This window comes from Mustela nivalis, assembly GCF_964662115.1.
Source record: "Mustela nivalis genome assembly, chromosome: 4".
NCBI lineage: Eukaryota > Metazoa > Chordata > Mammalia > Carnivora > Mustelidae > Mustela > Mustela nivalis.
In genome coordinates, this window is record NC_139023.1 from 101,486,228 (window position 1) to 102,009,172 (window position 522,945).

General features: G+C 37.9%; 4 protein-coding genes and 1 long non-coding RNA gene across 25 annotated transcripts; 2 read left to right on the forward strand and 3 right to left on the reverse strand.

Annotated features, from left to right (window-relative positions):
• Positions 1-23,167: 23,167 nt before the first annotated feature.
• NPNT (nephronectin) lies at positions 23,168-103,413 on the reverse strand. Of its 5 annotated transcripts, XM_082729190.1 has the most exons (15): positions 103,121-103,413; positions 100,618-100,718; positions 85,737-85,787; positions 70,068-70,160; positions 65,512-65,604; positions 61,099-61,218; positions 59,765-59,884; positions 57,790-57,924; positions 57,395-57,517; positions 54,814-55,197; positions 35,921-36,007; positions 35,322-35,420; positions 27,313-27,569; positions 25,891-25,981; positions 23,168-24,515 (listed from the first exon to the last, which is right to left on the reverse strand). In XM_082729190.1, the coding sequence occupies exons 1-15, from the start codon at positions 103,189-103,191 to the stop codon at positions 24,271-24,273; spliced, it is 2,070 nt and encodes a 689-aa protein (XP_082585316.1). In that variant the 5' UTR covers positions 103,192-103,413; the 3' UTR covers positions 23,168-24,270. The 5 variants fall into 5 exon arrangements, with proteins under 5 accessions (XP_082585316.1, XP_082585312.1, XP_082585313.1 ...); XM_082729186.1 differs by having other exon boundaries at positions 23,168-25,981; XM_082729187.1 differs by lacking the exon at positions 85,737-85,787 and having other exon boundaries at positions 23,168-25,981.
• Positions 101,475-152,579, forward strand: LOC309863939. 2 transcript variants are annotated; one of them, XR_014311306.1, is made up of 6 exons: positions 103,534-103,666; positions 126,500-126,714; positions 144,519-144,665; positions 145,703-145,804; positions 147,311-148,407; positions 152,463-152,579. It is a non-coding gene; the product is annotated as an uncharacterized lncRNA (long non-coding RNA). The 2 variants fall into 2 exon arrangements; XR_014311305.1 differs by lacking the exons at positions 103,534-103,666; positions 152,463-152,579 and adding an exon at positions 101,475-101,842 and having other exon boundaries at positions 147,311-147,782.
• Positions 142,254-304,441, reverse strand: GSTCD (glutathione S-transferase C-terminal domain containing). Of its 12 annotated transcripts, none has more exons than XM_082729180.1 (13): positions 275,414-275,565; positions 264,405-264,570; positions 258,602-259,039; positions 257,321-257,788; positions 248,554-248,805; positions 244,722-244,815; positions 168,625-168,740; positions 168,418-168,462; positions 167,019-167,147; positions 152,851-152,984; positions 150,931-150,961; positions 147,592-147,661; positions 142,254-144,816 (listed from the first exon to the last, which is right to left on the reverse strand). In XM_082729180.1, the coding sequence occupies exons 3-13, from the start codon at positions 259,016-259,018 to the stop codon at positions 144,680-144,682; spliced, it is 1,893 nt and encodes a 630-aa protein (XP_082585306.1). In that variant the 5' UTR covers positions 259,019-259,039; positions 264,405-264,570; positions 275,414-275,565; the 3' UTR covers positions 142,254-144,679. The 12 variants fall into 12 exon arrangements, with proteins under 12 accessions (XP_082585306.1, XP_082585305.1, XP_082585308.1 ...); XM_082729179.1 differs by having other exon boundaries at positions 264,405-264,600; positions 275,339-275,565; XM_082729182.1 differs by having other exon boundaries at positions 264,405-264,600; positions 275,466-275,550.
• Positions 275,629-299,158, forward strand: INTS12 (integrator complex subunit 12). Of its 2 annotated transcripts, none has more exons than XM_082729191.1 (7): positions 275,629-275,715; positions 281,137-281,301; positions 285,365-285,517; positions 287,494-287,681; positions 289,151-289,310; positions 293,888-294,034; positions 297,654-299,158. In XM_082729191.1, exons 2-7 carry the CDS (start codon positions 281,146-281,148, stop codon positions 298,236-298,238), a joined length of 1,389 nt encoding a protein of 462 aa, XP_082585317.1. In that variant the 5' UTR covers positions 275,629-275,715; positions 281,137-281,145; the 3' UTR covers positions 298,239-299,158. The 2 variants fall into 2 exon arrangements, with proteins under 2 accessions (XP_082585317.1, XP_082585318.1); XM_082729192.1 differs by having other exon boundaries at positions 275,692-275,781.
• On the reverse strand, positions 302,003-453,316 carry ARHGEF38 (Rho guanine nucleotide exchange factor 38). Of its 4 annotated transcripts, XR_014311302.1 has the most exons (15): positions 452,960-453,298; positions 417,904-418,088; positions 384,708-384,831; positions 365,458-365,605; positions 352,151-352,168; positions 341,469-341,668; positions 338,634-338,767; positions 333,440-333,544; positions 325,380-325,502; positions 320,900-321,211; positions 317,463-317,606; positions 316,275-316,473; positions 315,866-316,125; positions 304,368-304,830; positions 302,003-302,522 (listed from the first exon to the last, which is right to left on the reverse strand). XR_014311302.1 is itself a non-coding variant. In XM_082729173.1 (14 exons), the coding sequence occupies exons 1-14, from the start codon at positions 453,153-453,155 to the stop codon at positions 304,645-304,647; spliced, it is 2,334 nt and encodes a 777-aa protein (XP_082585299.1). In that variant the 5' UTR covers positions 453,156-453,316; the 3' UTR covers positions 302,003-304,644. The 4 variants fall into 4 exon arrangements, 3 of the variants coding, with proteins under 3 accessions (XP_082585299.1, XP_082585297.1, XP_082585298.1); XM_082729173.1 differs by having other exon boundaries at positions 302,003-304,830; positions 452,960-453,316; XM_082729171.1 differs by lacking the exon at positions 352,151-352,168 and having other exon boundaries at positions 302,003-304,830.
• Positions 453,317-522,945: the final 69,629 nt, after the last annotated feature.

Sequence of the window (522,945 nt, forward strand, 5' to 3'; positions counted from 1 at the left end):
TCCTCTGGAAAAAAGAAGTAAGAGCCCTTATTGTTGGTATAGAACCTTGCTGCATCTTGGTTTGCTCCCAGGGAGACAAATGAGCCCACATTTAGACACAGCGATGAATCTCCCAGGGCATAGAAGAGAGGGGGTGATCTGTCTGCAGAAGGGCTAGACCCTGGGCAGCGAGTGTGGATAATGGAATCTCCACAGGGGGGCAGATGCAGAGGCAAACCCCAGCTTCTAAGTCCCCTGCTCAGGGGAGCGGGCAGGTCCACTCCTCCAGTGAGGACAGGGCAGGGCCACAGCGGGCTGTGGGCCAACCGCGTGGGATCCAGGGCTGATGGGCTAAAACGAGGGGATCTCCTTACTCTTATTGGAAGATTTCCCCTCCATGACTAGCCACTGTTCCCACTCCAAGAGTTTGAAAGTCAGAGGCATCAGCTTCTGTGTGAAGTGAAAACCCGTCAGGAAATTTTTCAAATAATTACTAGGGGAAATGCTCCCAGCTTCTGAGTATTTCCCCTGTAGGAAGGTCTTGCCCTGCCGAGGAGCATACCGGCCCCTTGGCCCCTTCCGCATGAAGTCCCGTGTCTGGCCAGGGCTGGAGAAGCCACGGTTTGGGTGTGATTTCAAGTTCCTCCCCTCCCTGTGACTTTAAGCAAGATATTGAGACACTCCCTGAGGGTCGATTTGTTTCCTCTTCTGCAGAAGAGGGAGTGGGCCGCGATCCCTGGCAAGGTGGTTGTGGGGTTGAGTTCCATGGAAAGTCCTTCACTTCCTTCCTGGCACATAGCGTCAGGGGCGGGGCTGGGCTTGCAGGTGCTATGAGAGGTGAGCTCTTTAAATGAAAATGTTTCAGACAGAATCATTGCTATCTTTTGGAATTCGGGCTCTGAAAACTATACTATCTTTTAAATAAGAAAGTTATTTAGACTGAGAAGTAGGACACCTGGGTGGCTCAGAAGGTTGGGCATCTGCCTTCTGATGGAGTCATGATCTCCAGGTCCTGGGATTGAGTCCCTCATCGGACTCCCAGCTCAGTGGCCCATCTGCTTCTCCCTTCCCTCTGCATCTCCCCCTGCTTGTGTGCTCTCTCCTTTTCTCTCTCAAAAGAATAAATAACATCTTTAAAAATAGATAGATAGATAGATAGACAGATAAAATAAACTGAGAAGTATTTAGTGTTCCTGTTGCTTTAACTGTATCAACTTGTCAAAAAGCCCAGGTATTATTTTTGAAACATGGCTGAGGCATTGGTGGTCAACAAGACATACATGCTAATGAAATCATGGTTCAAGGGACCCATCACAGGATTTCTAACAGGGGAGAATCCCAGGGAGTCATTTGAATGCCTTGTCCACGTGCCTTCCCCCACCCCCATTCGCTAGCCCCTCGATGACAGCTTTTAAGTGGCTTCATATGTACAACTGACTAGAACAGTCATGGCTCTGATGAAATAAATAGCAAAGCAGCTTGTGGTTTATTTAAAAAATGTGAACTTCAGAGCCCTAGCGCCACTCACTGCTCTTGCACTTACACTTACTTGCAACTCTAGACCAGTTGTTTAAATTCTCTGGGCCTCAATCGCTTCTCGGCCTTTTGGCTAAGATCAAGTGAAATTCTCTGGGCCTCAATTTTTTTCATCTATAGAATCAGAATAATAATATTTCCTTAAAGATTATTATGAAGGTTAAAACGATATATTTCAGCAGCTTCGGCCATAGTGAGATTCAGTAATCAGTTAATATTCTTTTTTGTGTTCTGGGGGCTTCCTAATTTTTCTCTGGCTCTTTGCCAGCCTTGGTTGCATTTGCTTTGTCCCTACATTACCTTTTCTAGATTCATACGACATGAAAAATGTGTAACTCATCTCTAACACTGTGTCTTGACTTATAAGTTAATTAATGATTTTAGTTAGTTCGGATGCCAAAGGTTTATACTCTTTAAGAATCTGAGCCTGTCATCTCAGATGGGGTTTGAATTCCCCATGCCTTTTGACTCATGGGTATTTTAAGATGACTGAGTATTCCAAGGTAAACAGTCACGGTCTCATAACTACCAGTCAGTGAGTTTCCTTGCCCTAGATCCATTTCCTGAAGAGAATGTGTACAGTGCTGTTTTCACTTACATTACTTTGTCCATCTTGAAGGATCCCAAATCCTTTGCTGGGCTGATGAATACCTCAGTTAGAGATACTGAACAGGTCTGTCAGGAGCTGAATTGTGTTCCCTGAAAAGCATATGGTTAGGAAGCCTTAACCCTCTGGTGTGATGGTATTGGAGGTAATGACGTTTAGAGGAAGTCATGAGGGTGGGGCCCTTGTGATGGGATTTGTGCCCTTATAAGAAGAGACATCAGGGAGCTTTGCCCTGTGAGGACACAGTGAGACGGTAGCCATCCACCAGCCAGGAATGGGCCCTCATCAGGAAACCCAAATGACTGGCTCCTTGATCTCAGACTTCCCAGTCTGCAGAACTGCAAGAAATAAATTCCAATTGTTTAAGCTACACAGTCTAGTGTTTTGTTATAGCAACATGATCAGACTGAGACAGTGGTCATATTTCTCCCAAGCCAATTATATGATGAAAATGAGGAACTGAAACCAAAATATGGCTCTTTTATCCCAAAATTAGCTATGGGAATAAAAGTTGATTGTATATTGGTCCTGTTGCCCTCAAATAATAGACATGTTTTATACTTAAAATGCATTTGTTATGCCTCATAAAGCAAGTGCTAGACATTCAAGGATCTAAGTGTTTGGAATCAGAAACTGCTGTATGTGTGTGCGCGCGCGCATGTGTGTGTGTGTTATATAACAAAAATATCAACATTCGACAATCTACATAAGCCACCAGCAATAATAACAAAAATAGTTCCAATGATAATAATGATAATAATAGTTACAATAGCTCCTATTTATGGAATGTCTCTTGTGGCCAGATGCTGTGTTAAGTGCTACAAATATTATACTGTTCAAATTAATCTGTGCATAAATCCTGAAGGAAGTACTATGTCTCTCTCTTTCTTTCTTTTTTGTTTTTAAAGATTTTATTTATTTGACAAAGATCACAAGTAGGCAGAGAGGCAGGCAGAGAGAGAGAGGAAAGGAAGCAGGCTCCCCGCTGAGCAGAGAGCCTGATGTGGGGGCTTGATCCCAGCATCCTAAGATCATGATCTGAGCCGAAGGCAGAGGCTTTAATCCACTGAGCCACCCAGGCACCCCACTGTGTCTCTTATTTTAAGACAAGGCAATTGAGGATCAGAGAGGCTGACTAATTTGCCCAAGGTCACACAGCTGGTAATAGGCAGCCATGGGCATTACTAGGTTATGAAAAAGACTGTGACACTGATGATAATGAGAAGCCACCTGGGCCCATGAGCAAGGAGGACATGGGCAGCGGGATGAGGATGAAGCCCCATCTGGTACAGGAGAATGAGCACAAGACTAATGCCAGTGGGGACAGCCGCCTCTGTAGCCACTTCTCCCTGGTTCCATCCACCCTCCACTTCCCAAGGCAAGTGCACACCCACTGGAGAAAGGACAAGGCTGCAGAGAGAGAGTTGAAAATGTCTGTTTTTTGTATGTGCACCTCTTGCCCATGGCCACATCCTGGAAAGAAAGAGAAGATTTTTACGTTCCAGGGCTCAAAAGAGGTCCTAGTGAAAGGACCCAGAGACTCTGCCATTACTCTGGGAGCTGACTGAGGTCTCTTGAAAGCACTCAGGGGCAGACACTTTGCTTCCTTTGTCCTGAGGGCATCTCATTCAATAAACTTGTTCTGTCACCAAAGAGGGAATAACATAGGTGCCTTCTCTTTCTTTATCTGCCCCAGAAACCTAGCTTTGCCAACCCCACAGCCAATGACAACAGCGGGTTGGAGGGGAGTTCTTTTTGAGGCACACTTTGGATGCAGCGGGACATTTCAGATTCTATGTTCTCTACATCCTGTCATTGGCCATACCACTTTCCTCTTCTGTTTTATGGAATCTGTGAGGTCCCATAAAGAAATATGGCCACCTTATTGAAGTCTGAGTTGGCCGAAGTCATGATTCTTCATTTGAGGATAGCAATCTGGGGACATATTGTTCCTCTGGACTCAAATAGGCTGGAAATCACCATACAGACACTGAGTCAGCACTGCTCCCCTCAGAGGCCACGGCCGGCCATCCTTTTCTGTCAGCATGACTCACGGAGGATGTCCATCTTTTGGGTGTCTTCGGCTGTGCCCTGGGCACTTGCCAGGCATGTTTTTAGCAGGTTTGAGGAGCCTGGCTTCCTGCCCAGTGTTGCCACTGAAACTTTGGCTTACATTCTATGAGTTGGCTGGAATCAGGAAGAACTAAACTTGGCGTGGTGGCCCGCATCCCAAGTGCCCTCATTTCACAGGACATCCGGCTTTTTGTCTGCCTTCCTGACCAGGCCCTGTGAAGTAGCTCATGAGCTCTATTGCCCAAAAAACTCTCATTCCCTTCCCTCCAGTCTCTCTCACTAGGAGCTAAAGGAGAGGGCAGAGGCAGGTTTAGACCACTTTACTGGTAGGTAAAAGCCTCCCTCTCTCCTCTACATGAGGAAGAAACTAACGAGACCCAGTTATCAGATAGAGACCAAAACACTCGTCGTATCACTGCTAAAGTGATGTTCTTAGCCAGAGCAGTTGAGGGATTACAGGGCAACATCCCTCTCCCCCTCCCAGAGGCAAGGTGTTCCCTGAGAGTCTTACACGGTGGAGAAGGACTTGAGGGAGGCAAAAGAGGGACAGAGGGCAGCCCCTTGAACCTCCTCTACCAGGCAATCATGGACAAGGTATCTGGCCTGACATGAGTCACTGCTCCTGGGGAGAGAGGGAAGGGAGAAGTAAGAAGAGAGAATGCAGTGACTTCCTTTCCACTTTGGAGAACATGGAAGCTCCTACATGGGTGGGCTGTTGGGAACCTGGGGAAGGGGTAACAGCAAACACCAAGAAACATTTACCTCCTCCCACACCTCCAAGACTTGTGGTGGACGAGCAGTGAAAAGGAAGTGTAAGAACAGAAGGAAATATTAGAAATATGAAACATCCTGGGAAACAATTCAAAGATCCAAATAGCTGCTATCTTGTGGATAGTCTTTAAATTACTGAACATTAGGCATCATAACCTAAACACACTAAATTTACCGAGTAAGCAGGCAAGGGGAAGAATGGTCAACCTGCTCAAGAACCAAACTCTACTCAGAACTACACCTTTCGTGAATTTTGCTGAGGCTGGAATATTTTCTTTTAATGACCAATACTTTTCTATGACAGCAGGTAACATTCTCATGGAATGTAAACTAAGGTCATATTTTCACTATTCAAGTAGCCTAGGATTTTAAAAATTGCTAAAATAATGAGAGTCACTACCACCACCCCCCCACCCCCCCGCCATATGGCACTTTTGATTTCCTTTGAAAATGCTAGGAGTTGGAAGTGGCATTGTCAGGTCAAAGGGAAATCTTACTCCTTGAACAAAATAGCCAGTGATCTCACATCAGGAGCTGCCAACCACTCCCACCAATGAGAGGATTTCCGTCACGGCCAAGGAAATCACAGATTTTGTATAGCAGGAGAACAGGAGAGTGGGAATGGAGACAGTCTTCAACAGTGTGTGCTCGCAGGCCTTCTCAGAGCTTTTCTAATAAGGCCACACAACTCAGGAGCTAAAAACTCATTTAGAACAGCTGGCTAATCTTCATGGATTAATCAGGTTGGAACCAACTTGAAAAGATGGAGACTTGTTAAGAACAGCAGTGCACACTTGAGGCAGAATCGCCTATGAATACTATTTTTAAAAATACCTAGAGACTTAACAATTTTTATAAAAATATCCTGGTATTCTTTGCATTCAAGTGTGATCCATTAAAGGAGAAATTTATGGCAGCTCAGTTCTGCAGTGATCTCATAAAAATATGAATAGAGAGACAGTTGCTTTTGAATATAGAGTAAAAGCTAGCATGTCAGACTAGAAACTCTTTGCAAAGTTTTCCTCCCAGAATTAGCACAGCACTTTGAAAATGTGTCATAGGCCGGGGGACTCTCTTACGATCTTAGAGACTACTGGGACGGAGGAAGAATTCAAGGTTTTGACTCCAGTTCAGATGCCACGGACACAAAGTACATTTCAGCACATTAAAAGGACAGTGCTTAGGAGACTCTGCGTGGGTTACAAAGTAGATGTGTTCAAAGGGACCTCTGGGTGATTGCATGTCCGTGATTACATTGCATTTTATTTTAGTACTCATCTTGCTGGCTCTCTCTGTCGCCCACTTTGAGGAAGCGAGCAGTCATGGAGGGGGGAGCCCCCTGCAGCGAGGAACGGTGGGAGGCCTCCAAGAGCTGAGGCCGGCATCCAGGCAGCAGGAACATGAGGTGGATTCAAGGAGTTGCGTTCTGCCAACAGCTACATGGGGTTGGAGGTAGCTCCTTCCGCAGTGGAGTCTTGGGTGAGAGCACAACTCTGGTTGACATTTGCCACCTTGTGAAGCCGGCTGTTCCGTGCCTCTCCTCCCAACTCACAGAAACTGTGACGATAAACGGGAGCTCTTTCGGGCTGCCAAGTTTGTGGAAATGCTGTTGGATGGCAAGAAAAAACTGATATAATCTACTTCTTCTTATGGTGGAGTAACTGTCAGTCATGGGTGTCAGAGGAAGTCCATGAAAAGTCAAATGAGCAGACAGGAGCACAGATACCTCAAGTCGCAGAATGAGGGTCTAACTCAGACCAGGACCTATTCCGTGCGGAGACATCAGAAGGTCTGGAGCTACAGAGCATTCACGCCCTCAGACACCAGACAATACTCATCACTATGTTCTCAGCATGCTTTGAGACGACATTGGAAGAAGTCCATTTCCCACATAGTTCTTATTAGACCAAAAAGATACCTTTAAAAATTAACCATCATGCAAATGTAGGAAGCGTTGGTACATCTTTCTCATTCCTTGCAACAAAAGACAGAGGGAAAACAGAGGTTCAAAGTCATTATTTATCTTTGTTAGCGGCATTATGTGATGTGGGGAATTGAAAGTTAAGAGGGAAGAGAAAATTACTTAAAGCGAGTTCTTTTCACGCTATTTTGTTTTCTGCCTCTGGAGCATGAATGCTCCAGGTTCATGGTGCTGCCAGGAGCAAGGGGTCCTTTGGAGCAACCCAATATAGCTTGAAGGGGCTCTCAACAGCCACCAGCAACAAGGAGAGAGGGGGTGGAGGCCGAGAGAGCCCTGACCCAGATCGCCTTCGGTCAGAAGCAGTGCTGAAGGTCGGGAGGAGCCCTGCTAGCTCTTTGGGAGAGGCACATGACCATTTGGAGCCTCGTTTGGAAACCAAAGTACAGCCTCTCACTCTAGGTCTCCATGTTTCATGGCAGCTTGAACTGACTGGAAAGGATGGCCTGAGTGGGGAGTAGAGACTCATCGTAAAGTTGAATCTGCTAAGGCAGAATCCACTGGGTTGGAAGAGTGATCTGGGGGTGGGGGTTGGGGTGGCCCCCGTGCTTGGAGTCCAAGGGCTCCGCGAGCCAGGGGCGCGAAGCTATCCTACGTGTCCAAGGACACACAAGGACCGCTCACTCAAGTCACCCCAGGGAGGGTCCACACCACCTCCTAAATGATTTTAACCTCTGCTGAAAACCCTTCTTTTATTCAATGAACACCAGCCCGGCTAAAAAGTGACAGCTTTCCAAGCATAGTAAGGCAAATGTTTTGGGGTTTGTTTTGCTCGTTTTATTTTCACATATTACCCACAAGTCCCGGACATTTTTGGTATTTTATGGAGAATTCTCTCAGCATTTAATTCTAAACAACATAATGTTCACTAACATTTAGCAGCTTTAAGGAGTGGCTGGAATGAAACACCATTTTAAAGCAAACCCAAAGTACTGCACTTTGGTTATCAGAAGGGCTGCACACAGTCATTTCGAGATACAGTCGCAAGTTCTTTTTTCCAACACTGACATTGGTCTGGCCACAAATTTACCTGATTTTCCACCTCTTATATGGCCCATAGGCATTTTGCCTTCTGAGGTAAGCTTTCAGAATAAAGCTTACTTATCTACAAGGGCATCTGAATGTCTCCTTTAACTTCATCGTGATAATACTTTACTGAAAACTTAGAAGAGAGGAACTGGAGTCTGAAATGAACTGAGTCCCCCAGATCTATGACTTCTGTTAATGCCCACTGCTAATTACCCTTCAGGTGGTCCCAGAACAACCGGGAGGAAGCACCAAATTTGTTGCCGGGTTGGGATCGAAAAAGAAAGGTTCCTATTGGCCTGGGCTTCCCTCTATATATTTCTGAAAGACTACCAACTACTCAGGTCTGGCTTTTCTGAGAACCCAACCTCGTGCATTATTACACCCCAGGCCTCCAGGGAATGTTTCCACGGTTCAGTGGAGCAAGTGAAAGAAAGGAAAGAGGCCAGCAATTACAAACGGATCGTGAATCATTTCCTGCAGCATAATAAGACTTCTGGAGTCCCCAGAGGGCCTCTCTAGAGAGGCAGTCCAAAGTCCCAGAGAAACAACTCAGTGTTTCTGGTTTATCCCTTCCATAGAATATTATGAAGAAGGTAGTAGGAGCGTGTTCAACTTCAGGGAAAGCTATTCATTAAGCGATGCTAATTATAGGCCTTTACCTATAGGTTTGGATAGCAAAGGTACAAATAAAACCAAAAGTCCTAGAGGATGCATACCAAAGTAGTAGCAATGGTTATTTCCAGATTGAGATAGGCGTCTTCTTCTTTCTCTTCCTCCCTTCCTCCTTCGTTTCTTTCTCCTCTCTTTTGGAATTTTCTCAATATTCCACAATCAGCAGTTACAATTTTTGGCAATGCCAAAAATGTTCAATGAGTTCTCTGAGTGCAACTAAGTGAGTGTTCAGACCTTGAAAGCCTCTTCCTGCTCCCCGGTTGGATGACAGACAGCACGGCCTCTGTGACTTGCCACTCTACCGCTCTGCTATAGAGAAGAGAACGTTAAAGATCAGTCCTGGCGTTGAGTCATGGTGCCTGTATCTATTATCCAAGTGACTTTCGGAAATGTGGTTACTCAAGGACCCTCCGATTCCCTGTTTATAATTTTACTTATGCTCAAGCGCTGTGGTCAAACGAGGGAATCATCGGCTAGGCGGCCAAGTAGGCTAGCAAATGCCAAAGAATGTGGCAACTATCAACGCTGTCCCATTGTGACCTCTTATCCTCCTCTCCTCGCTGTCCTCACAGGAATACAAGAGGACCCAAGCTATATAGCAGGATGAATCCTTACGAGTGGGTTCAGGGCATGGGGAGGTGTTAGTCATTCATTTGGACATTCGGTTGAGCCTCCGGCTCTTGGTGTTGGCTCAGGTCGTGATCTTGGGGTGGTGGGATCGAGCCCTTGCACGGGCTCTGTGCTCAGCAGAGTCTGCTTGTCCCTCTCCTTCCCCCCTAGCCATCCCCCAGCTCATATGCACTCTCTCTCTCAAATAAATAGATAAAAATCTTGAAAAATAAATAAATTCTCCTAGTTGTCTTCAACAACGTCTCTTTCCCAAGCCCGCATTAAATCAAACAGGCTTTCAGAAACACTATCTGTGAAACATGAGCGAAGTGGTGCGGAAAGGGAAGACTGTCTCTGAGATACCCGAGATGTAGCCAAATGTAGCCACTGGCTCCAGTGATTGAGAATAACAACATCAGGCGCCAAGCAGCTCATCAAAAGCCAGGTTCTCTGAAAATCCCCAGGACGTCCCTGTATGAAACTGGTCCTCTGCCTGGGGTTAGGCAGGACACAACCATATTAATAAAAATTGCAACCCAGAATCGCCCTTTGACAGTGTAGGAGTGACCCCAATAAAGAATATTAACATAAATGAATAAGCTTCACTGTGAAAGGGAAAAAAACATAGATGCATCTTGCTTGTTCTTCCTATGTCCATTCCGTGCTTTCTCCCAATGCAGAGACAAGTTCTTTTATACTTAGAAGCTATTGACAGAAGCCCTGAAAACGTGTTCAAGGACAGGTAAGAAGTATAGTGTCCACCTACTTGACCACACAGACAAATGTTGGCAGCCCTGAGGATTTTATGTTTTTTAAAGAAAAATTACAGAAACTGAGCAATAAAAACTCCTACATCCTTCACCTAGATGCACCGGATGTCAACATTTGGCCTCATTTGCTTTCTCACTCTATGCTTTCATATATTTACTGTGACTGAACCATTAGAGCAGAAGTTGTGAATCTTATTGTTTATGAGTTCTCCTTCATTAACCTGAAATTGGTTCCCCAAAAGACTAAAAAAAAAAAAAAAACCATTGTTGCCGGCAGTAATTATATCTATATCCTTGGGTTGCAATGAGGATTCAGTCAAACAGCACGGAAAATGCTTTATAAACTGTATGTTTTCTATGTGAGCCCGAATATTATTATTCATAGTACCAATGGAATAACACTAACTCAGGTTCTCCTAATTCGGAATTAGACCTAAAGCCATATTGAACCTCTTTAGGGATTTGGTGGTGCCCGCAGCAGTACAAGGGTCGGTAGATGCTCAATAAACCATTAGTGAAGGCAGGGAGCCTCTGTGCATCGCCCTCAGCCTGAGCCCCCATCTCCAAAGCGGTGGTTCTCACTCAGGAGTCGGCATCCAAATCCCTTGGGGCCGTCCAAATCCAGATTTCGGGGCCCCACCTCCGGCATTTGACTCAGTAGATCTGGAGCAGGCCTGGGAATCTGCCTTCCTAACAAGTTCCCTGGTGATGCTGAAGCTGCTGGTTCCCGGAACTTTGAGAACCCCAGGCTGCAAATGGCGTGGCAAAACTGGGCAGAGGAGTTCCCAGGGCTTTGCATGTGGCTGAAAGCAACGCTCTAAATAAAAAAGCTTGGTTCTCTCCAGTCGTGCTTCAAAACACTAAACGAATACACAAACCACTCAGGGATTCTTGTGACATGTGGATTTTGCTTCATTAGGTTTGGGGTGGGCTCATGATTCTGTTCCTGAAAGCACACAGGTGAAGCTTTTGCAGCCGGTCTGCTGACTAAGCTTTGAGCAACAAGGCTGACAAGCACAGCTCATGGCTATGCATTTGATTGCTACTAACGAAAAAGGCTGTTCCCTATTTATTCCTAAATATCCCAAACTTCCTGCTTCCAGCCAGTGTTCAGATTACTTGGATGGTGAGTTCAACCCTGCAAGAACCGAGGTATATTTAGTTGTTCTAATTACATTACTTGATAATTAGATTTAAATGGGCTTACAAAAGTACATATGATGCAAAAAGGGGAAAAGTTTCTGCTCTGCATTAGTGGCTCTTGCCAACCCAAGGGAAAAAACGCCTTCATAAGAGGAGTACTATTGGCCCATCATTTACAATGCCTGCTGAATTAAATCATCACCCTCTCTCTTAACTTTACATTAAAAAAAAAGTAATCCCTCAAATTTTGCATTTTTTGAGAGTTCATGAACATTTTATAATACTTTCTATTTGGGCATACACCATTTTTTAATGCATTTATTGACTGGTTACTAATATGAACTCAAACAAGTATGCAGTTGCCTTTATACCGCAGCCAGTCAGGATTTAAGACACAGTTGCCATCCTCAAGTCTTAACCTTCAGAGAACAATGCCTCCAGGAGGTTGGTCTGAAGACACTCAGATTCCACCAGTCTTCAGGTGTTCCATAGTTATGCAGGAGAGGCAATGCAGTCACTTTCAAGTTTTTTCTGAAGTCATTACATGACTCTTTCCAAAAAGGTTTTTCTCCTCGTTCTCAGTAAATGAACACACATCCTTCACGAACCTGCTTCAGCCTCTCTTGTACAACTGGTTCAGCCTGCCCATGGTCCAGGGACTAGCTCTAATTTCTAGCATGGAAATGGTCTCGCCTTGTGCGACCCCACAACCCAGCTGAATCCCCCAAAGCCAGTCACACTCACCTACTCCTAGCGGGCCTTTGGGAGGCTGCACCGTGCACCGTGCACCATGGGCGGGGTCCCCCCAAATTTTGCATTTTTTGGTTGGTGAGGGATGGAGGCAGAAGAGTTATTTCAGAGGTAGAGCTATTAAAGTTTGTCAATGATGTAGATACATCAAAGTAAGTTTAGGGACATGGCAGACTTTAAGGATGAATGGCCTTGGTAAGATATTGTTTCCATTCAGAGAAGAGGTGATTAGCAATGGGGAGCAGGTTTGGGGAGGATTAATAATGAACACCTAATACAGTTTGGACTTGGTAAATTTGGGGCTCCTTGGACTTTTCCAGTAGTAGATTGCAAATATGGGAGTGTGGCTCATGGAAGCCAAGGGAGAAGACTTCCAGGAAGTGGGTGCAGCAGTAACCATTGCCACGTGCTTCCTGGTGTAATGATACGTGTGGATTGAGTGATGGAATATATATGTGGATTAAGTGATGTTCTAAAGAACAGTGATGTTAAAAGTCAGAGTTAAGGAGATGGTAGTGGGAGTAAGGCACTGGATGACTGGAAAGCACTTTTCTCCTGGAAAGCACTCTTTCTAGAAGAGTCGAAAATGGAAAAGAGTAAGGAAGTTTAATCTCAAGACGACACACCCCAGAATCACCTGGAGAGTTTGTTATTAACTTAGATTTCTGGGCTCCCCCCCCCCACCACCACCACCAGAGCTCCTGAATCTTGGTTCAGATATGGAGTCTGAGAATCTGTGATTCTAATATGTTCCCAGTACTGATGCTGCTAGGTCCGTGGGGACTGCTGTTTGGAAATCATTGATTTAGAATTATTGATTTAGTTCAGGCTTTTGCAACTTTGCACAGTTGACATTTTAGGCCAGATAATTCTTTGTCGTGTGGAGCTGTCCTATGCTTTCTAGGGTATTTAACAATTTGTGACAACTAAAATGTTTCCAGGCACTACCAAATTATACCCATAGGGTCAAATTTGCCCCCAGTTGGGGACCACTGCTTTAGAGAATTCAACACATCTGAAAGACACTGTCTGTGGGTAAATCCAGAATATCTGAGGTAGTTTGATCTGGGAAATAAAGATAGGCATGAGACAATCGAACAGAGCTTCTGGTGTAGTAATCTGTGCTCTTTGAAATTAAATTCCAGATTATGAGCGAGGGCTCAATTATCAGCTTTTGGTGAATTAACCCCAGAAAATCAACTTGGAACTAATCTCCACTCTAATTCCAAGTTGTTTTCAGGTTTCTGCCTCCTGGAGCCCTGAAAATCCTATCTAGTAAATCATCCTCAATTCATGAATGTGGCTTTGTCTTCTAAAATATAGGCTTCCTGGATCCCTGCCTCAACTTTATTTAAGTGCACTCAGTTATGACTTCCTTATTCTGAAGGCCCTACCATTTGTTCGACAGACCAATATTCTGCACCAGGTTAGCAAATTTAAATATTCCATGCCCAGAAATGTTTTCTTTTGTTTCTTATTTGTGTCATATGGGCAACATATGATTTATTCTTGTGTTTTTATCCAGTCAATCTCTTCCTTTTGACTGGGGTGTTTACACTATTTATATATAATAAGATTATTTTTAGAGGTTGGTTAAATTTACCAACTTGCTCTTTCCTCTCCATTTGTCTCTTCTGTTTGTTGTTCTTTCTCCCTTTTTCTGCTACAGTATTTGAAAATTAAAACAAATATTAAAATGAAGCATACCTGGTGTAAAATTACCCGTTTTGAAGTGAGCAATTCAGTTGCATTTACTACACACACAGTGTTTTACAGTCACTACCTCTGTGTAGTTCCAAAACATTCTAATAATCCCAAATAAATCCTTTACCCATTAAGTGGTTATTCTCCATTTCCCCTCTGTCAACCTCCAATTTACTGTCTGTTTCCATTGATTTACCTATTCTGGACAGTTCATATTAAGTGGAATAATAGAATATGTGAACTTTTGTATCTGACTCCTTTCACTTCACATGATGTTTTTGAGTTTCATCAACACTGTAGCATTCCATTTAATGACTGAATAACATTCTATACATGGATGCACCCTAATTTGCTTATCTTTTGTGAGTGAACATTGTGGCTCTTTTTATCTTTTAGCCTATTAATGAATATGAAAATTTGTGTAAAGTATTTGTTTAAATATCTGTTTTCGATACTTTGAGTATATATGCAGAAGTGGAATTTCTGGGTCACAGAATGATTCTGTCTTTAACTTTCTGAGGACCTGCCAAACTGTTTTCCACAGTGGTTGTACCATTTACATTTGCACCAGCAATATCCAGTTTCTCTGTATCTTCATCAACATGTAACTTTCCATTTTCTTGATTACCCCTATTTAGTGAGTGGGAAATGATACCACACTGTGGCTTTAATGTGCATTTTCTGAATAACTAATTGGGATACTGTGATTTATAATATATTTTGGTCCTCCTTCTGTTCTGGCACAGAGCTCCTAAAATACTTGAAAATTCTTAATGAGAGCGTTAAAGGTGTCTTTTGTCATGTTACTGAGATGACTTTTGGATCACATCTGAGGATAGGGGCTGGTTGCCAGGAGAACCAACAGTGTGATTAGAGGGTTGGAATATTCCTTCGGTCTCATCCCCCTGATCTCCAAGGAGGGGAGAAGGGTGGAGGTTGAAGCAATCACCAATGGCCAATGATTTAATCAAGTTCCCCATGTAATGAAGCCTTATAAAAACCCTAGAGTACTGAATCTGGAGAGCTTCCAGTTTGGCAACCATATGGAGGTGTTGGGAGGGTGGCAAGCCTGGAGAGGGGGGGCAAAGAAGCTTCATATCCTTTCCCTAGACTCTCCCCAGGCATTTCTTCCATCGAGTTGTTTTTAAGTTATGTCCTTTTATAATGAACTGGTGAACCTATAAGTAAAATGTTTCTGAGTTTTTTGAGTTGCTGCAGAAAATTAATCAAAGCCCAGGAGGGGATTAAGAGAACCTCTGATTTATAGCCAGTTGGTCAGAAGCGCAGGTAACGGCCTAGGCTTGCAACTTGTGTCTGGCACAAGGTTGGGAGGGGAATCTTGAAAGCTGAACACTTAACCTGTGTAATCTGACGTTTTCTCCAGATAGATAGGGTCAGAATGAAGTTGAATTCTTGGACACCCTGCTGGTCTCCTAGAATTGTTTGTTGCTGTGGGGAGCACTTCCCCCCTACCCCCTGCCACACACACATTGGAAATTAAGTCTCAGAAGACCAAAAGACTAAATATGCTGAGCACTTTCTCATGTGCTTATTGGTATTCATATGGATCTTTTTTTTAGAAATGCTTATTAAAATCCATTACCCATTTCCCATTTATTAAAATCCATTACCCAATTGGGTTGTTTGTCTTGGTGAGTTATAAAAGTTCTTTATGTATTCAGGATACTAGACCCTTTAAACAATTAGCAAATATTTTTTCCATTCTGTGAGTTGTTTTTTCACTCTCTTGATTCTATCATTTAAGGTATAAAATGTTTTAATAATCATGAAGTCCATTTAATCTATTTTTCTTTTATTATTCATGATTTTGGTGTCATAGCTAAGAATTTATTGCTTCATATGAAGATCATGAAAATTTACTTATATATTTTGAGTTTTATGGTTTTTTCTCTCTCATTTAGGTAATCATGTTTTAGTTAATTTTTGTAATGGTGTGAGTTATGAATCTAACTTCATTCTTTCTCATGTCCTACCATTTATTGAAAAGACTATTCCTTCCCCATTGAATGGTCTTAGAACCCTGGTCAAAAAGTAGTTGACCATAGCTATGGATTCACTTCTGAACTCTGTTGTTCCAGTCCATATGATTGTCCTTATGCTAGTACCATGCTGTTTTGATTACTGTGGCTCTGTAATAACTTTTGAAAATGGGAAGTGTGAGTCTTCCAACTTTGTTTTCATATTCAAGATCATTTTGCCTATTCAGGATTCCTTTAAATTTTTTATCACTTTGAGCATTGGTATTCCAATTTCTCCAGAAAAAGTCACTGGAATTGTGATCGGGATTTTACTGAACATACAGATCACTTTTGGTAGTACTGCCATCTTAAAAATATTGTTTTTTAAATCCATAAACGTAAGATGTCTTTTTATTTATTTAGGTCTTATATTCTTTCAGCAATGTTTTGTAATTTCCTGTATACAACTCTCTTACCTCCTTGGTTAAACTTATTCTAAGCTATTTTATTCTTTTGGATGTTATTATAAATAAATTTTTTTAAAGTTTTCTTTTCATCTTGTTCATAGCTGATGCTTCAAATATCAACTGAGTTTTCAGTGTTACTCTTGTGGCCTGAAAATTTGCTGAATTTGTTTACCAGCTTTAGTGGTCTTCCTATAGATTCATAGGGTTTTCTATTTAGAGGATCATATCCTCTACAAATACAGGTAGTTTTACATCTTGCTTTTCAATACTTTTTATTTCCGGTCTATTTGCTTTAGCTAGAACATCCAGGAAAGTGTTGAATGTTTGATTTACTTATTTTCAATCACCTTTGCATTCCCAACATAAATCCCTGTCATGATGTATAATTGAATAATCTTTTTAATGTGTTGTTGGATTTGATTTACTAGTATTTTGTTGAGAATACTTGCAGCTATATGGGATATGGGATGTTGGTCTATATTTTCTTGTGATGTCTTTATCTAGTTTTCATATCAGAGCATTATTGGCCTTATAGAATGAGTTAGGAAGTGTTCCTCAATCTTCTATTTCTTGGAAGAGTTTGAGAAGATTTCATGTCAATTCTTTAAATTTGGATAGATTTCACCAGTGAAGACATTTGCTACTGAACTTTTCTTTGCTAGGAGGTTTTGATTATTACTTCAGTCTCTTTACTTGTCGTAAGTCTGAGATTTTCTTTCTTTTCTTGAATTCTTTTTGGTAATTTGTTTGTTTGTAGAAATGGGTCCATTTCATCTAGGTTATCTGACTTGTTGTCATACAATTGTTTATAGTATTCTCCTATCATCTTTTTTATTTCTGTAAGGTTGGTATAATATCCCACTTTCATTCCTGACTTCAGTTGTGTCTTATCTCTCTCTCTCTCGTTTTTTTTTTTTTTTTTTTTGTTAGTCTAGCTAACTGTTCTTAAATTTGGGTTTTTTAAAAATATTTTTTGTTGATACTGTGTGTTGTTTTTATTTTGTATTTCATTTATCTTCGCTTGAATCTTTATTTTCCTTATGTTAGTTTTTGAGTTTAATTTGCACTTGTTTTTCTAGTTTCTTCATGTAAATTGATTTGAGATGTTCTCTTTTAGTATTTACTGGTGTATACTGCAATAAGTCCCTCTGAATGTTGCCTTAGTTTGTGTCTAAGACTCTGCATATGATCTTGGTTATCTTATTTTTTGGTATAAAATAGTTCAGAGTATTCTCTTCTAATCCTTTCTACTTCTGTAAGGTCAGTGATATGTCCCCTCTTTCATTTTGATTCTATTAAGTCTTTTTTTCTTGTTCAGTCTAGGTAAGTGTTCATAAATTCTGTTCATCTTATGAAAGAACCAACTTTTACTTTCATTGATTTTCTATATTGTTTTTCTGTTCATTTTTGTCTACTCAAATCTTTATTTTCTTTCTTCTGTTTATTGTGATTTAATTTGCTCTTCTAATTTTATAAGGTTGCAGTTTATATTATTGATTTGACATCATATTTTTAATATATTTAATATGTTTAATATTTTATAATAACATATTATATATTATATGATTGTATTATATATTTATATATTTATTATATCATATAAATTTATATTGTGTTATAATATACTATAATAAAATAAATTTTTTAATATATTGAATATGAAAGAAAATATTCTATTTACAAATAAAAATGTCCCTATATGCAGTGCTTTAGCTGTAACCCATAAGTTTGGGCATATTTTGTTTTCATTTTTATCAGTCTCAAAATACTAATTTTTCCATGGTTTCTTCTTTCATCCATTGATTATGATCATGTTGTTTAATTTTCATATATTTGTAAATTTCCCTGTTAATGATTTGTAATTTCATTTCATTGTCATTGAATAACATATTTTGTATAATTTCACTATTTTTACATTTATTGATATTGTTTTATAGCCTAACTTATGGTTTGCCAACATCTCTGTGCACTTGAGATAAATGTATATTCTTGTTATTGGGCAGAGTGTTCTACAGATGTATGTTAGGTCTGGAAACTTCTAGTTCCTTGTTGGTCTTAAGTCTAGCTGTTTTATCCTTATTGAAGCTTTATCCTTCTGTTCCTCAGACTGGATGATTACAACTGACCCCTTTTCAATCTGATTCTTCTCCCAGCTCAGATCTGCTGTTGAATATCTTAGTGAATTTTTCATTTTAGTAATAGTACTAACTATATTCAGAATATCTGTTCTTTTAAAATATGTGTCTATTTATTGATATTCTCTATTTTTAAGACCCAAATATTTTTTGAAAGAAAAAATGTTCTTAGTAAATTTTTGTGAATGTAGATCTTGCAACCATGGGACTTTAGTCCTTCTAATGGTGAATGTCGACAGAGATAGAGGCCCTGTGCTCCTCCATATAAGAGCATTAAGCCCCTTTACTCAAAGTGGGCCCCCAAACTTGGTGGGCATCACCTGGGAGCTGGTTAGAAATACAGAATCTCAAGTCCCACTCCGGATACACTGAATCAGAAGCTGAATTTTAACAAGACCTTTAAGTGATTCCCATGCACATCAGAGTTTGAATATCTTGGAACCCACCATGCTTTCAGAACCTTTGAGGTACCACATTCTATTTTTCAGAATGGTAATTTAGCATTTATTTTCTATAACTGGATAAATGTCCATCTTCCTCTCTAGATTGCAACCCCACAAAGGGAAGTCAGCTTACCATTGTATACAAGAGTCATGCCCATAGTTAAGTGCTATAAAATCTGTTAAGGAAATCAGTGAACTGGACCCTGGAATCTCATACTTATCTGCTTCTTCCAACCCCCAATCTCAAGTCGGTTTCAAAAGAGGTTTATCTTCTTAGTTAACATACTCAGAAAACCTGAGTTTTCTTGGATCTCCTAAGGATCATTCAGAAACATCTCTGAGATAAGGACACCAGTTCTGCTTTACCTTTTGCTTTAAGTATTCATTTAGCTAAAATTTGAGATTCCCAGCTGATGAGTGTTCTCTATTAGAAAGAAGCCACTGAGCATATTTTTTATAATTCTGTAGGAGAACAATTTTTTTTTGCTAATATTTTATAGAAGCATAGTTGAAACACAATGTGATACTAGTTTCAGGTGTACAACAGAATTGTTGTCAAAAATTGTGATTTTTGACAATTCTCTATTATGCTCATCACAAGTGTACCTACCATATGTCACCATACAACATTATTACAATACCATTGACTATATTCCCTATGTTATAACTTTCACCCTCATAATTTATTCATTCTGTAACTGCCCTTACCTTTCCTCTGGCAACCATCATTTCTCTGTATTTATGGGTCTGGTCCTGCATTTTGTTTATTCACTTGTTTTTCAGAGTCCACATATAAGTGAAATCACTGTATTTGTCTGTCTCTTATTTCACTTACCATAATACCCTCTAGGTTCATGCATGTTGTTTTAAATGATAAGATCTCGTTATGGCTCAGCAGTATTCCACTATACATATGTATGTATATGTATACACACAACACATCTTTATCCATTCATCTATTTATGGACACTTGGGTTACTTGCACATCTTGGCTATTATAAATAATGTTGCAGTAAGCATAGGGGTGCACTTATCTGCCACCCTATTTCTTCTTTATTGGAACATTTTGACCATTTACATTTAAAGTAATTATTTATAGGTATTATAGCAATTCTGTTCGTTGTTTTCTGGTTGTTTCTATAGTTCTCCTCTTTTCCTTTCTTCTCTATTCTTTCTCGTGATCGAGTTTCTGTAGTGTTATGCTTGGCTTTTTTTCTACTTTTGTGTATCTATGATAGGTGCTGGGTTTGTGGTTACCATGCTGTTCATATATAGATAAATAGCATCCCAAGTATATTGCAGTCTATATTCAGTTGGTTACTTAAATTCAAACACATTCCCCCAATTTTTTCTATTCCCTCCTCCATGTTTTATATGCATATGTCATATATCTTTTTTATTCATAATTTTCTTACATCTATTTATGGCCTTTTCCACGTAAAGAGCTCCCTTTATTTCTTGTAAGGTCAGCTTAGTGGTGATGAACTTCTTAAACTTTTATTTTTCTAGGAAACTCTTTCTCTCTCCTTCAATTCTTTATGGTAACCAAGAATATTCTTGGTTATCGGTTTTTTCCTCTCAGCGCTTGAGTATATCATACCACTTCCTTTTGGCCCACAAAGTTTCTGCTGAAAAATCAGCTGATAGCCTCATGGCATTTCCCTTGTAACTTTTTGCTTCTCTCTTGCTACTTTTGAAACTTTCTATTATCTTGGATATTTTAATTATTATGTATTGTGGTGTGGACCTCTTTAGTTTCATCTTTGTTGGAACTCTGTACTTTCTGAAATGGGATGTCCATTTCCTTCCCTAGGTTAAGGAAGTTTTCAGATGTTATTTCTTCAAATAAGTTTCTGGCCCTTCTCGTCTGTCTCTTCTTCTGGGAACCCTCCAATGCAAATGTTCACTCTCCTTATATGGTCCAGGAGATCCCTTAAACTTATCCTTATTTTAAAAATTCATTTTTCAAAAAAAGAAAAAAAATCTTTCTTTTTGCTGTTCAGCTTGGTTGCTTTCCATTACCCTATATCCCAGAACACTGTTCTGCATTTGCTAATCTACTGTTGATTCCCTCTAGTGTATTTTTTCATTCAATTATTGTATTGTTCAACTTCAGTTTTTTACATTTTGTATGTTTGTTGAAATTCTCACTGAGTTCCTCCACTCCTTAGTCCAGTGAGCATCTTTATGATCATTACACTCTTTATCTGGTATATGGCTTATCTCCATTTCATTTACTTTTGGGGGGGGGTTGTCTTGTTTTTTCATTTGAACCATATTCCTCTGTCTCCACATTTTGCTTGACTTTCTGTGTTTATTTCTATAAATTGGGCAGAACAGCTACTTCTAAACTTGAAGGATTGATTTGTGTACGGTCATCCCATGTGTAGACTATGTATGCTTGATAAGTTAGGTTTGCTAGAACAGTGGCTGGCATGGGCTGGGAGGTCCCAGGGCATTCTCTGCTGGAACTCCCCAAGGGGGATGGCCAGAGCTGAAGTGGGCATGCATTTGGGATGTCCCAGGGTTCTCCACCCAGAGGACATGTTGGCAGGACAGCAGAAGCTGAAGTGGATGCAAGCCAGTGTGGTTTGAGGCTTTCTGCAGAGAGAGCTCCCTGCATGGCAGCTGAAGCTGAGGTGCAGTGTGGGCCATGGGGTCCTGGGATGCTCCACACATGGGACACCCTAGCAAGTTAACTGGAGCTGAAGTGGTATAGGCATGGAGTGTGCTGGGATACATTTTACCTGTTACTTTGGTGAGACAGCTAGAGGTATACTGAATGCTGACTAGGGATGTCCTATTGAATGCTGTGCTGTGCTGGGGCTGCCTTGGTGTGGAGCTGCGGGGGCTGGTGTAGGCTAGGGGCCCAGGGCTCCTGATGTGGGAAGCTGGCTTGTGCACCTGAACTGTTTTCATCCATTCTACCAAGGTGGATTGGGATTGTAAGCCATGGCACTCACTAGCCCCTCCGACCAGTGGAAAGTTCCAACCACTCTCCTATCAGTTGGCAGCATTCTAAGGCTGGATCTTTTGTTCTTTTTGTTTTTATTTAAATTCCAGTTAACATACAGCGTAATACCAGTTTCAGGTGTAAAATTTAGGGATTCAACACTTACATGAAACACGTGGTACTCATCACGAGTGCACTCCTTAATCCCCCTCAGCTATTGCACCCATCCTCCTACCCACCTCCCCTCTGGTTACGATCAGCTTGTTCTTTATAGTTAAGGGTCTGTTTTTTAGTTTTCCTCTTTCTTCCCCCCATGATCATGTTTCTTACATTCCATGTATGAGTGAAATCATATGGTATTTGTCTTCTTCTGACTTATTTCGTTATGCGTAATACTCTTTGGCTCCATCCCTGTCGTTGCAACTGGCAAGATTTCATTCTTTTTGATGGCTAATATTCCTGTGTGTGTATGTGTTACCTCTTCTTTATTCATTAGTCAATGGACACTTGGGCTGTTTCCATGACTTGGCTATTGTAGATAATGCTGCTGTAAACATCAGTGTGCATGTATCCCTTCAAATTGGTATTTTTGTATTCTTTGGGTAAATCTGTAGTAGTGGAATTACTGGATCATAAGATTGTCCTATTTTTAACTTTTTGAGGGACCTCCATACTGTTCTACAGAGTGGCTGCACCAGTTTGCATTTGCACCAACACTATAAGAGGGTTCCCCCTTCTCTGCATCCTCGGCTAGGGCTGGATCATTTGTATACTGGTTGCTTTTTTTTAAGATTTTATTTATTTGACAGAGAGAGACACAACGAAAGAGGGAACACAAGCAGTCAGAGTGGGAGAGGGAGAAACAGGCCTCCCGGTGAGCAGAGAGCGGATGCAGGGTTCAGTCCCAGGACCCTGGAATCATGACCTGAGCTGAAGGCACATGCTTAATGACTGAGCCACCCCCATGCCCCTACTAGTTGCTCTTTTAAACTAGTGTGTCTTCTGTGTCTTGGGACAGGAAAATTTGTTCAGGGTCCCTAGTTCTAACCCTCTCCACTGCAGTTTGCAGTGCCAGAATGGGGAGTTCCTCTCATTTTGTCAGGACGACTCACTTTTAATCCTGCACGATTTCATTAGGTTCGTTTCCTTATAGTTGTTTTCTCCATCAGGAAAGGTTCCTGGAATATGAGTGAACTACTATAAGTTAACAAAACCAACACTAGTAAAAGACTTTTTGCTTAGAATTCATATATATTTATTCAGCTGATCCTGACTTCCCATGAAAGGCTAATGTTTAAGACTAATGTTTACAACTAAGTGAGATACAAGAAAACAAAGCAATTTGCCAAGGTATGACCTGTTGCTATAGTGATCCTCAGACCCCTTTCTCTGGGCATGCTGATAAAAAGGTCTCCCCTATTTCATAGCCTAGAAAACATCCTGGTGTGGGCAGCAGTTTTGCTCCCAGTTTTCCAAAAAGTAAAAGATGACGTTTGTGAAACTTCAAGCTACTCTAATATTCTCCCAATCAAAAACAAAACAAAATGCCAAACAATAACTGACAATAGGTATCATTAACAGTGCTTTTATTTACAAAGAATTATTTTTATTTGGCTATTTGGAAAACCACTAACATTTTTCACTTTAGAAAACATTAAATAATAAACAAGATGTTATACAGTACTTTGGATAACTTCTGTCAACTTAGTGCAATGTCGTTATTGGCACCTAAAAGTGACATTTTCCATGATTTCCCCCTTTCCTCTTCAGTTGTGCAGTTATAGGACCACAAAGGCAATGAATCATTAAAAATGGATCTAAAGCCCTGTTGCCTGGCCCCTACTTGAAAGCTCACTGCTTTACATCCTGCTCCGGTCCTGCCGACCAAGTTAAATGACAAAAGATATTCTGTTATAACTACTTCTCAAGCCCCCTCCCCCCACCAAAAAAAAAAAACATTTTGCGTAACTTGGGAGATTCCAATTGACAAGAGAAAGTGAATTACAGTGATTCAGTGAAGCAAGGATCCGGACAGTGACATGGAGCAGAGGGCTCTTTCCCAGGGGCCAGGTTAAGTAGTCACACACATTGCAGAGAGAATGCATCAGATAAAAACCTCTAAATCTCTGTTCTTTACTACGGTCTCTTTGAAAACTTGAAATATCCTCCACTGAGCAAGTGAAAGGGTTATACCTTTACCATGGAAAAAAAAAAAAAAAACTGAATCCTACTGCATGAGGATATTATTAAGATACTAAAATAATGTCCATCATACTCTATTAAGAATACAAGTTTGTTGTGTTTTTGTTTTTCCTGTTTGGATCCTGCTAGGTTTGCCATAGTGAGATCTTGAGTGAGCTCTGCACTTGGTGGGCTTTTCCCGTTTTGGTTCTCCTCCATTAGGGGCCAAGAGGTAAATGCCTAAATTAGACCCTGGCCTCGCCCAAATGACTCAGAAGATTTTCCTTACAGGGTAATAGGATCAAAACATCCTTTGGAAGATTCTGTAATCTGTTACTCTGCCTTGACAAAATAACATCTTTAGCCTTCTTAAATAGATTCTTATCTGATCTTTTTAAAAAGCCTCAAAAAGAGAGAAAGAGAAGAGAAAGAGGGAGAGAGAGAGAGACAGTCACTTTTTTTTTTTTTTCCCTTAAACAAAGGATTCTCATTTAACAATTGTCCCTGCCAGGAAATGCCCCCTTGCACTCCAGTCTAGGCCTGTTTCCTCTCGTTCCATTCTTAGCACATCTGGAGAACAGCTGGTCACCATCCTCTCTGTACCAACCATTCATACACTGGAAAACCAGCAATGGTTTGCCCTTCAGTCTCCTCTTCTCCATGCTGGATAATCCCAGTTCCTTTAATTTTTCATCATAGATCTTTTTTTCCAACCCTTTAATCATCTTTGTGATTCCTGGCAAAAACAGCAGAAAATATTTTGATTACCTCATCAGAAATGGAAGAAAAGGTTCAGGAGTAAGTTGCCCTAGAAAAGTTGTATATTTTAAAATATTTTTTAACATGAAGGTAAAATATCCAGGGAGGAAATGGAGGGGGGGGGTTCCTAGATCCTAGAGTTCCAATCTTGTTCGCTTGCTCTGACATGTGTGTGAATCCCCACAAAATGCCTCCAAGCACAGGACTTGCCTCCAATCCCATTCTGACAAGACAGCATGTAAGTCATAATTCAAGACCTAAATATATATGGACTTAAAAATTAGTATGAAAATCTGTTCCAACAGAGCTTTCCCCATGCTTCCCCTCAGCCTTCCAGAAACAGAATCTTTTTTTTGAAACAACCAGAACTTTTACAGAGCTTTTTACAAATTACCAAAGAGAGCCATGTTATTGTGAAAACTGTTGGTTTTAAAGCATAACCTGAAACAGTGAGGGTTTTATATGGTAACTGCAGTTTCCTGTCTACCTGAATGGTTCACTATCCTTTACAGTGATTAGACTCAAGGCCATGAAAACTTCATCCCTCCACTACCACACTTGACATCTCTTCTGATTTTCTCTTGCTGCCCAAATAAGGTCATGGAACTGGATGACATTTCACTGGGTAGTTTTTAATTCAAGAGATCACAAGCTGCCTTTCCCCTTGCAACTAGAGTCTGTAAATATTAAGAACACCTAACTACTTAATATCAATAGCACATTTACACAAAACACAATACTAACGAGGGATTACGTGCCCACTCTACATAACTGTCTTTAAAAAAAAATACAGATAACGAGAATAAATGCATCTTGAGAGGTTACACACCCTTCTTTTATAAAGTGAATGGCAGTAGAAGTCAGAGTTCAGGTCAGGCCAGAGCTAACAAGGGAAGGGGAGAAACCAACTTCACAAGCACTTTGTACAACATAGCTTAAAGGAAGTCAATACTACTCATGGTACAACACTGAACAGATAACAGAGCGGCCATTTGCACGGATTTCTTTTGAAAACGTCTCCCATCATTTGCTACTACTGCAAATGCCTCCTAACTAGGACGGAAGATAGCGCGCGCGCCAAAGGCCTTCCTAAAAGAGCCTCAGGCTGGAAGGTAACACCCAAGCTGGCTTGGATGCGTCTGCAGGGGCCCCGCGTATTTCAAGGGGGGTGTCACCGTTTGCTGGAACTGCACAAAAGCAGGCCACGGGTGTGGGTCCCCCATCAGACTTTCTCCTGACCCACTGGCCCGTTCTTCTCCCAGGCCTGACAAGAGGGAGGAGAGGACAGGAGGTGAAGACCGGAAACAGAGAAGAGCAACAGGGAATTCATTGCTAGTTTGGAAGCCGCTGGCGTTCTTCAGAGCAGTGGCCTTTTCTCAGGCTCACATCATCCAATCCGATCTCCCCCGTGTGGCCACGCCTTTTCTCCCCTCTGAAGATGACCTGGGGAGAGAACGCACACCCGTCAAGCTTCCTCTGCCCCTTCCCGACCAACGTCACAGAATAAAGGCAACCCTCCCCACAAACCGAGGGGTGCACTTACTCAACAGAAGGAAAAGACTAGAACATGACCCGTGTCACCTGAGGCTTGCCTTTTGGTAGAAACTCCAGTCATCAGTCAACTGGTCATCAGACCACATCATTCAGAAGCGGTTACTCTTTTAAAAAAGCCATCCTGGGTGACAGGCTGCTTCCTTCCATTTAGGAATGCTTACGAAGGAATGCTTACACCATGCCAAAGATGACCAAGGTTAGGAGTAAAAAAATGAGATGGACTCTAGAGGTGTAGGAATCAGAGCCGCAGACCTGGGAGACAGTAATTGCGCAGCCCATCCTAGGCGACCGCTCTTCCCTCCGTGGGTTGAGCCAGCTTTGCTGCCTAAAATGAAGTCGAACTGAACGCCACAATCCAATCAAAGCGCTGTTTTGCTTATATAAACCACAAACACTTTCTTGTATTTTATTTTCTGTAGCGCATCTTCGCTCTTTTGGAAACAGAAACCTTTCTATGCTGTAATTTGAAATGGCTTTATTTTTCCAAACAGTATTTTTTTTCAAAGAGCAAAGCAAATCCAAGACAGATGAAAGCTGTATCCCCTTTAATGCAGTTTCTAGAAACCATACCTAGAGTCATAGCTGCAGAATCTCCTAATAGCAAGTTTTATGAATATGTATGAGCATAAAGATGCTTTTCCCAAAACATTATTTCATTGCTACCTGTGACTTGATTACTTAAGATGAAATTTATATATGCAATCAAAGCTTTTCCCACATCCTGTCCGAATAGAATAGAACTTCCCAAGCATATTGTTCTCGGTTTCCACCCAAGGCTGCTTAACTATGATCTGTGAGGCAAAATTAGACTTTAAAGAAATATTTCAAAAAAAAGAAATAACCAAAAAAAAGACAAAACCCTTTAGAGTGACTCTGAAAAGTAAAGGCATTGCAGAAAAAGGAAAAGCAGGTACAGTTAAGCTCACCACCCATTCGAGTTAACTGTTTTTAATTCCTGAATTTTTTTTCATGAAAAATGGGGCTTTCACTGGGGGCGGGGAGGGGGTGGTGGTGGTGGTATCGCAGGCGGCAATGAAGAAGGGAAGCGCAGTGGCAAGGAGGGATTATAGGAAGAGAAGGGAAATGGAGTTCTCCTTCCCAGAAAAACACAAACCTTTGTGCCCCAATGAGGAGAACGAGGCTTCTTCAGATGCAGATCCTAGAGTTCTCCTATGAAAGAAAAACCTCCCAGGCTCTGCCTCCTTTTCGGTTCTACTTACGCTCTTGACGTCAGCCCCTCGCAAGGTGATGTGTGTGTGCCTCCAGCCACGGCCACCATTCCTGCCCCACAAGGCCGCTCCGTGGGCACCGTGTTTTCTCACAAACACCTGGAGCGCGCCGGAGTGCAGCCCCGTCACCTTGTGCCTGAACGACAGGCAAAGGTCCCCTGAATGCATGAGGTGGCCAAGAGGTAGCACCAAGCGAGCGGCTTTTCCCCCTGGGCCTTTGGCTCCCGACACTGTCAGATACTGTCCACCTGGAATGGGAAAAGCAGGGCTGTGTGTGTACGTGCCGACATCCCTTTCTAGCACCGACAGCATCAAGGCAGGTTTACTTGGAATAAACTGCAAACTGAGATCGTCATTTGTACAGAATTCCAGATTTTTTAAGAGAAGTTAGGATTTAGGTCTAGGCCTCCCTCAAACTCTATGCATTGTGTTTACAGAAAATATTTGGCTCAGGGAGAGTGCAAATTATGTCCAGGACACCATGATCAGGAATCCTAACACGAGGACTACTTCCTGTTGGGATATGAGCAGATATACAAAGGCAGACACAAGCTCACCATCTCTCAATCCTCACCAATGTAGGTTTCTGCTGTCAAGCTGGCTGGCCGGTTGACTCTTAGTTACCAGGGAAAATTTTCTATGGGGATAATTAACCTCTAAGCAGTAGAACAGAAGTAAATCTAAACGGGCACTAGATATGTTTGTTCTTTCTTCTTCTCTCTCTTTTTAAAAAAATCTCTAAAGCAAGAAGTTCTCCTTTGAAAAGGTCTATTTGCTATGCTTCTCACACTGGAGAGTACACCTAGCCCCAAGAAGATGCAGAGGTGTTCTGGAAACCTCTACATCTTCCTGGAGCATTAACTTTATTGTGGGTAACTAGTTTAAGACACTTTTACATCAAAACAAATTTATAACATTACATATAATATAAATATTTTTTTACATATGCACGTACCCAAAATATGAAGAACAACTTTCATTTTGGACAAGTCACTTTGACGATGTCCTCAGATCCCTATGGCTGCAGAGTCTGTGTCCCCCTATTGTTAGATTAACCACCACTGCAGTGTGGGGGAGGGGGCAGAGGGTTGTTTAAGCAGCAGTGAGGTCGGGGATACTGCTTCTCAAGAGAGGGAAAGTAGGGAGTGGTATTTTGAAACTCCGTCCATGTGTACATGACCTTCCCCCCAGCTGTTTTATTAGAGCTAACTGGAAAACAAGGTTCCAGCACTGAGTTATCCCTAAGAAATATGTACTTGGAATGTTAAACACCTGTACCTGTTTTGGTAGAAATGCTACTTATTTCTCAGTTAACAGATACACCATCCTTTCTTTCTTAGGCTTTGTATAAAACATGATAATTTGGGGGAGGACTTATTCTTCAAGTGACTTCTCTAATGAGTCCCCTTTGAGCATTCAAAGGACCAAAGAGGTAATCTGTGTGTACTCTGCCTGCACCAGGCTCGTTAGCCTTTCTACCGTGAGCACTGTTGGCCCTGCTAACGAGTCTTGAGAGGAACACTCATTTGGCTTGTTTTGCCTCTGCAGAAGCTAAGGCTTGGGGAGGTGAAGGCACCCAAGGTGTCACCCTGCCAGTGAGGGGCAGGGTCATGGTTTGAGCTCAGAACTGCCTGACCCCCTAATTCAGCCCTTGTTGCTCTCAGACTGGAATCACTGGTTTACAGGTTTCTGTCCCCCAGGAGACTGTGAACTCGTTGAGGTCAGAATGGAACAGTACATCAAAAACTAATGGTATCAACTGTATGGTGACTAATGTAACAACAACAAAAAAGAAAACCTCAGCTTTCCCCCCAAACCACCCCATTTTATATCCTAGCACATGGTAGGGCTTTGATGTCATTTGCTGAATAAATAAGGTTCTAAGAATATAGAAAAAAACTGCAGGGCAATAGGTCTTTGAGGCATGTACTTGACTCACTGAATACACAAAGAATTTCTTCCTCCCCCACCCTGTGCCCCATTGAACTAATCCAAACAATATTTTGGGCCAAAACATTTAGATGGGGCTTAAATGTCTCCCTGTAAGTCAGCTTTGAATCATCACAGGTATTTAGGTTAAGACTAAGATATAAGGTATTACAGTTAACCTGAAAGTTTTAAGAAAACAAGGATTACCTTAAGACCCTGCAGAATGTATACTCATACCACTATGGCAGACATGCCTGCAAACAACCTAATAAACCAAGGCATCCTAATAGCCAAATAGTCCTTTTGTATAGATACTTAAAACTAAAATGTAAATCATGATAAATGAGGCTATAACAGCTCTTTCTCTGTGGGCACCAGGTTTTAGTCTTACCATAAAGAATTTTCTCCCTTTTTAATAAAAGAAAATGTTACAAGGATGGAATAGTAGCTAAGGGAAAAACTGACCTAGCACCCCGAATAAGTTACCTATTAAATAAAAAATTTAACTTCCGTTCCAAAATACTGGTTTAAATATAGAATTATATTAACTATTTTCATGGTTTCAGTTTAAAGCATCGCAATATCTAAAGTTTGTTTTTGTAGCATTTATTATTTAACAAAACAAAACAAGACTTGCCAGAAAGTTAGGTGATAAAATTTAACTCTGTACTGGCTGGTGCCCTTACAATTTCAACTTACAAAGAGAACAACATAATGTCTATTACTTTACATGTTAACTGTGTGGTCATAAAAAGGAGGGGGAGTTTTGCAGTGATTTTTTCTTATATTTTTGGCCTAGATGAGAAACCAGCCCAGGTAGAACTAAGATCATTATGGTTTGCTGGTATTTATATCTCAAATGCAAAGACCTTATTTTTTTGTTTTTTATGAGATATAATACAGCAATGCTCACTGCAGGAAAAGATAAATAGAAAAGCATAAAGAAAATTTAAATATGCATGATCCCAAAAGCCAGAGATAATTACTAATGTTAACATTTGAACTTCTCCTATGTATATCCATGAATACGAACACACATGAGTATAAACATTTTTTTCAGGGTAATAACTTGTTTTCATTAAATGTATCTGTCATTTTTCGGTGTGAGACATTTTTCATAGCTCCAAGTATGCCATTAATAATTTAGCCAATTTCTTATTGAAGTCTCCAAATTGTTACTTTTTAATTTTATTTTTCTTTTGTAACTTCAAGTTTTTATTTAAATTCCAGTTAGGTAACATATAGCATAGTATTACTTCCAGGAGTAGAGTTCAGTGATTCATCACTTACATGTAACACCCAGTGCTCATCCCAAGTGCCCTCCAAATTTTTACTTTAAGATAAAAGTACCGGGCGCCTGGGTGGCTCAGTGGGTTAAAGCCTCTGCCTTCGGCTCAGGTCATGATCCCAGGGTCCTGGGATTGAGCGCCGAATCGGGCTCTCTGCTCAGCAGGGAGCCTGCTTCCTCCTCTCTCTCTCTGCCTGCCTCTTCTCTGCCTACTTGTGATCTCTCTCTGTCAAATAAATAAATAAAATCTTTAAAAAAAATCATTAAAAAAAGATAAAAGTACCATTAAACAATAAGAAAAGCCAAAAAAAAAGTTGCAAAACACAAAAGGGACTAAGTTCTCTTTTTATATAAAGAACTTAACAAATCAATAAGAACACACAAAATAAAGGGCACCACAGGAGAAGAGTAATTATATGAAAAGATGGTCAACTTTTCACAGTAAGAGAAAATCAAACTAAAATCAAAAGGAGACACCTTTTCACCTATAAGCTTGGCAAGGATAAAAAACAGTTTAATAAGATTTATTGGGGATGGCTCTTAAATATTACTGGTGGGAGCACAAATTGCTGTAACTGTTATGAAGGACAACTGAGAAAACTATCAAAATTCAAAACACAAATTCCGTTTGACCTAGCAATTCCAGATTTAGGAATATCCCACAGATAGATTCAAGCATATATGGAATGAGACATGTACAAGGCTATTCACTGCAGCACGGTTCTCCTGAAATACAGGGTGGTACATCTGAGAAGGAATGGAGAAACTACCATAAAGAAGAATGAAGGTGCTCTTAAGTACCAACACAGGACAATGGCTAATACTATTTTAATGCTAACTGTGGCCAGGCATTGCTTTAAAAGCCTCCCATACGTTTTCTAGACACTATTATCTCCATTTCAATAACTTGCTCAAGGTCAAAGCTACTGCATGCTGGCACTAGCTTCCAGCCCAAGCCTTCTGGCTGCAAAGTCCACATGTGTTAACTCTTAGAAGATATGATCTTTAAGTGACAAAAGCAAGGTACAGAGCAGGGGCAGAAAAATATATCTCTGGAAAGATAACCAAGAAACTGATTGCATCTGGGAAGGGTGACGAGGAGCCAGGGCTGGGGGCTGAAGCTTTTATTTTTTCACAGTTGGTTTACTTTTCCATTTGTGTATTTCAAAATAATGTTTAATGCTGCAACAGACATACTTGCATGTACAAACCAGCCTGCTTGCTACATATTCTAAAGTGAATAACTTGTAGCTGTCAGTAGCAGACACAGCACTGAGTCAGTTTCCTTTAACCCTGATCCCCAGAGATCAGGGTTTCAGGAAAAGGGCCCCCAGGGTCCAGCCTTGACATTTACAGAAGGGTGTGTCTTCAGGGCGTCACCACATCTGTCAGCAGCGCAATCTGCCGCCCCTTAGAGGCATGTATTAATTTCACTATCTCACCATGAAGTTCAAGACCATGCACATTAAAAATCAGTCACAATTGTGAAAATCCAAACATATGTTCCCTTACAAATGGCACAGTCTAGATAGAAAAAATGTTAGCTTGGTAATTAGATAATACACAGAAATAATTTATTAAACTGGTTATTGTCTTCTCTGGTCTTAGCGTGTGATATACACACACTCAGATCCCTAAACTTCCTAGAAGGAAAACTGGCATTTTTCATGATAAGCCTTATTAGTACTTTTCCAACAGTATCTGGTTAGATTTCCCCAACACATTCTCAAAAGCTCCTTCCCAGTTCCAGCCTGACGCATGCCATGTCCTCCCCTCTGCCATCCTTTTGTCTTCCCATCCTTTCCCCTAACTAGAGCCTGGCTGCTCCGCAATCTCTTTGGAAAGACGTGGGGGCATTCCATTCTGACTCAGGCTCTCAAAGGTGGTGTAGCAGATTTTCTAATCCAACACTTACCCAGTGCTCAAAACAACATCTTGCTACAAGTCACCCAAAAATCTCTCCACCAAAGGAGAGCTCCCTATCGCCCTGTCATCCTGTTCTCTTTTTAGACAGCTCTGATGACGGGCAAGTTCTTTCTGGGAGTGAACCAGAACGGATCTCCCTTTAGCTTTTACCTGCTGATCTGACTTCTCATCCCCTTGAGGTTCCAGAATAGCTGTGAAAGACGTTGTTCGTCAAATATTTGGAAATCAGTCTTGCTCCATTATTTCTTCTCCAAGCTGAACATTCTGGTTTCTTCGTTTTCCCACAGGCTTTGGAATACCTTTCCAACTAGGTCGTGTTCTTAGAAGTGACCTACAATTATCTCTGTTCTTCTCATATAGAAAGAACCCACCAAGTAGATTTGTCATTCTGGGAAAAATATTCTATTTCTATGGAAATGACCCAACTCTTTAGCAGTGATGACAGAGGTTTCCCTCATACTGTTTTAATAATTACTTGCTAAAACAATAAAAGCTTTCACCCCTCTTATTTGAGTAACTTCCCCTTGCATCTTAACTATCAGCAGAAGGGAAGAGGGGAAGGGACGAAACAGAAAGAATGGCCCCCTTCCAGGGGCCAGAGACAATAATCAAGAGTTACCGAGTCACAAAAATGGCCACCGATCCTTTCAATGCATTCTTTGCTACCATTGCCAAATGACTGCTTCCATTTTTTTTCTTTTTCTTTTTTCTTTTTTTTTTTATTTTGGTCTACCATTCTATTTCTAACCCTCTCTTTTTAGCAGAGGGCAAGTGGAATTTGGGTCACCACAAATTTAAATATTTACATATATAATGAAAAATAAAAAGTGTTAAAATGCAAAACTTGTTCTAAAATAGAGTATGGAAATTGTAAAAATCAAGAACTTCACACGGATTTTCTACACTGGATGCTTCCATGGAAGTATAACGAATTCCTCTGAGTTTAGCATGAATAACTCACCAGGGTACCTTACTCGAAGGGGTTATTGACTATAACCATGAGCAACGTTCACCATTCTATCCAATATGACTGTCAAAGACGCTCCATTCTGTAGCAAACGACCCCAGGTCAGGGGTCAGTCAAATCTATAGTCCTGAGATCTGCAAAGCAGATAGTGTCCACTACCGAAGGGGGGAAACCACATGAAGTCCAGGGAGGCCTCGATATGAAGTCCACTCTTCAGCTCTGTGGCTTTAGGAAATGTGTACAACCTCTGGGTCTCAGTGTTTCCTTTGTGAAACATAAGCAGAATTACCTGCCCCAAAGGGCAGGTGAGAGGATTAAACTGAACCACTGAGATGATGGAGCTGGGATTACAGTAGGTATTAAATAAATGGTTTCTCTCTTACCCACAGATATCTGTGACCGTAATAATAATGTCCTGCTCAGAGTCAACCTTAAATGAGAGGAATGTCACTGTATTGGGGGGGGGGGGGTGTTCCACTAAAATCTCTTTTATAGGTAAGAGAAATCTAAAACCCCATGTGAATTTATTGAATATTCATATTTTTAAAAGCTTACCTCAAAATTTCATTTTACTTTTTTTCAAAGATTTATTTCAGAGAGAGGGAAAGCAAGAGAGCACATGCATGTGCATGAGTGGGGGAATGAGCAGAGGGAGAGGGAGATAAGCAGACTCCCCTCTGAGTGGGGAGTCCAGCTTGCGATCCCAGGAACCTGAGACCACAAATGAGCCAAAATCCAGAGTCAGTCACTGAACAAGCTGAGCTACCCATGTGCCCTCGATTTTTCATTTTAAAAAATCTATTCCATTTCCACCTTAGGGGGAATCTAATGAATATATTTTGAGCTAATTTTTTAAAAAACTTTCTACTCACAATCTACAACAAGGAGTAATGCCATAGATATCCACAAGAAGCATGTTAGAAATGCAACAAAATATACATCTTAACAAGGCCCCTAACTGATCTGTATGCACACTGAAGTTTAAGAACTGGTTTAACAGAGCATATCTTCTCTCAAGTTAACTTTTATGTGTTTTGTGCTCTACCTATATACCTGCAATGCTATTCAAGAACTAGGCTTTTAAGACAAAAACCTTCATTCCTAAGTCTAGAACCACTCGTGTAAAGGGAAGAAAAGAAACTTAACTCCTCACCCTCCCATTAAATTGGCCCCACCCACAAAAGATTTAATTCCTGAGGGGAGGGGAAAAAAACAACAAAAATATGTAAGTAACTTTGCTTTCTGAAACAAGAAGACATTTTGTCTTGTAAGCACTGAAATGTTGTATCAGTAGGAAGCATGCAATTTAAAAGTTTGTTAGTTTTCCAAGGAACTACATCTAAATCTATCTCTCTAGTAACATTCTTTTGTGGAATAAATGGTGGTAATTTGTAACTAATTTCTCCAGCATCTAAATTAGATTTTTTCCAGAGAAATATTCACAACTTCACAGAATCTTCTAGTGTCTTTTTGCTATGTGTCACATCTTTTTAAAAAAAGGACATAATTAAAAAAACAACTGTGGATGACCACCAGAACTGATGTACTGTTACATTATTTCTCTCATGCCTAGGAATGGGGCACTACAAGTAACTTGAAAATTGTATTTTTCAAGTTTTTATTTTATTTTATTTTAGAATGAGTCTAAAGGTTTTACTTACCAAGCTCTTTGAGAGAAACTAGTTGGCCCTTTAATGTACTACTTGTCTTCCCATAATATAATTCTAGTTTATTGCTAATTAGTTCACTTAAAAAATGAAATAAGAAATGTTGGAAGAGATCTTTCTTTACTCAATAAAGAGGGTAAACAGAGATGTGTAACAGTATTCTTGATTGTTAGAACCAGGGTCCCCAGATAGGCTCAAACAGATACAGATTAACTGCTTTTACCTGTTGGATCTCTCACTGGTTCCCAGTGCAAGTCACTATCTTTTTCCCGGATCCATCCACAAAGCCCATGGTCAAAGTTACAACTGTGTATCAGAACACCTACAAAAAAATAACCAGAACAATGAGTAGTCCACAACGGCACAATTTGTAAAAACAAACTTGTGAACTAGGAGTATCGATCTGCATAAGTGTTCTCTTCTAGCCACACTTAACTATCTGACCAGAACTTCTCTCCATGAGATCAAAGGAAGATTACATGAATCCTTTCTTAGAACAATTGTGCATGTGTGTTCAGCTATAAAAATAGAACACAAGAATGTTGCCAAATTATGACCTTGTTACACCATCACTTACAAAACAGGATTTCCTCTTCACAAGTTAAGTGTGCTTTATTATTTTTTTAAAAAGATAATGATGACATATAATTATTTTCAATCAACAACTATATTACAAAGGAAACCAAGTTGTTTAAAAAAACAAAAAAAAAAGTACACTTTTCCCAGATGTAACTGAACAATCTACAGTTTAAAATTCACTTTCAGGAAATGGAAGGAAACAATAAAATATCATCATCACATAGTAAAAATGTAAGTATCTACCTGGATCATCCTTTGCTTCATCATCTGCACTGACTCCCCTTTCAATTTCAAATATTTCAAACAAGTCGTTTGAAGGCTGCCGTGGAACTGCAAAAGAGGGAGGTTTGGTTTGAGTGAGTATTGATAAAGACACCTGCCTTAACCAGGGCACAGTGGGAGAACACCTATGTATTTCACACATCTGGAAGAATCCAAAATATTTCATTACATGTCACATTAAGATTCATGATGTTTGTTCTATAGGTACTTATACTATCTGAGTACAAATTTTAAACATGTTTTCCAAAGGTTTCTAAAATTCAATATAAAAATATATTAATAAGTCTTTACCAGGAAAATACATCTTAAAAGAGCTACCAATTTCTAGCAAAATATTCACCTTTGTCAAAATCTAGAATTTGTTTCTCTGAAAGATACACTATGACCTCTAAATGAAAGTGGTTTAACAGAAAATGCCTGCAGCTACAGTGAATGGTTTGGCTTTCTAACCACAGCATCAACTCCCCACACAATGAAGGCTGCCCACTGCTACATCCATCTATAAATCTTACCTCAGCAGGGTTCCCTGGCTCCTTAAAGATCAAATCTAAACTTCCTGGTGCAGCATTTACAACCCACTCTCCAGAACATACACACACACTGTCCACACCATGCCATTCATTTTCTCTGACCCCATCCCCAGCGTGGGATCCTCTTGTTCCTACTAATTAACTTCCCAAACTTCCCTTCTTCATGCAAGACCCCAATGTAAACATCATGCCTGGCTGAAAACTTTGACACCCCTTGTAGGTGTCAAGGTGAATTAAATCCTTCTCCCTCGCACTCTCCAAAGGCTCATGGGCACACCTCTCTTACACTCTTCTGTGGAGAATTGCAGTTATTCACATACATGTGTGTGTGTGTCCCTCTGCTAGCTTCTGAGGTCCTGGAGGGCATCAACCATGCCTTATTCATGTGGCATTTCCAACGTTTGACCTGGTGACAGGCCCTTAAGGTGTGTACTGCACAGAGGTGAAAATCTTATTTTGTCAACCCTTTTCCTCACATGAGCCAACTGAAACAGAGGTTAAGAATCTACGTTTTTAAAAAATGGAGTCACTTAAAGCATAGTTATTCAATGTATATTTGCCCTCCCCTCCCATGCCAAGTACCACGGCAGTCCAGGGAGACAGGTAAAGGGGGGAACAAGACCAAGAAGGACCCGACCCTCCAGAGCTTGAAGTCTAATCACACAGGCAAACATTAAACCACGCTAAACATAAATCCACACTACAACTCTAAATGCCGATGAGGGCTGAGAAGGAAAAACACCAGAGGATGTCCTGAAGAGGACCTGGGTTGGAGGCTGGGGGGTCTGTGGGAATGTCAGTGAAGGGGAATTCCTGGCCAAACACCAGGGCTACTCCCTTTTCTTTGCCAGAATCTCATTAACTGTATTTTTTTTATAAGGCAGGGAGTAAAAGATGTCAAATGCCAAGGAACAGATATCAGTCAGAAGGGTTCTTTTTCAATACTATTTCTATTTTTGCAAGAATTTTTTAAAATTAACAATCCCATAATATTTGCACTAATTTTTTTTTTCTAGCTTCCCGCTTTTAAAATTTTTTCTTTTGTTTCCAAAGTCCAAACAGTGAAGACCCATCCCCTCCCCATACAGACACTCACATATACCCAGCCTGAAAGGGATAGAAGAGAAGCCGGTCAACAGATAAGTTCTGGGGACACGCTGCTGACACAGGTGTCCTGGGGTGAGGTAACTGGCCACCTCCTTGTACACCCAAATGACTGACAGGAGAGACATCCATTTATAGCTTTCCTGGCTTCCCATAAGACTCTAAGAGGGAGTCTGCCTCTTATTTGCTAGAAATATTATAAAGTTGTAGGCAAACATGATTCGTTTCTCACGATACAGAGAAAGTTCAAAAAATTCTATAGAACAATCATTTTTTGTTCTATTGTAACTTATACAAATTATCTCTCGATTGGAATATGGCTCAAATCTTACGGTACCATACGGTGGCGCTACCTTATGGCAGCTGGTCAGCCCCCGTTTTTCTAGCTGACTGTTAAATGGTAAACAGGTGCCTGGTGTAGAGGGGGAGGACTGTACAAAGGTCTCCTGGCACAAAGGGCCTGTTTTTTGTTTGTTGTTGTTCTTAGAAGCATCCTTATTACCGGGGATCTTAACACTGTAATACAGGTATTACAACATGGGGATAACTTCCAGTCACTGAAATAACACTTGTCACAGAAAGTTTGTAAGTAGCCGTCTTAGAAACATCTATGGTACAAGTGATCTCATCACCTCATTCTTTTTAGAACGAGAGTCCCATGCAGTCAGTGCAGCTTGCATGCACATAACACTGTGCCCTATGGTACTTGTAAGATGTGTTCTTAGAAACCTCTGTACTACAAATACACTTAAATACTTCATGCTTATTTAGGGGGTATCACTTCCATCATCAATATAACACTGTGTGAACACAGCTTGCAAATATCCTTCTTAAGGAACACAAGTGTTCTTCAAAAAATTCATTGCATGCATTATACAATGAGGGTGACTTCCGCTCACGATAATAAACTGGTCATAAAGGAAGATCAAGGGGAACCTCTCTACAGAAGCACCATGTAGACCAAGGGGAAAGAATGGGAAAACTTCAAAGCAAAACAAAAAAAAGTGTTGGGAGGGGGGAAGAAGGAATGTTTCAGGTAGCCATTACAAAGAAGGTGCTCAGAACATTTAGAGAAAGGCTTGCATGAATCATGGAGGAAGGATGCTGAGAAATGGGGAAAGCGATATGGGATGAGGTTAGAGAGAAAGGAAGGGAGGAGACCACACGCTTGGAAAACAGCAATTCAAAGAATGTGTCATCTAACAACTTGCAAAGTGCCAGATGTTTCATTAATAGTTCTTAGAAACCAAGTACCTAAAACACTAACTTCAGCAGGAGCTGATCAAGCACACCTTCACTGCAGTTCATTGGGAAACATTCCAAGGAATTTAGAGACCTGACGTGCTCAGCAGCTATTAGTGCTTAAAATTCTGTGTCCTCTACTCTGTAACCCTGCCAAATTGTTCAACTATTTCTCCTTTCTCACACATACCGCTATGGATTGCTAAGACTGTTCCACCTCAGTGTCAAGAGAAGGTTCACCACCCCACTCTCTGGTATATTTTATGTTTTATGTGAAAATACTAAGTGAAATAAGTAGTGGGAAAAAGTCATTCAAGCAGTATGATCTCAACTATGTACAAGAAAAATAAGCAAACAAAACAACGGACTAGAAACAAGAGTGGCAAAAACAACACGACCCCCCAAGCATATACGGTCAATTAACTTACAACAAAAAAGCCAAGAACATGCAATGGGGAAAAGGCAGTCTCTTCAAGAAATGTTGAGATGGGGGGTTAAGAGGGTAGGAGAAGAACAAATGAAACAAGATGGGAGTGGGAGGGAGACAAACCATAAGTGACTCTTAATTTCACAAAACAAACCGAGGGTTGCGGGGAGGTTGGGGGGGGGTTTGGACATTGGGGAGGGTATGTGCTATGGTGAGTGCTGTGAAGTGTGTAAACCTGGCGATTCACAGACCTGTACCCTGGAGATATAAATATATGTTTATAATAAATTAATTAATTAATTAATTAAAAATGTTGAGGAAACTGGAAGGCCACAGGCAAAAAAAAAAAAAAAAAGAAACGACCACTATCTTACATAACACACAAAAATGAACTCAAAATGGATTAAAGAGTTGAATGTAAGATCTGAAATCATAAAACCGCTAGAAGAAAATACAGGCAGTAAGCTCTTTCACACTGGTCTTGACAGTCATTTTTTTGGATCTGATTCCAAAAGCAAAAATAAACTAGTAGGACAACATCAAACTAAAAATCACAGCAAAGGAAACCATCACCAAAATGAAAAGGCCAGCTACTAATTAGAAAATAACTGCAAATCATATCTGCTAAGAGGTTACTATCCAAAATATAAAAAGAACTCCTACTATTTAATAGCAAAGAAAAAAAAAAAAAAAGGCAGACCAAATCAATGTATTTCCAAAGAAGACGTACAGAGGCCAACGGGTACATGAAAAGGTGCTCAAGATCACCAGCCATCAGGGAAATGCAAATCAAAACACTGATGAAGTATCACCTCACACCTGTTAGGACAGCTGCAATCAAAAAGACCAATAGCAAGCATTGGCAAGGATGTGGAGAAACCCTGGTGCATTGTTAATGTGAATGCAAATTGGTGCAGTCGCTATAGAAAACAGTATGGAAGTTCCTCAAAAAAATTAAAACTAGAACTGCCAGATGATCCAGCAATTCCACTCCTGGGTATTTATCTGAAGAAAATTAAACACGAATTCAAAAAGATATCAGCACTCTCATATTCACGGCGGCATCTTCCCCACAGCCCAGACCTGGAAACAGCCTAAGTGTCCACTGACAAATGAATGGATAAAGAAGATGTGGTCTGTATATGCATAGAGGAATATCATTTCTCTATAAAAAGAGATGAAATCTCACCTCTTGTGACCACAGTGGAAGGACCTTGAAGGCATGATGGTAAGTGAAACGAGCCAGAGTAAAGTACCACAAGATCTGGCTCACATGTGAAATCTTAAAAACGGAAACAAGGTCATAGATACAGAGAACAGACTGGTGGTTGTCAGAGGCAGGAGGTGAAGGGTGGGCAAGTGGGACTCAGAAGTTACAAACTCAGTTATCAAGTAAGTAAGTTAGAGGGATATAATGTAGAGCATCGTGACTATAGCTAGTAATACTTCATTGCATATTCGAAAGTTGCTAACAGGATAAACCTTAAAAGTTCTCAACACAAGAGACGATTTTGTAACAAAGTATGATAGATGTTAACTGGAGTTATGGTAGTTATCATTTCAACATGCATACAAACATTAAATCATTGTGTTGTACACCTGAAACTAATATAATGTAGTAGGTCAATAACTACTCAGTTAAAAATATATATATATACCACTATGGTACTAATGGTGGTCTGAGTATTGGAAATGAAAGTGATATTTTCCCATTCATTTGGTTTGCCTTGTCTTTTATAATTGTAAACTTTTAGAACAGTGTATATAAAAAAAAATTCTGTTGTGGACAAAAAATTACCTAAAACATCAAAAGAAAAGGGTTCTGTGAGAACACATATATAGACTCCCTACCCCATAGCAACTATGTATCTGTTAATTGTATTTCGATTGCTCATAGAGAACTTTTTTTTTTTTTTTTTTGAGAGAGAGAGAGAGTGAGAGAGGATGAATGGGAAAATGGGATAGAGGGAGAGGAAGAAGCAGATTCCTTGCAGAGCAGGGAGCCCAACGTGGGGCTTGATCCCAGGACCCCAGGACTATGACCTGAGCCTATGACAGATGCCCAACCAACTGAGCCACTCAGGCCCCTCAAGGAGAACTCTGAATAGTGTCTTGATACCTGTTGTTAAATGTGAGGCTATGAAATTGAAATATATTAGTGAATTTGGACATATTCTTTGGTTCAAGAGAACTATTTTAATCAATGTAGAAAATGTTAATTAAAATAAATGACTAGTGGGGACACCTGGGTGGCTCACTCAGTTATTCGTCTGCCTTTGGCTCAGGTCATGATCTCAGGTTCCTGGGATGGAGTCCCACACTGGGCTCCCTGCTCAGAGGGGAGCCTGCTTCTCCCTCTGCCTGTCACCCTCCCTGCTTGTGCTCTCTCTCTGACAAATAAATAAAAATCTTTTAGAAATAATAATAATAAAATAAAATAAATAAAGTAAAATACGAGTCTTGCCTAAATAACCAGGATAAACACTTGTACATGATTTTTGTCATTATTTTCCCTGATTTGTATTTCAGCTAATAGTCACTTTAAATATGCAATATATATATATATATTTTATAAAAACAAACATATCTGATACTGTGTAGTAATTGGACCATTAATTCTTCGAGTGGTATAGTGATTTAAAAAAGAATAGGAGATACAAACGTAGTGATCTGAAGGTGCATGTGTACCCAAATGCTTATAGCAGCAATGTCCACAACAGCCAAACTATGGAAAGAACCTAGATGTCCATCAACAGATGAATGGATAAGGAAGATGTGGTATATATACACAATGGAATATTATGCAGCCATCAAAAGAAATGAAATCTTGCCATTTGCGACAACATGGATGGAACTAGAGCGTATCATGTTTAGCAAAATAAGTCAATCAGAGAAAGACAACTGTCATATGATCTCCCTGATATGAGGAAGTGGTGATGCAACATGGGGGCTTAAGGGGGTAGGAGAAGAATAAATGAAACAAGATGGGAGTGGGAGGGAGACAAACCGTAAGTGACTCTTAATCTCACAAAACAAACTGAGGGTTGCTGGGGGGAGGGGGTTTGGGAGAAGGGGGTGGGATTATGGACATTGGGGAGGGTATGTGCTTTGGTGAGTGCTGTGAAGTGTGTAAACCTGGCGATTCACACACCTGTACCCCTGGGGATAAAAATATATGTTTATAAAAAATAAAAAAATAAAAATTAAAAAAAAATAGTAATAGAACTTGATTATTTTTATTTAATGAAGTTGGGACTTGTTTAGCTTTTTCAAAAACCCAAGATAAATAAGTGGTGCTGAAATACTGAATATCCATATGCAAAATAATAATAATTATACCTTCATACCATAAAAAATATTAACTTAGTGTTTTCAAAATCTGCTGTTAAGATAATGAAAAAGCCATTCATTGCTTCAAAGAGAATAATAAATAATATATATAATAAAGTTTGTTTAATTAGGGAAAAAAAAAAAGAATAGGAGAGGGGCACCTGGGTGGCTCAGTGGGTTAAAACCTCTGCCTTCGGCTCAGGTCATGATCCCAGGGTCCTAGGATCGAGCCTCACATCAGGCTCTCTGCTCGTCCGGGAGCCCGTTTCCTCCTCTCTCTGCCTGCTTCTCTGCCTACTTGTGATCTCTGTCTGTCAAATGAATAAATAAAATCTTAAAAAAAAAAAAAAGGATAGGAGAAATGCTAACAATAGAATTCCTCTTCTGTCTGTCTATCTATTCTCCCTCTATTCTATCCACTTTTTAATGCAGTCAAGAAACAGAATCCACTGGGTAGAAGGCACTGGGCTAAGAACTTACGAAGAAATGTGATTACTCTTGCCTCATAGGGTCTAGTTTCCAGAGGCAAAGGCAGACTTCTAACAATTTCTCCAGGTAATGAATGTTTTAAAGACAAGTAGAGGAGGCTGTGTGAGCATGGGGGTGGGGCCTGGGGGCTGACTAAGCTAGCCTGGGGAGGACAGATGCATGAAGATCTCTCACAGCACCAAAGGAAGGATGCCTTAAGGCGAGCTAGTGCCCTGGAGAATGAAAGGGTGTGGAAATCAAAGATCCTTCTAGCTCTAGAGCTCATGGTGGGGGTGGGGGGGTTCAGGAGGAAGGGCACCAAGTGAAGCCAGAGACAGATGTGAACAGATTAAAGCCCTGTAGAGATTTGGGGCTTTATACTGGTAGAAGCTGGAAGCCTTTACAAGATCTCAGGTCAGGTGCAACATTCTGGCTGTAGCGTGGAGAATGAATAGGAGGGAGGTGAAAGTGAAGGTCAGAGAGCCATTATGACCAAATGAGCATAAACTAAAGAATGGTCATATAGTCTTAGAAGATTCATTTCCTACATTTTTTCCTCCCATTGGCCAGTGTTTTACCTACCAAAACACATCACTTATCCAGGGCTTCCTACAGCCTTCTGCATGAACTAAAACAAAGGAAAGGTGTAGGCATGAAGTGTGCAGACAGCTGGGTAAAAATGGGGTTGGACTGTGCTTAGGGACCTGGTACTTTTCCCCTGTGGCTGGAGGGCCCTGGAGCCCGTGAGAAGAACTGGCCACATGAATAAGCAGGAAATCTCTTGAAAAAGACCCTTTGGCTTAGCATTTTCTATTAAATATATTTTCCCCAGGAACATAATATTAATATATAGCTTGTGTTCATAATGAGGTTTCCCAAATAATCAACAATACTTTTACCCAAAAAGCATTAAGAGTAAGCACAGTGAAGTAAAAGTAAATATTATCATACACCCCTCCGATCACCAGACTTCTTCTGAAGAGTTAACTGTAGCAAAATGTAAGCACTGTTTATTAAAGGTAGCTTTGCAAATTCTCTTTGTGTTCCAGGGTGGCTACCTTGACATTACCCAGGCTAGTTCTGGCATTTGTTGTGAGACTAAAAGATTAAAGATAACACTGTCCTAAGTTGTTTCTATGGTTAGGGCTTTGGTTCAGTGGAAGAGAATGGTGCATATGTAACTCTCAATAGTCCAAAGGCTCTTTCTGAAAGCAAAACCTAGGGGATTTTTAAAGACTACAGAGTGGGGATGAATTACTGGGGTTTTATGAGACAGTCTCCTGCCTCTCTCTCTCTCTATACCCCCAGCCCTCTCTTTCCCTCTCCAGATGAAGAACATATGCCTTATAGCTTTAAATGACCAGAGAGAAGCAAATAAAAGGATTGGAAAGGAGTTTCTGAAATTTTCTTAACCACATTAGAGAAAATTCTTAGCCATATACTGATTACTAGTAAAAAGAAAAGGGTTTCTGGGCTCCACAGATATAAGCCCTTGTCTGCCAAAGCTTTCATCCCATAGGAAGAATCTAAAATGTTCAATTTGGGCTAAAGAGCAGAGCTGGAAAAAATTAAATCTCTGGTGAAAGGTGGAACATAGACACTGCTTCAGTACTCAGTAAGGAGCCCCATTTACATGGCTCACCTATTTCTCCTTTAATAAAATTTCAGAACAACTTACTGCCTAGGACAAACTATCTAAAAGAGATTCTTTTTTAAGTATGACCATAAGGGTGAGAACACAACTTTTCCAGAGCCAAAGAATGCCTGACAAGTTCTATTCTCTTTCACTCTTCCAAAGCCAAAGAAACTGGAGGGTAACCCTGCCAGGAGCCAGGTGAGGTGGGGAGAGGCGAGCAAACCCACCTACTGTGTGGGACACTGTCAATGCCCTAAGACCAAAGAAATCACTTTAAAGGAAAAACAGCTATTATTTTTGGTATTTATCAAACACAGCCTGTAACATGTTTCCCACCTAGATAGACTCAATCTCTCAAAAGGCTGTTGTCACCATGTGCATAGCACAGAAGTTGAAGGGATCCTATCTCTTCTAAAACCACAACTGTTCACCTAGTAACTATGAACATCTAAATAAAGCATGATATTCCAGTTATTTCGTAAAAATTAAAGGGCATGTGAAGTAGCTAGGTTTCCATTTTTATTTTCTCTGTTCACCCAACAGCTCACACTAGTAAATCGATTGGGTCCAAAAGGATCTGTTTAGCCAATAATAATATTAAAATATAATAAACCATAATAAAAAACACCATAAAAACGTAGATTTGGAACCGAACATAAAATGGGGCTATATTTTTATGAGTTAAGTAGGAAATGGTAACATTACTCGATAATTTAATTCAACAACAGCAACAGAAGTGGTAATGGCTACTGTGTACTGAGTTCTTCCTACATGGTAAGAGTTTCATGTGCAACCACAACAGCTCAGTGAAGTAGATACTGTTACTATCCCCACTTACAGATGAGGAACCAAAGGTATAGGAAGATTCCGTAACAGGCCCCAAGTCGGGGCACCTGGGTGGCTCAGTTTAAGCCTCTGCCTTCGGCTCAGGTCATGATCTCAGGGTCCTGGGATTGGGCCCCGCATTATGCCTCGCATCGGGCTCTCTGCTCAGTGGGGAGCCTGCTTCCCCTCTCTCTCTGCCTCCCTCTCTGCCTACTTGTGATCTCTGTCTGTCATATAAATAAATAACATCTTTAAAAAAAACACAACAACAACAACAAAAAAAGCAGGCCCTAAGTCACAGTGTGGCTACAAGCGCGATATTTTTCCTTACAACATTATCAACAAATGTGCATTCAACTTAAAAAATTTTTGTTTTCTGACTTTGGTCACGTTCACCAAGAATTCAATTTGTACCTTCCGGAGAGAGCTATTTTTTCTCTTACCAGCCACCATCAAATCAAATTAAATATAAATCCAAAATCTTGAAAGCTTTCAGGATTCACTGTGCCAGATCCTGACCTGTAAGCAGTGACAACTCACTCCTCCAAAATGCTAGCAGAAATGTAATCTACAGGCATCTTCTCGAGGTCTCTCTGGGCCTTGATGTATACGAGAAAACAAACTAGTTTGAAGACCTTTTCACCCCTCAGCAGAAACAATCTTTTTACTCATTACCACACAGCATCAGAAAAGAGGTCCTGTTTTCATGACTAAGAACAATGTGATCACACCAGCCACAGACTATAAACTCCACAGAAGGAAGACAAGACATGGAAACCATACACAGCCCAGCAGTGCAACGATCAATAAAATGGAAAGTTTTCTTTTGACTGCCTGATACTTGGAATTTCAACACATTCTCAGGATCTAGAATAACAAAGCAGCAGGGAGTCTGGTTCTCTGATAAGGCTACTCCTAAGAGCACCTGACAGACGTTACATTATATTCTGTAATCTTTATTTGGCAACACTTTCCTTCCTTATGTGACCCAAATGCTTCATACCACATTTTAGGCACAACTGCTACATCTGAAACACTCCACAGCTGGCCAGTTCTGTCTCCATTCGAGACACTCTTCTACAGACTGGAACTACCATTAGGGCTTAGTGTGGAATAAGCCTGCTATTCAGTGCAGTCTGCAGATCAACAGCACTACCCAGGAGCTTGTCAGAAATGCAGAATCTCAGGTCCTATCCTAGACCCACTGAGTCAAAACTTTCACTTTAACACATTTCCATGTGACCTGTATACACACCAAGACAAAGAAGTACTTCCTTAGCAGGTCTGATTTAGTAAATGTGCGGTACAGATTAGGAATCTACATCTTAAATAAGCACCCGAGGTTATGCTGGTTCAAACAAGTTGAACTGCTGACAAGTTGGAAAAAAATCTCCTTCCTCGTCCAAGTGGTATTACAGTCCTTGCAGTAATCTGAGCTTCCTAGCTCAAACTGGACATGTCTGACACTCGACTGTAAAGACCATTTGAAAAGCTAAAAATAGAAGTTAATAAAATCTTTAATGCATTTTTAAAAGCCAGTATATTCTAAATAATATTAATATGATTGAGAATCACAATTCCATGGGGTACTTTTTCAAAACACACAGCTCACTCTCTTCCTGGGGAGAGTGGGATTCTATGAGCACTGACGGTCTCTCCTAAGGAATCACTCCTAGAGTGAATTAGTGGCCAACAGCAGTGGGAATGAGAATAGTAAACCTCACTGAGTGAGGACAATGAAAGGACAAGGAAAATCACCCCAAATATCATCAACTGGATATAGATTCACAAGCACTAATCTGCTCTTTTTTTCTTCCAAACATCCATATTCACCCAGACATATGGAGACATGTATTTTGGTATATACAAATGGTCTATACAGTTCTCTACTTTCTTTTTACTTACCCTTTTTATAACATCAGTGTTTTCCCAAGACATTAAATATTTTTCAGAAAACACGGCTGCATACTATTTCCTCATATTGCTAGACTAGAAATGCATTTCCCCCTAAATTCCTTTACTTCAGGTTCTACATAAAGCTTTTCTTATGTTCTTTGCTTTGGGATAACTCCTACATGCTCTGATCCCAGATTTTTGTCTGTGGTGCTCAGTCTCTGACTTTTTTAGCAATTCCCTGCAGCCTATCTCTGGTGTACAAATAGGCATCCTACCAATTAAATCTGCTTTTCTTGCCCTAAGTCTGCCCGGTGTCTTTCTGCTCTGAGCCCCCTCCACCAGGTTCTTCCAGAGTCCAAGATCAGCTCTCTGGTCTCAGAAACCACGCAGATGAGAGCTAATGCACAGAATTTGTCCAAAGTCATGTATCGCATAAATAACAGAGGTGAGGGTCAAAACTGGATCTTCTGGTTCAATGTTTTCTCTCCTTAGCAGGAGTTAAAAACTCCTCAGTTTCATATGCCTCAACGCTATTTCCCTAAATCATGCTCAAAATTTAGAGGTATATGAGAGTTTTCTAGAGAAACTTTGTTTTCAGTGACTATATTAAGCTGTACTGGGGTAAGAAATAGCTAAAATAACTTTGATCATTTGGGGACAAACTATCAGAATCAACAAGTTAAATATAGCAAGTTCAAGCATTCAAAGAATAACTTAGATTGAGAAAAAGTTGATTCCAACATAAAATTTTATTTCCTTCTACTCAATAAATATTTTTGAGTGCCTACTATGTGCCAGCCATTGTTTGTTTATTTTTTAAAGGTTTTATTTACTTGTCGGAGAGACAGAGAGGGCACAAGCAGGGGGAGGGGTAAGGCAGAAGGAGAAGCAGGCTCCCCGCTGAGCAGGGAACCCAATGTGGGACTCCATCCCAGGACCCTGGGATCATGACCTGAGCTGAATGAAGGCAGACGCTTAACTGACTGAGCCACCCAGGTATCCCTGTACCAGCCACTATGTGACTATTTCAGGGGAAAATACCTGGGGAATTAATGGCTGCCCACAAATCTGCACTATAATATAGTTGGAAACAGAGGGAAATGATTTAGATTAGAAAAACATATTTAAAGAAATTCTGCTTACAGTCAATATTGGGTCAGATGTGCCTGTTACCTATCTTTGGACCCTATCATTTGAGACAGATCTGAAAAATGAAGGATGTACAAAGGCAACCCCAAAAGATTGCTAAGTGGTTGAAAAACAGTCTTCCTTTCTTTGAAAAACAGTCTTTCTAAGAAAAGGTTTAGGAAACAGAAATTACTGAGCCCAAATAAGAGACAATTAAGTAATTTCTAGAGAGTGTTCTTTGAATACATGGAATGTAGATAGGGTCTGAAAACACTGAGCAGCTGTGTCCATCAGCCACAATTACCTGACAGTACTGCACTGGTATAAACTATCATTTCAAGAATTTAGATTAAATACAAGAAAAGAATATCTCAACAGTAAGATGTGTTATTGTGAGGGACTTTAGTCTCCCTTAGTGATTTGAGATATAACTGGAATCACATCTTTAAAACCTTGTGTGCCTGGGTGTCTCAGTGGGTTAAGCCTCTGCCTTTGGCTCAGGTCATGATCTCAGGGTCCTGGGATTGAGTCCCGCATCAGGCCCTCTGCTAAGCAGGGGGCCTGCTTTCCTCTCTCTCTCTTTGCCTACTTGTGATCTCTGTCAAATAAATAAGTAAAATATTAAAAAACAACAAAAAAAACAACCTCATATGGACATCACACTTGGGTAATTAATTGATGATGGTTTAGATGAAAGTTTTTAGCCCCAAATTACAATGTAAAAAGGCTGCATTATAATCATTCCATCTGGATTGCTTATTTGAAGTTTGATTTTTGTTTTTTTTTTGGTGTTCTGAAACCCTTTCTTTTGTAGTAGTAAAAGGACAAAAATTCCAGCTTCAATGGCATTTTGTTTATACCTACAAGAAATGTTGTTTTAAGGGGCTGTTTCTTAAACCTTTCCACATTAAAAAATGAAAGGTGCATAACTTCTTACAAGCCAACTTTCAAATAAAAAAAGTATAAAGCAAGAATTATTATATTACACTAGTTTTGTATGGAAAATCTGATTAAATGGTAATTTATTTTCAAATGCTATGAGTGATTTATTCATTCCTTTGTTCCACAAATGATGTTTAAGTGCCAATTATGGGCCAGGCATTACTCTAGGTCCTTGAGACACACCAGTGAACAAACCAAAGATCCTGTCCTCAAAATATTGTATTCCAGTAGTGGATACAATGGACACAATAAGTAAGTACATAACACAGTACACTAGAAGGTGATAAATGGTATCAAAAAGAGAAAAGCAGTGGAGAGTATACCGGTGGCAGCTGGTAGGGGTCACAGTATGGAATACGAGCCTCAGGGTGGTCTCCCTGGTAAGCTGACATTTGTGTAGAGAGGTGAGAGAGGGAGCCAAGCTGAGAGTGGGAGGAAGAGTGTTCCCGGGAGAGGGAATGGTTAGAGCAAGAGTCCTAAGACAGGAGTGGTGAGGATGAGGTGAGGAGTCACCGAGGGCACAGCGTGAGATGAGATCCTGTAGGATTCTGTGAGACACCAGGCGGGCTTACATCCATATGGAACCAAGCACATGCTGAGGAACAGCTGTGAAAGCTGACATCTCATTTCTGTTCTAAAAGATCCCTCAGGTCACTGGATTGAGAGGGGACCATGGAGGGGCCAGAGTGGAAGCCGGGAGACCTGCTAAAGGCTCCTGTGCTGCAGGTCCGTGGTTCCTCCCTCGTAATGCCGAAACCCAAAAGCTCATTCTGTAACTCAACCAAATTGTCTTTGGTAGCCAGATGAGCATAAATAGTCGTATGTTTCACTGTAGAAACATTAATCTGTTTCAGTATACAGATGTACCTTACTACTTTCCTAAACTCTGAAAAATTCTATATCCCACAACTCATGCGGATAAAGGAATTTGGACCTGTCCTCCCCGGGAAGAATGGCTTGGGTCAGGGAAGCAGCACAGGAGATGGGGAAAGGTGCTCCCACTTGAGACAGAACTTGAAGGTAAGGCTAACACCATTTCCATACAGATTACACAAAGAGTAGTTGGAGAGGACTCCAAGTTCTTTGGCCTTAGCAACTGGTAGAAAAGAGGTGACATCTCCTAGGGTAGGAAAAGCTGCAGGTAGAATGTATTTGAGCTGACAATCAGAGTCTATCAGAAATGTGGAATCTGATACATATATTTGCATCTCACTGGAAAGGTTAGACAGGCAGGGGGTTATCTAAGTCTAGAGTTTGGGGAGAAGTCTAGGTTAGAGATGTATTTGTGTTATAATTTTTTTCTTGATTTCCTTTTCCTTGATTTTCCTGATTTCCTAAAATACCTTTAGTCCTTCCTCAGGGGGACAATACATAATTACACATATAACACACACATTATAAAGAAAAGTTCTATTTTACAACCTCTTCCATTAAACAAATATATATCTTTCAATTCTTTCCCAGGGCATGTCTTTAAGATCACACTCTCTTAGAATGAGAGCTCTCAAACATCGTAGGAACTCCATGTTTCCCCAGCCTTATCCTGCTCAATTCTATTGTTAAACTTTAATGTGACTTTTAATTCACATGTGTTGATATGCCGAGGAATGATGGAAAGAAAGACATACTTTTTTTTTTTTTTTTTTAAGAGAGATAGCGAATGCCAGCCAAGTGGGGAGGAGCAGAGGGAGAGAGAATCCCAAGCAAACTCCATGCCCAACACAGAGTCTGACCCAGAGCTCCATCTCACAACCCTGAGATCATGACCTGAGCCAAAATCAGGAGTGGGGTGCTTAACCTACGGAGCCACCCAGGTGCCCCCAAAAGGACATACTTTTTACAAAAGAAAAAATATTAAAAGACTCAGAAACATGTTGATATCTCTGTCACAGTGTGTTTTTATATTAAGTGGCCAAGTTTTTATGAGCCTACCTTAAGGCAACAGAATAATATAATTACTTGCCATACTTAAGCACTCGGGAACAGACATGATAAAGAGATGAAAACAAAACAAAGCAGAGGAGTAAGAAAGAAAGAGGCACTGCAGAGACAGAGAGCAAAGGAAAAGAAGGGAGGGTGGGGGAAAGGCAAAGAGAAGAAAGATTTAAAAATATCATTCTCAGGGCGCCTGGGTGGCTCAACTGTTTAAGCGTCTGCTTTCGGCTCAGGTCATGATCCCAGGGTCCTTGGGTTGAGCCCTGCTTCAGTCTCCCTGCTCAGTGGGGAGCCTGCTTCTCTCTATCCCTTTGCCTGCCACTCCCTCTGCTTGTGCTCACTTGCCTGCTCTCAGTCGTTCAAATAAATAAATAAAATCTTGAAAAAATACATTTTCTTTTTTTTAAAGATTTTATTTATTTATTTGACAGAGATGACAAGCAGGCAGAGAGGCAGGCAGAGAGAGAGGAGGAAGCAGGCTCCCTGCTGAGCAGAGAGCCCGATGCGGGGCTCGATCCCAGGACCCTGGGATCATGACCTGAGCCGAAGACAGCGGCTTAACCCACTGAGCCACCCAGGCGCCCTGAAAAAATACATTTTCAAATAAAACATATGTACATATGAAACATACTACTGGATCTACCATTGGAATCCTCTAAAAATTACATTTATTGCCTAAAGCATAAACAATTACAACTACATCAGAATTACAGAACTTCACTCTCTCTTTAAATGGACAAGAACCTAGAATCAATGAAACAAGATGGGATTGGGAGGGAGACAAACCATAAGTGACTCTTAATCTCACAAAACAAACTGAGGGTTGCTGGGGGGAGGGGTTTTGGGAGAAGGGGGTGGGATTATGGACATTGGGGAGGGTATGTGCTTTGGTGAGTGCTGTGAAGTGCGTAAACCTGGTGATTCACAGACCTGTACCCCTGGGGATAAAAATATATGTTTATAAAAAATAAAAAATTAGAATAAATAAAAGTAAATGGACAATAACCTAGAAGAGAAATTTGAGTCACATACAAGCAAAGAGAAGCTTCTTGTCTTTTAAAAATTCACAATATCAGTGTTCTTTTTACCTGTTAAAAAAAAAAAAAAATTTGCACAAGAATTCAATATAAAGGAGCGAAGTTTGTTTCCATCAGGGAGCAGTGGGCAAAGAAGAAGAGGAGACAGGAGGAGTGAACGCAAAGGTGGCTAACAGCCAGCATGGTGACATGCGACAGGTAAATAAAGGGAGAGTTTGCAAATTATAAAATTACACATTTTGGTCCGCTAATAAGGAAATGACCTCTTCCTCCTTCAAAACTTGCTGCTTTACCTCTAGCCTCTATTTCTATGGGCGATACAATCCTTTACCCAGTCACCCACTGAAAATCTGGGGGTCTCTGATCTGATCTAGCTCTAGTCCTCTAGATCCAACCACTGGACACAGCAAACACAAGGGAGAGGTTTACCAGCAGGTTGCTGCCTATGTGAGCCTGCTTCCTCCTTCTGTGTCTTTGGTGTCCCTATGAACTCTAGTACCTAGTTTTCCTCAAGCTCTTTGCCCCTGCCCACCCCAAAACTTCCTTCCCCAAGCCTGACTGGGTGCTCTAATCTCTCTCATTAACACAGTATCCCAGTTATCTTCTGGGTGACTCTCTTTCCCACATTATACTTTACCTGTTTTATCTTTGTAAATCCAATGCCTACTACAAGGCCTGGAATTCTAAAACACATTCGAAAGTATTTAGTGATTAAATTTAGTTAAATTAAATTAGAAGTTAAATGGGATGCGATATAGTTAGGTTTCCTATCTCTGAGAGTTGCTGAATAAATCTAAATTTGTTAGGAGAAGTCTCACACTGGATAGGAAATGAGATCTACCATATGACTTCGTGATACTCCTTCCATTTCTACACACTGTGATCTGCCCAGCTGACTTCCTTTTACAGTTCTTTATAATATTTAACAATAAAGACATAGGACTTACACTTTGTACAGCTAATTCTTTTTGTGTTTCATTCTTATTCCAGGCATGGCCCATTATGGAAATGCCATTGTAAAGAGCTTATTAAAAACATGACAACACAAAAGACCTTCAGTAACCAAAGCAATCCTGAGAAAAAGAACAAAGCAAGAAGCACCATGCTTCCTGATTTCAAGCTATACTATAAAGCTATAGTCATCAAAACAATATGGTGTTCGCATAAAAACAGGTGCACAAACCAGTGGAACAAAATCAACAGTACAGAAGTAAACCCAAGCATATAAGGTCAACTAGTATTTGACAGGGGAGCCAAGAATACTCCACGGAAAAAAGACAGTCTTTTCAGTAAATGGTTCTGGGACAATTGGATAGTCACATGTAAAGTATGAAAGTAGACCCTTATTTTATATAACATAAATATATTAACTCAAAGTTGATTAAAGACTTGACCATAAGACCTTAAACCATGAAACTCCTAAAAGAAAATATAGGAAAAAACTCCTTGCTGTGGGACTTGCAATGAATTTTTGGACATGACACCTAAAGCACAAGCAATAAAATAAAAAACAAGTGGGACTGCAACAAACAGAAAAGCTTCTGCATGGCAAAAGGAACCATCAACAAAATGAGAGGACAACAAAATGAGAGGAATGGAAAAAAATATTTAAAGACAATATATCTGATATGGGGCTAATATCTAAAATACACAGGGAATTCATACAACTCAATAGCAAAAAACCCCAACTAATCTGATTATAAATGGGCAGAGGACCATTTTCCAAAGAGGACACAGAAGGGTAACAGACGCATGAAAAGAGGCTCAACATCACAAGTAAGGAAATAAGGCCACAATGAGATACCAATTTGTGCCTGTTAGAATGGCCATGATCAAAAAGACAAGAGATAACAAATGCCGTCAAGGAGGTGGAGAAAAGCGAACTTTTATGCCCTGTCAGGAGGAATGTAAATTAGTGCAGCCACCATGGAAAATTGGAGGTTCCTCAAGAAATTAAAGCTGGAACTACCACATGATCCAGCAATTCCACTTCTAGGTATTTATCCAAAGGAAATGAAAATATGTCAAAGAGATAGTCCCACGGTCACTGCAGTATTATTTACAAAAGCCATAACATGGAAACAACCTAAGTGTCCACCAACAGATGAGTGGATAAAGAATGTCTAGTATAAATACACAAAGGGATATATACACAATTTAGCCTTAAAAAAGAAAATCCTGCTATCTGAGACAATGTGGATACACCTGAGGCATGATGCTAAGTGGAGTAAGTCAGAGAAAGACAAATACTATATGATCTCACATATTATATGTAAAATTTAAAAAAAAACAACCTTACAGAAAATGGTCAGAGTTTGATTACCAAGGGTGGTGCTAACATTTCTAGGACTTACTGAACACGTCTCCTCTGGGTTTCTGAGGATCTGTCTGTATCCTGTTGTCAACTGTGATCCATCGCGGAGAGGTGGTGACCACAGGCACTACGGGTGTCAGCTGGGTGCCTGTGCTTTCCGGGCTTGTTGCAGGTGGTGAAGTTCCGAGTTCTGGGAATGGGGGTGGGGTTGGCTCTGGCGTGGGCCTGGGTGCAGGTCTTGTTGTTGGCTTTGAAGTGGGCCTGTTGGTAATAACAGGAGGAATATATGGTGTCTTCGGAGGCCACCTAGTACCTCCAACATCAGGAATCCAGTTACTATGTCCTCCATCACCCTTTGAAATGGTACCGTTTCCCTTTGGTACATGAATTGGACCTGAAGGTTCAATCATGACTTTTGGAATATCTGAAAGAGTCAAAAGATTTAAATTAGTGTATAACCGTCTCCCTCTAAAAGTCTGTGGCATCAAATTGTGAAAAACACATTCGAGTACCTCATGCCAACAAGGCTTACTTTTCACATTTAGAATATTCCTCTATCATAAGGCATTCTCTTTTCCAAATAACAACTATGTGTGTGTATGTATGGTATATATATACCCAAATACACACATATCCATCCTGCAGATATATGCAAAAATTATGTTGGTATTTCTGTAATGGATATGTATTATTTACAACACAAAGAATTTCAAGTGTAATATGAAAAAAGACAACAATCCTTGAGATTTTTAAAATGTAGAAACATTCTACGGATTTTAAAATATGAGAAATGTTTGTTCAGAATCTTTATTAAGTGTCCGCAGGGCACACATATATTATAAAATCATGTTTTGAATAATCTAAAGACTAATACTTTTCTCTTCCATACTCTATATAAATTCAACTCATGCAAAATATGTTCATTAAGTGTTCCATATATTTTTTTTAAGACTTTTTTAAAAGATTTTATTTATTTCACAGAGAAAGCAAGTAGGCAGAGAGGCAGGCGGGTAAGGGTGGAGGGAGCAGGCTCCCCACTGAGCAGAGCGCCTGATGTGGGCCTCAATCCCAGGACCCTGAGATCATAACTTGAGCCAAAGGCAGAGGCTTAACCCACTGAGTGACCCAGGCACCCAAAATGTTTTTCTTTTTTTTTTTTTTTAGATTTTGTTTATCTGAGATAGAGAGAGAGAGGGTGAGCAAGAAAAAGAGAGCATTGTTGGGGGCAGGGTGGCAGAGGGCGGAACAGGCTCCCCGCAGGGAGTCCAATGAGGGACTCAATCCCAGGACCCTGGGATCATGACCTGAAATGAAGGCAGACCATTAACTGACTGGGCCACCCAGGAGCCCCTGTATTTTTTAAGATTTTACTTATTTATTTGAGAGAGAGAGTAAGAGAGCACGAGCAGGAGGGGCAAAGGGAGAGAGAGAAAGAATCCCAGCCAAACTCGATGCTGACCGTGGAGCCAGACAAAGGGCTTGATCTAATGACCCCAGGATCATGACATGAGCAGAAACCAAGAGTCAGACACTTAACCGACTGTGCCACCCAGGTACCCTAACTGCTCTGTATATTTTTTAAGTTTCTTTGCTTTCTCCCTTACTAATTTATACAACTGCTTAAAAAAAAACTTCAGAGGTGGGAGCCTGGGTGGCTCAGTGGGTTAAGCCACTGCCTTCGGCTCAGGTCATGATCTCACGGTACTGGGAACAAGTCCCACATCGGGTCTCTGCTCCGCGGGGAGCCTGCTTCCCTCTCTCTCTCTCTGCCTGCCTCTCTGCCTACTTGTGATCTCTGCCTGTCAAATAAATAAATAAAATCTTAAAAAAAAAAAAAAAAAACAACACTTCAGAGGTTATCATGATTTTCTGTGGAAACTTTTTCTGTGGTCATCTTCCCCAAAAGGAATTAACATTTAATTTCCTGGAATGATACACTCCAGGCCTGGAATATGACTACATGACCCTTCAAAAATCCTTTAAATTCTATGATTCTAAGGCTCATGATTTTCAGTAAATATTTTACTCGAAAACTTTAAAAATTATCTATTGTCATATGAAATGCATGCTAAATTATGGCCTTTAATCTGTACAACTTTCAGCTTGGAGGTTATTTTTTTCATGTTTATCTACTAACATAGCCATATTCCAAACAGGGCTGGTAAGGATTTAAAAAGCAAAACTGTCCTAAATTCAGAGAAAATAAATATCAGAATGATTTTTTAATAAAACTAGGACACACAAAACAGAGGAACAAAAAACTGGTATATATCCAAATTTTCCCCTCTGTCTTAATGTAATGCTAATGACAAACATTTACTTCTGATTATAACAAAATCAAATTCTCAGGAAGAGCTCCATCATTTCTTGCCAGCCATATTGAGAGGTTTCAGCAAAGGAACTGAACGCTTTTAAGATTAAATGTATTACTGAGTCTTTAACTTTTTTAAAATACCTGAGCAAATGAGTTGCTTGTGTGCAGAAAATAAAGACTAACATTATTAGCTATAAAAAGTACTTTTTGGATAGTTTATCTTGTTCTTCATCTTTCCCTGTAATGGCCTTCCTGTAATCCTGTATTTCCTGCTAGAAATCAGAGCCAGGAGAAAACCATTACTCACACACACAATTCAGTCCATCACCCTCGTATCCATCTTTACATTTACACTTGTAGGACCCATGTACGTTGTAACATCGAGCAAAGCGGCTGCACTGATACTGACCAAGGGAGCATTCATCTATATCTGCAACAGGAAATGGAAAAGAAGTTTATTTGCGAGAGCAGTATGATGACATCAAAGATATACAGAATTTAAAAAAAAATTTTTTTTGGAAGGTCCACGTAAAACCAGCAGATGAACGAAAGAAACAAAGTACACGTGCATCCAGAACTACCAAAAACGGTCGCATGGGTTTCTGTTCAGTGCATGGCCAGCAGCCTCCTGCCACCGACTTCCCAGTCACCATCCCAGTACCCCAGGAAGAAACAAAACAAGTGATGCCTAAGGTTCGTTACCATGACATTGGTATTTGCCTCCAATGTACATGAGGTCGAAGCCTTTATGACACTTGCAGACGTAGCTCCCAAAAGTGTTGACACACTGCCTAAATCGAGGGCAGGAGGCTCTTCCGGTAACGCATTCATCAACATCTAGAAGCAGAAATCAATTGCGTCTTAGAAAGAACAGCAGCATGTTCAGGTGGATAGGATTTTAAAACACACGTCGACAAATGGCTGCCTGGCACAGAGTGGCGCATCCTAAATGCTATCCAGCTGGCTGCCCCGACGGGCTACGTAAATTCCCCATCTCCAAATTTCAACGCTTCCTCCTAACCGGAGCTATCGTGTTCCTGCACCACCTCTCTGCCCAGCCACACCTGTATCCACTGGTTGCTCTGACTGGAAACATGAGGCATCCTTAACAATAGCCTTAACATCCTTAACAATTCCTATAACCCCAAATCATCAGGCCCAGTTAATCAGGCATCATCTTCTCTTCACCCACTGCCACTACCCGACCTGCCATCTTCCAGGTTAGACTGTGACAAGGGCCTCTGCACTGGTCTCTTCCCTACCAATCTCACCACCTCCAGAGGATTTCCAATCAACTGTCAAAATGATTTATTGCAACCTAAGATTGGAATATTAAAACTCCTCAACCGTTCTACTTGCTTTTTAAATTAAATCCTCATTCCTCACGATATCCATGAATGCCCGGCACTAACTATGTCATCCTTACTTAACCTACCAGTTATATGTCAAGGCCCCGCCCCTCCTACTCAGTGTGCACGAGGCCACACGGGCCTGCTTTTCTTCCTACCCTCACACAGACCAGCCCCTGGTCTCTCTTACTGAGGTTCCCACGCTGTTTCCACCTGCTTGGTGATTCTTCACATGGCCAGTGGTCCAGGTTTACTGCAGGGCTTTCCATGACCATTACTTTCTAAAAAACACCCTTTGTGTTTCCCTCTTAGTACCTCCTATTAACATTGAGTATTGTTTTGTAATTTTATTGGATATTTCTTTTCCCTCTTCCCTATTAGAGCAACAGCTTTGTGAGAATCAAAATCTTGTCAGCCTCATCCACTACTATATATCCTAGCAGTTGTCACAGTGCCTGAAATACAGAAAGTACTAAATAAGTCTCTCTTGAATCACTGACTGCCTCTATTCATTGAGTACGTACTACATGCTACGTACTCTGCTCAGCTCTTTGCAGACATAATGCATACAATGGTTGTATGTGGCATTACTCCCATTTTTTAAAAAGATTTTTTAAATTTATTTATTTATTTATTTATGTGCCAGGGAGAGAGACAGAGCACAAGCAGGGGGAGCAGCAGAGGGAGAGGGAGAAGCAGGCTCTCCGCTGAGCAGGGAATCTGATGCGGGGCTCCATCCCAGGATCCTAGGATCATGATCTGAGCCAAAGGCGGACATTTAGCTGACTAAGCCACCGAGGTACCCCGCATTACTTCCACTAAAGATGAAGAGACTCAAGCTCAAAGAAAGGAAGTCTCTTGCTTAAGGTTACCTATCAAGGACTTGGCAGCACTAGGTTTGAAATCAAAGCCCAGATTTAATCACAATTCTATACTGTCTCCCTAAATTAGAGGAAAACAAACCAACTCTTTTGTGCAGTACGTACCATCTAGCCCTACCTATTCAGCTTCATCACTCACTGCTTCCTAACATTCTAGAACTACCGAGCTCTTCCGCTTTCCCTGAATACTGTGCTCTTTTAAACTTCAGAGCCTTTGCACATGAGGTTTCCTCTGACTGAAGCTTCCTCCTGTCCCTCATTTTTAGGGAAACAAGGTTCTCATTATCCATTCACAGAGAGGTCCTCTCCTGAGACACGTGCTGTCTCCTAAGGACAGTCAACTGTCTGATGTAGGTAACTGCATCTCTTCCTTACTCCCATCACCTTTCACTTTCTCTTCTTATCCTGCAGGGGCTGCTGACAGAGATGCTTGAGTTTACAACTCACCCACACAGGTCCTCCCATCAGGAGCCAGCTGTAGGCCGGGAGAGGGGCACTGGCACCGTATCTGTCCTTTGACAACATCACAGCCATATTGACAGTTTGCCATGGAGCACGTCAGGGCACCTGGAAAGAGCGTGACTGGCTGACACAGAGAGGCAGTGGACAAATTCTATAACCAAAATAACGGTTTTTTTTTTTTTAAACAATGAAGACAAAAAGGCCTCAGTTATCCAACAGTCGATATTCTTCATTTGGGGAAGACCTTTAATGCATTTAAAAGATGAAAAGACAAATATAAAACTTTATCTCTTATAAATTATCTAGAAATTTTTCTAGGAGTTAGGAAAGTGAAGGATTGAGGTAATTTTCCAGATTATTCATGTTAAATTCTGGTCTTCTAACTTTCTCAATCTCCCACTACATTTTTCTAGGGTCAACAGTTGACTCCCTACCAGATCATACAACATTAGAGGATTCTAACATCACTAATAAATGGTCTTAAACATGCACTCACCTAATTCTAAAGGTTCCATGTTAAATATGCAATGCTAAATAAGATTAACTGAACTTACCAATAAAATACAACCCAGTTAGACAGAGATAACTGAAAATTAACTAATTGATAACTCACTTAACAGATAACTCAGTGAAAAAAAAAAAAAATCAAGTCCTCGATTGTCAGAGATCATAGAAACACAAACTCAATTCAGTGTTCAGCCTATAGAAAATTTCAGGGCATTGGCCATCTAATAAACACATCCAAACGATAATAGGAAAACACAATACATTTCTTCCTCACAAAGACACATGAAATCTAATGTTATTGAAATCATTTTTCATTTGATGTAAATTTCTTTTTTTTAGAAAAGTACTATCTTAGCCCATTAGAAAGAACTGTAAAAGTGAAGTGAGAAGGCGCTTATGAATGAATGGTTTACGCTCAGTCAGCAGACTGGATGGACTCCCCACTGGCTACCAGGGCAGTGTCTATGCTCGTGAACAGCACCAGTCCTCACACAGGCACTAACCTTCTTCTTTTAGCTGGTACAGGACTTTGCCCAGATAGAAGACAGACAAAAATGTGTTAGGAAAAACACTAGAAAATACATTTAGTTTTACGATGCTTAAGTACCACTTCCAAATCCATTTAACACTGGTGCCCGTGGTAAAATAATGCTAGACATGTCCAATGGGCAGCTAGTATTTTGACTTTCCATTCCTGAGGCACACATAAATACGGGCTCACATCCTGGTTCGGAGGGCTGGAAGGCTATTTTCACACACCGTATCAGAGCGCAACGTGAGCACTTATCAAACAGTTAAGATTCTTGACATACTAGAGCAGGACCCATCCGGCATGAGCATGTATCCGTTGAGACAGTAGCACTTGTAGCTGCCGTAAGTGTTCATGCACCTGTGCTTGCACGGCCGCGGCTTCAGGCCACACTCATTTAGATCTGCAAAGAGCAGGGGTTGATGCAGCAGAATGAGAAAGCTTCGACACTGATGCAAAACCATTTAAAAATACTTCACTATATTGAAGAATGAACGAGAAAAGCAGGAGGAGCTGCGGCCACCAGTCAGTAACAGAAGAGAGAGAGCCCGTTTATACCATTTTAACTCCATGCTGGTTACACGAGGGGTGACCAAGAGCCTTCTTCTATCAAAAATGACCAAATGCCTCCTAACAATGAGAGGGCTGTGTGAATTTCTGGAGCTCAGATTACGTAGTACCTGTGGTCTCTGTCTGCAAAGAAAAGTTGGAAAGTCTCCTCAAAGACACGATCTCCCTTACCATCCCTACCCTCCTCCTCACGGGTGGAGGTCCTCAGTTATTTACCTGACTGACTCCAATATCCTCTAAATGTCGGAGTTGACTACTGGCTTCACTCCTGACTATGTGACCTTCCTCTTTCAATTTCCTTCTGTCTCTGTTTTAGGACAATTCTCTGTGAGCCATTCTTAGTTTATAGGAAGTATTTTAAAACATTCGACTGCTCTGACCTTTCCAAAGGAGAGCTTTATTTTCAGAGGTAAGAGCTACATGAATTACAGTGATCACTATTGTGGTTTCTCTTGTTCAATCTTACAGAGTCTGTACTGATCTCAGATTAAAGGAGAAATTTCAGTTTCCTGCTTTCCTGATGTATTCAAGTCACAAAATTAAAAAACCACCCTAAAACCTACCCTCCAACATACTTTCATTCACTTGGCAGTTAAGAAAGGCACATGGAAATACTAAGGGATGATACACGACAGACTATTATTACGTATTTTAGGGTTTGTTGGTTTAAATATCAACATAAATTAATCAACTCCACATAAAAATTTTCTAACCCAAGTTGAATACTGCTTCAAGTGAACATAAAACTCATAATGGAAAACACTAAAATAGTAAGGCCCCAAATGCAGATTTCATTAAAAAGAAATAAGACCACATGTTTATTTCATCTGGAACTGCCAGCGTAAGCACCTGATTATTAATCTATGTCACCAAATCAGATATATTGATATATCTAGGGGCAAAGATGTTTTCATCTAATCAAATTTAAATCTGACCTGCCCACTTATTGGAAATCTATGTATTTCACTTAATTAAACCACCAGATTTTACTGTTTTAAAACCACCTAATAATTACTATGTTTATAAATGTTTTCATATTTTACTGACTTTCCAACTTGGTCTTTTTTCTAACCTTAATAGAACCGTGAGCAGGTTCCCAGCTGGGTGAAGCCTAGGAAGGTTAACTAAGTGAAACAGAAACCTTCGCCTCATTTGCTTTCTTCAGTTTCTACTTTATTGTCTAGAGCCCAGTCATGGGCATTCAAAACAGAATCACATTTTTAAATACATTTTTAAAAAATTTTCTCCAAGAAAATACTTTGCTGATTATGTTATCAACACAAATTTGACTTCTCCCTCTGTTAAATGAAGTAAAAATTTTAAATCAAGGAAGGAAGAGAAATTTACCCTATGTCTTGTATTCTTCTACCTTGTATTTCAATATTTACTAAAAATTAGAGTCAGGGAATCTTTTGTCATGCTGTAAGAAAAGTTTATTATTATTCCTAATACATGCATAGACCCCTGCAGATTCACGCCTGGCTTTGGTAAGTCCCTGACTGATATTAAATGGTATTTAAATCTGAGTACCTTATTAGAGAAATGCTTTGTTTTAAATATCTTTTGCATAAAACAGAACATACAACAAAGCCGTGGAGTGAGACTGAATTCTGTATCTCAAGAGAAGGATACTAATGGACAGAAAATGTGTCAATTAAGAACCGTTAGGCTTCTTTATAAAGAGCCACAGAAACTGGTCAGAGGTTTGTAGCTCTAAGCGGCTCATATGGAAGGGATACTTATGCTGATTGAAATTTCTTTATTCATCCTGTCCATGAACTAGAGCTGAAGCCAAGCTGAGGCAGCTCTAGTCTTGACCAATAAAGAACCCCTCAAGGTTGTCGGGAGAAGTTTTCATGATCCAGACTGGGGCTCCCGGTGGTCTTCAGTCCAGATTTACCCTTCCCTTCCCATGAGAAAAAGCACTTTGGGGTTAAGAATCATGAAACTGAAAGGAAGTGAAACACAATGTCGTAATTCAAAAACAAACAAGCAAAAACAAGCCCCCATCTGGGAATCACTCTATGAAATAATATGGAAGAGGAAATAACAGGAAGCCTTCGATGGGTAAATGTAGAGACATTTGTTGCCTATTTTACTGTTACTAATTTGACACATAAATATCCAAAGACATTGAAAGCCATGTGAGAAAGCCGTCTGTACTCTTAACAGCTGGTGACGGGGTGGCTGACACTCCCGGACAGCTGTCTCCAGTGACAGCCATAACTGCCCATCTGCTACAGGCATGTGTGTCCTAAAAACTCCACACTGACACTTACAAAAACCACTGCAAAAATTATGAAATAGGATTCCACAATAATCCACGTTATCAATATTTACTAAATATCAGACTTCTGCTAGAGCAGGGAGCTTCAAAAGATTAAAAGCATCTGGTGTCCTGGTGATGAACTTCTTTTTCTCAATTTTCTTCAGGGCTTCTAGTCTATTATTATCATAACTTCATTTTCTTATTGACCTAATGCCTTATAAAATTGACTTAATATGTACTGCTTCCAAAATCTCGTAGACTAACTGACCTAGTAATGCTTGTGTTATTATCAAATCAGAAATTCAAAAACACTTCCAATTTATAGTACATTCTCCTAGAATAACACGCAGAACAATATAAAGAACAAGTTCCTTGACCACACTTTCTCAAACCAATCTTAAAAGCTGACAAAAAGAACCCAGGAAAGAAAACTTTAGGCATTTACTTAAATTCACTTTAATCTTGCTCTTTAACATAAATTATAAGGAAAATCTAGAATAAAAAATAATGAATTCTGTCAAGTGTCCATCTTATCACATCAAAAGACATCACTTTTCAATTAAACCACTTACATTTCAAATGCTTTAATTACCAAGTATACATTCTTAAAGAACATTTATTACAGCGAGGAGTATATTTAAGCAGGCTGATGGATTCAGGAGCTTGGAGAGGTGGGATGGAGGGTGGGGTGAGGGGAGTAAAAAGAGAGCTAGTTCAGAACAAAAATGCAAGCTGCACAGCATTATAATTACATTTTAGGAAATAAAGAATCAGAAATTTTATTAGCATGCAGACACTGAAAAGTAGATTGAAAAATCTAGAATAGACTCCTTCAATAAGCTAACCCAATAGATTTTTAAGGAAAATAATCTTTCATTCATTTAATGTATTTGGACTTTTTTCTCTTTTGATCCTTAAACTGGGCAATGTCTCAAAGTTAACCTTTTACACTTTATATGACTAAAGTGGAGGTCACAGGCAAACAGACGTCAGTATGTCGACTGCCATAACCTTTATTCTTGAAACTATCACTGTTGAAATTCATCTTATTGCCCTAATTCTTTATGCAGAAGATACGCAAGTTGCATTAAGTTTCCTATCAGTGGAGAGACAATAATTAACAATTTCAATGGTTTCAATTCAGTCATTCTGAAATACCAAACCTATGGATGAAGGATACCGTCTTTTTAGAACAAAAACTGTAAAATCATCTGCCATCTAACTTTTGTACAAGACTTTCCATCGCAATGAAAACACAGATATTTTTGGTGTTCCTGTTCCCACACCAGCCCTGCAGGTGAACAGGGCAGGAAGTATTCTCCCCCTGTAACTAACTGGTTGGCTAAGACTCAGACCATTAAATGACTTGCTCATAATCACAGAGCTACTTAAAGGCTATACTTAACCAGAACTTAGGCTTTCCAATGTTACAAAATGCACACCAAAAGCAGGAAGTTAATGTATGGTTTGATTTCCAGGTAACCTAAAACTCTCCAAATGTGGCAGTGGGGAAGAGGACTTCATCACTTCTGAAATCCACGTAGCCCGAGCCATCAAATCCCCCATCTCCTTTGCTCTGGAATTCCTGACTTCACCTATGAAAATCAAAGTTATTTTGCCATCTGGCTTTTAGAAAACATTCTGAACCCAGAAAAGGAAAAGAGAAGCAATATTTGAGGCAGTGAAAAGGACAGTGGAGGCTCAGCAGGGGGTACTCCTGCCGCTGGCTTTACATGCTCAGGATGCTGAAGGCTGGGTACTCCTGGGGCAGGTCTTGAGAACATTTGCAAGAAGTGACAAAACTGCAGGAAGCTGCGTGGGTGGGAGTGCAGCCCACCTGAGAGAAGGCACGCTCACCCCTTGAAGGCAAACTTGTGGCTTGATGATCCAGGGGTTGGAAAAGAGGCTGTTCACTGCCTTGGTCAAGAGGAGTTGGGTAGAGGTGTTCATCTTCACACCAGGAAGAAGGTAATAAGAGTCAACTTTGAACTGATGTCATTTTAACCCTAAAAATCTTTATAAGTATATATTAAACAATTACATCAAGTTGGTGGAGTTCACAAAGATGTTGTACATGCTTTTTAAAACAGGTTTCTAGTTTGTCCAGTTTCTCTTTTTTAAATTTGATTTTTTTTTCCTTAAAATTTATCCCTCCCATCTTGCTTCCCCAAAATCACACATACGTTTTGCACACATGCACATACATCATTCTCACACCACTCTTTATAGAAACCACCAAAGAAGAGATGGTCATTTTTTAAAGCATTATTTTAGTCATCAACAAAGAGAGAAAACTCAGAAAGCAGATTACACAAGTATTAATTACAATCAACCTGCTCTGTTTAGTGACACTAAGGTCTTAAAAGTCCAACTTAAGACTTTTTTCCTCTATTATGTTGTCCAATAATTTAAAATACCCCCAAATTATGTGCAAATTTAGGATTTGCAGAAAGAGCTTTTTAAAATAAATAGCATGGAACTTCATCAATGTTTTCATTCAAATGTAAGAACTTATGTTATGTTTAGGTCCCATTTAGTAGGAATATACAATAAACTTCCTACTATTGCCATTATTACCTTATCAAAATGATATAAGATGGGTAAGACTCACAAGTGGACTCAAAAAGGCAATTACCTCCTGTTTTAAGACTTTCATAGTATTAACAGCCAGTTAAACTTTCAAATTAAATGAACACTGGTTTCTGGGTTGAAACTATCCATCTTTCAAAAAGTAAGGCTGTCAGAAATTACCTTAATATTAGGAGTAATAGGGGTCCTGAGTGGCTCAGTGGGTTAAGCCGCTGCCTTCGGCTCAGGTCATGATCTCAGGGTCCTGAAATCGAGTCCCACATTGGGCTCTCTGCTCAGCAGGGAGCCTGCTTCCCTCTCTCTCTCTCTTTGCCTGCCTCTCTGCCTACTTGTGATCTCTTTCTGTCAAATAAATAAATAAATCTTTAAAAAAAATATTAGGAGTAATAAAGGCAATCAATTTTCAGATTTACATAAGCCACTAAAGTTTACTGTATAGTTCTGGGCTACAAGTTACTGGTTCTTTTCTTGGGGTGAGGAATTCAACATATGAAACATAAACTTTGTCAAAACATTAGGATCTGATATTTATAAATTGTTTCTTCGGAAATCATTATAAAGCACATCGTGCATTCAAAAACCTAAGTCTTTTATTTCTGAAAATATGCAATGATAGGACATTTTATGTGATAAAAATCATTCCCTAATGGGAAAGTTATAAAAATGTTATTATCTATAACAGTATCCCTTTTTGGCTGAAGGGAAAGAGAATTTGTGTGGGTACAGAGACTCAAAGAGGAAAGACCTGAAGGAAAAAAATTCCCAGAGAAATGAGGTGGGGAAAAAGAAAGCAAATCTTGCCAGAGTCCAAGTTAGAGTTTCATTATTGTGAGAGGCGCCATGTGCCGTATAGGACAGGCTAATGATCAGCCCAAGCCTATGATTTTATATGTGATCTAGCTACGGGAAATCTAGAAATGACTCCGAGGGAAAAGAAAGCCCACAACAGCAGACTCACCCTCTTGCGACAAGGCTATTAAATTTAGCCAGTTCGCATGTGGGCTTGCCCTGCTCTCTGGGAGGCTCCCCAGGCAGTTCTGAGAGGGCACTGGTTAAATGCTGGCCATTTACACAAGCTATTTACTCCACCAATCGTTTCCAGGAGATTATTTCTCACAGTACACCACTTGCAACAATTTTTTTAGCAAGTATTTGCCTTACTCAGAAACCTACTTTTTTTTTTTTTGCTCTTTTCATTTATCATTCTGTTCAATTATCCAGCATATAGAAACCTACTTTTACTCAGAAGCTAATTGCCAGTTCTGTGAAAGAACTATATAGTTCTGTATAGAACTGTATAGGAATAGTTTAATTATACCTCTTCTTAACGTTTCTCTCCTCAAGAAAAAAGAAACCTGTTTGAGTTCTCATATTTCTGAGATGTATTTACCAGATTCTTAAGATGTATGGTCCAGATAAAAAACAGGCTCCATTGATTTGCGTGTATCTGATAGAGACTACTTGCTCTAGTCACGTTTCTTGGTGTCTCTCAACAGTTGTCGCCTTCACCAGGCCTTTGCAGCCGCCCCTCACCCTGACCAGTGTTCTCAGGCCACAGATTCAGAGGCTGCCTAAGGTGTTGTGCCGGACAGCTCTGGGGAACCCTTTACAAGTGTTCAGGACCAAGAACCATTACATGAAACTATCATTCACTGAGCAAATAGTTGACGTGCCCTTGCCATGTGCAAGTCATTTTAGTAATAGTTTTCAGGGACCCAGAAATCAGAGACCATAAAGGGTCTAAAAGAGCATAAACCACATGCCATCGGGAACTCAACCACATTGCTTTTTTGTTATGGGAGACAGAGAAAAAGATGATCAAAACACATAGTTCTACTGTAAGATGTAGTCTTATATTCAAGATTGGGCTTGAAATTACATTTTCAGTGTCAGCACTAGTTTTTGCAGGTGTAAAATCCCACGTTGCTACTAATGAAATCCTCTTTCCCCTAAGGAATATAGTTTTAGGAGGCAAGACATAAACTCAGTACATTTCCATTTTTCTTCAGAGAAACAGGTATGTATTACAGTAAAATGTACATGATAAACTGGTTTTCTGAAAACAGGAGATACCCAGAGATAGATCCTTGTTACAATAATAGTTTCAGTGTCCTTGAAGCATATTAAAGTTGATGTAGCTCCTGCAAATAAATTTAAATGGATTTCTCTGCAATCTCAACAGTGGCTTCTTATAATAACCTTCTTTGTATAACTCCTGGCATCGGGACAACAAAGTTTTATGGTACTGACATATTAATGAAACCTCTGATGGTTTATTTTCTCCACTTTAAAAAGGGAAGCATGCTGGAAGTCTCAGATGCACACCGATAACTCAATAATCAGAACCGGACATGTCACTACTTGTAAACTTAGACAGGGGAAGGAAAGTCAAAAGGATTTTTAAAAGAAGTAAACTGAGATAACAAAAACTCTATTTACTTCTAAAAGACTTTCCTGGTATGTTTGGTAACTTCCAAGTTAAAATATATTATAAAAACAGCATTGGAAAAAAATCAGTTAATCAAATAACAGATAATACAGAATACACTTGACAATGACAGTTTCTCCTACCATTGGACATGTCACATTTCATTAGCATAGATGTCATCTTATAGTTCAGGAACAATTCCTTATACTTTTTCAAACACCAGTGCTCTGGTTCTTGAAATTATGCCCATAAATCCTGAGTTTACACGAGACATATCAAGAAGTATCAGATATTGAAGAACAGGAGTGCTTCAACAATATCACCTCCATATCTGATGAGGTCAAGTAATTATCTATGAGACAGTCAGGTCGCATGTAACTGTTTCATTCAACACTGGAAAGGACAGAAAGGGTCACTTCAATTTAAGAAATAAATGAAAAATGGACTCTTTTATCCTTGTATCTTTCTGGTGAAATCTAACCCCAGCTTTTATTTATGGGGTTTTTTTTACTCCTAATAATAGAACATTTGGGATAGAAATTAACTAAAAAGACAAGCTTTGTCAGATTTGTTAGCCCAAGTCAGAAGTTCACATTTGCAATAATATTTTCTCATCTGAAACAAAACTAACAGAGAAAATATGAATTATATGGACAACAGTTCTAAGTAGACATACTAGGTCTTTTACCAAATAATTCTATGAACTTCGACCAGACACTTAATATCCCTGATATCTTTTCCAATGAGAAATAAAAATTCTTTATCACTTAATTATCATGAATAACATTCTACCTCCTGACACTGTAATAATGAAAATAAACAATATATATAAAATACCTGGGGCACTGTGCTAAGTGAATATCTGCTTTTATAAGCAACTTTAAACAAAAATAAGTCTGTTAAAATCTTTATTTCTCAGAGAAACTTTGTAAACTGGTAACAGCTGAAGGGAATTTAATCTCAAAGATCAAAGGGCCCAGAGTTTGAAGGGACCTCAAAATTTCGAGTCAGACTTCCAACCTGACTTGAGCACTGAAGGGGTTCCATCTCACTGGGGTGGGTCCAAGGAGGCCCACAATTTTCCAGGGCTTCTCCACTAATCTCCTGGGAGAACGAGTACTAGCAGATTATTAGGTTTCTACATGACTGATGCTGTGATTCTCTTATTTAAAATACATTTTAATTAGAATCTGTGAATAGGAATAAGAGGATGAAATCTGATGAAATGTATTTTAAGGTTTACCGTTATATTTTTATCTTTCAGAAAATGGCAGATCACATGTTTTAGAAACAAAAGCCATGGAAAAATGGTTTGGCCTGAGAACCTAAAACTTTTACATGAGGCAGAAACAGAGGGGGCTTATGATTGTTAATCTGTGTCAAACTGGTTTCCTACCTTGATTGCAGGTCTTTCCAGCATATCCGGGATGACATTTGCACTTGTCGGGTCCAATACATTCACCATGTTTGCACTGTGGCTGGCAGACAGCTGTGAAAAGAGGACATCGTGCATTATTTCTAGGTCAGCAGAACATCAACCAGACAGCATCTATGTCATGTAGTAGTTTGATAATCAAAGAGAAGACTAGGAACTTACATCAGAGTAGCAGAAATATGAAAATCACTATGTCTTGGAGTGGTAAGGACTCTTTAGACTTAGTAGTCTCACATACATTGAGGTGTGTGTGTGTGTGTGTGTGTGTGTGTGTGTGTGTTCATGTGTGTGAATCACTTTGAAAATTGGCTAAGCCTAAGTGCAATGTTAAAATAGTGAAAAAAATAGTGAAAAAAAATGTTTAAATAGGTAAACTATGAATAAACACAACTGATGTTTGTCAATAGTTACAATTTTATAATAACCTGTATCACAAATTTCAAATGTGTTCCCCCAAATATGCTTCAAAAGTAGTTCTCAGTCCAAAGATATGGGCATATGTGAACTTCAGATAAACTTCCCACTAAATAATACTTATTTTACTAGAAATGTTACTTCTAGTATGAAATGGTTCTAAATGAAATAAAACCCAAAACTCAGTATTTTTGGAACTTCCCCTTAAGAATACTTCTGTCATTCCGATCATTCTTAACCCTGGCGTAGTACAACTGCCGTAACCCTTGCCATGACCTATCATAGCAAACAGGAAGTTCTATTTTATGTTTATTATCTTCTACCAACCGAGTTTGTCTTTCCTCAGGATGGCAAAATGCTATAAAACATCACTCCAAGCTTTCAGTCTTCCATTCCTGCCAAGACACTGGTCAGAATTTTTTGTTTACTCTATACCAGGGGCTCTCCACTGAGCCATCTTTGTCCCCTCTGGAACATTTGATAAAAACAAAGTCATTTTGGGTTGTCACCCAGGGGAGAGGGTACTGCTGGCATCTGGCAGGCAGAATACAGGGATGCTCTAAAGTCCTACAAACAGATTACCCAGCCAAAGTGTGATGGCGCCAGACTGAGAGAGCTTGCTGTACACTGAATTGGTGCACGGTGCTATGCCAGATGTGAAAATAGGAGAAAATTCATTGTATAGCACTAGTCTCAAAGAGCTTACGACATAGATGAAGAGACAAAATAATCACTTTTCATTTAGCACAACATATGTTAACGAGCAAAATGGGCAGCACATATGAAATTTGTGAAGCCATCATCCCATAAGCATATTCACAGATTTGTACAGAAAGCTTCAGAAAAGACTTGAGTTGGTTCTTCACACATGGGAAGACAGAGAAGGGGAAGATTCTCCAAGGTAAGGAGAGTTATATAGCAAAACACTATCATTTACTCACAGGGCACCGAGGCAGAATCAAGTGAAAGAGATAGCTTAATGTCAGTGGAAAAATGAGACATAGACAATCATAGGTAAGTGGTGTCAAATGATGATGTTCCCTAAATTTCAGGCTAAGGAATATATACTTTATAGGAAATGGGAAGTTTCTGCAAGTTTATCATCATCATCATGAGAATGACCTGACAAAAATAAAATTCTAGGGATATTAACTTGGTGGTGATATGAGGGATAGACTAGAAAAAGTCTAGGTGACATGAGAAAGGCATGATCTGTTTGCTACAGAAAAGATGGGCTTCAGGAAGCACTGAGTGAGAGTCGACACATCTTGAAGCCCAAAGGGAGTGGAGTTGACAATGACTCTGAGTTCTAAGGTCCCAGACTTGACTTCCGGTATCAGCCAAGGCTGTATTCATTCTGGGATGTGCTCCTAGTTTCCTCTATATGTTCTAAGGTCCCAGACTTGACTTCCGGTATCAGCCAAGGCTGTATTCATTCTGGGATGTGCTCCTAGTTTCCTCTATCACAATTCTCAAGCTTCGTTTCCTTCAAAACTCAAATACTCCTGTAAAACTGATGGGCAAGTTATTTCTGGTGTTTTCTACATTTCCTCACTTAACCCTCGCTGACCTTTCCCTCACCTGGCACTCTATGGGGCTTATTTGCCAATCTTACTTCAAGCCTTTCCTGCTTGTTTGTCAGCCCACCTGGACCCTATCACTACTAACCCTTAGACAGTGCTGCTTGGAAGTATTAAAAAGCTTGCAGAAAGAAGGGATGAGCAGAGTAGAAAGTGCAAATGATAAGAGAAATGCAAATTTCCCTTGGAAAACTCTTAAAATCTCATTTTAGATATGGCATGAAATTAAAAAGAAAGCTATTTTGTTCATATCTGTGAGAAGACATAATCTATATAGAAGGGCCTTCCAAAATTATTCGTCAGCCAACTGCACATGAGTAGATGGTTTAGATGCAGTTTTTAAAGTAAGTCCCAGAAACAAACCAGTCTTTATGTAATTTCCAGGCCCCATAACCAAGAAATACAAGTTAAAGTTTTTTAAATCTTAAAAAAAGATTTGCCATAATTTTTAACATTTATATATGAACACAACCTGAATGAATCAATTATCACTGAAGCACCCAGAGGGTCATAATTTAACAAAAATAAAATCTCAAAATCAGTAAGTATGAGTTGAATTAATAATCCCCCCACATAGCTGGAATTTGAAAATATCTCTAAAAACATGAAAAAGTAGTTTAGGAAGTACCACTTAAGAACATGAAAAGTTGGGGCACCTGGGTGGCTCAGTGGGTTAAAGCCTCTGCCTTCGGCTCAGGTCATGAACCCAGAGCCCTGGGATTGAGCCCCGCATTGGGCTCTGCTCAGTAGGGAGCCTGCTTCCTCCTCTCTCTGCCTGCCTCTCTGCCTACTTGTGATCTCTGTCTGTCAAATAAATAAATGAAATCTTTAAAAAAAAAGAAAAGAAAAGAAAAGTTTATTGAGAAGAGGACAGGTGATGAAACAAACTCCAGGTGTAGGCTGTTTTGCCTTCTGACCCCTTGACTAGCTTGATGACCATCCATTTATCGTCCTTCCAGGTGCTGTAGAGGAACAAAGTTTTTATTGCCCCCACCCTTTCTTGTTGTTTGTTTTCAGCGCCCTAATCTTGGGCACATCAAATGCACACATTCCAAGAGGCCAAGACAGTTAATGTTTCTTACATGCTTAGAGTGTAATTCTCAAACAAACTGCTATCTGTACTTCTACCCAACAGACTGTTCACTGAAGTGACCAAGGACCTATATATTAGCCAACAGCTACTAATGGGATAGGATATTCAAAAAGTTGGGATCACCAATTTTTTTTTCTTACAAAAAGAAAACATTCAGAAAAATGTTGCATAAAAGAACTTCTTCCTATTATCTTGCTGGCATTGGGTCTGCGATGGATTCAATAAACATACGTTGAACATTTGTTACCTATATGTATTACAGTAGGCAAGTGTCGAGGAGTGGGGATGAGAGAGTCACTGAGGATATGAAACATTAGCTGTGCAGCTAGAATGCATTGGCCCAAACTGACCAAGAACTCAGAGAAAGGAGATAAAGAAGAAAGGGGAGAGGGGCAGGAGGGTCATTATAAAGTATAATCATAACAACTATGACTACGGTCCTCCCCTAGAAAATTGTCATTTGAGCAATGCCCTAGAGGTTAAGAGGTTGAGATAGTTGGGTAGCAAGACAAAAGCCTTTCAGAATATGCACAGAGGGTAGGGGAAGGGGGGGGAACGTTTTCTCAGTGAGTGCCAAGTGTTTGGGCTGAGCTACACTGTAAAGTGCTTACAACAGCAGAGGAGATCAAAAAAAAGATTAGGACAAATCATAAAAGGCACTGGTGGCAGCAATTGCTGGGTGCTTACCGGTATCTATTTTTCCCTTTTTTTTTTTTTTTTTAAATTAGGATGGCATTTCTGTTTGCTTGTTTTGGGAGTGGGGAATGAGGTAACAATGGAAAACTACATTCCCTATCTTCCCTGATAGATCTAGGTAGCCATGTGACTAAATTCTGCTGATTGTAGATAAACAGAAGTTATTGGGTGGGGTTTTTGGAATGCTACTTTAAAAGGGGGCTGACCAGTCACTGAACTACAGTGACCACTTTATGATCCTGAGAAGGAGAGCAAGAAGTCATAACAGTTACCCTAACGTAGCATCCAAGCAATTTAGGGTACTGTTTCTTGTGTCACTGTTACTTGCAGCTAAATATAATTCCTAATGGACTACCCTGAACACAAAGTCATGGAACCTGACTTCATCTGTGTTTATTATCAAGCTTGCAAATGTTTTCTTTGGTACACATTTAGGATAGAAATATTAGGAGTAGATCCTAGGAACAAAATACAACTTGTCAAATTTATTTTACATCTATGATACCGTATAATCATAGAAGTACGGGGCACCTGGGTGGCTCAGTGGGTTAAAGCCTCTGCCTTTGGCTCCGGTCATGATCTCAGGGTCCTGGGATCAAGGCCTGCATCGGGCTCTCTGCTCAACGGGGAGCTGCTTCCCTTCCTCTCTCTCTGCCTGCCTCTCTGCCTACTTGTGATCTCTGTCTGTCAAATAAATAAATAAAATCTTTTAAAAACCATCATAGAAATATCTAAAGAATTTCATTTCTAAATCTCAAGAACTAGATTAAAAGATACATATTCATCTTGAAATGAGAGAAACACTCTTCCAACTTCTGTTAAACTGGTCCCCCTCTTGGTCATCCTCTCCACTGTGTAACATGAGCTTTTGGCAATAGCATATACCAACACTTACAACCCACTGAGGATGGCAGGTCAGGGGCATAAAAAAACCCAAGTCAAAAGATTAAGTGGTTTAATACATGTATACACTGTCCACTTTAGAGTGGTCGTCTAAAAACATCAAAGACAGGTGATACACTCGATTTAAAGAAAATCACGTGTCTCTTGGTGCTAAAGGTTAATGGGAAAAAGAAGTGTTGTTCCTCTAACCTTCACATGGATCGGAGAGAACTTTGGGTCGTCCGTTCTTGGTGGCCCACTTTCCTCTTTTATCACATATGGTTTAGCAGCTCAGTAAATAAAAGTCAGGTGAGGATCACACAGCCAATAATGATAAATTTTCCCCAAAAAATTGGATGCCAAAATTAAGCCCAAATGGGCAAACCACACTCAAAATTTACTAACATTCTTACAGCATCATCTCCAAAGCATCCTTAAAATAACCTGTCACTTTTTGAACTAGAAAAAGAAACACGTCTCAACTGGCAAAGCAGACATAGCTCTTCCACATCTCTTCTGTGGGACTGCAATCTACAATCTTACCCTCGGAAATTCATCCTGATGTAACGGGGGTTCTGAGAGACCCATGAAATGAGTTTTCAAATAAGTTAGGGGACAGTAAAACTCCCACCTCAGTTCTATATAATATTTCTCACGTAAACCAATTATGGTGGGTGTCCAGTACCAACATTTGAAGAAATCAGGACATGCTGAGATGCCCAAGCAGGCGATGGCTCTGGAGAGTGACAAGGGAAAAGCCAATTCAACCACAGGTGTCCTTAGGAACTTCAGAAGGGCTTTCTAATGTAAATAAGATTGTCTTTAGAGTCCCAAGCATCACTTGTGATTTTTGCCATCTACATCAAGCTGCTCCTCAGATACAGCAGAACAAGAATCCTTGTCCTCCAGGGTGTGTGATTGAGAAACAAAGGGGATATAGAAGTAGGCAAGGGCAGGCAGGAAAATGAACAGATACAAAACTGGGAGAGTTCAGAGAGCTCTCATCACATCGCACAAGCTTCGGAGAACCCAGCTGTGGAAGAACTCATTATGAGGGAATAAGAACATATGAGGAGGATTAGCTTTTTCACGGGGCATTTGGCCTTGGAAGAGACACAGTTGTTGAAAGAAACAGGAAACAGCTCAGCGCTGTACTCATGGGGCCGAAGGACGGGAAACAGAATTCCATAGCGCTCCAGTGGAAAGGGCCTTCACCTACCCCATGGCATCGGTACGACCAAATCTAGAGGAAAAAATCCTATGGATTTTAAGATCTCCAGGGGAAAACAACTCTGCAGCCTTCGCAATATTCTGTACTCTGGTGTCCATTATCCTATTTTCAAATCTAAATTCCTGCTGTGGTTAAAAACTGAAATAAAAGTGCCTCTGATTGTTATCACGACAAAATACTATGTGTTAAATGCTCTCAGTGATACAGAACACATTTTCTGTGACTGGCTTCATTCCCACAGTATTCATAAAAGGCAGGAGAGAGACAGGCCTTATACTCAGTTAACCGGCAGAGAAATGAAAGCACAGAAAGTTAACTGACTTGCTCAATTTCAGAAAAAAATGCATATCCCCATCTCATGATCAGTCTCCTAGTTCTTCTTGTGTTAGGAACAAGGCCAGAAAGCTTAGCATTTTGAGTGGCTTTGAGGTGACAGGAGAGGAAAACCCCTAGCAAGACAGGATGAGAGGGGGAGAGGCTAAAGTGATCAGAGGCATAAAGGTATTTAAGTTACCTGTATAGGAAATGAAAGTTGCAGTTGAGAACAAAAATCTGTAATTTGAGAAAATTAAAGTAGATTTGCCAGAATATGGATATCAAGTGATCTCTACCCCACTGCTTATTCTGTAACAGATTCCTGAAGTCTGTAACTGCTATCTCTTCTAAAGTACTGCTACAGCTATCAGGGTTTTTTGATCTCACACATTGTGCCCAACATTATCTTTTACTAAGGCCTTAGTCATGATCTACAGTCAAATATTAGGTCAATCAATCAACTGATCATCGAGAGCATGAAGTTAAAATAGCCAAGGGCTTCTGGTCTATATAAGGTCATCTTCCAAGAGTAGTGTGACAACAACTTTATTTTTGTCTTTGGGAACATCTAATTCAGAGTCATTGACCAATTACCTATTTCAGCACTCACTAACTTTTTTTTTTTTTTTTTAAGATTTTATTTATTTATTTGACAGAAAAAGAGAGAGACAGATGGACAGACAAGCAGGGGGAGCTGCAGGCAGAGGGAGAAGGAAAGCAGACTCCCACAACCAGTGCAGGGAACCAGATGTGGGGCTCGATCCTAGGACCCTGGAATCATGACCTGAGCCGAAGGCAGACACTTAACCAACTGAGCCACCCAGGCGCCCCTCACTACCTTACTCTTCATTCTTGAAGTTGACCAAAGAAAATAAGTGCCTGCATCTGCACCTTCGTATTTCATACCAACTTCTGTTTAACATAATTAAGCACTATCTCTTTCCACTTAGAAAACCTTCTAGAAAGTGCTATCATTTTGAGTTTATTTGCAATTTTAATGTTTCTGCTTCTAATGGGATACAAAGGCAGAATTTAGATTAATGCCAAATGAGACTTTATGAACACATAAGAAATGGTTACTATTTATTTGGAAGTGTGAAGTAGGTTTTGTTTTTTGTTTTTTAAGTAGGTTAAGAGCAAAAATAAGCATACCTAGCCCCAGATTTTTTTTTTTTTCTAAATACCTACCATAATAAAAGGAATCAGGGCTGAGTCAGGGAGGCTGGAATATTTTGCTGTGACAAAAAGCAGGGATGAATTCAAAGAGTGATGGAAACGTGTGAAAAGGATACAGGAGCTTGGCTGGGATGTTCCCACTGGCCAAATTTGGGATGATTTGAGCACCAGGGAAAATAAGGACAGTATTTGGTAACAATTAAATAACAAAAGAACCCATACATCCAAAGAGATTCTAAAACAGGACAGAGTTCCTCTTTACAGAAGAATGACACCTAACACGTAAAAGGAATGACAGACCTTGAAAAAGGCGACTTTACAACCACCATTGAATTAATTAGTTTGAGCAAAAATTCTCCACAGATCTTAAAACTTTCATTGGTTAGAAGTTTGTTGGGAAACAGGATATTCAAACAGCTTCAATGTATCATCTGACAGCTTCCTCATTATAAAAAGAAGGTGACTTTCAGTGGAAAAATCTAAGGGACAGAACATTAATCAAGTGATCAAATTTAGCATCACCAAAAACAGAACTACATCATGTGGAAAGAGAGTATCATAATACATGATCATCTTTGTAATATTCTTGCAAAAAAAAATTTAGCCTGAATCAACTGTGAAACATTCTACCAAGCAACTGATGTAGACTCTTCAAAAAATGTCATTGTCGAGAAGCAAAAAAAATAAAAATAAAAAAAGAGAGAGAGAGAGAAAAAGTAAAGGAAAGTGGCAGAATTGTTCCAAATCAAAGGAGACCAAGAAGGAATGACAACTAGATGTACTAAGTGATCTTTGATTGGCTCTGGATACAAAAGAAAAAAATCCATAAAAATTATTATTGGGATAGTCGGGAAAATCTATATATAGATTGTTTATTACATGATATCATTGTATCTATGTTTAAATTTTTATGTATGATAATTATATTGTGGTATGTAGGTGAATGTCCTTGCTCTCAGGACATGCATGGTGAAATACTTAGCATTATGTGCCATTATGTCTCTAAGTTACTTTTAAGTGGTTCAGTGAAAGAGAGAGAAAAAAAATGTACAATGTATTAATAGTCATACATAGAGAGTATATGGGTGTTTACTGTTCCTATAGTTTCAACTTTTCTGTGGATTTGAAAATTTTCAAATACAAAAATGGGAAAAAGTTATAAAAACACCAGTAGAATAATATGCACACCTTGATAAATATTATTACTTAACTTGTGAGCCACTGTTCACTTATCAATGCACTCTGGAGAGGGGCTTAAGAATACAGGTGCTGAGACCCATGGGGTCACAGCTCTACTACTTAGGAAACATGTGACCTATGCAGATTACCCAGCTTCTCTCTGCTCTAAAATGCATACCATAGGTTAAGCCAGAGAAAGTAGCCAGAATTTTTTTTTTTTTTTTACTAAAGAAATAGTAAACCCACAGGGTGCATATAGAACTTAGCCATAGAGTTGTTGGGAATGTCAACAGAGAAAAATCCAAATAAAGTACTTAGGACAGGACCCATCTCACAGTAAGGGCTCAATACAATGCTAGCTATAATGAGCGTTATAAGGACGACAAAGAGGAAAAAGTAGCAGTGTCTAAGACACTGTTTTAAGAACTGAGGGAATAAAAATCAGTAAGATGCCAAGTCCTCATCCTCAAGAGGGTAAGTCTAGTAAGGAAACAGAAGTAAGCAAAGATGTCTTCATAACAGACACATGTAAAGGATACAGAAGAGGAAATGATCAATTACATAGTTTAAGAGACTCAGAAAAGGTTTCAGAAAGGAGCAAAAAAATCTACAAGACATCTGACATTGTAATGTAGGAATTCATTAGAATATAATGAAGAATATTTGTTTTTGTTAAAAATTATTTTTATTTATTTTAGCTGAGGAGATGATGCTGTAATTTTGAGGCTTACTGAGCAATCATCACAGAAGGCCAGCAAAATTTAATGTAACTATTCTCACCAGCAATCAAAATCCTTAAGTTTAAAAGAGCCACTGATATTTATAATGAGTTGAGCCATGTATTTACTATTAAAAAAATGGAATCACTTTTGTGATTATGACTATGTGACTATGCAGAGATTTACAGGATATGAGGTATTTGTCAGTTTGGCCTCCTGGGTTTTTGTTTTGTTTTTTAAGAAAACATTAGTTCATTAATTGTTCTTAAATTTATTAATGAAGAAGCGTAAGCAAAAATTTAGTAACCACCTAAATGACCATCGATCAAGGATTGGCTAAGTAAGTAATGGCGTGGTGGCCTCCCAGCCTCCAGTACTATGGACTGCAACCAGTCCTGATCTACGATTAGAGGGACCTCACAAACCGGTGACTTGACTATGCACTCTCCTCCTTACTCTCACTCAGTCACTGACTCCTCGCATAGGCATGTTTACTTAGCTCATCTTAGTGACTCAAACTCTGACACCACAGCTCTGAATTGATGCCTGCTGATCCCACCAGCCTCCTCTGCAATCACATCCACATATATACCAACCAATTGCAATCCCCAGAAAACAACGTATTCTGATACTTCCATGCTTTTCCATGGGATGTCCTTCCTTCCATTGTCGGCTGGACTAATACTCATTCAGGCTTCAGTACTACTCAGATTAAATGTTACCATCTCAGAGATTTGCTTTAGACCCTCATTCTGAGTTTGAAGCCCTTCTTAGTGCTTTCTATAAGCCTCTCAGTGCTTTTATAAGCATACTTCTATCATAAGTTACTTATATATGTTTATATACATATATGTACATAAATATATACACATCATGCTATATGATCATTATTACATAGTTATTTTCCTTATCTAGTTCCATTACACTTTGAGCTCTTTATTTATCTTTTAAGATTTATTTATTTTACAGAACCGGGCAAGCAGAGGGAGAGGGAGAGAATCTCAAGCAGACTTCCCGCTGAGCTCAGAGCCCAGTGCAGGGCTCGATCTCAGGACACCCAGATCATGACTTGAACTGAAATCAAGAGTCAGATGCTCAATCGACTGAGCCACCCAGGCGCCCCAACTTTGAGCTCTTTAAAACACTGTACCTGCTCTGAAACAGCAGACAGTCTCTTGGCAAAGATAGACATGACAGGCATACAAAGTATTAAGAGAATAGAGAAGGAATTTCTCTGCAAAGACGTAAGGATAGGGAAAAAACGTCAGGAAAGGCTTATAGGAGGAAATGTGAACTGAATCTTAATTGATGAGGAGCAATTCACCATGTGGATGGGTGAAGTGCCTTACATTCGAGAACCAGCGACATAGGCAAATCCAGAGACACAGCAGCAGAAGGTCTAGAAATACAAGGGAAGTCCACTGTGACAGGGTCTAGATAACCGAAAATAGTCCTTCATAGTGAAGGCAGTGTCAGCCTGGAGGTCGTTGGCCTCAAAGAATCAGGAGTCTATCCATCACTGTGAACAATCAATGGACTGTTGGTAGCAGATGCCACAGATTATATGCATCTTCAAGCATGTAAATTGGCTTCTTTTGGGAACCTGAATCAAGAGTTAAGATCTATGAACTATAACATAGGTCATAAGATAGGCAAATTAAATATATTCATTTTCCCAGTAAATTGTCCTTTCTGAAAACCACAATCTGATTATTAAGATTACATCCTATTTATCCTTTTTGTCCCTTGTATGTAGAAGTGTCTGGTCCTTACACCTTCAAAAGTGTGCTGAGCTGAACTGAACCGGACAGGGTGCAGAGGAAGCTACTGCCCTGGGTACAAAGATGCAGAAGACACAGTGAACAGCTTCATGGAACAACCAGTCTGGGAGAAAACCAAAAACATAGATCCATAAGTCACCACAGTGTAGGGCAGCACGAGACAGGCTCTATGCAAATGTTGTAACTCAGTGTAGAGCAAGGAAAGGAAACCTCTCCCTGCTGAAGTAAGGAAGGCAGAGAAGAGAAGGTAGCATCTAAGCCAGGACTTGAGGCAGGGTTGGTGTTCAGTGTATTCAGTTAAGAAAGAATACAAACTTCCAAAATAAGTGTAGTCACTTATTCCTGACAATGATTCACTTTTAGTTGAATATTTGCTTAGAATTAGAAGTCATAGTGATGCAACCAAAAGGGGGAAAATAGGACGTATCATTCATACAGGGTGATTTTCTCCCAGGCAAAATGGTAAACTGGAAAGGATTTTTTTTTTTTTTCAAAACTTAAATGAGTAGGTAACACTTCAGCCAATATGTAACATAGTATTTTTACCTCTCCCCCATTCTTCATACACGTCTAAAGTTGATCCTCTATAACACAGTAGCGATGCTTATCAATGCTGACTGAAGAAGCTGGGGAGGGAACCCTTGTGTAGGAGGACAGTGCTGGAGAGATCATCAAATCACTGCCTCGGCCCCGCTCAGATTTCACCCCCGAGCTCCAGACCCAGAATCCAACCACTACCACACCCTCCACAGCAAAGTCTCACGAGCCCTCAGAACATACCACATCCAATGTGGAAGTCATCATCTGCAGTTTCTTCTATGTTCTCTAGGTCACTGAGTAACACACCAGGAACCTGGACACCAACCTTGATTCTATCTTCGTCATTTCCCACAACCACCATCATCACCAAAAGCCACCATTTTACTGAATGTGAACTAACATGGAGCCAATTACTGAGCCAAGTGCTCTCTCATCTGATCCTCATAAAAACCCTATGAGGTGGGGCTCTTAGCTCTATTTTCCCAAAAAGAAGCTATTGTTCAGAAAGATGAAGTCAGTTTCTCAAAAACACATTTCTGAGTGGCAGCGGCTGCCACACCAGCGGCGGCTGTCTGCAAAGCCCAAGCTCCCCACCACTGTCCTGATGCTGCCTGCTTCTCTCTCCCTCCTTTTTAATTTTCTTTTATATATATATATGTATATATACATATATATATATATTTTTTTAATTTATTTGACAGAGAGACCCAGCAAGAGAGGGAACACAAGCAGGGGGAGCGGGAGAGGGAGAAGCAAGCTTCCCACTGAGCAGGGAGCCTGATGTGGGCCCAAAACCCTGGGATCATGACCTGAGCTGAAGGCAGAAGCTCAAGGACTGAGCCACCCAGGTGACCCGCCTCCCTTTTTAAAAGTATCTTTGAATCCCTATCCTTTTCTCTGTTCTTACCTCTACTACTTACGATAAAACCTAACTTGTCAGGTTTATTGTAATAGCCTCAAGCCTCAAAAAGCTATTCTCTAAATTGCCAATCAGGAGAACTTTCGGAAATTAGCCCTATAACCTTCAGTGCCTACAGGTTCCAGGCATTTGCCCTGAAGAAGTGAGCCCCATGGCAATGACCTACGTGCTTTTTCCAAACGAGACAGCTGCTAAGCCCCTCCAGTCCACTGATTCCTTGCAGTAATGCAGGATTACTGATTTTTCAGCAAACCCTGATATCCATGTTTCCTGTGAAATATTGGCAACTATTTCAAGAAATGTTAAAATCTCTGTGAATGAGACTAAATTCACCTGTATGCTAGATATGACCTATTAGCCCAGCTTACAACCTCTGAAATATAAATTTGATTATGTAATTTCCTTGTTTAACATCATTACAATGTTCCTCTGCAACTTTGGGACAAAGGCTGATCTAGTTAAGATGACATCAAAGGCCTTCCATGAGTCAGCCCATTGCTACTTCTTCCACTGCATCTCTTATCTGATGCCCTTCAAACACATACCCCATACCAGAGTAGGGTGCTTACACTTCCTAGAATGTACCCCCTGACTCTGGCTTCTAACATTTCAATGCACTTTTCTGTCTGGCCAGGGTGCCCTTCACCTGACTGACTTATCCCTCAGGATTTAGTTGGACCACTACTCCATCACTCCTGGGCTGGGATCCTGCTCCCTAAGATATGGTTTTGCAGTATCCGAGATCAAAACACACCTCTTAGCAAGTATTGTCCTAATATGTGGGCCTTCAACACTGACAGTGAACAACATGGATGCCTAGAGCTTCATCTTACAGGGATGATATCTGCAAGTGGTTATCTGTAGTTCAGAGATACCATGAAGGTAATAGCACTCAGTGTGTGTATACATACACACACACACACACACACACACACACACACTGTCAATGAAGGACTCAACTGAACACCACCAAGTCCATAAAATCTTTGATCCTCTCCAGCAAGAAGGGTCTTTTCCTCTGAGCAACCTCAACTCTTTGCCACTTTTTCCTACTTTAGAATCCTGGAAGGAATAAGAGACAATCATCTTACCAAATTAGCTCCTCACAGAGTCTATGGATCTCTTTGTACCTCTCTAGCACCTAACTTATCTCTTTGCTTCTAGTAAGCTCTCAAATGTTTGTGGAATAAACCACAGCAACTCTAAATGTTCTACTTCCTTCCAGTTCCTTTTCCTTTGGTTAGCCAATCAAAACCAGACTCTACTCTGAGGTTTGCAAATGGATATTATTAGAGAAGTGAGAAAGGAATGGTTCAGAAACATAGATAGCTATTCAATGAAAGTTTAATTTTAGAAATGAATAATGTGGGAAATCTCCTACTTCCAATTGATTACTTTCAAAAGATGGTCATATAGGGGCTCCTGGATGGTACAGTCAGGTAGGTGTCCAACTCTTGACTTTGGCTCAGGTCATGATCTCAGAGTTGTGGGATAGAGCCCAAAGTTGGGCTTCATGCTCAGAGCAGAGCATGCTTGAGATTCTCTCTTCTTCTCCCTCTGCACCCCCCCACCCCCACACTCTTCCACTAAAATCTAAAAAAATAAATATTTTTTTAGAAAAAAAGATGGGCATATAAACAAATGTTTTTAAAAACGTGCTATACCGTGAGTATTAGGATGGAATCTAATTAAACACTAGGGTGGTATTCAAAGTATTCTATATATTTTTATATATTGTTCTCTCTATATATTCTATATATTGACCACATGCTAATAATAGCAAACGTTTATCAAGAACTGTTCTGCATGAGGCACTCATGTCCAGTTGGTAAGTCCCAGGAAGAGGTTCTCAACCTGGATCTGTTGGTGAGAAAGCCCACATTCTACAGCTGACTCTTGAACAACATGGGGATTAGGGGTGCCAACCCGCCTACAGTTAAAAATCTGTGTGTAACTCTTGATTCCCCCAAAACTTAACTTCGAATAGCCTATTGTTGATTGAAAGCCTTACTGATAACATAAACAGTTTTATGCTATATGTGTCATATACTGTGTATTATACATATATGTGCATATGCTATATGTATTATATATTATATGTTATACACTATATACGGTTTTCTTACAATAAAACAAGTTAGAGAAAATGCTACTGGGAAAATTATAAGGAAAATACATTTATAGTACTATACTGTATTTTTTTTTTTAATCCATGCGTAAGAGTACTCGTGCAAACCTCTCTTGTTCGAGTCAATTGTACTTTTCTTTGGCATTGCCTCCTTAACCTCAGCCCTATCTCTTCTCATTAATCCTGTGACTCTTAACAGTTTATGAGATACATACACTGAGATTTTTTTAAGTGTCTCTGAACAAAGAAATTCCTTAACTTTTATTTCTAGCACTACCAATTTTTTCCCCAAATGTTTTTATTGAAATCCTCTCTTAAGATCATGTGATAGTATCTTTCACCTATCAGTTTAAAGTACATTGTCTTCTCGGCCCCCATTCCATCAAAAAGAATTTCATGTATTTCACCAAAATTTTCCACTAAAACGCCATAAGGGTGATTCATTAAGTGACATTATTCACTTTCAAAAATATTTTTAAAAAGGAATCTTCTATGTACCAAGACAATATAACATAAAAACTCATAGGTCTGACTATAAGATCTTATATATTTCATACAATAAAAATATTTCTTACCTGAATTTTTCCAAGAATTAGTGAATATGAGATACAATTCCCTCAGGTTAATGATAGGCTGGTGTTAGTAATTTCTTTTTTTTAATTTCCTTCCTTAAGTATTAAAAATATAAACTGTCCTTTAGGTTAGAATGGAGGTCAATTTATTAGATTCATAAGACAGGAGAAAGGAATTATAAACTGAAAGGGAAAAGTTTAATGTAATAACTGAAATGAAATGAACTTGTATAATTATGAACAGAATAAACACATCTCCAAAAAACATAGTTTTCCCCAAAATTGGCAACTCAAAAACACAACTAACATTGTTTTATTGATAGCTCTGTAAAGTTATTATCTAGAGGTTATGCCTTTCAAGACATAGATTAGCCAAAATTATTTCAAGAAATATGTTCATCTAACCTTTGAGCTGGCACCTTATCCTGGCTAGTCTCTGTCTTAAGACGTAGAAAGCTGCAAAACAAATGTCCAAAAAAAGAAATTCCAGATCTTTTCTCTGTAAGGAGGCTGGACTTGGGTATTTAGCAACTTGTTACATTCCCGGAGACTTACACATATTCAACGCTCAGTGCTTTTCTGAAATAAAAAAAAAAATCTAGGACATGTTTAAAATAGTAATATTTTAGTCACCATTTTGTCATTCAAAAACATTCTGTAACAAAAATATTGACCAATAATTGAAGTTGTGCTATTCTTTCATAGTCCAAATTCTAAATCAGAGTATTTCGGACCTCTTGCAGCACTGTACCTTCCAATCCAATTTTTCATTTTCAGAATATTAATTTTGGTTCCAAGAGACAGTATCCTTTTATTTAAATGAGTGTTGGACAAAATATCTGAAAAAAATTAAAACTTTGGATCAATTAATAACCAAGGATGGTAGTTTTTTAATTGATAGATCTTTACTTACCTGTTTCTTACATACTTTGTGTTCCCTTTTCTCTCCAACTTTGGGGAGGAAATGTTAAGATTTGTTTTTTCTTTCCTTCCACGGCATTTTCTTCTTGCATGGCTGCTTTGGTTGTCAATAGCAACAAGAATTACCGTGAAAGCTCAGCCATTTCACTTGAAGATACATAAATAACCCAGTTTAATGAAAGTAAATGGAAGAATCTTGAAACAATACTAATCGTGGCTAGGGTTTGACCAGCTTAGAGGTCCTAGAGGTAAGGGAAGAGATGATTTATTACTTCTCTGTGAATTAACACCTTCCCTCTTTAAAGCATAAAATATTCACTTTTATTTTTGATTTGTGCTTTTATTTGCATAAATCAAAGTTAGGTGAATGAAGCCTTCTTTGGGATAATAGCAGAAGAGAAATAGTCCAAGACCAAATTGATTCAATTAAAGTAATAATTTAACTATTGATCCAGAATGATTGTTCTGTATTTTTCAAGGCCCACATATTGTTATATATACATATATATCTGTTTGTTAGAGGTTTTTTTTTTCCACATTGATTAGGTTCATAACAAATTAGTGTTTTGTATCTATTGTTATTTATGTTGTTAATTTTAAAAGAACTCACCATACCTTGATGTTAACACATTTCTTAAAATAGAATAATGAAATATATCAAGTACAATCTTAGCAAAAAGCTGAAAGTAAATCAAAGCATAAATTGCAAATGACATTCTGGATCACGTATTAAGAAAAACTGGTTATGGTTAGGTATTAAAAGGGAAAATATAAAAGGATACCGTTTCTTTAATACTTTTTAGTTGCCAATTTTGAATAATCTAATTTATCAAGAAAAATACATTAAATGGTTTTAAATAAAGGTAAACAATAAAGAATAGCAAACATCATTATTTTCTAACTAGTTACATTAATACTAAGCAGCCAAACAGTTCTGTATAGTTTATTTTTGTCTTATAATATCTTAAAGTTGGGTCACACTTCTCCTACTTAATATAAATCAGCCTTGACACACACAGATTTAGTAAATTTTATGGTATCAATATGTGCGTCCATTAAATAAGATTTCTAGCATGAAATTTTAGCCCATGTCGCCTATTTTTAAATTTGCATTTTAAAACTATACAAAACTGCATTTTAAATCAAAGCAATGTTAAACCCAGAGTTGATTATTTCCAAGAAGGTTTTGAGGTCTATTTTCTATTGATGCATAAGGAAATTTTCAAAGGCAGTGGTCACCATAATTTTTGTGAAAGCTGCTCCAAATAAATACCCTACATGTATTTTTTATGGTATAAACTCCATTGTAAGAAGTGCTAAAATAGGATTCATTAGTAGCAAATAATGTAGAAAAATCTGTCCCATCATCTCCTGATACAGTTTCTCATAGCCACTGTAAACAGCCACAGTAGTAAACATATGCGACTCTGACAGCAAAGCCACTCATAGTTTAGGAGTTTAGACCTCTCTCCTGTGACCTGCCCCGAACCACTATTTCAGTTCATCTGAATGTTGATACCACGCACTTTGCTGAGGGCTCTAACCAATAACAGGCATGGTTAAAAATAACAAGCACTCTGATGCTTTTATGAAATTGTGAGAAACTAAGTCTAATAATTCAATTAAATCTATCTAAGTAAATCTGGTGAAACTAAACCATTTGGAGATTAGTTTTCCTAGCCTGCAAAACACGGGTTTTTAGAATTGAAATTGGACATTTAAAAAAATGAGGGCTAAGAAAGCCCTAAGGAACTGGCCCCATCTATTATCCACAAGTATGCCTATCTGCTAGAATACAGTTTACTGTAAATTTAATTATAAAATGCCCAAATGTTAGGCCAAGCACAACCTTTGAAAAGGAAATAATGAAATACCCCAGACTAATAGGACAGATAAAATTACCACATGCTCCAGATAGGAGTCACACATGCCTCTTAAGCAAAGAGCACAGCCTGACATATGCACATTTTCACAGGAGACAAACGCCAGGTACATGCATGAAAGGGAAAGGTCCTGCCTGACCCTGTCCTCCTACCTCCCAACCATAATCTGCAGCTAGGAAAAGTAGTAGCTCTAAAAATTTCTCTACACCCCAACCTTAAATTTCACGCTGTATTTCTCATTGTCAAAAAATTTATACTAGCCCAGGAAACTCTATTCATAGACAACTACCCCATGCCAGATATTTAAGACACCAAGATCCAGGACAAGAGATCCCATGAATAGCATTTTAAGTATTTTGGATAATCCTAACTTTCAGACCACTACTTTTTAAGTATTAGAGCTATAGAATTCATCAGAATCCAAAAGAAGATTAGAGAACAGAACATATCTACAAATCATTTCTTTATAGTTTTCCCCCAATTCCCCAAATAGTTTCCAAAAAAAATAATTCTGCATTAGTTGGGAATGTCTTAATTCCTGCCCATAGATACCAAGATATGATGAACCTTTTAATTCACTGATGATTTTAAAACTCAATCCAGAAATAAATAAGTAAAAATAAAAATCCAAGGGACAAAGGACTTTGAACCACCATTATCTATGTGAAACACCATGAAGTATTTATGTAATCATACGGATATGGGACAATTTATCCAGTAGAAACTATTACCATAGTAAATGTGTATGATATAAAATCAGCTATAAATACCCATGCATGTTAATATATATATATATATATATAGCTAAGTGTGAACTGCAATTTGTGTTTCTTCTATTTGCTATTTGTTGGCATGCAAACATTTGACAGGTAATTATTAAGCACTTACAAATCTTAATGTTGAAATGAAAGAGTACCAAAGACTTTAGAAAAATATTTTGGGTGGCAGGAAGCTTATATTTGGATAGTCTATCTGTGGAACTAGTTTCTGTAAATGTCGCAACACATACCTTTGACCATTTAGGGATCTCTCCTAGAAACTGAGTTTGAGAACCCTAATGTATGAAAATAAGGGAAATATTTTTGAAAAACAACATAATTTTTGACAAGGTAAGCATAAATCGAGAAATTTCCAATTGTTTCTTCCTTTGTGTATACCAGTGTAAATTTAATCCATGATGACATATTTCCTAAAATCTGACCATAAATCAATACTATCTATAAAAGGCAACCCCAACCTTGTGATAGGATGATGTTACAATAGGAAAACGTGTCAGCTCTGGAGAATTTATTATCAGTAATCTACAGAATGGTTAAAAAGATACTGACCAAATGAAGTGTTCCATTTTAAACTTAATTGACTCTAGGTTATCCACATGCAAATAACTGATGGCAAATCCTTAGTCTCAAACTGCCTCTCTCCGTACATCTAGTACATAAGCAAGGATGTCTCTCTAGCCTTTAGTCAGGGTATGGTGAAAAATGAGGGTCTCTAATAAATTATAAATTTTTAAATTTATAATGAATATATAAATAAAAAAGGTTTTTTTTCTTCAAAGTCTACTGTATTCTAAAGCCAAGAAATTGCCTTGCCTATTCATATCTTTTTCCTTGCATAATGACAATAACAAGTTCACTTCACATTGTTTATTATTAAGACTAAGTTAGAAGTAAAATTATTGAGAGAATCTATGAAAGAATATGGAATGAACACATAGATATCTGGCACTATTTTACTACACATAACATTTTATCCGATTAAGGCTTTAATGTATTCCTTTATGCTGGCTTTATTAGTAATTTTATTAGAAAATTCTATTATGACCACAATTATATCTTTAATTATGCACTACTATTAATTAAATGATGATATCAGAAAGCTGAAAACCTTTATAGCATTAAAACATAAAATTTATGGGGCACCTGGGTGGCTCAGTGGGTTAAGCCTCTGCCTTCGGCTCAGGTCATGATCTCAGGGTCCTGGGATCGAGCCCCACATCAGGCTCTCTGCTCAGCGGGGAGCCTGCTTCCCCCTCTCTCTCTCTCTGCCTGCCTCTCTACTTGTGATCTCTCTTTAAGAAAAAAAAAAAAAACATAAAATTTATTTAATTTGGTATTATTTAACTGAACTCTATACTTTGTAACACATCAATTTTTAGTAACTGGGTGTACATTTTGCAACTAATTTGTACTGGTAGACTTCCAAGAATGCACTGTGAATCACAATAGGCTATGCTACTAACGTTTTTCTATGGTTGTAGTGACTGATATCATTTTGAAATTTTTTCAAGCCAAATTATTTTGACTGTATTCTATTATCTTTGATAACGGATTATGTATTTGCTCCCATGACAGAATAGAAGGTTTTGGCTCTAAAATGTAAACTCCTTAGCTCCCTTCGAGGTTGACTGACACAGGATAACAATTCTCAAACCGGTTCGATTCCTGGGTGGTACAGATCTCTGAGAAGAGGCATTTAAAGCCTCTGCTTTCTTTCTCTGCTTCTCTCAAGGAAATGGGGAACCTCCTGGATTAGTGTCCTCTCAAGACACACACTGAGCTATCTTGCTTTGAAAGACAGGCTCTCTAAGGACATGTGTCTATCAGTGTTTCAGGTTCCATTGACCCTGGGGCTTCATGACTGCAGGAGAACCAGTGCTTCCTCACACCCCAGCGAAAAGGAGCTAAATTTGAGGCTGGTTAGGAACATGAAGAATACCTACCACAGATTCTGCTTTGAGTCTATTCAGGCCTAAGAGGCTTATTTAAAGCAGTCCTTCATGAGATCGAGGGAAACTGGGATAACAACTAAGGGTCATTTGGGCTCCTCTGCATATCTGTAACAATCCAGAGCTTTGGGGGAAATGAGCACTGATCAAGGAGTTTGTTGTTTTGGGGTTCACTGGCCCTATTTCATGGAACAGCTCAAGTAGGATAAATGATGCCTAGAGGCAATCTTTATGCCTTATCTCTTATTCCAAGCCATAATTTGCTTAGAGATGAATAAGACCATAGCAAAATTGTGATGAACTTTTATACTGATACCAATGAATACAAAAGTTAACTCATACAAGATCGATATTTAAAAATTCTCCCACTGATTTATTGACAGAACCTCCTTATACTGGATCACAGGAGATATCTATCTACACTCCAATCACGACAACTCTGGATACACACTGTACCAAGTGTTGACTGATGTTTAAAATACATGAAAGGAAGGAAATATAAAGCGTGTGGCGGGGGGGAGGTATGGGCTAGACTTTAATAATACAGCAAACTTCAGGATGTTGTTAGGGATCTTAACTTAAAACTGCCTTTTCTAACCTGGAATTGTCCATTAAGCCCTAAAGAATTCATGAATCACAGCTATTCTGAGCTGGATTGAGCAGAGATATCAGAAAGCTAATGTGTTGATAATGCTTCTTAAACTTCCATGAACTGCACTGTTAGAGTAGGGGGGCCTCATCTTAGATCAGAGCATCTTTAGGAAACAGCTTTGTACAACCACCACTGGATTCATGACAAATGTTGCTATGGCCCCTTCCCCTCCACCATTCAATCCCACTCTGTTAAGGACCACGTGAAAGTCTTCTTTCAGAACTACATGTGGGAAAAGCCATAATTTCCCCCAAATAACTGGTCTGATTTTCCCCTAACAAACATCGTGAATTATATGAGCAGTAACACTTTTCTTTTTCTGTTGGCTACCAGAAGTTAAGAGCGACATTATAAGACATAGTTAGGATCCTATGCCTAACATATCCACATGTCAATAACTCTCCTCCTGCCAGCTTACCTTTTATTGTCTCCTTATTTTTCCCCTCCCCCAGCCCTCGTTAAATTCTGTTTTCCTATTTTATTGCATGCATTCCTGACAGCCACTTCATATCCTCCCCCAAACAAAGTAGAATATAAACAAAAAGAAACAAAGGAACAAATTCTATTTCTCTTTTAAACTATCTTTTCAGGGAATCAAAAATAAAATGTGGCTGAACAGAAGGTTTCCACTGTGTAATATTATCCATGATTTAATCTCCTTTAAGTGACATATTTTATAGAAGATGATTTATAAAAATAAAATGAGTTCTTCAATTACTGTACTTCCATAAAAATAGAATGTCCCTATAAATCTCCCACATCCAAATGTATATAACAGTGATGATGAATATGCAAAGATATTGACTATATCACATTTCATAAAACCAAAATGCTGAAAATCACCTAAATATGCACAAATAAGAATTTTTAAATTAATTAGGTATTTACATCTGGTGAGGTATTATACAGCCATTTAAAAGAATGAGTCAGGGGCGCCTGGGTGGCTCAGTGGGTTAAGCCTCAGCCTTTGGCTCAGGCCCTGGTCTCAGGGTCCTGGGATCAAGTCCCGCATCAGGGTCTCTGCTCAGCAAGGAGCCTGCTTCCCCCCGCCCCTCTCTCTCTCTGCCTGCCTCTCTGCCTGCTTGTGATCTCTGTCAAATAAATAAAATCTTTAAAAAAAATAATAAAAGAATGAGTCAGGTTTACATGAACTGATAAGGACTGATATCTAAAATGTGATACATGAAAAAAGAAAACACCGAATAGTTCTTACTTTATGCTATCAACTTATAAACAAGAATAAGTTGCAAATGCTTACAAATCTCCGCAAAAAGCAGTAAGAAACCGTTCCAGGGATTGGAATTAGGTGTCAGGGAAACGGAAGTTAGAAAGACTTACCTTCACTACCTTCTCTCTCTCTCTTCAAGTCTTTTAATTTTTCACTTAGTCATGCATTTATTTTGTTAAGCAAAATGACTTTAAGACATAATTAAGATAAAGATTAGAATCACTAATGGAAATGTTATGCCTTGATTGTCTTAAAGTCATTTTATTAAAGTATTTTGACACAACAATATTTTAATGTTTCCTGAAAATCTTTTTATAACAGGTCTCCCAAAAAACTTTATTCAGACACCAAAATTCTACATAATCCTCCCTAATAATAAAAAAGAAAATCCTCTATACAAAGTGATAAAAATTATGACTGACCTATAAATAAAAGGTCAATGAATTAAGCAATTCTTTAAAGAATGTATAAATCCTTCTTACAAGTAAAAAGGACCTCACATCCATAAAAAAAAATACACAGCCAATTGTCAGGATGCCAGGTAGAAATCCTGGCAAATGGACAAACCACATTCCATCTTCCCAGTATGAGCCAGCTGCCTCTGTTCCCAGAGGAAACAGAAGAAAAAGGAGGACAAAGGTCCTTCACTGACCTACCAGAGAGGCTTTTGGGAGAAGCAGGAGGGATCAGAGTATCCTAGAATTAAGCAACAGATCAGATTCTGGATATGGAATTGCCAGAGCTTTAAGTCAGCACTCCAGTCCAGTCTTTTCCATAACTATTCACTACCAAATAAGAAACCACTTGGCCAGTTGGTCAAAACCACAAACGTATATGCCATTTGATCACACATAAAAAGTTACCTTGTAGAAATACTAGCACACATTCAAAACAATATTTCTCCATTGTATATTTCAAGGTTACTTATTTTAGAATTGTTTGTATTAGTAAAAGATTAGGATCAACACAAATGTCCATCAATAAGAAACTGATTAATAAATTATGATATAGCCATGCAATGGAATACTATACATCCATTAAAAAAGCAGGCTCCTCATGTGCTGATGATAAATAAAGCTTTCCAAGACACACTGTTAAGGAAAAGGAGCAATTACAGAACAATGTATACAGTATACTTTCATTTTTGTAAAAGAGATGGGGTAGAGAAGAGAGAGAAATTTGCCCATAAATATATAAAACCTTTCTGAAAGGTACAAAAAAAGCTGATAATGTTCATTGTTCTGAAGAGGGATACTTGAGGAAATAAATGCATTTTTTCTCACAAAGTAAGTATTTTTAAAGGATTGATGGGAAAAAAATTTTAAACCTGCATCAAGTTGGTGGGAAAGGGCTGAAACTATGTGTGTGGTGCTGAGGAAGGAGGGGGAGCACCGAGGATGAGGCCATGAGAACCCTCCTCTCCTTCCCTTTCATCTCCCACACGATGAGTATCTTCCATTACTCACTAAGAGATGCTGCATGCAATCATTCAGCATCACCGGACGATTGCTTTAAAAGCATGCAGTTGAGTAAAATAGACTCAAAATGCATATAACCTGAACTCTACAGATAAAAAGCACTCTTCAAAAATGCTGTCTATTACCTTTGCTATAACAGAGACTAAAGGAGGAAAAACACACCCATGTATTTTGAAGCTTATGGGAAAGTTTTCAAGTAGAAATACAATGTTGCTTCTGGGGCCAGAAGTGCCTGCTTGGTAGCAGTGAGTACGCCTGTATTCCTTCACTTTCTATGGCAGACATCTCTGAGGCCAGGATCTGAAGTCAGATGTAGCAGCAGACCTTGCAGCAACTCGAGTTGTTTCCCTTTCCGTGACCTAACCTCCCAGCTTAGGAAGTACCAACGTTTCTAATCCATAAGGGCTAAGAACCCCCCCCCCCCGATTAATATTAAGAGACGATGGTAGAAAAGGAGTATATCTTAAGAGCATTACATAAATAAAGATAAATTCCAATAGGAGAAAAGAAGAAGGAACTAAGTAATTTCTGTGAAACTTAACTTTCAACACTACACATACTCAAAACTATCTGTTTGAAAAGGTCAAACTTCTTCGACACCGATTTTAGTTTGGAATCTACATTCCAAGACCACTTGAAGTTACCGAAAGTACATGGTGTTCTTAAATAAGCTTTTCACAGAAAGAGGTAGTTGAATAATCTTAATCAAAAACTTCACTTCCTCAGGACTTGGAGCAGGTAGTGCTAAAAGTAGTTATAGGAGTGCTAAAAGTAGTTATAGGAGTGCCCACTGCCTTGCTTTTATTCCTACCTGGGGAAAAAACAAACAAAGAAAAAAAAAAAAAACCCAGAATCTGCATTACCACCACTCAAAATAGAGAAGGAAGCTAAAATGACATTAAGGCAGTGAACTGTGCTCAGCCCCATTAAGGTGACCCCAGGACCTGCTGGCCTTCTACAACATGGCTCTGGGCAGTACAGCCTACCTGAGACCCCCAGTTATTCCTGGACTAGGTATGTATGGGTCTAAGGGAGATTAATTATAAAATGCAAAACCACATTCAATGGAGGTCATCATAGTTGCTGCCTCAAAATGGAAAGGCATTTACTAGGTATAATCTCTCTGTGAGGGAAACCCTATGGTCTTCAAAGCCAATTCCAATATTTTTCATTTACTCTAGATTATTTTAAAGAAAGTGTTCAAAATTTAAATAATTAAAGAAAGGTACAATTTATACAATTTTGTGACTAGGGACAGGAAACCAGTATAGGGAGCAAAAATTAATAAATCACGTTCCATTTTCACTATTTTTTGGACCCAGATACAAGTAATGAATAAAACGTGAAATTTAAATGTTTCATTTACAAAATCAAAATCTCTGCTTAAACTAATAATCTTTTCATTTGAAATACAGAAATTTAACAATTTGCTCTGTCTTTCAAAGGTCCACATTCCTGAGCCAGTATTATATATTATCCAGCAAAATTATTTAACGACTTTAAAACAGTTTCAGAATAAATTACTGCTTCTCCGTCCCCTGTTGCACTAACCTATACATTTATTTAACATTGATAAGAATTCAAAAGTTTCACTTTCCCTGACAGTTGTACAGTTATAGCCTTTACTAACCTCAGGGACGGGGTAAGAGGTTTAGAACTAATAAAGCAAAGTCAAACTCCAGATACAGGTTTTACATCTTTCCAAATTTTTCAGAAAAATATACCAGAACATCTGCATTTTGCCTGGTTTTAAGGAAAAATGATACAAAATCACCCTAATTCACATATTTCCTTCAGAAACCACAAACTGCTGGGACGCCTGGGTGGCTCAGTTGGTTAAGCGACTGCCTTCTGCTCAGGTCATGATCCCAGCATCCTTGCTCGGCAGGGAGCCTGCTTCTCCCTCTGCCTCTAGCCTGCCTCTCCGTCTGCCTGTGCTTGCGCTCTGTATCTCTCTCTCTCTAACAGATAAATAAAAATCTTAAAAAAAAAGAAACCACAAACTGCTTACTGATAGTCAAAGAACTCAGAAAATAGCTTTGTTAAAACCTGGAACTTGTATTTTTAATTTTTCTTCACACCTCTAAATAGTGCCTTCCACAGAAACACTACTGTCATAGCCACATACACAGCCAAATCTGTAAGTCAAGTAAACAGAAAAATAACCATATAGAAATACAATATATAGATCCTCTATACTCCTTCTATATTAGGGAAGCTCTTTAAATAGTTAACAGGTATAAACATTAATGATACTCACGTGTCCCAAACTATCTAATGCTTTTAGTTAAGAGTTCCACAGCATACACAGTTGTTTTTTAAAATAAAATACACAAACCTTGAGAAATCGTTTTTTACAGAGATCTCCACTTGGTAGGAGAAATTGTTAAAATCATTAAAGTGAAATGTATCATTAATATAACGGGAAAGTGAAGGAATAGAATAATTACAGAACAAGAAACAAGTATTTTGTGACAATCTGAGTAATTAAGATGCAGTGTGTTGTAAATCTGTAACTATCAGTGTTTGTGCTTAAGAAAATCTCACTTTACCACAAAGAGCCACATCAATAGTTGATAAAGATAAAGCTCAAGACAACTGGAAAATCAAGTTTTGAATTCTCAATGCATAGGGACCTATTTATGGGTCAGAATGAAGGTGGGTGGGGGGATGGGTGAAATAGGGAATGGAGAGTTAGGAGGACACTTGTGAAAAGTACCAGGTGATGTATGTAAGTGCTGAATCATTATACTGTATACCTGAAACTAACATTACACCGTATGTTAACTAACCGGAATCTAAATAAAAACTTAAAAAAAAAAAGAATATAAAACAAAGAATCAAAGGATAGAAAGAAGGTAAGGGTATGACCTCTAAAAACTATGAAAACACAACCTGACTAGGTCCTGCTTTTTGCAACCGGGGAGGAACGTTGGGATAGAATGTCAGGTGGCACAGGCAGGAAGCAGAAGATAGCTCCTATGCATGTCTGGGTAGCATCCTTCCTTCCTCAGTCCCAGAGGGAAGGATGAGAAGTCCGGCTGAATGCGGCTTGTGGCTGGACACCGTGACCAAGAGTGGGGGCTGAGCAATCTGAGCTGTATGCAAAGTCAAGTGACCCCAAACAAGGCCATGGAAAGGGGAGTAGCAAGCATGTTCTATGTCAATACATCTGCTTGTCTCACAGCAAGAGAGTCAAAACATCTTATATATGCTCGGCCAAATGGATTAAACACCAAAGGGTCATGGCACTAGGATATGAGATATAATAAAAGTATATATATAATGAGGGTATGGCCTCCCCCACTTACACATCTTCTAAGGGATAAAGTGGGAGCTTCTGTGTCTAGGTGGAGATAGCTTACTTTTGCTTTGCTGAGCTAGTCTGAAGGAAAATTCCTAAGTGAATCATTGGGAAATAACAAGAACCAAACCTTTGCTGAGGAAAGGAGAATGCTCCTCATGGGTAAGAACTCTGAAATGATCTGAGGGTCGGAAAGACAAAAACAATTTTCACCTTAAATTTCCCAGAAGCTCTTTGGAATCTTTGTAGGTAGTCCATTACCAGGTATAAGAGTTAATGAACAGCGAGCATTTTTTCCTTGAATAAATGGAGGGACAGAAGTTTCAATTTCATAAAAGCTTCCTTTAAAAACTAATCAGGAGCTTTCTGTTTGTCCCCAGCAAGCCTCTGTTTGGTGTTCTTCCTACTTTGAGCTGACCTCTGGCCCCTACATTCCTCTACCTGTTTATAGCAAAACAAAGACAGGGGAGCTCTAAGCTGATGGGAGACATTTGGACCATCTGAGATTCTGGAAAAAACAAAAACAAAAAAACACAAGTAAACATCCATCTTTGAACTTGTTTTTACAACTCTGCCATTTATAATATTAATGGTAATGATCCACCTGGCTTTTACTAATTTAAAAGCATTTTATTTTATTGTACATGGAGAGTCTTGGAATCATTGTTTTTATTTTGGCGGTAAAATACAAAAATACATTTATCATGCCTAGAAAACAAAGAATCTGATAGCATGGGTATGTCCCATTCCAGAGCACTCTTTCAAAAGCAGTATTTCTTTATATTTCTTTACTTTCATCACACATATACATAACATTTACTCTGTGCCAGGAACAGCATTAAGTGCTTTATGAATAACCCATTTACACCTCATTTACGGTTCTGTGAGGTATTATACTGTTTTATATCCATTTCAGAGATGAGGAAAATAAAAGGGGTAGAACTGAAATTTAAACCCAGGCAGTGTAGCTAAAGTCCACTTTCCCCTCCATTACGTTGCCTCTCAAACTTTTCACCAAATCTAAGTTGAGATAAACTCTGATTTATGCAAGATCATCTTAGACGTTTTTATAACATCACCAATCAATGACTTGTCATTGTTATAGCTTCCTCAGATTCTCAAGGAATACAAAGGAATACAAAGAAAGAAAAGATAAATACAATCAAATATTACACTTCACCACTTTGCATTCTGTTAGAAGCAAAGCAAAGATATAGAAAATAATAAAACAGTGTCTCATCTTTGCTGGGAAAGCTAGTTTGCTAGGAACTTACTTGGATATTTCAATTCAGTAAGCCACTGTAACTTGGAAAGATCTTTACACTCATTCAAATTCAGAATCACCCAGCTGGTGTATACCAGAGAAAATTTAATTACATGTAAAAAGACAGAACAGCTCAGAGAGGTTGTTTCTGGGGAATTCCACAGTTGATGAACCTCTCAGAGACAGAGGAATTTTCTCCTTGGCATTCTTAGAGTGCATCTGGCAGAGTGTGTACATACTCCTACACCCCTGCACCCCTGCCCCTGCCGAATGCTCTGGCACTCTGCCTCCAGAGAAGGTGTGCTCCAACTGTGCTCAGGGCCTTCTGCCAAAACAGCTTTGTCCTAGGTAGGCCTAGGACACCCCAAAGCACTCCAACCTTCATTTTGGGAGTGCCCTGCCAATTAAGGCAGCAAAAGAGGAAATTATCTCCATTCCTGCAAAGAAACTACTCATTTGTTTAAATGTGGGAACAGTGTGTGTATGTGTGTTGGGCCAAGAGAAGGGTCCTCTCTTCACCCTTTGATTGTCAAAGCCTGATTGCTCTTCAATACCCCTCCCTACCCTGGTGGCCTCCAGCTGTGTGAATACTTCCAACACCCTGTATAATGGGCAGAAGACAACTCCACCAGGTACCGTTCTTCTTTTGGACCATCTTCCCTTAAAAACAATTAACCAGTAGGGCACAGCCGCTTTGCCTAATTCTTTTGTTTTACTGGAAACTAGAGTTACCATCATCTCCCCTTATAAAAAGGGTCAATGGCCCAACCGTGCAAAAGTCTGGCCCAGTGGCTTGCAGGTAACAGACAAACATTAATCCGCTTTCCTGTTCCGTATCCAATGAGGGATGTCAACCCATGACCATTACTCTCCCTCCTCCTCAAAGGAGGGATAGACGTGCACAATTCTCAAAGATGAAACCAGCTGTGGGAATTCTTAGCTTTCCTAAACTTAAATCTACCCAGTTGCTCCCACCTTTAACATGTCTCTAAGGCAAGCTCTGCCCTGTCCAGCTCCAGCCTTCTTCAACCCACCTTTCTACTTTTCTATTACTCTAAGCTCCTTTCTCACGAACAATGAAACACTGGGATCTAAGGAATCCAACTTCGTTCCCATCATCTCACCAAACACACCAACCTAGCACAATGCCCCAGAAATTCACTCGATAATTGCAGATTTTCTCATAGGGGAAGTGGAATATAGTTTTGAGATCCAGATAAAGTTGCAAAGAACAAATTTCTCAAACTTCCATGTTGTGGCTCTGATTTCTACCATTAAAATATCCATGGAAAAGGTAAATATCAGTGTTCTGATTTGGCCCTTATTACATGATTACTTCTAGAACTTAAAAATAATGCTTTTTCACAGGTGTTACTTATTATGGTGGGTGGTCCATTTAGAACACAGTCAATACAATCTGACTTCAAAAAAATAAAATAAAAAGGTTTACAAATAGGCCACTTTCCACAACAGGTATGGTAAGGATTTTATTAGTGCTATAAGGTTCAGAGTCTGTTTAGTGTAAATACAGTCTAGACTAATTATCTCACCCCCATCTCAGAGTCTGGAGCACAGAAAAGGTCTGATGAGAAAAGAGGAGCTGGAAGTACTGGGGACAAATGCTACAATAAGCATCATAGGTGGTTCTCTGAATAACAAGGCAGGCAATTTAGGACTGTTGCCTCAGGTTGAGAAGGGGCAAGAAATGTGGGAACCACACCACCAAGTCTTGCTCAGTAATGAGCCCAGTGATGTGCAGAGTGAAGCCATGTATGATGGTGGAAAGCCGCACCTCTCAGGTAGAAAGTCCCTGGGGGATGATACTCACGCTGACACTGTCCCCAGGACCGGCGGGCCCAGCCCCAGCAGCAGTCAATTCTCCCACCATAACGACATAGGCCAACTGAAGACACTATTTGCCTGGGCCACCTACCAAACAAAAAGATTCAAAATAAATAAAGACACCTTTGAAATTAAAAAATATTTTCCTGTTATTATTTTTTTTAATTAAAGTCACACCCCACAATTTTTGATGAACTCCTTCATGCCTGCAGAAATTTAAGGATAAAACATATTCACGAAAATAGTTCTGCTGTGATCTAATTCCAAATTTCAGAAAGTTAAACACACACACTACACACAGGAGTAGGGGGAAAGGGAGCGGAAGACCCTTTCTTAAGTGGAAAAAGCACCAGCTAAAACCAAGAATTCTCAAGGCTGACACTCACAGGGTGGCTTCTGAAGCTTGAAATAAAACAGATTCCTCAAAGACCCACACCTGTTACTTGGGGGAAAACCAGTTCTGACTGATTTATCATAAACTGAAAAGTATTAAATAATAGGACATGTCAAAGCCAAAAGAAAAAAAAATTCTGCCTTTTATTTCTGCCTTAGAAAAGGGCAGAAAGATGGGAGCGTCCTCAAAATCAAATGACTCAGACCTCTCTGCAAGACTCTTGGGTAGAAAATGTTCCCAGAAAAAATAAAACAGTATAAATAAAACCAAGAAGAGTTTAAAGGGTAGCTAACATCTCAAGTGTCCTTGGGGTTTGAAACTTTTCTGCATCAACAATTCATGTTAATAAGGGCTAAAAGTATTCAATTTCAGTATATAACCAATTTATCCACCAGAATCCACTTTCACACCTTATTTGGTGAATCTTTTCTTTGTTTATATTCACACCTGACTTTCTGCCCCCAGAGGGTCAATGTTTTAATTGGCTGTTTTAAAATTAAAGCTACCTTAAAATCTTGTGCATAACCATGTGATATATTTCCTATTGCAAATGCGTGTGCCAGAAATGCACAACATACCCGACTCTGAGCAAAGAATCGCTTTAATAAAATAAACCAGCCTCTGGCCGCTCCCCACATTTTCTCAAAACACTCCTAATCTTTCCAATTCCTGGTTCTTTTCTCTCCTCCTATGCCCTCAAGCCCAAAGTACAAAATAACCCCGAACTCTGGATTTCCTCCGACCAGGTAGTAAACAAGCGATTGCGCTTTTCCTCCTCAACGCTCCGCTGGCTCCCCCGGTTCCAGTTCGCCTCCAGGTACAAGAAAGCTAATCAATCGCGGAACTGATTCGTTCCACGATTACAAGTGAAACAGGTGCGGCTGTCTTTAGGGAGGCGCAGAGGGATACGTGGCGGGGTCAGAGCGGGGGTGGGGGGTTCTCTGAAAGAGGAAGACTGGATGGCGGCGTGACCCCGGTTAAAATCTCCCCCGGCTGCTCCAGCCTGGTTCCGCGCGAGCAGCAGCGATCGGCGCTGGGGGCGGGTCTGGTGCGAGCACGCCCTCCTGACACACACACACACACACACACACACACACACACACACACACACACACACACACACACACACACACACACACACACACACACACACACACACACACACACACACACACACACACACACACACACACACACACACACACACACACACACACACACACACACACACACACACACACACACACACACACACACACACACACACACACACACACACACACACACACACACACACACACACACACACACACACACACACACACACACACACACACACACACACACACACACACACACACACACACACACACACACACACACACACACACACACACACACACACACACACACACACACACACACACACACACACACACACACACACACACACACACACACCGGCGACGGAGCCCGGGTTGTTGGAACCTGTCAGAGCACGCCGCAGCCAGGCTCGCCCCAGGTCCCGGAGCTGTGTGTGCGTGCGTAGCCGTACACAAACACACACGGGGCGCTCCTCACCCCGCCCCAGTCCTTATTTTAAGTCCTCTTCCCTCAAGAAAACCAAGTGCGGAGGCAGACGAGTCCTCCCGGGAAGCCCCATCGTCCCTACGCCCCCGCCCTTTGTGTGAGCAGCCCCGACAGCGTCCAGCGCGGCTTTGGCCCCGCCACCTGAAGTTGCGCCGCTCAAAGAGCCGTCTACATCCCACGCGAGAGCTTCCCGGCCGGCGGGGTCCTGGGCATCACCTGGGCTTACGAGGCTAGCCCGCGCCCTCCCAGCCGAGGTGCGGGGCTCCAGGAGCCTTCCCACTCCTCCCCTGGCCCCAGTCCCCGAGCCGGAGGCGCAGCTGGGCTCCCGGACTCTCAGGGGGGCGCCCTCCCCAGCCTGGGACGGCCGCAGGTTGCGAGAGCAGTTCGACGGCTCTCCTCCCGCCGACGGCCAGATGGCCGCGCAACCCGGCGGGAAGAGGGGAGCCCAGCACCGCGAGCGCGAAATTAGCGCTAGAAGAAGAGGGCGCCCCGTGGCCCCACTCACCTCACGTCGAACTCGGCGGCCGCCTGCAGGTAGAGCGAGGAGCCGAGCACCAGCGCCAGGAGGAAATCCATGTCGGGCGGCGAATCGCGGGCGGCAGCGCCACGGCGCGCGGGGAACAGGTTGGGGGTGCTGGGCGCGGAGGAGAGAGGCGCTCGTCTCCTGGGCTCCGGGAGGAGTGCGGGCGCCGCCGCGACTGCAGCTGCTGTCGGAAGAGAGCGGCGCGGCGCGCAGCCGGGGCAGGTCTGCGGCGCGACGCCGGGAGCCCCCTCTGGCTCCCTCCCCTCGAGGGGAGGTGCTGCAGGGGGAGCTGCGCCGCCCGCGGGGAGGGGCGCAGGGGGCGGGGGGCGCGCGTGCGCCTGCCTTGCCGCCCTCGCAGCGCGGGGCCGCGGGTGAGGCCGCTTGGCCCCTCGGCGGGAAGCTCGGGAGCCGGAGCGCCGAGGGAAGCGGCGTCTCTTGAGGGCCAGCCAAGTGGGGCGAGCGCCAGGCTGCGAGGAAAGTTGCAAGCCCGGCCTGGGCGAGGGAACGCAGGGCGCTCAGCAGGAAAGGGTGAGCCGAGGAGGGAAGGGGCCCGGGGCGTAGGTGCGCGCTCCGCGGGTTCCGCCCGAACAGGTGGTGACCGCAGGGGCGAGCCGTGGCTTCCACGGGAGGGCGGAGAAGCCGGAGATGGGAGATGTTTCTGGGGCAGGAGCTGAGCAGTGTCTACAGGGAGTGAAACCACAGCACGACTGACGACTTGGACAAATTAGCGGAGGCAAACTCCGGGAGTTTGCTTCTCCCGCAGAGTTGGCAAAGGCTTGTTTTTTATTTTGTAACCAACCGAAAGAAATGTTTGGCTCCCCAGTCGAGTTTTGTAGAAGGAACGTGCAGACTGTTTCTATCTCTGCCAGCTCAACTTCGAGCATTTAGAAGAATAGCAACGGCTGCCCCTCCAGGGGCACGTGCAGGCCAGAGAGGGCGGGCTGTAACTACTTAGCAGTCTGTGGTGTCTGATCCTGGGGAGAACATTTAGAAACCATTTTAAACAATCATTCTGTTATTGCAGAGTAAATAATAATAATAATAATAATGTACTACGACTGTTCAAATGAAAATACACAACGATCATCCTAAAATGCATATTAAAATATTATCCATTGAGTCACCCCTCTTCTCAAACCCTGTCCCAGTGACTTCCTGGTGCAGAGATGTGCCATCACTCATATCTCTCAGACCTTGTCTCCTGTTCTCACGCTTCCCCTAGCCCATGACCTCCTTGCCTTTCTCACAGCCTCCAGGTATGCATGCCCCTGCCTTTGAGCCATTGACTGGCTGATACTTCTGCCTGGGCCCAGATATCTGCGTTGGTTCACATTCTCACTTCTTCAGGCTTTGCTCAAATGTCACCTCTTTGAGGAATCCAACCATGACCACCCAAATTTAAAGTTGTCCCCTCAGGATGCCCCATGATTTGGTCTACTTTGTCTTTGCTCCATACCCCTGGTCTTCCAGCATCCTGTATAATTTGTTTCCTGATTGTATGTCTTCTTTCTGCTAGAATGCAAACTCTTCCAGGGGTCTAGTTAGTGCCTAGTTAGTGCCTCTTTGTTAGTGCCTAGAACAGTGCCTAGCACGTAGTAGGTGCTCATAAATATTTGTTGAATGAGTTTGTTACATTACAAACCTTTTTTCTATCTTTGTTTTCTTTTTAGGAGTTCTCCAACTTCAGATTTTTAATGGAAAGTTCTGTGGCAGGGTGATCTCACTATCCAGATTTCTTGGTGTGTATAAAAACAGGAATTTTATGCAAGAAAAGGAAAAATAATGGTTTCAACTTAAACGACTCTTTGATTTCCAAGTTGTTTTCTGTTAGCAAAACAAGTTTCTATTTTAATCTCAGGAAATATCCATGCCAATTCAGGCTTGGGACATTATTTTAGGCAAACAGCTTGGTGTCATCTATTTCAGATCTTTCTAATGAAGTCCAAAAATGTAGGAGTCAAAATATTTTTTCTGCAGAAAATCAAATTTTTGTAAGTGTAATGTAGGCTTGGTTCCAGGCTCCAGCGGCTACTCCTTAGCCATTTTTTTTTGTTTATTGATTCCTGGATTGGATTTGCAAAGACGCTCTAGCAGAGCAATGGATGAGTATCAAGAAGGGGCTAACCTATAGGCTAAAAGCTGGAGATAGAAGGAAAGGAGGATAGGTGACAGGTGAAAACAGGATGGTATCTGAAGCACAATGTAATGCCTCATCAGCAGGCCTTTTAACATTTTTTCCCATGTCTTTTTCTTTGGCTTAGAAAACACTCCATTCATCTGCCTTCTTCATTTAGACGATCCACTTGCCCTTTGGATCCAAGTTTGGCTGACATTTACCCAGGAAGCCTTTTCTGAGTCTTTTGCTAGGCTGAGACTCTTGTGGGATAATTACAACACTAGGCATCCCATACTATCACTTCAAAAGCAGTGTGTGTTTCATGCATTGCTCCGCTACCACTCTGAGTTCTCTGAGACAGTGACCAATAGGAAGGCACAAGTCCCGGCACAAGGTTTAAATTCAGTAAATATTAAATGTTGAATTGGATTGAATTAATTCTTCTTGGTGAACTTTAACTTCTCCCCTGAGTCCGCAGAAGCTGATTAGATCAGTCTCTGTTGAATCGTGGCATGAGGAGATGCTAAAGGATTTCCAAGGTCTACCTGGTTGGTATGCTGCAGCTCTGGCCCCCATTCCTGAAACGAGGTGAAGCCCCCATGGGAGTGACAGTCCTGAACAGTCTTGAACACAACCAGCTCAAAACAGTTTGCCTTTCACCATATCTGTACGTTTCCAAGGTTTCCCACCGGATAATGCCTCCTTGCAAGTACTAATTGCAGTGTTCTCACTCACAGATAATTATCACTAATCACAATGTGATACAGATAAATAACAAAATAGGATCACCCAAGCACAACTTCAGACACTTGGACGTTTAGAGACTCTCCACTGTTTTGTCTTTATTTTTTTTTTCAACAAATATTTATTGAGAGCATACAGTGTATTGGCCATTTCTTGGTACTGGGACTTCCGCTGGGAAAAAGACAAGCTTGTGCCCTGAGAGCATTTACACTGGAGTGGGATGGGGGGTGTCGAGGAATAAAGTGCTGTGAAGAGAGGATAAAGGTATGAAGAGAGGGTAGAGGAAGGATAAGCTGATAGGAGATGGGGTGGGATTTTAGGTAGAGTGATTTGGTCCCCTCTGGAGAGGTGACATTTATGGAGAGACTGAATAAGGTGATGGTGTGTTGTGAGATGGTGTCCGGGCAGGAGGCAGAGAAAATGTGTGTCTTCTATCAAGTTCTCATAGTGGCTCTCAGCAAGCTCTTTCTCCCCCTATCCCACATACAGTGGTGGCATAAGGACAGGATACCTGCTTTAAGAACTCCTATTAAGAAAAGGGAAGAGGGACGCCTGGGTGGCTCAGTGGGTTAAGCCACTGCCTTCAGCTCAGATCATGATCCCAGGATCCTGGGATCGAGTCCCATGTGGGGTTCCTTGCTCAGCAGGGAGCCTCCTTCTCTCTCTGCCTCTGCCTGCTTGTACTTTCCCTCCCTCTCTCTCTCTCTCTGACAAATAAATAAATACATAAAATCTTTAAAAAAAAAAAAGAAAAGAAAAGAAAAGAGAAGAATGAGGAGCATGCAACTGCCTGTTCACTGCAGTTTTGACCCCAAGCTGAGCAAGAATTATGGTGATTCTCTGCTCCAACAGCAGAAGAAATGCCTTGGTCAGACAGGTCACCTCTGTTTCTCCAACTGTGTTCATTCGTCTTCCGTGGCCACACCAGGAGGGACTGTTGGAACATGTGTCTTCTTTCTAGGCTATCCATCAATCACAGCTCTTTGTCTACTGGTACAAACTTAAGGGTCTGAGTGTTGCTTTGAGGGGCTAACAGAGACAGACAGATATTTGCAGACCAGACTCATGGTTTCCTTGGCTACCAGATTTCTTTAAAACCCCAATAGGCATCTGATCTAATTGTTTCCAGTCAGTTCCTTGTACCAACACCCATAACCAAAATCTTTTCGACTCCTAGTTCTGAAACCTGCTTTAATTCTTTGCTTCCCTGTGTCCATACCTTACTCTCTCCTCTTAATGGAGGCCACCTTGAAGCAAGCTGAAATAAGAGGGTTGTTTGGAAGGGCAACACTCTGACTATGATCCTTGCCACAAAGCTTAGAACCCTAAATTGATATTAATGTTTGGGGCATCAAAGCTGTTGTCTTTTTCAATCCTAGGAGGCCCTTAATTTCTGGACATTCTCATTTTCTTTGCATTCCTGCTTGCAGAGAAACCAGTTTTTGGCCGAGCTCATCTCTTTCTTAAAGTGCCTTGTCAGAGCAACAAGGAGCTGAAATACACTAACATTTTCATTTTTTACAAAGGTATTCCCTAATGTTATGTCTTTCACGTAATCATCAGTAATGATTTTATGAAATAGTGTGTCTAGGGCCTTTCCAGCCCACACAGGGCCGTTCAAGTTATACCACAGAGCACATCATCCCTTTAAAGAGTAAATAATTCCAATACTCCTTAAACTCTTAAATATCTAAAGAAGAGTGCTTATAATTATTCCTAAGGAGTCATTGATAATTAATTCTGAAAAAAAAATAGCTTTCCCACACAAATATACAGCTCATCTCTGATATAAATATAAATGCAAAAAGCCCTGAAAAAAGGATTACAAGTATAATCTATTAACATACAAAAAAATCCATTATAATCAAGTTCACGGAAAATGTCCGTGTGGGTAAAGGGTTAACAAAATCCTAGCCCCTGCCGTATGAGAATTTGACCTTATGTTAACTTTCTAGCTCCGTTCCCCTGGCAACCTGATAAGGTGGTTTGTGAAGGATGTTGCTCTGTTGCTGGTAAAAATGGACCCCTGATTGATCAACTGCATGTAGACAGGACAAAATATACCCGGTAGCAAACCACAGCACTGGATGAACCTGAGTTCAGGAACTCTTCTAACTGGATGTGTCCCTTGCAGAGCACTTGGACACTATGCGGAGGAGAGACTGGCTCCAGAGGGGCGTGAGTCTGTTGAGCCCCAGCAGTTTCCCATCTGGATAAAGTGTTTGTCATCATGCCCCTGGGCTGTTCCACTGTGTGAGGAGCTACACTGAGGAGAAGCCCTTGATCCCGCTGTGCAGGCAAACCCTGGTCCCTGTCCCTTACCCAGAATACGTAAATGCCAACCGGGACCATTAGTCTTGGGAGCCTAAATGTTCAGAATCTTTTCTTAAACCTAAGAAGACCTGAGGTGACTGCGGACTCCATGATCAGCGCTATTGATTCCTGATTTTAAAAAATAAATAGACTACTAATAATAACTAAATAATGTAGAATGTGAATACTTGGGAAATTCTTATTCATGTCAGGAATGAGATGCAAATGCCCATATCACCACTTTCATAATGTCCCAGAAGTAGGATTTGATGCAGTCCGACAAGGAAAAAGGTGAATTATTGAAAGCAAGAAACAAAGTTCTCATTCAGATGATATGATTAGGCAACTCAAATGGCCAAATAGTCTTAAGAAATTTTATTGGAAAAAAATAAGACTGTTTGGTAAGATGGTGATTTAAATATATAAACACACACCTATGTGAAAAGTTGATATGTAATTTAAAAATTATCAACTTAAAAGATTAAACCCCAAAATTTTATGCCAGCCTTCTTTTTACAAACTGAAGGCACTGGTGTTTCATCTAATATAACACACATGAGCAACCAGCAAGCATCAGGCACAACTATTACTGTCAGTGTTTCTCATCTACCTTCAAATAATTCTGCCAAAGACAACAGAAGATTTTACTTGATAGGCCTTTCATTCTATTTTAATATCACTGGAAGAACTGAAATGGACACAAATGGCTGACAAAATTAAAAAGCAGTGTTTTGTTTTTTAAGATTTTATTTATTTATTTGACACAGAGATCCCAAGTAGGCAGAGCAGCAGGCAGAGAGAGAGAGGGAAGCAGGCTCCCTGCTGAGCAGCGAACCCAGTGTAGGGCTTGATTCCAGGACACTGAGATTACCACCCAAGCCAAAGGCAGAGGATCAACGCACTGAGCCACCCAGGAGCCCCTAGAAAGCAGTTCTAATAGTTAGAATCATGCTTTAGTCTTCTACTTTTCAGCCTTTTGGAATTATATCTTAGTGATCTGATGCAAATGGTAAAGCAATTTGGATTCACAGGTCTTTTTTAAAGATTTTATTTATTTATTTATTTGACAGAGAGAGAGAGAGAGATCACAAGTAGGCAGACAGAGAGAGAGGGGGAAGCTGGCTCCCGGCTGAGCAGAGAGCCCAATGCAAGGCTCAATCCCAGGACCCTGAGATCATGACCAGGCCAAAGGCAGAGGCTTAACCCACTGAGCCACCCACGTACCCCAGGATTTATATTTTCATATAGAAAAATGGATAAGTTGGGGCACCTGGGTGGTGCAATGGGTTAGTGTCATCTAAGGTCATGAACTCAGGGTCATGAGCTTAGAGTCATGAGATCGAGACTCATATGGGGCTCTGTGCTCAGCGCTGTCTGCTTAAGATTCTCTCATCCTCTACCTCTCCCCATCTCTGCTCGCTCTCTCCCTCTAAGATAAATGAATATATTTTAAAAATGGAAAGGCTCTTTTATGTTGACAATGAATTTTTAGGATCCATTAACCAGGAATGGAACACTTCTCTAGCATATCACCTCCAGTATCTTCGGCTTGACACAATAATTGTTCCTCTAAATACTGTACAATTTAATGCAGGTTGGACAGTCTCCTAAGCATTCCTTTACAAGTGGCTATTCAGGGATCAGAGCTCCTTTCTTCCTGTGGTCTTCCTAGAGTTCTCCTCACCTAGCCACACAGATAGCCACACAGATAATGGGGAAAGAGTGCAAGCAAACATACTTGGGGACATGTGGCATTCCGTTGACCGCTACCTTATCACACCGCTCCCAACGTAGCTGCAAGAAAAATTGGAAAATGTGTTTTTTCCAGTATGCCAAGGAGGAAAATGAAAATTTTAAATTGAATACCTAACCTTGTCTTTGTCCTGGCCTCAAGTAGCTAGTGAACTTGGCATTTAATTGCTGCCGGAAAGAAAGCTTAACGTTAATTATAACAATACTAAAAAAAAAAAAAAAAAAAAATCATTGTCTTTGAAAATCATTCTCTGAAATTCATTTAATCAATGATTTTCATCATACAACAAGTCACTGTATTTGGGATCCTGAACATATAATTCACCCGATTTAACTAGGTAAATTGTATAAAGTACTCCATCCAGCACATGGTGTAAGTAGTACAAGCTCGATAGGGGTTGATTACCTCTAAGAAATGTCTTACGGCTGGCAATGAAAAACTTCACTATAAGACTTTTCTATGTCCAAGGCAGGCAACTGGAGACAGTCACATTAACATTTTCCATGCCTAAACCCACTCTGACATGCTGTATTGTGAATATCTCATCCCAACTGAGCTTTTATCAAAGTATTTGAGCAATTCAAAGTTGCCAAATCCTCTTGCATCCCACTACCACATGGGGGAAGTACTAGTTAAGTTTTTCACCTTTCATAAAAATTGATCAATCTTCTGGTCTCTAAACATGGATCTGTGTGTTCTGGAACAACACAGGAGGCCAGTTCTTTAGGTAAAATTTTCATGCTTATAAAAGTCCTTGTTAAAATAAGTGATATTTCTGGAAGGCAGTCTAGATAGGGGACGTGCTATACACAACTGTGCATTTTTCAAATAGCAACCTTGGATCAAGTTAGACTCTTGGAACTTAACTTAGAACTTGGAAGACTTTTCTCTTACTGAGTTAGACTTTCAGCTTTTAGGTGTTTATTTCAAAATATAATTAAGTTCTGCACCTATACTTTCTGGAAGACTGTTGCAGATATCTCGATCCCATAAGGTAACTAGTTTCTTATGGAATTTAGAGCCAAGAAAAAATGTTGTCTCTTCTGGGAAAATGTTATGTCTTTTATCTTCAGATGAAAACTTACTATATCAGGTTTCCCTTTTAAAAATGGTCGCCAGAAAACTATGGAGACTGTAAAAAATAATAATAATAATAAATCAGTCATTGCCAGGGGTTAGTGAGAAGAGACAGATGAATGGGCAGAGCACAGATTTTTAGGGCAAGGAAATTATTCTGTAAGATACTATAAAGCTGGGTGCATGTCATTATATGTTGTAAAAACCTATAGAATATACAAGGCTAAGAGTGAACCCTGGTGTTAGACTATAGTCCCTGGGTGATTACAGTATGTCAACATATGTGCATTAGTTGTAACAAATGAACCCCTCTGGTGGGAGATGTTGGTAATTGGGAGAACCTCTTCGTGTGTGAGGGCAGGTAGTATATGAGAAATCTTTGTAACTTCCACTCAGTTTTGCTGTAAACCTAAAACTACTCTAAAAAATAGTCTATTAACATTTTTAAAGAAGAAAGTATATATATTTTGCCATGAATTTCCCCAGTAATTTACAGTTTATATGATAGTTGTGTTTAATGTTTTTACTTAAAATTGTAGGCAACAATTAAAATTCTCACATAAACTTGGAAGAACACATACAAAAACTAATTAAATATATATATTTAGTGTGTGTATAATTAAATATATATATTTAGTGTATGCACACACCACACACACACATACACATATCTGTGGGGGTCTACTCTAAAATATATACTGTGTATATATAATCAAATGTATATATATACACATACAAACTTGTAGCTGGTGTCTGAAAGGGAGAAGTATTGGGACATAGATATATATATTATCACCTCCCAGGAAGCCCAGAGTTAAAATTCTACTACAAGAGTCATTTTAACTCTTAAGTTGGGTTAGCACGTATGGTCTCCTGCTTTCACTGACCATCACTTTCCCTTTCTGTTTTATCATATGAGCCGTTATGATAGAAGAACTAAGTATGTGGTCTTCATCCTGGTTTCTGGCACAGAGCTCCTAAAAACCCCTGGGCTTTCCTGAATGACAAGGGTGAGAGGATCTTCTTTTGTTATTCCTAATAAGCCCCCTTTAGACCATAGCTGAGTTAAAGTTAAAAGCTGACTCTTAGGGTGCCTGGGCAGCTCAGTGGGTTAAGCCTCTGCCTTCAGCTCAGGTCATGATCTCAGGGTCCTGGGATTGAGCCCCGCATCGAGCTCTCTGCTCAGCAGGGAGCCTGCTTCCCCCTCTCTCTCTGCCTGCCTCTCTGCTGGCTTGTGATCTCTCTCTGTCAAATAAATAAATAACATCTTAAAAAAAAAAAAAAAAAAAGCTGATTCTGCTGTTGCCCAGAAACTTTCAGGCCCAATCCTAGACACCTGAGGAAGGGTCAAGGGTAGGAGATTGAGTACACACACCAGTGATCCATCTGATTAATCATGTCCACGTGAGGCAGCCTCCATGAAAACAGTCTCTGTTGGTGAGCAGATCCTCCTGCCAGGTAGGTGGCAGCCTGGAGAGGGCGCCCCTTCCTACATGTTTCCCTTTGCAACGCAGCCATCTGGTCTTTCCTGAATTGTATACCTCATAAATTGGTAAGAATGTTTCCTTGAGTCCTGTGAGCCATTCTAGGGAAGCACTGAACCCGAGAAGAGAGTTATGGGAACCCCTGATTTATGGCTGGTCAGTCACAGGTACCAGTGACAACCTGCAACCTGTGACTGGTGTCTGGAGGGGGAACGGTCTTGTGACTGAGCACTGAGCCTGTGCGGTCTACCCTCATTCCGGGTAGCTGCTGTCATAATTAAATTGCAGGATACCCAGCCGGTGTCTACAGAGAATTAGAGAATTACTTGATATGGAAACCCCACACATTTGGTATCAGAAGTGTTATAAGAAGAAAGAAACAGAATTTTCTTTTATTACCCTTATTTTATGCTGTGATTTCTTGAGACTTTTCTCTGAGTCCATTTTGGAAAGAAGCAGGATTAAAATTTTAATAAGTAAAAAGATAAAAATATAGTCTCCCAACTATTAACATTTAGGCTTGATCTAAAAGCTGTTGCTTATTTATTTGTTTGTTGTTCTAGTATTTCCCATAAAAGTTTTTTTTTCTGCTTCTGACACTGAGTTCTGCTCTCTAGACAACCTTTAAATTTCTAATTGTACTATATTCCCTACAAAGGGGTCGTTCACCTTCTTTAAATCCCCTTTTCCCCCTCTGTTTAAACAATAAAATCTGTCTCCCATAGAAGAGATTTTTTTTTCCCCTAAATGGAGATGCAAAATGCAGTTCCAAGACCTCACAACTCTTGGCTGAAAGCTCCTTATGTGTAATTTTTTACTTTTTCTGTTCCAGGTAGAAAAAAGGAAACATCATACCATATACATCTCAAGCTATATGCTTTACTGAATGAGCAAGGCCTTACTCTCCAGCCCAAATAAGATGAAATGTAAAATTCACTGAAATCAAATAGTTGGAGGATACTGGTAGATGAATGTTTTTAATTACAGAGTGTCTCCAACTCCGGTAAATGTGCACGTTAACTACAGTTCATCTGCAAAATTATCCACCAAAGAAATCAAAGCATTTTAATGGTATTGTCTCATTTTTCTTAATGGATGTCTAGGAATAATGTTATGAGTTGGAAAAACTTTAATTAAGGAAAAATTAATGCAAGATAACACTTAGGGTCAGTCTTCAGATTTAATTCCACTCTGACAACTACTAGTTGAGCTCTGACTGTAACTTCTGAACCTCAGTTTCTTTCTATTATGCAGGAATACTAATGTATTGGGTATATATAATTTTCTGTATATTTTATTGTTTTGACATCATGGGAAACTATTCGGGCTGGAGAGAAACTACTCTTCCCCTAGCTAATTCTCACAGATGGCCAAAGGCCCTCCCAATCCCCCCCCCCATCCTCTTCCCCTCCACTCCCCCCACCCCAGCACGACTTTGATATGCAAACTAACCATCTAGAAGCATCCCTCTGCTACTGGCCTATGTATGCCAGAACTAATATTACTCTGCCTTATCTCAGGACCAGGTGCCAGGGGACCAGGGACCAGCCCTATAGACCAAAACCCACCAAAATTATTCAAGCTAGTTAATCCTAAATTCATTACCTTGTCCTTCCTTGCCTTTCCCACAGAAATCCTAGTGACGGGTGTTCCTTCCTACTCCTATCCTCTGCCTGCTGACCTCCCTGGTGTTTTCCATGTGGCCCCACATTGCATCCTCCTGTCTCTAGGACACTAGAGTTCTGTTCTCTAGAAAATCTTTAAACTCTTGAGTAAACTTCTGTTTTTGCCTGACCCTCTCTTCTGTATCCTCTTGTGGCCATACTGGACTGACCTTCTTATAAAGAATATAAATGAGCCAACATGTGTCTTGCAGTTACTGTGAAAATACAATGCCATCATTACAGTTCTTGCTACAGATAAAACAGTCAAGTAATGGTAGTTGTTAGGAACAGTAAGTCTAACATAAGATGCATAACCCCAACATCGATGATCTGGTCACACTCCATGCTCTGGTGTATCTGAATATAAAGCTGTGGAGCACCTGTACCTCTTTTTTATTATTATATTTTTATTAGGTTCCATTAACCACTGTATAGTATATCATTAATGTCTGCACCTCTGTCTCCTTCCACAGTATCTACATAGAAAGGAATGCTGGACCATTTCTGCATTTTTATGAGCTAGTTTTTGTTTTCTTCCCCCCCCCCCCACAGTGATTTCCTATTTCTTACTGTGATTGAGGTGGGAAACAGAGGCTCCTGTCTTTCAACAACAGGTATGAGTTCTGCCAACAGAATAGCCAATTTAAGCCTCCAGAGAGGGAGGGATTCACCTGGACTAGAGACATAAAGAATTTGTTATTTTTAATAGAATAAAGATGAAAGTGATACATACCAACTCAGAGGAAGGAACAGAAAGCCCTGACCAGACTTTATATCCAGGTTCAGTTTCTAGGAGTTGTGCCAAACCCTCCCTGCCAGGCAGGAGATGTCCCCTTGCCTCATGTCAACCCTTGGTGCGATCAGCTCAAATTTCTTTATAGACAAGAAGAGAGATTAATTTTGTCTAATAAATAATTTAACAGGTTATCTATTGCACAATTCTTATGTGCATTGCACTGTATTACACCTAAGTCCTATCCAACCTCGCTGGCTTCATCCCTGTGGTCATTATTTTGGTTTTGTTTTTCTAAAAACAACAGCAGCAACAGATAAGATTAGTTGTTGTCACCAGGCAGTTGCCATATTTATGATAATGAATACATTGTTTTTTTAACTCATCAAGAGTAACCCTGGAATTATAGGCTAGAAGAAAGGACTTTAAAACCTAGAAGGTCAGGAATAAGGGGTCCCAAGAACTTGAGGAACATCCTGGAAACTGAAGGAGATCCCAGAGGGCATTCCTCAAGGTGTTGGTGATGTGATTTATAACATAAAATAACATATATAATCATCATTGAATTTACCATCTGTGGTGAAGATCTGGATCTCCTTAAGGATGTTTCCAGTTTTTCCCATTGACCTACCCATGTCTTTAAAACCCATCTTCTCCATTAAGCTCTGTTTGGGCAGTCTGTTTCGAACTCTAGCACTTGTTTTCTAAGAAATCTACCTGCTGCTTGAAATCTGAAGAGTGAAGTCATCTGATATATAATAAAAACATAGGCAAGAGTTCTGTTCCAGGGCTCCTGGGTGGCTCAGTGGGTTAAGCCTCTGCCTTCGTCTCAGGTCATGATCTCAGGGTCCCAGGAGCAAGCCCCACATTGGGCTCTCTGCTTGGCAGGGAGCCTGTTTCCCCCTCCCTCTCTCTGCCTGCCTCTACCTACTTGTGATCTCTTTCTGTCATATAAGTAAATAAAATTAAAAAAAAAAAAAAAGAGTTCTGTTCCTAACGATAGTGGACTAGGATGTTTTGAACCAACCTTCTGTTTGAGAACTAGAAAAGCTATCTAGGTGGTTAGGAACTGAGTTTGTGGGGTTGGATATGGGAACACAGGGAAGCCCAAAGACATGAGCCTGAACTTGCACTGCTCTTCTTCCTCAGGTGACGGCCAGTTCTTAAAGTGGGAGCTGAAGGTGAGATACTGAGCAGAATTTCAATGGATGCCTGGTCAGCAGAGGGGAAGAAAAATTAGAATTCAGAGCTTGCCAGGAGGGCTAGGACCTGGTAAACCATCTGGGTGTTTAGCTGGAATCCTGAAGGGGTGTACCCCAGGAATGCGAGGACAGGGGATACACAGTAGTGCTGTCAAAGAGCAGAGTCGCATTGATTAGATGATCTAAGTCAGCTAGTGTCCCAACCTGGCTGCTTGCCAGAGGCCAAACAAACCCTCTGTGGAGGAAGATAACATCACCTATGGCCACAAACTATCGCTGAATGTTCTATATCAATGTCTGACAATCAATTAAAAAGTATCAAGCACATAAGATGAGACAGAAAGAAAAACAGAGGACAATAGAAACAGATTCATAGGGTAATAGAGATTTTGTTATTATTCAGTAGAATTTTTAAAAATTATGAATACATATAAGAAATTTTAAAAAATGAGATTGAGAATTTTGGCAAAGAAGAGGAAATGAAAATATAATTATAAAAATAGGGGTGCCTGCGTGGCTCAGTCGGTTCAGTATCTGCCTTCAGCTCAGGTCATGATCCCCAGGTCCTGGGATCGAGCCCCACATTGGATGCTCTCTTCAGCGGGGAGTCTGCTTCTCTCTTTCCATCTGCCCCTCCCCCTGGCTGTGCTCTCTCTCAAATAAATAAAATCCCTAAGAAAAAAAAACAAAAAGAAATTAAAAAATAAAAAGAAATAAAAAAGAAATTTGAGGAACTTCTGGAATTCTGAAAACACAATAACTGATGTTAAGAATTGAATGAATGGGTTTAATAACAGATTTGGCTCCACTGGAAAAGAATCCAGTAAGTCAGAGAAAATATTTAGATTGACTCACAGATCAAGGGTGAAAAATATACAGAAGAGTAAGAGGTATATGGAATAGGGGAAAACATCAAATATATATGTAATTGTAATTCTAGAAGAAAAAAAAGATTAGGACAGAGAGAACAGGACAGAGTAAACATATGAACAGATACTGGCTGAGAATTTTCCAAAATTCTTGAAAAGTATCAAGCCACAGATTTAAAAAGCATTATGAACCCCAAGTAGGACATATATAAAGAAAACCATACCCGAACAATACTGGAAAAACCAAAGACAGGAATCTTAAGGCAGGCAAAAGAAAAAAGACAAAAAATTCATTGACTATTTCCTTTCCTTAAGTGTGCTTTCAGAGAACAGCTTTGTGTGAGAGCCTGTGTGAGACATAGGCAAGTGCACTTGAGTTTGCTGTACTCTGTGTTTCTGTCTATTGTCAGTTACTTTGGGGAAATGGAGGCAGCAGTTATCATTTTCAAAATCCTTATAGCATTGACTTGATGATGGTACATAGTCATTGGTACTTAAAGCGTGCTCTGTATTATATATGTAAAAAACTTGGAGCACTTGTGATGTAGTAAGCCCTATTATTAGACCCAATTTTAGATAAGCAAACCATGGCCTACAGAAGTTAAGTAATTTTGCTAAGGTCATGAGGTTAGTAAGAAGTAAAACCTAACTTTATCGTCCTTCCTCCTAACCCCCTGGCTTATGTCATCCAGTGGAGATAGTAAACTCTGCCATGGGAGAGTCATGGCTCAACTTCCTGTGACCCCTCCCACTGCCTTGCCTTAAAAGGCCTCAGAGTCAATGACTAGCTCAAATAACACTAATAACAGCAAAGCTAACAATAACAAAGGCCTTTATTGAGCACGTACATTATACCAGGACTCATTTACTTCTCACATCCTTCTCCTAATACTAGGTAGGTACTAGTATTATCGCATTTTACATACTAAAACACCAAGGCCAGAGAGGTTAAGTAACTTACAAGGTCACACAGCTATTAAGCAGCACAACTGGAATCTAAAACTAGACAGTCTGGCTTCAGGGTGATTTTGTAATCATCACGCTTATCACTCTTGCTATACTATCATTCATTGACAAGAGCAGCAGAGGGAGAGAGAGAGATCTGCGCCCACCAGGACAAGACTGGAAGCATCCTAATTATGACTGTCAAAACAGCACACATTTTGTTCTTGAAAGACTATATTTGTAAAAGATGCCAAGAAAAGGCAAATGATCCGTAGGAAGTTTCGAGCTATCCACTTGGCTGAAGGACAGTCTTTAGAACCTGTGCAGTCATGTGCATTTTCCCCACAGAATGAATTCCTTTTTTTCTTGTAATATTTTATTTATTTATTTGAGAGAGTGTGTGCATGAGCTGGGGGAAGGGCAGAGGGAGAGGGAGAGAGAGAATCTCAAGCAGACTCCATCTGAGCACGGAGCCCAAGGCAGGGCTAGATCTTAAGGCCCTGACCTGAGTCAAAATCCAGAGTCAGACTCATCTCCTTACCACAATTATTTTTATTACATATTTTTTATTCTCCTAATTTTTTTTTCAATCTTCCCAACTTCATTTTACTTTGACCCTATCCCTTAGGTTAAAGAGTAAGTGAACGGACTTCCTATCAGAATTTTTTTTTTGCTGGGTCCCAAATAACTTGAGACTCAACACAATTGCTAAAGCCACCCAGAGCTTGTTTAGCAATGTTTAAAAACTGAAAATCACGGAGAAGAGAATGGACTGACTGCTTGGGGAAGACAGTGAATGTTAACAGATGTCAGGAAGAAGGCAGAGCTGTTCAATGGCTACCCTTCTTTTTTATCCAGGAAGATGAAACACCTCCACGTTGAAAAGAATGGGAGCAAAAGGAAAGTGCATCATAAATTTTACAACTCACTCTCTGCAAAGGAATTGTATGATGAAATATGATGGTCTGACTTGCTTTGAGGCCGTTTTTTTTTTTTCTGATTCAGTAGTGTAATTAACATTGAGTGTGAATGTCGGTTGTTTCAAAAGAATAAATCCATGGATCTTGGGAAGAAGTATTTCAAGGAAGATGTCATTATCAAATACTCCGTTGCTATGAATGGAGTGAGACGTTGAGAATTCCTACACGAAATTCCTCATTCTGCCTCGGGCTCATTTGGTTGCAGGGAACAGAAACGCAGTCTAGCGACTTCAAGAAAAGAGGCTTTATTATCCAGCAGCTCCTCTTGGAATTCAAAGGAGGAAGGACAGCCGAGCCCCGGGGGGAGTTAGACTTGGACACTGGAAAGTCTTCAGGAGCCGTGCAGCTTTTCTTCTCTCACCCCCCAGGCTTTCCTGTCCCCCTGCCCCACGACTGTCCAGCCCTGCCCCACAGACTGGCTCTGGGCGATCTCCTCACATACCTGGCTTGGCCCTCAGTCGTGGCCTTCGGTCTCTCATTCAACAGGACCCTGCAGCTCCTGTGACCATCACCACCTGACTCTCGGCCTGTGTCTCAGTTCAAATTGTCAAGAGAAAATTCTTCAAACTGGTATGGTTCATGAGTCAGATGTCACCTTTTCTCTAGGAGGGCTGGGTTTCTTTGGTATAAACATGGGAAGACAGGCTTCCAACTGGTGCTCCAGCGGGGCAAGGGAAAAGGCTGATGAAATCTCAAAAGGGGTCTCTAATCTCTGTGATCCCATCCAGTGCTTCGGTGTCCTGGAATCTTCAGTGTCTGAGATAATCACCAAGAATAAGTCCAGGGGCGCCTGGGTGGCTCAGTGGGTAAAAGCCTCTGCCTTCGGCTCAGGTCATGATCTCAGGGTCCTGGGATCGAGCCCCACATCGGGCTCTCTGCTCAACCGGGAGCCTGCTTCCCCCTTTTCTCTCTGCCTGCCTCTCTGCCTACTTGTGATCTCTGTCTGTCAAATAAATAAATAAAATCTTTAAAAAAAAAAAATAAGAGTAAGTCCAAATATGGGGATAGGCTTTGGGACAATGCCATTAGGAGGGAAGAATGGACATTTATATAGATGTCAATTATACTCCACTGAATGAGGTTTAAGTGCCCTCTTCATCCATGAAATGTAGTTCTAAAATTGAAATAAAAATTTAGTGATATATTTGAACATTAAGCACTTTTTAGGGCAAATACCAATGAAGCTGTATATCGAAGATCAACATACTGTAGATACATTAGGCAGACATATTCAATTCAGGTGCAGACAATAATTATCAATACACAATCTGGAAGCAAATTTCCTCTTTCTTGTGCTGTAGCTTGACTGGGACAATGGGAAAAATTTCAGGAAAGTCAGTAGAGAGTACCACTTCCAGCTGTCATCTTACACCTTCACCTAACCAGTTACAGTTAGCTTCTAAATCAGAGCAGGGCCCAGATCAAGACATTCCTGGAGAGATGGCTTCTGTTGCCACCATCTCCTCAAACAGGATCAAAGCTCAGAGTCAAAGCCTAGCCCCACCCAGACTTGGGGGCTAGACATCAGGAACCTTAAGGGATGTAATTGCCCGATTTGACTTTCAACTTTTCATCTTTTCAGGATGAGAATTTATCTCTGGCAGTAGAATAGTTTAATGGCACAACATTCTTATATTTATAAAATACTGAATTATTCCTTTTTTTTTAAAGATTTTATCTATTTATTTGACCAAGATAGACATGGCGAGAGAGGGAACACAAGCAAGGGGAGTGGGAGAGAAAGAAGCAGGCTTCCCATCAAGCAGGAAGCCCAATGTGGGCCTGATCCCAGGACCCTGGAATCATGACCTGAGCCAAAGACAGACACTTAACAACTGAGCCATCCAGATGCCCCTAAAATACTGAATTGTTCTTTTTTAAAAAATATTTTATTTATTTATTTGACAGATAGAGAACCCAAGTAGGTGGAGAGGCAGGCAGAGAGAGAGGGAAGCAGGCTCCCTGTTGAGCAGAGAGCCCCATGTGGGGCTCGATCCCAGGACACTGGGATCATGACCTGAGCTGAAGGCAGAGGCTTTAATCCAGTGAGCCACCCAGGTGCCCCAAAATACTGAATTATTCTTAACAGCTAATTTTTCAATGAAAATGTAGGATATGCAACCTTTTAAATATTAAAATGTTTACCTCTGTTTTTAAAAATAAATGGTTGTTTATTTTATTGAAGCAAAATAATTATTTGTCTGACACTATAGTTGCAAACATTTTTGGAGGGTTTCAAAATTTGGGTTTTTTTTCAATTTTTCAGATATTAAAAATGAAAACTTAATTTTTGCCTATCATTTTGATTTTGTATTCTGTTTGAAGCATGCATTATTGATTATTTTTCTTTTGAAATCCAATTTCTGTGTTACTTGGTCACTGCATTGTTTTAAGTTCAAGTCTTCTAGTATTAAACTTTTGTGTATAACTGATGGTTACATTTTCAGCCTAAAGCTAAAAAAAAAATTCCAATCTTTTCTATGGTTTGAACACTTCAAGAACTCTTTATTTTAAATCCAACTACAGTTTCTAGTGTTTTCCCAGAGGAGAAAGTAAATGCATGTGTAATTGATTAGACATTAACACTTGGTGAACACCTAATCCTTGACCTTCATTTGCGGAGAGGTAAAGGAAGATGGACAGCTAAGCAGAATTTTTCAGTTGCTTTTCCAGGAAAAACAACAGCTCTGATAGGTCAGGATTATTCCTGGTTTTCAGATAAGAAATCTGAGAGCTAGAGAGGTTAAGTACCTCACCAAAGGTCACACAGCTAGTAAGTGGCAGAGTCTGGTTTCTAATTCAGGGATGTCTGATTCCCAAACCGTGTTCTGTCTGTTGCATTCTTGGACCTGATGGTTTCACAAGACTGGATTCACAGTGGCACGTACTGTTAGGGCGGAAGAAATGTATGTTTGAATTAGTTATAGTGCAATTCGGTTTAAAAATTTCATTTTGAGAGTTTGTGCATGTGGCGGCATGCTGGGGTGGTAGGAAAGTGATTATCTCACCTCATCACTACAGAATTACACTCTATGCCCTTATGACAACCCTGCCTTCCCCCATAAAAGAGAAGAAAGTAGGTGATAATATATTGGCTATAGAGTCTAGTGCAGGAAACTCTCATTAGGTTTGAATTACAGCTAAAGTCGACCCACAGACACTGTAGCGTGATTACATGAAAACAGCAACAGAAAAGCTATTCTACTTCTGAGTGTTCTAAGGTTGATGGTGTTAAAGTTACAGTTAAAGGAACATTGCTTTACATTTTGAGATTCTGAAGATTATCTTACCAGGAAAAGACCTCATAGTTATTTCCCCTTTGCCAAGTGGGTACAGACTAAGGGCTGAAAGAAATAGGTTCCAGCATCTTCTGGAAGTTAAAGAGTCATGGATGGAACTAGTTAGAATGAGGACATTGTTATTAGCTCTCAAACAAAATGAAACAGACTTGACAATTAATCAGCCCAGGGGCTGGTGCCAGGAAGGGCTTTACTCAGAATACTGCCTACAGAGGGTCTCACGCTAGGGACTCGGGTTCTTCTTCCGGATCTCCTGTCAGGGCTTAGCTCTCAGATCCTCTGTTCTCCTCCTCCTCTGAAGTGAATCCCCCAGAGGGAGAGCATGTGCATGTCCGCCTTTATTAGACGGCAAAGGGTAGAGACAACACTGACACTGATGTAGAAGGCGCGTGAAGTTCAAATCATTTTTTGCCTTCCATGTTGAAAAATATTTTAAGTTTATCTGTAATTTTACATTTGTGATTTTCAGTCCTGTGGGTATCTAAGTGAATTAATGAAGCAAATGTTGTAAATAGATTCATGGTTATTCTATCTATATCCCAGAAGTCAATATGTACAAGTGGGACAAAAAGGTGAGAGAAGGAATATCTCATGGCAAAAATGGAGATCCCATCGTTTATCACCAAATCATTGATTTTTGGATCTCTCCATTTGTCCAAATGTTTGCTTCTATTTCTCAGTAAATCTGAAATAGGGAAATATGATGACAAGGGTCTTCGAGAAAGATTAATCTAATACTCTATAGACATGCCCTGGAGAAGTAAAGATCCAGAAAGGAGGATATTATAGTTATGAGAGTATAAGGAAGTGACAAAGAATTGAGATTTTCAAGAACTTCAAAGAAAATTCAATAGGTCTTGGCATTATAAACACATGAAGTAAATTTGATCCTGAACTGAAGGACCGTTACGTGGGAAAGTTCATAGTAGTGGCAATATTCAGCCTTCACTCTACTTCTCTTGATCCCAATTCCTCACCCTGTATCCACCTGAGCATTGCTGATGAGGTCAGGGATGCCAGCTTGACCTCATTGCTGATGAGGTCAGGGATGACAGTAGTTTGTCATTTCTCCAAGCAATCGTGTTTGAGTTTCAACTTCTGTCCCATTCCTGTAAGCTCACTTTGCTGACACGAGAAGCCTGAGATGTGAGAGCCTTGAGGAGACATGGAAAGGAAGAAATGGAGCCCCTGGAAAGTCAGTCCCAGAAATCTTGCACAAGCACATTCCAGAAGGGGAGTATAACATTTCTCATAGACCAGTAGTGGTTAAATTGATGGGAACATCAATTAGGTTGGACAAAAACAAAGGTCCTTTCTTGGAGAAACTCTGGTGAGCATGTTGGCTGACCTTCCCTGATGCTTCAGCCCTTCTTCCTCCACCTGGCATAAATATCGGCTGGCTTGTTTTGGCCCCAGCTAGCGGATGTCACTCTTCATTCGCACTCTTACCTCAGAAAGATACCACTGGGGCCTGAGGTAAATCACAAGAGGCACACAAACTTACGCTAGTGAGATTCCTCTTACACTGAGTTTGGGAGATATACACAGGCTTACAAAGCATTTGGGGAGAGGAAAAATTTGATGGTAAAATTCAGATTAGCTCAAATATTCCAAGTGAGGATATACATGCTTCATGTTGGTGCAGAGAGCACCCGTGCATAAACTGTGAGCTAAGGAGTAAAGGTGCTGTGTGGAACATTATGACTCTCAGTTTTCCCTAGATTAACGTACCAGTCGTTTAGAAATGCAAATGAAAAATATTTACTTGGTTGCTTTATAGTTTTCAAAGTATTGCCTGGGTGGCTCAGACGGTTAAGTGGTCAACTCTTGATTTCAGCTCAGGTCACTCCCAGTGTCCTGGGATCGAGACCCATGTTGGGCTTAGTGCTCAGCAGAAAGTCTGCATGAGATTCTCATTCTCCCTCTCCCTCCACTCCTCCCCCTGCTCTCTCTCTCTCAAATAAATAAATAAATTTTGACAGAAATTAAAATGAAAGTATTGTCCACACATGGTAAAACAAATTAAAGCAACAGAAGATATGCAATAAACAGTAAGCCTCTGCTTTCCCTATCCCACTTCCCAGGAGCTGTTCTATCAGTAAATACACCACGGATGCTTGGACTCTGAGTCACAAAATCCCCTGCTAACCCTGGCTAAGGTACAGGAAATTCAGAGGTAGGCGTCTCAGGGTTGGCTCTGTAATACCTGACACAATCAAGGAGCTACCCTTCATTCACAGTATCAGACCTCATTGTCACAGCTCTAGGCTGCATCTTGTCAAAAGAAAGCCTCCTGAGCAGGAAGGAAAGGGGTACAAGCAGAAAGACCTTTCTCCTCAGGCACATCTTTGTTTTCTGAGAAGGAAAATTCTTCCAAAAGTCCTAAGTAGACTTGCACTTCTCTCTCCTTTTCAGGGAAGACCTGAGTCACTTGCCTATCCCCAGGCCACCAGAAGCAAAAGAAAATGAGATTGCCGTGGCTGGTTTAGGTCAGTCAAGACTCACCCCCTGGGACCAGGCACAAGGCTTCCTGAGCAAAATCAGCTAGCTTGCTTGCTTGCTTGCTTGCTTTTTTTTTTTTTTTAAAGATTTTATTTATTTATTTGATAGACAGAGATCACAAGCAGGCAGAGAAGCAGGCAGAGAAGCAGTCAGAGTGAGAGAAGGAAGCAGGCTCCCTGCTGAACAGAGAGCCTGATGTGAGGCTCCATCCCAGGACCCTGGGATCCTGACCTGAGCCGAAGGCAGAGGCTTTAACCTATTGAGCCACCCAGATGCCCCCCAAATCAGTTTTCTGTTGGTAAGAAAGAGAAGGAATGAGGACTGGGTACTGGGTAGGCTCCCACTAGTGACCACAAAAATGAAAATGCTTAACTATGTCTTAATATCTGCCCAGAGATATTGCTTCTCTATATGTTTAAGTATGTGTTTAAGTAAATTTTTTTTTATTTATTTGAGAGAGAAAGGGCAAGAGAGCACAAGCAGAAGGGAGAGGGGAGCTTCTCCCCCACTGAACAGGGAGCCCTATGTGGGGGTCAGTCCCAAGGTCCTCGGATCATGACCTATGTGGAAAGCAGAAGCTTAACTGACTGAGCCACCCAGGTGCCTGTAACTAATTTTTTTTTTTTTTTTTTTAAGTAGATGTGCTAGGGCGCCTGGATGGCCTAGTCATTGATCGTCTGTGTTTAGCCCAGGTCATGATCCCAGGGTCCTGGGATCAAGCCCTGCATCAGGCTCCCTGTTTAGTGGAAAGCCTGTTTCTCCCTCTCCCACTCCCCCTGCTTGTGATCCCTCTCTTGCTGTCTCTTTCTCTGCCCAATAAAAAAAAAAATCTTAAAATATATATATAAATAAGCTGAGAGAACTTCAAGTTCTTTCTTTTAAAAAAGGTAGATATGCCATATATATGCTCATGTATATGTATATATGCATATATACAAATATTCAAACATTATACTTCCCTAAGTATCTTATAATTTTTTTAGATAAATGAAGTACTCTATGTGTGGTGCTTAACACCTAACTAGTACACAGTAAGTGCCTTAATCAGTGCTGATGACCATTATTACTTTATCATTATTACTTATAATCTTTGAGACAATATACACCCCCTTTTAAAAAAAGAATGAGGGTTGGGACACCTGGGTGGCTCAGTTGGTTAAGCAGCTGCCTTCGGCTCGGGTCATGATCCCAGCGTCCTGGGATCAAGTCCCACATCGGGCTCCTTGGGAGCCTGCTTCTCCCTCTGCCTCTGCCTGCCATTCTACCTGCCTGTGCTTGCTCTCTCCCGCCCCACTCTCTGATAAATAAATAAAATCTTAAAAAAAAAAAAAAAAGAATGAGGGTCATTTTCTAGCAGATACTAAAATTTACTTTCCTTATTTTTTTTGGCCAGCATTTTTATTTTGGGATATTGAATACTTCTAAGATATTAGCTGCATAGCTCCTTTAAAGAGAGATAAGAGTTACTGTGGTTAGCCATGAATTCCATTTAAACATAGTGAAATAATTTTGTGAATAACAGCTAGGTGACTAAATGTTGACTTTCCGATGACTATCTAGCCACAAATATTTTCTAATCATGTTAATATGCAGGCAAAAGTAAAAAGGTTGGGTATTAAACATTTTTTGTGTATTTGCACAAAATATCATGTTAGCAAGTGAATTTTACATTATTGACAGATTTTCTGGAAGGAAGAGTGACTTCACTACTATTTGCCTAATTCATGATGCATGAAGATGAGAGTTATTTGAGAAATTCTTATGGAGGAAGCCAACAGAGACAGCGCAAGTATTTGACATAACTGGTTGGAAGCCTGTGGAGAGAAGGGGAGCAGAGCAGGGAAATCTCCCTGACAGAGTTATCCCTGACAGAGCGTCCTGACCAAGGATCTAAGGTAAGCATGCACCATAGTAAGTCCAGCCTCAGGATACCCTCCAGCCCATAGAAGCTGACCTCTCATAATCCTTAAGACCAACTTGCCAAATGACTTGTATTTAAGGTAAAAACTATCGGTAAGTCCCATTTTCTCTTGTTTCATCATTTTTCCTAAAATGTGTGGATACGTATGAAAATATTATGAATCCATATGACAAGTTATAGGATCTCTCAGACTTCATGTTCTTCCAATTCCAGAACAAGTGAGTTAAATCAGATGATGACTAAGACCACCTTCAGGTCTGGAATTCTAAGTTAAAAACCAGTGTTTTTGGAAGCAATTGATCATCAGAATCACCTGGGGCAGTTCTCAAAGTACAGATTCCTAAACCCTATCTTCAGACATTCTGGTTCATTCATTCCACACATGATTATGGAAGTTTTATGTTACATTCTAGGGTACACAATGACAAATACGACAGACATATTACCATTATGCCCTAGTTGCTACAGAAACTGAGATTCAACCCACTAATCTGTTTTAAAAATGCTCTCCAGGGGGCGCCTGGGTGGCTCAGTGGGTTAACCCTCTGCCTTTGGCTTGGGTCATAATCTCAGGGTCCTAGGATAGAGCCCCACATCAGGCTCTCTGCTCAGCAGGGAGTCTGCTTCCCCCCTCTCTCTGCCTGCTGCTCTGCCTACTTCTGATCTCTCTCTGTCAAATAAATAAGATCTTAAAAAAAAAAAAATGCTCTCCAGGGGGGTACCTGGGTGGCTCAGTCATTGTCTGCCTTCGGCTCAGGTCAGGATCCCAGGTCATTAAGTGTCTGCCTTCAGCTCAAGTCAGGATCCCAGGGTCCTGGGATCGAGCCCCACATCGGGCTCCCTGCCTTGCAGGAAGCCTGTTTCTCCCTCTCCCACTCCCCCTGCTTGTGTTCCCTCTCTCACTGTGTCTCTCTCTGTCAAATAAATAAATAAAATCTTAAAAAAAAAAGGCTCTCCAGGCAATTCTGATAACTAGACTGTTTAGAGAAGCAATATTTGAGACCAAATGCAAAGAAGAGACATTTCTGAGGGACCATTTTATTTTATTTGGGATGGACTCAACTTTAAACTCTGAGAAATATTTCCATTTAAAATTTTAAAAATTTAAATACCTTCTCTAAAACACACACACATATGTATATGAACATAGATTGAAATGTAAATGTAAACAAGAAGATATAGTTACCAGTATGCTGATATTAGGTGTGGATATAATAAATTAACATTGATGCTTGATACATTAACTGTAGACATCTGGACAAGTGAAAAGAAAATAGTATTTGAGTTGAAAAGTTGAGAGTCCAAGTTCAGATTGCTTATGCAAATATGCAAGTTATTTATTTTGAATTCTTTTATTTACTTTGATATGCTCTTTGAAGAATTTTTAAACCTCACCAACTTTAGTGTATAACAGTTTGAAACTTGAAGTGTTTGACTTTATGACCTATGAATGCTGAGATTTACAAGCAGATATTCGATGCTTGCTAAGGTTATACAACTCCATTTTCCTTTAAATAGTACCAGACAGAGAATTTACCAAACAAAATAAATGAAAGAATCCCTGCTTCCATGCCACCAAATTATAAATACAGACCATGAGGATAAAGGTTAACCGAAGGGCTATGAATAGCTAACCCATAATTGTTAAAATTTGTAAATCAGATCCTTTATCACAAGTTTCTCCCCTGTCAACACCTACATCCCAATGTGTAATTTTCCAATGAAAAATAAAAAGATACCAATCAAAGCAGTCCGCCTCTATTCATTTCTAGTCTCGGTGTCACAGAGAGGTCCCACAGGTGATTCAAATGAAGAGATTTGACTGCAGGAACCACGACACGTGTAGGCTGGGTGAAGGGAAAAAAAGAAGGAGCACAAGATTCTAAGAGAACAGGAAAAAGTGGGAAGCAGATAAACAGTTTCTAGTGAAAGGGACAAAGAGCGGGAAACCAAAGCCCAGACTGAAACCATGAGGAAGAGCAAAGGTCCCTGGGAAGGAGCTATATAGACTTTAAGGCGCAGGGAGTACCAGAAACCCCTTCTCTGAAGCAGAGGGTAGAGAGTAATACCATTCCCTTCTACCTTCCGCGTTTCTGTGCATGCTTCCCCAGCGTCAGTTTCCTGCAGGCACCCGCTGGTGGGAAGGTGGATGGGGATGGATGTGGGAACAGTTTAAGGAAAACCCCACAGACTCTCTAAACTGGCAGACTCTCTAAAAACACTATTTATAGTAGGTGTTTAAAACTATTTTGTTGTAGTTTTGTTTTGTTTTGTTTTGTTTGTAGGCTTCCCTGCAGCCTGGAGCCCAACACAGGGCTTCAACTCACAACCCTGAAATCACCTGAGCTGAGATTAGGATATAGATGCTTCACGGACTGAACCACCCAGGGGTCCTATTCTTTATACACAGACTATTCGCATTGTGGATCTATGACTTTTTTTAAATCTAAACCCTGTTTTGGGTTGCAAATGAGTTTTTATTTTCTAGGTCTTAAATGAGTTCTAGCTGCAAGAATGAACATGCTTTTGTGTTACCTACTCTAATCAGTTATTATATTAGTAGTAGTAAATTGTAAGGAAGGAGCTAAATCTAATACCAAAGCATATATATATTTATATATATTTTTAAATATATAAATATATATATATATATATATATATATATATATATATATATCTCACATCCAGCTGGCCAGAAAGCTCTCTTCTGGCTATATATAGATAATATATCTATTATATGAAATAATTATATCTCATATAATAGATATATAATTAATTATCTCATATAGAGATATGATTATCTCTCATAGTTATCTCATATATAATATATATAATACAATCTCATGAGATATAATTACCTAATATGATATATATAAATATAGGTATTAGATTATATATATTTTATATATAAATAAATATGAAATAAAATATAAATATAAATTTTATATATACATACACATATAAATTGTATATATGTATGTATATATGTGCGTACACACACACACATATTTTAGATTAGCTGTAAATTGCTCCTCTGGTTTAGTAAGAATAATCCAGAATTTTACTTTGGTGATTAAAATAATAGGATTAAAAAACCATTTCGGGGTATGTGCTGAACATTCCCTTATTATGGGGAGTTGGCTGCATCCTTACAGGACCTCCATCATCAGTGTGGGTGTAGGCCTGAGTCAACACTCCCACAAAGCTTGTCTTCTTGAATACTTGGGTAATTGAAAATGCCAAGACACATGTTATAAATTCAGCAAGAAAAGAGTCGTATCGTTAATGCTGCTGAAAACCTGGGTGAGTAATTGGCTTTGAGATTGTGCGATGAAACAGCAGCAGCTCAAATGTCATTGCCTAAAGGAGGACGACCAGTGTTAGGCCAGCTGCCGTTCATGTGATTTCACAAAAGGTTACGCAGAAGGGATGTAACCCACTTCAGGAAGCACAGATGTCGTTGCCAGGACCTTACGTTCTCCGAGCACAGTGATAGAAAAAGACCAAAGGCAATTTAATCCGGTATGATAGATTGAACATCATACGAATGATTTGTACATCCAGGAAGCAGAATGCCTTTCCCAGGAAATAACTTGAAAAAGGTAGCATTGGAACACTCGTATCGCAAAGACTAGTTACTAGTTTTCAAAGGGTGATTTAATGCAGTAGGGATTTATAGTGCAAAAGTGTTTTCCAATTTTCATTTATTCTTCTCATGTGCAAAAGTCACTAAAGGTGTAAGGCAGGGGATGGGCAGTAGGAAAGCCCATTCAATTCCATTCTATTTGCAAGTTACAACGTTAGATAACTGGTGGCTATTTATGTATTTGCAATTATTTTCAAGTTACCTAAGTAAACTTGATTTCATCATAATTTCAGCTTTCACCATAGATAAAAAATTTGGGTACTTTGAAGATTTAGAAGAAACTGTTGATTGAAACGGAGTGAAAAATATGCTTTCCCTGTTAGGTTCCTCCTTTGCCTTTATAATCCCTGGTGCCCAATAAAATCCTCAACGAGTCTAAATCTGGATATTCATTACCTAATCCGTTTTACCAGTCATTGTTTATCTGCTTTAGCCCATCTATTCCAGCCAATAGTAGCGAGATCTCTGGAAGCACCAGGACCTGCTTCTTGTGAGCTAGTTTATATTGTTGTGAGAAGGCCAAATCTTGATTCTAAGTTTATAGCAAATGTGTAAGTTTCCTATTTCTTAAAGCAATGCGTCCACCCATCACTTCCCTCCACAAAGAACTGAATGGCTTCTCACTGCCAATAAGACTATCATAAGATAATGTGTTTAAAAATTCATTTGTGGTTTGATTCTCTTCACCCCACCTCCCACACACAGAATGAGCAAGATTGTATTTTTTGTTTCTTATACAAGGGTCTGTTCAGTGTCTAAACCAGAAGCAACTTGAATAAAACTATCATTTTTGCAAGTCTGTATTCATTGCTAAGGCAAAACTATGTATCAAGGACAAAGAGAGGAGAGAAAAGGATGACTCTGAGGAAGACCACAGGCAAGAGAAAAATTTTCCCCAGACTGTGGAAAGTCAGTGAGTTCTTTGATCTGAGTTCAGGGGGAAGAGCTGTATAAGGGGTCCAGTGGGAATGGACCTCAAGTCCTGGGGCTCCCGGGGAGCAACAATTGAAGATTTTTCCCCATTTAAAACTGGCATCAAATTCCTTAATTACATGTCATAGACAATTCTGATAATATATGAATCTTTGGTGGACAGGGTGTGTGATGAACAGTGCTGAGAATCATACTCCATTTCACATCTTTACCATTACTAGCTGCTGTTTAAAATAAATTATGTATTCTCAAAGAGCTCAAGTCCATGCATCTGTAAAACAAGAGATGAATACCCCTCCGGAAAGGTTGTGAAAATAAGACATGATGAACAATAGGTGGCATGCAGTCGATAAAAATAAATGACTTAGAGGTAACTCTAGAGAGTTATAAAAATTTTTTCACATGCACACACAAAATTCCCTGAGCTAACATTATTTACTTTCCCATCCTTTCAAAAAAACAAAAAACAAAACAAAAAAAAAAACCCGGTCAGGTTTTTTTCTTGTGATAAGAATGCTTGTTATAAAATCTACCCTTTAATGAATTTTTAGTACATGACACAGTATTGTTAGCTATAGACATACATTGTAGAGCAGATCTCTAGAACTCATACATCTGGCATAACTGAAACTCTGTACCTGTTGAACAGCGCCACCGCATTTCCCTCTCCGCCCCCCAGCCCCTAACCACCGCCATTCCGTTCTTTTTCTGTGAGTATGACTATTTTGGATAACTCATCTGTGTGGAATCATTCAGTGTTTGTCCTCTTGTGACTGGCTTGTTTCCACTTATTTCCAGCATGCTCAGGTCCCTCCATGTCATCACACAGTTTTCCTTCATTTTAAGAGAAATAATACTCCACAGTATACATAAATATCACATTTTCTTTATCCATTCATCCGCTGATGGACATCTAGGTTGTTTACACATCTTGGCTGCTGAGATTATTGCTACAAGGAACATGGATGCTCAAACATTTCTCTGAGACTCTGATTTCATTTCCTTCAGGTATATACCCAGAAGTAAGATTGTTGGATTGTATGAGGGCTCTATTTTAATTTTTTGAGGAACCTCCATCCTGTTTTCCATAGGGATTGAATCGTTTCACATTCCCACCAGTAGGATACAGGTGTTCCAATTTCTCCACATCCTCAACATCCTTCTCTTTAACCTTTTTGATGCTGGCCATCCTAATAGGGGCAAAGTGGTATCTCCTTATGTTGGGCCAGTTTTAGGAAATGCTTTCATCTTCTAGCCCATTCCACAAGGCTTCCAAAGAACAAATAAACAATATTCACCTAAAATATTCATTTTTAATACATTTTGGGTCACAAGACCCCTTGGAGAATCTGACGAAAGACTTGGGACCCCCTAGCCAGTAGAATGCACATGTACAATAAATAATACAAATTGTTTCTTGGAATGATGGACCCCTGATGCCTCTTTTTAGACTCCAGTTTAAGATCACTTGCCCTAGATTAAGCTATTCTCTGGCTTTCTCGAAATCTAAAGATTTAATTCAGTGATTGGCAAGTTTTTCCTTTAAAGAGTTAGAGTACATGTTTTTGACTTTGGAGGCCAGTCTCATTTGAAACTATTCAACTCAGGATTTGTAGTACAAAAACAGCTATAGAAAATACAAAAATGGGGGGCCTGGGAGGCTCAGCCAGTTGTGTCCTACTCTCGGTTTCAGTTCGGGTCACAATCTCAGTGTCGTGAGATCAAGCTCCATGTTAGCCTCCGTGCTCGGCAGGGTGTCTGCTTGAGATTCTCTCTCTCCCTTTGCCCCTCATCCCATTCTTTGTGTCTCTCTCATAAATGAATAAATAAAGTCTTTAAGAAAATACATAAACAAGTCTGTATTCCAATAAAACTTCCTTCATAATAACAGGCAAAGGCCTGGTTTTGGCCTTTGGATACAGGGCCATGAATGGCAATCCATGAATTAATCCTTTCAAATAAGTTGGGTGGATTACAGTAGTTGTGAATTGGGAAACTTTTGAACACATTCCCATACACACGCTACAAAAGCCATACAAACCCACTGTAAAGGAGCGGCAGCTGTTGTATCTCTCTTCCTCTGCAATGCCTAGGATGGGATAAACAACCGGAGATGATCCTTCTCTCTTACCATTTTTGATAATAATCTTTTCATTTGCTTCTGATGGCAACTGGTGTCTTCTTTCAGTTGTTTTAGACCAACATCAGAGCCATCCATTAGTGCTTCTTACCAGTGACATAAATTTCTAGTATGCTTTCATTTATGATTGGGGAGATAGGAACACACTCAGGATTTTGTCTGCATCTCTCTCTACCTACATTTCTCTCTACCTACACGCCACATGTCTTCTTAAGGACAACAGGCATTTTTTTTTTTTTAAGATTTTATTTTTTTGACAGAGAGAGACACAGTGAGAGAGGGACCACAAGCAGGGGGAGTCGGAGAGGGAGAAACGGGCTTCCCACCGAGCAGGGAGCCTGATGCGGGGTTTGATCCCAGGATCCTGGGATCATGACCCCAGCCAAAGGCAGACACTTAATGACTGGCTCATCCAGGCATCCTGTCAACAGGCCTCTTTAAGGAACCTGTCCAAGATTCCGTCCTATGATCTATTTTTTATTACTGTGTTTCTAAAATGTGTTTTTAAAAAGCACTCTTGATGATCTTCACAGTAAAGACCTCCCAAAACTTTAACAATGTGAGTATAAATTCTACACAGTAAGCACACATTTTTAAAAATTACTGAAAGAAAAAACTTGCCATCACCGTGCTGATAGCTGCCAGCAAGTCGTCATGAAGAATAAATACTGTCAGACTAACCTGATCTATTAGGATAAAAGTCCCAGGTAGATAAAAAAAGAGAGAGAGAGAGAGAGAGAGAGTTCTAATTTATCTTGGCTCTAGGAAGGTTAGGTGATTCAGTTGCATGAGGCAATAAATTTAGAAAACATGGTCTGGACAGCGTAACTGTTAGGTGAGAATACAAATTGCTAGAGGGTCAAAAAATAATACAAGGTGTTTTTCAAAGTCAGTTAGGAGCCTAGATTTTTTTTTTTTAAAGTTTTCATCACCAGCCTAGCTAAAGAAATGAAGGGAGCCAACCCAGACAATATCTTCAAAAAATACACCTTGGAAAAGCAGTTCAAGAAGAAATGGAAAATATGAATATATCACTAATTGTCAAAGAAATGTAATGAGCATCTCCTCCTTTTGTTCTGTCCCCAAATAGACTATCTGGTTATAAGTCAATGAGACAAGCATTCAAAAAAGACAATCCCAATTTTATAAAAATAGTTCTAGAGAACATAAAAAATATTTTTCATAATCAGTCAGTGGTGTTAGAGAAGTCTTGATCTTCCTACCCAAACCAGATCAGGATAACATCAGAAAATGGCAATAGCACTTATGGAAAAAGATGATAAAATTAAAAATAAAACCTTAGTGACTGGAAAGATACTTATCTTGAGCAATTAAAATTTTTCCCTTTAACATTAGAAAATATATTAATGGATTAGCCCCATTAACATATGAGGGAAAAAAACAGATGGTCATCTCAGTAGTTAAGCGAAAAAGCATTTGCTAAAATCAGCAATCTGTATATGATAAAGCTGTATATGAATTGAAGGTAACTACCTTGTTCATGTGCAGCACTATGTTCAGGAATAAGAAACTAGATGTTGTTAAGATGTTAATTATTCGCTAAGCAATCTCGAAATTCAGTGCAGTTCCAAAAAGGCTTTTTCATGGATCTCGACAAGCAGATCTTAAAGTTTAGATACTAGTGCAAAAGGGCAGGACAGCCAGGGCTATTTAAGGAAGAACAACAAAGCAAGGCCTTCCTCCATCAGACATCAAGACTTAGAAAGCTTTAGGTAATTGAGGGAGTAGTAATTGGCATGCATTACTCTGTTCTGATCACCTACTTCTTTCTATAATGCATCCAAGATTTATACCAATGGAGGAGGTGGAAACTGGACTAGATTTGGAAGGGAGGCTAGAAATATTGAAAGAGTTAGGAAATAAGACTCAAAAGTTAAAATCAGGACTGCTCAGTCTGATGATAATTCTGGTAATGGTATACAAACAATAATAAAGAAAATGTTGGTTAAAAGTCATACTTTTGAAGTATATTCAAATTCAAAAAAGGAAAGTTAGTTTATTGTTATTCCTTTCCACTTATGCAAGCACCCAAGATGCATTTTCAATGTAGCATGAAGAGTTTGGCTAAAATGGAGTTTCCTTGAGATGAGATAGGGAAAATATACTAAAGATTTACTGAAAGAGGAGGTAAGATCTCTTGTTCTGGATATCTTTAAAAAACAAAATCAGATTGACTTTAATCTGTCAGGAAATTTGGAAGTTTAATTTATTAAAGATTTTGAAATTCATAATTTGGCTACATAAATTATTTCTAGTACGATTCTAGAAATAAGGTGCAGACACTCTCTTACGGCGAGACTAGGGGGACATCGGGCTATCTTAATTTACATGCATTGTTTTCTCTCTCCCCACAGCCTCCTTTCACTTCTCCAGATACACACAGATGCTTTCCCAAAGTAACTACTCTTAATTCAGCAGCAAACACACCTTCCAGTAATCAGTTAGACATCTACTCAGAGTCTCATTGTCATCCTTCTGCATTGAGGCTGTTCTACACTCAAAATGTAACAAAGAAAGAACAGTTGCCATTTAGCCAGGAATGTACTATGTATTTTTACTCTTATTAAATTTGAAGTAAACTGTAGATGATTTATGAAGGATTGAGTATGAATAGTAGATAGGATTAAATCAAAGAAATAAACAAGAGGACTTTAAAATTTGCAGTGGAATAAATTTGATTATGTATAAAATTCACCTTAATCAGCTCCTATTTGATTAAGTACATAAACCACAGTTTTAACTATCCATGGTACATTTTTATCCCTATGCTGGATTTCCTTTCCTAGCCAAGAAGTTCTGGCTTCCTTCTCCTAATTACTGAGAACTTCTTATGGGACATGGTTGTTGTTCTCAACGAGATATGTGCTGCATTCCAAAATTATACTGGGCTGTATCTATTATTCTCAGATAATTGAGTGAGCTGTTCTATACTAAGCAGTAAGCATCATAGAGGAAAAATCATCTGTGGGACTCCAAGGCTTTGCATACACTCCCCTTTTCACTGAAATATAAGCAGATGGTGAGAAATGATTTGTGACTGAGCCCAGTTGTCAGATGTGTGAGGAGCAAACTTCTCTTTTCTCATTGAAACAGCCCGAGTGACAGAGAAATGACATCTCTCTATAGATCGTACATTCCGCTGTTTTAGTTTTCTACGGTCACTCAGTGTCACTTACAGAAACTTACTACGTGCCTCGTTTGAGTCATGCTCTATGCTGGGACAGGTCTGTCATGGACAATACCAAACTAACATTTGTTGAGCACTTTATCTCCTCCAGGATATTCCCTTTTGCCATTTGTGCCATGGATAGGGAAATAACTTACCAGGATCTTTTTCATAAAAAATATTCAGATGGGGGGCGCCTGGGTGGCTCAGTTGGTTAAAGCCTCTGCCTTCAGCTCAGGTCCTGGGATCGAGCCCTGCATCGGGCTCTCTGCTCAGCAGGGAGCCTGCTTCCTCCTCTCTCTCTGCCTGCCTCAGCCTACTTGTGATCTCTGTCTGTCAAATAAATAAAATCTTAAAAAAAAAAAAAAGTTCATTAAAAAAAATATTCAGATGGGGGCGGCTGGGTGGCTCAGTGGGTCTCTGCCTTCTGCTCAGGTCATGATCTTGGGGTCCTGGGATCAAGCCCTATGTCAGGCTTTCTGCTCAGCGGGGAACCTGCCCCCCCCCCCCAGCCTCTCTGCCTACTTGTGATCTCTGTCTGTAAATAAATAAATAAATAAATGAATCTTTAAAAAAACACAGCTATTCAGATGACACAGGCAGTAACTGTCACTTCTTGGTCTTCCGTAACACTGGCTTTGCCAAACATATCTTAAAATACTAAACAACACAAAGACAATACAAAGCAAAACAATACAAAAGTCCCACATGCCTGATGCCCAGACATATGTCTACAGAGGGGAAAGGGAAACTTCATATGTATTTTTACCCCATGTGGAAGGTGTTAAAATATATTCGTTCTATAAATATTTACTGAGTTCTTACTATGTGCCTGATGCTGGATTAATACTGAAAGGATAACTGGAGCAAAAAAGCCTACTTGGGGCTTAGATTCTACTGAGGAACACATAATTAACACCCACAAATGTCTCGTGGGGAGACAGAGGAACTGGAAGAGGCCAATTCAGATTAGTTGGGCAGAAAGCCTTTTTCTAGGAGGTGCCACACCTTACACAATATTCGACTCACGTTGTATAAATTCTCAGGACCCTTTGGATCAGACATCCAGTAAATAAGTCTTCTCTGTTTGTTGCTGAATTTTGCATTTTCTTACTTGACTATAAACTGTTCTTACTCGGGTCATATAAACTAGACCTAAAAGCAAACAAACACAAACGAACAAAACCTGGCTTCTTTAGAGAACTATGAAAAAGCAAATAGCGATTCTTTTATTGTAATTATTGGGAAAAAAAAGATTCTAATGTTTGGCTAATTCTTCAGTGCAGAACATTGAATTCTGTTACATTTTCATGTCTTTTAGATCAGTGATACCTAATGTTATTTGTGGTCATGGATCTTTTTGAGAATCTAATTAAATCTATGTTCCCCCTTGTAAGGATTTATTTATTTATTTTTTTTTTTTTAAGATTTTATTTATTTAAAGGATTTATTTTATATTTTTATTTTAGCCAGAGGCTTCCATTGAGGTTAAACTATAACTTTGTTGTTTAACCCTTAAACTGTCCCTGCTCCCCTTCCCCCAGGGACTTAAAAACAAGTCCTGGAAACCAGCTCCAGGTAACAAAGCCCAGATACAAGGGTGGGTCAGGCCAGGTGGAGACATCCGATCAGTGGAGGGTTGCATACCGTCTCCCTAGCTACCAAGGAGTATGCCCCCCCCACCCTTTGGGAGCCTTTTTGGCACCAATCCTAATGAAGGTGTAATAGACTGGTTCAAATGTCTACTAGGGTAAATTGTAATTCAATTGGTCACCTAGCATCACTGTGGAGTTTCCTGTGTGTGTTACAATCTCATTGGCCACCTGTGCGTGGCCAGGCCCAACCACATGGCATTTGCTCTATAAAAGTTAGTCTGGAAACTAGATGTAAGGGGTGGCCCTGACCCGTCTGTTTGATGGTCGGTCTGATTCTTGATGCTTGGCGCGAAATAAAGCTTTGCTTGACCTTGGCTTTGTATCAGTCTCGCTCCTTTAATCATGGACCCATTATTAGGGTCCCCTCTTTAAGAAAATACTTGTCTGTTTTGAACTACAGGCCATAATTTTAGAAGTTCACAACCTTCTCTGTCTCAGATCACAAACCCTTTCCATGACCACCCAAAACAAAATTTACCCTGTTACATGTTAAAATGTATTATAAAGCTGTAACAATTTAGTGAGTATGATTCTGGTACAAGAATTCAATAGAAGGTAATACAAGTGAAATAAGTCCCAAATATACTTAGTTTACTAAAGGCATCGCAAATCAATGGAAAAGTTGGATTTGTATAATGGTATGTGAAAGTAACTAATGTGAAAATAAATACTAGATTTCTACCTCAAACCACCCACAAAAAGAAACACTTGCTGGGTTACAGATTTCAGTATAAAAACTAAAACTACTAAAGAATTAGAATGCTAAAAATATAGGTGGATTTTTTTTTTTTAAATCATTGGTGGGAAAAAATCTTCCTAAGCAGAAATCACAAGGAAAAGAGTGACATATGTGACCAGTTGTGTATTTTTAACTTTATAATAGCAAAACAAAAACACTTTCCTCCAAAAAAACCAAGTTAAAAAATTATAATGCAATAAACCTTTCCTAATCTTTATAGGAAAGATGAAAGTACTGAAAAATGAGTAAGAAAATTAGAAATAATACTTGGCCTCAAAGCAAGAGCTCAATACATGTGTTGATTAAATTAATAAATGGATGAATAGGCAATTCACAAAATATAAATGGTCAATAACCATGGGAAAAGTAGGCAATCACATGAATAATTTCAAGAATGAACATCAAAACAAAATAAAAAACAAAATAGCAATTTTGCCCATCAAATTGTCCAAGATTTAAAACAATTGATAATGCCTGTGTTGGTTAAGGGTATAAGAAAATGAATAATTATATATTCCTAGTAGTAAAAACTCATACCTTCCTAAAGGAATATTTGGCATTTAGAGATCAAGCACTTTAATATATGAGGCAGAATATATTTGTAGGTCTGAAACTCCAGTTAATAGAAGTTTCTCCAGTCTTGTATAATAATAAAAAACAACTCCTTTCGGTTTTTTTTCTGGAAAATTCCTTTCCAATGGTAAGTGTGAAAGGTCCAGAGAGCAATGACAGGAAATGCTTATGGCACATGCCTTCCCTCTTTGATTGATACAGTATAATTCCCTACTCCAAGTCGGTTGCATTCAGAATCTCCATTTTAATACTGGAAGATGCAATGGCCTTTTCTTTCTGTTCTCTTCCCCCTTCTTCTCCCCCTCCTCCTCTTCTCTTCCTCTTTTCAACTACATTGTTGATGGTACATTACATTGCTGTTTGCAATTATCTGCAACCTCCCTCCACCAAGGTTGTACTTCCCCACTATGTTCAACTCAGGACAGGCTACATGGTTTGCTTTAGTCAACAAAATGAAGGAAGTGAAGTATATCACATCGGAGCAGAATCTTCAGGAGCTGGCTGAGAGTTTACCATGTATATTTCCTTTTCTATGAGACCAGCTATCTTCCCAGAAGAAGCTTCTTGGTCAGGTGTGAGGATAATGAGATAATGTAGAGTCCTAGCTGACTTGGATGGGTATGTAGTATGAGTGAAAAAAAAAATACATCTTTCTTGTGTAGAACTTCAAAAGGCAGAGAGATTTTGTTACTATAGCAAATCTCAGCCAATCCCGATAGGATTGCTAGGGAGCCTGAAATAGAATATAAGCTCTGCCAACTACCAGCTGAGTTCAGATCTGGGTCTGCTCTTACTATGAAACATTGGCCCTAGTTTCTATAAAATGAGATGGCTAATGGGATCTAGCTCTTAGGGTCATTATGAGGACCGAAAATGAGTTCTTATTTACAAAGGACTTAGAAGAGTGCCTAGCAAATATTAAATACAGTATTAGTGTTTGTTAAATAAATCTCTCTCTCTGTGTGTGCCTGTGTGTGCATAGAACAAAGTCTAGGAAGATATAAAACAAAGTATTAATAGTTATTTAAAATTCTTTTTCCTTTTTATTTATCCACGTCTTCTAGTTTTCTTCATCAGACATGTATTTTTGGCGTGTAAAAAAAAAAAATCTATTGAAATGTCCAACTACTTTGCATTGAGAACCTGTTTTTTAAAAATTATAACTTAAAAAAAGCATTGCTCTCTCTTAATGATTTAATTATATCACTTCCCCAGGAACATACCTCTAATTTTATTATGAAAGCATATAGAAAAACAGGTACATGTGGAAGTTCTATTAATGGCAATTTTCTTGAACCATGAAGTGGATAACACCTGTAGCCAACATCTTGAGAATGAGTAAATGTTTAGTTACTGTTATTCACATAGTACATCACGTGTGTGCTCTGAAAATATTTTGATTTCTAATATGACTGAAATGTCTCCGTAAATAAGATAAAATTGTTTAGTCATTAATAATTATACCTATCTCTGAGCCAGGCTTGCAAATTAATGAAAGATGATCTTTGGCTTCTAATCTGGGGGAAAGAGATCCCTGAGGAGCAGCTTTGCTTTTGACGGACAAGTGGAGGAGGTGAAACCTGGGCACTTGCTGGGATTGTTGTCATTGTAACAACCTTCCTGCTGCTTGCATCTAACCTCTTTTACTTGCCCTAGCTGAGAAGGAGCCTTGGAAAGGATTTACAAAGAAAAATCTAGTATCCTGGGGGCAATCATTAACACCAATTATCTATGACTAGCCACAGCCATCACAGCTGGAGGATTCCTTGGGGAAAACAGTGGAGTCACTTCCTTTTGTATTCCGGATACTTATCATAGGGGCTATTGTAGTGGGGTGCTTTGAGTCCAGGGGTGGATGGAGAACACTCCTCTGATGGTGCACACCCTATAACATGTACTCCAGGGAAGTTAAGAAAGGCTTTCCTCAGGCAGTCAGGTCTAAGGGCGTGACTAAGGATGAATGACCTTAACTTTAAGTGAATGGGAGAGTAAAAGGAGGCTATTCTGGGTAGTGGGAACAACATGTAAAAAACTTAAGGTAACAGCAGCAAACCTATCAAATAATAGATAAAACAAAATATCTATATTGGAAATCAGAAAATACTACTGAGAGTAATTAAAGAAGACCTAAATATGTAGAAAGATGTATTATGTTTATGGATTATAAGACTCAATATTACTAATATGTTCATTTCCCTAAATTGGTCTAAAGATTCCAGACAATACCAAATATCCCAGCAGGCTATTTTTTTAAAAATTGATAAGTCAATTACAAAATTTATATGGAAATACAATGGATTTAGAACTGTTAAAACAATCTGGAAAGTGAGAAATAAAATGGAAAGATCATCTAATTTCAAGACTTCCTGTAAAGCTAGAGTAATCAAACAAATTAATGGAACAGTCTAGAGACCTCATAGACTCATACACATATATCAGTTAGTTTTCAACTGAAGTGCCAAGTCAATTCAATGGTAAGAGAAAAGGTTTTTAAATAAATGATGCCAAAACAAACATGTATTTTTCAAAAGCTATCTACCTTTATGTGAATATTGATTTGAGATGGATCACAGACCTAAAATATAAAAAGCTAAAACCATAAAGTTTCTATAGGAAAACATAAGAAAAATCTTCACAACGTCAGGGAGGGGAAAGATTTATTACAGAGGACACAGAAAATATTAGCCAGCAAAAACAGATAAATTAGGCTTCCTGAAAATTAAAGCATTCATTATGAAAATGAGTAGGTAAGCCACAGACTGGGAAAAATATTCTCAATACATATATCTGACAAAGAACTCTTAACCAAAATATATAAAGAACTCTCATAAACCAACAATAAAAAAAACTACAGACAACCTAATTTTAAAAATGAGTAAAAGACTTGAACATTGACTTTACAAATGATGCTGAGTATCACCAGTCATCTGAGAAATGAAAATGAAAATCCCAGGGAGGTACCATTTCATGTCTACCAGAATGGTTAAAATAAAAAAGACTGACTATATCAAATGTTGTGAGGGTAGTATGGAGAACTAGAACTTTTATACATTGCTGGTGGGAATATAAAATTCTACAACCACTTTGGAAAAACTGTTTGGCAACTGACATTCATTTATTCGATGACCCAGCAATTCTACTGCTAGGTATTTATCTAAGAGAAATGAAAACCTATGTCCAAGAATATTTATAGGCGTTATTTGTAATATCCTTAAAGTTGAAATAATCTAAATAAATACCAATTAGAGAGTGAATAAATACATTTTGATAAATTTATATAATAGAATGTTACTTAAGAATAAGAATAAACTATTGATACGTATGACAATGTGGATATTTCTCAAAAAATACTATCTCGGGCAAAAGGAGCCAGACACAAAAGACCATCTACTAAATGACTTCATTTATATGAAGGACAAAAATAGGCAGAAAAAATGGAGGGTGGTATAAATCAGAGAGACTTCTGCCTTTGGGGTAGGTGAAGTTGAACAGAAAGGGACATAAGAGAACTTTCTGTGCTGGTAGAGATATTCTATATCTTATTTCTGGTGGCAGTTGTATGGAGATACATACATATATATATATATATATATATATATATATATATATATATATTTTTTTTTTTTTTTTTCAAAACTTTCAAACTCAAAACTTAAAATTTATTCTCTGTAAATTATACCTCCATTTAAAAAAGAAAGCCCAGGATAAAAGAGCATGGTATATCTATAGGTAAAAACGACTAAAAAACTCAGGGCTGATGGTTAATTCTTAAATTTTACTTCAGAAAACAAGAATTCAAGCCCCCTTCCCCTGAATAAATTATTCCTGCATTTTAAGTCATGATGATGGAAGAGTTGTTTATATTAAAGTCCTTTTTCCTCATGATATGTGTCATATAGGGGTTGAAAACATCACAATCAATGAAATAAATCTCATCTTAAATGGTATAACCTAGGCCACATAGAAGTTAAATAATTAGCAGCACGTGAGAAAGGCATGTCATCTGTGTTTAAAAAGTCTGGCTGCTGGGCTGAGGAGAAGTGTGAGAAGGGAGAAATATTCAAATATTCCAAACTCTGTACTTCTCTTAACTCTAATCTACATTCAGTAATTTTTACCAAAGTAATGTAACTAAAAAATATGATTCGTATCTGGAAAATAAATCCAGTGACCATACATTATATTATGACAAGGAACTAATTCATCAATTTTTCTTTTACATGATTTATTCCATAGGCAAGGCATCATGTCTCTTGCAACTCATCTTTGTATCCTTAGAAGATTCTAGGCCAGGGTCTTGAAAATAATGGATCCTCAATAATTATTTATAAACTGGAATTAATTAATCAATGTATATACTGATTAGTTGGAATTTATGTCCAAATTATATATCCCCACAATGGGAAATTTTCTGCAATTATTTTATGTCTTCATATAAAATGTCTGACCCAGTGATGATCTCATTTGGTAATTTATGGGAAACATGTTTAAAGAAGTATATGAAATGAAACACAAGTCCAACTCATCCCGGCTTAAAAATTTAACCATATAGGCGCTGCCTGAGTAGTTATTTTTTAAAAATTATAGAAAAAGCACAATTGTTAAAAATATAACCAACCCACCAACCAACCCCACTGAGTCTAGTTTTGGTCTCCATTTGAATATCTAAACAATCATATAGGCTGCAATGATTACAAAGGCTTCGATTCACTGTTTGGAATTAAACGTCAAATTGGCAAGAGCAGAAAAGCTGTGAACGGAGAAGGAAATTGTTATTCCAGTGATGGAAGCTTCACTGGTGAGAGTTATTCTGTTGGCAGCTGAGACTTCAGGGGATTGATTCTCACTATGAAAACCAGCGGTCCTTTAATCATACATTATAAGAGCATTTGTGATGCTTTGCAGGCAGTCTTTGTTCCTGTGATTTTCCTGCTGCTTTCCTTCCTGAGCACAATAAGTTCAAGATGGCTAATGCTGTTGTCTGGTTATGCCAAGAACTTCCTAAGTGCCACTGGGCTTTCATCATGAAGACGGATGGCAAAACCATCAAAGGTGAATATCTCCTTCTAAATGGGGACTCCCACGATCATGTTATTTTTGGGAGAGCAGCTCTCTGGCTCCATGGATATTACTTGAACGCAGTAACCACGTTCTTCTGCAGCTCTTGCTCGATCCAGATCCACTAGGCACATGCACTGTTTTCCTGAAATACAGTAAAACAGTACCATGAGACACTGTACAAGGAACAGTGCGATTTCCAGTTGTCTAAGGGACTCTACACGGTGACAAACCCTACAAGTATATGGAACATGCTGTTTGCCCCCAAGTCCTGTTTTGTCTGTCTACCTATTTCTTGATCAGTATGGACAAAAGACAATCACATACAACATTTCACAGATTTGCTTTTGCTGACAATTTAAGAATGTTAACTTTTAAAAAATGTATTTACAAGTAGATCTCAAATACAGACTACAGATCTATTTCCCACTTTGGTTAAAAATACATTTAAAGACCTTGTGCCTGCATCCTCTATGGAAATGTATTACCTGTCATATTGTGAAAAAAATAAAATCTATCTTTCATAATATTTAAAGTATCATGCTAACAAAAAGACATCTGAAAGACGTGCTACAGTTGAACCTGGAATTTTTAGGACAAGGAGAAATGAGAAATGGAAGATATCTGAGAAAATTCTTAATTGTGCTTTGGTTATTTTAGGTGGATGTGTACACTGAGTGTAATATAATCAATTTTCAGAACTCCTGCAAGCCTATAAAATAGTGATACTCAATTTTTCTTGTAATCTTTGGAAAACAAAAGAGAAGACCTGACTGGCAAGCAAAGCAGCTAATTTGTGTTCCTTTGGCAAATGCAGATTTCTATGTTAAAGGTAGCTCTGGAAATAAAAATGATTTGGGGTTGAGTATATTCAAAGCTATGGTTCACTTTTATACGTTCAGTTTCTTTAAATTCAGTATACAAACTTCATTCTCCAAAAGGCTACTGACTATGCAGAACTTCATTCCATTTTCCCTAATTAAAATAATGACTAAACAGTATTTTTCAGTAATTTATTTGAATGCCCACAGAAGCTGCTAAAATTGAACAGCTGTAGAAGTGAAGGCAGATAACTGAAACAGAGAAGTTCTGTGGAAGGCAGAAGACTCAGAGACAGACTGAACGTGAAATCGGTAGGTAAGAATTGGCAATGAGACATTCAGATTTAAAATGTTTACTTTATACTTTTTCCTTAAAAGTCTCCATGCCCAAAAGAATGAACTGTGTTAGAAATGATATAAAAAGGAGATGTCTTGAATTCCACTTAGGTGAGATCACCGCCCCCCACCCATCCAGTCCCTCCCCGTTCATCTACAGTTGTGCAGCTGACATTCTTTTTTCTCCCTTAAAGTACTGTTCATCTTTTAAGACATCTGTAAAGGCTCCCCCCACCCCAAACCCCTCCTCAGTTTAAAATGAAACATTCTCTGTCAAAATAGACGCCCTGCATTCCTTCAGTACCCACCCTGGGTTTACACTGAGGCTCATTTACCCTTGGCTTCCATCCCAGTCCAGTTAACTTCTCCTTTTCTATTATGTAAAAGAATCACATGTTTTCACATGTCGAAGAAGTATCTTTACAGCTGAAACTCAGTTGTTAGTAAGTCTACTACCTTCTGGGCCCTCGGAAGCTTCCTAAAATGTTCACAGGAAAAAAGCATGACCCATGCAAAGTACAGACATTGACATTTGACAGGGTCTGTGACTTGGAATATGACATTCCCTCCCCTCCTGGCAGTGATCATGCCAAGTGCTTCCCCTCCTCTTCAACTCCAGCAACTTCCCTTCTAGCGCTCCCTGAACATTCAAATGTACAGACAACTAGCTCAGAGTGTTGGGAAGGGGAAGGGAGGTGGAAGAGAAAAAGAGTGGGAAAGAGAGAGAGGTTGCATGTAAGAGAGAAAGAGCTTCATATGTTTATGCTCTGGAGTGTGAGAGAGGAGGAAATCACTTCTTTGTTTAGCCTCAGGTCTCAGATGTGCCTCTATGTGTATCTTGATCTGCTGGCTTTGACTTTAGGGTTTGAAGATAACTACTTTTCATACAACACAGTCCCTGGATGCAAGCTAATTAACACATCTGGTGCTCAGCCAAAGAAACAGTAATCTGTTTTCCGATATACTATGGTGGCCTCCAATGTGGGGCCAATTATTTTCTAAATAATTTTTAAGATTATTTTTGACTCCACTCAATTTTCACAAGCCCTAATTTTGGAACCTAGCCTTCGTATGGGTTCATAGCATGGCTCCATCATCTACCAGGTAAAAGATCCTGGAGAAGGTTTTGTCCCACTCCTAAATAATATTTTCATTAGAATTTGCTGAGATAATGGTAAGGGCATTTAGCTCAGCACTTAAATGTGCACTAACTTTTAGCTGCTATTGTCCTTCGAAATGTTATTTCTTTTTCTGAAGCAAAGTCTTGGATAAATGCATTACTTAGACTTAAAATGCTACTGCAGGTCTTCCAATTAAGGTAATATTTACTATTACAGATGCTGAATAAATTGGTCTATGATTAATTATATACAAGTATGCTTTTTTCCAAGAAAAAAATGCTTATACATATTTTAACAAATTAATGTTGGCATGCGAAGTTGATTTTTCCATCTTTATATTTTCTTCTGTGGCTTTTGACAGATCCCTCGGTTTGTTCATAACAATGAGAAAGAGATTTCACATAATTCTGCTCAACATAAAAATACTGAAGATGAACGTAAAAGTATTAACATTAACAAAAATGGGATAAAATACTCTTATACCTACAAAGCCCTTTTCAACATGGATTGCCTTTTCTGGGAAAAACAGACTTGAGGGTCTTGTGGATAAATGGACCAGTTTTCTCCATTTACAGTCAGTCCATTCATTCCTAGGCATAGTGTGTGTAATCTACTCACCAGCTGCTCTGTGAAAACACATACCTACGAGTCTTCGTTGGGGCGGAAGCTGCCCAGCTGTCTGATCTGCAAATCTGCACAGAATCATGTGTTCCTAAAAGAAAAAGCAATAGAATGTGGGTCTATTTTAATCTTCTGTTTCGAAACTGTAAAAATTATTAAAACTACTTTTCTGGAGATCTACAGTTTAACTGAATAAAGTACTGCACAAGTAATACGTCTTAAAGAAACACACTTTCAGGAAGTGGTACTCAGTAACATTGCCCCCTTTCAAGGAGACTGTTCTCCTGACCCAGTTCTTAAGAATGGATGCAAGGAAAAGTCTCTGGCCACCTAGCCAGTTTCTTTGAGCAAAAATAAGGTTACAGTGTGTGATTATCACATGTTAAATGAAAAGACCAAAAAGTCACTTCTATTTTTCCTTTAATAAAACTTAAATCTCAGGAACATGGTTCCAAGAAGACAGTTGAAGTGGCTTTTCTTCCTCCTGCCACGGGAAAAGGAAGTACTGGGGAAGATCATCACTACGTGTGGGTTTTATGGTTCTGTGGTTCTCTGGGATACCCAGCCAAGTGCTGGCTGCTCGGACACTTTTCTGGCCTCTTCCCTTATCCCTCCAGAGGAGAGGAAGCTGGCTCACTCACTCAAAATGGCTGCTGGAGGGGCATCTACTTCTACTTTAAGGGCAACCATAAGAATAACCTGAGCGAGTGGGAGGAAAATTATTGTTCAGCTTGACCATTTTAGGAAAGACTGCTTTCATGTAAAAAGAACAAGCCTTCATAGGGGCAGAGAGCTGATGAGTCCACACAGGGCTCTGAAATCTGTGAGCAGCCAAAGGTGAGTGCTCAAGCGGAGTGGGGGTACTGCCATACTCCCATGACGGCTGTTCACTTGGAACAGATGCAGGGTCCCTGTGTGTAAATGATCTCACCTGGAAGCTTAGCCAAAGGCTTGAACTCTGATTGCTCATTTGTCCCCTTTAGTCTTTTGTACATTCAACTTGAGGCTTCCATTTTTTAAAAGAAGGTAATTGAGGTGACTATGTGATCTTGGTTCTTTTGTGAAGGGTTACTTCTGTCTCAACTTTTATGCATTAAAACAACAATATTGTAATGCTCACTATAAAATTTAGCGGCCAATGGATAGGACACTAATAAATGGTTCAAATGAGAAACTTGTATTAAGCAGCCATGAACTGGCATCAACAAAAGGGCAGAGGAAAGATTTAGAATTATAGAATTTGAAGAAAAGGCCAGAAAAAGCATGCCCTTTGTCTTCACTGTGTTTGAAAGTCAAGATCTCTTAACGTTGAGGCAATCACCTTTGGTGTCTTCCCCACATTTTACTGGAATTATTTGTGGATGTGTTCTCCCCACTAGAAGTTAAATTCTGGAAAGGGAAGGCACAGAGCAACAAGTCAGTTCAAGGTTTTCTGGCTAAACTGAACTGTGGAGAAAAACACTTCCAGTGTAACTCTCAAGATATTTGGACACTGCGTCCGTTTAGTTCTGCCTGGCAGCCCACCTATCATGGTTCAGTTAAGAAGTATCTTGCCACAGTATCCAGGAAGTTCAGACCTCTCTCTGGTGCCTTAATACCTGTGACCCTCAAAAGGGTTGAAGGCCAAGCAGCTTTTGGGGGTGTGGGAGAAGGAGTAGACAAAGGTGAACTGGGTACCAGTGAGTTTTCTGCTCTCTGGAAGAGCCTGGGTGCCCTGTTGCTACTCTTTAGAAATGTTATACTCTTTTCTAGCCCATGAGACGGTGGCACCCGACCTCTTCACTGACCTACGTTTTTTCCATGCACCTTCTCAGTTTGTTTTTAGCTAGCATCACTCAAAGAAGCATTAAAAACAGGGGCCTAGTTTTTGTTTATTTTCCAACTCATTGTCTACTTTATTGGCAGGGTCTTATAAAAGAAAGGTAAGGTGTTTTCAATCTTAGAAGATAAAGTTCCCCGGGTCCTGATTTTCCAAAAATCCTTAGAGTTCCTTAAGACATACAAACTTTAAAATCCAGTAGGCAAAGACCAGGAAAGTCTGGTTCTGGATGAAGGCATCAGCATTCTTCCTCTGTAGGTTTTTGTGTATGGTCAGAGCAGGAGAAGGGGTGGGGGTGGGGAATGGAGGGTGGGAAATAGAGTTGGAGGTACCTGTTTAGGGGTTATAAAGTAGAGGTGAAGGAGATATATGTGCCAAGGTGGTAGAAATGAACATTTTTAGGTCACTGTCCCCCACTACTTAACTGTTGGATGAGGAAAGGAAAAATCTTGAAAGGTGGGGCTGGCATGTAAAATGAGACTATATATTTTTAGTGTGTCTGTGTAAGAAGTGAACTAAGGATCTGATTTATCAAGTTTTAATGGTATTATTCATATATTTCTGGCAAATATCATTTATCATTTTCTAGACTGCATTATGTCATGTTATTGACGAATTAGTTGGTGATATTCGGGAAACTGGAAACTAGTTTGCTCAGACTGATGCCCCGAAACTATGAATGTTCTGACTACTGCTGAGAAACAGTTCTTGTGTTTCTTCATGCCTTATGAGTAGAGGCACTACTTTTGTTCCAAGACCAGGGCTTGGCAAACTCCAGCCTATAAGCCAAATCCAGTCTATGACCTCTTTCTCTATGGCTCTGAAGTTAAAAACAGTCTTTACATTTTTAAAGGACTGTACACCACCACCACCAAAAGCAACAAGAATGGCAAGGACAAAGTAGAATAGTGGGGAGGTTTTTAAGTGCCTGACAAAACCTAAAATTTTTACCATCTGACCTTTTACAGAAAAGTGTGCCTGTGTTCTAGAGTATCTTCTCAAAGATGTTTATATAGTGAGCAACTTTGGAAAATACATACTGTCTCGCTCTGGAGCAAAGGGCAGGAATGCTTGCTTAAAGATTAAATCTTAAGACATCTGGCTTTCCTAAGCTCAGTTTCCCTCTCCTGTAATGCAATTCACTGTGCATGTAGCGGTCGTGTGGCCCTTTTTGTGCTGCCCTGTGGGAACTGGGTCTCGGGAAGTCAGGACAAAAATGAGAATAGCCTGGGTGCTCCTGCCAGGTGTCTGACTCAGAAGTCTCCCATCTGCCGGCATCCATGAAACGGTGGGAGGCTAGCATGGGAGCTTACAGGCTAAACTCTCAGACCCCTCACAAATCTTGCCACCTACTTGAACTTGAATCTTGATTTACAAAACAAAACAAGACATAAAAAAATACCCACTCCCAATATTACATGTTGATGAGTAATTCCAAGATAACTATAGATTATATATCCCATTAGAAATTTGGGAGGGGAAAAATACAAAGAAGGAATAAAAAGTATATTAGAAATATGTCTAGAATTTTTTAAGTTTACCTTATATGATAAAGTTTTCTTGAATTGTTCACTGAAATAGAAAAGAAAAAAAAAACACCAAAGATTAGGAATCCAGATAACAAAGATTAGGAGCAGAAATACTCTATTTCTATAATATTATAGAAATACAGAAGCAACTATAAACAAAAGTAGGTATTTTATCTGAGGAGTATATAACATGATCTTAAACTAAAAGCTATGCCAGTTTGAAATGTCTCTATTAAAAGTAAAAAACATACTCTCAATATGCTATTGATTTTGAAAAAATTTTCAAAGACTGTTTACACTATTAGAGATGCACAACCATTTTTTTTTTTTTCTCTTCCCCACATGGGTGCACACAGATCCAGGGGTTTTAAAATGTAGGTTTTACTACTATTTAGGTATGGTGAGGCTAACAGATCAGGAGATGTTTGCCATTGAAAAGATAGTTTTTTTCTCAACAATTCCCAAGAGGAGAGGGCATGCCATGCCACAGAGGGCCACATGGGAAGCACCAGGGCTGTAGGAGACAGAGGGAGTGGGATACAGTGTAGGCAAGAGTCTTTATTAGGGATTCCATAGGAAGAGATGATAAGACAGAATGAGCAAGCTTAGGACTGGGTAGTTTGGATAATGCCAGTGGTTTGGGGGATAGGGGCTGTCCCTAGTTGTCTAGCACCTGACACTGGGGTGCTAAAGGCAGGGGGATAATGGACTGGGAGTGTCTTCCAATGACAAAAGGAGAACATGGCAATAAACCTACAGAGATATGAAAAAGTTGACAGACACTAAAGTAAGATTTTAAAATCAACGAAATGAAGCGAGAGGCTAAACAACTCAAATTAACATTCTTAAAAATCTTTATAGTGCTAGACTTACAGATTTATTGCTGGTCTGTATCTGTACAGATTCAGAGCAGAGTGAAATTTTAGCTATTGAATAAACCTTAAGTTATGCTTATTTGCTTTTCCAAAGCTCCTTTGGTTTTCTCTCAACTAGTTGCAAATTGTGGTAAAGAACAAAACCATGAAAATAAAGAAAAAAACCAAAGACAAAGAAAAAGAAGGCTATTATTTATACTTTATTACTTTACTCAGATGCCTTCAAATATAAATTCTGATGGGAATTTGCTAAGATTTCTTAAAAGTAATCATGCAAATGGCCAGAGTCTTTTTTTATGATACATAATACAATTTTAAAACAAAATATTTAATCTATTCTATAATTAAAATGATCAGCATGATTCTCAATAACTATGGTTCAGAGAGATGTCATAAACACCGTGACACTATCCCTCCAATAGGTCAGGTCAAAGGGGTGAGAAGTAAAATGTCTCCCTCTTGGAGGTGGGATAAGCAGGACTGTAGAAACGGCTGTCCGGCTTGCAGATTCATCAGCTCTCATGGGCAGTATTTAAAAATGCTGTACCTGGCAACAGCTCACATTTTATTGAATGTTTACTCTATGCTGCTTCTAGGTGCTTTACATAGATATCATTCAATTCTCACAAACACCTTGAGTTGGTTCCTATTATAACCTTCATTTTGTAGATGAGAAAATGTAGGCAAAAAGAGCTGAAGTTAATTGCCTGAGGTGACACGACTTAAAAAAGTCAGAGGAGGTCCTAAGCGCTTAACCACAGCATGCACTGCCTCTCATAGGTGATGAGAAAGGCCGAACTAGAAATTCAGATTTCTAGTCAGCTCACTCTCAGACAGACTCGCTTCTAAAGTTGAGGAGCTAGATGCAGGAGAAAATTCAAGGAGCAGCCGGAGAGGAGAGCTTCCCTTCCTTACATAACTCCTAAACAGTACCTGCCTTTGTGGAAAGAGGAAGTGAGTTCAAACTGAAATCTCACTGCAACTTTGTTATCAAAGGAGTTTCGTGCTTTAGTTCTGTTCCCCACATTGGGGCCTTAGGGCGAACACGACATTTCACCTTTTGGGAAAATGAAACTTTGAGGTGTTCTGAATGAAACCGTAACAGCAAGGGCAGGTGACAAAGGAAGCCCGCGTTTTGATGCAGTGCTCAATCACCATGTCTGTGGCCACTCCGCAAGCATGCAGTGCCACCTGGAAAACAAAACCAGACGTCAGCATTGAGTTCCTGCCTCACCAGCACTCCTGCTTCTGTGCCTTCTTCTTTCTTTCTTTCCTTTTTTTTTTTTTTTAACTCTTTGTGAGCATGTGAGGACTGATCCCCTGGAGGTTTCAAGTTACCAGAACATTATTCCATAATAGTTTAGATAGTTCCCATCTGGACATACCAAAGGGCTAGTCAGCTATTCATATTAATTAAGAAAGCTAAGCAAGGCTGAGAGATTACAAATGGAACGCTGCAAAGGAAGCATAAGATTTATTCAATGGAAAATCTGACATGATGTTAAATATGGAAAATTCAATATGTATGCATGTCTAAGCTGGTGCTCTTAGTGATTATTAATTTAGTTCAGTTGTAGCATTGTGGCAAGAACATGAGATTGAAATCTGAATGTCTAGTTTCAAACTGTAGTAGCCTATGAGATCCTGGGCCATGTAAAATTTAACTTCCTTGGGCCTCGGTCTGCCTAACTATAAACTATAGTTAACAGTACTGACATATAACAATGATGTTGCAAAAATTAAATAAATGCATATTCAAAAACATTCTTTCAAATACTATATGAATACAATCTAAACAATGTTCTAGGAAAACTGATCAAATCATATTTATGGATCCCCTTTTCATATTCATATAACAGGTCATATAATTCATAAAATAATAATTTATACATAATTCATATTTATGAATTCAATAATTCATAAAAAATCCCTGAAAATGATCTTAAGATATGTTTTCAAAACAAATTTCTTAAATATACCTATATTGTGACACCATCTAAAGTAGACAATTATGAAAACTATTAGGCTAAATAAAGCAAAACAGGACCCTATGAAAAAAAAAATCTGATATGGGGATCTTAAAAAAATATAGTATTTTGTCAGAAATATGCTCAGATCTCTGACAACTTCAAGGTAGAGAGGGTCTTTCAGAGTGAAGAGGAGATTTTCTGGAAATTTCTGAATGTGAGTATCATAAGTTAGATTCCCTTCTTAAACCGGAAACCAAAAGCTATGCTGTATTGGGAAGAGGAAAGCATGATTTCCGCTCTCAATCCTTCTTCTGAATTTCCCCTCCTGTTAGGCTTATATTGATTTAGAAGTCAACCGTCCCTGTGGTTGTTGTCAGTCCTCTTTCACTCTGAAAATCGAGCCTGGGAAGGTTGCCATTCGGTGGAGGCAGCCACTACTGGGTAACTGCAAGTAAAGAACTTTGATTTCTCATCTGTCCCTTTTATTTAATCAGCTTTGCAGGGTAAAAATCAGGCTAGTTCTTATTTTCATGAGTAGCTAGAGAAAACCTCACCATTAAAGTTGTAGATGCATATTCCCCTGGAGGGGAAGAAAAGAGAACTAACACTCCCTGAGTGCCCTTTATGTGGGGACACTAGGATGGGTGAAGGCATGCAGATCTTTCTATGCCTACAAGGGCCCTGAAAGATTTTTATCTCTGTTTTAGAAGTAAGAAAACTAAGGCTCAGAGAAATTAAGAACATGCCCACAACAAAGCAGATTCTGAGCGGCAGGATCCTGACCCCAGAGCCTGAACCCATACGTTAATTACATCAGGCTGCTTCTCTGCAAAACTCTTTTAAGAATCTTAAAAGTATGGACAATTTACTTTTATAAATCTCTCTTCACTTAGGTTCACACTTCCTTTGCTACATGCAAAATAATGAGTTTATTTCCCTCACTTAAACAAAACAACTAAATCTAAGAACTGTTTACCCAATGGATTTTAGTCCTAAAAGGTTTTATTGCTTCATATGCTCCTAATTTCCATTGTTACCAAATGCAGATCAGAAAGAACAGGCAAATAACGAAGAGAGATATAGATCAATAGAACAATCTGAATATGAACATTGAGCATAAAACAAATGTGGCATTTCAAACCACTGGGAAAAAGACGTACTTTTAATTCATTTTTTTAAAGATTTTATTTTAAAGTAATCTCTATTCCCAACATGAGGCTCAAACTTACAACCCTGAGATCAAAAGTTGCATGCTCTACCAACTAAGTCATCTAGGTGCCCCGAAGATGGGCTTTTTAATAAGTGATGTTCAGTTAACTTGACAGCCATATGAAAAATAAAATGAGACCTTTTCCTCTCACCACACATAGTATATTTCAAATGGATTAGAGATTTTAAAGCACAAAACAACAACCACCACCAATAATGAATTCCTCTATAACCTAGGGGAGTGGAAATACTTAACTATGTCTGAAATTCTATATACAATAAAGAGAAAGTTAATACATTTGACAAAAATGAAAAAAAATTAGATGGCAAAGAAACAAAAACCATACATAAAAAGACAAATGACAAAGTGAGAAAAAAATTGGCAACTTAAAACATTAACAAAAAGTTAATATCCCTAATACATATCAAGTTTCTGAAAATAAAGAGAAGTATATAATCTGATAGTAAAATGGACAAAAGATTTGGAAAATCCAGAAACAAAAATATGTGAATATTATCTTAAACCAAAGTTGTTCAATATTGTTCAAAATAAGATAACTATTACATTAAGATACTACTTATCACCCATTAAAGTGGCAAAATTCTAAAATTTGATGACAATCTATGGGCCAGGGTATGGGGAAACAGATAATGTCATACATTGCTGGTGGGAATATAAAAACATCACAGCCCCATGAAGGAGGAATTTAGCAATATCCAGCAAAATTACATTAGTAATTTGCGAACTCACTTCTAAAAATCTGTTCAAGGGAGACACTGGCCAAAACATAAAAAGATTTATTCATTGAAGTAATATCTGAAATAACAACAAGATGGAAACAAGCCAATTTTCCATTGAAAGAGGACTCGCGGCTTGCTCTGAAGTTCTAAAAAGGAATGAGGAACATTTCTCTACAGGGCCATGGTAGAGATTATTAAGTGAAAAATAATGTTAAAACAGTTCTCAAACTATTTTCAGTAACCATCACTGGTGTCTGTATTTTTGTTTTAAGACTCAAATGTGTATATTGTGAGATAAAGCAAATAAAAAATACGCTAATGGTGCCATTAGGAAACAGAGCTTTTTTAATTTTTTTTTTAAAGCATAGGAGAAAGAAGAAAGAGATATGAGATAGCTAAGTGAGGCTAAGTTAAAATCCCATAGTTCTCGGGGCACCTGGGTGGCTCAGTGGGTTAAAGCCTCTGCCTTCTGCTCAGGTCATGTTCCCGGTTCTTCTCATTGGGCTCTCTGCTCAGCAGGGAGCCTGCTTCCCTTCCTCTTTCTGCCTACTTGTGATCCCTGTCTGTCAAATAAATAAATAAATAAATAATCTTAAAAAAAAAAAATCCCACAGTCCTGAATTTAAATTGGAAGTGTCAGTATTTACCCACGATGATTAAAAAAAAAAAAAAAATTTGCCTTGCTCAGACCACAGGAAATCCTGGAAGACCAAACCAGTGGCAACAACTAACCCCAGTACCTAAATTGTGGTAATCGAAATAGCATTTTCATTTAAAAACAATTTAGAGGGGCGCCTGGGTGGCTCAGTGGGTTAAGCTGCTGCCTTCGGCTCGGGTCATGATCTCAGGGTCCTGGGATCGAATTCTGCATCGGACTCTCTGCTTAGCAGGGAGCCTGCTTCCTCCTCTCTCTCTGCCTGCCTCTCTGCCTACTTGTGATCTCTCTCTGTCAAATAAATAAATAAATAATCTTAAAAAAAAAAAAAACAATTTAGAGCTGCATGAAGGAATAGCCACTGCCAGGTAGGAGGCAGGAAATGCGTAAGATGAGCTGGAGCATCGTGTTATACGGAAAGCACGGAGATAGGAAATACTACTGAAGTCCTATCGATAGGACTCAGGAGCTAACCTCAAGAGACTCCCACTGAACAAACATCTGAGCATCAGCAAGAATAAGAAGTGCAATACAGTAATACTAAGCATTTCAAACATTAAACTGGGGGAAAAAAAAAACCAACTCACTTTAAAAACCAGAAAATACAGGGGAAGAATCAAATTTTATCCAGTCTTTCCTAATGTACTGACTGTACCTCTGCATAACGGAACAGTTAATAAAGAAAAGTAAACGAAGATGGAATGATAAGATAAGAATATCACCCTTGTGCAATCCTTGCTGAAGTAATGGAGCTAAGGTCAATGACCTCAAATGTTGCTAAGGTTGCACAAGAGACAACCAGATGGAAGTGCCTACTGACAGAACACACCACCACCTATGATACAGTCTTACCCCAAAGTAAACCTGATCTGATTATGTTTCTACAATGTAGATCTAAGCACCCACTTCTAAGCAATCTTGGGAACAGGGTAATATGTGATACAACACCAGGGGGATCTGACCAGCAAAATCCAAATTGAGGGAATTTCTACAGGGGAAACGACATGGTCATGTAAACAAACTTTAAGGGAAAAAAAAGAGACTGGGAAGGTATAGGAGGAGGAATGCATCTACGTGCCCATACCTGAAACCTGTCAACATGGCAAAGGATTTTTTTTTCAGATGTTATTAAAGATTAAGAACATGAAAATACCAAGATTATTCTGGATTTACATGGGTGGGTTCAATCGAATCACATGAGGCCTTCAAAGTAGAGAACTTTCTCAGACCAGAAGCAAGATAAATGAAGCCCAAGGAAAAGTCAGAGATTCGAGGCAAGAGAATGACTTGAACCACCATTGCTGGCTTTCATGGGTAGCTCTAGGAAGTGGAGAATGAATCCTGGCTGAGCCAGCAAAGGAGCTGGAACCTGAATCCTACAATGTATGGAATTAAATTCTCCCGACAACCGGAATCATCCCGAAGTGGATCTCCCTCAGAGCCTTTAGATAAGAGCCACACCAAAGCAGCAGCTGACTTGGACCTAATGACACCTGGAGCAGAGAAGCTAGCTGAGCCCATCTGGATTTCTCATCTATAGAACTGTGAGATAACAAATTGGTGTTATTTTAAGCTGCTAAATTTGTGGTCATTTTTTTGACAAGAGAAATAGAAAACTAAAGCAGGTGAAAACCTATATATTTTCAGCTTTAAGAGTCATATTAACCATTGCAATTTTTGTGTCTTATTTCAATCCTTATTAAAAGAAATACACTGTAAAAAAATCATGAGACAACTGATGTAGAGAGCTTCTACAGCAACATAAAGGTGATTCTGCTCAGTAATTTGCTATTGTCTTGTATTAATCATTAAAGGCCTATAATTACTCCTTACAGTCCAAGAAATTGCAGAATTTATTCATTCAGTCATCATTCACTCATTCAACCATCACCGGGCATTTTGTCTGGTGGTGACTAGGAATGCAAAAGTCAGAAATATAATCCCCGTTGTATGTTCTGTCATAGTAACAACGGAATCCAAACTACTTAATGCATTTATCGACTCAACCTGGGAATCATATATGTTGAAACAACTCATAAAGTTCATAAAATATCGTGTCTCTCATGTGTGTGATTTACCGGGGATACAAAGAAGAGGAAAACACTACACATACAACGAGACACAAACAGTACACAAACTTGTCTAATACAAGACAGAATACTCTAAGTGCCACTGAAAAAATACAAACAAAAACATCAAAAGAGGGATAGGGCATATTCAGATGGGGAGAATTCAGGCAGGGATTCCTGGAGTAGGTGGCATTTGAGCGCCTTGTAGAGTAGAAAAGAGTTTAGAAAGCAAAGAAGTAACAAGCACACAGGCAAAAGAACAGATGGCATTTTCATGAAATACAGTGATACTAATATTAGTAATAATATAAAATTTAATATTTATTGAGTAAGGCATTAAGTGCTTTCCATGTATTTGCTCATTTAACACAATAACCCTACAAAATGAAGTACAACTTTTTTAGTTTACCTTTTTATTGTGGTAAAAATATATACAAGATTTGCCATCTTAACATTTTTTAAAAAGATTTTATTTATTTATTTGACAGACAGAGACACAAGTAGGCAGAGAGAAGGGGAAGCAGGCTCCCCGCTGAGCAGGGAGCCCGATGCGGGGCTCGATCCCAGGACCATGAGATCATGACCCGAGCCGAAGGCAGAGGCTTTAACCCACTGAGCCACCCAGGCGCCCCACATCTTAACAATTTTTAAGTGTTCACACTGTTGCGAACTTTTTCATCTTGCAAAACTGAAACTCCAGAGGCGCCTGGGTGGCTCAACTGGTTAAACGACTGCCTTTGGCTCAGGTCATGATCCTGGAGTCCTGGGATCAAGTCCCACATCGAAATTCCTGCTCAGCAGGGAGTCTGCTTCTCCCTCTGACCCTCTCCCCTCTCATGCTCTCTCTCTCATAAATAAAGTCTTTTAAAAAAACAAAAAACAAAAAACAAAAAACTGCAACTCCATACCAACTGAACAGCAACTTCCCTTTCCTGCTTCCCCTCAGCTCCTGGAAACCATCATTCTGCTCTCTGTTTCCATGCATGGAACTACCTTAGATACCTCATAGAAGAGGAACCTTACAGTATTTGTCTTTTTGTAACTGGCTCATTTCACTTAGCATCCTCAAGTTTCATCCAGGTTGTAGCATTATAAGATCTCCTTTTTTTCAAAGGCTAAATTTTATATATATATATATATATATATATATATATATGTATATATATAATATAAATTATATGTATATATAAATTATATATCACATTTTGTGTGTATATGTGTATATATACATATATATCACATTTTATATATATGTATATGTATACATGTACATATATGTATATATATCACAATTTGTTTATCTATTCATCAGTCCATGGAAATTTGAGTTTCTTCCATCCCTTGGCTATTGGGAATAGTGCTGCTGTGAACAGAGGTGTGCAAATATCTAAGTAGATACTACTTTAAGATAAGGAAATTGAGGCCCAGAGAGGGTAAGTAACCTGTTCCAGGTCACAGAGCAAATCAAAGACCGTTACTCAGACATTTTGGGGCCTCCATCCTAGATAACTACTCTTTACAAATACATCCCCTCTCTTTTATTCATTTCATTGGTCCTACTATGTTCTGAAATTACAAGAAGATAGGGAACTAGCATGTATTCAGTATCTGCTAGATGTCAAAATCTTTACATTGGGGGGCGCCTGGGTGGCTCAGTGGGTTAAGCCTCTGCCTTCGGCTCGGGTCATGATCTTGGGGTCCTGGGATCAAGCCCCGCAACAGGCTCTCTGCTCAGCGGTGAGCCTGGCTCCCCCATCTCTTCCTCTCTGCCTACTTGTGATCTTTGTCAAGTAAATAAATAAAATCTTTAAAAAAAAATCTTTACATTGATTTTTTTATTTGATCAATTATTATTTTAGTTTAATATGTCAAGTAGCTCTTATTATCTCCGTTTGCAATAACATGTCTAAAGTCACCCAGCCAGCAAGACCTGGTCTGAGGTCACAAGTGACGAAGCCAAGATTTAAACTCAAACTGCCTGATAACAAACTTGGCTCTAGTTCTCCATGTTCTCATTTGCTCCTTTCTGAGATGTAGGAATTGAACAGGAAGTCATCGACTGGACTCCAGGCCCAGCTCTCTCACTAACTTGCTTTGCTTCTATGTAGATACAGATAGCTTCAACTGCTCCATCTGTAAAATGAGAAGGATGAACTGGATGATCTCTAAATCTGCCCAGCCCAATTAGGCTCTGAACCTTTGCTTCTCAAAGAAGGATTCTTAATCAAATATCTTAGACAGAAGTAGGTGTGGTCCTAACTGTGCATTCATGTTCTCTCCCCAATCCCTTTGAAAACTTTTGTGCAATTATATGACAGATAATTGGCTTTACAGTAATAACAAAGAGTCCTTTGTTTTGTACACTCTTCCACCCCTAGAACATCTGGCAACCAAAGCCAATGCTTTTCAACTCACTGGTTTTCTTTCCTGAAATCTAGCACTTCCTTGATATAAGTGCAGATTGTTATCCCTTGATTTATAAATATTAGACATTATCTATTGATTTTCCATTATGGAAGACGAAGTTTTATTTGATGAAGTGGGTTTTTTTTTAATACTTACATCCTTTTCCCTTTTACCATGCTCTTAATATTACCTCCAACTTTATTTATGTAATGTCTTTATTATTGTTGCTTTACATATATACTGTTCACTGCTGAGCTAAGCGTGTTATACAGTTTTTTTAAAACACTCAAGCCTCTCCCTACTCAAAGCTTTGTAAAATGCCCTATTGTATAACTTTCTACTGTATAAAAACTACTAAGTAATCAGTCTCATTTTTCTTTCCTGAAAATCTTTCCTGGGCTTTCTGACCTTTAACTAAATGACTCAAAGCTTTCTAGGCCTTTTGCTTAGCTATGGTCCTGAGATTTCCTTTGCCATCATACTGAGAATTTTCTTCACCTCCTTTTGTGTTATATTCCACTTATTCCTTTTTCTTATTACTCTCTTGTGTCAGTGAAACACATCTTCTAGGAGTTTCCTGAAGTACCTTTCTTGAGATATTAACATTTTCTTTATTACTTTCACACTTTAAAATAAAATGTTTTATTTCAGGTTCTATTTCTCTTTTTGTTCTATTTTTACAGGTGATGTCATACTTCATTTTTTAGATTTTCTACTTGTTTTTTTTTTTTTCAATTTTGGTTAACATATTTTTAATTTCCAAGAAGTTCCTTCTTGTTCTCTGTTAGTTCACTTTTGTTCCTCCCCCATCCCATCTTTTCATTCTGTCCTTGTTTCCTTCATGTAATATCTTCTCTGATCTCTCCATGGATGAGATCCTTTGTTATGTATGCTTTTGGTCTCTATCTTCTGTTTCAGAAGTTTTCCACATTTGATATTCCTTGGCTGTCAGTTCACATTAAAGAACGAATCACTAAGAAGTTGACTGGAAGTACTGAATGGTGGGCTTCTGTTGGGCTTCCCTAGTGACTGAGTGATCAGGTGGCTAGCTGCCTTTTTTTTTTTTTAATTACAGCTATGTATTTATAGTCATTTTCTCTAGGGACAGCTCTGATTCTAAAGACAAACATTTTTTTATCTCTTTGATTGAGAACATGATTCCAGCTTCTGAAGTTCTGGAAGTAAAGTCAACTGGCGGGTGAGGAGGAAGAGATCCAGCATTCAGTTCGCAGATTCTCACTGAGTCCTTGTTTTCAGTATGGTACATCACCCTTGCCCTCCTCTGTGCCCAATATCCCTGTATCTTGAGCATCTCTGGACTCAGTTTCTTCATAGAATAACCTTCTAGTTCCTTGCAGGAGTCATGGAGTGTACACAAGATTGAGATAATATCTGGGTCTCTAAATATTTTTTTAAAATTTTTGATTAACATATAATGTAGTATTAGTCCCAGGGGTACAGGTCTGTGAATTGCCATCTAAAAATTTTAAGTAAACATGATTTCAGCTCTTCCTTATCCCCTTCCCCTGAGGTTTCTGTGTCCTGAATTCTTGATACTGTCTGGGATTCTATGAGCAAAGTGACTTGTTTCCTGACAGTCACTCCTTCCCCTCATGCATTTAAGTTTCTCTTTTTCTACTCAATAGTTTACCATTTCTCTTCAATGTGCTTTCTGCCTTCATATATTATGGTTCAAATTACAGAATCTTGAATGTAGTTTCATCAAAGATGGAGTATGATTCTTCTGGGTTTTATTCTCCTTGTTATTTGGGGATCTGATCTTTCTTGGAGAGGAGGAGGTTGAAATGCCTCTATCTGCTGTCTTCATGTGGAAGTCCTCTATTTTGCCTCAATGTCTTTTCAAAACTATGTCTGCAGACTACATACTTCAAGTTCCTTTTCTTTTAAAATAAGGATTATATAAATTATTTATCAAAGGTATTACTGAATTACATTGTATAATTGCATATTTATTATACTGTATACAATTACACTGTATAATTGTATATTAACATACATAACTTGAAATGAGCTTGTAATTAAGCACTCAGCACTGATAAACTACAATCATATAAAAACTTATTATGGATAAGATAGAAAAACATAAATACATAACTCAAAAATAAACCATTTTGAGATTTTGATATATATTGACAATATAGAAAATATTCACCATTCCTGTTAAAAATCAATACCTTATCACCTAGTTCAGAAGATTCTGTTACTGTTGGAATTATCCAGCAAAAAAAATTTGCTGGGCAAGCTGTTTAGCATTGATAGTTTTTGTTTTTCAATACAGTGTGTTTTTCCTTTCTGTAATATTGTTTGAGTCCATGTGCATTAATATACACTGTAAGTTAGGTCTTAAAAAGCATAATCTTGTAAAGTAAGTTTTCAGTAATGAAGAGTATTTGTCTTGCATTAGAGGAAGCATTAATAGACCCCCCCCCTTTTTTTTTAAGCCTTAAAAATCCATTTGTGAAGCAGTTTTTTATGTTTCCCTTTAGGGTTGTTAATCAATACATACTGTCTTAGTTTGAGCAGTTATTTAAAAAAAAAAACCAAAACCCATACAATGGGTGGGTTAAACAGCAAACATTTATTTGTCACAGCTCTGGAGGGTGAGAAGCCCAAGATCAGGGTGCTGGCAGATCTAATGTCTAGTGAGGAACCCCTTCCTGATTTGCAGAGAGACAGGAGAGGAAGCAGGCTCTCTCTTCTTACAAGGGCACCAATTACATTTCAGGAGGGCTCTACCTTCATGACCTAATTACCTCCCAAGGGCCCCACCTCCTAATTCTGTGACATTAAGGGTTGGAAAGTCAACATAGGAATTTTTTGAAAGAGGATGCTAACATTCAACCCATAACATATACGTAATTCAGGACCATATAGCTACATGTGTTGAAACTGGGATGTTTCTTCTTCTTGGATGTTTCTTACTTTTGGAAAGTATTTTCCTCAAGACACTAATAGTCATTATAATCAAAATCACAAAATAACAAGGTATTTCCATAAATAATCACTTGTTTTGAAAGAAAAAAATATTTTATATGTTCAGAATTATCTTAGATACCTTGTAATAATCCTTAGGAACCTATTAGCCTTTCTTGGCTAAGGAAGCAATCTATTATCTATCTATCTCTATCTATGAAATATTATTCTATCTTTATTGCTTACCTTATCACGAATACAAAAGTAATATTTTAAATTTGAGGTATTTTGAAAGTATGGAAAATAATAAAAAAATTTATTACACAGTGTATAGAGAAAGCTACCTTTAAAAAAATCCATATTAGCATATTCCTCCCACCCTTTTTAAATGCAGAGATCACACTGACAACAGTAAAAGGCGACCCAATTTACTGAGTACTTCCTGAAGGACACACGACCTCCTAAGTGCTTCCTCCTAAATGCTTCACATATGTTGTATCACTATCCTATGAGCCAGGTATTTTATGCCTAATCTACACATGGAAAAACTGAGGATTAGTGATTTAAATAAATTGCCCAAAGTCATACAGCCAGTAATTGGTCAAGCTGAGATTTTGGCGCAAGGTTGCCCAGTGTTAAAGTCCATACTCTTTACCAATATGTTTATTTTCTTTGTTTACCATCATAACTAATTTTTCATGTCATTAATAAATCACTGTAAATATCATGTAAAGTAAAGTAAAAATGTAAAATTTCTGTATGATTAGGCTTGTCTCAGGGAAGTGCTGCAGTCAACGAGCAATAATATACTTTTTAAATTTTGGCAAAATTTAAGAGCAAAAATGGAATATCATTTTTAAAGTTAAAATGTCTAGAGACTCTGAATGTTTTTATGAGCATATTAGGCATTTGTACTTCTAAAGACATATATTTCTCAAATAAGTACAATGTAAACCAGAAACTACAAGATGACTTTTTGGAACAAACAGTATTACCACCTCACTGATTCTGGTTATATTGGGAGGGTATAGTAGGTGGACATGTTGGAAGACCTAATTAAAAGATCAGAAAGTAGGGGTACCCGAGTGGCTCAGTGGGTTAAAGCCTCTGCCTTCGGCTCGGGTCATGATCCCAGGGTCCTGGGATTGAGCCCCACATCAGGCTCTCTGCTCATCCAGGAGCCTGCTTCCCCCTCTCTCTTTGCCTGCTTCTCTGCCTACTTGTGATCTCTGTCTGTCAAATAAATAAATAAAATCTTAAAAAAAAATTTGAAAATATTTAGATTTATTCTCTTTCATTATTTGAGATCAAACTAGTTTAACAACATTAGAAAATCTATTCATTTTTGCCTGCTATGGGTTGTTGTATTAATGGAGGTAAGACTAATAATTAGTATTTTAATTCTTATGTATAAATGATTTGCTTAAAGTTCTAAAGAGAGTTGATTCTAAGACTTTAAAATTCTCTCCTTAAAATCTGGTTTACATCATTATTTTCATATCTAAAGAAAAAAAGTAAAAGAAAAAGGTACTTACTAAGGAAAGATAAATGTTAACTAAGCCCTTATCGAAATACTACAAAATCACAAAACTATAAAATTATAAAATAACCCCTACTTGAAATATCATAAAATCATGAATTAATGCAGTTTTAATGCATTTCCAATTCTGATTTCCTCTCTAGCTACACTATTTTCACTGTAATCTATTTAACACAAGAGTTGGAGCCACTGATGCGTTCAGTTTGATTTATCTAGTGACAATACCTCAATTATCCTCCTAGGGAAAATTATTTTCTTGAGAGTAAATCTAATTTTAGTTTAATCCTCCAAGTAATTTTAATTCACTTTCTATATATCTTGACAAAAGTAATTATGGAAGAAAAAAGCCACTATGAACATACTATTATGAAATGTAGAGAAAATATCACATCAAAAAAGATATACACATTTTCAGTTGGTATTAGTGAATTATGACCTTGGGAGTTACAAGACTATATCAGAATGATTTAGCACCTATAAACCACAGAAGGGTAAAGAGATGTATGGCTGATAAGATGGGAATTTTGTGATTTGAGAGGTAAGTAAAGGGGCAGCAATATTTTGCCATCTTAAATACTCTGCCTGGTGTACTGGTAACATGGGCATTGGCTTAATATCTCATTTCCTGGGAGAAGCTTTAAACTTTATGTCAATATTTATGTAAAATTTAGGTTGTACATAAATATATAGTTAATTTGAATTTGCTGTTTCAGATGTCTGCATTTTCTGAATTTTCTTATTAACAGTTTACTTCTCTTCCTATAGGCTTGGCCTGAGATAACCAATCTAGATTATGTCTACAAAGGAAACAAATTGCATACATTTTCACTGTAAAAGATAACAATAAATCTCACAAATTTTCAGTAGTTGATATTTAGGAAATGAACATCACTGGACAAAAATCATAAGAACTATGAAAGTGTGAGATTCTGAGACTGAAGAAGATTTCCAGCTAGACCAGCCTATCATGTATGTTTTGTAAACACAACCTTCCTTGAAAGTGATTTGGCAAATATATCAAAATCTTAAAAAAGCATCATAGTAATAATTATACATTATAACATGATTAATGAGTTGGGGAAAGATTTATGACAGTGTTCCATTAAAGTAAGATCTATGTAGTATGATTTCAACATACGTGTAAATATGTATTTGTATGTGTGTATAAGTATATGAAGACCAAAGCTTTTTGACACTATTCATTTCTCAGTAGTGGAAATATTGGTGATTCTTCTTTGTATCATTATGTATTTTTCTATATTGAGCATTTGGTCCTTTAAAAATAAAAAAATATATATTTAAAACAAATATAAGAAATAACAGCAATATTTCTTTGTTTTTCTTTTCATTATCCTTTAAAAATGTAAAATTGACCAAGGGAGGTCATCGTTACTAGAATTCACTTGTTCATTCAATTAAGAACTGTTTTTAAGCACTTTCTATATGTCAAACATTGTTTCAGGCACTGGGCATTCTGCAGTGAAGAAGAAAAAGCTCTCTGGGAGAAAAACAAATGTTACCTCCATCACATAATGGTGAAGTGCTATGAATGAAATAATATTCATTAATGTGCTATACTGTAGAGATAGAAAACAATGGTTATAAACTTATTTAGCAAGGAATATAAAAATATCTCCTTTGACTAGTCTAAGGCATATAATTTTTCTTATTTAAAGAAATAGAAATTGCTTGATTACTTACCCCAATATTAAACATCCCTGTAAAATACTCCATATTTGCTTGAATGAACCAAATGTTGCTTAAACCTAGTTCATCACTTCTCTTCTTAGCACGAATTAATGATAATTCCTTGTTTTCTATTAATGTAACCTAGATTTCACACAGGAAACAATAATACATTCAGTAACATAATTTAGACATTAGGGCAAAGTATTATTACTGTGTCTCTAAGTGTCCAGACTGTTGGGAAGGGAGAAAAAGAAACCATATATCCCTGATTCTGTTTCTCCACTGTTCTACTTTATGACCTTCTTCCTCTAATTCCAAACACCAAGTTGTTACTTTCCTTTATAACAAAACAGACACCTATCAGTCCCCCTACCCCCAGATTCCTTGTTTATTTTGTCCTTTATTTTCGAAAAAAGGAAAAGAATAATACCCTCTTACCCACCCTCTCTCCCCCAGCATTCTGTTACATGTCATTCTGGCCAGTCTAGGAGTTCCTCCTCATCTTTTTCTTCTGTGAGGAATTACTGTAATTATTTTGCACCTTCCAGAGAGTTCACAAACAAAGAATCTGCCTCATTCATTTTGTATTTTTTTAAAAAGTCATCAAATTCTAGACTTTAGGCTAAAAGATGGTCACTGCAAGGAAATGATTTCACATGGCAGAAGACTAAAAAATAAGAAACTTCTAACAAATGGTGGCAATGACTGCATAAATTACGGTACATTTCCTTAAAAACATACTATGCAGTTACATTTGGGTGACATTTTAATAATGATATTTACAACTATTTGCAATAGGGAAAAACATTTATGCTACAATACTGAGTTAAAGCTGGTGACTAAAATTATATTTTCATTTTTAGCATTTGCAGCAATAAGCATCCTCATGGACAATGACTTGATAAGAACACGGGGAGAAAAGCATTTGATGGACGAGTGTGGTAAATTTGGAATTTATTTTTTTCTTTAACAAATTTTGTTATTGTTGTCACAATTTTGGTACAATGGATAAAAATCAAGATACCAGAAGAATATGCTCAACAAGTTTCAGAAGATAGTATTTCTGGTATAAAATTATGTCGACAATTAAACTGGTGTCACCACTAATTATCTTATTTAACAACAGAATGGTTATTTCTTCTAACATGTGTTTTAAAATATAATACTTTTATAGAAATTGGAAAAGGTATTGTGATCCTACTCTATATATTTTTTAAGATTCTTAGAAGTTTAGTTCAAAGGAAAAAAAACCCAAACAACTATCTGTGCCACATAATGTGACCTGAGTGAATGCTTATGAATTCAAAGAGCAGGGGTCAGACAGACTCAGCTAACTGAACTGGCTATATATTTTTTTTCCTTTGTTTCCTTCCTTTCCAATGTTTCCTTTCATGGGTTATTTAGATTTTACCTGGCATGATGGCAGCATGTGAGCAAGGACAATCCCAACATGGCCCTGGAAAAGGCAGAAAAAGAAACAAGTTAATTTCGGCCCCTAAGGCTTTTTTCTCACTCTGAGACCACAGTCTTGCCAAACGAAAACATGACTTTGAATGTACTACAGCAAAGTTACATAGTCAGGAAAAGAGTAAAGGGAACAAAAGGAGAGACGTGGTACCCCGCCGCTGCAGAAATCCACAATTCTGTCACCAGGTTTGGCCTGATTTGTCACGATGTAAACAAGGTTGTTTAACTGCTGCTGCTTTCTCAGAGCTCGATCGCTGGACATTTTACCTGGGGAAGACAAGAGATGAAGACAATGAAATGTTAGGCATCGTGGAGGAGTGAGAAGGCACTCAAGACTGCTGGCATCCGGGGGGGGGGGGGTGATAAATGTATAAATGAGTTACAAATTCCGCATCATCCACCATGAGAGGACCAGAGGAGCAGAGAACTGAAACCCAGAAATGGACTTCTATGCATGTTTTTACTTTTATTCATGTCCAACTTCTCTGTCAAGAGCCACTGAAAAAGCGTATTCTAGAGAGGAAACAATAAGTGAAATATTAATGGCAGAGTCAGAAAGTGTTCAATAAATGTTTACTAGATGAAAAAAAATTAACAGTGATAGTCTCTTGCCTCTATTTTTATCAGAGAGAGATTACAAAGATTACCTAATTCTAGTGCATTGTTTAAATCTCTGGACAAAAGAGATCCACAATAAATAAAAACATTTTTCTTATTTAACTGGCACTTTCTTGAACTCTTAGCTTTTTTGGTTAGGAACGTTGGAACATAGGTGTCACATTGTCTGAAATATATCAATAGTTGGTGTATTTAGAGAGAAATTAGATTTTACCATTTCGGCTTTGAAGCTTCTTTTTCTCATGAGTCAGACACAGAAATCTAATGCAATTAGAGATTAAAGATAGGGCATTTCCAAGTATGAAATGCCTTGGGCCTAGCAGCATGAAAACATCTTAACTTTCCTTCAAAGCCACTAGTTAAGTCCACTTCAGAAGATAACTTCAGAAGAATGAATGAAATTATTTGTTTTTACATATTTTACATGCACTTTTTGTAAGAGCAAGATTAAGAAAATATAAGAGAGCAGATTTCATTGATATAGTTAAAAATCAAACCCAGATAATCTTTTGGCTTGATCAAAAATTATGTACAGTTACAAACATTTCCCTGCTCCATTTTCACAGAAAAATAGCCTGGCTTTTTTCTTTTCTTCTGTTTTCTGTTTTCCTTCTTTCTTAGGTTACAAAAAATAAAACACTGGAAACCCTTTATTTTTGGAAAAAATGGAAAATATGAATAAAAAATTCTATAGGAGAGAAAAAGATCCATAATCAAGTAATTCAGAGCTGATATCTTTGTATCTATGTACTTCCAGCTATATCCATAAATTCATAGTATTCTAGATGCTTATAAAATACTATATATATAAGATTGATATATATGTCAATGCATGTTTCTATGCTATAAGTTTTAATGGCTGCACAGTATTCCATTGATTACATCTACCAAACTTATGTAACCAAACTCTTATTGTAATAATGTGGTCGCTGTCATACAGCTAAATCATTATACACATTCTTAATTATTTAGCATGGCCTAATGTGAATGTCAAACATGAAGGGCATTTAAATCAGTAGCTGGTGACTTTATTTATGAAGACAGTTTCATGTAGCTTTCTTTTCATTTTCCTCTAGTAATACAATTGTAAAAAAATTAAACAAAATAAGTGAAAGCCCCTGACACCCTACCCCTCCTGGATTACCATTTCTAAGAAATTATGATAATTTTCAACACAGCAAAGTTCAAAGAATCTTACAGTGAATGCCTCTAAAACCTCCACTTAGATTCTACCATTAACTACTTACCATGCTTGGTTTAATCACACTGCTATTCATCTATCCATCCATTCATAAATCTGCCTTATTTTCTATGGCAATGCAGTTCTGATTTGGAAGAGGAAGAGTAACAACAGGAGGGGGAGGAGAGTGGCAAAAATAGAAAAGTATTTTTGAGCTCTGTGGGAAAGCTAGAATCACAAATGCTGCTGTTTAATGGAGCCACCAAGAAGCAAGAAATGAACACAAACATTTCAGTCTTCATTTTGTGGATTTCTTAACATTTCTTAGCCAAAGGATTTTCATAAAGTCAAAAGGAATTACCTTTTGTTAAGAGTAAGGAGAAAAGGGGCACCTGGGTGGCTCAGTGGGTTAAGCCTCTGCCTTGGGCTCAGGTCATGATTCCAGAGTCCTGGGATTGAGCCCCACATCGGGCTCTCTGCTTATCCGGGAGCCTGCTTCCCCCTCTCTCTTTGCCTGCTTCTCTGCCTACTTGCGATCTCTGTCTGTCAAATAAATAAATAAAATCTTAAAACAAAAAAAGAGTAAGGAGAAAAGAAAATGTATTTAATGGAACAACTAACAGGAAGTTGGGTACCATATTTTTATTTGACATTTAGAATTATCTAATTTCTTAGGTTTCCTTCAAAAGCAAATGTTGATGAAGATCTGTTTTTCTTGCTCAGTTTGCATCTTTGCATATAAAGAATTCATGCTGATATGAAGGTTGAAGGCAAAGAGGTAATTTTCAGGGTTGTACTTAAATAGACACTATTAGGCTGCATGTAATATTCACAAATTGAGCTAAAAATTTAGTAGCATGATGCTCAGATGCTTTATAGAAAAGCCACCTCTAATAAAGCATTCCTCCTACCCATTCCAGTTTTATAAATATTATGAAGCTCCTGGAAACATGATCAGGATCTTAAATACACTGGACAAGGTAAAAAAGTGGTATTTTGAAATATGGTATTAATTTAAATATCCAGTCCTCTCTATTTATATCCAACATTCTTGTACCTAACACACCACTTATAAGCATAAATTTATAATCTATTTTTAGTTTGACTGAAAATGCTGGTTATAGAAAAAGAAATCCAAGAATCAAATGGTCAGATGTTTTAATACAAATGATCTCATTTGTATTAAATGATCTCATTTGTATTACATCTCTGTGATGTAATTCTCCCACAGTGAAGACTTTCCCTTGTCTAATTCAAGTTAGGAGGAACCTGGTTATTTAGACAACTTCTGTATTGTTTGCAATGTCCTAAAGAAAAATACAAAGGTAAAGGAATAAATTTTTAAGCAATGGAAGAGCAATATTAGAACACTGGGCTCACTTATGTTCTACAGGGCAATAGACAATGAAAGGCAGGTCTCATCCCCAGGGTACCTATAGTTTTCAGGCTTGGAATATCACTTGGGCACCTATGCTAAGTATCTATCTATATGCTGAGGATACATCTCAAAGTGAATAAAACATGGTCCTGGTCCTTAGGGAGCTAAAAGAGGATCTAGAGGGAGTTCCAGGTGTTCATTATGTGCAAATGTATGTGCGCTGAAAATGAAGGACTAACTGAGACATCACTGAGGGCTTTACAGAGGCTTGAGGCATTTCAGCCGAGTCTTTAAGGAGGAACAGAAACTTGCCAAATAGAATGGCAAGGGAAAGTTTGCTAAGAACAATATGACCTATTTAGGGGAAAACAGCAATTAGCTCATGTGCTTATGAATGAGGATTGATGAAGAAGTGGTAGAACATAAGAGAGATCTGAAAATATAGGCACGACCAGATGGGACAGAGCATTGCTCGTTATTTTGCCTCTCTTGCTATAGAGAAAACAGGGCCTCATTTTAATATTTAAGGTGCTTAGAGCTCCTTAGAGACAAGTTTTACTTGAATAGACAGCATGGTTATTTTTATATTATTACATATTAAAGATGTTCTCTTATAATGCTTGTCTGCATTATTTTTATTCAGGATAGAGTATAGCCTCAAATCAAATCAGATTATGAATAGATTTCTTTGGAGGATTCAACCTCAACCAATTCTAATTATCATTACATCATTTAATTAAGAAAATGAGATAGAATCAACTCATTGGAACTCATTAATTCATTTTGAACCCTGGTGTTTTAGATCAAGAAAGCCCTTGGACTCCTTATTGGATATTCCTTCTCACTCTCTTTCCCAGGCTCTCTTCCCTTGGTATAGCTCCGAAATGCTATGCCCACTAGGTCCTGTCTTTTGTGCCATAGCTTGTCATTGAGCATGCTCTTCCTGTGTATGTAACGAAAGTCCCTTCCACATCCACCCATTAAAACATCTCTTCTTTGCTTAAAATACCTTCAAAGGTATCTCTCTGCCTTAAGAAAACAATGTTTACTTCTTGGCAAGAAAACAAGTCCTCTATTGATCTGAACCCTGCTACTTTGGCAAACTCAACTTCTGGAACTTTCCTATATATCCTCTATATTCCAGCCTTTCTGAACAATGGATAGTTCCTTCAATTCATTAAAAGGCAGTGAGGTGGTGCCTCACTTTTCCTCTGCTTGAAACCAATTTTCTTGCTTTAGAACCTCAGAAACCCTATCAGCTTTCCATGCTCCCGACTGCATTTACCTTTAGTATTTTATAATAAATTTTTCAAAAAGACAAAGAAAAAGTTACTTTTTGGTACTTTGGTACTACTTGAAAGAACTCATCTTTTATACTATAAAACAGTAGTATTGTTAAGTAGTGAAAAATTTTCTTGTTATACACTTTTGGGTATCTTTCTGAAGAAAATGAAAACACTAACTCAAAAAGATGTCTGCACCTCTGTGTTCGTTGCAGCTTTATTTACAATAGTCAAGATATGGAGACCATCTAAGTGTCCATTGATGCATGATGGATAAAATGTGGTATACAGATTACAACTGAATATTATTCAGCTATACAAAAGAATGAAGACATTTGAGACAACCTAGATGGAGCTTGAGGGTATTTGCTAAATGAAATAAGTCAGACGAATAACATATGATCTCATCATGTACATGTGGAATCTAAGAGAATAGCTTGATTATTGCCAGGTGGGCAGGGGGAGTGGGCAAAACGTGTGAAGGGAGTCAAAAGGTACAAACTAGCTATAAAATAAGTAACGAGGATGTAATGTATAGCATGGCAACTATAGTTAAAAATACTGTATTGCATATTTGGAAGTTGCTAGTAGAGTGGCTCCGAAGAGTTGTCATCACAAGAAAAGAATTCTATAACTATGTGTGGCTATGGATGTTAGTTAATTAGACTTATTGTGGTGGTCATTTTACAACATATACAAATATCAAATCATTATGCTGTACACCTGGAACTAAAATACTGTATGTCAATTATACCTCAAAAATTTTTTTAAATGATATGTAGGCACAATTAATTATATTAACTACCAAAAAACTCAAAAGCTAAAATTGTTTCTGTTTCCCTGAAAGAGATACAGATGATTTTTCCTGACCAATAAACTTGGGTCCAGTTAAATGGAAAGAGTGTTATAAGATGGACAGGCACATAACATGTGCTTTGTAAAAGTTTAATGAATATATTTTCTCTGTAGTTAGGACAATCTGGATTTTAAGGCCACACACTTACTTCTGCAGGTACTAAACATAAAAATAAGTTAGCTGTCAATGCTATGCCTATATTTGTTGAAATAGTTAAAGAAGTCAACTACGAAACTTTTATATGGGAATGTGAGTTTCTAAGAACTTCGGTGAGGGAATAAGAAAACACCTATTTAAAGCCATATCAAAAGCTAGACAAAAAAAATTCAAAATGAATTAAAGAACTAAATGTGAGACAGGAAACCATTAAAATCATAGAGAAGAACACAGACAGCAACCTCTTTGACCTCAGCCATAGCAACTTCTCACTAGATAACTCTCCTAAGGTAAGGGAAACAAAAGCAAATGTAATATCCTGGGACTTTATCAAAATAAAAAGCTTCTGCACAGCAAAGGAAACGTCAACAAAACTAAAAGGCAACCTATGGAATGAGAGAAATTATTTGCAAAATACATATCTGATAAACGGTTAGTATCCAAAATATATAAAGATCTTATCAAACCCAACACCCAAGAAACAAATAATCTAATTAAGAAATGGGCAGAAGACATGAGTAGACATTTTTCCAAAGAAATGCCTATAGACTCATGAAAAGCTCAACATCACTCATTAATCAAGGAGGTACATATCAAACCTACAGCAAGATATCAGCTCAATCCTGTCAGAATAGCTAAAATCAACAACACAAGAAATAGGTGTTAGTGAGGATGTGGAAAATGGGAAACCCTCTTACACTGTTGGTGGGAATGCAAGCTGGTGTAGCCACTCTGGAAAACATTATGGAGGTTTTCAAAAAATTTAAAATAGAACTACCCTATGACACAGCAATTGCACTACTAGGTATTTATACAAAGAATCCAAAAATACCAATTCAAAGGGATATATGCATCCTGACGTTTATATGGCATATACACACACACAGGGGAATATTACTCAGCCATCAAAAGAATGAAATCTTGCCATTTCCAACAATGTGGATGGAACTAGAGAGTAAATGCTAAGTGAACTAAGTCAGAGAAAGACAAATCACATGATTTCACTCATGTGGAATTTAAGAAACAACTGAGAATAGGGGAAAATAAAAAAAATAGAGGCAAAACGAGAAATAGACTCTTGACAATAGAGAGCATACTAAGGGTTACCAGAGGGAGATGGGTGGGGGGATGGGTTAAACAGGTGATGGGGATTAAGGAGGGCACTTGTTGGGATGAACACCCTGTGTGGTAGGTAAGTGTTGAATCACTAAATTGTACACCTTAAACTAATATTACATTGTATTTTTTTTCAAGATTTTATTTATTTATTTGACAGACAGAGATCACAAGTAGGCAGAGAGGCAGGCAGAGAGAGAGGGGGGAAGGAGGCTCCCAGCTGAGCAGAGAGCCCAATTCGGTGCTCAACCCAGGACACTGGGATTACGACCTGAGCCGAAGGCAGAGGCTTTAACCCACTGAGCCACCCAGGCGCCCCTATTACATTGTATGTTAACTAACTGTAGTTTAAATAAAATCTTAAAAAAAAAAAAAGCTAGAAAGGCAGGAATGAAATTCCTAAAGAAATTCCTGAGTCAATGTGTAAAACTAAGCAGCAACATAAACTTTACACTTTAGGTTAGTGCAATTTTGTTTTGAATTTTGGACATGACTTGTTAGAAATACTAAACATTTATAATAGTCCTTTGGATTTACATTTTTCAAAATTAGTTGCAGGCCAGCATCACTAATCCTCTTAGCCATACCAACCTCACAGTGACAATTTTCTTGCAACAATGGATACTAATCATCTGACAGCCTTTTTTCCTCTTTCCCCAACTTGTTCACAGATCCCACAGTGCAGTCTATGAAATCAACAACTGTGCAATGTTGTGATGGTTATTTTCTCTCTGATAATTTTGTTACTCACAGTATCAGAGCATTCAATAAATATTAATTAGAAATTCAAAATGTTAAAAAGAGGTCAATCTATTCCTCTCTAAATTGAGGAATAATGACCTCACAAATACCTTAATCAATTATTTGACCAATGAAACAACCAATGAACTTGACCTACATAGAACTGTTCTAGACAATGTTAGGGACACAAAGATATACAACACTTGGTCTCTGTCCTTCATAGAGTTATGTCTAATTTAATTAGTATAAAACATTTTATTTGAGCTTAGAAAATATACTGTATTAGCTACATTGTACAATATAGTTTTAATGAAATTTTAATGGCTACAACTTACAACAATCCATATACACTTCATCAAAGTTTCTAAAATGGTTGATAACGCTTTCTGTTTATACGATGCTTTGCAATTTATAAAGCACTTGCATAGCTGCTATATAATCTAACCTCAAAATTCTGTCAGGTTGTCAGAGTGGATGGCATTTTTCTTATTATACAGATGAGGACACTGAGCACAAATGAGGTTGCTCTAACTTAGCATTTGCTCAGAGATACACACCTGGTAAACAGTAAAGTTGGGACTCTAACCAAAAATTTCTGTATGTCAGGTTGAGTGTTCTTCCCACTATTACTTCTTGCTCTCTCTTAAATAGATCATTTTGATTAATTGTGATATCAGAATTTTCAGTGTGTCAGAGTTCAAAGAAATGAAGAGTTTTATAGCATGTAAATGAGGGATTTTGTTAATAACTGTAACTTGGGGGAAAAATATTGTCCTTCAGAATCAGCTATAAAAGGCAGTTTATTTTAGCTTTTCCTCTATGTAAAATTTCTAAGAGCAGGCTTACCAGTAAAAAAGTTCAATTTAAGTTTTGGATTCAACGTTTTGGAAATATATCACCAAGGCATTATTTGGAGGTCTCATAAGTCACTCTGTTTAATGAATTGACCTTTGAGAGTCACCTTTCCCAGAAAGAGACTATTTCCTCACCTTGGGACTAAAGCAACCTTTTTGATTTTATAGAAAAGTGACATGGGGAGGTTGAGCAATCAATTTGTTGCAGAATCGGATTATCCAGGAGGAAAGAAATGAAAATAGATTGGGAAGATCTTTCCTGCTACAGTACTGCAGATGCTGCCTAAATATAGCATCACCTTTACCCTTCTGTATCCAGTTCCAGAGCGTCTTCAAAAACAAAACAAAACAAAACAAAACAAAAAAAACTGATCACTAAAGAATATTTAGTAAGATGCTGGTTTGAGGGACAAAGTTGGAGAAAATACAGTCACATTATTTGTCAAATCAAAACTTCTGCTTTGTTTATAGAAGGGCCTAAAATCAGCAAACAGTGGAAATTTTAAAACCTTCTTTTAAAACCTGCTATTTTTTTCTCTAAGATGAATAAAACATTCTGACTTCAGAATACCAGATCCCTGAGTTAACTGAACACATATATTTTCATTCCATTTAAATGTTATTTACCTCACACAAAATAAACATTACTTTGCCCTGGAATGTAGTTAAAAAAAAAAAAAAAAAAAGTCACAATATCTTCCAAGTTGCCCCAAAGACCAAGTTCAAATGCTTTAGAACAAAAAAACATTAACTCTAGAAAGTAGTTTAGGTATTTATTTCTTCTCCCTCTTTCAGAGGCTTATGTTATCAACAGTAAGGTATTTTAATAGCTTCATTAATTTCTTGAGATCATTCAAATAATCCTCAATTTGGCTTCAAATGTAGTATGTTTCACAGCATTTAGGTTAATGATAGTCTAGTAGCTCAAAATGGTGAGTGCTTACTTTGACAGAGTCAAGCAATTTCAAAAAACAGTTCCTTTTTGTGCATAGTATTCTAATTTCTACTATGATCTGATCTACAGATTTTTGTTTTATTTTTTTAATTTAAAAAATGAAAATAGTGAGTATTTAAGGTGACATGATCCCAAATTCTTTGATAATATTAATGTTATAGTATAGTGTTCCCGTCAAGAGATAGTTCCTATCTTTGTTTCCCTGAATCTGAGCTCTATGATTGCTTGACCAGTGTAACACAGAAGCCAACACTGTGTCCATTTCTGTCCATTCTGTCTTTTGAATCATTTGCTCTTGGAACACAGCACCATGCTTTAAGAAACCAAGGCTCCCCAGCTGATGCTGTGTAAACAGATAAGCTTTCTCAACCAAGCCCTACCGAGTTATAGATTTGTGGATAAAATCAATAACTGTTATTCAAAGGCTCTTAGCTTTGCAGTGATTATTTATACAGCAATAGATGACCAGAATGACGTGTTAACACTGGGCCTTAATGGATGATCAACATTGAATAGTATTATGAAGGCACCTACCTTATACATGAAATGGTGCTTTCCATGACAATAACCAAAATAAGGAACAGTTATTGCACCTAAATGTGAACACTCCACGGCAGTGGTATTCATTACATTACATTGGGACCATATAAACTCAAAGTCAGTCTTAAATTTCAATTCTACTATTCCTTTTCTTTTTCAAATAGTCTCAAACCTTGACAGCCTAACTTACAAGAATAGAACATTAAAGAATGTTGGAACTTCAACAGCAAGGGATGGTAGGGACACTGTGGGAACTAACACAGCAAAAGGCATAGATAGGGATGGGGACAGTGATCCAGATTAGTATTCAAAAAGAACTCAATCTGGACAAGTACTGATATTCACATAGGTCTAGCAACAGTAGTCTTTAGCAGTGGTCCAGCCAGTAGGGTAGAAGAAAAGGGAGAAATACAAAGGGTTAGGAAGAGGACAGTTATACCATCGGGGACATGTAGGTGGTCAGACCCTATCCCAAGTCACAAGAGATGACAAATCTAAAAGAGCTAAGCTACTTGGAAACTGAGTCATTCAGGAGATCTGAATTTACCGATATATTAGTTCAGGGCCTGAGTAGGGCAGTGGTAGGCAGGAACTGACATTTTTTTCCTAAACTGGAATTTTGAATTTCCCTCCTTTTCTCTGATTTTTCCATTATAACCTCTATAGAGTAGTTTATTAATTTAGCACATATTTTTAAAGCATTTACTAAGGAGCTAGGACACAATGGAGAACAAGGGAGAGTCTCATGCTCCAGTGAAAGGAGTCTGACAACAAAAAAATAAATCAAGTGATAAATGATACGGAGAAAATTAAAACAAGATTTAGTTGAAATTAACTCGGTGAATATTTTAGATTAGTGAGGAAAAGCCTCACTGAGCAGGTAACAAAACTGAGATCTGAATGACTAGAAGCAGCCATGAGAAACAAGAGAAAAAGGACTCCATACAAAGGGAACTGTTACAGGAGTCTTCAGGTAGAGAGTAGCGAGGGATGGTTGAGGAAGACGATTACAATTATATGTATTTACTCTCATCATGTATATGTGCATAGATATGTGTGTGTATATATGGATATTCCTATTTACTGATATTAGGCCTACTGAAATGACTACAATGTGCTAAGCATGTTTTTTTTTTAAATTTTTATTTATTTATTTGACAGTCAGAGTTCACAAGTAGGCAGAGAGGCAGGCAGAGAGAGAGAGAGAGGAGGAAGCAGGCTCCCCGTTGAGCAGAGAGCCTGATGCGGGGCTCGATCCCAGGACCCTGGAATCATAACCCGAGCTGAAGGCAGAGGCTTTAACCCACTGAGCCACTCAGGCGCCCCAGTGCAAACATGTTTTATTTATTATTTCAGTCCTTTGTTATGAGGTTGGTACTGTTCCTGCAATGTCAGATGAATAAATGTGAACTAAAATAATAAATTAACTAGCTTTGGTCACATAGTTACTCCATAGTGCAGCCAGTTTGAATTTTGCCAGTTCACTCCAGAGTCTGGGTTTCTATTTACTACCCCAGAAATCACAAATCCTTATCAGTAAAATACTTTTGAATGGGACCCATGTATATACAGGAGTATCAATTTGTCTGTTAAATAGTAATAAAGTTTATTGTCTGTTTTAGAAAAAAATAGAAACTTTTTCTATTTCAGTGTACACTATGCTGCCTCCCTTGTGTGGTACAGATATGTTTCATCTGTATTTCTGACACCAGAGAAATTTCCATCATTATTGAATATTGTTCTTTTATATTTTGGTAGTATACTTAATTCTTATCTCGAAATCAGTATAAAAGACATGCTAAAGTCAAATTTTCAGAAAAATACCAACTAGGAGTCCTAGACTTAAAGCAATATGTATATAAATGGCTTAAAAACAACAACAAAAAAAGTTGTTCAGGGCTTATCTTGGTGGTTTTTGTATATTCAGGGTAAGTGCTCCATGGGAGAGAAAGAGAGATGCATCTTTACAAAAAGAAAGTTTACCCACCCCAATTACTTCAAATTTACTTCCAGGTTCTTCTGATCTGAGTTTCTGAAATTCTTTTTAATGACTGTCTGAATCTAAGAAGCATTCCTTGAACAAGTAAACGTCAAGAGTGCTGTGATTATTTTGGCGTTTTGGTTGGTTGGTGTTTAGTTTTGTGTATGTACACTTGTGCATACTCAAGCACTGTAGTTCTTAATCAGCTGTTGACCAGTACGTTTGCACCTAAAAGTCCGAGCTGGAAGACAAAGAAGTACTAGCATGTATTAAACTTTGGTTGTGGAACACTGGTCCCTCAAGATATTAAGAGATATTGGAAGGGAGATAAAGTGGCTTCCACCATCAGGTAGTCTTGAGAAATTTGTATTTATCCAGGTTTTTGGGAAAATCACAGTGCCCATTGGTATAATTAAAGCTCCCAGGAATCACAGTGTAGAAACACAGTGTTTCCACAAATCCTCTGACAACTGAATGTTTTTACTATCTAATTCTATTTAGAACTATTTCAGGAAATCTTGCTTTATCCAACCTCTTTGCTTAAAAATTACTCCTTCAAATTCAATTCCAGTGAACAGAGCGAGTCAACAAAGACTCAAGCCAGATTCTTCAGACTACAAACCTTTCACGTTAGGACAACTGTATCTCCTAGGAACCTCCAGAAATTACACAGAATTAATACAAAACCCAGACACATGCTAGCTAGACTCAAGAGACTGAGTCCTCAATTAAAAGGAACCAAAGGCACCAGAAACATTTTTCTTGAGAGAGTAATAAAAGCTATGCTTGAAAGTTTGAAGACATTAGCCATCATAAATTTCTTCTTGAATATTAATTTAGGAAAGAAAGTGATATATTTAATGTAAACTTCTGAAATAGTCTGAGAACAAAGAGTCATAGTGTTCAACACAGGTAAATAGGTGTCTTATTTAATTGTACACACTGAAATAGCTAAGTGCGTATTAGAACTCTTGAGAGTAATGCATAAAATTAAACATTTCTAGATACCCAATTAAATACACAATATAAACATCTAAATATCCTCCCTAGTGAATAGCAGTAAAATCTACCCTCTGATGTTCAAGATACAGACATGGTAGCATAAGGGCATTTATGAGGAACACATACATATCTGTGTACACACAAAACAGCCATGGCAATTTCTTTACTCTTTAAAACAGGATGCATATCTTGGTCACTTCCAAGAACTGCTAAAATCAGATTTGAAGTCTTATATATTTTCCCCCATTATTTAAATATCACTTCTAGGATATGCAGAAAACCAAACATACAGAACAAAAAACACTAGAAGAAGATAGTGGTTGGCCCAAACATTTCCATCAATTTCCATTAGTTTACCCTAATCTTATAACATGTGATTAGTTTTTACTTCTAAGTTAATAAAAGTAGCCAGAACTTTTCCTTCCATAATCTAATAGAAATCAGGTAGACTTCCTAGAGAACTATGTAGAATATTAAAATAAACACTGTTGTATACACTGATGGGCGTTAAAATTCATAAATGAATGATCTCGTAAAAGACTTTGTACTCCCACTTATAACAAAAAACAAATATTCATAGGCTAACATATGAGAATTTTAGTTGCCCTTTAAAGAATCATAGCCAAACACTGAGGAAAAACATATTGCAATTAGTAATTACAAATAACAAGACTATAAATAACCCATTAATTCATACAATTCACAAAAGCATAATTTCTTTGCTAAGGTATAGTTTGGAACATTGTATTCACTATTTCAAGAGGGAAAAGGAGCAGTTATAAACTAAACTTTTCACTAAAAGTAGGGGAAAATCCATTATCTTTCTATTAATAATAGAAAAGTAAAAGGAATTCCAACAGTCAATTAAGAAACATTTATTAGGTACCTATATGTGCTAAGGACTGCTCTAAGGACTGGGTATATTAGCAGTCCCTGCTGTCACCAGAAACACATTCCAGTAGGGGGTACAGATGCTACACACAAAGCAAATAAACCTATACTACACCAGGGGCTAAGAAGAATGTAAATGGAGGGGGGGGGTGCAAAGAGTAAGGAAGAGACTTATTCTAGATGGAAAAATCTCAAAGGACTTCCCTGATAAGGTGATATTTGGGATCTGAATGAAGCATTTGGATTATCTGGGGAAGAGTTTTCCAGACAAGGGGCATAACAAACAAGAGACTGGCAGAGGAGAGCAAAGTAGCCGCCAAGGGCCAGGGTAGGCAAGGCCTTAAAATCGATGTAAGAACTTTGGGTTTATTTTGCATTAGGTGGACTTTGTGACATTATTTGACTTTTAAAAAGGACTTCTACAGGCAAGCAAGGGTAGAAGCGGGGAGTTTGACTAGGATACAACTGCAAAAATAGTTAAGGCCAGACACGATAGTTGTTCAGACTAAGGAAAGAGCAATGGACAAGGAGAGAAATGATTAGGTTAGGTATATATTTGAATAACAGAGCTGACAGAGTTTGCTAATGAATTGGATATAGAAGGTAAAAGAAGAAGAGCCAAATTGATTCCAGAATTTTGAGCCTAAGCAGCTAGAAGAATCACTACCACATATTGAGTTGTAGTAGAGGTATGAAGACAAAATCCTGAGCGCCCCCCTCCCCATGTCTAAAGGTTTAGAAGCTAAAAAAGAGCCAGAAAAGATTGATAAGGAGTCCTTCTATTGGTTCCTCAGAGGCCACCTAAAGAAAGTATTTCTAGGAGAAGGGAATGATTAATTTTGTCCAATGCACTTGATATTTTATGGAAAATAAGGACTGAGGCTTTTCCTTTAGATCTAGTAAATGAAAAGTCCTTGGTGACCTGGACAATAGCAGTTTTGTTGGCGTGGTGGGGCAGAAGACTGATCTTTGTGGATTCAAAAGAGGACAGTGTATAAAGCATAATGGAAATTGAAAATCACAATTTTGTGATAATTGATTGGGGTAAGAATCACCAAGTTGCTAAAACCACTGGTGAAAAACTATTAGGGAATAAGACAGCTTAAAGTGGCTCCCCAGTATCTTTATAATGGAGAAATCTGACAGAAACCATCTTGACCAAGTGACAGAATTTCTAAATAATGTGTCAAACTGATAGGTGCTTGCTGTTGTGGTGCATTTGGAGGGACATAACGTCAACTTTGTAGAATGCTTGCCAAAAATGTTTAGGAGCTATTTTATTGTAGATTTGCCAATGGTTTAGCCTCCATCCAAAAGAGGAAATAGATAAATGCAAATTGGGGATATTCTGCAATATAATTGGCTTAGGTTCTTAAAAAAGAAAAAACTCAATGTTATAAAAAACAAAAATAATTTTAAAGGCCAGTGTACTAGATTAAAGAAGACTAAAAAGGGGTGCCTGGGTGGCTCAGTCGTTAAGCGTCTGCCTTTGGCTCAGGTCATGATCCCAGGGTCTGGGATCTAGCCCTGTCGGGCTCCCTGCTCAGCAGAAAGTCTGCTTCTCCCTCTCTTACTCTCCCTGCTTGTGCTCCCTCTCTCTCTGTCTGTCTCTCTCAAATAAATAAAATCTTTAAAAAATAAAGAAAGAAAGAAGACTAAAGATATATGACAACTGAAAGCAATGTATAATCCTTGATTAGATATTAAAGAAGGTAAGAGAATTATTGAACAATTGCGACTATTTGAATATTGTCAGTAAGTTTGCTAATAGTATTGTATTAATGTTATATTTTCTGTGTGTAGGGGTACCTGGGTGGCTCAGTTGTTAAGCATCTGCCTTCAGGTCATGTTCCCAGGGTCCTGGGCTGGAGTGCCACATCAAGCTCCCAGCTCAGTGAGGAGTCTGCTTATCCCTCTCCCTCTCCACCACCACCTCCCCTCGCCCCCACTCATGCTTTCTCTCTAATAAATAAATAAAATCTTTAAAAAAAATTTCCCATGTGTGATTACTGGATTGAGATTATATAGGAGGGTGCTCTGTTCTTAGGAGCTACAGGAGAAAATATTTAGGGGTGAAATGTCACAATGTATATAAGGGATTCTCAAATGATTCAGGAAAAATGAATATATTAAAGAGATAAAGTAAGACAAAATAGCACAAAATAGCCTTCATTTAAAAATATGAATGGTAGGGTGCCTGGGTGGCTCAGCGGGTTAAGCCGCTGCCTTCGGCTCAAGTCATGATCTCAGGGTCCTGGGATCAAGCCCCGCATCGGGCTCTCTGCTCAGCAGGGAGCCTGCTTCCTCCTCTCTCTCTCTCTCTGGCTGCCTCTCTGCCTACTTGTGATCTCTCTCTGTCAAATAAATAAATAAAATCTTAAAAAAAAACTATGAAGGCTATATGGGTATTCAGTCCTGGGTATCTTTGTGTAGCTTTTAAAAAACAGGTTAGCAATTTTGTGGACTGGGAAGGGAGTGGGGGAAGAGAGGAGGAAAGCACAGCCGGTCAGAAGGGCGGTAGCTGCAGGGCTAAGGAGGGTGTGAGGGATGTAGACAACTGGAAGGTCATTCAGCAGTTCTGATATCTGGTGAGCAGGGTCCAGGAGAATGAACAGACAAACAAACTATGGAGGGTGTAAGACGAGGAGATACGGTGCACAGGGCACGGCTCAGGCAGAAAGGAGAATCCCACAGGAGGACCTGCTGTGGATGGCTTCGAAGCTGGTATGTTGGTACAGTTGCTGGGCACAGCATGTAGAAACTCTTCTGGTGGCTTTTATTTCTAACTTGTGAATTAAGAGGAAAGGCGGAGAAGTACTGCAGGTTTGGAGAGAGAAGATGGTACAAAATAGTGATATGTACCAAGTGGAATTGGAAAATCTTCTATAAGGATTATATGTAAGGACCCAGTTCCCTCAACAAAGACCTGTGTGATTATAAAGACAGAAGAAACCTTAGAACGCATCATCTAATCCAGTCATTTTCTAGGCCAGGAAATGGAGACTTGGAGAAAAACATAATGGAGAGATAGCGAACACGGTTAACTGGCCAAAGAAAACAATCGCACTAAGCATATTAAAGCACTTACAGGAGTCCTCCTATATGGCAGTACCATGCTAAGAACCTTCCATCTGTTAACTCCTATATTGAAAACTACTTCTATAGAACTACTACTACTACTTATATAGAAAGAACTACTACTTACATAGAAAGAACTTATAAAAAAAGAACTACTACTTATATAGAAAATATATGTATAAAAAGGCATATATTTTAACTTCTGTATTCCATGTGAAACAAAGAGGTTCAAAATGTTTAAGGACGACGCCCCCGAGCGGCACAGCTGTCTTCACAAATGGACGGAATTTCCATTTGTGCTGCAGTTATCACCACCCTGTTTTAAGGGATTCTCCAGTTCTTCTCTGGTACCCTGCTCTGCACGGACTCTGTACCTCCTTGTACCTAGTAAGTTTTCAAATGGGTTTATTGACTCAAACACTTCAGTAACCTGAAGCCTGTTAAGAGCCCTCAGAAGGGTCAGGGCATAGTGTTGATCATCAGATATTCAGGGCAAGGAGGGCAGTGAAGAACCGAGCCACATACAGCAGAAACAGAGAAAATGAATAGTATTCAAAATCAATCTAAAATTTCATCGTTGATTAAATGCACAGATGAAGCACACCGGACTCAGCGCTGACTGGTATTAAGAGAATTTCTAACAAATGCAATGGGAAAATTTCCGAGAAACAGTGTTTCACACGTACATGAACAATAAGGGGTTCCATACTGAGGGACAAGGAAGATGAGGCAGAGGAAGGGGGTTTGAATTAACTAGTCATTTATGAATTCTCACATAACAAGGGGGAGCTTAAAGAGTAAAACTTCCATAGCAGTGCCAGTCTTTTAATCCCTTCCTGACCTATTTTTATTCAGCACTGAAAAGGGTACATTGTTTGATTTGGGTATTAGCTTTTAAGGAGATTAGTTTCCAGGAAAAGCAAAGCATTTTGCATATAAAGAGGGACCCTCTTAATACAAGGAATCATAGTGTGCTCTGTTCCCAAACCAAAACAAAATTAAAAAGAAATAAAAAACAAAACAAAATTCAATATTCATTCCCTCCCAAAATTATACAGGAAATTAAAAACCATTTTGTGTAAAAAATATTTCTCAATGAAAAATGTTTTTTTCAAAATACATATGGGCCTTTTAAAATTTTAACCAGAGGGAAGTTGAATACTTTAATCATAAGCAAGGGGTGAAAATTAATAGGTTTTTCTTTTTAATCAAGAATGTCAATCTGCATTAGACTATTAATTATGAATTGTAATACAATGAAAATATAAACACCATGTGCAAATACAAAAAGCTTCCTAAATCTTCATATAATTTCATTTTATCTTGTGTAATTCTGGCTTGATCTTAACCCTTCAGACAAGTTTGTCCATATACTCCAAGTGGGCACAGATTATTTTTTTCTCAGACCTAATAGTTTTGATACCCCTTCCATAACTCATATTTTGTAATATTCCCCTTAACTATGTTGAAATGAAATTCAAATATAGCTTACGTAATGTAAATAAAAATAATCATTTAGTTATAATATTAAGAAGTAAAATATACTGTTTTATAATAGAAAAGTATCGAACCATGTAGACATTCAGTCATGATTACTAGAGGACTAAAATGCCCCCATGAACTTCTAAAATACCTTCTGGCCTTCACATTAAATATTATGACATGTAAATGCTCTGAATGAGGTGACAGTCTCTCTAGAATTTAATTCAATGTTTTGTTACTGGAATTGTGCTCTGAATTAAGTCAAAGCAACTATAAATATGAGAAGACAGAAGACAACATAGTTTAGGGGATATGACTTTTATTTTAAGAATTCCCTTAAAAACTGCCTTATGTACACTAGTACCAAACATTCCAATATAAAAAAAGTTTCTTTAAATAAATAAACAAATATTGTTTTTTAAATAAGCTCCCTGATATACCATCTGCCTATTTTTGTGTTGTTGTTTTTTTTTTGTAACAGTAACAATAATGAATCATCTATCTGATATCTTTGGAAATAGTTCTCATAACAAAAAATTTCCAGATAACTAAAATATAACCGTAGGAACAACAATTTGTTGTTAATAAACTTTTTGTACATACGAATGTATGTTACACATACACAAATTATAAATAATAGCACTGATGATAAATGAATACTATGATATCCAGTACCCAGCTTAAGAAATAGGACATTACTGGGGTGCCCGGGTGGCTCAGTTGGTTAAATGTCTGCCTTCACCTCAGGTCGTGACCCCAGGGTCCTAGGATCTAGCCTCTCACAGGCTCCCTACTCAGTGGGAAGCCTGCTTTTCCCTCTCCCCCCTTTCCCTCTGCCTTTTCCCCCACCTGGCTTGTGCTCTTTCTCTCTGTCAAATAAATAAATAAAATCTTAAAAAAAAAAAAAAAAAGAAGTAGGACATTACTTACATTTTAAGACCTATGTATATGTCTCTACCCAACTGTACCTCCCTTTAACTATCCTGAATTTGTGGTTACCATTAAATTGGATTTCTTTTTAGTTTTGCCACATAAAAATAAACCCCTAATACTATATTATTTAGTTTTGAATATTTCTAAACTTAGAAATAAGTGAAAGTAAGATAAGTGATAATTTCAGATAAGTGAAATTATATTATATACCTTTTTTTGCATGTTGCATTTTTACTATAACTTCATTTATGTAGATACATGAATCTGTATTTTCACTATTCTAAGTATTCCACTGTAGAGCCATAATATAACTTATCTTTTTTCCTGTTGATAGTCATTTGGAATGTTTCCTTTTTTTTTTCCAATTATAAACAACTAAAAACATTTCTATGATTTTGAAATTTCTTAAGATGCTACATATTTGTTAGTCTATTTCTAAAAACTTGAACACAATTTAATCTTTCCTTAATGAATCCCAGACATGTTTATGAATAGCAGTTACATACACTATAGCATTGTAATGTTCTCAGAGGTTATAGATGTATATTCTAGTTTTTACTAGAATTAGTAAATTTAGTTTGCTTTTCATGGTTCTTTCTCACTCTCTAGTTATTGCCAAGAAACTTCTCACTGCTACAATGTTTATTCTAACATTCTCTATTTTCAATTTCCTCCCTGTAGACCTGGAGCCCAGCCAATGAAATTCAAATATAATGCCAACAAAAAGAAAAAACAGATTATGACTGAAAGACCAAATGCGAGCTCTTCTAGGGGAAATGTGTCCCACCATGAGATAAAATGGTATTATGGGAGGAATAAAGGTTTCGGTATTTCAAGTATGGCTTACGCATTTATTAGCTGTCTGACCTTGTCAAGTTATCAAATCTGAGTATTTGCTTTCTCATCTGTAAAATGTACCTATCAATCCTATCTAATAGGACTATTGTGAGAAATAAATAGCACCAAAGCACAGTCCCAGGGAAGCCCTGGGCCTTCAGTAAATGTAGGCTGCTTCTCCTCCACATCAGAGGGTAGTGACCAACTAACTACCTCAAGAGACCAGGGACTGTCTGGCTTACCTCCTGGTTCACAGATGTATTCTCTATGGTTCCAGATAAATGACCGTAATGGAGGTATTATGATTGCTTCAAAAATCACAGCAGGTACCTCATTATAAATGTTAAGAAGCAGAATTTCTACTGCAGAAAAACTGGACTACAACAACAAAAAAAGCTTCTCAAAGGAAAACAAGAAGGGCAAAGAAAAAGAGTTACAGAGATAAGAGAAATGAAATGTGGTGAAGAAATAATAAGAAGTCAGCTTATGGATAACCAGTGCTCCTATAAAGGAAATCAGAATAGATGGAATGAAAACTTTATTCAATGAAATATTTTCTTGAGGGAAAGAAATTTCCCTAGACAAAAAATAGACATGAATTCTATCTGGAAAAAGACTCACCTGCTACGGCAAAATTAATGAAAAGACACTGCTTTCTCTGAGGAAAAATTATAAAACTTAAGTAGACAGAATATAATCAGATGAAATACCTTTAAGTATTAAAGCATACAGGCAAGGTAACTGGTTATCTACTTATAGAGAAAAGACAGGCTGGCCTCAGATTTCTTGACAGCATTACATGCCACATAACGGAACAACATTTAGAGTTTTGACAAAAGACAGTTGTAGCTTAAGAAATCTTTACGCAGCTACATTTATCTATGAAAGCAACAGAACCATCTTCTCTAATATGCAAGTGTTTAAAGAGAATGCTCATCCTCTGGGGGAAATAAAGAAACAAAGCAAACAATATCATTATATGCCAGGTATGAGTTAAATAGTTTTTATAGACTATATGGTTTTTATTTCATCCTCATAACATGACCTTTATTTTACACTGAGGATAATCATATCCCTCATGATTCTTGTTTTACAATCAGGGATATCCTTCCTTATCCCCATTTTTACAGTACAGGAAATAGTATATTCAGAAAAGGTTATTAACTTGCCCCAAGTCACATAATAAATAAGTACAAAAAAGAGGGACCAGAAGTCATGTCTGTCAGACTCCATAAATTTGACCTCATAGTATCTTTTTTTTTTAAGATTTTATTTATTTATTTGACAGGCAGAGATCACAAGTAGACAGAAGCAGGCAGAGAGAGAGGGGAAGCAGGCTCCCTGCTGAGCAGAGAGCCTGATGTGGGGCTCAATCCCAGGACTCAGGGATCATGATCTGAGCCAAAGGCAGAGGCTTTAACCCACTGAGCCACCCAGGCGCCCCCAGCCTCATAGCATCTATGCAATGCCTCTTGAAAGAAAAAAATTTAAAAAGAGGAAGATAGAAAAGTAAACACAAATTATTACAAGAAAGTAACAGGTGGGTTTTTTGTGGTCTTGGTAATAAAAGCCTTTCTCAATCAGATATCAGAAGCTTACTTCTAATTTTATTTACTTTAAATTTTTGTTCTTACATAATTACCCATTGTTCTCTTTGTTTAAAAAATCAAAATATTGCAGGTTCACTATAGCACAAAGATAAATCAAGTAATATATGGATGAACTTTATACAGAAATCCTTTTACCCATAATAGATAACTATTTACATATTTAATTCAATTTTATAAAATTAGATCAGAATTTGAAATTGTCATTTTAGGTCATTTTATTACATTAAATAAAATTCCAAGGTGAAAAAAACACTTTTTATCCTAACAGAATTCACTTAACAAGGTTTACACTCATTCATCTTGACACCCCAAGACCTAGAACAGAATGAAAACAAATACAGTCAATCGCCATTGTTCACAGGTTCTTTATTTGTGAATTTGTTTACTCACTAAAATTTATTTGTAGGGGCGCCTGGGTGGCTCAGTGGGTTAAGCTGCTGCCTTCGGCTCGGGTCATGATCTCAGGGTGCTGGGATCGAGTCCCGCATCGGGCTCTCTGCTCAGCAGGGAGCCCGCTTCCCTATATAAGGTGTTTTTGTAGTCATTTACAGACATGCACAGAGCAGCATTTGAGTGGCCGAAGACACATGTTCTCAGCTGAGATTGAACAAGGCAACACCCTGCCTTCTTGTTTCAGGTCTCATACGGTAAATAAGCATCCTTTTCATAGGCTAGTTAGTGCCAAATTTTTTCACATGTTGGGGTTTTTTTTTTTTTGGCGGGGGGTGGGGGGTGATTTTGCTGTTTAAAACAGCCCCCCAAGCATAGTGCTACTAAGTTCAAGAAGATTGTAATGTGCCTTACAGAGAAAACGTGTCATATAAGCTTTGTCAGTGACACAGTATAGTGCTCTTGGCTGGGAATTCAATGTTGGTGAATCAACAATGTATATTAAGTAAGGTGTCTTTAAACAGAAACACACAGAAAGTTATACATGGATTTGTTGATGAAAATGTGGCCAGATTACTTCCTTAGAAGCAATGGTTCTGTATTTTCTACTTCAATGTTCCCAATGATTTCATAGAACATAACTACCATGGAACAATGAAATTGATCATGTTTATTGGGCAGCTATTATACATCAATAGCAACAGACATCATTTTTTAATATTCCCTTCCACACTTTGCCTCTATGTAGAATAATTTAAAATATTTTAGCATTTCATGCCACGTGAATTTATAAAAATCATTGATACTTCTCACTTTTTCTTCATGTCCATACTTGGAAAAAATTCAGATTAATGATTCTTAGACCCTGGAAAAGTCCCCCAAGAAATCACAGTGACATCTGGCAAAACAGCCTAAGCGGTATTTGTAAATTTTTATATAAGTTCAAAAAAAATGGACTGTACAACTTTCTATCAAACCAATTTCAATAGTTAATATCTTACTTATAATTTAAATGTATTCCATGAGTTTTCACTTTATTTCTACCATGGGCCAGGTGCTATGCTATATCCTAGAGGTCGTAAAGATGAATATGATACAATCACTATACTGAGGGATCTCAAAGTGTAGGGAAGGCAGCATATAGGAATAGATAGGTAAACAGATCATTGCAAAACACTGTAAAGAGTCCTAAAACATAGCAACACAATGAGTGCTGTGAAGCCTACCTGAGAAGTACCCTCCTCTGTGTGTGTGTATTGTGGGTGGGGCTACAAGGGATGAGAGAAAAGGCTGGAAATCTTGGACTTAAACCTAATGTGATAGCTAGACAGAAAAGTGGTAGAAGGAAGAGCAAAAAGATGAAGAATTTGAGAAATATTTAGAAAGCAAAAGGGTTAAATAAGAATGAGGAAGAGGGAAGAACTGAAGAGGACTTCCATGTTGCTAACTTGGGAAATTAGGGAGATGTTAACACTGTAATCTCCATTAAGATAACAGGGAAACACTGGGTGATGGGCATTAAGAGGACACATGATGCAATGAGCACTAGGTATTATATAAGACTGATGAATCACTGACTTCTACCTCCGAAACCAACAATGTTTTATTATCCTAGTTAATTGAATTTAAATTTTAAAAAGGATAAAATAATAAATACTAAACCTAAAAAGAAGAAAAAGAGAGAAAAGAACAGATGGCACAAATAGAACACAACCAGCAGGATGGAATTTTACATCTATCAACGATTTCCATTAAATTCAAAAGGTCTAAACATCAAAATCAAAAGATAAGATTTTTTTAACAGGATAAAAAAGCAAGACCCAACTGTCTGCTATCTAACAGAAATTCCACTTTAAATATAAAACCATAATCATTTTATATATTTATATTTCTATATATGCTTATGTATTACATATATATATAAGCATGATATGTATGCATATATATACATATATAAGCATAAGCATATATAATCAAATATACTTTAAACAAACCATTATGCCAAATCAAAAATAAGAAAAATAAAAGATGTTATTTTTACCTCCAAAAGCAAAGTATCAAAGGGAAACCGTTTTGAGAGAGACAGAACACAGGAATGGAACTGACCATTTGGGGATAGGGAAGGATGGGTTCAGTTTTGGGGTTCAGTTTGGGCATGTCCCATTTTTGGTACAATGGGACCTCTGGCTAGAGAGACTAAAACACTCTTGAAAATACAGTTCAGGAACTTAGGGGAGACATGAATTTGGGAGTTACCAGCACATATGGGTGACTAAAGCCATGCAAGTAAGATGAAGTGACCCAAGGAGAATGTCGGTTTTAGAAGAGAAGAGTAGAAGATAGACCCTGGGGAATCTCAATGTATTTTTTAAATATTTATTTATTTATTTGTGAGAAAGAGAGAAAGAGAGTGTCAGCACCTACATATGGTGGGGAGGGATAGAGGGGTAGAGAATCCCAAGCAGACTCCTTGCTGAGCAGAGCCTAACATGGGGCTCAATCCCATAACCTATGAGATCCCGACCAGAGCCAAAATCACAAGTCAGGCACTTAACTGACTAACAGTTAACAGCCACCCAGGTGCCCCAGGGAATATCAATATTTAAAGAGCAGGGAGAAGAAGAGAAGTCAGCAAAGGAAACTAAGGTAAAGCCACAAACAGGAGGGAATGCTAATAGAGATGTAAGAGCTGGTGCTGGGACTGCTTCCCAGGAGCGGCTGAACAGCCCGATAACCGTAGCTTAATGAGCAAAGGACGGAAACAAGGTCAGTGAACTTGACAGAGGGAAGGTCGTCTCCAGGCAGGTGACTCCAGGCAGCCTAGTTTCAGTAAAGTGATGCAGACAGCAGGCACACTGCAGAGGGTTAACAGTAAACGAGGCATGAGGAAATAGAGACCCAGAGTAGACCCCACTGTCAAACAGCTAAACTTTGAAGTGAAAGGGGAGATGCGGGAGAGAAGAGGTTTGTTGGTAAGACACCTAGGAAATGATAGGGATGCATCCTAAGCTAACTTGATAGGATTAGCTTACTTGATAGGACAGAAGACACTGTTTTTGAGCTAGGATGACAGGCAGGTGAGGAAGTTCCCGTTTTTCTTTTCTTTCCTTTCTTTCTTTTTTTCTTTTTCTTTTTTTTCTAAGATTGTATTTACTTGTTTAAGAGATAGAGAGAGAGAAAGAGAGAGCATGAGTAGGGAAAGGGGCAGACAGAGAGGGAGAAGCCGACTCCCCACTGAGCAGGGAGCCCAGTGTGTGTTGGGGGGGGGGGACGACTTTGATCCCAGGACTCCCAAAATTAGGACCTGAGCCTAAGGCAGACACTTAACACTTAACCACCTGACTGAGCCACCCGGGCGCCCTGGGAGTTCCTGTTATTCAACATGTTAATCTCATGCTCTGCACTCTTAGCAAACTTTCTTTATAATCTCATTCCTTTCTAAAGTACAGTATGTTAAAACAATTATCCTCAGGTGCTATTACCCCAATTATTTATTTATGTACTCCAAAGTAGGGGAAAGGTAGGAAAGTAAGAAAAAAAAGTCCAAATAGTGGGAAAGAACATGACAGGTACAGTCTTTTTTTTCTCTTTCTTTCCTTTTTTCTTTTTAAAATATTTTATTTATTTGACAGAGAGAGAGAGAGAGAACAAAAGCAGGGGGAGCAGCAGGCAGAGGGAGAGGGAAAAGCAGGTTCCCCTGCAGAACAAGGAGCCCAATGTGCGGCTGGATCCCAGGGTTCTACGATCTTGACCTGAGCTGACCTGAGCTCAGCCAAATGAGCCACCCAGGCAGCCCTCTTTTTTCTTTTCTTTTCTTTTTTTTTTTTTAAGATTTTATTTATTTATTTGAGAGAGAGAGAGAGAGTGAGAGTGCCTGAAAGGGAGAAGTAGGCTCCCCACTGAGCAGAGCCTGATTCAGAACTCCATCCCAGGACCCTGGGATCATGACCTGAACTTAAGGCAGACGCTTAACCAACAGAGCCACCCAGGCACCGAGGAATTACATTCTCTAACAAACTCAGAGTACCAAACTCCTGACAGATGTGTTGTTGTTACCTGTCAACCTCTACTGACAAACTAGGCCTCCTTTGCTCAATTTCAAACACACACACACACACACACACACACACACACACACACACACACACACACACCCCTTACCACCCCTTACCACCCCCTTCTCTTCCTCCTAACCCCAACCGATCTTTTTGAAGAACTGTACACTTTTTTGCCTAGAAAGGAATGGAGTCAGCCCAGTGGGCTGTAGGAACTTCTTGGAAGCCAAGCCTCCACCGGAATGGCTGGCAAGAGCTCAACTTACACAGAAGGGAACATAAGCCACATAAATATAGCCCCCAATCCAAACTAAATGTATATTCAACCCAACCTTCTCTCAGCCAGTTCCAAAAAATATCCATACACAAATAATTTTTTAAAAGTTGGCAAGTATTTTTTATAAAAAATGTTTAAGCAGTGTGTAGGCTAAGCAATATAAGTGTGCTGTTGTGTGTCCTAAGGGCCACCAGTCTGTGGCCTTTACACAAGCCAAATGTGATCAAACTATCAAAATTAGAAAAATGGAAGACCAAACAAAATAAGAAACCATGAGGAATAAAAGAAAAAGACAGAAAGCCTAAGTAAGATCAAACATGATAAATGTTTTATTTGGCTACTATAAGATATGAGTGCTCCAAATCAATAATTATAAAAGAGACAACTCAACTAAAATAAATTGATAGGGGAAAAAAATAGGAATGAAGCAGTAAGTAACAATATCCCAGGTAAAAAGCTAGCAAAAAGTTGCAACACTAATGTCTAATAAGAGAACTCAGCACCGAAACAATCAACCAGCACACTCATGAAGGGCAGATTCCACCAGGATGCAGCAGTTGTGAGTTTTTAATGTATGGAATAATGAAGTATTGAAATGTATCAGATAATTTATAAAGAAAGAAAACTTTGACAAGCTATTATCAAAGTGGAAACTAGAATACACATTTGACAATTCGATCAACAAAATGTAAGGGGACTGAGAGTTTAAACAATGAACAAGGAGAACTACTTATAGATTGTTAATATGTTCGTGTACATATACAGTCAATTAGCTAGAGCCCAGGAGCTAACGGCTCCCTAGCTAACGTCTGCGGGCAGGTTTCTTGCACAGCCGCAACCAAGGTTTCAGGCCTAATGATTCCAAATGTTTCAAAAGAATCTTAATATATTTTATTTATATAACATATAAATATATATATATATATAACATATAAATATATATATATAACATATACATGCACACAAACTCTGTGTCTAGCATAGAGTGAATACACATTTTTAAATGAATATTTTACAAAAGCGGTCATGCACTGGATTAGAAATTCTGATCAAAATGCAACAAAAACTGTCATAAAGCCAACAAAATAAGCACAACAAATAAGCACTAAGCACCTAGAAATTTTAAATAATCCATAAGTAACTCTAGAATGAAAATATTACTCAAAACTGAACCACATCCTATTAAGAAGAGAATAATGGTGGGGTGCCTGGGTGGCTCAGTGTCCTGGGATCAGGCCCAGGGTCCGGGGATGAAGCTCCGCATTGGCTCTCTGCTCAGCGGGGAGCCTGCTTCCCTCTCTCTCTGCCTGCCTCTCTGCCTACTTGTGATCTCTGTCTGTCAAATAAATAAATAAAATCTTAAAAAAAAAAAAAAAGAAATGAATAACAGTGAGAACGCTATATATCAAAACTTATGAATACAGCTAAAGCAGGTCTCAGAAAGAAGTCTAGAGCCTTTATTTGAACTAAATTTCTTGAAAAATAAGAAGGATAGAAAAATAAATGACTAAGCGTTTGATCCAAGAAATCAAGTAAAAAACAACCACAATATATAAGGAAGAAATTAATAAGACAAAAGGAGAAAAAAGTAACCTCGGGGGGGAAAAAAAGTAACCATTGTGAAATAAAAAGAAAAATCCAATTCGAATTTTCTGGAAATGTGAAATATTCCCATAAAACATTTCCATAGATGAATATACTTTGCTGATGTGGCCATATTTAACAATAGAGTATATTCTATAGATCACAGAGTTGTTAAACATTTGGACAATTTAGGGAAAAAAACACACTAAAGATAGTAAAATAAGTATTTTTTATAGGCTCTGTTTTTTAGAGTAGTTTTAGGTTCACAGCAAAATTGAGCAGAAACTACCCAGTTCCCATATATCCTCTGCCCCTCTGCACACATGACATCCTCAACTATCAACATCCCACCAGAGGGCACATGTTACAACTAATGAGCCTACACTGACACATATTATCATCCAAAGTCCCTAGGTTAGGGTTCACTCTTAGTGTTGTACAATCTATGGGTTTTGGCAAATGTATAATGACATGGATCCACCCTTGTAGGGACACAAACACTAGTTTTACACCCTCTAAAAGTCCTCTGTGTTCTACCTATTGATTCCCTCCCCCCGTTCCCACCTCTTAGTAAACACAGATCTCTTTATTAACTCTACAGTTTTGCCTTTTCAAGAGTGACACAATTTTTAATGTCTTATTCCAAGAACATGAAGAAGAAAACACTGTTTTATAGACTAATAAGGATTAAAATACCTTCTGAGACGCTAATTTTCTGTATATTCCTCAAATCCCCAGAATCCAAACAAACATATCTTTTTTTGGACATAGAGGGGAAAGCAGCTCATCTCTTTTCATACCAAATTAACCCACACACACAGTTCTACAAGAACATAACATATGTTCTTGAATTCTTTCATAGTAGAGCTAATCCTATTAAAACCCCAAATATCGACAGTATGTGTTTCCAGGATTCAAGCTTTACAACATTATAATTTAACGGGCACACCCAGCTTAGTGAGCCCTTAATCCAACTTCAAAAAGAGCACAGCATAGTTCTGTCAGGGTGGGCTTCATGCTACTCACATAATTTATACAGATAAGAAATATCCAGAAACCCATTAATCCCTTTTACTGGCTTGTGGAAAAGAGGCAGATTCTGCCTGGGCTGTTGGCATGGGGAGGCTGAGAAACAAGACTATGTAGTGTGCTTAGATTGAAGATAGAAGAAGCGCATTGCAAAGTGTCACCTCTAGGCATGTAAAAATAAGAGATATAGGATCAGGTAGAGTAAATGTGAAATTGAAGTTGAATTTAAGGTCAAGGCAAAATTTATTTGCGACGCAATTCAAATCAATAACATCAAAACAGTGCATGTGTTAGAACGACTGTTGTTTTTTCCCTTCCGTCCTCCTCTCCCTCCTTGACTTTCCTCTCCCGTATTTATTAAGCTCCTAACCAATAAGACAGACACTGTCCCAGATCAGAGTGCTTACAGTCTTGGAGAGGGTAAAGCACTGACAAGTAAACATATCATTTAAATGTATAATACTTAGAACTATGGTAACAAAATTACCAAGAAAAAAGGGAGCTTCTAGGACAATCAAACCCAAGCATAGGGTGAAGGGGGAGAAAGAATGTTTCAGGCACTGGAGCTGAAAACAGCACATTATAAAGAACAGAGAGTGTTAGGGAATGGTGAGAGAGTTGGACAGGGAAGATACACAGAAGCCAGGAAGGAAATAGGTCTTTATCTAAAGGCAGTGGAAAGGTATTGAAGAATCTTAAAGTGGAAGAAAGATCTATATTTGTGTTTTTAAGAAGCATTCTAGATGCAAAGTAGAGAAAGGTCTACAGGCAGAGAAACCTGTTTTCAGCCTGTTGCAATAATCCATATGAAACACAATGGTGGCCTTTAACAAGGTAGTGACAGGGGACCTGGGATGTGAAAGGATATGAGAGGTAGAATTCAAAAACCAACAAAACCATAAGATTTAGTGAAGAATTGGCTAGGAACAAAATGAAATGAGGGGAAAAGGGAAATCCAGTCTAACATTTACCACTTCTCTAGTATTCATCATATGCTAAGGGCTGTGTTCTATGTACATTATCTCAAGTACACCTCACAGCAATCTGAGGTAGCTGGGATTGTCTCATTTTTTATAGGTTCATATCTCGTCCAGGATCAAACATCTTAAGAGCTGAGACAAAACTGAACCTGGGTTTGACAGGTTCCCAAGCTTGTGCCCTGATCACTAGGATTCTGGTATGGCTCAGGAGGAAGAGCAATTTATAGAGTCGGGGGTCACAGATGAGCGGTTCCAGTAGAGGATCAGTGAGAAATTCCATGTGGCAACTGGATATATTAGTTCAGAGTTCAAAGATCTAGTTGAAAATATAGATTTGAGAGATTCATGAATTGAAGCTATGAAGTGAAAAGAGAGAGAGAGAAAGAAAGAGAGAAAGCAGGATTAGAAGCAAAGGGGACCAAGGACAGCACCCTTTAGGGAAGGGGCCAGTAAGAGACATCTAGAAGGAACTACCAAGAAGCAGTAGAACCATCAGGAAAATGTGGCCCCACCAGAGCAAAAGGATACCACCAATTTAATGAGTCATTATGTTTTTGAAATGTCAGGTATAATAATTACTTCTTTTGGTTTTGGTGAGAACAATTTTGGTTCAAATTCTAATTTTCAGGTGAAAGGTCTATTACAGAGAAAGGAAAGAAAAACGTATATACGGTATCCTTGGATATAAGTAGTTATGTTTTGGCATCTTTATGTGCAACCCAATTCTCATGAGACTTGTTTTAATGTTACAGGTTATTTCAGAGTGGGGCTCATATATAAACTTGAGGTGTGGCCAACTATGCAATAGACAGAATTCTTTTCTAAGGTTTAGCAATAGTTTATTTAGTTTAGTTTAGAATAGTTTATTCAGTTTATTTAGAAATTGTAATCAAGAGAAAACAATCTATGTCTTTGAAACCATAAGTGGGGTGGCGAAGGGAGCTGTAGCCATCATGTGTCTGAGCCAACTGAGAATCAAAAAGACAAATAATTTTGTCTTTAATTTTTCCTACTATAATTCCTACTTCTTTTGAAACTTCTTTGGCAGTGATCACTACTTAAATATTTTTAGTGGCTCAGCAGGGTTCTTCTTAAAATTACAAATAAGTAATGCTCTAAAGATGACATGGGTAGCGGTCTTCAACATAAAAAGGCAAGCGGCTGCCTTTGTGGAGAATTTACCTCCTTACCCAGAGCTTACCGAGGCAAATCTCAAATGTGGATCACTGAATGGTGAATCACACCACTGGTTTCAGTGAGACCTCTGGGTAAGCAAGCCATTTGAATCACGTCATATATTCAAGAGGGGTTTCTCTCATGTGAGAGTACGGGAATGAAAACTTTCTCACTGTAGATCAGACTAAGCAGTGAACACATCAAAGCACAAGACTTGGTGCATAAAATGGAGACCAATCCCACTGATTTTGCTGCCTTCCTCTTCTTCCTCTTCTTCTTCTTTTTGTTTTTTGTTCTTCCCGCTGTGTTGCTCTTGCTAATGAACATACCCACTTTATTTTCTTTTTAAGATTTTATTGATTTATTTGACAGAGAGAGAGAGATCACAAGTAGGCAGAGAGGCAGGCAGAGAGAGAGAGGGGGAAGCAGGCTCCCCGCCGAGCAGAGAGTCCAATGCGGGACTCAGTCCCAGGACCCTGGGATCATGACCTGAGCTGAAGGCAGAGGCTTTAACCCACTGAGCTACCCAGGCGCCCCTGAACATACCTACTTTAAGCAAATATATTTTTTATGAATTGGGTATCAGACTTAGTCCACATAAAATATATTTCAGGGCTCTAAGAAACCAATAGACAATTATTCCTTAAGGCCCAAAGCATAATCAGGACTTCTGAGAATGTCTGTTACTATATTCATGAACAGAAGATGCTTTTCAAAGTCTGAGAGATTACAAAGGATTTAAGAATTAAATACAGAAGATGCCAATTAATTAACTTTATGTGCAAAAAATCAGGCCATGTATTCCATCTGTATGACTGCATCATACGCAAATAAAAAGACTGAAAAGAGTGAAACACAAATGATACCAGTCATTGGCTTTGTATACTATGTCTCTTTTCAAAAGCTTTCTGGTATATTATTATGTCACTTTCATAATTTTAAAATAAATCCTGAAATACACTCTTTATTTTATTTTATTTTTTTAGAAAAGGATATATTTCCTTTGGAAGGAACGGAAAATATCAGCTAGGCTTAATTTTTGAGTTGACCAAAGAAGACCTTGGGTAATATCTTCCATAGTATTTTTTTACCATGTGTTTACAGTTTTCCTGCATATGAAATTAGCCCCTTCATGAGAATTTTCTCCCTTGAAAATAGTTACATTTGGTTCTGGTCAGTGATACTTTGTACAATTTAATTCCCTTTCATCATGCATTCCCATCTGTTCTTGCTTTTCTCTCTGCATGTTAACTGTAATTTTGTCTATTCTTTATTTTATTCTGTTTTATCCATATTAAACTTGAAGATTAAAAGATTACACATAGAGATAGTTTTTGAAAATTGACTTATTAGATAGGAGGATATTTGCATACAGAGTTGATAGTCAGGATTTTGATTCTGCTCCCTACCAAGAATTACAGGGCTGATAAAGGAAAACTAGACATTTTCCACAACAGAATGCTATAGAAAATCTGAGGCAAGATTCTTTAACTCTGAAACCATCCAGTGGCATAATTAACTTTGCAACTGATAATCACCAACAATCATGATCAATATTTTGCTGGGAGAAAATGGCTAACGTTGTTTCTCTCTTGATTTTTTAAAAAATTTAATATGGGAATTTAAAAAAATATGCAAAAGTAGAGAGAATAGTATAATGAAATTCTATGTTACTTATCATCCAGATTCAGTAAATAGCATTATTTTGCAAATCTTGTTCCATCTATCCCATATCTCAATATTTCCCCTGAAGTAATCTTAAAGAAAACCCCAAACAGTCCTATTACTTCACCTCTAAATATTTCAGTATGTATTTCTAACAGATAAAGGCTTTTTTTTTTCTAACATAATCATATCACACCCAACAAAATTAGTAATAATTTCTTAATATCACCTAATATCAGTTTGTGTGCAAATTCCTCAGCTGTCTCAAAAACATTCTTTTGTAATAGATTTACTTGAGTTAAGATTGAAACGAGTTCTTTATACTGATTGTCAATATATCTCTTATATCTTTTGTTCTTTAACAGTTACCCCTTCTCCTAATCTACTTTTTTCTCAAATGAGTGGCTAACTTTTACTACTCATTTTCCTTAGAGACATTTTTGACATATTTTAAGTCAAAGTAAATTATTTACTTTTCCCATAACTCAGCAGTTACTCTTCCAAGTAGTTCAGTAATCACTTGGCATCCAACTGATTTATCATTTGAGAAGAAATCAAGGCAACATTTCAAACGAAGTATTATTATATTCTCTAACCTTTTATTTGTTTTCCAGAGGATGACAATGGAGGTACCATTCAGAAATTTTCTTAAAAGACAGTGGGATTGAGAATAAGGGCTCTGAATTCCCAAGTATAAAAAGATACATAAAGGAAAACTGCTACATTTCAACCTCTCTCCATCTTTTATTGCCCTATTTTGCCAAGCTACCAGGTGGCTAAAAAAAATAATGCTCAAGGACCCAGGTGAAAAAACCATTCAAAATCTATTTGCTCATTGAATACATTTTGGTCAGAGATAGCACTTACTCAAGAGCTTAGAGAATATAAGCAGCCCTTACTAAGGTCATGCTAAAATTACAGCAGCCTAGTGTCAGTGCATACTCCATATACTAGTGAGAGCCCGATTATTATAGGTTGTTAGAGTTTAGGGATGTTTCACCCCTAGTTAATGTGTAGTGACTGATTAGAGGAGGGTTAACAGATGATTCTAAAGCCTCACATATGGTGAGAATTTAATACATATCAGTCAGCAATGCTCTTAAGCTGTTACAAAAAAATATTCATCAGAAGCTTAGCTATTTTAACAAATTCTAATTTAGATTTATATATATCAAGACTACATATTTTATGACACCATTGATCTCAATATTAAAAAGCTTTATGCCATGAAAACTGTAGGCTTTTCTTATTCACAAAAACAAGCTTTTTCAGTTTCACATTAAACTGGCTGCTGGACCGAGCATCATTAAAGATAGAATAATGTAGAGGACATTTAAGGAGATGATTTCTAAGTTTCCTTCCAACAGTAAAAGTTCATAAGTCTAAAAATAGAGCTATTTTATGTAGGTCATTTTACAAGAGATTTACAAGGGATCTTATATGTCATCTGACCCATTTTCAACTTGAGGAAATCCTGCTTGACATGGTAATAATACTTTTTACTTAAGACTATAGTTTTCCTTATTCATGTTAGGCTGCTCTTGTACAGTTTACAGGTTATTATTCTCAACTATTATTCCCTATAGTTCTATGAGAATAGCATTAGCCAGTCCATTTTATAGATATGAAACTGAGGTTCTGTGAGATAATGGGGCTAGCTTGAATTACAAAGTAAGTGGAAAAGAATGTTATTTCTCAAATGCTTCTCAAAGCATATTTTATGTCATTTATACAACACAGTGGAAACTTTAAAAAAATATTAAGATAATCCCATAAAAGTAGGAAAACTGCCCTCAACTTTTACAAATGAGAAAAATTATGCAAGTTTACAGTCATGCCCAAGGTTATGCCACTAATAAGCAGCAGAGCTGAGCTGGGACATGGGTTTTCTGTCTTCTACAACACTTCTTCTACCACTCTAGTGTGCATCTGTCTGAGAATTGTAATTTTGGAAGTTCTTTTTTCCCTAGCAAAATATATTTATAACTTGACTCTGGGAAAGAGTTAAAATTACTTCACTTGTCCTGACTCAATGCAGTTGAATCTTTCAAATACTACATATTTATGAGTCATATTTTATTCTTAGGAAGTTAAGATATACATTAAGTTAATATAGATAAATTAATATAATCATTAAGATATATAATAATGTATTATATTAATACATATATAAAATTATATATTATATTATATACAATTAAAATATTAATATGATTATATTAATATTATATATTATTATCATATTAATATAATTATTAAAATAGATACTAAAATAGATACTAATATACTAAAATAGATACTAATATACCATAAAGATACTTCAACAATTAAACTGTTAGAAGGGAAAGAAATGAAACTATTAATAACTTAAAGTGCTTTAAGTACAAAGCTGAATATTGGACATTTTATTAAAACCCGAAAATTGAATAGAGGCAAAAAATGTCTTGAAAAGCTCTTGGTGTTACAGAGTGCTAAGAATTATAAGCTATCTAATTCTTATGATTTGTAAGCAGTTTCAATCTATCTTAATTCTCACCCCCAAAGCAAGGTCCTGTGTAGAACCAGCAGGTGCTGAACCATCTGGGATGAAATATCCATAAAGAGTTAGAGAAGAGAAGACCCAAGAGGAGATGAAGTGAGAGACACTCCTCACACTCCTCAGCCACTGGGGCGGGGGGGGGGGGGGGAGGAGCTCAGAGTGTCTTTGTTGCACTTACTGATTTTACTCTAGTATTTTAAAATATGTCCTGATTCCAACTTCTCAAATATTTACTTTGATTGATTCCTCCAGGTCGATGCTTCTGACCCCGATCTGCTAACAATTCTGATGCTGGACTGCTTCCTATACCCCATGACTTCATCAAAGAGATTGAGCCTCTTCCCTGAACATCTGGGCTTTCAATTTATGGCATTAAAAACATAATAAATCATTTAAGATTACAGTTCCCCAGGAAGCTATAGCAAACTCACAGGGGTGCCGTATCATATTTTAAATTTCGGAAGAAAACACAGCTGTATGAACATCTATGGATACCACACAGACTACTAGATAAGATAGTTCATAGGTTTCAACAGTAAATCCTGCCACATTCATTTCATTGGTCTAGGGGTCCTATAAAAAACAATGTACAGACACACTAAGGTTAAAAGTTTTCAAGGCTCTGACATCTAGATGCTTCTGCTGTACGTATTTGGGACAGTTACTTATTCATTTGACAAATATTAACTACTATGTTTCAGGAACTTGAAAGTTCTAGAAATCCAGTAGTATGAGAGAAAGAAAAAGTACCTCTTCTCATGGTGTGTATATTCTCACGGGGAGAGAGGAAAGATAATACACAATTTAAAAAATAGTTTGGCCAAGAAAAATTATCCAGGATACCTGACAATGACAGTTGTAGGGGCAGGAGCCAGATTAGACAAGGTGGTCTGGGAATGGCCTTCAGGGGAAAAGTAAGTAACTTTTGCACCGAGGCATTTCAATGACAACAGGGAGAACAGGGAGCCATTCAACAGCATTTTTTTTTTTTTTAAAGATGTTCTACTCATCAACAACCAAATAGTTCTACATCTTAACATTACTTGTTCTTTTTTTTCTTAGCACACTTCATAGTCTGTATCAGAGAAATGGCTGTCTTCTAGTTTTGTCATGGACTGTTTTTTTAGGCCATTAGAAAGAGCACCTCACTTTACCCAAATGAGAAAATGGAACCTGAGTAGAGACATAACAAATCATTCTTGGTCGGGTGCATATTAGGGAGCCACGCTTTGGGTTTATAGTGATAAAACAATAAGAATGTTATTGTTATTGATATTGATTCTTAGTACTTCTTTTAGAACTAACCAGTGCTCTAAAGACATAAAATTAAGAAGGCAGTGATAATACAATAAGCGATGTAACAATATAATGATAAAAAATAAGAATGACTGGATATTGATTCTTAGAATTTCTTTTAGAACTAACCAGTGCTAACCACTGCTCTAAGGACATAAAATTAAGAAGGCAGTGATAATTCGTGTTGCTTATTTCCTTGTACTTTCTTTTTCCAAAGCATTTGGGTGTTTCTTTTCTTGTTCTCCAGCCCCTACCACTCTAGAACATTTATTCCCCAGTATGTGACGGCAACAGCACTAGTGGGTCCAAGTACAGTGTTACTGATGTCTTTCGCATTTTAAAATCATATTAACACCTCCACTTTGCATCGACATATATTATTTGTACCATAATGTAATTTATGGAAGGACTTATACAGCACACTAATGTTCATATCTATCATTTTCTTTTGAAATGTAAGTGTATTACAGACACACCCAACTAAGAAATCCAGGTATGGTGTTTTGAAGGTTTAGTTGGGAGAGCTCTAAGTTCTCCTTCACAAATCTGCTTCTATGTTTGGCACAGATTTCTACTAAGTAGGAAAGCAAAATCACTAATGATAGTATGCTATGCCTTCCCTCTCTTCATCTTTCTTTTATTACAGTATTATACATAATCTCAGGGGTTAGAAGGAATTAAAAGCAGTTTCTCCTCTCAAAGAGAAAGGGTTATCATGTCATCAGTTCCTTTTTCATGATGAAAACACAAAAGCAGAGTGTGCTGAGAAATGAGGTATCAGACAGCTGACCCTCCTTTGCCACTAATAAATGTATGTATGACTTTGGGTACTTCAGCTCTCTGTCTATGGGCTGGGCAGCTTCCACGATGGTGCTCAATGATTCCCTCTTTCTGGTATTCACACCTCTGTGTAATCTCCTCTCATGGACTGTGGGCTGAAACTAAGGACTCACTTTCAGTGCAATGATTGAAATGAATACAATGCAGTGAAGGTGATGGGATATTATTTCAAAGTTTAAGTTATGGAGAGACTGATTTCCTTCTTTATCTTGCTTTCTTTCTGGCTCAGTCTGAGGGAAACCAGCTGCCACACTGTGAGTTGCCCAATGAAGAGGCCTATGAGAACTAATGGTTCCAGCCCAGAGCCAGTGAGGATTGAAGACCCTCATTCTAACAGTTCTTGAGAAATGAATCTTGCCAAAAGACATGCAAATAGGCTTGGAAGAGAAACCTCTCCAAATGGAGCTTGAGGTGAGACCACAGTCTAGCTGACACAGTAACTGCAGGCCTGTGAGAGGCTCTGAGCCAGAGGACCCAACTAAGTTTTGCCAGGATTCCTGAACCACAGAAACTGAGATAATAAATGTTAGTTGTTTTAAGCCAGTTAAGTTTGGCGGGGGGTGGGGGGGGTGGGGGGGGTGGGACAGCCATAAATAACTAGTGGTACATTCTATTTTCTTCTCTGTTAAAAAAAGTTTAGATTAAATGATGTTTTGAGTTCCTTTCTAGAATCTCTAAGTTTCAAAGAGAATATTAATGTTGGTAGTAAATGCATAAAAAGAAAAAATCACACAGACCTACAAACTCCAGTTTCATGTTCTTATGGTAAAATTCACAGTCCAAGAATTCCTAGTAGTTCTGAAGTAAGATTTAACATTTGTTCATTTACCCCTTGATATGCTATGGCCCCAAGTCTGCTTTATTAGCAATATTAATTAAGAAGAAAAACTTAAAAAACATTTTCCTTATAAAGTATATATTGTTAGTGGGGAAGGCTAATTAAATCAAAATTCACCTTTGTCCACTTCAGAAATCTGACATATTTGGGAATACAACAGGTTTGGTAGCCTTTGCATTAAAAAAAAAAAAAAAAATCAGTCATTACATAAGCAATATATTTATTTTATTATAAATGTCAACAAGTACAAAATGCTAAGCCAACAAGATACATTTTATTCAAATTATGTTATGTGCCTGAATTTATTTTACTCCAAAGCACTTTCTAAAAATAGTATTTGCAGGTAGACTATGGTGAACTAAAGATGTATATGATGTATATTTTAAATCTTGGGGAAATTATTAACATTTTTTTAAAGATTTCATTTATTTAGTTGCGAGAGCGAGCACGGAAAGAGGAAGAGAGCACACATGAGTGAGGGGGGCAAGGGACAGAGGGAGAGGGAGAAGCAGACTCCTCGCTGATCAGGGAGCCCTGTCATGGCGCTTGATCCCAATCCCAGGGGCTCAATCCCAGGATGGTGGGATCATGACCTGAGCCAAGGTAGATGCTTAACCGACTAAGCCACTCAGGCACCCCACTATTAACATTTTTTAAGAGGTAGGATATAACCATCAAGTCAATAGTGGAGATAAAAATGGAATCATAAAAAAAATAAATACTCAGAATATCCAAAAACAGGTAGAGAAAAAAAAAGTGGGGGGGGAGATCAGATTGGACAGATGGAAAATAACTAGCAAAGTGATAGATTTAAATCTAACTCTTTTTCTAGTCAACTTTAAGGTACTAATGAAAATAGTACAACACTTCTTTAATTAGCAGAATAGAAGTGAAAAGGGGTTTTAGCCCTCTCTTTACCACTTGTTAATTTTGTGACTTTGGGAAAGTCAGTTTAATTCTCTCTAAAATGGGGAAGTTGAAATCAACTTTGGCAAATTCAACTTAGGATATTCTATGGAATCTGATGAAAATGTAGGAACTGTTACTCCTAAATATCTAAAAATATGAAATAAATGGTGATACAACTATAATCCAATAGCTATGCTTATAAAAATTCATAAAGCCACAGGAAATTAATTTATGACAAATAAATAATTCAGGAGGAAAAGGAAATAAAAGTGCATATACAGTTTCATCAGTAATACAGAGTAAAGAAACCTAGAAATCAGTAACAATACAACTCTGCCTTAAAAAACAAAAACAAATAAACAAACCCTGTCAAGAAATTCAGAAGTTTTACAGAAGTTTTATAGGGAGACCAGAGATGAATATTTATCCTCCTTGATTTTGCCAATGTTTTAGCCAATAGATGCATGTGAAAACTGTGATGTCCTAATGAAAAAGAGACTGTTTTAAATGTTAGTTTTTAATATGTAATAATGGTACCAAAAAAGGACACTTTCCATAATATCAATAGTCCTGAAAATGTGCTTGCAAGCAAAACTGAAGTCTGAGTCCAGCTCCCAAATATTTCTATTTTTGGATGCATCTTACTCATTCATGTTTCTTTCAATGTCTTTTAAGAGAAAATCTTAAGAGAATTCCCAGATTGGGAGGGTATCTGAAAAAAAGTTTCCTAGTTCCCCCAAGGGACAATGCTCTTCCTCCCTGCCTGACACACACATCCCTTCAATCTACTTTGTGAGCCCCAGAGCGTGTTCTCACAAAGTGATGGTCCTCAGGCCTGCTCGGTCAGAATCACCTGAGGTCACTGTCAGGTAACATGTACAGCCAATCCCTGTACTGATTCTTAATGTCTAGGGATGTGTCTGGAAAACAAGTACTTCAACAAGCTTCCTCGGTAAGCTTCACCATAACAGAAGACCACAAAGAAGTGCTCAGAGCAGGCCCCTGCACCAGCAGCACTGGTCCCTGGAAATTGGTCAGATAACACTTTCAGGTCCCATCCTAGGCCTACTGAACTAGAAACTCCGATGTTGGGGTCCAGAAATCTGCGCTTTAACAAACATCCTTGTTGAATCTGGTGCATGCAAAATTATAAGAACCACTGCTCTAGGGGCGCCTGGGTAGCTCAGTGGGTTAAAGCTTCTGCCTTCAGCTCAGGTCATGATAAGCCCCGCATCGGGCTCTCTGCTCAGCAGGGAGCCTGCTTCCTCCTCTCTCTCTCTCTCTGCCTGCCTCTCTGCCTACTTATAATCTCTGCCTGTCAAATAAATAAATAAAATCTTTAAAAAAGAAGAAAAAAAAAAGAACCACTGCTCTAAGGTCATGCTCTCCAAACCTTCCTGAATACTTAATCCCTTACCAGTAAAAAAATATTTTGAGCAAGTTCCCGGTTGTCTATATATATAAGTAACATAAATATATTATTGTAACCCATATATCACATATCACACACACATGAACATTCACTGTATAAGTTTTCATATGGTTACATGTTTTCATTTCCCTTGGACATATATGTAAGAGTGGAATTGCTAGGTCTTAGGATCGTGTTTACCCTTTCAAGGAACCATCAAATTGCTTACCAGAGTAGCTGCACCATTTACATTCCCAATAGCAGTGTAGGAGGACACCAGTTTCTCTACGAACAGTTGACCCTTGAACAACATGAGTTTGAACTGCACAGACGCACTTATATGGAAATTTTTTTTTAAATAAATGTAGCAGTATGATAAATATATTATTCTTCAAAATAACTTGCCTGTACTCTTAAAAAATGTCTCTTCAAAAAAATATCAAGGTCATAAATGACAAAGAAAATCCCAGTAATCATTCCAGATTAAAGAAAACTAAAGAGACATGAAAACTAAATACAATATGATCCTGAACTTCATTCCTGAATCAGATAAAAAAAATATAAAAGACATTATTGGAAAAACTGATGAAATTTTAATACAGGTTATGGAGATAGTAGTATAGTATCAATGTAAAAATTCCTGATTTTGATCACTATATTGTAGTTATATAAAAGAACATAATGGTTAAATAAACAAAACATCTACAATGAGTCTTTAGCTGGTTCAAGAAAAACAGCATACACACACACACACACACACACACACACACACACACACAGATACAGAGAGGGAGAGAAAAAGAGAGGGAAAGTAAGCCTGAATAAGAAAGCAAATGAGGCAAAATGTAAAACCTTGGTGAATTTGAGTTTCTGTGCTAGTTTTGCAATTTCCATTAAGTCTGACTTATACTAAAGAAAGAAAGGTTTTAAAGCATACATATACACAACAAAACCCACTGAATTTTATCAAGAACATACCAGGAAATTTAGTCTCAGAAAATGTATACATCATCTTGCTAAAGCAATAGGAAACTATTTTTTTTCAGTAAAACCAGAAGATTCTTTGCAACAAAGTTTAAAAAAAAAGAAACAAAAAAAACTAACACTGTCCCTAACATATTCATTTCTGAAAGTTGTTTGTTCTAAAGGGTAAAAAAAAAAGTTCAATTTCCTGAAGATGTAATCTAGTATTATCCACACCAGGTGCAATATCCAATCTTATCCAAATAAATCAGTCCAAACTTATGCCTCTACCAGCCAGAAAGGTCAAAATTCGAACAAACTGTCCATCTCAAACAGAAGGAAAGAATGCAAAAAGTGCTCTGTACAAATAAGGTGAATTTATGTTCTGGCATGGTTGCTATTAACGACAAGATGACTTTGACATTTAAAAAAAAACAAAACTACTTGAGGTATGCCAAATTGGTAGGGCCCTTTTTTTATAGGTAAGATACACACAAACACACAGTAATTCTTTCCATATAACTTGAAATGAGAAATCTGAAATAAATTCTTTGTATATTTATTAAAACAAAAGATCAGAGGTGATTATTAAGAATTCTGAAGCAACCATAATTCCCATGTATTAAGAAGCCACAAGTGCCTTTTTTTGTCTGTTTCCTTTTTCTTTCTTTCCCTTTCCTTATATTCTCCTCTTCCTTTCTTTTTCTTTCAACTATTCTGCTTGTGCAGGCTATAACCACTGCTTAATGTTGCTGGGGGCAATCAGAGTTAGAGAGGTTGCTGACCTTGTACAAGGCCTGTACGAGAAGTGGCACATTTATTCTGACAGGGCATTTAAATGAAGCAAAAACATCTTTCAAAAGCACCTCGCTGGAAAAAAATTTCTGCTGGGAAGCATCTCCTGGCTTCAGAATGTGAACTGCCCCCCCACTGAGATTCTGCACACCTTTCTCTAAGGCAATCCCTGGCAGCTGTGTGAAAGGCTCATTTTTGACTTAGAGCTGCTTCTCCTACAACTGTATTATCTTTGTCAAAGCAAAACATAAATAGTTTTAGAAGCTAAGAGTCAGGGTTACAAATGACAAAAAAAATTGGAAAATTTAATTTCATTTTTCAATATGTTACCAAATATGTTTATGTTTTAATTTTTCCTTCCCTCCCCTATAGAAATAATCTTCACCTTTCCCTGTTTGCCTGTTCAACTTGTCTTCTGCTGCAGAATATTCCCTACAAATGCAAATCAATCCACAGAGCCATTTTTGTTTCAAGAGAAAGAAAAATTAAATTTCAGAAGTTCAAAGAAAAACAAAATCTCATGATAAAATAAAATACCAGGTACTGCTAACATTTCTTTTCCATCCTCAGTGTCTCAACAGAAATATCACAGTACTGGGTGAGAGAAGAAAGTAAAGCCACGCACTGTGCAAGATAGTTTATCTATTACTTTTTTAACGATGGGAGATAAATAAATATAATTCTCTCAGCTGAGAAATCTAAGGCTTGGAGAGATTTGCATGGGATTGTACAGCTGAAAGATGGTTTTATATTCAGGCCTGCTTAAAACCTAAGTTTGTATTTGCATGCCTCTGTCCTGCCTCCCTGGAATTTTTCTACTAATAATACAGGAACAGAAGAATATCTTAACTTTTCAAACAAACCATAAGGAAAATAATTCTAGAAATAAAATTTCTGAAATGAATTTTAACAATATAATATATACCGTACTTTCAGACTCTGTGCCAAATTTATCTATGTGTAATTTGACTAATTGACCAGTTCCATAAGTTAGTAAAAATTACAAATTAATCCTTCTCAAACTGTTCAGACTTGTGTTAACTGAATCACTAACAAACTAATTTGTAAAAGCTTTGAAAAGAGGGTTGGAGGTAGTAACAGTACATTCTCTCCTTTGATCTTTGTTGGTCTCTCATAATGCTATGCTCTCTCACAATGACCCACGCAAATATTTCATTCATTTGTCTACATCCAATCAGTTTTTATAAGGCTCAGACTTCCTGTTACCAGCTGGGGAACAGAACCTAGTAAAATTTCCTAGAAGCTTGATCCTAGCAATCTGGTTGCCAGCCAGATACAGTAGCACATATGTTAACTTAGCCAGGAAAAATTTTCCAGAGCATCATGAAGTGAGGCCTTAGGGAAACCAGTGAGCCAATGAACACAGCAACTAAATATTGTTAAGACAGCCTGGAAAGCTCAGATCAAATTCCCAGTGGGGCTCATCAATTTCACACTTCATCATCTAGAGCAGGTTGCTGTTAATAAGCCATGGGCCAGCAGTGTGGTAAGGACACCATCTTTGAAGCACCCCTGAGTCTATCCATCATGGGAAATGGCAGAAACACATTTTGCGCTGCTCTTGTTAAGCGAGGTTGATTATTCATTATTATTAACATGTATTTGTTGGCAAGGAACAATATGAAACATGTAATTAGATACAACATCTGTGCAGCAGGTTTTGTATTTAGGCAGTACTTTTCTTCCTCTGCAGAAGAGAAAATAAGTAAAAAAGAAAGATCAGGTTTAAAGTCCGAGTATTATGTATTTATCTATACAATAAGTGCCACTGATTTAAAATTGATTCGGGTCTAACAGAAAACAACACCCATTCAATGTCTGAAAAGCTAACCAATACTAAATTCATATTAATAGAAAACGCCTCAATTCTTTTTCTTTTTCAGTGGTCCCAGACTTTGGTGGCAAAATTTGGCAAAAGTAAATCTCTCAAACCAATTACTTACTTCAAGCTCCTTGTTTATAGCCATCAAATACAAAGAAAAAAAGTGCTATAATACTCTGTTTCATATCAAACCCATGTCATCATTTACTGGCACAAATACTAAATTTCTTACTAAAGAGTCTCTTTCTGTATTTATCTTCATTTAACAATAAATATACTGGCAAACTGAAATGATTTGACAGAGAACACTGCAGAGAAAATGCTTTCTTCACTGACTATTTTATCAATAGGCTGAAAAGTGAAAAACATAAGATAAAAATAAAAGATCTCAGAAATAGAAATTGGCAAATATTCTAAAGAATTATAATAGTGTCTCTTTTCCAAACTAATACTCATCTGTTAAGATTTTAGTTATCCTCTTGACATAATGCCCTGAGAATAGTATCACTTCTGTAATATTCCTGCTCAAAGTATATTGCCTGAATCTAATCATTAAAAAACATCAGACAAATCCAAATTGAGAGACATTCTTCAAAGTAACTGGCCTATGTTTTTAAAAAATGTCAAGGTCAAGAAAGACAAAGACTGAGGAGAAATAGAGAGATATAGCAACTAAGTGCAGTCCATAATATGGGATTTTTCTCTTGCTATCAAGGTCATTATTGGGACAAATGGCAAAATCTGAATAAGGCCTCTAGTATTGTATCAATGTTAATAATGGTAATGGACATCATGTCTGCAACAATCTCAAACAGTCTAGAGAAAATGAGAGAGGGAAGAGGAAGAGGGTGAGCAGGAGGAAATAAAGTAAATATGGTAACATGTTAACACTGGATTAAAAGGTATACGAAATTTCTTACCACTATTTTTACAAGTTTTCTAAGTCTGGAAAGTATACCAAAATAAAAAGGTTAAAGAGATTATCACACACACACAAATCTTAGTTATGTTGCTATAGAAAATACTATAATTCAAGACTTGTATTTAATTTTGAAAAGTGACTGTGGACTTCATATAATACATATCCTTTGATTGTTTTACATATCAAGCAGTTGCAGCTGTTGTAAGCTGTCACTTGAATCGTTTTCTCTCGAATTTAGCTCAACCCATGAGAAACAATGGCATGATAATCCCTAACAGCTGATAATTTGAAAACCATTTGCTAAGTACTGTCTCACTAATTCAAACAAACAGGAAGAATAATATGTAGTTGAAATAAACAGTATTTTTAAATAAATGCTATCTTTGTACTTTCTACCAGGTATTGCAAACATTAAAAAAATGTTGCCATACAGAGGTCCTTTCAAGCTGACACAGAAGAATGTATCTCACAGGTGGGTGCACGTGCATGCGCACACACGAGTTTTTCTTGTTATTTAACCAGTATTATGTGTATGAGATGTTACAACTAATGTTTATAGTATTCTTACTACGTCAGTACTTTTTTTCTTTTTAAAGATTTTATTTATTTATTTAACAGATTGAGAGAGAGAGAGAGATCACAAGTAGGCAGAGCAGAAGGAAGAGAGGAAGGAAAGCAGGCTCCCCACTGAGCAGAGAGCCCGACACAGAGCTCGATCCTAGGACCCTGAGACCATGACCCGAGCTGAAGGCAGAGGCTTAACCCTCTGAACCACCCAGGCGCCCCTGTCAGTACTTTTAAATAAAAGAAAAATGAAAACAAAAACCCCTGTGAAGTAGGTTCTATTATTAATATTTAGCTAAGACCTTCTTTCTCTCTGAAATTACAGGCTATTTTCTTGGTTTTAAATGCCCCTCCCTGCTCATTTCTACCTTTCAAAATCATACCTCAGATGTGAAAATTCAAATGCCAACTAGAACCAAGTCTTCCTCAATCCCATGATCAGAATTAATCATGCCCTCTTTTGAGTTTCTATAATCCTTTATTCAACATCTATTATATTTTTTCTAAAAATATGTAAGTTATTTGCAAAAAGTTACATGTTAGAAGGAGAGATTATTAATAAAATTTTAATTATATAATAAAACAATGTTATTAAGAATGCATGAATTTACTGGACACTAATTAACGTGCCAAGCAAGGTCTAAATACTTCATAAACATTACCTCATTTAAGTTTTAAGGTCACCATCTAAAGAAGTCATTATTAAAATCCTCCTTTGGCAGATAAGGAAACTACACTGTAGCAAAAACAGGTAACTTTGTCTAAGTAGTCATAACCGGTAAATGGTAGTGTGCGGTCCACCTGACTCTAAAGCCTAGGCTTTTAAACTACTTCCTAACTTCAAGAGTGACAGTCTAATGGAGGAGAACATATGTACTTAAATATATTATAGTACAAGGTGGAAAAGTAATTTGCCAAACAAAGTGAAGGAGAGAGTTGAGTAAAAATTTTTAGGTAACAGCTGAGTACTGAAAGATAAACAGATATGTGAGGAGGGGAGGAAAGCCACTGCAAACTGGCAGTGATAGAGAAGTATTGGGAATTCTGGGAATGAACATGAGAAATAAAAACCAGTTCTGCTTGGAAGACCCACATTCTGCACATTCTGCAGGGAAATTAACATTAGAAGACACATGAACCTGTATTAGCTAAGAAGGTGAAATACAAAATTATAGGATTTGCATTTTCCCACCAGTGTGAGATGCGTAAATCTGGAATCAATCCAGCATCTCTAGTTCTAAGAATGTACCAAACATTCTTTGCTTAACAAGTATTTAGTAGGCTTTTAATAAGTGATCATCCACAATAACCTCAATGCATGAAGAAAGCTACCAACATTTAGTATTTCCCATTCCAGAAGAGGTTAGATTCGATCACTTATGCATCATGAAGATTAATCTGGTAACAATTTTAGAGTGGGCTGGAGGAAAGTAGAGAATGGAAATCAGAAAGCAGTTATAAAAGCAATATCCTAAATCATACTATAGTATATCAGAGATGGATGGCCCCACAAAGATCCAACAAAACTTCTTTATCCTTGAGATGAAGAAAATGAAACAAGATAAATAAAATTAGAATTTTAACATTAGCAGTGGCAGATGGTTAATTTTTGTCAAGCAAAATTAACCTCAAGGTACTAGGTACAGAAATGCTAAAGTAGGATATATTCAGCATAAAGGCTGTGTACAAGAAAAATAAAAGAAATAGCACAAGAAATAACAGATATATATGCACCAAACTTTTTTTTTTAAATTTTATTTATTTATTTGACAGAGAGAGATCACAAGTAGGCAGAGAGGCAGGCGGGGGGCAGGGGGGAAGAAGGCTCCCTGTTGAGCAGAGCCTGGATCCCAGGACCCTGGGGTCATGACCTGAGCTGAAGGCAGAGGCTTTAACCCACTGAGCCACCCAGGCACTCTCATGCACCAAACTTTTAAGACCTGCCTGAGCTTCATATTCTACTCAATTTGCTACTCTGAGGTTAAGTTAAAATGCACTTCTTATAAGTTTTTCCCTTCTGGAGATCTCTACTCTGCACTGTGAAGATATAGATGACGGCTATAAACAAACAAAATCTGTCTTCTGATTGTAAATGTTACATATATAAATCAATGAAAGAAAATCTGAAAACCAGCCCACCAAACAAACAATGAAGGAATCAACTATAAAATTCACCAAAGATAGCAACTATTAAAAATGTGGCATGAAGAACTGATAACAATTCTGGGGGTTCTAGGAAGATAAAGCAGCAGCCACAAAGGCACAGTGGCAAAAAATCATATGGGACCTTCAAGGATCTGAAAATAGCAATTCAAAATACAACCTGGAGAAGAAAGGAGATGGTGGAAGACAGGGCTGCAACAGATCACAAACTGCACCTTCCGGTTGTGGATTTGTAAAATGTGGTCAGGAAGGGCTTGTTAAGTTCACTCATACATCCCCAGCTGCTTCCTTCATCATCAAAGGACCACCCTCTCTGTGGACCTGGACCTATGAGAGCTCTCGGTCCGCATGGCAGGCAGTGACAATTGCTATGTACAGTGGTACTTTAAAAAACAATTCCTTATTTCTTAAATTAAATAGGAAAGATTGATACGGAACGGTGTTTAATATTTAAACAAACTGGTTTTTAATTAGTTGGTGTAAGTCGTCTCCAAATGTACTTAGTACATGTAAAATAACTTCCTCACTTTAAACTAAAACATTTTAGAAAATATGTGGATATTTATCCTTTGCGCTTTTTGCTCTATACTTGTTTTATGGAATAGATTATACAAGGGCAATATAAATCCTTAATTTTCTCAACAGGAGGACAAGTCATAAGTAGTGCTTCATGACAGCCAATAGTAGGAAATAAATCTTAACCATGTTAACATTTAGATAAAAATCAGCACATCCTTAGCTAGCCACATTATATATCTTATGAGGTCTAATTAAATAATTATTGTGAATTTAAAGTGTGGTGTCTAATGCTTTCAAAGGGAAGAAATTAAAACATGTACAAAGAGATCAATTAAGCCTCTTATTGTTGTAAGCTCTGAGTATAAGAAAATTTTTTTTTTTAACTCCAAAGATATTTTCCCATGTTAACGAATGTATGAAGAGTAAAAGTAGGGGTGATGATTTCTAAGATCCTTCCTAAATCTAAAAGAAAACTTGAATACCTACAGAATGCAAAGAATTAACTTTCAAAACCACAATAAATCAAGAGCCAATACTACATATAAAAATATACAGATATAGATTTAAGCATATAAAAACTATCATGCTATTTCCTGTCAAAACACTTGTTTTCATTTTTTAATAAATGTTTTAAAATTAAGAGAAAAAGGTAAAGAAATATAAAATGCTCTCATAAAAAGAAAAGGAAAACTTTGATCATTTTCTCTGAGTTTAGTAATGTGTTCAAGTGTTTATAAAACAGAAGACCACACTTTAAACAATTAACTGCGTGGTATTTGAAAGAGGGACCACTCTCCAATCCCCAGTCCTAAGGATAAAGAAAAGACACCAAAGAGGCTATAATTGTGAACTGCAGTGGGAACGAGTCAGGCTGGATACTTTAGGAAAGAGTCTTTAAAGGACCTTCCAGAATGTTTTATTCGAGTCCACCACCAAGACTATGCAACACAGGGATGGAAACAAGGCTTGTGGCTTTTGTTTTGTTTTGTTTTCTTCATGTTAAATTGTTTTCTGGCTTCTTCACTCCTAGTCTAAGAATGCTTATTAGAAGAATATGGAAGAATAAGTGCATCTAGTTAATAAACATGTGAAAAGTATATTCAACATCCTAATGATTGAAGTGTCAACAACTGAAACCCAGTGCCACTAATCACCAACTAAATTGGGCAACAAGATTTTTTAATGACACTATTCCAGTGTAGACAAGTCACTAAAATCGGTTCTCTTGTATATTGATGCTAATACATTGGAACAATGCTGTAGAAAAGCAAACTGGTAATAAATAAGAGCCATAAATCTGTTCATGCTTTTGGCACACAAATCTGTCTTCTGGGTAAATAACTTTTAAAATAATAGTTAAAACAATATGGAAGGAAGGGCACATGCATGAGCATAGTCACTGCAGAGTAATTTATAGTAGCAAAATATCAAAGTAGCAAATATCTTGTTTATTCAACAAGAAAAAAACAGTTAAATAAATCAAGGCACATTTATTCAATGAGAACATGAGAAAGGTAGGTGGTATTCTCAACACCTAAAATTCAATCTATGAATCTGTAGGCATGAATGTGATTTACAACAGTGAATTGTTACATGGGCATCAGGAATAAAATGAAATCAATCAAATACAAATAAACAGATGAGTCTTAGTATCTGTGCCAATCATTTGCTTATTTTGCCTGAGATCAATTCTCACTCTCTTGGCTCTGATCTGTATGGCAGGGAACTAAATTTTGTTTCACTTCCTCTCTGGCTTCCAGCAATTTTAACCTACGAATGGCATTTGCGGAAGACTGGATGGTATGAAGAAGAGAGAAGCCTGAATATTTCTCTTCTCCCTTCTCTGCTTTTTGGTAGTATCTCTAGCAACAGTAGAGGCTCTGGGGCTTTAACTCACCCAGACAATCCTTCTCTCTCTATGGTTCCAGTTTTTGCCAGGTGACCCCAGCGCCTGGATTCCAGTAACACAGCCTCTTCCCAGCAACTTCCTGCTGTTGCTGTTCTCTGGGACAAGTCACCACTCCATTGTTTGGCTTCTAGAGCTTTTACCACTGTGCAACGAACACCTTGAGTTAAATTATTCCTGTATAAAATACTTGGAATAGTTTCTATTTTCTGAAAAGACCTTGAATAAAACAGTATCTCCAATTAATGTAAAAGGGATACAGATGGTAGATGACATGAGTATATCAAGATATTTGTTAAATGGCTTGTGTCACTGTGCATTTACATCTGATCCTTAACAGATTCTGGCTTACAAGGGGGCCAACATCACCAATGTAGCAAACTTCTGGATCTCTTATTTGATGTGTTTCAAGTTTTGGAAGAAACTGGGTTACCCTCTAAATGAAAGGTTGTACTTTCTAGTGAATTCCTCTAGCTACCCAGTACTTGGGAGTGATCAACAACTGCACAGCCAAACTCTCTTTTAAAAACATACTATGTAGTTCCATGCTAAGTAAGTTATCAGGAATGCACATGCAACAACATCCACTATTTGAGAGAATACCAGTCACACAAGAGTTTTTACTTCTTAAATAGTTTTTCAAATTGTTCACAGCAACCCATTAAGTCAATTTAGGGGGACTGAACAATTGAGTGGGTCATGACCACTATTTTAAAAAAAATATAAATGAGAGAGCAGAATATAAAGATGGAAAAGAATAGAAAGGAGCAGGGTGCACTTTTTATAAGAGGGTGAGATTTGCAACACACTCTTGTTTCGGTCATACAATACATGTATATATGTCATTGCATGTGAATTGGTTTGTGCTCGGCAATCTTTTTTTTTTTAGGGTTTTATTTATTTATTTGAGAGAGAGTGAGTGAGAGGGAGTGGTAGAGAGAGTCTGAAGCAGATTCCCCACTGAGAACAGAGCCCAATGTGGGGCTCAGCGTCAAAACCATGAGATCATGATCTGAGCTGAAACCAAGTGTTGGACTTTTAACCAACTGAGCCACCCAGGTGCCCTCCAGGCAGTCTATTTCTTTATGTAGGTTAAGTTTAAAATTTTTTAAAATTACCACAATAGTATACCCCCTTCCCTAAAACTAAAAGATGTGAAGTGATTACAAAACACCTCACAATTTCAATGAGCTAAGTTAATGAAGAATATGTTAAAATGAAGAAATATGACTAGAAGAACCTAGCAGTGTACCCATCCTACTGATGCTACATGTTTTGAATTGTGTCCTCTCAAAATTCATACACTGAAGGCTTTACCCCCATGTGACTGTACTTGGAGATAGTGCCTTTAAGTAGTAATTAAGTTTCAGTACAGTCATGAAGTGGGGCTCTAATCTGATGGGACCAGTGTCCATATCAGAAGAGGAAGAGACACTAGAAGTATAAAAACAGAGGAAGGGCTGTGTGACAACACAGTGAGGAGGCTTCAGGAAGTGAAGCCTCACTAGTAACCAAGCCTTCTGGAACCTTGATCCTGGACTTCTAGCCTCCAGAAATGTGAGAATATAAATGTTATTAAAGCCACCCAGTCTGTGGTATTTTGTTCTGGCAGCTTAAGGATACTTATAACACTAATTATAAACACATCTTTCTCTAACCCTTGTTATAACTACTCACAAATGAACTTAAAATTGCACAGTTTAAAAATAAGAATTATCAACTGGAGAGATGTTCTATAGTATAAATTAGCAGTTGCACAAAATTACATTTAGCACATCTGAGCTGGATACACAACAGCAGCATAAGTCTTTTAAATATATGAAATTTGGGGGCACTTGGGTTGCTCAAAGGGTTGGGATCAAGTCCCACATCTGGCTCTCTGCTCACAGGGAGCTTGCTGCCCCCTCTCTATCTCTGCCTGCCTCTCTGCCTGCTTGTGATCTCTCTCTGTCAGACAAATAAGTAAAATCTTTAAAAAAAAGATTAAAAATATTTTTTCCTTTCTGAAATATCAATAGCCTGTTTTTCTATAAAACTGGATGTACTTTTTCATTGCTAATAAACACATGTATAAGTAAGTACTTTATAAATATAATAAATACATTGACTGATTAAGATTATATGTATAATTTAGAGTCACATTGTTATACTCTTGTTGGGAGTTCCCATCCTAGTTTTGTTTTCATTATAACCCACCCCTTTTAATTGTTATCATTTCTAAAGAAAAAGTTTTTTGAGTGATGAGATACTACGAAGTACAAGTAAAAAAGAAAGGAGCCAAATATAAACAAAAACTGTAAATAAGTGAAAACTTCGTTTTTTGGCCAATAATGATTCTAAGAAGTCTTTATCAGTAACCCCTGGAAGTGAGAGGGTCACAACTAGCTCTAAGGAAAAATCAAATTATTACTAAACAAATATTTTTGATTCGATACAAAAACTTTTGAATGGTTGAAAATGGGTGAAACGTGGTCAGAAAACTCAGAAAAGTGCAACTTCTGTTCTAAACTTTAATGCTATGTGTAATTCTCTGGTACATCTCAGATGTGTCCTTTGTATTTCTAATAATACCAAAATGACTGTGTTATGTTTATAATAGTGCCTTTGGTAAAGCATAAGAAAATGCATGTTACAGGAGAACACTGAAAAATGGTATGCAGTCTCTTACTCACAAGCACAGAGGAGCAGCAGGACAGTCTCGCTCCAGAGGCCATGCTTCAAATCACAATCTGGCTTCAAATCCCAGCTCTGCATTTTACTAGCTGTGATGCCTTTGCAAATAATCTAATTTCTTTGTATCTCAATTTCTTCTTCTGTATATTGGGCATAAGAATACATCATTGAGTTGTTATGTGGTTTATACGAGATAATATGAAGATAGTGTCTTGCACACAGAGTATTTTATAAATGTTTTTAAAAAGTATATATAAATGCTGAGAAGAAAAATGTTCAACTCAAATTCTTAAATATAATTACATCCTTTTCCTTGTTTCGCTTCATCTTTATAGGGATGTGTTTTATGGTGACTAACAACGAAGGGCTTCATATAAAACAGATTTTTAGGAGAAATCTTAGTATCCACTGTCCTCTTATGTGAAGTTTGCAAGTTCTTCTACAATAAAAGAAATTGTGACAGGCTTGATAAGGTACCCACATACTGAACTTGGTCCCTATGTTTATCTTATTCATTACGTAACACAGAAGTTGACACAATATTCAGCAAATAGTTATTCTTAAACTTGCCTAACTTTATAATTTTTTTTTTAAGATTTTATTTACTTGACAGAGAGAGAGATCACAAGTAGGCAGAGAGGCAGGCAGAGAGAGGGGGAAGCAGGCTCTCTGTTGAGCAGAGAGCTGGATGTGGGGCTCAATCCCAGGACCCTGGGATCATGACCTTAGCTGAAGGCAGAGGCTTTAACCCACTGAGCCACCCAGGTGCCCCTATAATATTTTTTTTAATAAAAGAGATTGTATTTCTCTGGGATGAATTAAGCCTATTCTTAACTGAAAACAGATCAACTGACTAATGGATCTTGCAAAATGTAAGATTTCTTTTTACTTAGTAAAATGCAGAGAAGAGTGAAATGAAAGTATTCCTCAATAGATATTACCCTCAAAAATAAAGATATCCGGGCAAATTCAAATAATCTCATCTGAAGTAAAGGTGTGAATCAATTTAAAACTGAGAATCAATTTTTAAAAGCTTTATGTGGGTCTGTAAGTAAAAAAAAGCAAAAAGTTCATCAATAGAAACCGGTCACTGTAAATGGCAACCTGGAACTCCGAAATGTCAATTTCACACTGCACTAAGCATATCCTACCAAACATGACCACACTGATGTCTGGGAAAATATCAACACCTGCTACTACATTCCTTGAAGTAATAGGTCGGACATATTAGCCAGGTCAGGTCCGAAACTGCATCCACTTGGACCTACCCAGTCAGGAATCATTTTCCATCTGCGTCAGTGTTGATCACTTTATATCAAATGTGTTAAGTGCCCTAGAAAAAGCAGCCAACTCCAAATAAACTAGAGTTTGTCACAGTTGTAAGTAAATGCTAAGAATAGCCTTAAAATGCAGGTGGGGAGAACCTAATTGAGTTAGAACACATTTATCAGGGATCTCAGCTTGACAGCCGAAATACAGAACCTATTGCTATGAGCTGCCACTCATATGCCCCTTTCAGTCAGCTGCCCACCCTAGTGCTGAGAGTATCAATCTGAATCATTTATTAGGTGATAAAATTATTCAGGGGAGGACTGACTATTTTCCATATGAGAAGTTCCTTTGGGAAAACACCTGAAATCTGGCCTCAGGGACTGAAGGCAAAGACATTTCCAATCTGACAACAAAGCAATAGAAAGTGTTGCTGTCTTACTCAGAAACTCTGGGGAATTTTCTCCCTCGGGGAGAGTGGGGCTAGGGGTACCCAGCACTACCCAGGCCCTCCCTGACATGAGTAAATGAAGTCTGTCAGTAATGTGCAAATAAAGAGCAATTCCAGAAATAGAATTTTCAAATTCCACCAGGTATAATTGAGGTTGATAAAGCACACAGGCACAAAAGGTGACTTAGATTTAGGTCACGCAAAGGGCTAATGAACCCTCGACAAAAGTAGCAGGTGGAATTTTCTCCATGTGCTTTTCATTGTTTTTTTCCATAGCCCACATTGCTATATTCCAGAAGCGAATGACAAAATAAACCAGCTAGCAGTAAACTGTACCAAAATGCCAGGTTTTTGTTATATTCTAACAAAACGATGGCCAAGAAAAAGTCCATAAAAAAGGCTGCAGCCCTTTGGTGAAAAATAACAAGCAGAATCAAATAAAAGTCTGCAGAATCAAGAAGTCAGACAAACACTGCTTTATATTCAATAAATACAGCACACTTACTATAGTCTTCTCTCAAGGAAAGGTGATCTATTCTGTTATTTTAATAGAGAAGCACTTGCTGGTTTCTGTTACTCATATTCTAGAGTGGCTCTTAGGGGCAGAAAATTAATAGATTGTATCAGTACCAATGTCTTTGTTCTCTCCAGAAAGTTCATTTTTTTAGGAAAGAACATATAAATGTATAAAGCTATATATAAAATTGTTAGTTGTCATCTGTCCTTATGAAGAGTTCTGAAACAATGGAAAATGTTTTTGAAATCAAAAGAAAACCATATTCTAACACCTCCGCCCCTGCCACACTCACAAAAACCCCTACAGAACTCGGTCTTCGTTAATAGAAAAACAAAAAAGCACAGATTATGACATTAAAGGTTCTCAATGCGTTGATCCCACCTTACCAATTAATCCACAGCTGGCATTACTTCATACAACTAGTTATCTGATATTCACTCGAAATCCCTTTTCCACACCTATCCCCCTAGTCTTGTTAATGCTGTTTACTCTGACTAAAATCCTTTACATTCTTCTTTTAATCTAAAGTTTACTGTTTCAAGGCCAAATTCAAGATCTGCTTATTGCTTGAAATCTATTCCAACCAAAAAATCAATATTCTTCCTTTCTAGTCTTTTACAATACCTACTGCTTCAGTCTTTCCAATTCAGTAATCCTTTAACCACCACAGAAATTATGTTTCTAAAATGTAATATAGTTGGCAAAACCTAGCTGGTAAGATCAAAGTCTCATAGAAAATAAGGGATTAAGAAAAAAATGCTTTTGAATGTGGTTTCCTTAAAAAGAAAGTTCTAGAAGGCATTTTTTACAGAACAATATAGATTTATTTATTGGGGTTATCTTCTCTTATGGGCTTCTAAATAGGAAACCCTGCTGCTGAAGCAGATTCTCCAAGTTTAATAATAGGAGGCTATTATCTTTTGAGGCAGCCCTCACTAACTTAGAATTCACTGTAATTTTGTACCTGAATTCTCCTTTGTTTCTTTTTTCTTCTTTTATTTATTTTTATTTTTATTTTTTTTCAAATGTAACAAAATGCTTATGCTATCTTAACTAAGTTACTAGGTTGCATAACACAGTCTGCTGAATCAGTCTCCTTCATACTGTGAAGACAGAGAACACATAGGTTTCTTGTCTCAGCACTGGTCCAGGCCCAGTGAGATGGCCTACTGAGGATGTACAAAAACTATCATGCTCTGTCAGCTGGGGACACATCTGTAAGACTGAGTTATCGTAAAACACTGGTTTTGATGAATTAATTTCATTTCACTAATCATTCCATTAAAAAAATGAGTAATAGTGAAAAAAAAAAAACACTCCATTTCTGTAGAGTCCAGATAAATGTATGCAGACATCGTTGTCAGTTTCAGTAACATTTTAAAAAATCAGATCTTAGAATTTTAATTTATCATTTTCTTCCTCTGAGGACACTCAGATTCAGTACTATATTTTCAAGTCCAACTGGCTCTCATACTATTTCTTCCCCCACAACTCATTATTTCACTCAAGTATTCCTTGCATCTCTGTCTTCTTTGTGCTGCTGAGTCAGCTAGGCATTGAGAGTTACAAACAGGAATACCTGCCCTGTGACCTCAAGGAGCTCAGTCTATTTGAGGGAGACAGCAGCTGGCAAGGGACTCTCCTCCTTTACTCAAACTAAAAACAACTACTATAGATTAGCCCTCCTGGAGGAAGAGACGACCGGCCCCTCCAACTTCACCTTGCAACTGGGGTTCACTTGAATTACCACCACCACCTTCAGGTTGTCTTCCAGGGGTATTATTCTCTCTCAATAAACAAATATACAAAACTAAAACTTACTTGGGTTACCATTACCACAAGGGAGACAGGTTGGCATTTAAAAAAGACTCTGCTAGAAACACCTGGGTGGCTCAGTCAGTTAAGCCTCTGCCTTCCGCTCAGGTCATGATCCTAGGGTCCTGAGATCCAGTTCCGAATCGAGCTCCTGGCTCTGCAGGAAGCCTGCTTCTCTCTCTGCCTCTGTCTGCCACTCTGCCTGCTTGTGCTCTCTCTCTCTCTGACAAATAAATAAATAAATAAAATCTTTAAGAATGAAAAAAGAAGGACACCTCGGTGGCTCAGTGGTTTAACCTCTGATTTCAGTTCAGGTCCTGATCTCGGGGTCCTGGGATCCAGCCGCGCATCAGGCTCACTGCTCCCCACCTCCCTTGACTGCCTCTCTGCCTACTTGTGATCTCTGTCAGTAAATAAATAAATAAAATCTTAAAAAAAAAAAAAAAAAGACTGCTAAATAAAGTAGAACAAATTAAGAAATTAATAAAATAACTTGCAACTTAAAAAAATGTTAGATTTCTGGTCTCATATTGCTAGGTGACTTCTGGAGCTCACAGGTTCTAAGCTATTGTCTAATCTGAGACTGTCCCACTCATAAGAACCTACAGGAACTGACCACTTCTACTGTAGCATTCTGTATACAAAATGGAACTAAAACACAAAACCTGTGGTATTTCTCAGCTTTAAGAAAAACATCTTGCTAATTAAAATTAAAAGGACAAACACTACCCTTAGAGAAATATCTTTTGTAAATAAAGATCGGATTAATATACTTATTTTATTTATTGAAGAACTCATTCAGGTTGACAAGAAAATTGACAACAGGTATTAAACAAAATAAATGCATACATTCAACTTAATTATGCTAAAATAACACAAAATGAAACAAAAATAACACAAAATGATAACAAGTTATCCCTATCAGCCTGTAAAAATTACGAAAAAGAAATTGATGAACTAATGCCAGTGAAGGTGGGAATGAGCCAGGGACTCCTGAACATTGCTGATGGTTAACATAAACTAGTTAAAACCCTTTTGAAATCTATTAACAAGACATATCATAAGCAACAAAAATGTTCACATCCTTTGATTCTATCAGCTCACTTCTGGTAAATGATTCAAATAATAGGAAAAGCAAAATGTAGGATGTTTTCGTTGTAGTGCTATCTGTAGTGGGATAGTTAAGAGCAACTTAATATTCAACTGCAGATAATCAAACAAAATATATTCAGTGTACTTCATGTACTATTATAGAATCATTAAAAATTAGCAGTTATCTTAGTGGATGGTTGTATCATGCTTCAAATTTTTAAAATTCATTTTCTAACAGCAAACACAAAATAGCTGAATTCTGTAACATATTTTGACAAGTGAAAGGTTTTATCACACTGCCTGATAAAAGGAAAGTATGAACAGAAACATTGAAAGAGGGTACCTGGGTGGCTTAGTTGGTTAAGGGCCTCCCTTGGGCTCAAGAGATTATCCCAGGGTCCTTGGATCAAGATCCCTGTTGGGCTGCCTGCTCACTAGCAGGTCTGCTTCTTCTCTCTCTGCCTCTGCATCTGACCATCCCACCCTGCTCATGCTCTCTCTTAAATAAATAACATCTTTAAAAAAAATTAAAAATAATAAATAGAAATGTTGAAAGAGTCAGTAAAAGTATTATAAAGCTAAAAAATATTTTATTTATTTATTTGACAAAGAGATAGAAAGCACAAGTAGGCAGAGCAGCAGGCAGAGGGAGAGGGAGAAGCACGTTCCCAGCCAAGCAGGGAAGGCTGATGCAGGGCTGAATCCCAGGACTCTGGGATTGTGAACTGAGCCAAAGGCAGCTTCTCTACCAACTGAGCCACCCAGGTACTCCATAGAATATTCTTTCACTAATTATAGTTTGTTTTCTAATAAGAGAAAATATTGCATTTATATTTAAAGTCTTTTTTTTTTACTAGAACTTTTTTTTTTTTCTATAGGCATTGAAACCTAACAAGGACCTCTCACTAGCACAAAATCAAGGAAATGTATTTCTTTGTGAAGTAGGTTGGGTACATGAAGTATTTATAATTAAATATTATATTTATATTAAATATTATAATCACAGATGCATGCAGCAGAAAAGCTCAGCTGATATTAACCATTTATATCATTATAACCAAGGAGTATAACCATTTATACTCCTTGATACAGATATAAAAGGCCTACATTTATGTAATGTAACTTTTTGGTTTAAGAGTTTTAAAGAGTGCTAAGCACTCAAGCTCTGTGAGGAAGGAGGAAGAGACCCGGAATGCAAGGAGACCATTTGCCTGAGACATGCGCAAAGCTTACTGTTCATGAGCAAGATCTTTAATTTCAGAATGAGCACTGCGATCAAGCATTTCCAGAATGTGAGCAGAGCTTGAAGAGATGCTCCATAACCTCTAACCCTTACACCTGGTATAACACAAGTGCATTCGACAAGTGGGAAATTACTTGGTATAACAGGACCAGATGGTGTTAAAAAGACTAGTGAAAAGAATAAGGTAAGAAAACAGCTAAAAATGTTAAAAGTAACCATATTCCAACAATGAAGAGTAAATTCATCTTGGGAATGAAAATTCTTAATATTTTAAGAGATTTATTCCTTCTAATTTTAATCAAATGAGTTCCAATTTTAAGCCTCTTAAGCAAAGACTCCAATATCAGAGAGTTATTATAATTCCTCTTTTTACCCTACCCTCACAACTTAGGATTTAAGACAAATCACATTAAACAATTTTCTATAACACATTTGGCCCTTGAAAGTAATTTTCAGAAAAAAAAGTAATTTTCAGTAAATTACAATATGGACTAAAATAAGTTTTGTGGGCTGAAATAGAATGCTTCTTCTAGTATGGGCATACCCCACCCCCCAAATGTTAATAAATTTCAAATCTTATTAATTTTGCTATGATAACAATACAAACTAGTACAACTTCACACATTCTCTAAGAGGTGACTGCAGCATAATCACAAAGCAAAGTGGATGTAGGGCTGGAGTTGTGGACTTAGCTGACAGCCAATGTGTCATGATTGTGGTTTTGTGTCAAACAATGTATGTTGCTTAATCCCTCCCTGAAGCTCAAATGTTTTCATTCTAGATGATCTCTAGTGTCTCTCTAGTGAATTTTCGTAATCACTCTGCCAGATACCTTAGGTTTGCCCCTCCCAGTTCAACAAGATCTTTGCCCTGGAGGTTGACCTGAGTGGGCTACATCAACAGACTCCCTTGCCCTCTTGACATCTGGATGGGTTTGGTCAGTAGAAGCCATCCAGATCAGATGGATGGTAATGATAAAGGAGAAAAAGAGCAGGCTATTTTCCTTGGGCTCTCACCACTGCAGTTATCTGAGGCTGCTTCTGTCTCTTGCCTGAAGGTTATTGCCCCTCTCCAAGCAGCTTGCTGTATGGGAACTTTTCTCCTCTGCTTCCTCTCCAGGCCTAGAGGTGGAAACAGCTCTGTAGCTTCTAACCCAGGGTTTCTGCACTTTCTCTTTATGGTCCAGGATACCCTACCTATAACACGGTAATTCATCTCTCTACATAGAAATTCTCCCTAAATGATCCCAATTTGAATGTGCCACCTTTGCCTATTGGGGATCTGACTCATACAACAGCTTTTTAAAAAGTGTGATCAAGGTGGGCACCTGGGTGGCTCAGCTGGTTTAGCATTTGACTCTTGATTTTGGTTGGCTCAGATCACCACCTCAGGGTCATGAGCTCAAGCTCCTGTCCAAGCCCAGCCTTACAATTCTGTCTCCTTCTGTTCCTCCCTCATTCATTCTCTCTTAAAAAAAGAAAAAAGAAAACAGGCAAAAAAAAAAAAAAAAGAGGTGTGATCAAGGTTGTTAACCAGAATCTAATAACTAATGAAAAGTAGCTGTGTAAATTTGAACATTACTTTTAATGAGTTTTAAGGTCACTTTAAACTTATCAAAAGCACTTATTTTATAAACAAAGAAAATAATTTAAAACATCTTTCTGCTTAGATCATAGTCCGATTAATCCAACAATTACCCAATTTTACAGTAAACCATCTAGATTAGATGAAAGCAATTTCTAGAAAACAATTTTCTAAGTCATTTTCTTTAATACTGCCTTTGGCAGCTTGGTTTTCTTTTCTTTCCCTGTTTTGCTGAAAGAAATTAAGTGTGAATATGTCCCCAAGGGGATGGAAGTATTTAGTCAATAACATTGTTTAAAAAAAGAAGAAGACAACTTGGCTCTATCTAATCTTTCCCCCTCAAAAAACCCCACAAAGAGTTTCTCATGTCTAGTTTGCTAAATGCGCATATTGCCACAGAAATAGTTTTCTCACTGCAGTAGACAAGTCAGAGTAAAACCATCATATAAAATAATTTGTTTTTAAGATAAGGAGTGGTCCAGGGGCGCCTGCATGGCGCAGTCAGTTAAGCATCTGACTCTTGGTTTCAGAGCAAGTCCTGATCTCAAGGTCCTGAGATCCAGCCCTGTCAGTCTCTGTGCTCAGTGAGGAGTCTGCCTGAGTTTCTCTTTCCCTCTGCTCTCTCTGTCTCAAATAAATAAACAAGTCTTAAAAAAAAAAAGAGAGAGAGAGAGAGAGAAGTTGTCCTGGGAAGCGACTTTACCCTAGTTTTATAAAATAGTGATATGTAATCATATATAAAAATTCCTACATATTTTTTGCTTTAGGAAGCATAAAAGTTTGCACTTACTTGTATAGAATACAGCCAAATTGCTAACATAGTCAGTCACTGGTTTCCCATATAAAATCTAATTTAATAATTTGCCACAAATAAGTATATAAAATTCACATCTAGGAACATTACACTATTGGTTACTAACACTACATACTGATGCCATTTAAATAATGGTAGTTTTCTATTTACAACCACACTTTTGTCCTTTAGTTAAGGATAATTTTTTAAAATTCTTCTGATGATTCAATCTTGAATAATTAAATTATTGCAAAGCCTGTGAGCTATTGTGATTGCATAGCTATTAGGGAAATCGCCTTGCTTCAGGTATCTCTCCAATGTGAGTTCGGCCTAATTAAATAAAAATAATGAATGAGTTTGAATGCTGAGATGATTTGGTTCAAAGTACAGAAAAAAATAGTTCATTATGTTGTCGAGCTGATTTTAATCATAAATGTCTGGGGCTAGCACAGAGAATGCCAATTAAAGCTGAAAGAAAGAATACTAATTAATTTCCATCAGCAGAAAAATAAGGACCCACATCATTAGTTTTTCCCTCTCTCATATGAGATTCTAAACACTTTTAAAATGTAATTCTTGAAAGAAGCAATATTAAGAATTTTTAAGCTTATTTATTTATTTATTTATATTTTATGTTTTATGTTTATATTTTAAAATATTTTTATATTAATATTTATATAAATAAAAACATATTGCTTATATTTAATATTTATATTTTATATTAATTTTTATTTATTTATGTATGACTTATTTAGTGTGAAATATTCAAATGAAGACTGGAAAGGCAATCGAGGAGCGAAGTTTTACATGGTAATACCTTTCTGCAAATGTACATAGTAGTATTCATACAGAGCTAATTTTGCATTAATTATAAACAGAAGTTGTCAGTGCTTTCAGAGTAGTTATAGTTTACATATGACTGCAAATAACTGCAAGTATTTTGTGTTACTTATTCATTTGTTTTCATTAGAAATGATGTAAAACAGTGAAACAAAATATTTGTTGTATTTGTTTTATGGCAAAGATTCTTCCCTATTCCTCATTGCTTCTGGATGATACCAACAATATAGTTTTGCCCCACTTATGATGGGTACTTATTGAAAATCCACGCATTAATAACTAATGCAAAATTTCTGCAAAACTGCATCCAAATCTGCCTTGTTCTAAAATACCAAAGCCTGTCATTACAGTATCCATTATCAGTGATCATTGGAAAAACTCTAAAAAGCTGAAGGAAATTCTTAGGAAAAGTCTTCTTTTGAAGTGGGCACATATCTCCAGCCCAAGATAAGTCAGTTGCTATTGGAAACACAGTAGGGCTAGGACAGTGTTCCAGATCTATTAACCAGAAAGCTCTTCCTGAATTATGGGGGTTCTTCTCTAACTACATTTCAACCATAAACTGAAGAGATTAGAACCCTTGTTGGGTACTGGTTTCCAGAAATAAGTATTTCATTTTTCACATAAATCCTATTTCAACCTTTTGAAGTAATTAAATATCTGAAACATACTAATTCATAACTATTCACTTAAATAGATAATTTGAGGTTTCTGATCAGTGAATTTATAATATTCCTAAAACAAGCCACGATAACTTTCGAACTTGCCTAGTGCTATTATAAATGACTTAGTGGAGTCAGGAATGGACACAAATCTTAATTGTTCAATAAATTCTCAATTTGTTCATTTGTATACAGACAGAAAAGTTTTGAAGTGATTTTTATATTCTATATACAACCTAATCAAGTTAAATTCAGAAAATTTATTTCATCACACAGATACTTCATGTCAAATACTTTTATTTTAAAAAGCAACACTCTTAAAATATTCTGTGTAGTCGACCCTGGATAAACTGGCCATTAAAACCTTTCTTGGTAATCAGTCATCATGGGGTCTGCTTGCAAAGCACTTAAAAACATGATCTATAAATAGGGTTCTTGGAGCCTAACTCTAGAGAATAGAACAAAGCATAACATAATACTGGGAAGAATTACAGCAAATCTAATTCCAAGAGAAAAAAAAACTTTTTAACTTTTTAACACATGTCACAGTTAAGTACACTGTGGGGGAAAAAAGGCATTATATTTTCCTAAGAAGGCAATCTGGTTTTATGGCTTAAAAACATAAAAAGAAAAAAAGAGATTAAAACAAAAACAAATACAAAAAAACAAAACCAAAAACACTCAACACAGTGAGTTGGATATTATGTGGAATGAAGGTACCAAGGCTATGAACATATTTTTATCACTGTTACCCTAGCTAAAGGATCGCTACCTCTATGGTAGGTACTGGCCCTGTACTTATTTTTGTTGAGGATGTAAAAGTCGTAACACTTGAATTTATCCTGCTACTCTTTTTCAGGCCTTGTTTATACAAAGTGGTTCCAGACGATTTAGTTGGTAGTACAATGTTATACAACTGTGTCATTTCCACACGTGACTAAACTGATCTAAAGTCAAAATAAACTTACTCACTCAACCATTTTGACAGTCAAAACAAACTACTCAGTCTCATTTTCAGTACTTTGAAATGCAAATGTAGAACTGAGAGTGGACACTACTAAGCTTTCAGTAAAAGAACTTTCTCTACTTCTCATGAAGGTGACATCCATATCATTATAACATGTGTGACAAAAAGACATCCTCAAGGAACCATGAAGTTTCTGCTGGCAGGGCAGGAGTCCAAGTGCAAACTCAGTCAGGATTAATATGTGAGCTAATCCTAGGCTGTACTCATCACTGTTTTGAAGCAATATTGATATAAAGAAATTCATATTATGCTATGTCATTTTGGCTTTCTCCATTTTCCTGGGAGCTTGAGAATAACAACCTGTAAAATGGACTGTCAAAGTAAAAGTCAATGTTTAGCTGTGTATATTAGCATTGCATTGCTATTCATATAAAGGAAATACATCTCGATGTCTTTGTAGTTTGAGCCTTTTATCAAACTATCATTTGATTCATAAATGATCCCCAGAGTTTTTCTGATATTTTTGAAAAAAGATGAGCTGTGAAATATTTCACTATTCTTTACTTCTTGACCTTTTCCAGTATTTTTACTTAAGTTATATTTTTAACTTTTTATTTTAAAATTATAGACTCACAGGAAGTTGCAAAATAGTGCAGAGCCCTGTGACCATCTCACTCAGCTTCCCCAAAGGTGACATCTTATGTAACCGTAGTATATCAAAAGTAGAAAATTATTGCTATTACAATACTGTTAACTACAGACCTCGCTCAGTTTTCACTTGCATTCATTTGTGTGCGTACAGTCTGATGAAATTTGATTCAATGTATACATTGATATAACCACCTTATCATAAGGGAACTCCCTTTAGAGGCAGCAGCACTATGCCATACCAATCCCTGTTCCCTACCAACCACTGATCTGTTCTTCATCTCCCCAAGTTTATCATGTTGAGAACGTTAAATAAGAGCCTTGGAAACCAGCTTTTTCATTAGTCATAATGTCCTTAAGATTCATCCAGGTTGTTACAGGTATTGATAGTACCTCCCCTTCTATTGCTGAGTAATATTCTATTGCATGGACTCATTGGAATTTGTTTAAAAATCATCCACCCACTGAAGAACACTTGGACTGTTTCCAGTTTGGGGCTATTAAGAATATTCATAGGTAGGTTTTTGTATGAATACAAGTTTTCATTTCTTTGGGATAGATGCCCAACAGTGTAATTGCTGAGTTTTGTGGTATATGTATGTGCAGTTTTATAAGAAAATGCCAAATTATTTTCCAGAGGGGTTGTACCATTTTACATTCTTCCCAGCAATGCTTGGGTGATTGTTTCTCTACTCCCTCCTCAACATACGGTGCTGTTATTTTTATCTTAGCCATTCTGATAGGTGTATAATGATATCTCAAGTGCGTTATGTGCCAACTGCACGTTCTCTTAATAAAATGTCTGTTCATCTCTTTTGCCTATTTTCTAATTTTCTAAAAAAATAATTTTTTGTTTTTTATTGTCAAGTTTTGAGAGTTCTTTATGTATTCCAGATCCAAGTTCTGTGTCAGATTTGTTTTTTTTTTTTTTTAAGATTTTATTTATTTATTTGACAGACACAGAGGAGTACAAGCCAGGGGAGAAGCAGGGAGAGGGAGAAGCAGGCTCCCACCAAGCAGAGAGCGCAATGCGGGGCCCTATCCCAGGACCCCGGGATCATGACCCAAGCTGAAGGCAGACACAGAACCAACTGAGCCACCCAGGCACCCCTCATATTTGTTTATATTTGTAATTTGCAAATATTTTCTTCTAGTTTTCGGCTTGTTTTATTATGCTTTTAACAGTCTGGCAGAGCAAATATTTTTAATTTTAATGAAGTCCGATTTATCAGAAAATTTTTTTATGCATCATGCTTTTGGTGTCATGTGTAAGAGCTCTTTTTCCATCCCCAGTCTCAAAGCTCTAAAAATAGTCTCTTACATTTTCCTTGAAAGTTTTATAGTTTAAAATTTTAAATTTGAACCCATGATGCATTGTGAATTGACTTTGTACGAGTTGTGCAATTTAGATATTCTTTTTCTTTGCCTATGGATGTCCAACTGATCTAGCAACATTTATTGAAAGACTATCCTCCCTCCATTGAGTTGCTTTTATGTCTTTTTGTAGGTTTTCCATTTTTTTCTATTAATCTATATGTATATATCTCTAATTACTATAGCCATACAGAAAGTCTCAACATCAAGTAGAGTGGTATTCTCTACTATTTTTCAAATCCTCTTTTCCATATAAAATTTAGAATAAGTTTGTCTACATCTACAAAGGAATCTTGTTGGGATTTCAATAAAAATTATGTTAAATCTGTAGATAAATATGAGGAGAATTTTAATTAAGTTATTTTAAGTGCTACTTCATGTGAAATTTTAAAAGGTTTAATTTTTTAAAGGTTCAAATAAAAAAGATTTAAATAAATAAAACTCAATGTATTATTACTATATAATTTAAAAAATTGTGTATTATATATGGTTTTTTTAACTTTTAACATTTCCATGAAGAAACTTTAAGCCATTCGAAATCTCACATGAAGAAAGTAACACTGAAAAATAAAGATAACTTTCTACTAATTTTCTATTACTTTTTTTTTTTTAAGTAGGCTCCATGGCCAGCATGGAGCCCACTGTGGAGCTTGAACTCATGACCCTGAGATCAAGACCTGAACTGAGATCAAGAGTTAGAGGCTTAACCAACTGAGCCACTCAGGTGCCCCTAGTTCTCTATTTCATGTTGTCTTCCTCTCCATAATGACATAGTACAGTTCCTTTTTTTCATTAAAAAAATTCATGTTTACTCATTAAGACCTATACAAAAATATTTCTACCATCAGTACTACTTCTTATGATTACCAAGTATATTTACTATTCCTATAAAAGATTAACATTTTTATATAAGAAATGTTTAATGCTATTAATAATTGGAAGAATTTGCCTCCTATTTTACCCACCTCTCCCACTCTAATTACTTCTGCTCCTACTCTAGCTAACTTCTATAATGGGGGCAACTGGATGGCTCAGTTGGTTAGGCATCAAACTTGGTTTCCGCTGAGGTCATGATCTCAGGGTTGTGAGATCAAGCACTGCATGGAGCTCTATTCTCAGTGAGGAGTCTGGTTCAGTCTCTCCCTCTCTCTCTCCCCCCCATAATAAATAAATCTTTAGAAAACAAAAAAAGAAAAGAAAAGGAGATGAATTCAACACATGGTTTGCTCTATACCATTCATGTTTATACAATGTAACTTATAATACATATGTGATTTATATCTCTATCTCAATCTCTACACCAGTATATTAGTGTTTGGTACTCATTCAAAAAAGTACTACTAAGCAAATTACAAACTTGTTCTTTGCAATCTTGTTATATTTTGAACTACTTAATATAAATTCTGTTTATATTTATATATACTATCTTTTAGAGGTTAAATTGCAGTTTAAATAAAAGCCATTATTACTTTTGGTAAAGTACCAAAATGCGTGTTGAGAACCTTAACCTTGAAAGAAGAGAAAATAGTTATAAATTTGTATGGTTCTGAGTCAAATATGGTTAGGTTTTGGATTTCACAGCTAAGTATAACTTAGGAAAATGAAAAATATTTATGTTGGGATACTTTTTTTCCCAGAAGAAGAAAAAAACTCAAACCTTTGATCTCATTCTCTTGGTGTGCTTTTAGTACTTTAAATGCCAAAAAGTTCAAAATGTGATAGACTTATAATCTAAAACTGTTCAATATAAACAAAAAATGTTTGGAGAAATATATTCTTATATTGTCTTCCTGGAGAGTAATTTTTTTTTTTTTGTCAGAAAACAATATGCCAATTATGTATTATCTAGTATGGTGAAGTGGAAAACAGGAAAATGTAAGATTAGTATTTCAGAAAAAAATTTCTTAAGACGGTTATTTTTGTGTACCTTATAAGATACTTCTACTTTCACTTAGATTTGCTACTATGATTTAGTATACTTGACTTAAAGTAGAAGATTTCATAGTTACCAAATGGTTCAGAGGTCTGTACAAGCTCTTATATTTGACATAATACATGCAAAAAGCAGTAAAGTAATTTTTTAATTTGTGAGGAAAAATTTTAGAAAGCTTAACCTTGTCATTCATCTCATTTTGGTGGCAAACACTGAAATCAAAGCAGCCAATACATGTACTAAATCAGTTACCTATGGTAATTACTTCACAGTGTGATCCCCAAAGCAACAGAAGCAGCATTAGTAGGATGCATGTCAGAAAGGCAAATTCTAGAGCCCCATCTGAGATCTGAATGAGAAACCGTGGGTTAGGGCCCAGGAACCTCTTTTAATAAGCAGGATGTCCTAGTTTGAAAAGCAATGGCTTAAGGACAATGAAGTTTTTTTATAAACCTTGCCCAGAGGCCCCAAAACAAGCTTTTACGTTTAAATTTCCCGAAGAAGGGCATTACTTATGCCGTGTGTGTGAGACAATTCTTCGTTATGATAAACTTCGTGCTTCCCTGGCCATCTGGCAAAAACAGCAATAAATAATACTATTTACCATGTCCCCTGGGGTTAAGAATCACTGATGGGGCAAAAGCTGTTTAGTCCTTCCTTTCTCTAACTTGGCCCCAACCCTCTCCAAAGACCCTGACTTCCCTTGCTTACCCAAATCACTTCCACTGGAAGAATAAAGGAAAGGTGATCCTGTTGGCCTATAGAAGCATACATAAAAGGTGGGTGGTGATAGCACAGACTACACTGAGGCCAATTTTTACTAGTTATATCACATATCACTACCTCATTTTATATTTTTTCTTAATGTCAAGGATCAATTCATTCATTTTCAACCCCAAATATTTTACAGAAATTAAGTGGGGGAAAAACTGGATATTTATATAAAATTGGATAGCATCATAAAATTTAAAATCATAGTCATCTATATTTATAAATATACACTTATATTTATATTATATAATTATAAAATATTATCATCGGTTTTAGGATGTACTATTAAATTATGTTGTGTATTATGCATCTATTACATATATAAGTATATAAACATAATACATTAAACATGTAAATATATTACTATATAATACTATATATACTATACACTATATATGCTATATATAATAGTATATATATGCTATATATACTGTTTATATGCTATATAAAAATATAATTACATAATAAATATGTATATAATATAAAATATATAAATATATTTAAATATACACATAATATATATTATATATATGAATGTTAATAGAACTATCTTGGTAATAAGACAGATCCACTAGGATTGAAAAATTATATATTCTCTTAAAACCATAAATTTAATCAATGATTTATATATAGGAGCTAAAATATACCAGTTTATAATTCATAAATGTCTATCCCAAGCAAATAAAATCTACAGGGTTTAAAGCCCTCTAGAAAGATGAGAACTTAACGATATCCTTCCAGTAAAACTCTGCCATTTTTTTCTTTTATCTCAAACTAAGTGTATACTCTAAACTGAGTGGTGGGAGATGGGAAGGTGAATGAGTGGTAATGTTGAGGGTTTTTATGCACTACCTCCACATCAGTCTTCCTTGGGGATGATGCTCTCATGCAGCTCAACAGCAAAACCAAGGTCTTCGGTATATCTAATTGGTCCATATTTCTAAGACAGTGTAATTTTGAATATAAGAATGAAAGAGACTGTAACTGAAACAACTATCTTCTTGTTGCCTTATCTTTATAAGGTCATACTTCTGAGGCTCCTCCCCTCTTATGATATGGTTACTCTAGGCTATGAGCAATTCTCATTATAGGAACCTCACCTACAAACTACCAGAGAATAAAGATGGCTACAGAGAAATATTACATGGAGTGGCTTACGGCAGCCCTATTCTAAATCTTATATCATTCTCTCTTTCATGCTCAGAGGGCAAAAAGTCAGAAGGCAAGAACAGAAGTGTCCCTGGACTTAACAAAAGGACTTGTCAGACTCACAAGTATCTATCCTAGTTCATTGAAGTAGAAAATCACAGTTATTTGAAGTCAAAAGTAATAATTAATAGTATTATATAAATATAATATATAAAATAGTACATTTTTTATATATATAATACAGTAGGAGCTGTTGTTTGAATATTTCTATCAGGGCACATGATTAATACTAACCTAAATCTTTCTTTCCTTACTTTTGTTAATATATGTATGTGTGTGTGTGTGTGTGTGTGTGTGTGTGTATGTGTATCATGTATGATATATAATATATATAATGCAGTAGGAAACTAGACCGTTGGTTGAAGATTTTCTATCAGGGCATATGATTAATACTAACTGAAACCTTTCATTCTTTACTTTGGTATAATTCATCTTCTAAAGAACCATTTAATCATAACTATCTGTATAAGAACTTTGACTATATGCATGCAAAAATGAAAATAAACTATCTGAAATTCAACTTAGTAAGTATATTCTTCACAGAGATAGGGATATAACAATTCTCAAATAACTGTTTACTTATACACAAATTTGCTCATTACCAAATGAGCAAATAAATAGATGATATTGGGAGCTATCATTTTTACTGTTGAGAAAGGTTGATATAGACATTGAATTTGGAAAAACTAAGAAGAATTTTACAGATTTGGATTGGAATTAGAGATAGTAGTATAATCTCAACAATTTTTTTTAAAGAACATTGGTTTTTTTTAAATTTATTTTTTAAAGATTGTATTTATTTACTTGAGAGAGAGAGCACAGAGGGAGAGGGAGAAGCAGACCCTCCTGAGCAGACAGTCCAGTGCAGGGCTTGATCCAGGACCCTGGAATCATGATCTGAGATGAAGAGAAATGCTTAACTGACTGAACACCCTGGCACCCATCTCACCATTTTTTAATACAGATAGATAACACAAATATACAAACAGAACAGTAGGCAGCAACGTGTTTATGTACGTGTATGTGTGTATGTACATCTTTTTCCTCATAGATCTATCTATACGTGCATCTCACTGCTGAGAGGACCTAGAAGCAATAACACTCCATTAGCAATTAGCAAACCTCGTGCCCAAATTTTAGTTTCTAAATGCTGTTCTCTACTAAAGGGAACCAGAGCTCCTTGGAGACGCAGCGGTCTCTAAGACTGAGGCAGGGAAAAGATAAAATTAACCTGTGATATTTTGTTTCTCTAAAATTTAAGGAAATGGTCATAGAAAGATAAGGTCAGTTCCAAGGGATCAGGAGCCAGTTTGAAGAGACTCACAACTTGGGATGACCTGAGTACTGAAATAAATAACAACAGTGATGGATTACAACTTACTTAATAAAATAAGTCCTGAATCAATACTGATAATAGATACATAGATGATAGATGGGAAAAACGTTCTTACAGTGGTGTGGCAACTAATACATATAGAAGAATGATAGAGCTGAAAAATCCCCATTCTATAACTAACACAGGCAAGAAGTATCAAATAAATATAGACTAGTCAGTGACATTTTGAAAACAAGACATTATGTAGTCTCAAATAGCTCCCCATAAAATACTTATTAATTCTATAGAGCAAAACACTAACATTACAGTAGAAACACGTGGCAGATACCACCTTAACCAAATGATGAAAGTTAACATCACTGGGCCCAAACTGGTGTAAGGTGCCGTCTCTTATCATGCACTGAGAAGGCAACAACTTCATCTCGGTGGTGTTTCTGCCAAAATGCGTAACTTGAATCTAAGCAAGTCCAGGAAACCAGTAAAATATGGTTGACCAGTCCCTGATAACAGAGCCCAAATACAAGGATGGGTCAGGTGAAGTGGAGATAACAGAGCCCGAATGCAAGTATGAGTCAGGCCAGGTGGAGACATCCAATCTCTAACTCCCTAAAGAATGTGGGCCCCGCCTTTTGGGCGCCAATTCTGACCAAGGCAATACGCTAGTTCAAATAGCTACTAAAGGGTGAATTGTAATTCAATTGGCCACCCGTGTGTGACCTAGCATGACTGTGCAACTTTCTCTGTGTGTTGCAATCTCATTGGCCACCTGTGTGAACCAGGCTCAACCACACGGCCTTTGCTCTATAAAAATTAGTCTGTGAGGCTGGGAGGGGTCGCTTTCTCTGTAAGAGGCAGCCCTGACCGGTCAGTTTGATTCTCAATACTTGGTGTGAAATAAAGCTTTGCTTGACCTTCGCTTTGTGTCAGTCTTGCTCCTTTGATCACGGACCCTAACAGCTCTACAAAAAACTGGCCTGAAATCTTCCAAACAGTCCATCTTGAAAGACAAAGGCTAAGAAATCATTTCACGTGAAAGGAGACTAAAGTGACATGACAATTAAATGTACTACAATCAACTGGACTGTGGATTAGATAATAGTACATACTGAATTGCATAGCTTGTTTGGATAATTGTACTATGGCTGTGAGAAAAGGACTAAGAAAAGGTCTTTGTCCATAAAGCAGACAGTTTATTCTTGGAGGTAAAGTAGCATAAGGAGGCATAATGTTTGCAACTTATTCTTTAACAGTCCATAAACTAGAATAACAGTAGTAATAGTAGTAATAGTAGTAGTAGTAGTAATGACAATAGTAATAATGATTATGTAAGTTAAATCTATAGAGACAAAAGAATTCAAAGTTGCCTGGTTTAACTAGAAATTTGAGAAGTTAACTAAAAGGAACTATAGTTTCATTTTGAATGAATTCTTTTTAAAGGTTTTATTTATTTGAGAGAGAGAGAATGAGAGAAAATGAGAAAGAGCATGAGAGGAAGAGTATCAGAGGGAGAAGCAGACTCCCTGCTGAGCAGGGAGGCCAATACAGGCCTCAATCCTGGGACTCCAGGATCATGACCTGAACTAAAGGCAGTTGCCCCTCAATTCAAATTAATTTAATAAAAAATTATTGAGTACCTAATTCTATAATCAAAGAGCTCACGGTCCACTAGAGAAGAAAAACATGCATATATATAATTATAGTGTAAGCATATCATAAGTCCCAAAAATGAAGTATAAGAAAGTACTAAGAAATGTTGAGAGGGAGTGACTAATTCTGCTTGATACATTGTACTAAGTACTTGATACATTAATTCATTGAATATACCAACAATCTCATTAAGGTATATACTATTTTATCCCCATTTTACAGATGAGGCAATTGAGGCCCAGAGAAATTGAGAATCTGGACATAGACTTTCTAGCAGTTAGGTTAGTATAGTAGTAGTCCAGGTAAGCAACTCGAGCAGGCTGACTCCAAGGCACATGCAGAAGGCTTAATGAAGAAGCAGCAATTGAACTGATCCTTAAAAGATGAGTATAAATTCAATAGGATGGGAAGTAGAAAGAATAATATTTAAGGCTGGAGGAAAATAAAAGTGAAGAATAGAAATAATAGATATAGGTCACATGAAGGGACCTGAAAAGTTCAAAGAATAGTATGTAGGATGTGGGGAGAGAAATGGGTAATAACAGAGGTTGGGAGATTAGACAAGCTTAAGAAATAAGCGTCCATCTTTGTTAGTAAAGAGAATGATTCGTATTTTATTTACCATAATCTTGATGTAACTCAATGGATTCCACATAAGGAGTCAGCCTTTGTGATATCCAAATGAACCTAGTACTAATAAAATCTTATTACAATTCTCTCTCTTCTAAAATTACCAGAACACAAATCATGAGAACACTTTCACAATGACCTCCACACCTGTATGTATAATAATTTCATTTCATAGCAAACCTATTACTGTGCAATATTGAAATTGCCGGAACTGAAAACAAAATCTACAAGCAAAAATTCTACCTTAGTTTATCACAGACTATATATAAACCTTTTAAGAACAGAGAATGAAACGTAAATAAATCATGTAGCTCTGCTGTTATAGCTCCTTGTTTGTCATAATATTTATGAAAACTAGGTGATCCAATTAAAGGGATATAATGAATAATATATTCCATGAACTCTGTTAGATATGCAGTTCTAACCAGTAAAACGACCAGTCATGAATGCTTAATGTTAGATCTCTGAGTTGGTAGCAGATGTAATTGATTACTCAATTAATAACTGAAAATATTATTTTGACTTCATAGTAAATTAATTATGAGTAAAGCAAAACATGTGGTTCTTACAAATCGCTGTATTCATTTCTAGTAAATATAAATATTAATGAAAATCTGATTTTCATTTACTATAGTTTTAACCTGTCTAAAATCTACCATAACCAGAGTCTTGCAAGGACAATAAAAACAAACATTTAAAATCTTTAAAATGTCAGAAAATATATAAAATTAAAACATTAACAAATTCATTAATGACTATGTTTGATATATTTAACAAATACCAAAAAATGAATTTAATTGTTATAAAACATCTTTGAGGCAGAGTTCTTAATTGTCTAATAAAAATCTTACTCCATTCTGGAAAAATCCTAACTTATTTGCTTGATTGACATACTAAATTGATGAGTGAGACAGAGACAATACTTAGGAAGCATCACAGAGGAGAAGAACATCAAAAAGGCAGGCAAACAATTTCAAAGAGCATTTGGAAATCAAAAGTTTTATTTGGCTTGGTATAAAATCAAAGAATAACCAAACAATTAAACAAGTAGAACATTGAGTAATAAAAATGCTCTCCACCTAAAAACACTTAAAATGCTATATAAAACTCAACAATCATTTTTTGCCTACCTAAATGGATTTCCAAGAGTAAGGAAAACCCATTCGGCCTTAACAAAGGGGAAAGGAACTAAAAAGTCGTGTAATAATCTTGAACTGACACCAGCTGCCAGGAGGGTATTTTGCTAACAGGGATCTGAGCTTTAATGGCAAGACAAAGAAGAGAGGCTAGTCCTGGATCCCTATCATTGTGGAGTGCTGGAACTATTATCACTACATGAAAGTAGAAACCTTGAAAAGCTATATTCCCCATGAAAAGATGCATTAAAAAAAAAGTCATACTCAATAGCAAAGGGAGATGACAAAAGGTAACTTTTCTGTTTAAACCTCAGCCCCAAATGAAAAGGTTAAAGAAATCTAAAGCTGAAAACATAATGCTAACAGGTCTTAAATTCTAGTACCTTGAGATGCCTAGCATAAGCAAATATAAATCCTTACTAAAGAAATTTATTCCTAACCCAGGCCTCACAAGATTCCCACAGATTTAATTAGCCCTTAAATGAATTCACAATATATAATTACTAAATAAGACACCAAGAATGAAGTCAACAGAAAAAACAAACAGCAAAATTAGGTCTCTGTGGACATCAGCTATTATGTAACAGATATAGAAAATAAAATAACTATGCTTAAAAAATTATGAAAAGAGGAAATTATAAACATGGGCAAGGAAAAAGTCATTATTAAAACAAACAACCCAAATAAAATTTCTAGCAATAAAAACATAATTATTTAACTAAAAACCTAATTATAAAGATATCTTTTTCAAACAATACTTTAAACAGGGGAAAATGATTATGTACTGCTTATTAAAGGATCAAGGAATTTTTGTTAATTTTTATTAGGTGTGATAATGACATGGCAATTATTTAGAATGGTTGTATTTCTTAGATGTACATACTATAGTATGGCATGTTGTCTGGAATTTCCTTCAAAATACTTTGAAAGAAATAAAAAGGAATAGATTAAACAATTGTAGGAAAATGTGAGAAATGTTGAATCTGAGCAATGTGTATATGTGAACTTTTTATAATAAAAATGTAAGGAAAACTTCACAGGAAATTAAAGAAACAAAACAAACAAGCAAAAGGGAAAAATAAGAGAAAGAGAGAGAGACAAATCAAGAAAAATATTCTTAATTATAGAGAACTGATGGTTACCAGAGGGGAGGAGAGTTGGGGGATGGGTTAAATAGGTGATGGGGACTAAGGAGTACACTTGTAGTGATGAGCACAGGGTGATGTATGGAATTGTTGAATCACTAAATTGTACACCTGAAACTAACATAGCACTACATGTTAACCAGCTGATATTAAAACAAAAACTTAAAAAGAAAGAAATAATTAGGGGAGAAAAAGAAAACTCAGTGGATAGTACAATCAAAATATTAGATAAAGTCAAAGAGAGAATTAGAGAATTGAAAGATGGATCTGAAGAGGGTATTGGAACTAAGATTAAAACTTGAAGGAAGGAAAAAAACAAAAACAAAAACAAAAAACCACACAACAACAAAAAACTCACCTTCCTTTGGGCTCACTGCTGCAGGAAGACTACTCCAATCAAGGGTCCAAGTAGGGCAAGGGTGGGGGGAAAACATCACTTCAATGCCTTTTTCCTAGAAATAGTAAATAGGAAATAGACTCTTTAAAATTAATGAATTAATAAAATCCTGTTATATTTTAGAAGGCCAAATTTCTCTTTTCTATAGTGGCAAGAAGGAAATAAATATTAACAATCATTAGATGTTCCTCAAAATATTAAGTTACATAAGAAATACAATGTGTTTTTAGACAGAACAATTACTTTCCTGGTTTTTTTATACCAAGATAACAAAAAATGCTATTTTTAAATTATTGCCTAAAACTACATGGAAATAAATATACCTACACTTCAAAATAAATTGGGAGTCAAAAAGAAAAGTCAATCTGAAGATAAAAATTTTATCAAAAAATTCCACACAGGGATAATAAAAAACCGATTCCATATATCCATCAAGATCTGTCTTTACATATATGAAATAGTTAACAGCCTAGGAGTTACATTTATAGGATGAAAAGCCCCATTTCAACATAACACCCCAAAACATCATTCATACTTAGAGAGGCTTGTAATGCCTCTAAAAATGGATTCCTCTGTTCTAACCAAATGGTTCCCAACATTTTAAGAAATGAGGACCACTTTTCAATGTATAAAAAAAACTCAAGCTCCTTCCCTATGTCAAAAGTTGTGTATTTATTTAACTGCAGACATACTGCATTTATGTACTGTAGACAGTGTGTGGCATACATACAGATTCCCAGACCCCTTGCAATCACATTCTGGGTACATAGCTCACAGATAGATATCCATAGTTCAGGTTTTTTATCTTTAGAAATATCCTATCTGAAAGAAAAATCTCCAAGAATCGATCACTAATTTGAATCAATAAGTTCATGAGATTACTTTAAAAATTATGAAAAGGAAGTAGTATAAAGTTTTTTGTTGAGGTAGAGATATCTTTATGTCTAGAGGTCTAGAGCACTTACTTGCTTCCAGAAAAATACACATCTCTCTGACATCATCTACCGCTATTCTATTCTATTCCCCCTTATTCTAGCCTAGCCATACTAAACTTGCTCTCCCTCATTTCACCAAATTTAATCCTACCTTAGGGTCTTTTCAAAAAATACTATATATCACTCCCACACCATTACATTTAAAGCATACAATTCAAAAGTTTTTATATTCACAGTTGTGCCACAATGAACGCTAATTTGAAAATATTTTCATCATCTCAAAAAGAAGTCCTGTATCCATTAGTAAATATACTCTCTATTTCCCCCTCTCAGCTCCTGGCCCTAGGTAACTACTAATCTACCCTCTGTCTCTACAGATTTGCTCAGGTTTTATTCACTCACTGGACCCTCTGCCTAGAATACTTCCTCCAAATCTTCAGTTTATTTAGGTCATTTGCTCAATGTCTTCACCTAGTCAGATAAGCCTCCCTGCCACCCACATAACCTCCACCCCTTATCCCATATTACTTTTTGTTGCACTTATCATTACTTAATGTGTTAACACATTCATGTTTTTTATTTACCTCCCCCACCAGAATATAAGGCCCATGAAGGTAGTCCAATTTGTTCTTCAGATATCCCGCATTCAAAACAATGACTAAACATACATTTTTTGACTAACTGAATAAATAAATCTAAAACCTTTGGAGAATAAGGGAAATTTTAGGGGCAAGTGTATGCCAAAGAAAACAAAAGGGAGAAAAAAAGTGAGATGTGAATGATCCTAATACTTTACTATTTGATACTTCCACTTGGCACCAATTTCATTTGTCCTTATGTAATTGGCACAAAATACTGTGACTACACAAAAATTAATAGTTACTGTTACCTTCACATAATTTATTATTTTGATATAATACTTACTAATTTTCTAAACAAATGTCAATAATTCACTAATAAGTAGCAAAAATAATGTCCTGCTAAAAAGAAACATTTATTGTATCTAATATGTACTTTCAAGTTAGAATTAAAAATAGAAATTTTAACTTATTTTCAGATTTGAGCCTTTTTAAAAAATTGTTAATGTAATGTCCCATTTTTTATATAATCATGAGATTTAAAATCAGAAAAGGATCGTACAAAATATCTACTATATTCTCCTAATTTATAAATTGAGAAATGAAGACCCTTTGGTTAAACAACATACTGAAGGTCACAGTGTTTGCTTAGCTACAAAGCTGGGAATAAAATCCAAGTCACCTGGACCCTAGCAGTCTTCCTATGGGCTGCTCCCAAGCAAATGCCTGAGAGTGGCTGAGATACCATGGCAGGCCTATTCCTGAGAAACATGGAACCCTCTGACAGAGGATTTAGACTCAAGGATTCCCCACTGGCTTGCCAAAACTTTCTTAGACCTGCAATGATGTCTAAAACTTTTCTAACCCTATCATCCTTCCTTCCCTGTCTCATGCACAGGGGTCAAACCTGCATCATAGACTGAAGGCTCTCTCAGCTGCCTCTGTTTCCCTCCCGACTTTACCTCACATATTTCCCTCAGTAAACCTCTTGCATATCCAACCCCATCTTGGTTCTGTTTGAGGGACCTGAACTAACACATCCCCTGTAATTAAAAATTCAGGACATTTTATTTTTTATGTTATTACAAGACAGGTTATTTTTTATAATTGTTAACTTTTCCTGAATTCAAATTTGTTATTGATTTCTCATTGTATATAAATATTTTTAATATGTATTAAATACACGTTTTTCCTAATGTCATTTTATTGCTAGAAAAACAGCTAGAAAAATCTGAATCACTAATTTTCTTTTAAGATGGTTTAAGTATGAATTAAAAGCAGATTTTTAGTTGAAATTTTGAAAATTAGTATTTTAATGCAAAGCAAATTATTCTATTGATTATTATTTATCTAGAAAAATTCAAGAGGTAAAACTGAGGTCCCTACAGAGTATAGTCATCTGATCAAGATTTGGACATGCCTTGGTACCTTCTTCTAAAATCAACTATAAAATCCTATTTCATTGTTTCATCACTAGACTAACAAAGCTTAAATGATGAGATAAGGGGCTGATATCACTACAAAAATCTTGCGCTTTTCTAATTCACCAAACTTCCTGTTAACCACAGAACTCAAATACTTCCTAACTCAAGTGGGAAAATATAATGAATATTTTTCCAATATGACTACTCAGATGAATAGCTCAAATTACTTCCTGATTTTTCCTCTATTTAAATAAATCTTTAAGTAGCTGAAGTTAAAACATTTTTGTAAATTGTTTAGAATCATAGAGAAAATAAAGCCTATTGGGAAAATTTCTACAATTAGTATTATCAGAAACAAATCTTGCTGCAAAGAGAGAGAAAAAAAATCCTATGTGTTACATAAAAAGGCATTAAAATAAGAAAGTAAAAACAAAATTCAAAGAACTAAAAATCTTAAATTTAGACAAAACCTTGGCAAGTAAATTGAGATATTCATTTTCATAATCTTTAACTTCAAATCATCATCTCAAAACTTAAAAACTGAGACCAAAACCTTGCAACAAAAAAAGCAGGTTAAAACAATTTGACCAAATATATGACCTTAGCCAATGTCTTGAATATTAAGAAAAAAAAGTTTTGACTCCAAAGACTAATAAAAATCTTCAATTTACTATACCTCATTTATATGCAAAACACATAGAAATATTAATTGGGTAAGAGTGATATAAAAGAGTTAACAAATAAAATTTAAAACAAAAATAATGTGCATAAATGATTACAAGTTGGGGTAGAACGCTCAACAACATTATCACATGAAATTTTTCAAAGAAAATTTTCAGAAAAACATTTTAAGTACCATTAACTTGGTCATAGTGGGCCTTGGTCCTCCTATAAATGAAGCATCATTTTGCTCCTCTACACCTGGGACCTCACTTAAGTTTGAATCGTGTTCATTTGAGGCGGTCAGCAACTCTGGTAAATGGAGAAATTGGATTCCACACTGAGAAGCTGCTGTTTTTACTCTTGGCACTTCCTGAATCCTCTGGTACCAAGCAGCCAACAGTGGAAATTCTATCAGCTTTTCAGAAAGTTTCTTGCAGATAATTACCTAGGCAGGCAAAGAACAAAACATACTATTACATACTGTCTTTTGTAATAGCCACTGAGGTACCTTCACATACCATAAAATTCACACATTTTAATTGTACGGTTCAGTGAGTTTTAGCAGATTCATATGGTTATGTAACTACCACCACAATCCAGTATTAGAACACTTATATCACATCAAAAGCTTCCATTGTGACGACCTGCAGTCAATCTCTGCTTCCTCAGTTAGTTGCAAGCAACCACTGATTTGGTTTCCATGTGATTTGCCTTCTCTAGTATTTCATATAAGTGGAATCATAAAATCATAAAATCTGTCTTTTTTCACTCAGCATTAAGTTTCTGAGGTTCATCATGTAGTTGCATTTATCAGTAGTTTGTTTTTTTTAAGATTTTTTAAATTTATTTGACAGAAATCGCCAGTAGGCAGAGAGGTAGGCAGAGAGAGAGGTGGGGGGAAGCAGGCTCCCCGTGGAGCAGAGAGCCTGGATGTGGGGCTTGATCCCAGGACCCTGAGATCATGATCTGAGCTAAAGGCAGAGGCTTAATGCTCTGAGCCACCCATGCGCCCCGTAGTTTGTTTCTTTTCATTGTAAGTAGTAGTCATTGTGTGGAATAATATATTTTGCTTATCCATTTAGTAGTTGATGGACATTTGCATTGTTTTCAGTTTTTGATCATTATAAATGATATTGCTTTATGAACTCATGCATCAGTATTTGTGTATGAATGTTTTTCATTTCTTAGGAACCAAGTTGCTAGGTTGTATGGAAATGGTATGCTTCGGTTTTAAAGAAACTGCCTAACTCCTCTCTCTGATGGTTGTACCATTTTAAAGATTTTATTTATTTAATTGACAGAGAGAGAGAGAGAGAGATCACAAGTAGGCAGAGAGGCAGGCAGAGAGAGAGGAGGAAGCAGACTCCCTGCTGAGCAGAGAGCCCGATGTGGGGCTTGATCCCAGGACCCTGAGATCATGACCTGAGCCGAAGGCAGAGGCTTAACCCACTGAGCCACCCAGGCACCCCAGTTGTACCATTTTATAACCCCACTAGAAATGTCCCAGTTTCTCCAAATCTTGCCAATGACTGGTATTGTCAGTCTTTTTTATTAGAACTATTCTACTGGATGTGTGGTAGTATCTCACTATGATTTTGGTTTGCATTTCCCTGTGACTAATGATGTTTAGCATCATGTACTGATTTGCCATTCAAATATCTTCTTTAGTGAAATGTTTCCTATACTTTTAGTATTGATTTCACAATATATAAATTGGGGCAACTCAACAAGAAAACAAGCAACCAATTAAAAAGATGGGCAAAAGATCTGAAAAGACACCTCAGAATTATGTAGTTGGCCAGTTATATATATGACAACAAAGATACATAGTTGGCAAATAAATGTATGAGAAAACGTTCATCACCTTATATCATTAAAGAATTGCAAGTTACAACAAGGAGACACCATTGTACACCTAATCAGAAGGGTGAAAATGCAAAACCCCAACAACAGCAAAAGCTGGCAAGGATGTGGAGCAATGGGAACTCTCATTCACTTCTCGTGGGAATGCAAAATGGGACAGCCACTTTGAAAGACAGTTTGGCAATTCCTTACAAAGCTAAACAACTCTCACCATATGATTCAGTAATTGAACTACAAATGAGTTGAGCACTTATGCCCCTGTAAAAAGCAGCACATGGATGTCTATAGCAGTTTTATTCATTACTGCCCAAACTTGGAAGCAACCAAGATGTTCTTCAATAGATGAACGGATAAATATCCAAACCTTAAAATACTATTCAACACTAAAAAGAAATGAACTCATCAAGCTATGAAAAGACATAGAGGAACATTAAAAGCATATTACTAAGTGAAAGAAGCCAATATGAGGGATACATACTGTATAATTCCAAATATATGACATTCTGGAAAAGGTAAAACTATGAAGACAACAAAAGGATCAGTGGTTGTCAGGGTTAGGACAGAGGGTTGAATAGGTGGAGCCCAGATTTTTAGGGAAGTAAAGCAATTCTGTAGGATACAATAATGATGGATGCATATCATCGATATGTCAAAACTCCCAGAATGCATAGCCCAAAGAGTCAACCCTAATATAAACTATGGTTTGGGCTATAGTAATGTGTTAATGGAAGTTGATGAGTTGTAATAAATGTACCAGTCTGGTGCAGGGTGTTGATGGTAGAGGAAACTGGATAGGTGGGGACAGGGGGTATCTGGGAACTTTCTGTACTTTCTGCTCAACTTTACTATAAACCTAGAATTATTGTAAACAAGTCTATCTTTTAAAGAAATTTTGAAAATCAACAGATACTACTGAAATAAGACTGACAAGGGACTAATGTCTTAGCAATAATCAAGGCCCAAAAGGTATTTGTGAATTATTTGAAGAATAATAAATATTATATATGCACAAACTAAGAATGTACTCACATACTGACTATACTACAAGCCCCTCAATATATATTAGTATATAAAATATTTTATATTATATATTTATATATAATTTTATTATTTTTTATTTATATATTATCTTATTATATATTTTATATATGTTTATATGTATTTATATATTTATATATATATATCTAAAATGGAAAAGAATAATATTTAGAGGAAAAGGGCAAAAAATATGAATAGATTATTCTAAGATAACAGAAATAAGATGACTATATATCCTATAATTGAAAATCATTTTTGAAAATTTTATACCTTGCATTCCAGTTTCTATCATCTTTCATTGTTAGTATATTTTTATGCCCCTCTAAAAATTCTTCCTTAGTCAACTTCCTTCAAATCTAGAAACCCCTTCATCAATAACTCATGGGCAGGGCACCTGGGTGGCTCAGTGGGTTAAGCCTCTGCCTTCAGCTCAGGTCATGATCTCAGGGTCCTGGGTGAGAGCCCCACATTGGGCTCTCTGCTTGATGGGGAGCCTACTTCCCCCTCTCTCTCTGCCTGCCTTTCTGCCTACTTGTGATCTCTCTCTGTCAAATAAATAAAATCCTAAAAAAAACAAACAAAAACTCATGGGCAAGAATACATTCCACTGTCCCTGACCGTCATTATATTTCAAAAGTTCTCAACACACTGAATATAGAGAACAAATGGGTCAATGGAGAGTAAATGGACACTGCTCAGTCAAAAACCTCAAATACTCAATATGTACTTATTTATGAACATGAGTTTAAGTGGTTAATGGGGAAAGAATTGAAATAAGTTGAAGGGTTGATTTCCTCAAAGTATGTTATGTGGTATTTTTAAATGATTATAATTTGATATCTATATAGAGTCTATAGTCACTGGTATATTTTGAGGAATCTCAATGGAAGTTATATACTCACTAGGGACATGTGGGAAAGAGAGAAATGGAGAGGCTGTACTCTTATTTTAATAGTGATCTGAAAAAATCTTTTTTTTCCGTTTGTGAAGCCTTCTTCCCTGAATGTATGAAATCTAACACAGAATCAAATCAGTATTAGCTAAAAGCAATGTAAGAAACACTCTCAGAACCATATTTTTAAAATAGGCTTGATGGAGTAAGGAGAAGATTTCACTGAAGTAAAATAGTAAAAAGATAAAAGATACAATTATAGATATTTAGAAGTGAAAGATAACTAGAGTCAGTTAGAGGGAATTTTTTATAACACAGCACTTAAAGGAAGGCTTTTTATTCAAATTAGAAAATGTGAAGCCATTACTCCTGATTTAAATTATCTTTTTGTTTTCTCTTGGCCAGATACTTTCTCCCTACCATCACCACCAAATTTAAATTTCTTTAAAAATTAGAATGTTCTTGCCTCTTTTTGAGGCACTGAATGTTGTTTCCATAGAGACAGTAATAATGTTGCCAACAAATTATGATGGTGATTATGAACAAATAAATACAAAGGTCAAATCAAGAAAATATTGATAAATATATCTAATAATAATCAGTACCAAAGCAGAAGCCAGAAAAGACAGAAAATTATTGAAAAATAAACATGCATATATATTTTAGTCTATTTTAACAGGCCTTTAAATAAGCACAAGTAATTGTAAGAGCAAGATTTATGTCTAACTGTTCTTACATACAGCAAGCACTTAAAACACCACCTTACAAATAATATTCTGTTGAGTGAACAAATGATCAAGGAACTATTTATTAGCTTCAAAGAATAATCTCAATTAGTGTTTTTCAAACACGGTTAATGAATTGTGAGAAAGTTGTGAAATCAACATAGTTTCAAAAATGGCATAAAATAGAAAAATATCAGTGTATGCAGCATGTAGTAAGGTGGGTTGCTTTATAATACACTTAATATTTGTGTAAGTATGCTCAATCACCTGTAAGATGCATTATTTACTGTGAATTAAAAAAAGAGTTTGAAATATACTGTCTAAATGGTACTCTGGGAATCAGTTTATAATTCTCACCAAAATTCATTAATTCATCCTCCCTCCCTCCCTCCCTTCCTTCTTTCCTTCTTTACTGAGACAGAGAGAGAGAATCTTAAGCAGTCTCCGTGCCCAGCATGAACCCAAGCCAGGGCTTGATCTTATGACCCTGACATTGTGACCTGAGCTAAAATCACAAGTCTGACGCTTAAAGGGCCACCCAGGCATCCCCTTCCCAAAATTCCTAATTGCCTGGAAATATCTTATGTGATCAGGGAACTGAGCTTAAGTAGTGATAAATTAATCAAATAAGAAATATTCTAATTTCTTCACCTTTCTTTTCCTCCCCTTGGTAGTGCTTTAGTTTTATTTGTTAAAGGCATATGGCATCTTTCCTTCTACTGGAAAAGAAGTTCTGATTGAGTAACAATAATTCATGTTTAAGAGAAATCAGGGAGTTTTACACCGCATGACAGGTCATCCCATTTAATCAACATGCCAGGCTGCTCTGCTAATATCCAGATAGCTCAGGAAGTACTGAACCACATTCATTACACTCAAGAAGATAAATTCAAGGAAGTGGCTAATGAAAAATGGGTGAGATGCAAATTATGTTTGCTCCTAAGAAATGATTTTTTAAAAAGTTGTCTGCCTGATAAGATCAAAATCATTATAAATATCACAGTTACTTACAGACAAGAAAATAAGATTATTTATTCTTAAACAATCATTAAAAAAACTGCTTCTACCAAGAGCATAAAATGAAACCCTAATGGTTTTGTAGTTAATTGTAATAAAGGTCAGCAAAACTTGCCTGGAGAGAAGCAAGATGTTACATTTATCCAAAATATCTCCTCCTCTGCATCACCTTCTAATCATTTATTATATAAAATGTTTTGTATTTACTTTATGTCACTTCCTTAGTCATGTTTACTCTTTTGAAAATAGGTCATAACTAAAAGATGTTAAGGTGAGCAGTGTAAGCAGTCAACTGGATGGAAATATAATCCCAATTTTTCATTTTTTACTTATAGATTAGAGCTGGCGGGTTAAAACTGAAAACTCTTGAGCACCTAAGGCATAGGAGAGGATATGGAATATACAAATTAATGACTAAATACGTGGCATCCATAGTTTGTGCCAGGCAATAGTGAGATTCCCATTTTATTCCTAATTTTACAACAACAGGGAAAGTGAAACAGATATTTAACATAGGTAGTTTTGCTTAAAAATCAATTTCTACAATAATTTTACTTAAGCAATAAATGTGTCATACTTTTCAAAAACGCAATTCAAGGCATTAGAAGTTAACATGTAAAAAGTTAAATCCTAAGAGTTCAAATTACAAAAATATTTTATAAAATGGCAAGTTTTGTCTTAAGGGAGTAGACAATTTTTTAAATAGTCTTATCAAAGTATACTTGCCTACTAGTAGCAACTTAACAATAACTATACAATTTTCTGGTATCAGGGAACATCAGGATTGTGCCTGAGTACAGCTATTCATTGCTGTTTCTCCCATATGCTTGCTATAATAACTACTAGAGGATGCTTGCAAATGACTTAAAATGGGACTCATAAGAGGTGTGCATTTTTAATCTATTCTTTTTAAAGTCTGTTACTAAAACTTTCCAGGGAGGGTTTTGTCAGACACATTCCATGCATGCTCTTGGGTTAACTTTGCAAATTAATATCCACTGAAAAGGAAGAAAAGCATGAAGCAAGTTTAGACACAGTACCTTGGCTATTTTATCTACTATTGTTTTGGCATCTTTGGCTTTCTTCTGTTTAGCAGAACTGTATATTTTCTCTAACTCTTCTAATTTTGACTTCTGGTATTCCAAACCTTGACTTTGCAAAATTGACTGTCCTTTTATATTATTGGCCTTATTCCTGTAGCCAAATATCCTTGCTCTAGGTTCGGCTCTATGTTTCTGATCCCAACCTAGTAGTAACCTGAATTTCCTTCCTGATCATGAACTTGGTCCTAAGTGTGACCATTTGGATCACCACTCCAACACCTCAATGTGTTAATTAATGCAAGCATAAATGCTCTGCATCATAGTCACTACCTGAGCTTAAACAATGGCTTCATAACCAAGATGAATTAAAGGAGCAAAATAAACATAACAGAAATAATATCAACAATATCTTACTTTGGCAAAGAAAGATTAATTCCTGAAAGAAAATATGAAGATCCAAGAAAAATACAAACAAAGGAAAATACTGTAAGAATTAGTTTACCATAAATGTCAAAGAGGAAAAATTAATCATAGAATACATGTAATAATAAAGGCTGAATATACAAGTTTTCCCCTATTTTAAACTAAGAACAAGGTTTTTCAGTGAGTATTAGGTAAATTTATGTAGTAGTAGTTAGTAGATGCCCCACCTGATTGAAGAGAAAAAAAATCCCTCCCAATTAAAATACTTCAGCCTCAAGTGATCCTAATTAGGTGAATACTATTTAAATTAAGCTAAAATCAAATGCAAACTACCTGGAAATGGATGTTTGGATAATCATCTAAAAGCAACTACATAGATTCATGCAAAGTTAAACAAATAGCCCAGCACTTCGTTATGGAAGGTGCCTGACAAAACCCATTTGATTTACATTGGTAAATCCAATTTTATATTTGTTTCGTTGCTTTTGCAAGGAGATACTCATTTTCTCTAACAGTTTTACTTTTTTTGTACCACTTGCTATTATGTAAATACATATTATTTACTTGTTTACTTTTTCATTTCAACCCCCCCCACTAGAATATTAACCCCATGAGGGCTGGGACCTTATTTGTTTTGTTCATCACTCTATTTCCAGGGCCTACAAGAGTACCTGCTATATACAGTAGACTTTCAACAACTTTCTCAAATGAATCAATTAGTGGATGTGCCACTTTGATTCAATTCTTACAAAATTAAAAACAAACACAGTTATCCAAAAAGACTAAGAAGCCAGGAACACCAACAGAATTTCATAATACGTATCGAATAACTGCTGTAATGACTGAAGTTGGTAATAAAGGGGAAAGTCAGGAGTAAGAGAATTTACAAGCACTGGACTAGGGAAAAAAAAAAAGTTGATGTCTTCTCCCCATCCAGCTCTGTGGATTCTCTACATACAACATTTAAAATACTAATCAACATCTAAACAATTCCCAAATCTTTTTCATATCCTTTAATTCTGAAGTTATTTTAGTTCCTAATCTTATTTTGTTTCTATTTTGGGAAAAAAAATTAAAAAAAGAAATCCTCTTTAAGAAAATGCCAATTGATTAATACCACCTAACTTACTAGTGAACCACCAGCTTCCAAGTAGATTTTCATTAGAAATCATTTCTCATTTTGTCAGTAGAGATACCTGAAGTGTTAGTGATACATGAGAATGAAATCTGTTACCTGATGCCTTTTTAGGAGAAAGGGTGAAACGCTTCAAGCAAGAAAAATGCAGCTCTTGAAAACCAATTGGAAAGCTGCAGAGAGCTATGGCTTCCCACATTCACTCTAGTATTATTTTTACCTTGTTCTTCTGTGGAGGCACAGAGAGGAAAAATACACACACATACAAACACACACTCACAGTAAGAAAGAAAAGGTTCCATTTATATTCTCCCACAACACTGACTAGCATAGCCAGCTACAGAATGTAATCTTATAAGGAACAGAGATGCACAGACACGATGATAAAATATTTCTGATTTAATAAGACCTAACATAATGTAATTAGTATTTTAAGTGTCTACTTAATTATAAAACACAGCTGGCAAGAATTTTTTAGTGTTTTAATACTAGAGCCTCTAATACTTGAAGGTAATTGCAAGAGTAATTTGAAATTAATAATCATAACTGCCAAAATTTTAGCATTTCAAAATTAAAAGTTATAATAATGACTAAGATTTATTAAGAACTTACTGTTCATACTTCACACAAAATGTCATTTCTTCATCACAGTGATCCTGTGAGATAGATACTATGATCTCTTTCTTACAGATAGGAAAAACGAGATAGGAAATCCTTACTTGCCCGGGAGCATAATGATAGTAAGAAGTGGAATAGGGATGCAAACGTAGGCGATTTCACAGACGGAAACTTCTAGTAACGTATCTGTTCCCGATAAACCTTACCAAAAAATGATGGATACAGGGCAAGAGTACGATATCTGCCAAAGTGAAGTAGAGGCCCTCCGCAAACACATGCTCCAGAGGTGGGAGGTCAGAGGCTTTTGCTTTTCTGATGTGAGGAGGCTCCCTGTGGGTGGCAGCTGGTTCTTCCTGTACTGCGAGCTTCGAGAATGCAACGTTCAGTTCCAGGTTCTCAGATGTAGAGTCCAGCTCTTGAGACGTTTCTTGTCTATGCACCTTGCCCATTGCTTTTTCCTTAGCGAGGGAAGGCCCGACCCCAGCAGCCTTCTGTTGCTTCAGCTTCTGCCTACGGAGTTTGTCGTCATTATGCACTCTAACGGGCTCGCTAAGCTTCTTCTCTAACTGTAGTATTTCTGCGGGGATAGCTGGGTGCTGGTCAGAAGATTCTCTGAGAAAATTCTCAATAGCTAAAGGGATGGTAAGTTCGCATAGCCTGGTCCACTGACTGACCTGAAAAACAAAATACCAGAAGAAATCGAGTCTTTACTTTCAATGTAGCTTGAAGAAAACTTTCTATCGGGAGAGAAGACTGGTTTTGATGACTGAAGCCAAGCCATCCCTGGGCAAGGTTTTTATGCTCTATCAAGGGACATATTACAGTGCTTTAAACATAACACTAAACAACGGTTTAGCAATCCTATACCTGGAATACATGCTATCCTCTTGCATCCTCTTACTGAATAAATCCTTCCTTCCCAAAGCCTTTGAAGTACATGCACCCCTAAAAATATACGGTTTCAAAGCACTGCTACTTGAGCTCCCATTCATGTGTAAAATTTCCTTTTTTAAAGTCCTCACTTAAGGGATGCCTGGGTGGCTCAGTGGGTTAATGGTCTGCCTTCACCTCAGGTCAAGATCTCAGGGTCCTGGGATCAAGCCCCACATCTAGGGTCCTTGCTCAGAGGGGAACCTGCTTCTCCCTGCGCCTGCTGCTCCCCCTGCTTGTTCTCTCTCCCTCTCTGACAAATAAATAATTAAAATCTTTAAAAAAAAGTTCTCAATTAAAACAAAAGATAAAAAAAAAAAAAGTCATTCTCTAAAAATAGTGTCTCCAAACCTCACAAAATAAATCTTGAGTTCTTATTTTTCGACGCTGTACCTGAAGTATTGGCATACATGAGGGACTACTTTATTTCATTGCTTACTAGAGATTTTTTAAGTAAGCAGGATTTAATTCCTCTCCCACAGAAGGTTAAAATAAATGTTGAAATAAATGTGTTATCCTTTTATGGCTTTAAGTAACAGAAGAGCCATCATACTTACTTCAGCACAGGCTTTCAAGCAAGTCTTCTTAAAACCCAAAAGTTCCAAAATTTCCTTCTTGGAGGGGTCAGCTTCATATGATCTCTGGATTATGTGTCTCAGTACAACAGCAAGTCCTGCTCTACAGAAATTGTCTGGTTTTTCTACTATTGCAGGTAAACAGCAATTCTGGACTATTGGAGGAAGCTCTTGCCTTGAAATAATTTGTACTTCAACATCCTGGGGCACTACATTTTTTAATGAAATATCTGTACTTTCTCCAGTGGGGACTAAGCAAACTTTAAAGATTTTGCAGTCACAGTATGATAACAGAAACAAAGTTACAGATGTATGAAGAGGAAAGACGCATCCTTCTATTTGGTGAGAAAAATCCAAGTATAGGTATTCTTCTGTAAGACTTTTCTTAATGCCTTTCATTTTCTTCTTTCATTGGGTCACCTGCAGCATAAATTGAAGTGGTTATAGACTTAGAATACAGTAACTTAGAAGCTGAAATGAAAGATGAATATTCAAATACTTTTTCTAGAAATCAGTGAAGACTTGCGATAGATATGATTCTGCAAGAATTTGTTCCTGGACTGAATAAATGGCTTCCAAAAGAAAGATTTCCACTTGGTGCAATTAACTAGTCTTGGGGTGATTTTTACCCAGCTCCTTTAAAATAAGCATACTTTGGGGCACCTGGGTGGCTCAGTGGTTAAAGCCTCTGCCTTCGGCTCGGGTCATGATCTAAGGGTACTGGGATTGAGCCCCACATCGGTCTCCCTGCTTGGCAAGGAGCCTGCTTCCCCACCACCCCCCTCTCTCTGCCTGTCTCTCTGCCTACTTTTGATCTTTGTCTGTCAAATAAATAAATAAAAACTTTAAAAAAATAAATAAAATAAGCACACTTTAGGTGCTTAGCAATAGAACCCTTTTAGACAAGTATTTTGAGGTCTCACTACAGGTAAGAACAAGAGATGAATAAAATGGGAAATAAGTAACCAAAAATACTAGGAGTTGCCTGGAGAAGCTTTGGCCATGCTGGTCCTCCCACACTGCTTCTCTTTTATGACTCTATAACACAATAACCGTGGGGAGAGGATATATTCATTCCCTCGTGAGAAATGGATTCTCCTAAGGTGAGTGGGTTTTGATATGATGAACTATTGCATGCTAAATCACAACAGAAAAATATCTGAAGTTCCCCATAAATTAGATGTTGATAACCGAGATATCTCCAAGTTAACATATCCAGAATCACTTACCCCCACACCCCAAACCTGCCTCCTCATTTATCCTCCCCACTTCAGTGAATGGAGCCTTGTCTTCTAGCTGCTCAGGCCAAAAATCTCAAGTTATTCTTAGTTACTCTTACCTTTCACATCTCCATAACCAATCCATTAAAAACTTATTTTGTCTCTTCAATATATATCCAAAATGCTTATTTCACACCACCTTCATTGCTCCCACCGTGATCCAAGCCTCTATCGCCTATCTCTGAATTACAGCAATTATCTTCTGCTTGCTGTCCTATCTCCCACTCTGGTCTATTCTCAACATAGAATTTAAAGTGATCCTGTTAAAAATGGAATAAAATCATGTCACTACTCAAATATCTTCCCTTTCTATTCAGAGAAAAGACAAAGCTCCTACAGTGGCCTAAAGATCTCCTTGGTCTCATCACTCACAACTTTAGCCAAAGAGGCTTGCTATTGCTTTAAAATACTAGGTACCGGGGCACCGGGTGACTCAATTGTTAAGCGTCTTGTCTTCAGCTCAGGTCATGATCTCAGGGTCCTGGGATCCAGTCCCACAACGGGCTCCCTGTCCAGCAGGAAGCCTGCCTCTCCCTATCCCACTCCCCCTGCTTGTGTTCCCCCTCTCAATGTGTCTCTCTCTGTCAAATAAATAAAATCTTTAAAAAAAATTAAATTAAAATAAAATAAAATACTAGGTACATTCCAACCACAGAGCTTTTGCAGTTGTTTCCAGTGCCCGGAACACACCCTCACCTCTTTCAGGTATTTATTTAAATAACAACTTCTTGCTGAGATGATCGGGGCCTACTGTATTTAAATTGAAAACCCCACCTCTACCCACCCTAAAAACACTATTCTAGGCTTTTCTTCTCACTTACCACTGTGGTAACACACAAATAGAATGTTCTATGAGAATAGTTTACTGCTATGCCTAAAACATAGCCATATATATATATATATATATATATATATATATATGTAATCTGTATATATATACAGATATATATGTATGTGTATATATGAACTATGTATCTTATATATATAAACATTACAACATTAATATACATATAGAACATTGTATATAAACATGGCCTGAGACATGTATTTTATATATATATATGTTATATATACATATATTTTATATATAATATAAAATAGTTTACTGCTATGCCTAAAACATAGCCCAATATATATATGTAATCTGTATATATACACAGATATAAATGTATGTATATATATATGAATTATGTATATTTTATATATAAACATTACAACATTAATATTATACATATATAACATTGTATATAAACATGGCCTGAGACATGTATTTTATATATATATTATATATATATATATAAAATTAAGAATTATTTGTTGAATGAATGCATGAACACGCACACGGCTATTTTAAAGATGCAAACATATACAATCTTGAGGTGAAACTGATGGGTGTTTTCAACTCCTATTCCTTAAGAATTTTGTTAACTATTATAGCTGTCTGATTTCTACATATCCTGGGTCTAAAATTCCCCATGTTCTAATCCATGAATCGCAATTCCAAAGTTAACACTAGATGGCACTCTTTAAAAGCATTCACCATGGAAACCTGTGCTAGGAAGATTTAAAAAGTATACCTGCAACTTTCTTTTAAGTGTATTTGAAATATTAGTGTACTCTGAAATTTAGGAAACTGTCAACATATTAAATTTCCTTTATATTCTAACTTCCTCAGTTTTTTTTAAATCAAAAGCAAAAGTCAGTTAAGAATGACTTGGTTCTCAGCTTTTTTGTTAAAAAGCTAGTAATTCATCATAACAAAAGGATATATAGTTAGTAAAATATGAACTTCTTGAGAATGCAAGTAATCACTACTGTTTTATATTTCTTTTATTGAAACATAACAGATCTGCATGGTTTATTACTTCTTTAAAAGGTTATCTAGAGGAAAATTATTTCATGTGATTTAAAAGCAACAACTTTTTAACCCATGGAAACCATTTTCTTCCTAGTTTATCTTTTTTTAGTTTTTAATTTTTTTTGCCCCTATAGTTTACTTTAAAACAAAATATTAAATGGTGCTTATTAAAGCTCACAGGCAAAAAAAAAAAAAAAAAAAATTTTCCAGGAAATTAATAATTTCTTTGAGGAGTTTGCTCCTGTAAATAATTTATTGCTGATAATTTACTGATCCTCTTAACTCCTTCTGCTGATGGTGGGATATGATACAGAAGATCCCTAAATACTTCAAGAAGATTTGCAAGAAAAACATGACTGATTTCCTCATTTGCCCAGCAGTCTAGGAAATAGTGATTATGAGACTAATCCTGCTAACTCTTTAAAAAAACAAAACAAAACAAAAAAAAATGGAAATAATGCCATTCTATTTTACAGCCTGTGATTTAGGATGCACAGACATATTATAAAAATTAGAGTATATGTGTATTTGCCACTTTTCAAGGCATATAGGAACCTTGAGAATAGACCTTTACGTATTCTATAAACTTTTGTCACTATGAGCACTTAATAAATGCTAAATGTCAACAAAATAGAATAGCAATAATCTGCCCATGGAGATATCTAAAAATTAATGAGATGCCGGAGAGAAAATGCAAAGTACTGTTGATTCTTAACATAATTTATTTTTCCAATATAGATGTTGGTATTTGTTGTTGTTGGTTTTTTTTTCCCCTGGGAGATTAAAAATGTTACTTAATGATCTTGGAGTTAAAAAAAATGACTCTCCCTGGGCCATTTCTTCCTATTAAATACTAATGTAATTTCTAAAATAAATATTAAATATTAGAAAACCTGTACAAATCTGAAATATGTTTTTGACTTGTACTATGTGTTTAATTTTTCAAGAAAGTAGAACATAGGTTTTACTTTAAGTTTGCAAACATCATAGGCAAAAGAAACCCCTCTTCTTTTTTTCTTCTCCATTTCTACCTAGAGTCCTTACATCATTATTCTTCTGTCATGAACTTTACAAAGGTAGGTACTGTAGAATCATATCCTGGGTCTCCAGGGTTTCTGGGGCACCTCCTGTTACTCCATATTACATTCCTGCCACACACAGAAGTAGGGTCATCTGCTCAGCTTTGACAGGTGCCACACTGCAACTACTCCTGAGATAGAGTGAGAAAGCAGCATATAAAACTACAGACGTAGGAGCTGAACAGAGCTGTTGGAATATACATCTCTTCCCAGGACACACCAGTATGTTTGGAAATGTTGCAGAGGGAGTATAGAGGTAAGAAAGAAAATATTCAAAACTGGTTTCATTACTTGTGAATCTTCAAAGACATATATATATATATATATTTTATGTAGGCTCCACACTGGGCTTGAACTCATGAACCTGAGATCAAGATCTGAGCTAAAAAACTGGACACTTAACCAAATGAGTCATGCAGATGCCCCTTCAAAGGTATTTTTAAATATAACTGAAGCACTCATGGGCTTAACATTTTGGCATTTACACCTTTTATTTTTGTATTCTCATCCTAATTAATATATCCTGGTATTGATAAATTGAAATATTTCACAGATGAAAGAGTGAGTCTCATAGCGTTTTAAAAATCTAAACCCATTTTACTACTTCACTTCTTGCATATGTATATAGAAAGAGAGACAAAGAAAAAACATAGTAAAGATACTGGAAATAAGCATCTTTGGGGGCGACTGGGTGGCACAGTCGCCTAAGCGACCGACTCTTGGTTTCAGCTCAGGTCATGATTTCAGGGTTGTAAAATCTAGCTTTGTGTCTGTTCCACACTCAGCGAGGAATCTGTTCAGTTTCTCTCCATCTTCCTCTGCCCCTCTCCCATTCATATCCATGCACCCTCTCACTCGCTTTCCCTTAAATAAATGAATCTTTAAAAAAAAAAATTAGAAAGAAAGAAAAGAAAGAAAGAAAGAAAAGAAATAAGCATACTTGTTTAGAAGCTGAGAAAACTTTTGACAATTTTGTGCTCAAAATTAAAGTCTGGATCTAGGGCAACTAAATATTACATAACAGATAAATAGCTAAGTTATATATTACCTAGTAAAGACCAAAAAGTGCACCACTGCAACAAAATATTGTTTATCAGAGGAGGAGTCAAGATGGCGGAGAAGTAGCAGGCTGAGACTACTTCAGCTGGCAGGAGATCAGCTAGATAGCTTATCTAAAGATTGCAAACACCTGCAAATCCATCGGCAGATCGAAAAGAAGAAGAACAGCAAGTCTGGAAACAGAAAAACAACCACTTTCTGAAAGGTAGGACTGGTGGAGAAGTGAATCCAAAGCGACGGGAAGATAGACCCCGGGGGGAGGGGCCGGCTCCCGGCAAGCGGCGGAGCAACCGCGCACAAAATCAGGACTTTTAAAAGTCTGTTCCGCTGAGGGACATCGCTCCAAAGGCTAAACCGGGGCGAAGCCCACGCGGGGTCACCGTGGCCCCAGGTCCCACAGGGTCACAGAAGGATCAGGGGTGTCTGAGTGTCGCAGAGCTTGCGGGTATTGGAACCGGAAAGCCGGCTACAGAGACAGAGCCGACAGTAAGCTCACAGCTCAGTGTTACCTTGAACCGGTCGCAGGCTCGGTGAGCTCGGAGCGCAGCCCGTCAGGCAGACGGGAGTGACTGGGCGCTGTTCTCTGAGGACACATTGAGGAGCGGGGCCCCGGGCTCTCAGCTCCTCGGGCCAGACACCAGGAGGCCGCCATTTGTATTCCCGTCCTCCGGAACCCTATGGAAAGTGCTCAAAGAACAAAAGCTCCTGAAAGCAAACCCCAGCAGATTACTCAGCCCGGCCCCTGATAAGGGCGGTGCAATTCCGCCTGGGGCAAAGACGCTTGAGAATCACTACACCAGGCCTCTCCCCCGGAAGATCAACAAAAAATCCAGCCAAGAACAAGTTCACCTACCAAGGAGTGCGGTTTCAATACCAAGGAGAGCAGCGGAATTCCAGAGGAGGAGAAAGCAAAGCACGGAACTCATGGCTTTCTCCCTGTGATATTTTTAGTCTTGCAGTTAATTTATTTTTTTATTTTTTTTTCTCTTCTTCTGCTAAATTTTTTTTAACTTTTACCCTTTTCTTTTTTAACGTTTAACTAGTTTATCTAATATATATTTTTTCTTTTTTATATTTTTCTTTATTCCTTTTCTTTTTTTTTTAATTATTTTTTTTCCCTTTCTTTCTTTTTGAACCTCTTTTTATCCCCTTTCTCCCACCTCATGATTTGGGATCTCTTCTGATTTGGTTAAAGCATATTTTCCTGGGGTTGTTGCCACCCTTTTAGTATTTTACTTGCTCCTTCATATACTCTTATCTGGACAAAATGACAAGGCGGAAAAATTCACCAAAAAAAAAGAACAAGAGGCAGTACCGAAGGCTAGGGACCTAATCAATACAGACATTGGTAATATGTCAGATCTAGAGTTCAGAATGACAATTCTCAAGGTTCTATCCGGGTTCAAAAAAGGCATGGAGGATATTAGAGAAACTCTCTCAGGAGATATAAAAGCCCTTTCTGAAGAAATAAAAGAACTAAAATCTAACCAAGTTGAAATAAAAAAAGCTATTAATGAAGTGCAATCAAAACTGGAGGCTCTCACTGCTAGGATAAATGAGGCAGAAGAAAGAATTAGCGATATAGAAGACCAAATGACAGAGAATAAAGAAACTGAGCAAAAGAGGGACAAACAGCTACTGGACCACAGGGGGAGAATTCGAGAAATAAGTGACACCATAAGATGAAACAACATTAGAATAATTGGGATTCCAGAAGAAGAAGAAAGCGAGAGGGGAACAGAAGGTATACTGGAGAGAATTATTGGGGAGAATTTCCCCAATATGGCAAAGGGAACGAGCATCAAAATTCAGGAGGTTCAGAGAACGCCCCTCAAAATCAATAAGAATAGGCACACACCCCGTCACCTAATAGTAAAATTTACACGTCTCAGTGACAAAGAGAAAATCCTGAGAGCAGCCCGGGAAAAGAAGTCTGTAACATACAATGGTAAAAATATTAGATTGGCAGTTGACTTATCCACAGAGACCTGGCAGGCCAGAAAGAGCTGGCATGATATTTTCAGAGCACTAAACGAGAAAAACATGCAGCCAAGAATACTATATCCAGCTAGGCTATCATTGAAAATAGAAGGAGAGATTAAAAGCTTCCAGGACAAACAAAAACTGAAAGAATTTGCAAACACCAGACCAGCTCTACAGGAAATATTGAAAGGGGTCCTCTAAGCAAAGAGAGAGCCTACAAGTGGTAGATCAGAAAGGAACAGAGACCATATACAGTAACAGTCACCTTACAGGCAATACAATGGCACTAAATTCATATCTCTCAATAGTTACCCTGAATTTGAATGGGCTAAATGCCCCTGTCAAAAGACACAGGCTATCAGAATGGATAAAAAAACAAAACCCATCTATATGTTGCCTCCAAGAAACTCATTTTAAGCCCGAAGACACCTCCAGATTTAAAATGAGGGGGTGGAAAAGAATTTACCATGCTAATGGACATCAGAAGAAGCAGGAGTGGAAATCCTTATATCAGATCAATTAGATTTTAAGCCAAAGACTATAATAAGAGATGAGGAAGGACACTATATCATACTCAAAGGGTCTGTCCAACAAGTAGATCTAACAATTTTAAATATCTATGCCCCCAACGTGGGAGCAGCCAACTATATAAACCAATTAATAACAAAATCAAAGAAACACATCAACAATAATACAATAATAGTAGGGGACTTTAACACTCCCCTCACTGAAATGGACAGATCATCCAAGCAAAAGATCAGCAAGGAAATAAAGGCCTTAAACGACACACTGGACCAGATGGACATCACAGATATATTCAGAACATTTCATCCCAAAGCAACAGAATACACATTCTTCTCTAGTGCACATGGAACATTCTCCAGAATAGATCACACCCTCGGTCCTAAATCAGGACTCAACCAGTATCAAAACATTGGGATCATTCCCTGCATATTTTCAGACATATTTTCACAATGCTCTGAAGCTAGAACTCAACCACAAGAGGAAGTTTGGAAAGAACCCAAATACATGGAGACTAAACAGCATCCTTCTAAAGAATGAATGGGTCAACCGGGAAATTAAAGAAGAATTGAAAAAAATCATGGAAACAAATGATAATGAAAATACAACGGTTCAAAATCTATGGGACACAACAAAGGCAGTCCTGAGAGGAAAATATATAGTAGTACAAGCCTTTCTCAAGAAACAAGAAAGATCTCAGGTACACAACGTAACCCTACACCTAAAGGAGCTGGAGAAAGAACAAGAAAGAAACCCTAAGCCCAGCAGGAGAAGAGAAATCATCAAGATCAGAGCAGAAATCAATGAAATAGAAACCAAAAAACAATAGAGTAAATCAACGAAACTAGGAGTTGGTTCTTTGAAAGAATTAATAAAATTGATAAACCCCTGGCCAGACTTATCAAAAAGAAAAGAGAAACAATCCAAATAAATAAAATCATGAATGAAAGAGGAGAGATCACAACTAACACCAAAGAAATACAAACTATTATAAGAACATACTATGAGCAACTCTATGCCAACAAATTTGACAATCTGGAAGAAACGGATGCATTCCTAGAAACATATAAACTGCCACAAGTGAACCACGAAGAAATAGAAAGCCTGAACAGACCCATAACCAGTAAGGAGATTGAAACAGTCATTAAAAATTTCCAAACAAACAAAACCCCAGGGCCAGACGGCTTCCCGGGGGAATTCTACCAAACATTTAAAGAAGAACTAATTCCTATTCTCCTGAAACAGTTCCAAAAAATAGCAATGGAAGGAAAACTTCCAAACTCACTTTATAAGGCCAGCATCACCTTGATCCCAAAACCAGACAAGGATCCCATCAAAAAAGAGAGCTATAGACCAATATCATTGATGAACACAGATGCGAAAATTCTCACCAAAATACTAGCCAATAGGATTCAACCAACAGTACATTAAAAGGATTATTCACCACGACTAAGTGGGATTTATTCCAGGGCTGCAAGGTTGGTTCAACATCCACAAATCAGTCAATGTGATACAACACATCAATAAAAGAAAGAACAAGAACCATATGATACTCTCAATAGATGCTGAAAAAGCATTTGACAAAGTACAGCATCACTTCCTGATCAAAACTCTTCAAAGTGTAGGGATAGAGGGCACATACCTCAAGATCATCAAAGCCATCTATGAAAAACCCACCACAAATATCATTCTCAATGGAGAAAAACTGAAAGCTTTTCCGCTAAGGTCAGGAACACGGCAGGGATGTCCATTATCACCACTGCTATTCAACATAGTACTAGAGGTCTTAGCCTCAGCAATCAGACAACAAAAGGAAATTAAAGGCATCCAAATCGGCAAAGAAGAAGTCAAATTATCACTCTTCGCAGATGATATGATACTATATGTGGAAAACCCAAAAGACTCCACTTCAAAACTTCTAGAACTTGTACAGGAATTCAGTAAAGTATCAGGATATAAAATCAATGCCCAGAAATCAGTTGCATTTCTCTACACCAACAACAAGACAGAAGAAAGAGAAATTAAGGAGTCCATCCCATTTACAATTGCACCCGAAACCATAAGATACCTAGGAATAAACCTAACCAAAGAGGCACAGAATCTATACTCAAAAAAACTATAAAGTACTCATGAAAGAAATTGAGGAAGAAACAAAGAAATGGAAAAATGTTCCATGCTCCTGAATTGGAAGAATAAATATTGTGAAAATGTCTATGCTACCCAAAGCAATCTACACATTTAATGCAATTCCTATCAAAGTACCATCCATCTTTTTAAAAGAAATGAAACAAATAATTCTAAAATTTATATGGAACCAGAAAAGACCTCAAATAGCCAAAGGGATATTGAAAAAGAAAGCCAACGTTGGTGGCATCACAATTCCGGACTTCAAGCTCTATTACAAAGCTGTCATCATCAAGACAGCATGGTACTGGCACAAAAACAGACACATAGATCACTGGAACAGAATAGAGAGCCCAGAAATAGACCCCCAACTCTATGGTCAACTAATCTTCGACAAAGCAGGAAAGAATGTCCAATGGAAAAAAGACAGCCTCTTCAATAAATGGTGCTGGGAAAATTGGACAGCCACATGCAGAAAAATGAAATTGGACCATTTCCTTACACCACACACAAAAATAGACTCAAAATGGATGAAGGACCTCAATGTGCGAAAGGAATCCATCAAAATCCTTGAGGAGAACACAGGCAGCAACCTCTTCCACCTCAGTCGCAGCAACATCTTCCTAGGAACATCGCCAAAGGCAAGGGAAGCAAGGGCAAAAATGAACTATTGGGATTTCATCAAGATTAAAAGCTTTTGCACAGCAAAGGAAACAGTTAACAAAATCAAAAGACAACTGACAGAATGGGAGAAGATATTTGCAAACGACATATCAGATAAAGGACTAGTGTCCAAAATCTATAAAGAACTTAGCAAACTCAACACCCAAAGAATAAATAATCCAATCAAGAAATGGGCAGAGGACATGAACAGACATTTCTGCAAAGAAGACATCCAGATGGCCAACAGACACATGAAAAAGTGCTCCATATCACTCGGCATCAGGGAAATACAAATCAAAACCACAATGAGATATCACCTCACACCAGTCAGAATGGCTAAAATCAACAAGTCAGGAAATGACAGATGCTGGCGAGGATGTGGAGAAAGGAGAACCCTCCTACACTGTTGGTAGGAATGCAAGCTGGTGCAGCCACTCTGGAAAACAGCATGGAGGTTCCTCAAAATGTTGAAAATAGAACTGCCCTATGACCCAGCAATTGCACTACTGGGTATTTACCCTAAAGATACAAACGTAGTGTTCCAAAGGGGCACGTGCACCCGAATGTTTATAGAAGCAATGTCCACAATAGCCAAACTATGGAAAGAACCTAGATGTCCATCAACAGATGAATGGATCAAGAAGGTGTGGTATATATACACAATGGAATACTATGCAGCCATCAAAAGAAATTAAATCTTGCCATTTGCGACAACATGGATGGAACTAGAGCGTATCATGCTTAGCGAAATAAGTCAAGCAGAGAAAGACAACTATCATATGATCTCCCTGATATGAGGAAGTGGTGATGCAACATGGGGGCTTAAGTGGGTAGGAGAAGAATCAATGAAACAAGATGGGATTGGGAGGAAGACAAACCATAAGTGACTCTTAATCTCACAAAACAAACTGAGGGTTGCTGGGGGGAGGGGGATTGGGAGAAGGGGGTGGGGTTGTGGACGTTCGGGAGGGTATGTACTTTGGTGAGTGCTGTGAAGTGTTTAAACCTGGCGATTCACAGACCTGTACCCCTGGGGATAAAAATATGTTTATAAAATAAGAAATTATCACTATGCCTGGGATATAACAGGAGCTTAGTAAATGTTAAATTACTGAACAAAGACTACAATTCTAATAATATCACATACACTTTATTGTCCACCAACTATGTGCTAAGCACACACAACTTTTATACATTACTTCTAATCCTCACAATCCTTACAAGTACATTTTAATTCCATTACACGGATAAAGACTGTCCATCAATACAAAAGCATTAATAGAAACTGTAAAGGGATCTTATCTGAAAACATTTAGGAATAGCTATTTTTCTAATATAAATACCACTACTTTATAAATTTAAAATTTCAGAAAGTGAAGCATATTGCAATTTTATTACAGCAACAATTTCACAAAAGTGAAACATCAGAAATTACATTATTCTAAGCAATTGTGCTGGTCTCAGTAATCCTTGATAAAAACCTCTGTTCTAAAAGCTATCATCTGACAATGAAAGTTTTTGGTAGATCCTTCCTGATTCCCTTTATTGGATCTTCCACAGACCTCTCAGCAATCTGTGGCTCAGTGCTTTGCCTTGTTCTCAACACTCACTCCTTTGATTACTGGTATTCAACTTTTTCATCATGCCATACAATAAGACTTTTATAATGCAATTCATTATACTGAATAAAAAGGATCACAAATAAAGCGAAAACAAAAGAATCACGAAGAAATAGCCTACTACATGGTATATAGCTGATATTTTTTTATTCTGTGCTTTTCTTCCTTCCCTTTCTCCTCCTTTTCTCCTTTTTTTAATGCTGGTTAGGGGGCGCCTGGGTGACTCAGTTGGTTTAAGGGTCTGGTTCTTGAATCTGGCTAAGGTCATGATCTCATGGGTCATGAGATCCAGGAGATCGAGCCCCGCCTCGGGATCCCCACTCAGTGAGGAGTCTCCTTGAAATTCCCTCTCTCCCCCATCCTCCTCCCCCTGTGGGGCTGGCCTTCCCACCATAGGCATGCTCCAGAGCACTTTATCTATCTAAAATAAATAAATAAATGCTGGTTAGTACTTACTAAATTGATTTCACGACCCATTAATGGGCCACAACTAACAAAATAACAGTACTATGCTAGGTGATCTCCATTTCTACAGGTTTAACTATCATCTAGGACTCCTATTTTTATCTCAATCACGTCCTTTCCCTTGAACTTCATATTCCTATAATGCTACTTGACATCTTCCCTTGGACATTTTTCCAAACCTGTTCCCCCTCCCTTAGTACTCCCCTTATTGATAAAATGACACCACCATTCACCCACATGAATGGGGTCAGGCCCTTAATTCTGAAGTCTCACTTTTTTTTTCTCTCATAAGCTACTCTTTCTACCTTTGAAATATATGTTAAATACAACTTCTTAGCACCTCTACCACTATCAACCTAAGTCATATAAACTGTTTATAGAGACTACTACAAACATCTATTAACAGTTTTCCTCCACTCTCCAATAATCAGGGTGATCTTTTAAACAAATTTGTCAGTTCACACCCCCTGCTCACAACCATCCAATGGCTCCCCAAAACAGTTTAAAAAAAATCCAAATATCCTATTATGGCCTACGGCTGCCATGACCCTACCTATCCTTTTCTGACCTGATCCCCTACTTCTGCTCCCTCGTGCTCACTCCTCTCCAGCTAGTTCTCCTTGTTCTTGGAAGAAGCCAGGAATGTTCCCAGTTGAGAATTTTTTCTACTTGCTGTTCCTTATACCTAGCTTGCTCCTTCATTTCATTGAGGTCTCTGAATAATAACTCAAAGCAGCCTTCCCTGACAACCTGAACTGAAAAAGCACTTCCATCACCTTCTAGTCTTTTATCTGTTTTTTTTTTTTTTTCTTTATAGGTGTTACTACCCAACCTTTTATCTCCAATGCTTATGAGGACTCAAATTTTAGTTCAAGAAGTGAATGAATGTACAAAATATCAGTAATCGTAATGACAATACTATTGAAAACTTAATTCTTGGTACACCAGCCTCATTCTTCTTGACACTATTCTTCGATTTATTTTAAGAACCAACTCCTTATAAATTGAAATGAAGAAAGTGGATCACCGTTGTGAGTGGAATTGGGAAAAATGTAACTTGAATCTAACTTGTAAAGAAAGTACAGTTTTTGTACATACAGAAATTGAGCCAAGAGAAGTAGGAACCTAACTAGATTTTATACAGTAGAATATTTATACACCAAGAAAAATAAAGTAATGGCTAAGTGCATAGACTCTGGAGCTGACTGGGATTAAATCCCGGTTCTGATATTTAATAGCAGTATAGAACTTTCCTGTACCTCAGCTTCCTCATTTTCAAAATGGGGACAATCAGATTTACCATAGTGTGCTGTGAGAATCTAACAATGCTTATCACATTAGTAAGCCTGTAAATAAATATTGATTCATTTGTAATTTATCTCAAAATTCCTTATCAATTAACACTATTAAACAAACTTTGATTGGGAAGTCACAAATGATGCTTTTTGTTTCCAAACTTTTAGGAAAGATAAGGGATTCATGTCAAAATGAAAAGCTCCCCACCCCCACCAAGTACTAAAACACCCGGTTTGTTACTGTGACAGGAAGTCACAAAATGATAGAATATATGATACCCTAAGTCTAGTTGCATATTAACTGCTTATTTTGTACAAAATAAATAGTTCAACAGTTTACAGGTATGAATCACATTTTTTCTGAAAGATTAAAATTTAAACTCATTTAAATTCCTTACCATATCCAATGTTCTATATTATGAATATTGGAACTTGGATTGTGTTTTATACATTTCACAAAATAACACAATTTGGTTGCAAATCTCACCCTATTTTCTTACTATCTGTATTTTATATATATAAAAGCTTGCCTCTACAGTTAGAAAGCAGCTAATTTCCTTAGATATTAAAGGTTAAAAAGAAAAGAAAAAAAGTTGAGCTGCTTCAGTGCCCATCATATTATGTAATGTGCGGATGCATATAGTTAAGTCCTAGAGAACAAAGTTCAGTAATTAAAATTAGCTGTTTTATTATCTGGGCAAAAGTGGGTTTAAAAGCAAAAAAGCGGGCGCCTGGGTGGCTCAGTGGGTTGAGTCGCTGCCTTCGGCTCGGGTCGTGATCTCGGGGTCCTGGGATCCAGTCCCGCATCGGGCTCTCTGCTGATCAGGGAGCCTGCTTCCTCCTCTCTCTCTCTCTCTCCCTGCCTACTTGTGATCTCTCTCTGTCAAATAAATAAAAATTAAAAAAAAAAAAAAAGCAAAAAAGCTTACTGTAACTTTAGCCATTAGGGAAGTGTGTCATCTCTCTGGTAAATCAGGAAATGATCTGCTGCCACAGAATCATAATGCTTGCAGCTAAGCCTGACCTCATAATTAAGAGGGATCACAGCATAAAATGCTAACATGCTAGAAATGTTAGCAAGTGTGAAATAAAATTACTGAATTCCCATAGCAAACAATACCTAGGCTTGTTATGATCAAAATCGTTTAAATCCTTGTATTCTAATTACTAATCCTAACAGAAATCAGTGGGCTACTTTTAATACTTTAAGATAAAAACAACTTCTATTAGGGAACAGTATATACTACAGGTGTTTTAGTTGACTGGCCTACAGAATTTGTTAAGTTTCAAAGCCTGCTTGATTGTTGCAATTAGAAAGGCTAATTGGATACTCAGTATTCTTATTTCAAATCACAGGTGATACCAAAGCTACAAAATAAACACAGGTTGGTGGTGGTGTTTTTAAACCTGATGGACCCAGTATTAAGTTTAAGTTTGAGCTTTGCTTAAAGCAGGCAAACATATAAAGGTAAGAAAAATAGTAATAATGAAATAGAAACGTTAATATAAACAATTCTCAAATCTCACTGATCTCATTACAGACTTGTTTTTAAAATTAGACCTCGGGGCACCTGGGTGGCTCAGTGGGTTAAGCCTCTACCTTTGGGGCTCTCTGCTCTGCGGGGAGCCTGCTTCCCTCCCTCCCCCTCTCTCTGCCTACTTGTGATCTCTGTCTGTCAAATAAATAAAATTTTGAAAAAAAAATAAATAAAATTAGACCTCTTAAAACAATGTCTTCAGGTGTAACTCAAACATAATTTCACACAGCAAGTATGCATGCCCTAAGGCAATCCGCTTAGTAGTGTATACTCCCCCACCGGGCCATTAAAAAAAAAAAAAAACTCACATAGCTTAAAGTTTGATTTATTAAATATGACAGCAAATCATTCAGTTGCATTTATAACAAAAAATTTATTTTCACAATATTTAAATGACTATGTTTACAATTGCCACACCACTAATCCTGGCCAGCTTTTTCATTTTCTCTAATACTTTTTCTACAGATAAACTTGGAAAAAGCAGTAGTCTATTAAATCAATAATTTAACACAAGATAGATGATCAAATGCTGGCATTTCCTTGATATTCAAGAATTTGTGACAAGAAATGGGATCTCGGGCTTAAGAATAAAGGGGGAGAAAACAAGCCACCTAATCCCAAACCAGGTCGAGCTGGGACGGGAGGTACGGGTGTCAGTAAATGTTTCAGAAGCCAAAGCAATTTTCATGCAAGTTAAACTCAAACTTTCTACACAGAAGTTTAAAACCGACCTGAAACACTGCTTCGATAGAAACGAATGGCCCCAAACAAAGCAAGTCCTTTGGAGCAACTGTTCATGTGCGTACAAGTGCACACAAAGTGCTTTCTCCAACCAGGAAAGCGTGGAATGAAAAACTAAGTGCCAAAGAAAAAAAGTTCAAGCGTGCCAGAAGGTCTTAAAACTACACTTAGCAGCAAACGGGAAACGACCCCACAGACTCCTGCAACGAGAAGCTGCTCCACTCCCCCAGGAGCAGAGGAAGCCACGGGGACTGGCCGGGGGGACCCTGAGAAAGCGCCCAGAGCCCTCCACCCGTTCCCTCATTAACTGTGACTGTCTGAAGAGACTGAGGGGCCCCCAAACCGGAGATCGGTCGGGCCGCTAATTCCAGGCGCTTGCCCTTCCCGCCCCGCTCCTCCCCACCCCGCAGCGTCAGCCAGTCTCCTCGGGAGGCAAGGAGTACTCAGGGGGGTCGGGGGACGGCGGAGCCGGCGGCCCGAGCGCCCTCTTTACCTGGTCGCAGAGGCGCGGCCAGGCAGGGAGGGTGCATAAGCGTGTCAGCGACACAAGCCGCCCGCGCCTACCCACCCCGCTCGAGCCAGGTTTCCGAGGCAGCTTCTGCGAGTCTTCGCCCACCGACCTCTGGCTGCCAGAAAGGCCGGGAAAGAAACACCAAGGCACGGTCTCTTGGAAACAGCGGCGTCGGCCGTCATTCATAATCCGGCGGACCGGAAACTGGCGATTACGTCACGTCCTATCGTGGCACAACCAAAAAGTTCCCCTCTTCGCGCCGCTGCAGGAACCTTTGTTTCCTCGTCCTCGGAGAGGGCTAGTTCCGGGAGCGGTTCGGAAGGGGCCTCCGGGAACGGACGAAGCTGCGGGGCGGAGCGGTGAGTTGTGACGAGCTCGCCGGCTCCCAGCCGCCTCTGGGAGGCTCGAGACCTCCGCGAGGCGAGGTGGGAGAGTAGTTGCGTGGGGTCTGAGTTTCCTCGCTCCTCAGGGGAAAACCTCGTAATTTGCGGGGGGTCGCGCGCCCCAGGCTGACCGCTCTCTCCCTTCAGCGAGGGTTGTGCTTCCCCGTCGGGTGTTTCTGGCTAGGGCTCGTCGGCTGAGGCGCGGCCCCAGGGACTAGGCTCCTGGAAGTCTGTCCCGGACCCTTCTCGGAAGGTTTTGGCGACGTGCCCATGCAGCTCCCTCTTTCCGCCTCTTACCTTCTCTCGGGGTCCCTCCTTAGAGACCTTACCCCGTGCTAGGCCTTCGGGGTCATGTTTTGATCAAAGGATCGGAATTCCTTTTCTGAACGACTGCTGCCCCTTTTCAGCTTCTCTGTCCCTTGGTTGACTGGATAGTCTTCTGCTTGCTCTGCGTTTCCAGACGAGTCCCTTAAGATTTCGGTGTAACCCGGGGCCAAGAAGAATTCCGGAGAGGATGGAAATGCGCAGCATCTTTGAAAGGATTTTTGTTAGAAGGGGTCGCAAGAGCGTCCAAAGACAGAGAGGGCAAAGCTTTCTAGAGCCGTTATGAGATGGCAACCCTAACAGTGCATTCAGTGTGAATAGGTTCAGTTTCCTTTATCTTGAGTGTGCACATGCAGATGATCAGCTTTGGACTTTTTCTAAGATGGGCGTGTAGGGTGAGAAGTGGGATCTAGGGCTAAGCATTGGGAATATCCAGTTTCGGTTGGAGACATTGCAGATGCTGCCGAAAGTGATACTTGGAAAAAAAAAAAAAACAAAAAAAACCTAGTTCATTCATTCAGTATTTTTGAGAGCCTCAATTTTAAACAGTAGATTTATAACTAAATAAAACAAGCCCTTGCCGTCATGGAGCTACTGTCGAGTGGGATTAATTTAAGCCAAGTAAAGGACTGGGAAGAGAGTATTGCAGATAGGAACATGGTACAGGTCTCTAGTATTGGAAGAGGGGGTTTTTGTTTATATTGCTTTTCCTGTTGCTTTTTCCATGTTTGGGGGGGGGTGGGGAGATGCAGGGAAGTTGGGTTTGACTTTTGTTCTTATTGCTCTTTGCAAAGGGACTTTGTCAGTGGTTAGAATTATGTAGAAGGAGGAGAAAAATCATTATACTTTACTTTGAACCCTAATAATTATGTAGCCATTATTCTATGGTCCTTTGCAAGGTAGCAAAGTGATAGTCAAAAAGATAAATACAGACTTCCTCCCTTCCTTAAGGTACTCAGAGTACTTTGAAAGGATTTTTGTTAGAAGGGGTCGCAAGAGCATCCAAAGACAGAGCACCTTCCTTAAGGTACTCAGGGAATTTAACACTTAGGGAGAAAAAAAAAAGTATGGTTCAAGGTAGAAAGTCCTAGTACCACAAGAAAGCACTATATGAGATATCCTAGGAGGGAGAGATTATTAGTAGTATTTGGGGTGGAGAAGGACACACTATTGGTGAATAGAATCCTCATGAGAAATAATATTTGAACATAGAATTTGGATATCTAAAAATGGGTAAAAAGCCTCCCAGAGAGAAAAATAAGTAGAAGTGTCAAAGCCAGCTAATGGCTCTGCTGTAAGGAAGATCTGTATATGAAGAATTAAAATTTTTGTGCCAGTTAAGGAGTCTTTTTAAATGGTTGGTAAAGAAATTCGGCTTTATTTCAAAGACAGTAGAAAGTTTTTTTGAGCAAGAAAATGAAAAAAGAAAGAAAAATGTGTTTGGGGAATATTAATATGACAACAGTGTTGAAGTCAAAGAGAATAACTAGGTTATTGCTATAATACAAAATTTATAAAGACATGAATTTGAGTAGTAGCAGTGGAAGTGAAAAATGGAACAAATGTGACAAATGTTGCAGAGTCAGAATCCATAGGGAAAGCCTGCTGATTGTTTAGTAATAAGGAATAAGAGCCGCCTCCCTGAGGGGAAGATGTAGGCCCCAGACTGGATCAGTGGAGCGTGTCAGTCATTGAAAAGGGGACCTCGACCTCTCTTTATCTATACACATAAAAACACCAAGGACTTTGTTTTTTGGAATCCTCCATAAGAATGATATGGCTCTTTTCCAGTCTATTTTGATCATGGGTTTTAGAATATACAGGGAAGGATTGTACAAAAGTAACATAATTTGGTGTAATTCCAGGAAAATATTTTTGGAAGTAATAAAGGAGGTAAATTGATAAATTAGTTGCTGACCTCTTTGAGGACATAAATAGATGAAAAATAAATTTTATTATGTTTGCATTTGCCAGTAAGGAGAATAGAAACCAGAGGAGGCAATGGAAAATTAGTAAAGAAAAGTAAGATAGAAAACTAAAATATAAAGGGCAAAACATAACTATGAGTGTTTTATGTTAGGCCTGTCTACTTCGATGAGGGAGAAGAGTTGGAACAAGGAGATGCCAATATGGAGAAAGCAGAGGGAACAAGGAATTGGAGGCGTCTATAAATTTAAAGTGCAGGTGGAACTGAAGGAAAGAAATGGGGCAAAAACCAAGCAGAAAACCCAAAAGGAAGGTTGACCGGGTACCCTGAAGATATTTCTGGGTCAAAACAGTGGAATAGATAGAATCATGGGATATTATAGTCAAAAAGTAGAATAGTTATGGCTAGTTTCAAGCTTCAGTGGCTGAAGATGAAGTTCCTTAGGTTGAAGATTTAAGTAAAAGTGCAGGAAGCTGGAGATCATCGATACAGATGCAATTTTAGCATCGCCGAAGATGAAGGTGTGGAGGAGGAGAAAGAAAATGTGGTTCCATACTTTAGCAACCTTGAAGGTACAGGTGTGGATTTCAAGAGAAGATGCTGATGAGTGGTGGTCATGGAATGTTTTTTCAAAAGCAACAATATGGAATTAGATCTCCATAGACCTCTTTGCTGTATGAATAGGAAGTGAAGGGAGCACCACATGGGAGATGGTGGTAAAAAGGCAGTGTCATGGGGGAAGTAGATATACAAGGAGTGCTTAAGAAAAAAAGTAGAAAACATAGGGAAATATATTGGTAATGAGTGGGGGCTAGAAGACAATGGGTAACTAGCAATGAAGTTAGTGTGGAAAGAGAAGGTCTGAGCTGAAAAAGTACTGGAAGGTTTTTCAAGGGAAAGGTAATTTGTACTTAAAGCAGCCTTGATGTATGCATAATAAAGAAAGGTAAACTAGAAGTTGCTAGATAGCCTAAAGCGGTGGCCTCCAGATTTGTCTCATTATTCATGAGTGTAAAATTGAGCATACTTCCATATATGTTATCAATTATATGCATACACTGCTATCATTCTGTATATTAATAGCTATTTTTTAATAAAAAAAGAAATTCTTACATTTTTCCCCCTATATTCTGCTATGAAGACCACCGGGCTAGAGGGACATGTTAGTAATTTAGGGTGTGGGTACAAAGCCTATTCAGTTTTATAATTGCAGGATAGTATAAGAACTGAGTCCCAAGGTTCCAGTTGGAATGTTGGTATTGATAACATGACTTCCCTGGTCTTAGAATCTAGGTGTTGATTCTTGTCACCTAATCTGTAATGCAGACTTTTTATTGGTGATTATGGAATTACATAACAGTAAATAATTTGCTTCTGATTTTCAGCATAGAAATTTCAAGTAATGGTTTTTCTAGTATATTAAAAGGATTCTTTTCAATATTAACCCTTTGGTCAGTCTCATAAGAACAGATGGTTTTGGATAAGTAAACACTCTGCTGTTTAGCTATAGAAAGTTACATCAATAAAACAATACGCCGTATTCCCCTTGTGCAGTCAGTACAATTCAATTCAATTATTGTGGACATTTCAATGAGGAACTGTTTTCTCCTGAGAATATGTGTAGTGACCAGCCATGAGTGAATTTGAGTGACCATGAGTAAATTTGACCTTTCTGTACATTATCATCTATATAGATGATGTATGGAATAATACCATCTTAGAAAGTGACAGGTTGCTTCTCAATTTTCATTAAATTACTAATCCAACTGTTTGAGGTAGGTTATTTTCCTATTAGTACTGGCTTTTGGATTCACGAGTGATTCAGATATTTTAGTAGAGTGCAGAATTTGACAATAATTCTGAGGCTGTCAGATAAGTATCTAATATTGTCTTGAAAACTTAAAAAAATATGGCCTAAGGGTGTGTGTGTGTGTGTGTGTGTGTGTGTGTGTATTTCCTGTCAAAGTTGGAGAAGGATTGGGGAGAAGTAGAAAAGTAGATGGGTAAGGAACAAACAAAATTCATTTCAGTCTGAACTTTCATATGCCAAGATTCAACCTACAGCAAGTTTTAATGATTTTATAAACCCCTGAAAATGAGAGATTACTGTGGAATTGCTGACAGATCCTTAACTCTAACAGTGCAAGTGTGTTGCATTATTACAATATTAACCTCAAGGGTAGAAGACAACTTCAAGCCCTACAATATTGATCAAAGGATTGAACACAAAGTATACACTTTTATTTTAATAATACCTTGCCTGGAGAAGAATTTGAAAAAGTGACACAAGAAGTAGAACCACATGATAGGATTGGTATTAGCTGAAAACAAAACTTTTTAATGTTTGGAATTTCATAAGCCTTTGATGTACATCTATATTTTAAGCTCCTAATGACACAGAGCATTCTCATAGGCCCTTTGGGAGATACAAATATAGATAGATCAATCTATCTATCTATCTATCTATCTATATATATATTTTTTTTTTATAGTAACTGTGGCACCATTCCTTAGAGACCTTGCTTTTTAAAAATAAGTTAATGCATGAGATACCACAATCTAAATGTGATTCAATAAGATTATCATTAGTATGTTTTCTGAGGCATTCAAGATTGGAGCTGAGGACTAAGGAGATAAAAAGAAAATATAATTGAGGTAAAAGCTGCAGCATCAAAAGCTGCCAACACCTTTATAGCTCATCACTTAATGCTTCCTTTAAACATCGCCCTCCTGTAACACATACCCCCCAAATCTTTTTCTTTGGTACTGGAAATAAGGCTCGAGAGAAGAAATTTTGATATATAGTAAACCTGAGCTAAACACATCAAATTCCTATACACTGAACTCTTAATGTATATTTTAAAACAGAGTTAGGAAGGGGCTCTGTGGCAAGGAGGAGCTTATCTGGATTTAAAATTTAGCCGTGGATATAGATACATACAAAACTGATAATGTTTTGCTTCAGGTGAAAAGAATTTGGTAAGGAAAACAAATTTACTTTATCTTGTAATAAACTTTTAGACATTTCAGATTTTGTATCATGGGCAAAATATTACCTATTATAAACAAAAGAATTAAAAAAATAAACTTTAACATAGATAACTGTTCATTGTCTCTAAGTTAACACCCCCTTCTTTTTTCTTTAGGTGTTTGCAATGGCAGCTACTGTGAACTTGGAACTTGATCCCATTTTTTTGAAAGCACTAGGCTTCTTACATTCAAAGAGTAAGGATTCTGCAGAAAAGCTAAAGGCACTACTTGATGAATCTTTGGCTCGGGGCATTGATTCAAGTTACCGTCCATCTCAGAAGGTACCTGTGTGAATAAAAAGCTTGGGGGACAGAGTTTTGTAAGGCCTGTAGTAGAACAGTGTTAATATTTAGACCATCTCAAAACAGTCTCTCAGCCATAATAATCTTTCCTTGAGGCTTGAAGAAATTATATTTTTTGTGTTCTTTTCTTCCATCATGCTTTCAAAGAATTGTTATATTACATAGAAAAGTTAGCTGGATGGGAGGGATATTCTACTACTTTATTTGTAGAGAAACCCACTTATATATGATTTAATTTCTAATTCTTTATGAGCAAAATATTTTTTAAGCTTCTGGATGAAACCATAATTCGTAATTATTCTCTAATGTTTTATGGGCCCAAAATCATAAAGTAAAAGGACAGATTTTGCAGTGAAGTAAATTGAATATGGGTAGAATAATTTAATGGAAAAAGGAGGTGTGAATGAACTATGAGAACTGTGTGGCTCCAACTTTGATAATAATAAAGCAGCCAAACGACTTTATGTGAAAAGAATATATATTTTGGAACCAAACCTGCTTTAAATCCCAGCTTGCCTCTTATTAATTGTGTGGTAATAAATATTATATCCTGAACATTTATTGTGTTTAAGGTACTTTTCTACATGATATATGTGTATAGTTAGTTTTAATTGTCATAATGGCCCTTTGAAAGAGGTATTATTTATTTTCATTTAAAAATAAGGAAACTGCTAGGCCCCCTGGTGGCTTCATTGATTAAGCATCTGACTGGCTCAGGTCATGATCTGAGGGTTCTGAGATCAAGCCCAGCACAGGGTTCCCCAGGCTCAGCTAGGAGTCTGCTTATCCCTCTGCCCCTCCCCCTGCTCGTTCTCTCTCTCTCTCAATAAATAAATAAAATCTTAAAAAAAAAAATAAGGAAAATGAGGTGCATAGTAACTTCATTTCAGTCAGCCTCTATTTCTTTATTAGTAAAAGTAAAATTAGTATAATAAAAATTACCTTGCACAACTGTGATAATTAACCAAAAATAAGGTATGTAAGTTATCTAATGTAGTATCTACCTAGTACATAGTAGGCTTTTCATGAGTGGCAACTCTTGCTATATTTTGTAATGGCTGATAACATTCTTTTAAATCTTTCTAAGTCTCTAGAGCAATGAAACTCCAAGTCACCCAGCTCTTTGAACCCAGACACCAAACTAAAGGAAGATAGAACTATATCACTCACTCAGTGTAATCCACACTCTCAAACTCAAGTCAGGCCCAAATGCCAGACTCAGCAGCCAAGTCCCAGATCCAGTGCTTAAGTAAACAGTGGTATTTTGCCCCCCATCTTCTTTCAATACAAACTCTCATATTCTCAAGCCATTTTACTGTGTTTTGAATAGTAGGGGCAGAGTGTCCTTGTTTCTTCTACCATCCTCATTCTGGTAGGTTTGGTGAGTTCAACCTGATCAAATTATACAACTCTACAGAATACACTATTAAGTTTATTCTGCTCTGACTATTGATATTATCCTAATAGGAAAAACCTGTTATTACTGAAGAAGCAGTACTGTATTTTGAAATTTTAAAATAGAAGGAAGTTCATCTATTAAAGTACATGAAAAAATTGTTTCAATTAAAAAGCCTCCTGCCCTTAGATTTCTAACTGGAGTTACTTCTTTTGGTCAACCTAGAGAATATACTCTGTTAGGTATATAAAAAGTATGGATTCACTTAATTGTAGCCTTTAGCTGTTCCTTTCCATCTCTAGAATAAATCACCTGGAGGCAGTGGTATACTTATAAACATTAACAACTGGCTCTCTAAATGTAGTATCAACATAAAAATTGATTGATACTTCATTTACATCATTAAATAAGTCAAATGTGAAATAATGAACTTAGGGGTGCATGGGTGACTCAGTCAGTTAAGCGTTGATCAAGATCAGCTCTTGATCTCAGCTCAGTTCTTGATCTCAGGGTCATGAGTTCAAGCCTTGTATTGGACTCCATACTGGGCATGTAGTCTGCTTATTTAAAAAAATAAAAAAAGGGAAGAGAAGAAAAAGAAATAATGAACTTAGAACTTAACTCATTCTTCAATGACTTGTAACTCTAGTTGACTTAGATAATAGTTTTCAAATGCTGCAAGATTACGTTTTTTAGTTTTTTATGTTAGAGAAATAGTACACTTCTAAGTTTAATCACCATTACCAACATTTTTTCCATCACTTTCCCAAGGCTATACCAGTGGTCACCAAACTTTCTGTAAAGTATCAAATAGTAAATGTTTCGGGGTTTTGGGGGCCACATTGTCTGTCACAATGATCTAATTCTGCCATGATAGCATGAAAGCGCTGTAGGTTATACATAAATGAGAGAGTATTGCTGTCTTCTAATGTAACTTTATTTAAAAAACAGGCAATAGAGGCACCTGGGTGGCTCAGTGGGTTAAGCCTCTGCCTTCGGCTCGGGTCATGGTCCCAGGGTCCTGGGATCGAGCCCCACATCAGGCTCTCTGCTCAGCAGGGAGCCTGCTTCCTCCTCTCTCTCTGCCTGCCTCTCTGCCTACCTATGATCTCTGTCAAATAAATAAATAGAATCTTGAAAAAAAAAAAAAGCTCTAAAATATACATTAAAAAAAAAAAAAAAAAACGGGCAATAGGCCGGATTTGGCCTCTAGATCTAGACAGGTGGCACAATAAATCAAGTGTAGCTACCAATAAGTCTAAAGCCCCTTTCTTTATCCCTTCCCCATTTCTTCCTCCTCAGAGGTTACCACTGTTCTGAAGCTAATGTATATCATTCTTTCTTGTATTTTTATACATTTACAAAAAAGTAGTCTGCACTCAGATGTTCTAGTTTATTTAGAATGGAAGGAAATTCTCTTCTTTTTTGCAGGGTGATTCCAAGGAGGTATTGTATACATAAATTTTTTATACTATTAGCAATAGATAGCAAGTGTAAATATCAGCAAAGTGGTAATATAAGAAAGACAAGGAGGAAAAGACGAGCCAGAGACTAAAATATTTGCAAATCAAGTATCTGATATTGTATCCAGAATCTGTGAAGAATCCAGAATCTGACTTGTATCCAGAATCTGTGAAGAACTTTCTAGACTTAGTAATAAAATGAACAACTCCATTTTTTAAAAAAAGGGCAAAAAATTTTAAGGAACACTTTACCAAAGAAGATATATATATGGCAGATAAGCATTTGAAAAACTGTTCAACAGTGTTAGACATTAGGAAAATGGAAATTGAATCCACAGTGATATAACACTATATACCTATTACAATGTCTAAAATTTAAAAGATCAACAATACCAATGTTGATGAGGATGTGAAGGAGCTGGGACTCTCATATACTCCTTGTGGAAATGTAAAATGGTATACTACTTTGGAAAATGGTTTGGTAGTTTCTTAAAACGTTGAACATACACCTGCCATATGTGATCCAGCCATTTTATTCCTAAACATTAGTTCTAGAGAAATGAAAGTAAATGTCCACACAAAGAGTTGTGCATTAAGGGTCATAATAGCTTTATTTGGAATAGCCCCAAACTCTAAACAAATATCTACTAATAGATAAATGAATAAACAATGGTATATCCATTCAATAGAATATTACTCAGCAGTATAAGGAATGAACTGTTGATATACTCAGCCTGAGTAAATTTCATAATAAATAGACTGAGTGAAAGAAGGTAGAAAAAGAGTACATACCATATGATTTTGTTCATATAAATTTCTAGGAAATGTAAACTAATAGTTATAGAAAGCAGGTCAGTTGTTGCCTGATGATGGTGGGGGACATAGTTACTCTAGGATGTATACCTCTAAGATAATTACAGTGGGCCACAGGGAAACTTTGGGGGATGATGGATATGTACTTCATATTGATTATAGTGATGGTTTCATGTGAGAATTACCAGTTTTACACTTTAATAGATACAGTTTTTATATCAATTGTTTCTCAATAAATCTTTTTAAAGAAATGGATTTTACATTGGTCAAGACATACCTTAATTTTTAACTAAAATTTGTTTACACTTGTGATCTACTTTTTACAGTTTGTTAGAACATTTAATTAGTATCTTTTTATTTTATCTTTTAGGATGTGGAGCCACCCAAAATTTCAAGCACAAAAACTATTTCTGTTAAGCAAGAGCCCAAAACATCATCCAGTCTTCCTTCTGCCAATAGTAATGGCAAGGCCCTCACAACTGAAAAAGTAAAGAAGGAAGCTGAAAAGAGACCAGCTGATAAAGTAAGAATTAATTTAATCGTCATTTAAAAAGAATAAATCAGTTGTGCTTTTAGGCGGGAACAATGTTTCTTTCTGTGCTCACTTTTACATAATAGTAGGTAAAGTACATAATTTCTCCGTAAACATATTTTGATAATTATAGATGCTGAGGTTGATTTTTTTTTTTTAAGTGAGTAAAATTTACATTTTTTTAACCATTTACTGAAGTCATTATCAATACATATTTGAACCCTAGGGGATGTACTAATTTCAGGTATAAACTTTAATCCATAACTTAAATATTCTAGATGGAAAAATTGTTGAGAAGATGAGACAGGAGAGAATAAAGATGTAAGTGACTAAACATGAAATTTGTTATAGGATGGTATGTAACTTAACAGATCTACAGATAATTCTTGGATTGCCTATTTTGAATGATATTTGCACATAGTTAATTATTAAGATTTTAGCACTTAGTAAAAAATACATTTAAAAAACCTTTAGTAATTCCTGTCCTCAAGATGGAGTATTTTAGTCTCATGTCTTTTCATACTTTCTCTAAATATTGGCTATTCTTAAAATATGTAGTATTTTCTGTACTTTTAAGTTTCTATAAATGGTATCACACTGTACACGTATATCTTTTGGCAACATACTTTTTCATCTCTCAAGAAATGTGCTTTTGAAATTCACCTGCATTGATAACAAAGATGGAACATTGCTTTGCTTTGAATACCACATAATAGTTACTCAGTAAATAAGTCAGTTTATCCATTCCCCTACTGGTGAGCAATTAGCTTATTTCTTCTTTTTTCTATTACAATGGAGCTTTAGCAAGCAGCTTCAAAGGTAAATTTGTGCACATGATGATAGTTTCTATAGGAGGTATATCTATAAATATATATAATAGGATAGGCACATCTTCAATATTACTAGACATTGGCAAATTACTGTCCAAAGTGCATATATTGAATTTGTACTCTCGCCAATAAAGTATAAGAATTGAAAATCCTCCGTGTCTTATCAGACTTTTTAATTGTTGCCAATTTGACAGTATGTCTGTAACACATACTTTAAAGAGAGGAGCCAGAATTTGCTTTGAAGCAAATATGGCAGTGTCTGGATGACTGGGAAATGGTTACTTACTTATTTTCTTTTCTTTTTCTTTTTTTTTTTTTTTTAAGATTTTATTTATTTATTTGACTGAGAGAGATCACAAGTAGACAGAGAGGCAGGCGGAGAGAGAGAGAGAGAAGCAGGCTCCCTGCTGAGCAGAGAGCCCGATGCGGGGCTCGATCCCAGGACTGTGAGATCATGACCTGAGCTGAAGGCAGCGGCTTAATCCACTGAGCCACCCAGGCACCCCTACTTACTTATTTTCAATATATTTCAAATATCAGTAGTTTAAGATTTTATTTATCAGAGAGAAAGAGCGGAAAAAACACAAGTGCATGGGAGGGGCTGAGGCAAGAGGGAGAGGCAGAATCCCCATTGAGCAAGGAGCCTCATGTCAATTTGATCCCAGAAGCCGGGATCATGACCTGAGCCAAAGGTAGATGCTAAACCAACTGAGCCACCCAGGCACCCTAAATAACAGTGGTTTATAATTTAAAATATTTAAGATAAAAAGTAGCCTTAAAAATAGCCTTTTTATTGCTGTGGCTTCTCATTTCACGGCATCTGATTGGGAAACAAAAGGCCAAAAAAAAAAAAAGTAAGTGCATTGAATCAGAATTCTTTAATGGATAAAAGAATACAAGGACAGATACCAGATACATGCAAAAATGTTCTAATTTTTTTTATTTCTACCTTGCTATTTTCTTGTATTGATTATGAATTTATTATAAATCTACAGATCTTTAGTGTTTGTAACTGTCCCTAAAATGACAAAATATCTGTCAGGTGGACTTGGTCTTTGCAAGTGTCCATCATATCCATCTCTCCATGATTTAAGGTTTATTCTGACATGTTACTTTCTGATTGTCTGCTTTTTATAGATGAAATCAGACATCGCAGAAGGAGTTGATATTCCAAAGAAACCTAGATTGGAGAAACCAGAGACACGGTCCTCTCCCATTACTGTCCAAACTAGCAAGGATTTAGCCATGACTGACCTTTCCAGTTTTGAGGAGACTAGTGCTGATGATTTTGCCATGGAGATGGGGTTGGCCTGTGTTGTTTGTAGGTAAGTTGTACCTTTCTGTGGAAAGATTCTTTTGTTCTTGTAAAGAGAGCAAACAAAAGGAAAAAAAAAAACAGACCAATTTTGGGGTGTTTATATTTTGTTTTCATAATTTGGAAGTGGGTGGGAGATAAGTAGACTGTTCTCTATGAGATACCCATATAACAATTTAGCATCTTGAAAATTGTCTAATATTTTATCTTCCTCACTATGGCATCTTTAATCTGTTATGTCATAGTACTGCTTTCTGGGTTCTAGAGGAAAACTCATTGCTTTATTCTTTAGTGAAGAAGAACATGTTCAGATTAATTTGGTTCTTTTTAAGAAGTCTGTGTTGCTTTTTTTTTCCTTTGAATTGTTGATAATACTTATAAAGTAGAATGTTATACATAATTTTCTAAACACCCTTACATCTTTTCCTACAAATAATGGAGAAGAAATCAAAGGATTGTGTAGGTTATTCTGAGTGTTGTTTTGATATGTGGATACATAATTATAAAACATGGATAATTTTGCTTATTAGAAGATACATTATAAAAATAAAAGAAAACTGAATTTTAGACTGCTTGATGCAAGGGGCTAAATTTTTTTTTTTTTTAATTGTTTATGACTTGTACTGCCTAGCGCAACAGAAAAGATTACCATCTTTGTTGCTGTTTTCTTTATGGAAATGTTAGATTCTGGTGCGTTAGGACTGATTAACTAAGCTTTTGGGAACTTTACAGAGAATGAATTAATATACTTCTGAATAGGATCATTTGTTACAGCTTCACTGTTTTCACATATATTTATTTCAGCCTTTATCTACCATGAAGTTTATAATTTTTAAATAAGAAATAATGGTAAAGTAATAATGGAGAGAGAACTAGTAACTTTAACCTTCCATTTGGAGACGTAGGATAGTCTAAGGCTGTGGTGATTGCTTTTTGAATTTATGTTTTCTTGATATACAATTTGCTACATTCTATTCAGTTGATAAACACATGTATTTATTGAACACCCTTATCTGGACAGTAATATGCTAAACATTGTAGATAATTAGGTCCTGTTTCTACCTTCATGCATAAGTCAATTTAAATATACAGGCAACTTATTTTAATGAACTTATATATTAATGAAGACAATAACATGTAGGTAATGCATATAAAGGAATTTAATAGAAGTATAGAGAAAATGTTATGAGACTGTTGGAACTAAGGGAGCCAGAATCCCCCTTCTTGGGAGAAAGAAAAAAATTAGCATGAGAAGTGGCTAGGAGAATATAGCCAAATTCAGTGACTACGGTACCTTACATTCATTTGTGTTTGAGCGTGGAATGCTCGTGCAGGCTGCATGCTTCATTTGGTTATTTTGCTGTTTGGTTGTTTGAGATGTTTCCCTCTTTTATAAATCACACTTACCAAAACAACCCTAAAGTGGCTTTAAATTGTTGCATTCAAATAAGTGCAATGTTTAATGGTATTTTTCCTTAGGCAAATGACGGTGGCATCCGGTAATCAATTAGTAGAATGTCAGGAGTGCCATAATCTCTACCACCAAGATTGCCATAAGCCCCAGGTGACAGACAAGGAAGTGAATGACCCTCGTCTGGTGTGGTATTGTGCTCGATGTACCAGACAAATGAAAAGAATGGTAGGAATCTTTTTTTTTTCCTCTATTTTTAAACAGTCTCTCTCATTTTTTTGTTGTTGTTGATAGGTGCTTTTCAAAATAAAATTTGAATATTTAAGTTATTGAAAAAATACATACACTGATTATTAAAAATGTTTGTATTTATAATGTACATGTATGATTTATGTATGTATGCCTAAAGAAAGGACCATACTATATCCATTTTTCTCTGTTGAGCTTTTAGCTTATTCTAATATAGATAAACAGGATTAGAGACTCACAAAACATGAACATTCCTGAAATATAGTATGTCACTGTATTTACAAACATTTAGAAATACTATAAAATACTGTAGGAAATGGTGAGATACAAAGCCCTAGTCTTTGGTGAGTCTGGTAAGGACACACTGAAAATGTCCATTCCTGGGTGGGCTTAAACCATTAAACTCACAAACCATGTACAGAAGCCTTATTTGCATATGCATGTATGTCTTTCCATCTGTGTTTTTCAGTTCATCAGTCTGTCCTTCTCATTGTCTTCAAGTGACCATTAATCTCATTTTCCTAATGTACTTTTTCTGTTTACGGCTTGCTAATATAACTGCCTTTAACATCATACTGAAATGTGTTTTCACTTGTTATATTGGATAGTTTTGTAATTTCTATTTATTTAAAAGGCAGATAAATAAACTTTATCATTTTCCTTTGAAGGAATCAAGAAATTGTGATTTACTTTAGTGACTTACCTGCTTGTGACTTCTCCTCTCCTTCCTCCCCTGCCTTAGATAAGAGTCTTCACATCTGTTAACCAAATAAATTTCTACATAGACTTTCCTGGCCAAATATATCTTTTTAAAGGCAGAGGTACATAGTTAAAAGTAAAAATTCAAGGTACCTATTTTACTTCTCAATCAGTTAAATCAGAAATAGGAAATGTTTTTATACTTTGAAAATTAGTGAAATTTCAATAGTATGTATATTTTCAGTTTGTAACAGGGAATTTCTGTGATAAGATATAATTTTTTCTGCTTAGTTTGGTTTTTATTTAGTTTCTTATTTAAACTAGTCTTCCAGGACCTCAATCAAATGATTATGGGTAAGCAGTATAGTACATTCCAGGGCATTAATAGAAGTAGTCACTAAGAATTGATAATAATAAAAATAAGTTATTTGTGACCACAATCTTTCTTTAGTATATCTTCAAAGATTTTTTTATTGCTATTTTATTAAGTCTCAATAAAGTAAGCACTGTTCTCTTTGAAATGTTTTCTCCTCCTTTTTTTATGACAGTGTATACCAAATCTGTTTGTAGTTCTAGCCCTCTTTCAGGAATGAACTTTGGCAGCTGGCCAAATATCTTACAGTAACTTTAAGTTCAATATCTTTAAAATTAAAATTTTCTTCTCCACTCAGTTTTTCGCCCAGTTGTCTGAACTAGAAAACATTATCCTTGATGCCTCTCTTAATTCTATATCACTTTGTTGACCAAATTTGCTAGTTGTGCCTCTTCTTCATTTCTTAAATCTGTTCATTTTGCCCTTACTACCCTGTCCCACTAATTGTCGATTGCTTTAGCCCCTTAAGAATTCCCCTTGTTTCTGGGGTGCCTGGGTGGTTCAGTTGTTTAAACATCCAACTCTTGACTTTAGCTCAAGTCTTGATTTCAGGATTGTGAGTTTAAGCCCCATGTTGGGCTCTAAAACTATTACCCCCCCCAAAAAAAAAGTTGTCTTCTTGCTTCCTTTCAGTGCACCTTACTCACTTCAATAAAAACAATTAGAATTGTTCTTTTCAATTTTTTATCTAATGTTATCTGCCTTAATATGCCCAGTGGCTCTCCATTACTTATATAATGAGGTTATACTCATTACGGTGAATATATGGACCTTCTCTCTTGATCCAAGTCTGTCTTTGTATTCATGTCTCTCACCACTTTACCATATACTCTGGCCATGTTAGGCTAGATGTATCATTTCCTGAATATGTGATGAAGTTTGCTGTTCCCATATGTCCTGCTTCTCAGCTTTCCTTCATCTGCGGTACCTTTTCTTCATCTGCTTTACAAATTAAATGTGTAATTCATTTATCAGTAAGACCATGTCTCATTGATTGGCATAGCACTAGAGCAGAGCTCAGAATTGGACATGTCCTACTTTCTATTGTTTTCTGTAATGTAATATGGAGGAAATGTGGATTAGTACCAAAAATAGTCAATAAGTTCAGTTTATATGTCTAAGAATAGAAAGTACTGAATGGAGAGCCTTGATTAATGTTAAAACATGAGTAGAATTCGCCAAGACTAGATTCAGAGAAATACCAAAAGGCGAGATCTGAAGTGAGCCTAAAGATCAGGATCCAATAAACACAAAGTTTAATGAGAGAAAGGAATTTGGAAGTGGTATGGGTACAACTACAGTTGCTTTCAGTGTATATGCATTGGTTATTGCTCCAAGGTATCTCAGAGATATTATAAATAGCATCTTTTATCCCCATTCTCCTCACACTAATTTGTCTAAGAAGGGCAGATTCTACAGTACACATATTATATATTATTTTAGGAAGACCTTGTTAAGAATGTGGTGATAGTGTGTGGCAGGCTCCAGGATCATTCTTCAGTTCTATAATGTTCTCTTTACCAGGTAATGGGTTTTGCCCCAGACCTATGTCAGAGACTTCTATAACTTATTGCAGTGGTTTTCAATCTAAGGTAATAACATACCTACTCAGCAGCATTTAGAAATATGTGGTATTTTTTGATCGCTATCATACTGGCAATTACTGCCCTGAGTGGGAGATTTCTTACATTCTTCAGTGTGTGAAGCACTCACCCAGTGAAAAATTATATACCTTTGTTGGGCAGCACCAAGTCAGGGTTAATATCCTAGTTCCCAAAACTAGTATTACCAGCAAAAGACCAAGGGCTCTTGGTATTTCTCACTCAACTCGTAAGATGGCTAGGTGATGTAGAAGCAACAAAACATCCAAATGTGATCTTCTAGGCAAAGGCCCTTTCTTGGCTTTGTTGTAAGGAATGCCATCTAAGTTAAACCAGTCTTCAGAGTCTAACCTCTGAAATAGATGTAGGTTGAAGGAAGTATAAGATTGAAAGCCATGGTTATGGAACCGTATATTTCTGATTTACTATGAGGGCTGCATTCTCATATCCTGGTTTTGCAATAGAGAATAAGATGGTCCTCCTTCCCTTCTGGTAAGAGATATTTTACCAAGGGTAGTCTTGTAGCAGCCTTAATAATATTCTTGATCTGAATGTCTCTTTATAAGTAATGTTTGGAAGTAGGTATACTTTCATACAGAAAACATGTAATATAAAAAATGCATTGAATTGAAACATAAGTACCAACATTATATAGTACAGCAAACCATAGCACAGGAAGTGTACACAAGAAAGTCCAGACAAAAAGACTGCATTGAAATTTAATGGGAACAGATTATTAATAAATTTCCTGATAAAGTCCTGCATGGTCTTACTAAGACTGTCAGACAGTGTACTGGCTGGGAGTGTCTTTCCCCATCCAGTATGCATGGATTCTTCCAGATTCAGTTTTCATATCCTATATAAATGATGATGAATAAATAAAAACTATTACTGTCCACACTCACATGTGCCAGACACCGTGTTAGACATTTAGGTAGTCATAGTTCATCCTCGTAACCCACCTTAGAAACAGGTGGTCTTATCCTCATTTTGCAGGTGAAGAGAATGATGATTTTAGAGATTTCCATATTTTACCTGTGGTAACATAGCTAAGGAAGAAGCTGAGCTGGGTTTTAATCCTATTTCTGTTTGACTCTAAAAACTGTGCTTTCAAACACAGCACTGTACTGTTTATATAGTTATGATTATTTACCTGGAAAACACTAATAATCTGAAAAATGATTAGAGTTCAAAAGAGAATGCAAAGTTATAAAATAAAAAAAAAATCTCACTTATTGGTCAAAATAAAACAAAATGCTTATAAAGGAACAGTGGATACAGATTCCTCTTTAATAATATAGAAAATTGTATTTGTGGACTTTCTTCAAAGAGTTTAGCATGCCTGCTTCTTCAGTGTGAAAAAAACCTCAAGAAGATACATCATTTGTCATCAACAGTTTTTTAGCCACATTTGGTATTTGAGATCATGTAATTGATCTGAACTACTGTTAAACTCACCCTCAGTTACTTAGAGATTTGTACTTGAACATCAAGGAAAAAACTCTTTTAAGTCTTTAGCCATAATAAATAAATGGACTCATTACAAGTGAAGCTAACTGGTTACAAGTAATTTGTGATTTTTTTTTTTTTTAAAGAAATAGTTTGGTTTGTCTTATTAAAATGGTATTATCAAACTAATCTGCATGATTTCTAAAGCTTAATATCTTTACTGTTTAGAAATGAATAAAATCTGTAAAGCCATTCATAGAATGATGATAAAAATAATTTGTTCAAGAATCTATATTTTCAGTGTTACCACAATATTTTTTAAATGTTTAACTGTATTTCAATTCAATGAAGAGTCCTGTGACAGATTTTTTTATTGTCTTTTTTTATTCATCCTTTAAGATTTTGTGTCTAATTTAATTCTCTGATTTTTACAGGCTCAAAAAACTCAGAAACCACCACAGAAACCAGCCCCCACAGTTGTTTCTGTAGCTCCAGCTGTCAAAGATCCATTGGTTAAGAAACCAGAAACTAAACTCAAACAAGAGACAACTTTTCTAGCATTTAAGAGAACAGAGGTCAAGGTACAGTACATTCCATTTTTATCTAAGCTTGGATTTTAATTTAGTTGATTCAAAAATACTTCCTTGAAAAAAATATTGATGAGTAACTTTATATACTAAATGGCAATATGTTGGAAAAAGACTGCATTACTATTAGGTAGAAAGGGAACATTTATATAATTATTTAATATCTAACTCTGTTTCTTTTTTTATCACCATTAGGAAAGATCTATAAGCATTCCAAAGTGGTATTCTTTACCATTTCTGTGTAGTCAGGCATTTATCTCTAATCAGGAATTTTGTTTAAATTCTAAATACTTCTGCCCTCAGTTACAGCAATTTTGCTCCTCACATTACTTGTGCAGAGTGACCTTGTAGCATTTTTTTTCTGCCTCCTTATTGGCTATTGAAGAAATTTTCTTTTGTCTTATTTTTTTCCCATCATTATCATGAACTTTCAAGGTACCTACTCCTTATACAAAGGGACCAGATTATTTAGTGAAAGTGTCACCTTTCTCATTCTTAGGTTTGCATCCTTGAAATCACACTACATTATTATTAATATTTGGCATTTTGATATCATGGAATAAAATATTTTTATAACCTTATTTTATAACAAAAACAATATTTTTACTGAGTTATGCATTCCAGTTTTAAGCAGAGTACTAAAGATGGTAGAAAAATATTAGTCCCAAATTCTCAAAGGTTGATCCCAGAAAATTCCAAATATTACACTGTCCTAGTGACTCTAAGTAGCTAAGTTCAAGAACCTTGGTGTGATGATTAAGAATATGAATGTAAAGGAGTGCCTGGGTGGCCTAGTTAGTTAAGGATCTTACTTTTGGTTTTGATTCAGGTCCTGATCTCAGGGCCATGGGAATTGAGTCCTGCATCAGGCTCCATGCTCAGTGGGGATGTGATCAATATTCCCTCTCTCCCCCCTCCCTCTGCATCTCCCCTGCTCTCTCTCTCTCCAATAAATAAGTCTTTTTTTTAAAAAAAGTTATGAATGTAAAGTACTCTGAGAAAGATACTAATAATCTTATTCACAGATCAATTTTTAAACTTAATTTTCCAGGGAAGAGTTAATATCCAAAGGATATCCATATTTGCCATGTCAAAACTTAGTGAGTTGGAATAGAGTGAAGAATAATTTATTGAAAGTAATTAGAGTTGCTGTATTTTATACTTAAATCACTTTTAAGTAGATATTTATACCAACTTGTTACTACTAAAGGTTAATTTTAAGAAATCCAACATGTAACCATTGTAAGGAAAATAAGGCCTTGGCTGTCATGTTTATTCTGATTTAGAGGCTTTGATGTTTATTATGATGAAAGTTGAATACATTTCTACTATGAAAAATATTTGTTTCCTTTTACGTATAGAAAAGCAAATGGCTTTCTAGTTAGGATAATGGGCAAGAAAATATTAATAGTTAAAAATTAAGAAGTAGGGCGCCTGGGTGGCTCAGTGGGTTAAGCATCTGCCTTCAGCTCAGGTCATTATCTCAGGGTCCTGGGATTGAGCCCCGCATCTGGCTCTCTGCTTAGCGGGGAACCTGCTTCCCCTGCTCTCTCTGCCTGTCTTTCTGCCTACTTGTGATCTCTCTCTCTGTCAAATAAATAAATAATTTTTTTTTAAATTTGAGAAATAGCTGAGAAACTTATTATCTATACTAAAGTACTGAGAGATTACTTGGATCTCCATTGTTTGTGTTATTTTACTTTTTCGTGTCCTAATAGTATTATAAGCCATATGTAATTTTGTTGAAAAGCAATACCAGTAACAGGAAGCCATTAAACTAAAATGCTATACACACAGAACTGTTTGTACTTCTTAAGTCGTGGTCTTTTTAATTACTTCAGATGGGTTTTTGTTTGTGAAGTTTGTTGAAAGATCATTTAGCCATATGGCAGACAGTTTTATGTTTAATAGAAAAGGAAAAAAATTACATCTTTCATAACTAATACAAGTTGACTGCACTTCTGTCCTTTTGCTTCCTTTAACTTTTTCTCATTACCTATGTGCATTCCTCCAGGAATGTATAATTTATCTGTAGTTTATCTTCTCTGGATATCCTTATAAGAGAGTTACTAAATGATGTTACTATTAAAAAAATTCTTTTTTTCAGAGTATGTGAACAAAAATTTGGACTTTTCCTCTTATGAAATAAGTATCTCAGCACTCTATTCTGATTACTTTTCACACTGGTTAAAGATGTTTACACACAGGGGCACCTGGGTGGCTCAGTTGGTAAAGTTGCAGACTCTTGATTTCAGCTCTGGTCAATCTGACTGATATCAGGGTCCTGAGATCAAGCCCTGCCTTGGGCTCCACACTTAACAGGGAGTCTGCTTAAAGTTTCTCCCTCTTTTTCTGCCCCTCCCCCTTTCTTTCTCTTTCTCTCTCTCTCAAATAAATAAATAGAGGCACCTGGGTGGTTAGTTCGTTAAGCGTCTGCCTTCAGCTCAGGTCATGATCTCAGGGTCCTGGCACAAGCCAAGCCCCACATCAGGCTCTCTGCTGAGTGGCGAGTCTGCTTCTTCCTCTTCATTTCCCTCTGTGATCACGCTCACTCTTACTCTCTCAAATAAATAAATGCAATATTTTAAAAATAAATAAGATAAATAAATTTTTTAAATGTTTACATGCAGACAGTATTGAAGGCTACTTTGTAAGAACTAACAACTCTCCAAGAGTTCAGGTCTGAAGTATAACTGTATGTGTTTTAGGCATGGTAATTACCATATTTTTAAGTAAAATACTATTTGTAAGACTTAATCTTTTACCTATAGGTAAATTTAACACTTTCGTGAATCTTAAGAATATAAAGGTAGAAAGAGTGCTGGTAGGAAGTTCAGTTTATAATTCATTGTAATAAAACACAATTTTACCTAATGTGAAAGTAAAAAAAAATTGTTCTCATGTGAATAAGGGCAGTACAATGATGTTGGTGTCACTGTTATATATCACCAGAGCTGTACAATTCCAAATAGTTAACATTGCACATTTGTATATATTTTGCAGTTCAGGAGCTATTTGCTCAAAATTGGGGTTAGAACATGTTTATTTTAAAAAAATGGACTCAGGATCTGACACATTAATTCACTCAATAAATAATAACCAAATGAATCTGTTTATCTCAGACATCTTCTAAATGTCCTGGGTTTAAGCATTTTTGTTCAATAAGAGTGGATTCTATTTTTAAATGATCCACAAGCCATTTGGAGCAAGGTATAAACAATTAGGTACTTCACTGAACTAGATAATACCTTTTTTGGGTGAAAAACAAGTTAAAGTATTAAATCTGATTTTCTAAGAGTGCTTATAACTGAATCTAAAAGCAATTCCCAAAAACAAATTTCATACATTTCTTTTTTGGAATCATTAGAACAAGAATATGACATCTCAGAATTTCTGCTCTGGAAATAGTAGCATCAGTTAGCTATGGATAAGTGTTATTGTTTGTGTTTTTTCAGATTAGTTTCTTAAGAACTTAATTTTGTTGGTATGATTTAAATTTCCCAAGTCATTACTTTTGTATAAAAAATCCAACAATTCAACTTGTTATATATTTAAGATATTAAATTGTTAATTACATTTAGCTCTAAAACAATGCTTATTTTATTTTTTTTAGACATCCACGGCTATTTCAGGAAATTCTTCTAGTACCAGCGTTTCCTCTTCGGTAACTAGTGGCCTAACTGGATGGGCAGCTTTTGCAGCTAAAACTTCCTCTGCTGGCCCATCAACAGCAAAACTGAATTCAACAACCCAAAATAATAGTGGGAAGCCTGCTACCTCATCAACTAACCAGAAGCCTGTGGGTTTAACTGGTCTGGCGACATCATCTAAAGGTGGAATAGGTTCCAAAATAGGTTCCAGTAACAGCACTGCACCCACTGTACCACTGAAACCACCTCCACCTCTAACTTTGGGCAAAACTGGCCTTAGTCGCTCCATTAGTTGTGACAATGTTAGCAAAGTGGGTCTTCCTAGTCCAAGTAGTTTAGTTCCAGGAAGCACCAGCCAACTCATTGGGAATGGAAATAGTGGGACATCAGGGCCTAGTGGAAGTACCACTAGCAAAACCACTTCAGAATCAAGCAGCTCTCCCTCAGCATCCCTTAAAGGTCCAACTTCACAAGAATCACAGCTCAATGCCATGAAGCGATTACAAATGGTCAAGAAGAAAGCTGCCCAGAAGAAACTCAAGAAGTAATGTGGCCAAGTAGGTTTTTATATCACATTACCCTAAAATCTTATTATTAGGACATAAACTGTAATATACTATAATTTAATAAAAATCTTCACAATGAAATTTCTATTATTTCTTACCTTCAAATGCTAAATGTTTTTAAGCAAAATTTGGAAATCTATTTTAAGTCTGTTTAACATTATTTTAACAGTTTCCTTAGCATGTGAAAACAATGATTAAAATGATTAATTCTTGATGAGAACTTCTGGAATCCCAAGAGACTGGTAGCATACATGAATTTTTAAAAAAAGAAATAGTTCATCTTCTAGCAAAGCACCAAGAATTAATCCTGCTGAATAAGGTGCCTTACAAGGTGGCAGGAATGACCCAATATAAAGTTTCCTACTTTCCCCCCAATATTCCAGATAGTCCGTGTTAGTCCCCGGCCTCATTTCAATTGATTCTCTCTCTCCCCCACAAATATTTCATCTCCCCATTTTCAAAATGGATTTTATATAATTGATTTTTCATATTTCTGTATTATATCTTTACTTTTATTTTTATCACTTTGTATCAGTTATTTAGGGATCTCTCTCTTCCAATAGATTATGAACTCCCATAATGCAGTACTTTTCTCCCATTGCATGCTTTTCCTCATATTGCCAGTCTAATATACGCACATTGTATGTACCAATAAATGTTGAATTTTGATTTATTCTGATTATCTATATTCCTGAGAATTCTTGAACAAACTAACCCTTCCAAGAATTTTTGTGGATGGATAATTTCTGAGTTGTTTACATACAGATACCTTCTGCTATATCATGGAAAGGAAAAAGGGGCTGCTTTATTTTTACTGCCCAAAAGTGTTACAGTTTTAATTTTAGTTAACTTTGTATAAAAGAAGCTCCAATATCATGATTAAATCTTGAAATTGTTCTGAAGTATGTGTGTGTGCATTGTTAAATCACAAAATGTGAGGGTTCTGAGTCATAGCCTTATTTGTAAGTTAACAAACTAGCCTACTGTTTTTACATACAGTTTTTGACAGAAGATATGTAGCTTTTTGGACCAGAGAAACAATTTAGTACTCACAAGCAAAATGGAACAGCCATTTTGTGCTTCATAAATACCTCATTTCATCCAGAAACTAGAAGCCCCCAAAATTCTTATATTCATTGGATAATGGGCAGCAGCCTTATTCCTTCAACTTTGATGTGTGCTACTGAATCTTTATAAATCTCTAATCTCAAACTCTTTCCCTTAATCCCTAAATTTTTCTAACATCTTCTAAAATACATTGGTAAAAGATTTCTGTGAAGATAAAGCTTTTTAAATAAACTTGCTCTTTTTCTAAGAAAAGATAGTATTTTAAACTACCCTTAAACAATGATACTAAATTACTCATAGTAAAGTAGAATGCAGGATCGAGATAATCCCACTACTTGCATGTGGGGTAAACATCTATTTACATGTTTAAAATCTGCCTACAGATGTTTCTGTTTTGAGAAACAAAGATTTCTGTTGATTAAACATCATTTGGCATGAACATCAAATCCCCTTTAGGGTCAAAAGACCAAAACAACCCATAAAATCATCATTATTTGTTTATAGTTCAGGACCAGTTTGGACTAAACTGGATAGAATGATCTGATACAAACTCAGCTCAAGAACTAACAGTTCATGTGACCTCAGAACCTATGAAAAATTAAAGCAGTAATGCACAGTCATCCCATCACTGTCAGAACATATGTGCTGGATAGAGTTGGGAAGAGAAGCAATTTTTAATTTCTACGGTACTTCAGAGAGGATGTTAGAAGACTTTTTAGGAAGTTATCTTTCATTGAGTATGGCTGTTTGTATAGATTATATGTGTGCATAAGCACATATTTGGAATCCATACATGTGAAAGTATGCATCTATCTAGTAATGTATATAATTCAGTTTGGTATTTTATACAGGTACTTTTGTATTAGACTTTATTTTCAGGTACATCTTAAACCTCGATTTTTCCATAATTATAATAAGTGAACTACAAAGCTTTTTAACTGAACATGTGATGAAAGTAGTATTAATAGTAGTTATCACTTAATTTATTTTGTTATGCATAGTTTTTTTTTCCTCACTAGAATTTACGTTGTATGAGGGCAGGGATCTTGTTTGGTTTGCACACCATTGTGTTACCACTGTAGCTCTCAATAAATGTTTTATTATGCCATTGAACGAATAGATAATTAGGTGAGCCAAGATAGGCTTTTAGGATTGTAAGCTCAAATCCTACATTAGTAGAAATTTGGTCAATATCATCTTTTGTATATTGTGCTTTCTGTTGGATTTTAGTGACTTAAAAAGAACAACACTAAAGGAACATTGGCTTAAAGTCAGAAGACCTGTTTTTGAATCCCAGTCTCTCTATTTATGAGCTGTGTGATCTTTGGTTTCCTCCTCTATAAAACATAGACGATAATTAATGAGATAAAATGGAAGGTATCTGATACTCCAGGATTAGGTTTCTAATTCTGATGCTTAACAAGGATGTGGTAGTATTGTTTATTATTAACTGCAGTAAATTATATATGATGATCATAGGTTAAATGGAAAATGCATCATTTTATAAAAATTTGTATTAATGCAATAATTACAAAATTATATAAGCAATTAGAAAAAGCCATAAATACATTTATATACCATAGTATTGTTTTCTTTTAAAGAAAAGCTTTGCTAAGAATACACCCCTTAGATTTTTGAACAGGAACATCTCATTCTAGTCTATGCTAAAGTGTGACTCTTTTTTCTAAAAACCTGAGGCAAATCTTGCCTATGTTGAGAGCGTAATATCAGGCAAGCAGTAGCTGGCCTACAGAGACTCAACTGGAATTGGAGTAGTCCTGGAATGAAGATGCATTATGTTGAATAATTTTGTAAATTGCAGATAATTTAATTTAATGACAGGTATATATATATATATATATATATATATATATATATATATATATAGTAGTGTGTATAGGAAGAGGGTGCTAACAAAGAGTTAGACTTTAAAAATAGTGACATTCTACAAATTGAAGTATTTCTCCAGAGAATGTAAAGTCTAGTGTCCTTCCAATCAATGAAATTTTAATTACTTCTTCACCAACTGTAATTAAATTTATATGTCTAATTTGGCTTGAATGTTGTGAGGGCTAGATGTATTCAGTATTGAATACATTGAGTACCTTAAGAAGCCAGTTATGACAATTAGGATCCCAATAAAGTAGTTTTCTTGCTATCTTAGAATATAAATATTTCATCTCTATTCACAAGGCTCTGAGAAGCTTTTGCAATAGACAAAAAAATCTAAGAAACTTATGGGGAAAGTGAAGAGTTTTCAATTTCATGTTTCAGTAATAAAAATACTAATTTTTGTGAATCATTTGAACTGTTCAATCACAAATAGTGACAGGCACTTAATAACCATCTCTAAAAGTCCAAATTTTATTTTAGGTAAAATATGGACTATATCAGCACTGAGAGTATTTCATGCAATGCTGCATTTATATGATTAACAATGCACATTATATCTCTTCAGCACAGCTCAATCTTCATAGAATTATTTTATACTAATGAATACTAAATGAAAATATTGTTCTCAAATACAAAGAATGTTCATATAGTAGCTTTGTGACTTTTTCACATGATTTAAGAACCCATGGTAATTTTGCATTACTGAATTTTTTATAATTTCCAAATAGTATTATGTATAATATTAGATTAGAGCATCTGTATTTAAAAATAAATACTAAATGAAATGTGTACATACACTTGTTTATTTGTTTTACAAAAAAAAATAAAAGCCACAAAAATTTCTCCTTCTTGGCAAAAATACCCATTTCAGAGAATTCTATGCTGTACAGTAGCATTTAAATTTTAAAATATAAAGAAAGAACTTTTTCTTAATGCCTTAATTATAATGATGTCACCAATAAGTTTTATCTTTGTAAACTTCTTAAGGAGTTACATACATCATAATTATCTTTGAATTATATTTCCCCTGGGAAATACAACAAAATAACCCCAACCTCAAAATTACAATTACTTGATTTTAAACAAAATACTAAGAAAATGACGGTATTGCAAAATGTTAAAAAAATAAAAGTCTAGGTGGCATATGAAAAATGTAGGTGTATTTTTAAAATAGCAACAACATAGTTTAATAGTAATATAAGAGGGTGCAGTAGGTGGCTTCATTACAACACTTGCTCAGCAGCCAACTGTACCTATGACTTCAGTGGTGTGGCTTCTAAAAAGGTCAGACAAGAAGCATCAATCCTAGGACCACACAAGTAGACAAAGCTTCTCATATACATCGTCACGTATTTCAGCCAGAAAAGTAGATATGTACTACCTCAACAATTTTTCATTTTGAAGAAAGCATTAAGGTCACAGCTAATTTGAATATATATATATATATATATATTTGATATATACTGTTATATATAAAACTATTACATACATATGTACAGTAATATATACTAAATATATATTAAATTCATATTTAATATACATTAAGTATATATATAATTTCCCCACTAGTTTGTTTGTTGGGAATATTCATAGTTACCACAAGTAGCAAGTTTGGATTTTCTTTTGCTTTACCCTAGACAAGCTGGAATTTACTTATATTTCATCATTGGGTACAAAGCACTATTTAAAAGATGTAAGAAGTCCCCATATATCCAAAAAAGAGAATCCTCTTTTGGTTTCCAAACTCAAAACAAGAAAATGTTAGGTAAAAGAAACTTGCTATTAGAACCTCATAAAATCATCTTTAGATTAAGTATTTCAGGAACAATATTATAAAATCAAATTTTTTGTCATGTAGATGTCTTATAAATTTCTGGGGTTGTATATGTCATATACATACATTAAACAGCCATCTGAAAAGCAGCACTCTTCATTTTGTTATTTATAATCCTCAGTAATACATGTAACGATACATTACAGAGATGAAATCTCTCAAAGTAACAAATCTTACAATCTCATGTCATATCAGCATATTCTGTGTGAGCAATGTAACTCCACCTTATCTTGGTATAAAGGAAACCATTAAGTCAAATTTAATCTTTTTACTGTTCTAAAGAAGCATCTACAGGTCAATAAAATGTCTTGACAAAATATGCCTGACATCTTAGGGGACAGTTTTGAGGTATTCCCAAATTGAAGTCGGTGTCCCAGGACATTGTGTTTCAGCAAATGTTATCCTTAATGCCTGCCATATCTAAGTACAAATCAGCAACTAAAAATATTTACATCTTGGCTCAGAACATGGAACACACATTCCTCATTCATTATCCAAATGATTGAGTGATCCAAAAATATTTCCATTCAAGTAACATTAGCAATCATGCAGGATCATTTTTTAAGCAATTATACTTTAAAAAATGTTTAAACAACAACAACAAAAAATAAAAATAATAAACCTAGATACTTCATTTTCTCTAGATTAACATCATGGAAGTTCTTGTAACCCTTGATTTTGAAAAACTTCTCAATACTTAAATATGGACCTGAGACAATTATAATGGTCCTTATCAATATCATTAGTTTCTTTGCTGATAGCAAATGTGTACATCCCCGAGGGTTAGTACAGCATATTGTTTAAGAGTATGCACCCCAGAACTAGACTTAGGTTTGAGTCCAGCCCTACCACTTACTAACAGTGTTACATGGGCTAAATTACTTCACCTCTCTGGGCCACAGTCTCATCATAATGTTGTGAGTATCAAATAAGCTACCACATATAAAGCATTTAGAAAAATTTCTGGCATGTAGCATACATTCAGTAAGTGTTAGATCTTATGTGACTTGATTTTGTTTTCATTCAAAACTTATATGATAGAGATGTTCCACCTCAAAGACTTTTAGTTGGCTGTTAATTCCTATACTTAAGTGTATTTATATATTTCCTTATGCATAAATGTGTATAATCTATATGATATACATATATATATGTATAAACCATATAGTGAATATGATTATAGGTATAGAGTATATATGTGCACACATATGCAAAAGAGAATAAGAATCAAAAAATTTGAGGCAAAATACACAATAAAATAAATTGAAAAAAATCTTATCCTTAGGTCCAACCTTTCATGTTGATAAGACATTTACCTTTTCAAAGATCTCCACTTTTACGTAGTTGATACTTGGAGCTTGAGCGGTCTGTTTCTTGAGCTTGAGTTATTTGTTCTGCTGTTTGTGATTGTTAAATGTTTCCTTCAATATGTATTCTTCAACATACATTTTGAAATAATCTTGTTAGGAAGCACAGTCTTCCTTAAAACTTGATACAGGATCGGTTCATGTAGTTGGGTGGTTTCTTAACTTCTAGACCAACATTTTGTAATGTAAGTTTTATGAGGTAGTCCATAACTTGAGGCTTCTTTTCTTAAGCATAAGTCATCTTCCCAAGGTAGTTAGCTGGCACATATCCTTTCTGCCCCTGAGCTTCAGCTAACCACCACTCTTTATTGCCACTTAGGTCACAAAATCTAAGGATATGTACTCTTTGATATTCCTGAAGACTGAGTTCATGGTCACTTCGTGCTTGAAAGGCATGAACTGCATAGAAAATCTAGACCCAAAAAAAAAAAATGACATTATTGGAAGCAGGACCTAAATATTTAGACAAACATAATAAAGATATCTAAGCTTTTAGAAAGAAAGCTAAGTTTTTGTTTTTTCAGTCACCTTCCCCAGTTCCTTCTGTTAGATTTATTTTGTTTGCTAAAACATGACCCAGATGAGAATACAGTTCAATAGGCATTCTTACTGTTCTGTGGGAAGGAGTCTAAACTGCCCATGCTTGAAGGCAATCTGACAGTTTCTATTAAAAGATTGATTGGGAGCATCTGGGTGGCTCAGTGGCTTGGGTCATGATCCCAGGGTCCTAGAATCGAGCCCCACACGGGCTCTCTGCACAGGAGGGAGCCTGCTTCCTCCTCCTCTCTCTCTCTCTGCCTGCCTCTCTGCCTCCTTGTGATCTCTATCTGTCAAATAACTAAATAAAATCTTTTAAAAAAAGATTGATTGATTGATTTTTATGTAGGCTCTACACCCAATGTGGGGCTTGAACTCATGACCCTGAGAACAAGAGTTGCATGCTCTACTGACTGACCTAGCCAGGTGCCCCTAAAAGACTTTAAAATGTCAGGTTTTTGTTTTTGTTTTTTTTCAGTAATAGTTTTTGAAGAATCTCTCCTACAGGGGCTCAGTGGGTGGCTCAGTCAGTTAGGTGTCTGCCTTCGGCTTAGGTCATAATCCCAGGACCGTGGGATGGAGCCCCAAGTCGGGCTCCCTGCTCAGTGGGGAGCCTACTTCTCCCTCTCCCCCTTGCTCGTACTCTCTCTCACTCTCTCTCTCTGTCATATAAATAAAATCCTTAAAAAAAAAACCTCTCTTACAGAAATAGAAACATTGGCAGAGATTTTTATATAATAAAAATATTGCAATATCCATTCATAAGGTGAAAAGTGAGAGGGAAATAGGAGTAACACTAAGTGTTCAGTAAGAGAATAGTTAAAATCTATTCTAGACCTTTACACTAAGGAAATTCTTAGTCATTAAAAATGCCATTTTCTGAAACTAAAAGCATGGGCAAATGTTTATGATGAAATGCTAAGCCAAAAACAAGAAAGAAAAGGTTCTCAAATCAGATATACAGTGTAAGTCTGATAGTGTTAATTTCTTTGGTAGAATTAGAGATGATTTTCATTTTTACTTATTTTTTTAACCTATTTTATAATGACAGGGCATTAAATTTATAATCTTTAAATTATTTAAGAGGCCTGGAAGAAATTAATAAAACATGCTTCAGTCAAAAGAATTTTTCTTTAATCTCAAAAAAATACTTCAGAATTATTAGATGCATAAGAAACCCCTAAGTGTTTATAGTCCCTCTTCCACTAAAATTGTAAGATTGATAACAGAACTGTTTAGTTATATCATAAAATTAAGCAACTAACAATATTTTATTCATTTATTCATTTAATCAAAATTTATTAAGTACCTGTCAAGTGCCAGATATTATCAAAGAACTTACAGCCCTGCTAGGGAGAAAATGTGCTCCCAAAAATGTACACACACACACACACCCCAAAAAACACACCACTCACATAAGTGATCTATGTGAGCTGGGTTTTGAAAGAGGTAACCTTGCTTAGATGACAAAATTGATAAACAAGGTGGATATGTCATATTCTAAGACACATAGAATGAAATAATATATGAGAAAGGCAAGCAGATTAATTTTCTCAAAATTGAAGGTCAATGTTAAAAGGAAATGGTAACAAATAGGATGACTTATTGAGTAGGAAAAGAGACTGGAGAATGTGGGGGGAGCACCATATACTTAGCTTAAGTTGTTCTGTAGATGTTGAACTGTTATTTAAATTTAGGTAAAATTTTGATATCATTGATTTTATATCACCTTAACAACTCTAGCACGAGCTCCACCTCAAAGACAGGAGCATTTATGGGGTGCCTGGTTGACTTAGTCAATAGAGCATGTGACTCTTGATCTTAAGGTCATGAGTTCAAGCTCCAGGTCAGGTGTCAAGCTTATCTTAAAAAAAAAAAAAAGAGGAACATTTAAACTTTTCTCCACTGACCACATGATGGTACACAGTATAAAAAATAAAAAATTATATTAAAAAAAAAAAAGAAAAAAAAAAGAAAAAGAAATTCAGATATATGTTGATTCAACTTAAAAGTTGGGCCATGGGGCACCTGGGTGGCACAGTGGGTTAAAGCCTCTGCCTTCAGCTCAGGTCATGGTCTCAGGGTCCTGGGATCGAGCCCTACATCGGGCTCTCTGCTCAGTGGGGAACCTGCTTCCTCCTCTCTCTCTCCCTGCCTCTCTGAAACTTGTGATCTGTCTGTCAAATAAATAAATAAAAATCTTAAAAAAAAAAAAAAAGAAAGAAAGAAAGAAAAAAAGGCCAAAAGTCTCGGCTATTACACAAGAACATAAAAGAGATAATGTTGCATCATACAAGATACACACAAGACAGATTGTTGGGCATGGATTATTTTGTAATATAAAAATTAAAAAAGAGAGGCGCCTGGGTGGCTCAGTTGGTTATGTATCTGCCTTCGGCTCAGGTCATGATCTCAGGGACCTGGGATCAAGTCTTGCATTGACCTCCCTGCTTAGCAGGGAGTCTGCTTAAGGATTTTCTCTCTCCCCCTCTGCCCCTCTCCCCTACTCATGTTCACTCTCTCTCTCAAATAAACAAATAAAATATTTTTAAAAAATTTTTAAAATAAAAAGCAAGAAAACAGGAAGATGTTATAAATTCTTAAGTGGGGGTGGCGGCAATAATAACCATCTTTTCTATGTTCATGACAGTTTACATGTCCAATGTGTTTTATCCTCAACAACCCTGTGAGTTGTGACTTAGAAAAGTAATATGCATTAGTCATAAACTTTGTGCTGCTATGACTGTATCTTCTAACTCCAAATTCTGTGCTTGGTTCATTTCTCATACTACTTTAGGAAGCAAACTCTTGTTCAAGAAAGGATGTGCAGAGTATACTCTTGTGGAAAGGGACTGAGGTCTCTGATATGCTGCTGCTGATCTTTTTGTTGTTGATTAGGAAATGAAGACATAGATTAGAGTCACAAGAGCAGAATGGAGCATCCGGTGGGCAAAAGCTTTCAGGAATACAATGCGCCATAATATAGTTTCTGATTATCTGTAAGAGCCCATGTTAGCAATTGCTAGCCAACTTTTGTAATTATAATACACAGCATCTAGGCATTGCCAACGTACCTATAGATGGTTTAGCAGGTTGAATTACCTACTAATATAAGATTTCTAAATATTTGTGGTGGTCTTTCACTTTGGCAATGTTCTCTCAAAGGGAATATAAAATCTTCCACTTAAATCTATTTCGTATGAGGAGTGTCTGGGTGGCTCAGTTAGTTAAGCATCTGACTCTGACTGAGGCACAGGTCATGATCTCAGCATCATGGGCTTGAGCTCCGTGGCTGGCTCCATGAGGTTCTCTCTCTCCATCTCCCACTGCCCTCCCACCACTCACTCTCCCCCCACCATCAAATAAATAAATACGTCTTTTTAAAAAATCTATTTTGGGGTGCCTAGGTGGCTCAGTTGGTTGAGCAAATTCCTTTAACTCAGGTCATGATCCCGGACTTCCAGGATCGAGTCCTGCATCGGGCTCTCAGCTCCTTGGGGAGTCTGCTTCTCCCTCTGACCTTCTCCTCTCTCATGCTCTCTCTCACTCATTCTCTCTCAAATAAATAAATAAAATCTTTAAAAAAAATAATGTATGTAGTATGAAAAATAAAATAAAAAATTTAATATGTAGTATGAAACTATAGCAGAGCGCATATTTTAAACAATAAATACTCATCAAAGTGTAATTTTAAAGTACAAAATCATATATTTTAAATACTGTAAGTGATCATGGCCCAAAATAAATTTAGGATGAGCATATTTCAGTTTTATATGTTTATACCTCCTATTTAACATAAGATAGATTGTCAAAGTGGAACTAAGTCCACTTTAAACAGACAGCAGTTGATAACATTGGACCATAAGTTAGAAGTTTTCAGCCTATTACACATAAAAGCTGAAGAATTTCTCATTTTTTGGAATACTTTAATTGTTCTAAGCTGTATCTTTCTAACCTTTAATATTAATGTTTTGCTCCAGATACATTAATTGTTATTAACTTAAGCCATAAACATCTGATCCTTCTCCCTTTTCCTTCAGCGATTATTAAAATACATTTTATTGGTTGCTTCTTTGCACTTTGGCTCATTTTATGTACAAGAGTCTATGAATACAACCCGGTTCTCTATGACATTACCTTTTTTTTAAATAACATTCTATTGTATTATTGACTCCTACTAAATTTATTACCCACTGTTTATTTTTTTTTAAAGATTTTATTTATTTATTTAACAGAGATCACAAGTAGGCAGAGAGGCAGGCAGAGAGAGAGAGAGAGAGAGAGAGAGAGGAGGAAGCAGGCTCACTGCTGAGCAGTGAGCCCAAGGCGGGGCTCAATCCCAGGACCCTGAGATCATGACCCAAGCCAAAGGCAGAGGCTTTAACCCACTGAGCCACCCAGGTGCCCCTTACCTACTGTTTATGACCACCAGATCCCTCCCTGCAGCAGCATTGCCAGTTCAGTATTTCCTTGTTCTATATTTGTGCACTTAGTTACTCCTCCCTTTGGGAGCCATTTTAGCTATTTTTACTGAATCTCATTTTACCGATTTCATCTCAGTTCTTCAATCAACAATAAAAATAATACTATATTTTAATCTTCCAAAACTAAAAATTTGGCTACAAAACCTGTATTTACCATATTACATTATATGTAGTTCAGAAAGCCAAGATAGTCATATTGCATGAAAAATGTTCTTTCTTCTCTTCATCCCTCCAGAAGCAAGCTTTCACACTCTTCAGTGATCAGTTATGTATTGTTATTATGCACGTAATTTTTAATAAAGAAATGATTTTAAATAAAGGTAATAAGAAATCACCCAACTGCTATTAATACCTATATTTCTTCCCTTCTTTCCCTTGTCCTTCTCTTCTTCCTTTTTTTCCTTCTAACTACACCTGAAGTGACAATAAACACGAAATTATAGTATACATAATTTTTGCAGCCTGCTTTTTACTTTAAAATATATTTGACAATCTTTTCAAGTCAATAAGCAGCTCTCTAAAGCATCATTTTAATGACTACTTAAATATATTACATTACATCCTGCTGGCTTTTGAAGCACTTTCTAAACAATGACATATTAAACATGTAGCATTATCATCAAAAGTAGCTGAAACATGTAAAGGTGAAGGACCAGACAGTGAATTTAGGATTAGTGCCAAAACAACCTTTCAGAAGTTCAAATTTCAAAAATTATGGGGCGTCTCTGTGGCTCAGTGGGTTAAAGCCTCTGGCTTTGGCATCTGGACTGTAGCAATGTGACTCACCAAGCCAAGCACCCAGATAAGCTGTGCCTGGACTTCTGACCCCAGAAATGGAGAGATAGTACATTTATGTTCTTTTTAGCCACATAGTTTGTGAGGATTTTTTACGCGGCAGTGAAAACGAATACTAATCAGGTCATTACTCTTTGGCGGACAAAAGGGAGAATACATTAGAAAGGAAGGCATATTGGTTTTTTTTGTTGTTGATGTTATATTTTTTGATAGATCATAAAGTAGTGAGTAAAGAAATTAAAGATTAAGTCCTTTAATACATATCAGTACCACCAGGTTGCAAATATCCATTACCTCCTCCCCATTATTCTCCAAGGGCTCTGGGTCATCATTTAGGGAGATTCTAAAACATTCAGAGAAAGTCCATGCTTTCTGCGTGGGATGTGAATGGAGGAATCTGAATGGATTGGTTCTTAGGCACCAAAGAGTAGAGTGACCATACTTCCCCATTATACCTGCCACAGTTATCCAGTAAACACTCCCTTTCATTAACAAAAGTGCCCCATTATAGATAATACGTTACATTTTCACCTGACCCATAAGATACCTGATCCACTAGAACCATTGTAGAAAATGCGGGAGGCTCTTAATCCAACAATTTTTTTTCCTTGAGTGGGTGGGAGAATGGATAAGCAAGTTAAGTCTCTAGAGCAGTGGTTTCTAATCTATTTAAATAGAATTTCCCTTTGAAAATCTTTGGAAAGCTATGTACTTCTTTTACCATAGTTATGCACATAATCACATAATGCACAAAATGTCCGACATATTTGAAGGGATTTATAAATCCTTCCAAAGTCCATTCATAGATCCCTTTTATTCTTGGAGTCCACATTAAAAACTCAACGAGTATAAAAATCACAGAGCCGCTAGTCTGAAGTCAGTCTGAACTTGCCTATTTATTTCTGATTTTTAGGACCCCAGTGATGCCTCCTGAATATCAGGTATAGGCCAAAGCTAGCCATCTACCTCTCCTTCTTGTCAGGGTCCACTAAAACCATCTGTAAAAATAGATTCCAGCCCACAACACCATTGGCAATATGCTACTTCAGTTCTGGAAGAAAGAAGAAAAAATATTACTGCCACAGTAGGAAAGGATAGGGAAGAAATGGTGACTCAAAGTGTTATCCACTTAAACCAATACAGGTCTGAGTTGATGTTCCTGATGACAAAAATAAAATAAAGAACAAAAGTTTAAATAGCCACACAGAAAATTGCTTTGTAGTGTGCCTCACATATGCATATTACAATATATACTGTATTCTCACTATTCACAAAAAAGATACAATTTATTCCCACTTTTCAATCACCTAATAGGGACTTCTATAATGCGTTCATTGCTCAGTTAGATTGTCACACCATAAGTGTGGGGGTTAACCATTTTCTACTCCACACCTTGTAGGAGTCAACAGAATGAAACATCAGCCTTCTGGTAAAAATTAGGAAGATCACACAAGGTTTTCCTCCTATTTCCAAGGGCTGAACAGTAGTTGCATAATTGGAAAAGCCTGAAAACCACTAGCCCAGTTACCTCTGTTGACTGGAATTAAAACATTAAGGGAAATATTCCTTTGTGGTCTTCTGTCTAGTACTGGGGTTTCTAACAGGTGCATTGTCTTCAACTCAATAAATTTACTGGGACAGACTTTGTTCATACACAGGAGAAGCCTGCACTATGGACTCAATTATTTTAACACAGAGGAAAGTATTCAGGGATCCCATGTGGCCACTGATCCATGCTGGATTTTCTAATCCAGTTTTGTTAGGAATAACACTTATATGTCCATCCCTGACACCAAGGTCTATTTTGAATTGGTTCCAAACTCAAAGGAAAAGAACAGATAGTGCTCTATGAAGAGATACTCTCAATATACTTCGTTTTGAGCAAAGGAAAATTATCTCATTTTTTTCCCTTTCTTGGTAAAGGAAACTTTTAACAGACCTAATTTGCTTGAAACATATTGATAGGATTACTCAAAGAGAATTACTACATGGTAGTAGCTATTAGGAAATAGATTACAAATCCCATGCCAAAAGAGCCTTAGTGAGACACTCCAAAAGTCTCTGTATAGCCATTAGTAACTAGGGCTCCACATCAAGCCAGCTTCAGGCTGCCTTGACAAACTTGGCTCCAATTTCCGTCCTTCCAGGTTACTGGGATAAGTCAAAGTCTACTAGGATATTTAATCCTAGCTACAGATTTTACTGATAACATTTCAGTAATCTATTGGTATTATAATATTATTGTGTTTTCTAGAAACTTGGAATAAACTAAGTAAGTGAACCAGTTGTAGAAAAAACAGTGCTTTGAAACTTCAAGATGGAAGAGTGATAGAAACATATAGTAATGTCCAGATGAGTTTAGAATCAGTCACAACCGGGAGAAATTATTTACACATTGTATCTGGTAGAGACCTTGTATCCAAAGTATACAAAGAACTCTTCACAACTGGATAATAAGAAGGAAAGTGACCAAATTTGTAAAATGGTCAAATATTTGAATAGACATTTCCCCAGAGAAAATGCATGAATGGCTGATAAGTACATGAAAGATACTCAACAGCATTAGTCAAATGCAAATTAAAACCACAATGAGCCCACCCGTTAGAGTGACTATCCTAATAACAAAAAAGGCAAGAAGGTGAGGATGTGAAGAAACTGCAGCCTACAACCCCATGCATGGCTGGTGGGTATGTAAAACGTGCAGCCCCTTTGAAAAACAGTGTGGCAGTTTCTTTAAAAAGTTAAACATAAATACACCTTATCAACAAGCAATTCTACTCCTAGGTAGCTACTCAAAAGAAATGAAATCCTCACAAAGACTTGTATGTGAATGTTTATAGCAGCCTTATTCATAACAGAAATGACCCGAAATGTCTATCAAATGGAGAATGGATAAACGAAATATGCTATACCCATAGAATGCAATACTACTGGGTGATAAGAAGAAACAAAGTACAAACATATACCGCAACATGGACGACTCTCAGAAACATTCTGCTAAATGAGAGAAGCCGGCTGTAAGACTCCACGTAGTATATGATTCCATGAATACAAAATACACCAGAAGTCAAATATATGGAGAAAGAAAGTAAATTCATAATTTCCTGGGGCTGGGGCAGGCAGGTGAAGGGAGTGCTCTAAAATCGGACTGGGGCGATAGTTGCACAGCTCTGTAAATATACTAAGAGTCACTGAACACATGAAAAAGTGCTCCATATCACTCGGCATCAGGGAAATACAAATCAAAACCACAATGAGATATCACCTCACACCAGTCAGAATGGCTAAAATCAACAAGTCAGGAAATGACAGATGCTGGCGAGGATGTGGAGAAAGGGGAACCCTCCTACACTGTTGGTGGGAATGCAAGCTGGTGCAGCCACTCTGGAAAACAGCATGGAGGTTCCTCAAAATGTTGAAAATAGAACTGCCCTATGACCCAGCAATTGCACTATTGGGTATTTACCCTAAAGATACAAATGTAGTGATCCAAAGGGGCACATGCACCCGAATGTTTATAGCAGCAATGTCCACAATAGCCAAACTATGGAAAGAACCTAGATGTCCATCAACAGATGAATGGATCAAGAAGGTGTGGTATATATACACAATGGAATACTATGCAGCCATCAAAAGAAATGAAATCTTGCCATTTGCAACAACATGGATGGAACTAGAGCGTATCATGCTTAGCGAAATAAGTCAAGCAGAGAAAGACAACTATCATATGATCTCCCTGATATGAGGAAGTGGTGATGCAACATGGAGGCTTAAGTGGGTAGGAGAAGAATCAATGAAACAAGATGGGATTGGGAGGGAGACAAACCATAAGTGACTCTTAATCTCACAAAACAAACTGAGGGTTGCTGGGGGGAGGGGGTTTGGGAGAAGGGGGTGGGATTATGGACATTGGGGAGGGTATGTGCTTTGGTGAGTGCTGTGAAGTGTGTAAACCTGGTGATTCACAGACCTGTACCCCTGGGGATAAAAATATATGTTTATAAAAAATAAAAAAATTAAAAAAAAAAAGAGTCACTGAATTATACACTTAAAATGGATGAATTTTATGGCATGTAAATAAGTCCTTCATAAAGATTTTTTAAAAAGTAACCATGATTCAGACAATAATCCATGTGTCATGATTCGGACAATAATCCATGTGTCATTATAAAAAAGACTACTGAGGGCAGTATGGCAGTGTCTGTCAAGACTTTAGATATATATACCCTTTGATCCTCCAACATTATTAAGCATTTGTCCTATGTATATACTCATATAAGTGCACAAAAGCAGATGAACAAGGATCTTGCCTGAAATAATTTGAAATCTTAAAAATCCCCCAAATATTCTGAATGTCTTTTATTAGGGTAATAGTGACATGAACTAAGACCTATCCACAAAATAAATTGTTATTCAGAATTTTTTAAGGACTAAAGTAGATATTTAGGTGCTATTGTGTCTAAGATACATTGTTAAGTAGGAAAAAAAAGCAAATTATGTAACATATACATATTTCCAATGGAATAAATATATGTGTTTGTACCTGCACAGATAATTGTCTGAAAAGATAAACCCTAATATGTCCATGAAGGTAAGGTAGGTGAGAAGGGAATAAAGAACTTCACTTTTAATTTATGTGTCTTTTTTTGTTTTTTAAGATTTTATTTATTTATTTGACAGAGAGAGATCACAAGTAGGCAGAGAGAGGGAAGCAGGCTCCCCGCTGAGCAGAGAGCCCGACTCAGGACTCGATCCCAGGACCCCGAGATCATGACCCGAGCCAAAGGCAGTGGCCTAACCCACTGAGCCTCCAAGGTGCCCCTAATTTACGTATATCTTTACACCATTTTAACTTCTCACAAATAACATGTATTACTCTTAGAAAAAACAAATTTAAATTAATGAAGAAAAAGCCACTAACAGAAAAAGCAAGTTAAAAAAGAGAAGCAGTTAGTTGGTCACCACTTGAAAGATTAACAGTTAAGTACACTAAAGCTTTCTGAGGTAGTAAAAAGGAAGCCTACATTATAGTTAACTTTTTTTGTAAAAGAGTGATCCTCTTAGTCTCTGCTTTGGTGAACACAGGAAAGGTAGCTCTTAAGGATTTTAGTATATAGTATATGGAATTATACGAGCGATCAAAAATGGCTGATTATATAGATAGTTCAATGAAGATACCACTCTTAGAGGAATCATGGACAATTTTCTACCTGCTCCTTATAGTGGCAATCTGTTCAGTATTGAACTGTTTTTCTCGGATGTAGGAGTATAAAAAGACTGTCTTTGCTTCACTCTGAGTACATGACAGCAGGGTAGTAATGGTAACAATTACTATTTACTGAGTGTCTACTGTGGGCTGGCTACTTTACATGTACACATTTTCCCTAATCCCTGCATCAAGCCTGCAACATAGCAATTATGGTCCTCTTTCCCTCATTTGGTGAGACCAGGCTCAGAGAATGCAATTCTTTGCAAGAAGGGGCGCAGAGAAGAAGTGTTCATAGAGTGAGGTCTCCTTGCTGTCAAAGCTGACATTATTCCATCAACCCTTACAGTAACATAGAACGCTATTAGAACACCTTTCATGATTTGAAGAGCCAAGCAGGGTCACATCAAGGTACACATTCTTACCTGTTCATCTACCTCTTGAGAACTGTCAACATCCGTGCCGTTTGTTTCAAACTTCCCACATGTGCCACTAAGAGATGAGCTGCTATCACTTATGCTACTTTCCGGGGTGCCTGTGACACTGTCAGTAGCTGGCCGCGAGGACACGAAGAGGCTGATGTTATCAAAATCGTCATCACCTAACCTGTTCTCAGTGTCCACCTTCTGTACTTTCGCTGGATTGTAGGGTTTTAAGAAGGAGGAATACACATACCCTTTTATAACTGGATAAGAATAAAAAGAAAGAAGAAACAAGGTCATTTGTATGGACCCTCACCAAACATTCGGGTTTAGACAAGCCCAGAGAGGCCCCTGGGAAAATCTCAACTTGAAAAAAGATGGTAGTTCTGCACGTTTTAGGCCAAAAACTTACTTCCTGTATCAACAAGCCACCTGCTTGTACTCCCCAGCGGATCCTTCTGTTCCACCACAGCCACCAATTCCCCTTCCAGAAGATTGATGTCATATTCTTGGGTAGCGTTACACTTGCGTTTCGCTTGGTAGAGTTCTTCTTTACCGTATGTGGATAGTAGTTTGGAGCGGTGAATGTCAGTTTGACGGGGCACTTCTGGCTGGGAGAAGGAAGGAGAAATTTGGATTTAGATAGATGTATAATAGAATTCTCACTGAGTTCAAAGATTTCGTTTTTGGAGATTTTTTTTTAATGTGGAAGCCATACATTGATTTGGGATGATTTCATTGTTGACGCGTTGATGGAGTTATTATTGTGAAGCAACTGTTTGAGTTATGCAGTGAAAAATTCTCTAGTTAGCACAGGAGGGCAGTGTTGCAGAGAAAAAAGAAAATTCAACTGAGTGTAAGAAGGCAGAGGTTCTAATCCCTCTTGGATGGAATAATTTTTAATTTTGGCCATCCTGTACACAATCCCTTGATAAATAATATTTAATTAAGTTGTACATTTGCATGTCTTCTGGGAAAAAATATCGGTAAATTAGTCAGACGGCAAGAGGTCTAGACCCCTCCCAGGTCTGCCTCCAGTGATTTTGAAAAAGTCACTTCATCTCTGGAACTGAGGGTTCCTTATCTAGAAAAAGGAAAGAGTGGGGGGTGCCTGGGTGGCTCAGTGGGTTGAGCCTCTGCCTTCAGCTCAGGTCATGATCCCAGGGTCCTGGGATCGAGCCCTGCATCAGGCTCTCTGCTCAGTGGGGAGCCTGCTTCCTCTCTTTCTTTGCCTGCTTCTCTGCCTACTTGTGATCTCTGTCTGTCCAATGGATAAATAAAATATTAAAAAAAAAGGAAAGAGTGGAACTACTGCAATTTTGCTCTATAAAATTCCCTTCATTCATTCAACAGATATTTATATCTGTTGTCAGGCACCATTTTAACAGCTTGGAATATATCACATACAGAACAGATAAAAAAAGTTATGACCTTACAGAACTCATAATATAAAAGGTAGAAATAAACAAGAAATCCTACATATAATTGGTTGGTAAATTACAGGTTATTAAAATGAGATAAGTGATTTAGAAAATAATATACCATGATTTGAGCAAGGAAAAGAGGCGAGACTCCTTGTCACAAATACTATCAAACTCACCAGAATTTGCACAGACTTCTTCTTTTCAAAACTAAGTTTCCTCTCAATAAAAGTGGCACTGTTGTCCTTCACAAAATTAAGATTTTGAACCTCTTCTAGTACTCGATTCTGAATTTCAGAGATTCTTGAGTCTAACTGTGGTACCTATAGGGAGAAAGGGTAGGGCATTGTTCTCAAACTATTCAACCATATTAGGTATTAAATTTAGTAGAGTTGTGACAAACAGAGAAAGCATAAGATGGCACCACCCCCCCCAAAAAAATAGGGCAATGTTAGAACTTTCAGATAAAAACGGTCTGATTTCCTGTCTCCAGAAACCTCATTAAAATGATAGGATAATTGTTTTTAAAGACTCAAGCTTAGGGGTGCCTGGGTGGCTCCGTCAGTTAAGTGTCTGCCTTCGGCTCAGGTCACGGTCTCTGGATCCTGGGATTGAGCCCCACGTCAGGCTCTCTGCTCAATGGGGGAGTCTGCTTCACCCTCTCCCTCTGCCTGACTTCCATCCCCCACCCGCAGCTTGTGCTCTCTCTCTCTTTCAAATAAATAAATCTTTAAATAAAATAATAAAAGTACACACCTAAATAAAAGAATAGAAGAGAAATAAAAAGCAAAGGAATTTTGGAAGAAGGGCTTAGGAATCAATGGCAGTAGGGTCCTCCAAAGTGGTAGAGTGGGACAAGGGAAGGAGAAAGAAACAAACAGAAAGTATTGGTGAAGAGGCTGTGGTGGTTTTTTAAAAAAATCAGCAAATTCTTTGACATGTCTCTCATCAAGAGGGGGAGTCCATATCCTCTCTCTTTAAAAGTGATTGGGTTTTTAGAATTGTCTCCCTGAATAGACTATGGAAATGATCAGAAGTGATGCTATCTGACTTTAAAGATTAGGCTAAAAGAGACTACTCAGTTTCTGTTGGTTTCTCTTGGGACACTCACTTTGACAGACTTGAATGGCCATGGAGGAAGTCCAGTTGCACTGTGCCCACCATAACAAAAAACCATGTTGAAAGGTCAGGTGGGGAGAGGCCTATGGAGCCCCAGTTGTCCTGGTCCCCAACTATTTGAGTCTTCTATCATCATCCCATCTCCCTCCCCAAACATGGGCTTGAGGAAATCTTTGAGATGACTCTAGCCCCAGCTATTATGAGACTGCAACCTCACAGAGACCCTGAGAATGACTGCCCTGAGCCCAGGGAACCTTCAGAACCACCGCAGTAATAAGTAACCATTGGTTGCTACATGTTACCATGTTTGATATAATTTGTTATGCAGTGGTAGAGAATTGGAATCATCCAAATGACCATCAAAAGGAATAGGTTGATACATAAAACCCTACATACTGTATGATTCCGTTTTGGGGAGATACAAACCAGGCATAGCAGTCTGAAAAACCTGAAAACTGGTTACCTTTGAGGGGCGGGAGCCCAAGAATGGTCATGAGCGGCTGCTATGGAAAGAGCTAATATCTAGATATCCCCTGAAAAGAACTAATATCTAGATCTGGATGGTGGTTACACAGATGTATTTATTTGCAAATACGCACTCAGATGTACACTTTAGATGGATGCACTTTACTGTATATAAGCTATACTTCAGTTTAAAAAGTTTAAGATAGGAGGATGATCAAAGAACTGCAAATCAAAACCATAATGAGATATCACTTCACACCCACTGGGATGGCTATAAAACAGAAGACAGAGAGGTATAAGGAAATGGAAACTCAGTCAACACTGTTGAGAATGTAAAATAGTACAGCCACTTGGGAAAAAGTCTGGCAGCTTTTGAAAGGTACACAGTTAGCATATGATCCAGCAATTCTACTCCTAGAATTGTACCCAAGAGAAATGAAAACAAACTTCCACCAAGACCTTGAATGTTTCTAGCTGCAGTATTCATAGTAGCCAGAAAGTAGAAATTTAACCCAGTTGTTCATCCACTGATGACAGATAAATAAAATGTGGCATATCTATACAATGAAATATTATTTGGAAATAAAATAATTAAGTTCTGAAACACACTACAACATGGATGAACCTTGAAAACATTACGTTAAGTGAAAGAAGCACGTCACAAAGAACCACACATTATATAACTCTATTTATATGAAATGTCCAGAATAGGCAAATCTACAAAGATAGAAAATAGATTGGGGTTTCTTAGGGCTGGGGGTTTGGGGAAAATGTGGATTCACTGCTAATAGTACTGGGTTTCTTTTGGGGTGATAACAATGTTCTAAAATTGATTGTGGTGATGGTTTCACAACTCTTGTGAAAATACTAAAACCCACAGAATTGTGTACTTTAAATGGGTGGAATATATGGTATGTGAATTATATCTCAACAAAGTTGTTATCCAAAAGACAAGGGGCTGGTTATACCCTATTGTACAGCAACACAGTTGACTAGCATAAAGCTATCAAAGGGATGAGAAAGCTATCTGTGCTGATCTGGTGCACCCCAAAGAGATTAAAAGGTGAATTGCAGGATGGTGCCATAATATCCTGGTTTTCTACAGGAAAAATATATACATATTTTCATTTACTTCTAATGGCATGAAGAAACCCTAACCGGCTAAACTAGTAACAATGGCGGTGGTGGTAGGGGATGGGTGGTTAGGGAACAGGAGTCCGTGTGAGACTGCTTATATGTTTTTATGTAGTTTTGTCTTTTGAACCAGGTAAATGTAGCACCTACTTTTTCAACTTAATTTAATTCAAAGGATAAGTTAAAAGTTAATTAAATGCACAGTAAAAAATAAAGTCAGGACAATTAATTTTCCTCCAAATGTTGTCCATTAAATATCTAACCAGCTGAAAAACAACTAATTGAAACAAAGGGCAAAGAAACCACACTGATTCTTTTAAGTTGATAGTAGCTTATAAATATCATTCTTCTTCTTCAGGAAAATAGTCATAAAATCATATCTTAACGGAGAGCTAAGTTACACACAAACACACACACACACCCTAGACTTTTTTCCATAGAGGAAAACAAAAGCAAAAAAAAAAAAAAAAAAAAAAAAAAGACTTGCTTGACAGTTTTCCTGCTTCTGTCTTTACACTGAGATGACCTTCTTTTTGGATCCATGTCTTAAGTAGTCATGGTTAGCATTCAAGAACCGTTGAATAGGAAGAGAATACAAAATACAAATTGATAAGCTTCAGCAAAGCATCATGCAGTTTGGAGCTAAAAGGTGTTTGGCATTTGAAAAGAAACCTCCAAGAACTAAGGTGTGGAAATCACAATAAACACGAACCAAGAAACTTTCCTGAGGAGAAAAGAGAAAGAAATGGAAAGACTGTGCGACTAGCTTCAGTTCAGTGCCTACCACGCGTGCACACGCAGCGCGCATGTGCACACTGTGAGCAAGGCCGTTTCACAGGGCTGTGGCTTCTCGCAGGTGCTGCTGGCCTCGACAGCCAGGTGCTGGTGCGGAGCTTACCCGCGCCACGGTGGAATAAACCTGCTGAGCCGCAAGGGTCAGGTCTCTGAGGAGAGCCATGAAACTGCACAGACAGTTCCACAGGATCTTTCGAGCAGCCTGGTTGAACACCTGGAGCTCCTCCACGAGCTGGGCATTGAGGGCCTCGTACTCCTTTTTGGCCAGGTCTGTCTCATCTCCGGCTACCCGTGGCAGGGAGCTGTTGCAGTCCAGCAGTTTGTCATAGCGTTTCTGGATGAGCTTCTGCGGCCCCGTGAATAAGGACAGCAGGGCCGACAGGGGCATCAGGACAAGCCTCTGTAAATGGGCTGCCTGTCGAAAGAAAAGCAATCCTGTGACAGAGTAAGGAGCAACCAGTACAGGTCCTGCGCTATCGCCAGTAGGCTTACTTCCTCCCTGCAGGAGCTCAGAGGACCACGGGAAATTCTGTAGCCAAGTGAAGAGACCTTGTGATCTGACGCGCATGCTGGTTCAGATGGTTAAGCATATGCCTTCTGTTCGGGTCATGATCTCTCCGGGTCCTGGGATCAAGACCCATACTAGGGTCCCTGCTTAGCAGGAAGTCTTTCTCCCTCACCCTCTCCCCTCTGCTCCTGTTCTCTCTCTCAAATGAATAAATAAAATCTTAAAAACAAGAGAGAATGTGATTTATTTATTTTTTTGTCTAGCTAAATCTGCTCGAAGACTTAAAACAATGACTCTAGAGTCTAAAACTGAAAGTAAAGAGTAAGCAAGAAGAGGAATACAAAACCTAAAGTCTGCACACCCAAAATGCACTCCATCTTTCTCTCTACAGCCATTGGGTTTTGTCACTGGGGTCATCTTCAACACTTTGCCCTTCCCCTTCTTTCTAATCGCTGAGTCAAGTGGAGTTACTTCAGTCCATGGAGTGGAAGGCAAACTCCGGTCTCTGACCACTAAGACTGGGCAAATGACTCACCATATTATTCCCTTCCTTTGCTGACAATGAAGGTAGTCTTAGAAAAGACTGTATCCTAGTCCTCCCACATCTGCTCAATTACCCGGCTACCCTGCTGGCTCATTTTGGATAGTGGAACTTCATATCCTATACAGATAAGTACCTCCTTAATCAGGTGTTTTGCTCCTGTGATAGAAACGACAACAGAAGGCACCTGGGTGGCTCAGGCAGTTAAGCATCTGCCTTCAGTTTAGGTCATGATCCTGGGGTCCTGGGATCTAGAGCCACATCAGGCTCTCTGCTCAGTGGGGAGTCTGTTTCTCTCTGCCCCACCCCCTGGTCATGTGCTCCCTTTCCTCTGCGCTCTTTATTTCTCAAATAAATAGTGGTTTCTTTTTTTTTTTTTTTTAAGATTTTTATTTATTTGACAGAGTCACAGTGAGAGAAGGAGCACAAGCAGGGGGAGTGGGAGAGGGAGAAGCAGGCCTCCTGCCAAGCAAGGAGCCCAGTGTAAGCTCATTCCCCAGGACCCGGGGATCATGACCTGAGCCCAAGGCAGACACTTAATGCCTGAGCCACCCAGGCACTCCCAAATAAATAGTCTTAAAAAAAAAAAAAAAAGGAATGACAACAGAGTTCCTGCTTTCTCTTTAAACACATTGAAGGACTAAGCTGATGCTGATTTCTTAAATTGTTCCATTTTTAGGTTTGAGACATTGAAAATAAACTTCATATTAACCTCCAACCTCATGCCAGCACCTGAACATCCTAGATTTACTTTCTTCTTTTATAATTTTTATTTTTTATAAACATATATTTTTATCCCCTAGATTTACTTTCTTCTATTTCTCTTTCCTCCCCCTCTATTCCGAAGCACCCTAGTATCCTATGTTTGCTGACTGCCGACTTTATGCTTTGTCATATACGCATGCGTTACGTGATTATATTACAGCAATTTAGAAGCAAGTTTTTCTTTTGTACCCTGAAAGATGTCCTAAGGAATCAGCATCTGAACAGCAGGTTTTATTAGTTAAACAACCTGTGGTAACTTTGTCTGAACTGACAGGAAATCCACAAGAGAGAGGAAGCCGATCTCTGACTGGCGCTAGCAATAGACTACACAGATTAAATTTGATGTCTAGCTTATAAAATAATCAATATATAGTTTCAGACTGTTTAATGACTCCTTTGACTAAGCAAAGAATCTGTTTACCGTTCTGATAAATTACTATATTGTAACTTGGCTGGATTCTACAGGTAATTATATTACAACATAATTACTATATACATAATTACTATATCTATATATATACACACATATGTGTGTGTGTGTGTGTATATATCCTGTGACCATAGACATAAACCAATTCCAATCCACCTGGGTATAGGAATTATGATTGGAACAAATAAGAATCAGATTTTCTTTTAATATTTTTCCTGTTCAAAACATGTAAACAAGTACTTTTCAAGGTAGATAAATATTTTTCAAGGTTAGATAAAAACACTGCTCTGCCTTTAGATAGATTTTTGAATTCCTATTAACATTTGATTTTTTAAAAGATTTTATTTATTTATTTGACAGAGATTACAAGTAGGCAGAGAGGCAGAGAGGGAGAGGGGGAAGCAGACTCCCCACTGAGCAGAGAGCCCGACGTGGGGCTTGATCCCAGGACCCTGGGATCGTGACCTGAGCTGAAGGCAGAGGCTTTGCTTTAACCCACCTAGCCAGTCAGACGCCCCAACATTTGATTTTTTTCCCCCAACATTTGATTTTTAAAAAGGAGTTTCATATACTTTATTCGTAAGTTAAAACAAAGTCACTTTTATATTGATCATTCTGATAATTATTTTAATTTAGCTTAATTTATCATCTTGTGGTTTCATGCAAGAAGGGGAAGAACACCGCTCTATTCCCACCAAATTCTGGACATGCTTGCTGAGGGGAAGCTGTATACCATGCTGTTATATGGTGCCCAATAAATACTTACTGACTTAATACATTGGGATTAAGCTAAAGAACAAACTCTTAAGGACTTTTCTGAAATGGGCAGTCTGTAATTAAGCCCAGAAAATGTATCAAGAACTAGCCACATTGTTTCCATTTAACATACTTTGTAAAAACGCCTCTCTCTCTCTCTTGCTCTCTCACTCTCATTTATCTAATTGATCATCTTAGTTCAGATGTAATCCTGACTGGTACCACATTCCCTGGTACCACAAAATAAGAAGCTTCTGAATGTTTTCTACTAGGGGGTGGGGTTGGATGACTTCCTAGGATTTGGAAATATGTGGGGCTATTCACTGGATGTCACAACTTGAAACTGGGGAGACATTACTGAGATTTAGATCCTGGTATGCCAGGAATGCTAAACACCCTCTAACACAAGGGCCTCTCAAGGAAGAACTGTCTGACCCAAAATGCCAATAATGTCAACACAAAACTGCCACTTTCAAGGATCTTCAAGATGATGAAGGAGTCTATTATAGCTTCTATATAACATAGTACTATGGTATTATAATACTTATGGAACACAAGATACTAAATTAAAATTAGTACCACTCAAACTAATTTACCAGCCAAGTATTTCTAGGTTCAAGAATATTTTAAGGATTCCCAAGCTATGTTTTATAATTCTGTATATTTTATACAACTCCTAGAAAACAAATATTTTACCACAGAACAGAAGACTTATGACTCATAGGTAAAGACTGGTTCTCGATAAAAAGGCTTTACTGTCCAGTATATACTGTGTTGATAAAAGTCATGTCTTCAGAGAGTATCTTCACTCTACCTATAAGGACTCTGGACTTTTCCAGAGACTCCTTTAGGAAAATCACAGCTTTCCAACTTAATAAAGCTATCATCTATCACATGCAGACTTAAACTAAATGTTGATTTTATTTTTTTAATTTTTTTAAAGATTTTATTTATTTATTTGAGAGAGAGAGACAGAACAAGAGAGAAAGAGAGAGCACGAGGGAGGTAAGGGTCAGAGGGAGAAGCAGGTTTCCCACTGATCAAGAAGCCCAATGTGGGCCTCAATACCAGAACTCTGGGACCAAGACCTGGGCTGAAGGCAGACACCCAACTGACTGAGCCACCCAGACACCTCCAAAATGTTTCTAATAGCTACTCAGGGGTGCCTGGTCATGATCCGCCTTCAGCTCAGGTCATGATCCCGGGGTTGTAGGACCAAGCCCCTTGTTGGGCTCCCTGCTTCTCCCTCTGCCTGCCACTCTCCCTGCTTGTGCTCTCCCTCTCTGTCAAATAAATAATAAAACCTTTAAAAATTAATAAAATAAAAGCTACACAGAACTGACTGCTCCTAGAAACACAATGTAGAATCCTCTTAAATTTTGATTGTAGTAAAAAATTCTTCACTAATTCACTTTAAAATAGTTAATAATGAAAAAAAAAATCTGCTCCTATTCAAATCTACTGATACTGACATTCGTATTTGCTTTAGTACATGTTTTATTTCTAACGCCAGAAAAACAAATAAAAATCAGCTTTCCTTTTAACCCCGCTTTCTAACTTATCTGTGAATATAAATAACTTACAAAGTCACTGCAGGGATTGGGGGCATTACTTGGGGTCTCCGAATGGCTCCTCTCCTCCTTATCTTTGTTGCATGAGATCTCCTGGAGCGCCATCACACTCTGCAGCGCTAAGGGCATGGCATCCTGAAACCCAAGAACATAGTCACAAAATGGGCCAAGTTCTGAAGTTCTATACCATTAAATGTATCCCATGTGTATACTTCATCATCATAACCCTCCATTACCACTGAGAGATCAATACCAAAAAAAAAAAAAAAAGGAAAAACATATCATGAGTACTCTGTACAATGATTTACTCGTGACAATCTATTTTCTTACTTTCCCCCTGTGACTTTCTCCTACTATTCTGTATGACACCTTTTTTATTAAGTGGACTCCACCTTAAGTTCCCTCATTGGCCATTCTTCAGTATTCAATTCTTACTGAATCCCTTATTTTATGGTTCAGTCATTTAGGATCTGCCTTTGGCTCAGGTCATGGTCCCAGGGTCCTGGGATCAAGCCGCATGCACTGCTCAGCAGCACTCAGCAGGAAGCCTGCTTCTCCCCTCTCACTCCCCCTGCTTGTGTTCCCTCTCTTTCTCTCTCTCTCTGTCAAATAAAATAAATAAAAATTTAAAAAAAGAAATCACTCCTTTTTGATTTATGTCTTCAGTTTTCCTTAGTGAATTTATTGCCCTTTTTAAAAGAAGATGCTCATGTTTTTGTTGAATGGGTTAGTGGAAATAGAAGACTTTCCTGTCGATGTTCCCAAGATGCATTCACTTCATGAAATGTATATGAAGGACACGGTTCCCACTGCTGTCTGGCTGTTATAACTAAGTTTTGGTTTTCTTTTCACAGAAAGCAGAGCTTTAGGAAGAGGTTAGCAAAGGTAATTATAAAATCAGGCTTTGCATCAGTTAATAAATGAGAAAGGAATGTAGCTTGTTGGTTACATAACATGGAACTTTTTCTCAAAATCATCATGCCTGTTAACCTAATCCTCTGTTGGTATGATAATTTCGTATGCAAGTAAACATCTGCTTCCAAAAATTGATATCCAAGATAAAAACTGGAAAATGGGAAGGGGGCATTTGTTAACGGAGTTACATAGAATTTATGTCTATGTCTCCCAGTCATGCCCATTATCAAGATGTTGCTGGGGACACTATGTCTTCTTTAAGAGAGCCATTCTGTCTCTACTGAATATAATTATACTGCACTTCCATCAGTTTGGTTATGTCTACTGAGTCTCAACAAGGGCAGGAAAACTTGCTAGGGGGTTGGAAATCCAGTGCGGGTGCTTTTTTCTTCTACTGTGGTTGTGTGGGAATATTTGCATATTGGAGTTCTTATTATTTTTTAGAATTTATTTTCCTTTACATTGATTTTCTTTTATGTAGACCTACCTACCTAAGTTTGAACTACCTGTGAATTTCATTCAGAACTCTAAAGGGGTCATGATGAAACATTGGTTACAAAATAAATAGAGGTGATCTGTTCATCTAGGGTGTGTGATCGTATGTCCTTTTTTAAGTTGGCTTCTCAGAGACTTAGAGCTAAATTTGAGATCCACACGTGGCTTTCTGCAGTTTTTTTACGGCCTTTATGTTATATTATTTTTTTTAATTTTTTATTTTTTTTTAATTTTTTATTTTTTATAAACATATATTTTTATCCCCAGAGGTACAGGTCTGTGAATCACGAGGTTTACACACTTCACAGCACTCACCAAAGCACATACCCTCCCCAATGTCCATAATCCCACCCCCTTCTCCCAAAAATCCTCCCCCCAGCAACCCTCAGTTTTTTTTGTGAGATCAAGAGTCACTTATGGTTTGTTTCCCTCCCAATCCCATCTTGTTTCATTGATTCTTCTCCTACCCACTTAAGCCCCCATGTTGCATCACCACTTCCTCATATCAGGGAGATCATATGATAGTTGTCTTTCTCTGCTTGACTTATTTTGCTAAGCATGATACGCTCTAGTTCTATCCATGTTGTCGCAAATGGCAAGATTTCATTTCTTTTGATGGCTGCATAGTATTCCATTGTGTATATATACCACATCTTCTTGATCCATTCATCTGTTGATGGACATCTAGGTTCTTTCCATAGTTTGGCTATTGTGGACATTGCTTCTATAAACATTCGGGTGCACGTGCCCCTTTGGATCACTACGTTTGTATCTTTAGGGTAAATACCCAATAGTGCAATTGCTGGGTCATAGGGCAGTTCTATTTTCAACATTTTGAGGAACCTCCATGCTGTTTTCCAGAGTGGCTGCACCAGCTTGCATTCGCACCAACAGTGTAGGAGGGTTCCCCTTTCTCCATATCCTCGCCAGCATCTGTCATTTCCTGACTTGTTGATTTTAGCCATTCTGACTGGTGTGAGGTGATATCTCATTGTGGTTTTGATTTGTATTTCCCTGATGCCGAGTGATGTGGAGCACTTTTTCATGTGTCTGTTGGCCATCTGGATGTCTTCTTTGCAGAAATGTCTGTTCATGTCCTCTGCCCATTTCTTGATTGGATTATTTGTTCTTTGGGTGTTGAGTTTGCTAAATTCTTTATAGATTCTGGACACTAGTCCTTTATCTGATATGTTGTTTGCAAATATCTTTTCCCATTCTGTCAGTTGTCTTTTGATTTTGTTAACTGTTTCCTTTGCTGTGCAAAAGCTTTTGATCTTGATGAAATCCCAATAGTTCATTTTTGCCCTTGCTTCCCTTGCCTTTGGTGTTGTTCCTAGGAAGATGTTGCTGCGGCAGAGGTCGAAGAGGTTGCTGCCTGTGTTCTCCTCAAGGATTTTGATGGATTCCTTTCGCACATTGAGGTCCTTCATCCATTTTGAGTCTATTTTTGTGTGTGGTGTAAGGAAATGGTCCAATTTCATTTTTCTGCATGTGGCTGTCCAATTTTCCCAGCACCATTTATTGAAGAGGCTGTCTTTTTTCCATTGGACATTCTTTCCTGCTTTGTCGAAGATTAGTTGACCATAGAGTTGAGGGTCTATTTCTGGGTTCTGTATTCTGTTCCATTGATATATGTGTCTGTTTTTGTGCCAGTACCATGCTGTCTTGATGATGACAGCTTTGTAATAGACCTTGAAGTCCAGAATTGTGATGCCACCAACGTTGGCTTTCTTTTTCTATATCCCTTTGGCTATTCAAGGTCTTTTCTGGTTCCATATAAATTTTAGAATTATTTGTTTCATTTCTTTTAAAAAGATGGATGGTACTTTGATAGGAATTGCATTAAATGTGTAGATTGCTTTAGGTAGCATAGACATTTTCACAATATTTATTCTTCCAATCCAGGAGCATGGAACATTTTTCCATTTCTTTGTTTCTTCCTCAATTTCTTTCATGAGTACTTTATAGTTTTCTGAGTATAGATTCGGTGTCTCTTTGGTTAGGTTTAGTCCTAGGTATCTTATGGTTTTGGGTGCAATTGTAAATGGGATTGACTCCTTAATTTCTCTTTCTTCTGTCTTGCTGTTGGTGTAGAGAAATGCAACTGATTTCTGTGCATTGATTTTATATCCTGACACTTTACTGAATTCCTGTATAAGTTCTAGCAGTTTTGGAGTGGAGTCTTTTGGGTTTTCCACATATAGTATCATATCATCTGCGAAGAGTGATAATTTGACTTCTTCTTTGCCGATTTGGATGCCTTTAATTTCCTTTTGTTGTCTGATTGCTGAGGCTAGGACCTCTAGTACTATGTTGAATAGCAGTGGTGATAATGGACATCCCTGCCGTGTTCCTGACCTTAGCGGAAAAGCTTTCAGTTTTTCTCCATTGAGAATGATATTTGCGGTGGGTTTTTCATAGATGGCTTTGATGATATTGAGGTATGTGCCCTCTATCCCTACACTTTGAAGAGTTTGATCAAGAAGGGATGCTGTACTTTGTTTGGAGATTTTTAATGACTGTTTCAATCTCCTTACTGGTTATGGGTCTGTTCAGGCTTTCTTGGTTCAGTTGTGGTAGTTTATATGTTTCTAGGAATGCATCCATTTCTTCCAGATTGTCAAATTTGTTGGCGTAGAGTTGCTCATAGTATGTTCTTATAATAGTTTGTATTTCTTTGGTGTTAGTTGTGATCTCTCCTCTTTCATTCATGATTTTATTTATTTGGGTCCTTTCTCTTTTATTTTTGATAAGTCGGGCCAGGGGTTTATCAATTTTATTAATTCTTTCAAAGAACCAGCTCCTAGTTTCGTTGATTTGTTCTATTGTTTTTTTTGGTTTCTATTTCATTGATTTCTGCTCTGATCCTTATGATTTCTCTTCTCCTGCTGGGCTTAGGGTTTCTTTCTTGTTCTTTCTCCAGCTCCTTTAGGTGTAGGGTTAGATTGTGTACCTGAGACCTTTCTTGTTTCTTGAGAAAGGCTTGAACCGCTATATATTTTCCTCTCAGGACTGCCTTTGTTGTGTCCCACAGATTTTGAACCGTTGTATTTTCATTATCATTTGTTTCCATGATTTTTTTCAATTCTTCTTTAATTTCCCGGTTAACCCATTCATTCTTTAGAAGGATGCTGTTTAGTCTCCATGTATTTGGGTTCTAATCAAACTTCCTTTTGTGGTTGAGTTCTAGCTTTAGAGCATTGTGGTCTGAAAAGATGCAGGGAATGATCCCAATCTTTTGATACCGGTTGAGTCCTGATTTAGGACCGAGGATGTGATCTATTCTGGAGAATGTTCCATGTGCACTAGAGAAGAATGTGTATTCTGTTGCTTTGGGATGAAATGTTCTGAATATATCTGTGATGTCCATCTGGTCCAGTGTGTCGTTTAAGGCCTTTATTTCCTTGCTGATCTTTTGCTTGGATGATCTGTCCATTTCAGTGAGGGGAGTGTTAAAGTCCCCTACTATTATTGTATTATTGTTGATGTGTTTCTTTGATTTTGTTATTAATTGGTTTATATAGTTGGCTGCTCCCACATTGGGGGCATAGATAGTTAAAATTGTTAAATCTTCTTGTTGGACAGACCCTTTGAGAATGATATAGTGTCCTTCCTCATCTCTTATTATAGTCTTTGGCTTAAAATCTAATTGATCTGATATAAGGATTGCCACTCCTGCTTTCTTCTGATGTCCATTAGCATGGTAAATTCTTTTCCACCCCCTCACTTTAAATCTGGAGGTGTCTCGGGCTTAAAATGAGTTTCTTGGAGGCAACATATAGATGGGTTTTGTTTTTTTATCCATTCTGATAGCCTGTGTCTTTTGACGGGGGCATTTAGCTCATTCACATTCAGGGTAACTATTGAGAGATATGAATTTAGTGCCATTGTATTGCCTGTAAGGTGATTGTTACTGTATATGGTCTCTGTTCCTTCCTGTCTACCACTTGTAGTCTCTCTCTTTGCTTAGAGAACCCCTTTCAAGATTTCCTGTAGAGCTGGTTTGGTGTTTGCAAATTCTTTCAGTTTTTGTTTGTCCTGGAAGCTTTTAATCTCTCCTTCTATTTTCAATGATAGCCTAGCTGGATATAGTATTCTTGGCTGCATGTTTTTCTCGTTTAGTGCTCTGAAAATATCATGCCAGCTCTTTCTGGCCTGCCAGGTCTCTGTGGATAAGTCAGCTGCCAATCTAATATTTTTACCATTGTATGTTACAGACTTCTTTTCCTGGGCTGCTTTCAGGATTTTCTCTTTGTCACTGAGACTTGTAAATTTTACTATTAGGTGACGGGGTGTGGGCCTATTCTTATTGATTTTGAGGGGTGTTCTCTGAACCTCCTGAATTTTGATGCTCGTTCCCTTTGCCATATTAGGGAAATTCTCCCCAATAATTCTCTCCAGTATACCTTCTGCTCCCCTCTTGCTTTCTTCTTCTTCTGGAATCCCAATTATTCTAATGTTGTTTCGTCTTATGGTGTCACTTATCTCTCGAATTCTCCCCTCGTGGTCCAGTAGCTGTTTGTCCCCCTTTTGCTCAGCTTCTTTATTCTCTGTCATTTGGTCTTCTATATCACTAATTCTTTCTTCTGCCTCATTTATCCTAGCAGTGAGAGCCTCCATTTTTTATTGTACCTCATTAATAGCTTTTTTGATTTCAACGTGGTTAGATTTTAGTTCTTTTATTTCTCCAGAAAGGACTTTTATATCTCTCAAGAGGGTTTCTCTAATATCTTCCATGCCTTTTTCGAGCCCGGCTAGAACCTTGAGAATTGTCATTCTGAACTCTAGATCTGACATATTACCAATGTCTATATTGATTAGGTCCCTAGCCTTTGGTACTGCCTCTTGTTCTTTTTTGTGTGTTGAATTTTTCCGTCTTGTCATTTTGTCCAGATAAGAGTATATGAAGGGGCAAGTAAAATACTAAAAGGGTGGCAACAACCCCAGGAAAATATGCTTTAACCAAATTAGCTGAGATCCCAAATCGTGAGGGGGGAGAAAGGGGATAAAAAGAGGTTCAAAAAGGAAGAAAGAAAAAAAAAAGGAAAAAAAAAAAGAAAAGAAAAGAATTAAAAAAAGAAAACACCTAAGAAAAATATAAAAAAGAAAAAATATATATATTAGATAAACTAGTAAAAAATCGTTAAAAAAGAAAAAGGTAACAGTTAAAAAAAAATTTACCTGAAGGCGAGAAAAAACAAACAAAAAATGAAAAAGAAAAAAATTAAATTAACTGTAAGACTAAAAAAAATCACAGAGAAAAAGCCATGAGTTCCGTGCTTGGCTTTCTCCTCCTCTGGAATTCTGCTGCTCTCCTTGGTATTGAAACCGCACTCCTTGGTAGGTGAACTTGGTCTCGGCTGGATTTCTTGTTGATCTTCTGGGGGAGGGGCCTGTTGTAGTGATTCTCAAGTGTCTTTGCCCCAGGCGGAATTGCACCGCCCTTAGCAGGAGCCGGGGTTAGTAATCCGCTTGGGTTTGCTTTCGGGTGCTTTTGTTCCCTGAGCGCTTTCCGTAGAGTTCCAGAGGACGGGAATACAAATGGCTGCCTCCTGGTCTCCGGCCTGGAGGAGCCGAGAGCCCAGGGCCGCACTCCTCAGTGCACCCTCAGAGAACAGCGCCCAGTGACTCCCGTCTGCCTGACCTCCGGCCGCGCTCCGAGCTCACCGAGCCTGCTACCGGTTCAAGGTCACCCCGAGCTGCGAGCTTACTGTCGGCTCTGTCTCTGTATCCAGCTTTCCCGTCCAATACCCGCAAGCTCTGTGACACTCAGACACCCCCGATCCTTCTGTGACCCTGCGGGACCTGAGGCCACGCTGACCCCGTGTGGGCTTTACCCTGGGTAGCCTCTGGAGTGATATCCCTCAGCGGAACAGACTTTTAAAAGTCCTGATATTGTGTGCCATTGCTCAGCCGCTTGCCGGGAGCCGGCCCCCCCCCCCCCCCGGGTCTATCTTCCGTCGCTTTGGATTCACTTCTCCGCCGGTCCTACCTTTCAGAAAGTGGTTGTTTTTCTGTTTCCAGAATTGCTGTTCTTCTCTTCGATCTGCTGATGGATTTGCAGGTGTTTGCAATCTTTAGATAAGCTATCTAGCTGATCTCCGGCTCGCTGAAGTAGTCTCAGCCTGCTACTTCTCCGCCATCTTGACTCCTCCCTTTATGTTATATTCTTTTGGGTTTTTAGTTCTTCTCCAATTTCATTTTATGTCCCCCTTTGATTTTATCTTTTCTTTCAGTCCCACTTTTAAATTTGCAAATATGTGTTTTAGGTACTAGAAAGGGATATACAAGTATAATCCAACAAAAAAAGAAAATTTCTGCCAAATCAATTTTGCACTAATGAACTCATCCCCATTAAAAGGAAAGTGTGCTGATGGTCCACCCCACAGGGCAATCATGTGAGCTAATGCCCCACAACATGGCCACTTCAGTTGGGAGCAGGACGGGGCAGATAAGCTAATGAAGAACGGAACCTGCATCTCTCTCCTGTCTTTCCTCACTGGCAGTTTGCAGCCTCCAAAATCTGATGTGGTATCAGTGAATTTTATTGTATAAATTCGATCACAAAAATGCATGAACATGCACATTTACTCTTCGGAATAACCATGGAAACCAATACCTTTTCATAGAAACACTGAAAACGGTTGTTGTGTCTTACTTACCTGGATGTGTTGATGACAGAGTGTAATGTTCTTCATACAGTGCCTCACCGTCTTTTCTAAAGATCTGAACAGCTTTTCTTCTCTATTGAAGGTATTGTCTTTCACCTATAATGCAGATTAAATTATTTATTTTTATAAATCAAACAAATCTGGGTTTTTTTAAAGATTTTATTTATTTATTTGACAGAGAGAGAGATCACAAGTAGGCAGAGAAGCAGGCAGAGAGGTGGGGGGGAAGCAGGCTCCCCGCTGAGCAGAGAGCCCAATGCAGGGCTCCATCCCAGGACTTCTGGGATCATGACCTGAGCTGAAGGCAGAGGCTTTAACCCACTGAGCCACCCAGGTGCCCCACAAATCTGGTGTTTTAAAGAAATGTCACAAGCTGTATGAGCCCAGCACATGGTGAAGAGATTCCTTGCTGAGATGAAAACCTTCCAAGTCGTGCTGACTGCCTTGGCACAGTACGTGCTGTGTACAAGCGTGCCGCACAACTTCAGTTAGTGTAGAGAAGCCACCCGCTGCCGGTTAATCATGGAACTTCGTCTGTATGATGGTAGCTCGGGGAGGTAAAACTTTTCTCTGCAGTTTATAATGGCATATATGACATATGTACTCTGAAATTATGCCCCTTTTGTGGGTTCATAAAATAATTAGTATAATAAAAAATCAAAATTAAAGTAAGACAAATATTTCATCTTTTGACTGGAACTGTTTTGTGGTCATGACTCATCCTAATTAATTTCACAGTGGTTATTTAGAAAGGATTCTTAGCTTCTTGGCTAAAGAAATGCGGTAATTCTTTACCAACTCAAATTTGAAAAGTTGAATGTGATCTTGGCCAAAAGAGCCCTTCTGTGGGGAAAACGCAGCAGAGTTAAAATAATAGTCACATGTGTTCAGTTATTTTTAGATATTTTATTTTATTTTATTGATAAGACCATAAGTGTTATTATTATTAATGGTAAGAAGTATTTCTTGGCTATCCCAATATTGACAAAAGAACAGAACCAGCTTCATGCCGGCAAAATCTGTGTGAACATGCAAATGATTTGTGGTACATGGTGGGTACTCATCAATTTGGTACTGGGTAGTAACCATAGCTGTTCTCTGTTCATAGGTTTGATAATTTAAAATCATGGACCTTGGCGGGGTCCAGGGGAGACGGTTGACCTTAGAGCCGAGTGCACAGAAAATGGTGCTATTTTATCTTATTTTTAAACCCCTTAATATTGTCCATCTAAAAAGCTTTTGGTTAAATAGGTAGCATAGTCCCTTGTAATTCACACAACATTCAAGACTGTCTGCCTTAGGACCTCTCTCCTCTAATCTAGTTTGATGTATGGAACAATATGCTGGGGCAGATTATTTTAAATGCGCGTTTCAAGGACCCATCACCAGCTATTTTATTTTGTGTATCTTGGCAGGGATCCAGATGATTCTAAAATAAGACATTCAAGGATCACAGTATGAGAAATATTGTCCAGTTCTACGTTCCTACAGCAAAGCCCTTCTCATGCTGCTTTATTTTGCTGGAATACACTGCTGTCCCTTTCTCTACCTTGCAAAATTCTGTTTCATTTTTTAAAGGACTCAACTGTCACCCCTTCTGTGAAACCTCCGTTGAATCCCTCTTCTTTTCACTGTAGAAAATTAATTGCTCCCCCATGTGCTCTTCACAACACCAGTTAATTATTTAAGTGATTCTCTCCACTGATAAATGGCAAGCATTGGAGATTAAGTATTTTTTGTCTTAATAATAATAATAGCTAACATATATTAAGCACTAACTATATTCCAGGCACTGTGCTAAGACCTGCTTTCCATTTTCTCATTTTAATTCTTACAAAGCTCTATGGCATACGTGCCACAATGAATCCCATTTCAGAGATAAAGAAACGGAAGCTTGGGAGCTGTGGCAAAATAGTGAGTGTTCCCCTGACATCCTTTTACTGGCAGGATTTGCACCTCTAGTTTAAGTTGGACATGTGGATGCCCTGCTAGAAACTACCCTTTCCAGTCTCCCCTGCAGCTGGTTCTGCCCTCGTAACTGGTTTGGGTAAATAGATGTTAGCTAAGGTATGTATTTCACTTCTGAATTTTGGCCTTACAACCTTGCTTTTGGGAAAAGACTGAAGACACAGCAGTGACCCAACTTCAGCCAAGCAGATGGAGACAGCATGTTTGGGGGACAGCACAGCACAAAATTGGAGACAGCTGGGTTCCTAAAGAATTCTGAGCAGCAGATCCCATCTGGAGTCACATCTTAGGACTATTACAAGAAAGAGATATAAATGACTTCCCAGCTTACGCTACTTTGTTTTAGAATCTCCTTGTGAAAGGAGCTTGGCCTTTACCCTACATAATACAGGACATTAAAGAAATTTATCCACGTTAATACGTAGAACCAGGATTCAAACCCAAGGAGTCTGAATTCAGAATTTCTTTGTATACCCGATCTCTAACACAGTGTCTGGTATAGTGAGTTCAATACATGTGTGATGAATTGAATAGAATCTTCCTCTTGGGTAATAGTTTTATACCCTAACTCCACCAAATATTTCACTTGAGCTGCTGACAAGTGCAAAATTGACTGATTTGAGATTTATCTCTTCTGCAGTTCAGCCTATGCAGCTGATTTTCTGATTAACAGTGAAATGCTTCATTGCTGACAGGACATCTTCTCAAAAGATTAAGGGGAAAATCTAATTAATATCCCTTCAGGCCACTTTACCTACAACTCACTTTTAGTTCACAATTGGAAAGTATCAGAAGCTGATGATAAATATGTTAAAGAATGTAACAGCTTCTACAAAACCTGCTCAGAATTCAGACCTGCCTATTAGTTCCTCAATAGAATTGTCTTAAGTCAGAAGTAACAACCTAAAGAGTAGGGGAGAATTGTGTGCATGACATTTACACATACCTATGAAGGCTACAGTCTCTTCTACAAGTGAATTCCCAACCCCATTTTAGTACTGTTGCTTTTAGCTCAAATGACTTGATTTTCCTCTCCCTGATCTATGGCCATACAACCCTAATGTCCCAAAGTTCTCACATTATAGTTTAGCATTGGACCCAATGGATGCAATGGACCCAATGAGCCTCTAGAAGAACATAAAGGATGATACATACCACAGAATCCAAGAACGTCCATATTGGATATGGAGTAATAAAGTAGGTACAGCCACAGGAGAAAACAGAAACAAGGCTTGGAAGAAGTTGATTATAGTGACAAGTCCTAAAGAGGAGGTCACTGCATGCCATATAGGGCCACAGGGCAATCACCAGGTTTTGGTCAGGTGGCAGAAAGGAGCAGGGGGAAAGTCAAGGCCAGAGCCTCTATTGTGTTTTTTGTTGGCAACCCTATAGAAATACCTGGATCAGGATAAACAGTTTAGGATTGGCCAGTTTGAGTAATTCCCATGGGCTTTGGGCTTTTGTGGTGGTCTCCACTTGCCTGGTACCTGGCCCTAGGATGACTTAAGGCAGAGGAACCCCTTTTGGTGTGTGAGAGATAGATGAGAAAGTGTTTGGGGCTACAGACATAGGATTGCTTGGTTCTCCTATGAAAGAAACGATTGCAGCTGAGCTCTTTGGTTTCTCTAAGAATGGATTAGCCCTGGGAGGAGCATCTCTCAGTGCCAGCCACTTTTTCAAGATGTCAAAACAGCATAAAATACAGAAAGTAAAAGACCTGACTAATACACCATGCATAAAGGAGTTTATATCTAAGTGAGAAGTAAGAAGTCTGGATGTTAAAAGCTAGTAAACAGTAATAGACTGTTCAGCGATATGAAATGCTGCTGCTGCTGCTAATGGTGATGGTGATGAAGGTGATGACGATAGCCATGGGTACTGAGTGCTTACCCACCGTGTTAGGCACTTTCTACATATGCATCACCTCATTTCATCCTCACCAACCCTCCGCGTGGAAGGTCCTAGTATAACCTCGATGACTCCCTTGGATTTAAGCTATGTGCCCAAAGGCAAATATTAATTAAGTGGCAGAAGTGACATTCTAATCCAGATCTGGATGACTTCAAAGATTCTGTCCTTACGTTCTGCCTTGTGCTGACTCCGGCAAATGTCCACAGGGCCAAGAGTGGGAAACACTCCTTGTCAAGCATTCAGAAGAGGAAGAGGCCACTACTATTTTAGGGTTCGAAAGCTGCAAAGGCTCAATAGAAAAAAGGAAAAAGACCATGGTAGCTGAAGAGTGAAATTCAACCAGTGCTGAACAACCATACAGTTGCCTCTAGTTCAAATTAAAACCTTAGAGATGTTAACATAGTAAGGGATAAAATCAGGAAAATGAGAAGAAAAAGAAGTACTATATAGTATCTTAAGAACTATCCTGCTTGATTTCAATTAGAAGCCCTCTGAATTCCATCTTCAGACCATGAACTTTCTATCTTGTGATTCTCAAAGTGTATTCCTTTGGTCACTTACTCCAAGATCATTTAGCTTCAAAACACCTGGAGTTTTGTAAATCTACAGATTGCTAGCTTGCACCCTTGAACCAGGAGAAGCCCTGGGAATCTTTTGGCAAGCTCCTCAGGTAATTGTTCCACACATTAAAGTTTAAGAGCCTTCATTAATCCATCCATTATTTATTGGAGGTTGAGATGAAAGTGGTTCAAATCAGGCCAAACAGGTGATGCAGAACAATTATCCAGTAACATAATGTACATTGGCAGTGGGGAGAGAGGAAGATAATAATGGTAGGAAAAAAATCACACCAAGGTATGCACCTAATGACCCCCCTTTTTTTATAGATAAAATAAGTTAAGATGAACATGAAGGGAACCTGAAAGGAAAGTGAGGTTTTAAAAACAAAACAAAACAAAACAAAATAAACAGAGGTAAGATAGGGATGAAAGGAGGACATTGCCTTGGATGAGATTATGTGCTGGTTGACTGTGAGTCAGGACTTCTGGGGTGTCCCATGCTGACCCCTGTCCTCATGTCCTTTTCTCTCCTTTGCTTCCTGAGAGGAAGCACCACAGCTAAAATAGTGTCAAAACCACCCGCATTTGATTTCCCCCCCCAAAATGGAGAAAGGATCAACATCAGACAATGACCTTGATTCTCATTGTTCTAGAAACAGCTCTGATAACAACCAACAGAACCCTCACAAAACTATCAGCACTCGTATGTCCCAGGAGGACATAAATGGCTAAAGAAGAAAAATTACCTGTGGCTCTCCTCTGGTCAGAATCTTTAGGTGATTTGTCACTCGTTTTGATTTCTTGCTAATTGAATGAATGTTTAGTTTAGACAATTTATCTTTAAGCGATTCTTCCTCATCATTCCTCTTGTATTTTAGAACTGCAATGGAAGAATGCATCACATATTTGAACACATACAACATAGAAAGTTGCATCCAAAGAATTCAAGATCCATATTTAAGACAGAAATCTAGGTGATTTTTTGACCTTCTGATGCAGATACAATATGCTCTGGTCCCACTGCCCAGGCTTAAGTCCAGCTGCCCAACCCACTGACCAGAAACTCAGATGTCTAGGGCCTTGAGCGCCTCAAAGCTCAAGGGCCATTTACCTTCCACATTAAAGAAATCTCTGACACCGGAGAAAAACTTTCTCCCTTTTCGGATAGTACATTTGTTATCTTCAGTCTCTAGAATGAAGCATCAAGACCTCGCTAAGGAAACTGTACCCAGCATAAGGAGACTTGAGACTCTAGAGGGACTCTCCACTAGCTGAGACATTGGGGATAAGTTGAGTCTTCTCTAAGAGCTTTACTTTTTTATCTTTAAGATTGTTTTCGCCTCTCATATTGTTCAAAATGTTAAATATTTCTAACATTCAGTTTTGGTAAGGGTGCTGGGAGATGGGCAATCTTACACATTGTCGGTGAGGATTCAACCCACACAGCTTTTGTGGAGAACAATTGGTCAGAATCTTCTAAATGTATCTTCTGTGACCAGGAAGTCTGTGCAGAGAATATGCTTTCCATAATTAAGCACACAAAGTTTTGTTTGCTACAGTTTTTTTTTTTTTTTCCAATAGCACAATACTGGGAACAATCAGAAAGTTTATCCATAGAGGAAGAGTTAACTAAAGTAGAACACACTCAGAAATAGAATAGCAGGGAACCATGAAAAAGAAGGCCAATATTAACTGGAAGAATGTTCATGACGTGTCATTGAGTTTAAAAAACAGGCCCAGCACACTGCAGTGCCATAAATGTTCAAGAAAGATGGAAAGAAGTAGAAGAGAAAGAAGAAAGAAAATAGGAAAAAAAAAAGACATAGAAAGTCTGAAGAAAACTTAGGACATGTCAGCTGTGCAAACAGTGATCATGGGAATGGAAAAATCTTTCCACTTTAAAACACTGTGAACGAGTATGAGCAGACAGAAAAGTAAAAAGAACAATATAACAATTTTCTTTCAGCTTTGACATATCTTAACATTTCATCTTGCTTATCTTCATAAAAATGATCAGCTGAAGTTTCTCTGATCTTCATCTTTGATCCCTTAAAGGGAATTATGATCCTAAAGAATGGGGTTGACTGTACTTATATCTATTTTTATACATGGATTTGTATAATACATAGTATCATTTTGAATATTTTTGGTGTTTATAAAAATGGCACCATATTGCACAGATATATTTTTCTGTCACTTGTAATTTACTTTTTAGAAAACTCAACATTGTGTTTTTCAGATTTATTCAATTGACGCATGCATTTTAATTTTTATGTTCTCATGGTATCATAGTGTCCAATACATGGTTTGTCCATTATCTGGATAAATATGTAAGCTATTCTCCTCTTGATTTTATGAACAATACTAGTTACTAGTATACCTATCTGTGAGCATAGGGAAAAGGGTTTCTCAAATATCCAGATATTGATTTTCTGAATCTCAGGTGTGTGCATCTTTAACTTTACTAGATATTGTCAAGTTATTCTCTATAGTGGTGATTCCCACTACATTGTTGCCTGCAGCACTTAACATTATCCCTTAAAAATCTTTTTGCCAATCTGATAATGGGAATGGTATGTCATTGTGATTTTTAATTTGCATTTCTCTCATTACAAATGAAGCTTAACCTTTTTTTTTTTGTATTAGAATGGTTTTATTATTGATTTAATAACAGTAATTATATATTCTAGATAGTAATCCTTTGCCTATGGACTATCTTTTAATTTATTATGGTGTCTCTTCCTCTACAACTTTTTTATTCTAGACCCTTCTTTATAATTTTAATTTATTAACACAAATACAGATTTTTTTCAATTAAAAATTTAGAAAACAAAAACAACAAAAATAAATGAAACTGTTGGAGCAGTTAGCTGCAATGTCCTACCATTGTTTTAATGTTAGAAGTACAAAGCCAAGTACTTATGGACACAGATCACACTGACAGAGGACCCACACAGTCTATCCCAATGCGTTACTACATTGCAGATGATAGAAACCGTGCAATTGTGCCTCCTGTTTTGAAATCTCTATTTCCTTCCAGACATGAATTTTACATCTCAGCTAACAAATGCCTCACAATAATTCTATAATTTGAGAAAGAAATACACTTGCTCCCTTCAATGGAGCAATTATGGCTACAAAATCTCTATTCTTTATGTGTTAGAACCAGATGAGCTGTATTAGCTGGGCCTGTTTCACCATCGATGTGGCTGGAGCTTCTCACTACTCCAGCTTTCTGGCCGTGCCATGTCTCCTTCTTCCCACACATATCACCAGTGACAGGAAGACTACATGCTATGATATCATCAGCCCACAGTATGTCACCAGGCAAGCAGTCATCAATGGAGGTTGAGTAAAGGGCAGCTTGATTTTTTTAAAAATTGTCTTTTTTTTTTGTGCCTCATGACCTCGAGTCCAGCTGGCCAGGCAAAACTACACTCTGCCCCTTAGCCTCTAAGTCTAGATATCGAATGATCATGGTCACAGCAACTGCTATAAGTACTTAGATATTCTGATTCTCAGAAGTATAGGCAGAACACTCCAATCACAGAAAACACTCAATTCATTATGTTTCTACTTACCTAAATCTTTCCGTCTTTTAAGTTCATTGATGTTCACATTAACGTCTTTCACTGCAGTGAAGGCATCTCCCAGTGCCCTGAAGTCTGGGTGGGAGGGAGGGGTGGAGCCTCGAAGTTCACACAGCAAGAGGGGGTATTTCATTACACGCTGGATTGGTTTGATCATCAAAGAGCCCATGTCCAGTAAGTTTGGTTTGCCTCTACAATAGAGATAAATAATATCAGTTTCCCAGACATTTGTTTTATCATTTTTGTGATTTTTATGAGTAATCCTGAAACTGTTTTTACCCTTTATTTTTCCTCTATTTGGCTGTATACAATTTCTAAGAATAGAGCAAGAGCAATGAATGACAGAGAGAAGCCAGGCTAAAAGACCCTACTACTAAGCAAAAACCTACAAGAAAGCAAATGAGCATTATCTGTTCACCAAGAAGGACTCAAAGCAGGATTTCCATCCATGTTCCTTTTATACTTTTTAAAATAACAAGATTGATAATAATAGTGGGAAATAACTTCAGAATGCATTTTTCCATGACAACCAGAAAAAATGCATTTTCCTAACGGTATTTTTCTGATTATTACTGAAGAAAAGAAACTCATTATTTAAAAAGTATATGCAAGTATACTTGCAAGTATAGTCAAAAGAAAGCATTGTTTCCTCTCTTCTACCAAATTGAATAGTTGAATTCATGATGTTTCAGAGGTTCTACCACAGTCTCCAAAAGAGATTTATAATAACTGCAACAATGTAAATTCTGTAAATTAATTATTAATACCGCCACTATCACTAATCATTGCTATCACACGACTTTCCACGATTTTCCATGTGGAATTCTTCTTAGCCAATAGATCTTCAAATGGCCACATAAAAGTGAGCATTCATGCCTGGCTCTTCCTTTAGGAGCTTCTGAGATGAGCATAGAGTTATCCCAACTAGCCAAGCAGTTCATAGGAAGTGAAAAACCTAGAAGACATTGTCCAACCCACTGTTCAATCATTTTTTAATGAGAAGTCAGTGGTTTTTAAAAGCCTTTTTATGCAAAGAGTCAAATAAAGAGACACAATAAATGGACATGGGTAGAAATTGTGCTTTGAATCTCTTCTGGTGGACAGATACACTCAGTTGTTCTCCTTTAGGTCTTTTGTTTGTTTGGTTTTGGGGTTTTGTTTTTATTTTGTTTTTGTTTCTGTTTTAGTAGATAAGAATGTAGATGGTTTTCAAATCATAGTAGGTGAATTTTTTTATTCTTCAATTATTATTTCTAAATATTAATATAGAAGGACAACTTACCACATCATTGGAATGGTGAAATGGATCTACAAATCTTTGGACAAGACCAAAGATAAAAGTTTACCATCAGAAAAGGTCTGAAAACACCTCAGAGACCATCTTATTGAACTCTTCATTTGATAAATGAAAAACTAACAAACTTTGATGATCATGTGTATGTGCACACATACGTTACACACACACACACACACCCACAAGCCAGCCACCCTCTATTATATCTATTTTAATTTTTAATTTTATGGTAGCACTTTTCAACTCTATGGAATCATTTTGTTTCCCTATTTACCAGTTTATGCTCAATTTGTCTGTCATCACTATGTGTCTGGCATGACATATAGTATTTTCTCAATGAATATTTGGAGATTGAAATGATAGATTTTGGATTTTCTGTAATGTGCTTTTATCTTACATTGAAGTTTTTTCAAAAACATTGCACAATGATCCTGAATAATAGAGGAGTTTTATCACATGCTGAGAAAATAATGACAGTATAATAAAAGATGGAAACAAACAAAAGTCAACATTTTTTTAAGGAAAATCAAAGTAAATATTAAAGATCTGCAAGAGAATAAAGAGCTGTTTAAATATGATTTATCTTGTACTTTCTACCCATTTACACAAATCTCTTAAGGATGGGAGGAAGGGCTATCAGGAGACAGGACGGCAAGGAGGGAATGAAGATAGGGAGAGAGAGATGTTTTGGTTTCCAGGTGTACTGAGTGAAGCGGATGGGAAAAAATGTAAATCTATTATGAATGCTAAAAAAAGTAACACAATATATTTTCTAACTGATGCTGTATCAAAAGCAGAACACTTGAATATGAAATATAGCATTTTCTTACATATCTCAAGCAGAGAGTCTTTAGCAATACAACAGTATAGACAGTTAAGTGGAAATAATTCCCCTAAATAAAAACAAGTCTGGAATATAGAAGGTATTAACTTGACCAGAAGAAATCATATTATCTGTATGATTATAATCAGAATTTCTTCTACATGCTTCCTTTGACTATCATCAAATATTAGTTTATTTAATCTAAAAATTACTGAAAATGCCATCAATTATAAATATAATCAAACAGCTCAAAGAAAACTCAATTTTAATAAGATAGTTTATTAGCATGGTCTATTGTTATATGCATATTTCAAATTTTTAATTACAAAAAATATCCCCAGATGTATTAAAGGACATGCTTGTGTCTCCGAGCTGCCTCTTTTCTTCCTTATCAAGATCTTTCAAAAAACCAGCCTCAACCCTTTAGTTGTGTCCACATCTCATCATTAATTCTTTTTCCATTACTCTTTTACATCAAACTTCTAGTCTCTCCCTTTTCTCTTTCAAATGTTAATAATAACAATTACAAATGAAACTGTTTAAAAGTGTCAGAAATGCAAATATTTTAAAAGGCTTTCTCAAAAATGAGAAATCTCCCAGACACTTTTGTCTTCAGACATGTACTTTGGACAGCCCAAGTGATGAGCAATGATATTCTGATATCTGCATCACACAGACAAGCAATATGGTAGAAGAGATAGAGGATGTCTTTTGAGATAATGACACTCCAGGCATTCACCCCATCTAATCCCTTCCAGTAAGATTAAGTTCTGATAACTGCGAGAGGCAAATGAGTCCTATGGGTGTTTTAACCCAGTCTAGCCAAGCACCCATTATCATATGTATCCGCAAAAGAAAGTAACCATTTCCCATATACACCAGGCTAAAAACTAAGGTAGTCATTAATTTGTAATTCTGTTTCATCTTCCTCTGTCTTATCATGAATACTTTGACAAGTATTTAGTACCGTAAGTAGCTGCACTAATCTCATTGTGAATTACTAGGACTTTACAAAGTCAAGTAAACACAGCTGGCTTTGTTTTAACAGCAGCCAGTTTTGCTATAGCGAGCTTCCCATCCAATACAAGAGAACAGTCTCACACTGAAAATAAAAATGACATTTAAACAATGTAAAAGCTGCGGTGGAGGACAAAGAATCAGATATACAACATTGAGGTCCATCAATATATCTTAATTAGAGGGAGAAAACAGAGGAAGGAAAAATAATCATTTAACTATTGATCAGATTACTTTGAATTTCCTCTTTTTTATGACAACAAGTATCCTAATTTAATATTAATTTTACAGTAGCCACAAACCATGTATACTGTTATTGAGTTTATTTTCAATTCACTCTCCTTTAAAAACACCTTAAGTCAATTTTATTTTATTTTATTTATTTGTTTTTTTAAAGATTTTATTTATTTATTTGACAGAGAGAAATCACAAATAGACGGAGAGGCAGGCAGAGAGAGAGAGAGAGGGAAGCAGGCTCCTGCTGAGCAGAGAGCCTGATGCGGGACCCGATCCCAGGACCCTGAGATCATGACCTGAGCCGAAGGCAGCGGCTTAACCCACTGAGTCACCCAGGTGCCCCACCTTAAGTCAATTTTAGAAAAAACAGTATTTTCTTATACACACAAATAAACAAATAGGATTTGACACAAATAAAAAATTGTGAAAATAAATACAGAGCCATTTACAAATTTTAGGAGATGTAAAGAACATGAATGAATAGTAATTGATTTATTACTGGAGAGATTTGAACCAGAGAGAACCAGTAATATGGAGAGGCAATAATTTAATCATTCCCCAAAGATTCATTAATTAGACCCTAAGAACCTGTGGAAGTAGAGAGAGAGGGAGGTGGGGATTAGAATAAGAAGAACTGGTTGGAAACCTGTTTAAGAAATGGCCTAATTTCTAGGATGCTCTACAAATAAGGAGATCATTTGGAGAACTAAGAAAGAGCTCTTGGAAGTTGAAAGAATAATAGGAGAAATATGGGGCACCTGGGTGGCTCAGTGGGTTAAAGCTCTGCTTTCGGCTCAGGTCATGATCCCAGGGTCCTGGGATCGAGCCCCACAGTGAGCTCTCTGCTCAGCAGGGAGCCTGCTTCCTCCTCTCTCTCTCTCTCTCTCTCTGCCTGCCTCTCTGCCTACTTGTGATCTCTGTCGAATAAATAAATAAAAATCTTAAAAAAAAATTTTAAAAAAAAGAATAATAGGAGAAATAAAATCTCACAAGTTTTGGAGAAAATATTCAGGAACTTTCCAGAAAGAAGACCAAAAATACAAAGGGATATAAGATGGAAGGAAAATGTGAAAAAATTAGATTGGTCTGAAAGATCCAATACTGAAATAAGTAGAGTCCCATAAAATGGGAACAGACCACATATAGGGAGGAAATCATCAGAAAAATAACTCAGGAGAAGGACACGAGTTAGCATGTTGAAAAAACTCACTGAGTACTTAGCACAATGGAATTGGATTCACACCTGGGAATTCAGGGAACGTCCGACTACGGGAGACAAAGAGAAGACCCTATAATCCTTTAGAGAAACACGTGAACAAATGGGCACAAACACATGGTGAAGAATGAGAACAAGCTTCAGCTTTCTTGTAGCAACACTGAAAGCTAGAACATGAGGAAAAATTGCCTTTAAATTCTGAAGATGAGAGATTTTTAATTTAGAATTCTATACTTGGTCAAACTATAAATCACCCTGAAGGTAAACTAAAGAATTTTTGGATATAAAATTTCTTAAAACTTTACTTCCTGTCCATTCCCAGTGAACACAGGAAAGTACCGAAGGATGTACTAAAAACAGGAAAGAGGTAAAAAGATGCTCCAGGGTGACAAAATCTCCTTAAAGATAGCTGTGCCCAGTTACCCAGTCCAAACTCAACAGGTCAGAAAGGTTCTGGGAAAGACAATTTTAGGGAGAAGAAATTGAAAGCATCCATAATGCATCTAGCTCTCTCAAGAGATGATGGTCCTGAGTGTGGTATTAATGAGTAGAACAAAGAAAACTGGGAAAATGAAAATAAATTAAACAAACAGTAAATAAATAGATAAAATAGGTCACTCCCATAAAAACAATTAATCAGTTTATTCCAAGGTTTAGCTCTGAAAAGAAATTTACTCAGATATACTAAATAGAAGAAATCAAACACTGACTATTGCTCCAATCCAAATGTCACCACGTGGGTAAACTGAAGAGATGGAGAGCGTGTGTGTGTGTGTGTGTGTGTGTGTGTGTGTGTGTGTGTAGTGGGGATGGCATAGGGAGAGAGATAAATTCTTGTTTTCCATAGGGGAAGTCAAAATATAATACCTAAGAAGGGAAAGCCAAATATGTTTTTAGGGTCATGAAGATAAGTACCAAAATATTAACAAAAAGGTGTGAAAATGCTTATGTCCTTTAGAAGTAGGTAAGAGAAGAGGGGACTGCTATTTTTCTTAATCCTGTGGAACTTTTTTTTTTTTTTAATTTTGTTCTTTGAGAGAGAGAACAAATGGGGCAGGGAGCAGCAGAGCGAGAGGGAGAAGCAGAGTCTCCACTGAGCAGGGAGCTCAAAGCAAGGCTGGACCCCAGGACGCTGAGCCAACTGAATCACACAGGTGCCCCACGATTTGGCTTTTTAAACCATGGCACATATAATTTTATAAAAACACAAAGATTTTTAAGGAGGAAACATGCAAAAATATTCAAGAAAATTCTGAACAGGAAGAATATTGAGCTGAGATTACATTTGAACCTTGAACATGGATTTGAACTGCACGGCTACTCATACACGGATGTTTTTTCAATAAATATGGCACAGGACTGAGTATATTTGCTCTTCCTTATGATTTTGGGGTTTTTTGTTTGTTTATAAAGATTTATTTACTTATTTTAGAGAGACAGAGAGTGAGCGAGCATGTGCTCTGCAGGGAAGGACAGAGGGAGAAAGAATCCTCAAGCAGACTCCACACTGAGCTTAGAGCTTCACAAGGGGCTAGATCCCAAGACCCTGAAACCATGACCTGAGCCAGAATCAAGAGTCGGCCTCTTAGCCACCCAAGCTTCCCCCACTTATGATTTTCTTAGTAACACTTTCTTTTCTTTAACTTAATTTATTGTAAGAACACAGTATGGAATACATATAACTTACAATCTGTGTGTTAATTTATTAGGTCCTCAGTAAGGCTTCTGGTCAACAGCAGGATATTAGTAAAGTTTTGAGGGAGTCAAAAGTTATACATGCCTTTTCAATTGCATGGGGGTCAGCACCCCAACCTCCTGTTGTTTTTAGGGTCAACTGTAGGTATATCTTATATTAAAATATAAAGCTGCAGAAATGAAAGCAGTTTTGTGTGGGTATATAAATGGACAGAAGAGTAGCACAAAATAGAAAATCAAGAAATAAATACAAGTATGTATAAAAATTAAGTAAATATCACATTCCTACTCTGTAAAAAATGAATTGTTCAATATCAGGTGCTGAGATATTATCTAGTCATAAAGAAGAAAATAACAAAAATAAATTCTTTACATCAAAATAATTTCTGTATAGATCAAAGATCTAATTGTTAAAAATGAAACTATACAAGTTGAAGGAAACAGGAATTACACTTTAAAACAATCCTTGAATTTTTAAGCAGGACACAATATCTAAAAGCCATAGTAGGAAAAAGTGATAAATGTATTTCGAAATTCAAGCTCTGTAAGAGGTGCCTGGGTGGTTCAGTCGGTTAAGTGTCTGCCTCCCGCTCAGGTCACAGGCTGGGTGTGCAGGGATCGAGGCCCGCATTGGGCTCCTTGCTCAGTGGGAAGCCTGCTTCTCCCTCTTCTCCTCCCCCCCCACTCAGGTATGTGTCCTCTGCCTTTCTCAAATAAATAAAAAATAAAATCTTAAAAAAATTTTAGCTCTCTGATACTATACAGATAAAAACAAAAGCAGCCATAAACTATGTTAAAAGTCAAATGACAAGCTGGAAGCATATAAGACAGAAAAAGTGTTAATATACTTGCTAATTAAAGAGGCACTATCAATCAATTAGAAAAAGATGAACATCTCAATGAAAGTAATCAATAAAAAAGGCAGTCCATTAGAGGGAAATGCAAATGGTTAACCATACATGAAAAATGCTCAAGATTATTATTAATGAAAGTTAACACAATACAATAAAATTTTAAGCCTTCTGCGTTGCCACAGGTAGTAAAGATACACATATTAATTGTTTCTAGGGCTGGCAAATAGGAGATAAATGGAAAAATCATATACAGGCAGTGGGACTAAAAATTAGCTTAACTTTGCTTAAACTTTCTGGCAGTATCAAAAGCCCTTTGATCTAGCAATTCCACTTTTAGAAACTCATTCTAAGAAAATCAAGTTATTGTACAAAGATCATTTATAAGAATAAACACATAACATCAATCTTTACAGGCCAGAAAGACATCATTCAAGTATCTATAATGGTTGGGTAAACCAAATTATGATATATACATCAGATAAAATATTATGCAGTCATAAAGCAATGTGGATTTGTTTACTGACATAGAAATGTGTCCATGATATACTGATGAATGAGGTAGTAACTTGACATACAGGAAATATATAGCAGTCCTATGTTAGTCAATACGCACGTGTGTGCGCCTATGTGTGCGTGTGTGTGTAGAAAAAAATTGCAGTGAAATGAGGGATTCATGAAATGTTAAAATAGTTAACTCTGGAATGTGACTACTGATTGTCTTCACGGTCTTCATTTTGATTTTCTATATTTCACAGTGTTTCTTTAATAATTTAAAAATTATAAAGCTTAAGAAGGCAGAAATAATATTTTGGGATCAGTAGAAATCCTGACTCCAAAGGTGGAAGTATCTGGTCAAGACAGAGAATACATATAAAAAAGTGTAAAAGCATAAAGATGAAACACAGCATCTCTGTAGAGAGTTAAATTTAGAATAGTTGAGTTTTTCTTGCTTTAGAACATGGGACTTGTATCAAATGCTTTTCCGGGGACTTTCTGGTGCAGGATTCTATGATTCTTGTCCCTTCAGTACTGTCTTTGATGTTTACATAAGATTATAATTCAAAATAAACATTTTAGAAATTCGAAACATCGTTGTCTTTTTCTGTATTTTTTAAAAAATGTAGATTGTAAAAATAATAATAATAATAATAATAATAATAATAATAATAGTAATAAAAAGGAACCCACACCCAATTTTCCATTCCCATAAGTAAAGAATTTTTTTTTCCGAGGCATTTAAAACGCCACATTTGGGTGCCTGGGTGGCTCAGTGGTTAAGCCGCTGCCTTCGGCTCAGGTCATGATCTCAGGGTCCTGGGATCGAGTCCCGCATCGGGCTCTCTGCTCAGCAGGGAGCCTGCTTCCTCCTCTCTCTCTGCCTGCCTCTCTGCCTACTTGTGGTTTCTCTCTGTCAAATAAATAAATAAAATCTTTAAAAAAAAAATAAAATAAAACGCCACATTTCCTAAATGCACTTCCGGCCACACTATTCCTGGCTTTAGCTGCTAAGGAGCCAAACAATTACAAATCACTTGACACTGCGTTTTACCCTTTCATGTAGCAGCATGTGCGCCTCGTGACCAGAGCGAGAGAAGCTGGAAGGAAAATAACGCACGGCGAGTGTGGCTTTGATGTGCATCCAGCCCCACGCTGTGATCGTTCGGCCTCTTTTCCCGGTCTTGATGTATAGAAATAGACTAGAGGGGGCATCCAAAGCCTGCTAACTTCCACGCAGCGGGACTGTCCTAAAGCTAGTGCCATTTTTTAAGCAAGTATCTCGATACAATGTACTGTTTGTTGTAGGAGCTGTGTATGCTAACTGTATTAAAAGAATCTCTCACTCTGCTCTGAATCTCTCTCTCGCTCTGGTCTTTTGGTTATAAAGACTTAAGCTTTAGGAAAAGAAACCCGAGCAGAATTTGTAGCATAAGAAGTTCTTTGGTAATTCACATAGTTCTTCTGTGTGAATCTTCCGTCCTCGGCACAATGCCATGGGCACAGGCTTTTTAATGAGACAGCCCTCTCCCCACCCCATCCAACCCTACCAGCTATCACAGAAGAGAAACCAGGAAGACCCCAGCGTGTGAAAGGACAAAGGCCCTCTTCCATTATGCAGGTTTTCAGATTCCGTGGTCTCAGAATCTGGAACTCATTAAACAAAACAATTTACATCTGTTCACACTATAGGAGATTATATGTATATATATATATACATTATGTATATTATATATAATGTATATATATATACATTATATATAATTATATATATAATTGTTTTGTTTAATTAAAATATATTAATTATATATATATATATATATATATTTTTTTTTTTTTTTCTTTTGAAAGAAAAGACTATAAAGTGAAAGAACTGGGTGCCTTTTTGGTGCCTGTGCCTTGCTGGTATGTCAAAAACTAACTTCTCTAGCCCCTGTCTGATGGATGCCTGGTTCTGCACCTCACTTCTGGAATTCTGTCTTTCCTCATGGTTGCTATGCAACAAAGCATGAATGACAGGTCTTTACAGCTTAAGTTAATATACTTTTATTTTGTAGGTTTTTTATTTCCTCATGTACAGTTTTGGGAGTTTAGAATACAGAAGCACGCACACACATAAAGACATGTAAACAAGCAAACACACAGGCTAGGAACTCCGGCTGATTATTGTTTAGATTACTGCTGACCGTGCTAAGCCAAATATGTGGATTTTTTCAAGTCCTGGTAAATTTGAGTTTATATTTAAGCTAATTCCATCTTTTATTAGACAAGACACGCTTTCCCTTCTATAAAAACAGATGTCTTCCAGAGTGTATGTCTATGTGTGCTATTTTAATAATTTCTATATTGTCTTAGCAACAAGTTATTTTGTTTTAATATTTTAAACATATTATATATGAATGTTTGATTTTTTCTTTTTGAATCATGAGTCCAAATTAGAAGAAACTCAATATTTGTCATAATGCATGAAGAATCTTTTCTTTTGTACATTAATCTACAGAAATTTCAAAAACATTGTGGTAATTATCTGAGTTTTTTTTTTTTAAGTCTAATGTCATTCTTAAGAAGGTGTGTTTTTGGACACATTACGATTGCTTAGCATATGTATGTTGAGCAGTTCCTAAAGAGTTCCTGGCATCAGCAAACTTGTGATTTAAATAAATTGTAACCCAGGATTTTTGTAAAACATTTTGTAAAATACATGAGATAATTTAATATGTACAATCACCTCAGACAAATTGGAAATAATGTATTAAAAGCAATAAACATAATTGTAAAAAACAAAAGTTCTAAATTTTGAAAATACTCAACAGGTTTTTCCCCCATGACCTTTTTAAAAAAAGTTTTTATTTAAATTCAATTTAATTAATATATGGTGTATTACTAATTTCCGAGGTAGAACTCAGTGATTCGTCAGTTGCTTTTAACAGCCAGTGTTCATTAATTCAAGTGACGTCCTTAATGCCCTTCACCCAGTTACCCATCCCCCATCCTCTCATTATGGTTACACTTGATTTCTATTATTAAAACAAAAATACTTACTCTTGCATGTATATGTTCCTGAAAGAAAGGAGGAGAGAAGCAAATTAATGTAAATCTGCATATTTGAAGTAATACGCAAACATTATAAAATCTTCAAATTTTTACTACATAAAATAAAATTATAAGTTATTTTCCATGAGTGTTTAATAGAATTGGTTTCATTATTTTATAATCATATCTCTAAAACTTTATCAGTAGCATGTTTACACCATCTTTGTTTCACACTCAATATAGGATTAGAAACTATGGATTCAGTTTACAGAACTATTGATTTTGATTATGTGAAAATGGATTTAAACACCAGTTTTTATCCATGATTTACTTCATGAAAAAGAGAATCTGTTAAATATAGTACAAGACTGGGGGAGGAGCAAGATGGCAGAGGTGTAGAAGACCTAAATATCATAGGGTCCCAGGAGTTCAGCTAGATAGTTATCAAACCATTCTGAACAAACTCAACAGCAGATTGAAGAGAAAAAGAGCAGCAATTCTAGGAAAAGAAAAGTGACCACTTTCTGGAAGGTATGAAGTGTGGAGAAGTATATCCCAGGTGACATACAGGAAGATAGACCATGGGGGGAGGGACTGGCTCCTGGCAAGTAGTTGAGCAGCTGGGCACAAAACTGGAACTTTTAAAAGTCTTCTCCACTGAGGGACATCACTCCAGAGGCTAAGTGGGGTGGGGGGGTGAAGCCCTCATGGGGACAGTGTGGTCTCAGGACCCATAGGTCACAGAAAGACCAGGGGTGCCTGAGTGTGACTGAGTTCTCTGGTACTGGAGCAGGGAAGCCAGCTGCAAAGAGGGAGCTGAGGAGGGGCTCTCAGCTCAGGGTGACCTTAAACCATGATCTGAGGCACAGCAGGGCCACTGCTCTTCAAGCAGGGTCCCCATAAATGGCAGATATGGGGAGACCCCCTCCTTCCTCCACCAGGAGGAATGGTGGTATAGGAGCGCATTGCAGGAATTTGTTGGGTTTGGAGACTGCAAATGGGTTTGTGTGCCAGAGATAGAAATGCTCAGTCATAAGCCAGGTGAGCACAGAGTATGGCTGGTGACCAGGGAAATGGGAGGGATTGACTGCTTTCCTCTGAGGGCACACTGAGGACTGGATACCTGTTCTCTCATATCCTCCAGGGCCAGAGACTGGAAAGCTGCAGTTTTCATTCCCATCCTCCACACCTGCAGGGAAAGCATTCAGGGAACAAAAGCTCCCGAGAGCAAACTGGAGCAGATTACTTAGCCTGACCCCTAGCAAGAGCAGTGCAATTCCGCTTCAGGCAAAGACATCGTGAATCACTGCAATGGGCCCCTCCCCCAGAAGAGCAACAAGAACATTCAGCCAAGACCAAGTTCACTAATGAGAACTGCAAAACTTCAGAACTACGGGAATATGGCACATAGAATTCATGACGTTTTTCCCAGGACTCTTTAGTCTTTCAAAGTTATTTAAATTTTATTTTTTTCTTATTTTATTTTTTAAATTTCTCTTCTTTCCTATTAATGTTTTTAAACTATTTTATCTCATCAATAGCTTTTTTAAAGTCTTTTAAAAGTTTCATTGTTATATTCATATTCTATCCCTTCATTGTATTTAACCTTATTTTTTGCATACATAGGGTAGTTTTTTTTTCTTTAAATTTTTGGGATACAGTTTCTTCTAACAGATCAAAATATATTCTAAATCTAGCACAGGCTTTGTTCTAGTCTCCAACCTGATCACATTCCTTCCTCTTTCTTTTTTTCAACTTATTTATTCCTTTTTAGAATCTTTTAATTTTCATCTTTACAGTCATATTCTAACCCTCCACTGTGTTTGCTCTTATTTTTGTATATACACAAGTTTTTCTTTCTTTTAAATTTTGGTAGACAGTTTCTTCTAACAGACCAAATATACCAAAATCAAGTGTATAAATAAATTTTAGATCCAAAGACACCTCCAGAGTTAAAGTGAGGGGGTAGAAAACAATTTACCATGCTAATGGACATCACAAGAAAGCTGGGGTGGCAATCCTTATATCAGATAAGTTAGATTTAAAGCCAAAGACTATAATAAGAGATGAGGAAGGATACTATATCATACTTAAAGGGTGTGTCCAAAAAGAAGATATAACTATTTTAAATATCTATGCCCCTAACATGGGAGCAGCCAATTATATGAACCAATTAATAACAAAATCAAAGAAACACTTCAACAATAATACAATAATAGGAGGGACCTTTAACACCCCCTTCACTGAAATGGACAGATCACCCAAGCAAAAGATTAACAAGGAAATAAAGGCCTTAAATGATGCACTGGACCAGATGGACATCACAGGTATATTCAGAACATTCCATCCCAAAGCAACAGAATGCACATGGAACATTCTCCAAAATAGATCACATCCTGGATCACAGATCAGGTCTCGACCTGTATCAAAAGATTGGGATAATTCCCTGTATATTTTCAGACCACAATGTTTTGAAACTATAAATCAACCTCAGGAGGAAAGTTGGAAAGAACTTAAAAACATGGAGGCTAAGGAACATCCTAGTAAAAAAGGAATGGGCCAACCAGGAAATTAAAGAAGAATTGAAAATATTCCTGGAAACAAATGAAAATGTAAACACAACTGTTCAAAATCTGTGGGACACAGCAAAGACAGTCCTGAGAGGAAAGTATATAGCCATACAAGCCTTCCTCAAGAAACAAGAAAGGTCTCAAGTACACAACCTAACCCTACATCCAAAGGATGTGGAGAAAGAACAGCAAAGAAGCCTAAACCCAGCAAGAGAAAAAGAAAAAAGATCAGAGCAGAAATCAATGAAACAGAAACCAAAGGAAGAGTAGAACAGATCAACAAATCTAGGAGCTGGTTCCTTGAAAGAATTAATAAGATTGATAAATCCCTGGCCAGACTTATCAAAAAGAAAAGAGAAAGGACCCAAATTAATTAAATCATAAATGAAAGAGGAGAGATCATAACCAACACCAAAGAAATACATACAGTTACAAGAACATATTATGAGCAACTATACACCAGCAAATTTGACAATCTGGAAGAAATGGATGCATTCCTAGACACATATAAACTACCAAAACTGAACCAGGAAGAAATAGAAAACCTGAACAGATCCATAACCAGTAAGGAGATTGAAGCAGTCATCAAAAATTTCCCAACAAACAAGAGCCCAGGGCCAGATGACTTCCCAGGGGAATTCTACCAAACATTTAAAGAAGAATTAATACCTATTCTCCTGAAACTGTTTCAAAAATTAGAAATGGAAGGAAAACTTCCAAACTCATTTTATGAAGCCAGCATTACCTTGATCCTAAAACAGACAAAGACCCCATCAAAAAGGAGAATTACAGACCAATACCCTTGATGAACATGGATACAAAAATTCTCACCAAAATACTAGCCGATAGGATCCAACAGTATATTAGAAGGCTTATTCACCACAACCAAGTGGGATTTATTCCTGGGCTACAAGGTTGATTCAACATCCGTAAATCAATCAATGTGATACAATATATTAATAAAAGGAAGGACAAAAACCATACAATACTCTCAATAGATGCTGGAAAAACATTTGACAAAGTACAGCATTCTTTCTTGGTCAAAACTCTTCACAGTGTAGGGATAGAGGATACAATTCCTCAATATCATCCAAGCCATCTATGAAAAACCCACAGAGAATATCATTCTCAATGGGGAAAAACTGAGAGCTTTCCCCCTAAGGTCAGGAACATGGCAAGGATGTCCCCTATCACCACTGTTATTCAACATAGTACTAGAAGTCCTAGCCTTGGCAATCAGTCAACAAAAGAAATTAAAGGCATCTGAATCACTGAAGAAGTCAAACTCTCATTCTTTGCAGATGATATGATACTTTATGTGGAAAACCGAAAAGACTCCACTCTAAAATTGCTAAAACTTGTATGGGAATTCAGTAAAGTGTCAGGATATAAAATCAATGCACATAAATCGGTTGCATTTCTATACACCAACATCAAGACAGAAAAAGAGAAATTCAGGAGTCGATTCCATTCACAATGCACCAAAACCATAAGATACTTAGGAATAAACCTAACCAAAGAGGCAAAGAATCTACTCAGAAAACTAGAAAATATTCATGAATGAAATGGAGGAAGACACAAAGAAATGGAAAAGCGTTTCATGCTCATGGCTTGGAAGAATAAATATTGTGAAAATGTCTATGCTACCTAAAGCAATCTACACATTTAATGCAAACCTTATCAAAATACCATCAATTTTTTCCAAAGAAATGGAAAAATAACCCTAAAATGTATATGGAACCAGAAAAGACCTCGAATAGCCAGAAGAATGTTGAAAAAGAAAACCAGTGTTGGTGACATCACAATTCCACACTTCAAGGTCTATTACAAAGCTGTAATCAAAGTAAATTGGGGGAAATCAGAGGGGGAGACAAACCATGGGAGACTGTGGACTCTGAGAAACAAACTGAGGGTTCTGGAGGGGAAGTGGGTGGGAAGATGGGTGAGCCTGGTGGTGGGTATTAAGGAGGGCATGTATTGCATGGAGCACTGGGTGTGGTGCATAAACAATGAATCTTGGAGCACTGAAAAAATAAAATTAAAATTTAAAAAAGGGGCGGGGGGCACGTGGGTGGCTCAGTGGGTTAAAGCCTCTGCCTTCGGCTCAGGTTGTGATCCTGGGGTCTTGGGATCAAGCCCCGCATTGGGTTCTCTGTTCAGCAGGGAGTCTGCTTCCTCCTCTCTCTCTTTCTGCCTGCCTCTCTGCCTACTTGCAATCTCTGTCTGTCAAATAAATAAATAAAATCTTTTTAAAAAAACAAAGCTGTAATCATCAAGACAGTATGGTGCAGGTACAAAAACAGACACATAGATCAATGGAACAGAATAAAGAGCCCAGGGGTGCCTGAGTGGCTCAGTGGTTTAAGCCGCTGCCTTCGGCTCAGGTCATGATCTCAGGGTCCTGGGATCAGGTCCTGCATCGGGCTCTCTGCTCGGCAGAGAGCCTGCTTCCCTCTCTCTCTCTCTGCCTGCCTCTCCATCTACTTGTGATTTCTCTCTGTCAAATAAATAAATAAAATCTTAAAAAAAAAAAAAAAAGAATAAAGAGCCCAGAAATGGACCCTCAACTCTATGGTCAATTAATCTTTGACAAACAGGAAAGAATGTCCAATGGAAAAAAGACAGTCTCTTCAAAAAATGGTGTTGGGAAAATTGGACAGTCACATGCAGAGGGATGAAATTGAAGTATTTCATTATACCACACACAAAAATAGACTCAAAATGGATGAAAGACCTCAACGTGAGACAGGAATCCATCAAAATCCTTGAGGAGAACACAAGCAGCAACCTCTTTGATATCAACCACAGCAACTTCTTCCTAGGAACATCACCAAAGGCAAGGGAATCAAGTGTAAAAATGAACTATTGGGACTTCATCAAGATCAAAAGCTTTTGCACAGCAAAGAAAAGAGTCAACAAAATCAAAAGACAACTGACAGAAAGGGAGGAGATATTCACAAATGGCATATCAGATAAAAGGCTAGTATCCAAAATCTATAAAGAACTTATCAAACTCAACATCCAAGGAACAAATAATCCAATCAAGAAATGGGCAGAGGACATGAACAGACATTTCTGCAAAGAAGACATCCAGATGGCCAACAGACACATGAAAAAGTGCTTAGTATCACTTGGCATCAGGGAAATACAAATCAAAACCACAATGAGATACCACCTCATACCAGTCAAAATGGCTAAAATTAACAAGTCAGGAATGACAGATGCTGGCAAGGATGTGGGGAAAGGGAAACCCTCCTACACTGTTGGTGGGAATGCAAGCTGATGCAGCCACTCTGGAAAACAGCATGGAGTTTCCTCAAAAGTTGAAAATAGAGCTACCCTAAACCCAGAAATTGCACTACTGGGTATTTACCCTAATGACACAAATGTAGCAATCTGAAGGGGCATGTGCACCTGAATGTTTATAGCAGCAATGTCCACAATAGCCAAACTATGGAAAGAACCTAGATGTCCATCGACAGATAAAAAAAGATGTAGTGTGTGTGTGTATAATATATATATGTATGTGTACATGTATGTGTGTATAGATTGGAATACTATGCAGCCATCAAAAACCGAAATCTTGCCATTTGCAATGATATGGATGCAACTACACGATGTGGATGGAACTAGAAGCTATTATGCTAAATGAATAAGTCAATCAGAGAAAGACAAATATCATATGATGTTTCTGATATGAGGAATTTGAGAGACAAGGTGGGGTTCGTGGAGGCTAGGGAGGGAAAAAAAATGAAACAAGATGGGACCAGGGAGAGAGACAAACCATAAGTGACCCTTAATCTCAGGAAACAAACTGAGGGTCCCTGGGGGGTGGGAGGAGGGGGGATGGGGTGGCTGGGTTATGGGCATTGGGGAGGGTATGTGCTATGGTGAGTACTGTGAATCGTGTAAGACTGATTACTCATAGACCTGTACCACTGAAGCAAATAATACAATATATGTTAATAAAAATAAATAATTAATTAATTAAAAATAAATTTTAAAAAAGAAAGAAAAACACAGTACAAGACTACGAAATAAAGTATAAATCACTCACAGGAAATGGCCATCAAGCACTACAGAATATTTCTGTACACAGTGTTAATGTAGGTTATAAACAATTCACCAGTTCAATAAGATAATTCCCACAAAAGCTTTCACTAACCATGGCTGGGTTTCTTGGCTTCCATTTTACTCAAGTACAATGAACGTCCTTCCAGAGCAACAAGATCTATCTCTTAGTTGATTTCTTCTCTACTTCATTCCCGATTGTTCACAAAGTCCCCCAAACTATGGCAACCATGTAGGCCTCCTTACTCTTATAAAAGTCTGAAGGCAGGCTCCTGCCCTTCAGGTCTTGGCACTTGTTCCTCTGTCTGGTTACTCTTCTCTTGGTATCAATACTGTGCACTCCTTACCTCCTTCAGGTCTTTGCTCAAAGGTTTCTTCCCAATAAAACCTTCCTGGACCAATTTTTTTTTTAAATTATACCTTGCCTCCTACTTTTTATCCTTATTTCCTGCTTTATTTCTCTCTTTAACACTGTCACTTTTTATATACTATATACTTATTTCATTTATTATCTATCACTCTGCTCCCCATCTGAATGAGGGCAAGGATATATGCTTGCTCTGTTCTCTGCTGTAGCTTTAGTACCTGAAAAATGACTGGCATTTGGTAAGAGTATTTGCATTTGGCCAAACTTATTAGTCAAATTAAGCATTTACGAGTAAAAAAAAGTTGGAATTATTCAAGTTAAATTTTAGGCACAAAGTAGATAGGAGTTTTTTTCTAAAAGCTTCATATGGGGGTGTCTGGGTGGTTCAGTTGACTAAGCATGTCCCATATGCTCAGGTGATGATCCCAGGGTCCTGGGATCGAGCCCCACTTCAGGCTCCCTGTTCAGTGGGGAGTCGTCTTCTCCTTCCCCCTCCCTCCATTCTCTCTTCTGCTCTCTCTCTCTCTCAGAAACATAAAATAAAATAAAAATAAATAAAATAAAATAAGATAATGCTTATTATAAGCATTATAATATAATATATATATATAAGATATAGATATAAGATAGCTTCATATGGCTGTAAAGAGATGAAGTTATAATATGTATTAATAACTTGATTACTTTGACTTCTGGTTCCTAGTCTTTTAGAATACAATGAATATTTTCAATATAAAAAATATTATCATCCTATCTCATGATAGTAGATGGTGTTTTCATTTTCAATGATTGAGAAGAAAATCCACGATAAATACCTATGTTGAATTCCATAAATTTTAATGGACTTAAAAAGTTTGAAGGATGCCTGGGTGGCTCAGTAGGTTAAGCTGCTGCCTTCAGCTCAGGTCATGATCCCAGGGTCCTGGGATCAAGTCCCTCATCAGGCTCCTTGTCCAGCAGGGAGCCTGCATCTCTCTCTGCCTCTGCCTGCCACTCTGCCTGCTTGTGCTCTCTCTCTGACAAATAAATAAATAAAATCTTAAAAAAAAAAAAAGTTTGAAAAAATCCCAGTGCTCTATATATGTAGAAAACAATGGTATATATGTATGGAAAGCAAGTATTCCTTCACTCTTCAGATATCTTACATGAATGGATTCCTAGATACCTCAAAATAACTAGGTTCTGCTGACTCTAAGACCTCCTTGTTGGGATCAAGCAAAGAATTCTAATTTTTAAAAAATCAGTGACTACTATCATTTTAGGCAATTATTCAAGGCTGTTTGAAGAACACTTCTATGAAAAGGATTGTGTCACCACTATCCCCGAACCAGTATTTCCTTCCACTCATAACATTTAAGCTCACATTTTTGCTTCAATTTCTGTCTCCTACTGAGGAATTTCATTTTCCCAGTATGCTCTATAGATCATAGATCAGAAAATTGTGGGAGACGTTGAAAATAAATATAAATGCATTTTTTCTATGGAAGCAAACAAGTAAACAACGTGATCATTTTGCAGCCAAAACACAAAATTTGAAGTTGAAAGAAAAGATTGTTCTTTTACCTCCTAAAGAAGACATAGACTTTTTTTTCTCCTCTATTTATTTATTTTAACCAAATAAAACAAATACTGTGACATAAATTAGCATAGTGTTTAATGTTAGTATAGCATTTTACAAAAAGGAACTTTAGAGGTTTTCCAACAGGGAAAGCCTGTTGGAGTAATGGCATAGTACTATTACATTATAATGTCTCCTATTTGCTCATCTTTTTTTTTAAAGTATCCCTTTAAGGCTGAAACTTTCCAGAACTGAGCCCCAGACAAGGACAATTCAGGAAGAAGAAAGTTAAATTGTGTCCATTTACCCTTTTATGGGGAAAGCAACCATATAACCACAACCACACCTCTTACCTTCATGGGCTCATTATCATTTGACTTACAAGAAACACTTTTCTATATGGCTATTTCTTAATGATTATAGTTTTGTTCAAATACGGTGCCACATAAGGAATTGAAAAAAAATCCAGAAATAATTTTAATTTTTATTTGGAACATTCCATTAGAATAACATCAAGAAATATAAAATGTGAACAAATTGAACTCTATTCCTTTAAGTTCTGTGTTGTGTGAGCTTTCACCTTCCTTCTGAATGGAGAAGCTATAGTAGTCAAAGGAACAAACAGCCAAAGCACCCAGATGACTAGAAGTTAGTTTTCCTCCTGGGGATAGTGGCTTTGGTTAGGAAGAAGAAAAATGTATATAAATTTATAACAATGAAACATAAAGCTAGAAACGCGTCTTCCAACTACAAAAAAGAAAGAAAGAAAGAAAGAAAGAAACAAACAAACAAACAAATAAAAAACAACAAACAAACAAAACAAAACTTGGAAAAGACCCTTTGTTCTTTAATTATTACAAAATAAACAGATCTCTAGGGTCTCTGAAAGACAGCGGGGATTTGATGGTATTTATACCTAGAAAAACAGAAAACAGAGGTAGCAGACAAGCTATTCTAATTATAGTTATACTTGCATTTATAGCTATTCTGTTTTTCATTTTCCTCATACAGATCAGAAGCCTTAAATAACCCCAAAGAGGCAAAGTAACTAGAGCTTTAGTAAATGACTTCCATAAATTTAGAGACTATATTAATAGCATTTTCATGCAATCTTAGGGGTCACTAATAAGAATCTGTAAATGCTCTTTGTTGAATAAACAAAAACTTGCACATTTCCAGTTTGCAGGCTATAGATGCAGATGTGATATTGTGCCTCTAGAGAGTTTTAGTCTTCTTTCTTAAGGTTTCCAAACCCTGAAACTACTGCTTAGATCTATCTATAGGCGTGAAGAAGGTCTAGTGCTTCAGGGAAAGCTGCTAGTAAGTCCTAATTTCTTTTTCTGAAGTGGTTCATTACCTAAATATGTGTCCAAATCACCTGAGGGTGTTTGTTAGTATATAGCTAATATGTAGCTTCTTGGACTGGATCCTAGCAGTCCTTTCCTCCGCCCCCTTTTTTTCTTTTTTCCTTTTTTTGCTGGGAGCGGGGAGTGTCTGGAGCAGAGCATAGGAATCTGTACTTTTAATACACATCCCTATGGATCTGACACAGCGGAAATCATACACCAAGAAACGCTGTCCTAATGTTTCAAAGGGATTCAAAATTATTTTCTAGATACAAGTATTATTTTTTTCTTTTGAAAGATAATGGGCTTCAAAGAATAGCCAAAGGTTATGAACTCAAGTCTGTTACAGAACCAGGAAATCTCTCTTCCCTCCTTTTGGAAATTAGTCTTGAACTTCACCGTGACAGCTTCTGGTGTGTTATTTAAATTAACCCTGGTATTGTTATTAAACTTTTCAGATGGTTCTGTTTATCTACCCAAGTAGAAGGTGTGTTCCTAGGAGGTGAGAACTACGCATACATACATAAATATTTTTTAAACATTATCTAGCACTCCTAATAAATATTTATTAGGCCCTCAATAAACATTTTAATTTTAATTCAAATGCAACCTAAGTCGCTTTAAAAATCTGCTTTAACTTCTGAGACCTAAAGCCACCTCTCTCATGAATACTGCTTCAAACCCTGTTGTTCCATTATCCCTTTGCACAGTAGAAAATGGAGGCCACACCTAATATTCATTAGAAATTGGCAACTGTGCACTCAGGCTCCGTTATTTAGCCACAAGGAAAAGGCAGAGCCACAGTAATAGCTTTGACTGATTACTTGGCAAGGGAAGCCAAGCCCTTGGGGTGTTCCAGACTCTCTTTGGCCTATAAACCTGTTTAAAAACCTGTTTCTCAGAATTTAAGGCTTAGCTCAATTGGGGTCAGTATTATAGTAATGTCAATAATTCTGCTCTCAGCTTTCAGGCAGACCGGTACAATTCATCATCAACTTCATTTTCATGGAAAGGCAACTTTTGGGAAAATAGCTCTAACTTAAGCTATTTTATTTTGATTTTTCTTTCCCTTAAGAAATAGTTGTGCCAATATTACTTAGCTTGGATTTCGTGCTCTCTAAACCTTAGCACCTTCTAGTGCTTGAAATTATTCCCTAAAATTGGAATAGTGCTGAATACACAAGATTTGGGACATCCACCAAGGCAATAACTCAAGGCTTTCAGAGAAAGATCAAATAAGTCATTAGGTCTGAAAGTCATTTTCGGTAACTGAGACATCATGGTGTTTCAGAATCACCTCTGCCTTTAGCTGCTTTTAGGGGGGTTGGTACTAGGCAACACTGCCAAGAGGAATACTCTGGCAGGGTCTATTTCTTTCTCTTAGAAGTCAAAATCCTTAATAAAAATAAAGCAGTGTTCACCCCCACTGAACAGACAGCTCCATTTTTGGTCAACTGTTAGGAGCATATGCCAAAGTAAATTAATTACATCTGCTCCTGGTAGGGAACTCCATTCCCGAGGTTGTAGTTGGAGTGATGGCCAAAGGTGCTCGCTGTTCACTTGTTGTGAGGTTTCTCTCTTTTAATTCTAGAAACTGAAGAAGGAGAACGGCTCAGGAGAAACTTTTCTTGGATCAGATCTTGCCACTAGACTAAGGTAGGAAACATTCATTCATATCCAGGATAACATCGTTTTTTTCTCCATAGGAAAATAGTTATCCGTATATTTAGATGTTGGTCCTAATACAGGAATTTATTAAGGTGGATACAGCTTTAAACTTAAAGTTTCTCTGAACTGATCTCTAACACTGAACTAAGCTGCTAATAGTGAAGAAATAGTGAGCTGGAGCTACTTGTCACCTACCATCTTTAAGAGTTACCTGCGCGTGTTAAGTTCCTTGTGGGCGGTATCTAATTCTTATTTATTTTTGTATGTGCAGTGCCCAGAATGATACTTGGTGTAGCTGAAGCACTAAATAGATGCTTGTGATTTTATGACTTAAATCTATGCCTTTCCGTGATACCAAAAATGAGTAAAGAACTGCAACAACTTAATGACCAATAGAAAGCGATAAAGTTAATTTTTAAAAATTCTATGGGCCCTGTTTAAATCCACTTTCAGTCTCGATGCTAGCTTGGAAAGACATTTTCCAGAGTCCAGGAGTCCCCGTGTCTGTAGGGGTTTTAGTTACCGCAGTCAGCCGTGATCCAGAAACAGATGGCCCTCCTGAATTGTCAGCATGTATAGGAAAAAGCTTTGTATATTCAGGGTTTGGTAGTCTCCAAGTTCCAGACATCCACTGGCAGGTTTTGGTACGTATCTCCTGTGGCTAAGGCGGGGGGAGGGGGAGATACTGTAGTCTCACTTAGTCTCCTGATTTCACTTTAATTCAGCTACCACTCTCTTGGGCCACATTAGGACCCCAATTTTTGTCTCCCTTCAATAGAGTCTAAAAGGTGGGAATGTGCTAGACACTCAGACTGGTTGGCATGCTTTGATTTAGATATCACAGCTCTCTCTGGTTTAATCTTTGATGATGAATAATCTTTAGAAATGAAAGACTATAGTGGAACCACTAGGTAAGAAATGAAGTAGGGCAGAAATTTCGGCTTTAAGCTGCATGTGGTAGAACACGATATACACAGTACGATGCCAATTTCTTCTAAAAGAATCAACCCAAACCCATGTCCAAATTAATGCATATAAATAAAATCAGAAAAAAAAAATGCCAGGTGTGGTTATTAATACATAGTCAAGCAAAGAGTTAATACATGGAGTAGCAAGGGTTTTTATCTTATTTGTGCTTCCTTATATTTTTCAGATTTTTACAGTGAATAGTTTCTTCCAGATTAAAAAAAAAAAAAAAATATATATATATATATATATATATATATATATATATATATATAGTAGCACCAAGACTTTAGGGATGAGGAAGGAAGTCATGATTAATTCTTCTGAAATTAACTAACATGGTCTGACCTGTCCTCACCAATCTCTCCTCTTCCCCCACAGTGAATCTAGGGGAAGGGGAGAGCCATGCAGAGAGCCATGGGACCTTCACTAACTTTATTTTTCTACATGTTCCAATGCTGTCTCATGGGGGCAGGCAGGTAACAACAGCTCTAAGAAGGGCTTTTTCTTCCACATTTCATTTTTTGATATTGCATTTTTCTCTCTCTACAGAGCCCCGAATCATCCCTGATGTTATTTTTAGTCATGCTCAGAGGGGGGCAGGAAAAAGTCAATCAGGGTTTCTGGCATGTCAGCTTTTCATAAAGGGAACACAAAGTAGAGCTCCCAGCAAGCTTCATCAAATGTAGGATTTATGTGGGAACTTTCATCTACATCCAGTTAAAATGTTCCCTGCTAGGCATGGAAATCATCGTTTGAAAAAGCCTTACTTTAAGGACTGGATACAGTGGCTCAAATGTTGCTTCAGCTCTTCTTCCTTTTCATAGGTTTCCAGTATGCTGTGCGCCTCATCATGGTGGTAGCAGTAGATTTTATAAATCTCTTCCAGTGGTCCTTTAATCTGCAAGAATACTTCTCCTGATAAATGCAAGACAAAGGCAAAATGACGTCAAGTCAGACCAAAAGGACGCTCTACATATTTATTCTTGGTTCATGTGATCAGTATTAGCAAGTTGGATCCGTTCCACTTTACCCCCAGGTTCGTCAGAAGGGCTAGACAACATCCCTCCGTTCCCTTCTCTCTCTTCCCCTCCAGTCCCCCCTGTCCCTTCCTCCTCCCCTTTTCTTTCTTTTTCCCCTTCCTTCCCCCCTTCCTTCCCTCCTTCCTTCCTTCTTTTTGTCTTTTCTCCCTCATTCTTCCCTTCCTTCCTTTCTTTTACAAAATGAAGGATAAAGAACTTAATGGAGACAGGCAGCAAAAGAAAGCTGGTTTTCTCAGAGGTGATTTATGCACCCGGCTGGTCTGCAGGAGCCTGGTTAAAAGCAATACCTTAGAATCAGTCTGTATGGGTTTGGATCAGGCTGTGCTACAGACTTGGACAGGTTATGATTTGGACACGTTATTTTTCCTCTCTGAATCTGTTTCCTCACCTATAACAGGGGACAATAACAGATTCAATTTCAGGGGGTCATTACAAAAATGAAAGGGGTAGTGTGCGTACCGTACATACACAGTAAATGCTCAAAATGGAGCAGTGATTGTCAATTTGTTAGAGGTATGGAAAGTGAAATCTCAGGGTCTAGGTAAATCATTTTTTGCTATTTATTGCACGAACGTTTTCTGAGATTCTCTGAAAGGCAAGCAATGGAGTTTAGGGAAATAAAATATTTCCTTATATGTTATAATAGAAAGAATTGGCCATTATTTCTGTTAAAACTCAGTTGGATAGGGCCCCTGGATGGTGCACTTGGTTAGGTGTCTGACTCTTGGTTTCAGTGCAGATCGTGATCTCAGGGTCATGGGATTGAGCCCTGTGTGGGACTCTGTGCTCGGTGCTGAGTCCGCTTGAGATACTCTCTCCCTCTGCTCCTGCCCCCCCCCCCCACTCTCTCTGTCTCTCTCTCTAAAATAAATAAATAGATCTTAAAAAAAAAAAAACTCAATTGGATAATACTATAAACCAGAGTTATGATTGTATCTTCTTAAAGCAACTTGGGCTAATTGTATCCAGGCATTTAGGAATCCTTCTTGATATTATAATAAAATTGCATCTGTAACTAATAACTCAAGGAGATATTGAACAATAGCTGGATTTAATCACCCACTCCATCACTTGAAAATGTATATTAAGCATCCACTACACACCCCAGCACTATGTTAAGATGATTTGGGAGACACAGAAAAAATATGTGATGGGGCCTGCTCTCAAAGACACTGCATATTTGGGATTGACAATAATTTTGGACCGAACTGATTGGGAGTTACACAGACATACCAACCTGCACCTATTATAGTAACAACAGTCTGTCATTCTTCCTACAGAAATAGAATGTCCTTTGTACTTTCAGTGTGCTTTGCCCACATTAACCATTTAATTCCCTACACATATGAGGAGATAAGAGGTTATTTATCCCTATTAAATAAGGAAGGACAAATCTGAATTTGAAACAAATAAATGATTTTTCCCATAGTTCTGTCCAGTGGAGGCTAACTAAGCCAGGATTAGAGGCTGTATTCCCCTCAATTTTACTTAGGTGTTGTTAGCTCTCCACACATCAGAGCTTTGCTGGACAGACAGGTACAAACTGAAGCAGAATTACAGATCACTGTCGTCTAGGATTTGGGGGCAACTGAGTAGAGTAGATTCTCATCACTCCTGAGGATGAATTTGAGAATTAAATGGAATGTAGATGTAAAATACTTGTAACAAACTACCTGCTCAATAATCATCACTCGTCTCTTAACGCTACCTTTCTCTCTCTACAATTAAAACACTAGTACTTCTAAAGTATCACTTTCTGTTCTAATCTATATCCAACCTGTAAGAGACTTTTCTTCCCTTCCCATTATATGGGATAGTCCTGTGATCCTAGTAGACTACATGTGTGTGTGTATGTGTGCATGTGTGTGTGTCTTGTTTGTTTGTTTTTTTTTTTAAAGATTTTATTTATTTATTTGACAGAGAGAGATCACAAGTAGGCAGAGAGGCAGGCAGAGAGAGAGAGAGAGAGAGAGGGAAGCAGGCTCCCTGCTGAGCAGAGAGCCCGATGCGGGCCTTGATCCCAGGATCCTGAGATCATGACCTGAGCCGAAGGCAGCGGCTTAACCCACTGAGCCACCCAGGCGCCTTTGTTTGTTTTTTAATAGTGCTTTTCTTTGAACTTGTAAGCAAACAGTGTCTGTGAGCATCTTTGGAACTGAAGGGATGAAGGATTTTTGTTTTGTTCCTGGGATTTTAGTGAACTCATCTTTCTACCAGTGTAATTCTTGCAGATCTGGTCTTCAAGACAGGAACACAAATTATAAGGAACAGGGAAGTTACAAGAAGAGGAAATAAAATAAGATAGTAACTAAATTTAAAGATGGCAGGAGAGGAGGCCAACCTCCTAGGAACAGAGCCGGGGGGCAAATGAGAGTGAGGGCTAGGGGAGGGTCTCACCCCGGGAAGTGGGAGCAAGTGGCAGGCCTCGAGGAAGCTCAGCAGCAAGTTAAGAAGAGAGACCTGGAGACAAACAGCCCAACCCAGGATGGGATTGTAAATATATGTGTTTCACTACAAAGCAGTTTAGAGTGGAGACAAAGAAAGGAAGAGGTAAGGATGACTTCATAAATTTGCAGTCGGATCAGGTCAGAAAGTCAAAAAACAAGGGACAAAGACATTTATTTTACACACAATGAAACCATTAATTGTAAATTCACACACACACACACACACACAAGCACACAGACACACACATTTTAACAGAAATGGCATAGTTTGGAAGAATTTATAGTTCTCTCCTTAACAGCAGAGTCAAAATTTTTACTCTTTTCCAAGTAAAATTCTGCTGGGGCTCTAATAACAATTACTGAAGTTAAAAGATATTTAAGCACTCTAATTGAAAGTCATTTATTCACCCAAAGGCCAAGTACAACACTGGCAGGCAGAAGATTTGATTCCCCTTCCAGTCCTGCCAATGTATTCTGCTTCATAATAATGCAGATAAAGCGATGTATCTCGCAGCAAAGAAGTGATTCTGTTTCCACGGTAACATAACTCTGGGCTGCGTTTCCTTAGTGGTGAAGGACAACTGCTCTGTCTAATGGATGTGGGTTTGAAGGGATGATTAGGAATGAAGGAAGGATTGAGCCAAGACCAGTGAAGGTAATTTCACTTCTGACTGCCTGTCACAAAAGCACCAGAACACTGTAAAATAAATATAACTATCGTGTGCTTAAAAAAAAAAAAATTCTACAATTCAAGAATTTCTGTACTGGCTTTCCCCCAAAACAATCACCATGCAGAGGACGGGAAAAATACCCTTTTCCCTCTTGGTTATCTCCTCGACAAACTCCCCAAAATATTGAACATGTTTTTATGTCCTGGTATCGTTACTCAGGTGTTGCAAACTTTTCCCTTCACTAATCTAAATCTATTCATATTTCTCTTCTTGGCCCACCTCTTCTCTATGTCTAGACCCTCATGTCCATTGCCAAGATGTGCCATACCAAACAATATGGCCCCTCTGTTATTCTGACACCGCTTAAAAATGAATTTCCCCTGCAGGGCAGTAACCCAGGGTCTGAACAGTGATATTCAAGAGATCTTTGTGTCCTAGACTTAGTTTAGGAAAATGGCATAAAATGGAATGAAGCAGTTACTTCATTGTTTCACAACAATTTAATGAGGGACTATTACTTACCAAGCACATTGGTAGGTACTGCAGATACAAAGAACCAACACTTCCCTCAGGAAGTTATGAAGGCCAGTGAGAATAAACTATTTATTTACCAGTACGGTAAGTACTTTGTATAAAACACGGAGGGAGAGGGGCGCCTGGGTGGCTCAGTGGGTTAAAGCCTCTGCCTTCTGCTCAGGTCATGATCTCAGGGTCCTGTGATCGAACCCCGCATCAGGCTCTCTGCTCAGCAGGAAACCTGCTTCCTCCTCCTTCTCTGCCTACTTGTGATCGCTATCTCTCAAATAAATAAATAAAATCTTAAAAAAAAAAAACAAAACCATGGAGGGTTATTTGCTCTGCTCTTGCATACTTGTTAGCAATTTCTATAACAGCCTGCCCTTGATACAGGGGCTCTGAGCGAACACAAGCACTGAGACATACAGAGGGAGTGGTCTAGTATGGCTGGACAGTGCCATGTCTGTGGTAAAGTTCCAGAAGAGGCTGTATTTGTAAGCAAGAGTCAAATCATGAAGGACTTTGCATGTCATTAAGGAGCTGGGACTTTAGCCTGCAGGTAATGGAGAAGCACTGATGATTGATTTTAAGGAGCAGACTAACATGATTAGATTGTATTCTAGAAGTGGTAATTAATTGTATGAAAGACGGAATTTGAGGGAGGAGTTAGTGAGACTAGAAGAGAGAATCCAATTAAAAAGCTTCTGTGTAATACAAGAAATAAATAATGAGGGCTTACAAGTAAGTTCTAGCACTTAAGAGGAAGTGCGCTAAAATCAATGGCCTGTTTTCAAATCGTGGTTTTACCATTCACTCCTGTGACATTTGAGAGAGTTACTTGACTTCTCTGTCCTTTAATTTCTTGATCTGTAAGATGGAACAACAATAATAATAGGGCTGTCTGAAGATTAAGTGAGTTAAAATGTGTAACACGTCAGTAGCTGGCCCATGCAAATGCCCAATGGATGCTAGCTATAAACAGTGGAAGAAAAATCAGGGAGGATAGAGAATAGGGCAAGAAAACAGACATCAATATATGTGAGGTGAAGAGAATTCCCATTATATCCCTGGATTCTGGTTTCAGTAAGAATGTAGATATACAATGATAAGATACTGAGAGTTTCTGTAGAAAGACGATGAGTTTAATCTTAGATGTACTGAGTTGACTCACCCAAAATATATTTAAGTGGAGATATCTTTTATGGAATTGGATATGTGAGTCTGGGATTCAGGAAAAAAAGTTCTGGAAAATAAGTGTAGGTATGTAAAACTGAGGACACAGTAGCCATGACTTTGATAAGATCATGCAAGAAAGTCTACAGAGTGATAAGAGGGCTTGAGGACCAGGTGCTGGGGAACACTAACACTGAGGGGAGTCTAAAGGGAAAAGAGTCTGCACAGAGCTTGAGAAGACAGTCAGAGAAAAGGGAGGAAAACTAGGATCGGTGTTAGTTAAGCCAAAGGCAAAGTAGTGAGAAATATGGCAAATATTCTGGGGATAACAGAGCTTGCCATTGTCCCCCAGTATCAGCATCCCCCTTGAAGCAATACCATTTTTACCTGCAGCAAAATAAAAACTTCATTTCCTAGCCTCCCTTGCAATAGGGGTGGCCATGTAACTAAAGTCTGCAGAAAATTGTCCGTGACAATATGCAGGAACTTTAAGAGGCAGATAGCTCATCATTTACCCCTTCTTCTCCATATTTTCCTTTGTTCTTCTGGACATTACCTCGTCCATGAAGACAAAGCTAAGTGTGAGCTGGAAGAAGCTTGAATCCCAGAGGACTTTGCAGAGCAGAGCTGCCATATAGACCTAAAATACATACCTTTAGACCATTACACAAGAGAGAAATGGACATCTCTTATTTAGGCTAGTCACGTTTTGTTTTGTTTGCTGTTTCTACTGGCTGAACTTAATTCTAATCAACACACTGTTTTTTCTCCTTCCATAAAAAAATGTTTGGGGAGAAATCATAACAGTTCAAGTGACCCTCTTCACTCCCTATAAAATCTAACTCAAAAATCAGATGAAAATGTTACTTAAATTGTTACTGATTAAGAGTGTTAAGGACTGGATGTTTATTTCCCTTTAAAATCCGTATGTTGAAGCCCTAACCTCCAGTGTGATGTTATTTGGAGGTGGGACTTTTGGGAGATAATTGGGTTTAGATTAGATCATGAGTGTGGAGCTGCCATGATGGGTTAGACATGAGAGCTTTCTCTGTCCACCATGAACAAGGCAATGGATTAGTCAGCCACATGCCAGATCATGGATATGTTTCCTTCCTTCCTTTCCTAGTGCCCTTCTAGTCTCCAGGACAGGGTAGAGCAGGATGGGAAGTGAGAAGAAAGAGATAGGGGAAGAGTAAACACTGCTTACAGAAATCACTACTATTGACCTTTAGTCTCATTAGTTCCTGCCTAACCTGGGAAAAAACCTGACAATGGAGGATACCCTAGCGACCCTGGTTAGGGTTACAGAATTCCTACCAAACACAGGAGCCAGGTGGTGCAGGCAACCATGGGAGAAACACAAGTAACCCCCCGAGTATCAATTTCATGAAGACATTTGGGAAAAAAACAAAAACAAAAACAAAAACAAAACAAAAAACTTTTTCACAGAAAAGAGTAGAGTGGAAAATTTTCGTGAGTTCTTAAGAGAAAATGAGACTTCAAAGTTGTTTCATGTCTGTGGCAGTGGCTTTGAGTAATAACTCTACATTCCCTGGGGCTCCTATTTTTCTTCTGGTATCAGGAATATTTCAGTAAAAAATTCTCAGAAGCTCTAGAGTAAGATAAGTTCAGAAAAAATGGATTTGACGATGAGATTTGACAATTCTGAGGTCTCTGGTGACATGGTAACAGCAATTTCAGAGGCGTAGTGTGAGGTGAGATAGAGAGGTGAGGAAGTGGAACCAGTAAGGCTAGCTAAGCTGTGAAGAGAAAAAAGAGAAAGGAGGGGAGCGACTGTGGGACGTGTGATCCTGTCCTAGGGCCATTGCTGTGTCCAGTGGCAGGAGGACAATGTAATCATTGCAATGGGGTCTACTAAAGGAGAGGCTTTCTACAACTGAGGCAGCACCACCCAACCCCTCTGGCAGTTGGAGGTAGCTGGCAGCAGGGCAGGACTAACTGGGGAGCATCAGTGGTCATGGAGGAAGAGTTAGGGTCTCCTTCTGACTATTTCCACCATTAGTTATGGCATTTGGGGCCAATCAGGTTCTTGCAGTGAAGTGGTTGGAATGTATGTTCTTTAAATATTGCTCCAATGCTCACATTCTAGAATACCTCTGTTTATTTTGGTGATAACTCGTGGACTCTTCCCTAGCCTTTTTGACTTCCTGCATATTTAACTCTAGGTGGGCATTTTTTTTTTTTTACCAAGTGGCACATTAGAAAAACACTAGCTCTCTGAGAGTTGAAAGCTAAAATGTTTCTGGACCTGGATTAGGAAGAGGTATAATAACATTTCCCTCCTCAAGGTGGGTAGCACTGATGACCCTGTTCTTAGAGCAACCAACCCATAATTCTTGATTTCTCTCACCTTAGTATATACTTCTCTCAAGGGTGTGAGCCTCCGCTACAGCTAGTGGCTCTAGACCACCTGCCAGCCTCTAAGCTAATGTAGGACCAACCACAGGCAGATGTGATCACTGCGATCCTTCTGTGTGACAGCCAGTAGGGTCCAGGACCCTACTCACTATCTCCAACATCCATTCCATTCGTTCAGTGCTGCTGAGGACAATGTCCCAAGTGCTGGCGAAGCATCAGTAGCGAAACAGATAAGAATTCCTCTCCTCCTGGAGCTCATGTTCTGGGAGTGTTCTTCAAGTCTTGTTCTCTTGGAGGACTTGCTCTTCCCATTTGAAATTTTAAATTCCCTTCTCAGTATCCATTGAACAGATGAATGTGGCATCCATTCCTAGCTGCTTATCTATTCTTCTTTGTTCCAAACTAACAAACGTTAGAACGGCAATGCACCCACTTCAAAATACTGACCTTTCTCCAATCTTTGGTAGTCAGGGGTGCCCAAGAATGGGTGCAACTGTGTATTTGTGTGTGAATGTGTTTGTGTGTGAGATGCAGTAACGTGTGTGTGAAATGAAATAATAAGACACAGGTTGAAGGCACTGGAAAGGGCTTTTATTCTTCCGAAATGAAAAAAAAAAAAAAGAAAAAAAAAAGCCTCAGGAGAAGGTGGTTTGCTTTACTGCCTGAAGGAAGCCATGCTTGGCAGTGGAGCAGCGATTGTGAGACCAGGAGACCACACACCATACGTCACTGTACATTAAGTACTAGGAAGGAAAAGGTTGTGAGGAGCCAACCCCAGCTGCCCCAGTTCTGAGCTACTGAATTATGGATTTCTTGTTCTGTGAGGAAAAAAGCCCTTTTTTGGTTAATGGCTCTGGTGAGGTTCCTGTCCTAGGTGGGCAAGTACAGTCCTCACAGATCTGAGTGACTCGGCATTGGCTGCAGAACTCGTGGTGACAGCCGGAGTGAAAGCCCAGATTTGTCTCCCACCAAAGGCCATGTTCTCTCTGGGCTACTGTGCACCCTTATGGTTTGCAAGGTTTGCACCCCTGCAAATGCACTTCTCACTTTCACTCCCTGGCTATGGGGAAAGTGTTCAGGGTCTCATGGAATGCTTAATGTTTGTAGGATTTAGGACTTCATTTCTATGTGTATTCTGTACAATACCTGATTTTTCACGGCTCCGTTCAGGTCTGCCTGCACAGCAAAGTGCTGACTTCTGTGAGCTAGCCCCACAGCACAGCATCCAGGAGCTTCCCATTCTCCTCAGAGAGCCGAACTGTAGAACTAGTTACTAAGCCACCCTGGCTTTATTTTTACTACAAGAAATAAGTCCTTGTAGCCCTGAGACCTCACTTGACGGCACTCAGGGGACTGGAAGCCCAACCCACATTGTATCCCGTTGTTCCCTGCCTCCGGCTGATTTGTACTCTCCTGTATGGATTCAGGTATCTTTGACCCCACCTCCCAAGAAAAACGTGTTTTTTTTTTTTCCTGTCACCTTCTCTGAAGCTGGTAGCTTTTCTATTACTGTTAACATTTCGAATAAAATGCCCTGACCTTCCAGCTGCTTCATCTGAGTCTTGCCCCTGCTGACCTCACACGTTCCAGGACCCAGGTCTGGGGTACCCCCAACCTGTCCCCACTGGCCAGAATTAGCTAGGTTGAATCTATCTGAGTACAATACGCACACACTCACACATACGCACACACACACAGATGCACACACGCACACTCTTTAGAAAAATTATTCAGGTGAGCTACTTGGCAGCATCTTCCACATGGCAACAGGACATGAATTATCAGTGACTAAAGACCTTCTTACAAAATCACTGCTAAAGGCACAGATTCCTGCTTCAGGGACATACAAGAGACACTGCTTTAGGAGAACAAAGTACTGCCACAGAACAACAGTGCATCACCACTACACCTTCAAAGAACAGAAAGCTCTAAATTGTCTTTCTCTCAAAGGATAAACTCGCCCTCAGGAAAAGGCAAATGAGAAATTACAGTTCCTTTACCACAAACTTCTTTCAGCTCTGGTTCTCCATACCGTGTGCAGAAGCTAAGCACCTAAGGTAGATCCAAACCTAGTCATAACTCTGTCTTTTTTTCTTTTCTTTTTCTTTCTTTCTTTCTTTTTCTTTTCTTTTCTTTTTTTTTTTTTTTTTTTTTGAATGCTTTGAAACATTACAGTGTTGTTGCAAATGTAGATAAGAAATTATAAGCTCCCTCTGGAGTATCTGTCTATGTGACAGACCACCTCAAAACTTAGTACCTTAAAACAACTGTTTTAATTTTCTTTCACAATTCTGTGAGTTGGCTGGAATCAGCCATGTGGTTCCTCTGCTCCCTTCAATGCCTGCTGGGGCTGCAGTCAGCCCAGGGCTGAACAGACTGGATGGTCCAAGATGGCTCATTCACAAAGCTGGTGCCTTGGCAGGGACAGCAGGAAGCTGGCCTCAGCTGGGATGCTGGGACAGCTGGGCCACTTTCTTACATAGTCTCAGGTCTAACCTCTTTTCATCTGACTGCTCCATGTGATATTTCCAGCAGGGTAGATGGACTTCTTAAATGCAAGTTCCTCAGATCGCTAAGGTAGAAACTTCTAGGCTTATAAAGGCTGAGGCCCCCAGGCTCTGACACAGCATCACTTCCACTGCATTGTAGGAGTCAGTGAGTCTCAGGGCCAGTCCAGAGTCAATATGGCACTAGACTGCACAGCAGGGTGAATACCAGGGGGCGTGGTCTGTGGAGGGCCATCTTTGGAAAGTGTCTGTTGCATTGTTGTTCATTGCTGTTCATGCTATTGAATGTGGAAATGATACTTGATATGTACAGTCATGCTTTATAGAAAAAAATTCATTGGCTTATTAAGTCTATGAATCACCAAAATGCATAGATATTGGGAGCATCTAGGAGCTACACACATTCAGTGAATCTGATTGTTTGAAAAACATGATCAAGACCTCTGGGGAAAAGAAAATCACATTTCATTCCATGGTTATATTCATAAGAAGTCAAGTTTTGTAAATAGGTGGGTAAATTAAATATTCTCAGGCTAATAAATTAGTAATTCCATGTATTGGATGTTTATTAAGAATAGGCACTGGGGGGGGCGCCTGGGTGGCTCAGTGGGTTAAGCCGCTGCCTTTGGCTCAGGTCATGATCTCAGAGTCCCGGGATCAAGCTCTCTGCTCAGCGGGGAGCCTGCTTCCCCTTCTCTCTCTGCCTGCCTCTCTGTCTCCTTGTGATCTCTCTCTCTCTCTTTAAAATAAATAAATAAAATCTTAAAAAAAAAAAAAAGAATAGGCACTGGGCCATCGTTATTTATATGGGGTTTTACTTAATCTTCCCAAATACTCCATAGGGTGAGTATTACTAACTCAAATTTCCACATGAGAAACTGAAGTTCAGTGAGATTTTGTGACTTGCCTGAGATGAAACCTCTAGTTATTGGATGAGCCAGGATGTAAACCAACATCGAACTGATATCAAAGCCCTCGTGTTCTTAAACCCCACACCAGCATTTTATCTGTTTTGTCTTTGCTCACCCTTTTCTTAAATTGTTACAGAGTAATCTTCAGTTTAAGTGGGAACAAGAGCCACCTCTCATATTCCCATTTTCTAAAGATTTAGAGCCCATTTCCTATTTGACAGGCTGCTGTAGTCAAGATTTTAAAATCCAGTTTCTATCTTGGCATGATAGTCCAGACAATTCCCCAGAGCTCTCATATCTACAAACATATGCCTCTGTGCTTAAACTTGAACCTCATCCAAACCCCAAGGTTATTATTGAGTAAAATCCTGCTCCTGGTTTATCCAGGTAGGAAAGTTTCCCTCTGGCACTAGAGCTGTGAATCACAACCTCTCATTTGTGCCATCTAAGGACAGAGAAAGGGACACCTGTGCTTTTCATTTTGTGGTAACATGATTTAGGAAATGCCCCACCAAAATCAGGTTATCCAGTGAAATGGAAGAGCTTTGGTGAAAGATTTAGTGATAGAAATGGCTGGGAGTGGAGGTAAGGGTAGAAATTGCCAGTGAACTTTGCACTGATACGGCTACTGTGTTTGGGTCATGGAGGTCTCCTTGGCACTATGCTCCAGCCATATCAGACTGCACTCCTTAATGAGAATTTCCTGTACTCTGCTACCTTGGGGCCTCTATGCCATTTGTCATTCAGAAAGTCATCTGCTATGGGGTGCCTGGGTGGTACAGTTGGTTAAGTGCCTGTTTCTGCTCAGGTCATGATCTCAGGGTCATGAGATGGAGCCCTGTGAGATACATTGCCCCGTGTTGAGCTCCCTGCTCAGTGCAGAGTCAGCTTAAGATTCTCTCTCCTGGGGCACCTGGGTGGCTCAGTGGGTTAAGCCTCTGCCTTCGGCTCAGGTCATGATCCCAGGGTCCTGGGATCGAGCCCCACATTGGGCTTTCTGCTCTGCAGGTAGCCTGCTTCCTCCTCTCTCTCTGCCTGCCTCTCTGCCTACTTGTGATCTCTGTCAGATAAATAAAGAAAAAATCTTAAAAAAAAAAAAAAAGATTCTCTCTCCTTCTCTGGGCGCCCATCCCACCCATGCTCTCTCTTTCTAAAATAAATAAATAAATCCGAAAAAAAAAATAAGCCATTTGCTTCAATCTCCACCTTTCTAAATCTATCAAGTCCAAGCTCAAAATCCATTTTCTATATCAAGTTTTTCATCATCTAAGTTAAATCAATCTCTCTCTGTGAATCTGTATTAGTTAGCTATTGCTTGAGAAAAAAAAAATCACCCCAAAACTTAAAGGCTTAAAACAACACTGTTTATTTACAATTCTCTGAATTGACAATTTGAACAAGGTTCAGCTGAGATGGCTTGTCTCTGGGTGTGGCTGGCAGGCTTTATACATTTGTTTGCAATCTATAACCAGAGGCCACCTGGCTGAGGAGACCATACTTCCATGCTCAAGGCCTTGACCATGTTGTTTGAAGTAATTGGGTAGTTTGAGCCTTCTCTTTCCCTGAGCAGAGAGTGGATGTCACAAGGCTGTTGTAGAACATCATTTTGCCACATTTTATTGGTCAAACCAAGCCATGAGGCTAGCCCATATGTCATGTATGGAAATTAAAATATGACTCCAACTGTTTTCAGTTGGTCTTACTGTTTTCATTTCCTTATCTATTTTTCTATCATCTCCCTCAAAGTTGCAACTCATGATTGGTAAATGCAAAAACTGTGAACACATTCGAATGACTTTTCTCTGTAAACCATAATATTTTTATTTTGAAGTAATTGTATACTTAACAGAAAATTGCAAAACTAGTGGGGGTAGTTTCCAGATAGCCTTCAAACAGCTTAACATCTTGTATAACCAGTAAAATGGTCAGAAAAAAAAAAAAATGAAGTGTGCTTTTGTACTAATAACTAAACTAAACACTATATTTGAATTTCAACACTACATTCTTTAACTGTTCTAGAATCTATCCAGGCTTCCATTCACATTTTTTTGGTCACATTTTTTGTTACATATTTTGACCATACACATTTTTTTGTTACTTCCACAGTCTTAAAACGCTGAGATTCGGGGCGCCTGGGTGGCTCAGTGGGTTAAGCCGCTGCCTTCGGCTCAGGTCATGATCTCAGAGTCCTGGGATCGAGTCCCGCATCGGGCTCTCTCCTCGGCAGAGAGCCTGCTTCCCTCTCTCTCTCTCTGGCTGCCTCTCCGTCTACTTGTGATTTCTCTCTGTCAAATTAATAAATAAAATCTTTAAAAAAAAAAAACAACAACGATGAGATTCCTCAGTCTTATTTTATCTTTAATGACCTTGATATTTTGGAAGAGCATCGACCCATTATTTTGTCAACTGTCCCTCATTTGAGTTTGTTCATGTCTAATTTTTTCTCATGATTCGACATGATCACATGCATTTTGGGCAAAAGTACTACAGAGATGGTACTGTGTTCTCCTCACTTGTCTATGATGGGAATGTGTGTTATTCCTTGGTACTGTTGACCTTGGTCATTTGGTTAAGGTGGTCTCTGGTTTCTCACTAAAAATCTACTGTCTTTGCTTTTAATAGTCAGATAGGAGATACTTTGAAACTATGAAATTCTCCTCAAACTTTATCCACTAAATCAAACACTGAACGGTGGTTTTGGCTGCAACAATTATAACTTCAGTGTTTGTTTAATGGTGATTTTCTATTCTCCTCTTCCTTCTATATTTATTCATTGAAATGTACTATCAGGAAGATTTTCCTTTCTCACTTATTTATATCACTATGAACTCTATTTTATCTCATGGGTAGAATTATGTATGTTGTTGCTCAAATATGTAAGCCATAATATTTTTAATTAAGAAAAACTCTTCTATAAGCATAGAGGCACCTGACACACTCAAAAAAATTTTGCTAAACAAAAAATATTATTTTGCTAAACGAAAAATATTAAGTATAGAGAGATTGTAGATCTCTCTATATTGAAATATGTAGATATTTGAGCTGAAATATTTTCACAAGTACTAGCTTTTAGCCTCCATTTGAATTCTTTTTCTTTATTTTTACAAAATAAACTCACCAAATAAATTGTTTCTATTTATGATTTTTGAATATTTTTCCAAATGTAGATATTATAAAATCTGGTACAGAATATTATTTTATTCTATTTAATAGGAACTCCATCAAAACTTCTTTCTATATGTCAAGTTTTACAAAATGTTATTATAGAATTTTAAAATTAAATCTTCTGTACCATATAAACCCATTTTTTAAAAAAAACTAACTCCTGGTTATATTAGTGATAAATTTCAGTGTCTTCCTATTTGCAATTTCTTTTTCAGTAATTACAATTGTAAAAATTAAAATGCTGAAGTAGTTCTTTTTCCTCTTTCTTTGTTGAATACTTTAACTAAAGACTTCTCATTAATTTTGAGTAAATGTCAATTTCTTAAAGTTGATTACTGACCAGCAACAAAGAAAATATTACCATCATGCATAAGATTGTTTTTTAAATTAATATCAACTTTATCCTCCAGATATTGTATTTAGTTTACTCTAACTTTGTATGTATAAAGCTGTGTGAATTTTGACTATAGTTACCATTTCAACTAATAGAATATCACAGCTTTAGTACATAATCAGCACAATCTCAATTTCTGTTCCATAGATTTCTTGTCTTTATTTTTATATATATTTTTAAAGATTTTATTTATTTATTTGACAGACAGATAGAGAGCACAAGTAAGCAGAGTGGCAGGCAGAGGGAGAGGGAGAAGCAGGCTCCCCGCTGAGTAGGGAGCCCCATGTGGGATTTGATCCCAGAACCCTGGGATCATGACCCAAGCTGAAGGCAGACGCTGAACTGACTGAGCCACCCAGAAGCCCCAAGATTTCTTACTTTAATAAAAATACTAGTTTACTGAGATGTTGTGCTCCCCCAAAATATGTGTTCATATTTCCATTTGCGTTCACAAGCTTAATTTTTAAAGTAAGAATAGCATTCACAATTCACAAAATTCACCTTGGAAACAATAAACTTCCAAAAATTGTCTTGTGTTCTGTGAACTGGTTGAACTTTTAAAAAAAAATATGTATTCATTCATTTATTTTAGAGAGAGAGAGAAAGTGAGGGAAGAGGCAGAGAGAGAGAGAGAGAGAGAGAGGAACTTTAGCAGGTTCCACACTGAGCATGGAGCCTGATGCAGGTTGGATCCCAAGACCCTGAGATGATGACCTGAGCTGAAACCAAGAGTCAGATGTTAAACCAACTCTACCATCTAGGTGCCCCTGGTTAAAAATTTTTTTTATCATTATAGGAATTAATTGATTTTTAAATTTAATTTACCTGCTCACACTGTTTAACACTGTCATAATTTGACTATTGGTAAACTCTCCTGCCATTGGTATCAACTCATTAATAACCATTGCTTTACATTTCTCATGGGTCCAGGGGCACTCAGAACTAAAAGTGAGAACAATCAATTTAGGATAACTGTCCTTTGACCATGCTGCATGAAGTGCTCAATGTCACCCACTTCTGCAGCTGCAAGTGTGAAACCACATGCCCCTGGGCTTAAAATCATAAGTAAGAGTTCCACAAGTGGGAAGAAGTTTGGGAAGAAGGTTCCAAGGGAAGGGAGCAGGCCGAACAGAAGCTGGTCCGCGAATGCCAAATGCCAAGGTTTGAAAACAATGGGCACAGTCTTTATAAAGCAATGACTAACTTCTGATGTAGATATTGCTGCTGCTTCCGCAGATTTCTGTCTTCTGATTTTCTTACGGTCAGTGATAGTATTAAGAACTCCATGGTGTGGGGCGCCTGGGTGGCTCAGTGGGTTGAGCCTCTGCCTTCAGCTCAGGTCATGATCTCAGGGTCCTGGGATCAAGCCCCGCATCGGGCTCTCTTCTCAGCGGAGAGCCTGCTTCCTCCTCTCTCTCTCTGCTTGCCTCTCTGCCCACTTGTGATCTCTCTCTCTCTGTCAATAAATAAAATATTAAAAAAAAAAAAAAGAACTCCATGGTGGATAGCGAGTGTTCTGTGTGTTAAATGCTCATCATCAACTTTCTTCAACAACAGAAAATCAACACTTAATTTTTATTAAACATGCATAGATGAAACCCTTGCTTCTGAAAGGGCTTATTGCAAAATATAACCAGATCATTAAGTAAGCATAACCAGTTAGCATAACCAGATCATTAAAAAGTTAGGGATTTATATCATAAGATAAATTACCAAACTTGTAACAACGGCATCTAGATACTCTGTAGCAGGACTGCAAAGCTTCTACCTCTCACAGGAATTTCGCTTACATCTAATCTTTAATTCCCTATAGGTCCTACTAAAACCCACTGACTAGTATCCTGGGGGCTTCGTGCCTCTCACAGGTCTTGGCATGGGCCACCCATCATGGGCCTGGACATAGTCCTGCTATCCCCAGTGGAGAGCAGAATCTGTAGCCTCAGACACATCTCCCAGCACCGCCAGAACAGGAAGCACTTAGTTAAGTTTCACGTCCAAATGTCATCTTTTTATCAGCGAGTGCAATGCGTGCTGTACTTCAAAAGGTTGGGAAAGGAGGGATGGGCTGTCTTTCAGAGTTTACTGTGTGTTACAGAAAGAACTCTGTCACATATACCTGCCTCTTATATTCTATTAGAAGAGACCAGTTAGAAATGGAGTACAATGTAGAGGTCTCACCAAATCTCTTGTAGTACAATGATTAGTCATGATCCTCCTTAAAAAGGAGACATTCCAGGACAAATGCTAGAACAATTGGCTAAAACCAGGATTTCTAGGTAAATTAGGACACTTGCCTCCTTAAAGCTGGAATTGCCTTTGACTTTAGCACAGGTAACCAACCCCTAAATCTTGTTTATGCTTCATTCGACATTTCTCTTGAATCTGACCCCCCTTTTTTATTCTCATTTTATCCTCCATAGCCTAGATGCTTGCTACCACACGCCTGCACATTATTTATAACAACATATTTACTAGTCTAGGACTCATTTTTTCCTTCATGCCATTCTCTTCCTACTTACCATCATGTTCTTTCTCCAGAAACTCGTATGTCTCATCACACCCTTGCTGAAAAATCTTTCAATTTTTCCTCAGTACCTGCAGAGTAAATTCCAAATTTGATTCCAAGTGTAGTCTGTCTCTATTCTGCACTTGCAGATTAATTTCTTTTCCTTTCTAAAGACTTATTTAGAGAGAGAGCGTGCGCTCATATGTGCAAATAGGAGGAGGGGTAGAGGGAGAGAATCTTCAAGCAGACTCCCCACTGAGCACAGAGGCAGTGGGGCTTGATCTCACCATCCATGAGATCATGAACTGTGTTGAAACCAAGAGCCAGAGGCTTAACCAACTGAGCCATCCAGGTGCTCCTAAGATTCATTTCTGATTCACTTTTGCTTCAGATTCATCCTTCACTCTTGCTTGGCTTGATCTCTCGCCATTTCCTAAACATGCTTGGCTTTTGGCATTTGCTGTCCATGCTTTTGTTTATGCTGTTGCTTCTGCTTAGTCTTCCAGACCTGGTCCAGACCTGGACCCCACTTGTTGAAATCTAGACTGTAACTCCAAGCCCAAGTAACATCTTCAAGGATCCTTCTGTGATTCCCCATCTAGAAATAGTCTTCTTATCCTCTGAAGTTCTGCAGTAGTGTAGAAAATAGTCTGATTGTGTATTACCCAAATAACTTCAACTCACGGAGCTTTTCAATGGCAAACTTTTGGAGGACAGAGATGATCTCTTTCATCTTTTGATACCCAACAATGCTTTATATACACTGCTACTTAATAACTATTCATTGAGTGAATTAATAAATGAATGGCCAATCAATCCACACTAAAGTAATAATGAACAGAGTCCTTCCTTCAGAAAATACATTTACAGCATATTAGAAACTATGTTAGCTCAGGTTGCCATAACAAAATACCATAGATTGGGGAGATGAAGGCTTTAAACAATAGACATTTCTCACAGTTCTGGAGTCTCAGAAATCCAAGATTAAGGTGCCAGCTGCTTCAGTTCCTAGTAAGGACCTCCTTCCGGGCTTACAGATAGTTACCCTCTTGTTGTGTCCTCACATGGTGAAGAGGGAGAGAGGGAGCTCTGGTCTCTCTTTCTTTCCTTATGCTAAGCCCATTGTGGGGACCCTCTCCTTGCCTCATGACTTCATCTAAACCAAAATTACCTCCCAAAAGCCTCATCCCCAAATACCATTACACTGAGGTATTTAGGTGTAAGCCCACTGTTAGGGCTCCAACATATGAATTTTTGGGGAACACAAACATTTAGTACAGAATAGGGACATTCAGTCACAAGTAATGGTTAAATTTAAACCTGTCTGTCAGAGAATCTTTTTGAGTGAGCTGACCTTTGGGTCTATAAAACACTACAAATAGGGTGGTTCACCTAATATCAATCTGGGTTATTAAACTTTGGGTCTCCCATAAAAACTAAATAAGATCAATTTCATTTTTAAAATTCTGATTTTCTTTAACAATTAAAACCACAATGAGTAAAGACATAAGGTGTGAGTGTGTTTGTGTCTATATAAGTCTCAAAGAAAGGATCCACATCAAACTGATAACGGTGGTTACTTATCAGGAAGATGGTGGCATTGAAGAGATATGTTACTGTTGTACTCCTGATTTGTTTTTAATATTTTTGTAGGGAACATACACTGCATGTTATATCTGAAATAGGAAAATAACCAAAAATGTTTAAAGATGTCTTAGCCTCTGTGGCACTATATATATGATATCTCCGATGTGGTAACTAACTGCCTTCAAAAAGCTTATAATATGGTATTCCCTTTGCAATTTCCAAGACATGGAGGGGATACAAATTTGGCTCAATGCTTCCTCAATGGTATCTTTGTATTTTTTTCCAAAATCTCACCAGAGTAAGAAATTAATCCTGTGATTGAGAGCAAAAATATATTTAGAAAGCAAGTAATATAGAGGAAAAAGGACTAAAATCGGTAAAGCTATGAAAGTATTTAAATGTTTAATTCTTTAAGGATTGAGTAAGCATTAGCCATAAAACAAAATGAGAGAACATCTGGAAGGCAAGGAGGTTGAAAGATTGAAAATTAAAAAGCAAATTGTATGCTTTAGTGCTACTGTGGGACCTCAGCAAATGGATAGAAACCCATTTGAAGACAAATACAGAGTTTGTGTAATTACAATGAGCCTGAAGATGGGTTTAGCATTTATACATCTCCTGGGAAGCTTGGTGAGTCAGAAACATAAAACCAAAGCAAAGGGAGGTTATTAAAATATTATTTCCTGTTGTACTGTAGAACTCGAGAAGAGAGTAAACATACCGATTACTTGCATGGCTGGTTCCACGTCTGTTGTGGCCTCTTCCAGCAATGACAGCAGTTTGGCCGATATCTGATGCACTGATTCAATGTTGCTAAACAAGCTATCCACGTCCAGCCGATCAATCTGAAGAAACACAAATAGTGAGCACCAGCTGATGGAGAGAAACGCACTGTATTTAGGATGTTTTCTCCCACTAAACAGTAAGCATTTTAAATGCCAAACCGTACTGCTTCCATCCACCGTTCCTGTAAACATTTTTATTTGGGATTTCTAGAGTAAATGTGCAGTTTTTCATGCAAATAAAGTGTGTGTGTGGGGGGGTTGCATCTGTTCCCTCTGCTTTTTCTTTATTTTGACCAAGTTTTAATGACCCAAATATACATATACATATTCCTATAAAACCAGAGCATGGGGGCACCTGGGTGGCTCAGTGGATTAAAGCCTCTGCCTTCCGCTCAGATCATGGTCCCAGGGTCCTGGGATTGAGCCCCGCATCTGACTCTCTGCTCAGTGGGGAGCCTGCTTCCCTTCCTCTCTCTTGGCCTGCCTCTCTGCCTACTTGTGATTTCTGTCAAATGAATAAATAAAATCTTAAAAAAAAAAAGATAGGCTGTGCCACTTAAACAAACAAACAAACAAACAAACAAAACAAAACAAAAGAAAAAACACCACCAGAGCATGAAGAAGATTTAAGCCACCTATTCAGTACTTTTATTAACTGCCATCTATGAGGGTATGTACTAGTGTGTATGAATTTAGAACACTTTAATGCTTATACAGCAGAAGTCAGACCTTACTCTAGGCAAGTAACTATTTTCAAAGCTGTTTAAAACCACAGATGTTCTAAAAGTGATGACAAGTAGATGTGCTGAGTTGCTTCCTGCTTTTTTCTTAAAAGAAATGTGAATGGAAATTTCACCAAACATGTTCTACTAATTAAAGATTCATCAGATTTTGTAACTTCATGCGCACACTCAAAAACCAGTATAGTATTCCTGGATCTCAGATCTGGTGCTTATGATATTTTATTTATTCATCCATCTCTCCCTCATTAACTATTTCCTGAGGTCCTTCTATGTATCAAGAATTGTAATAGAAACCCAGCTCTGTCTTAGGCATTGGATGATTAGTAGAGGGATGACCAACCATCCTAAACTATCTAAATAGAATTTGATGAGGTATGTGCCCTGATTTTGCTGGATCTTACTCTAAATCTTTCTCTAGTTTAAGTATAATCTCCTTTCATAATCAAATAGTGTCTAGTTGGCTTATGAACAGATTGGTACAGGCTCCACTGGGCTACCACAGGGAATAGGAGTGGTGACTTTCTCCATGGTTTACTGCAGGTGGGGTCATAGGTACATAATCACGTCATCAATACTCAAGTCATGGAAGAGCTTCACAGGTGGAAAGCAGAATTGCCTGTTCCAAATCAGGTCAGTATTTTAGGGGTGAGAGGGACAGGGGGTTCAGCTAAGGATCAAAAAAGTAGTCCAAGAAATGAAGGGGAATTGGGAACAAGGGACATAAGGGAAGAGGTAGATGTGGAGGAATTCTGGAGACAAAAGTGAACACTGTAGCTTCATCTTCATACTCTCAACATCTGTCTCTTTGGGTGAGCTAAGTCTGTGGTGAGTGAAGGGGAGGGGAGGAAGGAGGCAGGTTGCTCATCTTTTTATCCCATCATTTTTTGATTTTGACTTAGCTGTTGTGCCCCATACCAGGCAGAGATATTATTCTGATAAGGATATTCTGTTATTAAACTTGAAGCATTGTTTCACATTCCACCTTTTAAAAAATTTGGTGACTATGTCAATTATTTCTTATGCAAAATGATCTAGATATCCACATTCCTTCCAAGCAGCATGGGAAATTCCTTACCTTCCTATCATCAGTCTTGTCCTCAAGAAAACTTCCATCCCCAGCCTCATTTGTAATCAAATTCCACATGGTTCTATGTAATGGATTTATTTCAATACTTTAAGTATTATTTAATTGTATATTTGAAATTTTAAATTTAAAAAAGATTTTATGTCTTCTAAAATAATCTGAATCTCCATACTGTATCATTACATTGCAATCATTATTAGCTCTTGAGGTATCTAAGTATCTCATGAAATGTTCCTTTAAGTAGTTATTCTAATTGGATAGGGCATATATGATTCTTTTGCCTGAAATCTATAGCTACTCAAGACTTTCAGTTTCTATTTTACAAAATGTATTTAATATTATACAGAATATCCAAAGGGCAGATAATAGTTACATGACTCTTTTTGTTAAATGATAATTTTAAATAGCTAAAGATGTCATATATTTCTGGGTACCACTGATTTAACACATTATTTATTCTAAGGAATGGCTTTGAGTACTGAGCATTGAGTATTAATTAAATAGCAATGGGATAAATTTGCATAGCGCAAAATATGTTTTCCAAAAATTGTATATGAATCAGGTTTTGGGAAGAGGAACAGAGGGGGAGTCTTTTTTTTTTTTTTTTTTTTTTTTTAAGATTTTACTGATCTATTTGAGAGAAAGAACATGAGGGGGCTAGAGGGAGGGAGAGAACAAGGCTAGCTGCCCAACCGGGAGTACAATGCAGGGCTTTATCCCAGGACCCTGTGATCTGAGCCGAAGGCAGAGGCTTAACCTACTGAGCCACCCAGGTGCTCAGTGAGAGAGAGTCTTAAGAAGACTCCATGCTGAGCATAGAGTCTGACATGGGACCTGATCTCATGGCCTGGAGATCACAGCCTGAGCAGAAACCAAAAGCTGGACGCTCAACTGACTGAGCCATCCAGGTGGCTCCAGATCAGTTCATTTTAGATGTGCTAACTGAATTTTTCTTAAAATCATATTTTGAAATGAATCCTTCTAACATAAAAATTTCATTCCCAGTTTGCTTGCTTTATATGATAAAAGATCAGATGTAATTGATACAGTGTACCTTGTTGTTATTTAATTTTTTATGAAAACTTTATTCTGAAAAGTTTAAATCCTTTGTATTTATTATTTCACATGTCATTACAGCTTCTCTGTAAGATATGAATGAGTTTGAATATAAGAAAATTCATGTGAAGAGAGGTGCCATGCTCAAAATAAAGAAGTCAGAACAGAGTTGGGTCTAGAAATTGACCCTTTAATCCTATACTTTAGTCCATTACCAGCAAATACTTATGGAATGTTTTGCCATCTCTGGATTTTTGGCTTGTTCCTGAGTTTTCCACTAAGTTGTCACTTCTACAATTTCTTTCTCAAGGTCAGAATCCTTCATATCTTAGATTTTAAATTCATTTTTCAAGGATTTAATTCTATATTCTATCTATAATCTTAGCTCAATGTGGCAAACACTAAGTAACAAAAATATAGCATTTAATTTCATTTCTTTTTGAAGGACAGAAAGGATTAAAACATCAATTGGCCTGTATCACATTGGGCCTATGGGGATTCTGTGAATCATAAAATAAATTCACATTCAGTCACTGCTTTGCCAGGAACAAACAAATGTCTGATCTAAATAGGCTTTTAAAACTAGTAGATGGCTTTATAATTATTGATATAAATTCAAAGAAGCATTTATATTTATTTATTAATCATTCACTAGAAATAGGCAATGCTCTAAAAGCTTAAGCTGAGTTATATTTTAAATGGATTAAAATTTTATTTTTTGGAAAAAAGATTTAGTCTAAATATACATTATCCTAAGCAAAGTCAATGTATAATAATTCAAATGTACAAAACAGAAAAATTAAAGATTAGTGTTTCTGGTGGCAACTTAATACTTTGCTTCACAAACATATTCATCACAAGATATACTTCAAATGGCAAGTTCTCATTATACTTTATTAATGTTGAATTTATAGTTGTGTGCATGCAAAACTCCCCAGGTATAAATATCTAAGTAAAGGAAAGCAGACTTACAACATTTCATCAATTCAGAGACTATAATCACTGGGGTAGAATTACTTTGTACCCCACAAGCAACTTACACCCACTGTGTTCAAAACATTCCTTGCATTTTCCTGCATTTATTTCCTGGCCTGAGCTCTTGTGCTCACAAAGGCTTTGCCCTCATGAAACCTTGCAACGTTCTACCTGTCTGAAATGAAGATGGTAGTGACAGTGTTCATCCAATAGTTTTGACCATCTCTCTGTCCTTTCTGATGCTTTTTTGGGGGAAGCCACAGCTCCCCAACTCTACCTAATTTGGTGGAATTGTCAGTCATGATGCTCTGCTCCCCTTCCCTGTTCCCTACAGGGTAGGCATATGACCTAGCTGGCCACAGGCATTGGCTCAGGATGGGCAGGTTCCCAAGCAGAACCAATGAGAATCTTCCTTGATTTTTAATGAATGGTTCTTGGGAAGTAGAAGGGCCTGGTTTATAATGCCTCAAGTATGTAAGTTTCTGTCTTTATCAGTTATCTTTGTGGAGTTTGACTGTGATCAAGTTGATAGAGAGAGAGGGAAGGCTAAGCCTGATCTCGCTTGCCTAAAGCAAGACATCCTTATTACAGAAGCTAATAAATTGCCTTTTTATTTAAGCTAGTTTGAATTTTGTTACCTGTAACCAATAGGAAACTAATACACTTTTCTTTATTTCTAGCCCTAAAATCTCACTTTTTCTTAAGAAAAGGTTCCTGCTCTCTTGATTAAAATTAACCCCTTCCTCTCCTTTGCTTCCATGAATCTTGCTTTGTATGACTCAATGCTGATATTGAAACCCACCATATATACCAGAGATATTTATTAATTTATCTGTCTCTATGTCAAATCTGTGAACTCCTCCAGGACATTTGTCTTTGTGAGTTATTTGAATACCCCACCGTATCTAATATACTACTTGGCCCATACCTAGTTACCCAATGGAATTTTGACCATTTAAACGGAATCTAATCACTATAATTCAAATGATATATTTACTCTGTGGAAGCTATCAATAAATATTCCTCGTAATCACTCTATTGGGCTCTGAAAAACAAGTACAGTGTAAAAGATCAAAAGTGGTATGAAGAAAAAAAATAAAAGTCACCTAATTTCCTTGTTAAGAATATCACATTAAGTGGATATTTTATAACTTTCTACTTAATTTTTATCTACAAAGACAAACTGTTGTACTCAGTTTGGCTATTAGCGTACCTGAAAAATTTGCTGACAGAGAGCAAATTTCTTGTTAGTTTACACTTGGGAAATTCCTGTTTATTGTTTTCTGTTTAATGATCCCTGGGACACTCAGCTAAAACCCAGTCACAGGAAGAAAACTAAACAGTCTAAGGTGTCAGCAGATTTCCAATCGTGGACACCTTTAAAAGTGAACATTGAAAAGAAGTCTAGGGGGCGCCTGGGTGGCTCATTGGGTTAATGCCTCTGTCTTTGGCTCAGGTCATAATTTCAGGGTCCTGGGATCAAGCCCCATGTCGGGCTCTCTGCTCAGCAGGGAGCCTGCTTCCCTTCCTCTTTCTCTGCCTGCCTCTCTGCCTACTGTGATCTCTGTCCAACAAATAAATAAAATTAAAAAAAAAAAAAAAGAAAAGAAAAGAAGTCTAGGAACAAACTCTTTAAAAAAACCAAACATGGGGCACCTGGGTGGCTCAGTGGGTTAAGCTGCTGCCTTCGGCTCAAGTCATGATCTCAGGGTCCTGGCATCGAGCCCCACATCGGGCTCTCTGCTCAGCAGAGAGCCTGCTTCCCCCTCTCTCTCTGCCTGCCTCTGCCTACTTGTGATCTCTGTCTGTCAAATAAATAAATAAAATCTTAAAAAAAATCTTTAAAAATAAATTAAATAAAATAAAATTTGCCTTTTTAAACTTAGTGTAACAGGAACATCTTTTAATGCCATTGATCTTCCTCAATTGCACCATTTTTAATGTCGACATTAGGTAGAAATACTTTAGTCTATTTAACCAGTCACTAAATCTTTGAAATCTAAATAGAAATGTCATTTTCACTATTATAAGCAGCTCTCCTGGCTAAAACCTGGTTTACACACATGATTGTTTCCATATGATAAATTTCATAAGTATAACTATGGAGCTAAAGTTATTAATATTTCTTAAGGATTTTAGCAAGTCTTGACAAATTTTAGCAGCAACTACAAACATTGTTTTTCTTCTAATAACTGTGGATTAAAAGACCTCAATTAGATATTACTGTCCTGACCTCAATTTAGAAATATATTTTTCAGCTTCTAATTTGATGATCAAAATCACACAGCTTTAAAGTTATACGCACACACAACTGTAGAAGAGCAATGACAATAAATAACATAGATTTTTGCAGATCATAGTGATTTCCATCAATCAAATTCTTCTCTGGAAACTGTTTCTGGAAAAGATTTCAGTGTTTCTATTTGATGTGGTTGGGCAGTAAATCTAGGTTCAACATAGGGTCCAATATTGGGCCCTTAATTAGAAATCATACTGAGGAAATCATAATGAGGAAAGCAACTTGAACATTGTCTGGTTCAGTCTTACAGAACGCTGGTCCCATCCACCCCTTCTAGAAGGCATTTCCATGCACAGCATTATGGGGAAAACTAGGTGTGTTCTCTAGATTAGTTTGTCCCATTATTAATCTTGGAGCCTAAAGGCCAAATAATATTAAGACTATAACACTAAAACTGTAAAAAGTATGAGGAGAAAGGAAGAAGCCTGAAAAGGTGTAGAAACCTGTAAGAAGTGGAAACCCAATGGGGACATTCTGAGAGGAAAGAACCAGGTCTTGTTTTATTTTTTTAGTGAGGCAATTGAGAAGGAAAAGCTTGTGAGACAGAAATTGCAGCAAGTAGAAAAGAGGATGTTGGCAGAAGGCCCTGGCAACCACAGGGCTATGATAATTATCTAATTACTAGGGCATTTACTCAGACAGTTGGCTTCTGGATTACAAAGCTTTTCAGGATAAACTAGCCATTATTTCATCAGGTTTCTCAAAACTGCTGATTTGTGTGTGTAAGATTTCCTGCTGTGAAGCTAGATTCTAAACTGGCTAATTGAGTCAAACTACAAATTGAATCAATATCACAGCTAGATAGCAAGTCTTTTAACTAATTTTGCAGTTAAATGCCCAGCTTGGCCGATAACTATCCAGAAACATTCCAGGCCAGAAGACAGAATGTGGACAGACCTCTTTCGGGATGTCAATCCCTTTGCAAAAGTAAGGTTGGGATTCTGAGACAGACATCTCACTCAGCTTGTGAAAGAGGAAAAGAGAGCCCACAGAGGATAGACAAGGCCAGGCCAGAGACTGTGGTCCCATTTAAGAAATTCCTGAGACCTCTGAGAGAGGAAGAGGATTGAGAAGTTCCTTCCAAACTTTTTTTGACTACTAATAGAAAAGTCAACTTCTACTGATATCCTTGGATAAAAGCAAATAGTTGATCAAGGGTCCCTGGCTTTGTTTCTCTGATCTGCCTTGACACAGGGACAGGCAGGAAGGAAGTTACTTGGGGTTAGCAGTGGTCTTCACATTTGCTCTTCTTTCCTACTTAGAGTTTTGTATGAAATGCCCAGATGACAAAAAGTACTACTAGGAATAGCCCTTCTGAGCTAAAGATCCAGTGAATCTTATGACCCTTTAGAAATTCTAAAAAGAAAGCATGGGATAAACACTTAAGCTATATTGTCAAAATAGAGAGGGCAGGTGTTTGGGCACTCCATGTAGTAACTGAACCACTAAATTCCAGATTCCAAATCCCAGGGTCATGACTAGTTCACTCCTTTGTCACCTGGACTTCAGATATCAATAGCTTCACCCCACTATCTCTAGCATTCTTTGAGTCTTTCTTTCTTTTTTTTTTTTTTTTTGGTGACTCCATATCAGGTCCTACTTTGTGCCTCTGAAAAAGCTTCTAAACTCATCTTTTTTCCTGGTTGCCCAAATCAGCTTGCTTGCTACTTTTGGTCTATCATGAACGTAAGTTTAATAAGGTTTGTAACACAATGATGAACTCTCCTCCTTTAAAACATTCAGTTCGTCCAAGTTGCCTACAGAAAAGACCCCAAATTCTTCAGCCTGACAGTTTTGTCTGGCTAAGACCTACCTTGTCTTATTCCAGTTATTTTTATTTTATAAGAACCAACTGCTCCAATCAAAAGGAATGGCTTGTCCTCACACTTGCCACATGCACCTCACTTATAACTGATGACCTACAAATTTGGGGCTCCTGTACTGCTCTCCTGACCATCCATTTGCCTAACTGGTATTTATTTGATATAGAATCTATCCCTTCACCAGGACTTCCTAGACCATTCACACAGCCTGATGTCATTCATAAACAATCAATAAGCAATTATTGCTGCTCATATTCCAGACACTGTATTAGGTCTTGGGGATACAGCTCTGAGCAAAGAGACAAAAATCCATGCCTCACAAAGGACACAAGTAAATGAGATAAATATGTAAAATATATGGTGTATAAATAGGGTTAAATGATATAGGGATAAAATCAAGCAGAGATAGGGAACTTGGAAGAAGTTGCAGCACTGGGAAATCCCCTTGGTCCTAAATGTTCCTATATACACTGAAGAGCTTCCTGCTGCTACTCTCTCTATCTAAAAGGCTTTCTTAGACCACAGATTCCTACTCTGTCTACATAAAAGGAAGTCCAGTGTGTCAGGAATGAACACTGTCAGGAGCATCCCTCAAACAATGTCTAACAGGAATTGGTGGATCAATAACCTTCACATGTCACAGCTCTGAGGGGTGTTCTTTATAGTGCCCGAGAGCCCCCAATGGGATGTGAGCACCAGTGGGTTTCAGAAGCAATCTCTTCCTGAATATATCTACATTGTGTTCTTTTTCTTCTCTGTTTCACGTCCTTAGTCCTTTACTGCTGTTCCAGGAGATCATCTCTCAAATAAATGACTTGTTCTAAAATGCTTTTTTACCTGGATTTGCTTCTGAACGAATCCAGTGTAAGACAGAGGGAGGTGGTCAAGGAATGTTTTACTGAGTGAAGGCATGATGAAGGTGAAGGAGCCAGCCATGAGGTTTCCTAGGGGAAGGACTTTCAAGGCAAAGAAAACAGCAAGAGCAAAGGGCTTGAAACAACAGTGTTCCTGGCTTGTTCACTGAACACAGAGATGGCCAGAATGTAAGAATAGACAGGGTTAGAGGAAATGAGCTTACATAAGACCTTGTAGGACATTGTAAGAATATTAGGTTTAATCAGAATGAGATGAGAAGCCATTGGAAGATTTTGAGTCGAAAAGGGAAATGATCTGACTGATATTTTTAGAAGAATTACATTGGCTTCTTGATTGAGACAAGGATGGAAAAAAGAGATATGGGTCTTGAGGCAGGTGTAATAGTCTAGGTAGTTATTGGTGGGTTCTTCAATCAGAGTGGATAGAATGGAGGAGGTGAAAAGTGGTCTAATTCTGCAAAAATTTTGAAGGCAGAGCTGATAGAATTTGCTGGTAGATCCAAAATAGAGTTTAAGAGAAAGAAAAGTCAAGGATGATACCAGGGATTTTTGCCCAAGCTGCCATCCACTAAGGTGAGAGTGACTACAGAGAGAACACATTTTAAAAGGAAATTTGAGAGCTCAGCTTTGGACTAATGTTAAATTGGAGATGCCTTTTGGACAATCACATAGAAATTTGACTGGGGGGTGCCTGGGTGGCTCAGTGGGTTCAGCTGCTGCCTTCGACTCAGGTCACGATCTCAGGGTCCTGGGATCGGGTCCCACATCAGGCTTTCTGCATGGCAGGGAGCCTGCTTCCCTCTCTCTCTCTCTCTGCCTGCCTCTCTGTCTACTTGTGATCTCTGTCTGTCAAATAAAAAATAAAATCTTTAAAAAAAAAAAAAAAAGAAAGAAATTTGACTGGGAGTTGGATATAAACAGAGCAAGCTTTCAGGGAAAATGTCTAGGCTGGAGATAAACATTTGTCAACCATTAGCATGGTAGAGGGGATTGAAAGGCATGAAACCAGATCAGATCCTCAACGGAGTGAATGTAAACAAAAGAAGGAAGAGGGCCACAGGCTGAGCCTTGATCTATTTTGGTGTTTAGTAAAGTTGGAATAGTATGGGGAAACCAGGTGCACCTGGAGTCTTGGAATATAGGAAAAGGAAATGGTTCTATCAAATGTTGTTACGAGGTCAGGAAAGTGAGTGCCTCCATCTGCTAATGTCTAAAGCAATTGTTTGCTGCATAACTAATTAGCATAACTAATCAGGAACACCTTCTGTTGTGGTCATTTCTTGAAATACATCTTTGATTGTTATTTGGCTTCTTATGTGTTTATAAGTTATTTTCTTGAACCAGGTTGTAAACTCTTCTAGGGCAGGACTATGACATAAATTTCTTCCCATGCAGAACTCAGAGGAGGGCATTGTATGCAATAGACACTTGACAAACACTTAACCTTTTAATTTGCATATTCAACTAAAATGCCACATTCTTCATGAAATATGGCCTAGTTAATCTGTCTGAAAGTGATCTGTCCCTTCTGTGAACTCCAATAACACTCATTGTCTGCACTTATCAATTATTGCTTTGCATTACACATTATCATTTCATAGCTGTGAGTCTTGTCATCTCTAACTAGGGACCCTTAGTCTTTGATGGCAAGGATGAGGTTCACAGGTCTTTATGTATTCCAAGTGGTCTAGGATTAATTAATTAATTAACTCATGTAATCATCAACCTGGTCTGTATTCAAAGTGTCTTAAATAAGTGCTTATTAATAAATATAATTTTCCCCAATATGTATTTTCTTTCTGGCCCAGCACTATTTAGTCTTTGGAGTCCAAGATTTATGGCCCTGTACTGATTTGCACAGCCATATTGATCCATGCCTGAGTAAAGCTGCCCCATCATCTCTGGCATTTCATTCGAGAGGCTTATAACATCATGATAATAATTACAGCCACTAAAATTTTGTTGCTTATTTTCACAAATAAAAGCAAATTAAAATAATGGTTTCTGCAACTCAGTTCTGAGAAGTGAGGTGATGAGCACAAGATCATGTTACCCAGGCTAAAGGATGACTTTCCTAGATCTGGGTACCACATCTCTCTCTCCCTCTCTTTCTCTCTCTCTCCCTTTTTCAATTCTGGACATACCAACCCCTGCACTGAACTGGAAAATGCATTCATTTATCTCCTCACTTGGCCCAGCAGGTTTTGATCTGGAATATAGATTATAAAAATTAGAGAAAACTGAAATTGCCACGAAGTGGAGCTTATGAGGTGCTTATAAATGTAACAACACAGAGGAGAGCTTCCATCATAAAGCTATAATACAAGGATTAAAAACAAATCCCTCATTTTTGAGCTGAGGTTTTCTGAACCAGCAAAGATAAGAGATTTCCTACCCATGAAAAGAATTTTCACATACTAGAATATTGATATATCAGTTCCACACCCAACTAAATCTGAATCCAATCTGACAGCAAACAATATGCCTTCCAAGATGACAAAACAGAAAAGTCCTTTCCAAGGAAAATGGGGAAATGCATGGTGATGACTCTGTCAGTAACTTGAGAAAGAGGTCAGTTACATATTATATATTAATGCAGCCACTTTGTGGTTGCCAGCACCATTTACTTGCATGATTTTTATGTTTAAATTTAATATTGCATAATTATAATCTTCTCCAGCACTTAAGAATTGCCCTTATTTTAAAAAAATTGTTTTTAAAGTAAGTTCTACAACTAATGTGGGACTTAAACTCATAACCTTGAAACCAAGAGTTGCACACTCTATGTACTGAGCCTGCCAGGTGCCCCAAGAACTGCCCTTACTAGTAAATGTTTTAAAATTAAATAAAGAAAAAAAAATAAAAGTAAATAAAGAGTGATCGCTACTTTTTTTTTACTTTTCTAATATGACTTTAAGTATCTGACCTTATAATGGTGAAACAATGACCCAGATTATGTAATAAATGTTACAGTTTTGCAAAGGGGGTGAAAATTAAGTCTCTGATTAAAAAAACATAAAGGTGTGGTTATATAGATCATGGGATTCTTCATTGTGATGTAATCTTAGTAACAATGAAAATCAGTATTTTTAAGTTACTGAAGAATATGTGTATTGATATTTAAAGCAGACTTCCAGTAAGAGTATAGCATGTTATTATTTTTAAATTTTCTTAAAGGGTTTATTTATTCATTTGACAGGGAGAGAGAGTGTGCAAGGAGGGGGGAGCAATAGAGGAAGAGAGAGAAGCAGGCTTTCTGCTGAGGAGGGAGCCTGATGCAGGACTTGATCATGACCTGAGCCTCCCAGGTGCCCCAAGAGTATAATATTTTAAAATAAGTACATTAGCTCAGAAATGTCAGCAAGAAGAAGAATTAGAAATTCAAACATATTTCTTTGAGTCATTGGTCCCAGCATCTCAATTATAGTTAATGTGAGTTGCTTTGATTTTCTCAGATTCTTATTTAATATAATGAATAGAATTCCTATTTATGCTCTGCATTCTGACTTTCTGAGGAGCGTTTGTTTTCATATTATCAGCCTAGCTTTGATCTCTGCACTCTGAAGTCTGAAGTCCTGTGACTAAGGAGTTTGGCATCAGGAACTGCTGAACTATATGGGAGAAGAGACCAGATTGAGTAGGACATTGAAGTGAGAAAGGGATTTACTGGCTTTTCCCTACATTTGTTTCGCAATCTAGAAGGACTTCTGGTATTCCAAGTATAGAAGGAGAGAGAGCCAAGACACGCAGGAAGTTATTATTATTTTTTGAATGTTTTATTTATTTATTTTAGAGGGAAAGAGCACACACATGTGAGCAGGAGGCAGGGCTGTGGGTAAGGGGTAGAGGGGGAGGGGGAGGGAGAGAGACTCTGCAGAGGACTCTGTGTTGAGTGTGGAGATGACATAAGGCTCAATCTCATTATCCTGAGATCAGGACCTGAGCTGGAACCAAGAGTCAAATGCTCAACTAACTGAGCCACCCAGGTGTCCCGATACACAGGAAATTATTACATGCTATAGAGTTCCTCTGAACAACCTAATGTGTGTTCTTACACTAAAAATGCAGTCTCTATCTTTCTGAAACCACAATAAAAAGAGGATTCATTGAAAAATTTGACAAAAATCAAAGTAAGAGAGGAAACGATTTTGTTCTTACATATATAATATTACACTTTTATTTAAAAGCATCATGTGGGGGCGCCTGGGTGGCTCAGTGGGTTAAGCCTCTGCCTTTGGCTCAGGTCATGATCTCAGGGTCCTGGGATCAAGCCCTGCATTGGGCTCTCTGTTCAGTGGGGAGCCTGCTTCCCTTCCTCTCTCTCTGCCTGCCTCTCTGCCTACTTGTGAACTGTCTGTCAAATAAATAAATAAAATCTTAAAAAAATATCATCATGTGGTTAAAGAGAGAAAGGAAGGAGAAGAAGAAAATAAGGGCATTATATTTTTAAACTTTTAATTTTTAAATATAATTGTAGATTCATATGCATTAAAAAATCCTCTTTTATTTTTGTGTGTATACACAGAAGGTCCTGTGTCCCCTCTGCCCAGTTTCCCCAGTTGTAATATCTTGTAAAAGTATAGTACATGTGCACTGGATTTTGATGTGATATGATAGAATATACTATGAATGGAATATGGTGACTATTTGTATAAATGAGACATGTCTATGAGAAATCAACATCTCAATCCCACTTAGTTCAGAGCAATTTTTATGGAGGAAACAGAGTTTTAGAAAGTAAGTTTAACATAAATTTAAAATAATTTAAGTTTAAAATAAATTTAAGAAATGTATGGTCAGTGTGCCAAGGTAAAATACTTTTGAGGCCCAGAATATAATCTGAAAATTTTGCAAGTTAACAGAGACATGAATAGTAGCTGGGTAATTATATGAGGCCAGAATTAACTGAAACCAAAACAGACAATGATATTATAGAAAAAGAAAACTGTGGACCAGTATCTGTCATGAATATAGATACCAAAATCCTTCACAAAATATTAGCAAATTGAATCCAACAATGTATATGAAGAATTATACATCATGATTGAGTGGGATTTATTTCAGATATACAAGACTGAGTCAACATTCAAAAATCAATTAATGTTAGCCATCACCATTCAACAAATTAAAAAAGAAAAATTACATGGTCATATCAGTAGATATAGAAAAAGCATCTGACAAAACCCTATACCCATTTATGATAATAATTCTCAATAACTAGGAACAGAGAAGAATTTCCTCAACTTGATAAAAAAGTTCTAAATAATGCAATATGACAAAAAATTAAATAAATAAAAGGTACACAGATTGGACAGTAAGAAATAAAACTGTCTTTGCTCACAGGTGACATGATTGTCTATATAGAAAATCCAAAAGAACCGACAAAAAATCCCCTCCTGCAACTTAAAAATGATAACAAAAAGTTTGCAGAACATAGGGTTAATATGCAAAAGTCCATGGTTTTTTGTATACTAGCAATGAACAAGTAGAATTTGAAATTAAAAACACAATACCATTTGCATTAGCACTCCAAAAATTGAAACACTTAGCTATAAATCTATCAAAATATGTACAGGACATATATGAGGGAACAAAATTGGAAGACTCATACTACCTGACTTCAAGACTTACTATTAAGCTTTAGTAATCAAGACAGTGTAGTGTTGGCAAAAGGAAAGGCAATTAGGAGAGAAAGAGGCAAGATGGAGGAGGAGTAGCAGACTGAAATGACATCAGGTTGCAAGAGTTGAGCTAGATAGTTATCAAACCATTCCAAACACCTACAAACTCAACAGGATATAGAAGAGAAGAGCAGCAGTTCTAGGAACAGAAAATCAACCACTTTCTCAAAGGTAGGACATGTAGAGAAGTAAATCCAAAGCAACGGGAAGATAGACTATGGGGGGAGGAGCCAGCTCCCAGCAAGTGGTGGAGCAGTGGAGCACAAAATCAGAACTTTTAGAAGTCTATTCCACTGGGGGATATTGCTCTAGAGGCTAAGCCAGGGGTGGAGCCCTCTCGGGGACAGCGTGGTCTCAGTTCCTATGGGGTCACAGAAGGATCTGGGATTTCTGAGTGTAGCACAGCTCACAGGTATCAGAGCAGGGAAGCCATCTACAGAGATAGAGCCAAGGACTGAGGTCTCAACTCGAGGTTACTTTAAACCATGATCTGCGGCACAGTCAGGCCACTTGTCTTTGAGCAGGGACCCCACAAGTGGCAGATCTAGGGAGACTGACCTTTCTCCTCTGGAGGCAGGAATCTACTGGGTTTGGAGACTCCAAATTGGGCTCTACACCAGAGACAGAAATGCTCAGTCACAGGCCAGGTGAGTCCAGAGCGCAGCCAGAGACCAGGGAGACAGGAGTGATTGCTTATCTCTGAGGGTGCACTGAGGATTGGGGCCCTGAGCTCTCGGCTCCTCTGGCCTGGAGATTGGGAGGCCTCCATTTTCACTGCCATCCTCCAGAGCTCTAAGGAAAGCATTCAGGGAACAAAAACTCCCGAAAGTGAACTGAGCAGATTTCTTAGCCTGGCCCCTGGCAAGGGCTGCACAATTCCACCTCCAGCAAAGACATTTGAGAATCACTATGACAGGCTCCTCCCTCAGAAGATCAGCAAGAGCATCCAGCCAAGACCAAACTCACTGAATATCAGTGGAATATCAGAGCTAGGGTAAAGCAATGCATGGAATTCATGGTTTTCTCCCCATGATCCTTTAGTTTGAAAAGTTAAATTAAATTTTTTTAATTTTATTTTTTTCTTATTCTAATTTTTTTAAACTTTTCCTCTTTTAACATTTTTTAACTAGTTTATCTTAACTAAAAAAAAAAATCTTTTTAAACCTTCATTATTATAATTACATTTTATCCTTCATTGTAGTTAACCTTATTTTTTGTATACATATAGAGTGCTTTTGTTTGTTTGTTTTTTGGATACAATTTCTTCTAATATACCCTAAATCTAGCATAGGGCTTTGTTCTAGTCTCTGGCCTGAGCACATTCTCTCTTCTTTTTTTTTTTTCCTTTTTTCTTTTACCAACCAACTTATCTTATCAATTCCTTTTTTAGAATTATCTTTACAGTCATATTCCACTCCTTCATCATGTTTACCCTTATTTTTGTATATATATCTTTTTCTTTTTTTTAAATATTGGGAGGCAGTTTCTTCTACGAAACCAAAATACACCCAAAATCAAGTACGTGGCTCTGTTCTATTCACCAGTGTCATACATATATATTTTTTTTTCTTTTTTTTTTTCTTTTTACTCCCATTCTTCTCCCCCTGGTTTGGGGTCTCTTCTGACATGGTTGGTGTACATTTTTCCGGGGGTGTTTGCCACCCTTTTTGTATTTTATTCTCTCTTTTCATATATTCTTATCTGGATAAAATGACAAGGCAGAAAAACTCACCACACCAAAAAAAAAAAAAAAAAAAAAAAAAAAAGAACAAGAGGCAGTACCAATGGCTAGGGACCTAATCAATACAGACATATGTCATATCTAGAGTTCAGAATGATGATTCTCAAGGTGCTAGTCGGGCTCAAAAATGGAATGGAAGATATTAGAAATACCCTGTCTGGAGAAATAAAATCCCTTTCTGGAGTAATAAAAGATAAATAAAATAAAATAAAATCTAACCAATCTAAAATAAATAAAATCTAACCAAGCTGAAATCGGAAAAGGCATTAATGAGGTGCAGTCAAGAATGGAGGCTCTCACTGCTAGGATAAATGAGGCAGAAGAAAGAATTAGTGATATAGAAGACCAAATAACAGAGAATAAAGAAGCTGAGCAAAAGAGAGACAAACAACTCCTGGACCACGAGGGGAGAATTTGAGAGATAAGTGATACCATAAGATGAAACAATAATAGAGTAATTGGGATTCCAGAAGAAGAAGAAGAAGAGTGGGACAGAAGGCATATTATAAGAGAGAGTTTCCCTAATATGGCAAAGGGAACAAGCATCAAAATCCAGGAGGCACAGAGAACCCCCCTCAAAATCAATAAAAATAAGTCCACACCCTGTCATCTAAAGTGAAACTTACTAGTGACACATGGGGCAAGAGGTTGGTGACCCTCTGTGACAAAGAGAAAATCCTAAAAGCAGCTCGGGTCAAGAAGTTTGTAACATATAACAGTAGAAATATTAGTTTGGCAGCAGACTTATCCACAGAGATCTGGCAGTCCAGAAAGAACTGGCATGATATATTCAGAGCACTAAATGAGAAAAATATGCAACCAAGAATCCTTATCCAGATAGGCTATCATTTAAAATAGAAGGAGAGATAAAAAGATTCCAGGACAAACAAAAATTAAAAGAATTTGCAAACACCAAACCAGCCCTACAGGAAATTTTGAAAGGGGTTGTCTAAGCAAAAAGAGAGCCTAAAAGTAAAAGAACAGAAAGGAACAGAGACAATACACAGTACCAGTCATCTTGCAGACAATACAATGGCACTAAATTCATATCTTTCAAAGTTATCCTGAATGTAAATGGGCTAAATGCCCCAATCAAAAGACACAGGGTATCAGAATGGATTAAAAAAACAAGACCCATAGATATACTGTCTGCAGGAAATGCATTTTAGACCCAAAGACACCTCTAGATTTAAAGTGAGGGGGTAGAAAACAATTTTCCATGTCAATGGACATCACAAGAAAGCTGGGGTGGCAATCCTTATATCAGATAAATTGGATTTGAAACCAAAGACTATAATAAGGGATGAGGAAGGACACTATATCATACTTAAAAGGTCTGTCCAACAAGAAGTTCTAACTATTTTAAATATCTATGCCCCTAACATGGGAGCAGCCAATTATATAAACCAATTAATAACAAAATCAAAGAAACACATCAACAATAATACAATAATAAAAGGGGACTTTAACAGCCCCCCTCATTGAAATGGGCAGATCATCCAAGCGAAAGATCAACAAGGAAATAAAGGCCTTAAATGACACACTGGACCAGATGGACATCATAGATATATTCAAAACATTCCATCCCAAAGCAACAGAATTAACATTCTTCTCTAGTGCACATGGAACATTCTCCAGAATAGATCACATCCTGGATCACAAATCAGGTCTCGGCCTGTATCAAAAGATAGGGATAATTCCCTGTATATTTTCAGATCACAATGCTTTGAAACTATAACAACCTTAGGAGGAAAGTTGGAAAGAACCCAAATACAAGGAGACTAAAGAGCATCCTTCTAAAGAATGAATGGGTCAACCAGAAAATTAAAGAAGAATTGAAAAAATTCCTGGAAACAAATGAAAATGAAAACACAACTGTTCAAAATCTGTGGGACACAGCAAAGACAGTCCTGAGTGGAAAGTATATAGTGATACAAGCCTTTCTCAAGAAACAAAAAAGGGCTCAAATACACACCCTAACCCTACACCAAAGGAGCTGGAGAAATAACAACAAAGAAAGCCTAAACCCAGCAAGAGAAAAATAATAAAGATCAGAGCAAAAATCAATGAAATAGAAACAAACAAACAAGCAAAAAATAATAGAACAAATCAACAAAACTAGGAGTGGTTTTTTGAAGGAATTAATGAGATTGATAAACCCCTGGCCAGACTTACCAAAAAGAAAAGAGAAAGGACCCAAATTAATAAAATCATGAATGAAAGAGGAGAGATCATAACCAACACCAAAGAAACAATTACAAAAACATATTATGAGCAACTGTGTGTCAGCAAATTTGACAATCTGGAAGAAATGGATGCTTTCTTAGGGGCATATAAACTACCAAAACTGAATCAGGAAGAAATAGAAAACCTGAACAGACTCATAACCAGTAACATCATTGAAGCAGTCATTAAAAATCTTCGAACTAACAAGAGCCCAGGGCCAGATGGCTTTCCAGGGGAATTCTACCAAACATTTAAATAAGAATTAATATCTATTCTCCTGAAACTGTTTAAAAAATTAGAAATGGAAGGAAAACTTCCAAACTCATTTTATGAGGCCAGCATTACCTTGATCCCCAAACCAGACAAAGACCCAACCAAAAAAGAGAATTACAAACCAATATCCTTGATGATCATGGATGCAAAAATTCTCACCAAAATACTAACCAATAGGATCCAATAGTACTTTAAAAGTATATTCACCACAACCATTGGGATTTATTCCTGGGCTGCAAGGTTGGTTCAACATCCACAAATCAATGTGATACAATACATTAATAAAAGAAAGAACAAGAACCATATGATACTCTCAATAGATGTTTAAAAAGCATTTGAAAAAATACAGCATCCTTTCTTGATCAAAACTCTTCATAGTGTTGGGATAGAGAGTACATACCGCTATATCATCAAAGCCATCTATGAAAAACCTACAGCGAATATCATTCTCAATGGGGAAAAACTGAGAGCGTTCCCCCTAAGGTCAGGAACATAGTAGGGATGCCCAGTATCACCATTGCTATTCAGCATAGTACTAGAAGTCCTAGCCTCAACAATCAGACAACAAAAAAAAATTAAAGTCATCTGAATTGGCAAAGAAGAAGTGAAACTCCCACTTTTTGCAGATGATATGATACTTTATGTGGTAAACCCAAAGACTCCACTCCAAAACTCCTAGAACTTATACAGGAATTCAGTACAGTGTCAGGATATACAATCAATGCACAGAAGTCACTTGCATTTCTTATACACCAACACCAAGACAGAAGAAGGAGAAATTAAGGAGTCAACCCCATTTACAATTGCATGCAAAACCATAAAATTGCTAGGAATAAACCATACTAAAGAGGCAAAGAACCTGTACTCAGAAAACTATAAAGTACTCATGGAAGAAATGGAGGAAGACACAAAGAAATGGAAAAGTGTTCCATGCTCATGGCTTGGAAGAACAAATATTGTAAAAATGTCTATGTTACCTAAAGCAATCTACACATTTAATGCAATCCCTATCACAATACCATCAATTTTTTCCAAAGAAATGGAACAAATAATCTTAAAATTTATATGGAACCAGAAAATACCTCGACTAGCCAGAAGAATGTTGAAAAAGAAAACCAAAGTTGGTGGCATCACAATTCCAGACTTCAAGGTCTATTACAAAGCTGTAATCAAAGTAAATTGGGGGAAATTGGAAGGGGAGACAAACCGTGAGAGACTGTGGACTCTGAGAAACAAACTGAGGGTTTTGGAAGGGAGTGGTAGGGGGATGTGTTAGCCTGGTAGTGGGTATTAAGGAGGGCACATATTGCATGGAGCACTGGGTGTGGTGCATAAACAATGAATCTTGGAACACTGAAAAAATAAAATTAAATTAAAAAGCAAAAGAAAACAAAGCTATAATCATCAAGACAGTATAGTATGGACACAAAAACAGATACATAGATCAATGGAACAGAATAAAGAGCCCAGAAATGGACTCTCAACTCCATGGTCAACTAATTTTTGACAAAACAGGAAAGAATGTCCAATGGAAAAAAGACAGTCTCTTCAACAAATGGTGCTGGGAAAATTGAACAGTCACATGCAGAGGGATGAAATTGAAGTATTTCCTTAACTGCACACAAAAATAGACTCAAAATAGATGAAAGACCTCAATGTGAGACAGGAATCCATCAAAATCCTTAAGGAGAACACAGGCAGTAACCTCTTCGACCTCAGCTGCAGCAACTTCTTCCTAGAAACATTGCCAAAGGCAAGGGAAGCAAGGGCAAAAATGAGCTATTGGGACTTCAAGATCAAAAGCCTTTGCAAGGAAAGGAAAGAGTCAACAAAACCAAAAGACAACTGACAGAATGGAAGAAGATATTTGCAAGTGACATATCAGATAAAAGGCTAGTATCCAAAATCTATAAAGAACTTATTGAGCTCAACACCCAAAGAACAAATAATCCAGTCAAGAAATGGGCAGAAGACATGAACAGACATTTCTGCAAAGAAGACATCCAGACGGTCACCAGACACATGAAAAAATGCTCAACATCACTTGGCATCAGGGAAATACAAATCAAAACCACAACGAGATACCACCTCACACCAGTCAGAATGGCTAAAATTAACAAGTCAGTAAATGGCAGATGTTGGCAAGGACACAGAGAAAAGGGAACCCTCTTACACTGTTGGTGGGAATGCAAGCTGGTGCAGCCACTCTGGAAAACAGCATGGAGTTTCCTCAAAAGTTAAAATAGAGCTATCCTACAACCCAGCAATCTCACTACTGGGTATTTACCCTAAAGATAGAAACATAGTGATCTGAAGGGGCACATGCACCTGAATGTTTATAGCAACAATGTCCACAATAGCCAAAGTATGGAAAGAACCTAGATGCCCATCAACTAGAGAAAGAAGAAGTGGTATGTATGTATGTGTGTGTGTGTGTGTGTATAAAATGGAATACTATGCAGCCATCAAAAGAAATGAAATCTTGTCATTTGTGACGATGTGGATGGAAGTAGAGGGTATTATGCTGAGTGAAATAAGTCAATCAGATAGAGAAAATTATCATACAATCTCCCTGATTCAGAATTTTAGAGGCAGAGTATGGGGTTTGGAGGATAGGGAAGGAAAAAAATGAAACAAAATGGGATTGGGAGGGAGACAAACCATAAGAGACTTTTAATCTCACAAAACAAACAGGGTTGCTAGGGTATGGAGAGGGTGGTTGAATTATGGACTTTGGGGAGGGTATGTGCTATGGTGAGTGCTGTGAAGTGTGTAAACTTGACAATTCACAGACCTGTACCCCTGGGACAAATAATACTATATTATTATACATTACAACATATGTTAATAAAAACAAAAAAAGAAAAGGCAAATAGATCAATGAAACAGAATAGACACCTCAGAAATACACCCACATTAATGTAGCAACTGATATTCTCTAATAAATGATGCTGGAACAACTGGACATCTACATGTAAAAAAAAAAAAATGAATCTAAATGCAGACCTTATGCCCTTCATCAAAACTAACTCAGAATGGGTCAGAAACCTAAATGTAAAATGCAATACTATAAAAACACCTAGAAGTTTAAATAAGAGAAAACCTAGATGGGTTTGGGTATCGTGATGACTTTTTAGACACGTCACCAAAGTCATAATTCATGAAAGAAAGGGTTGATTAGTTGGACTTTATTAAGTTTAAATACTTCTGTTCTGTGAAGGACAATGTTAAGAGATCAAGCAGACAGGCCTCAGAGGGGGAGAAATCATTTGCAAAAGGCACCTCTGATAAAGGACTGTTCAAATTATACAAAGAACCCTCAAAACTCAACAATAAGAAAAGAAACCACCTGATTTAAAAATGGGCCAAAGGCTCTAATGGATACCATAACACAAAACACACAGAGATAGCAAATAAGCATATGAAATGATGTTCCACATCACAAGTCACCAGAAAAATGCAAATTAGAGCAACCATGAGATAGCTAGCACTACATATGTATCTGAATGGCCCAAATCCAGAACATTCACAATGCCAAATGCTTCAGAGGATGTGAAGCAACAGGAACCCTTATTCAATGCTGGTAGGAATGCAGAACGACACAGTCATTTTGAAAGATAGTTTGGTAGGTTTTTATAAAACTAAATATCTTCTTACCATATAATACAGACATTATGCCACTTGGTTTTTACCCTAATGAACTGAAAACTTGCCAAACAAAGGCAAACACATGGGTGTTTATGGCAACCTTATTCATAATTACCTAAGCCTGGAAGCAATGGAGATGTCCTTCAGTAGGTGAATGGATAAATTAAACCATGGTATATCCGGAAGAGTAGTATTCAGCCCTAAAAATAAATGAGCTGTTAACCCATGAAAAGATGTGAAGGAAACTAAGAAGAATATTACTAAGTTCAAGAAGCCCATCTGAAAAGGCTACAGAAATACCTCACGATCTGTAAAGAGCAATACAGCAAAGCACAATAAAACAAGGTATGCCTGTACATACTGCATGATTTCGACTCTACGACATTCTGAAAAAGGCACAAGTCAGTAAAAAGATCAGTGACTGCCATTGGATGGGGGTGGGATGGACACACAGGTAAAGCACAGAGGAGTTTTAGAGCAATGAACATACTGTCCATGACACCATAATGATGGATATATATCATTATGTATCTGTCAAAACCCACAGACAATACCAAGAGTGAACAGTAAACTATGAGATGTAGGTGATCATAATGTATTTGTAGAGGTTCATCAGCTGTAGCAAATGGGACACCTTGGTGGGGGATGTTAATAGGGAAGTTGTGCATATGTGGGGCCAGGGATTGTATGGGAAATCTCTGTACCTTCTATCTCAACTTTGTTGTGAACATCAAACTGCTCTAAAAAATGAGGTCTTAACAAAAAAGAGTAGCTGGGTAATAGAAAAACAAAAAGAGAGGGAAAAATTTGCATGGTTGCCTACTAAGCAAAAATGAATATTACTTCTGGCAACAGTTAAAGTCATTTAGTGAAAGTGACAGCTAAAGAAGACAATTTGACAAGAGTCCTTCTAGGACACTTAAAAATTCATGACCCAATAGATTTGTTCACCTAGGGTTTCTTCTGTTTGGTATGCAGCCAAAGTTTTAGTAAATTGCTTTAAGAAGCTCTAATTATTTATCATCTACCTACAAAAGCTAAGTATATTTTAATACTTACTAAATATTTCTGTAGTTGTTCTTTTCTCTCTTGTTCCAGTGAACTGACTATAACTCATAACCGTAATTCTGTCCTTTGTTCAGTGAGAGTAGCAAAATTTCATGACGTTGTTTGAATTCTTCTTGTGGGGAAGTGAGAAGTTTGAATTTCTCTTATCGGGACTGGGCTAGAGTGGGAGGGTGTTGAGGACATTCAGACAGAACTGAGCATAATGTCCCAGAGTGCATCCAAGGAGTAAAACTAAAACTGAGATCCAAGCAAGCTGTCTAGGCACAGCATCTGTGTAGTGTGTATCTCATGGGAGCACTGGTCACACAGTGAGGCAGCCAGAGGGTAGACACTACTGAGGTGGAACCCAGCTTTGAGCTGTCAAGCCAGACATGTCTTGTTCAACTGGAGACCTTGAAACAGAAGGCAGGAAATGGAAGACTAGGTGATTTCCAGAACAGGTGCTAAAGCTACAATCCCCTTTATAGAGAACAACAATGGGTTCCCTCTGGTAAGGAGGGCGCCATTAAAATCACAGCAAACTCCAAAGGGATATAAAAATCATGTACATTGCTACATTAAAATGTCATGACTAGCTTCAATGTGTAGGACATAAATTGGGCCATGGACATCTTTTTGGTTGTATATGGATTTTCATGGTATTACAATATTCGAACAGTGTTTTCATTATTATAATGCTTTTACATCCTCTCTTCCCAGTCTCTTTTCTGAGATGCTTTCATCTACATTGTGCTCTGGGGGCTTGGCAAGCCTTCCTCTTACATAAGCTTCTGTAATAGGGCTGACCCCATAGTTTAAACTACAGCAAATTCCCTCGGGTGAGAGGCAGAGCAGAGAGCTGAATACCCTGGGTTCTGTGATCCCTTCTCTTCCCCTTTGAAGAAAAAAGGGCAAATTAGGAATTTGTCCTAATGTCCTGTCTTTCATGATTCCCTGTTTTATGACTTGCCTCCCCCTCTTCGGACCCTGAGAGAGAGGTAAGGTAGGGTGTTAGTACAGTGTGCTGGGTTGCATATGTTATACAGAACAATTGCTGGACATAGTGTTGTCCCTGCCGTCATGACCCTAAACACCCCACTGTTAAACTGGGCATGCGTGATAACACTGGCAGCGCCACTTTCCAACTTTCCTCTGGGGGCTCTTCACCCAGAGAGAGCATTGATACTCTTTTCCTCAAATGTGGGTCTCCCACTAAATAAAACAGTTTCCATTTAAGTTGATATTTGTTATCTGTGGTTAAAAATAAAACATGTGAACATATTTTTCAAGGAGAAGAGATTCCGTAATGGCATATAGGGTATGATTCCAATTTCACAATTAGGAAACAAAAATATTTACAGTACTTACTTCTTTTTTTTTTTTTAATGTGTACTTTGGTTTAGTTTAATAATTTATTTTTTTATTTTTAGATTTTTAATTATACTTTAATAATTAACACATTTTTGATGCTAATATAAAACAGTTTTAATTCACCTGTGAATCTTATTATTCTCAACTTATTAACTAAGTACGTTCATGATTATTTCTATTTGACTTTTTTTCCTTCACCATCCTAGACATGTGAAATCCTTTGAATACATGCTGAGAAATTTATAAGGATACAATCCATATTTGTGTAAGATACATCTCCACATAGGTAAAAGTTATTCACCCTCTTGACAGTTGGAGCTAACAAACTGACACAAACATTAATTAATGGCCATTTGAGTCAATTTATACCATTAGCCTTTGACATTAAAAGTTATGTATATTATCTTAGGATTTCCAAAGGCTGATTTGAATTTCATGATTTTTGTTTTATATCAAGCAATGTGATTCAGTTGAAATTTATATACACTAGATTTACAATAAAATAATGAAGACATTTAACTAAGTGATAATTATACATAAGATTAATAGAGGGAAAGGAAGGACATGGCATTTAGATAAATCCTGAAATGGTAAAAGATTTCAAGAAGAGCCCAGAAATAGACCCTCAACTCTACAGTCAACTAATCTTCGACAAAGAAGGAAAGAATGTCCAATGGAAAAAAGACAGCCTCTTCAATAAATGGTGCTGGGAAAATTGGACAGCCACATGCAGAAAAATGAAATAGGACTATTTCCTTACACCACAAACAAAAATAGACTCAAAATGGATAAAGGACCTCAATGTGTGAAAGGAATCCATCAAAATCCTTGAGGAGAACACAGGCAGCAACCTCTTCGACCTCAGCCGCAGCAACATCTTCCTAGGAACAACGCCAAAGGCAAGGGAAGCAAGGGCAAAAATGAACTATTGGGATTTCATCAAGATCAAAAGCTTTTGCACAGCAAAGGAAACAGTTAACAAAATCAAAAGACAACTGACAGAATGGGAGAAGATATTTGCAAACGACATCTCAGATAAAGGACTAGTGTCCAGAATCTATAAAGAACTTAGCAAACTCAACACCCAAAGAACAAATAATCCAATCAAGAAATGGGCAGAGGACATGAACAGACATTTCTGCAAAGAAGACATCCAGATGGCCAACAGACACATGAAAAAGTGCTCCATATCACTCGGCATCAGGGAAATACAAATCAAAACCACAATGAGATATCACCTCACACCAGTCAGAATGGCTAAAATCAACAAGTCAAGAAACGACAGATGCTGGCGAGGATGCGGAGAAAGGGGAACCCTCCTACACTGTTGGTGGGAATGCAAGCTGGTGCAGCCACTCTGGAAAACAGCATGGAGGTTCCTCAAAATGTTGAAAATAGAACTGCCCTATGACCCAGCAATTGCACTCTTGGGTATTTACCCTAAAGATACAAACGTAGTGATCTAAAGGGGCACGTGCACCCGAATGTTTCTAGCAGCAATGTCCACAATAGCCAAACTATGGAAAGAACCTAGATGTCCATCAACAGATGAATGGATCAAGAAGATGTGGTATATATACACAATGGAATACTATGCAGCCATCAAAAGAAATGAAATCTTGCCATTTGCAACAACATGGATGGAACTAGAGCGTATCATGCTTAGTGAAATAAGTCAAGCAGAGAAAGACAACTATCATATGATCTCCCTGATATGAGAAAGTGGTGATGCAACATGGGGGCTTAAGTGGGTAGGAGAAGAATAAATGAAACAAGATGGGATTGGGAGGGAGACAAACCATAAGTGACTCTTAATCTCACAAAACAAACTGAGGGTTGCTGGGGGGAGGGGGTTTGGGAGAAGGGGGTGGGATTATGGACATTGGGGAGGGTATGTGCTTTGGTGAGTGCTGTAAAGTATGTAAACCTGGTGATTCACGGACCTGTACCCCTGGGGATAAAAATATATGTTTATAAAAAATTAAAAATTAAAAAGTTCTTGAAATCTTTTACAGTACTTACTTCTAAGTGATAGAGCTATGGGTGACTATTTTCTTCTATATATTATAATAAAAATTTTTTTAAAAAATTACTGCTATCAAAATATTACTGCTATATAGGGTACCCAAATTTTAACAGAAAATTCCAACTGAACTCTTATCAACATGAAGTCATAGGATACTTTTGCTCTTTTTTCTGAAAACACAAAATTTCATAATTCACACAATTGGCTAATGTTAGCAAAATCCAAAATTAATAAATAGAATACTATATAAATAAAAATCTGCTAAATGTACATATAAACATATACACTTATAAATACAATACCCTTGGAAGGGTAGAAAGAAGCTAGTAATGGTCTTTAGAGAAGGAAATTGAGTAACTATAGACATTACTGTGTCTCTGAGATTTTTGGTACTTTTGTGTTATGTAAATCTTTTTAAAATTAAAGATATAATTAAACACAAAGAAAAATAAAAACACATGTTTAGATTCCTTCAACTACTCTTTTCAGTCACTTTTTGGTCCCTTCCTTACACATAAAGCTCTTTTCCATTGTTAGATTAGTTTGCTCTGGCTTTGATTTATTTTGACTTACTGCCAAAAATGTACGATCTCTCCTATTGCCGTGTTTGGATAATAAATAACTAGAACCTGTTTCCCCACTAAATGTTTCAACACTGAATGTTGTTGATAATTTTTCCTTCTTTGTAAAACCTCTCACAATGCTGCTATTAAAGAAGATGTAACTGCTGAGTTTGACCCTGATTTCAGGGAGGTGAAGTTTTGTTTATAGAAAAGCCTTGAAGTTACAATTAAGGTATATAACCATGATTGTCACAGAACGGTTGCCAACTCAAGGGCCATGTCTACATACTCAGGAGTACCCTGACTCATTTGTGCAAACTCACTGGGATAACCTAGTGCTTTTCTCAGTTTTCAACTTCCTCCTTTCAATTTTAACTTCCATATACTACCTTGTTTCTTCTGAGACTAAAAAGGCATGGATCAGATGTGTCAAGAGAAGGCATGAGGCAGTGCAACAGAGCAAAGATAATCCTTTCAGTAATGGAGGCAAAGATGGTTTCTCAACAAGAGAAAAAACATGGACTAGATGACTTCCCGAAGTCTCTTCCAGAGTAGCTTGCATATATACAATATTCACTTTTGTTACCTCAGGTTTAGGTTAAGTATGGTTTGCAGATTGTTCTCATGGTTATACAAACACTGTATGTGTTAATTTATAAATTTTGACACTAACGCATGACAGGTGGCTTGTGTGCAAAGACTGTGGTATTTAAACATTTAGAAGAGAAATAAGGACATGAAGGAAATAATGAACATTGAAAAAGTGGTAAGGTTAATAAACTCGTGGCATAAATTAACTACCTCAGCACTCATAAATGTTTCATCTGAATTCCTGAGCATCTATTTAGTTAGTCAAGGTTTAAAGCATTAAAAAGCAGGGGAAAGGTTGATGGGGCAGGAGAACTGAGAAACTTCTGAATAACTACTATTTTAATGTGAGTGGAGGGGACCAAGTAGACCACTAGAATGAAATCAAATTCCACAAGGAGGCAGACAGAGAGCACCGAAAAATCTAAGCAAAGAGAAGTGCCAGTTGTGGAAAATCAACAAGCTATAAACCATCTAAATAGAATAACAAGGGAAATAGGAGTTAGAAGTGAGAAAACAGTAATTCAAAGTATTGAGAGTAGAAGTTAAACATGCCAGCTAAACTAGATATCATCATGAAGGAAATATTTTATTTTACATAGTCTGAAAGACTAATTCTGAAAATTGTTCTTTAGAGTTACACAGTAGGGGCGCCTGGGTGGCTCAGTGGGTTAAAGCCTCTGCCTTTGGCTCGGGTCATGATCCCAGGGTCCTGGAATCGAGCCCCACGTCGGGCTCTCTGCTCAGCGGGAAGCCTGCTTCTCCCTCTCCCTCTGCCTGCCTCTCTGCCTGCTTGTGGTCTCTGCCTGTCAAATAAATAAATTAAAAAAAAAAAAGTTACACAGTAAGCAAAAATAAGAAAAACAAAGCAAAAACACAAACAATGATCAGAGTGCATGTATGAGATTATAGCTCAACAACGACATGTATGATGGTGGGGCCAGTTTAACTCACCGGTGTGGTAAACAGTTTAAAATTGAGAACATTGGCAGACTGAATAAACGTCTTATTCCATTTGATTTTTAAAAAGTGCTCTTTAGAAAGCAGGCACGATGGGGCGCCTGGGTGGCTCAGTGGGTTAAAGGCTCGCGTCATGATCCCAGAGTCCTGGGATCGAGCCCCGCATCGGGTCGCTGCTCCGCGGGGAGCCTGCTTCCTCCTCTCTCTCTGCCTCTCTGCCTACTTGTGATCTCTGTCTGTCAAATAAAATAAATAAAATCTTTAAAAAAAAAAAAAAAGAAAGCAGGCACGATGTCTGGGAGGGGCAGAGGGCGAGAGAGAATCTTAAGCTGGTTCCATGCACGGAACGAACACGAAGCTTCATCTCATGACCTGAGACCATGACCCAGGCAGGAATCAAAAGTCAGGTGCTTAACTGATTAAGACACCCAGGTGCCCCATATTGTCTTTTTAAATATTGATCATTAATTCACCACAAATACAGACTTTCGGTAAATTGTGCTTGTTTTGAAATGTCTTAGTCACATATGGTTTTATACATATTATGTATTTCACATACAACTTAAAAAGGGAAAGAGAATACAGACAATTCTTTTAAATGCAGAGGGTTTTTTTTTTAAGATTTTGTTTATTTATTTGACAGAATGAGAGACAGCAAGAGAGAGAACACGAGGGGGACTGGGAGTGGGAAAGGGAGAAGCAGGCTTCCCGCCGAGCAGGAAGCCCAACATGGGGCAGGGCTCTCGATCCCGGGACCCTGAGATCATGACCTGGGTCACCTAGGCTCCCCTAGATAATTCTTTTAGAGTCAAGAGAGAGTTTTTGCTTTTTTAAGATAGCAGGTAATGGTGATGGATTGATCCACTAGGGAGGGTAAAATCAACATACAGGAAGAAGAAAGGACACTGGCAGAAGTGAAATCCTTGAGGAAGCCTGAGGGGATAGAGTCCATGGCATTAGTAGAGAAGTTGTCCTTAATTAGAAGCAAACAACTTGCCAGCTGACATGGGTAGAAATGCAGGTAAGTTGATAGGTGTGGTGTTGAGAGAGTGCACAATCTTCGTATTGTGTCTATTTTCCCAATGAAATGATGAGAAAGGACTTTAGCTCTTGTGGCATCCAAAACTTGTCAGGGAGAGGGAAGCAGTGGGAGTGGGCTAGAAGACAGGACATGAAGGTTAGAGAATGGTAAGCCTGAAATTTTGATTTTGAGGGGGGTGAAGAAACAGAACGACAGCTCTAGGGAATGGTGCCTGGAATGAGGGGCTCAGAAGGGGTGGTTGAAGGAAAGATCTCAGGATAAGAGCAAGTCAAGGAACAGGTGGAGAGGCCTGGCGATTGTGTGGGCCATTTGCCTGATTAGAGAAATCACCGGACATTGATTTAGGAGCTGGAGAGAGGGAGAAGGTATGGAAAGCTGGACGAAGGTCTAAATTTTTCAGAGAATAGGAGTGACTAGTAAAACCTCACCATAAAAGCGGGTAGGTTGTTGTTGAGTCTGGAGTTTGATGTTATGTGCACTTAATATTAATATTTTCATAAGTATGTAAACATTTTATTAATAACCATAAATATCTGCCCAGAACAAAGGCTACATCAGACACAACTAGTTTATATTAAATGAAAAACACCAAAAATATTTTTATATATTTAGCAATAAAACCAGAGAGCAACTTTCTATCATGATCATTAATGTTATTCCTAACCTTAAAGGATGAATAAGAAATCTCCAGACTCGGAAAGTGGTCAGTTACCTTCCAACTTGAGAACTGTGAGAGGATTAAGTAAGAATACCAAGGAAGCCTTTGGAATAAGACTTGATCAATAGTTAAGTACCTGTTGAAAGTCATGAGAAAGTAAAACTAAATGTGACCTCATATGAAGGAAAAATTCCCAAGTCTGCTTTGCCACTTTTCTTTATATATTATCTTAAACCAAAACCAAACCCAACTTTTATAATTAAGGTCACCTTGATCTATACTGGTTTTCCCTAACTTGTAGGGCCAGGTACTTTTTCTAGTATTTCTTAGAAGAGACTTGTGATAAGTACATAAACTCTGCTTCTGGATGTTGTTAAGTCCTGGGGGAAGGATGTAATAATTGAAGTTGTGACAACTAGCTAACAATATTTTTCTAATCATGCGGTATGTATTAAGATGCCAAACTCAGAATCCATAAAGTTAAATATATTTGTTCACTTAAACATAGCAAAATCAAATGAATAAACCTTAAACAGGATTAACTTTTTAACTTTAAACAAGGTTATTTAAAAAAATTTAAATTTAAATCCAGTTTAGTTAACATATAGTGTATTACTAATTTCAGTGGTAAGTTAAGTGATTTGTCACTTGCGTATAACACCCAGTGCCCTCATTGATGCCCATCACCCAGTTGCCCCATCCTCCTACGCCCCTCCCCTCCAGCACTCCTTAGTTTGTTCCCTATAGTTAAGAATCTCTTATGGTTTGCCTCCCTCTGTGTTTTTATCTTATTAGAAGGCAAAAGAAAAACTGAGAAAATGTAACATGTGGGATGAAAAAGAATATCCCTAATATATAAAGAGGTTTTGTAAAATAATAAGAAAAAGACAAACCTATATTTTTTTTAAAAAGGGCAAGAGATGTGAATATGAATAGGGATTGAAGAGAAAATAAATGGCTAATGAATATATAAAAAGGTATTTTGACTTCTCAGACACTGTTAATGAGAATGAAAATTAGAACGGTATTGACTTTTTGGTTGTCAGCTGGTAAATTTCTATCAAAATCCCTAATATGTATACATATTAATCAGCAATTCCACTTCTAGGAATTTATTCTAAGGAGATGAGGTGACAAAATCCAAATCATAAAAGAGTGTCTCAGCATCAATAACAGTAGCAAAACATTTGTAATTGTCAGTAGTCACGAAAAGACACATCCAACGGATTACTGAATGAAACGAATATGTTATAAAATAACCTGTGTAGTTTTGGTTACATTTATGTAAAAATATATGTTGAAAATATATGTGGGTGTGTGGGCATGGGTGTGTGTATGTGTATGTAAATGTCCCAACTGATGCCTGCAAGGATGCTTCCCAACCATGTGAACGGTGATTATCTTTAAGCAGGGGGATTCTGATCAACTTTACTTCCAAGTCTGTGCTTTTGTATATTGTTTCAATTGCATATGAGGACTGTTTACCACCCTGGTGATTAGGTTATCCCTCCTCAGGGTTGTCGCTCTTACTCTCCCCTCAGCCTGGAACACCTTCTAGCCCTTTCAGTTCTTGGCTGTCATGTCCCCCTTTGGAAGGGTTCGCATTTACTACCATATTTGAAATAGAAACCTTACCCCTCTGAGCCCATGCTCCATCCCTTGTCTCCACTTTGGTTTTCTCCATTATACTTACCACCATCTAATATGTTTTAATTTATATTTGTTTATTAACTTGTTAGTTGTCACCTGACTCTTCCCCTCTCCCACTAGAAAGTTAACCCCATAAGGGCAGGACTTTGTCTTATACTGAGCTGTAACCCCAGAGCTGGGAACAGTGCCAGTTACAATATCAGGTACTTAATACATGCACATATATGTGAATCGAATATTCTTGTACCTGTACTCTAATTCCTTACAAGAAATTCTCCAAAAAGGCCTTGATTAAAAAGGAGGAGAATGATTAACTTATGAACACTTCAAGTATTACCTTACATTCAGGTTAATTTCTATGTTGAATTTTACTCAGCTGAAGTTTAATTGAGCTCTCAATGTAGGGGGGAAACACATATTTTTTTTTTCTTCCAAATCCTTGATCATCTTTGAATCAAATTAAGTGCCTTGTTCTTAAACTGCTGAAAACCTGTTGCTCACAACAGGTAAGAATCCAGAAAAGAACACATAGAAATTTCAAAGAGGCAGAAACTGTGAACTTCCTTCTCCCCATATTTTGGAATCCAGTTTTCTTGGCCAGATGGAGGGACTCTGGGTGTCCCTCTGCTGACACAGGAAATATGAATCCGATGCTACTTTCCACCACCCCAAGCCCAGGCCTCAAGGAAAAGGGCCCATCCCTCCACCCTCGCTGTGGCAGATACTATACTTGGATGATCTGATTTCATGGTGCTGGTGATATTTAGGATATGGTTGGGGGGGCCCCTCCAAGTTGCATTTACCTGTTTATTTCTCAAGGGCTGAACCACTTCCCTAATGCACAACTCGAGATCATTGAGGTAGTCTTTTTCCGTCTGTATCAGCTCCTTAATGATTTTCAAACGCTTTGCCATCATTCTCTGCACCTGGTGCTCCTCCTGAGTTAGGGTCTCAGTGGCAGAAGCCCCAGCCTGGGGAGTCATCTTTTCTGTTAAATAAAAACATGTATGTACAAGTGAGACATTCTGCTGAAGTTTCTTCCTTCATCATTACAAACACTGTTGGATTGCTTTTAGCAAGGAAAAAGGCACAAAGTGTCTTCAGAGAATATTCTTAGGAAGAAGTGTGTAGTAGTTTGCCCTAAGGTTGGAATCCTATGAAACTATGAGCAACAAGGGATGAGAGAAGAGATACTTCTGACTAGTCAGCTGAATGACACTTGACTGTCATGGCTTGTCTTTAAAATATCCCTTTGTTACTATATTAAGCTATAAATCTTGTCTTCAGGCTGGAGATAAAAAAATGTATTAAAATCAGTTCAGAATTTCTTCTGGATACATTTGCTTTTGAATCAAGGGATGATTTTTAATTAGTAAGTGGAACGCCTTCCCATTTTGCCCCTATTATTAAAAATAATTGTCCCTCTTCATTCATATGTGGAATATAAGAAACAGCACAGAGAGTCATAGGAGAAGGGAGGGAAAACTGAAAGGGAAGTAGAGGGAGAAAAACCATGAGAGACTGTTAACTCTAGGAAACAAACGGAGGGTTGCTGGAAGGGAGATGGGTGGAGGGTTGGGGTAGCCGGGTGACGGGCATGAAGGAGGGCACGTGATGTGATGAGCACACAGCTGATGAATCACTGAACACTACATCGGAAACTAATGATGTACTGTATGTTGGTTAATTAATTTAAGTTAAGAAAATTGCCTTTCATTCTTAGTAATATGCAAACCTCAATGACATGGAATGAGGAGTGAGGGAGTGGTAGACTGAATACAGGTCAACTAGGATTTTTCACAGCCCATCTTCAATATCAGGTGTATCTTGTTATTTCAAAATTCTTGAACTGCCAAATGGAAAATTTCAATAAAAAAATTCACTGTGCAGGGGCGCCTGGGTGGTTCAGTGGGTTAAAGCCTCTGCCTTTGGCTCAGGTCATGATCTCAGGGCCCTGGGATCGAGCCCCACATGGGGCTCTCTGCTCGGCAGGGAGCCTGCTTCTTCCTCTCTCTCTGCCTGCCTCTCTGCCTACTTGTTATCTCTGAGTGTCAAATAAATAAATAAAATCTTTTTAAAAATTCACTGTGCATAGGAGATATTGAGATAAATGGGAAGGCTCACGTAGAGCCAGAGTTATAATATGAGAAAGCTAAATGTCTTCAAGAATGAGCATCCCACAGCAATGGAAAATTTTGGAAGCCCCAAACGAGGTCACAGATGAAGTCAGAGCAGTGATGGATAGTACGGCAGTGTGCGTGTGTGTGTAAGTAAATTTTCTTTGAGCTTGAAGTCATCACAAATTTCATGTTCATCTTAATGTCTCCCATTGCAAAAGTATTTCCTTTAAAACTAAAGTGATTCTTTTTTAAAAAAAAAAAGATTTTATTTATTTATTTGACAGAGAGAAATCACAAGTAGGCAGAGAGGCAGGCAGAGAGAGAGAGAGAGAGAGAGAGGAGGAAGCACACTCCCTGATTTGGGGCTCGATCCCAGGATTCCGGGATCACTACCTGAGCTGAAGGCAGAGGCTTTAACCCGCTGAGCCACCCAGATGCCCCAAAACTAAAGTGATTCTAGTAACCAGTACGTGATATCTTCGATGCTGACACCACCTCCTGAGAATGTAGAGCTTTACAAAAGGTCTTATAAAGGGTCTGTATGGAAAGAAAAAAAGTACACAGTGTATGGAAACGGAAATAAAGAGAGAATTTTCTCTCGGCTCACTCCAGGAACAAGGCTAAAACAACTGGAGAATCATTCCAGTAGAGGGTTCAACATAATTCTCAACATAAAGAGACTGCTCCTAGAAGAAGTAAGGAACACTTCTCTCTCCTTGGCCCATTCATGCCAGGAATTCAGCCAGAGGCTCCATAATCAAACATCTGTGGATGTTGGTTGAAGGTATTTCCAACATTAGTTTGACAGGTACCCTAGATGGGTCTTTAAGCGATCCTGACTTGCAAGTGAATACGCTTCCACATCCTCTGCCCAGTAACTACTCTTCCTTTAGCAGAAAAGATGATGGATTTGACAAATGGCCTCTGAGAGCCCAGAGTTTTACAAGGCTGGGGACATTTGGTGCCAAAGAAATAATCTAATTAAGTTCTGTAAGAAGAAAAAATCTATGCAAGGAAAGAGAAGGAATGCATGAGGAGGTCTGCAGCTTTCATATCTTGAGTTATGTTATGAGAATTTTTGGATGCTTGCTAGTATTTTTTGTTGGAAAGTAGAAGAAATCTGCCTCTTAGCATCCCAAATTCAAAAGGAAACGTTACAGTGAGGCATCTTTCCTATGAATTATTTTGGATCTAAAAGAGGAAGGCAGGTCACTGAGCAGGAGAGACGCAGTGAGCAGGTTGTATACACAAGTAGACCTTTGTGAGCCTCTTTAACAGGGCAGGGGGGGAATGACGGGGGTTCCTTTCTCCTGGGACATATGAATTAGCTCATAGAAAGAAACCTTGCTAGTAGAGAGCCTACAAACCGGTTCAGATTGTATCCAGTTATTACCTAATGCCTTGAAAATAAAAGGGACCCTGTTGAAAAACTGTTTTGACTGATACCTACTTCTCCACATTCTAAACTTTTTGTGCCTTATAAAATAATCTGTCAATGATTTGGAGGGCTAGCAGGAGAAAGAATTCTTGCAAAGAATTGGCAAAGAAATTTCCCTAAAATCCATTCTCAGGTTCCCTTTACTCCTGAATTCCAGGACTCAATTACTGTACCAATTCAACCTATTTCACAGATTTTCCAGTTATTGCACTTTTTTTTTTTAAGATTTTATTTATTTATTTGACAGCCAGAGATCACAAGTAGGCAGAAAGGCTGGCAGAGTGAGAGGAGGAAGTAGGGTCCCTGCTGAGCAGAGAGCCTGATGCGGGGCTTGATCCCAGGACCCTGGGATCATGATCTGAGCCGAAGGCAGAGGCTTTAACCCACTGAGCCTCCCAGGCGCCCCTCCAGTTACTGCACTTCAAATGTCCAACATCAGATATATCAATTAAAAACTGCTTAGATTTTCTAATGCAGGTCCACAACGTGTTCAGGGCCAAGTTAGGGGAGTCACGGTGATGGAAATCAAGTGTCATTCAAGATATTGATTTTTAGAAACTTCTCCCTTCAGGTATGAACATCTTTTCAGAGAATCTGGAGTTCATATCTTATGAGATACCTTTGTTTCCTCTTTTGACACAAGTTTACTGCAGAAACAAATGGCTTGCATCATTTCATGATCCGATCTCTAAACACTTTCCATATTTGCCTTTTTTAAACCAACAAACTCTTCACAATGCACTGTGGGGACAAGTTTTATTTTTATGAGATCCTTCCCTACTTTTAAACTTGCATCTTTTAGTTATGCTATGTTTTATAAAACATTTGTAACACATGATTATTACCAATGTAGATCACCCAAATCAGTCAGCTATAATAACCTTTTTTTCTAGATAAAGGAACAGAGGAGCTAAGTATTTAGGAAAGAAGGAAAAATAGAGTTCATTCATTAGACATGAGTATTTTCTAGCAGTTAGCTTAAATTACATGACTATGTCTAGCCCAAAGGCTAGATGGTTTTAATCAAAATATGCCACTGGCGGCAAGCGGGGGTAGCTGAGTGGCTCAGTTGGCTAAGCATCTGCCTTTCACTCAGATCATGATTCTGAGGTCCTGGGATAGAGCCCCACATCAGGCTCTTGCTCAGTAGGGAGCCTGCCCCCACCCAACGCCTGCTCACACGCTCTCTCAAATAAATAAATAAAATCTAAAAAAAAAAAAATATGCCATGGTGCATGCAAACAGTTTCAAGTAAATGGCATGCTTTTCCTAATCTTCTATTTCTTTCACACTCAAGCTTCCTTTTTCCAGCAGTGATCATTAATTTTCACTATTCGAGCCACAGATTTCATAGGTAACCTGTGGAAATTCTCAACAGAGGAAGTTTATGTAAAAGGAGGTGGCTGCAGTTTGGGGAAAGAATAATCAGCTCTGCCACTCCGAGCAGCAAGAACATGCTGGATAAATTAGATAGCCTCACTGAGACTCAGATTCCTCATCTATAGAATAGGAATGAAAACCATCATCACGTCAACAGGAAGACTGAATTAAAGGAGCATCTGTATGTAGAAGCTCCTTGAGATCTTCAAAACAACCTAAGTATTCATTATTTCTATAGACATTAGAATGCAAGGTTTCATTTCTCTACATTCTCAAACTTTTCCACCACCTTGGGCAAACAGCTATCCCATTTTGTTATAGTTACCAACTTGTCAAGAAAAAGGTATGTTTCTGAAGTACGGGGAGAGCCATGTTCAGATGGGAGAGGAAGTGGAGAAAAAAATAGGGGTGCTGCTCTTGGAGGAAAGTGAGACTCAAGCTGGGGTTTGGAATCCTGAGCAGCTTCCCTGCATTGGCTGTATGTATGGGGATAAACTTGGTTTTTAAGGCGATGAAAAGGAACCCAAAGGGAAGAACAACGTTGGGGAGGTCTGAAGACAATCTGCAATGATGGTCCAAGTTTTGCTTCATGTACACACTTTCTGCTTTGTTGTTGTTGCTACTATTACTGCTGTTTTGGGGTGGATTTTATTTTTGTATTTTTGTATTTATTTATTTGAGGGAGAGAGAGATTATGAGCAGGGGGAGGGGCAGAGAAAGAGGGAGAGGGAGAAGCCAACTTCCCTCTGAGCAGGGAGCCCAATGCAGGGCTCAATCCCAGGACCCTGGGATCATGACCCAAGCTGAAGGCAGATGCTTAATGGACTGAGCCACCCAGACACCACTTGGGGATGGATTTTTAGAGAGGTAATTCTTTGTTTGTTTTTTTCATATGATAAAATAATACATATTGCAGGGATTAAGTGCCTAGACTGTGGACTAGATTTTCTAGGTAAACTACACCTCTAATACTTATTAGATCTGTGGCTTTGGACAAGTTATTTAACTCTTTTTGTGTCAATTTCCTGATCTGTAAATTAAGGGTAATATTAATAAAACCTTATAAAATGATTATAAAGATAAAACGCATTAATGTTTGCTCAATTCAGCAGTGCCTGGCAATATTTAATATAGTAGATATTCTGTATATATTTGCTATAATTATCAAATGTAATCCCTATTTATTATCTGTAATATAATTTTCACTGTATTATTGGTTGCATTCCTGTTTAGGCCATAAACTTTCCCAAATATTTCCTTGGATTACAAGCATACATACAGCAGATAGTTTTGCTTTTTCTCAGTTTCTGTTTTGTATTAATGGACTCATATTCATATTCTTTCACAAATTGCTTTTTCAGCCGTGTCAGCATTTAGTGGCTATCTTTTTTTAAGTATATGTATGAACATATATCTTTATTCTTTATAAGAGCAGAATACTTGTCAGGCACTGCCATTTGCCTGCCCAACAGGTAATCTCCTGTTGTCTTTCATAAACTAAACACTGAATAAATAAAAATGCTTATTTCTTAGATTCTTTTTCAATCTATGGTCCACTTATGGTCAATGAGATGTAAGCAGAAATCTCTGAGAGGGGCTCTCAGGACTTGGGACAAGGAAAACTCGGTTGGGATACCTTTTCTTTCACCTTGTACACCTCATGGCTGTTGCCTTCTTTTTCCTGTCTGGCATGTGGATGTGAGTCCTGAGGGTGCAGTAGCTAAGCTGGGACCATGGCATGATCACCATGGGAATTAACACCTTTGCACAGTGGATGATGGTGTGGAAATAAAGGAAGAGTCTTTCTCCTCCTAGACATTTTTTCTGAGATACGTAAATTTCTAGGTGCTAAGCTCCATTTTTTCTATTGCTTTTAGGAATGTTCCTTCCTATCTGATAGGGATCTTTGTATCTGGAAGTACAAGTGCTGTCAGTAACATAATCTAAAATATGAAACCCGCCTAATAGGGGAGGAAGGATATTAGGAAGACATTTTGCAATCTGAAGAGTGGGTAATCATCACTATTTAACAGCAAAATATTTGTTAAATCTGTATCTCTGCATGCCAAGGCATGTAATTAGGGGAAATGGTAAAAAATAAAAAATGCTGGCTTGTATTGATTATTTCGTGCTACTTTCCACACAATTGTACAAATGAGATATGAACTCAAACCACAACTAGTCAATCTATAAGGAGAGATAGAAGAAAAAAAAAAACCTAAAGAAGATATTCCGCTGGTGGTCTTTTATCTAAATAGACTGAGAGTGCCAATTGCATTGAAAATGCCAACTGCTTCCATCTTCAAAGTGAAGCCCTAGAGATTGCTTTAGCAGGTGATGAGACTGGTGCCCAAGAACTTCTTCCACAGAGTTCTTTGCCATTCCAGAGAATGTAAACATACTAGCACGTAAATTTGAGGGTGGTACCTGAAAGACTACTAATGGCCATTAGACTAAGGGCCTTCTACTCAATCCTGCCTACTTGAGCCCCCACTATTCATCCGACTCTGTTAATCTCCCTGCTGGTCTCTCTGGATCTCTGTTAATCTACTGTTGCACTTCTGCTTGGAGAGATATCTGGGCTTTGGAAAACATCTCTGGATATTAGTGGTCCTGATATAGCTTTCTGCTATTGATACGCTTTCTCCTGGTTTCTATAGTCTGGATTCTTGCCCATTGTAGTAGGCAGAATAATGATCCCCCAAGGGAGGTCCACATTCTAATCCTCAGAACTTTTAAATGACAGGTTACCTTTCATGGCAAAGGGGATTTTGTAAATGTGATTAAGTTTAAAGAATCTGAGATGGAGAGATATCTTGCATTATCTGTGTAGACCCAATCCAATCACCTTATTTCTTAAAAGCAGAAGAGCAAAGCAGAAGAGAACGCAAGAGAGGTTAAAGTGAAAGGGACTTGACTTGCCATTGCTGGTTTTGAAGATGGAGGAGGGGCCTAAGAGCCAAGCTAATAGCCAGCAAGGGAGTAGGTACCAACAATCTGAAAGAGTGAGGAATGAATTTTCGCCCTCAAATCTCTAGAAAGAGTGCAGCTCTAACCTCCTTGGTCTTAGCCTGTGAGACTCTAAGGCACTTTCAACTCAGCCACTGTGGACTTTTGACTGAGAGAAAATGTGAGATAATACATTTGTGTTATTTTAAGCTATTAAATTTGTGATGCTTTGTTACAGCGACAACAAGAAACTAATATCCCCACATATGCTAATCCCTAAAAGAACATGTTCCCCAGGGTTCAGACTGGGGAACATTTTTAAGAACATTGAACTACAAGCTTGTAAGACCCCTTCTGCCTTCTAGTGTTCCTCAGCAATTCTTGCCGCACTACCAGTTCAAGACTGCCTGTGCCGCAGCAGCTTTATAGCCCAACATATAAGGAGTTCCTCAATCCGGGAGCCTAACTCCTAAGACCTGACCAAAGTTGCTTTCAAGAAGGGAGAGTTTACTACTTGCAGCAAGCAATGAGATTGCTGGGGATAGCTTCCAAAGCAGTGTCTCCAGGTACAGCAAGCTTAGCTTAGTTAGGTTGAACAGTTCTCATCTTGTGGTTACCAAGAAGCTCTACAAGTTCCTGTTTTCATCTTGCCATCTCCTGGTTTAGCTTTTTCAGGATGTTCTGCAAGTGTAACTGAACCAACAGGGTTAAGGCGGTAGATTCAAATTTTCCACAGCAGGAAAAGTGACCGTCAATCTTGCTGATGACTTAAGCTTCGCTAATGAAACAAACATGGGACTGTCTGTTGGACTTCTTCTTTCAATCTACTTTTTAGCCTTTGTTCAGTTGGTTTTGAGAATGGGCCAGAAAAATCACACTGGGAAGGTGGATGTAGGGTTGGACAACATTTTCAATGACATGAACATTAAAGATAAGCCAGTGGAGAGAGGAAATAAATGTATGGAAGAAAGGCAGGCCACGCCTTTCACAGACCACAGAAAGGCAATCCCAGCTTGCCTGAGGGAGATTCAGAGACTTTGGAAAATGCCAGATAACACACTTAAGGATTCATTTAAAATTAAATTTAAGGGCGCCTGGGTGGCTCAGTGGCTTAAGCCGCTGCCTTCAGCTCAGGTCATGATCTCAGGGTCCTGGGATCGAGTCCTGCATCGGGCTCTCTGCTCAGTGGGGAGCTTGCTTCCCTCTCTCTCTCTCTGCCTGCCTCTCCATCTACTTGTGATTTCTCTCTGTCAAATAAATAAATAAAATCTTAAAAAAAAAATTAAAATAAAATTAAATTTAAAAATTTGTTTAAAAATTAAACTTAAAATTCATTTGAAAATACTCCCAATGAGTGGATAAGCCTTCAAAAATGTGTAAGTAATCTTCTGAGGGCAGGAGCAAACTTTAAGTAGTCCTGGGAGTTCAGTGAGGCTAAAACCACCAAACCACCTGGAGGCATCTACAGATGCTGGTAGACTAGGAAGATGAGAACTTGTATGTGGGTGATGAGGAGGCAGGACGTGTGGAACTGGCAACTGGACAAGGTCTCTGAACAGCAGTGGAGCCTGACTGGAGAAACACCATAAAGTCAGAAGAGAAAGGAAAAAGGTAAGGAAAAGAAAGAAAGAAGAAGGTGAACTACTACCTCAGAGGGAGAGACCTCAATAGGAATCATCTGTCTCAGCGATGGCTCTGGGTAGTGATAGAAAAGGCAGGATGGGTGGAATTCCCCAATAACTTGGGGACATCGGTCTGCTCTCATCTGAATCTGGGGCTTGGATTCACTGAATGCTTAACAATAATTAAGAGCCTATTATGAGCCTCAACTTGTCCTAGGGGCTGGGATACAGCAGTTTATAAAACATCAAAAAACAGATCCCTTTCCTCATGGAGCTTAAATTCTGGTTATTTAGTATACGAATTTATTTAGTGTACCAAAAGGTGGTAAGCAGTATGGGAAAAAGGAAAGCAATGAGGTCTCCTAGGAAGTGCCAAAAGGTGTGCAATTTCATTTTATTTTTTTAAAGATTTTATTTATTTACTTGAGAGAGACAGAGTAAAAGAGCAGGGGTTTGAGGCAGAGACCGAGGGAAAGGGAGAAGCAGACTCCCCACTGAGCAGGAAGCAGATGTGGACTTGATCCCAGGGCTCTGAGATCATGACTTAGGCCCAAAGCAGACAATTAAGGAACTGAGCCTCCCAGGCACCCAAAATGTGTGCAATTTTAAACAAGATAGTGGGGAAGGTCTCAAATCCAGCAGGTTTAAAAGATGAGAGACAGTCAAGCAGTTATCTTGAGTAAGTAGTTTTCAGCAGAGGAGCCAGCGAGTGGGGAGGATGTGTACAGCCTATTCAAGGATCAGGAAGGAGGCCAGTGGGGCTGAAGTGGGATGGGCAGGTGGGTTGGGTGGTAGTGGGAGAGGCAGGAAGCAAACTGGAGGCGTGGGCAGCTTGGCGGAGACTGTGGTGCTTAGTAAGCATCTTAAACATTTAAACTTCCTAATGTTGCAGAAAAGATAAAAGTATTGACAAAATTTAGATGCTTTTCAATTAGGCATGCATGTTAAAAATTTAAGGTCATCCATTAAAATCATGGAAACAGCAGGTAAAACTTCAAAACCTATAGATGCAAAAATGTCATTTGAAGGAAAAAAAAATTCAAAAGAAGAAAAGAGAAAACAGAAAGAGAGGAACAAATACAAGATAGTAAAACCAAAATATGACAAATGTAGTGAGTCAAATGGCAAGCATACCCAACTGGGTTTAAAAAGAACAAGCAATTTTGTGTTGTTTACAAGGAAGAGAAAATAAACACACAAAAAGTTTGAAAGTTAAAAGTAAAAAAGGTTACAAGCCAATAATAATTAAAAGAGAGACAGTGAAGCTCTTTTTATATCTGACAAAATGAACTTGAAGGCAAAAGTAAAAGTAAGCACTATATAATGATGGATTATTCTTCCTGACATGAACATTTTAATTTTGTGTGTACTATATAACATGGTTTCAAAAGTGATGCATAAAGTTAAAAAGTTGCAAGAAGAATTTGACAGATCATCTGTAATAATGATGGTTTGGGTTTTTTTTTTTTTTTAAGATTTTATTTATTTATTTGACAGACAGAGATCCCAAGCAGGCAGAGAGGCAGGCAGAGAGAGAGGGGGAAGAAGGCTCCCTGCTGAGCAGAGAGCCAATGCAGGACTCAATCTCAGGACCCTGGGATCATGACCCGAGCCGAAGGCAGAGGCTTTAACCCACTGAGCCACCCAGGCACCCTGTAATAATGATGTTTTATAAACACATTTCAGTAACAGGCCACTTAGGATAGAAAAAAATGTGTGCTCAATAATCAGAGATTTCTCTTTCTTTTTATTTTAAGATTAATTTTTCAAAATTTAAGTTCAATTAATTAACATATAATGTATTATTTGTTTCAGAAGTACACAATTTTTAAGGACATACACAGCTTTTATGAAGATATACCATATTCTAGGCCATAAATTTCAAAGCTCAATATTTAAGAATTATGACTACAATAATGCAATTGAATTAGAAGTAAATACCCAAGAAAAAATTTAAGTCCTATCTGATTTGGAATTAAATTTAAAAAACTCCTGAGTAACTGATGGGCCATAGAAGAAATCATAAAAATAAATAGAAGATATTTATTTCAAAATATAAGAAAAATATTACATTCATGTGTAATGTAGCTAAAGCATTACTTACAGAAAATATGTAGTCTTAAATTCATGTATAAGAAAAGAAGCAAGACTATAAATTAATGATTTAAGAATCTAGAAATTAAAAGGTGAGAATACATAAATCAAAGGGAAATACAAGAAAGAAAATTAAGAACAAAACAATGAATTCGAATAGAACTTCAATTAGGTCTCACTTAATTTCCACAGATATTTTGCAAGGCATATGAGCTCACATGAGAATACATTCTAAAGCACACAAGGAAGGGCACCTGGGTGGCTCAGTGGGTTAAGCCTCTGCCTTCGGCTCAGGTCATGATCTCGGGCTCCTGGGATTTAGTCCCACATCGGGCTCTCTGCTCAGCAGGGAGCCTGCTTCCTCCTCTCTCTCTCTCTGCCTGCCTCTGCCTACTTGTGATCTCTCTCTGTCAAATAAAAAAAATAATAATAATTTTAAAAAATAAATAAATAAAGCACACAAGGAAACAAGACACCATGAGTCAGATATGGGGGGGAAAATAGCACAGTCATACACACAAAGCTTGAGATACTGAAGTTATTAGAGATGCATTTTTTTAAATAGGTCTAAAGAAACAAAAAGTGGTTTGAAATTTTAAGCAAGAAATAGGAAACTATAAAAATGACCAAGTAAGTTTTTTTAGGATTACTTTTTTAATATTTTATTTACTCATTTGAGAAAAAGAGAGAGACCTAAGGAGAACAAGAAGAGGGAGAGGCAGAGCGAGAGGGAAGAAGTAGAATCTCCCTGACCTGGGGGCCCCTGGGGCTCGATCCCAGGACCTGGAGATCATGACCTGAGCCTAAAGCTGATGCTTAACCATCTGAAACATTCAGGCGCGCCAACCAAGTAGATTTGAAAAGAGTAAAATGTAACTTTGAAAACTAAAATTCATAATGAAAGTTTTAAAACTAGTGGAACAAAATGTCAATGACAGGGTAAAATAGTAAATTATACAAAGCAGAATTAATTCAAGCAAAAGATATTATAGAGAACGTAACAGAGAGAGGCGATGTGACGTACAATATAGGGAGCACAGCATAGGGAACACTGAGAATTGAATGAGAGCATCTAACAAACGCTTAATTGGAGTTTCATAGAGTGTAATAAGAGAATGTAAGGGAGAGGCAATAATTGAAGTACTAATTGCTAAGGACTTTTCCGAATTTTCAAAAGACATTAATCCTCAGAATCAGAAATTACAATGAATTCCAAACAAGATAGAACAAATTAGAAAATTACACCTAGACATAGTGTTTGAAACTTCAATACAATGAGAATGAATAGAAGATCTTAAGAACAGGCAGTAAAAAAGGACACATTTCATAAAAAGGGATAATGAATACACTCGCGGCTGCCTTCACAACACCAATGGCAGATCCAGAGGATAGTAGAATAATACCTTCAAAGGGCTAAGAGAAACAAACTGACACCCTAGAACTGTAAGCCTAGGAAAGGTTTCTCAGAAATGATGGTAAAATAAACATAGTTCAGAAAAACAAGATCTTAGTTGGCCACTAAAATATCCTCATTAAAAATAATTCCAAAAGCTATACCTTGCTCAGAGAGCAAATGGTCCCGAATGGAAGCTTGAAATGCAGAAAAGAACAGATTGGAAATGAAGAGGGAAACATGCAAGCTATGGAAGATTATTCTAGGAGGGACACCTGAACTGGCAGAGAGAAATAAACAAATATAAAGTGTAATCCATGAACCTGGCAAAATTTTCTAGTCCTAAAATGTTAAACTTTGATGCTTTTCACATCAAAAGGGAAACATATAAAGAGGAGCATACCTAAACATATTCTGGGGAAATTTCTAAATTCCAAGGATAAAGAGAAACTCTTACAAACTTCTCGGATGAAAACATTAGGAAGAATCTAGGACTTGAATTAAATTTCTTATGTGAAACATTAGATGCTGGAAGACGTTGCAATAACGTGTAAAGAATTCCGAGAGAAAAAGCCTTTGCTCTTGGCCCCCTTGTTATTTCTACTTTAGGACAAAAGGCCATTGATTTCCAGTATAGGAGAATTTGGAATGTAGCCACTGTTGTAATCTCTCTGAAAATGTTATCTCACTAAGAATTCCAGTTAAATAAAAATAGGATCCAAACATCTCAGGAAAGTAGAAGACAAGATACAAAAAGAAGATACAAAAGAAGCCCTTATAGAGACTTCCTGGCTCCAAACCCCCATGAAAACATTCAGCATATAAAAAGATCCTACATGAGAGTTTAGAAATCTCAGTACTTTGAGCTCAGAGGCCTCTAGAAGGAGTAGAAATGGGACAAATATTCACTATTGGGCCTGGAGAAAAAGCAAGGGCTTGGAGGAGCTTAGAGCAAAGACCAGAGATCCCCTGTTTCTCCTGCTGTCCATGAGGGTCTGATGTAACTCAAGGGTGGGAGACAAAGGTGATAATTAGAGCTGGTATTTTATTGAGGCAGAACAAATGTAAGAATAAAAGGGACCTTCAATAAGTACGGATGTCATGAAACAGGAAAGCACATGCGTACAGAACAGACACACATACACGAGACCTTCTGAGTATATCCAAAATTTCCCCCCAAATCTAACATTTATTATAGTAATCGAGAAAAAAAAAAAGAGGAAAAATGTTTCAATGTCAGAAGCAAGTCATGTTTCAAAATTCACAATAGTTTTGATCTGGGTTTGGAATGCAAGGCAACTTAAAAAAAAAAAAGAAGAAGACATTCTTTCTTTTGAAAAAAGAAAAAGAAAAAAAGGCCTTATGGGAGTTTTAAAAATCACATAGAAAAGAAAGCTTATAAAAATGAGGAGTTGAAGTATAAATAGAGTAAATAGCATAACTGAATACATCTTTGTTCCAAATATGATCCTGGTGATGGAATGACCTTCACAGTTAATTATATCCTTGTATCTCACAGGCTGTGGAGCTGTATATCATGTGCGGCTCACATGACTAATGTACTTTCGCTGGGCTTCTTTTCTCATGCATCACATGTACGCCGCATCAAATTTCCTGGCAAAAATGTTATTTCAAGGTAATATGTATAATAAAAATGTTCTCTTAGTGTCACAACAATATTATTTCTCCTCTGACAGTATTGTTAGAATATCTACATTGATTAATACTTACCTGCCAATTCAAATAGGAACATATGTTGTGGATAAAAATAGTCGAGCATACCTTCTCACTCTTACAAAACATAAAGACTAAGTGACTTTACAGTGGAATTAACATAAAACGTCAAAAATATGACTGGAGAAGAGGAGCTGCTCTTAAGACTGTGCTTTTTCTCTTAGTGATTTTAATAATAATGTATTCCTCTTGCAGAAGGATGTATTTTTTTTCCCCTACTTTTCATTGTGGCAAAGTAACATGAAATTTACCAGGCTAGCCGATTTTAAGAGTGCCAATTTGGCGGCATTAAGTCCGTTCACGTTGTGTGACCATCACCATCATCCATCTCCAGAATTTTCACATTTTCCCAAACTGAAGCTGCACACCCATTAAACACCAACTCCCTACTTCCTCCTCCCTCCAGCGTCTGGCAGCCACCATTTTCCTTTTTGTTTCTGTGAATTTGGCTACTCTTCATACCTCATGTAAGTGGGTGATTGCCCTTAGTGCAATGTTTTCTTTCTTTCCTTTTTTAAAAAAATATTTATTTATTTATTTATTTGACAGAGAGAGATCACAAGTAGGCAGAGAAGCAGGCAGAGAGGGGTGGGGGGGGAAGCAGGCGCCCTGCTGAGCAGAGAGCCTGATGTGGGGCTCAATCCCAGGACCCTGGGATCATGACCTGACCTGAAGGCAGAGGCTTAACCCACTGAGCCACTGAGGTGCCCCAGCATAATGTTTTCAAGATTCATCTGTGTTGTAACACATGTCAGAATCTCCTTCCTTTTTAAGGCTGAATATTGTTCCGTAGTATGTATATACCACATTTTGTTTATAGAAGTATATATTCTTCAAAATTATTTTTGCTGTTGAAACATTATACACTATTATTGCAATTATACTGGTTATAATATATTGTGATAGCCTAAAATAGGAGCAACCATGGGTACCTGTTATGTACCCATTCATTAAAATATAATTTTCTTCACACACTAAAAATGGGACCCTCCCCTCATTTTAAAGATGACTAAATTGAACATGGCAAATATAAAGTGAAATTCACCCAGTGACTCCCAGAGGATGCAGAGGTGTTGGGATTTGAACCAGATGTGCTTAGCTCTGAAGCCTGGGCTCCCTGTCCTCTACCACCTGACTGCTTACGTTGCAATCAAGGTGCATGGCATGATGTGTGGTGGAATGGTGCCGGACTGGCAGACATACAGTTCGATACCCACCCTGCTATCAAGAGCCTGAGTGACCTTGGCCAAGTCATTTGGCCTCATGAAATTGCTTTATCTGCACAAAGACAGTAACAACTATAGTGATGGTAATGGTAATGCGGGCTAACATTCTTTTGAGTACTCACTTGATAGTAAATGCTGAGCTTGTCTTGTACTAGTTCTTTAATCCTCACAGAAGGACTACAAGGTAGATTTTTAAATTCCCTTCCTTTTATTTACACACAAGGAAGCTGAAACACACAGAGGTTATGGCCAAGGTCACATCACAGTAAGTAGCTTCAAACCTGAGGCAGTCTGGCTCCTAAACCCACACTTTAACCACTACTCGCTGCTGGGAAGTTGTTAAGAATTGAGATAAAGCACACAAATTGCTTAACTCAGTGTCTGACACACAGAAACCTCTCAAAAAATGCCAGTCATTATTTTTATGACCATGATTTACTTGCCATTTTCCTATATCTGGTTCTGAATGGCTGCACCTGCTTTTCCTCCTTTTTTTTTTTTTTTTCCCTCTTGGAAATGTTCCAGGGGTGGGAGGGGAGATTGAGCATCCATCAGGAAATTACCTTCCTTCACCCTGGACCTGCTCTGGGAAAAAGCACAATATGGCAAAGACTTCAACACAGTCAGTTCAGGACCAGGCCAAACATGCACTCTTATTACTTAGGCTGAATTCCAATGAGGTAGGGATATGACACTTGAATGCTGCTTGGTATAATATAAAGCCTCGAATTTTAAAAATCTAATTCTTTCCCATTTACCCTGAAGCTAAATCATCAATGCAAATGAGTTTCTGAGAAATTCACTGAAAATGGTGTACTTCTCAGGAAAGTTGAAAGAGCAAGGGGATGACTAAAATAGGATATACGTCCTGCTAAAATACACACGTTATTAGTTTTAAAATGCTAGATCCTTATTTATTTGGATGAAGGTTCCTAGCTGATATTATTGATGACTAGCAATAAATAATCATGGATTTTGATATCTTTAAATATATTAAAATCTCACTTATCTCTTAATAAGGAGGAGGTGAGCTAATATTTTCATGCACCCAGGTTAAGGTTATATTCAAAGCCTTAACACCAGCCCTCACCTGTCCCCCATAACCACAAGACCAGACTAGGCAGGCACACGTATACCATTCAACACTTACTCACTGAGCAACCTGCTAAGTCATTTGACTGTGGAGACCAATACAAGGACCTGATCCTGAATTAATTCATAATTCATTACAACCATAAATGTGTTCACAATTAAACATGAATTTAAATAATCAGAATTGGAAGGTATTCGCAATTTTATAAGCTTTGTACTTTCTAGAGCTAAACCTTGTATTTAATTTAGTAGCAATTTTTAAAATTATATATCACATATGAACAGGTACTGTGCTTTATGTTGAGTATATAATAGTAAATAAAGTATCAGTCTTTTATGTTATGAAATGTAACTCTAGAAGTAAAGATAGGTTATTAAAGTCACAGGCTAAATCAATACTTCCCATCTCATCCCTAAAATATACCAAATGACGTCCATGTGCTTCTCCACTTAATGATTAGGTTGCATGTTTTTCAAGAATTAATTGCATGCAGCAGCAAACCTGATTTAGTTGTACTTCTTATTGTAATTAGGTTAACTTAATGAAACTTCAATCAATTGATGAAATATGAGAGTAAGAGTATGCATGTTTCCATGAAAACTGTTTTAATGCTTTGAAATGATCTGATAAAATCACGTTGCCAAATATTGCTGCTCTCTTAGGAGTCGAAAGCGACAACTGTAAAAGATTTCAGAGAAAACTACTCTAGAAAGTTTATGCAAACCAAACTTGCATACACATATGATTACAATAAACTGTGACCTGTACTAAGCATAACACAACGTAGATAGAGTTCAAGCCTGTGGGAGAAGTGACACAAATGAAATCAGAAGGTTTTAGACTACTCATAAAGAAAGAAAAGGGAGTAGTATGTCCAAAGGGCTGGCAGCAAAAGAAGATTTGAAAAAAGCTTAGTGTGACTGAAGGGCAAACATCAGAGAATGTGGTAAGGGGATGGAATCTAGAAAAATTATCTGGGGACATATCTCAAAGGTCTAATTAAGGAATCTGACATTTCTAAGGACTCCTCAATCTAAGATCAGATTCTCTTTGCAAGATCCCTTTGGCCTCAGAACCAGATTTTAGGGAAGAGGGCAGGGACCAAGGCTGAAGGCAGGGAGGAAGCAAAGTGGCCTTGAACCTCTACAGTCTAGTCATGCGGGGAGAGACGGAGGCAGTTACACTTCGTCTGGTGGCCAGAAGGAGAGCGAGGATTGAAGAGATCAAGAGGAATGTAGGAGATCAACCTGGTGTGCAATCGGTGTATGGGGCAAAGGAGAAGAAAAGTTAAAGCTGACGTTCAGATTTCTGACTGGTAACAGGGTGACGATGGCATTTAAAGAAACAGGGGACAATGGGGGAAAAAGCAGGTAGGGGCGACAAGGTGATAGAGCCCATTCAGTTCTATCTCATTATGTAGGAAAGGGAACTAATTTCGAAAGAGGAAAGTCTTTTACCTTAAGTACCAGAGTCAAAAATTGAATTCAGATCTTCTGACCATCACCCCTTCCTGGCAAGTCCCCTTTCTCCCCATACGGTGTAAACACCATCCATAATTCGACCTAGAGTTTTAGTCCAGACAGATCATTACCAACCCCCCAGATATGATTATGGATGTTCTTTCATCCCCCTCTGTACCGTATTTCATGTCTGCCCCCATAAACCCAAAAAACCTGGGCTTAGCATTCCATTGAACCCTCCTGACTTAAGTTTCACACAGTAAAATCTTTTATCAATTTCAATGGAAATCTGACCCGCAGGAAGATGAATGGAGCAGGCCTTCTGTGAAATAGGTTGAAAATAATTGCATGTCAGGCAGGTTTTGGAGAGGAGCCAGTGAAGTATTAAGTGAAAACGTGAAAGAGCAGACCCTCCACTGCTCAGAATTTGAAAGCTCAAACACTGGGGCAGGGAAATATTTTATTCTCATTTGAAGGGCATGTGATTTATTTCCACTGACTGCTAATTGCCACAGAAAGGAAAGGAGTGGGTTTCCAAGAGGAATGCAACAAAGCTTACCTGGCTTGAAAAATACTTCAGGGGCAGTGGTTTGAATTTACAGACTCTCCAGTGAGCAGCATCGCACAGCCAAAACAATTAGAACTAAATAAATGGGGACTTCCTGGAAATGTCTTTCTTCAAAGTCTGAGGCAGGAGAAGATTAGTGAAAGAGGACAAATTTTAAGGCCTGAATGGAAAGGGAACTTCACTTGTAACGTCCTCACTGTATTCAGTTTTCCTGTTGCAATTGTTCTACTGTGGAAACTGCAGAGTTTTGGCTTGATGAGAAATAGTGGTTTCATCCACTTGTTTGGGACCCATTCAACGAGTACTGATGGAGTAGTCATTGTGCCAGGCATTGTTCTAGATCAGTAAATCTCAGCCAGCAATTTTGCTTTCCTCCCTCCACCCCTCATCCCTTACCCCCAGAGATATTTATCAATATCTGGAGTCATTTTGGGCTGTCATGGTTGGGGGATAGCAAGGGTGTGACTGGCATCTAGTGGGTAGTGGTAAGGGATGCTGCTAATATCCCACAATGCACCAGGCAGCGCCTTTCCAACAAAGAATTATCTAGTCCAAAATATTCGTGGTACCATTGTTGGGAAATCCTGTTCTAGATACTGGCAATACAGCAGTGAAAAAAGAGAAAACCCTCTGCTCTTGTGAAACTTCTACTTTAGTGGTGGAAGAGAAACAATAAACTGATTAATAAAGAAATATCTACCATGCCAGATAGTGATATGGCGCGGTGGAAGAAGATAAAGCAGGTGGTGGATAGTAGTTACTATCTCTTATGGTGATAAATCACAGAAGGGCTCATTAATAAGGTGATTTTTGAGCAGAATTCTTGATAGAAGTAAGACATGATGTAGGAATGGGAGAAGCATCGCTGTTGTCTCTTAAAAAAAATCAGTTTGCTAATCCTACATGAATTTAAGGTAAACATACATTTAGGGCAATTTGTGGACAAATTATCAGAGTGTGATTGCTTTTCTCCCCTCTTTTTATCGCCAAAAACTTTATACTGACCTAGATAGAGGAGTACACCATTCTCCATTTTTTTAAAATAAATTTTAGACAAATGAGAAACAGGGTTGGCTTTCCTGAGGACTAATTGAAACAGACTCTTTTAGTTCAATTTAATTATTACAGGCTCTAGGTTCCAAATATCAAACACAACACAGTGAGCCATGTGCAAGTGTATATACTATACATAAATGTGTAGTGTATGGGTACATAGTATATAGAGTGAGTATATGAACAGGCTCTTATTACACATGATGTAATCTGAGGACAGAAAAATCATCAGGGTTGAACACAAGCATAAACGTGGAGGAGAGTATTTTGAAATAAGTCAAATGGTGGCCCAAGTGTTTTGTTTGATGTAATTATTATTGTCATTGTAAATGTGTACATACTTAGAGTAACATATAGCAAAAATGATATAAGGCTTAAGCTTTCCTGATAGGTTTATCCCAATCCAAAATCTTATTTCATTAATGATTCACTGAAAAAAATTACTTACAGTTATATGTTGATTATACTCTACATCTGAAAAATCAAATACATAAAAAACCTTATTTGCGACTACAATATAATGAAGCTTTGATTTTATCAGGGAAGTATTGACTCTGTTTTTCAAGAACTCCTTCATTAAAAGAAATCTAATTTCCCATCTTAATTTAATATTGCACTCTATGCAGAAATGCTCAGAATAATGAAGCAAAAGCACCCTGTGAGATTATAACTGTAGTATTTTTTAAATGTTTGGTTATGATTTGAATATTTTAAAACCTGTAGCAGCATTGTAACATAACAGCAATCCTAAATGTCTCATTGGTGTGGCATTCGCAAGCAAGTCAAACTCTGGTCAGTACTCAACTATTTTTATGTACATTATTTCTATTTTTAGTTGTATATACTGGTTAACAAAGAAAAGGAGTGAATCACTTTTTAGAATCTTTCATTTCCCCAGACCAAAAGTAATTTAATTTCCTTATCCGTATCTGCTTTTAAGCATGTAAGATTGCATTCCAGGGAAGAACCTGTAGGTCCTGCATCATGAAGCAGATGTGATTTTTGTATGCCCTTGCTAATGAGGGCAGGACTGTGAGGATGATCCAATAAAACACAATATAGAAAAGAGGATTATGAGATGAGATAAACATTGGTTAATTTTGTCTGGCTTAAATATTGTCCAGGTTAAATCCATATCCAGGAGCTGTGACCCTGACATAAATTAAGTGATCAGGATGTGGCTTCCAAGGACCCCATTGCAGGAAAGGCCTCCTGTCCCCATCCAAGATGTCCACTGCGCAACTGCTACGCCACCTACTTACTATTCTGTCTTAATTCATTGACACACTCATTTACTCAACAAATAGGATCGTTAAGTACTGGTCAGGCTTTTCCCAGGTCTTGAAGATACAAGTGTTCCTGTCCTCGAGAAGTTTGATCAAGTAAAAGAGACATTGGCGTGTAAATAGTGAATATGAGAAATGCATACAGAATGCGATACACACATGTCTTTTATGTGTAATGACTCAGAGGAATTGATTTGAAAAGATGAGTAGGGGCTTATGAAGCACACAGGCTGAGGGAGAGCACTCCAGGCTGAAGAGACAGCACACAGCAAGATGTACCAGCACAAAGAAAAACTGTCCACAGAGAGGAGCGTGAAAAGATGAGGTCAAGTTGTAAGGGAGGCATTAGATCCATTGTTATAAACTGGGATCTCCACCGTTCATTATTTTTTAGTACATAACAGCAAAGTACCCTGTCCACTGTTTCTAAGTGTACAGCTCAGGTGCATTAAGTTTATCACCCATCCCTAGAATTCTTTCACTTTCCCAATCTGAAACTCTGTACTCACTGAACACTATGCCCCCACTCTCCTGTTCCCCAGCCTCTGGCTACCACCATTCCACTTTCTGCCTCTATGACTCTGACTACTCTAGGTACTTCATGTAAGTGGAATCATGCAATATTTTTTCTTTTGTGTCTTCAAGCTTCATTCATGTTGTAGCATGGTCATAATTTCATCTCCAGTTTTATTTTATTTTATTTATTTTCAGTGTTCCAAAATTCATTGTTTATGCACCACACCAAGTGCTCCATGCAATATGTGCCCTCCTTAATACCCACCAACATCCTCAGTTTTAAAAAAAAAAATTATTTGAGAAAGAGAGCTAGAGAGAGAGAGAGAAAGAGAGCGCACACAGGGGGGGGGGGGCAGAGAGAGAGAGGGAGAAGTAGATTCCCCCCTGAGCAGGGAACCCTGACATGGGGTTTGATCCCAGGACCCTGAGATCATGACCTGAGTCCAAGGCACTTAACTGACTGAGCCACCCAGATACCCCTCATACCCAGTTTTTTTTTGATCATGTGTCAAACTGTTTTGAGCATGAATCTCTAATACATGTATAGGAGCATGAATCTCTAATACATGTGTAATATTAAGGTATCATGTATATTAAAAAGAATACTCAAAAACAAATGTTTTCAAAAGATAAAACTGAAAAATAAACTTACTTTTTATTTTTGTCATAATGGGCTGTCTTGAAAAACTCCTAGACAATCTGAACATGGAAAAGCATTGCGGACTGTTATGCCAGAGGAGCAGTATGGTTTGATGTCCCATTTGTTTTTCATCAAATGTCCTCATTCTGCTGTTTGCTCTGCTGTCAGTGATGAAGAGTAGCTTTCCAAGATGAAATAATTCAAATAATGAGACTTGTATTCTTAGAGTGGAATATTCTAGTAAATCTAGACAGCATATACCTCATCACTGCATTTGTGTATCTTTCTAACTTCCATTCACATATACAGTTTGGTTGAAAAGCATAAAATAATACAGCCACTGGAATACGCTTGTTGGTCACTGTTTACCTCATGATTGTAGATGAAGGTACTATCAGAAATTAAGAGTCTCTTGATGTTTTCGAGTCTTGACCAAAATTTTATCAAAATCAGTCAACTCTGTAAAAATAAATCACAAAACAGGTACAAGTACTAAAAACTACGGTTAGGGGGCACCTGGGTGGCTCAGTGGGTTGAAGCCTCTGCATTCAGCTCAGGTCATGACCCCAGAGTCCTGGGATCGAGCCGCACATTGGGCTCTCTGCTCAGCGGGGAGCCTGCTCCCCCCCCCCTCTCTGCCTGCCTCTCTGCCTACCTGTGATCTCTGTCTGTCAAATAAATTTTTAAAAATCTTAAAAAAAAATTACTGTTAGAACAATGGAGACTACATGGTGGTTGAAAAATCATATACGCTGGAGCCAAGAAAACCTCAGTGAAACTTCTTCTTCACCATTACTAGCTATGTGACTGTGGGACAGATGGCTATATCTCTCTTAACCTTAGTGTTATCATCTATAAATACATGATAGTATCTGTTTTGTTTTGTGCTTTGGGGGCTTTTGATCCTGTTAGGATCCATTATTGTCAGAACATTATCAGGACAATACATTCTTTGCAAAGTTGTTTGGAGCGTAAAATGACATAATGCACCTATGTGCCTAGTACACCTGCTCAGGTGGTGTTAGTACCATTTTTTCATTTATAAGTGAACCCTCAAACAGGGAAACTAGTTTTAATGCCTTATTCCCATGTAGTAGGACACCTTTTTTTTTTAAGTGTTCCATGACTCATTATTTGCATATAACACCATGCAACACATGCCCTCCTTAATACCCATCACCAGGCCAAACCATTCCCTATCCCTCACCCCTCTGAAACCCTCAGTTTGTTTCCTAGAGTTCATAGTCTCTCAAGGTTTGTTTCCCACTCTGATTCCCCACCCCCCTTCATTTTTCCCTTCCTTCTCCTAGTGCCCTCCATGCTATTCCTTAAGTTCCACAAATAAGTGAAGCTGTATGATAATTACCTTTCTGTGCTTGATGCAAATGATAGGTATCCATCCTTCCTGATGGCTGAGTAATATTTAATCCCTTTGTCTGGAATGCCCATCACCCCCATGCACCCAAACAATCCAAACTGGAATTCAAGATTCAGATTTCAATGTCTCTACTTTTGACATTTTAGAGAGGTGATAAAGCTTTTCCTCTTCAAATTGTTATATTGCTTTATTGTAGCTCTAATATAATAATAACCACTAATATAGTAATAACCACTTAATATGAGATGGATGCTGTGAGGAGATGATCAGTTCCCCCCTTCAGGAGCAAAAGACTTCTTGCCTGAGCTGCAGGGTGAGCCCCCAGCAGACAGGCCCTCTTCAGGAACTATTTCAGGTAAGACCATCTCCCAGGTCATACCTCCTTCCCAAGGTGCCCCAGCCACTTGAGGGGTGATGTAGGGCCCAGGCCCTTCATACCACTGGCAACAACTCTGAAGGATCATATTATCTATAGGACTTGTAGGCTAAGGCTTCCATTGAGACCAGATCAGAGTACAACTTCTTCTCTCCCAATTCTGTGCCTTTCCCTTCTCTTCCCCAGGTTGGCAGGGAGGTCACAGGAATATAAGAAGCTCCTGCACCCTACTCCCCATTCCAGACCCTCAACCTGCAGTCACACACTTCAGCCACTTACCACATTGCTACAATTATTGGTTCATTGCCTGTTACTCAATGGATGGGGTTTGCTTCTCGATATGTGGTCCATATGAACACCAAGCAAAAGCTTGTTGAATAAATTTATTAAAACTGGGATCTCATTTCTTTGGCCAAGATATTATTTTTTTTCTTGTTTCATTGGATTTATTTATAATGTTTCCCCTTTTACAGTAAAAGAATTTAGAGCAATTAACCCAAAAGTTGACTATAATGAGGCAATGGGGAGATGGGAATGGCAGAATCATAAAGATGAATCTATCAATAATAAGGTTCAATATAGTTGTAATTAGTCACTTAATATTTTTTAGTCATTGACCTGAGCTTCTATCATATACCAGGCACTGCTTAAGTGTTAAAATAAGACTGAATTTCTATCTCCAAGGAGAATTATATTCAAATGGAGAAGAGGTGAAAATGGGATAGAGTAATTTTAGAGGGCAGTAGGTGGTACGAAAACCCCAGAAGGTCCTGAACACCTGGAAATAGCTGAAGGCAACTGGGAAATACCATATGTAGGAAGGGCTCTCCTTCTTCCCACTTTGTACTTAAAAACAAAGTATACACTTCTTGTGAGAAAGATGGCCTCCCACTATCAGGAAGAGAGCATTCTTATTACTAGAGATGGGGAGTTGACATCAAGATGAGTCTGTACAAAGCTCACTAAAAATCACCCTTATATTCCATGAGTTCCCGCCACATATTTCCTGTTCACTTTCGCACAATTCCACACCCCTAGGCCAAGCCCTTTTTCCCTTGTCTTCTCAGGTCTCCACAGCTTATCCCTTTTTGTTAAAATGGTATCGTTTTTGAGCACCTGGGTGGCTCAGTTGGTTAAGCGTCTGCCTTCAGCTCAGGCCATGATCCCTGGGTCCTGGGATTGAGTCCCATCAGGCCTCTCTCTCTCCCTCTGCCTGCCATTCCCCTTGCTTGTGCTCTCTCTCTTTCACTATCTCTCTCGCTCGCTCTCTGTCAAAAACATTAAAAACAAACAAAAAAACAAACCAAAAAAGCCTTTTAAAAAAGTGCTATATAACCAAGGGTCTAACTGCTTCTTTGGGATTTTCACTTCTTTCTATGACGTCTTCCATGCCATGTAAACAATTTAACAGCAGATAAAATCTATATGCTTCTTTTCAGTTAATCTTTCATTAGTTCACCTCACAGGTCCCAGACACAGAAGCTAAGAGGATAAAGGAAATGTCTTTCCTTCCCTATACCTCTTTGGGTAGGATGGTCTGAGAAGGACTGTCCCAGAAGGAGAGTAGAGGCCTCAATAATGAGAATCCAATCCTTGCTGAGACTTTTAGGCAAAGAAAACAGCTACTCTCAAGGCCAGGCATTCTGCACAAATTGGACGCTAAGCTCCAGGAAGCTAAATACAGAAAATTGCTTGTTTTTCTCTGGGAGGGAGACATGTTCTAATTCTTAAGAGGTGCCAAAGTTTTTCCTTGAATAAAACTGGATGGCACTGAGAGAAGTAAACAATGTCTTCATCAACTATTTCACAACAAAGATAGAAGCAGAAATCTGTGACAGCTTTTTGTAGTGACACTGAGGGCCTTACATTAAGAAGCATTCAGGAAAGACAATTCTGTGAGGGGCTGCAGTGACTCAGAGTCCTCACATCAGTAGCTTGATGACATGACCTTTAAGTCTTCTTTGAGTCGGAACTGGATGTCAGACAGTCAAGATTACATTCTCTATTGAGGGCCTCAGCACAGGTATCCTAGAGTGTTCCCTTATCCTCTGATTCATTAATCAAGAAAGCAATTGTTCAGAACAACCCAAGACAAAGGATTTTAATCATAACACTATTCTCCTGCTGCCGTTAAGATTCCCAATTTAGGTTGACTTCATAGAATTCTGTGGAAATATCACCTACCACATAATGAGCTGCTTGTTCCCAGTATATACTTCCTTTTTCTTTCATTTGCTCATGCACACACCACCACCCCCACTCCCACCCACCCCATCCCCATTGCTGTAGGATTCTCAGGGTTTGGGTTGTATATTAGTTTTTGAGATGCAAATAAATAAATGACAGCAAGCGTAAAATTAAAGAAAGAGTGTCGAGATAATCAAGGAAGAGGAAAATGGAGATCACCAAGCTATTAATATAGGGCAGGTTTGCTTGACATGTCTTTATAAGTTTGTTTCCTGACAATTAAACAAAAAGAGCATTTATTAAACAGCGACACTCTTGCAAGGGAGTGTCATAATAATTCCAAGGAAAGGATATGTATTCCAAAGTGAAAAATGTAATAGGTCGCAGGCTTTGACATCGTAGCAGAGGAATGTCACCACATTACAAAACATGTACTGCAATCCTCAAATTGCTTTGACTTCTTGTTACTAATAAGCCATCTAGATGATGGGGCGCCTGTGTGGCTCAGTCGTTAAGTGTCTGCCTTAGGCTCAGGTCATGATCCCAGAGTCCTGGGATTGAGCCCCATTTCTCCCTCTGCCTGCCATGCCTCTTCCTTGTGTTCTTCTCTCTTTTGCTATCTTTCTGTCAAATAAATAAAATCTTTAAAAAACAAACGAACAAAAAACCATCCAGATGAGTATCTACAAATTCAATGAATTAGATGCATCCTATATGCAAAGTGTTGAAAGACCTGAGTTCTGATCCAAGCTCTACTACCTGAGGGAGTTTAGGACATGACACCCCAAAATATGCTGCTCTGGTCTATTGTTGATTTGGAGCTGAAAGCACTTGATAAACAACATGTTCAGGAAGAGGCTTTCTCTACATTCCCTCTACCTGCCTGAAGACAGATCTTCCAAAAGGAACTCAGTTGTCATAATCCTCTCCTCAAGAGTTTCATCAACTGGGGAACACTGACTCTTACCACAGGAGAAAGAACTAGAAGCTGACACCACACCCAGACAAGCTTTGTCACAAACTATTAATCTCTATCTGTCCTTCTCAGGACCCAGTCATCTTTCCTAAAGTGATGTACTCTCCCCTACATTCCCCATTCCCATCCACACTATGCTGCTATAAAGCTCTCAAATCTCACCATTTGAGGGTATATGCACTCTTTTTTTTTTTCCCTGTGTACTGCCCAGCAGGTAATATTTAAAATTAACACACTTGTACACCTTTTCTCCTATTGATTTCCTAGGTCCAGCTATGGAGCCCAGGAAGGGTAGAAGGACGTCTTTTCTCCCCTACACACCTATTTTTTCAACGATGAGGCCAGCACTAAAAAGGTGCTGGGATTAAATAATAGCGAGTGAAAGTCTCCAGGCCAGCACAGTTACAAGCAGATGACAGTCGCTTCTCCCTGCCTTTCCTTCCCTCTAGCTCTTCACCTAGTATAGAATAAGGGCCCGTCTGAAACATAGCTTATGACCAAATGCCACTCATAAGCAGCCTCCCTTGAGTGTACAAACGGAGGCCAACACATCATATCTACGTATTTAATAGGTGTGAGTGAAGCGGGCAAACTGTTGAATAAAATGTGTTATAGCTTCCTATGTTAGTAAATATACCTTCATAATTATCTTGAAGGTCAAGGTCAAATTTAGATTTTTCAGCTCCCTCAGAGTTTCATGCCAAAATCCAGTAAGAGGCCCTGGGGCACATTCATCCTTCTCAAGTCCCGAGGCCTATATCCCTACTCTTCCTCTCTCAGCTCTCTCCCTTCCACAAGGGGCTGAGCAGGCATGGTGTGAATACCCCAGCTCCACCAAGCTCCAGACACACCTTCATGATCAACTGCCCCCACAGGCCCAAGGGTGTGTACACCAGCAACCACAGTCTGCTCCAAGGAAGGTGTGATGGGAAGGGGTCCCAGCAGGCTTCAGAGCCAGTATTTGGGCCTGTTGAACAGAAAGTTCCATGGTCCCAAGTACCCAAAACTTGGTCTAAAAATAAGGGAAGGGTCTCAGTAGTCAGTAGCTTTGGCCCCATAGACTCCTCACCTTCTTAGTGGAAAGGGAGCCCCAAAGAGTCACGTTAAGGTACAACCTGATGCCAGGTCTTGCCTGGTTCTATGGGGGATATTGCTTAGAAGTTCAGCAGTTCTTGCAATGATTTCACCCTTCCCAGGAAATCAATACCCACAAAAGTATTGAAGTTAGCATGGTTATGTCAAGAAAAGGTACTTGTACAAAAAGAGGTGTTTTTGTTTTCCTTTCCTCTATCTACAGAAACAAATACAAATGTTGCTTAAATCTTAGCCATCTTTCCCCAACTCCATCATTATTTTAAGGTGCAGTTCTATTCTTGCTTCATACATCTGAGTTCCCTCTCTCTCTCTCTCTCTCTCCCCAACTTGTCCCTCTCCCTCCTCCTCTCTCCTTTCTTCCTTTCTTCCATTCCTCTCTCCCTCCCTCCCTCCCTTTTGATTTCTCATTTCTTGTTTTGATAAACTCACAATTTTTGTGGACAAAAAAATGCAATTAGAAACTGGATTTGCACATCACAATCCTTGAGGAGAACACAGGCAGCAACCTCTTTGACCTCAACCGCAGCAACTTCTTCCTAGGAACATTGCCAAAGGCAAGGGAAGCAAAGGCAAAAATGAACTATTGGGATTTCATCAAGATCAAAAGCTTTTGTACAGCAAAGGAAACAGTTAACAAAACCAAAAGACAACTGGCAGAATGGGAGAAGATATTTGCAAATGACATATTAGATAAAGGGCTAGTATCCAAAATCTATAAAGAGCTTAGCAAACTCAACACCCAAAGAACAAATAATCCAATCAAGAAATGGGCAGAGGACATGAACAGACATTTCTGCAGAAAAGACATCCAGATGGCCAACAGACACATGAAAAAGTGCTCCATATCACTCGGCACCAGGGAAATACAAATCAAAACCACAATGAGATATCACCTCACACCAGTCAGAATGGCTAAAATCAACAAGTCAGGAAATGACAGATGCTGGCGAGGATGCGGAGAAAGGGGAACCCTCCTACACTGTTGGTGGGAATGCAAGCTGGTGCAGCCACTCTGGAAAACAGCATGGAGGTTCCTCAAAATGTTGAAAATAGAACTGTCCTATGACCCAGCAATTGCACTCTTGGGTATTTACCCTAAAGACACAAACGTAGTGATCTAAAGGGGCACGTGCACCCGAATGTTTCTAGCAGCAATGTCCGCAATAGCCAAACTATGGAAAGACCCTAGATGTCCATCAACAAATGAATGGATCAAGAAGATGTGGTATAAATACACAATGGAATACTATGCAGCCATCAAAAGAAATGAAATCTTGCCATTTGCGACAACATGGATGGAACTAGAGCGTATCATGCTTAGTGAAATAAGTCAAGCAGAGAAAGACAACTATCATATGATCTCCCTGATATGAGGAAGTGGTGATGCAACATGGGGGCTTAAGTGGGTAGGAGAAGAATCAATGAAACAAGATGGGATTGGGAGGGAGACAAACCATAAGTGACTCTTAATCTCACAAAACAAACTGAGGGTTGCTGGGGGGAGGGGGGATGGGAGAGGGTGGTGAGGATATGGACATTGGGGAGGGTATGTGCTTTGGTGAGTGCTGTGAAATGTGTAAACCGGTGATTCACAGACCTGTACCCCTGGGGATAAAAATACATTATATGTTTATTTAAAAATTTAAAAATTTAAAAAAAAGAAGCTGGATTTGCTACCTTTAAGAAAGTTATATCTAGTGTCCCTTAAGTAGAATACAGGAATAAATTTTCTTATCACAATGTGATTATAATGGAACAGTTCCAACTTCTTGATTCCTGGAATTCACCTTCTACTTAATTAAAATAACTCTTCCCCAAACTGTAAAAACACCTTTACGAAAAAAGAAGGAACATAATATATCATGCTTTCTTTTGGCTTCTATGCATGTGATGAGACAGAAATTGCTTAGATTTATAAGTGTCTTGACTTTGATAAAGATTTACCCTTCAAACTATGAAAAACACCTTATTTACACTGGTGTTTCATTACTGACCCAAGTATTTCCCACTTCACTAAAAGGCATACGGCGGTACGTAAAAAAGGGCCTACTTAATACTCAGAGGACAGGAGGAGCACAAAGGGCTGGCAGTACTAGGAGAGAAATGTGCCCAGACAGCTGCACAATTAGTTTTCTTCCACCCTTCAGTAGACCAGATCACCAAATCTTCCAGTGTTAACTGCCCTCCTGCTCACTTACAGATTGGTCTGTATCCTTAAAAATCATTACAAATTAAGTGTTTCCATTATCTTACCACATCTAACTTATTATTGAACCATTTGTCTTCATCCTGCAATATATGTTACTCTGTATGACGTTCACGTGGATGGTTGGTTCCTTATCAGCACCAGAGTAAAAACACTTTAGACTTTAATAAAAACAATGAAGCAAACCTTTCTTAATATGAATGCTATAGCAGTCTTTGCAAAAAGGAAGGAAGGAAGGAAGGAAGGAAGGAAGGAGTGAAGGAAAAGAAAAGAAAATACCATTAACCTTCTATGAATTGGAGATGTGGCTTGGACTAGTGTTACTAGCAACAGTAATGACATTTTACCCACCAACTCTCACTCTTTCACCTGATACTTGACAAGTAAAGGTATAACTTGCTTATACTTCTTATGCTTCTTATAAGTTATAACTAACCATGTTTGGTTATGGCCATATAGAATGGTATGGTCATATAGAATAAAAGTAACTGGCCCACTTTCTTAGTCTGCTTGTGATGCTGAAATAAAAATACCATAGAGTGGGTGGCTTAAACAACAAGCATTTATTTCTCGTAGCTCTTCCGAGTGCAGGGCAGATCTTGTGTCCAGTGAGGACCCCCTTCCTAGCTGATACATGACTGTCTTTTCAGATCCTCACATGGCAGAGAGCAGAGAGAGAAGGAACAAGGTCTCTCATGCTTGTTCTTACAAGGTACTAACCCCATTCAGTGGGGTTTCCCTCTCCTGACCTGATTACCTCCCCAAAACCCCACCTCCAAATAATATCATATTGAGGATTAGCCTTTAACATGTAATTCTGGAGGGGACATAAATAGTGATCTAATATCATCCACACTGAGAGGAGACCTGTAATACAGGAATGTAGGGTTTTCAGAAAAGGCCACCGAATGTTAATAAAGTTTTTATAAAAGTTTTAATCACTACAGAAAAATCTCTCAAGTACACAAACGCAACTATCTTCACATACTGTAGACAATCTGCATACGTACAGACACACTTGTACATAACTTTTAAATGAGGAGTATTTCAAACATATACTTCACACATATAGTCATACACAAAATCATTTCCCAAGGAAAAGAGTGTTAATAAATCAGCTCGTGAGTTTCCCCTGCCTTGACCACTCTCCGTGACTTCCCTAGGAAACGGTAATGAGAAGCGGAGCTAGCTGGAGGCTAGGGTGATGCCGCGCTTGTGATGAATGGAAGAAGAGGAATGAGTTGAAGTAGGGTCTGCTGTGTTGTAAAAGGTAGGGTCAGGAATGAAATAGGCTTCCACTAAGTATTTGTTACCTAGGCAATTCTGGACATTTTCATCCCTAATATGTTCATTTCTTTTTTGCTGAAGAGTCATCTTGATTAACCGGCACATGTATCCTCACTTTCAAAGATGGGAGGGCGATTAAGTCAGGCTCCGATGCCTTTGCTCACACTGATTCCCTACCGGGACCAGCTCATGCGAGTCATTCATTCCCCTTGAAAGACACTGAGCCCTCGTGGTGTGCAGGGCATGATTCTAAGTGTGGAGATGGACTGTTTACCCAGACAGATAGGGTCTCTTTCATGGAAGGGGGGATGAGAGATGAGAGAGAAAGTGGGGGTCAGTAACAGGCAATAAACAAGGAAACAAACTACATAATTGCAGAGATGGTAAGTACAATGAAGAAGTGAAAACAGACTTCTCTCTCCGTTCTGCTTTCCTCCCGGGACCCACTGTATCAACTCTTAACAGCAATGTTTTCCAACCTCCCCTGCCCAAACTTGAACAGACCATTTCCTCCTTTTACGAACCCACTGAAGCCACCTGTCCTCTCTCATGCCACTTTATTGCATTTGTTCACCAGTCTTATCTTTCCCAATGAGACTTTAAGCCCCTTTAGAGTAAAGGTCAGACACTTTTTTTTTTTTCTTAATGATTTTGTAATTGTAATCCCTGGCACATATTCTGGTTTTGCTCACCACATAACATACTCAATAAATGCTAATTAACTGAACAAATCTCTTGAAGGAATACAGGAGCCATGAAGAGTAACCTAGCAAAGGTCTATTATTGCAAAATTTGAGGCTTAATGTCTATGTTGTGATCCCAACCTTCTACAGAGATTTTATGATCATCTCATTAGAACCATGTTCTTTCTTTAAAAAAAGATTTATTTATTTGAAAGAAAGAGTGCACACACATGCACCTGAGCGGGGGTGGGGGTACAAGGGAAAGAATCTTTAGCAGACTCGCTATTGAGTGAGGAGCCCAATGTGGGCTTGATCTCATGACCCTGAGACCATGACCTGAACCAAAACCAAGATGGAGGCTTAACTGACCGAGCCACCCGAGGGCCCCTAGAACCATGTTCTCTTGTTTAGTCTGGTAGCTTCTCTTACCCGGTGTGCCATTTTTAAAGAAATTTCCATTTAGGATTCGCATTACTAAAGTGATGTCAGCCAGAAAGTGAATTGAACAAGTAGACTGTGTAGTATGAGTTAAGAGGTGAGCTCAGGGGCACCAAAGAAAGGTCACAGATTCCCTAGAACCCAGAGAATTTGCTCAAAGAGACAGAGCAGTGAACCATATTACTCAAATAGCAACACAGCACTGAAGGACTCTGGCTAAGTAATCTAAGGCCTCTTTGCAGCATTGAAAAAGCACGGTGTGACCTCACAGTTGCTTTGGGCCATCCATTGGAGGGCTCTAACCAGCTCCAATCCTTTATTCAATGCCTCCCAGGGAACTACCAGTTCCAAGGTAGGCAGAGGAAAAACTCTTGGCATTGCAATTAAGCAAAACAAAACAAAACAAACAAGCAAATAAAAAAAACTTTCTTAAGGTGATTTAGGATCCACCTGCATGATAATGGATATAATGCAGACCAGAGTGTAAACCCAACAGAACTGTGCTTCAAATGTTAATGAGAAAATGTTTTCTACTGAAGCCAAAGCAGTTACAGAAGAGTCTTACTAAAAGCTCTATTAGGGGTTACACATCAGACTAGGATTTTATTAAGAGTTACAGTTACTTATCAGGAGCCAACCTATCTTTACAGCTCTCATGTGCTTCTCTCCACTTCCTGATGATTTGTCTCCTACACGAACAATTCTAGGAACATGGGTTAACTCCCGAGTCTCTTCTTCTAGCTTCAAAGACAGGATCCATCAAGGCAGAGGGAAACCACAAAACCAATGAAGTACATAAGCAGCAACCTGAGGTCTTCTGCAAAGTAACCAACAAACATCTGCTGTCTTTTGTGGCCACAGATGTATTATTATTATTATTATTTTTTTAACTAAGATTAGGAAGTGAATAGCAAAAAGCATTTTCCGTTTTTATTTTGCTAATGGAAAATCTGGACCAAAAAGTTGCTGAATTAGTGAATCTCAGACAGAATAAACATGTTATTAGAGATAAAGCCATGCGCTTTTACTGAATTTATGTGGTCTCTTCATCAAAAGACAGAAAAAGAGTTGAAATAGATCAGTAAATTAGTAAATTTGGTTAATAGAACAAAGTCTTATTCTGTCATTATTCTTCCCATTATTCCTAAAATTAAAAAAAAAATAGCTCTTTGTTTAGCATGCACCATATTTAAGCCAATATGCCAGGCATTTCACGTAATTTTCTGATTTCATTACCCCAGCAACAGTATGTGGTAAGTATCAGTTCCACTTTCACAGGTAGGGAAACTGAGGCTCAGAAATTAGAAGTAATTTGCTCAAAATTTTATAGGTTATAAATTAAGATCCAGAATTGCAAGACAAATGTGTACGACTTTAAAATTTAAATTCGTGCCAACATATCCATTGCCTTGAGAAAAATTAATTTCAAAGATCGAACAATACCCTACTGCCCTTTTTAAAAAAGTCCTTTAAGGATAAGACTTGACTGTACTTTAACCCTGAGCCATCAGGATTTTCTTTTTAAAGCCTTAATTCACAGTAGTTATCTTTAAAGATTTCATTTAAATGCATTTAGTTTATTTAATTAATTTGCATAATGTAGTCTGAGCATTTTTTCTTCTTTCTTTTTCTTTTCTTTTCCTTTTTTTTTTTTTTTTCCTTTTTTGGAAAGAGACCTACTAATTTCAAGTGTGTTCCATTGGTCTTTCTAGCCTCATCATAAATTGTCCATCCAGAGTAAGAGCCCATGGTGGAATTATAAGAGCTCAAACACACAGTGCGCTCAGAGCGGGAGTGACAGGTTCTGGGGATCACATAACAGGTGCTGCAGTGGATACTTAAAACATTGCACAATCAACAACAAAATGAAGTTTACTCAAACAAGTGAACTTCATCAGAAAGGGAAGAAAAGAGAGGGTGGATGGGAAGGGCTAGACACTTGGGGCCTTAAACTGGACGTTTTATAATAACTGTTATATGTCCAACGCTCTTATGACCATCACAAAATAAACCGAAGTTATTTCCTCAAAAGTCATTCAATCTAAGCACGTTAAATATTCCTTACCATATTTGGAAGCCATTCGATTCACTCTAAAGGAATGAACACCTATGTGATCTACAACAAATCCTGTTATACCAATCCAATGACTAACATTCCTCTCTTTCACAGACATGACTGCAGTCTCATGCCCCTATTTAAGAAAACCACCATCACAGCTCAGTACAATTACCTAGATAGGCCTCATGGTGTGACATCCCACACCTATCTATTGAGAGAAACTACCTATTGTCAGTTTCTAAATCACTTGCTCTCTAGAGCTTCCCAGTTGTTAAATTGCCTGGAGAAGGGAGAAGGAGGGGAGGGGGACAGCAGAAAAAAATATTAATCTCACCAGGAAAAAAATATATTCAGAATAATTCAGAATTGATTCATTAACTATCGAAACACATAATAGATTTTTTTCCTATAATTTATGAGTGACATTTATTTTCATTTTTCTTATCTTTAAAAAATTTTCCTATTTACTTTATTTCCCTCCTTCCACAGAAGATAATATTCGATTTTTCTTCTTTGCCTTAAGTGATCTCTTTGCCTATGTAAGAGTAGGAGAACAGAGCTGGGAATGCAATAACCTAGTATGATTGATCTGTGTTGGTTACCTTGAAGTTTCTGGTTGTATTCGGTCCTGTCAGACTGGCTCCTCCTCAAGGTACCAGAGTGGTCCCCAGAAACACTGCTGTCAACCACTGTGTCAGTCTTCCTTCTCTCCAGCATATAGAGCCTGGGCCTTAAGAAGGTCAGATTCTTCTTCTTGGTGCCCATGTTCTCTTTCCCAGTGGCTTCTTTGGGCTCCATCTGAGGCAAAGACAAGCTCTGGAGACTTGTAGGCAATGGCTGTTTGTTGCAGTGTCTTGGAGTCAGAGTTGAAGCCACCAGAGTAACGAGTTTAACTGCCCCCTTCTTACTAAACGGCTTCACTCCAGGGTTACCTGGCTGTGACTGCCACCTGTACGGAGTCCCAGAGCTCCACCCCTATGAGGTCATTCTTTTTTATACCTAGAATCCAGCAGGGAAGCTGCCACCTGTTACCTGAGAGACCTGAAGCACAGAGCTAGGCAAAGCAGGGACTGCTGTGTCACATGCTACGGGAGCAAACAAAAATCCCATTGTGTGCCACATACACGGCGAGGCTGGGGGTTGGGGGAAAAGGGAAGAACAAGGTGGGGCAGGGCAGAAGGGCAGCACCTGGGAGTGTAACCTGCGGCTTGTGGGTTTAATGTGTGCCTGTGGGTGTGGACAGATGCACTGGGACACTGTGCTGTGGTTTGCTGGCCGGAGGCACACAGGAGCTTGTGTGGGACTTACAGCTAGAGTCACCCAAGTGTGACCCACAGAGTTAGTATGGGGTAATTAGAATTCACATTAGCATCAAAACAGTGGGTACAGAATCATTTTTAAGGATTACTGTGCACATTCAAAAGTCGTGCTTCCTTCTCAACGAACGTTGTGAAATAATTTACTAACAATGTGTTTGCCAAACCCCACTCCACATTCTTGAGGAAACAAGCATTCGTATCTGAGAGGCATCTGGCAACAGGCACTAGAGGAAGAGGACATGTCCACACAATCCTGGAGTCTTTTGATGTCTCTCGTCCACACGTGACCCTTGCCTGAAATTTACCCTTCTATGCTCCCAACGCTGTTCTCTGTTCTGCTGCTTGGGGGGTGGGGGAGGGAGCATGGTGACATCAGGGTGTGATTTCTGTAAGATCTTTTCCTTTTTCCCTTTTCACAGATGGAGTGCCAGGAAATGGTAGCTCACCTTGGGAAAGGAAGGGAAGGAAAAAAACATTTGAAACTAAAGAGACATGTGGAAAGCAGAAAGAAGGACAGGGACAGGGATTGGGAGGGAGAAACGCAAATACTGATGGGCCTTCCATTAATTTTTTGAAGTTGTTTTTCCTTGGAGTTACTGAGATTTCTCAAGGGGAAAATTTGTAGAAGCTCTGGGAATGTGCTGAGTGTTTTGTCTGCCCTTGTTAAAGAAAAGAGAGACTCTAAGAGGAAAGTAAATTCTCTTTTATTATAAAGGGACTGCCAAAATTCAGCTTTGCATGGCCCCTTCTGAATCGAGGCTAAGTCTTGTTAGACAAGGTTTATAAATGAGGGGAAAAAAAGATAAAAACCGTTTTCCAATTCCAAGATGTGTGGGCTGAATATAATTTGCATAATTACCTTAAAAGATAAATGACAAATCTTCACCCACTGTAGAGACATCTATATATAGCTTGGCATATTGAATAGTTTTTATTTAATATAATTGATAGTCTTTTTTTAACAAGCCCTCTCAAGCACATTTAATAAATACTCTAAAAGGCATACTCTCTACTAAGATGTAAAACGAGCTTCCCTGATTCCTGTTAAAAAGTCTCACTTGTATTCTAATATTATATATACATATATGTATATAATATGTTTGTGTACATTCACCTGGTAAGTAACAGATATATGCTATTCAGGTGTAGTATTACTGCAAACGTGAACCATCAAAACTATAGGACTTATGGGAAGTATGGGGTTGAGGACACCGAACTCCAAAACTTTGTCAGTGACTCACAAAAACCAGATAGAAAATTATTTAAAAAAAAAAAAGTCACACATATGATACGTGGTTAGGAAATACATAGATAGTATAATAAATATGGCACTTAATATTGAAACAGAACTGAAGGATACCTGTGGAAGTGGGCTTTAGAAGGGTTATGGTTTATGGGTCAGGAAAGAAGCTACATGCGAAATCAGATGGAAATGGACACCAGCAGATGCAGTTGAGCATGGCTCACAGCCCAGGCAGCGAACTGAGTGAGGTCACTGGTAATTTTGAGGGGTGTCCATGGATGAATTTTGTGTTTTCCTTTGTGGCTCAGGGCATCTGGGTACAGTTTTCTGCATTCACCTAATGTTTTAAGGGGTGGAAATCACACATCAGCAAAAGTGAGACTGTTTTGTGCCCAAACAGTTTCCTAATGTATCAGTCTTGTTGGAACCAACTTGTGTTTTCCTCACAAGCATTATAGCAGAACTGACTGTACTAGCTCTATTGTATTTTGGAATCTTTTCAATTGAAAAGATATATAATATTGCTAGTATGGATTCGGTAGTAAATATATATTTTGTTTTTTTAATAAAAGTTTCTATGTCAACTTTAAAAATAATACTGCCTTTTAATCAGTCAACCAATGAAGCAGACAATGTGATTTGCTTTAATTTTCATCCTAGCACATTCGACCCCCCTGGCATGCAGAATTAGGCATGGTCAATCATAATGATAACTTTGTTCCCTATTTTTCCAGGCTCTCTTGCTGCTAGGGTTGACCAGATATTCCCAGGCCTGGCAAATGAGACCTCAGGGGCAGTCTGCTGGAACAGAGGACTGTGTGTTGATTCTGGGGAAGCTTTTGGTTCTCAGAGGCATCACAGCTGGCTTCAACCTTCCTTCCCCTTTCGTCTAAACTTGATCTCACAGTGCAGTTGCAAACACCCTGTGTCCATGAGAAAAGACCAAAAGAACTATGAGCTTTGATACCACTGAGCCACTGAACCAACACTAGCAGCCAACTACCTGTAGACTTCTGGCTATGAGTGTAACATAAAACTCTCTTCCTCCAACATTCTTAGTTGAGTTTTTGTTGGGAATACATTTTTAATGGATGCGACAGACATACAGTGTTTGATTGTCTGCGTATAGATTCATAGATCTCTGCATTTTTTAAGCTAATGTGTTTAGAAGCTCTCACAGAAAACATAATTTAGTTTTTCTGGCAATCAGTGAAGACAGGTTAGAGAGATTCCGAGTGTTTCATCACTGGAACATTTTGCTAGAATGTGAGTGAGACTAGAAGACAAGGACTGTGACTTGTCTGAGTTTTATACTTTAAGGCAGAGGTAAAAAAGTATTTCAATGCAAGGATTTCATATTATGTGAAAAATTAACCTTTTAACCAACTGAGCCACCCAGGCATCCCATGATACTTAAATTAATTTTATTGGAAGTAAAGAACAAGTAGATCCTGGTTCATTATTTTAAAAAGCAGTGAATTCAAGACTCAGTTTTATTTAATTTTGACTATGACATAAATCATCTTGATAGTACAAATGTCATAATCTCTCCAGGTTCCAGTTTCTTCATCTATAAAATGTGAGGATGAGGTAGCCATTATGCTGTTCACTAAATATTTTCAGTTTTCCATTTAGGTACATGGGACTATTGCACTGCCTTGCACTCTTGTAATTTAAGTGTGGTCATGGAACTTGCTTTGGCCAAAGAAACTGACTAAAAGTGTTCTATGTCACTTCTTGGAAAGTGCTAAGAACCAGTGTGTGATTGGCTATAGGTCTCTTACCCTCATTTATGATGATGAGCAAGAGTCCAGGTAGTGGCTGCTCTATCAGGATGCGTCCTGGGATGAGGATGCTTAGAGCAGAGCCCCCCAAACATCCCATAATGATTGTGTAGTTTGAGCATGAAAGAATTCTTTGCTGCTTTAAGCCACTGGGATTTCAGTCTTTTTAAAAAACTACATCTGCATAACCTAGACTATTCTTATTGCTGTAGGGTGTAGATTAAACGATACACACATCTTGTTCAGGTCTAGCATTATGTGATTTCTGGATTCGAATCCCAGGGCGCTCTCAGGTTAGAAAAGTACCAATTCCAAAACAGAAATGATATCTCTTGAATAATGTGATGAATAAACTGGATTGGAGGAAGGAAAGGAATTTATTATAAGTAAGGAATTCATTGTAGGAGTCCAGGTGAGAGATGCTTGGACTAGGGTAGTGGCGGCTAGAGATGGAGAAAATTTGATGAATTCAAGTACATTTTAAAAGTTGAACTAATAGAATTTGTATGTGAGGTAGAATTTGATTGAGGTAGATGAGTAAAAAGAGGAGTGAAGTTAAATTCCAGGTTTTAAGATTAAATAAGTGGGAGGATATTGGTGCTGTGTGCTACAACAGGAAGGAAAAAGACAAGAGAAGAGGTAACTTGAGTAGGGTTGTCAAGAACTCCACGTAAGATGCATTAGTGTTAAAATGCCTGTGAGATATTCAAAAGAAATCTCAGGTAGCCTTTGAATATATAAATTTGGAGTCACTATTTAGATTTTAGCTTAAAAAATAAAACCTGGTCATCAGAATATACATATCATTTTTTTTGTTTTGTTTTGTTTATTTATTTATTATTTTTTATTTTATTTTTATTTTTTATAAACATATAATATATTTTTATCCCCCGGGGTACAGGTCTGTGAATCACCAGGTTTACACACTTCACAGCACTCACCATAGCACATACCCTCCCTAATGTCCATAACCCCACCCCCCTTCTCCTAACCCCCTCCCCCCAGCAACCTTCAGTTTGTTTTGTGAGATTAAGAGTCACTTATGGTTTGTCTCCCTCCCAATCCCATCTCGTTTCATTTATTCTTCTCCTACTCCCTTAACCCCCCATGTTGCATCACCACTTCCTTATATCAGGGAGATCATATGATAGTTGTCTTTCTCTGATTGACTTATTTCGCTAAGCATGATACCCTCTAGTTCCATTCACGTCTCGCAAATGGCAAGATTTCATTTCTTTTGATCGCTGCATAGTATTCCATTGTGTATATATACCACATCTTCTTTATCCATTCATCTGTTGATGAACATCTAGGTTCTTTCCATACTTTGGCTATTGTAGATATTGCTGCTTACATACCATTTTTTTAAAAGATTTTATTTATTTATTTGAGAGACAGAGAGCAGGAGTGGGGGTGAGAGGCAGAGGGAGAAGCAGACTCCCCACTGAGCAGGGAATCCGACATGGGGCTCGATCCCCGAGATCACAACATGAGTGGAAGACAGCAGGTTAACTGATGAAGTCACCCAGGTGCCCCTGAACATACATACTACTTAAAGTCAGGGATGGATAAGACTATTAAGAAGGAAAATATATCCAGAAAAGAGGGACCGAAGTCAAGCCCTGAAGAACAGTAAGTCTAGAGGTGGGGCTGGAGTTTGAAAAGCCAGCAGAGAAGGCCACGGGGAACAGCCACTGAGGTGGGAGAAACGTGGGAGAATGTGGCATCACAGGACTGGAGGCAGCTTTTTCTAAAATTCAAGAGTGGTCAGATGGCTGTAAAGCAAGACAAAATGAAAAGGCAAAATAATTCTTTTAATTTGGCACAAAGTTGGTCATTTATGAACTTTTCAAAAGGAGTTTCAGTAAAGTGGTCGAGGTAGAGTCCAAACGAAAGGAAGTAAGGGGGCGCCTGGGCGGCTCAGTAGGTTAAAGCCTCTGCCTTCAGCTCAGGTCATGATCCCAGAGTCCTGGGATCGAGCTTCACATTGGGCTATCTGGTCAGAGGGGAGCCTGCTTCCCCCTCTCTCTCTGCCTACTTGTGATCTCTGTCAAGTAAATAAACAAAATCTTAAAAAAAAAAAAAAAAAGGAAGGAAGGAAGCTGAATCACATGAGAATGACTTCTTTGTTTTTTCCTTACATTTTTAGAAAAGATTTATTTATTTTTTTAATTGGGGGACGAGCAGAGGGAGAAAATCTTCTGGCAGACTCCCTGCTGAGCACAGAGCTTTTAGACTCAATCTCACAACCCTGAGACATGACATGAGCCCAAACCAAAGTCAGATGCTTAACTGACTGAGCCACCCAGGCGGCCCCAGAAGGACGCTCTGAGAAAGTGTGCTCTGATGTATTGTTCCTGAACAATTACTATATGTAACGATTATACCTTGGCAAAATGGTGATGAAGGTAGACTCATATCCATGTGTGATAGATCCCGAAACAGGTTCAGAGAAGTTAAGTGATTTTCCCCAGATCACACAACCAGTTAATGATGGGGTAAGGATAGATTCAGTCTCTCTCATAGCAACGCCCACAGTCTCAGCCCCTCTGCTGTACCCAAAGTGCCGAGCAAACTCCCTCATAGGCAGCAAGCACACTCAAATGCCCTTTCTTTTGTCTGTTCAAGGCGTCTAGGAACAATTCCTTATTACTTGTCTTTTGGTGGGGGGGGCGGTGAATCCGAGTGATCTGAAATTCTATCAACATCTTCAGTGATTTTTATGTGCAGTCCAGCTCAGAGAATTCCTGCAAGTGTGCTCTTTGTCTCCAGTATCTCTCTACTCCAACTCATCTTGCCCAGTGCATCTTGATTTTCGTCTCTAAACTGTCAACCAGATCATGTCATTCTTCAGATTAAAAAGCGTGATGGATTGTTTCCCACCTCATGTCGAGGGAAATCCAAATATTCTGTAGGCCTCAATCAGACCATCCAGTTTCATTTCCAATTACTTGCTGTTCTGGTTATTGATTGCTGAATAACAAATCACTCCTACAACTTAGTTGCTTAAAGCAATGATTATCACTGCGGTAGAGACTCAGGTCTCTCATGGGGTTGGAGGTCAATGTTGGCTAAATCTAAGACGGTGGGCAGGTAAAAGAGTGAAGGATGACCAGGTATCTGTCTCATTTCATGTACTCTCCCTCGTGGCCTCCTTGGTTGCTCCATATGAGCCACTTTGGGCCTCTGTCACAGCATGGCAGCCTCAGGGAAGTCAGACAGCTGACATCATGGCTCAGGGCTATGAAGGGGAGTCTCTTAAAGGAACCGGGAAGAAACCACAGCCTCTTTGACCAATCTTATGAAGTCACAGAGCATCACTTCCACCAGAGTCTCAAAGCCTACCCATACTGAAGGGAAAGGAACATCGACCCCACCTTTGCCATGAGAGGAGTATTAAAGTGACATTGTAGGAAGAGCTTACAGGATGGGAGAAATTGTTGTGGTTACCTATGGAAACAGCAATGTGACCCATATACCCAGTATGTACTCCATATTCTCTTTCCTTTTAGGATTGACTTTGCTTAAGCTATTTCTTTTACTTGGAATAGTGCTCCCCATCCTATAAAATCTTACTCATCCTTCAAGACCAGCTTAAATGTTCCCTCCTCCAAGACACTTCCCTTCTGTCCCTGGGAACAGTCATTCTCACCCATCTCTGAGATCACAGAGCCACATACCTCTATCCTAACAAAAGGAGCCCTATAGATTCTGTGACTCATTAGATGATGATATATTCAAGATATTTGCCTTTGAAACCCTCATGGGCTAGCAATACGAAATCAATAAATGGTTGTTGTTGTGGGGCTCAGACATAGCAGGTTAAGGTCTTGTGTAGCCTACTAATTTATGCGGAGAGGCTGAGTTGCAACTTACGGTATTGTTTTTCCTCTCTCTCTGATTAGTATCTCCTTTCCTGGGAAAGGAGACTATAGATCTGGAAACAAAAGAGAAAATCAGAGAATATTACTTCCTCAAAGATGAGATCATTAATGCATGTGTGAGATGACCATAAAGCCAGCTTTGAGAGCTCCCTATTCAACTGCAAATTGTTCATCGTGGCCCTGTTATCTTGTAGCTGTGTTTTTATATTCGCTGCTGTGCTTCCTGAAAGCAACAATTTCTGTTAATGCACTGACCAAGCAGCAGCATAATAATCCTGTCAGCAGACAACGGATGGGAGCTGAGGTTTGGAAGGAGGTAAACCTTCTAATGTTTTTATCCTCTTGATTGAAGTAATTTTAGCAATGACATATGATCATATCTGGGTCTTTGTCTCAGCTGTAATGAATCATCCATTGCAAGATTTTCAAGGTTGTCGGGGGTGGGGGTGGGGTTTATCTCGGGAAGGGGAAGAAACTTTGTCAGTGCACGGGATAGCCTGACAATGATCAAAACCAGCTACATAAGCAAGCCAAGGGGCCACTAGAATCTTTGAAAACGATCTATTTAAGAATGCTAGTATCTAAGTCAGAGCATTGGATTTAATTCTTACCAGTTCATGATCTTCCAGAACTCTTTTAACAGTTATTTCAGCAGAACAGCAACTTGGGTCAAAACAATTGATGCAAAAGATGAACTATTCTAATTTCCCGGAGAGAACCCAGAAGACTTTATAAATCGTGCCCTCTCTCCAGTTTCTCCCATCTCCATTTCCCAAAATTTGGACCTCATTGGAGTTAACTGGCTTCTAAATAGGAGATAAAGCTATATGCACCTTTCATTTTAGCTGTAAGCAGCCGGCTTCCTATTACTTGTATTGTCCTTATGAATAATTCAGAAACATTTATTGGAAAATAAAATCTTAATATTATGGTTGGATATTTAAATTCACACATCAGTGTACCATATATTACATGCAAGGCTGTATGCTGCAGACTCCTAATACAGAGCCACTAAATGATCCTAGAGACTCGGTAAAAAGAAATGATTCTTTGTTCTTCTACCTCCAAGGCATTCTTTTCTCATTTCACTTCGTTTTCTTTTGTGCCAAAACCATTTTGTCATAAGAGCTCAGTATGTTGGCTGCAAGAAGATGTTTGTGCGTTTTTAGTCTGGAGGTAGAAGCACTAGCAGATGCCTAGCAGGAAGGGCGTTTCTTTAATGAGTGCCACAGGGACTCATGGGAATTACTTAAGTAAGAGCCATTTTCTGTGGACTGAGTGACTCTGAAAAGCACATTGGCCACTCAACTAATCACAGACATCAGCCTTGTTAATTCTGAGATTTCTCTACAGATATTCTGATTTCTTTCTTGGCATTCAGCCTCTCTGATGCAGGGTTTTTTTTTTTTTTTTTTCACCTTTCAAGTGTGAGATTCAGATTGGATTCAGCATTTTGTAGATCTGTGTGACTACTCCTTCAGAGAATATTATTAAATTCAAAATTATAGTATCCATAGCAACCATAACTAGGTCAGTTTGCACTCAGCGTAACAAATAACACAGAGAATCTATATCCTTTTCCAACCATCCTCTGTGCCTGCAAAACTTTGTTAGGCTGCTGAAAGTAAGTGGTTTTGCAGGAAAAGTGCCTGGTAGCACCTGGAAGAGGTATTTTCATATTTATTTGTTATCCACACTTAGAAAACTTCATGCAAATTAGACAACGTACATACAATTTTACTTCACACAAACAACGTGAATATTGGAATAATGGTTTTTAGTAGTGAAACTTAACTTACTTCTTCTCAAATATTGTGAATAATGCCTAGTAAAAATAAACTCAAAGAATTCTCATAAAAAGAATTGAAGTAACATAGAGAACCCTCCTTTCTACTTTGGTTATAGCTAATATTTTCCCCCAAAGCAGCTGCTTTCCTATTAAACCAAGAAATATTCGTTGTTCCTTCCCACTCATTAGTTGAATATTTTTATCTAGCAGCATATATAACATGATATGGTTTTTATCAGAGCATGATATACATATGATATATGTACACATATGTATATATATATGTATATATACATACGTATATGTATATAATGTATGTGTACACATATATACGTACATAATATAATGTATATACATATATACATACAATTTCACATTTAGAAATTTCACACTTTGGACAGATATATATGTGGATAGTGATTCTGGAGGAGAGCACAGGGGAATTTTCCTTTTTTTACTTTAAGCTTTTTGTATTGGACATTTTTAAATAATCTACTAGTTACTAAGTTCTTTGTTAGTATGTTTAATAGTATAATTATTAGTGTAAAGTTTTGCAGACAAGATAAACACAACACCCGTCGCGCTGGGAGGAGGTCGGCACCCTCGGGCAAGGTTCCATGACTCAGGAGAGGGGAGTCGGGGAAGTTGCCCTGGGAGGGAGTCAGCGGGGTCTTTTATTGGGCCAAGGCAGGGCATGGGCTCACATCCATATGTGGTAAGGTATTTGGTGATCAGAAGGTATGGGGTGGGAGCTCCTGATACTCCTGTTTCCTGCATAGGTATCGGGTTACCTATGGAGACCTGACCTGGGCATACATCCTTTTGGTGGGAGAGTCAAGGATTAAGGAAGTGGGGGGTTAGGGGTCTGGAAGATGGCAGCCCCGACAGTCATTTCTATTGTTCCTCCTGCATTCCTGAAGCCGCCAACCCAACAATTAATATGTCTATCATATGTCTGTAGTATTAGTTGACTGATTTCTCCTTCAAGTCACCCAGTCAAAAATGCTGTCTCCCCAAATCAATAAGCAGAACAACAGCATTAGTTATAACTGCCATTGGGGTACCTGGATGGCTCAGACAGTTGAGCGACCCACTCTTGATTTCAGCTCAGGTCATAATCTCAGTATTTTGAGATGAAGCTCTGTGCTGGGTTCCACGCTCAGCCAGGAATCTGCTTGGGATTGTCTCTTTCCCTCTCCCCCTCCCTGCTCTCTTTCTCTCTCTTTAAAATAATAAATGAATGAAAGAAAGAATGAATGAATGAATGAATGAATAACTACCATCCATAGAGCATCTGTTATGCACATGACATTTGAAAACTGTAGCTCATGCAATCCTAGGAACAATCTTATGAGGCAAATATTATCATTCTTGTTATACAGTTGCAGAACTGAGACTGAAAGAAGTTAAACAACTTCACTCTAGGTCAGCTGGTGGAGAGCAGGAAAGAGATGGTATCCTGGGTGTCGGGCTCTCAAACCTGTGGTTTTCCTATCAAGCACGTTTTCTACATAAATGCATAGTGCCTGCCTTCTCTATAGCCTCTGAGTGGATGATTCCCAAAGAAAATACTGTCTGATTGTCAGAGACAGTGAAAGTTGAATTAGATTTCCAGCCTTAACCTCTATAGTTCTCATTTTAGGAAATGCGAGGCATAAAACTTACATGACTGTGGAAACTCATCCTGTTGGTTAATTGCAAACCCAGAACTAGAACAGAGCCACTGGATGCCTAAACTTTCTCCCCCCTTAATACACCATGTTGTTATAGCAAACACAATCTTCCCCTAATTCACTGTGGCAAGCTCATTCTGTGGGCATTCTTTGTACAGACATGCCCCTCCTTCTTTCCTTATGGCAGTGTAAATGTGGATTAGCAGTGACCCAGAGAACCTGGAGAGGAACTAAAGACAAATACGTCATTTGATTTTAAAAGCATTATATTTTCCCAGTATTAATATAAACAATGTATTTTAAAATGTGCAGACCATTTTGGAGTGGGATTATAAGGATGGAAACCCATAACTGTAAAAAGAAAGGGGGGTGCTTAGAATATGAGTAGGTTGAGAAAATAGGAGATTTTAGAAGGCAATAATAAGAGAGATTTAGTGAGACCATAAAAGGCAAGAAAGGAGAAATAGCTCAGAGACTCTGATCTGGGAGTGTGTACACCTCAAAAGAGATGTGTGCACAGAAATTCAACAAGCTGATTATTCAACAGGATATTTAATTCAGCCTCAGGCAAACTATAGGATACCTGCTGCTTTCACCTGTTACCAGCAAAAGAAGGAATCTTGCCTTCTCTTAAAAACTGTAAAGGAAACATTTATTAGGACATTAGGACATTAGGACAAGATGTGTGACTAGAGGGCACCTGGGTGGTTCAGTGGGTTAAGCCACTGCCTTCGGCCCAGGTCATGATCCCGGAGTCCTGGGATCGAGTCCCACATCGGGCTCTCTGCTCAGTGGGGAGCCTGCTTCCTCCTCTCTCTCTCTGCCTGCCTCTCTGCCTACTTGTGATCTCTGTCAAATAAATAAATAAATTCTTTAAAAAAAAAAAAAGATGTGTGACTAGATGTGTGTCAGGAGGTAAAGGAGGGCAGCGGGGATGCTCAAGGGCACAGATAGAAAGATGGGTATAGCAATGTGTGTGATGATTTAGAAAAAGTCACAAAGAAGTCTTGTGTAACTCTAAACTTGTAACAAGGTGAATTAACCAGCATGTATATAAGTACTTTATCAGGATGATACTCATATACAAAATGAGACTCATTTTAGATTTTAGTTTCAAGAAATTTATATGATTATAATTTTAATTAAGTTATTTATGATTTTACTTTCAAGAAATTATGTCATTTAAATTACTTATTCCGGGGCTAAATCAATTGAAAGGTGAGGTCACCAAGCCAGTCAATGAACATTTTATTTAGTGCCTGCTCTTTAGTGTTCGCAATTGGAGTGTTCAGGGGCAAGGAATAAAACAGTTTTTCAGAATTCTGACTTAGTTGGGGGTTGCCAAAATGACCTCAGTGAGCAATGAGATAGTGAAATGCTCTGTATTTCTGCTGACTTCGGTGGCATATGGTGAGTGTTATAGTCTTGGTTGTGTTGATCCCATTTTTTTTTTAAGATTTTATTTATTTATTTGACAGAGAGAGATCACAAGTAGGCAGAGAGACAGGCAGAGAGAGAGAGGGAAGCAGGCTCCCCGCTGAGCAGAGAACCCGATGCGGGACTCGATCCCAGGACTCTGAGATCATGACCTGAGCCGAAGGCAGCGGCTTAACCCACTGAGCCACCCAGGCGCCCCCCCCATTTTTTTAAAATAAACACACATTATCTGTCAAAACAAATTGGATCCAGACCATAAGGCATTACTTTTCATCATTAATCCATAAATTAAGACTTCTATGGGGATTCCAAAACTATATTTTACTAAAAAGTGCAAATTAGAAGCAATTTATTAATATTATGTCTTATCTGGTCTCCTACCTCATTGCCCCAGTGCCTCTCCTTAGAAGATGATTGAGCGTCCCTCCCTCTCCATAAGCACTAATTTCCCTAAAAGTATATCCAAGTGCTAATTAAAGGAGAGTAGACTTTCCAAATTATTTAAGCCCTACTCCCAGACCTATTCAGTTATAGTCTAAGATGATCTGCAATCCTCATGTTAAATTGTTCCTTTCTAGGTCCACTGACCTACCTCCACAATAGATCTGAAGTTTTCCTAGAAAGCCACTTTCTCTGTAACATTTTCTACTGGTGGATTTAATAATAATTCTTTACATTTTTCTAGTGTTTTCTGCTAAAATTTATATTTTAATTAGAATTTTGGAGTTTATAAATTGATAAATAAGCCTTTATTGAGTACTGTTTGGGATGAATTTACAACTATCTGGTCTCATCTATTACTTACCAATTTTTCACAGTTTTATTTTTAGATAATAACTAATCTCTGTGTTTTAAGAAGACTTTGTATATCTCCCATATAGCCTTAGATATAAAGGTGTAGTTTAAGCATTGAGGTTAAATGTTCTAAAAGCCACTTCTATTCACAATAAACTGGGATGTCAAAGCTGGTGGATGAATACAGGCACCTGCTCAGCATAAGGTCAGGCTGCACAGAGAAGCCCTGCCTTGAGCAGCCCATGGGAAGGAAAAAGGAAGAAGAAATCCCTTGCCCAGCTTCCACTTTCCTTGTTTTCCTTTTGTCAAAATTTGCCACATGAGAATTAATTTTTCTTTTATTTCTGAATTTCATGACCTTCATTTGTCCCCCAAAGATACCACAAGTTAGGCTGCATCACACCAAATTTATTTTCCCCAAATCATCTTTAGCCTAGATTACTATTCTTCCTCCCACTCTGGGCCCTTGCAATTTGTTCTTCACATTGTTGCTGGGACGATCTGTCAAGAATGCAAATGATATAACATCAGTCCTCCACTTAAAGCCAAACCCTATTTGATTTGGCCCCTGCGTATATCTCCAATTTCATCTCATGCCACTTTTCTCCAGATTTCTTTCTTGGAAATCTATCTTGTTGACTATGTTCAGAACTTGTGCTCCCTGAATTTAAGGATCCAATGTTTTTCATCATTTTGGAAAGACTCCAACACTATCTGTTCAAATATTGCTTATTCTTCACTCTACTTTCTCATTCTCTAACTCTATTGAGAAACATGCCTAATTAAGACACTTGAATATATCCTGCATTTAATGTCTATTTCTTAATTTCTGTCTATTCATGAGGCATTCTGCCTAATTTCTTTAACTTTCACTTCCAAATCACAAATTCCCCTTTCAGACACATCTAATTTGCTACTAACCTCATCCATTGAGTTTTGAGTGACTATTTCTTTAATTTAAAACATAAATTTGACCTTTTCAAATCTGCGGGTCTTTCTTTTTAAAATAAGGTCTTGAGGTTCCTGGGTGGTTAAGCATCTGGCTTTGGCTCAGGTCATGGTCCTATGGTCTTAGGATCGAAGCCCACATCGGGCTGCTTGCTCAGCAGGGAGTCTGCTTCTTCCTCTGCCTTCTCCATCTGCTCATACTCTCTTTCTCACTCACTCTCTCTCCCTCTCTCAAATAAATAAATAACATGTTTTAAAAAAGTAAAGTCTTATTCTTTTCTCATGTTGTGAATCTTTCTTTTAAATAGTTGTAATAATTGGGGCACCTGGGTGCTCAGTGTGTTAAAGCTCCTGCCTTTGGCTCAGGTTATGATCCCAGCTTCCTGGGATTGATTCCTGCATCGGGCTCTCTGCTCAGCAGGGAGCCTGCTTCCCTCTCTCTCTCTGCCTGCCTCTCTGCCCACTTGTGATCTCTGTCTGTCAAATAAATAAATAAATAAATCTTTAAAAAAATAAATAGTCGTAATAATTTTTTTAGAAAGTCTTATTTATTTATTTTAGAGAGAAAAAGAGCATGAGTGGGAGGGGCACAGGGAGAGGAAGAGAGACTCTCAAGCAGACTCTGCACTGAGAGGGCACAGAACCCAATGCAGTGCTTGATCTCATGACTCTGAGATCATGACCTGAGCTAAAGCCAAGAGTCAGATACTTAACCAGCTGCACCACCGAGGCATCTCTGTAGTTGTAATAATTTTAAGCTTACTTACTTTTATTCTACTTTTCAGCTTTTTCTACAACTTGACATTCTTTTATCTACTCTCACCCTCTTCATTTGTTTCCTTATATGTTTCATAATTTTAGATTCTAAACTTATTTTTAGTGTTTTTGTTCTGTAGAAAATCTTGGTTGATGGCGTGTGCTATTGCTACTTCTAGGCTCCCCAGAATGCCACAATTTGAGATCACTTTTTCTATTAATTTTTCACCTGAGAGTCTAGTGAATTTCATACACAGTCTCAAGTTCCAACTCTGAGTCCTCAAATTCATGTGAGAGGAGGCCAGTGGTTACAAATTCACAGGAGAAAATTCTTCACTAAGAGCTGTGGCTAAGACATTAATTAATTCATTCAATAAACGTTTAGTAGGTTCCTGTTACCATGCCAGCATTGTGTTAAGGACTAGGAATATAGCAGTGAATTAAACAGGCAAAGCCCCTGCTCTCATGAACGTTAGATTTTGGTGTAATGTATTCGTGTTGCTGGTGGGGAAATTTTCTGGTCTCCTGGAAGAAATCTATTTAAAAGTAAACATGTAATCTCTTATATTTATTATTTCTTTGTGTTTTGTGGTATAGAACTACAATATCTGGTCTACCACATAGCAGGAAATTTATTTCCCCTAACCACTAATATTCTAGCCAAAAGTCTCCTTTCTTTTCCCAAACATACCAAACTCACTTGTGCCACAAGTGGAAGTTTATTTCCACTCCCTCACTTTGCTGGCTTCTTTTTGTCTTTTAGGCTGTGCTCAAATACTATTTCTTCATTGAGACTTTCCTGGACCACCTTTAACACTCTTTATCTCAGTCACTAATTACCCTGTTTTATTTATAACTTTATTGTTATTTAGAATTATTGTATTTCTTTATTTCCTTTCTTGTTTATCAGACCTCTATCCCTAGATAGGGATACATTCTATCTCTAGAATGTAAGCTCCATGAGATCTGGGATCTTTTCTGCTTTGTTTATGACTGTTACTGTAGGGTAACACTGTTACCACCTTGATTCTGTCTTGTTGTCACTATTGGTAGAATGACCAAGTATAAGTTCATAGTTTGCCTTACTTACCAATAACTTGTTTAATAAAATGTGAATGTGAGTGTATGTGTGATAAAATTTGGTGTAGTGGTTCTTAGTATTCTGAGTGTTTTATCCAGATAATAAGTAAACTGAATCTTGACACTATAATATGTGCATCTGCCTCCAGAAAACCTTTAATGCATGTGTTCAGAGCACCCAAAGTAGAGATGAAGTAGACATACCCAATTTTATACAAGCTGTATTAACTGTTCTTGGCCTGGTTGCTAATAAATTTTGTTTGATAAAATGTGTGTGTGTGTGTTGTGAGATAGAATTTAGTGTAGGACCTGTTTTCATTATAAAACTCCTCACCTCTAGTTATTAGTAGCTATTGAAACTAGGAGATTGAGCTTAATAGTTTTAGATGATTTAATTGCCCTTAAGTCATATTTTTAAAGTTACTTGAAATATTAGAATAAACAGACAAAATGGGGTACACCCAACTCTACCAGTGAATATGTACAACCCTCATAATATTTAAAACATTTCCAGAAGTATATTTATTATATTAAATCCAAATCAATAACTTTTTTCTAAGTCAATAAATGCTTCTCTTAAATACAATTGCTAGGTTACTCAATCCCGTTTCACATTAAAATATAACTTTTGATTTTAGGAATTTCCTTTTATGGCATGATTTATTCCCCAGAGGAGTCACCAAGTTCTCTTTTCCTCCTTTTAACATAGAGGAAAGCACTGTTTTAACTGTAAACAGAATGGAGAAGAAAACGGTTGTCAGGCCAGTAACTTCTCTTCCTCTTCAGCTTGTGACTTGAACGTATGTTCTCCACATATTTGCCCACAGAAGATCAAACCAAGACATAGACTTAAACATGAACTTGAAAGAAAAGAAAATTAAATATTATCTGAAGTACCACCTGACTTGAGTCCTGGGCAAAAGCGGTGATGAATTTCAGGACAATTATGAAAGCTCAAGATAGAGTAGAAAAGAATAAAAGTTGGTGGCTCAGCTATCTTATTATATCAAATCTGTGATTTAAAAAAAAGAACAAAACAACAAAACACAACTCCTATCAGTAAAACACAGCTTCGAAAACTCATACCAGCAGCCTAAACCTACCATATGTTTGGTTGCATCTGCTAAGCCTTAGTGTATTCCCTTGATTGCAGAAAGCTATGCATTGTATGGAAGTGTAGGTGCTAGTAGTAAGAGGTACATCTATGCTTTTTTATGGAAACAGCTGTTTGATGGGTTTGTATTTAAAAAAAAAAAAAAAAAAAAAAAAAAAAAAAAAAAAAAACTATGCTAATAGAGCTTTCCCTGGTAACTTTTTAAAGATTTTGTTCTTTGTTCTTATAAATGATTTATCAGATTTTGTCAGAAACAAAGGGTCAATTCATTTTGTCCCTTCAGTCACCAAAATACCTTGCCATACTTGCCAGAGAAGTTCTGGAAGAGTGCGACTTGGGATCAATCAGACTTGGGACCTTTCCACAATTAGTGACTTGCCCTCTCAGAATGTTGAGCAGAAGGGACACTGGGGCGTCAGTGGAAGAAACAAACCTCCCCTTCTCTTCTTCAAATCCAAAACTCCATACTTCCTAGAAAGAGAAAAACCTCTTGAAAATACACAGATACATCACACAATCTTAAAATGCTGTAAACAAACTTGAGAAGGCATGAAAGGGGAGGGTTTAACTACAGGATGATTTTTTGCACCATGTTATCCTACCTTTTGTTTTATGTTTGATACATGTCTGTACTGTTTAAATTTGTTACAGGGAATATCTATTACATTTGTTATAAAAATAAAGATCCAAAGATATAAAAATAAAATCATAAGACAAATAAAAACTGGGAGAAAACTAATCACACATGTGAAAAAGAAATAAGATCTGTAGTAACATCAATCATGTAAAGAATTCAAGCAAATTGACAAGGACACCAACACCTCAATAATAAAATCTGGGCAAAGGTCATGAACAGATTTCACAGAAAAAGGAATATGGATATGCAAATGGTCATTCTTGTCCCTTTAATTTACCTTCCCCATGGATAGCAGAGTCGTTTTTCTAGAACAGGATCATATATGAAAACATTTTTAACTCCATTTTCCTTGAGATTAAGTGCTTTCTACCTCTTTTAAGAGGAAGGAAATTATACTATCACAAGTTGAGAGAATGTTAATTAGAAAGCAGTGAGAATTAGACACCATTTTCAGAAGTCTGGAGTGACTCAAGCCAGATTTCAGGGGCTCAAAGAGTAAAATTGTAAGAAAAAACCACAGGTTGCCAACCAAAGGTAATGAAGGGGTAAGAGCTAGGAGGAGGGATGGTTATTAACCAATCCATGTGTCTAATAGATACTGACTCTTGGTCTTGTTGAAATTTCTTGCCTTTTATTTAGATTGTTTTTATGCTTTTTTGGAGCACTCATCAATATAATCTACACTTACGGAAAATTTTAAAAATACAGTTAAGAGTGAGGAATTAGAAAAAAAAAAAAATCCACCACTCAGGGTTCCACCACCCAGAAACAGTGCTACATAGAGAATTTTCTTTCAGCACCCCAGAATACATTAATTTTTTTATATGTATGAAATACCATATTTCTCTAGAGATTTGAAATAATATAAGGCCTCTTTTCATTTTGTGCTATTTCTGTCTTTTTCCCATTCAAACTGGTGGTATTTGTGCAAGGCAATTCTCTTAAATTTTTGTTTTGTTTTGTTTTCCATGAATCTTATGGGGATCTGCCTCATTAGACAAAATCCACACACAAAAATCAGTTTGAGATAAGCCCTTTCCTATCTTAGGCTTCTGCTAAGACTGCTTAGGAAAAATAGTATATGCTTCTTAAAAGCCTCTTGCTTGACAGAAATTCTCCCCTTGGAGATTTTTGAGGTTCTACCAAAGGACTATACAGCCACACCCTCACTTTATCTCATGGTATATCATTACATATCTTTATCATTATATATATTCACTGATATGTATATAGAAAACATGTATCATACACATATTTTTACATATGTGTATATGTATTTTACATGTGTGTGTATATAATTAATGCTTTATGTAGCATACCCAGTTTTATATTTTATAAACAATATTCTGAATTACTGCTTTTACACTATATGTTGTTATTCCTCTAATCATTCCCCAGATGTATAACTTGGGGTAGTTGTTCAAGCTTTGTACTTATAAAAAACTGCAGAACTGCTTGGGCATAGTTATTTTTTAAATTTCAGACTTTTTTCTTGGATGGTTCCTTCAATGTAGAATTGAAGGATAGCAATACTTTCATTACTTGTTAAATAGTGCAATGCTACTTCCCAAGGAGGTTGAATTAGGTCTTTCTTTTTTTTTTTTTTTTTAAGATTATTTATTTATTTATTTGACAGAGAGAGAGAGAGAGATCACAAGTAGACAGAGAGGCAGGCAGAGAGAGAGAGGAGGAAGTAGGCTCCCTGCTGAGCAGAGAGCCTGATGTGGGGCTCGATCCCAGGACCCTGAGATCATGACCTGAACCGAAGACAGAGGCTTTAACCCACTGAGCCACCCAGGTGTCCCAGGTTGAATTATGTCTTATGCTTGTTTTCTTTCTTACTTCAGGCTTATTATTTATTCTATCTCTTTTTTCCCCCTAAATTTCCTACTTTCATCATGTCTCTGGTTGTTTCTTTTTCTGGTTCTTTTTTTCCTTCTATTGTGATAAGAACAGTTTCTTTGGTTCTTAATGCTCTCTCTGTTGCTCTTTCCAACTAGAAGGTCAGTTACCACTGTTTTAATTCCAATTTCCGCACAAGGAAACCAATAGCATGCCTTGGTCTCTTCCACTTCCTACTGTGGAGGAAACAGAGTATCCACTTTGGGGAGTTTTTTGGTTCATTTTTTTGGAAACAAACTAAACAAACTTAAGTTTATTGGCATTGTCAATCTAGGATTAACTGGTTTGGTTTTGTTATTTATGAAGTGAGAGTATTTTCAATTTGCCAAAACAGATGCCCACATATCTTTACCTTGAAAAGCTTTTGTCAGTATATGTTATTCCTTTTTTACTGTCCCCATTTTTACACTGCAGCTGAAAGCTTTCTCAATATTTGTTTTGACATCAATTTTCAGCACATTTCTGACGGCTTTTGCAGAGATCTGGGTTTTAAGTGTAGCTGAGCCCAGCCTGTTACCAATCTGTCCACTGTAATGTCATGAGAGCACTAATGTGCTGGCCTGAATCACAAAGATATATTGAATGGTGGGTTCAGGCATCCAACCTGTTGGAAGGCCAGGGACTGGGGAGAAAAAAAAAATTAAAATAAAATTAAAAAAATAAAAAAACTTTCTTTTGTTGAGGTTATGAAAATCGTAAGTTATAAATGCCTCAGTAAGTGCTCGCTTCGGCAGCACATATAATAAATGCCTCAGTAAAATTTGATAAAATGGCTTGTCTATATATAAGCCTTAATATGTTAAAAATTTCCTAATGTAAAAGCATACCAGATTTAGGCATTGACCATCATCAATGGTTACCTACCATTGCCCCCCACGTCCCCCACCAAAGTTAACAAATCTGGTTCAACTGATAGGAAGTAACAACAAAGAAACATTAAATTATATCAGCAATCAGGAAAATAAAGACAAGTTATTTAACAACAATTTTTTTAAAACTTGAGTTGCTGGGGGATCCTAAGGATTTAAAAAGACTTAGAAGGTATAGTAAATGCTGCAATAGTATAACCTTATTGGATTCTGACTCAAAAGAATTGTTTCAAAATTATATGTATGTGAAGTAATTGAAACTTGAACACTGATTGGATATTTGAGGATTTAAACAATTATTGTTAGTTTTGCTGTGATAATAGTATTGAGCTAAAAAAATTAACTTTTAGAGATACACACTAACATATTTATGTGTAAAGTATATGATGTTAGGCGTTTGCTTTAAAATAACATAGGAGGAGGGAATGAGTTGGGATATAGAATAAACAAGACTGACCAATAATTATTACTGAAATTCAGTGATGGGAATTTGGGAAATTGCTTGAAGAATTATGTGAATAAGATTGAAAAGGGTCTCACCATTGGAACTCAGACAGAATTTACATTTTTCTTGAGAAAAAAGTAACATCACTGAAGCTTGATGGAGAGAAGGAAATCAGGAATTATTGTGCCTGGCTCAACTCTGTTTCAAGAGTGAGGGTAAGATGTATTTTTAGGTCCATGATAATTACTACGAGATGTATTTCATGGAGAAGACTAGACTCTAGAGTGACATATAAAAAACAGCAAAATAAATAAGCAAAGTATTTTGTAACTCTAATTGAAAATTTATTATAAAAATGGTAACTATTCTGTGTTTAATTGTGAAATGACAACAGCACAATAATAAAAAGATAGGAGGAGTGTTGAGTGGGTAATTGAAGCATATTAAAGTCACCTTTCTCTGAAGGAGAATAGAAATATTTAAAAAGTTTAGAATTTATCAGAAAAATGTATATTTGAGTTTGTTAGTTAAAAATGCAAGGTAGCAGGGAGAGTCTGGGGAAGGCTGGTGTAGTAGGAAGACCCTGAGCTCTCTCTGGCCCACATTTACAGCTACATATCATCCATTTAAGTCAACAAACCAGAGAGCCATCTGGATGGGAGGAAGAACTCCACAATTAAATGCAGAGAAGAGGCTGCATCTGAAAGGTTAGGAAGGTCAGAAAGGTGGTGTAGTGGCTGCCTGAAGGAGGGAGGGAGCTGTACTCTCCAAGAGGGCAAAGAAATGGACCCTTGCACCAGAGACCTTACATAACAAAGACTAATCCCCAGAAGGGCTGAAATCCATGAGTTTTTAAGGCCAGTGGGACTTGGAGCTTGGAGCTTTAAAAGCCAGCTGACTCAGCACTGGGTGCGTTGGGAAGGTAAGAAGGCATTGATGGCTGGGTCACCACTCTTAACGGAGACCACAGTCTGTGTGGCGAAGCAACATCAATGTTGGGGGCAAACGTGAGACAGATCTGTTCATACTGACTTTGAAGCCTGTTGGGGGGCTTCTCTGAAAATGAGGGAGCTGGTGGGCACGACTTCTCTCCCCTGCCCCCCAGCATAAATAGAGAGCCACCTGAGGGAAGCAACACTGCACAGACACTTGCTATCTAACGAACTAGTAGCATGTCATACTCACAAGTTCTTCTGAAGACTGGCCCACTCCAGGCCAGCTAGCCTTGGTCCTGGACTCAGGGCAATGTTTGTTAGCATGCATGCCCCTCTGAGCTACCTCTGCACAGCTGCTGGTTGGTACCACACTCAACTGCCTCACCATGCCCAGTCTCGTGCTCCAGCTGCCCTAGCATGCAACCCTCAGCCTAGGGGAAAACCCAGCATAGGCTAGGGGTCCAGTGCAAATTTTACTAACACAGCTCCATACTCCCAAGTTTTCCAGTGGTCATACCCCCTCAGAGCTGGCCTGCCTGGGTTCCTTCCACTAATACACAGAGACCATGCACAGCCTAGACAACTGCTCTGAGAGGAAAAGTAACTCAGATGTAACATCAGACTGTAAGCAACACACATAGAATAGATACTCTCAAGTGTCAGGTTCTGACAGGGTCCAGGTCTCTCCAGGATCTCTTCTTCATAATGTAACTACTTTCAAGAGCAGAAGACATAGCTGACGCTTTTAAAACATAGAAACAGACACCAAAAGACAGACAAATGAAGAGACAGAGAAATTCATCCCTAACATAAGAATAGATCAAGGTTACAGCCACAGATCTAAATGAAACAGATATAAGTAACATGATTTTTTAAATTTATTTATTTATTTATTTATGTCCATCACCATGCAGTACATCATTAGTTTTTGATGCCATGTTCCATCATTCATTGTTTGCATATAACACCCAGTCCTCCATGCAATACATGCCCTCCTTAGTACCCATTAGAGGCTCACCTATTTCCCCACCCTCGCCCTTCTAAAACCTTCAGTTTGTTTCTTGGGGTCCATAGTCTCTCATGGTTCATTTCCCCCCTCTTCATTTTTCCCTTCCTTCTCCTAATGTCCTCCATGCTATTCCTTATGTTGTACAAGTAAGTGAAACCATATGACTTATGTTTGACTTATTTCACTTAGCATAATCTTCTCCAGTCTGATCCATGTCGATGCAAAAGCTGCGTATTCACCCTTTTTGATGGCTGAGTAATATTCCATTGTATATATGGGCCGTGTCTTCTTTAACCATTTGTCTGTTGAAGGGCATCTTGGCTCTTTCCAGTTTGGCTATTATGGATATTGCTGCTATGAACACTGGAGTGCATTTGGCTCTTCATTTCACTACATCTGTATCTTTGCGCTACCCAGTAGCGCAATTGCTGAGTCATAGTCATTTTTAATTTTTTGAGGAACTGCAGAGTTTTCCAAAGTGGCTGAATCAACTTGCATTCCCACCAACAGTGTAATAGGGTTCCCTATTCTCCACAACTTCTCCAACATTTGTTGTTTCTTGCCTTGTCAATTTTGCCATTCTAACTGCTAAAGTGGTATCTCAATGTGGTTTTGATTTTAAATTTTCCTGATGGATAATGATGATGAAAACTTTTTCATGTCTGTTAGCCATTTGTATGTCTCTTTTGGAGAAGTGTCTGCTGATGTCTTCTCAAAGAACTCACAAAAAAAAGAGACATAAAATATAATAACATATATCTAAAACATAGGGAGGACAGAATGAATGGGTTCAAACTTAAACAAACATCAACTTAGCATAGAATACTATATGCAGAAGAGGTTACATACAAACCTAATGGTAACCATACATCAAAAGCAACAAATAGGTATGTAAACAATGAGAAAGAAATGTAATCATACCACTAAAGAAAATCAGCAAAACATGAGAGAGGGAAAGATAAGAAAGAATCAGAGAATATCTTCATAAACAACTATAAAACAAATAAAATGGAAATAAATGTATATTATCACTAATTATTTTGAATGTAAATGGACTAATCTCTCTAGTCAAAAGACATCTGGTGACCGGATGGATGAAAAAACAAGACCTATCTATCTGCTGCCTACAAGAGACTCATTTTAGGCCTAAAAATACCTATAGGGTTTTTTTTTCCATTTTATTTTACTTTATTTCTTTTCAGTGTTCCAGAATTCATTGTTTATGCACCACACCCAGTACTCTAATACCTGCAATTTGAAAGTGAAGAAATGGGGAAACATCTGTCATGCAAATGGATGTTAAAAGAAAGCTGGAGTAGCAAAGCTGAAGTAAAACAAAATGGACTTTAAGATGAAGCCTGTAACAAGGGACCAAGAAGGACACTATATAATAATAAAGGGGACAATCCAACAAGAAGATAATAACAATCATAAATATTCAAATACACTAAACAATAATAACAAACATAATACAAACATAATAACAAACATAAAGGAACTAATTAATAATAATATAACAATAGTGGGGAACTTTAACACCCCACTTACATCAATGGACAGATCACCTAAACAAAAAATCAACAAGGACACAGTGACTTTGAGTGACACACTGGAATAGATGGATTTAACAAATATATTCAGAACATTTCATCCTAAAAGTGCAGAACATACATTCTTGTCAAGTGCACATGGAACACTCTCCAGAATAAAGCACATATTAGCCCATAAAATAAGGTTTGGCAAATTTAAGAAAATAGAAGTCATACCATGTACCTTTTCTGCCCACAACACTACGCAACTAGAAGTCAACTATAAGAAAAAATCTGGAAGAACCACAAATACATGGAAGTTAAATAACATGCTACAAACAATGAAGGAGTCAGCCAGTGAATAAAAGAAGGAATAAAAAAGGACATAGAAACAAATGAAAATGAAAACACAATGGTCTAAAACCTTTACAACACAGCAAAAACAGTTCTAAGAAGGAAGTTTCTAACAATATAGGCCTACCTCAAAAACTAGAAAAATCTCAAAAACAACCTAATCTTACACCAAAGGGGCTAGAAAAAGAAGAACAAACAAAAAATAAAATCAGCAAAAGGAAGAACATAGTAAAGATTAGAGTAGAAATAAATGTCTATAGCCACTTTAAAAACCAACAGATCAGTCCCGTGAAATCAGGGACTGGTTCTTTGAGAAAATCAAAAAATTGGTAAACCTGGGGTACCTGGGTGGCTCAGTGAGTTAAGCCTCTGCCTTCAGCTCAGGTCATGATCTCAGAATCCTGGGATCGAGCCCCACATGGGGCTCTCTGCTCAGCAGGGAGCCTGCTTCCTCCTCTCTCTGCCTGCTTCTCTGCCTACTTGTGATCTCTGTCAAATAAATAAAAAATAAAATCTTAAAAAAATTGATAAACCTAATTTTTTAATGAAACAAATAATAAATACAATAAACAGAACAATAAAATAAGGCAATGGATAAAATTCCAACTATATCAGTACTTGAAGGGTAGTGAAATGGAAATTTTCTTTTCTTTTTTTTAAAGATTTTATTTGTTTATTTGAGAGAGAGAGAGAATGTGAGAGAGAGAGAGAGAGAGCACAAGAAGGGGAGTGTCAGAGGGAGAAGCAGACTCCCTCTTGAGGAGAGAGGAGAGAGCCTGATGCAGGACTCGATCCCAGGACTTCAGGATCATGGCCTAAGTTGAAGGCAGTCACTTAACCAACTGAGCCAACCAGGTGCCCAAAATGGAAATTTTCTTATTAAAGATAGAGATTATTACCTAGTTACTAGGGGAAAAGTTGCTATAAGCTCCCTGTAGGATGCATATTGGGGAAAAAATCAACAACAAAGGAATGGTTGGTTACAGAGGAAAAGAAAGTATATACATCAACAAAATTCTCATCAGAAGAAAGGTGTTGGACTTGTTTTGGCAAATTATAGTTTAACCTGTAAAACTTTCTGCTACAAAATACCTGAAATTGCTAGATAAAGTATTATAAACATCATTGATTATTTTTTTAGAGGGGGGAGGGGTGAAGAGAGAGGGAGAGATCGCATGTTAAGCAGGTTCCACACTTATCTTGGAGCCCAACTTGGGGGTTGATCTCACCACCCTGAGAACATGGCCTGAGCAGAAATCAAGAGTTGGATGCTTAACCAACTGAGCCATCCAGGAACCCCAAACATCATTTGAAATATATAGCTTGGTTTACAAGAAATACTCAGAAGCTTTCAAAATAACAAATAAGGAATAAAAAAAGCTACATGGTAAAATATGTGGCTGTCCCCGGAAAAGTCATCATTCTCTGTCACCAATAACCAAAGAACTTGAGTTTCAGTCAGGGGGAGAGCTTAAATTCAACAAAGAAGGAGAGATGGCATGATGATTTGAAACCCCCTCCTCCACTCCACCATCTTACATAGAGCTAGAAACTAGAAGAGCCACACCCATTAGCACAGGGAAACAACCTAAAAGCTGATCTGTGTTGTCCTGGACTCTGAAGTGGAGTTTTCAAAGTCTCCTTGGAGAAATTGAAATCTCAGTTTACCCTCCAGCAAAGCTGGGGTTAATAATTACTGCCAAACTGAGAAATTAACATAAACTGTATCCAGGTGGCAATATCTTCCAAAGGCCAAACAGGAGCAAATGTAAGATTATGAAAGACTTCTCCGGGAGTTCATGATGCTTCATACAGGACTGCCACAGAGACTGCCCTAATTAAAATGAGGTCAGTCTTTACACTACTTTCCAGTTCAAGCCTCTCTAGTACTTGGAACCCAGTAATCCTTCAACTCTTTAAAGATCTCTGATCCATTGATTCTATCAGCTTCTCATGGTCCCTCACCCACTAGATACCCCAGTCACTCCTCTCCTTACCTGGCTTGTCCCATGGGCAGACATTAAAATTAGGTATATACTGTTGACTGCATCACCTCCTGCTGACTTTATGGTATTTGCTGGGCAGAAAAGTGATCCTATTAAATCCACTTGCCTTCTTCGCACCTACATACTGCAGCTGAACATGGCTGAGAATAACACTGAAACATTGACGGTTCTCACATTAAGTTCATGATCTAGAACTTCAAGGGGCCTTATTACTGCCAAGGAATCAAACTGCATGTCCTTAGCCATTCTGCATTCTTCCTATCTCCTACACCAAAGTTCTGTACATTCTCTCTTCTAAAACCCTCAGCACCTTCTCTCCCATCCTCTCTGATGATGACCTTTCTTCCTACTCCTCTGAAAGAATTGAGGCAGTCAGAGAAACACTTCCACAAACTTCCATCATCTTAACTATTCACACTTGTCCAATTAGCAGCCTTCTTTCTTCTCTATGTAGATGACACTTCTGTGCCTTGATCCCAGACAAACCCTCCAAATTACACACTAGTCTCCATCTCCTGGTCATTTGAAGGCATCACTTCAGTAATTTTCCCTTTTCTTTCCTACACAAAACTTTTTCTCTGTTCAGGGCCACTTTAAGTAACAAATATGATGCTGTCACTTCCATCTTAGAACACACACACACATACAAATACAAAAAGATCTCTTGACCCCACTTACTCCTCCAGAACCTGACCCATTTTTCTGAACTTCTGCAATTAGATTCCCAGAAAAAAATTGTCTATACCCCCTGTCTCCAGTTCTCCTCTTACTATCAGGCTTTTGCTCCATCCTCTCCAGCCTAACTATTTATGGTTACTTGTGTTTTCCCTATAACTAAATCCAAGAGTTGATTTTCAGTTCACATCTTGCATTACCTAAATACAACATTTGATGCAAGTTCCCACCTCCTGGAAACATAATCCACTGAACTCCAGGATTCCACAATCTTCTTGATTCCATTCTTATCTCTCTGGCTGCTTCTCTGTCTTCCTTGCCTCCCTCCTTTACAGGCAAGCACTCAACCCTGGAGTGCAACTGTGTTTGGACTTCTCTCCTCTCTTTGCACACACTCCCAGGGAGATCTCCTCTAGTCTGTGACTTACTGTCATCCATAGGCTATGACTCCCAATTTTAAATTCCTAGCTTTGGCCTCTCCTGTGAATTCCAGACTTATGTATCAATTTGTCCATTTGAAATCTCCATTTGGATGTCTAACAGACATCTCAAACTTAACATGTCCAATACTGAAGTCCTCATCCCCTACCAAAAAAGGATAGCCTATGTGGTTACCTAATGGAAATTCCAAATGCAGAACTGCCAGGCCCTTTCAAAGGCATTATTGACTCTTCTGTCATACTGTACATCCAGTCTTTCAGGAATTTAATGGCTCTACCTTCAGTATAATTTTTTTTAATTTATTTGAGAGAACACAAGTAAGGGGAGGGGCGGAGGGAAAGGTACAAGCAGACTCCTCATTTTGCAGGGAGCCTGAACTCGAGGTTTGATCCCAGGACCCTGAGATCATGACCTGAGTCAAAGTCAGATGCTTAACAGACTGAGCCTCCCAGGTGCCCCTATAGATTTTATTTAATCAATTTTTATAATTTCTACTTTTCCACTTGGTTTAAGCCATCATCCTCTCACCTAGATAACTGCAGTAATTTCCTAAATGCTCTCCATGCTTCCACTGTTGGTCCTTTAATCTATTTTCAGATAACACTCAAAGTCAATGTCCCCTTCTTATGTCTTACAAAGCCCCCACACAATCTGCTTATTCATTATACCCTCTTCTTTCTCTGAGTCATAGAACTTTTCCCAAAATTTTCTTTTCTACAGTCACACTGATCTCCTTACTCTTCCTTGGAGATGCCAGTGATGCTTCCTCATGGGGGCTTGAAAAACTCTTCTGGAGAGCCCTGTGGCCCACTTTCTCACCTCTTTTAAGTCTCTACTCAAATACCTTTTTTTTTTTTTTTTTTTAAGTAGGCTCTTCACGCAACATGGGGCTTGAACTCTCAACCCCTAGATCAAGAGTCACTTACTTTACAGACAGAGGAAACCAGGTGCCCCCAAATTCCATTTGTTTCAGTGAAGCCAAATTTGGCAGCTTATTTATTTTGCAACCACTCCCATCATCACTGTAGAACTAACAAATCCATTTGCTCTGCTCTATATTTTTCTATGTGACATCATAAAAAATAATAATTTGTTATGTTGATTGTGTCTCCTACTAGCAGAATGCAAACTCCATTGAGAGCAGATAAATTAATCTATTTTCCACACTGATATATTCTTAGCATGAAGCAAATTGTCTGGTGCTTATAAAAACTCAATAATTATTGATGGAATAAATAAATCTAAAATAGATATATTTGGGGGGTTTAAGTTATAGAATAATTGATAAAAACTACAAAAGCAGATATATATATATATATATATATATATATATATATATATATATATAATTTTTTAAATTTTTTATAAACATATAATGTATTATTAGCCCCAGGGGTACAGGTCTCTGAATCGCCAGGTTTACACACTTCACAGCACCCACCATAGCACATACCCTCCCCAATGTCCATAATCCCACCACCCTCTCCCGAACCCCCTCCCCCTGGCAACCCTCAATTTGTTTTGTGAGATTGAGTCTCTTATGGTTTGTCTCCCTCCCAATCCCATCTTGTTTCATTTATTCTCTTCCTACCCCCCAAACACCCCACATTGCATCTCCACATCTTCTTGATCCATTCATCTGTTGATGGACATCTAGGTTCTTTCCATAGTTTGGCTATTGTGGACATTGCTTCTATAAACATTCGGGTGCACGTGCCCCTTTGGATCACTACATTTGTATCTTTAGGGTAAATACCCAGTAGTGCAATTGCTGGGTCGTAAGGTAGCTCTATTTCAACTGTTTGAGGAACCTCCATGCTGTTTTCCAGAGTGGTTGCACCAGCTTGCATTCCCACCAACAGTTAGGAGGGGTCCCCTTTCTCTGCATCCTCGCCAGCATCTATCATTTCCTGACTTGTTAATTTTAGCCATTCTGACTGGTGTAAGGTGGTATCTCGTTGTGGTTTTGATGTGTATTTCCCTGATGCTGAGTGATGTGGAACACTTTTTCATGTGTCTGTTGGCCATTTGGATGTCTTCTTCACAGAAATGTCTGTTCATGTCCTCTGCCCATTTTTTGATTGGTTATTTGTTCTTTCGGTGTTGAGTGTGATAAGTTCTTTATAGATTTTGGATACTAGCCCTTTATCTGATATGTCATTTGCGAATATCTTCTCCCATTCTGTCAGTTGTCTTTTGATTTTGTTAACTGTTTCCTTTGCGGTGCAAAAGTTTTGAATCTTGATGAAGTCCAAATAGTTCATTTTTGCCCTTGCTTCCCTTGCTTTGGTGATGTTCCTAGGAAGAAGTTGCTGTGGCTGAGGTCAAAGAAGTTGCTGTCTGTGTTCTCCTTAAGGATTTTGATGGATTCCTTTCTTACATTGAGGTCCTTCATCCATTTGGAGTCTATTTTCATGTGTGATATGAGGAAATGGTCCAATTTCATTTTTCTGCATGTGGCTATCCAATTTTCCCAACAACATTTGAATAGACTCTCTTTTTTCCATGGACATTCTTTCCTGCTTTGTTGAATATTAGTTGACCATAGAGTTGAGAGTCCATTTCTGGGCTCTTTATTCTGTTCCATTGATCTATGTGTCTGTTTTTGTGCCAGTACCATACTGTCTTGATGATGACAGCTTTGTAATAGAGCTTGACATCTGGAATCGTGATGCCACCAACTTTGGCTTTCTTTCTCAATATTCCTGTGACTATACGAGGTCTTTTCTGGTTCCATATAAATTTTAGGATTATTTGTTCCATTTCTTTGAAAAAAGTGGATGGGATTTTGATAGGGATTGCATTAAATGTGTAGATTGCTTTAAGTAGCATAGACATTTCCACAATATTTGTTCTTCCAATCCATAAGCATGGAACATTTTTCCATTTCCTTGTCTTCCTCAATTTCTTTCATAAGTACTTTATAGTTTTTTGAGTATAGATTCTTTGCCTCTTTAGTTAGGCTTATTCCTAGGTGTCTTATGGTTTTGGGTGCAATTGTAAATGGGATCAACTCTTTAATTTCTCTTTCTTCTGTCTTGTTGTTGTTGTAAAGAAATGCAACTGATTTTTGTTCATTGATTTTATATACTGACACCTTACTGAATTCCTGTACAAGTTCTAGCAGATTTGGAGTGGAGTCTTTTGGGTTTTCCATATATAGTATCATATCATCTGCAATGAGTGAGAGTTTGACTTCTTCTTTGCCAATCTGGATGCCTTTAATTTTCTTTTCTTGTCCAATTGCTGAGGCTAGGACTTCTAGTACTATGTTGAATAGCAGTGGTGATGGTGGACATCCTTGCTGCGTTCCTAAACTTAGCAGAAAACCTCTCTGTTTTTCTCCATTGAGAATGATATTTGTGGTGGGTTTTTCATAGATGGCTTTGATGACATTGAGGTATGTGCCCTCTATCCATACACTCTGAAGAGTTTTGTTCAGGAAGGGAAGCTATACTTTGTCAAATGCTTTTTCAGCATCTATTAAGACTATCATATGGTTCTTGTTCTTTCTTTTATTAATATATTGTATCACATTGCTTGATTTTGGATGTTGAACCAAACTTGCAGCCCTGGAATAAATCCTACTTGGTTGTGGTGAATAATCCTTTTAATGTACTGTTGGATTCTATTGGCTAGTATTTTGGTGAGAATTTTTGCATCTGTGTTCATCAAGGATATTGGTCTGTAATTCTCTTTTTTGATGGGATCCTTGTCTGGTTTGGGGATCAAGGTGATGATGGCCTCATAAAATGAGTTTGGAAGTTTTCCTTCCATTTCTATTTTTTGGAACAGTTTCAGAAGAATAGGAATTAATTCTTCCTTAAATGTTTGGTAGAATTCCCCTGGGAAGCCATCTGGCCCTGGAAATTTTTGATGACTATTTCAATCTTCTTACTGGTTATAGGTCTGTTCAGGTTTTCTCTTTCTTCCTGGTATAGTTGTGATCGTTTATATGTCTCTAGGAATGCATTCATTTCTTCCAGATTGTCAAATTTGCTGGCATATAGCTGCTCATAATATGTTCTTATAATTGTATTACTTTGGTGTTGGTTGTGATCTCTCCTCTTTCATTCATGAGTTTATTAATTTGGGTCCTTTCTCTTTTCCTTTTTGATAAGTCTGGCCAAGGGTTAATCAATCTTATTAATTCTTTCAAAGAACCAGCTCCTAGTTGATTAGTTCTATTGCTTTTTTTGGTTTCTATTTCATTGATTTCTGCTCTGATATTTATGATTTCTCTTCTCCTGCTTGGTTTAGGCTTTCTTTGTTGTTCTTTCTCCAGCTCCTTTATGTGTAGGGTTAGGTTATGTATTTGATACCTTTCTTGTTTCTTGACAAAGGCTTATATCACTATATATTTTCCTCTCAGAACTGTCTTTGCTGTGTCCCACAGATTTTGAACCATTGTGTTTTCATTTTCATTTGTTTCCATGAATTTTTTAAATTCTTCTTTAATTTCCTGGTTGGCCCGTTCATTCTTTAAAAGGATGCTCTTTAGTTTCCATGTATTTGGGTTCTTTCCAAATTTCCTCTTGTGATTGAGTTCTAGCTTCAGAGCATTGTGGTCTGAAAGTATGCAGGGAATAATCCCAATCTTGATAACAGTTGAGAATTGATTTAGGACCAAGGATGTGATCTATTTTGGAGAATGTTCCATGTGCACTAGAGAAGAATGTGTATTCTGTTGCTTTGGGATGGAATGTTCTGAATATTTCTGTGATGTCCATCTGGTCAAGTGTGTCATTTAAGGCCTTTATTTCCTTGTTGATTTTTTGCTTGGATGATATGTCCATTTCAGTGAAGGGAGTGTTAAAGTCCCCTACTATTATTGTATTATTTTTGATATGTTTCTTTGATTTTGTTATTAATTGGTTTACATAGTTGGCTGCCCCCATGTTAGGGGCATAGATATTTAAAATTGTTAGATTTTCTTGTTGGACAGACCCTTTGAGTATGATATAGTGTCCTTCTTCATATCTTATTATAGTCTTTGACTTCAAATCTAATTGATCTGAAATAGGGATTGCCCATCTTTCTTTTGATGTCTGTTAGCATGGTAAATTGTTTTCCACCCCCTCACTTTAAATCTGGAGGTATCTTTGGGTCTATAATGAGTCTTGTAGACAGCATATTGATAGGTTTTATTTTGGGGGGTTAGTTTTGTTTTATTTTGTTTTGTTTTTATCCATTCTGATACCCTGTGTCTTTTGATTGGGGCATTTAGCCCATTTACATTCAGGGTAACTATTGAGAGAGATGAATTTAGTGCCATTGTATTGCCTATAAGGTGACCATCACTGTATATTTTCTCTATTCCTTTCTGGTCTACTACTTTTAGGCTCTCTCTGCTTAGAGGACCCCTTTCAATATTTCCAGTAGAGCTGGTTTGGTGTTTACAAATTCTTTTAGTTTTTGTTTGTCCTGGAAGCTTTTTATCTCTCCTCCTATTTTCAATGATAGCCTACCTGGATATAGTATTCTTGGCTGCATATTTTTCTCATTTAGTGCTCTGAATATATCATGCCAGTTCTTTTTGGCTTGCCAGGTCTCTGTGGATAAGTCTGCTGCCAATCTAATATTTTTATCATTGTATGTTACAGGTTATGTATGTTCTTTTCCCGGACTGCTTTCAGGATTTTCTCTTTGTGGCTAAGATTTGTAAATTTTACTATTAAGTGATGGGTTATGGACCTATTCTTATTGATTTTGAAGGGGGTTCTGTGCACCTCCTGGATTTTGATGCTTGTTCCCTTTGCCATATTAGGGAAATTCTCTACAATAATTCTCTCCAATATACCTTCTGCTCCCCTCTCTCATTCTTCTTCTTAGGGAATCCCAATTATTCTAATGTTGTTTCATCCTATGGTATCACTTATCTCTTGAACTCTTCCCTTGTGGTCCAGTAGTTCTTTGTCTATCTTTTGCTCAGCTTCTTTATTCTCTGTCATTTGGTCTTCTATATCACTAATTCTCTCTTCTGCCTCATTTATCCTAGCAGTAAGAACCTCCATTTTTTATTGCACCTCATTAATAGCTTTTTTTATTTCAACTTGCTTAGATTTTAGTTCTTTTATTTCTCCAGAAAGGGCTTTTATTTCTCCAGTGTTTCTCTAATATCTTCCATGCCTTTTTCAAGCCCAGCTAGCACCTTGAGAATTGTCATTCTGAACTCTAGATCTGACATATTACCAATGTCCATATTGATTAGGTCCCTAGCCTTCGGTGCTGCCTCTTGTTTTTTGTTTTTTTTTTTGTTTTTTTTTTTTTTGTGGTGAGTTTTTCCACCTTGTCATTTTATCCGGATAAGAATATATGAAGGAGTGAATAAAATACTAAAAGTGTAGGAAAGACCCAGGAAAATGTGCTTTAACCAAAGGCTGGTGATTAGAACAGGGTCACCCACTTAATTTGGGGAGTATTTTGGTCTCTTAGAAGAAACTACCTCCACAAAGTTTAAAGAATGAAAAACATATATAAGGGTAAACACAATGAAGGGATGGAATATGAGTATAAAGATGATTTTTTTTAATTTCTAAAAAAAGAGTTGATAAAATAAGTTGGTTGGGAGAATAAAGAAAAAGAAAGTGGAGAGAATTTGCTCAGACTGGAGATTAGAACAAAGCCCTGTGCTAGATTTAGGGTGTATTTTGATCTATTAGAAGAAGTTGTACCCCAAATTTTTTTAGAAGAAAAAAACCCTATATGTATACAAAAAATAAAGTTAGATACAATGAAGGATAAAATATGACTATAATAATGAAGTTTCAAAAAAGATTTTTTTAAATGAAAGGTATTGTTAGGATAAACTAGTTTAAAAGAAGTTAAAAGAGGAAAGGTTAAAAATTTAAAAAAAATCTAGCTGAAGAAAAAAATAAAATTAAAAAAATTAATTAACTTAGCAAGACTAAAGAATCATGGGGAGAACTCCATGAATTCCATGCTTTGCTTTCCTCCTGCTCTGGAATTCCGCTGTTCTCCTTGGAAAGTGAACTTTGTCTTGGCTGGATTTCTTGCTGATCTTCTGGGGGAGGTGCCTGTTGTAGTGATTCTCAAGTGTCTTTGCTCGAGGCGGAATTGCACCTGACCCTTACCAGGGGCCAGGCTAAGTAATCCACTTGGGTTAGCTTTCAGGGGCTTTTGTTCCCTGAACGCTTTCTGTAGAGTTCTGAAGGATGGTAATGAAAATGACGGCCTCCCAATCTCCGGCCCAAAGGAGCTGAGAGCTCAGAGCCCCACCCCTCATGTGCCCTCAGAGAAAAGCACTCAATCACTCCTGTCTCCCTGGCTCTGGCCAAACTCCAAGCTCACCCAGCTTGTGACCAAGCTTCTCTGTCTCTGGCACATAGCCCCACCTGGAGTCTCTGAATCCCGCAATCCCTGAGCTCTTCCAGCAGGGGGTCTGGCCGGATCTTGTGGGATCCTTGCTCACAGAACAGTGGCCTGTGCCATGGATCACAATAAGGTAACCCCAAGTTGAGAGCTTACTCCTTGGCTCCATCTCTGTAGCTGGCTTCCCCGCTGTAATACCTGTGAGCTCTGTGACACTCAGATGGCCCCGATCCTTCTGTGACCCCACAGGACCTGAGGCCACACTGCATCCCCATGGGCTTCACCCTGGCTTAGCCTCTGGAACGATTTCCCTCAGTGGAGCAGACTTTTAAAAGTTCTGATTTTGCGCTTCATTGCTCCACTGCTTGCTGGGAGCCAGTGGTCTATCTTCCCTTCACTTTGGATTCATTTCTCCGCAGGTCCTACCTTTCAGAAAATGGTAGATTTCCTGTTCCTAGAATTGCTGCTCTTCTTCTCTTTGATCTCCTGTTGGATTTGTAGGTGTTCACAGTGGTTTGATAAGTTATCTAGCTGATCTCCTGCTACCTGATGTCATCTCTTCCTGCTACTTCTCCACCATCTTGACTCCTCCCCACAAAAGCTGGTTTAAAGGAATAAGAAATATGGTGTAGTGTTACCAATGTCAGACATAATTGCATTTTATTATATAAGTATACATATAGAAGCATAAAATACTACATAAAAATAAAAGAAACAGTCTAACAAGATCATACTACATGAACTTGTATACACCAAACAGTATAGTTTTGAACAGTTAAAGCAAAAGTGTTCATAATCATAGGAAGAGATCAACAAATACACAATAATAGGAATATTTTTATACATTTCTATTAAAAAAATTCATCAAGGAGATGAAAAGTTAGTTAAATATTGAAGAACTGAACAACAAAATTATCTTATCTTATCTTAGGTTTTTATCTAGGTTTTATCTTATTTTTATATATTATATGCTATTTATATTATATTCTCACATATTTGTTATTTAAATTCTATTGAATATATCTATATATTGACATCAATAGAATACAGTAATATACCAAATTTTATATTACATCTCTATTTATATGTATTTCTACATATTTACCTGTGTGGAAAACCATACACCCAAAATAGCATACATGCATGAATCATTTTTTAAATGGCCACATATAAGACCATAAACTGTTTAAAAAAAAACAAACTTGGTAAGATGCTTACCAGAGTCTTCAATTTCAATACAATTAAATATTTTTAAAGCTAATATTCCTGCTTAAATTTTGAAAACTAAAATGTAGAAAACTTACAAAAATAATCTATATAAATTTGTATGGGATCAAGAAAAAAAACAAAAAAAATTGCAAAATACAACTGATATTGAAAATATTAGATGTCAGACCTCATGGAGAGCAGGCAAACTATTTCTGAGGATAAATTTTATAATATTAAATGTATTTCTTTGAAAAAAATTAAAAAATTTAAAATAAATTAGTTAAGCATTTAAATTAAGAAACTATAAAAATAACAGTGAAAATAATTAGAAGGAAATTTTTTTAAATGTAAGAACAAAAAATTAATGGATCAACCTTTAAAATGTTGATCAATAAAACCAATACATTGTTTAAATATTAATAAAAATAAACTTTTAATAAAGTTTAAAAATAAACTTTTAATACAACCAATCAAAAGAATAAAGCCACAAATAAACAATTATGAGATAAATGAAAGAGATGCTTTTAGTCAAAAGATAGCTCACTGAACAACCTTATGCTAATAAATTTTAAAATGTTCAAATTTTATTTTTGCTAGAAAATAAAAATGATAAAAATTGATTCAAGAAGAAATAAGGTATAGGGGCTGCTAGATGGCTCAGTAAGTTAGACATCTGACTCTTGATTTTTGCTCCAGTCATGGTTTCAGGGTCATGAGGTCAAACCCCATGTGAGATCTGCACTGGATGTAGAGCTTTCTTAAGATTCTCTCCCTCTTCCTTTCCCTCTCCCTCTCCTCTGTCCATCCACTTGCATGCATACTCTCTCTCTCTAAAAAAAGAGATAAGGTATAAATACCAATAACAATTTAAAAATTAAATTAGTAGCCAAAAAAATCTCTCTTCCCAAAATGAAACCAGGCAATGATGGTCTTACAGGTGATTTTTACCATGTCTTTGAGAAAAAAGATGTCTACATCTTATTTTTTAAAGTTTTTAGTAGAAAAAGAAGGAAAATTACATTGGTTACAGAAACTGTCTGAAGACATTCCAGAAAAAAGATGACTCAGCAATCTCAGTTATGAATGTAAATGCAAAATTCCTAAATTAGCAAATACATGTTGGTGGTTTATAACTAACACATGATAATATATCATGACTAAGGAGGGTTTACTGAAGGATGAAATGATAACTATACATCAGAGTTTATCAGGAGCACCCGGGTGGCTCAGTCTGTTAAGCAGCTGACTTTGGCTCAGGTCACGATCCCAGTGTCCTGGGATGGAGCCCCACATTGGGCTCCCTGCTCAGCTGGGGAGTTTGCTTGTCCCTCTTCCTCTGTGCTGCCCCCTACTCATGCCTTCTCTCTCTCTCTCTCTCTCTCTCTCTCTCTCAAATAAATAAATGAAATCTTTAAACATCACAGCTTGTCAATATATTTCACCTCATTAACCCATGAAAAGGAGAAAAGACAAAAGAACAATTTTAATTGAGCAAGAAGAGTATTTATTGGACTATATTGGATAATCATTTATGCTAAACTAGAACCAAAAGAGAGCTTCTTTGCTTAAAAAAAAAAAAAAATGTCTACCAAAGAAATGTAAACACTGTAATTATGGTGAAACTTTACAAGCATTTTTTTTTTAAACCAGAATGACTGAAAAATTATCCAATATTTAGAAGTAGGCAAAAGAGAATAGTAGGTGTTCTTTCAGTGAGGAACTGGGTTCGCACCTTTGGTTGATTTTTCTGTTGGCTGTGTTCTTTTATGTTTGCATAGATGCAGGTTAACTTGTAGACATTTTCCTGGCACAGATGAAAGTAATTTCTGTGTAGTGAAAATTATAACCCCAGAGTACAGTTTATGCTCTGTCGGATGTGAACTAATTTTGGATCAAACCCAGCAATCTTATCCTAAATTTCCTTTATTAAGTTGCCTATATAAATAACTCTAAAGTATCCCAGTTCTCTCATTCACTAATCCATTGAATAAAATCCTTGGCAGATATCCATTCTCTATGTGCATGAGAGCCATGATTTACCCTTTTGACAAAAACTCTTTAATAAGAACAAGTCAAGGATGACTATTATCACTGCTTCTATTCATCTGACACTAGAGGAGGTAAATAAATAACTAGAGAAAATAAATAATATGTCTAAGTATTAGGACAAAAGAGGAAAAAACCTTGTGATTTTCATGTGCTATGGTTCTCCAAAAATATTAAATTAATTTTAATTTGATGAATATAAAACTGATATAGAAAAGTCAATATTCTTACTGAATATTTTGGTTATAAAAAGTAACTTGGAAAGATACAGTTTACAAAAGCAGCAATAATCAAAAATGTACGTAAGAATAAACCTAATAGAAAGTATGGAAGATCTCTTTAGAGAAAATCTATCCTCCCTCCCCCAAACCAGAGTAGACAACAGGTAATGGATATGATCAGGTAGGTCACTGAAGTAGTAGAAAACATATTCATTATTAAATATTTAAAAAGATAGTCACGTCAGTAGTAATCTGCAAAAAATGTTGAAATGATAATGAAGTAACATTTTGCATTCATCAGATCAAAAAAAGTGTAAACATTCTAATAATTCCAAATGTTATCAGTGATATGGACTAATTATGCTTTTAGATTGTTGGTGGAAGTATAAACTGGTGCAAGGTACAAACTGGAACATCTACTTTGGAAAGCAATTTTATAACACATAAAAATTTGAAAATTTGTAGAAGAGAGTTTGGCAATATCTAGGACTTTGAAAGTGTGCATACCCCATGACAAGAAGTTTCTTGTTGGCTCCCCCTTGTGGTGCTGAGTGGTTACCAAATACTCAAAGTTTTAACGTTTCCCTTGTTCTGGAGCAGGGAGACACAGATGATTTTGGAAACCTCTTTCTTTAGAAGCCTCCAGCAAACCTCTTTCTCTGAAGGCATTTGTACTGCTGGGCAAAGTGGAGGTCCTTAATTAAGATCTGTAAAACTGACCTGCATCTCCACAGATAATAAAACATGAAGCAGAATATCAAAAAGCCCAATGTTTATGAGGAACAAAGTACTCTTCTCTTTATAAATATTAGCAAATACATGCTAGTTTAGTCACTTGTTTTCTAAATTTGCACCTTTTTTTTTCCAGAAGTACTGTCTTGAGTTCTCAGATGTAGCTTTTAAATATTTCTAATTTTGAAAGTTATAATCACAAATTATATATTGTTTTATTACTTGAAAATTATTTGATAGAAATCAAATATGCAAGCAAGAATATTTTATCATAAATACGAAAGCATAATTAGAGGAAACATGAGAGAATAAGGTACTGGGGGGAGAGAGATGCTTAAGTCATTTCATAACTTGGTATGAAAGGGTACCTAGGTCTAACATAAAAATCAGAAACTGTAAGAAAGGCAAATTTAACTACATAGGAAGTAAAATATCTGTACAGTCGACACTTGAGCAACATGAAGATTAGGGGCACTGGCCAGTTGAAAATTTGCATATAACTTTTGACTCCCCAAAACTTACCTGTTAAGAGCCTACTATTGACCAGAAGCTTTACTGATAATGTAGACAGTTGATTAACACATGTTTTGTATGCTATATGTATTAAGTACTGTATTCTTATAATAGAGTAAGCTACAGATAAGAAAATGTTATTAAGAAAGTCATAAGAAAGAGAAAGTACTTATACAGTACTGTACTGTATTTATTGACACAATGAACTGGGAATTAATATTTACTATATATATATATGATTGACAGCTATTTGCCATAAATTATAAGAAATACTACAAATCAATATCAAATAACTAAATGGAATAAGAAAGAGCTAAAGTCATAAAATATAATCCACAGGAAAAAAAATATAAATAACCAGAAACATATGAAAAGATGTTCTAGGGGCGCCTGGGTGGCTCAGTGGGTTAAAGCCTCTGCTTTCAGTTCAGGTCATGATCCCAGGGTCCTGAGATCAAGCCTTGCATTGGGCTCTCTGCTCAGTGGTTAGCCTGCTTCCCCCTCTCTCTGCCTGCCTCTCTGCGTGCTTGTGATCTCTGTCTGTCAAATAAATAAATAGAATCTTTAAAAAAGAAAAGAAAGGAAAATAAAAGAAATGACTATGAAAGAAAGAAATGCAAATTCTAACAATGGGGTATTTTTCTTGGAAAAGATTAAAATGAGTGATGAAGCCAGTGATGGAAAAAGACCATTTTAGGAGGTATGAGTATAAGTTAACACATTTCACCGAAAGCAATTGAAAGTACCTATTTAAAGTAAAGTCAATTTCAAAATTAAATATTGAAAACTTTTTGATTCAGATATTCTATTTCTAAGAACTTTTCTTGAAGAAATAGTTACACAACTGTAGAAAGTTATATGTATGTAGATACTCATTGCAACTGTTTTCATATAAAAAATTGGAAACCACCTATTGTATATCAATTGAAATCTAGTTAAAAAGCATATAACTGTCATCTTTTGAATATCACACAATCGCTAAAATAGTATGTTACCTCTATGCACAGTGACAAGGAAAGATAACTGAAAATGATTTCTTAATTGCCAAAATATATATAATCTGATCACATTTTTGTGAAATACATGATATAAATCTTGAATATATATTTTTTAAAAATCCTAAAGAGTGTACATCAGAGCAAAACCTGTGATTATCTCTTGGGAGTGGAATTCTGGAAAAGTGACCTTCAACTTTGTATATTCTATGTTTCTTAGGTATTTTACAGTAAGCATGCAACACTCTTATTACCAGAAAAATACATATAAAGTTATGTATCTAAAAATACATACTACAGGGGCACCTGGGTGGCTCAGTGGTTTAGAGCCTCTGCCAACGGCTCGGGTTGTGATCTCGGGGTCCTGGGATTGAGCCCCACGTTGGGCTCTCTGCTCAGCAGGAATCCTGCTTCCTCTTCTCTTTCTCTGCCTGCCTCTCTGCCTACTCATGATCTCTCTGACAAATAAAATCTTAAAAAAAAATAAAATAAAAATTGTACTACATAATTTTTCAAGACAGAAATTAATGCTGTTAAGTAACTATTAATAATATATCTACCTGACATTTCACGATACCTTAGAGAGTAACTCATAATTGTTTAAAAGTTCAAGTTATTCGCTAGGTGATGTATTAGTTGACAATATGTGGAGTGTTAGTAGAGAATAGTAGAAAGCTTTCAATGAAGGGATAAAGCAATGCAAGTGGAATATTGAAGAATGGTGATTAGTTGGGATAGGGTAATTGCTAGACAGTGTGACTTTCAAGTCTCCTTGTAACATCCGTGTTCAGTACAGCCCATTTTGCTTTGTGGTTTCAATAATGCTCACTGATGAGTCTCAAAAATGTCTAAAAATTCAGCACAATTCATCTTCTGTGATTCTCTCTGATCACTACCAATGACCTATATTTCTTCTATCAAATAGAAAAAAGCATTTTATATAACAACAGATATCACAGAAAACCAAAACTAACTGGATACCACTCCCTGCCCCTCACTCCACCCTACCCCACCCCTGGGAAAAAAACAAACTAACAAAAAAACTTTCTCCTTTCTTCCTCTTTCATCAGTCTTTGATTTAGTGTCTGGAGCTGAGAATCCAGAGATAAATTACAGGTGGACATGCCTTTGGGAACTTGAACCCTAGGTGAAAAGACAAACACATGAATTAAAAAAACAACAAGAACAACAACAACAAAGAAAATGGAAATTCATTCAATACCTTGAAATTAGGTGTCAGTTACTATCAGTGATGGCAGAGTATAAGTAAGACCCTGTGTATTGGGAGTGCTTAAAGATAAAGGTGGCCTCCCTGTATTTAAGGGTGGAGATTACATGTCACTTTTGTGCAGACTTCTATACTGTGGCAAAATGTTTAATATGGTTGTCTCTTACTTATGTATGTTAGAGTGAATGCACTTAAGGAAACAAGTTCAGAACTTCTTATAAAGCATTAAGAAAGAAAATATTATGCACTGTACAATAGTTAGGAGGACTGAGTACAGGAGTGACAGGGGACGTCTCCATGAGTGGTGGGACTGTGGGAGCCCAGGCACAGTGGACCTTGATGCCCAGCATTGACCCCCTGGGGCCTGGCCATCAAACTGAACCAAGGAGGTTGTTCTTGTGATATAAGCCAAAGTGACCGAACAAATCTTCAACTGCTGACAGCATGGGCTGATTAGAAGAAAGAGCATGAGGGACTTGGAGGGTAGCTACATACCTCTCTGGAGCCCCTGGGTAATTAGGAGGCTGATAGGCATGTGGAGACTTGGGGATTGCTTGGAAAAATAAAACAAGACCACATTTGCAAGCTGGTTACACAACTGAAGAGTGTTCAAATAATGGCAGAAATGGTCAGCTGGAGAATAAGGGGATAACAGTGGAGTGGAAGAGTTTTGAACTAAGAGTTGGGAAGCTTGGGATTAAATCTTGCTTTTTTCAGTACCATTATGCCAGTTGAAAGATGAAGGAATAGAAGCTTAGAAAGCTAAGTCAACCAAAGAAACCCGGCTTCTGAGCTGGCAGGAATGGGATTGAAATCTAAATTGCTGTGTGACTCAACTGGTATTTCTCACTGTCCGTATCCAACTGCCTTCTTGATGTATCCCTCTGAAGTTTAACAGGTATCCTAAACTGGTCTAGATAACAAAGAGCTTTGGACTTTCTGCCTGCAAACCAAATTCAATTATCCACAGCTTTCTCAGCCTCTATTATGGTATCTACATATCCATCCGGCTGCTCAGTCTCCAAACTTAAGAGTCATCCTGATTCCTCTCCTTATCACACAACTTCATTGAATTCATCAGTAGGTTTTACAAGCTCTATCTCCAAAATATATCCTGACATTAATATTGTTCAGCCTTAATTTCTCTTCCCAGACTGTGGCAATAACCTCTAAATTGGTTTTCTAGCAGAACAAATCTTCAAATAGTAACATCATGTACTTCTGAGAACTCCTGCCTCCTTAATAGTCCAACCTCCACAAGAAGCCAAAGTGAGCTTTCTCAAGTCTGATTCAGATCATGTCACACTTCAATTTAAAATCACCCAATGCCTTCTTTTTACAACCAGAAAAAATCCACTATCCTTCTACTGCCCCCCACCCCTACATGATGAGACCATTGCTGGTTTATTTTCATTATTTTCCTGCCCCCTGTGCTCCTTTTTGTTCCTTACTGTCCATCCCCATTGGTATTTCTGCTTCTTAGATATACAGATCCTTTCTATCGCAGGGCCTTGGCTTTTGCTCTTCCTTATGTGTGGCTTGCTCCTCCCCCAGATCTCCACGTGTCTTCCTCTTCCTCCTCAATCAAGTACCCCTGGGGATAAAAATATATGTTTATAAAAAATAAAAAGTTAAAAAAAAAAAAAAAAAAAAAGTCTAAATGCAAATGTAACCACCTAGAGGTGACTGCCTTAGTTAAAGGAACCCCCTCACTCTGAATGGCATTTCCACATTTTATCTTCTTAGCTCTTCACACTTCTTGAAATCCCTACAAGAGATTAGAAGCTCATCGAGGATGTAGACCCTGTTTTATACACTTCAGTATTCTACTACTTAGAATACTGTGTATACTTGGTATTTAATAAACATTTGTTGAGTGACTGTATTACTGCATTGTTTGTACCCTATGATAGCCTTTCAGAAGTGACGAACAAACTTGTGAAACAATAGAATGTTTCCTTTCTAGATAACAGTAAATCGTGAGAAAGCCTCTGTTGGACTAATATCTACGGGTACTCCACTTAACTTGCCTGTGATTGTTCAAAACTAGGAAATAACATACATGGGAACACGTAATACTATATCACTAAAATTGCTAGTTAGATTACAACCATATCAATACTTAAGTCTTGTGGTAAAGTCCTGCAGCGCAAAGAATAAATCACAACTTTATAGCAACATTTACAGATTGAAAGGTCAGGATCTTTCACTTCATTTCAAAGTCAGAGCTCCAGAACACTAAGACTGAGAACTCTAGAAATACTTCTCCAGAATTCGAGGTGAAGTATTCTGTTCACACTTTATATTTGTAACAATTTACTGAAGTTCATAATTTTTTCCACACTTCACTCTCACATGAGGTTAGGCTGAGCAAGGAGTCACCAACTTTATTATTTTATTGAATTCAGAAACAAAAGAAATGGAAGTTGCTGCAGCAATTACTGCTGTAATGGATTAAGCCATTGTGTGTTTGTGTGTGTGTGTGTGTGTGTGTGTGTGTATTTTAAGATTTATTTATTCATTTCAGAGAGAGAAAGAGAGAGCATGGGGGGAGAGGCAGAAGGGGAGGGAGAGAGAAACTCAAGCAGACTCTGCACTGAGTGCGGAGCCCCTCGTGGGGCTTGATCTCATAACCCTGAGATCATGACTTGAGACAAAACTAAGAGTCTACTGCTTAATCTTTTTTTTTAAGATTTTATTGATTTATTTGTGATTTATTTGATAGTGAGAAAGAGAGAGAGAATGCACGCACAAGTAGGGGGAGCTGCAGGCAGAGGGAGAAGCAGGCCTCCTGCTGAGCAGGGAGTCCGATGCAGGGCTCGATCCCTAGGCCCTGGGATCATGACCCTAGCCGAAGGCAGACACTTAACGACTGAGCCACCCAGGCTCTCCCCCGCCATTATATTCTTAATAGACTGCCTATTTTTTATTTTTGACACACTCTCCTATTCTACATACATCATACTCTCTTCCTGTCTTCTTTACCATGCTGAGTTTCACAGCACCTGCTAGTTGTGGAAACACAAGATAGCATTTGGGAGTCACAGAAAGTGAGATGAAAAGAATGAGGCTGGACCAAGTCTCGAGGACTGAAGGATCTAGCCATGCTAAGGAGCTTGGGCTTATTGTAAGGTCTTATTGATGGGGGGCAGGGGAGAGAAGGATAAAAAGAAGAAAAGGGAAAGAAGAGAACAGAAAAAAAAGAGACTCTTGTTTGCCTGATTGTTCATTCTAGCCATTATCCTATTTCACTTCCTCTTTTGACTGCCAAACCTCTTGAAGGAGTCCTCTATTCTGAGACCTACGTAAGAGGATGTTCAAGTATTTTCTTGGTTTGGGGTGAGGCTGTAAACTTGAGAACAAAATGGTTTATTATCCACAAATTATACACTTTACAGAAGAGAAGGCTCCTTCTTCAAACCAAGGGGTGACTCAAACAGGCAGCCTAAAAACTAATCAGGTGATTCAGCCTTATCCTACCTTGAAGGTAATTTAAAGGGATGTTTGCAAGTGAATGGACATGGCTAAGTAGGACTTCTTTAGAGGGATGAATGTGACTGAATATACAAATGGACGATGATCAGACCATGTGTGTCAAAAGAATTCTGATGCACTTCCTCTTCAGCAATCGGAAGCCAAAACACAGCCTTTGTAGCAATCTGATGGAACAGTTAGGACTTGGTCAATGGCTTCCAGCTTCCTTTTTTTTTTTTTTTTTTTGCCCCAGCTTCCAACTCAGGACCAGACAGAAGAAGCCAAATATGCTTCTCAAACTGATCATTTAAGATGCTCTGCTCTAGTTAACTCTCCTCCAGCTTCCGTACACCAACACCTGCAACCAGAGCACACCTGAATGCTTTCCTTTCTTAATACTTGAGACTTCCCACTCCCCTGACTGCCTTTGCGTCTCTGCCAAATGCAAGTGATGATCCTGACTCCCTTCAAATAGAGGCTCTGATCACATGACTTTAGTTCTTACTTAGGTGATCTTCATTTATTTTCAGAGTGCTATGACATTTCCCCTTCCCTCTGCCTGGGGGACAGAACAGGGTTGCTTGGTCCTTACCTATAACCAAAAGCCCCAGGGACTGCCACTTTATTAAATTTCAGCAAATGTTGAAAGGGGAGGTTGGCGAAAGGGAGCTGGGATAGCAGAGGAAAGAAGAAAGGTCTGGGGAGGATATTTTCGTAGGGTAGGGATATATATGCAAATCACATGGGCCAAATGTGGATCACGTGGGCTCTCCTGAAAAGGGCTCTCCCAAGATAACTTCCTAGAAAGGTGAGCTGACTCTAAGAAGGTCTCTTAAAAACTCAGAAAATTGGGGTGCCTGGGTGGCTCAGTGGGTTAAAGCCTCTGCCTTTGGTTCGGGTCATGATTCCAGGGTCCTGGGATCGAGCCCCGCATCGAGATCTCTGCTCAGCAGGGAGCCTGCTTCCTCCTCTCTCTCTCTCTGCCTGCCTTGCTGCCTACTTGTGATCTCTGTCAAATAAATAAATAAAAATATTAAAAAAAAAAAAAACAACTCAGAAAACTGCCCAACGAGAGAAAACACTAGCTTCCTGGCAGGCCAAATGACAAAAACTCTATGAGCTAAATCACAGTGTTTCTGCCTTTGTTTCTTTTCCCTCTAACCATACCATCCCTGGAAAAGCCATGGGCAACACAGTGAATAAGAGAGAAAGTAATAAAATTTTCTTATTCCCTCCAATTTGGATTATTATTTCAAATAATACATATATTTTTATTTTTATTTATTTTATTTTTTTTCCCAAGACTTTTGAAAGAATCACTCAAAAAACAACGCTGCATTTCTTCCGCTATAGACCATGACACTCTCCATGGTTAAATAATGAGTAAATGGGGCGCCTGGGTGGCTCAGTGGGTTAAGCCGCTGCCTTCTGCTCCGGTCATGATCTCAGGGTCCTGGGATCAAGTCTCACATCAGGCTCTCTGCTCAGCAGGGGGCCTGCTTCCCTTCCTCTCTCTCTGCCTGCTTCTCTGCCTACTTGTAATCTCTGTCTGTCAAATAAATAAATAAATAAATATCTTTTAAAAAAAATAATGAGTAAAGACGCTTTTTATAGGAGATTAAAAGTTTAATATCAGAGATAAATTTGACCAGTCTTCTCTCTCCCATTGAGTTGTAGTTCTTAGTGCAACACTCCTCTCAAACTGTGAACCTGCTTTGGGAAACCAAAAATTAACTTGTAATTTTGAATGAAGTTCTGTAATTTGCTTACTGGCCATCCATTAACCTCTACTGATAAAAGAAAAGGAAAAAAAAAAAACCCCACTTCACTAGAGTTCCATTGGGAACTTTTTTTTTTTTTAAAGATTTTATTTATTTTTTTGACAGACAGAGATCACAAATAGGCAGAGAGGCAGGCAAACAGAGAGGAGGAAGCAGGCTCCCCACTAAGCAGAGAGCCCAATGTGGGGCTCAATCCCAGGACCCTGGGATCATGACCTGAGCTGAAGGCAGAGGCTTTAACCCACTGAGCCACCCAGGCGCCCCAACTTTTCATGTTCTTAAGTGGTACTTCCTAAACTACTTTTTCATTTCATCTTATCGCATTCCTGTTTTAAAAGGATGACTCCTAAAAATAGAGATGGGGGGCACCTAGGTGGCTCAGTTTGTTAAGCATCTGCCTTTGGTTCAGGTCATGGTCCCAGGGTTGTGGAATCAAGCCCTACTTTGGGTTCCTAGCTCAATGGGGAGTCTGCTTGTCCCTCTACCCCTCCCCCATTCATGTACTCTCTGTCTCTCTCTCCCATAAAAAAAGTATTAAAAAAAAAGATGACTCCTGCTGTCATATTGAAAAGGAAGTAGTGATGGATAAGGACTGATGAAAAGGAGACTATTATGGTAGCACAGCCAAGAACTGGATAGCCGTGGAGTACCTGGGTGGCTCAGTGTGTTAAGCCTCTGCCTTAGGTCATGATCTCAGGGCCTGGGATTGAGCCCCATATTAGGCTCTCTGCTCAGCAGGGAGCTTGCTTCCCCCCCTCTCTCTCTGCCTGCCTCCTTGCTTACTTGTACTCTCTCTCTTTCTCAGTCCAAAAAAAAAAAGAACTGGATAGCAGCTAGACAACAATGGGGCGGGGTTGGAATTATGGATATATGTTGAAGATACAAGCACTAGGATTTGCTGGAGGATTGGATATGTGAAATGGGAAGTAAAAAGGAGCCAAAGAACATTCCTAAGCATTGGCTTAGGCAACTGGAAGACCATTTGCTGGGAAAGAATATGTTGTATGCAGTGGAGGAGGGAATTGGCAGTTGGTAGTCCATGTGAGGGGAAAATACCAGGCGCCAATATTCACAAGAAGGAGGTCCAGACAATTTGCCTAAAGATGTCAGGGAAGGTTTCATAGGGTACATATTTTTAAACTATGCCTAAATATATGGACAGAGTTTTCACAGATGAGAAAGAAAGGATTGCTCTGCCCTTTAAACTGGAAGAACAAGGGCAAAGGAAATGGAATGGCCTTGGCTATTGCTTGCAATGGTGACTGTTGCAATTTGGTTGCAACATATGAAACTGTAGCAAAATGCAGAGAAATAGGCTTAGAAAAGTGGGATGGAGCAAGATGGTAATGGTCAGTTCATTTAGACTTGTTAGGCTAACTAGGATATGTTGAAGAATTTTAAGCAAAGGAGGGAATGATAATTTTAGTCTCAACTTTAAGAAGATAGGTATGGAATGTGGAGTGGCTGGTGGAGAGGAGTGGAGTTGAAAGCAAGAAAATAGGCAGGTATTGATGCTGGACATTTCTCTTTTGCACCTTGGAATTCACTGGTCATACTACTCCACTCTGCCTGGTGCCTTGGAGGTTGACTTTCCTGGACTATTTAAATGAATGGTCTCTATCCTGTAATTTATTATTGAACTTGGCCAACAGAAGACATGGCAGGAGAAAAGAGAGCTGGGAGAGAGTGAGGGCAGAGTGACTGTTATCCCGAGTCATTCCCTGATGGGCACATCTGCTTGAAAACCAGTGCTCCTATCAGGAGGCCTAATTCTGTAACAACCTAGGATCCAATAATGGCTCTCTCCTTGATTCTTAAGGCATAGTGGCCAAACACTCTTCCTTGCAGTTAGTAAACATGTTATTATTGTGTCTTAATTCTGCCCATACCCTTCAGTAAACCATCCTCCGTAGCCCTGTTTGAGCCTGCCATCTATTTGACACTAAAATCATAACTGTGTACCATAGGAAGCACTCCAATAATAGTATTTAAAACTCAGTAGCTTACTTGTCTTTCAAGTAAAAGAAGTCAGGGAAGTTGGCAGTGCGGCGCTGATAGGAGAGTGAGTTTCTCCTTCACCATATCAGGGCAGGCTACCCAGATAGCTACTGGAACAGGGACTAGTACTTTCATTGCCTAGGCTGCAGGAAGGTGAAAAAAGGGGTTCACTTCTCAGCAACTTCAAGATGACTTCCAGGACAACACTTTTGCTTCCATCTCATTGGCCAGAACTTCATCACATGGCTAAGCCTTGCTATGGGGGAGGCTGCAAAATGATTCATTCAGCTGGACATGTGCAACTCTGAATAAATCTGGGGTTTTGTTATTAAAAAAGAACTGGAAATGGTTATTATGTAGGTAGTTACAAGCCTCTACCACCAGAAACTAGTTAAATAATCCAGAAAAATAGACTAGATAACGAGGGCCTGACAATGGTTAGGAAGAGTGATAGATGATGGCTATTGTGAAAGATGGAAAGGGACCTCCTAGTAGCCTCTTTATTTAACAATATTCGACTTAGATTCCTTCTGATTTAATAAAATATTATTTCTCTAAATATAGAACTTTCTAAAAGCTATTTGTTGAGGGCTTCTGGAGAAAACAACCAGGAAAATCAAAACCATGATGAGGTATCGCCTCACAGCTGTTTGAATGGTAGTCACATAGTTTAGTGATACAATAAAAGAAAAGAAATAGGGGTGTCTGGGTGGCTCAGTGGGTTAAAGCCTCTGCCTTCAGTGCAGGTCGTGATCCCAGGGGCCTGGGATAGAGGCCCTCATCGGGCTCTCTGCTCAGCGGGGATTTGGTTTCCAAATTAGAGCCCCATCCAGCTTCCTCAACTTATTTCCATTTTATTTTTAATTTACTCTTCCTCAGCTTCACGGTTCTTCTTGAAACCTTTCCCACCTCCATACCTAACCTTCCTTGTCCTTCTCCTTCCTCTTAGACTCTACCTTCCCGCGTGCTGGACTTGTTCTTTCACCACCTCCCTGGAAATCATTTGCTATCTCGGTTTCTCTACTTTTCCTACTAACCCCATGACCACAAGACAGCCATCTGTTTTCTATCATTTTTTGTGGCCGCTCCCAATGATCTGTTTGTATCTTGTTTAGAATATAAATACTTATTTTCTTCTCACAGGCAGTCCTTTCTGAGAAACAAAAATCAAAGGACTGTTCAGTTTTCTGAGGAGAAAAGTGCTTATCCCATTAGTTTTGTTTCTGGTGATGTTCTGGTGCTCAGTCCATTCAGGCTGCTATAACAAAATACCACAGACTGGGTAGTTTATAAATAACAGATTTTTATTTTTCAGTTCTGGAAGCTAGGAACTTCAAGATTGAGGTGTTAGCATGGTCACATTCCGGTGAAAGCCCGCTTCCTGGATCATAGGTGGCACCTTCTCACACTGTCTTCACATGGAGGAAAGGGCTAGAAAGCTCTCTGGGGCTTCTTTTATAAAGGCACTAATCCCAATCATGAGGTCTTCCCCTTTATGACCTAAGCACCTCCCAAAGTTCTAACCTCCAAATACCATCACATCAGGCATTAGGATTTCAACATATGACTTTTGGAGCAATACAAACATTCAGTCTGCAGTGACCAGTGTCTCTTGAAAGAGTGCACACCATCATGAGAACTCTTCTAAACAATTAAATCACTAAGCAAAGAAATGGTGAAAGAGCTGAAATGAAGAATAATTTCAATCCTATGAGGGAAAAAGAGAACTCAGTAGACAAATCATTCTCCTCTTCTGAAATAAGGATCTGATTATAGACAGGGGCCCTTAGGATTCATGTTAACTTACCTAGTGCACGGTGGTTACATGTGGGAGGGTGATCCCAGATTTCACTGACAGAGGTTTGGCAAGGTTCAAGGTTTGGGGCTCTGAATACACTAAACTGTTTGAATCAGAGGAAGCCACTTGCTGTCTAGGGAGTTAGGACTCTTGGTTGCAAGTCACAGAAAGGCAACTGAAATGTGAACAATAAAAAGGATTTGTTGACAGGGTACCGGTGAACCTCCCAGAGCCAGTGCAAGATTTAAGCAACCCCCTCTCGGAAAGACAAGGATTAGTGCAGCTCCAGAAATTCCAGTAACTGGAACTAAAGATTTGAAAGCCATCAGCTCCCCCTCCGTGTTTCCTGTTCTTTCTGCTTCTCACTGCTGCAGACAGTGTTTTCTTCATTTTGTAGAGCAGTGGGGGCATGGCTTTAGAGTCATATATTTATTTATTACGTACTGCTCCAGTTTTGACAATCCCGTGTCAAATGTCTCTGACTGGCCTAGCTTGAGTGGTGGGCCCATGTTTAGCCTTCCCAAGCCATGGAGACAGGACCACACAGCTTCCTTTGGACCATATGCTAGAGTGGGAGGGGGCACAGAACAATCAGTCCTTTGAGAAGCGGAATATCAAAGTATCAAAGGATCAAAGACTGACTACTGGGGAGATCCCTGTAAGCCACGTGATCATAACAGTTAATGTTTACTGCATCTATTTCCTGAAGAACCTCCAAATTTTTTCTGACTGGAGGAACCCACCATTCCAGACGGAGCTAAATCTAATAGTCAAGAAGGAAGGGTGGGAAACTCTTTCATGGTTCTAAAGAAATAGCTGAAAATAAAACCTGAATTTTAGACTATCCCAAATGGTCCCATCCAACTCAGAGTGAAAGGAGAAAGGCAGGAGAGTTGGGTCCTGGCTGAGCCACTGGCAACCTAAAGAGTACAGCATCTGCTCTTCACCCACCTCTTAGAGAGAAGCAGCCAGAGTGACAAATATTTCCTCAGAGGAAGATCAGGAAATTCTGTTTGTTATTTACAACATTTACTGCTTTCCTAAGAGGGGACGAGGAATAGGTGTGGAGCCTGATAGCTTGAATTTGCTTTCATGGTTGAAAATGTAGGACTTTATCACTTGGGAACTTTCCTCACAATTTTTGTAAAGGAAAAGGCAAGTTTCTTTCTTTTATTTTTTTAAAGTGTGTTTATGTGGGGAGATCCATCTTTGAGGACACAGTCCGTTTTCTTGCCATGTGTATAACTTTTCCTCTGTAAAGTGGAAAGAGTGTGCACCAGCAGCTTAGTGTGGTTTAAATACAATAGAGAGAAGACACCACATGATAGTTTCATTTGTTTCTGTGATAAAATGGGCTTCCAACTGGTCTTAGTGAGTATTCTCCAGAGAAACAGAACCAATAGGATATATATAGATAGAGAGAGATTTATTATGACAGATTTGTCCATACAATAACAGAGGCTAAGTAGTCCCATGAGAGCAGCTCTGTGCAAGCTGGGTGCAGGAAATAGCATGGCGTGGTTCTAGTCCAAAGGTGTGAGATCCAGGTGGCCAATGGTATGAATCTTGGTCTGAGTCTAAAGACCTGAAAGCTAGGAGCACCAATGTCCAGGGGCAGGAGAAGATGATGCTCAAACAGAGAGGGTAAATTCACCCTTCCTCTGGCTGTTGGTTCTACTCAAGCCCTCAACAGTTTGGATGATGCCCACCCATGTTGGTGAGGGCAACTTCTTTACGCAGTCTACTTGTCCAAATGCTAATATCTTTGGAAACATCCTCACAGACACATCCAGGTATAATGTTTTACCAACTATCTGGACATCCATTAGCCCAGTTAAGTTGACACATAATATTAGCCATCACAAGGCCTATAAAGGGGATTTTGATTAAAATGTCTCAGAAAAGGGAGAGAATACCCAAGAATTCATTGACTTGTCAAATCATATATTACCAAGGAAGGTCTATTAACGTGCTTAAAGCTGAAGGTGAATGTCAGCAGAACCTTACATTAAACTGCTCTGCAAAAATGGGTTATAAATTAGGCATACAGATATTAGATAATGTCTCAGTGATGATTACTGACAATTTGGGGGTCAGTCAAAAGATACTAATACATGCTGTGCCTTCACCATAAACTAGCCACTATACTAAATGATTGATGTGTATAATGGTCATCTGGGGAACTGTTTTATCATACTCCTACCTGTTAGTGCCCTTTCCAATGCAATCTACTATCTTCCTCTCTCTGCCAAATGGTATATACAAGAGCTGCCACCTCACAGACCATGTCCCTGTTCACATTTGGTTGATTCAAGGTAGGTAACTTGACCCAAGAATGGCCAATTAGAGCCCATCACTAAGAATTTTGAATGTAAGGCCAGAGAGAATATGGCGGTAGGAATGTCAGACTTGGGAGCAGTTAGCAGCCTGCTCACCTTACCTGCTTTACTGAGGAAGCTGTTAAGGAAGAATAATAAATGATATGCCAAGAGAAATAGGTAAAATACCTGAGGAAAGAAAGTGAAAAGGAGACCCGAAGTCACTCAAAGACCTGGGTTTCAATTATTTTTAAAGACCAGCTGTGTTCTTGTGGTTCCGTTGCTCAATACTTCCTTCAGTTCTATGCAATATCTTGTCAGCTAATGGCCATTTTTTCCCTAGATTAGTTTAGGTTATATTCCTATCACCTATAACAAAAGCATAGAACTAACACCATGGATTATCTCACTCAATTCTTTCAGAAGTCTTGTGGTAGGTTCTACTTCCTTTATACAAATGAAGAAACCAAGTTCAGATAGGTTCCAGTCGTGCCCCGATTAGCAGCTTGTGAATAGTAAAGAGAGGAGTCACATCCCAGTTAACCTCAGCCGTACCTTCCAAAACAGAGGATTAGTGAATTATGACTATAAGATAAAGAATAAATTTTCAAAGAACAAATTAGGACTTATGCATAGTAATAAGTTTTTTTTTTTTTTTGCTTGTCTAAAGAGGATATACATTTTTAAAAAGAAGGCCAATGTATCGGTTAACTGTTGTACAAAACAAATCATCCCCAAATTCAATGGCTTGAAAAAAAAATCATTATTTTTCATGCATCTGCAGATGTGCTAAGGATCAGCTGATCTAGGCTGGACTCAGTTAAAGTAGTTCTAGATCACATGTCATTTGGCTTCCTCAGACCAGTGGACTGGCCATAACCAAGGTATAGTCTTATCATGTTGATGGCAGAGACAGAGAATAGACCCAAATATGTAAGCTTATTTTATGCCTCTACTTGTGTTATATTTACTAATATCTTGTAAGCCAAAAGAAATCACATAGCTGAACTGACAGGCAAGGAGGAGGCGAGATATGCTCGTGTATCTACAAAGATACACGGGAAGGGCATGGAGACAGGAAGGGATGAAGAATTTGGAGCAAATAAAGCCATCTACCACATAGACAGTTACCACAGATGATTTTTCTTAGTGACAGTGTTCTGGTTAATGATCACTGTAGATTAGAAGCTCAAAAAAGCCTCACCTAGTGGTTCTGGCTCACGCAGTTTCTCAAATAGCTGCAGTCAGGTGATGGCTGGGGTTGGTACAGAAGGAATGCTGAAGCAGATGGCTGCTGCTGGGCCTCTTGCTCTCAGAGCCTTATCATGGGGTCTTTTATTTGTTTATTTTTCCCATGGGGTCTTTGGACATGGGTTAGTTTGTGCTTCCTTATGACATGCTGACCTTAGGAACTTTTAAAACAAGATTTAAGAACAAGTAGTCTAGCTCATGTAGTCAAAGCAAGCCTTAGAATTTTCTGTAGCTTCACTTCCGCCACTGTATTCTATTAGTTACACGTGCATCCCAGCCTGCCCAGGTGAAGGGAGGCATAAGACTCCACTTCTTGATAGAGGTGTGACAAACTTCTAAAGCATATCGAGCGAGAGATTTTAGTTTAGAAAATATAATCTGCCACAGGCAGTTTAATAGAGCAGAAGATTGTACCTGTGTCCTAGTTCTGGTTTGCCGCCTACTAGTTATGTAACTTTAGACATTATCTGATCTGATATTTACCATATAAATATCAAATGAATGAATGAATGGCATAGAATGACTTCTTCAGGCTTCAGTTTCTTCCCCTGGGACTAATAATACCTAAGGAAAGTCAGGAAGAATCAATCAGATGAAAGGCTTGAAGATGTTTTTGAAAATTCGAAAGGGCAAATTTCTATGGGTATTATCTTTTTTTTTTTTTCTTTTTCAGAGCCTACGGCATTCTTTTTGGGATATTCTCAGTAATGTCATATCTTTGTCCTCTGAATAATTTGGTTTTTGGAAAGATGTGAAGGTCATTTGGAGCAGGAAAAGGACATATGATTTCTCTGGGTAATAACATTTTGGAGTCTAAAATGAGATATCATTATAATATGATGAGACCGATATTTTTTAAAGTGGCTGGTAACCTGGTCTGGATGACATTTCCAAGAAAAGATTACTGAAAGTGTTTTGAGAGAAGGCTGGGGAATTGAAATAACTGTATGACAGCTGCAAATGCAGGATAAATACTCATTTGAATGTTTAAGAATGGGATTAAATGCTTTATCATCTCTCTTGCCCAGTGTCTGAGGAAAGACTCATGCTTCATTTCTAGGATGGGGAAATTTGAATTTTGCTGGTGATCAGTTAAAAGAAAAGCCAACAGGGATTAAGTGACATAATTATATTGATAGCTAAGGACCAGATGTAGGTTTCTAAAAGTCATGAGAAAAGCACTTTCAATTGTCACTTCTATATTTATCTTTTAGGGTTCAATTACCTATATTATTTTTTACTTACACATTTTTTTTTCTTTTTGTAATCCTGGAGACAGCTGATGGGAAGTTATTTTTTTACTTTCTTTGAAGTTTTATTTTCAAAAAATAAATGGTTTCTCAGTCATTGAAACAAAAATAATTAAAAAGAAGGAAAGTGATTTCAGCAAATGGAGATAATCAGTACCAGCATTTTCCTTCTTAAAGGCATATGGTAGTGGTTGCTTTTCTCTAGGGAAACCTCATGTGATAAAGTAGATGGCACTGTGACATCAAAGCCAGCAAAAAACAGTCTTAGCAGACTAGTTAGGTAATTTTGATATTTATTTTCATTTGGGATAAAGCATAGGGATAAAAGTGATTTAAAGGAGAGAAAATGTAAAATAATAAGAAAAAGAGTGAAATTATATATAATCAATAATATTCCACATAAGCTATATATAAAATACATATATTTTAAAAGTATACATACTAGTATTAAGTGAGAGCTTTCGTCAGTATATATACTAGAATTATGCCATGGATTAACATTCTAGCTGATTGCACACTCTCCTAAAAAGATTACTAAAGACCATTATATACCCACTCAATTCTTGTCATACCCAAAGGCAGTGAATAGCTACCACAGATACTTGGGCGGCTTATGGTCTCCTTGACTTTGTGGGCAAGACCTCCACCTTTTTTCTGTTGCCATTCCCCTTTGCCCTTCTTCAGATGGGGCAAAACTCAGTTCTAGACAGTTCAGACAGCCCACATGTCACTGCTCATTGAGAGGCTGGTTCCTCAGACAGATAATAAAAAAGATCTTGTTGGCAGCAGCCCAATAGACAGTTTTGAGCCCCGCTCTGTCTTTTACAAGAAGGGCTGGTGGGTGAACACAGGATCAACGAATCACTCTGATAACCAAAGCTGGTTTCCATAGCATGAATAGGATATGTAATTGCTGCTTCCTTGTTCCAGGTCCTTCGAGACTACACATCGTAAACTCTAGGACACCGCTCCTTGGGGGCCTTTTAACCTGAGAGCCAGACAGGTCTGAGGAGAGTTATTTATTACATAAAATTTCTGTCTCCAATTATGATTACTACCATGAAAGTCTTTTGATTCAAAGTGTGTTAATTAAGGCATACTTCTTCCTGGTAAACATATTACTGTTTATCTCACTTGCTGTAGAAAAGTCCCTTATCGTAAAAGAATATAATATTGCCTCTATAGGAAAATATTTTAGAAAGTAGCTTAGAAGGTAAGTCAAAAAAGACGCAATAAACTAACTTCAGAAGTGTTGTCCTAAGTACAAAGTTTGTTCAAACATGATGCAGCACACCAGGCTCCACTGAGCATGTGAGTTACGTTATTTTGAGATTTTATAATAAAAGAGAAATTCTTCAACGAAAGGGAAATAAATGAAGCATGTGTAAATATGGTGGCAGATATTCATTTTCCTAATAAAAAAAATTTAAAAAGATATAATATTTAGTTGTTTTGAAAGTACATAAACATTTTAATGTTGCCTTAATTGGTGCTTAAAGGAAACTGTTTCATGGTTTCCAGATTACAGCCCTGTCCAGCTTCCTAACCTTATTTCCACTTTACTTTTAATTTACTCTTCCTCAGCTTCACGGTTCTTCTTAATTCCTTTCCCACCTCCATACCTAACCTCCCTTGTCCTTCTCCTTCCTCTTAGACTCTACCTTCCCACGTGCTGGACTTGTTCTTTCACCTCCTCCCTGGAAATCATTTACTATCTTGGTTTCTCTACTTTTCCTATTAACCCCATGATCACAGGAGAGCCCTCTGTTTTCTATCATTTTTTTGTGGCCACTCCCAATGCTCCGGTTGGATCTTGCTTAAATTCTTTCCATGGCCTCCTAATCAGACCCCTAGATGACATACTTGCTCCCCTCCAGTTAATTCGCCATGCTCCAATTAAGATGGTAGCTATAAAATAAAAATTGAATCGCAGCATTCTGTACTTCAAACCTCTTATTGGGGTCCCATTGCACGTAGGCTAAATTCCAAAATCCTTTAAATCTCCCATAAGGCTCTACGTGACTAGACTACTACTCTCCCTTGTTACTTACGGTGATCCACCCAATGGGGCTGTTTCCCCTCCCCCCTCATCTTCCTTCCTTTTTTTTTTTGTTTAAACTTATTTATTTATTTATTTATTTAGAAAGGGGGAGAGGGTCAGAGTGGTAGTGATTCTTAATGAATGGACATTGGTTGGAAGGGTTGGATGAAGCTCTGAAAATGAGTAGCTATATTGGAAAGCATCACTTTTTCTCGAAGATCATCTAAAGCCTTTTTAAAAAACCAAAATAATGGGGTGCCTGGATGGCTCAGTGGTTTAAAGCCTCTGCCTTCAGCTCAGGTCATGATCCCAGGGTCCTGGGATAGAGCCCCGCATCGTCGGGCTCTGCTCAGTGGAGAGCCTGTTTCCCTTCCTCTCTGCCTACTTGTGATCTCTGTCTGTCGAATAAATAAATAAAATCTTAAAAAAAAAAAACCCAAAATAATACATGCTGATTGTAACAATAATAAAAAACCATTCAGAAACAAGCTTCAAAGATGTCCTTCCAGATGTCTCTCTGCATTTATTAGCATATATGTCAACACAAGGAAGTTCTGTTTTTGGACAAACAAACAAAAAAAAATTATAATTCTTCTCCCAGAAATAACTGAGCCTCAGGAAAGAAGTCTAGAACAAGAAACAACAGATGTTGGTGAGGATGTGGGAAGAAAGTAACACTTTAGCACTGTTGGTGGGGAAGCAAACTGTTGAAGCCACTGTGGAAGACAGTAGGGAAGTTCCTCAGAAAATTAAAAATATAACTACCATATGATCCAGTAATTCCACTACTTGATATTTATCCTAAGAATATAAAATCACTAATTCAAATGGATGTATGCACCCGAATGTTTATTACAGCGTTATTTACAGTAGCCAAATCATAGAAACAGCCCAAGTGTCTGTTGATCCATTGATGAATGAATGGATAAAGAAGATTTGTGTGTGTGTGTGTCTGTTTGTGGGTGTATAAGATGGAATATAACTCAGCCACAAAAAAGAATGACATCTTGCCATTTGTAACAACAAGGAGAGAGCTAGAGAGCACAATGCTAAGTGAAAAAAGTCAGAGAAAGACAAATACCATATGATCTCACTTGTGTGTGGAATTTAAGAAACAAAACAGATAAACAAAGGAAAAAAGAGATAGAGCAACAAACAGACTCTTAACTCTAGAGAACAAACTGATGGTTACCAGAGGGGAGTTGGGTGGAGGGATGGGGGAAATAGATGGTGGGTATTAAAGAGTATACTTATACTGTGATGAGCAGTGAGTAATGTATAGAATTGTTGAATCACTATATTGTACACCTGAAACTAATATAACACTGTTTTTTAAGTTTTCTGGAATTAAAATAGGTAACTTAATTTAAAAAATGTGGGAGCCCTGATTGCAAAGGGAAGCCAACTGAAAGCTCTGGAAGAGGGGAAAAGACTATCGACATCAGCAAAGCTGTGTCTAAAAGGCAACTCCATCTGGAGGACTTACTTAAGATAATCTGATTCAAAGGAAATACATTGTTGGCATCTTTCGTAAGCCCCTTGTATTATTTTTTTTTTAAGATTTTATTTATTCATTTGACAGAGATCACAAGTAGGCAGAGAGGCAGGCAGAGAGAGGAAGGGAAGCAGGCTCCCTGCTGAGCAGAGAGCCCGATGGGGGGCTGAATCCCAGGAGCCTGAGATCATGACATGAGCTGAAGGCAGAGGCTTTAACCCACTGAGCCACCCAGGCGCCCAGCCCTTCATATTATTAAGACAAAACTTTGAAATTGGAAAAAAAAAAAAAAAAAGAATAGGTAGCTGGAAATTGAGGCACATTTTTGATGAAGCCCTGTAGAATCTTGTTTGCTTTTCCCACAGACTATGGAGACAGTCACATGAGCCTGTCCATTTAAAAATTAATTTTATCTCCCTCCCATCTGCCCAGTGTGGAAACTCATCTTCATTACTGAAAACTTTGATACACTATCTAACCAGGATGCTCCTTCCCCAAGGGAACTACATCACATTGAGAGGAACCATTGTCCAGGAACCCCAGGATGAGCAGCAGCGTAAATATACCTCCAATGACTGTGGGTATTATCAGTCATTAAATTTTTGCCAATGCAAGTCACAAGAGAGCTCAAGGCTTCTCATTCCAGTTTGTATTTTTCTTATTGATAACAGTGGCTAAACATCTTTTTGTGTGCTTATTGATAACTTGTGATTTTTCTGTGAATTGCCTACTTTTGTCTTTCACTGTTTTTTGTTGGGATATTTTTCTTTTTTTTGATTTGTAAAACTTCACATAAAATTGCATATTGTGATATTTATGGAGAGGTGCCACTCAGATCCCCTTCAAAGGAAGGACTTGTTTCCCCAGCTGTTAGGAGCACTGTTAGCAGAAAGCCATCAACTGTTAGTCTCTTCAGGGATGGCAGGAGCTACAGAACTATAATGGCTAACATCCAATGACTGATGTAATAGGGGAAAAGCTATAATGGTCCAGCCATTCTGGCCCATTAGACGACAATACTGAGAGGCCATTTTACCTCCAGAACTCCCTGTGTGGTTTGCTAAGGCTGTTGTTTGGGTCTGCGTTATATCTGGACCTTTCCCTCAGACAAATCTTGAGTCCTTCCCCTGCCTTCCACAGGAATTGATCCCAGGGGTACTTCCTAAAAAAATATTCTGTCTCAGATTTTGCTTCCTGGAGAATCCAATCTGTGAAAAATATATTTACATTGTAGCAAATATTTTCTTAGGAAATTTTCTTAGGCAAGTACTGCCTCAGGACCTTTGCACATTCTTTTCCCTATGCTATTTTCCCCTTGGCTCTCTCCTACTTCCTTAGGTATCAGCTAAGTTGTCATATCCTTACCAAGGCCTCTCCTGATCCTCAACCTAAATCAAGTCTTCCTATTATTTTCTGTCATGGCTTCTTTTTCATAGCTCTTATCTCAGATTTTAATTTTATCAATAGATTTATGTGATTATTTGTTGAATCCCCAAATCCTTTACCAGACTATAAACACTATGAGGGTAGATATGTTTAAAAATATTTTTCATCATTCTATTTTCAGTTACTGTCATAGTTCCTGAAGTATAATAGATATTTAGTAAATTTTAGTTCAGTGAATGAAGGGATGAATAAAGGGGTGAATGCAAGAATGAGTTCTCTTTCTAAAAGCATGATTTTCAAGCAAGGCAAACTCCTCAGCTCCTGAGTGTCTAACACAAACATCACCAACTGACATTATGAAACCATTCTTCATTCTTTTTGGGGTCCTGAAATTCTTTTGTGGTGTGGGCCTGAGGTTTGGTTATAAATTAATCCTGTCCATATTTTCTTACAATGGGTTACTTGAAATTTATTTCAAGGGATTGCCTTTGGAACCCAGGGTTCTTTTGAATCCAATTTTAAAAGCATTATTCTGTGTAATTAGACTATTATAAATGAAGAAAAAAAAATAGGAGTTCTATGGTTAAACCATTTAAAAACAAAATTAATTCCCACTGCTCAAGGCCTAAAGGGAAAATCTAGAAAGTGGGCAGAGAAAATGGGTTGTCTCATTAGATTTTGTTCAGGACCTATTATTACCAATTTAGTAGCTCACACTTGAATTGGATTAGAGTATTACCATGATTACTATATTTATAATATTACAAGGGATTTATAATATGTCATTTGCAGCTGAAATTTCTCATGATTATTTTAGCCTAGAAGCAGTAATAATACTTAATCAAGCAAAACTTTCTATTTTTTTATGCCACTTAACAATGTGTAGTTAAATCACATGTGATTCTTGTATGATGGATGAATTTTATTACATTCAATTTAGTAACTAGCCAGAAAGACTGAAAGCTTAATACCAAATGTATTCTGCATATTATTGGGACTTGGTTAAAAACAACTCGATCTTCCTCTTTTCTTCTTGTAAGAGATATATGGGGCTCAGAACATGGACTTGTGGTCACATATATACCTATTATCATTCAGAAAAGAATTTCTACATGCTAAAATAACATTTTCCCCCCAAAATAAGGGGGAATAAAACTAATTTCTCATCTTTCAACCAATCATCTCTCTATTGGGTGAGCCTGTTTCTTGGGCCATTTGTTTAATCAAAACTTGGATCAAAATACCTTTTAAAATAGGGAAGAAAAATATTTTGTAAAATAAGTAGAGGACAAACAGATCTCTTACCTGTTCTTTAATTGGGACAGTTTTTTTTTTTTTTTAAGATTTTATGTATTTATTTGTCAGAGAGAGAGAGTGAGAGAGAAAGAATGAAAGAAAGAGAGAGAGAACAATGGCAGGCAGAGGGAGAAGCAGGCTCCCTGCTTGAGCAGAAAGCCTCAGGTGGAGTTTGATCCTGGGACCTGAGAGGAAAGCAGGTATTTAACTTTTTGAGTGTGCCACAATCATGACACATGCCACAATCATGACAGCTTCTCCCCCGCCCCATTTTATTTGAGAGAGAGAGAGAGAGGCAGAGATAGTGCAGGAGTGGGGAGGAGAAGGAGAAGTAGGTTCCCTGCTGAGCAGGGAGCTTGACTTGGGCTTGATCCAAGAACCCTGGAATCATGATCTGAGCTGAAGGTAGCCACCCATGCGCCCCCAATCATTATAGTCTTAAAGAGAAATCTAGAACATCAACATATTTTTTTCTTTGTCCTCCAGTCTGCTATTCAGCTCTTAGCCATCCACCAAAGTACCTCTAAGGATAATAGGGAAAGAATACACACCCCTTCCCTTTGGTAGGTGTTTACCACCGGGGGCTCAGAGGAAGAATTTAGGAGATCAGTAAACTAGCATTTGTAGAAAAAGGTGGGGGGGAAGACTGCATCTTTATTTTCACTTACTTCTAACTAACATTTAGCATTGATAAATGTAGACAACAAACCCTACAGTAGCATGAGTACTATCTACGCCTTTTTCCTCCAGGAGAAATGATATATAATTGTTATTTCATTTTCCCGATGTTACAGGTGTCTCTGTCATTTATAGCGATCATGACTTCAAAATGATGATAGTTACTAGATCTGCTGCTGGATCTAGTTGCTTAATGCCTCAGTGAAGAACCAAATGTGTTATCAGATCACAACGTTTTTTTCCCAAAGTATTTTTGCAGATACATTTTAATATAATTGGTTTGCTCTTTAACAGTGTATTTCAAGTATTTACAAATGTTACTTTGAGAAGCACTTTGTAGGCTTCATAAGGCTGCGAAATGGGTCCATAGAATAGAAATGGTCAAGAACTCCTAACAGTTATCTTCCAAGTTATTAGACTTAACTTTCCCCTTCTTTCAGAATTGAGGAGAAATTCATATAACATACAATTAACGATTTTAGAGTGTACAATTCAGTGGCATCTAATGCAGTCGCAATATTGTGTAATAACCACCTCTGTAGTTTCAAAACATTTTCATTGCCCCAGAAAGACACCCCATGTCCTTTATGTAATCAATCCCCATTGTCCCTCCCTACACCCTTCTGACAACTACTAGTTTTTTTCTATCTTTACTAATTTGCTTAGTCTGGATATATCATATACAAGAAATCATACAACATGTGACTTTTTATGTCTAGTATCTTTTGCTTCATATTAATGCTTTTGATATACATCTAAGAATGTATCAGAACTTCATTTCTTATTATGGGTGAATGGATAAACTAATATTTTCTTTTAATAAGAAGTATTTTGTAAAAGTGTCTTTATGCTCTTGAAATGAAATTAATAGATAATAAAATCTACTACACATAATTTCAAAAAATCAATGTAATGAATAACTATCTTATAAAACACAAAAGAAAAATAATTTGTAATAAAATCATGTGTATTTTGATATGAAAATGCTCAGGCACTAGTACTAAAACATATTAAATAGTCATATGCTTGCATCCTTATATAGAATCACCATGAATTAAGAGCTAGAAATGTAGACCAATACAGTGTATAGTATCAGAGTCTCAAATACCATGCACACATCTTAAAACAAAGCAAAAAATTCTCTGTGTTGTATATGAAATCTCATTAGCTTTTAGGCTGACATAATTTTTTAGAAAACTGATTAGACACTTGCACTGATGTCTGATGGGACATTTCAGAGCTATGAAGAACACAGGACAACACTTTCTTGTGTAGGGCTATCTTACGTGTTGGAGCATGTATAGCATCACTAAATAGCAGTAATGTTCCTTAGTCACTGTGACATTGGAAAACACCCTGGAAATTTCAAAAGGGCCACTCTGGGGGCAGTAGTGACCCACAGAGAACATGTGACCCAAAGTTTACTCCCTGAATCTTGACATTTCTCTGAAGACTCCGTGTTTTATCTCTAGCATTAAATGCATATCTATGTTCTGTGATACAGTGGAAGTGTTCCTGGTTTGTTTGTTTGTTTAAAGATTTTATTTATTTGACAGAGAGAGAGATCACAAGTAGGCAGAGAGGCTGGCAGAAAGAGAGGGGAGGAAACAGGCTCCCCACGGAGCAGAGAGCCCCAGGCCGGGCTCCATCCCAGGACCCTGGGACCATGACCTGAACCGAAGGCAGAAGCTTTAACTCACTTTAACCCAGGCGCCCTGGAAGTGTTCCTGTTTGAATAGATATGTAACTCTGACGTATCTGAATTGCGTGGGGGCCAGTCCGAGTATCCTGCATCTTTCTAAGCGCAAATCTAACTCCAGCAGCCTTCACAGTGGCATAGATGTCCCTGAGAGCTTCAAAGAATGTCTTGGAAAAGTGTTACACCTACAGCAAAACTTCATTACAATTCATTTTAAATCTCTGCTCCTTTTACAAAGTCCCTCTCTTTCCCCACCCAAATATCTATCCTTCAGCTTTTCCAGCCAGGCTGGCTTCAGATCTTTCCACAATTCTCTCTAAATCTTATACCTTAGCATGCTCCACCGAACAGAACAAAACATTACCCGTAAAATCCTGTGATCACGTTTCCTGGTCCTTCCCTCTGGAGGGGCATGGACTTTTCAAGGAGCTATCTTGATAATTGTTTCCTTTTGTTGTCTCCCGGTAGAACACGGTGTTTGGGCACCTGGGATTTCATTTTTGAGGCTTCTGGGCTTTAGGAACAGACTTTAGGAACACATGGGCCCTGGAATCTGCCCTCTGCGGCCCAGCCCTTGGCTTGTTCTGATATGCAAGCTGCTGTGGTGTTGACACCCCCCACTCCTCCCACCCCCCTACCCCCGCAGAGCTTTTCTTCAAGTATCTGCTTAAAATTTGCTTTAAAACAGATTTGTTCTCAGGGACTCTTCTGATGGTGGAAAGTCAGGTAAAGAACTTTGAAACAATGGCACTTCAGGAAAAAAAAAAAAGGACAATTTACAGTTAGGCATTCTCAAGGCTGAACCCAAGACTGAGGTCACAGAGGTGTCAGACCTATTGGGAATTTCTTTTGCACTTGCATCAAATATATAGTATACTTTCTTGATTCAAGGTACTAGAGCTATGTCCCAGTATTTGAGTTGAACAATCTTCTTGAGAATTTTCCTAAAAACATCTGCTGAGGGGCGCCTGGGTGGCTCAGTGGGTTAGAGCCTCTGCCTTTGGCTCAGGTCGTGATCCCGGGGTCCTGGGATCGAGCCCCGCATCGGGCTCTCTGCTCGGTGGGGAGCCTGCTTCCTCCTCTCTCTCTGCCTGCTTCTCTGCCTACTTGTGATCTCTGTCTGTCAAATAAATAAATAAAATCTTAAAAAAAAAAATCTGCTGAATTACGTACAGGCATGGTTCTGGCAGATATTTGTGAAATATGAAGAGGAAAATGATTATCAGTGAACTATTGCCTCATTCAGAAGCCCAACCTATCTATATTAAGAAGCCTTCAAAGTGGGAGTTAAAATTAGTTGCTCTTTAATAGCTGTATGTGTGGGAAACATGTATATTTCAAAGTAGGTGTTCAGTAAATCTTCAGAAAAGGACCTCTGAGCATTTAGGCTTTTCTATTAAGATATTGGAGTTGGGGGTGGAGGAAGAAGTGGGTAAAATTAAGGTTAAAATTAGATAGGACACTTGCTTAAAAATAAAGTGATACAAAAATTTTCAATAATAATAAAAAAGGATATGCTAGAATCTCCAGCAGAGCAAAATTGTCCATGGAATGCCCACAGGTGAACCTACTTCCTCCTGACATAAAATGATTAATGATTTTGCAGACAGCCTACATATATACCATTTTATGCCCACGCTAAAGCAACAGCAATTCAAGTTGAGAGCAAATGTTATATGCAAACAATGAATCATGGAACACTCCATCAACAACTAATGATGTACTGTATGGTGACTAATATAGCATAATTAAAAAGTAAATAAATATATTTTTTAAAAGAGCAAACATTACAAATCCTAAGGTAGTAATGACACTCTTATAGGCATTATTAGGAAGTTAAAATAAAACATGATTTTTATTAGATGATAAAGAAAAATAGTTAATAACAAAAAATTTTATATTTTCATAGTTTAAATTACCATACTTGATATTGTTTCCAAAGTTTTTGAAATGTTCAGTCTCTTGGAGTCATTTTTATCTTGTAGAGCAGTTTTAGGTTCACAGCAAAACTGAGAAGAAGGTACAGAGGCTTCCCTTTTATCCTCTACCCCACACACATGCACAGTATTCCCCACTATCAATAATCCTCATCAGAGTGGTAGTACTTATATTACAATCAAACCCACATTGATGCATTATTGTCACCTACATTCCTTAGTTTACATTGGTATTCATTCTTGGCCTTGATATTCTATGCATCTTGAGAAGTGGTTAATTGTTATGGAAACCCAAGTTCAGCTAGCTGCCTGTCGCTCAAAAAGACAGTATTTAAGAGATGAGTTTTGATCAGAAAGTAATATGGGCTTTATTCAAGATGCTGGCCACCTAGGGAGAAGACAGGCTCTGTCCAATGGACAACTCTGAAGGTTCTGCCTGGCCCAGGCGGTTTTAAGGAATTTAGGGCAGTTAACATTTGTAGAGACTCAATAGTACCAGCTACAGACATTATCTCAGTGCTTGGAGGCTGTGCCACAGGGTGTGATTTTTGCTTTGTGTTGTGCAGAAGGGCTCTATTCTTTCTAGGAAAAAATGCATGATCTATAGATGTACAAAGAAAGGTTAGTTAATCACTCAGGTTAAGGGGCTTGTTAAGGCTGGAAGTCTACTAGGTTCTAGGCTAGAAGGGCCAAGGTGACTTCATAGTGACATGTATCCATCATTACGGAATCATATAGGCCAGTTTCACTGCCCTAAAAATCCTCTGGGCTCTACTTGTTCATTTGTCCCCCATTCCCAACCTCCGGCAACCACTGATCTTTTTACTGTCTCTGTAGTTGTGCCTTTTCCAGGATTTATACATTTGGAATCATACAGTATATAACCTTTTCAGATTGGTTTCAATCACTTAGTAACATGCATTTAAAGTTTCTGCATGTCTTTTCATGTTTAATAGCTCATTTCCTTTTTAGCACTGTCTGGATGGACCACATTTATTATTATTATTATTATTATTATTATTACTATTATTATTTTGGACCACAGTTTATTTACCCATTCACCTCTTGAAGGACATCTTGGTTGCTTCCCAGTTTGAGCAATTATGAATAAAGCTGCTGTAAACATCATGTGCAGGTTTTTGTGTGGACATACGCTTTCAGTTCATTTTGATAAATACCAAGAAGCCACGACTATTGGGCTACATGGTAAGAGTATGTTTAGTTTTCTAAAAAACTGCTCAACTGTCTTCTAAATTTGCTGTAGCATTTTCCGTTTGCATTAACAATTAATGGGAGTTCCTGTTGCTCCACATCTTGGAAGCATTTGGTGTTGTCAGTGTCTTGGATGTTAGCCATTCTGAGTATAGTTAATATCTCATTGTCGCTTTAATTTGCATCTCTCCAATGACAAATGACATGTAGTATCTTTTCATACTCTAATTTCCCATCTGTAGCTCTTCTCTGGTTAGGTATCTCTTTGGAGATCTTCCCTGTTTTTTAGTTGGGTCATTTATTTTCTTGTTGTTGAGTTTTTAGAGTTCTTTCAGGATATTTTGGATGCTGGTTCTTTATTAGATATGAGTTTTGCAAAGATTTCCTACCTTAAGTTTCAACTAAAATTCCCTTTTATTACCATTTCAGTTGGTTTTTAGAGTTGAACTTATATTTTTCTTTCTAATACAAGTAACTTATTTTAAGTACTTCCTAAGTAACAGTTTATGTAATACTTTTACAACATTTTGAATAAAATTATACAGGTAATAAAGAGGGGAGTTCTCAGTTAGAATTTCTCCTAACATATTTTCTATGCTAGAAGAAGAAAATGAAGATTAGAATTAAATTTAGCTGGGACAGAAAACAGAAACAAACAAAAAAAAGAATATCGGTGGCTAAATAAGATAGTTCTATCTCTTTCACGTAAAAGTTCCATGTATGTATTCTGGAGCCATCTGGACCCTCTGGTCCACAAAGTCCTCTGGCATGCAAGCTTCTTTCAGCTCAGAGCTCCATTCGTCCAGCGTATGGCCCTTATCTTCATGGACAAGGTATAATGTAAGAAATGATGAAGAGGAAGAGGTAAAGGATGAGCTAACTACCTCCCTCTCTTCCCCACCTCAGCTTTATTGAAATATAATTTAAGACTGTGTAAGTTTAAGGTGTACAGTGTGATGACTTGATGCATGTAATATTGCAAAATCATTACCAAAATAATGTTATTCGATAGCTTTATCACCTGATGTGATTATCTTTTTTGTATGTATTTGTGGTTAGAATATCTAAGATCTATTCTCTTAGCATGACTATAGTTACCATGGTGTACAGTACATCCCTGGAACTTACAACTGGAAACTTCTACCTTTTGACCAACATCTCCCTATTTCTTCTAACTCCCAGTCCCTGGCAACTACTATTCTTCTCTATTTCTATGAATTCAACTTTTCTTTCTTTCTTTTTTCTTTTTTTAATATTCCACATTTAAGTGAGGTCATGCAGTATTTGTCTTTCTCTGTCTGACTTATTTCACTTAGCCTAATGCCCTCAAGTTCCCTCCATGCTCATGACAGAATAATATTCCATTGTGTGTATATATACATATATTGTGTGTATATATACATGTTTGTATATATATATATACACCAGATTTTTTCTAGGGAATGTTCCTGGATGTTCCACTGATGGACTTGAGTTACATTGTCACACCTATTGTAAGTGAAGCTGGAGAGTATAATTTTTATCTGGAGAAGTAAAAAATTCTTCTGCTGTAAATGAAGGGGAGGGCTGATGTTGGGGGACAACTGACAGGCTCTGTACCCATAAACTTATTTAACCAATTGCTCACTGTTTTGTTCTTTCTTTTACCAATTTAAAAAATTAGGTTGTTTGTTTTTCTATTTTTCATTTTTAAGAGTTGTTTGTATAGTTTGGTAATAGTCCTTTATCAGATATATCATTTGCAAATATTCTCTCTCATCATCTTCTCTTATTCTCTTGAGGTATCATGGCTTTTATAAAAATAGTTCTATAAAAACACAACAGCACTTAATATATTTAGAGATCTAAAGTTCACAGATAAATATCATTTTGTTTTGTTGCATTGTCATGATAATAACTTTGCTCCTCAGTAGAATAAAAGTCAATATTTAAGTGAGAAATGATCTGGAACTTTGACCTTATTTAGAAGAAGAAAAATGTGGATCACAAATAGAGGATGAATAAGAGCTCTAGGTAACATTTAGAAATACTTTTGCAACATTTTATGATAATATGACAAATGTTTTAAATGTTT

Coding starts and splice junctions, on each gene's coding strand:
- NPNT (XM_082729190.1), bottom strand. CDS start 103,191: ATGGATTTCCTCCTGGCGCTGGTGCTCGGCTCCTCGCTCTACCTGCAG. Junction 70,161..85,736: donor GATAAGGTGCCAGCTCAAAG/GTTAGATGAACA, acceptor CTCTTTTCACAG/CTGTCTGCCAGCCACAGTGC. Junction 36,008..54,813: donor ACCCAGAGGAGACGTGTTCA/GTAAGTCCTAGA, acceptor CCTCTTTTGCAG/TTCCACGGCAGCCTTCAAAC.
- GSTCD (XM_082729185.1), bottom strand. CDS start 259,018: ATGAAAGGCATTAAGAAAAGTCTTACAGAAGAATACCTATACTTGGAT. Junction 167,148..168,417: donor ACATGCTGCCATCATGCCAG/GTAAAATCTAAA, acceptor TGTGAAATCTAG/GTTACATTAATAGAAAACAA. Junction 152,985..167,018: donor CAGGGATGTTTAATATTGGG/GTAAGTAATCAA, acceptor TTTGTTTTCCAG/GTGGCACTGCATGCTTGCGG.
- INTS12 (XM_082729191.1), top strand. CDS start 281,146: ATGGCAGCTACTGTGAACTTGGAACTTGATCCCATTTTTTTGAAAGCA. Junction 287,682..289,150: donor TTGGCCTGTGTTGTTTGTAG/GTAAGTTGTACC, acceptor ATTTTTCCTTAG/GCAAATGACGGTGGCATCCG. Junction 294,035..297,653: donor TTAAGAGAACAGAGGTCAAG/GTACAGTACATT, acceptor TATTTTTTTTAG/ACATCCACGGCTATTTCAGG.
- ARHGEF38 (XM_082729173.1), bottom strand. CDS start 453,155: ATGGAGCCCAAAGAAGCCACTGGGAAAGAGAACATGGGCACCAAGAAG. Junction 321,212..325,379: donor CCAATCCCTGCAGTGACTTT/GTAAGTTATTTA, acceptor TTCTTTCGACAG/GCAGCCCATTTACAGAGGCT. Junction 317,607..320,899: donor TTTATTCCACCGTGGCGCGG/GTAAGCTCCGCA, acceptor TTCTCCCTATAG/GTACCACAGTTAGACTCAAG.